Here is a 487866-nt window from a genome sequence, read left to right on the forward strand (position 1 = left end):
GCCTCATTCCTCTGTTCTCCTGTCCAGTGTTGCCAGTTCAGAATGGTCCATACTCATCTGTGGAGTAACCAAAAATGACTCTTATGTGCCATTCACCTCCAGGTAGATGAAAGCCTCAATTCTTTTTCACCGGGGTCTGCACCTTTGTCTGGTGGGAGCCTTGCCTATTCTGATGACCTTGGGAGCTGCACCGGAGGGAGCAGAATCCCTGGAAGGGCCATCCAAATCAGAGGTGTCAAAAAGTAGGAGCCAGATTAAAGGCCGTTCACTAGCCTTCCTGGTAAGCAGCTGTAAATCTGGCTAAAACCTGTTAATGTATTATGGAAACAACATTTCAAAAAAAGGAAAGTCTGCCACAGATTTGACAATAAAGACATCAGCAGTGGAGGACCCCAGTCTCTCAGACAAAAGACAAGATAGCACTGGCCAACCAGCAATGCTGCTCAAAAGGTGATGGTGGAAAATCAAAGCTGCAAGGAAGTTCTTCATCTGAATGGCATTGCTGTTAAGATAAGAATTGGGTCTTGGAATGTGAAATTACTTTGTAACACAAGTAGTATGATACAAGTTATCAGAGAAATGAAAAATTGTCCTACATATATTTGGATTGAGTAAGAAGAGGTAAAGTGGATGAGACAAATTATTGTAGGAAGGTATCAGTGTTTTATATCCTGGAAGAGAGGATGATGCACCCATGTAGGTTTATTATTGAGCAAGGAAACTATTAAAGCACTGAAAGAATGGGAACCTGTAAACTCCAGAATAAAAACTATTCAATTGATGATGAACCTCTTAAAAGTCACAGTTGTGCATTATATGTGCCAACACACAATAGCAAAGAATGGTTCAAAGATAGTTTCTTTGAAAGATTGCAGAGCCTCCTTGACAAGATTCATAAATATGTCATTGTCTCTTAGAAGATGGAAATGCACAGGTTGGTGGTGATAATATTGGTTGAGAACACATTATAGAAAATGTGACATCCCAGATGGCAATATTAAATGTTGTTGAACTCTGTATCTTAAGCAATCTTTGCATGAGATTACTTTGTTTCCACATAAGGAAAGCCAGAAGATGACATGGACATCAAATGGTAGCTTCACCACAAGCCAACATGATTATGTGGATATTAGTAGATGGTGAAGAAGGTCACTGTTGGATGCCAGAAGTTTTTGTGGGCTTTGATATCAAAAGGGGCCACCTGTTATTGGGACAATCAAAATAAAAGTAAAGAAAGGTATCAGCATGCAGGATAACAATACGGATGACACTAGAAAATTAGTAGATCCAGCTGTGTAAGCAAATGTGCTGCAACTTCACAATAAATTTGAGATGTAGAAAACACGGGTGGAGAACATAGAAGAATGTTAGTTTTTCAAAGAAACACCTGTATATGGAGCCAGGACTGCAATGGAGCTGGGAAGCTATCAAAAAGAAGAATGGCTCCAACAAATAAATGGAGACTTGTTGGATTCTCTGCTGTAACTCTTTCAAGAATAAGACAGCAGTAATGGAGCTAGTCAGCAACAAAACTATGTGGACAGACAAGACAGATAAAGAACCAGCTAGAAGAGATAAGACAGCATGAGTGGAAAACAAAGCAAGAAAAGCTGGGGAGGTTAAAGAGATTGTAAAAAAACTTTTATGAGCCTCTACACAACTGGCATCACAATTCGACCTGATACAGTTCTAACCACAGAGGAAGAGCAGAGAGCCTTATTTCCCTGGCTCTGCTTGAGTAGCCAGAACTGCTAACATACACTGAGATGTGAAGAAATAGCAGACTTTCCTGTGTCACAAGAAATAGTTGCCTTTTATGAAGTAAATGAAGTTAGACATCATATTAAAAATTAGGCAGAAAGTGATGTTGAATTGAACGGGTAAGTTGTACAGAATGGTTTAGCGGGAAGAGCTGTGCCTTAAAGATTGAGGAAGAGAGATTCCCATTTGCAAAATTATTGAAAAGAGGGACAAGCCTGTTTGTGATAACTTGAGAGAACTGCTGCTGTCTGAAAAAGCATTTCCTGTTCTTTTGAATATGATGAAAACTAGTGTTGACAAAGTACTCAGGGAGAAAAAGGATGGATTTTGACACAGTAGGTCACATTAAATGAGACTTTTGCATTTGAAAAAGTGTATTGAGAGAGCAGAAGATAATTTCCTGGATTTCACAAAAGTATTGGGTAGTGTCCACTGAGAAGCCCTCTGGAAGTTCCTGAGACAATATTGAATTCCAGCAAGTATTGTTAATTTGTTACAAGTTTTTATGCCAAATCTGTGGCTTGCATGAGGACAGAGAGCAGAGAGCCGCAATAGTTTTATTGTTAGTGGCATAAAGCAAGGTTGCATATAATTCCCACTTCCCTTCTGCATTGTCATAGGCTTTGTGATGAGAAAAGTGAACACTGTTGCTGAAGACAGAAATGTTTTGTTTGGGCAAGAGAAAAAATGAAAGATTTATATTTTGAAGATTATATAGTAATACAGGCTGTGTCCCCAAGTTACAAACATCTGACTTACGAACAGCTGCATATGCAAACAAAAGCTTACTTTCAGCCTCAGGGGAGCAGGCAAGAGGCGTAGGTGACAGCGAGTGGCGTGAGTGTAAGCCAGAGGACTGCAGCCAGCCCCATGCTCTGGCTGCTTCTCACCCCACTATCTGCACTGGATCCTGTGGCCAGCCCCCAGCTGCCCTATCCTGGTGGGGTGCGCACAAACTCCACTCACCAGGAGATGATGAGAGGCACAAGAGATGAACTGGCCAGGGACAGGGCAGATGGCTTCCAGAGTTGTGCTGAGCCTGTGGGTGGGAGGGTTAATGTGGGATGGGGCTGTCTGCAGGAGCCAGTACAGAGCCTGTGTAGGGGAGTGGCTGAGGAATGGGGCTGACAGCAGGAGCCAGCACAAAGCATGAATAGAGAACAGCTGGGAGGTGCCCAGGAGATCCTTCAGAACCTCCATCCTATCTCCTCATCCTCACGTAACTAAACCTGCCTTTCATCAAGCACCAGCATTCAAGCTATTTCTTAGTCAACTTTTTGTTTTGTTTTTTTAATTTTTAATTACTAGTGTTGCAACAGTATTGTTTTCTACTATCTTTCATTGCAAACATACCAAATTTCAGCTACATTATGGGTTACATAGACTTTTGTGGGCTAGCCGTTGATAACATCATTTGTATGAGAAAATGTGTTCTGAGTTCCAAACAACTGACTTACAAATGAACTTTTGGAACACAACCCATTCATAAGTTGGGGACTTCCTACGTACACGTTTGGGTGTGGGCTTGTATGGAAAGGTCGACCACACAAATGTTCCTCATGTGAGTATTAGTGACATGAGAAGACAGAGTATACATCAAAGGAGTATACAGGAGTTTCCTTCCAGGAAAACAGAACTTCGGCAGCCAGATGGTTGTGCCTTACATTGTTATACAATCAGACATGCTAAACTCCTGTTTTTGATCAGAGGTGATCAAGAATCTAGGCCTGTATAATAGATACCCTGCTCAAGCTCCAGAAACCCAGACTATAACTTATAAGAAAGGCATATTGTTATGTTTGGTCTACATTTGCAATCTGGATGTAAGCCATAATGAAGCTCCATTGAGAAGACATTTATATTTTGTCTTACCTGGTTTTGCAAAGACATGAGTTCATGAGTTGGTATCAGATGTTTTGAGAATCGGTGAGAAGCAAATACTGCCTTGTTATCCCTGTATTTCTAAAGGGTTAGGCTGGCCTGCCACTCTCCTACACGAAGTCAGAAGCCTAATTTGCTTTTGTAAGACTTGTCCCAACACTTTTTGAGTCACCATTCTGTGTTTCCATACTAATTTTCCTTGGGTACACCCGGCACAGCTCTACTTAGAGTTCTCAGTGAACTGTGGTCCCTTCCAGATGGTTATTTCTATCCTGGGGTACCAACTGTTTTTGCGCTGTGCAGACTGATTTGACATCAGGTTTGTGTTTGGCTAGAAAACCAGAATTTTCTTTTCTTAATTAATCCTACCTTTCTAATACCAGCATAATCATCCTTTTTGATTTGCAGTTTCAGAAGCAATTGATGTCAGAGATTACTATCTGTTTTAGGAAGAAGGCTACAGAATCTCTCAAGTAAGTGTTAGGCTATTAATTTTGTGGTGAATAATGCCCCAAGTAATAGTGCTGTATCAGTAGTAGGACAGTTAAATCTGCAGTCTATTAATTATCTTAACAAACCCATTTAGTACCATCATAATCACATTACTGAACAAAAGTTAATACTAGAGGGGGGCTGTTGCAGCTGTCATCATGAAATAATCCAACGTCTATCATGCACAGTGTAAAAAATGACTGGCAAAGTGAGTTACAGTGATTGCATTGTATTTTTCGTGTCATGCAGTGAATGAGTTTAGATTAGATGTAATATGTTGCTTGCCAAGCTTTTTGACCTCCTTCCAAAGTATGCCTGATCATACTGTAAGTCACTGTGATGGTTTTCTTCTAAATGAACCCGTTGTGTTCTCCTGGCGTTATTGCTACAGGATGACCTCAGTCAGTACACACTTGTAATTCAGTTATTTTATTTCTAGATTAATATTTTACTATACAGTTTAGTAGCCATATTCCATGATGCACTGTTACATAACGATACCCAGGACACACTAACCTGTCTGAGGGAAGAGATAAAGTATATAAACACATGGATTTATGCTGTAATCATGTTAAGTGAGACTATCACAGCCAGAAGTTAGAGAGCCAGCTTGAATGATTACTTATCTTGCAAGGCCTATTTCTCCATCCAGATCTAGACTATCTTTAGTTGACAGACTGGTTAGTGAGAGGAAAGATTTAGAACAGCCAGGTCTCTCTTCCCACATTGTCAATAATTTGCTTGCTTCCAGAAGAGCCATGACTTTAAAGATATATCCTATAAGGGACTGAAACGTAGGAAGGGACTCAAGCGTAGTCAGTCTCGCGTAGCAGTCACAGCTGGATTGAAGTCTGGTTATCAGGAACAGCAGTCACTAGTCCCAAGATGAAGGAATTGTAAAACCAGGTCCTGTAAACAAGAATCAGGATCAGAGTAAGGCCAGGCTCAGAGACGAGAGATCACAGGCTGTACCAGGTTAAAACTAAGAGGCAGGAATCAGTCAAAGTCAGGCTGGAGTCAGAGACTAAACAACAGCAGATGAGGTGAAATCTGGTTTTGCAGCAGGCCAAAGTCAGTGTAGTTGCTCAGCAACTTCCTGCAGCAAACCCTGAGGTTAGCAGGGATATTTGTGCAACTGGAGGGCCACAGTAGACTGTCATTCTGGGTCACAAGAGTGTTACTTCCTGCCATGCCTACTATCCATGGTGTTCCCTGACTCGGCCTTTGCATGTCTTCCAAGTGGGCATATTAGCCACTGCAGACTCTGCAGATTCAGCACCATGTCCTCGTGTACTCTTGCACATGGTCCAGATTCAGTGTCTGGTACTGAGAGAATTATGTGGACTACAGAAAGGCTGGACTTTCTCCTGGAAGGTGTAGAAAAGGGCCTTCAGTCCAGCATCATAGGATCTAGATTCTGCTCTCAGCAGCTTTCTTTCCGTAGTGTCTGGAATGTGTGCAATTGAACCCCTCAAAATTCCACATTCCTCTGAGCTGCCAAACTAGTGCAGTGGGATCTACCACTGGTTTTGAAGGATCTACTAGGTCATCCCCTCTAGCCCCTCACTTCAGTGTCTGCTTTTTACCAGTCCATAAAAATATGTTTTCTGGTCACTATGACATCTGCTGAATAGGTGTCAGAGCTAGTGGTGTTTTCTGTGCAAGACCTCACTCTGCGTTCCACAATGTGGTGGTGCTGAGAACTCTTTCCTTCCCTTCCACACCTACTAAGAAGTTATCCTTCACTCTCTTCAAAGCCGCAACATCATCTTGACAGAACAGAAATTGAATACCTTAGCTGTCATGAGAATGTGGAAAATCTACATCAAGTGCAAAGAATCCACAAGGAAGTCAGGGTGCCTTGTTCACGTCTTTCCATACTAAATGTCAAGGACTCAAAGTTTGTCTCATCCATCACTATTGTGGTCTGCCAAGTTGAGACCCACAAGGTTTAAAAACCCCTACTCTGGAGGGTTTCAAGGTACACACCACCAGATCTCTAGCTGCCACGTGCAGAGCAACCACCTGGTTTTCGTCCACAACTTCATAAAACACTGCTAGGTGGGCTTTATCTTAAAGGGAGAGGCCTCCTTTTGTGGGAAGGTGCTATGGATGATTGCCCAAAAACGATGTTAACTTATGAGAAATTCTTAAATGTGTGGACAAGCCCTTTTTTTTCTATATTATTTCTGGATTTCTTACCTTGTACAGTAAACCCTTGCTATAGAGGACCCCATTTTACCAGACATCAGTGATAATGGATGTCCGCTAGCCTCCCCCACAAAGAAAGTAGTGTACTGTACTTTACAGTACTGTAAATGACGACTCACTAGAGACACCAGCAGCCCTCCCCTCCCCCCATGGCTGAGACTGCCACAGCCACTGGGTCCCTGGCCGTGGCGGGAGCTGCCGTGGCCACAGGATCTCTGGCCATGTCTCCCTCCAACCGCCACCTCCCCCCCCGCCCTGCAGCTGAGATCTGTGGCAGTGATCCCAGCTGTGGGGGGCTGAGGAGGGACAGCGCGGCAGCAGCAGCTCAGAGCCAGAGGAACCACCACACTCTGCCCTGACCACTGGCAGCTTGGAGTCTAAGGAGCCACCTCGCTCAGGGCAGAGTGTGGGCAGCTGGGAGCTGGAGGAGCAAACCCTCGGAGTAAACCCTCTGATATAACAGGCTTCCAATTTTAACAGACACCCTTCCCCCCATTAGGCCCTTATATCAAGGGTTTACTGTATTCCAAATCTCTGTTCGGTGCTCACTACTTCCCAGACATCTTTGTTGTGGGGTGCAGATTGGAAGATTTCTCACGGATAATCTTCTAACTGCTAGCAGTGACTTTTTTGGTTCTGTCCACACTATGGCATTATGCCAAAGGGTCAGATACTTCCTTTGCATTGTATCATAAAGATGGAGGCCATATGCCAGTTATACGTAGTTGTAGTATTCCCACAGAAGTTATTCATACCCTCCTGTGAGTTTTACACAGCTTGGCAATGACTCAGCTAGCAATAAGAAGGAAAAGGGATTCACGGCCAGTGCATATAGTTTCTCATCGTTGGAGCACCTTAGAGAGCTGCAGCGTGGAAAGGAGCAGTCCAGATGTTTCAGAACTGAGAGAGGTTCTGGTGGCAGCAGAAAGCAAATTACTGGTGAGAGATCTTCCATTATCCACATTTCAGAAGGCTGGAACAAGAGGGAGAATATCTGGTAAACTTTGATTTGCATTTCTTAGGTGTTCATGGGTACAAACTTTTTCAAGACTTTAAGTTTGCAGTACTGCAAAAGTTACAGTTAGTGTCAATCTTAATCATCTAGAGGTCAGCTATGTATTCCCACACCTGTTATCTCTAGCTAGGTGTGTTCAGAGAGCAAAGTTTAAACATTTATTCATCAATACTGAAGAATCGTCATCATTATTGGTAAGAGCTGATGTTAAGTTTCAAAAGATTACAAAAGGCATTTCACAAACTCACTTCACATTTGAAACAGACATGTGAAACCTGGGACAAGACTATACACCAAAACATAATACTGTATCTAAAGGAGGCTTTTGGGGCCATTTAGATAGGCTGAAGTTTTGTAACTAACAGAGATGGAAGTTGCTCATGACACAAGGATTTACATCCCTGCTCTTGCCATATGTGCCCTTGGTTTGTAGCTGACCACAAGTTAATGCACTTCCAGTAGTCCAGCGTTTTCACAGCAAATGTTAGGTAATGGGCCAGCTCTGGTTCAGAGGGAAACTGCACCTTGAATGAGGGAGCAATTGCCCCAGCTCCTACCTGCTTACCAGGTGCCAGGGTGGCTGCTCCTGCCCCTCCAGGTCTTGCCCTCACTTCCACTCTCTGTAATTGTCACAGTTACTGCCCCCAGCTGGCAAAGGTGCTCCTTGCTCCTTGGCACTGCTGGGTTGAGACCTGACAAGAAGCTGTTGGGCTATCAGCTCCCAATCAGCTTATGAGGGGACAGTAACTGGAGCTGTGTGGCATAGGGCAGAGCTGAATGTGGGGTGTTTCTAGATGCAGGGGAAGAAACGTACATCATTTGATTCCCTGCTCCTTGGTTCCACGTCCCCTGGGATTTGAATTAGAAGAAATAAACACCTGAATTTTCACTTACACAAACATAATCGTGACGAAACTGGGGTGACTGTTGTGACCTACAGGTTAGTTTAATAGATTTTAAGGCCGGAAGGGACTATAGGAATTGTCCAGTCTAGCTTCCTAAATAGCACAGGCCATCAGACTCCCTGAGTTAATTCCTGTCTCAAGTCTTCAAAATTTGCATGGATCCTGTATATCTTGCTCTTAAAAAGAAACTGCAGTTCATCATGACTTGTCCATGTTGGGTGCTATCTCCAACCTTGTTAAAACAAACGAGGGGGCTTGCTAGCAGAGTTCTTTCATGGCATCGCTAACAAGAGTAGACAAGTAGGCTAGATATTTTTTTCTTGGTCTGCGGATTGGTTGGAGCCATGTTCAAAAATACTCTACATCTACATACTACAGAGGAAGTTGCTTGATAGCACTGTTTGACTACCCTGTTTTTTCCTCAAGTAAATAAATACCTCTCTTTACAATGGCCCCACAGATTATACTAGAGTCCTGTAACAATCATATTCACATCTTCTAGCCAGTATGGTTTGTTTCCAATTCTGTATCTAGGAGAGGCTGGCTAGAAGACAAGAATTCTGTTTCATGAACAATTTTGAGGTTTCAGAGTTTGTTTTGGTTCTGTGTTGGAATGAAAATGAGACTTTTTGAAAGTTTTCATTAAAAAACGAGAGAGAGACCTCCAAAGTAGCCAATACCTTGGTAGTAAGGATATTTACCTTCCTAGCCCAATTAATAATTTATCTGAAGTGAAACTGCTCCAACAGGAATTGGGGGGGAGAGAGTCTGTGGCCGAGTCGTTAAGGCACTTACATGTTGGAGGCCTAAGTCCAATTCCATGCTCTACCTGATTCAGAGCAGGGACTTGAACCTATGTGTGTGGTATAGCAGATACGTATTCTAACTAGGCTATTCACTGTGCTGGCATGAGAATTTTCTGGCTCTCTGGTTTTGAACAACATTTCTATTCTGGGCCAGAGAATCACTTTCACAAACTTGCATTTTCTGATGAAAGAATGCTCAGTTTCCCAGTTCTGCCACAGGTTTCCTTGACCTTGCATCAGTTACTTAGTCAATGTGTGCCTATTTCCCATCTGTAAAATGGGGATAATGGTGCTTCCCTTTCTTTTCTCTTTGCAAGCTCTTTGGGCAGAGAGATGTATCGTGTGCGCTTACCAGGCCAAACCCAAGGGTATCGTTACCTCAACTGAGGCCTGTAGTTGGCTCCAAATAACTAACAAGTGAGAAGCTACATGTTTTTGGTACATACCTCTATTTTCCTCTCCTACCCTTTATGTATATATTAACAGCAGGAGTCAATAAACAGTGAATCTTGTATTTACCAGAGATGTGCCAGAACCAAAACTTTGGATCTGAGTGCATTGTGAAAATTGAGACTTGGATCCATTTCTCGGACACTTAGTGCTTTAAACGATGTAGTATGTGACATGTTGAGGTCATTGTTTATGCTGTTCTGGTTTCTTAGCTTCCAGACTTTCACCGTAATGATACAAAATGAATGTATTTGAACACATAGCTGAAATCCCTGTTCATTCTACAGGTATTCCCAACACATTCCATTAGCTGTCTAAAGACAGGTAATTGTCCTTAATATTTATTCACCTGATATTATCACAGCAAGCTGGCTCCAAAATGTGTCATGGTTATACCAATTTTCCAGCTTCTCTGTAGGGGAAAATTTATCTCACTTTTGGTATAAATACATAAATCTGGCATCACTGAACTCAAAAGTAGCCTGGCAAATATCTTTTTTCGGCTGTGTAATTGTTGATATTTAAATTTACAAATATAACTATTTGTGGATTCAGGAACAAGTTATTAGTGTACACAAGGTACTTGTGAAGGTTTACATTCACCCTTTACATTGATGAATCTGAGCTGTCCTCAGACCTGTTCCCCACTCTAAATATTTCTCCCCTTAATCATTTCAAGCTTTAATCATCCCATTATATTTGTAGCACTTCAGAATTCTATTTCAAGTAAAGTTGTTTCTGCAAACCAGTTTATTGAATGAAAATGGGAGCTGGTGGAATTTGCTGACTCTTGAGTTCTACAGGCCTTCACAGCAGGACCAGTTAAAATTCTACAGCTGTAACTCTGCATTGATTAAGGTACTGTTATGTATCCTATTCTCAGTGTAGAAAGATGCCATCATTTTGCAGATTCTTAGAGCGGGGAGTATTGAGATTTTAGCAGCAGTTACTGCAATACAGCTAACATGGTTTTCTTGAAAAGGTGGGTAAGAACTCTCAAGTCACATGGAGGGTCTATGAGGAGCTGAGACCCTGTAACAGTTAAGAGTGTTGTGTTTCTAGAAATTGCTTCACTGCTGTGTTTTAGACTTACCCATAATAGTTTACACTTATCTAGTGCTTTTTCATCCAAGAATTGCAAAGTGCCTTACAGAGGCAGATAAGGGTTATCCCTATTTCACACCTCTGGGAAAACTGAGCCACAGGAAGAGTTGAATGACTTGACATCACAGCTGAGTCAGTGGCAGACGTGGGAGCAGAACACTGTCTCCAGCTAAACAGTAACAGAGGGGTAGCGGTGTTAGTTTGTATTCCAACAGAAATGTAGGACTTTAAAGACTAACTAAATGATTTATGTGCCTACACAGGTCATTCTTATTTCTCCTGACCCCTTTTCACTGCTTCCTCAGGTCCAGTCTGCACTGCAAGTACATATACTACTAAACACTTGCGACAGATCTCCTCTACCAAAATCCAGTGTCTGCCCATCTTGCCCCTACTTTTTCACCCTGATTTTACTGCAGTTTCCAGCCCCTCCCTCTTCTTCACAAGCCCAGAGTCCCCTCCCCTGTGTGCTCCTTCCCTGACAATGTGCAGAGTTTGAGGGGGTTTTTGTCTCCTCCTCTGAGTTGTTTGTTTCTTATTAGCACATACTTGGAGCCAATGACATTAGCTTTAGGATTAGTAGTGAAATGTGACTGCTGTTGTATATTAGAAGAGAGAGGTGGAAAATTCCATTCTGAAAGGTATTAGTTTCATAATGAGTCATCGAGAGGTCTTCCGATGATGGATGGAGAACTGTGGAGGTGTGGGAGGCAATTGAAGGCAGCAAGGAGTTATTCTTTCATTAGTTCTTCCTGGCGAGATAGAATAATTGACATCCATGCCTGTGCTTCAAACTTTGCTTATCACTTCTTAAAGGGATACAGACCACCCTTGTGGACTGGGGCTTCTCATGAGTTGCTAGACTTCCAAGACAGCAGCATGTGTACAGTTTCGTAAGACAGCAGAAGATGCTGTCACCTCCCATTTCCAGCAGGGATAGTTAGCATTTTTTTTTTTTTTTTAGGAATCTAAAAGTTAATGTGACCACATTTCATGTGCTGTCCTTAAAGTTTTGCATTAAACTGTCTCAGTTGTATAGTAATAGAAACATGGGGGGAGGAATAAGAATTTATTAAGCTTGCCCATGTGCATTTCCTGCCTTTCTGGTATTTATATTATGATGAATGTTAACATTTCATTAACATTCATTTATTGTGTTATATCTTTGGATCCTCTTCAAAGAAAAGGAAACAAAAGCTCAACTTTTGTCATCTTAGTCTTGACTAGTCCTTCTCTGTTCAGATCCTACACACATATATGCTTCACTTGCACTCTCACACACACACATGCAAGAACATGCTTTCTTGTGGCACTCCCCATGTGTCCAGAAATAGATGGGCCCTGATCTAGTCAAAGTGCCAGCAGTTAAGGTCTCAAACACCTAAGCATTTAGGTGTCTAATCCAAATCCGAACATTTTGACCATGGAGTGCATGTATTAAGATACATATATAACATACCTAAACTCAGCACCTCAAAAATTCCAAACCAACACTCTTACAGAGTTTGGTTATAGGGGTCTGGGTGAAGATTTTTCTAAATACCCTGTTTTTCCTTATATAGTTCTGCACAAAGGGATCAAGTCTGCTTCAGTTGAGACACAGGGACAGGGCCACACCCCCAAGGCTGCAGGCACAGACTGTAATCAGCACAGTGTGACACTTTTTTTCCAGAGCGCAAGTACATAGCCCCTCTGGAAACTGAGCTATAGTAAAATCCATTGGATGCTGCATAAAGATCTGTACTGTATAAGCTCATGAAATTCACCTGTTTTCTCAATGTAAAGAGAGGGATGCACGGATTCCTTCCCCTCTCACCATGTACCAGTCACTTACACTAGGTTGATTAATAAACCAAAGTGATTTTATTAAGTATTAAAGGTAGGATTTAAGTGGTCATAGGAGGTAGCACAAAGGGAAATGTAGGTTGGTAAACAAAACAATACAGAACACACAAGCTCAGCCTAATAGAGTAAAGAAGCTAATTACATGTAATATCTCACCCTAAAAGTTGCTCTAATAATCCTCACAGAGTAGACCTCCTTCCAGTCTGGGCCCAGTTCCTTCCCTCAGTTCAGTCTTAGTTGTTTCCAGCAGTCATCTTGGGCAGGGTAGCCAGGGAGAACTGACACACAAGATTACCTCTCTACTCACTCTTAAATAGGATTTGCACAAGGCAGGTGTCTTTAGCGTTTCTGACCCCCAGCCCCTACCCACCACCCCCACCCCACAGCTTCTCATGGAAAAGTATAGAGTTTAAGAGGGATTCCACTGTCAGGTGATATGGTCTCTTCAAGGCCACTGTCTCTGTACTTCTGAAGCTGACCCACAGGAAGGTTAAGCTCCACTGTCTAATGGGCCATCACATCCCTGATGTGTAATCAGTGAGACTGAACCAAAACAGTGTATATGCAGTTGCAGATACAAAGGTCAATATTCTTAATGTTATCTATAAACATGAAGCATGCATAAAAATGGGATAATCGTTTTCAGTAGATTATAACTTTCCAATGATAGTTCACATGAAGTATCTCCCACAAAGTATATTCCAGCTGTGTCATATTCACATTGATAAGACTATTACCCTAAATAATATGGAATGCCCAGTCACAGCATAATAATGCCCTGATCTCTTATTTGCGGTCTCTAGTTGTTACAGTAATACAAATAACGTTTTAATTAATTTAATGTGCAGTTTTACAAAGGAACCTAGTTAGAAAGTTAAGTAGTTTTTAAACAATGACAGAGGCAAAGGAGAGAGAGTTTAGAATATGTGAGATCAGAAATACATATCTATGTGTTGTCCTGTGGCTGAATGTTAAAAGAGAGTTTATCATTTTGACCCATAATGAAATATGTAACATGCAGCATCAAACAGGTAAGAAGAATCAAATATAGTACTTTAGAAAATAATAACGTCACCAGTGATTGGAAAAGAATCGTTCTCCTTACTTTCATTTTTAGTTTGGAGCATGCTTGTTGTTTGCATTGCCTGGAGAACTTTTGCCTTACTCTGAATTTTTAGCTATTTGGCCACTTACAGAGGCAGAATTACAGAAAATGGATTTGTGACCTGATCCAGTGTGTCTAATCTTCTGTACTAAAGTTTTATGGATTCATATGGCCCCCAGCCTGCATTTCCCACCTTTTCATTTATTGTAGTAATGTATAGTCCTTCTGCTCAGACCAGTCCCTGATTTAACATCCACAAAAGAGGGGATACACCTTGTCAGAACTGGAACAGGGGACGCTGCAAATGGCCATCAGTGGCCTATGCCTTAAGATGCAGAAGAGCTTACCTACCTACCCTATAGTATACGGCCTCCAATTCTCAAGCCATTTTGTATCTCAAAAAAAGGAGGAGGAATTAAAAACCAATTACTAGGGATCCACACCACTGGCTGTGTTTTTAGTAGACTTCAGAACTGCAGGCACTGGCAATATTACCACTTCTTCTCTTCCCATAACAAATCCAGAATAACACCAGGTGGGTATTTATACAATACAAGTGTAGCTGGGAATAAGTCAGCTTTGGTTTTCCTTTCCTGCAGCAGAAATGACATCATGAAGTTCCAAGTTTTCAAAAGAGCTCAGCAATTTGAACAAAGTTCTGAAGATCTGACTCTAGTTTAAATGCTTAAGTGGGACTCAAAATCTTTTGAAAACGTGGCCCCAATAGTGAGCACTGAGCACATTGAAAACTGTGCCCATAGTGCTCAGGACTTTTATGGTGTCCATTTTAAATGGGAAATGCTAGCAGTACAGTCGTTCCAATAATCATTACTAACCTGTTGTTTCCCTAATATTCTGAAGCCCTGGGTTCTGTTCTGCCAGCACAATAGAGTGAACCTCGTCCCTTGCTGTAAAAAGAGGAGGGATCTGCCTTGTTATTAGCCTTTTGGGGATATCTGACGAATCCTCTAAGGGCCTGTGCTCTGCTCCCTTTAGATCTGCTTCAGATTTCACTCTCAAGGTAATGCTTTCAAAAATAATATAATTTAATATTCTAATACTAGAGACTTGATGACAGGTTTACACACTTGGGTGCTGATTCTTCAAGGTACTTAAGCACGTGAGTAATCCGGAGGATGATTGCAAGTTGAAGTCAATCAAGTTATACATATGCTAAAAGTAGGTATACGTTTAAACAACTTGCAGCATCACAGCCTTTGTCCTGTTCTGTCTGCAGTGTCTTGGAAACAAACTAAAGCAAAAAAAAAAAATCTTGCATTTGAGCCTGTTATAGAAACTGAGTTAGAAACAAAACCCAACCCATTAATCCTATGCATCAGCAGAAGCAATGCACATTTAAAACAGCAAAAGAAATTGCAAGCAATGTGAGACTGTACACATATTTCCCAGAATCTCTCATGCTTAAATTACCCGATCGGCTGGTGTACAGTTAGCATCAGAGGGAAAAGGGGCCAACAAGACTGCTGAGCTGCAGTTTACAGTTATGTAATATTTGTTTCAGAAGCTGGGTTGATGGTTGATATGTTCTTCCAGTTCTGGGGCTATGTCCTCTCTGGGTGCAAATCACAAGGCAAACAATTCTCATTACATCTGATGAAGCAGGTCTTTGCCCACAAAAGCTTATGCTCCAAAATATCTGTTAGTCTACAAGGTGCCACAAGACTTCTTGTTGTTCTCGAAGCTACAGACTAACACGGCTACCTGTCAGATAATTCTCATTAGCTTTTGGCCAGAGGGCGATTTGCAGCTAGAACACTTCATTTACATGCAGCACGTTCTCCATCAGACAATGAATGCTGTACAACTTTTAATTGCTGAATGCTTTTAGAGCTGATGTTGAAAGCATGCCAAGCTGTCAATCATAACCTGAAATAAGTAACCTTTACCAAGCACAAGTACCACAAGAAAAGCTATTTGTACATTTAAATTAAGGTACTGGCAGAGAGACTGAGTAGCCTTAAGTCATCTAAAGCTGTTTTCAAACATAGATTCAAAATCTGACTAATCATCCTGTAGTTAGTCTGACTTCCTGTGTGCTTGAATACATTTCAGCAGTTTTGTCATCCCACCCTGAATTCAATATGGAAACTAACTTTTTTGTTCCCAAGTCAGCTTACGGGTGTCCACACACAATAGTGTACCTTTAATTGAAATTCCTCTTTTTCCTAAATAATAGAATTTCACAATTATAGCTGCATATATTGTAATTTTGTGTTTACTCCCTGGCAATAACCATTATCCTTATGAGACTGTGATTATGAAGAGAAAACAATATCCATACAAAAGGCAGCTTTTTAGCATATTTTTTTTAAGTGCAGGACAAAGAAGGACAAATAATTTGCATTTTCACCTTTGATTATTTTAGGCTTGGAAAGGCCCTCATAGGGGAAAGGAGTCTGGCGGAAGCTTGTTATAGTGACCGTAACATAGAGCTGTCAGTCCATCATCAGCTGAAGAAAGAATATAATTTATGAGGGGTGAGTGCTCACACTCTTTATTTTGTGGCCCTCCCATATCACTACACTATTACCTTTCTACACACACACACACTCACACACTCCCTGCACATTTTTTTAATAAGCTGTCTCTGACATGCCTTAGATTACAAATGTCTGGGGACATAGGATTCAATTCCTGAATTTCTGGGAAGCACCTAGTACAATGGGGTGCTACTGCACAGGAAGAAAAATTAATAATTTAAGCCATGTATGGAAGTGTGGAAGCTCTTCACTTATAAGTAGGCCTTAAGTGACACATATTTTGAAGTCAGGCTGTCATTTTGAACTCTCATGGTGACTGAGCAGAAGGAGGGCACAAAACTGAATTATAGACTCATGATATTGCTAGCATTCGTTTCCCCCTGCCTTGGGAGTTGTGATTTTATTTCTCCTCTGAATGGATTGCAAACCTCTTAATCTCTCATATAGTAACATCTTTTGAAAGCCAGCATATTTGTGCCAGAGGCTCAGTATTTCATTGCTACTCCCTAGGCTTCACCTTCCCCATCCCTCTCTGGCAATGTTGCTCGATAAGGAGAGACGATGTCCCAGTCTCCCTAGCAGCAACTGACCTTACCTCTCCCTGCTCAGAGGCTCCATGTGCGTGGAGGGGGCAGCCCATAAGAATTAAATCTGATGAGGTCAGTATTAATTCCCTTGCTGGCTCGGAAGAGGAGACTCCCAAAGCAAATCCCCTGACTTCTTCCTTTTTCTTCCCCTCCAGCCTCATAACACAGATGCATATGTGGATACACAGACCAAACTAGGTGAAGAGTGAGCATAGGACTTCTGTTCCAGCTGCTGTTATGTTTTTTTGTCTTCCTAAGTGAATGAACCTCACTTTTGGAATCCAGTCCTGGTGCAAATACTCATCGTTTTCAGTTCAGCATTTTCTAATAATGTGCTTCCATATTCATTATTTCAACACACATTTCCACTACTTAACCCCCTGTATGTAAATATTCATAGATAGTGAAGACATACAGCACGTGAACATAGACAAAGCTCATTCAGGATTTTTTTCCAACAAGTATTTTGACTTTTTTAATGTACCTGTCCAGCTTTAACTATGGCTAGACAAAAAAACAAGCCGTTCAAATATATTAGGTAATGCACTTTTATGGGTGAGACCTACTTCTGGACAGTCGGATGTCAGGTCTTCAGCTGGAGCAAATAAGCTTATCTTCTCTTAAGTCAGTAGACCTATGCCAGTTTAACTGGTTGGGAGTACCTGTAAACATTGTCAACTTGAATAGCTGAAGACTTGTCTTGCACAATAGATCCCAAATCCTTAGACATGTCATTACTCACCTTTATTGTGCCTGGTCCTTCTTAGATGAAAGCGTTTCGTTGCTGGGACAACTTCTGAACACCCTGACTGCATATCTGTCCAAGCTCTGTTAACACAAATAGTGCCATTAAAGATTTACACTTTTTTTTTTTTTTTTACTTCAGGGTGTTAGTGGAGGATGGGCTTCAGTGTCTATCTGAAGAATTCAAGATATTTATCAGGTTAATGTATGACCTGTTTCACAAGCTTCCTGCCATCTACAGCCATTCAACCCTTCGCTTTCCCCCTCTTCTGCAGGAAGTGTCTATATACTTAATGTTCACTCCCCTTAGTGACCAGTAGAATTTGTAAAGGTTTTTGGGAGTCTATATTCTAATTGGAAACCCAACTTTAAAAAACTGAACTTTTAAAATTGTAGTGAAGATAAAAGAGCTTTGTCAGAAATAGATCATTTCTGACTCTTTTCAAGCATCATTCTACAAAACAGGACTTAACTTTGCAATGCAGAGAGCACAGCGGAGAGCCCTGATCCAGTGAAAACTTCATTAATGTAACTGAGTCTCTTCACATGTGCATATATTGCCCTGCACAGGCCTCAACACAGGACCAGGGCATAAGGTTCTGTTTTCCTTTTACTACAGATACCCTAGCGAGTTTTGTCAACAAAATTGGTGGAACATCCACACACAAAATGCGTTTTGTCAACGGTATGCCAACAAAGCTTTCACTGGCAATGTTCTGCCTCTCAGCCATGAGGCATAACTAGGGTGACCATATTTCCCTGTCCCAATATGGGACAGGGAGCTATTGCACGGGAGGGGTGGCTCCTCCTGGCTGTACCAAGCCCTGGGGAGCTGGTGGCCCTCCCCTTCAGCCCCAGGGAAGCAGCAACCATGGGTGCTCCCCACCCAGAGCCCCAGAAAAGCAGTGACCCTGGGCACTTCTGGCCCCGAAGCCCCAGGGAAGCGGCAGCCATGGGCACTCCTGCTCCTATCCCAACGGGCCTAAATATGGGACAATTCGTCCCTTTTAAAAAATATGTAGGGACTCCTTTTGGTGTTCCAGTTACAGGACCATCCTGCCCCATACCAGATGGTTGGTTACCCTAGGCATAATGCAGCTGTTGACAGATTCTGTCCACAAAAAACCTCTGTGGCTGCTCTTGCCTAGGGGCCTTCTCTTCACAGACAGGGCATCCACAACAATGGGCAGCCCTGTCTGCTGTGTTTCCAGGTGCCTGTGTTTGTTGAGAAAGCAGCCAGACTGCCTAGCTTCTCTTTTGACAGAGCCGAGCACTGTTCCAATTGGCTTTTGTGTGTGGCCACACTCTGTCCCCAGAAGTTTTGTTGGAAAATTTGCTCCGACCGTGACTTCTGTTGACAGATCACTGTAGTGTAACCATAGCCTTGATGTGTAGGGTCCAGGCTCTTTGACTCAGCTCCAGATGCCACACAGCAATAAAATATCTAATTTCATACAAATGTTGAGCCAAACTCATTTTTAAAAGGTATCAGAGTACTTGAGCCAAAGTAATCCAAAATAATGTAACTCCAGTGACATCAGTCTCAGGCTATGACTGCCTGGCAGAACTATTTCAACAGAGCCCTTAATGTAACTATAGCCTTGATCTTCTTTTAAAGTTCCCTTTTTTATTTAGTAACAGAGAGGTAGCTGTGTTAGTCTGTATTCTAACAAAACAAACAAGCAGTTATGTAGCACCTTAAATTATTTTGTTAGTCATTAAAGACTAACAAAATAATTTATTAGGTGATGAGCTTTCTTATTCACCCCTTTTCCCACCTCTAGCCTTTCTTCTATGCCCTTCTTTCTCCTGGGTGCAGAAGAGCACAGTAGCAAGTGTGTGGCAGAAAAGGGCAGCTAGACAAGTTGTAATGACCAGACCTTGTGGGGGTTTTTGTCAAACTTGTGGAAATAACCGTGATTTCATTAGTACTGCATAAGACACTAGGACTGTCCTTCCAGATGGAGCAACCTGGGAAACCAGGATGTTTGGTCACCAGATCTAGACAGGAGTTGGCTCAAATGTATGACTATCATCCTTCTGATTGGTGGAAAGCAAAAATGGTTATGAATGGAGAAATATCTGTGTTGCTGACAGTGAGCTGTGCACATAATTGTGGGGAGGGGTAGGAATTTGACTCTGACTGGAATCCGTGCACGTATTGTGTGTACGTCAGCAATTCTGTTTTGATTAGAACAAGTGAGGTGTGAGGGGGAATATTTTATACTTTCAGACTGGGTTTATTAATGTGTAATAATTTATGGTGATAGAGGCAGGCGCCACATTCACTATAAAACTGTTCTGTGGAGTAACCAGAACTAACATGGTAAATAAATGGCTTCTGGGCAGATTAATTATACTGAATTACACTTAATTAGAAGGAATGCATTACTGTAGCTTAATTCAGAGATCCCAGGGCCTGCAGAATCCCTCATGGGCCTCTCTACTCTCCAGAAGGATTGGAAGTGCAGTTTAAAGTTATGATCAAATATGTAGCTGCTGACAGAATGTAGCCACTAGTATTGTCAGCACTCACAAAACCTGATTTGGCTTTTAGAAATAAAGCTAGACTCTGATTGCTATCTGAATGTTCCTTTTCAGTCTCAAGTCCTCTCTTTATGAAGGCCAGGGTGATTAAAATACAGCAGAGATTCTCAAACTCTTCAGCGGGTGGGCCACCATCAGGAAGTCCCTCTCCAGGATCATCAGCCCTCTCAGTCACACTGGCTTCTCCTTTTCCACTCTTCTCCCACCATCTATGTTCTTATTTACCTGTCTAATGAATTCTCTCCCACGCACAAATAATTAACCTCACCTGTTCCTGACTGATTTTGTTTCCAAAAAAATTGTTGTGTTGCCTCACAATCCGACAAACAAGATCAGTTTCTTGTCAACAGTCAAAATTAGTTCTCCTCATAAAAATGTAGAACAGGAAAGACCTTGAATAGCCACCAAGTTCAGCTTCCAGTGCTGAGGCAGAGCCAGGTGAACTCTTATGATGGATTCTTAAGAACTTCAAATGATCTGAATGCCACAACCTTCCTCAGAAGCTTATTCCAGAGCTTAACTATTCTTATAATTTCGAAGTTTTTCCTAATATGTAACTTAAATCTCCCTTGCAACAGACTAAGCTGATTACATCTTGTTCTACTTTTAGTGGACATGGAGAACAATTAATCTCCATCATCTTTATATCACCCTTATCATATTTGAAGACTGTTATCAGTTCTACCTTCAATCTTCTTTTCTCAACTTTAAACATGCCAGTTTTTTAACCTTTCCTCGAAGGTCAGGTTTTCTTTTTGTCATTTTTGTCTCTAACCTCTGGGGTGTCCCCAATTTCTCCATGTTTCCTGAAGTTTGGTGCCCTAGATTGGACACAGAACTGTATTTGAGGCCTTACCCATTCTGAGTAGAGTGGAACAATTACTTTTTGTAATTTTTCGTATGACACTCCTTTTAATATAGCCCAGAACATTAGCTTGTCTCTCAGTTGCATCATATTGTTAACGTATAGTAAACGTGTGATCCATTATAAACACCAGATCCTTTTCATCAATATTACTAGCTAGCTAGTTTCCCCCCACTGCATAGTTGTGCATTGCTTCCAAAGTGTAATGCTTTGCGCTTGTCTTAATTGAATTTCATCTTATTGGTTTTAGACTAATTTTCATACTCGTCAAGGTCATTTTAAATTCTAAGCCTGTCTTCGGAAGTTCTTACAACCCCTCACAGCTTGGTGTCATCCACATATTTTATAATCAAGCTGTTCATTCCATTATGAAAGTCATTAAAGAAAATACTAATACAGGACCCAGGACTGGCCCCATGGGACCAGACTGAATACATCTTCCCAATTTAATCATTAACAACTATTCTTTGCAGTACCAACCATTCACTCAGGTTATTGAGAGTGAGGCCCTGTCTACACTATGTGGTTTTGTTGGCAAAAGGCAGCTTTTGCTGATAAAACAATGGAGGTGGGCATATAACAATGCTAATTTTTCTTGGCAAAACTCACCTTTTTTAGTGACAACACAGAACTACCTTTATGAGATGCATAAGGTTTTGTGCAGCAAAATTAGTGACAGAGACCACCCCCCTTGCCTTGTCTCAGGACTAGTTGCTTCCAGCTGCTGTTTGAACATGTAGACATCATGCTCACACACTCACTTTCCTCCATCTCAATCACACTCCCCCAACACAAACTGTCTCCCTTCCATACACACACTCTGTGTCTCTCACTCTCTTCTCACCTCCCAAAATTCACTGAAAAGCACTGACAGTCTACTTGGATCCCCATGGAATGATGGGACTGAGAAACCTACATCATGTGATACCATTCCTGCCCTGTGAGGCATTGCAGACCTTCCTAAAACACTCGGTGGCCAGTTGCTCTGATCTCTGTGTCCTCGTGAGAGCTGCTAGTGTGGATTCACTTTGCTGATGCAAGGAGCATAGTGTGATCATGGAACAGCAATTTAATTAAAGTGGCATGCCTTTTGTCAACAAAACTCTTCAGTGTAAACAAGGCTTGATTAAGGTTACAGTTTTGGTTTTGCATGCTTTTGTGTGAAGAGTGCTGCATGTATTTGTAATGTACTGTAACCATCCTCCTCTTGATTTTCATCAAAACCAGTGCTGCCCTCATTCAGTGCCAACTTAATTGATTTGGATCTGTAGAGCCTCCCTTTCCAGTAGCAGTGTATGAGGTGACCCTGCTGCTCCTGTGGGTCCAAGCAGAGCCCGTGATATATGGGCATCTCTTCTCACCTCTTGAAAGAAAACTGATTGACTAAACAAAATTTGCCTCAAAAGGGAAAGAGAAATAAAACAGCAGACAAGTGGTGCATCAAGGACGCTGTAACAGAGCTCTGCACTGCCAGCAGTTAGAAGGGAACAGAGCAGGGTGGTTTGGTTGGGGCCTCTTCCCCCTTTTAGATTCTCTGAATCTGCCAAGCTTCTGGGGAGGGAGGGACAAGTGGGCCCAGTACACACGGCTTTCCAGAAGGTTCCAGAAGCTCTTGGGGCAGATGCCTTAATCCCGCAATGTGAATGTGCCAAAATGAAATACTCTAGTTTTAAGTAAGCAACGGATAATAATATTCTCAATCAAATGTGCATATTACAGTCCGTAATGACGCGGTGCCTGCCAATTGGATGAACTCTCTGTCTACCGTATAACTTCTGTAAGAAAGGAGAAGTTGAGTAATGAGGAGAGCAGCCAAATGCAGAACGCAGCAAAAGTGTGAGATATATATATTATTTATATAGTGTATTAAAGGGATCCTGTTGTGAATAGGAGGATTGATTGCGATGTTTCGAATATGTTGTAAGTACAGACATACCCTCTCTCTTTATCCCCGGTAGTGCTGAAGGACTGCCCTGCCAATGAATGGCTAGGTGCTCTTTTGGCAAGCAAAGAACATGTTAAAAGCTTTTTGGATATGAGAGTATTGCCCCCACCTTCTGATTTCCCAAATTTGGAAATGACTGATTTATTCAGCTTTTGTTTTAATGAGGTGTTAGGGTTGGGAGAGTGATAAGAAGCTGTTTTCCATTGTAGTTCTGCCAGTACTTCCCGATGGGGAAAAAACACCACCCTGATGTTAACAGTATTTGTGTAAACAAAGCACTTTGGGAGGCACAATGAAGCAAAGTTATAAGGGTAAATTAAACGGAGTTTAATTTGTAACAGAGAGAAAGCCATGCTAGTCTATATACTATCAAAACAAAAAAGCAGTGACGTAGCACTTTAAAGACTAACGAAATAATTTATTAGGTGAACTTTTGTGGGACAGACCCACTTCTTCAGACCATAGCCATACCAGAACAGACTCAATATGTAAGACATCAATATATTGATGACATCTTTATGATTTGGGCCCATGGTATAGAGACTTTAGAGGAATTCCACAGAGACTTTAACAATCTGCACCCCACCATCAACTTATGCCTCGATTACTCCATGCAAGAGATACATTTCCTGGACACTGCAGTACAAACCAAGAATGGCCTGATCGGTACCACACTCTACTGGAAACCCACTGATCGCTATACTTACCTACATGCTTCTAGCTTCCATCCTGCACACATAACTAGATCCATTGTGTACAGTCAAGCCCTTAGGTACAATCGCATTTGCTCTGATCCTACTGACAGAGACCAAAAACTTACAAAATCTTTACCAAACATTCGTAAATCTGAATTACCCACCAGGAGAAACAAAAAAACAAATCGACAGGGCCAGACAAATACCCAGAGACCAGCTACTCCAAGATAGGCCCAAAAAAGCCAAGAACAGAACACCACTGGTCATTACCTACAGCCCCCAACTCAAACCACTGGAGTGCATTATTAAAGACCTACAACCTATCCTTAATCAGGCTGCCACACTCCAGAAGGCCCTAGGTGACAAGCCTGTTCTCTCCTACAGACAACCTCCCACCCTTATGAGGATTCTCACCAACAGCCACAGTCTATACCGCAGGAACACCAGTCCTGGGACTTTTCCTTGCAACAAAGCCTGCTGGCAGCTTTGTCCACATGTCTATTCTGGGGATATCATTACTGGACCTAAGCAGGTTATTCACAGAATCACGGGCACATTCTCATGTTTCTCAACTAACATCATATATGCCATCATGTGCCAACAATGCCCAGATGCTTTGTATATTGGACGGACTTCAAACTCTCTTAGACAAAGAGTTAATGGGCACAAAACAGACACAAAAACACTCCTGATCCACAAACCGGTCAGCCAACATTTTAATGGAGTAGGCCATTCTGTTAATGACTTAAAAGTTTGCGTCTTACTGAAGAGGAATTTTCACACTACTTTGGAAAGAGAGGCTGCTGAACTCTCTTTTATATTCAAATTTGGCACATTAACACATGGTTTGAACCAGGATGCAAATTTTCTGGGTCATTATAGGGGCTTGTGTGCATACTTGGCTTAATCTAATTCTTGACTTCCCCCCTCCCCCACCCCTCTACTCTCTGATTTGCTCACCTTGATCATTTTTTTTCTGATTTGTCAGCCTTGATTACTATTTTTGGTTCTCTATGCGTTAAATATTGAGTCTGTTCTGGTATGGCTATGGTCTGAAGAAGTGGGTCTGTCCCACGAAAGCTCACCTAATAAATTATTTTGTTAGTCTTTAAAGTGCTACTTTACTGCTTTTTTGTTTTTGGAGTTTAATTTGGTTTGGAGATGAGATGCAATAGTCTAATTAAAAGCAGCCTACCTTCCTATGTGAGTGAGATGCCTCTACACTGAGAAACACCTTTAATGTTTCAATGCACGTGGTAAAGAAGAGAGAGACAACTAGTCCCAAAAACAGCTCTGCATTGCCTCTACACTGAGAAACACCTTTAATGTTTCAATGCACGTGGTAAAGAAGAGAGAGACAACTAGTCCCAAAAACAGCTCTGCATGAGATTTATCAGTTGTTGGTGTATTTCTAGTTTTCTTTGAGGATATTTTCTTGCTGCTTTGCTAAGCATGTAATAGTTTGTTTTGTCTATTTTCCCATGGGACGCAAATGGTCAAGCAGGGTCACTCTTCTATGCTTATGAAATCTTCTTCCTGTATGAATAAACTTCTTTATTAAATGTATTCAGAAAAAATCTTAATTCTTGCAAAACAAAAACTATTGAAGCTGTGTTAAATCTGTAAGATAAAGCAGACAGCTAGCTAACTGAGAAGCAACCTGAACATTGGACAAATATATTGTTGCTTTCCAGAAAACATTAAAATTATAAGACTGACTTGTATGAACCCTTTAACCAACTTCAGAATTGCAACATAATGCCCTTGCAGTGCATAGCATTTTGTAATTTTATTTCAAAGTTGCTGTTTAGTGGTTAGAGCCTGAAAATGGAACCAATACGCATGGCTTCAGCTCTGACAGTGCTGGCTGTGTGATCAGGAAGTGGAATCCTGCAGAACACTTCATGCTTCACAAATTTAGAAGGTGTAACAAGGCCCACAAATGGCAGAGGAGAGCAGGCAACTGCCCCAGGGCCTAGTTATTCAAAAGGGTCTAGGCTCTTGGCTGCCACTGCTGTTGTAACAATAGCAGCATCTGGAGATCCAGGCTCTTTAAATCTCCACTGGCGCTCCAGGTGGCCTGCTCTGGTGGGGGGATGGTGGGTGCTGAAGGGCTGGTGGGAGGGTGGTTAGCCCCAGCCTCTTCCAGTTTCATCTGAGACCTCACCTATTACAGGAGCGAGGAGCTGGGCCCACACCACCTTGCCCAGGGCCTTGTCAATTCTGTTAGTCCACCAGTGTATCAGTATTTTGATAGGGTGATTAATATTTGTCCTTTGGGCACATTACTCCTTAATTGTCCAGTGTGTGATTTCTTGGTATGGTCCACTGTTAGAGACAGGATATTGAATTAGTTGGACTAACTGGTCTGGTACAGTACTGGAATTCCTATGCACGTCTTCAGTAAGATCCTACGGGCCAGGTCCCTACCTGATGTAAATCAGTATGTCCTTGGTAAGTCATTAGAGGTATGTCAGTTTATATCAGCTCAGGATCTAGTCCAATGTGCATAAAATTCACATAATCCATTCAGATTTTTCTTGCATATATGAAATTTCTGCTTTGAATTCAGGAGCTTAATTTGTTTGTATGACTTGTCTCACTTTGAACTGGTGAACCCTTAGGTGAGTAATAGAGATATCTTGAGGAATGCATAGATTACTGAATGATAAACAGGATTCCACAGGGCAAATTCCACTCTTCTCAATTGAATCATGTGACAGTCATGTTTCAATAAGATATCAAGCTTGTTTTCTGTATATCAGGGTCTGTTAGAGAGCATGCTAAGGTATTTGATGTGTATATGTGATGTGTGTTAAACACCCCCTAGAAGAAGCAAATCCTTTCCTCTGATTTGGGGTCTATCACCTGTGGGTTATCACAGATGGTTACTGCCCTTTCCCTTAATCCAGTAACAAGTCAAATGTATGATTGAAAACAGAATGAAGTGTATTAAGGATTAATTTACAATATTAGAAGATGGAGAAAGTATTAGTAAGTAGTAATCAATTAAATAACATATACAACTGTGGAACTGTCACCTTTCCACTAGGCATGAAGCCCAGACCCCGCACAGTTACCCTGGACAATGGAAATGATAAGTAAGTCCTAATTAGAGACCCGTTTTTTTAGACCAGTAAGTGGCTTCTATCAGGAAGGTGGGTGCTTAGGACCTGCAACCTTTAGACTCCATGGAGTCATTAGGGAGAATCACTGAGAAATCCCTCATTGGTGGATTCACTGAAGGAAGACAGCTGATGGTAAGAGCTTGCAGGTACGTAGATGGTGAGTGATGTCATGAACAGATGGGATGATCATCTCTCCCTTCTCCTTCCTTGGCAGGCAGCAGACGAACAGCAATGGACAGATAGCGTGTTGCTGCTGTGGTGGAAAGTGATGGACAGCCTGCCCTGTGATGTAAGCCACAGTCTTTTATAGACTCTTAGGCGGGAAAACCTGTACCTTATGATCCCTTGGTGGGCAAATAGTTCTGAGGTAAAATGGAATGCTCAAAGAAAAGGGCAGGAAAAACTGATTAGTCCTGGTTCCCAACTGTCAATGACTGGCAATTCTGGAAGGCTGAGCCCAAAATGTAATCTTAGTCAGGTGATACAACTCCATTTTGAATGTGACTACACAGTGAAACATGTTTTAATACAACCTCTAACAGGCCCAAGTTCATTCTGAAAACTTCAAATGTCATTTTGAAATGGCTCAGAGTGGTATTGTCTTAGTGTTCAATAAATCAGTTTTATACAAAATTCCTGTAATTCTCTGGGGAGGATCAGTTTCCCACAATCTATACTTGCAGGTTAACGCTGTCAGGGAAGCAGAGGTAGCAACAGGCAGAGGTAGGTGAAGAGGTAAGAGGAGGGGGATCTATAGATAGGGGCATAAGTTGGGATGTGCTTGAGACTCTGGGTTTGCAGTGCTCCTGGATAGTTCTATATTCTGTGCACTTAGCTCCCAATACCTCACTGCCTTGGTTTTTATGTAATTTTTGTATCAGTGCAACATGGATGTCAAATGCTACCATTTAGGTTAAGCCGTGTATTTACATTACACTCACTTAGCACAGGTGTAAATGATTGCTGAGGTGCAGAGCAGTAGTGAATCAGGCCCTTAGTTTTGAAAATGATCAAAATCAGGAGGGAGAAAAAACCTGTATACCCCATTTATAGTGGCTGCCACTGAAAAATCAGCAGTTACTACACAGACAATGACTATAATGTATTATTATTAATTACATTAAATTGTGGCTGTGGCCCCAAATCAAGGATCAGGGCTCCTTTGTGCTAGGTGCTGTACAAAAAAGTAATAAAGCAGACTCTGTTCTAGAAAGAAAATCTACACTGTCCTTGCCCCTCCTATTATGATGCTTTGCTTTTAAATAGCTCCATTCATGAGAGGATCACAAAGCAAACTACAAATACTTAGATCACAAAATATTTCACATATGGGGGAGGCAGAGGCGTACACAGCCATATCTGCAAAGGGCAACTCCCAGCTCAGATAAATTTAGCACAGGATCTGCTGTTGTTGTCAGAGGTGGGAGTTTAGTTGATTGACACAATAGAGCTGCATTTCTGCCAACTGCAAAAGCTCTTGGTCAGGTTCTGACTGGGTGATATGCACGCACGCACACACGCACGCGCACATACACACGCGCATCACCATGCAGTGGGGGCTCTGCTGACTGAATTAAGCCTGCTCTGGCACTGCATCCTTTTGTCTACTGAAAGTTAGCAGTCAGTACATCATATCCCAAAGGTGGGTTTCCAAAATACCGTCAGTTGTTGACTCAGCTGCTTCCTGTTCCACACCTTTGCACTTCCCTGATTCTGTACCAGCTGTTCACATACATGTATGGGTAGGTGACAGAAACCTAATTTTCTTTGTTGAGTTGTAGGAAGCAGAGTTATTGATGGCCACAAAGTCGTTCAGGAAAGGGTTTTAACTTAGTGCTATTATTATTTTAAAAAATCATAGTCTGATATCCTGCTGTTATTCTCCAGTGACAACCTTAGCAACTTGCTCTCATCTGTGATTATAATGGTATCCGAAAGTCTGCATTCAGTTTCTGGACAACTCAGAATTTGAAAGTTGTCACTGAATTTGAGGGAGAAGCAATAAAAATGGTCAATGGGGAAAAGGGATTGATTAATAAGGAAAGATTAAAAAACTTAAATGCTCATGCTTGGCTCAAAGATGATTAATGTGGATCTGAACTGAATAAAAAGGTATTTTGGGTGGTTACAAGGGAAAGAGTATTTTAAATGAAGTTAATCAAAGCAAAAAAATTGACCTAATATCAGCAAAAAAATAAGTCCTAAATAATTAAATCTGTGAGTGTTTATAGTATGTTCAATATTGCCAAAAGGCCAACTAGGAGCATAGCCCTGACGTATCTGTCAAGGGAGCAGACGACAGCTCCATTTCCCGCGTCCTATTAAATTGTACTGGACCAAGTGGCATTGAATTTGTTTGGAGCCGTCTCACTGAAAGAGGGAGAGACAAGCTGACCTATTAGGTTTTTGCAGCCTCTAATTTCTATGTTTCTGGGTTAGAGATGGGCAAAATATTTATGGACATTCAGGTTAAATTTTATGGTTAATTTCACATGATTTCAAATCTCCAGAAATCTGAGGTGACAGAACCTTTTTTTTTTTTATAGTGAACTCTTAGCAATATTGGCAAGCTGATGAAAATATGCTTGTGTGAAATTTGAAAAACATGCTGCCGGAGAAAGTGGTTGTTTCCTTTTTCCCTGTGTATGCACCAAATCAAATCCCAAGCATGAGATAAAGGGAAGCCACAGGGCTGGGACTCTGGTAGTTCTGCATTCTGTTTTCACTGTTATCACTGATTGGTCTGAATGATAATTTGCAGATATGCAGCACTTCACTAAGATTGTTTAGTTACATATTTAGCTAAATTTATAAACACGTACATTGACTTAATTACTATTCCTTGATATGACAGCATCATTTTGTAGATGGGATGTGGATACTGCAAATGGGCATCCTATGTAGATCCATGCAGTCTGCTGAGTTTCTGCACGGTCACATTCTCAGCTAAGTCAGCTAATAAAAGCTCAGTTGATACATTTGGGCTAAGGTGCATTGTTTTTCTGGAAGTCAGAGTTCAAGCAGTGGGGTCAGACAGAGGAATAAAGGTGAGGTAGATCACGGAAATTGCCACAGGTAACTTTGAGCAGAAATTAAAGAAAAAAATCTATATCTTAATCTTTGGGGATTTAATGAAAGTCGAGATGTTTTGTTCAATTTGGTCCTCACTCCTGGCCTTGCAAAATCAAGCAGATATCAGATTGCTGATAACATTCTTGTCACACATCTCTTTTTAAAACTGTATTTGAGAAGGCTCGCTGATTTCCTTAGGAAGTCAGGTTTAGAGGTAACCTTGGTTAATTTGTAATTTTGATATATAAAAGACTCAAATGCCACCAGTGAATAACTCTGGACTAAATCTAGAACATAAAATTTTCTTAGAGATCCTCACCAGATGTATATTGACATAGCTACATTGAAGTCAGAGGAGCTAAAATAATTTACATAAGCTGAGAATCAGGCCCTTTCTTTTTTATTTTGTTTTCTGGGTAGGTTTTTCCCTTAATGTAGTGCTACCAGACATGATCTTGCACATATTAGTAATGTTTTGAAATCTGGTGGCTAGATGCAGGAAGCAGACTTAGCATTGAGGGCAGCTTTCTGCACAGTGGTTTCATTTCAGCACTTGATATTGTACCCAAAATTTAAACAGGGACTTTCTGTGATGGAGTTTAAGATTTACTGCTCTGCTAAAGCAAAGAGCAAAATTCTTCAGAATGCCAGTGGGGGTGAAAGCCATAGAAGATGACTGGGCTTACTTTAAAAAACGCGTGCGCACACAGTCTTCTGAACTGTCCAAGGTTACAGACCACCTGAGAGTGTGCACATCTAAAAACCCTGTTACTTGTAAAATTATTTCCAACTGTTACGGCCTTTGACCAACATCCTCGGCTCCAGTCACTCTAAACCTGCTCACTCCTGTTCGTATCCCATCCGTCAGCTCCCCGCATGCCTTTCTTGGGAAAAATATAGCTTGTGATGGGGCAGGGTGATCAGGGCATTGAGGGACTGGGTGGGATTGGGAGAAGGTGCCTCTCAGTTTACTTGGTCACAGCAATTAAACACTTGTGTGCATCTACTGTCCTCTTAATCCCAAGTTATGTTATAAAGCTGTACAAATGACTGATTTTTCAGTGTGTTGCTTAAACGAAAACAATACAAAAATTATTTCGGGTCAAACTGAAAGGAAACTATTCAGTATTTTTCAATGAAACTAAAAAATTGAAAATTTCATTGGAGGGATGGTCAAACTATTAACTTCTTGACCCAAAAGATTTTTCACTCATGAGGTTTGTTTATTATTATTATTTATGTATTTTAAAATAGAAATAAAAATCCAAACTAAAAAGTACTTTCTAATAAAAACAAATCAAAATATTGAATTTAGAACATGTCAACTTTAAATGTTTAGACTTGTTTAGATTTTTTTATTTAACTGTTGAAACTATTCAGTGAATTTGACAACAACATGTTAAATGTTTCATTTGACCAGAATATGCATTCTGATGTGTTGTTCCAAATGGTACAGCCTGGGCCAATAGAATTAAACTGACTACAAAGCAAAGATGGACAGGGTTCAGTCCTGCACCAATAGAACTTTAATGAGGGTTTGGTCAGTGAGGACAATAGAAGTGGATTCTTGCACAAATTTTTCAACTACATTTAATCTGATTATCATTTAACAATTTACACAAAGATTGTTTCACCTTCTAAATAAGAGACGGAGTGTAGAGAGAGAAGAAAAAATGTGAAAAATATATGGAAATATCTCAGATCAGTTAAGCAATAACTGACTATGAGTTATTTCTTAACTAAAGACCTACTTAAATTTCCCGAGTGCAGGCTCTCATACTATGGCATCTCAATCAAGATCTAGTCACTGTGTCTTGTTCTGAATAAATTAGAGCAGATTAGTTGAACTGCATGTATTAAAATAATTTCAATTAATCATTGCCCATAAACGTCCAGACTAATTGACTCCATTTATTGTTGTTATACAAAACTGAACCCCTTATACGCAAGTCAACATATTTGTAAATCATCTGGAGAAAGGGATAAACAGTCAAGAGGCAAAATTTGCTGATGATGGCTAAACTGCTCAAGAAAGCAGACTGCGGAGAGCTTCAACAGGATTTCACAAAACTAGGTGATCGGGCAGCAAAATGGCAAATTATTTTTAATGTTGATAAATGCGAAGTAATCCAAATTTGAAAACATAACCCCAGCTAGACATACAAAATGATGGGGTTTAATGTAGCCATTACCACTTGAGAGAGATCTTGGAGTCATTTTGGATGGTTCTCTGAAAACATCCACTCAATGTGCTGCAGCAGCAAAAACGCAAATAAAATGTTAGTAACAATTTGAAAAAGGGATAGAGAACAAAACCATATCTTATCACCTGTATATAAATCCTGGGTACACCCACCTCTTGAACACTGTGTACAGATGTGGTCGCCTTATCTGAAAAAAAGATATATTGGCATTGGAAAAGGTTCTGAAAAGGGCAACAAAAATTATTAGGGGTTTAGAATGGCTGCCATAGGCAGAGAGATTAAAAAGACTGAGACTTTTCATCTTACAAAAGAGGAGAATAAAGGGGATAGGATACAGGTCTATAAATCATGACAGATATGGAGAAAATGAATAAGGAAAAGTTATTTACTTGTTCCCATAACATAAGAACGAGGGGTCACCAAATGAAATGAATAAATAGCAGATTTAAAACAAACAAAAGGAAGACTTACTTCACATGGGGTACAGTCAATCTGTGGAACTCCTTGCCAGAGGATGTTGTAAATATCAGGACTTTATCAGGGCTCCAAACAGAACTAGGAACTAGAAAAAGTGGATGACAAGAAAGGAATTACTCAATGGTTACTCTATTACAAGCAGTCCTTTAGCACCTTAAACACTAACAAATTTAGGAGGTAATGAGCTTTCATGGGTAAAGGCCCACTTCATCTGATTATGATTACGTGTTCTGTTTACTCCTCTGGGGCATCTGGCATTGGCTGCTGTCAGAAGACAGGATACTAATCTAAGTGCACCTTTGGTCTGACCCAGTATGGCCATTCTTATTATAGAGCCACAGGGTTGGAAGAGACCTTAGGAGGTCATCAAGTCCACTCTGCTCAAAGCTTATGTTCGTAAGACACAACAGAGAACACATAGCATTATAGGACTCCTCTGCAAAAGAGGTCTCACTTTATACTATATAACCTTTACATTTAAGGCATAGGGAGAAACAGACTGTATTTGAGACAGTCAATATAGCTCTGCCTGTAGTTGCTTGAGGGAAATTTAACTTACTTAATTTCTGAAAACAAAAAGAGATCCCCAAAATATTAAAACATTGTAGTTGAACTGTGTTTAAGTTTAGGAAGATTGGATGGTATTATTGTCACAAAATCTATTCACATGTCTTTACTATGATCATTTTAAGAGTTATATCTCACTTTCCTTGGAAACTTTCAAAGATTGTTGTATCAAGTTTTGATCCTGTCCTCACAGGCTAGAAGAAACATTGTTTTAGCATAACTGAGTCATAACCATATTTCATCTGCCATATGTAAACACAGATTTCATTTTTTGTATTTAGCACAGCAAACATCAGACAGTATCCTAATGGTTCTGTCAGGTGAAACTGAACAACATGTATCTTTTTGTACACAGTTGATTGGTTTTAGTGAAGGAGGAAAAAGTGGCGCTGATCCAGATCTGAGCTTCTATTGCATGCTTTCCCTAGCCCTGCCCAGAGAAAATAAGCACCGTATAAAGGATGCAGAGAGAGGAGTTGATTTTGACAGCGGGCTAATTTTCTTGGCTTTGGGCGTAGGCAGAATAAAAATAGCTCAGTATGCTTGGTAGACTGCCCCGCTCCTTCATGTCTATTAGAAAAATACCTTTGGAATTATTTTTAAAAAGCAACAACAAACCTAAGCATTCCATGCATGAAGGGTGTGGCACTTGTTTTCAGAAAAAAGCCTGACATCTCAGCTGTTTGTGTCAGATAATTGCTGTTTGCCTAACAGCTATCTCCAAGGTAAATTGGTTACTAGTGCCAGAAAAAAACACTAATGGGGTCCTGAGGCAGGGAAACTTTGTTATTCCTAGGGCAGGGTCCTGAAAACACTACTAACACAGTGCTGATTATTGGACTGAGTCCAGGTGGGAGGCTGCGCTCCTTAACTTTAAAATCTGCAGCTGAGGACAAAGAATTCAATTAGTCCCTCAGAGCAGTTTATCTCTAAGACTTCAACAAGCTCTAAACAAACAGCACGTGCAAAGCTGTAAGGACCTGATGTGAAGGCAATGCCTACATGCCAATGCCTGATTCATAGTAGCATTCTGGCCTCCTTTGTTCTGCTGTAACAGCAAATAGGGCAGGACACCGGTTAGACTCTTCACTGTGGAAGCTGCCCCCAGCCCTCTTTAAGGAATGACTTTGAGCTGCCCTCTCTCACAGCCCTCATACAAAGTCAAAACAAAAAGCAGTCAAGTAGCACTTGAAAGACTAGCAAAATGGTTTATTAGGTGAGCTTTCGTGGGACAGACCCACTTCTTCAGGCCATAGCCAGACCAGAACAGTAGTGTTCTGAAGAAGTGGGTCTGTCCCACGAAAGCTCATCTAATAAACCATTTTGCTAGTCTTTAAAGTGCTACTTGACTGCTTTTTGTTTTGATAGTGTATAGACTAGCACGGCTTCCTCTTTGTTACCCCTCATACAAAGGTGTACGCAAGGGATGAGTGAAAGGTTGTTTGTGGAATGCTCCACACTGCAGCTATTCCAGGGTTTCAGATGGTAACTTTGGGAGCATTGCAATAAAATGTAAATTAGAGGCAATCCTAGTTTATGCCAGAAGTTTATGCTAGCAACCCTATAATAAATCCCTGTTTGTTTGTTTTTGCCCATGTGCTATGGCCATTTGAGCTTGGTTACATCTAGAATCAGAACCCAAGACAATAGGTGCTCAGGAAATAATAATAAGTAATATTCGGTACCAGTGCCATCAATAACAAGCAGACCTATAGCGCATTAAAGACTAAAACAAATTGATTAGGTCATGAGCTTTTGTGGATAAGACCCCCTTCAATCATCTGAAGAAGTGGGCATTGCCCACAAAACCTAAATAAATAAATTTGTTAGTATTTTAGGTGCTACAGGACTGCTTGTTGTTTGTGAGGCTACAGATGGCTACCCCTCTGAAACAGTGCCATCAATAGAAAACCTTAAGCTGGTTTCACTGGGGCCAAGCTCAAGTCACACATGAGCAACTGTTAAGAAAAGATGTTATATAGACACAATATTTATAATGGTGATCTGCTGTAGAACATGGCATTTTTAAATACTCTGTGTTGTTAGCATATTTGTCAGGAAGAAGGGTGCTTTCAAAAACGGTTTGTTTTTGAATGAACCCCATCTACATTGCTTGGTTTTTTTCTCTGAAAACAGCACTTCCAGAAGAGCAAGTGGCTGTCATTATGCAAATGAGGCACACAATGTGTAAAGTAGAGCCTCATTTGCATTTCCAGTAGGTTGCATTTGTATTCCCCTTCTGAAAGGGGAATGTAGTGTATATGCAGCCTCTGCGTATGTCTGCACAGCAGCCTTATTTCAAAATAAGCTATTCCAGAAAAGCTATTTTGAAATAATGCTGCTACACACAAAAATGCATTTGGAAATAGCACTTAACTATTTCAGAGTACATCCTCTAAACACACACAGCCTATTTCAAAATAAGTTTCATTCCCTTTCTTAACAGCACCTCTTTCGAAATAGCTGTTTCAAAATAGGCACTATTCCTTGTAGAATGAGATTTACCAATTTCAGAATAAGCCAACTGTTATTTCAAAATTATTTTGAAATAGCAGTTGTATTGTGTAGATGCTAAAACAGTTATTTTGAAATAATATTGCTGTGTAGACCTACCCTATGACTCTATGGATGAGCTACTAACTGGCATGGATTTCATTATGACTGATATCAACAATAAATGCAAACCAGTTTGTCACGCAAACGCAGTCTGTGGAAAATCCCTTTAAAGCTGTGTCCCAGGTGAAGCAAATTCTTTTTAAGTAGAACCAGGACCTACTTTGATACCCAGGATCACAGGGGAATTGTAGCTGTTAGAGATGGGATTCGGAAGGGCAGAGATTGAGATCTTGCACTGTAATCTGGATCTCCCCCCTCCCCGTTGAGTGGTGTAACCACTGTGCTATAGTCATATTCTCTCTGAGCCAATGCTCAGAGCACACCTACCATGTGGGGTGATAGAGGACAGTCCAGACTGTGAATCCCCCAAGTGTTTAGGCATCAGTTAGGTGCTGAAGTGTTTAGTGAAGTCAGGAATTAGGTGTGCATGTGCCAACTGCTGGTATGTAAACACTTTGGGTACCTTAGGAGGGGAGACATAAGGACATTAGGGGACAGCTGAAAAGGGGTGTTGGAAATTCCAGAAGCATCTACTTTGGCAGTAAAGTCCTGCTTGTGAGTCCTATTGTAAAGCTATTATGGATCTGAAGCGAGAATAGTTAGTTTCCTCTTCATTTGCTGAATGTTTTTGGCCTCCAACAACCAGTTAAAAGTTGGAACTCTCACTGCAAAACTGAAGCAGTGGAAACTAGTAAAAGAAAACCCTAAGAGAATCCATCTCAGTTCCCAACAGAATATGACTTGCCTTTTCGGAATTCAAAAAGGACCTTGTGACTGCTTTTGTCTTAATTTACCTGTGCTTTGGACACAGATGTTAGTGATTATGGATATGCATGGCAGTGTTAACCTAAGGACTACCTGAAAACATATTGGAGAGCAGGAGGAGCAGGAGCAATGGACCGTTGTCCCAGCATCAGTTTCTTCTAATCCTAAAACAAACAACAGGATTCTGAGCTTTGGCTAACCCACTGAGCTAAAGAGGGTAGCACTTACAAAAAAGGAAATTGTATGTGTTCCATTACAGGTCATTTATGGGACCATGGAAGGAAAGGGTAGAATTATTGAGCAAACTTTTCACTGGTGATATTTTCTTTGTGGAAATGGTTAGCATTGTGGATGTAGAGCTGCTCCATACTAGTGTAAGAATAATGATCTGCTGTAGTAATCTTCTGGACACCATATGGGGCCTGGTCAGTGATGTGATGTTACTGTAATGACGTTTGGAAATCAGTGTATTAATTTATCTCAATAGAGAGCTGTTGGTAAAACAAGGAGAAAAACAACACATTAGAATCACACCTTCCCAGCAAACACTTGTGAGAGATGGCAGGGTAAGGGGGCATGGAAATGACTAAACAAATGTATACTCACAGGCTACGGTGACTTACCTGTTTTGCAGAGAATGGGAACCTGCAGGTCAGATGGACACTAAATAGTTAAAAAGACACTTAGGCTATGTCTACACTATGAGGTAAATTTCAATTTATTAAAATTGATTTTGTAATGCTGGGTTTTGTAAATTTGAATTTGAGTATCCTCACCTTCCCACAGTCTCCCCACAAATTCAACTTATTGCTGCCACACTCAAACACTGACTGTTATAGGAGTGCATTGCAGGAACCTATCACATAGTTCCCTCAGCACTGCATTCTGCGGCCTCCCCCATGGGTCCTGTTGCACCCCTGCCACTGACAGAGCTTACCCTGCTCCCTGGTTCCTATTAACCGCAGCTTGCGGGGAGCCGGGAAACTGACCAGGGCTGCTGCACTGGTCAGTTTCCTGGCTCTTGCAAGTGGTGGGAAGCCAAGAACTAGTTGTAGTAGTGCCTTCAGTTTCCCCAGCTCCCCTCCAGTTGCAGGAGCTGGGAAACTGACCAGTGCTGCTGCACTGGTCAGTTTCCCATCTCCCACAAGTAACAAGGAGCTGGAGCCAGGTGCAGCAGCACCAGTGGGGCTCTGGAAGCTAATACATTTGATTTTAAGACATGGCACTTCCACACTGGCCTTTAATTGAATTTTTAAATTCAAACTTGATACTAACCCCCCTGGTTCTGACAATATTATGATACTGATAGTACACTCATCTCTCATTTAACGAGTACTTTACTTATGAGTACTCACTAAAACAAGGGGAACACACAACTACCTTTGTCCACTGAATGAGTGAACTTCCCCCAGCTTATAGGAGCCAGCCGCAGGGTCCCTGGCTGACGGCAGGAAGACCCACAGCCTTCTCCGTCCCTTCCTCAGACATGCAGCTGTCTGACAGCCCTGCGGCTGGGGGGGAAGAGAGAGAGAAGGGTCTTAGTCTGGTTCCCTCCCCTGCACTGGCAGAACGTGGAACTGACCAGCCATGAGCTGACCAGTTTCCTGGTCCACAAGCCATGGGAAGACTGGAACCAGCTTGCCCCTGGTTCCCAGCTCCTGCCACTCTGGGAGCCAGGAAACTGACCAGCCCTGGTGGTTCATGGCTCCCTAACCCTTGCAAGAAAATTCGAGTTATGCAGGGGTTGCAGAAACAACCCCTGGATAACTTGAGGGTTTACTGTATTAGTCCCCACCCCCGCTCCCATGGTCCCAAGCCGCACCCCCCCCAGCCTTAGAGCGCCTCAGCAGTCCCACACTGGTCCCAGGCTTACACACACACACCCCCAGCAGCCCCAAACCACCACCCCGTCTTACTTCCCCCCCCCCAGCAGCCCAAACTGCTCCCAGCCTTACACCTCCCCCTGCAGCCCCAAACTTCCTCCATCTTAGACCACCCCCGCATCAGACACTCCTCCTGCAGCCTCTTCACTGGGGCTGCTAGGCTGGGCGGCTTTCCCATCCCTCTTGCTCCCAGCAGGTAACTATCATTAAAACCAATTAATGCAAGTGTTAAGGTTTCAGCACCTAGGCATAAGATAATTGCTATCCCTAGTGATGGTTGTATTGATAGATATCTGCCTGAGGCAGCAATGTTAAGAAACTGCAAATGGCTTCTTTAACAGCCACATGCAGCTGGGATCTGCCCAGCTGGTGACCTTTAACAAATCTAACGGGACCCTTCTAAGGGTCCCGGCCCATATGTTGGGAAGCCCTGCTCTACATACATACACTGCATCCTATTTCTGTTACCAAACTATTCAAGTACGTCAGAAAAGTACCTAAACTCAACTGGGTTATGTCAAGTTACAGGCACTTGAAACAAATTGGAGACTTTTATATTTATTTTAATGGGAATTTAGTGAAGCTACTGTGAGTTTTCACTGATGAGCAGAAATTTGGGAACCAGTTGTGCTCGTATAGTGAGGGATGAGTATGCATCAGTATTAGTGCTCCCTAAATTGAGCCAATGGTATTTACAGTGAAGACAGTGATGTTTTAATATCAAGCTAACTGCCTTAAATTCGAATTTATCTCATAGTGTAGCTGCAGCCATAGGCTCTTCAAAGAGATTGAATAGCTTCAAAGGCGATCCCACCACTATTTCAGAAGGGAGTTCAGTTTGCCAGCAAGCGCCTAGAGATCTTGGAGTGCCTATAGGAAGCTTAAATCTACTAGTGCTTCCATGTGGAAGATGGATTAATACTTGTAAGATAGCAATGCATGTAATCTGTTTGAAGATATGCTTTTCAGAAAAACTTTTGTTTTAAATAATTTGCTTTAAGACAACTAAGTGGGAGAGGTAATATATTTTATTAGACCAACTGTGGTGGTGAAAAAACAAGCTTTCGAGCTATACAGAGCTGTTTGGTTACTTGATACCATGTCCTAGCCCCCAGAGGGAAGAGTACTGTAGGTATTGAACATGCTTTAGATCTACTGCAGTAATCACAGCTACTATATGGGGAACTACAACCCAGGTGGAAAATAGTCTGATTCCACCCCAGATACTAACCTGAGAGGGAGGTAAAGGTGCAGTTAGCCTGGTAATTGTGGGAGGAACAGTGCAAGAAAATTATCTTCCCCCAGCCTCCATGGAAGCTATTTGAGAGGACAACAAAATGAAGCAGTGTTTCATGCAGGGGGAGACAGTTCCTTAAATGCTTATACACTTTGTAAACATTCCTCTTCTTATAGTAAGAGCAGTTGTTCTGGGATGTCGTCTGTACATGTTACTCCCAGAATTTATCTCAAACCTTGACTCTAACTGAATTCCATGATCCATAATAATTTTAATTTCTCATGAAGATTTTGAAGTTTGTTTTCATCTTCCAGCTTTTCAGTCCACTCCTGTGCAAATTTAAACAAACCTCGGACTCAGTGGATTTTGACTGTTTATGCAGTCTGGAAAGACTGCCTTGAAAAGTCTTGTGTGATTACAGTACACAGGGGCACAAATGGGAGAATGTGATTTAATAAGCAAGAGTTTTTTAGTAACCTGGTGTCCAGTTTTCTTTTCTACAGGAAACGTAAATGGAAGCAAGTCTGCTACATGTGGTTTTTAGTGAAACCCAGGTGGCTCTCTGGTAACTAAAATTCCCCTCAGAGAAGATGTGGAACAATGTATGTTGTTTTCAAATATAGGGAGATTAAGTGCTGAAATTAATTGCAAACATTTCCAAAATGAAGTCTGTCACAGCCTAGTTTCTCCAACATCAACTTCAACATCTTGGTAACAAATAGCCTAAAGTATTTCATCTGAAACCCCAGGTAAGTTATGTTTGACTCTATCCATGATTCATACTGGCTATAAAATTAATGTTAAAAATTAATATGTGAGATTTATGGCATTCCTGATTTGCAGAGGCACTTCATGGAAGTTACTGAGCAACTCTTTAAACACAGAGGCTATGTCTACACAAGAGAGAGTTCTGTCAACAAAACTCATGGAGCATCCACACTAAAAGCATTCTGTCAACTGTAGATCAACAGAAGGCAGCACTTTTGTTGACAGCCTTCTGCCTCTCCCTCATGAGGCAGAATGCTATTCTCGACAGAATCTGTTGACAAAAAAGTCATGTGGATGCTCCCGGGAGAGTAGGGGGGCGGCTCTTGACAGACAGGGCTTCTGGGTCACAGAGCAGCCCTGTATGCTGTGCTTCTAATTGGCCATTCTGTCAAGAGAGCGGCTGGGCAGCCCAGCTGCTCTCTGTTAACGCGGATCGCTTTTTCAATCCACTTTGCTGACTGGCCACAATCTGTCTGCAGAATTTTTGTCAGAAGATATCTTCCAACAGTAACTTCTGTCAACAGATGGCTGTAGTGTAGACATAGCCAGAGTGAACTGGTTTCAAGCTGACACTGCCAGCCCACAGCCTGATCCAAAGCCCATCAAAGCCAATGGGAGACTTTTCATTGACTTCAGTGGGCCAAGACCAGACTCATACAAAACTGTCTTAATGAGGAATGAGCAAGTGGCAGGTAGCTACTGGAGGAGTTGATATCGGGGTGATAAGATGCAAAGGTAAATGGAGAAACTATTATTGTCTTTTATCCCTTTGAGTATGTGGGGTCAGGAATAGATTCTGTTGTTGAAAGCCCTCATGTGTGTGAATGTAAGGTTTTGTCTTGGACTTACATTGAGTCAAGCAGCTGCTTAGCATGTCATGGTTTTCTGCTGTATTCTTTAGTGCTTCTGTCTAGACTGACCTCTTAAGGAATCCAGCCAGGCTTGCCAACAGGGACAGGAAGTGGGGGCCAAGGATGCAGTTGCCCCAAGGCCCAGAGCTCTGGCCACCACGTCTGCTGAAGTAGCAGCAGCCAGAGCTTCACGCTCCCTTGCCACAAATCCAGTAATTTGGATGGGATTTTTGAAAGCAATCAGTGTTAGCCAACCTCTGATCCTATTATAGATTAAAAATCAACCTAATTCTGTTGCGAGCTCAATCTGAGTATTTTTGAAAATCCCAACCATTAATTTTGATGTGAATGGAAATTTAAAACAAAACCAGGTAGCTATTATGTCAGTTGTACTCATTTTATATGCCAAGAAGTGCAATAAATGCAAATTGCCAATGTTACTCAATGTCTATAATTTACAAAGATAATTTCAAACCCCCCCCCCACAACTGATGAAAATACAAGGTAACTTTTCTGCAAAAACCTAGAATTATAAGCCAATTAAGATGATATACAGTACGTTTGATAAGTAGTTGAATTACAGTTTGTGAAACTGCTGCTTGTTGACTCAAATAATGGATTTTTCAAGAGGATTTTCTTGAGAACCAGCTGTGTAATTATTGAACAATGAAGGAAACTAAAAACACTTATGACTATATTCATATCTCTCAGTCATCTACACACCCAAAATTGGGCCTGGAATGCATATAAGGTTGCCAACTCTGACTGAAGCTATTATGGGAGATTTTTTTTTTTTTTTTTTTTTAAGCACACTACCTAAAATATCCTATTAAAATCTCCAGGGTTGCTTTCACTAGTTGGTAGGAGATTCCAGGCTGATCCTGGAGGGTTGACACACCTAACTATAGAAAATGGTAGTATCCAGTAACAGCATTAGTTAAAGCATTAATTTTCTCTATTCCTAATTAACCCATTCAAACACAGACAGTTGCATAATATTGTTGTATAATGCAATTTTGATGAAGGGTCAATTTGCTACTTATAAAAAGGATAAAAAAATCCAGGGAATCCAAATTCTCAATTCAAATTGGTAACATGCATTTGCATGTCTGAAAGGTCAGAAGGAAGGCACTTGCTTGTAGTATACTTTCTGCACTAATAAAACATCCATCTGCCCATTGCAAAATGCTTAAAACCTAAGTGGGTCTTACTTCTGTAGATGGAAGAGATCCCTATTTCAACCATTTTACCTAAACCTCAAAGGGCTGTCGCATTATTTGTTAAGGATATTAAAATATATATATTGGTACAAAGTGTGTTTTAATCTTTTTAGGGTGGTCTACTCAATACAAAAAACAGCAATTTTGCTAAGCCAAGATATATCCCAGTAAGAGTTAGAATGAAGGCTTTTAATGTCTTGCAGTGCCATCTTTATGGACAGGGTGTGCAAGATTGGACACAGGCTTTTGTTGAAACTGTAAATAACTTTTATAAGATCATATATGGTGATATACTGAACTGACATATGTATTACATTAGTAATTTACATTTAAGGGTCTATTGTCTTATAGCTATACCTCTTTGAAATATTAAGGTTGTCTCACTAGAACAATATTCTATCAACTTACTTTGCAACTTTCTTAAAGATAAGTATGTCAAATTTAAAATTGATATCCATGGTGATATTAAAGCTTTTTCATTTAAAAAAGGCTAGACAAATCAAGTGGAGAAACTGAACATTTCTATATGGAACCGTATATTTGTCACACCCAAAATGGATGACTAAAACAAAAAGCTCCATATTCTAAAAAAACACTAATTCCATCTAGAAGTAAAGTTTTAGCTCTTAACACTGTATTGTAGTCTTCTGAGCAGTCTGGCAAGGACCTTGTACAGGTACAAGATTTATTACAGTGCATTAGAACAGATGGTTCACATATGTCATATGGATGGACTATAATAGTAGTTACTGTCAGCATAGACTGTTGCCCATCTTAATGATCGTCGGTGGCAAAACTGCCACTGACTTCAACAGGCTCAATCTTGCAGAGCACATAAGCACCTTCTCAGAGGAGCTCAGCATCCTCTGTTCCCAGAGAGATCAGTAGAAGTGAATAGCAGGCAGCATCTTGCTCATCAGCTGGTGTAAACTAGCCTAACACTTTGGCAAGCCACTGACTTGGACACCAGCTGAAGATCTGGCCCTTTGTTTTCAGTCATAACCTCCTGGGGGGGGGTGGCGGGAAAGAAAAATCACACTAGTATTTGGGGCCAAAGGATAAAAAACGTCAGGACACTGCTGATTTGTCAGTTGCCACCAGCAGAGGCTCAAATTACCCAGTGATCTCACATGCTGTGTTTTAGCTTGAGAGAGCACACGGGCCATTTACCTCACAGCTGGAGTCTGTAAATATAAAATATAAATACATTAGTAACCACACACACATTTACACAATACCGCACCAGCAATACTAAGGGATGCCGTGCCTATTCTACATACCTGCCTTTTGTTAATACATCAGAATAAATGCTATCTGATATGTAACACACCTTCCTTTAAAAGTCAATAGCAGTAAAATAGCCCAAGTTCAGGACCAGGCCTAGGCCTCAATTAACTTCCAATTACGAAGTCAAACAAATCACAGAGCATTACATCAGTGTATGGTAGCAGTATGGCAACACACAGAACAACAGTTAGTACTACTAATGGGAGTTAAATATCTCCTCTGATGACATTTAGCCACACTTTGCCTCCCTGCCCATTTAATATGAGCATCCTTCGGACATGGTACAAGATACTTTATCACACACGAAGCCTGACTGGGGACAAAAAACACCCGATATTGGCTTGAAGTTTGCATCCTTTCAGACAATCTACATTGTTTTAAGTGACATTTCAGTGGGATTGCACAAAGCAGACTGACAAGGTGGTCACTAGTCATATTTTCCACTTTGGGCCAAAGTTTCCTTTTAACATCACGGCAGTAGAGTTAAAGGGAAGAGACTACATCTGTATTCTCTGCCAGTCCAGTAAGGTGGCTAATGTTCTTCAGAGCAGCGACCTTTCCTCAAGCTCACATCATCTAACCCAATTTCTCCAGTTCTTCCTTTCCCCTTTCCACCTTTGAAAATAACCTGGAGAAGGAAATAAGACACAGTCAGATGTAAATTTAAAAATAAAAACAAGTTGATAGTAATGGCTGCCTGTTCTGAAGGGTCCCAGTAAGAGCATCATCAGTCCCAGCCTAAGGGAACTTATGCATTGCACTTTCTGTATAGAAGTGTGGTTACTGTGCAGCTGGAAGCATTTATCAGCTTTCAGAGAGGAAGCTATCTGCAGTGATGATGAGCCTTCTCTTTAGATTTATTTAAATCATCCCTCCCTGTGACCACTTTATTATCCTTTGTGCAAAAGATACTTCTAAAGAGCAATGGTGTGTTGGGAAAACACCAGATTGTGCCAAGTATTTTGAAAACATTTCCCTTCCATGCACACACACTGCAAACTGAATAATTTGAAAATTGGATCTAACCTGGAGAAGAAAATTTTGGAGAAGGTTATTTTGTAAGGTGGATCGAGAAACAGATATCCCCAGCTTGTAGAGAAATGTACTGGTATAAACTTTGAATTCCAACAAAAGAGACATCATTACTGTGTTTTAATTAAAAATATACATGAGTGAGGGAGAGCTCATCAGATTTAAAGCAGGGTGAAGATGGTACAAGGTGAGAGGACCATAGCAGAATCATATACTGTAATAGAAAGTTCCTAAAAGCTAAACTAGTAATGAACTCTAACTGAGCCCATTTTACATTTATTTTAATCCATCCACAATCTCCTGCACTTCCGCTATAAACTGAAAGACTGTTCTGTTTTAACCTGGGCAATGTTATTTTGTACATGGTCTAAAATCTAAACATTGCAGCAAAATTCCCTCATTACATAGGAGAATCCAATACATGCATGCCCACTTAAAAAACCCAATGGGATATGTATTTAGTTACCTTGTTCAAACTTGAGTTTAGATAAATTCACATAGGATTTTGCAATACAGTACTTCACTACAGTCAGACTTTATAATGGATGTGGAAAAAGTCAATACAAATGCAATACCTATTAGTAGTAGTAGGCATCCTTCAGTCTGCATAGACTATGGATCGTGCCCTTTATAGTTTCAATTGAGGACTTCATTTACACTACTTATGACTTCTGATAAATAATTCTGGTGTTTACTACATTCCCTTTAGGCTTTTCAGACTAACAAAGGAAGTTACAGCAAAAATGTGTATGTTTTCATATATAAAGTCATATATGTTTAAAATTTCAGACATAAAACATTTCTGGGCACCAACTAAAGGCATCTTAGAATGATCTGAGTTTTCAGAAAGCTTTGGAGAGGAGAGGGGGGCAGCAGTCACACCCCTCAATGTGGACATTTAAAAACTAGAGTACTGAAAATCATTACTCATATTTTAAAATATCAACTATTTTCTTGCAAATGTAGCCTATTATTTTATCCTTTTTTCTGTGATAGAGGGGCTGTTTACTTGGCTGTGGTGTCACCTTATTCTGAGAGCCTACTGGCTCTTTTGAAATGTGTGAGAAGCAGAAGATAAAAGAAAGGCTAAGTGATTATACATCCATCATCTAGGTTCTGTCCCCTTGTTCTGAAGTTCTAGTGACATCCTATATTTGTTTAGTTTGTACACAAAATGGAGAAGAAACATGGCCCTGGTGTGATTCCACTATCAGGCATGAATTTGTCCCCTTTTGTTTAAAAATAAAACCTTGGCTGATACTAGACAACCTAGGAGATGAATAACCCAATTCTTCAACTTTTTCTATGAAACCATTAAAAACTAGGTAGATAGTGGTACTTACACTTTTGATGCCTGAGTCTTGCAGTGTTATTTGTGTTTGTCTCCAGCCATGGCCACTGTTTCTCCCCCAAACTGCTGACCCATGTGCACCATTTTTTCTTAAAAACACTTGGAGTAGACCAGAATGTAGTCCAGATACCTTATGTCTAAAGGACAGACATAAATCTCCTGAGTGAGCTAACTGGCCAAGTGGCAAGACCAGATGTGCTACTCTTCCTTCTTTGCCTTTGGGTTCACCAATAGTGATATACTGTCCACCTGCAAAAGAAGAGGCAGCTCTTTTTAAATGATTCCTAGCATGCTCAGTACCTTTCCCCCACAAAGACAAACACTTAGGCTACATCTACACTAGCCGGCTACTTCGAAGTAGCTGGCACAACGTTGAAATAGCACGTGTCGTGTCTACACACGCCGTGTGCTATTTCGACGCTCAAATCGAAGTTAAGCGGCAAGACGTCGAAATCACTATTGTGCCCTACTTCGACGTTCAACATTGAAGTAGGGTGTGTGTAGACAATCCGCGTCCCGCTACTTCGAAATAGTGGAGTCCTCCATGGCGGCCATCAGCTGAGGGGTTGAGAGACGCTCTGTCCAGCCCCTGTGGGGCTCTATGGTCACCGCGTGCAGCAGCCCTTAGCCCAGAGCTGCTGCTGCTGCTGCTACAGCTGCAGCTGGAGGTCCATGCTGCATGCACAGGGTCTGCAACTGGTTGTCAGCTCTGTGGATCTTGTGCTGTGCAGGGCAAGTGTGTCTGGGAGGGGCCCTTTAAGGGAGCAGCTTGGGGCTTTGCTGGCCCCTTATTTCGATGGGGAGCACTTGTGTGTGTGGACGCTCCACATTTCCTTCTGGGGCGGCTCCTTTCGATGTTCCCCGTTGCTACTTTGACATGAAACATCGACAGCACCAGCCCTGGAGGACATGTAGATGATACACATCGAAGTAGCCTATTTCAATGTCCTTACTTTGAAATAGGCTACTTTGACGTAGTGTGCTAGTGTAGACGTAGCCTTAGTGTACTATCAATCTTGCTAATTCCTGTGGCTTAGGGATTTGAAACTGTAGCCCTTATGGGGAACCACTACTGTAAATGTGTTGCTGCCCTGTGATAGAGGTGATTTAAATTTGCCTGGTGGGTACATCTTCACTAGGGGGAAGATCAACATTACCTTGGTCAATTTTTCAGAGTTCAATTTAGTGTGACCAGTGCAGATGTAATAAATTGAACTTATAGGGTGTGGCCATCAACCACAGTACTCCTGCCCACCCATTAGGAGTAAGGGAAGTTGACCTGAGCATGGGCTCCTATCGACCTCCCTTAGTGGAGATGGCATGGAAGCCTGAATTGAGGTATGTTGACTCTAGCTACATACTTAATGGAGCTGAACTACACCCCTTAATTTGACCTTTCCCTGTAATGTTGGCCTGCTCTGCATCTCATTGGCTCTTTGACAACATTGTTACCCAGGAAATTTTATTCAGAAGCCTCCTAAATAACATTCTCAATAGTGGTTATAAAGTGATGACGGTTAGGCATTCTCTTTAATACATATCAGAGAGGTAGCCATGTTAATCTGTAGCTTGGAGAACAACAAGAAGTCTTGTGGCACCTTATAGACTAACAGATATTTTGGAGCATAAGCTTTTGTGGGCAAAGACCCGCTTCATCAGATACATGAGTAGGGGAGTGGTTTCAGGGGGATATTTAAGGGTGGCAGTCCTGAAACAAAGACATTTCAAAAATCAAATGGAGAGAGAAATCTCTGAGCTGCAATTTATTTGCAAATTTGACTCCATTAACCAAGGATTAAACAGAGACTGGGAATGGCTCACAGCTTACAAAACCAGCTTCTCTGCCCTGGGTGTTAATATCTCCCCATTAGACTCTGACAATGGCTCATATCCCCCTGTCTGATCTGACTTGTTTTTTCCTCTTTTGATACATACTGTTGATAATGGGCCATCTCCACCTTGCTGAATAGACCTTGTCAGCTCTGGCCCTCCCTCTTACTGGGACCCCGCTCTTTAAATACCCCTCTGAAACCACCCCCCCCAACTCATGCATCTGATGAAGCAGGTCTTTGCCCACGAAAGCTTATGCTCCAAAATATCTGTTAGTCTGTAAGGTGCCACAAGACTTCTTGTTGTTCCTTAATACCTGTGCATGATGGACAACCAGCAACATTTCTGAAAATTCCCAAGTTCCGTTTTTAGAGGTGACTTAGGCACTGAACAGCCTAACTCTCCTTGTACTCTCCAGTGTGTCTTCTGTTACACATCAGCAGAAAACAGTGAGAGCATTCATGCTTCAATGTGACTTTAGTTGGGAGAAACACCCAGTTTCAGTAACAAAACACTTCCACCACTACAAGAGACACTTTTGCTTTTCCCCTCCCTTTATTAGCAACAAAGAGTCAGGGTAAATGCTGCTGTTTGTTTTATTGACAGAACTGGCTGCTGCCCATGTCCCACAATTCCTGCCCTGACATTTATGCTCACTGTTTCAATCCCTGCTTCCTGCAGGCATGCACCCCTCCCCACAAAACTTGGTAGTGTAGCTATAGCCTTAGATTGTTACTGTGCATGTGACCATCAGTCAAAAACACATCCATATTCCTGTTCCTTTTGTGAGAGATACCTACGTATAAATGCAAAGCAATAAATAAAAACCAGAGGACCTCATGGCAGGGCAAAATTTATAAAACTCAAAATCAAATGTAATCCCAAAACATTCTTCTATTGATCTTTTTTAATGTAGGGTAAAACTGCAATAAAGGAGATTTTAAGAGGATTTTTTTAAACTCTGAACTTATTAAAGCTAGAGCAGGGTTTCAAAATTGGGAAGTGAGGAAGGGCATTCTTCTGCAAATATAAACTGATCAGAAAAAATGCAAGTTTCAGTTAGATTAGCATGACAGTAATACACTCATCCCTCATTTAACAAGTACTTTACTTATGAGTACTCACTAAAACGAGGGACATATATACATACCTTTGTTTACTAAGAGAGTGAACTTTCCCCGCTTATATGAGCCAGCCACAGGGTCCCTGGGCAGGGAGACCCACAGCCTTTGCTGTGTGTGCTCCAGTCAGGAGTCCCTGACTGGGGCACGGTGAGATCTGAAGCCCCATGGTTGGAGCAGAGCCAGCCACAGGGTCCCCGGTCAGGGCGCGGGGAAACCCGCAGTCCTGCCCATCCCACAACTCCCCACGCACCCCCCAGCCATGCCCGCTCCCAACACCCACCCAGACCCTGTCCCAAAACCGCCCAGCCCGCTGCAGCCCCCCCACAGGTACTGCTGCTGCAGCCCTAGGAACCAGCCGCCACCTCCTCCATCAGAGCTGCCACAAGGTTTTAACCCTCCCTCCCGCTCATGGCCCCAAACTGCCCCGAGCCTTTAATCTTTTCCAACACTCAAACCCCGCCCCGCCCCCCCCCCGTTCACTTACTTTTCAAAAGCAGCTGCATGCTGCCACTCGTTCCCCCAATTAGGAGCACTAGGAACCAATCAGAGACTTTAACGTGTATTTAGGGGGAATTTAGTGTCCCTCTTACGAGTTCTCACCTATGAGCAGAAAGTTGGGAACCAATTGTGCTCGTATCGTGAGGGATGAGTGTACCAGAGTAAAAGTGCTTGCTTTACTAGTATGAACACCTTTAAACCAGTCAAACTGCATCCACTCCAGAGGACTGTACACATTTACCTAAATCAGTAGGAAAAACATTTAATTAACTCCATTGTATGTTTGTGTGTAACCCCAGAAGACAAGGACAAGCCCCAACTTGTAAGGCCAAGGGACCCTTGTTGTTGGCAGGAGGGACTGAGCCTGCGACCTTAGGGGCTAAAGATATGTGCCTCTACAGCATAAGCTAAAAAAAAGCAGCTGGCTCTCAGCTAAGGCTGCAGACCACTCTCCCTTGTCAGTGGTCTCAGTGCCTCTGGGGTTACATATGTATAGACAGGCCCTAAAAATAGAGCTTTATAAGGAAAGACCTTCAACTGTTTTCTACATGGATGATGCAAGGTAAACTTAAAGGAGTAGCACAGCACATTTAAAATGCAGCTTCTGATAAACCAGTTAAAAAGAATTAAACATCATGGTTTTGTCATGTGAAAGCCAACAAACATTGGGCCACTGCAAGAACAAATCTGTGAGGTAAAACTTACCAAACCAACCCCCAAATTACAGTTTAAGTAGCAGTGGCACCCATGTTTGTGTAAGAATCTGGGAACATAGAATGTAACAGGTAAAGACAGAGGTGTGGCCAGGGGCAGGGTGAGTAAAATTTGCTAGCCAAGTGATGTATTTGAAACTGATGCTTTTAAAAACAATCTTGGAGTACACAAAATTCATGCATACTAATTGAGTACACCTAATCCAAAACTTATTGTAAGCAACACTGTATTACAAGACACAAGCATCAAGTTGTCTGCACATAATGCTAATATCTTTTCTGAGTTGTGAGCCTACGTCACATGAGAGAGGCGTGGTGCTTAGAGGCATCATCTTAAGTGTCTGAAAGGCCAGGGAGGCATTGTGGAAATCATGTTCCTTACTACACCTGTTCAAAAGATTTAATCCAGTCTGACCCCCAGTGCAGCCACCCTGGTGTACAAGAAAGATGAGTCTGGCCAGACTCCAACAGGTAAGGATGTATCTACTGCGGTGCTGAATCTCTTGTTCCTTGTGCTGGAGGAAAGGACTTCTTGCATCCTCCTATTCACACAGAGGCTGTGATTTAAATCATTGTCTTTTACAATCTGGGCATGCATTTCCTTTCAGAGTCTACAGTCCAGACAGGTGAGGTATTCTATCTGTGATGTAATCCCATCAGGTCTAATGGAGTGTGTCTAATCTCCATCTCTTTGGTGAGAGGGCTGAAGGGAAAAATATGTTCAGGACTATATGTTTAAAACTGTATTTCACAATTATATGTAGTACGTGTCTCATATGTCTCTCAACAGCATGTGAAGGCAGATTTAGTGGCAAAAACTGACTAGCTTCTAGTCTTGGTTTTTTTTCCTAAGCTCAGTGTAAACTACTTCTGTATAGAGATCGGAGTCTCTGAGGTATATCAATATCCAGTGGCTGACTGCCCTGAGTGAAAACCAGCTGGGATCTAGGAAGTTCCTACAATGAGCACTGTGATTCATTAGTGCTCTTTTTTGTTCCATTCAACTCAGTATTCCAAGATTCCTTTTGCTACCCTGAAGATTTTGAAAAATCATATCTAGTGGAAATCTACTCCTCTTCCACCTTTTACTAAAAGTTTTTTTTTCTGTGTACATACTTTTGGAATATTGGATTTCTATACATTTTGCTCTGACTTGGGAAGGTTAAGATAGACTCAGAACTCAGTATTTAACAATAAAGCCAACATTATTTCCAGCTTCGCCCACAATTTCAGAATTACCTTGCAAATAATTATGTCGAAATGGCCATTTTAAAAATGTCTCCTTGAACTATAGTATTTCACTTCAAATAAGATAAAACAAGAATAATTAAATTGGGCTGCATTCCATGTACTTTTCTTTCCTCCAGTTTCCCAACTCAATTAAGGAAGATAAAACTTTACTGTTCCTTCACAAGCATTCCTATTTAGAAGATAAAAGCTAACAAAAAGCCAGCTCCTCAGTTGACATACATTAGTGCAGTTCCATTAAATTTAGTCATCCATGCTGAAATTGGTAGCAAAAACACACTACATTTAATGCAAGTCCTAAAAACATTTCTTAAGCTACTGTAAAATAGAGTTTTGAGAAGCAGCTCCTGCTCAGATCAAGTTCAATGGGAGGTCTGTTACCAACTTCAAGAGGAGGAGGCTTGTGTAATTGGACAAAGTTATTCTACCTGAGGGATCTCTAACTGGTTCCCAGTGCAAATCATCCTCTTTATCCTTGATCCAGCCACACAGACCATTATCGAAGTCACAGCTGTGCACTAGGATACCTGCAAAGACCAGACCCAAAAGACAAACAAGAAGAATTTTCAGTCTTTAGGGCTGCTGGATGACTTAATAGCTGAACAGAATTTACAAGCAAGCCTTATACAAAATACAGTGGAATACAGTGAGCCATACAAAAAGAAACTTCACCAATATTAACTACCAGGAAAAGCACTTAATATGCTATTTAGCACACAAGCCTGTGTAGATATAATCCATCGTTGTAAATGAAAAATGAGACCAATTAGATGAAGGAACAAAGTTAAAACAAATAGTATAAAATCAGCTGATCTACTGGTATCCTTCAAAAAAGCACATATGGAATAGTAAACTTGATAATTACCTGGATCATCATTTGCTTCATCCTCATCTACACTAATCCCTCTTTCAATTTCAAACTTTTCAAGCAGGTTATTGCTCACTCCAGGCTGGCGAGGTACTGTAAAAGAAAATTAATTTTTTAAGAAATGAATGAGGTAGATAAAAGCAGTCGATGACCTATTTCCTAATCTCTAATAAAAGGCAGAGAGAGTGCCTCAGGCTTATGGTCTTCTTGGTGAATTCAATATATTTAATTACATTTCACATGAAGATTCATAAGCTTCCTGCCTCATTGATTTATGCTGGAACATTTATCTGGGCTCTGTAAAAGGTGATTCAAAAAAGTTCAGAAGGCTCTGCAAATGAAGAGTTTAAAGAATTTCTATTCTTGAAACAGATTTATTATGTGAAAAAGTAATTATGGAAAAACAAATAGTCAAATGAGGTCTCTCCTAAGGCCTCATCTACACCCAGTCAACTTCTCAAAGGATCTGGATCCTACTTTCATTGAGGATAATTGGTGTCTGATATCACAGTGAGATCACATATGAGAGAATATGAAAGAAAGACCTCATGCAGCTGGTCAGCTTGTAGAAACACACAAATAGAACGATCTTACTTCCAAATAGTATCTTAAACCTTGATAATCCCTAAATGATGATCAGGATTATACTTTGGGATAGGTGATATAGTTTATAGTACTACTACCTGGGGTTCAAACAGTAATCTGAAGAGCTACTAATTGAGCAAGCCAAGAAGAAAATGTGAGGTCAGATACTTATTTCAGCTGAGTAATAGTCTACCAAAAAATACAGGGGTTTTGTGCTACTCAGGTATTGCTGGAGACTGGGCAAATAAGTGCCATGGCAACTTGCTCTCAGTCCCACCCTCCCACTGCTGCAGCCTTACATACACCTCCTCCTACCTATCACCCAGTCCCACAGCAGCTCCTTAGCCTCCTCTCCCCGTCCCTCTATTTCCCCAGACTGTGCCTCATTCAGCTCCTATGCAAATGACATAGCATTTCCAAAAGACTGTGGAGTTGCAGCCATCTTCACCCTGAGACCAGAGCACTGTATGCATGTGGGAGGAGAGGTTTAAATCCCATGAAGGAGCACCAGCACCCCTCTGCTCGCAGACCTCAATGCCGCTGCTTTGATCTGTGATCTTGGACAAATCTTTTATCCTCCCCCAACCTCAGTTTCTCCATATTTAGCCTGACCCACATGAATTTCACACAGTCTTTCTAAGTGCCAAACAAAGTTCTTTGAGACTGGGGACTGCTGTGTTTGTACAATGCCTGTCATGGAGCATTGGTCTCTGCTCTACGGCAATGCAACTTACAACTGCTGGCCTCCCCAGGGCCACACGTTGCTCTTTAATGTCACACTTGCCTCTGTTTTCTCACACACTGCCAGGAGGGAGAGGGATGGGAGACAGGCAGGCAGCACCTTTACTGCACATGCACCGCTTCTCTCTGCTTCCTGCCTAAGAGCTGCCAACACAAAACTGGAGCAGGAGCGAGATGGTTGCTCCAGCCTGCATAACACACAGAATGGTCAGGTAAAAAGTCACCAGAGTGTGAACTGTGGGACTTTTTGGGCAATCAGCTCCTTTATCTTCCACCCTTGGTTCTCTCATTTCTCACACATCTCAAATCCTTCTACACACACTGGCCTTCACTACCCCACCCCTTGTCCTATCTCCTGCAGTTACCTGACTAGCCATCACCTCTCTGCCATCCTAGAGCCAAATATATCATTGACTTCCCCTCTTCCCCCTGGCATGAAGGACTTCAAAGTAGTTGAAGGTGTTTTTCTCATACTTTCCAAAAAACACCTAGGCAGAGTGTTGGTAATTTCAGTCCTAAAAAGAGATGTGTGAGAGGGAGTTATGAGCAGCTTAAAAGTGGGGGGTTTAGAATGGAAGCTGGAATTCAATCATAATCATAACCCTCACTATGATATGGGCTCTGTACTCCAGTCGCTACCCTTACCTGTGTAACAAGAACACAGAAGGGAAATAATCTCTTTGTCCATGATGGATTAACTTGGAAAAGACAGGACTCCCTGAAATTAAAAAGGTCCTTGAAGGAACCTATCTGGCATCTAGGAACTGGGAGGTTGCCAGATAATCAAATATTCTGGATAATTGAGAGTACTCATGCTGAGAGGGAGAGCAGAGGATCCTGCTGGCTGCACTCAGACACGGCACAGAGGGATGCAGGGCATGACTGAGAGGGCTTCCCCCCATGCCCCAGGGGGATGAGGCATTTCTCTCCCTGTCTGTGCACAAACCCCAGCCCTGACGCTGCTTCTCCTGCTGGCTGCACTCACATGCAGCATGGAGGGATGCAGGGCAGCAGCACTGAACGGCAGGGTGAGGTGAGCAGGAAAGGACAGAAGTGGGGTCCACAGGTAGCAGGAGGATCCCCAGTGTGTCTTATGTTGTCCATGGGCTGCAGGTTGCTGCCACTGCCTTATGGTAATCAATCTACATCATCTTGTATTTAACTGACATACTCCAAGTTCTTTCCGCGTGCAAGAGCTCAGCATATGCTCTAAAGCTTATCTCTGTCACCAACAAAAATCTGTCCAATAAAAGATATTACCTCACCCACCCAGTCTAATAATCAAACAAAAGATACAAAAAGCAGAATCCACAATAAACTAGCTATTTTTCTTTATATTTTGGTCATCTTAAAGAATAGTTGTTATTGTCTTCCATTTAAAATCTTTAGCATCAGGAATGGCACTTTGTAAAATAGCATAGGTCATATTCTTATACTCCCTCTCATGACAAAAGGCCCAGATAAAAGCTCTGTGAACCCTGCAAATAGTTAGCATTTATGCTATTGCGTGCTTAATGTATGTCTAATACACAAATGCACATAATCATTAACCTAAGCAAGGCAACAAACCAAAACAGAAATTCTCTAGAAAAGACTTTGACCTTCAGTTGTACACAAGAATCTACTCCTCCTTCAAAACCTGTCAAACAAATGGCATTTGCAGCAGACACTTGTTTTTCAAGTCAGGCCCACCTACTGCGGTGAGGGGGGGTGGGTAGGGAGCCAGTTGCCCTGGCATTTGGCAGCAGCTGGAGCTCTGGGTCCCTTTGAGATGCCAAAGCAGCACTGCTGTGCCACTCCACGCATCTCAGAGGGACGTAAGACGTCTAGGTCCAGGGAGCGCAAAGGATTGACTGCCCTAGATCATGCCCCTGGCCCACCTTGCCCCAAGGTCCACAGTGGCTGTTGGCACCACTGCATGAAGGACAGGCTATTTTAGACCAAGGAGATGAGAAAGGTTCAGAATCCTAAGGCCCTCACTGAGAATGCCCTGCTCTTCTTTTATAATGAGGATGATCCCACTTGAACTCCTCTTTCTACTGGAGCGACAGCAGTAGTTCTGGATAGGAGTATCTTTCAGGTAGGCAAGGTTAGCAGTAATGCCATATCAAAAGGTTTAAGACCCATTTCAACTAGGTTCTTAAGCACATGCCTCCCTTGAAGCATGTGACAAGTTGGATGGATTCTTGTTGAACCAGAGATTTACAACTACTTGAAAATCTTTAATGGGAAATTGACTATGAAATGATATTTAAAAATTCTGTTAAGTTACCTATAGCACAAAAATGTTTTATAATAAAAAAATTATCAAAGAGGCAGTCTGCTGACAATCTAGTGACAAAGTTGTGTAGAACAAGAGTTGAGTGAATAGTGGAAAACAACTTTTCAAGAAAATTCAATTGAATAAAGGCTGCATATTTGCTTGTCAGCCAGAGATCCATTTGATATGTTATGCACAAATAAAGTATTTGTTCATGGAGGGGAAGTGTCAAAAATATTAATGTATAAACCCAAATATTCATACACTTTGTGCAAGTGTAACATGTAATAAAAATGGGGGATTGTCTCAAATGTACTAACGTTTAAATGGATAAATCAATAAATCAGAAGATTTTAAAAGTACCTATTTCTTAATGCTATTTGCCTATAACTATATTTTATTGCTTGTTTACGGGGGGTGTTATAGGTCAAGGAATTGTTTATAATAGGTGCTAAAACAAAGTATTAGTATAATGCAAGTAATTTATTGTGACTGGTTTGAATGAAACTGTTTTTAGGGTTTGTCTAGGCAGTTTTTGTAGTATTTCAACTACATGGGTTTGAAAGAGGTATATTTACAGATGTACAACCGCTAGTACGAAGGAGATTATATACTAGTACAAGGGTCTGCAACCTGTGGCTTGGAGCTGTATGTAGCTCTTTAAGGACTTCTTTGTGGCTCCAGACACTGTAATTGCAAAGTAAAAAACCAAAAAAAAAAAAAAATCCTCCTCATTGTTTTCAATGAACAGGGAATGTCTAGAAGCCCAAATATGAACCATTCATATCTAAATAGCAAATAATATGTGATCTTGAAATGTTGGATAACTCCCCGTAGCATCCTCCAGAGAGAGAGAAGGTTCGGGAGTGAAAGTCAGGAAGGCAGTGGTACAAACACATGTAAAGTGTGAGGACACAGAAATATGTAAAAAGTTTGTGAACGTCCTTCAGTAAACACGTACCAAATTACAAATTATTGGGTGTGCGCTCTTCTTAAAACAGAAAGTTTGGTTTGATGTTATGTATTAAGGACCATCTTAAAAGACCAGGTATTGAGACTCCTGAGTTGCGTTTTTATTACTGAATTGGGAAAAATGGCTATTCTTGCTATTTTGATTGCCAACTCTATACTAGTGTAAAGATGTTGATATCATATAATTTGTTCTTGGAATAAACTATTATGATACAAGCTCCTTTATATTGGTATAAGTGTTTCAACAGTAGGGTTTGGAATGATATAAACGTTTTGGTTAAAACAAAACTAATCACCTCCCCTAACCAAAACAGTTAAATAAGTACAAAGACAATGTAGACCATGTCTTACTGAAATGGATTACTTCAATGCATTTTACTGGACTTTCACTCCTTTTAAGTGCTTGTCTACATTTTATTGTGTTTAAACATAAACTTGAGGAATCACGAATGCTGCATTGATGACAATCACATTGCGTAGATAGAAATTGTCATATTTACTATCATGTCATTCCCTTCTGGTCAACCTTAGGGCTTAGCATAAGCAGCTGCCATGTCAAATTTGATAGCTCCTGTTTACCCTGATACATTATTTATCACAACTTCTCAGACAGAGTAACGTTCTAATACCCATTCATTTCCCAGTGGACAAGCCCCCATAGTGAAGTCTTGCTTCACTTTAATCAGGGTCTACTGCACCAATCCCCATGGGATTTGGCAATTATCACCAACTAGACAGATGTTATATAGATTCCCCCAGAGATTACTGCATTCCTTTTCTCCTCTGTGCTGACTGACTTGAGGAAGAAAGGTCCTGTCTCTCTCTGGCACTGGGAGGAGCAAGTAGCTGCTCTCAATGCATACTATGCCCTTGCTAAAGCTGCTCTGAGCTGGCAAAGATAAATCCTTTCAGAAGCTCAAGCCCTTGACAGCCAAAATGCAACCCCTGCCCTGGCTTCTGTAGAATAGCGATGTTCTCATGGAAGGGAATGGGAGTATTATGGCCCCTTTCTGATGTCCCTTAGTTATCCAGGTACCCAGAGATCTGTAGGACACTCTGGTGGATCTTTTTGCCTCCAGAAGTTAGGAAGGTCATGCCCACTGCCTGCTATGTGTAGATCCTTATCCACATCACTCACTCCACTTGTTGAATGAATTGCAGGAAATATCACACAGGAGATGATAGCTTCCTGGCCCTCACACAGGTTTTCTAGCTTTATAGAACAAAGTGGTCCTCAAGTCACTATATGAAAGTCCACTTCCAGTCCACCTTATAAACATGAACATTCATGTGTAGCAAGTTTAAACTACCAAGGTATAATTTAGGGTCACACAAAAAGATTGCTCCAAAACTTCTCCCAAAAGACTTTTCCAAATGTTAATGCCATGACAACTTTGAGACTGTTTTACAATATCCTTTTCATTACTGAGTTCTAATTAAAAGACTTTGCACTCATATCTAGCAAACAAGAGACCTATTACAGGAATCTCAACATGGTCCATGTGTACTCCTCTTTTCTAAAACAGCTAAGTACACACAGTGGAGACTGTGGGAGAAAGAATTTGACATGATTACTGGTGAGCTTTCCAAGCTTTTTGTGAGTACTTAGCATATCAGTGTAATTTTCACTTTACTCAACTTCTTGATAAGAACGTTAAATATAAACTTTCCTCCTCCTTAGAGGATTCCATGAACTATATGCACTGCATGGTATTTCTCAAGGAGGCTGTGTAATAGAAGACCACAGTTGGGTGAGCCAATCAACTACTTGTGTAGAATTCTTCAAGTTACTGAGTAAAATTCTTCATAAAAGGATGGGAGGAGGAGAGGGAGATATTTTTTCACCAGCTACTTGAGACTAATGCTTAGGCTGGCTTTTAATCTTGAAAGACTATTGTTACTTCTTTTAAATTTGGGGAGCTGAGGTACCATGAGTATGTTTGGGAATTACAGGCCCCTCAGTTTTTAAAAGAAATTGAGCACTGCTTGATGTTATTAGCAATATTAAAATAACAAGAAAAAAATATAGTGCAATTTAAACGTAGGAGATTCCATACTAGAGCAATTATGCATGTATTCTCCAGTTGCCAATACATTAAATTAAGAAATAGATGAGCAATCCATATTTAGCACAATTTAACCTTGGTTAATTTCTTATGAATATACCTTCTTATCAAAATACATAGAGGAACAGTTATGAGGGTTCCATCTTCACATATCAATATTAGAAAGGGCAAAAAGAAAAGAGTCAGGGGCTAGACCATGACCCTCCTTCTCTCAATTGCCACCACCGTGCGTTCCTTCCAGGCATGTAAGGGACATGGAGTCTCTTTCTGGACAGCCTTGTGCTGGTGGATTTCTTGAGAGCCTGGAAAATATGCAGGCTTTTGGGTGAAGCATTTGGAGGAGCATAATGGTTTTGGGAAAACTCTTACAGTCTCTCCTTTCTACACTGGAGAAAGCAACATGATCATAATATAACAATCACATATTGAACCTCTCTAGTCCGGCACCCTTGAGACCTAACCGGTGCTGAACGAAGGGAGATCAGTATTGTCTAGCAGCATTACCAACACTTCCACTGCTTATTGGGTTCTTAGAAGATGTTTGGGGTAAATTAGAGCTAAAGAACAGCACAGAACACTAAGAGCCAGGACTGATGGCCATAAACAAACTTTATGGTACCACAGAAAACTTGGCCACACCCATGATAAGTGATCCTCCAGCTAACTAAAATCATGCTGGATTATGGATGTTGCCAGATGAGAGAGCTCCAGACTAGAGAGATTCTACCTGTAGACCCAAATTCTGTATTCTTCAGGCAAGTATAATGCCCACTAACTTCTTTGACCTAAACCTTATTACTTCTATTGGAATGCATTTTTAAATGTAGAATTGTTCAAATCCTATCCTATTAAATCTCTTAAAAGTGAACGGTTTTTAAAACCTGTCTAGAGAGAAAACAGTAGCTTGATCCGGTGTGAGCAAAAAATCAGATGGAAGAATGTTGGAAGTATGCGGTGTACCATTTGGCTACAGTTACACTAGCAAATTCTGCCAACAAAGCCCCAGTTTTGTCAACAAAACTGGTGGAACATCCACACACAAAATGCATTTGGTCAACAGTTCATCAGCACTTTCACCAGCAATGTTCTGCCTCTCAGCCACGAAGCATAATGCTACTGTTGACAGATTCTGTTGACACAAATAGCCACATGGAAGTTCTGAGGGGCCTTCTCTCAACAGACAGGGCATCCACAACAATGGGCAGCCCTGTCTGCTATGCTTCCTGGTGCCCGTTTTGTCGAAAGCACAGCCAGGGAGTCCAGGTGCTCTTTCAACTGAGCCGAGCGCTATCCCAATTGGCTAGTGTGTGTGGCCGCACACTGTCCACAGAAGTTTTGTCAGAAAATGTCCTCAGATGACGACTTGTGTTGACAGAGTGCTGTAGTGTTACCATAGCCTTGATGTATAGCAGCCAAATTCTGACTCAGCTCTAGCTGCTACGTAGCAATAAAATATGTAATTTCATATAAACATTAAGCCAAACTTATTTTTAAAAGTTATCAGAGCACTTGAGCCAAACTAATCCAAAATAATGTTATTCTAGTGACATCAGTGTCTCAGGCTATGACTACATGGCAGAAGTATTTTGGGATATCTTGGTATCCCAAAATAGCTACTTCTTGTCTGTGAAACACATTCATTATTTCAAAATATTTTTCAAAATAATGGGCGTGCTATTTTGGCATCCCTGTGCTCCTTATTGCAGAAGGAGTAAGAGATGTTTCAAAGTAGGACATTATTTTGACATTTGGTGCTGTTTAGACAGTACCAAATGCCAAAATAAGATACGCAATTTGCACTTTGCAAATTGAGTATCTTATTTCAAGTTTAGGGTCTGATGACATAACCTCAGAGTCCACAGTCTTTGTGTGAAGATGTTACCCATGAAAGCTCATTACCTAATAAATAAATTTGTTAGTCTTTAGGGTGCTACAGAACTGATTATTCTTTACCCTTTAGCACTTTTGATACATTCCAAGATTTCACAATCATACTTGTTGCACACTCTAAGGCCTTTTCAGTCTTTTGAGGAGACTCCACACTTACTCTCTCTCTGTGTGTGTGTGTGTGTGTGTGTGTGTGTGTGTGTGTGTGAGAGAGAGAGAGAGAGAGAGAGAGAGAGAGAGAGAGAGAGAGAGCGCGAGCGTGCACACGCGCATCAGAAAGATACCTATGGATCATATCCTGAATAGTTTAATATTAACCATGTTACATTAACCATATTAACCATGCTACATTCCAGCAAGTTTTCCTTCATACCGTGCTGATAGCAGGACAAGATTTTCCTACATCTGACTAAGTGGTTCAGAATACAAGAACAGCAAGTCCATGAACAAAAACCAAACTATTGTCTGTTTTGTTTCTGACCATGAGACAGTCCTTTTTAAGGTCCTTTTTAATACTGTAGTAAATACTGGTAAAGAGTGAAATATCAAAGTAACCTAAACCTTACCAGAAATGACCGTGTTATCTAAATGTCAGTCTAACCCGGGGTATGCAAAGTGGGTGGGCAGGTCCCTTCTGGGTGGCATGAAATTTCATAAGGGGTATGCAGCACAGTCGACTGCTGGGTCTTGGGCTCATCCAATCTCACTAAAAATGTTGAAATATGTGACTGTTTTATGTATGTGTATGCACAATTATATACCGATTAATAATGTTTTCACATTCTACATACTTTCCTACGTGTGCCACAAGGTGTTTTTGTTTGTTTGTTTTTGGTCTTATTTTGTCTGACCATAACTGAAATTTTCATCAGTTTGGATGACATTACACATGTTGGGAGGACCCTGCTAAATGCAGGGATGAAAAGCGGGGCCCAACATAAATAGTTTGCTCACCCCTGGTCTAACCTACATTAGTCAGTAATCTCCATCATCATTTAGCAGACTAATGAAAATTACAGTGGTCCAAATGACAGTGCTAAGCAGCAGATTCAGAGACATTTTGCAACGGATATTTCCGAGAATTTCATCTAGCAAATGGAACACGATGTCAGGGAAGCAGAGATGTCACTGAGGACGGATTTAGAAAAAAAAAAAAATTAAAAAACCCAAAACCTGAGATGGGTATTTTCTACAAGAACGTTACTGAGCATTTTGTCTTTGCTGATCTGGTCAGTCACATGCTGAAGCACCGTGACTGAGGCAGCACTCCATTAAGTGCCCCAGATCCTGCCACCTATTTAAGCCTCTGTCTCCCACGTGCTCAGCTTACAGGGAACACTGCCCTCAAACCCTTTGTCAAGTGCATGCACAGCTAGAAAGCTATGTCACAGTCCCCTTCTCTCAGCAATGGCTAGCCACCACAGGGAACAAACCATCCTGAAGGCCCACCTTTAAAATATGTAAGCTGCTATTAGAATTAAAGGCAGAACAGGGTTGGACTGTTAGCCGACAGTATTGCCTACTAGCCTATGCCACAAAGTGTCACATCTCCTTCTTTACCATCTTTCATGACTGTCTTACTGCAGTATTATTGCTAGCCATCATCCATGTACAGTGGGCAATCTAGTCTAAACAGATCCAGCACAGTTCCTGGAAATAGTTCACCAACCTCAGCTCAGTCCTGCATCATCGTCAGTGACCTCAACCAAATCATTTCCTTCCAGGTGACCAACTGTTGCTGTGGAGCCAGCGGAGAAGGCAAGAGTTGATAGTTTTTCTTCCTTCACAGGTCCCACCTGAGCAATGACAAGGACCTTGTGCAATTAACCTAGCAGCAAGCCAACTACAAAAGGAACAGCTGCTTACTGACACCGTCTCAATCACTGTCATCTTTAGGATTTAAGCATACCGGAGCTGGCTGAGATGAATCCTGTGTAGCTGATCAGAAAATCTGCTGGTATGTTAGATTAAGCCTTAACAGCAAATTTTAGGATGCTTATAAATCTCTGGTATTGGAGGGGTAGCCGTGTTAGTCTGGATCCGCAACAGCAACGAAGGGTCCTGTGGCACCTTATAGACTAACAGAAAAGTTTTGAGCATGAGCTTTCGTGAGCACAGACCTTCGTTGCTGTTATAAATCTCTGAAAATTTAATAAACCCTAACAAATGGAATTGGCAATGCAGAGAAACGATACACAGCTTATTTGACCATCAGTTTTTAATTAGCTTCTCAGCTGTTGTTGGCTGGGTTTTGACTGAGCAATTGTTTAATTTTTCATTCTAGAAATAGGTTCAGATTTTGATCCCCTTTCAGAATGTGGCTTCTCCCTTTGTACAAGAAGGAAAGGAATGTCAATATTCTAAACACTCCCCAGCTGTCTCCTGCACTATCTCAAATTTCTGGGCAGCTTTGAACCTCTATCTAATCTACAGTAGTTTTAAAACACCTGTCATAATATCTAAGCTCCATGAAACAATTAAAAGATTCATGTCTTAAAGGGAAGTATTTCCACAGTCTCTTCTTGGCTCCCAGCATGTTGGATAATTTTTGTTTGACAATTTCACATCTTCTTTCCCCTTCAGTTTGTCCAACTGTGAGTGAGTCTTGGTGAGATGTCACTAACAGGATGGGCCATTTATCCAAGAGGAGGATATTGCATTTGGGTTTTAATATGGTCAGGCTCTGTCTGATCTGTTCTGCTGACACAGGTGCATCCTCCTAGGGACAGCTCCCTATTAGGGGAGCACATTTTTAGTATGTGGTTAACTGATTGTAACACTTTCCTTTACATGACTGTCCTACATGCCTCAGTTTGCTATGTGATCTGCTTGGGGATAGGAGCCCACAACAAAAATCACACGAAGGGAAAAGAAAGCAAGAGGCAGAGGATATAGCACAGACAATGGTTCAGAAAACAAGGGGGGAGGGACAACTTAAGTTTGACTTTGAATTTAGCCTTTGCATTACAACGGAGAGTGGAAACAGAGCTCTGAAGCTACCCAGTAATTTACAGCAGCAGCAGCAGCCACAAGTGGTAACAGAGCCAGGCTGGCAGCTCCTTTGTGCTATGTATAATGCTTCCATGATGCCTTTTCTTCTGGTAATCCATCTCCCAACAGCTACTCTTGCTGTGTCCTTACCTGACATGCTAACAGTATGTATACACGCATACTGTGCACTTAGGAAAAATCCTGATGTCCAACTCTTCACCTTGCTCCTGTGGAAAGGTGTACCAGTGCTGACCTGACTAATCCCAAAGATGACGGGGCTGACGCAAAGGGGAAATGTGATGTAATGAGGCCCACAAAAGGGCAAAGAGCCTACTCACACAAACAGGATGTTGGAAGGGCATGGGGGTTGCTAGCACTGACAAAAAAAAAAAAAAAAAAAAAGCACAACATCTGGGATTTCAATGGGGGTGGGGAATTCAGAGCTGACCAGAAGGGTGGGTTATCGCCAACTGTAATATTTGCATTAACTAGACACAGAAATCCCACAAAAATCTAACATCTACGTAGGAACCATGAATGTAGCCATTATGTATGCTTTCAGTCTAGAATGATATTGCAGAACAAAAAGACTTCAAGCCAGGATAGTGGAGAATACATGAGAACTGCCATCTTTTCTGAATGAGCTAAGTGAAGGGATTTAACAGCTTCCTACATGTTATGCTCTATCCCTTTCTCAAATACAAGGACATTGTTTCTAATCCACACTTGAAAGCTCCCTGTGGAAGTATGGCACAGAAAGCCAACAGATAGGGTACCAAGTGCTGTGAACACACACTGATGTTGCTCATTGAATAACAAACATAAGAACAGCCATACTGGGTCAGACCAAAGGTCCATCCAGCCCAGTATCCTGTCTGCTGACAGTGGCCAGTGCCAGGTGCCCCAGAGGAGGTGAACCGAAGACAATGATCAAGCAATTTGTCTCCCACCATCTGTCTCCAGCCTTTGACTAAAGGCTAGGGGCACCATACTTTACCCTTGGCTAATAGCCATTTATGGACCTAACCTCCAAAAATTTATCAAGTTCTATTTTAAACTCTGTTAGAGTGTTGGCCTTCACAGTCTCCTCCGGCAAGGAGTTCCACAGGTTGACTGTGTGCTGTGTGAAGAAAAACTTTATTTTGTTAGTTTTGAACCTACTACCCATTAATTTCATTTGGTGTCCTCTAGTTCTTATATTATGGGAACAAGTAAATAACTTTTCAATATTCACTTTCTCCACACCATTCATGATTTTATATACCTCTATCATATCGCCCCTCAATCTCCTCTTTTCTAGACTGAAAAGTCACAGTCTCTCTAGCCTCTCCTCACATGGGACCCTTTCCAAACCCTTAATCATTTTAGTTGCCCTTTTCTGAACTTTTTCTAACGCCAGTATATCTTTTTTGAGGTGAGGAGACCACATCTGCACACAGTACTCAAGATGTGGGCGTAACATAGTTTTATATAGGGGAAGTATGACATTCTTTGTCTTATTTTCTATCACTTTTTAATAATTCCTAACATTCTATTTGCTTTACTGACTGCCACTGCACACTGCGTGGATGTTTTCAAAGAACTATCCACGATAATTCCAAGATCCCTTTCCTGATCTGTTGTATCTAAATTTGCCCCCATCACATTGTATGTGTAATTGGGGTTATTTTTCCCAATGTGCATTACCTTACACTTACCCACATTAAATTCCATTTGCCATTTTGCTTCCCAATCACTCAGTTTGCTGAGATCTTTTTGAAGTTCTTCACAATCTACTTTGGTTTTGACTACCCTGAACAGCTTGGTATCATCTGCAATCTTTGCCACCTCACTGCTTACCCCTTTCTCTAGATCATTGATGAACAAGTTGAACAGGATTGGTCCCAGGACTGACCCTTGGGGAACACCACTAGTTATCCCCATCCATTGTGAAAATTTACCATTTATTCCAACCCTTTGTTTCCTGTCTTTTAACCAGTTTCCAATCCATGAAAGGATCTTTCCTCCTATCCCATGACCACCTAATTTACATAAGAGCCTTTGGTGAGGGACCTTGTCAAAGGCTTTCTGGAAATCTAAGTATATTATGTCCACTGGATTCCCCCCGTCTGCATGTTGGTTAACCCCTTCAAAGAATTCTAATAGATTAGTAAGACATGACTTCCCTCTACAGAAACCATGCTGACTTTTGCCCAACAAATCATGTTCTTCTACGTGTCTGACAATTTTATTCTTTACTATTGTTTCTACTAATTTGCCCAGTACTGACGTTAGACTTACCAGTCTGTAATTGCCAGGGTCTCCTCTAGAGCCCTTTTTAAATATTGGCGTTATATTAGCTGTCTTCCAGTCATTGGGTACCGAAGCTGATTTAAAGGATAGGTTACAAACCACCATTAATAGCTGTGCAATTTCACATTTGAGTTCTTTCAGAACCCTTGGGTGAATGCCATCTGGTCCTGGAGACTTGTTACTGTTTAGCTTATCAATTAGTTCCAAAACCTCTTCTACTGACACTTCAATCTGGGACAGTTCCTCAGATTTGTCACCTACAAAGGACGGCTCAGATTTGGGAACCTCTGTAATATCCTGAGCCGTGAAGACTGAAGCAAATAAATCATTTAGTTTCTCTGCAATGGCATCATCTTCCTTGATTGCTCCTTTTATATCTCTATCATCCAGGGGTCCCACTGCTTTTTCGCGGGCTTCCTGCTTCTAATGTACTTAAACATTTTACTATTGTTTTTTGAATTTATGGCTAACTGTTCCTCAAAATCTTTTTTGGCTTTTCTTATTACATTTTCACACTTAATTTGGCAGTGTTTATGTTCCTTTCTATTTTCCTCACTAGGATTTGACTTCCACTTTTTAAAGGATGCCTTTTTATCTCTCACTGCCTCTTCTACATGGCTGTTAAGCCGCGGTGGCTCTTTTTTAGGTCTCTTACTGTGTTTTTTAATTTGGGGTATACATTTAAGTTGGGCCTCTAATATGGTATCCTTGAAAAGTTTCCATGCAGCCTGCAGGGATTTTACTTTAGTTACTCTACCTTTTAATTTCTGTTTAACTAACCTCCTCATTTTTGTATAATTCCCCTTTTTGAAATTAAATGCCAGAGTGTTGGACTGCTGCGGTGTTCTTCCCAACACAGGAATATTAAATATTATTATATTATGGTCACTATTTCCAAGCGGTCCTGTAATAATTACTTCTCGGACCAGATCCTGCGTTCCAGTCAGTACTAGATCGAGAATTGACTCTCCCCTTGTGGGTTCCTGTACCAGCTGCTCCAAGAAGCAGTCATTTAAGGCATCAAGAAATTTTATCTCTGAATCCCGTCCTGAGGTGACATGTACCCAGTCAATATGGGATAATTGAAATCCCCTATTTTTACTGATTTTTTTATTTTGATAGCCTCTCTAATCTCCCTTAACATCTCAGCATCACTGTCACTGTCCTGGTTAGGTGGTCGATAATATATTCCTAATGCCATAGTCCTATTAGAGGAAGGAATTGCTATCCATAATGATTCTATGGAACAATTTGATACATTTAGGATTTTTACTTCATTTGAGTCTATATTATCTTTTACATATAGTACCACTCCACCACCCGCATGGCCCGTTCTGTCTTTCCGATGTATTTTATATCCCGGTATGATTGTGTCCCACTGATTGTCCTCATTCCACCAGGTTTCTGTGATGCCTATTATGTCAATCTCCTCCTTTGATATGAGGTACTCTAGTTCACCCACCTTATTAGACAGACTTCTAGCATTTGTGTAAAAGCACTTTAAAAAACTACCACTATCTATATGTCTGCCCGTCACTGATGCGTTGGATTTTTTTTTTTTTATACGTGACCGTTTCTCATCTGATCCGGCCCATACTTTACCATCTCCCATCTTCTCTTTCTGACTGAGTTGTAGGAAATCTCTATCAATGGAGTCTCGTCTAAGAGAAGTCTCCGTCTGATCCACGTGCTCCCCCGCACCAATCGGCTTTCCCCCATCTCTTAGTTTAAAAACTGCTCTATGACCTTTTTAATGTTTAATGCCAGCAGTCTGGATCCACCTTGTTTTAGGTGGAGCCCATTGTTCCTATATAGACTCCCCCTTCCCCAAAAGTGTCCCCAGTTCCTAATAAATCTAAACCCCTCCTCCCTATACCATCGTCTCATCCACGCATTGAAACTCTGAAGCTCTGCTTGTCTGCCTGGCCCTGTGAGTGGAACTGGAAGCATTTCTGAGAATGCCACCATAGAGGTCCTGGATTTCAGTCTCCTTCCTAGCAATCTAAATTTGCTTGCAGGACATCTCTCCTACCCTTCACTATGTCATTGGTACCTACATGTACCACGACCACTGACACCTCCCCAGCACTGCATATAAGTCTATCTAGATGCCTCGAAAGATCCGCAACCTTCGCACCAGGCAGGCAAGTCACCATATGGTTCTCCTGGTCATCACAAACCCAACTATCTATATTTCTAATGATCGAATCCCCCACTACTAACACCTGCCTCTTCCTAGCAGCTGGCGTTTCCTCCCACAGAGAGGTATCCTCGGCGCGAGAGGATACCATAGCACCCTCTGGAAGGAGGGTCCCAACTATGGGATGGTTTCCCTCTGCTCCCACTGACTGCTCTCCTTCCCTGAGCCTTTAATCCTCCTTAACAGCATCAGGGCTGTCAGATTGGAGGTGGGACAGCCCTACTGTGTCCCAGAAAGCCTCATCAACATAGCTCTCTGCCTCCCTTAGCTTCTCCAGTTCAGCCACCCTGGCCTCCAAAGCCCGCACTCGGTCTATGAGGGTCAGGAGCTCCTTGTATCGAGTGCACACATACGCCACTCGCCCACAGGGTAGGTAGTCATACATACATACACTCAACACAAGAAACAGGATAGCCCCTGCTCTGCCGCTGGGCTTCTGCCTCCATTGCCTGCTCTGATTTAATTTAATTTAATTTAATTATATATGGGGATTTTAAGTAAATGCTTCAGATGGGGATTATTATAAAGATTTATGTTTAAGGGCAATACAATAACTAGCCCCCTCTAAACTCTCCTCTCAAAACTCCCTCCTGTAAGCAACCACCCTGTTCGCAAGCACCAGGTCGCAGGCTCCCTGGTCACCTGCCAGCAGGGTTTATATGCTCTGGCCTTCCTGATAGCCCCTCCCTCTGACTACAGCTCAACTCAGCCAATCAGCACACAGTGTTCCGATTCAAACCTAATCAAGGCTAACAGCTTCCAACTGACACCCTGAGCACACAGCCTTTCAAACAAACAGCTCAGCACTCCAAACACCAAACAAACAAGCAACAAAAATAGCTGTAAAGGAAACTGTTTTGCATCCTTGACTGCAGGTTTCACTTCCAGAGTGAACATCGTAATATGCTCACTTAATGAACGCTTCAGGACAGGGCTGTGTTTAGTGGCAAGGTGAAGGGACAGTGATCACCACATTCTGGGTGCTAACAAAAATACAGTTTTTTTTTAAATGACATCATAGTAAGCCTGCTGCAGGTTACCCAGGAGTGTTACCTACAAATTGTCAACATCTAGAACATGAAAGAAACCTTGTCTCTTGATCACACCTTTGATTTCACATGTACCAAATAAATCTTTAATATGGAATGAAAAGAAGCGATAACAGGAGATTTAAAAGCATGTGTCTATGGCCTTGATATGGAAGCTGGCTGAGTACCAACGTTGCCCGTGGAAGTCAGTAACAGTACAGGTGCACAGCACCACTCAGAATCAGACTGTGTTGTATAGTGAAGGATAAATAACTTGTATCTGGTTATGTACATATTTCACTAACAGCTAATGGCTGTTCCTGAACACTCCCAAATGTAAAGATGATACACGTTTTGCAGAGAATCTCATTTCCTTAGCTTCCTGACAACTCTAATAATTTAAGATTGTACTATGTTCCTAAGTCTAATCTCTATTATCTTGATTTCTGCATGAAAGCATGATTCTCAAAACAGAAAAATACTATAGAATAAGAAAAAGATGTATTTTGTAGGGTTTTTTAAACTGAACATGCAGTTTAGTAGAAAATTACCTTTCTTCTATAAAATTTTATAGAATGATTTTAAAAAATGTAGATGGGAGATCACTGACTACTGAATTCTATAGATTTTAACTAATTTCTGTAGAACCCTATTCCATTTTTGTAGAAAACAAATTAATTCATTCCTGTTAAATTCTATGTACTTTTTCAATAAGTGTGACAGAACTAAAATCTTGTAGGTGCTATCAAAGGAATTGTTATTTAGTTTCTCAAAGCTCAAACTATCTCAAGGAATTTTCTTCCATTGCAGAACACTCAATTATACGAACAATACCCCAAATATACCATGAACCCAGGTCAATGTTACCATTCCAGGCACATTCTACACAGAAGAAATTAAGTGACAGATACAACTTTATATAATATTACTTGTAACATTCTAAAGATGCTTCCTTCTCTCTACCTGAAGTTTAAATAAATGAATAAATAAATCAACCCTAAATAGGTCTCTCTGCTAGCATTAACTAGACTGAGAAGTTATCTAACTGTAGATTTGGCTCCTGTGAGTAATCAGGATCAGTCACCAGAAATACAAAGAATACTTTCGTAATATGGGATGACAGCAGCTAAAGAATATCTTAACAACACTAGCTTTAGGTTGCTTTAGTTGGTATATTAATTTTAAAAGCAATACTCTCCAATTTTAGAGACAATTTAGGGACTTGATTCACAGTCACCAGTTTATGCTGGTGCAATTCTGGTAATCTTTAAGTAGTTACTTCTGATTTACACTGATGTAAGTGAGAAGAGACTCAAGTCCTTAGAGAGACAATAGGAAACAAAAATGAAAATAAATTAGAGATATCAGACCACATCAAGAAATTCAGTGATCCTGTGACAATTCAAGAATGCCGATAAATACTGATGGATGAAATTCCTCATGGTGAAAAAAGCCAGCATAAGGTTTTTACACCATGGCTGTATCTACACGTGCCCCAAACTTCGAAATGGCCATGCAAATGGCCATTTCGAAGTTTACTAATGAAGCGCTGAAATGCATATTCAGCGCTTCATTAGCATGCGGGCGGCAGCGGCGCTTCGAAATTGACGAGACTTGCCGCCGCGCGGCGCGTCCAGACGGGGCTCCTTTTCGAAAGCACGCCACCTACTTCGAAGTCCCCTTATTCCCGTGAGCTCATGGGAATAAGGGGACTTCGAAGAAGGTGGCATCCTTTCGAAAAGGAGCCCCGTCTGGACGCGCCGCGCGGCGGCAAGGCTCGTCAATTTCGAAGCGCCGCTGCCGCCCGCATGCTAATGAAGCGCTGAATATGCATTTCAGCGCTTCATTAGTAAACTTCGAAATGGCCATTTGCATGGCCATTTCGAAGTTTGGGGCACGTGTAGACGTAGCCCATATGTATCATAATTATACCCTATTTTGAACACTTTAGGGCTAGTCATCTGAGTAAAATTGTTCATATGCTTCAATGTTTGCCGGATTAGGTCTGTAGAAAGTGAACAAGTTATTTCAAAACAAATAATAACAAAAATATTAACAGATGCTGTTTAAAATGCATTTGAGGATGTAAAAGTATATTTTTACAAAAACCAGTTATATTTAAGATTCAGTTTCTTAAACTGAACAGTTATGGTGATTGTTTAAAAATTACCCTTCAAAAACAGTTTTAAAGATCCTTAGAGCTGTGCAGAAACAACTTTTTATCTTTCCTAATTGTTTCTCGTTCACTCCATTAAAGTAGTCAAACTGCCTGCAGCATATAAAATATTAACAGGCAAACAAATCCTTTAAACAAATATTTCAATGTATAATTATAAAGGAAAAAAACCTAGATACAACTGTGCAGAAAACAAAAATCTCACACACACAAACCAAAAAACCCACATGTGCCTGCCCACCTGCTCTGAGACAGCAAACGTTTCCCTCCTATATTGTTTCAGAAAAGGGCTGATCTAGCGCACACACTCCCAATCTCTATAATTATCTGCAGCCACAATGCTAAAGATGAAATAGGGCGTTGAGTATTCCTTGGCAGGCATGTCTGTCTACATGCATCAGCAGTGTCATCTCTGGTATGTAGAAAAGCTTGCACAGAAACACTGTGATATCTTTCAGGGCAGCTCTCAAAATGACACTTACTCATACTATGAGCATCTTCAGTATCAAGAGCTGTTTGTTCATGTATCCATTTTTATAGACAAATTCCATAACACAAGCCTCAGAATTATTTAAATGTGTTTTGTTATGGCTTAGCAGTAAATATTAAAAGACACTACTATATGAATACACACAATACACACAGCACCTTAGTGGTGCACACATCCAGTGCTATTTCTTTCACATTCATGCAGCTGAAAGAATGCCCTGGCCATGTCTACACTAGCCAAAAACTTCGAAATGGACATGCAAATGCCATTTCGAAGTTTACTAATGAAGTGCCGAAATACATATTCAGCGCCTCTTTAGCATGCGGGCAGCCACAGCACTTTGAAATTGACATGGCTCGCTGCCGCGCGGCTTGTCCAGACAGGGCTCCTTTTCGAAAGGAACCCGGCTACTTCCAAGTCCCCTCATTCCTATGAGCAGATGGGAATAAGGGGACTTCAAAGTAGCCAGGCTCCTTTCAAAAAGGAGCCCCATCTGGATGAGCCACACGGTGGCGAGCCACATCAATTTTGAAGTGCCGCGGCCGCCTGCATGCTAATGAGGCGCTGAATATGTATTTCAGGGCTTCATTAGTAAACTTTGAAATAGCCATTTGCATGGCCATTTCGAAGTTTTTGGCTAGTGTAAACGTAGCCCCTGTGTTATAGTCACTCAGCGTCTCAACCTTTAAACCTATTCTTTAAAACATTCAAGATGCAATCAATGGATCTCAACAGTGCTAGGCCAAAGCCTGTTAACTCAAATGCTAACTCAAAGCCCATCAACCCTTGAATGCCAAAGTCAGCAGTTATCTCTATACCATGAAGGTTCAATATGGAATATATTTCAGCAGGCTAACAAGAGGTACAACATATGTTATACTCATGCAATGTCCAGCGGCAAAATTCTATAGGGCACTGAAGTGGAAAAGGCTAGCACAATATCACCAGCTGCTATTTCATAACCTGCATACCATTATGGAAATGATTTTCTGAAGACAGTACAATGCCACACTTGCTCTCACCTGCAATTTACACATCCCATTACAGAAAGAACATTTGAGTTTACTTACTAAACACATCCCCTCGTGGCTTCTGTGTTTCTATTTGTATTCTGTTGTCAACTGTAAATCCTTGGGGAGAGGAAGTTTCAGTGGGAACCAGGGAAGAGTCTTTAGTTGTTAACTGCAGGGTGCTTGCTGTTGGTGCAGGTTTTGATGGTGTAGGTTGTGGAGGTGGTGGAAGCCTTGTTGTCAGTTTCAGTGGTGGTCTTGTCACCGGCTCTGGTGCAAACTTAGTGGTTGGCTTGGGTGTAGGCCATGTAGTTGGTTTTGGTGTAGGTCGTAGTGTTGACTTAGGTGTAGGCCTGACTGTAATAATGGCTGGTATATTTGGTGGTCCCAGTGGCTGTCTTGTACTTCGAATGTCAGGAATCCTAGTGGTCACACCACTGCTGCCCTTTGGAAGCATAGTATTGCCCTTGAATATATTATATGGATGAGATGGTTCAATCATAACTTTAGGAATAACTGAAAAGAGAGTAAAAATTGGAGAACCGGTATTTGATTATCTCTCTACACACACTGAAATGTGGTAATATCACACAAATACACCTGCAGTATTTGTTGAAATTAGTTCCTTTGACTGGTCTTCCATCATTTCCTGCCCCGCCCCCTGCCCCACAGATTTTAATATTAATATTACCACCATATTTTCACATGCATTTATAAAGTGCCTCACATCTTGATATCTTGAGAGTAGGATATGTGATTAAAATGATTACCAAAATAGAGAGCACATACTCAACCCCTTGCAGCCCCAAATGGGATAACTTTAATGGACAAAGTGGCAAAACCTAGCCAGAAGGGTCAGTTAGGGAAGAGCCTCATCAGAAAGATGCATCTTATATTAAGCTTTAAAAGTGACCAGTGCTTGCATTCACTCACAGGCAATCTGTCCACCAGGCAGGAGCAAATTCCTCTAGCTAGACTAGTTATGGCAATTCAATGGTCTGGCCCTGCAAACACCTCCCCTGGTATTCTGAAGTATTCTACAGTTGAATGTAGGTGGTCACAACTGATGGAGTCTTCCAGATAACTGGAACTCTAAATGTACTTGCACCATTCTGTCTGTCTCTAAAAGTGGGACAAACACATTCTATACTAGACTGTAAGAAGCTGTCAAAGATAGTCTGAGGTGCCACATGTTGTAATTGTCTAGGGCCTGTTTTACACACACAATTGCATTGGTGTAACTAAACTATAATGTTTAGCTGATTTCACAACACTGGTTTATTAACTAGGTACACATACCTAACTGATTTCAATACTGTTTATATTGGTGTAATTCACATTAATAAATCCAGAGGTGTAAGCTAAAACCAATGTAAGACTGTCCAAACACAGAAGTTTGCTTTGAATTATTGAAATTGTTGTGGAGAGGGTTTAATGATTTTTGCTAAACTGGTGCAACTACTGCACATAGACAAGATCTAGATGTGAGTTAACAAAACAGAACAAATTACACATCTAAGAAGAAAGGGTTCAATCTCTTGTCCAGCCAGAAAAAAAAATGTTTCTGGACACTTCTGCTATCTTGGAGACTTGAAATAGAGAGAAGTCTAATAAGACCTGAAGTCTGCAAACCACTTTGACTCTGGTGGACAGATACCTTCATCTGGAGGAATCAGAGCTGGCTAGACCTGTAATTCAAGACACTTCTTCCTGCCAACAGGCATCGGCTCTGCTTTATACAGAGTGAACTTCACCAAGTCACTATCATTCAGGTCCCCCCTCTCTGCCAAAAGGCTGGGAGGAGCAAAGTGGTGTAATATTGGCCCCCAAAAAGGAAACTTCGAGCCATATACCTCGTAATGGTACCATATTGTCTCACAGCTTGCCCAGCATCTCCATACAGAAAGACTAACAAAAGTTAACTTGGTTGGTCTCCAAAAGTGAGAGTTCCTATGTGACTGGGAATGAAGAGGAATTACTATTATAACTGTTGTGTATATTTTACTATTTTTATTATGGGTTTATTATTTATTTATGTTATGTATTACTCAAAAGCTCAAATGAAAATAAGTATCCTATTGTGTTGGGAACTGTGCAAACATCAAGAGAGGCAATCTCTGTCCCAACATAACTCTCTAGCATGTCTGAGAGAACCATCTGGAAGGAATTCTGTCCACCTGTGTCTGGTCTCTCAGTAAAGTCAAACACCACCTGATTATCTACAGTACTTTAAGCTCTTGAAAGATTTAGCAGTATCAGCAAGGACATCTGTTGATTGCCTTGAGAAACCAGGTCTCTTGAGAATCTTAATTTATTTTAAAAGATCTTTCAAAGTCTTACATGTTTATCACTTGACAGTCATGAGATTGTGTCAATCACACAAACTGCAAATCTTACTCTTTGCACTGTTTTCGTAATTTAATAGTATGTTCATTTGTTAGTCATCTTTTTCATGCCTTATTTCACATAAAGTAGCAGCAAATTGGCTAGAAATAGCTCTATCCATTAATAAAATCCCCCAAACATGAAAAGGCTAAAATCTCACATAGTTACTTCAATACCTTTTAAAATCCAGTAACATGCACCCAATAGTGATAATTTAGGCGCCAGTTCAATGAAGTACTTAAACATACTCTGGCTGAGTTATAAGACTGCCACAGAACTTAAAGTGCATACAACAGAAAGGAGAAACACTAATATGTACTATATGATCAGGCATTGCCCCACTTACAAACCTTCTGCATTTGCTCACAAGAACAATTATAGTCATTTAAAAAAGGAAGCTGTGAATAGGGTTCATTGGATTTCTTTTTGATAATGAAAAGTTTTCAGGGAAAGATATTTTTATCCAGACATGCTAAGACTCATAAAACTTTGAATATAGTACCTGATCCTTTATTACCTTTCAAAAATGGCTGAGCAAAAGAGAACCCGATACTACTGCATCTCAAAATTTACAGCACAGTATCTGTGACCATCTTTCTCAGCTTTCTTAATAAACGGCCTTGGTGTTTGACATTTGGCTTTGAAGTTTGCGACACCCCTCCAGCCCCAAAAGAAAAAGAATGGAGTGTGTTACATACGCAGGCAGTTTATTCCATCACCTCTGTATCCTTCTTTACATTTACACTTGTAGGTTCCCTGCGTATTGTAACATTGCGAAAAGCTGCCACACTGATACTGGCCGATTGAGCATTCATCTATATCTGTAAAAGAAGATCACCTACAAATCATTCACATGGGAAAAGGAATATGACCCTTCTCTGTCAATGAACAGTCATCATTTAAAAATATCTTAAATTCAATAATATTGTATCACCAGAGAAAACAGGACATTCTTAACATAAAGATAATGGAGCAAATAATTAAGAAATTCATCTGGACGATAATAAGGTGATAGGTAATAGCCAGTGTGGGTTTGTAAAGAACGAATCACATCAAATCAACTTGATCACTTTCTTTAATGTGGATACCAAGTCTTGTGCATAAGGGGGAAGCATAGCATTTGATACCGTCTTTCATGACCTTCTTATCAATAAAATAGGAAAATGCAACCCAGATGGGGCTACTATAATATGAGTGCATAACTGGTCAGATAACCAGTTCTCAGAGAGTAGTTATTAACGGTTGATAATCATCCTGGAAGGACATAATAGCCGTGTCTACACGTGCACGCTACTTCGAAGTAGCGACACTAACTTCGAAATGGCGCCCGTCACGGCTACACGTGTTGGGCGCTATTTTGATGTTAACATCGACGTTAGGCGGTGAGATGTCGAAGCCGCAAAGCCCATGAGGGGATGGGAATAGCGCCCTACTTCGAAGTTGAACGTCGAAGTAGGGACGTGTAGACGATCCGCGTCCCGCAACATCGAAATAGCGGGGTCCACCATGGTGGCCATCAGCTGAGGGGTTGAGAGACGCTCTCTCTCCAGCTCCTGCGGGGCTCTATGGTCACTGTGTGCAGCAGCCCTTAGCCCAGGGCTTCTGGCTGCTGCTGCTGCAGCTGGGGATCCATGCTGCATGCACAGGGTCTGCAACCAGTTGTCAGCTCTGTGGATCTTGTGTTGTTTAGTGCAACTGTGTCTGGGAGGGGCCCTTTAAGGGAGCAGCTTGCTGTTGAGTCCGCCCTGTGACCCTGTCTGCAGCTGTGCCTGGCACCCTTATTTCGATGTGTGCTACTTTGGCGTGTAGATGTTCCCTCACAGCACCTATTTCGATGTGGTGCTGCCCAACGTCGAAGTTGAACGTCGACGTTGCCAGCCCTGGAGGACGTGTAGACGTTATTCATCGAAATAGCCTATTTTGATGTCGCTACATCGAAATAAGCTACTTCGATGTCGGCTTCACGTGTAGACGTAGCTAATAAGTGGGGTTGTGCAGGGATCAGTTTTGAACCAGTTCTGTTCAATATCTTCATCAACAGTTTAGATAATGGCATAGAGAGTACACTTATAAAGTCTGCAGGTGATACCAAGCTGGCAGGGGTTGAAATTGCTTTATAGGATGGGGTCATAATTCTAAATGATCTGGGTTAATTGGAGAAATGAGCTAAAGTATATAGGAAGTTGAATAAGGACACATATAAAGTATTCCACTTAGGAAGGCACAAGCAATTTCATGCATACAAAATGGGAAATGACTGTCTAGGAAGGGTTTTGCCCACAAAAGCTCATGACCTAATAAATGTTTTAGTCTCTAAGGTGCCATGGAACTGTTTTGCATATTCTCAAGTATCAGAGGGGTAGCCATGTTAGTCTGGATCTGTAGCAGCAACGAAGGGTCCTGTGGCACCTTATAGACTAACAGAAAAGTTTAGAGCATGAGCTTTCGTGAGTTAACCAGCATCTGAAGAAGTGAGTTAAGAGTTAAGAGTAGTTCTTCCATTCTACTCTGTGCTGATTTGGCCTCAGTTGGAGTACTGTGTGCAGTTCTGGGCATTTCAAGAATGGTGTGGAGAAATTGGAGCAACAAAAATAATTAAAAATCTAGAAAACACAACATATGAGGGAAGATTGAAAGAGGGAAGATTGAAAGAACTGTCTTTGTTTAGTTTGGAAAAGACGACCAGAGGGGACACTTTCAAGCACCTAAAAGGTTGTTGCAAGGAGGGAGAAAAATTATTCCCCTTAATCTCTGAGGACAGGACAGTGGAATAAGTTGCCTACGGAGGTCAAGGAATATCCACCTTTGGAGATACTTAAAAGCAGGCTGGATAGGCATCTGTCAGGGATGGTCTAAATCAGTGTTTCTCAACATTTTTTTTTTTTTTTTTTTTTTTTTTTTTTACAAAGTACCTCTTTTGAAAAATAAGACTACCCTTATGTAGCCCTAAGGGTACGTGTACCCATAGTTGAGATACATGGTCCTAAGATGATTTGAGGTCTTGAAACAATTGCCATTCAACTTTTCTAGATTACTGTACCCTTTTCAGGAGCCAGATTTATTTTGCATGATACCAAGTTGCACCTCACTTAAAAACTACTTACAAAAACATGCAAAGATATCATAGAAGACTCCCACTGAAAACTTGCCGACTTTCTACCATATTATCATAAAATAAATGAATTGGAATAGAAATACTGTACTTACATTTCAGCATAATGCATATGAGCCTGTAGAAACAAGACACTGTCTGAATGAACTTTTCGATTGTACTGACTTTACTAGTGTTTTTTATGAAGCCTGTTGTAAAACTAGGCAAATATCTAGATGAGCTGATGTACCTACCCCCAGAAGACCTCAGTGTACTCCAAAGGGTACACGTACTCTGGTTGAGAAACACTGATATAGATGGTGCTTAGTCTGCTGTGAGGGCAGAGGACTGGACTTGACCCGCAGGTGCTCTGTGCTGTGAATTTCCACTGAAATGGGAGCACCACATGTGAAGCAACACAACTTAATCTCCAGCACCCCTTGTCATTAATATGATCTTCACCGGCTGAAGCATTGAGTAAAAAGGAGTGAAGTTCACTAAGGACCCAGACCTGCCCCCCCAACCCCCATTGAAATCTGCAGAAATCATCTGACACTATTTCCAAGTTTCGGTCTTAGATGTACTTTTTCCATTTCCATGATCAATGTAATTCTATGTCCAACACTACACAAAAAATAATATAAAATAAACTAAAGCAAGTTCTTTTCAGCCTCTTAACCCATAATAAGATTATTAACACAGTCTCAGTCATCTTTAGATTTTTGGTTTACAGGAAACTTAAGAGTCTTATAGTCATGCAAAACTCTGATGAAGTGGGTCCTACCCATAAAGTTGTTAGTCTTAAAGGTGCTATGGAACAGGATTTTTTTCTACTGCAATAAGAGGATTTTATTACCATGGCATTGGTATTTGCCTCCAATGTACATCAGGTCAAAGCCTTTATGACACTTGCATATGTAGCTTCCGAAAGTATTAACACATTTCCGGAATCTGGGACAGACGACTCTCCCAGTAGCACATTCATCAACATCTGTCAACATAAGTTATTGTATTTTAATATTGCAATTAAGATACTATCTTCCTCAAATTGATTTTGATTTCAAATCTCAAACAGTGAACTCATAATCTGAATGGTCAAAAATCTTTAAAAAAAAAACCAAAACATTCCTTCCTCCTCCCAACCCCCCTCCAATCTGGGAACTTTACAGTAATGGTTGAGTACTACCTAGATTCAGTTTTTGGGTGTGCTCACTCTTACACATCTCCCGTGCCAATGCAGAATGCACAGCAGGAGAAAGAGAAATGCTGTGTTCAAATTAGTGCTAGTTATAAGTTTAGAAATCAATGAGGCTGTGTCTATACTACCACCTTCCTTCGAAGGAAGGATGGTAATCAGGGTGTTGGAAGTTTTCTAATGAAGTGCTGCCGTGCATAGGCAGCACTTCATTAAGCAAATTCGCCCTGGTGACAGCTTCGAAGTACCAGCACGCATCTAGCCGTGGTGCACCCACTGGTACTTTGAAGTACCAGGGCAACTTCGAAGTCCCCTTACTCCTCAAAACTTACCTCTTACTCCTGGCACTTCGAAGTACCAGTGGGTGCGCCACGGCTAGACGCATGCTGGTACTTCGAAGCTTAAAACTTCGGAGTTGTCACCGGGGGGAATTTGCTTAATGAAGGGATGCCTATGCACGGCAGCACTTCATTAGTAAACTCCCAACACCCTAATTACCATCCTTCCTTTGAAGGACAGTGGTAGTGTAGACAAGCCCTGAGAGTAGCCTCATTTTACACTCACAACAAGTTCTGTGGCACCTTACAGACTTACAGATATTTTGGAGCATAAGCTTTCATGGGCAAAGACCCACTATCTCAGATGCATGTGTTCACACCTTTACATTAGCAACTGATAATGCGCCACATTCTCCCTGACTGAACTGACCTGGTTTTCCCTCTCTCGATGTTCACAACTCCCACATTAACTACTGATAATGAGCCACATCCTCTGTGACTGAACTGACCTTGTCAACTCTGACCCTCCTCTTGAGTGGGATTCCCTCCTTTTTATGAGCCTATAAATTTGACCTTCCTCTGGAACCTCCACTCACGCATCTGATGAAGTGGGTCTTTGCCCACTAAAGTTTATGCTCCAAAATATCTGTTAGTCTATAAGGTGCCACAGGACTTGTTTTTGAAGATACAGATTAACTTGGCTATCCCTCTGATACTTGTCACTTTACACTGATTATTTTGATTGCAGAGAGAATCTCCATAAATGCTGACAGATTTTGAAGGGTATACTGGTTTGTTTTCCTTTCACATAAAAACAGTTACTTGAGTACTAGACCATCAAGGATGATATAAAAGCAGAAGGAAAGTGGATATGTGCCCCAGATAGTTACACCAAAGACCCAAAGTAGTACATAATTTCTCAGGCACTGGAAGCCTTTAATTAGTGGCATTTAAACTAATAATAATACATTGCATTGCACGTAAATAAATAATAAACTTGAAAATCTTTCAGCCACATAATGTTTTGAAACATATTCCTCCTTGAACAGGTGTGTGTATATATTGTTGTATACATGTATGGTAAACTGCAAGTGATACATGGCTATATTCATATCGATATCACCAAATATGTGGTGAAACTCTCCTTCCTTGATGTCTTAAAATCCTACTGGCAACAAATGGGAGCTTTATACTGTTGGAAAGAAAACATTCCCAGATACCCTATGAAATGCACAGCACTTGCTTCCATCCCTGGAAGGGGCTCAAGTATTGATCCTCAAACCCATGACAAATCATTGTAGAGAAAAGATGCTTCAAGTCATTTAGTGAGGTTTTACAACTCCCTAAGTGCATCTACACTTGCATTCCTCTTTTGAAAGAGGTATGCAAATGAGGTAAATTGAAAATGCAAATGCATTGTAAATTTGAATGTTTTGCACCTCATTTGCATATTCTAATTTCAAAAGAGGTTCTTTTGAAAGAAGAAAGCCAGTGTAGATGCTGCTCTTTCAAAAGTAAATCCCATCTTTGAAAGAATCCTTCTTCCCATTAAATAAAGGGAAGAATGATTCTTTCGAAGATGGGATTTACTTTTGAAAGAGCAGCATCTACACTGGCTTTCTTCTTTCGAAAGAAGCTCTTTCAAAATTAAAATATGCAAACAAGGTGCCAAATATGCAAATTTATAACATATTTGCATTTTTGATTCACTTCATTTGCATACCTCTTTCAAAAGAGGAATGCGAGTGTAGATGCACCCCCTCAGAGCCCTGATTACAGCACCTGATTTTACAGGTAATAGGGATGTGAAAAATAGTAACAAATTTTTAAAGTCTCTAATGTTTGCTGAAAGTATTGTTTCTGTAACATGTTATATGCACAGAATACACAACTGAGAACACAGAGTAAGGTGGCAATCCAAACCCATGCCAATATAATCTTTACACCTGATATTTATTCTCTACATATGTGATAAATTCATTGAAACAGTGGCTTGATTCAAGAAAACATCCTGGAGAAAGCAGTGAAATGCAACCAGGACTAACAACTTACCTATGCAGGTTCTACCATCAGGCCCTAGCTGCAAGCCTGGAGAAGGGCAGCGGCAGCGTACCTCTCCTTTCACTACATCACAGCCATACTGACAGTTTGCCATCGAACAAGAAAGAGCATCTAGGAAGAAGCAGTTACACATATGAATCAAATATAAGAACTCAGCATCAGACAGTTAAGTTGTTGTAATTTTGGGAGCACTGACGTCCAGTCCATCTGCTTCTGTTGACTGTAATAGGTTTTGGGTCAGGCACCGTAAAAGCAAATATATATGCTGTAAATTTGTGCTCACAAAGTGTATTGCTGAAGAGCCATTAAGTTGCAGACTACAGATTTTAGCTAGCTGTCTTGTGGCACATAATTCCCAGGCTGAAAATAAACCCCAGGGCATGCTACAAACCCTTCATGGATGGACCTGTTAAAAAATGCCAACTCCTGACTGCAGTGAGGCTTATAGAATACCTTTCATTAAAAGGTTATTCTCGCGCTCCTCTTCTCTGTTAACATACTGAAAATACCTACTTTTTTATGCAAGTGAAAAGGAACCTGATTTCAAGTCGTACACCGTAGAGCCAGCAGGCATCTGTTGTTTTAACAATTTTACATTTATGTGGGCATAATGAAGCAGTATTGCATGTCTTGCTACTGAGGGCATATCAAGTATACATCCCCATAGGCAGAACAACAGTGATTTACTCAGCTGAAGAACAGATTAGGGAAATGGGTAATAAAACTAATAAAACCAAATTATTTTGGGGGGTTTTGTGCAGCTTAAATTTTACCAGACTGACAAAACTCATTGTGAATGATGCACAATTTTCAAAATGAACCAGCTTTTGCTTTGGGACTAATTTTTGTCCAGTAAATATTTACTGAGCACCTCAAGGGATTTAAAAAATACCCCACATATCAACCAGAGTTTTTTGGGGATAAAAGCTACAGAGTCTTGACATACTAGAACATGATCCATCTGGCATAAGCATGTATCCATTCAGACAATAGCATTTGTAGCTTCCATATGTATTCATGCATCGGTGTTTGCATGGCCGAGGCTTTAATCCACACTCATTTAGATCTAAAATTAATAGAGAGAGGAGAGAACAAGCAAATAGATTATGCATAAAAATAATTTGAAATTTTTCCAGTACTTTAAAAGTTGGGGAAAAGCTAGAGGGAGAGGTAAGTTTTCATATCTAACCCAGCACAGCTGTGACCAGAATTGGCTATGTGAGCACTGTTCAGTACTCCATGTGAAATAAATAATATTGTTCAGTTCTCTTACCAAGTACACCACTCTACTTTTTATCAACATTAGAAATTCCACTCTCAGAAATGGCATTAACTGACTCATATAGGTTGAACCTCTCTAGTCCAGCACCCTAGGGAGCTGACGTGCCAAAGGAGAGAATTTGCCAGACCATGAGAGGTCAATATTGTCTAGCACATTACCAATACTTCCCTGTTTACTGGGCTCTTAGAAGACATTTAGGAGCAATTTAGAGCTGAAAAACAGCACAGGACACTGAGAGCTAGGACTGGTAGCTGGAAAAAAAATGATGGGACTATGGGAAACTTGGCCACACCCATCCAGATTATGAATGTTTCCAGATTAGATAATGCTGGATGAAAGAGGTTCAATCTGTAGCCTTTACTGGCAGTAACCAGAATTTCACCAGAGATAATATTGACCAAATGTGTACAGAGCCTGAATTACCATCTCATTCCTAGAAGTATTCCCTTCATCTTATGTTTGAGGAACATTAGCGGAACAGCATATGAAAGCTGCCATTTCCCCAGTTTGGAGGAGAAAATTGGCATTTCATTATCTACTACTTTTTTTTTTTTTGAGTACTGTAAAAATGAGATGTAAAAGGCTTCGCAGGGAAAGATGGGGTAGAAGCTAGGTATGTTTTTACCTACTACTGAGGAAGGTCTTTGGCATTACTAATGTATGTGTTAAAAATTACCCATGATTTTGGATTTCAGGCTTCAACTGGAATACACAAGGAATTAATGAATTACACATTGTGAACATGTTCTACCCACAACTGTAGCTTAAGCAAACAAAAAATTGCAATGGAAAACAAAAGGTGAGCTATGAATGCCCACAAAATTAATATTCAGCAAGGAAGCCAGGATATGATGGTTATATGAGAAGCAGTACTGACTCAGTACAGAACTATCCTAAAGGAATAAAAAATAAACCTGCACCTTAACGACTAGCAAATTCATTTCTTATCTTTCATGGGTACTGACTAACACAGCTATCCCTCTCAGACTAAAAATAACCCTGTTATTCATAAACCTACTTACAAATCTAGCTGGTAAATCATTATGTAATTACAGGTTGAAGTTGTGGCTGGCTACTGACCTGTAAAGCTCCCCTACTTGAAGTACTGTAAGTTATGGGCCAGATCCTTGGTCGATATATGGCACTGTTCTGTTCAAGTCAATGTAGTTATGCCGCTCTACCATGACTAAACACCTGGTTAGTCAAAATAGTCAGGTTGTTCATTGTTTCACTTACTCACACAACTTCACTTAAAACCAATTATTTTTGACAGAAACAAAGGCCTAATGAAGACAAGGTTTAGGCATCTAAGTGTTGTAGGGTTAGGACCAAATATGTGTTTCTGTTTAGACAGTGTGGATCACATAGAAAAGTGAAAGATGGCTATCTGGAATACACAGGGAAATTGCGAACTTTGACCAATACTGGGAGGATGAACTTGGGGTCTGCCATTGCTTCAAGGGGAGATGGATGAGGTAGAGTGAAGTTTCAGGACCTTCATAAATTGGTGAACGAGGAAAAGTTGTCTGTGGACTGCATGCTGCTACCATGGATCCATATGTTAATGATGTAATGACTAATTAATTGAAATATATTGTTCTTCATAAACTGTAAATTACATCATCATTCTCAAATAACTGGACTTTTCCATGGGGCTCTGAATATCCCACCACCTGGTATAAAATATTTTTAGCACAGAATGTGCTGAAGGATGGCCAGCTATTAGTAACACATTCTCAGAATAAACAGAACATACAAAATAGAAACTGGAATGTATATTAAGATACCATTCCATATGTGCTTCTTTTTATTTGGTTTCAGTTCATACGTATCTTACTTATGTCCCTTAAATTCACTAAGGCCGTTTCTACACAGGCCACTTTCTTCAAAAGTGGCATGGTAATACATGGCCCGAAATATGCTAATGAGGCACAGATGCAAATTCCCCGTGCCTCATTAGCATAAGGTCATGTGATTTGGAGTCTGGAAAACCGTTCTTCCGGACTCCAAAACAGCGTGTAGAAGCTTGGCCCCGGGGGAGCTTCCAGAAGGAAGTCCTTCTTCCAGAGGCCCCTTCTTCCCAAAAATTTTTGGAAAAAAGGGGCCTCCGGAAGAAGGACTTCCTTCTGGAAGACACCTCGGGGGCCACGCTGCTAAACGGCATTTTGGAGTCTGGAAGGTCTTCCGGACTCCAAATCACATAACCGTATGCTAATGAGGCACGGGGAATTTGCATCCATGCGTCATTAGCATATTTTGGGCCATGTATTACCATGCCACTTTCAAAGAAAGTGGCCTGTGTAGAAATGGCCTAAGGGTTTGTCCTCACTTAAAAGGCAGCAGCGGTAAAGCTGTACCAATGCACCTGTGGAACTGTAGCACTTCAGTGATGATGCTAACGATGCTGACAAGAAGGCTTCTCCTGTTGGCATGGGTATTCCATCTCCCCACGTGGCAGTAGCTAAATCTAAGCCAGCCCAGTACCAGCATTTTTTTTAATGCTTTAGATTCAGACCTTGAAAAGCATGCTGGGAATACTACTTGGAAGATGCCTGGTCTTTATACAAAGGTGCCGATTTTTTTCAGTTGTACCGTAAAATGGCCAATGTGCTAATGGTTCAACCTCAAGGGAGAGCCAAAATAAGACCTTTCGTACAGCTCCAACAGATTTAGAAGTAATTTTTTTCCACTTCTGCCTTTGCGCTTTGCTATGGAGTGAGAGTGTGGTTTTAGTCCTTTAGGGTCTGAATTCAGCTACAAAATCTGCCACTATTACTTGGGAAGTGATGTACCCAACTACAAATCCAGTGCTTTGAAAATATGCTCAAATTGTGCAATGTGCTTTTCTGTAGGCTTCCTAGCAGATCTGCTGTCCATATGCATTTTCACAAGTATAGTGTTTTCAACCCTCTTTCCTGAACACTGCTGTAGCTTCTTTCCCAATTTCAGTATAGACTGGCACCTAGTCTGTTCACAAGATCATGAAATATTCAGTGTCCTAGCTGACAGGCCACTGGGAGGTTCATCTGATTCTTCAGAACATCTTCTATTAGCACAATGATCCTCTTCATATAGCTCCACACCCAGATTGTGTGCAATAGCACGTCCTTCTCAAAAGATTATGACTATATACTGAATTTGGGCAAGAGAAGAAATGGATCGGCCAGTGTGCATACATACTGCATCCCTACTTAGTGGCACCTGCTTGAAGCTCGGAAACATTCCCATTGCTAGAATTCTTCAAATTCTTTATATTTTTGTTGTTTACACAAGGTCATTATTCTTGAACAGGCTCAGGCTAATGTGAGCAGTGAAAGGGTTATCTATAACAACATACTGAATATATTGCAACATCTGGTGGGTTTAAGAAAGGTCAAGTTACTTATCTAGAGATATCAATTTTGCTTTTCAAACAATATCTACAATGACAGCTCACTTAGAACAAATACTCCTCCAGCAAAAAAAAAAAAAAAGAAAGAAAACAGCAGAATTGTCCTCTAAAAGACTGAATATTAAAAGGTTTTAACACCAGAATGTTCCACAAAACCTAGTACATTATTTTTATTTTTAACATAAACATCATTCTTCCTTTTACTTCTTAGAAGCTTATAATGGAATTTAAAATACAAGGCACATCAACATGAGGGGATTAACAAGATCCATTATGCTGCTGACTGAGATCTTCATTCATTATTCCAAACTAGACCCTTTTACCATTCAACCACTTTAATTCAAATGCTATAACTGTACTCTCAATATAAAAATTGCATTTTTAACTGCAAGTGACATACTGAAAAGTGCCACATGTAAAAGCAGGTCAGCTATTGGAGGAGCTTGCGAAAGAAGGTCCAGAATGTAAGCGCAGGCTGCTGAGCAGATATATTACATTTCAAAAGGAAAGAGATTAAAAATGTAATTACAGTGGAAGGACAACTGGTGATATGCTGATAATTCTGGATGTGACTTGTTTAGTGTGGGGCACTGCTCCCAGACATCATTCTGAATAAAGACAGATTTTCTTTATTATGCAGGCATGCTTCCTTCTTCAAGATTATGCAGTTTTCTGTACTTAGTTTTCTTTCATTAGACACATTTAGATGGTCCCAACAAAGGCCTAACATTCTTTTGTGTAACATTCAAACTTTCTACCTTCTAACTTTAAACCAGGCAACACAGAGCCCAAATATTCACAGCTGAGTTTACTTAGATTGGTGCACTGACCAGAACAAGCCTTCATCACCATTACATCAAAAAATAGATCAGCTTTAATTTTCAGTGCATCATCAATTTCACTGAACAGTGTTAATTTTCTTCTTGAGAACAAATTTGCACACTCTCAGATATGGCTTTGTTCAGTCACACCATATGTGAAATAGACAATATAGTTAAGAACCAAACTCTGACATTAACAGCCTCTCATGCTTATTCTCCAGCTTTGTGTCAATCACATTATGATCTTCACCTGAACCCAATAAACATTTCCATGGCTCTTGATTTAGGCCCAATCTACATTTAAAAGTTTACACACCCCTGAGCACCATAGCTGGGACAGAACCTTCCATCAATATAGGTTGTGTCTGCACTAAGGAGTGATGTCTGCATTGCTAGAAAGACCTAGTAATGCTGATATAGAGAGGGATTTAGAAAAAAGCAGAGCAAATCCCTGAAAGAACAAAGCAGAAAAGAAACATCAATAGGAAGTTTAAAGGATTATCAAGAGCCAAATCTTTCCAGAATATAGGCATACAGCATCAAAGAAGTTTGTAACTGCATATTTGCTTTGCATGCCAATGATACTGCAGGCCTGGCTTTCAAATGGCAGCCATTCATTCATACTTCAGAACATTTTCAAGAACTTTTTATTACTATATAAAGCCATGCAGGTGGAAAAAGCACACCACCTGAAAAAAAGAACTCTCTCACCCCTTGAAGGTATATTTGTTGCATGATGATCCAGGGGGCAGATTAAAGGTGGTTCATTGTGCCGACCAGTTGGGGTTGTATACAGGTGCTCAGCTTCACAAAGCAGAAGGCATAATAATAGTCAAAAGACCAAATTCCTGTGATGATGTATTATTTTATTATGACAAAAAAACATTAATGCAGAGTCTACCAACTGCATCAATTAAAAAAATCCATGGAAATTATGTTTGTAGCCTAGAACAACAGCATTCAGACAACCTGTTGTGAAACTCCTGCTGCTAATTTTAAATAGCAAATTATCTATGGTAGTATATCACTTTTCATAGAAAACACTGCCTAATTTTATATTACTAACACAAATCTAAAATTCTTACATTGCTAGTACTACAAACTAAGGCCTGGTCTACAGTATGGAACAAAGTCAATCCCACATGCGCAATTCTAGCTACGCCATTAGCGTAGCTAGAATCAATGTATCAGGATTGACTTTGTTCCCTTGGGAAGATCAGGGCTCTTCTGACTTGTGCTGAAATCCCTTACTCCACAAAATAGCATGGAGTACCAGGATAGATGGCTGAGCCCAGAGAGACCAATTTTGCCACATCTTCACAGATAACTCCAGAGGATCAATTGTGCCACATCGAATGCCAGTTAAGTATTGACATGTCCTAAGTCATACCTCATAACGTGTAGCGGGCCATGGAAACAACTACCACTGTAGAGCTAGTTTTATAACTACCTTACAAAACTGGTAATTAAAAAAAACTGGTATTTTCTTAAACTATCTTTAGCTACCATCTATCTCAAATGGTGACCCAAACTGCAAATTGAGGTTGAAAACCCAAAACTGAAGTGGAAAGGTCACAAAATAAGATTTCTACACAACAGGGAACACTCTGTTGCCGCTAGTACACGAGTATTGCAATTTAGCTACTGACGCATTTTAACCCCCTAATAAAACAAAACAGCAGAAAAGTAGCACTTTAAAGACTAACAAAATTATTTATTTGGTGATGAACTTTCGTGGGACAGACCAGTCTTGTGAGTTGATGAATGTTGTGAACAGGGCTTCAATTTATAAATCAACCAAAAGATAGCAAATATGATTTTTGAGTGACTCAGGAGGACCATGGGCTTTACATTTCTAAATTACTTACACACCTTTGAAAACCTCCAAGTCACTAGTACCATGCTGGAACACAGGCTCAATACTAAGCGACAGGACGGGTGTGCACCAAAACCACCTGCCCAACTTCATCTAGCACCCCGGGTTTCTGGGAGGTTTCTCAGGTCCAACAGCATTTTAGCAAAGTACAACATGGCCTGAACCAGTCTGTGTAACATACATGTGATACTGTGAATCTAATATATGTTACTATGCATCTAAAACAGGATACATCTACCTTTTCCAGAAGATTGACACAGTGGCAATCTATCTTCCAGGATTCAATTTAGCGTGCCTAGTGGGGCCACACTAAGTCAAATGATCAGGGCTCCAGTGTCAACCCTGGTACTCCTCATAGTCACAAGGGGTAAGGGAAGTCGACAGAAGAGTTTCTCCTGTCTATCTCCCACTGTGGTTATGGCAGGAAAAATTGATTTAAGATACATTGACTCCAGCTATGCAATTCGCACAGCTGAAGTTGCGTATCTTAAAACTGATTTTTTTTCATGCAGGCAGACCTAGCCTGAATACTCTCTATGTAAAGCTCTAAAGTGACCAAGACAGCTTATTTAAAATAGTAAAATCACAACATGTCATCTTCATGAGTGCTGGACTTGTGCGAAAAGTAAAGAAGTTAAGACAATTCCTAAGGAAGGAAATAAGAGCAAAAGAAAGGGTGCAAGAGGGGGGAAAAACATAGCAGTTATTTACAAAGTCATCTTTCAAGAAAGGGCTCACAAATCTGAAAAAAAATACACATACTTTAAAAGAAAAATATTAGGAATCAGTGTGCCGTATAAGTACTAGTAAACATCAGAGGATACTATTCTGAATATAGCATGGCTCAGATGTTGTCAGTCTTTTCTACAGCATCCTCATCTGCTTTTTCAGGAAAGAAACCCCAGATTTACTATTACTTCAGACAACTGGAGAGGATGTTTGTGACTGTCTTTATGCTCTATTGCTGCATACAAACATGGTTTAGTCTTCACAAGTTAACAGTGGTGTATTGGAATTGTGTGTAATGTTCTGTGCAGTACACATCACTTTGCATTTCCAGAGGCCAGTTACACTAATGGAAGACTTAAAACTACAGCAATGGTAATGTAGCACAAAGGCAGTGTTTCTCAAAGTGGGACATGGGCTGGGCTGCTTCCCACAGCTCCTCTTGGCTGGAAATAATGAACTGGGGGCAATGAGAGCCACAGGACTCCATGGCTACGGACCCTTTCGGTAAACAAAGTAGCGCAGGCCACCTAGCAGCTTTCCCAAAAGCAGGCCCATGGGCCACTTTGAGAAACACTGCACAAAGAGAATACTGTGGTTGTCAGTCTTTTTCAAAATGGGGTATTCTAGGTAGTTTTAGGCTGACAGCACTGCAAGAGAGAAAGTGTCAATTAAAAATGTGTGTATGAAAAATTTGCAGTAAAACAAACATTTCATTATCAAAAACCAAGCTTGGTGCCTAAATTACTTCCCTATCTCTATAAAGGGACAGATACGATTTCTTTTGAATCAGATTCAGTAAGGCACATAAGTACACACAACTTTAAAGAATGTGTGAAAAACAATACACTTGTATTCATACTCTATATATCCTATTCTAATAATCTTCACACAAAATTATGCCTTGTAAAGTGTCATTTGAAAACTCATGTGCTGATCAAATACGTGTGGTGTGACAGGGTCAGGCCAGAGGCTCACTTAAAAGGGAAACGGGCAGCTCCAAATGGAAGCTCAGTTCAGAAATGGCCCTGGCTAATCAGGAAGAGTGGGAGCAGCATGGAAGAGGCTGCTATAAATCATTTGGGGCCAGCTGGTCACACTTGAGGCTGCCACAGGCCTTTTAAAAGCCTTTCCCCAGTAGGGATGGGGGAGAGAGTACAAGAGAAGACTGGAGTGAAGTGAGAAGATTACAGCAGGTGAGGAGAGAGCAGCGAATGGAAATACGAAGAGCATCAAAAAGATAGCAGAGAAGTTAAGGAGCTCATACAGGGAGCGTTTGAGGTTCCCCACCCCTGGTAACGTCAGGGCTCAGACAGAGGCTGGGAAGGACTGGTTACTCAGCCTGGCTGGGCCAGGGGGTTCCTACCCACTGGCCTTTGAGCCAAGGGACTTAAGTCCTAACTCTGGCGAGGGCAAATGGTCCTCATACCATGGGGTGGTAGACTGAACAGAGGTCTGGTGCCCAGGAGTGGTACTAATCCTACCACAATGTCAACATTGTATGTGAAGTTGTAACATTTTTCTGTATCATGTCACATGTTCCAAACCCCACAGGTCTGTCCTACACTAAGGAATGTCTGCTCTGCTTATTTCGCATTAAAACAGGAAACAGAGTCATCGGTCAGGAAGACCTGACAAAAGAAGTTTATCAAGTTCAAAAAAACAGAAGGGAATATCGCTCCACATGGACTCTTGGGTTCCTGATTCTCATCTGGATACATTTTTCAAGCAGGGAACAAGCTTTAAAAAGGAGGGACAAACAACCCATTTTCTCCCTCTTTTTCTCTCCCTCCACCACATTCACTACACATGAAGAGACAAAGGAAGCAATGGCTGGACTCTGCGGGACAAGTCCTAATCTGAGAGTTTGCTCAGTAATCTGCTGGTGCATGTAGTGAGATACTTTGCACAAATCTAATATAGTTTGTTAAATTAGACACCAGAAGTATTTTATCTTTATTTTTCTTATAGCCATTTCTGACTTGTATGTCATTGCTTGTATTCACTTCAAACTTCTCTTTGTAGTTAGTTACTTTGTTTTATGGTTTTACCTAACCCAGTGTGTCCAAGCTGAAGTGGTAACTCCATTCAGCACAAGAAGTTGTATGCATAATATTTACCTAAAGGAATAGTGGGCTCAGAATATTTGCACTGTCCAGGAGAGGGCTATGTAAATCTAAGATTCAGAGTACACCCAGAGGTAGTTTAAGACTAATGAGCGCCAAGGTGTGGCTACCAGGCTATACCACACACAGGCCGTGTCTACACTAGCCAAAAACTTCGAAATGGCCATGTAAATGGCCATTTCAAAGTTTACTAATGAAGCGCTGAAATACATATTCAGTGCCTCATTAGCATGTGGGCAGCCGCGGCACTTCGAAATTGATGTGGCTTGTCCAGATGGGGCTCCTTTTCGAAAGGACCCCTCCTACTTCGAAGTCCCCTTATTCCTATGAACAGATGGGAATAAGGGGACTTCGAAGTAGCCAGGGTCCTTTCGAAAAGGAGCCCCATCTGGACGAGCTGCGCAGCAGCGAGGCACATCAATTTCGAAGTGCCGCAGCTGCCCACATGCTAATGAGGCGCTGAATATGTACTTCAGCGCTTCATTAGTAAACTTTGAAATGGCCATTTGCATGGCTATTTCAAAGTTTCTGGCTAGTGTAGACATAGCCACAAAGACATAGCTCTGAGTGAGTTACATGCTGTAGGTGGTTTATGAGTAGCAAGGCATTTTAAAAAGTACTCCTGGTTAGAGCATAGGGATGACACAGATACCCATTAGTCTTAATCATACCCTGGTATGTCACAGAAGGTGCTAAATTCCATTGTAGACCGAGGATACACTTCAACTGGTTATATATTTATGTATATATTTATTTATATATTATGTATTAGTGGATTGAATAAGTAGCTTTAAAGCTGCTTAACTCTGAGCCCTGATAGAGTGAAATAACCTTCCATCCAGTATTACAGGGAAGCATATTCAGTAAATTTGTATTTTGTTTATATGGCTGTCTCCATTCTGAGGAAGCATAAGCATGGGACGTGAACATGGATAAGGAACTATTTTTGTATGTCAAAAAACAATGTTAGGACCAGGAAAACAACAGGAGACAACAGTAAAGAGGCCACTGAAGTGTTTCAGATGTTCACTTAAATACAAGGAGGTGAAATCATCTTGTTAGAATTTCATCTCCTTTCCCGTCACTGTTGCTTATTCTAGAAAACAGACTTCTCTATGTTACTAAGAAACAGCACCCTAAAAAAGAAGAGTCCCCAAGTGGACCATGATTCATACTGACATCATCTAACCAGGACTGTACAATGCAAAATCCTCTGATTCAGACAGATGACAACAAGCAGTCCAGTTCAAGAATACCAGTTTGAGTTTCCCTCACAGAAGACCATGGCTGTATCTACATTACAGTCTCCTTTCAAAAGCGGGATGCAAATGAGGCAAATTGGAAAGGCAAACGAAGCGCTGAATTAGCAAGAAGGGTGCTTTCAAAAACGGGGTTTTATTTTGAATGAACCCCATCTACACTGTTGTTTTTCTTTCGAAAGACTCTCAAAAATGTGATTATGCGAATAAAGGGTAAGGTATGTAAATCAGTGCTTCATTTGTGTTTCCACTTTGCCTCATTTGCACTCCCCTGTCAAAAGGGGGCTGTAGTGTACATGCTGCCCACTTGAAGAAGGAAAAAATGTGTTTCTCCTGAGATCACCACCACCGTCACTCTATGGCTGATATGTCTACTTCCCTGTCCAAGGAAAACAGAGAAAAAGACATTGCAAATCAGCCATCTGATCAGAGAATGATGTCCACTAACATGATGGTACCTGAGCAAGAAGACATCGCCTGGTTCCCCAAAGTTCAGTATCTGACTGACTCAAAAGCAGCAAAGCCAAACAAGATAAAGAGCACACACTTATTTTGCTAAGCAACCTTAATACTTCTGCCTCATTAACAAGACCCTTGAAAACTCATCATAGATCTCTAGGAGTTATTTGGGACATATTGAGATTTAACCCTTAATGTATTCTTTCCACAAATGAAAGTATAAACAGCTAAATAAAATGCATAAAGGTAGAAATCTTAAAAAAGTCACTTAATCATGTGCAGTGCCATCTTTGTGACTTGATTATTGTTTGCGCCAACACAATAACTTGAACATGTCTGAGGCTGTCCTCTTAGTAGTTAATCAATTATACTTTGTATTATTGTTATCTCCTTGATTTGTCTGCCTCAATTTATCTTATATAATCAATATACAACATATTTTTAATATTTAAGGAGAGTAGCGAAATTATCTCACTATGTATTGTTAGTCAATTTTTATTTAACAGCAACAACTCACCAATTGGTTTTCTCTGATCAACTGGCAATAGGGTGAAAAGCAAGATAAATTAAAGGGACTTTTATTTAATACACATTGGATTCAAGTCCTAAGAAAACTCTTATCGTCACTACAAATGTTACATCTGTAAAAGAGCTCATAGATAAAATCCATTGCCCTGTGAGTGCAGAATATACAGTACATTCCTTTTATGGATACTATATATTTATGAAGACCCAGGTCACTGTTTTTCATTAACATTAATAAGCAGAAAATTGAAGCTACCATGCATAACACAATTTAAATTTTTGGATTAAACGTTTTCTGTAGTCTCATCTGCAGGCTTATTTTGTTACTGAAAGATTGGTTTTGTTACCTTGGTTGCAGGTTTTTCCAGTATACCCTGGGAGGCATTTGCACATATTTGGTCCAATACATTCACCATGTTTACATCTGGGCTGACATATAGCTGCAAATAGAATCACATGTATTATCATTGTGGTCTAATCAACAATGGTGTATTACTTCAGTGTAAAGACTACTGATTTAACAGTAGCACAACTGCTAGTCATATTTACTTAGCCCTTGTACATCACTTCACATTTTAACACCACAGTGTATTTTAAGATTTAACATTTTAATATTTAACATCAAGTGTATTTTCAAAAATATAAACAACCAAATACACATCTGGACACTAATCAATAATGAGCATTATCTTCATGGGTTATGGAATATAATGGTCAACTTTTTGGATACTGCAAATTACCGAATATCTGACCAGCAAATGGACTTTTTAATGTAGGTGTGAGGCATGTCATTCAGTTTGCTATAAGTAAAACATAACCAAACTAAACAAGAAGTAGGAATGCCAACATAAAAGCATTGTCAGACCAACAACAGCTAAGCAACAGTATAGTTCCAAGTATCCCTCAAATTCTTTGGATAATGGCATTTCTTTAACTGGACACTCATCAAAAGGCTCTGAATCAGTCTCTAGTCTGAGGAGCGTTCAGTTAGGCTCCCTCCAGAACTAGTTAGCAAAAGAGAAAGGATGATCTTTCACAGAAGCATTTCCTCTCTGGGGCTGAGGTCATGGGTTCCAAAAGGTGGACTCATGGTGCAATCCTACTTGTTTTACACAAGTAAATTTTTCCATACGCAAAGAAGTTCTGTTTAGTTTAATGACCCTAATTAGCTAAGCAACTAGAGCAGAATCAGGCCCACTAAGCTGTGTCTGCCAGATACCTCTTGTACACTAGCACAGCAAAATGGCCCAAATTCAACAGTTTTTTCAAAAAACTTTGGTACTAAAAAAGTGTTTTTATTCACTGTATCTCCTTACAGTTCATTAGAAGCAGCATAATCTCTACTGTACACAATCCTGGTTCTTAAACTTGAGGTTTGAACATGTTAATATTAATAATGGGAGCACTAATGGGAACAAGTTAGGGATGGGAGAGACAGAACACTGGGAGAGGCACTGGAACAATCTGCCACTAGGAGCATCGGGAGCCTGGGAGCTGAGAACATAAAACTGAGAAAAGGAGTACAGTGTATGGAGCAGAGGCTACGGGCTTGTCTACACTTCTGGAAAGATCAGCCTGGTTCGGGTTCACCCAGACAGCAAAGTCAATGTGCATATATTCAGCATCTTCCACCTAGCTAAAGCAACCTTCAACGGCATAGAGCTTTCCAAGAACCCTCACACATAGTACGTTTATCATTATTTGGAAAAATCTGAAATAACTGGTTAAGACCAGCCTGAATAACTGGGTAGGGCAGAAACAACAAAAGTGATAGCCAACCACAAAAAGCCCATGTTAACAAATTGACATATATGATAATTTGACATCAGTGATATACTAACCTATAGGAAAATGACACTTCCCCATTAGTAAGGTGAGGAAATATAAATAAGGAAAAGAGGAAACATCCCCTACTAAATATGTATGAAACATGTTGTCAGTGAACATTATGAAAGCGGCATCCCAGCCTAGAGGCAGTAGGAGAATTAAATGTAGTCCTTGGGAGAGGCCAGAATGATGGCCAAAGGTGGTGATGGTGACAAGGAGGGTGATGGATAACACTTCAGGTTGTTCTACAAGGAATGGTGATAGTATATGGAATGGAAATATAGATATACCTTCCTCCTCTTCTGAAGTTGGGCTTTTTGTGAACTGTGCTAACTGTATTAATATACAAATATACTAAAGTTACTAAGTGTGAGTGTTGCTACTGTGCACATCAGGGGTCCCCACCATAGAATAATTTAAATACCGGGCCTGACCCTGGGACAAAAGATCTGTCAACCCTACAGATGGTAACTGGAAATTCATAAGTAATCCATATCCATACATAATCTAAAAATCAGGCAACAATGTGAAGTATCTAAGAAGATCCAACCCTGCTGATGAATCATGCACACATCAGTGTGATTCTACATTTGGGCATTTGGAAAATTCCATACAAAGCTCATTAAAAGAACAACAAGATGCATAGGCCAAGTGCTAAAATGTTAAGAAATCTCACAATTGAGCAAACATAATAGAGTCCCCTTATGTATATAAATTGTGATACAATCTTTTTATTACACAACCACAGACTTTTTTCCACAACGTCTGCCTCATTAAGTTCATGGTTTACAGTGCTCAGGGAATGAATCAGGGTTGTGTAGTGAACAAGACTTTCTGGACAACACTTCCCTATGCATTACAGAAGCTGGAAGGTGATCGATGAATGAGGCAGAGAAATAAGAGATCTCATGGATAAGGCAACTGAATGCCACCCCAGAGAACTGGATTCCAACCCTGCCTCTGCTACAAAGAAGCTGTGTGAGGCTAGACAAACCATTTAAACCAAACAGCTCACAAGCGCCCATCAATGGTTTGTTCCTCATTTGCCAGGTACCCAATTTAACACCATAGGGCCATATTTGTGGAAGTGATGAGCACTGCAGTTAACTGGAACTGGGTTTTCAACAAATAATGTGCTATAAAATGCAAAGCCTTCTGAAAAGATCACCTTATAAGCTCTCAGGTTGTGTTCTGTGAAGGATCTCGATGGTATACATTAAATAAATAAATGAAAGATTTGATTAGAATGAAACGTTGACCAACACCATCTCATTCTGTGCATGAATAGAGAATCTAATATGAAATTATGTAATTAAAGTTTGTATCATAATGCACCTACATGCCTGGGACCTGAATTAAGGTTGCATAGGCATCCTTAATTCTAGCATTTCCTAACTTCTGAGTGCTTGATTTTGCAACTTTATTAATGTTCTCTTAGTGTATTTTTGTTTGTAGTAAATGTAATTAGATGCATGTAAATTCAGACACATTTTATTGTAAGAGAAAGATAATTTGGCAAACCTTTAGTCACTCAGAATTTAAACTATTTTTCTGAATATTAGCGTATACAGAACACAGGTCACTATGCAAACATGATTTAAAACTCACCTATCCCCTTCCCTAAGACTGCTGTTGTTCTGTGAAGCCCATTTTCCCAGTATTTACACCAGCCCATACACCAAAGTGTCATAGTTTTACTGAGGTGATTATCCTGGGAGGATGATGCCAATTTTCTAACCAAGTTGTATTGTCAATCGAGTGCAAAGCAGTTGCATCATGATAGAGAATCCAGCTCAGTTTGCTTATACCCATTACTAATCAATGAATATAAAATATTAAATGGTCCATTAGCTATTTAAATCCAGAAGAAATTGCCTACTTCTAATGCTAAATAGCAGTTTCTTATCACCAGCATAGAAATTTTAAGGGGTAAGGAGAGGAAAATGTTAATTAACAATTACACATTTTTTTAAAAATGTATGCTGTGAACTTTTTGGATTTTCTTAAAGAGTGAGTATTTCTCATGTTCCTCAATACATAGTTGTTCTAGAGAGAGTCAGGCTGCATGAGCAATGTTCAGGATAGGATGCATGCAGATAAGGTTCCTTTGTAGGTTCCAAGTCCTACCCTCTGATACATGCCAGGCTACTGAGGTTTTCAGAATAATGTATGCAACAGCGATAACAAAAAAAAAAAAAAATCAATTCTCATTTATATTACCATGTATGCAATTCTTCCTTTAATGGAGGCATGCAGGGAAAAACTCCATGGGCTGTAAAAACGGATGCAAATCCTTCTGGATGGGAATCACAAAAAATAGGGAGAATTTGGTGAATATTGAACAAGTTGCTTCTATTTTACCCACTGTAACTAAATATAGCTACAGTAATTTCTGAAGTGCAGTAACACCTCCTCCAGGAGAAGGAATGAAAAAAAACTCTGGATGGGTCACCAGTAGTTTTGTCCAAATTCATCCCTCTGGGACTGGATGGTGAGATTCCCAGCCACAGGAGAATTTGGAATTCCACTTGACATGCTAGTTGTGGGGAAAGAAAAAAAATCATACTGTTGCTCTATAATACTGGTTCAGGCACTGTGTAAATGAATGTGTTTGATTAATTGATTTCAACATCACAATTTTTTGAGTAAGCAAAGAAATTAATTAGTGGTCAGAATGTACAGTCTGCCTGGGTCCTCACCATGTCCACTCCTTTCCTCAAACCTACAGTGGGTGGGAAATTTCAAAAGTAAAACCTGAAATGGGCTAAAAAGCAAATGTGCTGCCCACATCTCAGTCAATTCCATTTAGATAACTTACAAATACAGGTATTAAATAGTGTCATCCCTCCTCAACCAGTAATAACTGCAGAACATGAAGCTATGTTCTATTTTGCGTCTGCCTCAACAAAGTTGCCAGATACATTCTAGTTCCACAGATGGAGGATAAATATGGGAAACTCAGGGATCGCTGTTACAAAGACACTCTTCTGAGCATAGCCAGGCTTTAATTAAAACAAATGTGAAAAAAACACGAATAAAAATGTGTGTGTATTATAAACCACATAATTTAAAAACTGCACCAGCAAAGTGATGATACTATGGAAAGAAACGGGAAAAACTAGATGTAAATTTATTTTTATTGCCACAGGATTTACTTCATGCTAATATGATTGTTTTTAGATTGCTAGGACCATGACAACTCTGGAAAACATTTTATAGTTCAAATAATTCACAGAGGACCCTGCTCCAAGCATTTTTGTTATGTCTTTTGTATTATTAAACACACTCCTTTAACTCCTTTAATAAAAGGATTTATTCCAGTGCCAAGATAGTCTGGTGTAGATTTATCATGAACTGATATCATTAGCACTATACAATACCCAAAATGCAGATAGTCCCTGCCCTGATGAGTCTAAAATAGATGGACATGAAGTATACAGGAAACAAGAGTATGGTATAACCAGGATATTCTATTTATAGATTGCATATTTCAACTGATTTTGTAGAATATTAATGACATTCAGAATTTGCCAAGTAATGAACTGGAGTCACTGGTCATGTTAATTAACTGGCCAGTTACTTGCATTATAAAGTTGAACACACGAAAGACCTTACTTAACAGAAATCTGTGACATAGACCCACTAAATCTAGCTTTCTAGATTCCTTCTAGGCCCAGCCATTTAATGGAAAGAAGGAAATATTTACTATCAGTTCTCTCCAGGACACTGCAAACAAATCTTTGTCCAGACAAAAGTCATCGCCATCTCATAAACTTTAAAGTCAGAAGGGATCCCTATCAACATCGAATCTGAACTACACATTGCAGCGCACTGAACCTCATCCACTCCTGAAATAGACTCCTAGTCTCTGACTGAGTTATGGAAATCCTCACATCATGGTTTAAAACTCCAAGTTACAGAGAATTCACCATTTACACCATAAATAATGTCACTTTTGCAGATCTCAATAGCCAGGAACTGTGACCAATGGGGGTCCCAAAGGCAGGACCCAGACCCACCTGGCAGCCACTTCTGGGAGCCACGATAAGTGCTGTGGGGACCATACACGCCCAACCCTATGCCACAGCCTGAAGTCCCCACCCACACCCGGCACATCCAACCACCCCAGTCTCCTGAGACTTGTCTTGCACTCTAAAGCCCTCATCCCTGACCCCACTCCACAGCTCATGCCTCCAGCTGGGGCTCTCACCCCCTACACACCCCCAACCCCCTCGGCCAGCCAGCGAAAGTGAGTGATGGTGTGGCACAGCAACTAACAGAGGGAGGGGAGATGGAGTGAGCAAGGGAAGGGCCTCATAAAGGGCAGGTCAGGTGGTTCCCTCAATTTTTTTAATCGAAGTGGAGGTTCTTGAGTTGTTAAAATTTGAGAACCGCTGACCTACAGCCTTCTTTTAATTACACTACACAAGCCAAGCTCTTTGAGTCTTCTCCCATAAGGTAGGTTTTTCCATTCCTTGGAGCCCAGTAGCCCTTCTTGTATCTGTTCATTTATATTCATCTTTCTTAAAGATGGGAGCCCAGGCTTGCACACAGTATTCCAGATGAGGTCTCACCAATGCCCTGTCTAATGATACTAACGTGCCCTGTCTCTACTGGAAATACCTCACCTGCTCCTTCCAAGTGCTGCATTAACCTTTCTCACAGACACTGCACGGATGGCTCATAGTCATCTGATGATCAAGCAATATATCCAGGTCATTCTCCTCTCCCAGAGCTCCTAACTCATAATTCTCCAGCTTACAGCAAAAAATCATGTTATTAGTTCCTATGTGCATGATCTTGCCCTCTGCACTACTACATTTCATCCCATTTCTATCATTCTAATTTGCAACCAGATCCTATGTGCTATTCCAGTCCTCCTCTGTGTTGGCTGTACCTCCCAACTTTACGTCACCTGCAAATGTTATTGGTGCAAAAAGCGTGCATGTGCTAATGTCAGCGATAAAAATTTTAAATAAGATTGGTCCCAAGATTGATACCTGAGGATCTCCACTAGTAACTCCCCTCCACACTGAGAGTTTATCTGCCAGTATGACTGGTTCTATTCACCCCTTTAACCAATTCCTGGTCCAGCTTTCTGTTCTCATATTAATCCCCATTTTCTTCAATTTAACTAATTTCCTAAATCAAACTGTATCAAATGCCTTGCTGAAACTGAAGTGAATTAAACCACCTGCATCTCCTTTGCCTAAAAACTCATTTATATTCTCAAGGAAGGAGATCAGGTTGTTCTCACACAATCTACCTTTTGTGAAGCCATGTTGTATTTTAACCCAATTACTGTTCATCTCTATGGCTTTAAGTACTTTCTCTTTCAAAAATTATTCCCAAATCTTGCACACAATTGCGGTCCAACTAACAGGCCTGTAGTTTCCTGGATTCCCCTTTCTTAACAATGCAAACTACATTCGCAACTCTCCAGCCATAAAGGTACAACCTCCAGTTCATTAAAAATCCTTGCTATTGAGCTTGCAATTTCTTGTGCCAGCTCCTTTAATATTCTTGAATGGAGATTATCTGGTCCCCCTAATTTATCCCAATAAATAGATTGAGTTTGACTTCCACCTCAGATGCAGTAATTCCTACCTCCATGTTGCCATTAGCCAACTGCCACTACCGGGAAGCTCTTCATTGGCCTCATTAAAAACTGAGGTAAAGTATTTGTTGAAGTGCTGGGCCATGCCTAAATAATCTTTAATCTCCACTCCATCCTCAGTGCCTAGTAGTCCCACTTTCTTTCCTTGTTTTCTTATTTATAGGACTATAGAACCTTTTACTACTTGTTTCAATTTGCAAAATCTTATTCTGCTTGGCTTATTATGGCAGTTCTCATTTTATCCCATTTTCTGATCACCAGAAGGTACCCTTCCTTGTTTGTCCCTCTCACCTTCCATTCACTCTAGGCTTTCTGCTTTCTCTTAATCATCTGTTTCAAATGCCGGCGCATTCACCTTGGTCTGCAACCCTTCTCAATGAACTTTTTCCTCCTTGCGTGAGGTTAAGGCTTCAGATAATATCTGCAACTTTGACTTACAGTAATTCCAAACCTCCTCCACATTCAGATCTTTGAGTTCTTCAGGCCAGTAGTCACACTACCACTGACCGCTTTGTTCACCCAGCAGTTTCCCCTCAGAGTTCTTCAATCCTGCTTGCATCTGGAAGTCTTGATTTTTCCATTCAGCTTCCTTTTGCCTTTGCTCTATCAGTTGTGTTTTGAAAAGTTTTTGAGTAACCATAGTTTCCACCTGCATCTTCAACCCTGGGATCTTCCCTTACATCAGCTCTATCAAGCAACCATCCATACAGACAAAGCTCTTTTCAGGTACCTGCTCGAGGATTATATACATCCTGCAGCTTCAGCACTTGCTCGTTTTCATTGTTTTTGCCTTGAGTTCAGTCAGTACTTCTACCTGTTGTTAACCCTTCTGCCTACATTCCTGTCACAAAGTGGGTGGTGGGGGGAGGGCATGGAGGGGAGAACAACAAAACAAAGACCTAAACACACACCAAACCAAGACTACCACATACCCACCCCTAAACTTGCCTGTATACAGCTCTGTTTGCTTTATAGGCCTCTTAATCAGGGCTGGCCCACTCCCTGTCAGGGCTCACCTTCTCTCGCAGCTCACTACCCCCTATGAACTTCTACAAACTGAATGAGAAAAAAAAATAACCAACCCCCCAAAAAAAAATATCCTCAAAAAATCTCATTCATTAATCCTAAGGACCAGTGATGTACTCCTTCTCTCTGCTTCCACAGAACTCCCATTCCTGGTCCTGTTTACAGCTCTGTTTGCTGCTCACTCCTGTGCCGCTAACTGAAAGATCACAGAATTTGCGGTTTACACAATTGCTCCCACTAAAGTAATTTCAGGCCGGAAAGAGCTTGTGCTAGCTATGAATCACAAGATATTCCTGTACTCTACCGTCCCCTGCCACCCACACCACTCCACAAAGTGGTCTGGTTTACACAGGAAACAAAACCACACATTCTGTGTTCTATGAAGCTTCTTCTCCAGTAGGGAGAGGGCAGTAAGACCATGATAAATATCCTTACAATTTAAAGATCAATTTCTGACACAGACCATTACATTTAATGGCTTTCCCTAGCAGACTGGTGACTGACTGACTGCCAAATTTGTCTCAAAGCCATGTGAGTAGCACTGGTTTTGTTTGTTTGTTTGCTGTTTGTTAGTTGCCACTTTGTTTGAAAGGCACAGGGGTCACTGTTGATAAAATGCAAGCTGTTTTTCCTATAAAGAGTATCAAAGAACATAATCAGAGATTAGATCATTAAACGGTTCACGTTAGGGTGATCAGTTAAGAAGTATGAACAATTGGGACACTTTTTTTTCTCTTTGTCCTATAGAAGACAAAGCCCCTAATATTAGGTCACCCTAGTCCAGGGTGGCTATTTATCTTTCAAATAAATAGCTTTCTTCCTATGTAAAAATCCTTACTTGTCATGGTGTTGAAACACATACACCAAATTAGAGAGAGAATATCATGGCATTCATGAACCAGCAAATCTTAAAGGAAGAATGATACATTCCTAAAGTGAACTCTCTAGAATTCCCAAGGCAATTATCTGCCTATCCAATTTTTGTTTACAGCTGTGTCTTACTAGCCGGCTATTTAGAAGTAGCCGTGCCAGCTTCGAAATAGCACCCACCGCGTCTACACGCAGTAAGCGCTATTTCGAAGTTGAAATCGACGTAAGGCGGCAAGAAGTCGAAGTCGCTATCCTCATCAGGAGATGGGAATAGCGCCCTACTTCGACGTTGAATGTCGAAGTAGGGCACATGTAGACGATCCGTGTCCTGCAACATCGAAATAGTGGGGTCCGCCATGGCGGCCATCAGCTGAGAGGTTGAGAGACGCTCTCTCCAGCCCCTGAGCTCTATGGTCGCCGCGTGCAGCAGCCCCTTAAAGCTCCCCGCCCCCTTATTTCCTGTGCAGGAAGCTGAGAGCTCATGCAGGCAGCAGCACTGCCACATGCCCAGCCTGCACATCCCTCTGCAGCCTCAAGCCAGCATCCTGCACCCCGTGGCATCCAGCCAGCCCCCCAAGCGCCCACAGGGCACCCCCCACAAGGGGACCCAGGGCTCCCAGCCTGCCAGCCAGAGGGGGAAGAGGCAGCGGGGCCCCTCCTGGACGGAGGCCGAGATCCAGGACCTGCTGGGGCTCTGGGGCAAGGAGGAGGTGCTCCAGGTAATGGGGAGCAAGAGGCGGAACGTGGATGCGTTCGCTCAGCTGGCCAAGGGCCTGGCTGCCAGGGGTCACCCTGCCCACACTCCTGACCATGTCAGAAGTAAGGTAAAGGAGCTGCAGCAGGGTTATGCCCGGGCCCGGGACACGGCCAGCCGATCTGGGGCCACCCCCGCCGCTTGCCCCTTTTACAGGGAGCTCAGGGAAATCCTGGGCCTCCGGTACACCTCCTCCCCACACCCTTGACACATCGGTTGACGAGCCCCAGCAGGCCCCCGAGATGGAGTCCACCCCGGAGGCCAGCCCTGCACCCCAGGGGTCCCCCCAGGAGCCCACCCCTGGGACACCGGAGGAGGAGGGGACCTCCAGCGACAGGGGGCTCCAGATCGCCCTCCCCTCCTGCAGCTCCAGCAGGGCGTCTGCCCGATGGCTGTCCCCCCAACGTGGGAGCAGAGCGTCAGGTATGTACCCCTCTGGTGCACACCCCTGGGGTTAAGCGGTGGGGACAAGAGACATGACCAGGGCCCTCCACACACCCAGATGACCATGGCCCCGAGGACAGCAGTGGCATGTCCCTCAGAAGAGTCCATCAGCCCCTGCCCCCCAGCAGGACAGCACCGTGCCCCATCCCTGGGGATGGGGGAAGCGGAACCTAGGGTCCACCGGGGGAGGGCGGTTGGACACCCATCAGCAGCAGCATCTCCGGGGGACCAGGATGGGGAACCAGCAGCAGAGGGGTGGGGGGGACAAGGGCTATGGGTCAGGGCCCAGACTAACGGCTGTCTCCACTCTTCTTCCCCCCTCTGTTCTGCAGCTGCACCATCAGAGGGCCCGGAGAGCACCGGCGCACTGTCTGTGGTCCCAGAGAGCCCACCGGGGCCATCCCACCAGGCCAGCCCCTCATCAGAGCACGGACCAGCCCCAGGACGAGCCCAACAGCAGCGGGGCCATCCGCGGGCGTCCATGGACCCCCAGCTGCTTGCCACCCTCCGGCATCAGCTGGAGGTGTCCGAGCAGCGGCTCCACCTCCAGGAGCGAGAGCTGGCCTGGTGCCAGGAGGCTTGGGGGGCCTTCATGCGCACCTTCCAGGACATCACGCGGCACTTGGCCCCCCCGCCGCTCCACCTGCCATCCCTCCACCATCGGCCGTCCTGGGGCCTGCCACCAAGGGGGATCATGGGCCTCTGGACACCGCCCGGGCGTATCTGCCAGTTCTCCCGGCCCCCATGCAGCCTCGACCGGGCCTCCGGCTGAGACATGGGTCACGCCCCCCAACACCAGGTGCAGGACAATAAGGGGTGCGTGGCCGAGGACGTTGCCCCCCAAGACTCCCTCCTTTGGGCTCATTCCTCCCATGTTTGTGTAAACAGTTTTTGTTCTACCCCTGTTTTGTACCTGCCCCCCCATGTACATAGTTCCCCCCTTATTCTTCTGTTTTCATATTAATAATACAAAAGGTTGCAGGGTTTTGTTTAAAAAAAATTCCATTTTTTTATTGTACAGAGGTATGGGGGGGTTGTGCTCTCGGGTTCTCTGTGGTGTGGGCGTGGGGGCAGGGAGTGTTTTGGAGGATGGGGGGGTGCAGTGGGTGGCTCACCCGCAGCTGGCCCTGCCAGCGTTCACCCCGCAGCCTGGTTAAAATGGGTCTGCAGGGCCTCCCGGACCTGGATCCCCTCAGGGTCGACCTGGTGACTGGGGGCAGCAGGTGGCTGGACGTCGGCCCTGCCAGCTTCCACAGCACAGCCCTGGAAGAAGGCCTCTCCCTTGCTCTCCACCAGGCTGTGGAGTGCGCTGCATATGCCCACAATGTGGGGGATGTTGGGGAGGCCTGCATCCAGGAAGGTGAGAAGACACCTCCAGCGCCTTTTGAGGCGGCCAAAAGTGCGCTCGACCACCTGGCGTGCATGGTTCAAGCGCATGTTGAACCGCTCCTGGCTGGCTGTGACATGACCCATGTAACGGTGCATGAGCCAGGGCCGGAGGGGGTACGCCGCGTCTGCGACGACGCAGAGGGGCATGGTGGTGTCCCCCACAGGGATCTCCCGCTGGGGGATGTAGGTCCCTGCCTCCAGCCGGCAGCACGGGCCCGAATTTCTGAACACCCGGGCGTCAGGGGTGCTGCCAGACCAGCCAACACAAATGTCCAGGAAGCGGCCCCGGCTGTCCACCGAGGCCTGGAGGACCATGGAATGGTATCCCTTCCTATTGAGGAAGTGTCCTCTGCTGTGCTCCGGGGCACGGATGGGGATATGGGTCCCATCCAGAGCCCCAAAGCAATTTGGGAAGCCCAGGCTGGCAAACCCCGCGATGGCAGCATCCGGGTCCCCAAGCCTCACGAGTCTGTAGAGGAGCAGGGCACTGATTGCACGGACGACCTGCAGGGGAAGGACATGAGAGAGCACTGGTGAGGGGTGTGCAGCGTGTGTCTGGCCCTCCCCCCCCCGGGCTCTCCCTGCTCCCCCTGGGTCCTCTTACCTCCAGTAGGACAGCCCCAACGGTGGCCTTGCCCACGCCGAACTGCTGCCCTACAGATCGATAGCTGTCTGGAGAGGCCAGCTTCCAGACGGTGATGCCGACCCGTTTCTCTATGGTGAGGGCACATCGCATGGAGGTGTCCTGGTGCCGTAAGGCACGGGTGAGCCACTGGCAGAGCTCCAGGAATGTCTGCCAGCTCATTCTGAAGTTCCGGAGCCAGTGGTCATTGTCCCACTCGCCGAGCACCAGCCGCTCCCACCAGTCCGTGCTCGTGGGGTATCTCCACAGCCGGCGGCGTGTGCGGTGGCGGGGGCTGGGAGTGCAGCAAGGTCTGGGGCTTCTTCCTCATCCCCCAAGGACAGCTCATCTTCCTGAAATAAAAGATGGTCAGCTGCCTCCTGCATGGCACTGAGCAGGGCAACCACTGCTCCTCCAGGGGCAGGTGTGTGGGCCTCTGGCTGCGGCTGCTGCTGCTGCTGCTGGCGATCCGTGCTGCTTCCGTGGGGTGTGCGTGCCTGTAGCTCTGCAGACCGCATGCTGCGCAGGCTGAGTGTGTCTGGGAGGGGCCCTTTAAAGGAGCAGCTTGCTGTTGCCCCAGAAGTGCTAGTCCGCCCTGTGACCCTGTTTGCAGCTGTTCCTGGCACCCTTATTTTGATTTGGGACGCTTTGGTGTGTAGACGCTCCCCCGAAGCGCCTACTTCGATGTAGTGCTGTCCAACGTCGACGTTGAATGTCGACGGCACCGGCCCTGGAGGATGTGTAGACGCTATTCATCGAAATAAGCTATTTCGATTTCGCTACATCGATGAATGGCGTCTACACATCCTCCAGGGCTGTTTAAGCTATTTCGATGTAGCATCCCAGTGTAGACGTAGCTACTCAGGGAACTAATGGAAAATATGCCTTGATTAAAGAGCAGTTGAAGCTGTCTGGAAAATTGAAAAATACTCTCCTGAGAAAAAAATTCTGCTGCCATCATATTTTCTTCATTTTGGTTCCTTCTTTTTTAATTAACCAGGACACTTACAAAGAAACAGGACCTTTGCTGCTTTGGAGTTCTAATTTAACTGCTCTCCATAAGCACTGGCATATGATACGTGACTGAGGAGGCTGATACAAAAGGAGCCTATGGGCCCAATCTTCCTGATATTAAAATCAATGGGTATTTAATGAGATCAGGACAGGTTCCTTCGGGAGAGGAATATGAGCGGGCAACTGTTAGGCACCAAAAACCCCAATTTCTCCTACATTTTGATTATTATAAAAACAAAAAGAGACAGGTATATGATAGACTGACAGTATAAATAGAAGTACCTGCAAACAGGTTTTTATATTACATTTATATTAGATTACAATGGATCTGGAAAAAAAAGATTCAAACACTGAACATGGCTATTTCTCGATAACATATCTTTCAGAAGCATGAAGCACTATTACCATATCATTAGCTGGTGTGAGTTGTCAGAACTCCATTAGTGGACCTCTGACTGTTTATATCTGCTGAGTGTATGGCCCATGAATTTCACTACCAAATTATTTATACCAGAAATGACTCAAATAAATTCAGTAGAGTTACACCAGTTTAAGTGATAGATCAATCAGACTTCTCTCTTTGTTAAAACTGAAACTAACTGCTTACATATTTTAATGATGGAATATTTGAGCCTTAGGATAGGTCAAACCTCTCTAGTCTGGCACCCTCAGGCCGAGTGCTGCCAAACTAGAAAATTTGCCAAACCACTGCTTACTGGGGGTCCTAGAAGACATTTAAGGTTAAATTAGAGCTAAATGATAGCACAGAACACTAACGGTCAAGACTGGTGGCTTTAAGCAACCCTGAAGGGATTATGGGAAACTTGGCCACACCCTGATAAGAGGACATCTGGCTAACTAAAATCATGCTAGACGTTGTATGTTCCCAGACTAGAAAGGTTCACCTTTATTTAATGAATATGGGGACGCTCCGGAAACTTAATTTAACTAAATCTACTTTAAATTCAGACCCTAATTTTATTTGGATGAATTCTCCTAATTATCCTTAGAGAGGAGGTCCAGTAACTTTTATCACCCAATGCAGCAGTTTTCATGTGGTTATTTGCTTTTATAAAGTCTGAGATACAAGGTGTGGGGGGGTAACATCTTTTACTGAAACAATTTCTGTTGGTGGAAGGGACAAGTTTCCAAGCACCACAGAGGCCTTTAGATCAGAGTGATTACCTTTCCCAGAAGTTTGCCTAATAAAAGAAAGATACTATCTCACCCACTTTGATTCTCTCATTTCCTAGGCTCAACAGGGCCTGCAACGCTGCAAACAATAGCAATGTAAGATATTGATCCTTTCAGTCAACAAGCAGATGATATTGCATGGGAATGTGGTCACAGTATAGAAAACAGAAGGCATACACTTCATTAGACTTAAACAAAAAAAAAAAAAAAACAACTGCCAAAATATTTGTAAGATGACAGCCAGGTAATAAATATGGACAGCAGATTTTGTTATTAAATGAAACCTGCTTTTAACTGCTAACAAACCACAACTGATAAGTTCATGCTCAAGATAAACTATGAAAGGATGAAGCGTTAATTCATAGAGGAAACAAGTGTCTGGAAATCTGTATTTGGCATTAAAAACTACGTATGTAGTACTCTGTTTATTAGGGGATATTTTAAGCCACATACAGCTGTGCTTGGTAGCTGAAAATCGATATGATGTTATGAAAAAGAATTTAAACACACACAAAAGATTTCAGAGGAAGTCTCACAGAAGCTGTAACATGTTGGGCATACAGTTGATAGAATTTCCACCACTACTCAACACGTTTGTGCATAAGGCAAGGCTGGGTTTTGCAGCACAACCTGAATGCTGACAAATTCAGGCTGTTACAGAGAAGGAGAAGTGAATTCCAAAGGGCTACAAAGCCTTCAACAGCTGCCATATGGAATCAATTTTCATAATCGCTTTTGGGTAGAAAAGCAACATGAAAATTTTAAGTCCAAAGAGTAAGTTTGTCCCCGAAAGTCAAAAGCATCAACAAAACACAGTTTCATGCTGTAGGTGACTCCCTAATAGGATTTCTACTTTGTAGCTCTTAATACGACTATAAATATTAATGTCAATTGCTTTTCCAGTGCATTCCTATGCATTTCTTGAAACTGATATCCCAATTAGTAAAGCAGATTTGAAAGAACAAGCAGGAACACATTATTTGCGCGCATTTGGTAAGACAGTTTAGCCATCTCTATTTTGAGCTTTATTCATTGAACTTGCTAGCAGTTGGCTCAAAAGAGTTTGGACAGCTGAGCCAATCCATTTTGCAATGAAAACAAGCCCTCCACTGACTGACTAACAAGACGATACATCTGAAAATAGGCATTGCAGTAACTGTCCCTTTTAATCTTACCAAAGATCCCTGTAATAAATGTTTGTTTAAATGTGTCAAGGGGTTTTCCTAGTAGTTTCACAAGATGCTTATGGAACAAGAAATCACATGACGTTCCTAGCACAGGCTCAGGTAAACCAGTTGTTTTCGCAGCCACACAGATTTTGTTTTTTCTAAGCTCGCTTCCAAGGGAGGTTAATCCTCAGGGAATTTGGAACCAAAATTTTTTAAAAGTTCTGCACACAATATTTCAAAATTCTGTCATTTTATTTGTCAATAAATAAATAGGGAGGCTCCAGCCTGGCAGTCAGGAGCACAGGCCACTGACTGTATGGAGGTGGGAAATAACTCTGCAAGCCCACTTTTTCTGCCCCCCTCCCCTGGAACATGGACTCAGCCATGAGGCTGTGCCCAACCAGAACACAGTTCAAGGGCTGATACTGCAAATGCCTTAAGGTCCTGCTCTTCTTTGCTGTGCTGACCAAGATAGCAAGTGAGAGGGACCAGGTTTCTCTCATATCCCAAGCCTGACTCTAATCCAGCTGTAGAGCAGGCATGCTCAGCCGAGCAGGATTCACATGTGTAGGGGCTAGGCATGGGGGAATCCCGGGGTGGGATGAGCAGATTCTGCGTGGGCCAATCTGGATGCAGCTGGCTTGGAGCGAGGCCAGATGCAGGAGCAATCTGGATGCACAGGGGATTGTTGAGGATTTCTGGGTCCAGAGGAATATGATTCTGCAGCAGGGCCCAAGTGGAGATAGTTCAGACTCAGCAATATGGGTCTGGGTATGCAAGGATGGGGCTCAGCACAGGAATCTGGGGCCTGAGAGTGGGGGTGTGAGCGCAGCTCAGATGGGACTACAGGTCTTGGTCCAGATGCCTGATGGGTACGTTTCATCAGAAGGAGGGCTGGTCTGTGGAAGATTTAGTGAGGGGTTATTGGGGAAGGGGTCTGGATGCTGGGAGAGTGAAGCTCAGCTGGGGGGCCTGAGTGCAGGAGGTGAGGCTTAGTGAAGTAGGCCTCCAACGTCGGGGACTTGCTGAGGGCTGGATCTGGATGTGGGGGGATGTAGCTGTTTGGGGCTGGGCAGATGAGGGAACAGCTCCCTGTTCTGTGACCTTTCCCCTGTATCTGCAGAGTGATGGGAGCAGGAAATGAGAGGGACAGAGCTTCCTGCAGCTGGGAGAAGCTTCCAGGAGCAGGTCTGATCCAGCCCCAGTCCTGACCACTCCTTTCAGGAGAAGAGGAAGGGTAGTCCTTGCCCCCTCCTTCAGTTCAGTCAGGTCCAGCAGCTGAACCTGGAGCAAAGAGAAGACACACCAGCTCGGGTGACCCCAGCCCTCCTAACCCCTTGCTCCCAGCGATTCACCTCTCTGCTGGCTGTTCTGAGTGTGTGAAATGACACACCCGAACTACTGAAGAGGGGTGAATTATTAAGGTGACCATATTTCCCTAGGCCAAATACAGGACACCCTGCGGGAGGGAAGGAGGGGTGTGTGGAAATGCCTTCCTGGTGCCTGAAATACAACTGTTCTGGACAAATGGGACAGATGGTCACCCTACTTGGGGCGCCAGGAATGGGACTGCAGCCCTGTCAGCGAAGCTCCTGGCTCCTCTGAGCTGTAGGACGACAGGCAGCAGCCATGCCGGTTAGGCGCCCTGCTCCCCCAAGCCGCAGGGAGCCCAGCAGCAGCTGCAGCGTTCTGGCTCCCAGCTCCCCCTAGCCGTGGGGAGCTGGGACTAGGTGGCAAATGTGCTGATCCAGCTCCCAGCTACCCTAAGTTGCAGGGAGCCTGGTGGCAGCCAAACCAGCCAGGCTCATGGCAGCAGCTGCGCTGGTCCTGCTCCTGACTCCTCTAAGCCGCAGGGAGCCCAGTGGCATCCATGCGGGTCTGGCTCCCAGTTCCCCCTAGCCAGGTGGCAGTTGTGCCAGCACTTCTCCTGGCAAGCCATAGCTGCTGGGAGCTGGGATCCAGGTGGCAACTAAGCCCCTGATCCAGGGGAAAGGGCAGTTCCGCCGGGGCCCTAATATGGAGCAATTAGCCATTTTGTTAAAATAAATGGATGTCTTCCTGGTGCCCAATATTCATGGCTGACACACCCAAAATGGGATGGATGGTCACCCTATGAATACTGCTCTTGTGGATCCTCCTTGTTTCCTTTCTGGAAAGCCTTTTTTATGCAGAGAAGCAACGAAATCTGTGGGGGAAATGAATTCTGTATGCACCTAGTGGTGCTCAGTTCCCCAAGGAACAGGATATTATGACACACAATAGAAATTCCCAAATTTTATCCCCAGGTTTCCCCCAACATCCTTAGATCTTTTTTACATCTCCAGCTACCTGCTTTTTGAATTCATCCTTGGCTATGACTCTGTGTAGAGTATACTCAAATATACAAACTTACTCAATTATTTTTGTGCCTTTTCTTCATTTCAGTCTCTTTGGGTTTTCATCTTCCTGTTCTGTAGCACTTCTTTCATGTATTATATTCACAAGGTATTCTATCCTTTGGCAAAACTTTCTTATTCAAATCTCCACCTGCTCTGTGCGCTATTTAAATCTCAACTTTGACTCAAATCTTCAGAGCTCAGATGTTCACTCTGATCTTAATGTCACCTTTTTTCTCACCATTCTTCTGATAAAACTGCTCTTATTTCACCTAATGCCCATAAAACCCACATGTTTTTAAATTCAATTTTTCCAAATGCAGCTACTCACTTATGTAATGGCCTGGATACAGTAATACATCATTTGGTCTCATATGCCTGTATCAGATGCCTACTCACTTTAGAATACAGAACAAAAGGTACATCTACAATTACTGGAAGACAGACATGGTGGTGGTTGATCCTCCACAGTTCAACGTAGCGGCATAGCGAGGCCGCACTAAATTGAACTATCAGGTCTCCACCATCATCTCACGTACTCCTTTCTCTTGTGAGGAGTAAGAGAAGTTGATGGAAGAAATCGGCAGAAAAAAAAATCGATTTATGCTACATCGACTCCAGCTACACAATGCATGTAGCTGGAGTTACACATCTGAAATTTATCTTTTTCACCATAGTGTAGACCTGGTCAGTCTCTCGCCTAATCTTCAAATCCTACACACTTTCCCTATGGTTCCTCTGTATCTTCTTCTCCTGCCTATTCCCTATGTTTCTCCAAAGCCCAACTTCTGCACTGAGAGAAACAAATGTTCACATACAGGAACCCTGAAACGGGTTCCCTGTTACGCTACCACAATTTCTTCTGGTTAATGACTCCTGATCTCTCTCTAAAAACAACGAATACCTTTTCCCTGATGCTTAGCTATGGTGCCCCATCACCCTCCTAACACATTTACAAGTACAAGTAATAGTACGTTGTTTTCACACACTCAGTAACACTTTAGAAATCAGCTTCTTTCACATCATTTTTTATTTCATTAATATCCGTGGTTTAGTTATCTTATAAAATGGACCAGTTCAGCCCTTTGAACATAGTTGCACTGCCAGGTGTATATAAATAATGTGTAACCAATCATACAATAGGTTAGTAGAGCATAAAATACATCTTGCCACAGGAATACATCTCCAGTGTACTATAATCCAAACACATAGAACAGAAGTATTCAATGGAATAATGTTATTTCTGAAATAACAGTATTAGAAATATAAACTTAAAATTTCTAGATATATTTTCTTGAGACATAATTGTGGGCATTTATCCTTTAATTCTGAGACAGCTTGATTTGTAAAACTTTCCTTACCTTCTAATTTTTGAAAGACAGTGACAATTATTATTAAATAACTTCTGCAGCAACAGGCTGGTAATGCAATGGAAATCAGTTGAAGAGGCAAAAGCATTTTATTATTTTATGCATGCTTTTTCTAAGGACTGATTCAAAACCTCTTTCAAAAATTATTTACACTCACGTATAGTATTCAGGGTGTGCAGTGTCAACATTAGAGTTAAGTGTAAATGTCTAACTTTAGATGTAACAGCAACGAAGGGTCCTGTGGCACCTTATAGACTAACAGAAAAGTTTTGAGCATGAGCTTTCGTGAGCACAGACTCACTGTGCTCACGAAAGCTCATGCTCAAAACTTTTCTGTTAGTCTATAAGGTGCCACAGGACCCTTCGTTGCTGTTACAGATCCAGACTAACACGGCTACCCCTCTGATACTTAACTTTAGATGCACAGTCATTAGATTTGTATAAATAAACCAGGACTATTCGCCTTATACACAGAAATGTGACAAATTAAGATAAAATATGGCAAACAGCAGGATTATTTGTGGTAAGAAACTGTGATTGATTATAATTATTTGCAGAATTGGGTACTACACCACACATGCAAATTCAGACCCCAATCCCTATTCAACAAAATGCTTAAGCATATGTTTAACTTTAAGCACATGCTAACGTCCCCTGAAATCAATAGGTTTTAAGCATGTGCTTAAAGTTAAGAATATGGTTAAGAGTTGTTCATAGAAACTGAGTGGAATTTTTTTCGCAATTTATTGAAATTTTGCGAAAATTTTCCAGTTTATATGTTGTTAAGTGGTTTTACTCATTTCATGACAATATTTGAAACACATCCTCTTTATGAGCACAAATGTTTGTTTTATTACCTGAATATTTTTACAGTCAGGTATCACTGAACTTTTAATACCAATTAGTAAAGGAAAGCTAGTGTGTATGCCATCATGTTTTGTTGCACTAGAGAACTGGGATCTGATTTTGATCTGATTCACACACAGTGGGGTTACTCCTTATTCACAATGATGCAAGTAAGAGCAGAATCAGGCCTCTTAAATTCAGCAGATTATAAATGTGGCATAGATTATACATTATATTTCCAGAAAGAAAAAGCATTGCTTAGGTCTTGAATAAAAACACATGCTTATTTGAGCCTTACATTTATATTAGTCATGAGATTTGTGGTTAAAATCATCACATCTCTATACATTATTCCCAGCCCCTGAATAAATGTTTTTTTAAATGAACACCTGTTAAAGCTTCTTTATACTTCTCAGGTAAACGTCTGATTTTAAAACCATGCCACTAAGACACAGGCTTACCAAAATTATTTCAAGAAATATGTTCAGCTAACCTTTAGGCTGGCACCTTATTCTGGCTAGTCTCTGCCTTAAGACGTAGAAAGCTGCAAAACAAAATGTCCAAAAAAAGAAATTCCAGCTTTTTTTTTTTTCCATAAGGAAGATAGACTTGGCTTGGGCTTTTATCAGCTTGCTACATTCCTGGAGACTTACACACATTTAACAGTCAAAGCATCTCTGAAATTAAAGAAAAATTCTGGAACATATTCCAAAATGGAAATAGCTTACTATTTTGTTATGAGATTTAAAAATAAACTAAACGATATAAAAGTGCTAACAATGAATGATGTCATGCTATTCTTACTCAATCAATCAATGATCTCCAATTCAAAAACACGTAATAACCACTTCACCAAGCTGTAAAAATTATATTTCAGGGCTCGAATTCAGTATTTTCATTAAAAGAACATGAACATTCTTATCTTAAAGAGACAGTATCGTTTCATCTAAATATACAAGCCATTATAGATTTTCCAATATAACCAATATGAAGAGTTAGCACCTGGATACTGACTTTTGTGAAATTAAAATAATTTGCACTTTAAGCATCGGAACAGCTGTCACTAATAAAGACGCTGACATAAAAATTGCTGGTCAGCTTTACAGTGTTTAAATTTTGATTGTCATCTGAAGTAATGGTAATACTTAGCAACCCTTTCTACTCCTACTAACATGTAACCAAATAGCCTATACAAAATAAAATGCAAACACAAGATCTGTGTTTTCTAATTCAAATTAAATATATTTTCAAGTAAAATGGATGTCAGCTACACTAGGTAGCATTGATGTGGATGTTATGTGATCTTACTGCCAGAGTCTGAGACTTAAAAAAAATAGTTCTGGCATTACAGGGTGTGATTCTGACTACATTTACACTAGTTACATCAATGTAAAACAGAGGGGAGAAAAAATAAGTTCCAAAGCCCAGTGAAGCTGGGGGAAGGATTCCCATCAGTTTTGAAACAGGCTTTAAACATACAGAAGCTGTCAATGTTTAAAGTGCTACAAAAGAAAAATCTAAATAGCCAAATCACATTACCAGGGATAAAAAGAAGGATTCCAAAATTCTCATATTTTCAGAGTGTAATGGATTCAGTCTGAGAGGGAAGGATACTGTTTCTTTAACACCACTTAAAATATTTCTGATATTTTAAGTAATAAGGATATGAACAGAAGAATGTAATTGAATAAAAATAGCAAAACCTCAGTATTGTCTCACATAGCAATATTAAAGCAGTAATGCAGTTCTGTATACAAATGACTATTCTATTCATGATATTTAAAGATGCATAAAACTATTAGCTTTTGTAAAAAAAATAGATATGTACAAATATGGTATATTATGCCAGATTAAATTAGGGCCCAATCCTGCCTTCATTGAAGTCAATGGCAAAATGCTATTGACTCCAATGGGCTCTCTATGAAACAGCCAAACTCAGTATTTGCAAGGCTCATTAGAGACACAAAGCATGGTTTTGCTTTCAATTCCAATTAGCGCATTTTAGGCTATACAGAATTGCATTTCCACTTAAAGCATAGTTATGCCCAGAAACTGGACTACTAAACAATCCAAGGCCTATTCTCCCATCAATGCATGAAGGGATCTATATGGGTAACAACTCCCATCAATGCTAATGAAGTTAGAAGAACCTCCATGCAGACAATGAGAGTATAAACCCGTGTTTGCAGTTTATGTTAAAAAGTTTATAAATATATTACACAATTTTAAAAAATGTATTTTATCCCAAAGACAGGAGCAGCAGCAGCATTTACAATTTATCAGAGAGGTAGTTGAGTTAGTTTGTATCTTCAAAAACAACAAGAAGTCCTGTGGCACCTTATAGACAAACAGATATTTTGGAGCACAAGCGTTTGTGGGCAAAGACACACTTCTTCAGATGCATGAGTAGGAGTGTTTCAGAGGAGGATTTAAAGAGGGAGTCTCAGTCAAGGGGAGAGCCAGAGCTGACAAGGTCATCTCCACACTAACTGCTGATAATGGGCCACATCCACCCTGACTGGATAGACCTTGTCAACTCTGGCCCTCCCTTGACTGAGATTCCCTCTTCTGAACCCCCCTCCCGCTCCCACTCACGCACCTGATGAAGCGGGTCTTTGCCCAAGAAAGCTTATGCTCCAAAATATCTGTTAGTCTATAAAGTGCCACAGGACTTCTTCATTGCTCTACAGGACTTCTTGTTATTTACAATTTAGTTTTTCAGCAGCTCTTGTGAGAAGGCAGCATCATGCAAAATTTCCAGCAAAGCACTTAGTTACATCTGTATTTATAGCACCTGCTGTGTATACTTGTGAAAGCCCCACTCCTGGGTGTTCGTAACATGTAAGTTCTATGCTAGTGAATTTTACTGTGCATGGCCAAAACTACCAAGCCACTTCTGTATTACAGAGGCTGGTCTGTGTAGTCTTATATACAGTACTTTTACACAATGGGGTGAATATGGAATTGTTTTATTCCGTTGACCTCCATGTACCTTTGCCATTAAAACAATCATAATGACTAAAATGAAAGATGATAGGAAACTTGATCACTGGCCTATTTTTGTTAAGATCTCTTTATGAAATGCTCAGTTACCTCAGTGGTGGAAGACGATAGATGCTATAGACTTCGTTAGTGCTAAGGAGAGTTCCATTGTCAGATGGCCGATGGTAATAAATTATATCTCTATTTACAAAACTAAAAAGGAATTGTATTTTCAATACACACTTCCTTCTGATATGCCACTTCTACCTTCCAGTCTAATGGCATTATATACTTGAATATAGCTGGCCAAATTCTCAGGTGGTACAAATTGGTATAGCTCAATTGACTTCAATGGAGCTGTATCTGTTCAACGCAGCTGATGAGCTGACAGAATAGTGACTACCAATTTATATCAGCTGTGGATCATATTTGCACATGTTTGAAAGTAGGAAGAAGATGCAGCTGTCCCTAGCAGAGTTTTTGTCCAGTCTGCATTCAAATAAAATTTCAAATTGCTTATTACAGCTATTCTTTCAAGAGATTTACATGTTGTTTTCTATTTTATCCTAATGAAGCCTCTCACTCTCAAAACCTTATTTACTAAAATAAGTTTATATCTTGAGTGTTAACCTTCAGTTACAATTTCAGATAATTTAAAATGGAAGAAAAATGTTCTGTTGGAAATACACAGCGTGAATGTTTAGTGAGCTGAACTATGTACTGCTGCCATACAAATGAGCTGCAAATAGGCATGCGGGCAAGTCCAAAGCAGTGCAGCTTACACAAGAAATGTGTGGACATGCACAGAAAATCTTGCATGGCCACTGAAAGAACCACATACACATTTGTAATCTAAATAGAATCTATGTTCTTGTTCAGCCACACAGAAGTGAACAATTAAGTCAAACAGAGAATACCTGGGTTCCTATGCAGAACTCAGGTTATTACTTAGATACAATAATAGTGGGAATAACTCTCAAACAAACCACACTGAATGGTTGAAAGGTAGAGGAATGTCACTCTCTTGCTGAAATATAAAGAGAGAGTTTCATGGGCTATACAATTTTATTATGATGATCTGCATTGAAACAATATATTTTTCATACTGTACATTATCTACCTATTGTGCGAAACCCCAGAACAATCCTGCTCAGTATATAGTAACACCATATGCTTTGTTCCTATTTGTCATCTACCTGGTTAATACATTCCTCAGCATGGTAGACTTCTAATAATGGGCCAGATCTTCAGCTGGTGTAAATCAGCACAGCTTCACAGACTTCAATGGACCTTTGCCAATTTACAATATCTGGCCCATAAGAGGCATTTGGGAGTTTAGACCTGGGCTACCCTCTCATACAGAAATATCCCAGTGAGAAGACAACTGTCTTCATAGGGTATTCGTTAAATCAGAGAACTGCAGTTTGTCCCACCTGAGGACTGTGGATATTGTAGAATATACAGTGGCCAGGGATGGCCATAGAGGCTCATCACTGCTCTGGGACTCTCCATGCCCAGTCAGCTCACTGGTAATGAAGCTCCTTTGGAGACAGGCTGCCAGGACTCCTCTGAGCTCCTGTTGTCTCTGGAATCTCCTTGTGCCCAGGATTCCCATCAGAGATAAGGGGGCTGAACAATTCAAGCAGTCTCAGGCTGCATTAAGTCTCCAGTAGCTTTTCTGCTGCTGCCTGGAGGAATGAGTGGGTGGGTGGGATAAAACCTGCTCTGATCTCTATTTTGACTCACCCTGCACCCAGCTGCACATTTCAAATCCTTGGTCGGGGCCCTGGGAATGGACAATGAGGCCACCTCAAAATTGGTTGCATAACAGGAATTTGTCCACACAGAAGGTCCCTTTTTGTACTACTACAACAGGGGACATCACGGAGACCTACCCGATTCATCAGCTGGTTGTCTAATAGCCAGGGAGGGGGAGAGAATTGCCTGTGGACAAGGTGGGGAGTGGCTGCTTTTGCACCCCCCAAAGGGGTGGGGCCTCAGGCAGAAGGGGCAGGAAGGGGGACTAACCTCCACCAGGCAGCCCTCAGTACTGCCTGGAAAAAACCACATAGGGCTCCAGCAGTGATTTAAATGACCCGGGGCTTTGGCTACCACTACAACCACAGTCATGACAGTGGCTGGGAGCCCTGGGCCCATTTGAATCGCTGGAGCTGGAACACTGTGCAATGCACTCTAGGTAGCACTGAGAGCTAGGGAAATGTGAAGGCACCAGGGTGTGGTTACCCTGGCCCCACCCCTTCCACCCAAGGTCCCACCCCTTCTGGAGGCACAGAGCTGGCTCCCGCCTACCTTGCCTAGGGCCCTGGTGAGGCTGTCATCTCCACTATCAGACTGACTGACTTCGCTGCATAGGAAAGCATGAGGTCTCATAAGTAGGTTGCACAACTGGGAATTTATGATGTAATTTCACTTTTGGAATTTAAAGAATTAAAGAGCAACAAAAGCCAGAATGCTACAGTCTACTCCACATGGACCGATCACTGCATACTCTCACAGGCCCACTGAAGTCAAGAGAGCTCCAACCAAATGAGAAGATCTGTCTGTGCAGACCAGTTTGCAGGGTTGGGATCTCAATAGCTGAAAGTCTCCGTTGAAGTGCTGGAACAAATTGTATAGTGATGGTGCTGAAAGACACTGAACCAAACTGTAAGCCCTGTATATAATGGAAACCGCTTCAAGTCAGGAATTGCTGTGACAACTTCTCCCTTCCCCACACCTTTAGTTCCAACACCTATAACCTCCATTGTTATTTGTACAAAAACTACCAATTAAAATACTATATTGGTTTTAAAAGTTTCAGTCACTTCCCAGTTAGCCCTTTATGCCAGGTTTCATCCACAAGCCAAATCTCTGTATCAGACCTATGAATCCCAAAAACACTGTGTGAGTCCTCACTCAGTTACACAAGCGTGGTTATGCTGTAAGGCCACTTTAAAAAAAAAAAGTTTCTAAAATCAGGCTCCTAAATCCCATTGGGTCAGTTTTTTGAGTGCTGAGCACATACAAGTCTCTTTGTAGTCCTCTAGAGCTGCACAGGTTCAGTGCCTTTGCATATCTTGCTATTTTTATTTCAGAACCTCAATATGGACCTAGATAACTAACTTGAACTCATCTTGGTGATCACACACGGATTCTTGGGAAACATAATCCAAGGCATAATCCAAGATGCTTGGGAGTGCTTTCAGTTATTGCAGTTGTGGAGCATCTCCTAAAGACTGTGCCCGTTTTGGAAGGAGTGTTTAGGAGCATCATCATAATGTTCAGCACAAGCTGACAGCTCCTTTCTAAAAATGAGATAGGTTATTTTTACTGAAATTATATATGTTGGAGGGGCTCAGGTTATGGTGATCTTCAAGGCATTACAAATTTGCTTACAAGTTAGGTGAGTGACTGTACATGAGACTTAACCAGTGGGGTCTGGAGCAGCCCTCACCCAATATCAGCTGCTCCAGCATGTCCAGAGCAGCCCTGGTCCATGGCGAAACCAGGAGTGCCACTGCAAGGGGTCACTCCAGCTCAGCCACTCCAGAGCACCCACCTAGTCACCCTCCCCCCCCATTTAAGCGGTTAACCAGTTAAATTTAACATTTAACCAGTTAACTAATTAAATGGTATTTTACATCCCTACATTAGTCTATGTGTAACCATCTAAATGGGGACAAATTTACAAACTGAGATGCCACAAGGTGAAAAGAGGTGTAAATTAAGCAATGGCCAGCTTCTTCCTCCACCTGTTTGTTATTTTTCCTCCTCTGCCATCTTAGGTCTCCTTGGTGTACAACACAAGTCATCCCACCCTGCATTCCCTGACACTAATTTAGCCTCAGTATGCTGAGTTCAGAGGTGCCAAGTGTGGGAGGTGTAAGTCGATTTTAGAAAACAAGTAATGGGGCTGAGAGGAGGCAAAGAACACACACAACTAACTGGAGAAGCCCTGTGCAGACTGTGAGCTCTGCTCACAGAAAGAGATTTTGCTGTCACAGGTAATTTTATGTTACCTTAATATGTATTTTAGAAATGCAGAGAGCAGAATCTCTCACTCCAGCCCCCACACAAGCACCAACCCCTTACCGGAGCCCCTCCTCACCCCCAAAACCCTCACTCCTGAAACCAAAGGGCCTCAGCTCCCTGTCCTGAGCCCCTCTTTATCCCCAAGTCCCTGGCCTGACTCATGAACCACCTACCCCACACTGACATTGACATGCCCCTGCACTGAGGGACCCAGGCAATACCATGTAAGTCTTCTAATTTTACAAGAGAGCAAGAGAATAATCACACACTTGGATATCTGAAAAACTTTTCAGTGATTTCCCTCTGTAACTCTGGAAGTTCCTAATGAGGCCCAGGTTACCTTTTGCTATGCCAGCTTTCTCTCTCGTATTGAACAGCTCATCCTGAAAATGGATAGCTGAGGGCAGATTTGCAACAGAAAGATTCACTTTCATTTACTTTAACCTCTCATCTGTTACCAGACGTAATTTTCAAAAGGACTCAGCAGCCATAATCCATAATCAGAGCCAGATTTCCTTTCCCACAAGCATTTGGCTCCCATGTAAACACCAAGAGGGATTGTCAATTTTTCAAGAGTGCTCAACATGTTGGAAGTCAAGCTCTTTTGGAAATTTAGCCGCATGTGTCACAATGGGAGCTACTGGGTGCTGCATTCTTTTGAAAATGTGGTCCCAGCTGTAAGCACAGGAAAATCCGTCTTTGCACGCTTTTGAAAATCTAGTTGAGAGTAAAGATGTAAATAATGGGGTTGGAGTTTGTTTTTAAAAATATAACAGGAGAGAGAGGGGGAAGGGATTTTTGCCCCATGTTAGTCTACAACTTATTTTAAAGGGAATCTGAAAAAAAACATTCTTCTAGTCGCTGTGAAAGATATCATCCTCCTTCAATTCCAAAACACAAACAGAAAAAATATGAAAGATTTATATAGTGAATATTAGTATAGATGGGCCTTCTGCAACAGAGCCACCCCTTATAATTTAATGCCACTCAAATACTGACATCAGACCATCTGCCAATTAATGTTTCTAAATTTTAACATTAATCAAAAACAGAATCATTAGCAAAAAGGTTAGAGAGTGTACCATCCAGTAATGAAAGCAGTTGTATCATGTGAACAGACAGCAGAGAGCGATCATGACATCAGAAAGGATGAGTATAGTTATGCAACTGTTTGGGGCCATGAAGGTTTTTTTTGCTTCGTTGTCTGTTTTTGGTTCTACACCTGTAAATACTAAAAACTGGTGGGCTGCAGGAGCTGTTGCCATTATGTCAGGCATAGTTGATACAGCACATGACAGAGACAATAGTGAACACCTAGTTTTTGTTCTTCCTTGTTTTGTTATTTTCTTTAACCTAAAATAAAATTCTAATATAAAATTTAGACTGGAGTAATACAGCAACTTTGTTTGTATGAAAAAAACCTAACCATTTTTCCCATAGTTCATGAAATTCAAATGTAGATGGCATATAACTTCTTTTGATTCCATGACTGAATTATAAAAGAATTAGGATTAGATACCTCTTTCCAGTTAAATAAATACTGTAATAATAATTTTGTAGCCTCAAAATACTTTCACATTTTCTCTGTTGGAAGTAGTGATAAAAGGAATAAATTACCAAATATTCCATATAGGCATACAAAAATGGAGTTTGAAGCAGAGGATGTGAAAAATGGGTGTCCGTTTACTTCGCTGGAAATTTCATAAGTAGAGTAGAAAGCATGCCCCAAAAGTGACGTAGATGTGTCAGTTAAGTATAAGTAAAAGGAGGTCCATCCATATTTACTAGGGACTTTTTAAAAAGCTAGAATAATTTCAAACTTAACTCTGTGTCTGAATCAAATCTAAGCAGTAGGATTTTTAAATAGATATGATGTCAGATTTTCAAGGACAATTTATGGGACAATTAAAAACAGCTGCTGTAACTAAAAAAGAAATATTACTAACGTATGATTTAAAGAGATGGAACATTCTTATTTTCTGTTAGAAAATTGTTAATTGCATCTTTGGGCCATATTCCGACTGTAATTATGAAATATGGAACAGACACACTTAAAGGCTGTGTCAATACTAGCCGCCCCCTTTCAAAATGGGGATGTTAATGAGACGCTTTGGGATATGCTAATGAGGTGATGCAATGAACATGCAGTGCCTCGCTAGTATAATGGCGGCTGCAGCACTTTGAAAGTGCCGCTCTCGATTGCACATGGCCTGTCTACACGGGGTTCTTTTTGAACTATATGGTTATAGGAATAAGGGGATTTCAAAGCGGACGTGGTCCTTTTGAAAAGGACCCCGGGTAGATGAGCCGCGTGATCAAAAGCAGTACTTTCTAAGTGTCTTGGCTGCTATTATGCTAATTAGGCACTGCATATTCATTGCAGCGCCTCATTAGTATATCCCAAAGTGTCTCATTAGCATCCCCCTTTTGAAAGGAGGGGATGAGTGTAGACACAGCCAAAGAGAATAGAGACCACAGGGAAAAGAGGGAGAAATCCTTAAAGTTTGTGTGATGTCTTCCATGCAGCCAAAAGACAAAATGAGGGACACTTTTATCCTCCCATTTCATAACTGATCACTGTTGTATGACAGTAATATTAACTTTCAAGACAGTATCACATTTTACCCTTAAAACTGTAGGGACATTTTCATGCCAGCTGTATGCAACACTGAAAGAATGAAACTCATCACTATTTTTGCTGCAGGGCAACAAAAATTCACTTTCCACTAAGTATTTTATGCCATTATCACCACGAGCCATTCACTTCCTGAAATTTAACATGGGATGTACAAAGGAATTTTCAAAGGAAAATTGGTAGAGGTGGCAGACTGAAGGTCAAATATGAAACTCACATTGGTTTCAATCGGAATGTTACTACGCTGATGAGCTGAGCTCATCATAAGAACAAAAGTGAGAACTCAGCTGGAGAAAGTGAAACCAAGAGTACTACTTAAATATAGTTAAACTCATTTGTGCCTTGTTGTGGCAGAATACTGAGTATTTGCAGTATGACACACCTGCTGTATGTCTGCGTTATAAAAGATGGCCAAAGACACTACCGCCTATGGGTACCATCCTTCCCTTTACACATGTTTACTTCAGGGAAAAGTTTGCCTTTTCTTACAAATTGCAGTTTTAAATCCAAGGGACTTTATTTTTAATTAGTTACCTTTTTATTATCCGTTAAATGCAGCATTGTGTCAGTCTACTTCCTTTACAAGGTGTAATGGAATTTACAGATTTGACCAAAACCTTTGCCTAGACTGGAATCTCTGATGCCAGTTTCACCTGGTGCTTTACTTTCATGGCACTGAAAAATGAGCAGTAATCATTGTTCTCTCTTAGTTTTGCTTGTATATCGTTTGTCACAAATTCTTCTAATTTTGCAAACTTTTGCATCTGGATCAAAATGCAGAAGTTTCCAAAGGTCTGATCCCGCAAATGCTTATGGAAAACTTCCCACTATCTAAACATATACAAAGTGTTTTCAGGAAGCAAACCTAGAAATGTAACTGTCTGAGACCTCCTTTCTCGTCATGGAAAAAAGTCTGGACTTTTGCTTTTCTCTGTCTACTAATGTAATGTTATTTTTAAAATGGATTTAAGGAAATCTTATTTATATTATCAAGTGTTATAACAAGGATTATAACAATGCACAAACATATTAAAAGGACACCGTCAGGTTGATTTAAACCCATAAATTGGGCTATAAAAGAACATCTAAACTACACACTAATAAGGAACACATCCAACATGGTTTTGTTAAAATTCCGGCAATAGGTTGCTTGTTTTTTTTTCCTGGGATGTAAATATCCCATACCTGCATTCTTTTGCAATCCAAACACTGCGGCCTTCTGTTAGGCCAGAAGAGCCAGGAAGAGAAATTGATTAGAAACAAAAGATAAACTCCCTGGTCTGTTTTTGCTGCCTAAACACCGTTTAATGCAAAAACATACCAATATTATTAACAGCAAAAAAGTAAATTAGGTTCACTATTTCATTCAGCTTTAATTATTTATGGTGCTGTTAATACAATGAATTGCTTCTTAATATGTGATTTTTAACCTGACCATGTCCTTTTAAATATGCCCCACGTATGCCATAAACCCTGCAATTATTGGAGTGTATGTGAAAGCTATTAATAGGTGTCTACAAGCCCCTTCTACGTGGCTAGAAGCCCCAGCAGCAATAATACTCACGCTGGCATTGTCCCCATGACTGACGAGCCCAGCCCCAGCAGCAATCAATTCTGCTTCCAAACCGACACAATCCCATAGAGGAGACTATTTGCCTGGGCCACCTGCACAAGAAAGTTGTTAAAAATATCATTAGCTACTATTAATATGTCCACACTATTTTTCAATTAAATAGCTTTCTGGTTAACTGAAGTGCTTCAATATTAGTCTGTAGTATTTTTGTCACTGTAGAATTCAAAAACTAGGGGGAGGGGAAGTAAACCAAAGACATTTTAAAAACAGAAATAGCAACAGCTAAGATACTTTGTAGCATGCTCACTGCTGCCACTCACAGGCTGGTCATAAGCAATATTAGATACCTAAATTTTACAAAATAATATATTTATATCTACTGTTTCAACTTTGATTTCAAAAATTCAAACTAATTGGTATGTTTAAAACCTGTTCTAGAAATAGAAAATTGTCTTACTTTTTCAGACAACTGTCTTTAATGTCAACTTGCTGTCTGGCAGATAAGCATAATGGGAAAAGGAGGGTTTTTTCTCCTCCTTCCAATGCTATTTCCTGGGCTACGTTATTCAATATCCATGTCTTCAAAATTCAGCTAGGGCTGCCATGAAATTTTAGCACATTTTAATAACAAAATTTATTAAAACATTTTAAAACATAGCAAGAAAAATACTATTTTAACAAGTTATAAAAACATTTGATATGTGCAGGTTAATTGATTTCCATGTACAGTAAACATACTTCAATGTTTTCTTTAAAAACCTACTAATGAATTACTCCCTCATTTAGTTCAAATATTTCACCACATGTAGCACAGACTAATACTATTGCACATATTCCTGAACCTCAGCACTTATTTTCACACTTCATTCAGAGTCATGTTTAAACTTGAGTTGCATTTTTTCAGTATATTATTTAAATGCCTCTTGGCACTGCTTTTGGTTTGTATGTTATATGAGGCATTTTAAAAAAAAATCTTACAGTCCATAAGCACTTCATGATGTAACAAAAGTTATACACAAAAATAACACTTGATATACACACATGTATACAAAAGCAAGTGTACAAATGTGTGTATATGTACACACGTTTGTACATATACATTGTACATATATTTGTATGTGTGTGGATGTCTGAACAACATGTGTATAATTTAGATGCCATGAAAGGCACCCTACCAAGTCTCATGCCTCTTTAAATTGCTTTCTGCCAGGTGATATGCAAGAAGATGCCTACTTCTAACCAGCTTCACCTAAGTGACCTCTGTCAACCAAGTCTTGAGAAGCAAGAAACCCCTTCAAGCTTCCCAGTTCATTCACTTCACGACCACAGAGAGCTTTATGACAGCCAGGTGTGCTCCTTTTTTGGCTTGGGGAGAGGGGAGGAAGAGAGGACGTAAAGGGTCCCACTGGAATGGGAATAGCTCCTGACCCGGGTTTGAACCGCAGTCTCCAAACCGCAGAACGCTTCGCATCAGCCGCCCCTTCCATGGACCCGTCCACTGCTCCTCTGAAGGAGCGAGTCACCCGGGGCTTGTTGGGGTAACTCGCACACAGCTACCGCCCGGGCTGCACTTCGCAGCCGGCAGGAGCAGCAGCTGAGTGAGAAAGTTGGAAGCCCTCGGCGGCTGCTGAAACCTGCCGCAGCACGTTCTCCCCGGCGGCTCTCTACCGCGGAGCTCTGCTCTGCTCCGCTCCGCTGCGGCCGCGCCAGGCGAACCCGCGCCGAGCCCGGCCCCGGGCGAGGGAAGGGGAGACGCGCGGGGGGGGGGGGGGGGGGCAGAGCGCCCCGAGGAGGGACCCATCGAGGCGAGAAAGCCAATCAGGCGCTCAGCCTCGTCCCACCTGCCCCCCGCCCAGCCCCCGCTCCCCGCGCGCCCGCCGAGGACCCCCGGGCGCGCGGCTCGGAGCTCTGCCCCGCACGCCAAGCGGCCGGGCCGGCTGGCAGGTGTCCCCGGGCGCCGCCGCCGCCGCCGCCGTCGCCTTACCTCCCGTCAAACCCCGCCGCCGCCGCCGCCAGGTGCAGCCCGGCCAGGAGCAGGAGGCGGAGGGAGCCCCGCATGGCGCGGGACGGGGGATGCCGGTCAGCCCCGGCCGCTGCTCTCCGCGGCTGAGCCCGGCTGCGGCGCGCGGCGCCCCTCTGGCTCGCTCCCGGGGGCGGGGGCGAGCCGCGTCCAGCCGCTGCGCCTGGCAGCTGGGAACGCAGCAGCGCTGCTGAGCGCCCGGCCCGGCCCAGCCCCACGGCGGCGGCGGCGGCGGCGGCAGCAGCTCGCGTGTGATTCCCCCCGCCCGGCCAGCTCAGCGCGGGGTGGGCTGAGCGCTCCGGCCGCGCCTCCCAGCTCCAGCCCCTGCGCTGCTGGGGGGCGAAACCGGTCCTGAGCGCCCTCCGCCCCGGGCTGGCTCGGGGGAGAGCCGGCAGGGAGTTATGCCCGGCCCGGGGACGCGGGGCCGAGGAGCCACTTCTCAAGCAGAAGCCTTAACTCAGACTGGCCGGCGCTGGTGCTTCCTTGGGCTGAAGCCCCCCGCGCTGCTTGCAGATAAAGGCCGATCTGCAGGGGTGAGTCAGGAGGCTCCGAGGAGCCAGGGGCAGAGGATAGGTTTGATGTGCTCACAGATCAAAGGCTGTACCAGCTGCATTTTCCTAAAGGCTGAACGCTTTGGCTGCGTGTACCCCAGGGAGGGTTGTAGGCAAAGCTGGGGTTTTGTAGACCAAACTCGCAAGGGGTCTACACACAAAATGCGTTTTGTAAACAAACTGTTGACGAAAAAGCTGTGTAGACATTCGGGGGAGACCTTGTGTCAAGGGAGCAGATCAAAAGATCAAATCTGCTTTTGTGTGTAGATGCGATCGGTCCACACAAGTTTTGTGGGAACGTGGCTTCGGATAGTAACTTCTGTAGACAGATGCTTCTAGGGTAGAAGCAGCCTGTGTGTCCGGGTATAACACATTGCTTTTAGCCAGGCCATGGAGGCCAAAGACGTGCATATGTGATTACTGGTAAAGGTATTAAAAATGCAACCCGTGATTTTGAAATATTAATTATCAAAGATTCCACAGTGACCAGTGTTGCTTAGGGGATATTTCAGTTTTCTAAATACTGAGCAACTAAAGAGCAAGTGAGCAATTCCTTTTTAATGACTCCTGCTTCTCACTGCAGAGACCTGTTTGTCTATCAGTAGAAAGCATACACTTGTAAGTATGCAGACTGACATTTGGGACAGTATAGTTATGCAGATTACGCAAGTGTACAGTTACATGCAATAGCTGACAATAATAGTGTGGTCACTGTTAATGTTGTTGTAAGTAAAGTATGCAATTGTTATCAGAACTTGGGTCAATTAAGAGACCAATGTAAACAATGGAGGATACGGGTCCTAAGATGGAATTTGTACCAGTTTTCATTTGTGCATCTGGGACTTGTTCCAATTGAACTTAATGGCAAAACTGTCATTTATTGAAAATGGAAGCAAGATTGGATCCAAGATCCTTCAATATTATCATGAGTGCAGTAGAAGTTCGATAAAATTATGTCCTAAATGCAAGTTAATATGATGTCTCAAATACCGTTTTCTAAATGTAAGTCTACACTAGGCAATACTGTCACTTTCAGATATGCAATTCTAGCTATTCCATTAGGGAAGCTCAAATCAATGTATCCAAGTCGACTTTCTTCCTTAATGTAGTCCAAGGCTCAGAAATCTCACGTCAACATCCCTTACTCCAGGTGATTTTAAATTTTGCCGTGTCTGAATCTGACGCTCAAAATCAAACTCTGGAAGATCAACCGCAGCACATTGATCTTCTCGTAAGTACAGATGTGCCCTAAAATGTTTTTATGGACCTAGCCATTCACAAAAGGAAAGTGTTTTATGGAAGCTTTCCTGGAAATGGGCTAATGTTGGGTGTGATTGTTTAGTATTAACAAGGAAGAGTGGTAGAAATTCAGGTGGTTAGAAAGGCAACTAATTATGCTAATTATCTGTTACAGTAGAAAATGGGAGTCAAATTTACTTTCTCTGGTATTACGGGCTGCAACTTACACTGCACAGCACCAGCCACAGATACTGCTCCAGGAGGTATTTAGCCTTGGGAGCTGGAGAAATTTTGCTGGTAGGATGTGCTGAATCAGCCTCTTGCCATAACATCTATCGAGCTTCCTTAAAGCATTTTACAAACATTAGTTAATTAAGCCTAGTAATACCCTAATAATAATACTACTTCTTCTTCTTTTACTTTATGCAAGGAAAAATTGAGGCACAGAGAGTTCAAGTAACTTTCCCATAAGAGCAGATAAAAAGTTTGCCACTGAGCGCAGAACACAACCTACATCTCATGCGTTCTTACTCCATCATTGAATTACAAATTCATCCTTCCTCCCCATATGCACTTGAGCCTTATCCAATAGATACAAATTGGCCACAGAGGCCAGAGCATCCCCAGATACTACATCATGCTCATGCATATGTGTAAAATGGGTTTCATTTTCATTTCTAGACAATGATGTGAATATTTTCTGAATAGTTATAATCTTACTATAATATTTGTGACATATTTGGATCCCTATGAAGTTGAGCAGAGTCAAAGAATCAAACACCAAGTTGTGTGCGTAACTGTACCTTTATTTCCATATAACTCAGTTAGTGTCACTGTACATAAAATTAATACATATAACTATTGCCCCATCCACTTATTAGACCTAATACCTAATTAAAAGTACAGAAAATTGACAGTGCCACAATTATTTCATCCAAAGCTTCTTGCAGTAGATTTTAGGTATGCTTGTGCATTTAATTAAAGTTTATTTAAATAACTGCTCTGATTTTAGAAATAATTCTAAAGTCTCCTGGATTCCTGTACAATACTGAGTGTTCTCTCTCCCTGTTTAAATAAATTATAATTTTCAATTAAAAATGGAAGCCACATAGTAGTAGTAGTAGTAGGCATCCTTCAGTCTGCATAGACTATGGATCGCGCCCTTTATAGTTTCAATTGACGACTTCATTTACAGCATCTACTGTGACTATGAAGACCCACACGAGAGTGACAGTTCTTGCTGCATTTCTTGCAGATGTGGTGGGTGTCTGGCAAGTCCTTAGCGTGCTTTCTGTGCGCTCGCTTCTCCTCTGCTAGCTGTCTGATCCTCGTCTCGCCCTTCTGAAGGCCCTTGTGGAACCCCTGCCTCCATCTGCTGCGGTCGTCTGCTAGTTCTTCTCAGTTGTCCAGCTCGATGTCTACCTCTCTGAGGTCTCTCTTGCAGACATCTTTGTAGTGCAACTGGGGGCGTCCGGGCGGTCTTTTGCCAGAGTCTGGCTTGCCATACAGGATGTCTTTTGGAATCCTTCCATCATTCATCCTGTGGACGTGGCCAAGCCAGCAGAGTCAACGCTGCCTGAGGAGGGTGTGCATGGTTGGGATTCCAGCTTGCTCGAGGACGGCGGTGTTGGTCACTCTGAGACACTGTTTCATTCCACAGTTGTCTTCTTGTTTGTCTTTGACAAAGTTTAATAACTGGATTCCTACCAACTATGTACCGAAGTTATTTTGTATGTGGGACCAATATGCTAATCCCAAAATGGATTTGCAAATCCTGTATATCAGGGATTGGATCTAACTAAGCTCTTTCTGGTGCCAATCACTGAAGTATCGAAAAATGATTATCCACTGATGCTATTTGAGAAGAAGGGCTCCAGAGAGAAAACTATGCACTGTGAACTTTTTGAACAAAGCACGGACAAGCCCTCTGAATAATGAGGGGCAATAGATCACTGAATACAGTGCTTCCCACAACTCATCACCAATACCTCTGTCTTCTCCAGACTCACCAACTTGTTCTTATCCAAGCCCCTAGCTCAGCCAAGCACTGGAAAAGTAGAGACACCACAACATCTGGGTTCAATGGAATCAATGTAGAGCTAAATATCTTAAGGAGCAAGGTTTGGTCATGCTTCTGTAATAGGGTGTTCTACACAATCAGAGTCCTGCTGTTCCCATAATGTAATCAGTCTTGTATGGCTCTTACAAGGCTTCAGGTTATTGATATTCTTCATGTGGGCCTTGGTGCCTCTTTTAACAGATTATATCTGTACCATTACGCTTGTTTAAAATTGAATTTGAAAATGCTGAGCTATGCATCATCCATGTTGTGATGGCACTGCAGCCCAAATCATCTCACTGCCAGCCACTGGTCTCATGTACATGTCGTACAGGAGAGTGGACAAACTGGAACATGGCACAAAGGAGCCATCAAGACCAATGGCAATTACCCAGTATTGCCCCCGCCCCGATTTAATCAGTAGTAAGAACGGAGGCATACTAATCAAATCCCCAAACATCAAAACTGCACTCTCTTGCCTTGTAATTCATAATCCAGAAAGGGCCCAAAGGTGAGTTAAAAACTTCCAAAACTTTATGTTCAACTATGTTTTTTTAAAAAAACAAAAACAAAAAAAAACACCATTGTGGACACGTAATCACTATCAATTGCCTATTCCTAGATTTATTTTTTTTTAAAAGCCCAGCAGCCATAGCAACTTGTATTGTACCAAGCTACCTGGTGGATGAGTGGGGATTAAGAAACCACAGGGACATCAGCTATAGCAACAACTTTTTCAATGCAGTCTCCAACATGAAGATGTGTTCTTGAGCATGATCATAATGGCAACCGACTAGAATGGAGCTGGCAGACTGCCCAAATGTTATTTCAGCTAACAATGGACCGAATACCAGCCCTCCCGTGCTGTTTCACTTTAATAAACCATTGGGGCATGAGTACAGCTCGCATGTCAGCACTCCTTGAGCTTTTCAAGAACTTTAGAAAGCAAAACTAACAAACATATCCCGAGAAGCATAATTTGTCCCCTGGACAAAAGCATCCAGTCAACCCAATCGTTATCATCCATGAAATAGATTCCTTGCTTATCTAATCACAGGCACAGACAAGTGTAAAATGATTTCCAGAACCACACAATATGGGGTCACGCACTCGAGAATAGTCCTTTTAAATTATTTTCTACTATGTTAATGCCATGTTTAAATTGGTTTTGGAAATGGTATTGGTCTTTTTCTAGCAAGAAACTTGGTTAAAACCCAGATTTCTAGATAGATGCCCACATTTGTGTGTGACCTAGGACTTAGTTCAAGGCTTTAATTTGATTCTTTGCAGTATATTCAGACTGGTCATAGGCTGTCATGAGTTCTAGCACAGCGATATTGCAGCATCTGAAGATATTTGTAAAACTTGGGAGCCTGATTTTCTAGTTCATATGATTTGCTTTAAAATGATGTAGCACCATCGGTCCTAGTGGAGATACGCAAATGCAACATCAGTAGAAATCAGTACTATTAAATTGGTGCTCCTATGCCCAATGGCAAATGAAGGGAGGGCAATTTTTAAAGATATAATTTTATAATCTTCAGCAATGCACTAATATGAAATATTTTAAAGCAAACTGATGTAAACTAAGGTCCTATAAACTAATACAGAAAATTCAGAACCTGATGGTATATACCTGGGATTGGCAAATGCCTGTCAAATGGCTTCATTACCACTTACATGGCTCTTTCAGAGGTCTGCTAGCAGCCCTGGTGGGCTTTTTCACTTTTAAGTTAACTAGGTCCTCTCTGCATAGCAGAGAGCAAGCATGGGAAGAGGCAGGTGGGGGGACATGAATACCCAGTGATGCCCCAAATTTTCAGATGCCCTACACAACTGTGTCTTCTGCATATGGGCAAGGATGGTCTGGAATGCTACTAGCATTCCAGAAAAGCTCATCTAATTATATTAAATGCTCATTGCTCTATAGCTTTGGTATTGTGTGGAAAACCAAAGTTAAACTTTGAGATGTCAAAGATGCTTAGTAGGCAAGAAGGAGCAATGTTGGTGTTCATTTTCCTGAGAGTTTCCAGAAGTTAATAAGATTAACAAATGATTCCTTTGTTTAGATCTATTTCAATTTTTGGAAGCTCTTTAAAGGGTACTGATTTCAGTTATATAGTTTGGGCAGCTGATACATCCATTTGCATTCATGCCACTGAGTTCTTTCAGACCAAATTTACAGGGGTTTAAAAAAATGTTAAAATTTAGATATGGCACCTAGATGGATGCAATAAAATGCCTATACTCGTAAGCACATTTAACTAGATAACAGAAAGAGAGAAAAATAAGAGGCATAGGCTAGGACAGTGATGGGCAACCCAGTCACATGCGCTGTATCAGAGTTGTGCGTGTGGCCCATGAAACATTTTGTTTACTGTTGCCCACATACCAGGTTGCCAGTTGCTACTGGTATCAGTAAAGTAACATGAACATAAGGGGAAAGCAGGTGAAGTGAGATAGGTGCTGCTTGTACACAACGTTGACTGTGAGAGCCATGCACCCCTTCTCTATCCAATCAAAGAGCTGTTATGGTTCAAAGGTACATCTTGCAAATTCTAGGTGTGCAAGCAGAGTTAGCAAAACTCTCACCTAGGATATCATCTTAGTTACAGCAGTCTTACAGCCCACTGAGATGAAGGAGAGCCACTCATGTGGCCTGCTCACTGCCCTAGATAGTCCATCACTGGGCTAGAGTGAAATATATGCTTCTTGAGAGGAGACAGAAGAGTTGGGGACTGATTCAATTGTAACATGCTAGTTAGGCATGTATTTAATAACTTGATGAACTGAGGTTTTGGCATAGAGCAAAAGAGGATGTCTTTCATGAGTCGTGGAATTCTTGGGAAGGATAAAGGAAGTCTCGTATAGACAACACAGTACAGTACATTTAGGCAGCAGTCCTGCACACAACCAACTTTCAAAGAAGTAGTCATATTGAAGTCATATTATTGGTGCTAATAGTAATGCAGAAGGGGTAAAGCAGAAAGGGGAGGGAGTGAGAAAAGATGGTACAAATGCATGGAATATTTGAACAACAAACAAACAAACAAAAAAAAAGCTAGTTTGTGGATAACACCAAAATCAGAGAAGCGCAAATATAAGACAAGTTCCAATTAAAAGTGCCCTGGTAGAGCAGTAGGTAGCATGAAGAGATTTGGAATTAACTATTATAAAACACCACACAAAGCAAGAGGAGATAGAGAGCAGTGACACATAATAGGTAGAAATAGCCAAGCCTTTGCCATTTGTCATGTTTAACTCTCCTTAATACTGTCTAATACTTCTGCATGTATCCATACAGGATAGCTAGGGCAAAGAAGTTGTGCCACTTGTAGTGGGGAAATGGAAGGGGGAGTGGGCAGCCGTGCTGTGCTTCTGGTTGGCCATTTTGTCGAGAAAGTGGCTGGGCACTTTGGCTGCTTTCTGTCCAGAGAGCAGACTGCTCTTCCGATCTGCTTGGCACTTTGGCCACAATCTGTCGTCAGAAGTTTTGTCGGAAGATCTCTTCCAACAAAAATTTCTGTTGACAAATTGCTGTAATCTAGACATAGCCTTATAGTTTAGCTAGAGGATGTTGCCTGCTCTTGAGGACCCTAGAATGACAGACTTGTGACATTTATGGTTTTGGTTTCTGAAGAGTAGTGAAATTTTAAGGAGAATACAAATAGATTTTTAAATAAGTTTGTTTTAGGAAAAAAGCTAAAGCTAGTAAAAAAAACTATGTCTAACATAATAGTGCATTTTGTCATAAAAGAGGAAAATAATGCTAATAATTGAATTTTTGTGTCCTCCTCCAAAAAATTTCTTTTATGATCTTGGACCCCAATACAGTGAACATTTAGCATGTATCTAACTTTACTCTTATGAGCAATCCCATTGATTTCAACATGATTATATTTGTGTAAAGTGGGATGAGGGCATGTTTGCAGGACTGCAGCCCGAATGTACAATGGTATACAGTATGAGCAAATGCCATATACAACCCACACAGCAATTCAAAACCTGTGGCTAGTCCATGCAAGCTGACTCAGGCTTGAGGGACTTGGGCTAAAGTGCTGTTTAATTGTGATGTACATGTTTGTGCCCAGGCTGCAGCCTAAGCTCTAGGACCCTGTGAGCCTCAGTCAACTGGCTTGGGCCAGCAACAGGTGTCTACATGCATTGTAGACATACCCGCAGTGTTCTGCATTGCTGAAAAAGCTGAATGAAGAAGGTAGGTTTTCAGAAATTTTGCATAAAGGATCCAGCTGCTTCCTATTCCCTTTTGCACAATAGCAGCCACAGGGGAGGTGGTGACCTCATCTAAAAATGTATTAGAATTGGAAAGTACAGGGAAGAGCAAAAAATACGTTGGGGTAAGGAACAGCTTCCATGTGGAGAGTGCACATAATGGCATATATGATGTTAGGAACATGAGAATGTGCCCGTGATTCTGTGAATAACCTGGTTAGGTCCAGTGATGGTATCGCCAGAATAGATACTTGGTCAAAGCTGGCAGCAGGCTTTGTTGCAAGGAAAAGTCCCAGGACTGGTATTCCTGCAGTATAGACTGTGGCTATTGGTTAGAATCCTCTTAAGGTTGGGAAGTTGTCTGTAGGAGAGAACAGGCCTGTTACCTAGGGCCTTCTGGAGGGTAGCATCCTGATTAAGGGTAGGTTGTAGGTCTTTAATAATTCGTTGCAGTGGTTTGAGTTGGGGGCTGTAGGCGATGACCAGTGGTGTTCTGTTCTTGGCTTTTTTGGGCCTATCTTGGAGTAGCTGGTCTCTGGGTATTTGTCTGGCCCTGTCTATTTGTTTTTTTATTTCTCCTGGTGGGTAATTCAAGTTTATGAATATTTGGTAAAGATCGTGTAGTTTTTGGTCTCTGTCAATTGGATCAGAGCAAATGCAATTGTACCTAAGGGCTTGACTGTAAACAATGGATCTAGTTATGTGTGCAGGATGGAAGCTAGAAGGGTGTAGGTAAGTATAGCGATCAGTGGGTTTCCGGTACAGTGTGGTACCGATCAGGCCATCCTTGATTTGTACTCTAGTGTCCAGGAAACGTGGCTCTCGCGTGGAGTAATCAAGGCATAAGTTGATGGTGAGGTGTAGATTGTTAAAGTCTCTGTGGAATTCTTCTAGAGTCTCTATACCATGGGTCCAAATCATAAAGACGTCATCAATGTATCTTAAGTAGAGGAGAGGTAATAGGTGACGAGAGCTGAGGAATCGTTCTGGGTCACTCATAATTATATTACCATATTGTGGGGCCACGCGGGTGCCTATAGCAGTTCCACTAATCTGGAGGTATAAATTGTGTGTGAGAAAAAAGTTACAGAGGTCAGACATCAGATTGGATGTGGTGACATCAGGGATGGTATTCCTGATTGCTTGTAATCCGTCTTTGTGTGGAATCTTAGTGTACAGAGCTTCTACAGCCATTGTGGCAAGGATGGCGTTGTCTGGAACTTTTCCAATGTTTTGTAATTTCCTCAGGAAGTCAGTGGTATCTCGCAGACAGCTGGGAGTGTTGGCAGCACAGGGTTTGAGGAGGGAGTTGACTTACTAAGCAATTTCTTTTTAATAAATATAGTAACTCAGTGCTCCACTATCAGCCTATTGGTTTCTGAAATGATTTTAAGATGGTGGGTTTGATATACAAGGTCTTATATGGCCTAAGACCTATTATTATCTAATAAACTGCCCCTTTCTCTGTGATATACAGCTGCAGTATGGAGATTAGTAGAGGCCTAAACTGGCACTCTCATGGTATAACAGAGAAGGAATTATCCATTAGAATGCTGAGCCTTTGGAACTTTTAGAGTAAGTGAAGAAACCACATCATGAATTTGTTGGCTGCAGGGAACATCTTTTCTGCCTCACTTGACTGTTGACTAGGACAGGGTAATGGTGGGATGAGTGTCTAGCTGGGCTTTTGTAGAGAGGTCAAATATTATTTGCTGGATTGTTCTATTTGTAACTGGAGTAATTAACTATTCTCTTTATAGATATACTTTTCTAAAATTTGCCAAAAGTGCCCAGTTGCAGGAATGCTTTTTTCCTGCAGAGTATGAAAATTCAAAATAAAACACGCATAAAACTAAAATGGATATTTGCATGTGCACACAAGCAGAAGGACTTTATAACATGCACATATGTGGTAGGTAACTGTACATATTAGCTAGGAGCATGCAAAGTAAGTGTGCACAGTTGCATATAGCTATTATAAGCACTGGCCACTAGCTGAAGACCCATAATGTTCCTTTTAGAGTGTTTTTTTTAAACAAATTGTCTAAAATTAGAAAAACAAAATCCAGGAATTAATGATAGTCTGCTACACTAGCATGGCTTCCATCCAAGCATGACGACATATATTATAGTTCATGAACTATAGCAAATGCAGTATAAAAGCTAATATCCATTCATAAACAGAATCTATCATTTATGCTGAGGGGTATGAAAAAAGTTAGCTGTACAAAAATTACAGTACATTAACAGGAAGTAGCACAATTAAAAAGGAGCAGTTACTGTTGACTCCAATTAAAGGGGCATTTACAAAGACGGGGACACAAGAATTGCCACAATGGGTCAGGTATGGGCCATCTAGTCCAGTAGTTTGTTTCCAACAGTGGTCAGCATTAGAGGCTACTTCATAGTTACATACTAGAATCTCTGGAGTAGATAGTTGTGAAATAGCCAATCACTTCTAGTATGAGTCAGTTAACACCCTGAGGCATAAAGATTTATATACCTCATAATTCTTTTTTTGCCTGTCTGTCATAACAGTGGATGTCCTTGAATGAAACTATTCCTTCTTAAAAAACATGCCAAGAATACAGCCCATGATAACTTGTGGCTGTGAGTTCCACAAGTTAAATTCTGCATTTTATTTTAAAAACATTTACTTTATGCAATTCGTTTATACTTTATCTTTTCCTTCTTTTTAGGTCATCAGGTTTGTGAATTCACACCATAAGAAGCCACAGTATGCACTATACATTGGTGATGTTACTGCAGGCCATCTCATTGGGATTTGTTCTTTAAATGGTAATAGGATCCATTAGATGTAAGCCATTAAAAAGCATATACATTATTTTGTTTAATAATCTTTTATATCCCCATTGTATCTGCATGGATGATAGATTGAATACAAAACAGAAAACTGCATATGCAGCTCTTCCCACTGTTCCAACTCAAACAGCCATAAATAACCAACAACTGATCCAGCATCCAGCAAATGCCAGAAAAAAAGCAAATATGTTCTTTTAAACACACTGAAAATCAGTAAAGTTGAGCTTTGCTGGAGTGTTAACCAACAACCTCCCTCCCTCCCACCTCCAATCCATGCATAAGAGGCACTCACTTCAAATGACCTCAGCTGTTTGGGGGCATAAAGGTGTAATCTGAATCATGCAGTATATCTTCAACAGAAAAACAGCTGCTTTCTGGCTTTTTTCATAACCAATAAATACAACATTTTAATACTACGGTCTTCCATATTATTTACATTACCATGAAAATGAATCCTTTTGCTCCTTGCTTAAACACTTTCCACTTTAAGGCCTCATATCTTAGCCATAACATGTTCACCGAAGGCCTGTGGAAGCTTTAGAGTGCATCCGTGCATTTTCTTTAGCATATGGAGAAGTCACTATTGTCTGACACATTCTTTAATTCCTTTGTCCAAGGGACTCAGTTTGCTGCCAGTGGGAAATGTAACTCTGGATTAGATTTTCCATGCAGAGGGTCACAATACAGCTACTGGGGAAGGATTTACTGTTCTGTCAGGTCTCTCAAGAAATCTCCAGGGGCGCAATTTAATGCTTTTGCAGTTGTCTGCAACGTACATTTAAGATGTTTCTTTTTGTATGTCTTGTCCTAGCTTTTTTTCTTGGCATCTGCATTGTTTGTGTGTTAATTTTCATTAGCCCAAGGAGAGGTGTCCATTTCAGCTTTACTGATATGACTTGGAATTTGGAATATATGGTCATTATGGATTGTGACCTCAACATATATGGTGGATGTCAGTTCATGATAAGCTATGAGACACTGATAAGAATAACATCCTTTTCTCTTTCTAAAATGTCTTCTACAAGCCTCCTAGTAAAATCCTAATTGTAGTCTGAAAATCACACAATACAATATACACAAATAGCAACAACCAAATACTTTTAAAACTATTAGAAATTATGACTGCTAAATCAAAGTGTAATTAATGAAAGCCATTGATTGTGTAAGTGAAAATTTCTGTATGTGGAATGTGTTCTTGTGTGCCTACTTTCTGCTAATGTACTGTACAAATAAAGGACTCAGTTTGTTGCCAATAGAGAATGTAAGTTACAAAATGACTTGGTAAAAAATAAAGTGCACTAGAAATATACTGATGTGTAATTCTAAACTAAATCAGGCCTTTAATACTTTGAAAAACTGCTAATTAAAAATATTCATGGCATGAGAGTTAGATTAGAAAACACAAACATTGAGAAGAAAAATAAAAACAACACTGTAATCACTACTATTCAAAACCAATGAAGTTACACTCTGGGCTCATCTACACTAACCCCCTCCTTTGAAGAGTGTATGTAAATCAGCTTAATCGGTGAATAACAATGAGGTGCTGTGCAACTTCGAAGTTCCCTTACTCCCAAAATGTATCAGAAAAATTATTCCCAATAATCGGAAAAACTGTCAAAGAGCTTTTCTGAAATCATACTCGAGTTACAGCAAATGTAATATACATGACTAAGAAGCAGAAATGCACCTTCTTCTTTATGCACTGTATTTTCAGGCTTTTGTGTCTGACACTTTAATTTTTCATCAGTTTTTCTCAGTTTCATAGCTGTATGTATTGCTGCCTGATTATCTAAATTGTTTTAATGTCCAAACAACAAACCCAAGAGGGGCCCATTGTCCATTTATGGCCTGTAACTCTGAAAGTGGACAAAGAAGGCATTTTTAGTACTAGAAGAGGATAACTGGCACCAAAACTGGTAATCCTGACATATCAACCAAAGTGGTATTGAGAGGATAACCACATTCTGAAAGAGCAAACGCCTTTAAAAGAGGGTGTGCTAAACACAACAATAAGCAAAGCAGCTGCAACAGCCCAGATCACGTGAGGCCAGATAGTCATGATGAACTAGAGCTGGCAGAGGAAGTGTGCTTTTATTTATTTGTACTGGCACCTTGGTAGTCCCAGCTGTGGGACTGGTGGGGGGGCATAGGAGGTTGGGAGCAGGGTGGTAAGCTGGTTGAGTACCAATTCATCCTCTTTTTTTTTTTAAACGAGAAAAGCATTATGCATACATAATGGCTGAACGAGACAAGCAAATGAGACTGTCTTGTCATACAACACCAGGCATCGTCACAGAAAGAATGAGCTGAAGTTAACTCTGTACACTGCACTTGTGTTCTTGAACTGATAGCTATGATGGTCATGAGATTTCTGTGGAAGGTCTGGTTAAACTGAGGTGCAATACAACCTAATAGACATATGACCCTATATTACTTTAGGATCAATCTGTGAAATGCTCTCTCATTTTTAATACATTATTGACTTTCCACTGTGTTCCTGTGGCTTATTGGCTTTGGCCACACTCTGTACACAGTTGCTGGCTGTGTTCTCCAGGCTGTCACTGTGTTACAAATTAGCATTCGTGCTCGTGTGAGCTATGACCATGTTGCTTGGGTGTCTACTCCGTTCTGGTATCTCATGCTATTTACCAGAGTCACCCATCTGTGACAGTGCTGAGAACTTGTTCTGGGTCCATACCCTTTTTTCCAGTTCCGCTACATTCCAGGGCCATTTTCTTCCATGCCGTTTTACTGTTGGTCTTGGCAACCTGTTTGTTTAAGAGGAAAGAGTTTCTGGGTGATGCAGTTTAGCCAGACAATTTGCAACCATATACATACCCTTCTTGCTCCTTATTGGCAATTCTGTGTTCTTTGTACTCCTTTGTTTAATATCTCAAAGTCAAAGGGTGAAATTATGATGCCATTAAAGCCAAAGGAAGTTTTGCCATTGACTTCCATGCAGCAAGGATTACACCCATTGTCCGTACTGAATGGCATTGTTCTAACTCTTAAAACCAAAGGAGAGAATGACACTGATGCTTTATTTCCCATGACATTGGCAGAGAAGCTGCTAAAACTGCATGGGAAGTGCACTGGTCTGGGGAAGAACAGAAGGTGGTGTTTGCCAGAAGGAAGAATGTATGGTAGGAGCATTGGCGGTCAATGTGTCCGTGATTGCTAAACAAGAATGTTTTTTGGAAAATTTCAACTCTTAATGCCTGGCTCATATTTCTGAATGACATTGAACAATGGCTCTAATCTTGTTTTCATGAAGCTAGTTAAGTTATTCAATAGTGAGCTATCTTTGGAATGAGCATTAATATTATTGGTATTCGTTATTTGTATTAATAGGACCTAGGGACCCCACTGGAAGAATCAGGTTCCCATTAATGTAGGTGCTGTACAAACTAGTATAAAAGACAGCTCTTGTCCTAAATGGGTTCGCAATCAAGCCTTGGAACAACGTAAAACAAGCAGCTGAACAAGTCAAAGAAAAATTTAATCTCTGGAATCACTGACTATTTAGACAGTTAACAAAAAAACCTCAAATAACTGTTTGGTTTTTTCTAAATGATCTCATCTCAACCACAAGTTCTTAAGGAAGTAACAAAGTATGCAAAAATTTAAACTCTTGAGCCCACACTTGTTTTAAATTACAATTTATCAAAACATAAGACATATTACAAAAGGCGGAAGCTTGTTGCTTTTCTACTCAAAAATGGTCTAAGTGATTTATTTCAACTTACCCAAAATCTATTTTCTCAAGCCTGAAATGAAGCAGAATAATTTTCATATATTTTTGAACATTTCAAGCAGAACTGGGGTGCAGAACGAAAGGGTTTACTTTTTACTCCCTTAATTATGGGGTCATGCATATGGTTGAAAAGAGAAGCACAGTTAAGAGTTAAATAAAAAAAGGTTTCAACTTCACCCTTAGTATGTGTCTTTGATCAATTATTCATTTAGGAAACTTAAAGCTTCATTTACTGTTTTGATATAACTTTGGAACTTGCTAGAGGCTACTCAATGTAATTCATGAAAGCCACTGATTGTTTAAGCAAATGTTTCTGTATGTGGAATGTGTTTTTGTGTGCCTCCTTTTTGTTAATGTACTGTATAAATAACACATTAAAGGTAGTCTTGTAAATAGGCAAAACAGGTAATTAGGAGCTTTCAAAGTCAAAATGGGGGATAATGTAGAAGAACTCGGACTGAATCACACACGCAAGCAAGCCTGGAATCATACACTATTATTACAGATTAATGGGCAGAAACATGGTTGCCGCAGAAATCACATGTGGAACTTTCAACTTTACTATTATCTCTGCTTACAGAAAAGATTCAGGACATTTGCAAAATTAAAGGACCGTCACCTTAGGTATCCAGTTACATTACACTATGGCCCTTGTTAGTAAATTAAGAACAGAAATCACGGGCAGCACATGTTTATTAACGCCAAACTAAATTGTTTACTATGGGCATAAATATACATCTTGTCAGGACCTGCTGTTAGCCACTGTTATATCATTATATGACAATATCTCATTCATCCTTTGAAATTCAGCAACCAAAGTTCCATTTCTGCTATTTTTCCATAAGATTTTTGAAAGCATGTACTAAAGGTCCTCCAGACAAAGAACTGGAAGTCAAATATTCATGTGCTTGAGAAAAATCCTAGTCTAGAATTTTATAGCCCCATGAAAAAATGCTTTTTTATGCATCACAGTAGAAACAATGTGTACATAATTTGACAAGTATGCCTTTCATTATTAACTAGTAGGTCATTTTAATGGAGCAATATCATCATCATGCATTTCAGTAAGATGAGATTAAGAAATTAAGGCTAGACAAACACCCATGGGGATTGGCCTAGATAATACTTGATCCCGCCAGGAGTGCAGGAGACTGGACGAGATGACTTCTCAAGGTCCCTTCCAGGCCTGTGATTCTAAGATAGTAAAGTGCCCACAACCAAGAATGCATGGGTGTACTACTAGCTTCTCATAAACACAACCGTGCCAAAATGTACCGGGAAGGGATTATGAAAGCAGCTAACTCACATAAACACAGAAAGAAAACGAGAATAAACATACAAACATACATACACAGATGACTACATTGATGTTTGCCAGAATTATCTCCCCTCCTTCCTCGGATGATGGATCCCCCATTCCTCTCCCTTTTATTCAATGGCTTTCATCTAGGCAGAGATGTCTGCAGATGTTAGCTCAATACACCGTCTAGCCCCAACCCCTTCTTTCTCATTTGTGGATCCAAGACAATAGGTTATTCAGATAGAAACTCCAGAGATTTTATAAACATAGTATCAAACTACAAATGTAAGTTTATAGGGTAAGATACTAGACTAACATGACCAGTAAACAACAAGAAGTCTTGTGGCACCTTATAGACGAACAGATATTTTGGAGCATAAGCTTTTGTGGGCAAAGACCCGCTTCATCAGATGCAAGTAAATGACCAGATGAAAGTAAGATGACCAGTAAAGCCTATCCCTTATATCCACTTCTTAGCAATTACAAGGCTTCAAAACAACAGCATAGGGCGTGCTTAGATAAATGTGTCTTTCTGATGCAAGCCTCCAATGCACAGAATTGAGCTTCCACCATGCAACTTACCCTGGTGAGTCTTTCCTTCTGTGCAACATGCAGCAAATGAGAATTGTTTTCTCTCTCAACATTATGCTCAGACTCAGTCCAAGAACTGGTTTCCAAAGTTGGAACAAGTCACTGCTGCCTCAGAAAATAACTTCTCTTTGCTGAGTTTGAGAAATTACAGGAGGCGTTGGGTGCTGTTATATATTTTGGGCTAGACTCTCAGCCCACAATGTGGAGTATTATCGCTGTTACTAGAATGACGTGAGAATAAGATCACACCTCCTTCACTGCCACGTCAGGAAGTCTGTATAAAAGCATTGTGCAGTCTTAAATTCAAGATGCAGGTATGAAATTACACCTGCTTGTATGGGCCTGCATTTCTAAATGAAGCGGCACGAAGCTTCCACTGTCATTCACATAAAAAGTTCATCTAGATCCTTTGGAGATGTAACCACAAGACAGAAAAAAATTCAGAGGATAGTTTTTCTTTACCCCATGTCTGCTAGTATCTTACAGATCCATGTGCAATGCCCACTGAGAGCTTGGGTGATACCCACATTGACCAAACCTTAGTTAGACTTCAAATTAGTTCATCAGGGTAGAGTGCTGGTTTGACATTCCTGGACAATGGGAGTTGTAGTAGGTCGTGGCCAGTGAGTCCCTGCAGCCCATGCTGCTTCCCACATCTCCCACTGACCAGCAGGGGTGAGCCACAGCCAATGAGAACTGCCCACAGCCACAGCTGTGGACACAAGGTAAACAACCTGTCCACTGGTGCACTACCAGCTTACCCTGAAGAACTGCCTATGGGCTGAAGGTTGCCCACAACTGCTTCAAATTAACAAACGGCGAAATTCATACATGTACCAAATCAGAAAACCTATCAGACAAATTCATTATGGTCCATTTTGGACTGTGTTGGTGTCAAAGAGTGATGCTATTAATTTAAATTGGGATACAAAGATTTTACTTACTATACAAGAAATTAATTCTTTTACTGTAATGTATATATGGGTACTATTTTCATGGGGTCCCATACTTAAACTGTGTACAAATAATAAATTTAGTAAAAGTAAGTGAAGACGACAGATGAAAGTTTAACATTTCCAAATATGACCATTACTCTATTTTAGGAATGACATCGACATCAGCCAGCACTGGTGATGAGTTTTTCAATCTAAGATGAACAGGAATCTTTGCCAAGGTTAGCAGATCTGTCAGTGAGATATCAGGCATATAGCTGGGTAAATATTTTCATCTGAAACTTTTTTTTTTGGGGGGGGGGGGGAGAAATTACCTGGAGGGGGCATGCAGAGTGAGTGACAAGCATTTTGTGAATTTGTGTCAAATTTTGCCAAAATTCTTTTGTTTAAAAATATTTAAAACACTGAAACTGTTTATTTTGATATTTTTGAAATGCAACATTCGATTTTGAATCAAAACTACTTTTATTTCAAAATTTCCTTTAATTTTATTAAAAATATTAATGCTAAATATAGAAACAACACATTTCATTTCAGGGCAAATAAAATATTTCATTTCATCTGGATTCATCAACAATGTTGAAAAATTGTCAGTAACCAAAAAAAAAAAGAACAATTATGCATACAGCTCTAATCAGGAGGATCATTCAGTGTCAGCCTCCATCTGTACAGTGGAATAAACAGAAAGATTTTGCTCAGAGGCTTACAGATTTCTGAGCATAAAATCCTCATTCCACACTTCCAAAGAAATTTTAAAATGTTAAAAAGAAAATTGAGAGAATAAAAATACATATTTTGAGTAGAATGATTTCAGAAAGTATTTCAAGGATCTTTAGGGAAAACGATTCTGTTCCAATGGTGTAGACTTTTTACAACAAAAAGCCACCCATGCCATACAGTGTAGTTTGCCCATAAAAAGTCGCACTATAAATATGTGATTAGATTTTTCAAATTTAAGTACAAAATGTTCAGCACCTTTTTCTGTCCCTGTGGAGACCTGCCTTACTGTCAGACAAATACTCAGCCTGTGGACATAAATATGCTTTTGGGCTGTAATTTCAAGTGTGAAAGACTAGTGGAGTTAACTGTACTGAAAAGAAAACCACTTTTCCAGCAGTGAAACCAAACCTTTTCCAACCTTTGCTGGTGGATACTGCTGTGTGTGGAAGTGAAAACTGCAGGGGATTCTCATTATGAAAGCCAGCAGTCATTTATTAAGATATTACAAGTAGGATTTGCAATGCTATGAAAGGAATCCACTTTCCAATGCTTCTCCTACTAGTTCCTCTTCTGAAGACCATGACTTCAGGATTTTTGGTGTCTGCTTCCCAGCAGTTTGACCCCCATGGATGTTATCAGGCATTGATTATGACTGATCCCTCATTTATGATCAAATATACATCTGAACCTAAACAGGGACACCCACTACCATGTTGTTCTTTGGGGAGCAACTCTCTGGCTCCATAGACATCACTTGGACAGAGTAGTTGCATCCTTCTGCAGCCCATGCCCGATCCAGATCCACCAGCCCCATACAGTGCTTTCCTAGAATACCAGAACAAAAATAGAATGATTAAAAGATTCCTTAATTTTTAGTAGACATATATGTCTAAAGGAAAGTACACTTCTGCATGGTTCGTTTAGTAGTGATGCCAGAAAAACATTGCAGTAAACAACTTAGACTCATGAAGCAACATAATCCACATCGCAAAATCTGCTTTCTCCCCACTTCACCTCTATTTTTATTTACTTAATTTAATAAATGGTAATTACATTTCCAAAGTGCCCATTAGTTTATGTGTGACTCACAAGCCTCAGGTAACACAGAAGCTGGATTATTATCCTTCTTAATGGATACAGAAACCCATATTCTTTTTTATTACTCAAAAGTATAGTATGTGGGAGACAGCAGACATACATGGCAGGTATAAAGGGTTCCTAGTACTAGGGAAAGATTGGCATCACATCCTCAAGAGTGGGGAAGAGAAGAGAGCTGGTCCCCACTTCCCCATCGGCCATAGCCGTTTTCCTTTTCTCCTCCATGTCTTGTCTAAAACTTGGAAATCTTGAATATTAGCCTATTTCCATAGAAAATACAAAAAATAAAATACTAAACAAAGTTTATCCAGGGTGAGTGATCTGTGACAACATGTAAATAAGCGCTTACAAGCAAGATCCCAAAACACCACACACACACACGTCAATAAGTAGAGGAACCTGATGGGGGCCAGTGATGAAAGAAAGGGAGACGCTCCCAAGAGACTATCGGTAGATCCTGCCCATGGGAGTCTCCAGAACCCACTGGCTGGCTGGGAAAGAGCGGTGCTTGCTGATTGGTCAGCATTCCCCAGCTCCCAAGACTTAGTCTAATGATAGAGACCATATGGAGTCTCTTTCAACGTCGACCTCTACCCACCCAAATTAGAAATGGGAACTTGGCCTGACAGATGCTGTGGGTATAGCCAATCACGTTTAGGGGATTGGGAAGGAATTTTTTCCTCCCATGAGGCAACTGGCAGGGCACCAGGGAGTTCTTCGCCTTTCTGGCAGCATCTTCAAGCCACAGGGGGTTGAGTAAGAACAAGCTTTGTGTCTAAATGATGTTGTGGAATTGTTTACTCATTGTAACTTGCAGCCAGTTCCTAGTGCAGTTAAGAGAATAAAATGAATGGCTCCCAGAGGTGAAAGACCAGGGATTCTGGGGTTAGGCTTTGGGCTCATGTAAAAAGTTTAGCAGAGTACTTGGGCTGAGGAGAGCCTACGCTAATGCCAATTTTGGATTATATGGTAAGCAGCCCTATAACCTTTGCACTGGAACAAATTAAATGCCTAGTATAGGAGAATACAGGTAATGGGCAGATAGTGTGCTCTGCCCTGTGTTAACAGTTTAATATAAATTGCAGAGTGCTGTCTAATTGCATGTACGCGTCTCCTCTCGTCAGTTTTGTACCGTTCTAGAAACTGAAACATAAAACCTTATTTTAGATACATGTTTGGGAATAAATCTTGGCTACTATTGAAGTAAAGTCTGAACTGTTCTTGGTCTAGAATTTTGTATGATAATAAATAGCGATGTCAAGTTATTAAAAATTAATTGTGATTAATCATCAAATTAATCAGTGTTAAACAATAACAGACTACCATTTTAAAACAGAGTATTTTCTGTGTTTTCAAATATTTTGATTTGTATTACAACACCAAATATAAAATGTACAGTGCTCACTTTATTACAAATATCAGCACTGTATAAAATAATATTTTTCAATTTCACTACAGTACTTTTATGTGGGACTTTCCTTGTCATGCAAGTTGAACTTTCAAATGTACAATTATGTACAAAAGCTGCTTTCTAAAATAAAACAATGTAAAACTATAGAGCCTGTAAGTCCACTCAGTCCTACTTCTGGTTCAGCTAATGACTCAAAAACAGTTTCCTTACATTTGCAGGACCTAATGCTGCCTGCTTCTCATTTACAAAGTCACCAAAAGTGAGAGCAGGCATTCACATGGCACTGCCATAGACATCATCACAAGATGTTTACATGCCAGATTCACAAGATTCACATGCCCCTTCATGCTTCAATCACCATTATAGAGAACAGGCACTCAGCTGATGATGGGTTCTGCACAGTAACGATTTAACGGTCTGGACTAATGCATGTTCATGTTTATCATCTGAGACAGATTCCACAAAAAAAAGATTGATTTTCTTTGGTGGTGGTTCAGGTTCTATAGTTTCCACATCAGAGTCTTGCTATTTTAAGATGCATACTCCACAGCTTGTCTCTCTCAGATTTGGAAGGCACTTCAGATTCTTAAACATGGGGCTGTCCACTGTCTTTTGAAATCTCACACGGGTACCTTCTTTGCATTTTGTCACATTTGATGTGAAAATGGTCTTAAAATGAACAACGTGCTGAGTTACTAGCTGAAACTGCTATAAAATGAAACATATGACAGAATGCAGGTAAAACAGAGCAGGAGACTATACAATTAATTCTCTCCCAACAAGTTCAAATTTATTAACACATTTTTAACAAGCATCATCAGCAGGGAAATATATCCTCTGCAATGGTGGCCCAAGCATAGACGGACATATGAATATTTAGCATATCTGGCATGTAAATACCTTGTAGTGCCAGCCACCAAAGTGCCATGCAAAGGCCTGTTCTCACCTTCAGGTGACACTGTAAATAAAAGTGGGCAACACTGTCTCCTGTAAACATAAGCAAGCTTATCTGCCAAAGTGATTGGCTGAACAAGCAGACAGAACAAGTAGAATTGTAGGGTCTAAGTTTTACACTGTTTTGTTTTTGAATGCAGCTGTGTAACAAAGAAATCTACATTTATAAGTTGCACTTTCACAATAGGGTGCACTATAATTCTATGAAGTGAAATGAAAATACTATTACTTTTCTTTTTACGGTGCAAATTTTGCAATAAAATAGTATAAAATGAACACTATACACTTTGCATTCTATATCGTAACTAAAGTATATATATTTGAAAATGTAGAAAAACTAATTTCAATTGGGACTGTACTGTTTTAAAATGAAATTCAAAACTATGATTCAGTTTTTAGTTAACTGCATGAGTTAACTGTGGTAACTGACAAACCTAACAGTGAAGTAAAGCCAAATGAATCGGTTTTGTTTGCAAATTTCAGGTTAATGTTATTCAATATATTTGGTGCCTAACTATACCCAAACTATCTGAAAAGAAAAATTACAGAAATATTGGAACTTTCAGCAGCTTCATAACTCTACAAGGAAGTTTCAGTAGTGTCTTGAGATGTATTAAAGACTCATAATTATGAAGTCCTGAACAAAAAGAGAAGTCTGATAAAAGTCTCTCCTTTTAACACTAGTATACTCTTAACTATAGCTTGATAAAATAAAATGTAATGGATTTTTAATCTCAGTCATTACAGTACATGTCAGAGAAGCTACTACACTAATGTAGAGCTGCATTTCACATTTAAACATCTCTTTAAATATTAAACTGTATTGAGTTAAATCTATTACCATTTTTCCATAAACAGTGGATAACCAAAATTTTTCTGTTACATAATTAAAATGCAGATTTGTTAAATTACACAACGAACATAACGCTTCATCTCTACTAAGATGAAGTGGGGCGTGTCAGTTACAATTTAATATGCCAAATAGCTAAAAGCTGAACTGCCGCAGATATCTTTAACTGTTTTTTCCCTTAGAAGTCACAAGTCATGAGACCAACCAAATACCTGCTGTCTCAGGGGGCTCCTAGATTTATATTATACTTAGTTATTTTTGAAAAGCTTACTCTGAATAAACTATCTAGCCTATTCTTGCTAATGAAATTGAATATATTAGTCCATTTTCCTATACCTTTCCTTGATAAGTCCCTTCTTATATGACATACAGCCATTTCCTTTCTGGTCATTTAAGTTCTTTCATTTCAAAGACGTTTTCAATATATTTGCTGAAGACATTTTTCTTTTTGCTACTTTATGTACAATTCTTCAACAGTTCCCATCTGTACCTGGACGTGGGCCAGTGAATTGTTAAAATGATTTAGCACCAATTACTAAACATCATGTTTAATATATCTAGGGGTTTCATGCTGTCACCTATTGCCACAGTAGCTTTCATGGGAGTTAGATTGGTTTTACGAAAGGGTCTGATGGACTACAGTATGTCTTTTTCTTTTTCAACATAGGGAGAGGGAAGTAACTGGTGAAGAGACATAATGATCAGTAAAATGTCTAATCATACCCTAGCTCTTTTTGTTTTTTTAAATCTTCAACCAGGAAAAATGCTTCACTACCACAGTGGAAAAAATGCAGCAACAGAAACAGTCCTTTAAATGTGCTGAAAAACAGCATTGCAATTCCCTATTGCTAAGTGTATCAATTTTTCCCATATAGCATAAACTATACACATCACAAAACACAGTGTGCACATGTTGCACAACAGACAATCTGTTAAAAGGCATACCTATTAGTCTTCGTTCGGGTGGAAGCCGAACAGCTGTCTGATCTGCAAATCTGCAAAGAATCATATGTTCCTAGGGGGAAAAAAAAGTACAGAAATAAAGTTTTATTCATTACTCTTTAAAACTGTTATTTAGTTGCAACATAAAAATATTAAAATATTCAGTGGTACCACAAAACTGTGTTTATAATTCCATTTATAGTTAATTTCAAATTAATAATTGTTTCAGCTCTGCTTCAGCTTTTGAAAGTGTGTGACAATTAAGTTTGGACACCCATCATTCTAATTCCCTATATTTTGGGGCAGCATGTTTGTTCCTGGATCAGACTTCTCTCTTTCCACTCAACAGGAGAGTTGGACACAGTCCCCAAGAACACGGAAGTGGTCTTGGATGCCAAACTTCAGGCTGCCTAATCCCTGCCCATTTCAATCAATCAGCATTTCTGCTTTGGGTCCCCCTGCCTCTGACGAGAACTATTTCAGAACTGTCCAGCTTAATATACCCCTCTGTACCATCAGATGACAATACTGATGTGGTAATGAGAGACTTTTCTATGGAACATAACAGCAATCCAAAGCTAGAGCTCTGAAAAGGAGTGCTTCTTTGTTAACCTAAATTAATTTCATTCTTGGGTAACAGAGATGATTTTCTAAGGCTCAATGCCTGTCTTAGGTGACGGGATTAAAAGATCAGATGCATCTGCCTGACTTCTAACTTTTTACCAACTATTGCAGTTATAAAGCTGGAAGAAGCTGGAGCAGTTGGTCAGTTCAGAAAGAGTTGCTAAGAGGAAACCCCAAATTAAAGCCTCCAAGCAGAGGTTTCCAAAAGCAGCTGGCAGGGCTAGGAGAGACAATCACGGCTGTCCTCAAAAATGCAAAGTAAATGTGGCTTCACAACATCATATAAAAATATCTCAATGTGGCTGTATCTACCCTAGCTCCCTACCTTGGAAGGAGTATTGTAAGTAGGGTGTCGTGAGATTATTAATGAAGTGCTGCATATGTACCACACCACTTCATTAATAATCTTCCGGCCACCTACTTACTGTGCTCCCTTCAAAGTAGGGAGCTAATGTAGACACAGCCTATGTGGCACAAAACTGTTGTGGGTTGTGGTACGCTGAGGAAACTATAAGTACACTTGAACTGAGTCTCCCAAGAAACAGGCTCAGCTCACTTTTCTCATATGAAGAAAGAGCATATCAGAGCTTCCTGACTTCAAAGCCTGTCAAACCTGATCTGAATTCTGAGGTAAGCATGATCACTCACCTAACTTGAAAAATGAAGACTGGCTTGTAAATACACAAAAACATCTCACTTTTCTGTGTCAACAACTTGAAAGTTAAACTACTGTCTAGATAATAACTATATAATTTCCTCTTCAAATGAGCAGCAACCTGTCACATTCCCTGATGGTAGAAATGGTATGGACATTATCAGGACAAGGAACATCATAACTAAAACTATCTAGATTTTCATATAGTTAACTCACTCTCTGGAACAGACTCAAATTTTACTAAGCTGTCAAAGCTAAATATGTGGTTTGGTTCCTACCTTCCAACCGTGCCTTAAGGAAAGATAAAATGTGACCTCTGAGTGTCTTGTGGAACATCCCGACAACTATCCTAGCCCTAGTTTTGCAGCTTTAAACTCCAGTGAATCAAGGCAAAATGTTCCCATCAGAATGTGGTAGCAGAAAGCCCTAGATGACTAACAGTGAACGGATCCCCTGTACACAGAGAGGCTATATCCCTGTTGGCTCATTATAAGTCTTATTACGTACATATGAAATAAACTGGTTTATATGGGAATTTCACAAGTTAAAGGTCTGGGAGTATTCAGCAGAATTCAGGACAGGGCATATAAATGCTGGCAGAAATGTGATGGGGATGTGACCCCATGTAACCCCTCCCACATCACCTCTGATTACAGCAGAGATGAGATATGGCTCAAGAAATACTTCTACAAAATAAGTTTCAGCAGAAGTAATAGTAAAATCCATTTGTCTATGAATTCATTATTGAACAAAAAGTCTCCTTATTTTGGAATCATTTTTTTTAGTTAGCATTGCACTCAGTCACACAAAGGAGAGTAGAGGAAGAGTAATAGAACTATGAAAAGAGTTGTTTAATGATGACACTTTAAAGTCATATCAAATATAACATTTATTTAATGGATATTAAATGTTTCAGAAATCCATTTAAATTAATATAATTGCTCAAATAATCTTAGTGAAGAACTGTATTTATTATTTATCCTTATTTATAAAAGTGTCTATCCAATTCACTAGGTGAAAAGAGAAAGTAGAGAAAATTCTGAGGCTTATAGTAGAGTGTATTGCCTTTAAAGGCTGCTGTACAGAAAGAAGGCTAGGTCCTTACGTATTTTTTATATATGTGATATTGGAAAATGAGATCTATAGAAGCAAGCAGGATATAAAAAATACTACTCTCCAGTTAATTAGGTCTATATACCTAAGAACTACCAATATTTATACAAAGTCTATAAAATGAGAGGCATCAAGAAGATTTTAAATGAAATGTGTTAAAATACGCACCTTAGGGTGTTTTACTTATCTTTAATAAGATAAAACTTTCTTTTACAGACAAATCATCTGAATTGGATGGAAAGTAAACTTTTTTTTTTAAAGTGAAAGGAATGTGAGTAGATCTGAATTATTAAACAACATTGTGTGTTCATACTCATTATTAAAAGATAAACACAGATTATTCATTCCACCATAAACCACAGGAAAAATGCAAAAAAAAAAAAAAAAAAAAAAAAAGGACACAAAAAGAAAACCTAACCACAGAAACACCTTTACAAACCTTATAAGATAAGACATCCTTGAACTGGAGACTGAAAGAGAAAAGCAGATTGATTCAGTTAATACCAAGATTGAAAACAGAAGCACTTTTTAAACAAAGTAAACTTTCTAAACAAAGTATTCTTTCTGGAGGCTGTGAAGCTGTATTCAGAAGCAGGAACTATGACATCTGTAGTTCACTTGAGCAGAAAAGGCATATTATACGTAATTTTTTGTTTGATTGTACTTTTTTCTTTAAACCATTATATATGCTACACACCTTTATAGCACTGGTTTTGTCCATATTTTATATAAATATTCTACGTTGTAGCCACATATATACCATAAAGTATATATACATATGCTTTTTGTATCTCCCATACCACAAAACTGCATTATTTGTCACTAAAAGTTAATTAAATACATTGTGCCCAATTATTATCGAAGGTTTTCCAATATAACTAACTTTAAGAAAACTAAACTATAGTCCCAAGACTGGCCTGCTGCACAGAGAGCTATATTATCTCTTACATTCTTTAGCGCCTTTAAAACTTGAAATGTTAATTAAAAGCACATCATTTTGTATTTCTACAGCAACTTTGAGCAAAAAACAAATAACAAAACAAAACAAAACAAAAACCCCTCAAATGTCCAGTCTCAATTTGTAGTTAACTTGAAGTTAAACGATACGCCTCTCGTCAACCTTTCAAAAAATACACAGAAAGTAGTTTCTAGTCTTACATCTGTCCATAAATCTGCCTGCCTATTTTAGCAATTTTACGCTTCTATTATCCCATTTTTATTAATATTTTTCTTTCGCCTTGCTACGTGAAAGATGCAACAAACAGAAGGGGAAACATACTATATAGGATATAGAACAAAACTGGGGGATCGTAAAGTGCTATTGAATGCACAAAATAAACTGAAAAAAATCTCTAATCACTTTAAGTTACAGCAATCTGTGATGTTTCTTGCACAAGCAACTTTATGGGGCAGAGTGAAGATTCTCCGGCTGACATTAAACTGGCCATTTACATACTTTTGATATTTTTCCCCCTTTATAGCGGAAATTTAAACTTTATGCTCCCAGATCCTTATACAACTAGATTTTATACCTTCGTGGAAATGTAAATTTCACTGTGTTCTGAATGAAACCATAACAGCAAGGGCAGACGACAAAGGCTGCGTGAGCCTTGATGCAGTGTTCAATCACCATATCTGTTGCCACTCCGCAAGCATGCAGAGCCACCTATAACATATAAAAGGAGAAATTTTAACAGTATTGTTCTGTTCACTTACAATTCTACTTTTTGGCAGTTTTTTGGCTGACTGAATGATATAAACATCTGTAGAAAATTGCTTATGCAAAATTAGTGGATGAGGCAAGGTCTTATTCCAAACCACTCAAACTGAGTGTCATGTGTTAGACATTTATTCTGCTCGCTTTAATGACAAGGGAACTTCATGAACAAGTCGTCTTGGCAGAGAAGCTGTAGCTGCTGAACTAAAATTACTTGCCTATGATATTTTACAGTACAAACTCAAATGAAGACATATTTAAAATATTTTCAAAAATATAAACCATCATGATGGTTAATGAAGAATTTCAGTCCAAGAAAAAATGCTTAGAAATGTATACAAATATTTTAAAGCTAGATTTTGATAAAAAACAATGTGCGAAACACAGCAATCAGGAACACTCACATATAGGTTACATTGCACATCATCTTTTGCCAAAAGAAAATCAGGATCAGGTCTGTATGACTTTAAATTTAATATATATAATCTAAAAATAAGTTAGTCAAGCATCTCTCCCCCCCATCCCCAAAAATGCAGCTCTCAGATAAATGTCTCTCTTTTCAAAATAGCTTTTATTTTTTTTCTGAAGCTTTTTTGTGATTTTATTTATTTTCACTTAGTGGGTGGCTTTATGAAAATGTTGAGTGGCAACCAAAATTACTGCATGCCACTTTTTTATCTTATATGAAATACAACAAGAACACTGCATTATCATTTTGTTTAAAAACAATTTCACAATTGCATGTTCACCATTTTGAAAAGTCAGGGCAATGCTATCAGGTTACACTGGTGCAATTACCTATTTTCTGAATTGTACGATGAAACAAAATATATTATGCACCTGTTTCATTTTGGGGAAGATGTTTATAAAGCACAAGAAAAAGTGAATTAAATGCATTTAAATTATTTTTCAACTCTTCATATACAGCTAGCTGGAATGCAATTTACTATTAGACATGACTCCGTTTGCACTCATGTCAAATCAGTCATCACTACACACAATGCAAAATGTTCTAGTTTGTGTAGAAATATATTCTGACCGATCCCAGACAAATATAGAAGCCTGGAAGATACAAATAGAGTGTCTGCTTTGAAAATTGCATTGCAGAACTACAATGTGATACCTCATTGGAAACTGACTTTTCAAGGGACTACACCTTCCAGTTTTGGATTTGAGATCCAATAACCCTCCAAAATTACAGACATGGTGACAAGGAGAAAAGGATACAAATCTGCAGACAGTTCTTCATTTAGATTTATAGGCCACAGATAGCTTCCTATACCAAAAACAGAAGTGACATTGGTCTCTCAAACAGGACAATGATAATCACACAAAGGGAAAATAGAATCCATCAAAACAAAAGGATAGAAACAATCTGACATGTAGTTATAGGAGAATGAAGAAGCTGCACGGATAAAAAAACAAACTGTGTCTGTGATAAGCCTATACTTTAATTAGTTTTAGACACACAATGTTTGAGCAACTCAGAATCAGTCAGATGGGACAATGAGAATCAGTCAATAGGCTCAAAGTGCTGCAATGGAGGTTTAGGTTGGACATTAGGAAATGCTCCTTAACTGTCAGGATGGTTAAACACTGGCATAATTTATCTAGGAAGGTTATGGAATTTCCATCATTAAAGATCTCTATGAGTAAGTTAGACAAACACCTGTCAGGGATTGTTCAGATGGTGCTTGAATCTGCCATTAGTGCAGGGGACTGGATTTGATGACCTCTAGGTTTTTTCCCAGTTCTATGTAGTGAACTCTGGGTTATATGCTTTATTTCATGACATGCAGTATGCCCAAACAATAGCATTTTAAAAAAATGAGAATTTACGGAAATACATTTTCCTTGTATCCACACTTTGTTTTAACATTTTTCTTTATAGAAAGTGATGCATGAAAACAGGCTCTTTCTACCTCAAACTGTAATTTGTTCCTCCTGCTTATTCCTAATGTAACATCACAATTCTGCTTGATCACACAACTGAACAATATGGAAATTACATCTCATGATCTCGTGGAGAACAAGCAGCAGGAAGAAATGACCCCATAAGACAAAAAGATCATGTTCTCATTTACATTTTCTTAACGGGGGGTGGGGGGAGAAGAAAGCAAACCAATCTAGAACATAACAAATTTCTCAGATTCTTCTAGCAGAGGAAAAATACTAATCAGCCACCATTTTAGTCATTCATCAAGATGCTTTTACGTGCTGCGAGGAAACAAAATGAGAAATAGGACAGAACTTTGTTTATAAAGTGTTCCATAGGGGGTCAGCAGATCTTGAACAAGCAAATAATAAAACCCAGTATACAGCCTGAGTGGTAAGATGGGGGTTGGTTCTGATTTATATTAGTAGTTAAGATGTTTTCTGTGACTGTATTGACTTGTTAGTACTTCTTGACATGCATTGATCAGTGAATAATTAAATTTGATTCATAAGCATTGAGGCTTTGATTTCAGATCAGTTTTCCAATATGTGACCTTCTGGACACAGTTGTCAAGTGTATAAATTCTATTCCTCTTTGAGAGACGCTGCTTGCAATACACAATACGAAACACTTCAACCAGCTAAAACTGATGTGAGAAACCAGTGGCATAACAAGGTGATATTTCAAAACCTTCTGTATCACATGGCCATATTATAAAAATCTGAAAACACATATTATAGTGGTAAAGAAGACTGATGTGTAGAAGTTCAGGAAAAATTCATGGCCTTGAACTTCAGAAATTTCAGCTCCAGATGACACATAGGTGCTCGAGAGTGCTCAGTATCTCCACAGGCAGTGCAACTGTACAGAAAAAGAAATCTTTACTTTTTTCCACTCCACCTCCACCCCCGAAAATATTTTGGCACTGAAGATGAATGAGGGGGAAATCTCTCTCTCCCCCGCCAGTGACAATGGAAGAGGAGTTCTGTACCCACATTTTTCTATCTTGGCTTCTAGAAAGAAAAAAAAAACACAAAAGGTGTGCTTTCTAGTCTTGTTTTTCTCTCCCAGTTCTCACAGCTCTTACACCTTGTTCTTCACTACTTCACTCTAGCATCTCCTCCCCACAGCTTTTTGTTGAAAGAAAGCCAAAAAGAACACTGACCCAATTCCACTGCTACAAGTTATTAAGCACAGCGTAAAGACACGACAGATAACTGGATATCCTAAACGTCCAGCCAAGATGCACTAGGTTTGTGGCAGCAGTGAGCGACTGAAGAGAAACTTGAAAGTTGCACTGAATGTCTCGGAAACCATAGATGCAGACACTTCAACAAAGGAGCATTTTGCTTCGCTGCAGTGGAATCTGTGATGTATGGAAACAATAAATGGCTACCATATGAGGAGAGATTAAGGAGAGCCTTGCGAATTGTGTTTGGCCCACTGGCCACTTATGGCCCACCACTGTTACGGGGAAGATCTCCATGTGTCATCCCCTATCATGTATCATACAGGTGACAGAAACCAAATGGCTGCGAACAAATGTGTTATAGTGACATAGCTATCTAGCAATGGCTGATTACACTGACTTTTCCATTTTGACAAAGGCAGGTTAATCATTCAGGCTACAGTTACACCATCGAGTTTTGCCGACAAAACTGGTGAAACGTCCACACACAAAATGTGTTTTGTTGACAGCTTGTTGACAAAAATCAGCAGTTTCACCAGCACCGTTCTGCCTCTCAGCCATGAGGCATAACACTGCTGCCAACAGAGTGTTGACAAAAAAAGCTGTGTGGACGCTCTGAGGGGCCTTCTCTCCACAGACAGGGCATCCACAACAATGATGCTGTCTGTTGTGCTTCTGAGTGCCTGTTTTGATGAGATTAGCAGCTGGGCAGTCCAGTTGTTCTGTCGATAGAGCAGTGCACTCTTCTGATTGGCTTTTGTGTGTAGCCACACTGTCAACAGAAGTTTTGTTGAGAAAATCTCTTCTTCTGACAGGACTTCTCACGACAGAATGCCGTAATGTAACCGTAGCCATATTACACACACGCACATGGTAGATCTTTAGGTGTTCTGGGATTACATGCAATAATTATACAGGATTCCAGTAAGTATATTACTAAGATGAATACCCCTCCCCACAGCTATAAAACATACACCTATGCACTATGGAAAAATATACATCCAAAATAGACTACACCAAAAGAACCTAAGGCTACTGATACCAACCAATAGAGACCATTCACCTGTAGAGCAGAAATGTAAAACAGGTGACCATTTTAATGGTTAATTTTCTTAATGGTTTCTGAGCATAGAAGAAATTACAGCATGATTTCATTTTAACTGAATATTCTGCACACAGATATGCAGCTGTGGGTATTTATATAAATGTGTTTTAAACAATGTCTTTAACAGTTCTGAAACAAGATTGAAACTCACTTTTAAAGCTTCACAACAATATTTTTAACTACAGAAATCAGAAGGTAAAACAACTTAAATCCCAAATTTGTGAAAAAAATATTAACACAGATAATATGCAACTTTTGACTACAAACTGGTTATGTAAGCTCCAATGTACAAATAAATCAGCTGCACACAGAAGGATCAGAAATCTACGTTTTAGTGCTTAGTGTAAGAAGAGGTGTTATGGCTGCATCAAACAGACTGTTCATCATTTTATATAAACACAAAATAGCTGAACAAAAATAATTTAAAAACAAACAGAAGCATCACAACTACCAGGTACAACACTGACTAATTCCTGTCTCCTCCCTTGCAGGGAGCAGGAGGTCTTCTTTCAATGTAGCATTAAAACACAGAGCTAATAAAAAAAACTGCTGCTGCTAGATACTATCAGTACAGAATTATTTTATTGATCCTGCATAACCACTAAACCAACTGACTTCTCCAATCAGCTTAGCAGAATCTACAGAGTTGAACACCGGATGTCATTAACAACATCCAACATGGAGTTTTGTCATGATATCCTGTTCTACTGAGCTTCATATTAATCTGGAAATAAATTACTAAATCATTAAGGCTGTGTCTACGCTAGCCCCAGACTTCGAAATGGCCATGCAAATGGCCATTTCGAAGTTTACTAATGAAGCGCTGAAATACATATTCAGCGCCTCATTAGCACGCGGGCGGCCACGGCACTTTGAAATTGACGCGGCTCGTCCAGACAGGGCTCCTTTTCAAAAGGACCACGCCTACTTTGAAGTCCCCTTATTCCCATGTGCTCATAGGAACAAGGGGACTTCGAAGTAGGCGGGGTCCTTTAGAAAAGGAGCCCCGTCTGGACGAGCAGCACGGCGGCGAGCCGCGTCAATTCCGAAGTGCCGCGGTCGCCCGCATGCTAATGAGGTGCTGAATATGTATTTCAGCACTTCATTAGTAAACTTCGAAATGGCCATTTGCATGGCCATTTCGAAGTTTGTGGCTAGTGTAGACATAGCCTTAGTCTTTAATAAATACAAAACACTCACAAAATCATATAAGCTGCGTCTACACGTGCACGCTACTTCGAAGTAGCGGCACCAACTTCGAAATAGCGCCCGTCGCGTCTACACGCGTCGGGCGCTATTTCGAAGTTAACTTCGACGTTAGGCGGCGAGACGTCGAAGTCGCTAACCTCATGAGGAGATAGGAATAGCGCCCTACTTCGACGTTCAACGTCGAAGTAGGGACCGTGTAGACGATCCGCGTCCCGCAACGTCGAAATTGCCGGGTCCTCCATGGCGGCCATCAGCTGGGGGGTTGAGAGATGCTCTCTCTCCAGCCCCTGCGGGGCTCTATGGTCACCGTGGGCAGCAGCCCTTAGCCCAGGGCTTCTGGCTGCTTCTGCGGCAGCTGGGGATCTATGCTGCAGGCACAGGGTCTGCAACCAGTTGTCAGCTCTGTGTATCTTGTGTTGTTTAGTGCAACTGTGTCTGGGAGGGGCCCTTTAAGGGAGCGGCTGGCTGTTGAGTCCGCCCTGTGACCCTGTCTGCAGCTGTGCCTGGCATCCCTATTTCGATGTGTGCTACTTTGACGTGTAGACGTTCCCTCGCTGCGCCTATTTCGATGTTGGGCTGAGCAACGTCGAAGTTGAACATCGACGTTGCCGGCCCTGGAGGACGTGTAGACATTATTCATCGAAATAGACTATTTCGATGTCGCAACATCGAAATAAGCTATTTCGATGTTGGCTGCACGTGTAGACGTAGCCATAATGAGTGAGACTGATGCTATGATAGTGCATGTCTAGACACTGTGAGAATACCACTGTCCTACCAAATGTACGGAACACAGGGACACCTCAGGATGTTTTACCATCTATAAACACATAATTGAAAAAGAAATAGTTTCCAGGAGACCATATTTCTCTTTAACCTTTAATTCTTTCTGTATCTTTGAAAGATTAATAGTGAAACTAATGCACCAGAGGAAAAAAACAACCCAAACTTTTCAACTGGTTTGCTACATCAGCTCTGACACTATTAGTACTATAAAATAACAGACAACAGTAAAATCATAAACATTAAAAATACCTAGGAACGTAAAGGATATTTTGAATATTGACATTTAAATGATGGCAACAAGCAATTCTGCACAATTCTGCTGTGCTTACTAGTATTTACTTTACCTTCTTAAACAATAAATTCCTTAGAATAAGAACATCTTCCTCATCTGAGTTTGTACAGCATCAGAAATGCCTGGCTTCATATTCCCAAGTATTAGAATTTGTTTGCAAATATATTTAATCAGCTATGAGAAAAAAATCTTAATAATCAGTACAGACTAAAGTTGAAAAATCCATTACTTACCCCAATATTAAAAGTTCCTTTAAAATAGTCCATATTTGCTTGAATAAACCAAATATTGCGTAATCCTAATTCATCACTTCTGTCTTTAGCACGTAACAGTGACAACTCCTTATTTTCTATCAGCACAACCTGAATTTCATATACAGGAAAATAAAGTAAGCAATCTTGCTCTAAAACCAAAATAAAATGATTCTCACTGTTCAGTATCCCAATATTCTGGTACAAAATCATTATTTAATTTCTTGAGACAGGTGATGAGATCTCCACAAAAGCAACATTTTAAGAGAACTAAATTGAAAGTGCTTAATATTTGCTAGTACTGAGAAGCATGGTCTGTTTTTCTAAACAGAGTTGGGGTTTTTTTGTGCAGTCGAGTGACACAGCTATTTAGGACTAACCAAAAACTTTTAAATTCGAGTTTTTGCAAATGCTATAAACTAAAGGTATGATGGTGGTATGGGTTTGTCTTTGTTGTGTGTCAGAAAGTTATTTTTTTTGTACAACTAAAACAAATATGTTTAACAACACGATATAATATAACTCCACTGGCTCCTCCTTGTCTCCTGCATGAAGTTTGACTTCAGAATCCTGAATCTCATTTTTCTAAAAATCAGTGCTTTCAGTCTGTGTTGACACGGATTATTTCTGGCCCTGTACAGTTCTTGTGGATACACTACTGCAGTTTGAAACATTGTTAGTTTACTCAGAAATGTATACAAATCCATGGGCTTTCCAATTTGTAATTGATAAAAACATATTACTAACAACTGCTTTACAGAACTAGCTTAATTTTACTTTCAGTTCTAAAACTCATAGTTCTGCTTTGTCTACACCATATATCATGGCAGAAGGTGTGCCACTTTGTTCTTTTGATATAACCTCCATAACTTTTGCCACTTTTTAACCAGATATTCTCAAGGTAATCTCTTTCCTATTCCTTCACTGGGCATGATGGCGACTCTTGAGTTAGGACTCTACGGCTGTGTCTACACTACCACCTTCCTTCAAAGGAAGGATGGTAATTAGGGTGTTGGGAGTTTACTAATGAAGTGCTGCTGTGCACAGGCAGCACTTCATTAAGTAAATTTCCCCCTGCAGCAACTCCGAAGTTTTAAACGTCAAAGTACCGGCACGTGTCTAGCCGCAGCGCACCCGCCGGTACTTCCAAGTGCTGGGGCAACTTCGAAGTCCCCTTACTCCTGGCACTTCAAAGTACTGGCGGGTGAGCCGTGGCTAGATGCATGCCAGTACTTCAAAGTATAAAACTTGGGAGTTTCCACTGGGGGGGGAATTTGCTTAATGAAGTACTACCTATGCACAGCAGCACTTCATTGGTAAACTCCCAACACCCTAATTACCATCCTTCCTTCGAAGGAAGGTGATAGTGCAGTCAAGCCCTACTAGTAGTAATACTTAGCTCTCCAAAATAGAATAAACCTTGAAGGGATTTATAACAGCAATCATATCTAGTAAAAGTAAGCCCCTTCACTTTCAGTGTAAACTAATTTTTAATTTAAAAAAAAAAAAAGCCAAACAGGTTTTACAAAGTGTATTCATTTTTTCTCCAATTTTCACTCCATGTCTATATCAGGCCCATATATAAAAAAGTAACAGAGTGAAAGCTGTGCTAGCCTATATACTATCAAAACAAAAAAGCAGTCCAGTAGCATTTTAAAGACTAACAGAATAATTTATTAGGCGATGAGCTTTCTTGGGACAGACCCACTTCTTCAGATCATAGCCATACCAGAACAGACTCAATATTTAAGGCACAGAGAACCAAAAATAGTAATCAAGGTTGACAAATCAGAAAAATATTACCAAGGTGAGCAAATCAGAGAGTACAGGGGCAGAAGGCAGGGGCGGAGGGTCAAGAATTAGATTAAGCCAAGTATGCAAAAGAGCCCCTATATAAAAAATTCCCATTCCAGTTTAGGTCACTATAGAGGCTCTTTTGCATACTTGGCTTAATCTAATTCTTGACTCTTGATATACCAAAAACCTAGTTTTACTGGGAAAATACATTGCATGAGATGCATGTATTATAATACATTAGTCTGTATATATGCAAAGCCTGTTGAAGGCAGGCTATAAATTAGTCTAGAAGGTACATGCAATAAACAAGTACACACACACACACACACAGAGACAGACTGAAGCGCATGCACAGCTGAATGTACTGCTGAATCTCATGCCCACTATGTACACACTTCAAGCTGTTAGCAGATAATGGTTAAATGTCTGACACTGTAAAATGGGAAGAAAATGAAAATCTGTATCAGAATATGGTTCAGCACACAAGGAAGTATTCAAAAGTTTAAAAGAAGCAAAAACAGGAGAAAAGGATGAAGTTGCGTGTATGTGCTGCAAATGGCATGATCCAATTATTACATGTAAATATTTACAAACGAATAGTTCTGAAGACTACAACAGTAAACTGTTTATACAAATTAAAAGTTTTATTTGGGGATCAGGGACATGGTTTTCTCAATTCCATTAATTAAAGCATTAATCTATAAAGTATTTTCCCCGTCCTTCCATCCCCCCAAATATACTCTAATATTGTAGCCAGAAAAATTAATAGTTTTTTGCACCAATCTTCACCTGTTTATGTTGTTGCAGTAACAAACACTGATACATTACCAGGAAAAATTAATCAAAATGAAATCCAAAAATGAAGAGCCCTAAACTGCATCTAAACTCTATGCAAGTTTGAGGTAATGGGGCTGGTGAATAGCTACAGATTTTAGTTCTCAATTTCATTTGTTACCTGAACCCTACCTCTCAAATTGGTGTTTTATGTTTTCTTTAAGAAGGAAACATCCTTTCAAGACTGAAGACAGAGCTGGCTTTATGAGTGTACATAAGAAGGTGAGAAAGACTGCTTTCCCCCAGCTCTAACATCTACACTTAGGACTGGTGAGAAAAGTGAGGCAGTGGCTCTTCCAGAGAATCTTTAATTGGACATTTCAGTTCAGCAGAGAACTTAAACATGTACTCAAGTGCTTTGCTGAATAGGGATATGCGCCATTACACCAAAAGCTACTTCTTCTAAATTATCTTATTCGTAGTTGTCACACACCCAACAAGTCCACAGTACAACAAATCTACTATTACATGTTAGAAACTTCATGTCTGTCCATGTGTTCAAGAACTCTTCCTAAACGATAAGAGCTAGGACCACCAAATTTCATATGTAGCTTCCTCTTATCACAACTAAAAGCAAGATAAGGGTTTGATTGCACTAGGACAATGGCATGTGCCTGGAATTCAACTGTTTCTGATAAAATGGAAAGGCAAGGGTCTGGTAGGAAGGAAAGTTATACTGCAAAATGACCACAGGGATCAGCAAGGTGCCAGAGATGGGGAACAGGACAGCTATAACCCCATTGAGCCAGCAGGGGCCAATGGTGGAGAAAGGGACAGTTGTGTACTATATATTTCAGAGAGTTTGTCTGTGTGTCTAAATGTTTGTCTCTCAGCTGGGGGACAAGCACCCTTACCCCAGTCTGTGACTGCAGCAGCTGTAGCAACCAAGAACAGGCACATCTCACCTGGCCCCCAGCTACTGTGAAGAGAGTGAGCTGGGGTTGTCCTTTCTCTCTGGGTACTGAACTCCTCATCCCCCAGTCCCGCCCCAAAGCAATGATATAAATGAAAGGGGAAAAAAATATTTGAGTTAAGAACTCGAGAAATGCTGGGTAAATCTAGTTCTGATATATGCACAAATTCAGAGCCTCATGCTAGAGTATGTAAGTAAAGCCTCCAAATCGTTCCTGTTAGCACAGCTGTGAATTATCAAAGTCTGATGATTGCATTGTCTGTACATTTTTATTGAAACTTTACCTGGCATGATGGTAACATGTGAGCAAGAACAATTCCTACATGACCCTGTGAAAACCAAAAAATATGTAAGTCGTTCTTCTGTCCCCATACAGCTGACTCCCTTCACAATGGTCCCCTTCAAGAAGGACAGCGTCTTTGTAAGCAGCTCAAATTCCAAAGTTTGTACCTCTGCCTGTGTCACGGGGTGGCATCCTCAAATACCACCCCCTTAGGTTCCCATGAGGTAGCTCTGCTGACACTCTTCTCAGTTACCCATCTTCTGAATTCTTTAAAGAACTCCACACAGTTGAAAGTTCCCTCTAGGGTCTACACTGAATCCAAATATACCTCAAAGTAAAGTCTCTTCTTTCTCTGCTCCAGGCTTGCACTGTCACTCAAAGCTCTTCACTTTCATTAAATCAGAGACCTCCATCTTTCCTTCTTGGTACTGGGATTCAGACCCTTTATTCCTTACAAGAACTCACCTGAAGCTGCTTGCTACAGCTGTCTACAGCAGCCCAAGCTTCTTCACTGCTGTTGTGCCTACTCAGGCAGCTCCTCTCTCTAAGTGCTCACTTTCCAGGCCCCTTGCTCTCAGGAGACATCCTCTCCTCAAGATCCTCTGGCTTCTAGCATCCCTCTTTACAAGACCCTGGTAAATGTTTATCAGGCTCATTTACTATTTATCTACCTAGCAATGTAATTATTTGCAATGTGGCCTGAACTGGCTCATTCGCCCTTACAGAAGCATGTCACAGGTAGACTGGTCCCTGACATCACTGAAAGGATGATCCCCCATGATATGAGTCCTGTTGGAGTTTTAAAAGATGAAAACATACATTACCCCTCCGCTGCAAAAATCTACAATCACATCTCCAGGTTTAGATAGTTTTGTCACAATGGACACCAGATTGTTCAGCTGCTGCTGCTTCCTCAGAGCACGATCACTGGACATCTTTCCTGAGGAGGACAACAAAGGAAATAAACTGATTGTGACTAATTTTTATAGTTATTCCACAATATTTTAAACTTTTTAAACAGTTTTGAGAAAACCAAACATAATGATGAGATAGTCAAAGCAGTCTAGATAATTTATACAATAAGTCGCATTTGGTGGTTTTTAAAATCTCAGCCAAAATATTCTTTAATTGTTCAATGTATTTTAGTAGCACATTATAGAACTATGTTTTCAAGTTGTTCCTGTTATGGCACTCAGATGGCTTTGCACACTGACACTTACAAACCGAAGTGAACTGTTATATAGTAATCAAACCCTCCAACTCTACCTAAAAGTGTATTTTCACACAGTGACTCAGAGTTTGTCTCAGATCAGAGATTTTACAGGATGCAATCACGTGTATTCTTTAAGCACCTTGTCTTTGACTGTGATATTTTCACTTATGTTGAATACCCACCTTGTACTGTAACCAGTCCCCATTTATTTGAACAATTCTATTTGTAAGATAAGATGTTACTCACAGCTGTCTGTAGAACTACAATGTCCTAACTCCACATAAAAGAAAACTAAAATCTCACTGTTTTCAACATTACTCAATAGAGGCCATGAAACAGTTTCTCGAGATGGAATGAATTTGTTTGGCTAGCATTATATATTCCAGACATTAGTATCAGTAAAACTAATGTATTGTTGAGGGACCTTATTAGTTGGTCAGATGACAGAAGAGCCCATAACATTCCTTTTCTTTCTCTGAAAATATCCAGAGCTGCAGTTATTCCTAGTAGTAAAAGTGTCATTCACAAACTAATCTTTGAGGTAAGACAAAAAAGCTCGAAGAAAAGGTACCCAGGCAACTTTTCCTTCTTTTTTTCTTCTCATTAAATTTTCATATACATCACGTGTGATACTCTGTTCCATAGGTTCTGAAATATAAATACAGAGATTCCTTTGAGCTCTGAATTATAGTGGTGTTTTTTAGATGCTGCTTATGAACCGCAGGCTTTGTCTGGACTCAAACCACTGAACAGATCTGTCTATTTTTCAGCAATCTTCCTTGAGTGTCTAGTTTGCAAAAAATAAGTTTCTGCTCAGAATTAAGGGAATAGAGTCTTAAGGATCACTTACTATAAGAGCAAAGTAGAAAAGAATGACTACAAGCACGTTCCTAAAGAAAATGTAAACTTCCTATTTACTGCATCTGCATGAGCAGCTCATCAATGGATCTACTTGCAGTAGAAGAGTATCACAATCTAGTTCTTATTTTTCAACTGATATGTAAAAGATACACTTCTTACAGTAGTGCATTCTATACCATCTGTGCAAAGATAAAAGAACAGGCCATAGGAGATGCTTACTGAGATGATTACAATATTCATCCAAGCTAAATAAAAATATTCTGTGTTAAAAATATTTTTCAGTAAATCTTTTCAGAGTTTATAGGTAACATGAAGCTGCCTACAAAGGAAATCAAGAGTTCAAAACTTAGTGACATAGAGAAAGTAGTATTTTGAGAACTGTGACTAATTTCAAAAAGTTGAAAGTTTATTTCTTTTTTAGTCTGGTACGGTTGTCTGAATCTCCATCCATTACACATTAATGAAAGAAAATGACTTTAAGATCCATTCCTGGCTCAGTTAGAACCAATTTCCTTGATTTTGAAAACCCATCAATCTGTGAAAGTGCTGCTTTTGATGAAAGGGTCCTCAAATAGTTCACTGGCATGTAACTTACTCACACAGGTAATTTTTCCCCGTGCCTAGCTTCCCAGAAACTTAAAAATAACATTATACCTTGTTGTCCTTAATTTCCTGCAGAGCATGGGCCTTCCTTAACTTTGAAAGTAAGAGGATTTAAAAAAAAAGAACCCACAAGCATTTTTGCTCCAAAGTAAGAAAAATGCAAAGGAATGTTGCACATTCTAATCAGAAGCGATGACTCCAATTTGGAACATGAGAATTAGTACCAAGCACAGCATTTCATCCAATAATCTGGGAATCTGATCACTATTTTTTTTTAGTCTAAAACAACAGATCACCTCACACAATTTAATTGTGCATAGAGAAAGATGGGGCAACAAAAAAGATTAAGGGGCTGGAGCACAAGATCTGTGAGGATAGGCTGAGGGATTTGGGCTTGTTTAGATGACAGAAGAGAACACTTTGGGGTGATTTAATAGCAGCCTTCAACTTCCTGAAGGGGAGCTCTAAAGAGGAGGGTGAGAAACTGTTCTCAGTGGTGTCAGATGGCAGAACAAGGAGTAATGGTCTGACGTTGAAGAGGGAGAGGTGTAGGTTAGATATTAGGAAAAACTACTTCACCAGGCAGGTGGTGAAGCATTGGAATGCGTTGCCTAGAGAGGTGGTGGATTCTCCATCCCTTGAGGTTTTTAAGTCCCGTCTGGACAAGGTCCTGGCTGGGATGACTTAGTGGGGGTTGATCCTGCTTGAAGCATGGGGCTGGACTAGATGACCTCCTGAGGTCCCTTCCAGCCCTATGATTCTGGGATTCTGTGATAAGAAAACATAAATCACACTTCTGTGCTGGAAACATATTGTTGTGACATTCCTATGTGACCTCACACCTCTGTCGCATAGTCTAATATTTGCTAGCTCTTGATAGGAAGTCAAAAGATTAAAAAAACAATCTCCAAAATAGATCAAAGAATATTTTCCCACTTCTCCAACTGCTAGATCCTGAGATTGAATCCTTTCATATTTACCCTGTTCCATTTATTCCCTTTGAAACATATGGTATTAGCCATTGTCAACAGAAAGGATACTGGGCTAGATGACCCATTGGTCTGACCCAGTGTGGCTGCTTTTATGTTATGTAACAAAGACTCAACTAGTTTACAAAAATCATCATGAATAACACACACACAACCCTCTCTTTTTATGACTGAAAGCCAAACAACAGGCTTATCCCCCACCCCCCATTTTTACCTTTCTAACTGAACTGTTGATACAAAAACCCAGAAAACTATGATTTAACACATACAGAATGTTAAGATGCTTGCCTAGTGAAACAGTTTAATTAAACAAGCTCATGAATGCCTAAATACTCTTATTCATTGATTCTTTGTCTTCACAGAGTCTAGACTCAATTATATCAAAGCATAAAAATAAATTTTTCATAGAGCTCAGTAAGACAATCTCCTAACACTTTTTTTCTTTGATGTTTATTGCTACGAGGTAAACCCTTCTTGGAGAATCTGACCTTTTCTAAACAGTAGTACATTGCAATACCAAAGTTAAAACATTTTTTCTCTTTTGTAAAATTCTACCATACATGCCCAGCAAATTCATTTTTTCTTTTTCATTTGGGGTCCAAACAAAAATAATTCTTTTGAATTCACGAGCTGACCATTGTTAGTAACCCAGATCCTCTGATGAGAAATATAAAAGTCTTCACAGTATTAAAGGGCCTCCTGCTTTGGCCCAGAGAATTAGTATATTAGCATATTTTTAGCATGCTGGAAATCTTACAATCTGACATCACCTTTTTGAATGATTAGAGGCTTTATAAAAAGTCACTCGGTGCACAAAATATATTTTCAGATTTTTTCCGCATGTGCCTTGGTTTAATATCAACGTGATGTTTTCTTCAGGAGGTAAATTTCAACAATTGTATATTTGAGAGCTTAACCCTGTCTAACTTTAATTTTAAAATAATTTCCTCTGAATGACATACTGTACATGCAATGTTGCCAACTCTCACAATTATACCTCAAGCCTCACAATAGTTTTCTTAAAGATCCAGCTTCTGGATTCATCTGATTACATAGGTATCACAATTTTCCTTTTTTTTTTTTTTCTAAAGTTAAGTTTTTTGTCCCCCTGGTCAGCATTCCCTGTAATCTGTGCACTTTTGAAGCTGCCCAGGAGAGATACAAATGCCACCCTGCTGATTAGCAAGGCACCCCAACAAGGATTTTTTGTTTCTACTGGTGGCACACATTCACGTCTCAGTGCACATAAAAATTTATTCTACACATGGATGGAAAAATACACACAAGGATGGAAATTTTTAGAGGGAACGCTGGTCCTGATTACAGAGAAAAGCTTGAAAATATGACCCTACTGTATCCTAACATTTCAGAAACCAAAAAACAAATAAAAGAAACCCCTCAAATGTATATATTTTATGAATGCATGATTTTTGAAGCCCATGATTGCATGATTTTTTGACACTTGATACTGGTAATGCTGTACACCTAATTTTTCCCTAACACATAATATGTCTCTTTCACCTTCAAGATTTTCATCTTAAAATAGCTGAAGTCATAGCTACCCATACCTGTCAGTAGCTTCTACAGCCACATCATTTGTCATTGCAAGCTACATCCAATTCAGTGCTGCCTTCTGTAGTTGTTCCACGTAATCATTAAATAAAGCATTATTCGTTAGAAGATTCTACCAGGTACCTGATGAAAACTTACTGCCCTGCTGACATTTAACTGTAAATAAATATGTAAATATGCTTGCTGCTCAGAAGGAATACACCTTTAACAGAGAATTCAGTTAATTTCAGCAATTAAAGAAAGTCTATCAGTCAATTAACTAGGCTTGGTACTAAGTATGTATTACTCATGCACAATTTTTTTCCCCCTTTGGGTGCAATGAACTTCATACCATGTGTGAATAAATTTGCAGAAGTAATACAAGGGGCCAGGGAAATCTATTAATGTGTTTTCTTATTTAAACAGTATGTTGACAAAAAGCATTTTTAGTGTGGACAAGCTGTGAGTTCTGTCAACAAAATTGGTGTTTTGACAACAAAACACTCTAGTGTAGACATAGCTATTGGGTCACCTTAAGCTTCTTGTTCCAGTGGAGTACTGAAGTTGATGGGAGTGTGTTCAATGGTTGATTTAGTAGGTCTTCACTAGACCTGCTAAATCAACCCTGGTTGATTGACTGCCATAGCATCTATCCACCCGGAGACATACCTTCAGAGCAGACATTAGTAAAAACTTTCTAACTATAAGGTAAGGTCATCCCTTCAGGTTTTTAGAAGTCAGTGGTGGTCCAAGTTTACTTGGTCCTGCTCAGTGCAGGGGGCTGCACTTGATGGCCCCTCAACGTCCCTTCTATTCATTCATTTCTGTGGGTCTATCATTCATGCTGGTGATGTACCAAAAAGGAGAGGTCTCTGTCTCTGCAAGCATGTCCCTGATTAGTATCAGATTATGTATTTTGAAATGTGTAACAACTCTTACTCTTAAAAGTAAGTACTCTCTGCAGTGAGCAAAAAGGTTCACAAATTGCCCTGTATTATAGGAATGAAATGGAGAGATTGGAATAGGACATATGAGTGGCTACTCCTCTTGACTGGAGAAGATTCCACGGATGCATGGAGTGATGTTACTAGCCAGCAATATATCTGTCTTGACCTGGGAGAACATCGACTTCTTTGTTGCTAACAGCATAATACCACAGGAAGGAAAGAAAATCTGTATTTGAAGACTGCATTTCTGACCTATGTCTGGACCTCAAAGTCTGAAACACATTGATCCTAAAAACAATTCAGCTTGACACTTTAACATGATTTTAGAGGCCTATAAAGTTATAAAGAAGGCTAGAACAATACAAAGCTTATATCTGGACCAAATGTCCAAGATCAGAAAAGTTTTAAATTCTTCTGGGCTTGGCAGTAGAAAGAATATCCCAGAATAGGACAGGGATAGAATGTAATTTTGGAACTATAAGAATTCATACTCAAAGTAAAAGCCAGACACAAATTGGTAAAAGGCTCTCCTGATTGCAATATAGGTTTTCCTTTAACGATCTAATAAAATTAACGTATGGAACAGATGAATCATCAGAACAACTTTCATCAAATGTTAAATGAAAGCAACTGCAACTTTTCTGTATTAATGTAATAATTTATTAAAATACTTATTTATAGTGAAGAAATAGCTCTGAGTTTTCACATGAGTAATACTGGATGCAGGATATAAAAAAAATCACATGCATTTTTTGACAGGAAAATATCAGGATTACAAAAAAAAAGCATTTTATAGAGTACCCAAAACAAACAGATCTGTAGACAAACTTCCTGTTCAAAAAAAAAATTATCACAATAAAAGTAATATGAATCTTGATGGTTTGCTTTTCCTTTTCCTACTCTTGGAGCTAGTTCATTCTGGGGAATTTTCTAATGTAGCTTCTCTTATGCCTCATATACTGAAGCAAAAGGTAACAGTGAATTAAGACAGTACAGGTTGAACTCACTAATCTGGAACTCTCATTTGACGACACTCGTAATCCAGCATGATTTTAGTTACCTGGATGTCCACTTATCATGGGTGTGGCCCTATGAAGTTTGTTTCCAGCCACCAGTCCTGGCTCAGTGTTCTATGCTATTATGTAATTCGAATTTACGCTTAAATGTTTTCTAAGAGCCCAGTAAGCAGTGGAAGTGTTGATGCTGCTGCTAGGAGGTGCTGACTCCCCTTAATTTGGCAAGTTTTCTCATTGAGCACCGGTCAAGTACTGAGGGTACCGGATGAGAGAGGTTCAACCTGCAGTTTTTGAAGATGGGCTTACCATTGCCTACCAACCTTGCTTTCACATTTTAACAGGAACTGACAGGCCAATGCTTGCCACTCTAAGGCTGGGTCTACATTAGAACATCCCTTTCGAAAGGCGGATGCTAATGAGACTTCTGGGTATGCTAATGGGGTGCTGCAAAGAACATTAGCATTAGCATAGTGGCGGCCACGGCACTTTGAAAATGCTGCTTTTGATTGTGTATGGCTTGTCTACACAGGGTCCTTTTCAAGAAGATCCCACACACTTCAAAATCCCCTTATTCCTATAACCAAGGGGGTTGCTAGTGTAGACCCAGCCTAAGTGTTTAAACAAGTTAAATCTTAATTTCTTACCATTCAAGTTTCAATGGCTCAATGATGCCATAAAATGTTTTTTGAATTATTTTATTACAAAGATAGTCAAAGTGGAAAATAAGTGAATAAATACATATCGTAATATTCATTAAGAGACTTTACTTTTATTACTGTCTCTTGTGATATAGAGGTTGCACCTTACAAGTCTGGCATGGTCGGGACATGACAGGTGCAAACAACAGAATTTACTGGACCAGAATTTAATGGGAGGTGCAGGGCTTCTGCCCTAGGCAGCTCCACCCTTCCATTCCCCTGGGACATTGCGCTCCCCAGGCTGCCATGGGGCTCTGGCCCCCAGCTCTGCACTCCCAGGGCTGCCACTGCAGGTGGGATCTCCAGCCCTAGCCCCACACTGTGGCAAGGGATTCAGCCCCAGTCCCATGCTCCAGCTGTTCATCCTGGGTCCGTGCTTTGCCTGGGACTCCAGCCCTATGCTCTGGCTGGGGCTCTCACCCCATGCAGCAGTGGGGCTGGTGGGGACTCCAGCTCTGAGCCTGGCCAGGCTGCTGGCCACTGCTCTGGCCCCAGCCCCTACCCCGTGGATTCTCCGGATTCTCTGGCCCTGCAACATCTGTCATCCTACTGAACTATGGATGTTGCCAGACAAGAGAGTACCAGATTTAAGAGGTTCAACCTATACTTGTAAAACTAAAATCATTATACACAGAAGAGAAGAATAATTTTTGTCTAAAAGAGAGATAATTTTATGTACATCCAGAAACATAAGCACAACTTTCTAAAATATCTACCAATAGTTTGCCATTTTATACAATGAACTCTGGGCTACAATGTATCTGTTGCATTCAGACAGAAAAAAAAATTTACATAAAAACATCAACCTACTGTTTAGGAAATACTCCCTCTTAATATAGAGTAAATTAATAGATTGACAATTATCTGAGGGATAGACGTGCTAGTTTGTGTCCACAAAACCAGAGTCCTGATGCATCTGACAAAGTGGATCGTTGCCCACAAAAGCTTATGCTCCGAAAAATCTGTTAGCCTACAAGGTGCCACAGGACTTCTCATTGTTAACAGACTGAAGTACTCAGTCATGACTCAAAAAGCTTGGAAGAACACCTTTTCTGAATAGCAGTTTATTATGATGTGCTCTGTAACTACAAAATCCTTGAAGTCCAGCAAATACATAGGGCTTGTCTACAGTGTGGGTATGTGATTTCAGTAATACACACTCTATCGGGGATAAGTAGAGTTAGCTGAGTTGGTCTGTATCTTCAAAAATAACAAGAAATCCTGCGGACTTTATAGTCTGACATACATTTTGGAGCACAAGCTTTCGTGGGAAAAGACCTGCCTCATCAGGTGCATGAGTGGGGGTTCCGGTGGAGGGTCTAAATTTACAGGCTCATGAAAAGGAGGGAGTTCCAGTCAAGAGGAGGGCCAGAGTTGACAAGGTCAGTTCAGTCATGGAGGATGTGGCCCATTATCAGCCTCATGCATATCTTTTCTCGCTATTTCCTCAAAAGGTCCCCCTACCACCAAAAAAAAACCAAACAAGCCCTTGTTTCATGCATATCTTTTTTCATTATTTCCTCAAAAGACCAAGCACCTATTAAACCGTCCTTAAACAACCCAAATGGGAAATTGGGCAGATTCTCTTTACAATTTCTTTAACTCTACTGGAGGAACTTATTTGGACAAAAAAAAAAAAGGCGCCAATTCAATCCAAAAATAAACAAGTACTGGTGGGAGACATTTAAAAGTCATGAAGATTAATGCTAGGGTTCCAAAAAATTAAATGCATCTAATTCAAGCTTGTAATTTTTTTCTCAAATTGACATCTTCATGCTTCCCAAAAGACATCTGTTTAACAGCTGACAAGAATAATTCTAAACAGAACAGGCTGTGAACATTCCTTTTAGGTTTTGCTCTCACTAGAGCAATTTTTTACTTCACCTGATTGTGGAGAACGCTTACATACTAAGAAATAGTCTCAGAGGGATAGCCATGTTAGTCTGTAACTGCACGTGTGCACACACACACACACACACACACAAAGGCAGTCCTGTAGCACCTTAAAGACCAATAATTTTATTTATTAGCTTTTGTGAATAAGACTCATATGCGTCATTACCTCATAAATAAAATTGTTAATCTTTAAGGTGCCACAGAACTGGTTTTTTTTGGTTTTATTTATTGGGGTTTTGGTTTTGTGATACTAAGAAAAGTCAGTGAGTATTATCCTCACTAATATGTAGCTCGAAAAAATTCACAGGTTAGTTTGACTATGACATTACAAATACAATATTCACAATCCCAAAGTTTCAGAAATTGTACATCATGACAGACTGGACGTGACCGGAAATCATGCAATTAATTATAAAATGTGAGCAGTTTTAAACCATTGTCTGCTTTCTGATCCCCTAAGGTTCATTTTTCCAAACCTTTCTCCACAACCATGAAGCCTGGGAATTGACTGTGTTTTAAAATGAAAGCTGAAAATTTCACATAATCACATGACTCCCAGATTTCCATTTCTGAGAAAATGACAAGGAGTCATGCAGCACCTTAAAGGCTAGCAAATTTATTTGAGCATAAGCTTTTGGGGGCTGGAACCACTTCATCAGATGCATAAAATGCAAACTTTACTTAAGGAGGTATATGTTATATGCGCAAATATAGATGTGTCATACTACAATGCAGTAGACCAGTGCGAATGAGGTCAATTCAATCAGGATGGATATGGCCTCTTCCCAACAGTTGCTGAGAAGCTGTGCATACTAAAAGAGGAAAAAATACTTTTTTCTCGTGATTTAGTCACTCCTACTCTTTAGTCAGACCCAGTCTGACAGTGCTAAATTTGTATAACAATTCCAGGTCTACAGTTTCATACTGATGTCTGTTTTTGAAGGGTTTTGTTTTGTTTTGTTTTGTTTTTTTACTGAAATATTGCAACTTCCAAGTTTGTTACTGAGTGTCCAGGGAGACTGAAGTGCTCTCCTACTAGTTTTTCATTGCTACCATTCTTGATATCTGATTTTTGTACATTTATCCTTTTGTGCAGAGACAATACAGTTTGGCCAGCATACATGGAGAGGGGTACTGTTTGCACGTGATGGCATATATCACATTACTAGATGTGCAGGTGAAGAAGCCACTGATGGTGAAGCTGATGTGGTTAGGTCCTATGATGATATCACCTGAGTAGATATGCAGATAGAGATGGCAACAGGGCTTGTTGCAGGGATAGGTTCCGGAATTAATGTTTCTGTTGTGGGGTGTGTAGGTGCTGATGAGTATTTGCTTCAGGCTGGGGGACTGTCTGTAAGTAAGGATTGGCCTGTTCCCCAAGATCTGTGGGAGCAAGGGATCATCTTTCTGGATAGGTTGCAGATTCCTGATGCTGAGCTGGAGAAGCTTTCTGATAAAGACATCAAATATTGAAATTCTGAAGATAAATCAGAAGATGCCAATACTGCAGGTACTCCATTCTTCTTCCTTCTTTGTCTCTTCTTTGCTCCCCCTGCACTTCACTCTCTTTTCCCACTGCTCCTTCTTCATTTCTTCCTTTTCTTCATTCTGCTCTCCATCTCATCTCTCCTGCCTTCTCTTCTCAGAGGTCTACGAGTTGCAGCCACCAGAGTGTAACATGATCAGATCAACTGACGGTTTTTGTAAGGAGAAACAGATGCATATTATCCTAATATACCAACAGACAGATTTACAGAGGCTAAGTGTGGCAGAGAGAGTTTAAATGGGTTGCTCAGTGAATTGGTATCATAGCTGGGATTTAGATCTCAAAAAGCTTAATTCTAATCTCACATATTATCCTTTGAGTGTGATTGTTTTGTTTTGTTTCTTGGAAATAGCATTAAGGAAAAGTTTTTCACCAACACTAACCATTGACAACAATGAAGTTACTTTTGATATACGCCAGTATAAATTAAATCAGAATAAGGCCAAATGTTCCAGCTTCTAGTCTCAAACTATGTTCAAGACCATATCTCAAACTCTTTATTCAGTTAGGCTATGTCTATACTAGCCTCTTCCTTTTGGAAGGGGTATGGTAATGTGTGAGCTGGGACAATGCTAATAAGGTGCTACTATGAATATGCAGCACCTCATTAGCATAATTGCATTTACACATTTTTGAAAGCCTATTAGGACAAAACCTATTTGGTTTTTAGGACGAAGGGGTGCTTTTGAAGTCTGTTTCCAAATTGCATGTGGCTGCCATTATGCTAATGAGGCACTGCATATTCATGACACTGCCTCATTAGCATCACCCCAACTCGCTCATTACCATGCCCCTTCTGACAGGAAGGGGCTAGTGTAGACGTAGCCTCAAATGTTTATGTGAGCTTACAGTGTAGGTGTTAAAATTATCAGTCCAATACTGCACAACCTTTCAGATACAGAGGCTATACTAAATTAAACTTTTTCCTATACCTTATACTAGGTTCAGTTTTATAATCCCTCCATGACCCATTTTATTAGACTTTGAAAAAGGCATGTTGTTTGATTTTGGTATTAGCTTTTAAGCAGCTTAAGCTGCAGTCAAGTAATGGAATTTACTTTTTAAGACAGAACCATTATAAACTATCAGGACATCCTCCTTACAAAAAACAAAACCCCCTTTTTCATCAACTCTTAACATTAGTGAAACAAAAGAAAAGCAGTCACACATATGAGAGAAACATACTATTTTTGTGACCACAGAAATCACTATTAGTGAAGAAATTTTATAATAAACACACATACATACACATATCCTTGTAATATAATTGTTCTGAAAATAATACTAAGGAAAAGTATTACAGTGAAAGATTGCCAAACTGTTTCCATTCAAGTTTAAATAAGCTACGATTCTTAGGCCAGCTCTTCACTAGGGCTCTGTCTACACTTGTCCCCAACTTCAAAGGGGGCACAGTAATCAGGGCCATGGGCAATTACTAATGAAATGCTGCAGTGAATACGCAGCACTTTATTAAGCTAATTTTCCCCCATGGCAACTTCGAAGCAGCAAACTTCGAAGACCCTTTACATCTCAGTGCATGCCGGTATTTTGAATTTTGCTGCTTCGAAGTTTGGGGGGAAATTAGCCTAATGAAGTGCTGCATATTCACCATAGCACTTCATTGGTAATCTCCCATGGCCCTGATTACCATGCCCCCTTCGAAGTTGGGGGCAAGTGTAGACACAGCCTAGGAGATAAAACTGATTTTAGATACACAGCTCCTGGCTCCCAGGGGGCTGAGGGGCTTGCCCCCGCCTCCTCTGCTGAGCCCCCCAGGAACCAGGAGCAGGGGAAAGCCCCTCAGCCCCAGACAGCAGGGAGCCCGGCACAGCGGTATCTGGTCAGTTTCCTGGCTCCGGGCTGCATGCAGGAGCTGGGAAACTGACCAGGTTCTCCTGCGCCTGATTCCTGTCTCCCTAGGGCTGAGGGGCTTCCTCCCTGCTAGCAGTGGGGGAAGCAGGTGGCTGCAGCCTAGTGGGGGTGGGAGGTACAGCTTCCCCTTTCAGCGCTCCACCACCAGCTCTAGCCCTTGGAGCCAACGGTGCAGTGCTGAAAGGGGAAGACATGCAGCTGCTCCTTTCAGTGCTCCACCACCACCTCCAAGCAGTGGCACTGGTGGCAGAGCGCAGAAAGGAGGACCCCTGTGGCTTCCCCATGGCATTCCCCAGCTGAGCAGCTGGAGTCCAGGATTTCGACATTCGTATTAATACGATTAATACGTATGTCCAAATTGCGTAAAGCGGGGGTTTACAGCATTCTTGCAAACACCAAACACTGTGAAATACTGGTAATACCTAATATAAGGTAGCGATATTTTCTACATGGTTTTAAACCACACCAGTGAGTTCTGAAAGATACTTTCTGATCCTCTGACTTCTAACAGTAGAATCGGTTTTCCATTATGCCACCTGCTCCTGCTGTAAAAACAGGCCTTCAATATTAAAGCTTGAACTACCTCCTGGATTGTATCCTGAAATAAGACAGCTTGTATCATGAAAAGTATGCATTGCAGATTGAAAAAAAAATATGGTTTTGATTAGTATTTTCTTGTCTTCACCCTTACTTACATCTGTGTTTTCTGATTCGCCTTCATATTATGAAAGGTGTGAATGTGTAAGGGCCAATACTGGTTGAACCTCTCTCGTTTGACACCCTCAGGACCTGACCATTGCCAGATGAGATAATTTGCCGGACAACGGGAGGTCAATATTTTCTAGCACATTACCAAAATTTCCACTGTTTACTGGATCAAAACAAAAGGGCAGTCCTGTAGCACTTTAAATACTAACAAAATAATTTATTAGGTGGTGAACTTTTGTGGGACAGACCCACTTCTTCAGACCATAGCCATACCAGAACAGACTCAATATTTAGCCCTCTGTCACTGTTTACTGGGCTTGCAGAACAGCACAAAACACAATGATCCAGGACTGGTGGCTGTAAACAAACTTTATGGTACCACTGGAAACTTGGCCACACTCATAAGTGGTCGTTGGCTAACTAAAACCGTGACGGATTAGGGAGTTTGCCAGGTGAGACTGTTCCAGGTTAAAGAAGTTCAACTGGTACCAAGTGAGACATCAGAAGTCTTTTTTTTTTAAAGTATAATTGAGTTATTAAATTCAGGCACTAAAAGCTGGACTTGTACATTTAGACAGAATGTAACACCTGTGGGTGTGGTTACCAAGTGGTTATCTGAGATATTTTAGTCACTCTGGGCTGGGTAAGAATTAACATTTTAATACCTATCTATTTTAAATATTTATCTTAAGCACTTTTTGTATAATACCTCTGTCTTGACTTTTTTGAGCCAAAGAGTTTGCTCAACCACCATGGTACACAGCTTCCCTTCAAGGTAACATTAAAAGACAGTTCTTTCACATGAGGGAAAGATAAGGTGAGTTTATTGCTTATCAAAAATATCTAATGTGTGGACACTAAATATTTTATGCCATTCCTTTTTTTTGCAAAAGCATAATTTGTTTTTTGAAAACATGAATAATTTTCAAATAGTCTTTTTGTTGTTGTGGGTTTTTTTTAATTATGTAGGTGCAGAACTCTGGATTGGTGAAAATTACCTCACGCATATATAACAAATGATTCTCATACCCCTGAATCATTTAAAAAAATCACACTCAGCTATCCTTTAAGAAAACTTCAGTATAAGCATAAATAGCCATTTAAACAGGGAGAAATTTTGTGTATAACATTTCCAAATTCTGTGTGAAGATAACAGGGGTATTTGTGAACTGTTGTTACACAGGATTAACAGGGATTCAAATATTTTCAGAGAAGCTAATTTTGTAGGTCCCAAACACAAACAAGGGATTTTTTTTGCATAAAAGCAAAGCAGAGTTATACTTGTTTATATAAATTTACCTCACAAACAGATTTTCAGAAAAGCATAACTCATGCTCACACAAGTTTCCACAATTTAACTAATCCAGTTAAACGCCAAAATAAAGTAAAAAATCAGCCCAAGTTTCCAAAACATTGAGTTTATATAATTTAATAGGTTCTCCCTGACTACTGAACAGCTAATCTAACTTCAAAAAGATTCTAGTCCTCTTGCGTTGCACAATTCTTTTCAGTGTGGGCCTTTGCATTACTTTAAACAATTTATGGAAACGGAGTCAAGAAATCCATAAATCCTTTATCAGCCTTTGAAATAGAGACCTGGGTCTGGATGGAAATAAAAACTGTGCAAGTTGCTGAGAATGTGGGCACCAGCCCAGATCTAGACTTCAATCCTCTTAACTTTCCATTTAATAACTGAAGGAAGAAAGGAGGACTGAGAGACTTAAGACTTTTGAGCCTTATAGCAAGCTCTTTTGCACAAAAGCTGGCTAACGAACATGCAGTCACTTCCATGTGTCTGTTTTCATGCTAGTTAGGAGCTGAAGGATGCCTAACTGCCATCTGTGGCTAAATGTAACTAAGTTCTATAAATTTCTATAAATTTAAAAATTTAAAAATTCTATAAAGTTCTTTACTGCTTTTTTGTTTTGATAAATTCTATAAATTGCTGCTAATGCAGCATGCGTAACAAAACAGCATTATGATCATACTGCATTCATCATCATCATCATCAACCATGGGTTCAGCGCATGTTGGTGTCTGATGTCTCCCTCATTACTTCCTTGCATCTCTCCCTATCAATGCAGAGTGGCTTAGTTTCTGTAGACTAGCCCCACACCAATCTACTGTAACATCTACCCATTCTCTGTAACCCATATCTCACCTCCACAGAACATGCTGCTGAATACACACATTTTATAGCACATACTGCATTAGTGCTCCACAAACTACAGTGACTGCCTATTCACTTCCAGATTGAATTCAAAGGCCTGGTCTGCATCTGGAAGGTCTACAAAGCTCTAGTGTGTCATAGTTTATCATCCCACAGGGATGATGCAACAAAAATTATATATGAAATGGCCCTTTAATCAATAGCTTCAAGAGACAAGAGTCTATCTATGGAACATTTTACAATAGCTCAACAGATTAAACCTGCCCACGTTTTGGCCTAATTGCAAACTGATTTTTTTGAGGAGGGCCAGCATCTCTCAGGGCTAACCAAAAGTAGGGAGTATGGATGGAAGTGGGACAAGGTGAAATAGTGAAAAGAAACATCCCAAAAGGAACAGATGATTTCCCTGATTGGTATTATGAAGGCCCATTCTTTCATCTGGTTGTGTTTTAACTTTGTTTTGTGAGAACCTAGTTTTACCAGCTGTTTAACTCTTCCAATGTCTGATATGAAGTATGTATTTATGGACCATATACACAATATCTTGCTTTGTTGGAATCCACTGCCTATCTCAAAAGCTAATTAAGGCAATTAACTCAAGTAACTTAAAGAAGTTTGGCCCACACTTACTGAACAATGCCAACAATGACAGCAGATACGCCATTTCTCAGGCCTCTTTTGGGTCTCTCATCCCTCCAGCAATGTAACTTACTGCACTCACACCCAAAAATGCTTACTCATTGCATTGATCAGAGGAGCTGAGGAGCCAGGAAGCAGAAGAGCCACTGGACATGGAAGCCTGAGGGCTATAGTGGGATGGAGAGGATACCACAGCAGACGGAGCCTTGGCTGATTTCCCCATGTTGGGGACTGGAGACTCTGTATTAGACAAAAGCTGGGATTCCACATCCTCTTAAACAAGGGAGGGAGAACCTCCAGCGTGCCAGCCGCACATGGTTCATAAGGGTTAGACACTGGCAGGCCAACAGACAGTTTACCTGAGCATCTGCAGCCTCAGAGCCCCACAGCTCCCAGGGGCTGCAGTTCACCATTCCCAGCCAATGGGAGCTGTAAGAAACGTCCAGGGCAAGGTCGCCGCTTCCCACAGCTCCCAGTGGTCAGGAGCAGCAAAACAGCCACGGGGAGCTGCGAGCAGCCTTACCTGCAGATGCTCATGTAAACAAACTGTCTAGCAGCCAGCTGGCAAGTGACCCTAATGAACTGCATGTGGCCAGCAAGCTGGAGGTTCCCCACCTTTGTTTTAAATCATGCAGTGTGAGCAGCAGCCAGACACTGCCTACCTATCTGGCCCTTCAAGCACATTCTCCTGGAATACACACTCCAATGCTGCAATCCCCTCTTAATTATGGGGGCCCACAGGCCACCTGTCTTAGGCCCCAGGAACAGTGCAGACCCTCCAACTCTCCCTAGTAGCTCTCTCACACCCTCTCCAGAGTCACTCCCACACACAGGTACACTCTAGTAGAGTTTCACTGTTAGAAACTTTGACAGTTAAATCAAGAGACGCACAGACTTTACAAAGCCACTTCTAAACATCAGCGTTTTTCTTCATAAAACCCTACCCACAAAATTTACAAAAAGAAAAAATAAAATCAGCTATATAAGACCCTGCCCTCAGTTTCCTCAACCCTTGTGAGGCTCTTTTAGTGTCTTCCAAGGAGTCCAGGATTCTTTTGTGCTCCCCATCCTCCCTATCTTCTCTTCCATCTGAATGGAAGACCTTCCAGGAGGACAACTCTTGATCACTCTCTGTTGTTAGTCCTGTGCTCAAAACAAATATTTTCTTGAAATTTCTTGGCATTTTCAAGACTTCAGTGTCAAATGGAAGCAGTGTTCACAAAACAGAAAGGATCTGCATTTTAATATAGACATATAGAATTACACTCACCCATTACAGGTACTCGTGCAACAAGCATCTGTGGTAACTAGCTAACAATGCTTGTATCTCCAGCAACATTTTGGAGACAGGATATGAACAGATATGTGACATGACGAACAAGATTGAACATCCTCATACTCTCCTTTAAAGCACTGGCTTTTCTCCATCAAAGAAGGGGAAAAGGATGACAGTCTACACTCAACTCTAATATATTTTAATTGTTGTGTGGCACCAAGATAGTTTGGTGAAAGGTGCCCTAGAAATACTTTGACAGAGAGATACTGGTCTAGACTCTCTGGTGGGGAATTATAGATTGAAAAACTCTGAATGAATTGCATATATTCAGTCATTCATAGAAAATCTGTTAGATTTTTGCAAGCACTCTGAAACTGATTAGAAGAAAGCAGAAATTAACCAAGTTCTTTTTAGAAGAAATGAATTACTCATTATTATGCATCACCTTCCTAACTTTTCCAATAGCTAGATTTCTGATGACAAATGGGTCCTTGTGGTATGCTCACCCATTTAACTTGGGAAATAAATTTTGAGATAAAATTCTACAGTAAACACTAAAGCAAAGACTTGGTTAACTTTCATCATATAGTTACAACTTTGCAAAATATTTACATTCTGGAAAGGGCAACTATATCCTTTCTACTAAAAAGTCAGAAGGCATCATCATACCAAAGTTAAATGAGCACGCCCAACATTATAGATTAAATGATTTGTAGATACATACCACTTGACTGCCCCATTCATTCTGTGTGATTTCTAACACCAGAGAATGAATGGCATATATTCTCTCCATATACCAATTATTTTAAAATGTAATTTTTGATGAAAAGATTCATTAACATAATGAACACTCATTCCTATAACTATCTGGTGTTCTATAAATTGAATAAATATGAAGATATAGTCATCAATAAATCAGATTTTGCATACCTGTTCAGCTAACAAAACAAAAAAGCAGTCCAGTAGCACATTAAAGACTGCCAAAATAATTTATTAGGCGGCGAGCTTTCATGGGATAGACCCACTTCTTCAGACCAGTGGGTCTATCCCATGAAACCTCACCAACTAATAAATTATTTTGCTAGTCTTTAAAGTGCTACTGGTCTGCTTTTTTGTTTTGATAGTACATAGACTAACACGGATATCTCTCTGTTACTGTTCACCTAATTATCTGACTCCATCCTGTTGCAGCGCCTGCTATAATTACCTATGAATCAAGAATCTTTCAAAATTTTTGTATAAAGCTCTATTTAAATGAAAAGTGAAATATATTCCTTTTGCAGGGAACTTTATTCAATTTTTTAATGGATTGTTTATGATATGTTTAGTGTGTATAGTTTTTCCCAGAACCTTATTTATATTGGTTTTGTACTTGTGAAGTTATAAATAAGTAGCATCAACATTTTCTCAATAAAATATTACAATTAGTCTAAATATAAATCCAACAATATTGGTGAAAACAATAACCAGCAAGACAAGAATGACAGTCCAGGGAGATCAAGGAATGTTTCTACAAGGAAGATCAGAATATAAACAGCTCAAAATATCCACATTTAATCCAAAGTGATGTGTGTATCATAACAGAATAGGCCTAATAAGGAATAACAGAAAAAACTAAGTTTAGACACAGAAGGCTGTTTGTCATAGGGATTTTTGCTCGGTATATTTGATGGGAAAAGCTTCGGCCTTAATATATACAGCTGGATCAAGCAATTGTACACAAAGCTAAATTTAGAATTAATCAAACTCCCTGTTCAAGTTTTGTTCTTGGGGAGCATGCTGTCAGCCTTTTTCTGTCAAAGATTCTCTCAGAATGCACAGAAAGATATACAAAACCTCTTCTTCAACTGTACATCTCATGAGATCTGGAATTTAGGCACAGAGAAAGAATTAGATGTAAATAAAATATGCTTGCAGGTCCTTTGGACTATTTGTAAGTAGGCAGAGGAGAGGCTATGATATTTACATCCTGGGCAAACTATTCTCAGGGTTCAGATATACATCTGTATGCTAGTGGACATTACAAACACAACACATAGTGTGGTATAAAACCCTGCCTACATTAGTGCATATCATCACTTATACCAACAAAGCTATAAAGGCAATGTACCCTCAATGTACACATTCTTATTCCAATATAAGAGTGTTTTTTACTGGTATGAGACACTACATAGATGTTTTATTAATATAACTATAATCTGTTTACATTCACAAGTTAGATTCAATTTTAAAAATAACTTCCATTTCTAGACAATGGCTAAAGTAGGAGAATGTAAACCATTTGTAGGAATGAACTGAAACTTCACTATAATTAAAAATACCAAATGAAACTGAACTCTAGGAGAAGGTATTTGTTTAAATGGTATTTGGCCAGGAAGCCACTTTGTTTCCTAGACATGGCAAACAGGACCAAAATCTCACAGTCTCTAGACTTAGAAATCTGGCGTCTTCAGGTGTCTCCAGCAGTGGAAATCACTTCAACTTTTGATTCAACAGTGAACAAGTCTCCCAGCCTTCCAAAGATATTGTAAAGACCATCTGTTCTCTTCATTATATTTCAGTGGGGTGGCAGGAAAGAAAGCTAGTAAGTTAGTATATGTTTTGGAAAGGTCTTATTTATCCCTAAATTTATTTCCATTGTTATAACAGGCGAGCAAAAAAAACTCATCTTGTGTAGTCAACTGGAATTCAGTTATTCGATTCAGTGAATGTTTTGGGGCTGATACTGTGGTTTAATCAAGCAATAAAAATTGTCACAATGGCAAAACATTCCTAAAATAAAAGGTGCATAGATCTTATGTTAGCCCTCTGCTCAAAGGTCAGTTTCACCCAATACAATCCACATGCCCAAAGGCTATGCCACAGGTCGTGGGGGTGGGGGAAATACAATGCTAGCCTGGTAACCAGGTTCCCAAAGAAATATTTTATGTTTCGTTTTTCCTCTTCCCAACCTATCCACATATATGTATCAACTACAGTTCCTACATAATATTAAATAAAATCTAAAACATTCATGAAATTAGACTAAACATTAATCCTGGGATCTCGAAAGTTTTGCATTTTCTTTAAGTTCCCTTGCAAAAAACTCTTCACATTATTTTGCAATGCTTCTATCATAAAAATGACAATCAATTTCCCCTCATTGCATGTCTCCTGGGGGAGTGACAGTGTGTAATAAATTTTCACTTCTAAGATAATATATACATTTTTTTTAGGGTGAAGAGAGATTTGTGGTAAAAAGGCTCTCAATTTGTAAAAAGAGCAAGTATAAAGCAACAGATATATCATAGCAATAGATAAATTCACAGTTCAGTGTCTTACAAAGACATTGAGAATTCAACTGCTATCACAGCACGAAGAGACCTCTCACTGGATTTATTTGCAGCATGTACTCTATTCTCATTTTTCAAGTGTTTAAAATTGTATCATTTATTACAGGAAGGAGAAGAGAAAATAGCTTCAGAAAGCTTTGTCTACGAGTTACATGACTCGGTCTGAACTGTATTCCCACTCCTGGTTTCCAGATGACGTGAATATAAATCTATTGCAGGTAATAAATTATTATTACAATGGTCTTTTTGCTTTTACACTGAAATTACATTGCATCACATCACTAATCAATTTCAGGAAAATAAATTATCAATTTAAATATGACCTATACTCGATTTTTAATAATGTATGCAAATGCAGTAGAGCCAGTCAGTGTTAGAGGGGCCTTCTGCATATAATTAGTTTAAAAGTTAAGGAAACAAGCCTCTTTTAAATTTGAGGTCCGTGTTTTACTACTAATTTATGTTGACATCAGTGGGAATTTGGAATAGAATATAATGTGGAATATGCTGAATGTTTTTCTTAGCTACTAGTGACATATAAAACAATGCTAAAGAAGAAAACATGTTTAAAAACACAGAAGTCTTTACTAAAGAAAGAATATGTCACAAGGATATTAATATTGTACTTTTTTCCAGTGTTATCAGTATACTGTAAATACATTAACTAGCGCACAAAATATACAACATGATCACCAACGTGGAAAATGTGGCAAAGGAAGAAAAACTGTAAATGATGGAAATATCCTTCTCAACCCCACTCTGGGAGCAGACCAGACTCACGCTTTCCTTCTCCTCACTCTTCCATCTCTCACTGGGAGGTGACAGGGACAGGACTCCTGCTGTCAGCCCCATGGCAGCAGCAGCACTGCAGAAGTTAAGACTGGTAAAGGACACTAAATTTGCTGTAGAAAGTGAGATCTGTCAAGCATCACTTTTCACTCTGCCACCCTTATTTCCGTGCTGCTGCTGCTGCAGTACAGTAGACCCCCAAGTTATGCAAAGGTTCCATTCCATGCACCCTCGTGTAACCCAGGGATTTCACATAAGTCGGGGTCCAGCTTTTTACCCAGCAGAACACACACTCTGCAGCTGGGGAAGAAGCAGAAAGGTAAGTCCAGGGGGGCATCTGGGGAGGGTTAAGCCTGGTGGTGGCCTGGGGCTGTGGGAGGCGGGCGGGGGGGCTAAGCATGGGTTGGGTTAGGGCTGCAGGGAGGTGAGGGGTGGAGCTGAGCCAGAGCTGTGCACGGGGGTGGTGAGCTGGACCACAGTGGGGGTTGAACTGAAGTGCGTGGGGGAGAGTGTTGAGCCAGAGCTGTGTGTGAGGGGTGCTGAGCCGGAGTCGGGTGTGGGGGTGGGGGTGAGCCAGAGCCACGCATGGGTGGTGAGCCAGCAGAGGGGTTGAACCGGGGCCAGGGAGGGTGAGCCAGAGTTGCACCTGAGGGGTGATAAGCTAGAGTTAGAGGTGGAGATGAGGGGTGAGCAGGAGAAATATTGTAGAAATTGGGGTCAGTGGCGTAAGAGTGGGGTCATGTACTGTGGGTTCGCATGCTGAGACCTTACTGTATTGCCTCCAGAGCTGGGCACCCAGCCAGCAGCTGCAGCTCTACTCTGCCATTAGAGCTTGGCGGCGGTATACATACTAATGCAGATGATGGAGCATGAGTGACTGCAGACACAAGAAATGGGGCATGATCAAGTAAGTTTGAGAACCACTGCTTTATACAGTTGGCTCTTGGTAGTTTGGTATTTACCACTGGTATAGCTGGACGCAATTCAGAAATGTAAGATTAAGGGCTATGTAAGAATGCAACAAGTGATTTGGTCATGTAACAAATATCAGATACTTTTTTTAAACAAATAAAATGCCATTTACAGTGTTAGCTTCCTTGACTATTCTGTTGTCTATAAGAATGTTCATCGTCAGACATGCACTACGATTAAAATAATTAACATACAGTTAATTAGTTCCATAACAGAGATTTAGAGGTGTCTGTCCTAGAATCAATACTGCATGTACATGGATAACTTCATATAATATCCAGCTCAAATTCAATGGGAGTATTAACATGAACATGTGCTTTCAAGGTTGAGGCGTTAGTATCTGTAATTAATTGATTAAAATGAACAGTAGTTCCTATATAATATGAAGCCTTGCATTCAAGCAGTCTCATTTTAAATCAGCTGTCTTGCTTTACTTCAATTTTAGTTATGAGGTGAAATAAATACAGATAATGTGTATACAGTTGGTTATTTAGTTGTAAACCTGCCAGGAATCTTTATAAGGAAAAATATACATAAGTTTTGTTTTCTGAAATGGCAGTTATTACAGTTTTGATTGTTTGATAAACATATTAAGGGCTTTTGTTTTCTTTGAGCCCATAAACTGTTTGCAGTAAATACAAAATAACCCACAGTATAAATAAAATAATCCTAACTGGTTTAAATGTCTTAGAATCAATATTTTAATTTAGCCGACTGATGAAACATAAGAAAAAGTAGTATGCAGCTTTTCTTCAGCTAATGCAGGTTTCAGTCCTGCAACTTGTCTGTGGGAGAATACTATGCCCAGTTGGAACCCACTGAAATCAATGGATGCAAAAAGGTGCAAAAACAGGATGAGAGACTGATTAAAGCCATCTTTGTGGCCCGCAATGATCTAGTGCTTAAAAAATGTATGGCTAATTATTCAGCCACCATCTTATTATACGTGAGATTGTTGTTACTGTTTCAAAAATAGTTTTCAGAAATTAAAAAAAATCTATGAATAAATACTGTACGGAAAAAAAAACTGCATATGAAAAAACAGATAGAAATCTGGTTGTAGCACTAGTGGTTATAAAACTTTCCAAATACAATATTAGTCTGCATAAAAACAGAGGAGTTTGGGTGTTTTTTTTTCTTTGGTTGATTGTTTATTGTTTGTTTGTTCTGAAGACCTCAAAGTAACTGCAGTCTTTTTCTCAAACAACTCATCCAGAAGTATTCTGTAAAACAGGTTCTTTTTACAATGTGTGTGCATATAGTTGTGACTATTTAAGAGATGGAATTTTTATCCTAGTATATAGAACCTACCTGTGATTTTGGAAGGATGGCACTTCCTTTTTACAGTTTCTTTTTAAATTAGAAGAGAATGTTTATTTTTGATCCTGAGCCCTGCGTCCAAGTCACCCGAGTACAGATATCAAAGTCCTGCTCCAAACACTGCTGAAGTCAAGGGATATTGCAACATGACTTCCTATTATATTGACTTTAGTAGATTTTGGGTCAAACCTTTAAAGATTGCTTTGGGAACTATGTCAAACCTTTGCTGATATCCCCAACTATGAGTTCTGCCTTGGGAAATAAATTTTGAACCCAGGAATAAATGAGTACTAGGTAAATAACCAAGTAGAATGAGAAATGGCTTAACAAAGCATGATGAAAAACAGAGAGAACAAAGACCTTTTAAGTTACATAGTTTGCTGTCCTGCCCCTTGCAGAACTTTTACTTCAAGGGCAGTCTTCAGACTTAAGTGGTGATCAACCTTTTGAAGCACATGTACCATGAGCTGGCTTAGGACGCTATTGTAGAAATTTAGGAAGCTATTTTGGTATACAGGGCCTTCTGGCCTATGGCCTGGCCCAAATCAATGCTGTTAGAGCCTCATTCTGATTTATTTATTGTTAGTAAAATGATCTAAGTTAAAAAAAAAAAAGCAGTCAAGTAGCACTTTAAAGACTAGCAAAATAGTTTATTAGGTGAGCTTTCATGGGACAGACCCACTTCTTCAGACCATACCCAGACCAGAACAGACTCAATATTTAAGGCACAGAGAACCAAAAACAGTAAGCAAGGAGGACGAATCAGAAAAAGATAATCAAGGTGAGCAAATCAGAGAGTGGAGGGGTGGGGGGGAAGGTCAAGAATTAAACTGAGCCAAGTATGCAGACGAGCCCCTATAGTGACTCAGCAAGTTCCCATCATGATTTAAACCATGTGTTAATGTGCTGAATTTGAATATAAAAGCCAGCTCGGCTGTTTCCCTTTCCAGAACGGTGCGATAATTCCTTTTCAGTAACACACATACCTTTAGCTCATTGACAGAATGCCCCATTCCATTAAAATGTTGACTAACTGGTTTGTGGATCTGGAGTGTTTTGATGTCTGTTTTGTGCCCATTGACCCTTTGTCTAAGGGAGTTAGAAGTCTGTCCAATATACAAAGCATCTGGGCATTGTTGGCACATATGATGTAGCAGAGGAGCATGAGAAAGTGCCCGTGATTCTGTGAGTAACCTGGTTAGGTCCAGTGATGGTATTTCCAGAGAAGATATGTGGACAAAGCTGGCAGCGGGCTTTGTTGCAGGGAAAGGTTCCAGGACTGGTATTCCCGGGGTATAGACTGTGGCTGTTAGTGAGGATCCTCATGAGGTTGGGAGGTTGTCTGTAGGAGAGAACAGGCATGTCACCCAGGGCCTTCTGGAGTGTGGCACCCTGATTAAGGATAGGTTGTAGGTCTTTAATAATTTGTTGCAGTGGTGTGAGTTGGGGGCTGTAGGTGATGACCAGTGGTGTGCTGTTCTTGGGCTTTTTTGGGCCGACCTTGGAGTAGCTCGTCTCTGGGTATTCGTCTGGCCCGTCTGCATACTTGGCTCAATCTAATTCTTGACCTTCTCCCCCACCCCTCCACTCCCTGATTTGCTCACCTTGATTATCTTTTTCTGATTTGTCCTCCTTGCTTACTGTTTTTGGTTCTCTGTGCCTTAAATATTGAGTCTGTTCTGGTCTGGCTATGGTCTGTCCCACGAAAGCTCGCCTAATAAACTATTTTGCTAGTCTTTAAAGTGCTACTTGACTGCTTTTTGTTTTGATAGTGTATAGACTAGCACGGCTTCCTCTCTGTTACTGATCTAACTTAAGTGTTCATTTGACCCCCTCAGAGACAGCCCTTTCAGTCTTTATCATATTTATTACCTCCATTTTACAGATGGACACACACAAATTACAGTAATGGGTAATTTTTATGTGCCTAAATGAAAAACATGATGAAAAAGCAGCTCAGTCATTTTTAATTTACAATTACAGCAATTATATATGCAAACTGTCCACTCACAGATGCAAATAGTATGCTCCCTGAATGGCCATTTGCATTTGAAAATATTAATTTGTGCATCTGCTTATGGAAATTAGCATGCAATTAACCACAATTACTTTTGAAATCAAGCCCTTTACTATGAAGAAATTGCTACAAGGGTACTAGAAAAACAGCGATAAAAAGATTAAATTTTTGGGAGGCTTGTCACAGAGATATTTATTTGGACCTGTGACTTCACGTTTAGCTGTTTCAAAACATAAATGTCAGTGCAACTTTTCATTTATTAGCATAAGGTTACCTGACTAGAAGTTATATTTCTTCACGTTTATTTATACCATGTAGTGTTGGAAAAGAGAAAGAAGAATAAGAATGAGTTGAATGGAAAGATGTAAATGGGTGTAATGTTATACGTAGGTCATATGATGCATGTAGTCAGCTCTTAATTTTTTTATTATATTCCCCTATTTCATTCATTTTTTTTTTAAGTCTAGAAATGATCTAGTGGTTAAAAAATAAGACTACTTAGAAGACCTCACTGTAATAAACTCGGGCTGACATAAATCAATTTTTAGCCATCGTCACAAGATACAGAAAAACAGATGTGCCAGACACACAACTTTAACATTTATCTGCAGTACATATCTGGCATTCCTTTTCGTATACTTGCTGCTAGACACGCTGATGCAGTTGTAATCCCTGTCAATCTATATTGGAACATAGGTTTGCTAGGATTTATTTTTGGATGGATTTACTCACACCTTGTAGAGATGATATATCAAATCATCAAGGCAATCAGGCTTTCTTCAGATCTTAGAGTTTTAAGTGTTTTATAAACAAAATAACTGAAATTGTATTATTTCCACATTCTACCTCCAAACCATCTTTGTTGTTTAATAGTTAGCAGATCTGTTTGCTTTCTAGCATCTGATCCATATAAATGGTATTTACTGGTGCTTATAAATATTTTACCAGGAGCTAACACATGCAGTGGGCAGCATATATTGATGTAGACACTGTAGCAATGAGGCACACAAGTCAGAGTTTGGTTACATACAGAGTCTACAACTTCATTAATCAGTGGGCAAACCTCCCTGAACCACTCAGCAGGTCATTCTAGTGCAGAATAAACTGGGCTCAAATGTCCTCCAGTTTAATTCTGCATTAGTATGGCAAGGCCACCACTACACCTTCTTGCCTGCCCAGGGACCCCAATGAATCACAGAGCGCTAACCTATCCCATTCATCAATGCCAGAAGGCAAGAATGATGAGGGGAGCCCACCCCAAAACTGAGTAGTGTATGTCTCTCCATCACTCATGGCTCTATCAGTTACACAGCCCATTAGCCGATGAGCATTGTTCATTGTATATGGCAGAGAACATTGTGCACTCTGAGAGTAAAGTATTAGGTTTGTTTAAAAAATACTAGACATGAGTAAGACAAGCTGAAACACAAGAATCTGTACGTCAGACCCTGCAAGTCTTATAGCTTAGCTATTTTAGGCTTTGGAGACAAGAAATTATGACATCAGTGCCTAGAAAATAACCTGCTGCTCTAAGATTAAGGGAAAAGAGGTACAAAGTGATAATATTGCGCAAAATTACCCAGAAGACTACTATTGGATAATACAAATACCATAAAACCACCCCTGTAGCAGACATAAGTCTTAAATCATGGGATGCAGATTTTGCATCAATGCTAAGGAGAATACAGAATACAGATGTAGGCAGAATCACATTATAAAAAGGGGATACTCAGAATGGAAAAACTGAGCTACCTATGGAAAACTTCAGCAGGAAATACACCTCTACTAATAATCAAGACATGAGACCCCCATCAGATCCCAAAGCTACTGTCAAGGATATGAGTGTAACTGTATTTGTAACTTGTGCATAGGTCAGTATGCAATTTCCATATGCTTGGGTAATCACAACTTTTAATTGCTACTTGAACAAAACATAAACAGACTACACCATATACTGGTAAATATGTGTAGTCTTTATGTGTTCCTAGAGATTCTAAGTTTGAAGAAAGTAACAGAGGTAACTTCCACTCTGTTACACTTAAAACTGTAGCTGCTAGAGCCAAACCCCCAGTGATTTTGCACAAATTACAAAATGTATTTAAAAAAAAAAAAGGCTATACCTCTAAAATGTCTTCATTGATTTTTCATCATCAGGGCAAGCTAGCAGGGTTTGGGCCTCTCTTTGTAATCTTTTCTGATGCTCTTCCAAGGTTAACAATTTCTAGGAAGAGAGTTTAGGAGCATATACTTTTTTATCTCTCTCATAAATGCAGTTTCCTTGGAGTTTAAAATAGTAAACACAGGCCTAACTATTGCTCGATTTAGAGTATGCTGAACATTTTGATGGTGCATCAAAACATTCTCATCATTACAGCATCTTATAACTGCTTGCCAATATTAGTTTTTTTTTTAATATGTTTAAATGGATATTTCTAGCTTGGAAACTCATATGCTGCAATAAGAAAATTCATTAGTAACAGTGAAAAGTTATTAAAGTGAATAAATTTCTACAGTTATTTTACTGGTCAACATTTATTCCTGTTACCAACTTTTTTTTTTTGCATTTTTCTCAGTTTGAACCCTGAAAATGAGGACACTTTCACTTTAATACTGTAGTGCGTTTTAAACGCATAGGAAAAACATTCCTTTAAGAACAGAGTATAATTAATATTTTAAAAATGCACAAAAAATTTGTTTTGTTCTTAGTTTTTATAAAACCTTTCTTTTTATAAAATTGTTGTGGGCTGAATTAATGCACCAATTCTACAAGCTATGAGCCATGAGCCGCATCCGACCCATCAGCTGTTTCAATTCAGCCACAAGCTTCTGCTGTGGAGCGGGGCCTGGGCTTTGCCCTGCTCTGTGCAGCCCCAAGAAGCAGAAGTAGGGCTGCCAGAGTGTTTCAAGAGCTGCCCCCACCCCAGCGTTGTCCCCGCAGCTGCCATTGGCCTGGAACCTAGGCCAACGGTAGCTGCAGAGGCAGCACCTGCAGACCAGAGAAGCAGCACAAACAGCTGCCTGGCAGCGCCTCTGCAGGAGCTGGCCAGAAGAGGGCACGATGTTGCTTCCAGGAGCTACTTGAGGACATAAGTGCAGCCCAGAGCCTGCATCCCTGAGCACTCCTACCCCATGCCCTAACATCCTCCCATAGTCCTGAGCCCCGTCCTACCCTCCAAACACCCACTTTCAACCCTGAGCACTTTCACACACCCTGAATTTCTCATTTCTGGCCCCCCTCCAGAGCATGCACTCTGGGACACAACCCTCACCCCCCGCTTCCACATCCCAGCCCGAATTTTGTGAGCATTCATGCCCCTCCACAGAGTGTCAATATCCTAACTGGTTCTCAGACCAAAAATTTTACCCACCTCTTGTTTATACATGAGTAGTGGTATTGAATTCATGTGTAAAAATTAAGCAGGAAAACGCTAATAGAATCAGGGCCTTCAATTATTAGTTTCCATTTAAATGTATACACACAGTCTGTTTTGTACCTAAAATGTAATACATACTGAAACATTCCAAAATGTATTCATTTCCTATTGGATTTAATCTTTCTATCTAAAAGAAACAGAACATAATGTTCATTTAAATTCCATCAACTATGTTATTTCTGGCCTCTTAAATTTAGCAGTGATATTATTTCCTGATGAGAAGATTACTATGTTTTTAGAATTAACTAAAAACAGCTTTAAGGTGAAATTAAGTATCACAACAGACTGCTTAGTCCAGTCATAACACTTCAAGCTGATGCTACACAAATAAAATTGAAAGCATGTTGTGTGAACTTTTACTGCTGGTTATGATAATGAAATGCATATTATCTTCTGTTACTCCAGCAATTTTTTGTTTGTACAAGATCTGCTAAAATGGACTGTATCAAATACCAAGTGAATATATGTGATTAAATAAATAATAAACTCTTATAATAAAGCCTTTTTGTAGTAAATCTTGTTTTCAAGTCATTTATGACCATTTGTTCAACTCTGAAAGAGTGTGTTTAAACCTTGTCCTCTGCTGATATAAATCAGCATAGCTACACTGATTGCAGCTAAGTTTGAGAAAAAAAAATACCCCCTCCGCTTGTGCTTGCTCCCACCTACCCCCCAACTTCCCAACGCATAGTAAGATTTAAAGACTCAAACAGCAGGAATATGACTTGTTACTGGAAAATTTAGATTTTCATCCTGAGCAGTTATATGACACATCATAGAAATGCAGAACTGGATGGGACCTCAAAAGATCATTGAATCCAGGCCACTGCACTATACCAGCACTAAGCATTAACTAGACCAGACTTCTCAAACTTCATTGTCCTGTGACCCATTTCTGATAACAATTACTACATGACCCCAGGAGTGGGGACGGAAGTTTGAGCCCATCAAAGTTACATAGCCTCGGGGTGGGGGTCATAAAGCTTGAGCCCCACTGCCAGGTGTGGGGTTCCAAAACTGAAGCCAAAGGGCTTCAGTTCCAGGCAGAGGGCCTGTAACCTGAGCCTTGCTACCCAGGACTGAAGCACTCAGGCAGCAGGGCTAGGGCTTCAGCTTTAACCCCAGGCCCCAGAAAGTCCAAGCCAGCTCTGGCAATCCCATTTAAACAGGGTTGAGACAAGCTCTGGGGCCCGATACTCAGTTTGAAAACTACTGTACTTACTTGTTCTTAAACACCTCCAATCCTGGAGATTTTAAAGTGAAAAACAGGCAAACTGATTGTGCTTAGAGGACACACAATTTTGGTGTAAACTCCAGTGAACTCACTGGCATTTCTGTTTTTGAGAAAACAAGTATAGAATGGAGATTCCTTGGAAAAGCTGAGTTATGAGGAAGTAAAACAGGGACTAGACTAATGGCTTCATCATTAGTGTCTGTGGTCATAATGTTCCAAAATAAGGTGCATGTATTATGTAACAAAATAAGAAAAGAGAAGTTACTCACCGTAATAACGATGGTTCTTCGAGATGTGTCCTCGTGGGTGCTCCACAATAGGTGTTGGGCTCGCCCAGCGCCGCAGATCGGAAATCTTCCAGCAGTTTCTCCTGGATCGCGCATGCGCCAGCGCGCGCCGCCCCCCCTTGCGTGCCCCCGGCCGCGTGCATGATCCGGTCCCCGCCAGTTCCTTGACCAACCGCCTTGGATGCTCCTGAAAAACACTAAACAGAAATCCGAAGCAGGGAGGATGGGCGGGTGGTGGAGCACCCACGGGGACACATCTTGAAGAACCATCGTTACTACGGTGAGTAACTTCTCTTTCTTCATCGAGTGTCCCCGTGGGTGCTTCACAATAGGTGACTACCCAGCAGTAACCCAAGTAAGGAGGTGGGTAATCGGTTTATGTGCAGCTTGCCCCCGAAAGGACCGCTGTCGAGAGGTGGGTATCCTCTTGGAATACCCAATGTAGGGCATAATGCTTGGCGAAGGTGTCATAGGATGACCAGGTTGCCGCTCTACAGATGTCTTTTAGTGCGATGCCCTTGAAAAAAGGCTGTTGACGCCGCCACCGCCCTGGTGGAGTGAGCCCTAGGCGGGGCCAGCAAAGGAGTCTTTCGAAGTTCATAGCACATTTTTATACAGGACACAACATGCTTCGAGATTCTCTGTGAAGAGAGACCCTCTCCTTTTGACCTGGGAGCGAAAGAGACTAGAAGTCTGTCCGTTTTTTGGAAGGACTTAGTTCTGTCTATGTAGAAGGCCAACGCCCTCCTCACATCCAGGAGATGTAGGCGTGCCTCCTTGCTGGAGCTGTGAGGCTTCAGGCTTCGGGTCAAATGAGGGTAAGACTATTGCTCACTAAGACTGGACTCCGAAGAGACTTTCAGAACAAAGGCTGGGTGCAGCCGTAAAGTTACTGCCTCCTTTGAGAATACTGTGCAGGGCGGCGTTGCCATAACTGCTGCGAGCTCACTCACCCTGCGAGCTGATGTAATTGAAAGGAGGAAGGTTTTTTTTGTTTTTTTTTTTGTTTTTTGTTTTTTTATCGTAAGGAGACATAGGGGAACTGTGGCTAATGGTTCAAAAGGTGGACCCGATAGCGTGCTGAGCACCAAGTCCAAATTCCACGATGGTGGAAGCAGTTTCCGAGGCGGGGTACAAGTTTACCAGCCCCTTCAAGAACCTGGTAACGATAGGATGGGCAAATACTGTGGGCCCTTCCTCTGTATGCCGAAAGGCTGATACAGCGGTGAGGTGGACCGTTAGCAAGGATAGAGAAAAGCCCGCCTCTCTTGAGGTCCAATAAGTATTCTAGTATTACAGGTATAGGAACGTCAAGGAGAGGTAACTGCTTGGCGGAACACCAGGCTGTGAATCGAGTCCATTTCTGCTTTTAAGTCCTCCTGGTGGTGGTCCTTCGGCTACATTCCAGGACTTGTTGTGCTCCCACCATACATGTGCTCTTTAAGGAGCTGAGCCCTGGATTAGCCATGCTTGTAGGTGCAGACCCTGACGATGCGGGTGCACTATGGACCCTTGAGCCCGCGGAAGTAAGTCCAGCGCCACCGGAACAGGGGGCGGTCGGCGGTCCGACGTGCCCAGAAGCAAGGGAAACCATTGCTGCCGAACCCAAGCGGGACTATGAGTATCATGCGAGCTCTCTCCCGTCTGGCTTTGTGCAAGACCTTGCGGATAAGCGCTACGGGGGAAACGCGTAAAGTAGGGAGCCCTTCCATGAAAACATGAATGCGTCCCCCAGGGACCCCCGCCCCACTCCTGCTCTGGAGCAGTACTGGGGACACTTCTTGTTGTACTGGGTGGCAAACAGATTGATCTGGGGAAAAAAACCCATGTACGAAAAATGCGCTGTAGCAGATTGGAGCAGATCTGCCATTCATGCATGATTGCAAAGCGCCTGCTCTGCTGATCTGCATTCACGTTGTGAGCGCCCGGCAAGTACGAGGCTTTCAACATTATGTTGTTGGCGATGCACCAACTCCACAATGGGAGTGCTTCTGCACATAGGGCATGGGATCACGCTCCGCCTTGTCGATTGATGTAGAACATAGTGGAGGTATTGTTGGTATTGAATCCCGACTACTTGCCATGTAGGTAATCTCGAAAATGTCTGCAGGCGTTGAACACTGCTCTGAGCTCCAGTATGGATATGTGCAGTGTCTGTTCTGCAGGGGACCATAGCCCTTGTGTTACTTTGTTGCCGATGTGCGCTCCCCATCCCATGTGGGAGGCGTCGGTAGTAAGAAAAATAGAAATTTGTGGTTGGTGAAAAAGGCACCCCCCCTAGCAGATTCTCGGGGTTTTCCCACCACGCCAGGGATCTGCGCACCTCTGTTGTGGGCGACACCACCCTATGGACAGTGTGGGATGCCGGTTTGTAAACGCTCGCCAGCCAATGCTACAGGCTTGACATGTGCAACCTGGCATTCTGTGCCACAAACGTCACTGCCGCCATGTGGCCCAGCAGTTGTAAGCATGTTAAGACCGGCACCGTGGGCTGTATGTAATGACTTGCACCAGCGAACTGATTGCACGGAAGCGGGCGTCGGGTAGGTACACCCTTGCTGTGATAGAGTTTATGCGTGCCCCTATGAACTCTATATGTTGTGTGGGTTTGGACTTTGACTTTGCGAGGTTGATGACTTGGCCCAGCGAAGAAATGTGTCCATTGTGATGCATATTATGCGTGAGACCTCTGCCTTCGAGGTCCCTTTTAGCAGGCAGTCGCCCAGATATGGGAAAAATAAACACCCCCTGTCTGTGCAGGTAGGCTGACACCACTGCCAGGGTTTTGGTAAAGACTCTGGGGGCCGAGGAGAGGCCGAACGGAAGAACCCTGTGCTGGAAGCGCTCCTGGCCAACCGTGAAGCCGGAGGAAGCGTCTGTGTGCCGGGTGGATTGTTATATGAAAGTAAGCATCTCATAAGTCGAGTGCTGAAACCCAGTCTCTATCGTCCAGTGCCGTGAGTATCAAGGCAACTGTGATCATCCGAAACCAATGCTTGCGCAAGTAACGGTTGAGGCCCCGAAGATCTAAGATGGTCCTCCAATGTCCTGTTTTCTTCCCTGGTAGGAAATAGCATGAATAAAAAAAACCTTCCCCTGGAATTATTCCGGCACTCCTTCCACCACCCTTATGAACATAAGGTGAGTCATCTTCTGCTTGAGCCTCGCCTCGTGGCAGCGTCCCTGAGGTGAGGCCCGGTGGGAGGCTTCGTTGGTGGAAGTGACTGGGAAGGGATCGCGTAACCCGTGGCTATGATCTGCAGCACCCATATGTCTGTAGTGATCTTTTGCCATTGGGAGTGGAATGGTCTGAGGCGATGATGGAACGTGAGATGAGAGTGGCATTGAGCGAGGGTATTGATAGTGCAGCCCCCGACATACCCATCAAACTTGGTGCCCTTGGGCCTGACCCAAGGGCGTACGGCTTTGTTGAGAACGTCGCCTAGGAGTTCTGTACTGTTGCCACTATTGATAGCGCCCTTGGCCGTAGCCCCGTTGATATTGAGCACACTGTGGTTGTAAGCGTAGCGTCTTTGCTGAGGATAAAATTTTTGCCTCCTGTATGGGGGAGTATAAATGCCCAGGGTTCTAAGTGTAGCTCTCGAGTCCTTACTGGAGTGAGGGACCAAGTCGGTTGAGTCTGCATACAGCTTTTGTGTATCAAAGGGAAGGTCCACAAACTTCACCTGTAGGTCCCTCGAGATACCCGGCGTCTGGGGCCAGGATTCTCTACGCATGACCACTGCTGTAGCCATTGAACGTGCCGCCGTGTCCGCCACGTCCAGGGCAATCTGGACTCCCGTCCGCGATGCTGCATAGCCCTCTTGGACAATCACCTTTAACACCGGCTTTTTGTCTTCCAGAAGTGAATCCATGAGGGGAGTAAGCCCGGAGTAATTATCAAAATTATGGTTTTCTAGGTGTGCCCATAATTTGCCATTCTCAATAGCAGGATAGGAGAGGAATATACCTTCCTGCCAAACAGCTCTAGCTTCTTTGCATCTTTGTCCGATCCCCTGATTTGTACTGAGAAGCCTTTGACCTCTGCTGGGACGACCCGACCACCAAAGAATTTGGTTGTGGGTGACTGAAGAGGAACTCCATGCCCTTTGCTGGGATGAAGTATTTCTTATCCGCTGTCTTGTTCGTAGGCGGAACAGAGGCCGGAGTCTGCCATACAGTAGTGGCTGACTCCAGAATGGCTTCGTCCAGCAGAATAGCAATTTTCGATGAAGCTGGGGGTCTCAAATTTTTCAGGAGTTTGTGATGTTTCTCTTGCAACTCTGCCGTTTGAGTATCTTGCGTGAAAAACCACCCTTTTAAACAGCTCATGAAACTGTTTAAGGTCATCCGGGGGAGAGACATCCCCGGGGGCCATGGCCTCATCTGGGGAGGATGAAGAGGAACCACTAAGGTAAACCTCCCTCGAACCCTCGGGTTCCTGCGGTCGATGATACACTTGCTTGCCGGAGGATTGTGAAGAAAAGTCTCGGGGTTCTAAAATTAACTCCCCTTGAGACAACTGTGTTTCCGTCCCTGATCAGGAGTGCCCACGGGGATATTGAGCGGCCGGGGGGGGATCTGCCCCTGGGTGTAGGCCTGTGGTTTGTCTGTGTGCAGCATGATAAGGACGACCATGGCAGCCTGGGCAAGGGTCCGGGGATGGAGACCTGGACCACTCATGGGGTGTGTACCCCCAATGTCTGGGAGAGCGAGACCTCCGCAACGACACAGATAGAGGTGAAACTGGCTTGCGATAGTACGCCAGGGGATCCAACCCCAGAGATAGTGAAGGTGGCTCAAGCCATGGTGACATTGGTTGGAGGAACGGAGAAGGAGGTTCCGGATGGGCTGGTGGAGACACAGGCCTTCGGTGCGGCGTGTGTATCACAGCGGGAGGGCTTGGTGCTAACAGCAGCGCAGCCCAGTCCAGAGATGGACTGCGGTGCCGGGTTTTTGATGTTGCCTTGCCCCTCCGCTGTGGGGCCGGCACTGCCCCCTCCCGTGCCGGGGATCTCAGCCCCACTGTCAGCGCCGCGCTCGGCACCGTCAGCTGCGGTGCCGCATGGGTATCCCTCTCCGGTGCCTGCAGGCTCCGTGCCTGGCAGCCCTGCACCGCTGGTGCCACAGGGGTCTGTGCCGCCTGTGGCAGTGCCGCCGGCTCCGGCGCTTGCCTGGCTCACGCTCTAGGCGCCGCGTGTGCCAGCTGTTGAATAACCGGAGGCTCAGCCTCTGCCACATGTGCTGCCGCTTGCCTGAGTATGCGGCTGGTGGCTGTGTGCTCCGCTCGTCCTGCTCGCTGCAAACGCACGGCAAGGATCGAGCCTGGGAGAGTTTCCTCCGTTTCTGCCCTGAGGGGGTCAGAGAAAAACTACCCTCCTCCTATGCAACCCAGAAGGCCCTTCTGGGTGAGGCTTCTCCGGCAAGTCCGGCTGGAGAGCCTTAACAGCAAGAGCATTTTACGCGTCTGGGTAGCCTGTAATTTCTCCAGGCATTGGATGCCTTCGCTATGCCCCACGGAGGCCAGCATAGCTTCACGGCATGACTCCCGCTTTTAAAACCTGAAGAGGCCATTGCGGTGAGTCCTTTACTGTTAATGGGTACTTAGCACTTAACCCGTGCCTTTCCACCCCAAATAGCTTTTTTTTTTTTTTTTTTTTTACCAGCCTGCGGCAGCGGGCAACCTAAATGGCTTTCACGTCCACTCTTCTCTTCTCCCCCTTTTTTTTTTTTTTTGCTGATATTCTTTTTGTCTTTGCTTTCTCTCTTTTTTCTTTTTTTTGTTTAATAACCGAAAACAACAAAGTACACGTGGGAAAAAAACCACTAAGTAATCTGACTCTGGCCTTAGCCTGAGTGGATTCCGTCTGCAGCCGATGGCGGTTGAGAAGGAACTGGCGGGGACCGGATCATGCACGCAGCTGGGGGCGTGCAAGGGGGGCGGCACGCGCCGGCGCATGCGCGATCCAGGAGAAACTGCTGGAAGATTTCCAATCTGCGGCTATTGTGGAGCACCCACGGGGACACTCGACGAAGAAATGACACTCAGTGTTATCAACCAACTCTAGATTTCTCTTATTGCAACTATATGGCCGTGTCTACACAAGCCCCAAACTTCGAAATGGCCACACAAATGGCCATTTCAAAGTTTACTAATGAAGCGCTGAAATGCATATTCAGCGCTTCATTAGCATGCAGGCGGCTGCTGCACTTCAAAATTGATGCGCCTCGCCGCCAGGCGTCTCATTCCGACGGGGCTCCTTTTTGAAAGGACCCCGCCTACTTCGAAGTCCTCTTATTCCCATCAGCTCATGGCCATTTGTGTGGCCATTTCGAAGCTTGGGGCTCGTGTAGACGTAGCCTATGTGACTTATACTTCAGTGATAGATTCTAAACCTAGTTAGCTAATTAAACAAACCATAGAGACTAGCTAAGCTAAACAGTTTGAGACTTTACTTGTCAAATCATGCTTATATTTAAAGGCAAAGAGAAAGTCTTGAAGAATGATGCATTGCACAGTGAATTATTTCAAGTTACTGACCAGTTAATCCATTCAGCATATCCACATCTTCATCCACGTCATTTTCTCCCAATAACCAGTTTTCTTTATGAAGTTCCATTTTTGCAGCTAGGCCCTACATTTCCTACTTGCACTGCTTACGCTTGACACGTTTTACTTTTTCAACCAGGGAACGAATTTCTTCAAAATATTCCCTGACAGACTGTCTCTTATGCCCAGAAACCATGACAGTTTTTCTGTGACAGAAGTATGGGGGAATATAGGAAGCCATGTGTGTGCTGAATAATATCTTCCCTGTTTCTTTCTAGTTCACTCCACTATGCCTTTCTATGCTGTCTCTGTCCTTTCCTATATATTATCTTTTTGTCTTAAGACAATGACTTCACTAATTTCTTTGCCATGCTTGGTCAAAGTCCACCATCCCATAAGCAGAGAATAAAAGCAATTATAGCCAGCTTGTGTCTTTCTTTCCATGTTACTTTTTAGTAGGGATGTAAAATCACGTTTAGTTAACCAGTTAAACATTAAGTTTCATCAGTTAACTGATTAAACAGGCTTAGGGAGGTAACCAAGGACTGCTCTGGCCAGGCTGGAAATCTGCACCCCCCCCCCACACTTGCCCCCAGCCCTTGGCAGTCCCTGTGGGGCTGCAGCCACTTCCAGTTAACTGTAGCTGGCAAGCCCCACCCACTTAGCCTCATGCCTTCTTTTTAGTCTGCTGGGAAACAGAAATTGAAAGCCCAGAACTTTCAAAAAGCAATAACTAATAATTAGGCTGGACAGAGTAAAGACATTAATTCCTTTTTATGAGACTCTAGGCATATGTGTAGCATGTGTCTGATGAGATTTAATTGTTACTTATTTTTAAATGAGAAAAAAAATTAATATTTCATTGATTTTTTAAATAAACCTGATTTAAGTAAAAAATCCAACATAATAAAAAAAAGTCCAATTTTTGGGCGGGTTGGAGCCATTATATCACCTATTTTTTTTCCCCGCTCTGAGGTAAACACATATTTTGGTTTGAAACTGTCCTTGTTTTTTTATCTCTCATAAATAACCATGTATTTTTGGAGTTTGCTGCTTTGGACCTGGTTGAACAGTTTCTTTTCTTGGTATATTTTTTTCTTTATAAATACTGACCTCTCCCATTAGAAAATAAAACATTTATCAAAAACTAGTTCATATAATCAAGTCTCTAGAGTTCTTAATATTTGTTAAGGCTACACAAAAAGGTACATCAACATTTCACATAGATTAAAAACTTCCAAATGCCCTAAATTTTATTCTCATGTAAAACAGGAAAAAAATCTCCCCAAGATCTCTAGTTTTTCAGCCTACTCTCATTTGGAAAAGAAGACTTGCAAGAGCATGGAAAGCAGCTCAAGAGTAGAGTTTTATAAATTCATCACGCTATTCTCCTTGTTCCTGAATAAGCCTGGATGTCTTTGAACATTCTTCACAGAGACTCTCAGAACATCTAACTTTGTAGGACCTGGAGGTATCACAGTCAAAATAAATAAAATAGTCAATTCCCATAAGGTCCAAAAGCACATGAAAGAGTTCAGGGGTAGGAATTAGGTGTCCATGGAGTTACTGAATTAATGTTGGCTCAAACAGCATAGCCAAAGTACTTGAGAATCAAGTGACTTCAACACCAGAGTGAAGTTCAACATCCCAGTCCTAGATGTATTAAAGGCATATAGCAAATTGCTAAGATCTAGCAGAGGCTTCATGTCATCTCCATCTGCATCAATGGGATTAAAAAACCCCACATCCTACTGCTGTAGATTGTAATATAATTGTTGTTTTGCTGTTTTGTTTTGTTGTAAATACTGTTGTTATATTCCTATTTCTTCAAGATTCAAGGTGTTCATATATATGACTAGCTCAACTTCCTGTTTGTCTTTCCTCTTGAATAAGAAAAGTAGGGAAAAAAAGGATGCTATGGGAAGATGCCAGAAATTTGACATGGACATGAGCCAAAAATTAAATTTTCAGAAGCCATTCCAGAGCATCTGTCCAAGAGTGTTTTAACTAAGAAATAATTAATACCACCTTCACTAAAAAAAATATTGAACACACAGTAGTATGGCCTTTACTAACTAAAAGCTTTTGAGTAGGAAAGACTATTTGAAACAGATGATGAGTTGCTTATAATAAAATATTTATAATAAATGTGATATGGTTTTAAAGTAACACTGCTTTCTCCAAAACCACTGATTAGAATTCTACATACACACACAGTTTAAAATCTCACTTTCAGGAAGAGCCAAGAAAAAAAGCCTGACCTTGTCTAATGTGGGACTGGATCCAGTTCAAGCAATACATTTGTGATTCTTCATGTGGAAATCTAAAAATACTGCACATGCAGATGGAAACAATAAATAACTTTAACAAGTTCTGAAGTTCTTTATCTCACACTTTGTCATAAGTGTTCCAGCCTTTGAAAGAAAATCTGTCTCTGAATTTTTAACAGAAACAAAGGTAAATGGAAAAAGTATATGTGCAGACATCTGTACAATGTGTGTATTTACAGCACATATTACGCCTGTAATTCTAGCATAAGCATCACATTACAAATCAAGCTCTGGCTGGACCTCCCTGGTCAGACCAAGGGAAGTTAATTCCAGCCCCTCTGCTGCTGGACTCTAAGCTCTCCCATAGGGCCACCACCCTCCTGCCTAGGCTCCCCTTCTGGCAGCTAGCTCTGGCTCCTAGGATCCCCAATAGCTGCTGGGTTCTACTCCTGCCCCTAGTCACCCAGCTGCTCCCTAGTCCAGGCTGCCAGCCCAGCACCACCCCTGGTCCTGACCAGCTCCCTGCCCACATGCCATTGGTCCAGCTCCACTCCTGGCTACCAGCCCCTCTGTGGCCAGACTCCCAGCCAAGCCTCACTGCCAGCTGTTGGTGTTCTGTGATGCAGCAACTTTCATGGGCTGGCAGGATGCAGCCAGACCAGATAATCCCAGACCAGAGAGGCTCAACCTGTATAATTTGGATACAAAAGGCCTCATACTATGAGATTTGTTTTACTTCAGCAAAATGCAGTATGTGATTGAGAAACTCCTGACCAAATTTTAATAAACAGCCCGCACAAATCTACTGGTATTGCACAAAACTTGATAATAATATGAGGACTTTTCAACACATAGCAACTCAGACCTGCTAGGAATACTTCCCATGTAAGAATTAAGTTGCAAAATTAAGTCTTGTGAAGCAAGTCTTCCCAAATCTCCCCCCAAAAAATGTTAAAAGAACTGATATATTTTAAATTATTGTAAATATCTAGGTCTCTAAGTAAAGAGCCAGGACAACTACATGTGATAAAAGTAAACAATTGTTTTAAAAATTACTTTTTGGGGTTTTAAAGTACTAAATGAAGGAGTCAAATAGAACTTCCTTAATACAATAAAGACTTCAGCAAAAATGAAAGGGGTCACTGTTACAGTTGCTTTACTCTGAACTGTGGAATCTGAAAGCCCTCAGCAAAAATACGATAAAACTACTTAAGCTAACACTTACCCATACAACTGGTCCAATGTTATACAGTGTATTATCAATCAACTGCAGTGTTTTTGCTTTTTTTTCATAGTTAAGTAAAACAAACAATAGAAAAAATGCTAAACTTTTCTCAGGGTATGAATAAATTCACATCAACAATTATTTGATAGCCTGACATGGTGTAATCCTATTGAACAGATGATAGTGGAGCATATTAATATGGTAGGTTAGTAATTATCACAGCATACCCAAAAGTCACAAAAATTACAAATTTTCTGAAAACAAAAAAGCAGTCCACTAGCACTTTAGCACTTTAAAGTCTAACAAAATAATTTATTAGGTGATGAGCTCATCACCTAATAAATTATTTTGTTAGTCTTTAAAGTGCTAGTGAGCTGCTTTTTTGTTTTCATAGTATATAGACTAGCATGGCTTTCTCTCTGTTACTAAGTTTTCTGAACTATAATCAAAAATCCCAAACTCCAGCCTAGTAATTGTAAAGCCCCATATGAATACAAAATTCATATCTGCATCCAATCTGCAAACATAGTCCATGGACATAAAGTAGGTATCTGCTAATGTGTGGGGCTCTACCTATGCAAGAGCCTGATCCTGCTTTCAGTGAAGCATCCTCTCAGTGAAGCAAACTGTAATTACACTACTGACCCCAATGGAAGGATTAGGCCCTGAATTTGTGATGAAGGGAATACTTAATATCATTTCGGGAGTTCTAGACAAAATATTAAATTGCAAAAGGTGTCTTCTGCCTCCCCTTCAGTTTACTACTATGAAACTCGTTAATAAAATTAAATTACAGTCAACCACAATTTTCACAAACTCTTCTGCATATTTCAGATATGGATACATCATAATATATGCTGAAAATAAAATAAGGCTTTCAAGAAGCTAGCTACTGACTGCAACATTGAGACTTTGGAAATTCTAAAACTTGCTTTTGAAACAAAGGGAAGTAATCATAAAAGCTATTTAAGTGTCCCACACCACAAACTACAGTAATTGATTCTCTCTTGGCTACCTCAGAAGAGAGGCTCAGGATTGGAAATGGAGCCTGTAGAATTCTCTCTCTGTAGCCAGGATGAGAAATGATAAAATGCAGCAAGGTAGGTACGACATAGAGAAAACATCACAACCCTCAACAACAAGAAAACCCAAGCTCTTCCCAGGAGAAGGCACGACTATCAGCAAATAATTGTTTTAATTGGTGCAAAATGACATTTGTCTCTTTTGACGTTTGGAATATTGCATTAGCTAGGAACAGGAGAGAGTGGGTTTTTTGGTTTTGTTTTTGTTTTGTTTTTTGCTTTTTTTTAAATTTAAGTCAGTTATGCACAGATTTGTAAAGACATTTAGGCATTGCCTAGATGGTTTAGGAACCTGAATCTTATTTTCCAATACTCAGTCTCACTTTGCCTGTTGTCTTGCACTAGACTGCTCTTCTGGGCAGGGATCATCCTTCTATCCTCCATTTGCACAGCACCTGACACAAAAGGGCCTGAGCCATGATTACCACAAGAGGAGCTATCACAATACAGAATTATTTAAGGTACCAAATGGACTGATAAAAGAAAAACACGCGTTCAACAAAAGAACAAAAATTGTTGTTGCAGCAAGAAATGCAGCTGCCCTCATTAAACTGTGACTTGCTCTTTGGAGAGTCCTTTGTCAGAGTGGGTATGATTTTCCATTCATCTCTGCACTAACAGCTTGTCATCCAAATTGATCTTGCTGCCCTCTAGTGGCTTGTGAAGATATATAAACGCTAAAAGTTGCATTCTCTGTGGCACATGACAACTTTAAATAAAAACCTTAATTTGTCATTCAGCTTGGCAAATTCATATTTTTCTCTCAATTCCATTTAAAAATAAACACTGCACAGTTGGACACTATACCAACAGGAGTCAGGAAGCCTGATGCTTTTTCTAAAATATGATTGCTTCAGGTCTTAGAGCAGAAATACAGAGAGTGACTACCTTCAGACAGCTGTTACACTGATAAATGAAAGGACTACATCAATATACTTGCATCTACCACACCGTATGTTAAACAATATTTAGACAAGCCAGGGAAAAACAGCACAGAGTTAAAGAAAAAATCTTCAGTTAAAGATGTTTTGTGCTGGTAATTAAATCTAGCATACCAGCCTGTAAATGATGAGTCCCAAAGAAATGACCACAGCCAGAAGTGTCAGTGGGCAACACAGAATATTATGCCTAGAAGAAAGGAGAGTCAAACAGCAGTTATTACAAACATCAGTAAAGCTGGATTTGAAAATGTGATAAAACTGTAACCAAAATGGAAATTGTCCATTCCTTCTTTCCACACTATATTAAATAGTCATGTATTTCCTGAATCATACTTTCTCCACCATATTTGATCATTTCCCCCATGATCTTATGATTTCCAGGGCTCTTCTTCTGTAGACATTTCACTGCTCTTTCCACTTCCTCCTTCGAAATATCGGTCTCACTCTTGATGCACGGTGGAGATACCTCTTTCAGTTTTTCAATCAGTCTCTCTGAGACACTCGGGTCCAATTGGTGCAATATCTCACCTGTCATTGCACAACCTTCTCCTTGTTCATGAGCACCTTGTCATTCTCATCTTTGATCGCCATTTGCTTTGGCTGCCACTTCCTATTAATATTCCTAATCATCTTATAAACCTCCTTGGTCTTACACTCACTGTAATACCTCGCTATATCTTCACACTGCTCCTCTAACAATTTCGCCTAATCCATTCTGGCTGCTTTCTTTACCTCATTGCATTTCACTCTATATTGCTATTCTGCCCTCTCAGAAACATCCCTTCTGATCTTCAGCGGTCATCTTCTCTTGGACCAACTTCAGTGTCTCCTGATTAATCCACTTCTTATTGATGTTCTCTTCTTCTGGAACACTCTGCTCAATTGTCTCTTCTATTGCCATGGCCATCCCTTTGACTCTCTTATCTAGGTCTTTCTCCTGTCCCTGCATTCCTGATCTTCTCTTCGAGTACTGCTCTGTACACATTCCCTATTTCTTCCTCACCTAGCCTCACCACATTTCTTGTTTTCTTAAACTGTGTTTTACACTTTCTCTTGAGGTTCATCTTGATGCTCGCAATCACTAGACTGTGGTCTGAGTCCATATCCGCTCCTTGGAAAGTTCAGCACTGCTGTACTGATGTTACCTATCTTCTTATCAAGAGCATATCTATTATGTTCTTGGACTTCCTGTCATTCAATCGCCACGTCCACCTCCTACAGTCCTTTTGTTGGAATTTAGTGTTGTACATCACCATCTTGTCCTCCATAGCAAACTCTAGTAGTTTCTTGTCTTGTTCATTTCTTTCTCTGCATCTGAACTTTCCAATGACTCCCTCCCAACCTTCATTATCTGTTCTGGCCTTCATGTTCCAATCTTCTCCAATGATCAGCACATCTCTTTTCAGCATCTCCCTGAGCGTCTTTGACAAGTCTTTATAGAATAGCTTGATCTCTTCCTCTGTACTGTCCATCGTGGATGCATACACCTGAACAACAGAGATATTGAATGGTTTTGCTTCGAATATCGCTACCATAATTCTTGCACTCACCGGTTTGTATCCTAACAATGCTCCTCTAGCTCTTTTGCTAAGAAGGAATCTGGCTCCTGTCTCATGCTTTGTTTCATTACCTTACCATATGACTTTGCGACTACACATTTCCCGATGCCATCCAACTCACCTCCACCAGTCCAAATATATTGGATCAGTATCTCTCCATCTCCTTTCAAAGCAGCTCCAACTTTCCAGTCGCCCACAGTGTTCAGACGTTCCACATTCCAATTAATAGCGTATGTGTTAGTTGTAATTTTCTTTCGGTAGCTAACTTATCAACCCAAACCCAATCACTCGATTGATATCGCGGACCGTCTTTATCCATGCGGCAGCTGAGCTGGCATCTTTTATTAGTTGTATCGGTATCAGATTTCATTCATACTGTTGTTTTACGATCAGCATATCGACACTCATCTGACCAACCTTCCTCCTTTACCCAGGCTTGGGACTGGCATGGGACCCCTGGATGCTTCATGGAAGAGTTTCAATGTTCCTGATGTCTGGTAATAGACAGCTATGGGAATCTGGAGAACTGTGGTAAGAGCAAAGAGCTCAACATCTGCACCCCAGACTTTGTTCTGCTTCATTTGGCTTTGGAGCAAGTACTTCACAGGAAGACTGACCAAGGCTTCGAAAGCTTCTCAATAGTCAGGAGATTTCATTACATTCACAGCAGCAGCCACGAGTACAGCATAGTAGTCTTCAGACAATGCAGAATGATGGACTCATTTTGACCAGGTGTTGGGTGTTGCCAGTATTTAATCTCTCTTTTTTCTGCATTTTCCTATGAAATAAATGAAATGATGAAGAGTGCGAACAGTCATTTCTTTCTATTTTATATTTCTCCTTCATGGTTTTTCTTTTGCCTACGTTTCACGGCTTTAGTCCCAGCTGCCTATCTTTAGGATTCCCAACCAGCATGACTAACTATATAGTGAAAACTACCCAGGTATGGCTGGCTATATAGCAATTTATTCCTGGGTAAGATGCATTATATAGCGCCGAGTGCCTTCAGTCATGAGGCACTATATACCTGTATAGTCTCGCCATTTTGGAATGATCTCACCATTTTGGATGGGGTGGGTCCTGATTAACAAGTTGAAGTAATGGATAACAAAGAGTAACTAACACTCACAATTTCCAATAAATACATTTTTTAAAACGTAGGTGGTCAACAGTTCAAAAATGCTTGCTCCTCTACCATTTGGTGGCGGAATGAAAATTTCATACATTCAGTGGCTTTTTCTATGCATCCATTGCATGTTCTATGACTGACTTCATTTTTCAGGCAGTGCACACTATATAGTGAAAGTCACCTGACTTTTGTCATTCTCACCCAGGTGAAAGTCAGTAAATTAATGTATGTTGCCTGGGTGAGGAGCACTATATAGTGATTGCTACACATTTAGTGCCTCCTGCCCCCCTACATCACCATCCCCCCACCTTTTGCTGCATTTGATGGTGCAGTTCTGAAAAAGGTTACACAGTTGCTGATTTTATATAAGGATCTTATGGAGGAAGTAAGGCATGAACAGGACTGCGTCTCTGTAGTTCTATTCCAGCTAGACAGCATATGGAGCCAACACTGAAATTATAGCAATGCAGGAAGGGCCCGGCTGAGAATAATTAAAACTTTTCATTAGCAATATGCTGTCTCCCTAAGAGCAGAGTTTCACTACCCTTTTTCTACAAGCTTAGGTACCCATGCCACAGCATTACTTCTGTATGCTGCTGTTCAGTTGTACCAAAGTAGTCTCATGTTAATGGAGTTGGCCTCATGGTTCTCTGGCTCCATCTTGTGCCAAGCTGTCATCATATTTCAGCCATACTTAACAGAAGGCCTCTTTGTCGAACAGATTTGCTATTTTTCCTAATCTTGTTATCTCCAACCCCTAGACAGCTGAAATGAGTCTCTCTTTCCCTGATCACTATCTCCTGCATCAACTGTGTCAGGTTTTCTCTGCAGTGCAAAACCTAACCAACAACCCCTCTTCCTTTAGATATTTGGCTTAAAAGAATCCTTACTGGAATAAATGTACTTATATAGTTATTGCAAGTACTCATTCAAATAATCACAATTTGGGATATAGAGCCCTAGAAATGTACAAGGAACAATGCAATTTAGAATATGAAACATATGACGTTGACTTGAGGACAGAGAAGGAAAACAAAAGCCAGCAGGCATGCTGGAATCATAAAGAAAGGTTACTCACCGTAGTAACGGTGGTTCTTCGAGATGTGTCCCCGTGGGTGCTCCACATTAGGCTCCACATTAGGTGTCGGGCTCGCCCGGCGCCGCAGATCGGATCTTCCAAGCAGTTTCTGCTGGACCGCGCATGCGCCGGTGCGCGCCACTCCCCCGCGCGCTCCCGGCCACGTGCGCGATCCGGTCCCCGCCAGTTCCCTGACCAACCGCCTCGGATGCTCCTGCAAAACACTAAACAGAGATCCGGAGCGGGGAGGATGGGCGGGTAGTGGAGCACCCACGGGGACACATCTCGAAGAACCACCATTACTACGGTGAGTAACCTTTCTTTCTTCTTCGAGTGTCCCCGTGGGTGCTCCACATTAGGTGACTACCCAGCAGTAACCCAAGATAGGAGATGGGTAATCGGATTATGTGCAGCTTGTCCCCGAGAGGACCGCTGTAGAGAGACGGGTATCCTCTTGGAATACCCTGTGAAGGGCGTAATGTTTGGCGAAGGTGTCACAGGATGACCAGGTCGCCACTCTGCAAATGTCTTTTAGCGCAACGCCCTTGAAAAAGGGCTGTTGATGCTGCCACCGCCCTAGTGGAATGAGCCCTGGGCATGGCCAGGAAAGGAGTCTTTTTGAGTTTGTAGCACATTTTTATGCAAGATACGATGTGCTTCGAGATTCTCTGCGAAGAGAGACATTCTCCTTTTGATTTGGGAGCGATAGAGACTAGGAGTCTATCCGTTCTCTGGAAGGACTTGGTCCTGTCTATATAGAAAGCTAGCGCCTCCTCACGTCCAGGAGGTGTAGGCGCGCCTCTTTGTTAGAGTTATGAGGCTTTGGATAAAACAAGGGTAAACAATAGGTTCGTTAGTATGAAACTCAGAAAGAAACTTTAGGAACAAAGGCTGGATGCAGCCGTATGGTTACCGCCTCCTTGGAAAAAACAGCGCAGGGTGGCGTTGCCATAACTGCCGCAAGCTCGCTCACCCTGCGAGCTGACGTGATTGCGAGAAGAAAGATCGTCTTTATCATAAGGAGGCAGAGGGAAACCGTGGCCAAAGGCTCGAACGGTGGTCCCCTTTTCGCATTAAGCACCAGGTCCAAGTTCCACGAAAGTGGAAGCGGTTTCCGAGGGGGGTATAGGTTTACCAGCCCTTTAAGGAACCTGGTAACCATGGGATGGGCGAACACCATGTGCCCTGTCTCTCCGTGTCTGAATACCAAAAAGGCGGCAAGGTGGACCTTAAACGAGGATAGCGAGAGTCCTCCTCTCTTGAGGTCCAGTAAATACTCTAATATCACAGCCATAGGCACCGAAAGGGGGGCCAGCTGTTTGGTAGAACACCATGCCGTAAAGCGAGTCCATTTCTGCTTGTAGGTCTTCCTGGTGGAAGTCCTCCTGCTACTTTCTAGGACTTGCTGCACTTCCTCCGTACATGTGCTCTCTAGGGAGCTGAGCCATGGATTAACCACGTTTGTAGTCGCAGGCCTTGGGGGTGTGGATGCACTATGGACCCCTGGGCTAGCGTGAGCAGATCCGGCGCCACCGGAAGGGGCATCGGTGGCCAGTCTGACATGCGCAGGAGTAGGGGGAACCATTGCTATCGATCCCACGTTGGGACTATCGGGATCATTCAGGCTCCTTCCCTCCTGGCTTTCTGCAACACTTTGTGGATGAGCACTGTGGGAGGGAAAGCGTAAAGCAGGGGGCCCCTCCATGAGATCGCGAAGGCGTCCCTCAGGGACCCCCGTCCCAGTCCTGCCCTGGAGCAGAATCGCGGGCACTTCTTGTTGTGCTGAGTAGCAAACAGGTCTATCTGGGGAAAAACCCCATGCATGAAAAATCGGTTGCAGCAGATCGGGACGGATCTGCCACTCGTGCGTGAGTGCGAAACGCGTGCTCAGCTGGTCTGCCTTCACATTGTGAGCGCCTGGGAAGTACGAGGCTTTCAAGGTTATATTGTTGGCGATGCAGCAGTTTCACGACTGGACAGCTTCTGCACATAAGGCACGGGACCGAGCTCCTCCTTGCCGATTTATATAAAACATGGTGGAGGTATTGTCTATACTGATCCCGACTACTTTGCCTTTTATATGGTCTCGAAAGTGTCTGCAGGCGTTGAACACTGCTCTGAGCTCCAGTATATTTGTGTGCAGTGACTGCTCCGTGGAGGACCACAGCCCTTGCGTCACCTCTTCGCCCATGTGTGCTCCCCACCCTATGAGGGAGGCATCTGTAGTAAGAAAAACCAATATGTGTGGTTGGTGGAAGGGTACCCCTGTTAGCAGGTTCTCGGGGTTTACCCACCATTGCAGGGATTTGCACACCTCTGTTGTGGGCGACGCCACCCTGTGAACAGTGTGTGCTGCCGGGTTGTATACGCTCGCCAGCCAGTGCTGCATGCTGCGCATGTGGAACCTGGCGTTCTGTTCTACGAACGTCGCTGCTGCCATGTGGCCCTGCAGCTGTAAGCATGTCAGAACCAGCACCGTAGGGCTGAAGGTGAAGACTTGCACGAGGGAGCCGACGGCCCGAAAGCGAGTCTCTGGTAGATACGCCCTCGCTGTAATAGAATTTATGCGTGCCCCTACGAACTCTATGTCCTGCGTGGGGTCTATCTTTGATTTTGTCAGATTGATAACCAGGCCGAGCGAAGAGAACGTGCCTGCTGTGATGCATATCATGCGTAGTACCTCCTCCTTCGAGGCCCCTTTGAGTAGGCAGTCATCCGGATACTGGAGTATATATACCCCCTGTCTGTGCAGGTAGGCTGACACCACTGCCAAGGGCTTGGTGAAGACTCTGGGGGCCGAGGAGAGGCCAAACGGTAGGACCTTGTATTGAAAATGTTCTTTGCCTACCATGAAAAACCAGAGGAATCGTAGGTGAGCCGGATGAATAGTTATGTGAAAATACGCGTCTTATAAGTCGAGGGCTGCGAACCAATCTCCATCGTCTAGTGCCGTAAGGATGGAGGCGATTGTGATCATCCGAAAGCGTTGCTTGCGCAGGTACCGGTTGAGGCCTCGAAAATCTAAGATGGACCTCCCGCCTCCTGTCTTTTTCCCCATGAGGAAGTACCTCGAGTAGAACCCTCTCCCTTGCAGTTGCTCCGGCACTCTTTCCACTGCCCCTATGAGCATGAGATGGTCTACCTCCTGCTTGAGCCTCGCTACGTGGGAGGCCTCCTGGAGGTGGGGCCTGGGTGGAGGTCATGGCGGTGGGAGCGACTGGAAGGGGATGGCGTACCCCGTGGCTATGATCTCCAGCACCCATTTGTCTGTGGTGATCCTTTGCCACTGGTTATAGAATGGTCGGAGGCGATGGTGGAATAACCGCTTCGGATGACCTTGCGATGGTAGTGATGGCGCAGCCCTGGATCTGTGTGTCAAACTTGTGGCCTTTGGCCCTGCCCCAAGGACGCACGGCTGTGTTGGGAACGACGCCTGGGAGTTCTGTACTGCTGGTGCTGTTGATGTCGCCCTTGCTCGTAACCCCTGTGTTACTGGGGACGCTGTTGCTGAGTCCGCAACATCCAGGGCGATCTGAACTCCCGTCCTCGAGGCCGCATAGCCTTCTTGCATGATGGCCTTGAGCACTGGTTTCTTGCCCTCTGGAAGCGAGTCCATGAGGGAGGTTAACCTAATGTGGTTATCGAAATTATGGTTCGCTAGTTGCGCTGCGTAATTTGCCATTCGCAACAGTAGAGTGGAGGAGGAGTAGACCTTTCTGCCCAACAGCTCTAGCTTTTTGGCATGTTTGTCTGTTCCCCCACATTGCGACGACTCCACCACCAAGGAATTTGGTTGTGGGTGGCTGAACAGGAACTCCGTGCCCTTTGTCAGCACGAAGGTTTTTTTTGGTTTTTTTTTCCGCTCTCTTGTGGACAGGCGGAATAGTCACAGGAGTCTGCCATATCATAGTGGCAGACTCCAAGATTGCGTCATCAAGCGGTATTGCTATTTTGGAGGAGGCCGGAGGTCTCAGATTTTTGAGGAGCTTATGGTGTTTCTCTTGCACCTTAGCTGTCTGGATGCCTTGCGTGAAGGCCACCCTCGTAAAACAGCTCTTGGAACTGTTTGAGATCGTCCGGAGGATGGACGTCCCCCGGGGCCGTAGCCTCATCCGGGGAGGAGAGCGAGGAACCGCTGGGGTACGTCTCTCTGGACCCTTCCGGTTCCTGCTGGTGATGGTACACCCTCTCACTAGAGGTTTGCGAGGGAAAATCTCGGGGTTCCCTAATCAGTCCCCCCTGAGATGCTTGAGTCTCTGTCCCTGGTCGCAATTGCCCTTGGGGGTACGAGATCGTTTGTGGGGGTCTTTCCCTAGTAGATAGCCGATGGTGTCTATGCCCCGCGTGGTAGGGGCGACCATGGCAGTATAGGCACTGTTCTTGGGAAGGTGCATACCCTCTGCGTCTGGGGGAGGGCTGGAGAGGGCGATTTTGCATAATAGTCCAGCGGTTCAAACCCCAGGAAGGGTGAAAGTGGTCCCAGCCAGGGTGAGGCTGGTTGCAAAAAATGGAGAAGGGGGCTCCGGGTAGGCTAGGGGGGACCCCTGCCTTCTGGTTGGAGTCTGCAACATAAGCGGAGGGCTGTGAGAAAGCAAGTCCACAGCCCTGTGCAGAGAGGGGCTGCAATGCCTCCTCTTGTGTGCAGCCTTCCCCCTCCCTTGAGGAGGTAACTCCGCCCCCTGATGTACAGGGGATCCCGGTTCCGTCCGCACCAAGCTCGGCACGCTCGAGGGCGGTGCCGCAGGTGCGGTGTCCTCCGGTGCCTGCAGGCTGCGTGCCTGCGCGCTCTGCACCGCCGGTTCCCCGGGGGTCGGCGCCGCTGCCTGCGGTGCCGCCAGTACCGGCGCTTGTTTAGCCGCCGCCCTGCCTGCGGTGCGGGGCGGCTGGCTGATTATCGGAGGCTGAGCCGCTTCGACGTGGCTCTCCGTGCCGCCGCCGATCAGCTGTTGCTGCGGCTTGGGGCTGCTCGCTCCTCCCGTCCCGCTCGCTATTGTTGCCGGCAGGGATCGGGCTGGGGAGACTTTCCTCCGTTTTTGCGCTGGTGGGGTGAGGGAGGCAGCTTTCCTTTTATGGGCCCCGGAGGGTCCCTCCTGCTGCGGCCGCTCCGGCACCTCTGGCTGGAGGGCCTTATGAAAAGCAGTTTTAAGCCGCCGCCCTGCCTGCGGTGCGGGGCGGCTGGCTGATTATCGGAGGCTGAGCCGCTTCCACGTGGCTCTCCGTGCCGCCGCCCATCAGCTGTTGCTGCGGCTGCTCGCTCCTCCTGTCCCGCTCGCTGTTGCTGCCGGCAGGGATCGGGTTGGGGAGACTTTCCTCCGTTTTTGCGCTGATGGAGTGAGGGAGGCAGCTTTCCTTTTATGGGCCCCGGAGGGTCCCTCCTGCTGCGGCCGCTCCGGCACGTCTGGCTGGAGGGCCTTATCAAAAGCAGCATTTTAAGCCGCATCTCCCTGTCTCTCCTTAATCGCCTCTGGGCAGGACTCACATTTTTTTAAATCCTGAAGAGGACATTGTTGGTGAGTCTTTCAGTTGTTAAGCGGGTACTTAGCACCTTCCCTGTGCTGTTTTCCCCGTCCGATGGCCTGCCTCAGCAGGAGGGCTGACGGCCCGATGCTCCTGGCCTCCGGCGCTTGTTACTGGGACTGGATTGAAGCTGTCCCGCTTGTAGTTTGTTTCGTTTTTTTTTGTTTTGTTTTTTTTTTTGAAAAATAACAACCGGCTAACTTGCAGTAGCCTAAGTACTTGAAAAACTTTAAAGAAAAACAGTTTAAGTCATTGAATACGCTACTTGGCCTTAGCCTAGTTCGGATTCCGTCTGCAGCCGACGGCGGTTAAGAGGAACTGGCGGGGACCGGATTGCACCCATAAACCCATGAGCTTACCTTAAAAAAATATGAGGCAGCTCCTCACACCTCAGTGCTAAGATTATCAAACCCACTCCTGCCCCCCAAAACACCCACAGTTTCATGAGGATCTCCCTGAAATGGGCTTAATTTCCCAGAGGCTACTCAAGATAATCTGGGAAATTTTAAATGGCTAAAAGTCCACTGGCACAATGCAATGCCTCCCCGCTCTGTTGTGTGGCACAGATAGCGCAGCCAGATGCTTTGAGCCGTATGAGACTTGTCTCTGCTTGAGGGTCTCGATAGGGCAGGCCACAGACTGGATTCAAAGGCTTGGAGGGCCGTATAAAGCCCGTGGGCCATAGTCTGCACATCGCTGGACTAGTCAGTAATGCTAAGAATGGAACTACATATACAAACAAAAGATTAAGGTAGAATGGTCAACCTCTTTAAACTTAGCTTGCTGGAATGTAAGGGCAAATGTGGGCTCAAATGTTGCACAGGATAAAGGATGTTTGCAAGAGGTATAAGAAAACTTTCAGCATTGCCACTGCAAGCAGTAAAGAGATGTCTAGCATCAGGCTACAATGGAGGTCAATGCTGCACCAAGTGGAAGAGGAGTGGTTGAGAGACAGAAAAGTTGAGAGAGAGAAAAGAGGAAAGCGCAGAAGGCCTCAAGCATTGGTAGTGTGCTGGCTTCCTCATCTGGCGCTGAACCTTGTGCTTGCACATCTGTAGCAAGGACTGTCACTCAAGACACTGCACCATGACACTTAGTAAATGAACTGCTTTGGAGCTGACACAATTATTCTGAGAAGGCAGGATGCCATCTGTGCATCTCGTAACATGCAAAACTATTTTAATAAATGAAATTATTTATACTGCAGAATCAGCAAGATATCCCTAACAGGTTTAAGTCCCATTGTGCTACAAACAATAGTCCCTGTCCTTCAGCGCTTGAAGATGAAAAGACAAAGATGAACAGCTTGGTTAAAACAAACAGGAGATTACCTGGGTAAAAATAAGATGCAAGAGTATCTGTAAAAGAACATTTTAGAAGGGACTAGATGCATTCTACTTACAAGTACACTCATCCCTCACTATACGAGCAAAATTGGTTCCCAACTTTCTGCTCATAGGCAAAAACTCGTAAGAGGGACTCTAAATTCCTATTAAAATACAGGTAAAAGTCTCTCTAATTGATTCCTAAGGGCTCCTAACTCAGGGAAGGAGTGGCAGCAGGTGGCATTACTTTTGAAGGGTAAGTGAACCTTGGGTTGGGGAGGGTTAAAGTCTGGGGGCAGTTTGGGGCCGTGAGTGTGAGGGAGGATTAAATTCTGGTGGGGGGGTTAAGGTTGCGGGGCCACAGGGGGTACAGGTGGTAAGGCGGGTGGGGGTCTGGCTGCGGGGCTGGTTACACTGCTACGGTACGGGGCCCCGGGGCCGGTTCCACCACTATGGTACGGGGCCGTGGGGCCTGCAGGGGGATCTGGCCCCAGGGCTGGTTACACTGTTGCAGTATAGGGCCGTGGGACTAGCAGAAAGGTCTGGCTGTGGGGACAGCAGGGGAATCTGGCTGTGGGGCTGGTTACACTGCTGCTGTACAGGGCTGTGGCGCCAGCAGGGGGTCCTGTCCTCGGGGCTGCAGGGCAGGTTAAGCTGCCGCAGTACAGGGCCACAGGCCAGCAGGGGAAACTGTCCGAGGGGCCACAGGGCTGGTTACGCTGCTGCAGTACAGGGCTGCAGACCCAGCTGGAGGTCAGGCTGCGGGGTTGGCTGGCGGGGGGAAGTGGAGTGTTAGACTACCGGGGGTTAGAGACGCAGGAAGCGGGTAAGGCTCGTATTAGTGGCGGGGGGGAGCGGGGAGTTCACTCATTGAGTGAACTAGGGGAGGTATATGGGTCCCTCATTTAAGTGAGTACTCGTAAATAAAGTACTTGTTTAATGAGGGATGAGTGTATATGTGCAATTCATAACTTTAAACTGCTTAGAGAAAAATTAGTGATGTATGCAGCTATGAAATTAAGAACAGTATCAGATAGGGCTTGTTTACACAGCAAAGCAAAGCATGCCACAGTAGTCTAATCTGTAAAGCATACTAATGTGCTACATTGCACCTGCCCAGTGCAAATCCCAACGACGTCCTCTTAAAAGTATGTATGTTCACTTCAGCTTCAAAACTGTTAAAACTAAATTAACTAGGTACCTTTTAGAGCATGCCAACAGGGTCTAAACAGGGTGCATAGAATATTGCACATTAGTGTCATTTATTAATCACACCCCATAGCTATGCTTTGTTCTTGCCACATAGGCAAGCACTAAATTACAGACCAACTCTCAACTTGCCAAAGACCAGATGAGGGCCATGATATGTAACAAAGTTCCAAAATGAAAGATTAAAAAAAGATGAGCAAAACTAAAATTCTGAACAAACTAAAATATTTCCTTAAGAGTAAACAGTGGAAACTGAAGTGATATGAGTTATTTCAGGCATAACTAATTTTCAATAAAAAAAGATGAGGAGACAACAAATTTGTGTGGACCACAGCTAACCTGGTGATCTGAAATGATGGATATCTGTGAAATATGACTGCAGAAATGGCTGAATAAGAATTTTTCTCATGATGCATAGACTTGGTGATAGACTCTAGTTTTTCAGACCTCAGACTGGAAAAATGCAATGCAACTATAAATGTTGTTCAGACTTCTAAAATAAGTATGAACCTGAACTCCAGCATCAGGGAGAGGTTAATCAGAAGCAGTTCTTCATTCATTTATTCTTCACTTGGATTCTTAGCCATGAGGCTTGCAGGCAAAGAACTGTCTGATACAGAAAATATCAGTCACAGTAAAAAGATGGAGTTTCTTCTTTTAGGATGCCTGAGATGGAGAAAGGCCAGTAAAACTTTAAAAACAAACCTTCAAAGCCCTTCAAAAGTTCTGACAGGCTTGAAAAGGAAATAAAAGAAACACTTGAAAGTTCTCTAACTCTTTTTTATAGAATAAATGACTTCCTGGAGTTCATTGAAGGGGTACTGCTGCAAACTTGCCATGTTTCTCTTGATTGGAAGAAATTTTATTAAAAAGTACAATATCTTCATGTATTATATGCCCTGAGATCTTTTCTCATGTTTAACAGGTATTAAAAATAATGCTAAAATAAAACAGTTTAATCTGTGATACCACATAAAGTGGTGTTATTGTATGACATATCATTGGCTCTGTCTACACTACCACCCTCCTTCGAAGAAGGATGGTAAGTAGGCTGTTGGGAGTTTATTAATGAAGTGCTGCACTACATACACAGCACTTCATTAAGCAAATTCCCCTCCCCCCACCACAGCAACTTCAAAGTTTTAAACTTCAAAGTACTGGCTTGTGTCTAGCCACGGCTCACCCACTGGTACTTTGACGTGCCGGGGGGGAGGGGGAGAATTTGCTTGTTTAAAACTTCGACGTTGCCGTGAGGGAAGGGGGCGGAATTTGCTTAATGAAGTGCTGTGTATGCAGCATAGCACTTCATTAGTAAACTCCCAACACCCTACTTACCATCCTTCCTTTGAAGGAGGGTGGTAGTGCAGATAAGCCCATGAACTTATTATAGATCACGAAAGGAATCTGGAAGTCTTATTGCTACTGTATGCCACAAATCTTCAGATTATTCTTGAGAATTAAGGGTGTCTGTGAACTTATGTCTGTACCTAATCAATTTTGTAAACACTTAGAAAACAACTTTGATAGGTATCCAAAAGTCACCTACATTTAGGAAACTAATAAAATGTTTATGTCAACCAATCCTCTAATACTCTCCGTAAGATCCTCTTCTAGAGTGGAAGACTTACCATACACACCACTTTTCTAATGTGTCTGAGGTTCAAGGAATGTGACTTGAGTCACGTTTCAGAACCTGAATTCTAAGCCCACAGAAGCCAATGGAATGGCATTATTCAGACATGTTTTGTCATCAAAACATTAAATAAACTCCTTCGTTGACCAGCCTTACCTGAAATTATTTTACCACTTCCAACTTTTACTTGCTTAGGTTATTTTCAGCTACTTATGAGAGAAAATGACAATTACTTGTGAATTTAAATATCAAAATTACAAACTCTGCAGGAGTAAATAGTTGATTAAAACCAATGGAGTTGCAGCTATCAACCTCAAGAGAATTTGGCTCTGAAAGCATGCGTAGTTAAATATTCAACAAAATTACCGTTGCAGGTGTATTTATTTTACTTTCCTCCCTTATCTCTGTGGCATTATTTTTGCATTATGCTAGATTTCTACCAGATAATAACAGGAGGCATCTGCTTATCCATCCAGAATGCACATTCTCCAAAGTATTTGGGATGTGTCAGTCACTGAGGCTATTATGTTGCCTGAAGAGATCGCATTGCAAAATTTAGTTTACAGTCAATATAGCAACTATATGAATTGACATTAAAACAACAGTAAACTGGAATCAAAATGAAGTTTCACATAAGCAAAAGATTGTTCAATTAAGGTAAATATTTAGGAATAAAGGACTAAACTAAAAGCTAATTGAAATCAACTGGAGTTTTTTTCATCTATTACAGTGGACTACCAATCAGGCCAATGGTTTTTTTCTTAATTCGTGGACATTTCCCCTCCCCATCACTAAGGCTCTGCAAGTAAGGAGAAAAGGATTAGAATTATGCCAAGATTCATTCTTGGCAAATTAAGGAGCCTCACTACCTCTCCTGTTGAAGGGTCAGACTAAATTAAAGTGATCCCATACTTCACAGTACTGAAAGCTAAACCCTAGCAGTCTTTGAGGAAAATATACTACTTAAATTCTTTTGGTGGAACATCAGATACTATCATGCAAACACGTCTCCAGTTTCCTGCCTGCTTGTTGTTCAGTGTTTTTTTAAAAATTTTTAAAAACATTTCTGAGCTAAAACACTTCAAATATTTATTTTTCTGAACACTTGATGTATGTGTTTTAGCAGATTTAAAAATATGTCTGTTTTCCAATTTCTAATCAATACTCATAAATCTATCAGTATGCTCTTTAATATTGTATTTCCTACTGGCTAGCTATACCTGCATTGTATCTTTCCCCAGAAAATATCCACATTAGTAGTATATTCTCCCTTAGGTGAGATTAACCTTTCCCGTGAACACATAATCATAACTCTTATTTTTCCTTCTTTAACATAGCAACATAAACATATGTTTTAAGTCAGGATTAGAAATCTAATAAAACATATTCTAGTTCAATCATAAATTGGGCTGCGCACAAGCATTACTTACTAACCTTTTATGGCCCATATTATGCAGAAGATTGGACTAGACAACTTTTATCCAAGCACAGAAGAAGTCACATTCTCTGATGACACAACTAATGGAATTATGCCATCAAAAAACAGACTAGAGGCTGAACTAGGCAGAGACCATTGTCTAATCTAGGTCCCACCTGAAGCACATCAGCACATTACCAGAGCAATGTTGGGAAGCTGGCATGGCTGCTGTTTTTGCTGCATCTGTTCTGTGGTTAAAACAGAGCCAGTCAATCTCCAGGCTTTTCAATCTGACAATTTTAACATGCCCAACATTCAAGTTTTAAATCAAAATCTTAGAAGTCTATTAATATTTATCTTTACAGGCTACCTCTAAACAAAGATGCCCTCACGTAAACCTATTACATTCGTCACCTGATCATTTTACTTCATTTTCAAGATACCGCCATGTACTTTATTCAAAACAGTGGAATATAAGCTGTGGCCACACTTGGCCAAAACTTCGAAATGATCATGCTAATGGCCAAATTGAGGCACACTAATGAGGCGCTGAATTGAATATTCAGCACCTCATTAACATGCGCACACTTCTGGCCACGGCACTTCGAAAGCAGATTTCAAAACGTGCGGGGTCATTTTGAAAAGAACCCCCATGCAGCCATGCCGAGCCACGCACGTTCGAAAGCAGTGCTTTCGAAGTGCCGTGGCTGGAAGCATGCGAATGCTAACGAGGCGCTGAATATTCAATTCAGCACCTCATTAGTATGCTTCAATTTGGCCATTACCATGGCCATTTCAAAGTTTTAGCCAAATGTGGCCACAGCCATAAAGTTTCCCTTGGAATCAGCATTTTTGGTGAGGATACATGTATGTGTATATTTAGCAAAATAATTGCGAGGATGCTCTGTATTTGTAAAACAATAAAGGTGGTCATTAAGTTCAGTCCTTGATAGGTAACCTCAGAGGAGAAAACAAAATTGATTTGCAATATGGTTGTGACATAAAGAATGAAGGAAAAGTTATATTTGAGGAGTGTTTTTCCACTGTTGCTCCTTCATATTGATTAACAGACTGAGAAAGAAAAGTTGAACATTCAGCAAGTGATACATCAGAGAATACATACTAATAATATTCACACAAACTTTACAATAGACAATAAAGTTGTGTGCTACTTCTTCATCTTTTATCTTTTATACATTTGCCATAAAGTCTACAAACATAACCTGCAATATTAACACATTCAATGAATGCCTTATTTACATCAACTTAGAAATATTTTGCCACATTAGATATGAACATGTATTTTGTTCATCCGTCATCAAGGAAGGCAGAGGTCAAAAGATTCAAAAACTGTTTCCAGGTTTTTACAGTTACTTTTGGGAAGTTTATCACATACCATCAGGAATAAAATGATTGGTGCAGACCCAAAATGTAAAACATTAGTTTACTTTGTTCTTAGTAAAGGACCTCTTTTAGAAATTGCATTCTAATTAACAGTGATAGAGACTTAACATATATGATCCTAGTTTTATTTTAGAAATATTACTTAATACTTGGATATATGTGAGTGAAATTCATATAATAATACCACAATCTTTGGTTTTGCAGAAGTAAATAATCCAATTCAGAAAATACTGAATGAAGTTCATTTCAATATAAATAAATGGCTAGTATTGCGATCATCAATAGCTCTTCGCTGTAATAGGTCACTATGACAGCAACGTGGTCCACTTACACTTCACTACTGAAGAACATATTCTATGAACATTAATGCATCACAACAGAATACAAGCATGAATGTTTAAGATAGTTTACAGCTAGTATCAAGTATATTATTCATACTATTAAATGAAAATATTTGGCAAAAAATTCAGTTAACTGGACAAAAATATAGTACCTGAATTGAAATATTTGCTTTTATTTCTTAATTTATGTGAATGTTAATAAAAGGAACTTTATCAAATTACTAGAGCAATCTGTTTGAAAGCCACCTTTAAACAACAGAAATGCATTATCCAGTTTAAAACCCTGTCACATCCAACCACTTTGTTTTCCTACCATGTCAGGTTGGGTGTAATAACAAATCACTGAGAATTTATATAGCACCAATCAGCTTCCATCAGTGGGGAAAAAAAAAGGCAAATGAAAGAGACAGAGTCAGAACATTGCCTTTTATACATTTTTTTTCTTCAGTATAGCCCCATGGTTCTGTTTACCTTCACCCTAAAGAAGGTAGGATTGCTTCACAGGGAAGGGAAGCAAGGCTGAAACCTGCTACTGTTGACACACTTGATGAACTAATAATATTTCAAAAGATGATGCAAAACTAGACTTTTTTTTTTGCCAACTAGGATTCAGTAAAGCACTCATAACCATTGTGTAGACATCATTATTGTAATTATACCCACAAGCGTACCAGTAGATATCAGCTTCCAAAACACACACACCCACACCACCCTTCCTCTATTCAGAAGGATGGATAGGCTACCCCATGAATTATGACTGTTTCCTCCCCGCAGGGAAATGGATCCAACACAAGAAAAATTTTTAAAAAGCGGCTCTTATAAATCACTGTTTCCTGACAAAAAGAAGGATCCACACACCAAGACACAATGGCTACATCTACACGGAACACTGCTGCCAGCAGTGTCATGCAAATGAGGGCACTTGAGAATGCAAACAGCTACTCATTTGCATAGTCACATGAGATCACTGTCCCAGCAGAGGCTTCCGTTGTCATGAAACAAGCACTGTAGACAGGGTTCTGTTGGCAAACACCCCCTTCATTGACAGACCCTTATCCCTGAAAAAAAATGAAGGATAAGGGCTGTTGACAAGGTGGTGGGGTTGGCCCATGAAATGAATAAACCACTTCAGACCAGTGACCCGTTTGTTTCTAAGTGCCTTCTACTCCATGGGCAACATAGTACCAAAGCAGGGGCAGTGAAAACCACTGAACCAAACTGTAAACCCTATATGTAATGGAAAACTCTACAAGTCAGGAGGTGCTACAGCATCACCAGCACCTATAGTTCCTGCGCCTATGTAGTAAGATAAAATATTGGCCAGAAAAGAGACAAATCATCATTATAATCCCAACAATTTGTTTAGAGAGACTCCCATTAAAACAGAGGCAATACTCTGGCATTACGGTTCTAATATGCCCCTAGGCCAACATTTTTTGAGAACTTTCCCTGAGAACTTCCCATTATTTGTATACATATTTGCCCCTTTTGCAACTGTAAATCTGAAATAGGTATGTCCCAACATCTGTTTTCTGACAACCTAATGCAATTCACATTCAGAATCCAGGTGTTCTGGTAATGTCTACTCAGGAAACCAGCCTGTAAATTGGAAATCTCAAGAACAAGCATTGTGATCCGAGTGGTGGTGTGGAAAAAACAAAGAGGTTAGAGACAGAGCCGACTCTGTATTAGCTGATAAAGTACAAGTGAATGACATCGTCTGCAGGCCAACTACATTCACACAAGTCCCCGCAATTTGAACAGCTTTTATGCATGGTAAGTGTGTAATGACAGGAAAGACAGTGGATAGTATATAAGAGATACATGCAAAACATCACCATGACCGTTGACATTACAAATTGTTTCAGTGCACTCCTGCAAATACACTGTATCCTTCTGATTAAGAAAGCAAGACAAAAAAATAAGTACTTAAAACAATGTATCAGCTGGAGACAAGAGATCATGGATCTCAGAAAGAATAGAATGTTCCTGCACGGAATTAAAACACGCAGTTGCCAAAAAGCGCAAGTCTTTCTTTCTAGCAAACACTAGCCCAACACAAGCAGCTCAGATTTCTGTGTCGGAAAGCAAGTGCTAGAATTCTTAAAGATTTGATGTGATTTTCTGTTGGCCCTGCCTAATTTTCAACGGCCTTGCCCAAAATTAAAGCCTTGCCCTAATTAGACAACTACAACAACCCTGCAATTAGTGAAGGTGTGCACCAAGTTCTTGAGACCACACAGAACACTTTAAACTGACAGATTCTTCTGCTGTTGAGAATCTGGGGAATTTCTTCTCAGATTACCTGAGAGGGACAGCAGAGAACATAAACCTTATAAATCTATTCCTATATCCAGTCCCTAGATTGCATTTAAAGCAGCTGGGAAGTATTCCATTTTATGAGGCAATTAAGATTTCTAAATTTCAAGATAAAACTCAGAAGTACAAGAGAGGGGAAGGAGGTGGTATTTGTTGACCAGGAAATATTAGGATTAATCCCTTAAGAGATGGTCAGTTACACTTCTGCCCACTACAGATCCAGTGGAGGTTTGGGAGCTTATTTTTAACTTTCTTATTTTTAAAGCAGTGCCAGTAAAGCAGCGGTAAAGAATTACATATCTGTCAGAAGAAAATGTATCTTAACCATGGCATACAAGAGGAAAAGGGAAATTAGCAGTGATATTTGTGAAACAATATGAGTGGCAGACTGAGGAGCTATCTTCTATAAAGAGAAAAAAAAAAGTAGGAAGCCTGGAAGAATTTATTAGTCCGAGTAACTAAAAGCCTGAAGAGATTCCAAACACATTTGTCAAGACTCTGAGAAGATATAATTTTCTGAAATAATGCTGAAGCATGAACCAGACAAAAACATTCAGAGTCCCAGTAGAATTCAGAATGCAGGGCTCTCAGGAATTTACAGAGAAGATGAATTAAAGGGCCAAGCAGTGCATGGAACTGTACATGAGCAACAAAACCTACCAACTCTTCTATAAAGTCAGAGAACGCTGCCTAATGTGCTGAAGGAGCAGAAAAGGAATTATAAACCTACACAAGAGAAACATGGTATAAAGCTTTCAAGTCTGATTAATGTAAGATTATGTTAGCAAGTAACTAGAATCTGCTGGTGCTTCTGAGGGGGATGATGAGCATCTATAATTCATAACAGTACTCACCTTACTGATTAGTATGCCAGTATGCAGTGGAAAATGTTACACTGCACATAAAAGGGAAAATACAACATATGTTCAAAGACAGTACTGTGCCTTTCCATTCTTCCTACCAAAACCACCACTTAGTTTTATTAGATGTAGTATATTTTTATCGGAACAGATTGAAGAAAAAAGACCCTACCTTCTCCAGGACTGACTGCTGCTGGTAGACTGTTCCAGTCTAGGGTCCACCTAGGGCAGGGATGTGGAGAAAATTTTGCTTCAATACCACTTTCCTGTGGGTAAAAAAATAATTGATCTCTCCAGACAGATTCATACAGACCTTATGCTTAAGTCTTACTGAGTTGCTATCTAAGCTCCCTTCAACATTAATGGTGTAGTATCAGATTCTAAGATACTCTTAGCTATATGCAATCCTGTGGCACCTTGTGGGCTTTATCCACAAAAGGTTATGACCTAATAAAGGTGCTACTCTCTAAGGTGCCACAGGACCGACTGTTGTTTTTTTGAAGTTACACACTAACACGGCTGAGACTTTTTATCTTAGCTATATGGTTGGACTACTGCTGTTCCACACCATTTTCTTTTTTTGTCTCATCTTCCTACAGAAGTAATATATTATTTCTGATACAGAAATGGAAATTTTTTTTCTTTTATTACAGATTTTTGACAAAACTTAGTTGCACCTCCAGGTACTCATAGCTCTGAACAAATAACTGAAAAATCACAGAACACATAATATTAATACAAATTATCAATGCAGCATTTTATTTTTGGTCCTATAGCACCCTACCACCCAAAATATTTATTGTTTCAGAATACATATACCAACACCAGTATACGTCTTACTCATTTCAGCATCTGGTTTCCTCCAGTCACAAACATTATATTTTTGTTAATCAGAGGTTAATTAACCAATATACGTAAGTAAAACTTATAGCGTTATAGTTATTAGAGAGAAGCTACAACATACCTGTAGCCCTTACTGAGCTAATTATGAGTTCCAAAGGTGTTTTCCAAGCATCTCTAATTAGTCTACTTAGAAGTCTGCACTATCCCAAATTCAGGAATAACTGTAATAGCATTATTTCTGAAAATAATTAAGTAAAATGTTGAATTACCATTAACTTTGTCATGGTTGGCCTGGGACCACCTAAAAATGGATTGTCTTCATGTTCTTCCTTTACATCATCAGGATTTGTATAGAAGCCTCTCAGCTGCTCATCCGTGAAAGACAGCAAATCTGGAAACTGGAGAAACTGCATATTGCACTTGGCAGCAGCACTGTGTACTCCAGGCACTTCCTGAACTCTGTGATACCACCTGGATACCAGAGGCAAATGGAATAGCTTTTTGTTGTTGTTCTTGCTGAAAACCTAGACAATACAGCAGAAATCTTATTTAGTACTGCTTTTGTTTGCTTTCAATCCACAGAAGAAAGGAGCTGTAGTATGGAGAAAAGCTCTGCTCCTCCCTTATCGTGGAAGCTGGTGGACATGTGGATTGGATAGAGGCTGACTTTCCTGGATTCACACTACCTGGAAGCTCTACCCTTCCATCTGGAATTTTTCACTGCACATTTTTAGACAGATTCTGAAACACATTTGTGCTGCCCCAATACTGGATTGTACTTATGAATCTGAATCCCGAGAGTCTTCCTACTGTCCCACAAAAGATCAACACACCTAATAAGTTACTTTGTTAGTCTTTAAAGTGCTACTGGACTGCTTTTTTTTGGATAGTATAGAGACTAACACGGCTATCTCACAGTAGTAATTTTGATTTGTAATGATGCTTCTGCTTTAAAAGGGTGCAAAGGAAGAAAGAAGAACCCAGGATTAAATAATAATATGTAATCTGTGAATAGTCAGGCAAAATCCTTACGATGCCTGTTTGGACCAAACGATCACTTAATTCTTCCAGACAACAAAAGAAGGGGAGAGGAAAACATAAAGCTGAGTAGAGCTCTTCATAATTAATTCTGGTTCATATTTTAATTGATCTTGAAGGGGAAAAAGGTTTTAAAATACTTATTTTAATTGTGTATCTTAGGTAAGCTTAATGTTGTTATTTATATTGCACTCATCAAGTGTGCTAGCCATTTTATAGATAACATTTCAACTCAGAAGACCTTACTTGACAGAGACATACCTCAATGCAGTAGAAAGGAAATCTTGCATGTAAAGAGGTGTGCAACTATTTAAACTGAAATAGGACAATTTCTTTCTTTCTTAGGTTACATCAGTCATAAATGGCCCAAAATGAAGAACAGTTAGTGTGCCTCTCTCCTTATCCATCTGATTCAGCTAGTATCAATTGGAATTATATACCTAGGATACATTACATAGCTTAAGACCATAGTACATAAGTAAGCTTAAGATTTTGTCACGGATATTTTTAGTAAAAGCAAGGGACAGGTCACTGACCGTACAAAAATATTATGGAAGACCGTTGCCAGTCCCTGATTTCTACTAAAAATATCCATGACAAAATGGGAAGCCACAAGGTAGGTAATAGGAGTCCCCGGAGCTCCTAGCTGCCCTGCCACTTGGGAGTTGCAGGGTTGCCATCCTCCCATGGCTTGGAGCTGTGGGGGTTCCTCTGTTGCCTTAAGGGACCATAGGCTTTAAGGGTCTCCATGCCACTCTCGGCAATGGGCAGCTTCTGAGGTTCTGCTGCCTCCCATGGAGACCAGAATATAGTGTGGGTGGCAGGGAGCTACTGGACTATGCCTGCTGCCCGCAGAGGTGGGTAGCTGCAAGATCCTCCTGCTGTCCACAGGAGCTGGGGCTGCTGGGGATCCAGAGTATGGTGGTCTCCCACCACCCTGGGACTGGGGGATGCAGGATATCCCCTCTGTCCATGGTGGCTCAAGAGCCTATGGGCCCCACCACCTCAAGCAACAGGAGTGCTCCAGAGATCCGTGCCACTGTGGGAGACACCAGGACTCTAATTCCCAGCCACTGAAACTAGGGAGGTCTTTGGAAATCATGGAATCTGAGACTTCCAAAGACCTCCATGACAAAACTGTAGCCTTAAATATAAACACTTCGGAGAATTTGCTATGAGTGCAAACAACAATGAAGGGTTCCATGCCAGAATCAGTCAAAAAACCTTGTTGTATATGGATTTTTAAATTACTAGTTTGTTATTTTTGTTTTGCACCATCCCCAAATAATATGCACTGAAATAATCTGTTCATTTTTAAATTGATTATCTGCATTTAGAATTGGGCTCTTTAAATAATAGGCAAATACTAAGGTCTGTCTGAGGGAACAATGCATCTAGGATGTTGCAGATAAGATTGGTTGGTTGACAGGCAAGTAATATTATGCTAATTCCTACATTATTAAGACAAAGCAAATTTCAGAACAGCTAAATGCTTTCTTCAATCAATTATCTTTGATATTTTGGCCATTTTACAGAGTGATCAATTGTATCAGTTTGTTGCTGGCATTCGTCCTTCTCTTGCCTCCCGCCATCCTCGCTTCTTTCACTCTCTGACATACAGAGCTACACCTTCAGCTGTACACTTTTACTCTTCAGTTTTCTTCCTTCTACATCTCATTATCTCCTGCTATTCCCCTGAGCAGACACAAGAACGAGATACCCCCCACCCATCCCCTCCGCCTGATAAAAATTGAAGTTCTGAATAATAAAATGTCAGCCACTGGGAAAAGGTGATGACTCAGTCAGATGCCAGAATTGCTCTCCCCATGTTTCCTTTACCTCAGAACCTTAAAACCTGCTACTCTACTCCAACACTGCAGCACCCCCAAGCCTACCCTCTTCTTCTCTGGATGCTGTCACCAACTTGCTGTGTTACTACCATATTTTTTCCCTTCTTTTTCTCAAGCTACCTGAGTTAGATCAGCAACTTAGTAAATGATGAAAGAGATGAAATGTCTGTTAGTCTATTAGGTACCACAGGACTTATTGTTGCTCTTGAAGATACAGACTAACCAGCTACCTCTCTGATACATGAAATATAACAGTTTACAAATGCATCTCTGACAGGGTTTTTATAAATTTAAATGAATCTGTTTTTCTAGATCTCTCTTTACAAGATGTCTTTCCATTCTAGTCCTATTTGTAAATTAGTTTAGCCAGATTAAGAGGTACTTGGCCTGTTAGACACTATGCATTTTTGCTATGGAAATGTTTATGATTGTAAACAAAAGTAGCAAGGAAATGAGATGCAAGAAATGAGTGTGCGTGTGTGAGAGAGAGAAAATTAGCATGCTGGATCCAGGAATTGATAAATGCTCAAAAATATAGTTTCTCTATATCTCTACTGTTCTTACAAATTAATTGTAAGTAATTAGTAATAACTAGAGTGCAAAGAAAAGATTTAAGTACCACCAGGATTTATTATTAAAATATGTCCATATATTTATAATACATGTAGGAAAAGATTTACTTTGAGGAGGAAATTGTCTTTTAGAAAGCAATTTCAACATGTGCTTTTCTATTGTACAACAGCAACTGAATTATACGTATCAGAGGGGTAGCCGTGTTAGTCTGGATCTGTAACAGCAACAAAGGGTCCTGTGGCACCTTATAGACTAACAGAAAAGTTTTGAGCATGAGCTTTCGTGAGCACAGACTCACTTCATCAGATGCTGCATCTGATGTCTGTGCTCACGAAAGCTCATGCTCAAAACTTTTCTGTTAGTCTATAAGGTGCCACAGGACCCTTTGTTGCTGAATTATATGTATTTTTCCTCCTAGATAAAAAAACACTTTTCTTCTTCTTCTGATAAATATAAAATCTACCACTAATGGAAAGAATAACTGCCAAAAAAAAAAAAAAAAAGGCTAAATTCAGAAAGACAGTATAAATGGAACAAATATATTTAAAACAAATCTTCGGCCTCATTATTTTGATATTAGCAATTACTTATGACTAGTTAACTTTGTCACTTCATATTTGGCATGTTGCACTTTTTAAACGTATCACAGGCACTTTATTAAAATGTAAAAAAATTATGAATAGTAAAGACTGTGTGAAAGAAAGAATTACCAACTACAAACAACTGAAAAGAGCATAATCTACATACGTTTTGGGTTACCCCATTATTATAGTCAGATGTATTTTCAAAGGGGTACTGACCTCTGCTATTTCTGTCCACAATAGTGTAACACAACTGGACTAAATACAACAGAGGTCTGTTCAAAACTATATTATAAGTTATCAAAGACAAGTGACATAGCTGTGGAAGACACAGCACAACTATCTAGCAGAGTAACTATTCACATTGAAGATAAATAACATAGCCTCATCACGTTCCACCACAGTTAGTCTCTTATTTAAGCCATAAGCACCTGAAAATGCAGTTTTAGATCATCTTTGTTGCACAGTAATAAATTGAAGCAAACATGCAAATATATAAAATGGAATAGCTGCAAGATACCAATCCCTCAGAATAGGTGTACAGCTTGCACCTCCTAAAATCAGCACTCTCTGGTCCAGCAGTATCTGTGGCCTTGAAAGCTCAGGAGCTTATGGGCAGGAGACCCAGCTGGGGCCAGAGGTAGCATGGACTGAGGCCAGAGCCCAGAAGCAGCCCTAGGGAGCACAGGTCCAGGGCTGGCGCCTCATGACAGCCCCACCAGCTTGGGGCCAGGGTGTGTTGGAGTCAAGCCTCACAGCACCCAGGCCAGGCCAGGCCAGGGCCAGGGCTTTGTTTGAGGATGTTTGTTTTTCTATTTTCTTTGAGTAGCAAAGAATTTTGACCGCACCTTTAATTAAATTCAACCCTTCAAAACTTAACTCATGAGCTCCATACGGTCAAGGCTCCACAGCCAAGTGGAAGGCACAAATGGACATATACCTTCCAGCAATATATATTGTAATCTTCAGACACGTATTACTGAAATCCATAGGGCATGTGATGGAGGATCCTTCTCAGGCATGGCATCAATAAATTCAATATAATAAAAAAAATGCTAGGCCTATTTAAAAAGGTCTTAAGAGAAATGAATGAAGTGGGAAGGTCTGATCTTTGTTAAAATATTTTAAAAAGCATTTGTTTTGTAGGCTTTATTTGTTGAAACAATCCTTATAAAGATAACTGATTGCCTTCAGCTACCTATGGCTGCAAAAGGAACTCACCATAAACCAAGGAACGAAAACAACACTGATGAAATAATAATCTACTGTAAAATAACTTCTTCACGATGCATACCTAAAACCTTACTTCTACTCTTGGGTGGAAAATTGTTGTGACAACATCTAGAGTCGTCAAGAGATAGTTCTTACTGATAAGAGCGATATTGTGGATTTTACTGCACATAGCCATCTAATTGCTTTCTTTGATTTTGTAGATTGTTGCTATGGACTTGATTGACAGTATGCTTTCCCTGAACTGCTTTTGTTTTCAACCGTCAGCAGAAGAATTTAACAAAATACTTTTATACAAAGCCTAAATTCACCCAGCTCTCCTTTTGGCAACGGACCGTGACAGGCATTCAACTGACCAGTTCAGAAACCAAACTTTCCTTAAGTACAAACACAAAACATAGGTAGCTCTCTCACCTGCCACATCCCTCAGAGTGGATTACAACTGATTCCCCAGATTGTTGCTTCCTCCTCCCTTTAATATGCTGCTTCAGGTATGGAAGAGGCTATCATTTGGGATGTGACGGCTTTCTACCTAAGTGCCATGGAGCTCATCTGCCTCTTGCTGGCCAATGCGTGACTCTGCACGCACTCCTCGCCTCGGTTTTCTTCTCCACATGGTTTTCCATCTCTCTCTTGGCAGTTTGTGTGACTCAGTCCTTTTGCTGGGTCACTCTGACCTCAGTTCTCTATTGAGGTAGCATAACCAAATTAAGTCCCAACAAACCTTCTTCCCACATGGGCTCCTCTCAAGCTCATCCCAGGCTCAGTTTCCAATGTCTCTGGTTATAGGACAGACTAACTCACCTAACTCTCAGACATGTTCCCTAGAGTTTCTAGCACCATCTCAGCCTCTCTTGTCCACCTTCTCATTTCTAGGAGACTCTGGCATAGAATCCTGGTGGCAAGCTCCTTCCCTGGAGTCCCTTCAGTTTATTGCAGACTCTCACTCAGGACCTTCCACAGAAGTCTGCCCCGACTTTTTGTGGTTCTTCCCAAGCCGAGCTTTCTTAGCACTCTGTGTGGTGTGGTGTCCATTAAGCATCACCTAAACCTCAATTCCACTGTGTCAGTCTGGAAAACAGCTAATTAATTATTGCATCAGTGTGACTGGCCTCGTCTCCTCTTAAAGTAGACGGACAACAGGGCTATGTCTACACTACAGCAACCTGTCAACAAAAATAAACCATAGGAAGAGATCTATTGGCAAAACTTCTGTCGACAGATTGTGTCTACACATAAAAGCAGAGAGAAAGAGTAATCCACTCTGTCAACAGAGAGCAGCCAGACTGCCTGGCCCTTTCTCAACAGAATGGTTGACCGGAACCTCTGCAAACAGGCCTGCCCAGTGAACCAGACGCCCTGTCTGTGAACAAAAGGGTCCCAGAGCATCTACACTGTACTTTTATCGACAGAACTCTGTTGACAGAAGCGTTAGTCCTCAAAGAGGAGAGGGACAACACTGTTGGGTCAAGTGCTCTGTTTTGTCAAAACTGTCGGCAAAACGCCTATTGTGCGTAGACACTCCGACTTTTGTTGGCAAAACTCTGTAGTGTAGACACCCCCCAAGTGAAACCAAGTTTCAAAACAGAAGTCATACTCGACTCTCCTGTGGCAGACCCAGACAATTTTGAAGACGCTCAAAAATAAATGGCCAAAAGTGCTTGAAATAAATATTAAAAGACCTTTTTGAATATCCTGTGTGCTGAAGTATGTGGCTGTATGTTCTAACAGTAAATATGTAGGATTCATTTGGCACCTTACCAACAAAAGTCCCTCATATTGTATACTAGAAGATTTACCCGGCATTGCTCAGGTCCCTAGCTCAATTAATTTTTTTTCCTAGAAAACAAAATAAAAACGTACATCCTTCAGTTAAGTCATTACTCAGGGGTGGGGCTGGGTATAAGGGGTTCAGTATGCAGGCTGCCCCAGACAGAGAGGACTAGCCCAGATATGGACACTATTAACCACAGAAGCTGTTTTCTTACCAAGAACTGATGGATGCATGGCAAAAGCACTATATCTGCCAGAGTGAAATAAAGTCCCTCAGCAAAGATATGCTCCAGAGGTGGGAGATCAGAAGTTTTTGTTTTCCTGATGTGTGAAGGCTCCCTGTTGGTCGTGACAGGTATTTCCTGCACAACTAACTTTGAAAAAGCTACTCTCAGTTCCAAGCTTGCAGGTTCTTGGTCCTGGGTTTCCCCTGTTTTTGCTTCTTCTGTGCTAATTTTTTTTCTTGCCGTTTTAGCGAGGGCATATACTGCAGTGTTATCATCTGCCTTTTGCTGTTGAAGTTTCTGCCTTCGGATTTTGTCATCATTGTGCACTCTGACGGGTTCTCCTAGCTTCTTCTCAAACAGCAAAACCTCAGGTGGAATGGCCTGGCATTGATCTGGAGATGCCTTCAGTAAACCTTCAACAGCCTGAGGGATGCTGATCTCACAAAGTCTTGTCCACTGACTAACCTGTCACATAAAAACACAAACAAGCACCTCTCATTAGATCTGCTGTTACTGTTCAAAATTAAGAGTGTGATTTAAATACTCTAATAAGCTTCCATGAAAAGGCTGAAATTTTATCCTTAATATGTTACACCCTTGTTAGAAACTTTGTGTATACATGCTTTTCTTAATTTACATTAAACATTATTAGACTAATTTCCAGGATCAGTCTGGAAACTCTACTCTATGTATAAAAGGAATTCATGATGGTTTGGTGTAGTATAAATGTCTTTTATTGGCATCAATTTGGGATGGCTGTATTATCCACAAGAGGTGAAGCCATGACTAAATTACACTGGTCATCTCAAATGAGAACCAGTAAAAACAGACGTATCACACCATCCATATATACCACATATGCCAGTTAGTTTTCAAAAAATCTACTACAGAAAGGGTTTATACAATGTTGGAACTGCTTTTTCTGATTCTGATGGCAGAAATTTAACGAATATGAGTCCAATTCTAATGGTATCTCAGCAAGACACCAATTTTTTTTCCAATTCTTTTTCCCCTTTCCTTTGTTATTTTTACTTACATTTTTTGCAACTGTCATTCAACTCAATTGTGTCTGCTTGCTGGATTTATTCATTGGTGGAATAATAAAGAATTTATGTTATCAAATGCTCTTCTTTAACAGTCTTAATTTACTCATTATTTTTTGGGAGCTAAAGCAAACAAAAATTACTTTCATAAAAATTATTTCACCATCACAATGTCTCTACTCACACACACACAAAATTAGGTGTATAATCTCAGATTATAGTCTATTTTCACTGGAAAGCCATGTATTTGCATGGAAATTATTCTCCCAGTTTATTTGTAGTAGTCTGCAAACTACACGTTTACCTGCTGCCCCTTCTAGGAATTGCACCATATATCATGCCAACATTTGACCCCAACATGTGTCCTTGTGTTTTTTTCAAAATATATTTAAACAATCCTACATCAGTGAAATACACTTCTTAATTGTATAAGTGGGAAAAAAAAAACCTTAACACATCAAATGACAGAACAAAAAGCTCTCCACATCCTTTGTTTACAATTTAACACCGGTAAGAATACACACTCTTGAAACAACAATATCCATAATTAGTAACAGTAATAATTAAGACGCACCAGTTTCTTATTAGTCAGATCTGCACCAATTAGTATGTACTCCAATTCTTAGAATGGCCCAATCTTGACCATACAATTTAGTTTGTTCATTAGTTAAAGATCCTTTTCTTAAGGCAACTAAATTTTGTTTGGTCTCTTGGGTTATTGCTTAAATTTCATAATTTTTTAAAACAAAATTTTAGGGGTTACATATTTTTAAATGTATTAAAATTAAAGGCTAACAAAAATCACTGTTAAATACAAAAACAACTTTGAAGATCCTTAATTATTAACTGTATGCATGGAGTGTACGGGGTGTCCAAAGAGGGACAGCACCTCTGGTGTGGGAGACTTGTCATGTCTCTTCAGGGGCAGTTTGTGCGCCTTTGGTCCCCTCCTGGCATTCTGCTCTCACCTGTGGCTCCAAAAAGCTGTAGCATGTGCAGTGGCCACACCCTGATAAACCACTTCAACAAGTGGATTAAACCAGGTGAGGGTAGCTGAGAGGTCTGAAACCTTCAGTGAGATAGGGACTTCCTAGGGACTTGCCTACCCCAGCATGCAAAGTTGGCTCCAGTGGACTGGATGGATGAGATCAACAGTGAGATCCAACGACCAGGAAGTCGACTCTGCAACACTCTGTGGAGAGCAAAGGGCATGACAAGGCACCAAAAGCGGCATGGCCATCCACTGCAGCCTAGGAAGTCTCCAGCTGTGACTAGAACTGGGCGTCTGAGGCCGAAAGTGGAACTGCCCCTGTGCAACGGCTTTTCCACTTTAAATATTCTCCCGCACAGGTTCTTTGCACTTTCTCATCTCTCAAATCAGTTTACATCTTCTGTTTACTTCAAAGTCCTGCAGTGATGGGGGGGAGGGGCAAAGCAACACGTAGAGGTGACCACTGGGAATCATAGTTCCAAACCTGTATGTAGGCAGCCTGTGGACTTTGGTTGCTCGACTCTGATCCCGGAACAACAGAGGAGTTTGGCAACATCCCAGGCAACTGAGCAGGCCTTTCTAGGAGCAGCACTGCTCACACTCATATGAAGAAGGGCCTAGGTGGCTTCAAGGGAAAAGGTGTTCCAAAAATTGCTTATCCCAACTAAACCGGGCCAGCATGCCACAGCTGGCAATTTTACCCTCACGTCAGTCGAAAAACAGTGAAAAGGAAGATATTTGGAGCATGGAACGTTCACACCCTCTTGGACAAAGAGAATGCTATGAGGCCTGAGAGAAGAACGGTCCTCACAGCAAGAGAGCTGGCATGCCATAATATTGACATAGCCACCCTGAGAGAGAACAGACTTGCAGAGGACGGATCCATCTGCGAACCAAAAGAAGGTTACACCTTCTTCTGGAAAGGCAGGCCAGAAAACAAAAGACAGAATCCATGGAGTGGGACTTGCCATTGAGACATCAGTTCTGTGCCAGCTTCTTGATCTACCAACTTCCATCAGTGAGCATTTGATCAAGCTCCGCTTCCCCCTCAACCCCCTTGCCACGTTACAGTCATCACCACTTACGCCCCGACTCTGACCAGCAATGATGAAGCAAAAGAGAGTTTCTACGAGGACCCTGACTGTCTTGTGAAAGCAACTCCTTCCCGTGACAAGCTTCTCCTGTTGTGTGACTTCAGTGTCAGAGCTGGCAAGGACTGTGGGAACTGGAAAGAGCTGCTGGCGCATCACGGTGTTGGTAACATGAATGCCACTGGTCGTCTTCTGCTGAGCTTGTGTGCAGAAAATGACCTGACAATTACCAACACTCTCTTCAGGCAAGCCAAGAAATACAAGACCACACAAATACGCCCGAGATCAAAACAGTGGCACCTGATTGACTATGTCTTCAGTTGCAGGCAGGACATCTATGACGTTAAGATCACCAGGGCCATGCACGGAGCTGAATGCTGGACTGATCATGGACTGGAGAGGCTCGTCCTTGAAGCCCTTTTGCTGATGACTGTGCACTTAGGGCACACAAGGAATCTGACCTCCAGCTCATCGTCAGCAAGTTTGCAGAAGCCACTCGCCTCTTTGGTTTCACCACCAGCCTAGGAAAGAGGGAGGTACTGTGTCAGCTTGCTCCAGGATCTGCTGCTCTCCCCGCTTCAATATCTATTGAAGGAACAGATTTAAAAACAGTAGAGGAGTTCAAGTACCTTGGCAGCGTGATAGCCAATGATGGCTCCTTTCACAAAGAAATCAATGCCTGGATCTGTCAGGCCAACCGGGCACTAGGACATATGAGAGGATGAGTGTTGAATCAGCACAATATCTGACAGTCCAATAAACTGGAAGTGTACAAGGCTGTAGTCCTGACCAGTCTCCTGTATGGACGTGAAACCTGGACTTTGTACAGAAAACATGTGAAACTGCTGGAGCGCTTCCACACACACAGCCTGAGGTCAATACTGCACATTCAATGGCAGGACAGTCACGAACCTGTAACTCATTGACAGATCAGGAACCACAAGCATTGAAGCCATGATTCTGAAAGCCCAGCTTCGCTGGACAGGGTACGCCGTACAAATGGAGGAGTCAAGAATCCCTAAGCAACTTTTCTATGGTGAACTCTCCCAGGGCAAAAGTAATCAAGGTAGGCCTTGCAGGAGGGATAAAGACAGCGTGAAGGCCAACATTGTTCATGCTGGTTTAAAACCAGATCAGTTAGAGCAGCATGCAAAAGACTGAACAGGCTGGCGTGCTCTCGCACAAAACACATATGACAACTTTGAAGAGCAGCGACGCATATGCCTCATTGATGCTCGTGAGAGGAAGAAAGCAACAACAGCAGCCACGCTGACAGAGCCAGGACAATTCCCTTGCCCCTATTGTGAACATCTATGTCATTCAAGGCTTGGACTCCTCAGTCACATGCAAGTCCACAACTGATAAGCCTGTGCAAGCTCAAGACATCATTGTCGGACACGATGGACTATCAAGCTTGGATAGAATTAAAACATGCAACTCCACCATCCACCCCACCATATTTTGGCATTATCTATCAGGCCTGATTTACCATTGTGCTTCTCCAGTTTTGCACTGTTACAATGGCATTTCAAAGGAACTATACCAACGTAAAAGGGGAATTAAATACAGGAATGAATAGAATGAAAGGGATTACCTATGGAAAAATTTAACAAAATTCAGGGAAAAAATTTCAAAACTACTTAAATAACTTTGAAAAACTTAAGTCCAATCAATTAAATTTAGGAGTCAGTGTTGAGGTTATAAATTTCAACTCTGATCCTGTGTTCCTTGCAAACCCAAATCAGCCACGCACTTGAGCTCATACAGCCTCATTAATACCTACTGGCTTCAAAGGGAGTTTTGGATGCCTGAGGTATACAGGTGATGAGAAACTAACAGACAATGTGCTTAAATTATTTTACCTTCCTCTCAGCAAAGCCCTGCATATTCCACATCCATGGAATGTTCTGCAGAGCTGCATTCCAGAATGTGACCTCATTAAAAAAAGAAATATTTTTCCATTCTTTATGATTGTAGAGAAACCCTCTAAAATGTCCACCACATGTAAACCAAAGCAGAGTCATCTGTTGGCATCTGCAGAAAATGTGAAATAAAAGTTTGAGGATGAAATAGTCCCATCCATCCAACTCAGAATACTAAGACTCCACTGATCATTTTGTTTATTTTCTGTTAATCTATGCTACTGCGAGCTGCCTGCAGCTGTCAATTGCCCTACAGTTTTCAAGACAAGAAGAAATAAATCAGATTAGTGTCTGCCCCTTGCAATCAATCATGTGCCTAGGTAGAAAGCAAAATGCTGATCCATCTTGTAGCCTGGGAATGGAGTAGCGCGGGCTTACTCTAGGAAGCCAGAGAATAGCACAGCAGCTAAGAAAAACTGCTGCAGACCACTAAAAACTAAAAGAAGGATCTGTGCTGGGTTACCTAGACAACATTATTGGAGCCAAAAGCAGAGTGTGGAGCCAGGACACTTGGTGAGTGAAATGAAAAACCTATTTTCAAAAATAATCAAGGCTGAAGGTAACCAACAATAAATTTTATAAAACAAACCAGCAGTCATGTAGCACTTGAAAGACTAACAAAATAAAGTGCTACATGACTGCTAGTTTGTTTATTTGGAATACAGACTAATGCAGCTACCCCTCTGTTACTAATAAATTTTACGTCAATGAGGATTTTCATAAACAATTGTTGTATATGTTGTTTTCAGGAACAGAAATGAAGGGTATTTCATGGTGATAGAACAAATTAATGTCAAAGAATTTACTCCAATTTGCTGCTGAGTATACATGGCCATGGCTAATGTTTTTTGTATGGGTTGCACCTTTCAAATAAGGTACAGTAAACCCTCAAAATGTGTTTGAGCTGCACTTGACTTGCATTAACGCAAGTTAAGCGCAACTCAAAATCCTGCTCCCCCTTGCCATGACTCAAACCCCTTCCCCCCCGCCCCGCATGGCCCCAGTTCAAACCCCTCCAGCCCTGGTTTAAACCCCCACAGCCCAGCTCAGCACCCATGCACAGCTCCGGCTCATTGAACCTGGCCCTGTTTCAAACTCCCGTGCACAGCTTTGGCTCAACTCCACCTCTCCACACCCCCTGCACGCCAAACCCACCCCAGGATTAACCCCCCCACCCCTCTCCCACGGCCCCAACCAACCTCCAGGCTTAACCCTCTCCAGCTGTCCTTCCTGCCCCCCAACCCCAGGACTTACCTTTCAAAAGGAGCTCCAGGTGCTCCCTCTACTTCCCTGGCTGGTGGAAACGCAACTCTTGCGTAACTCGAGTGACTACTGCACTCTGGGGTCCAACAACATCCATGACCATGGATATTTCAGGATGAGAGAGTACCAGACTGGGGATGGAGCCAGTACAGGAGCCCCACCTGCCCTGCAGCAGCGCAAGGTGGGAGCCAGAGACCCTGCTTGCACCGCAGCAGCATAGGATGGGAGCCAGAGCCCCCAGCCTTCCCCATGGCAACGCAAGGTGAGAGCCAGGAGTAGGGGCTGGAGCCCTATAGCAGCCCCGGAAGCACAGAGCAGTCTCGGCAGGGACGGAAGCCCTGGCAAATTCTCTTGCTCTGGACCCGTCAGGTTCCGACTGTGCCAGATAAGGGAGGTGCAACCCATATAATTAAACTGGAATGAGAGTGGTCACTGGACTGACCAAAGACTACAAGGTTATCTTATGAAAGAATATGCTTAGGAACAATTTTAGAAGGTATGACTTTTCAAATGGCGAACAAACACACAGATCTTTTACATAAGGTAGTGGAGGTAAGTAATACTGAAAAATTAAATGACTACATTGAGTTTCTCAATGGCATTATAGCATTTCACAGCCTAGAGTAGCTGATCTCCCTTTCTAGGATGTAAGCATAAGCTAGTCATTGAACACAGTCTGCCTCCCACCTACATTGTCCACTGAGTGATACTTTCTTTGTACAACAGTGCCTTTTACTGTCTGTGGTACAAAACAAAGGGACTTAGTTTGTTTTTATATTTAACTCTTTAAACATCAGAACTAGACTGAGTCAAGTTGTACACTATCAAGCCTTTCCTATCACAAGTAGCCCATATGCTTGCTTAAGGACGTATACTATTATGTAGCTAGACTTAAAATGTTACTTTCTCTTTTACACACCCTCTGAGGCCTCAGTTCAGGATTCTGTATTTATCTTAGAACTTATGTCATCCTGAACACCCACGTATAAAGAATGGTATTCATTGACTTGAATTGGGGTAACTGCTAACTCCAGCTCTCACATACCACCTTGAAATCTGAGCATGGCAGATAAAAAGTAAATTGAATTTCTTTTTAAATAGCTAGTGGCAGATTCTCAATGGATCTAAAATAGAACAGTTCCATTGATTTCTCTGAAACTACACCACATTATACCACCCGAAGATGCGTCCTATATTTTTAGGCTTCGGGATATTTATAGTTTGTTAAATATTTAAGGATGTTTTTATTATTTATTTATTATTATCAGTCATAACTGTTTACTTTTATTCCAGAATCAATACAATGTGCTGTTTTACCAACAACAGGAAATAGCAGATATCTACTTTAAAACCCATTTTCTGCTGTTAAAGTACATTAAAATATGAAACAGAAAAGATGAACTCACTTCAGCACAGGCTTTTAGGCAGGTCTTTTTAAACCCCAAAAGTTCCAAAGCGAACTTCTTTGATGGCTCTGCCTGATATGTTTTCTGTATTATGTGCCTCAATACAACAGAAAGACCAGCTCGACAGAATTTTCCATTTTCTTCAACTACAGCAGGCAAACAGCAGCTCTGGACAACTAGAGGGAGTTTGCACCTTGAAATGAAGTGGACCTCTAGGTCATAAGGTTGTGCTTTGCCAAATAATTGGTCTTCTGTACTGTCACTAGCAGGTACTAAAAAAATTTTGAATAGTTTGCAGTCACAGTAGGACAGCAAAAACAATGATATTGATGTGTGCAGAGGAAAGATGCAATCTTCAAACTGATGGGAGTAGGCCAGGTACAGATGTTCTTCAGTAAAACCACCTTTCATTTTCCTTCTGAGATGAAGTATCTGAAATAAAAGTCAAACAATAACATTTGTAAAGAACATAGCATTTAAGTATTTTTTGAAAACACTTGAAATAATGACCACCGCACCTGTTTGACACTAGTGTTTTCAATTTGAGACAAGTGTTCTTTTAAATATTTGCAAGTTCAAACAACAGAAAGTGAACTGTAATCCCCTCTGAGAGAAGTGATTGCAGCCCTGATGCAGCATCTGGACCAGCATCTGACGAAGTGAGTCTTTGCTCACATAAGCTCATGTTCAAAACTTTTCTGTTAGTCTGCAAGGTGCCACAGGACCCTTCGTTGCTGTTATAGATCCAGACTAACACGGCTACCCCTCTGATACTTGCAGCCCTCAGTGACTAATGCCCCAATCCTCTAACTCTGTTTGTATAGGTCAACTCACCATGTATGCATTTGCACCATCAAGGCCTAGAGTGCACCACTCATTTTCTAATACGACAAAAATTTTTAAAAAAATAAATGTATGTTAGCTCAGGTATATTACTATGTGAATGGGACTTAGGCATCTAAGTGCCTAAATCACTTCTGAAATTGAGATCTAGACAATGAAATGCCGAGCAATGCCTAAATACCTTTAAAAATCTGTGCCAGGAGGCATCCTCCTGGGTAGCATAAAGCAGTACCAAATTTAGAGTACAACATGCAGTCCTCTGGTCATATGAATATAAGTTTCATTCTACAAATGAAATCCAACCTCTGTGGGGTCTTTCATTGGAAGTCTGAACGAACAAAAACCAGACAACCTGAATGCTTCTCTAGAATCCCATGTGTGTGCACCTCAAGTACACAATCAACTTAAAGGGTAATTTGACTGAATTAAAATAATACTCATAACTCACATTAATATTCTGTCAAAACAAAAAGCAGTCAAGTAGCACTTTAAGGACTAGCAAAATAGTTTATTGGGTGAGCTTTCGTGGGACAGACCCACTTCTTCAGACCATAGCCAGACCAGAACAGACTCAATATTTAAGACACAGAGAACCAAAAACAGTAAGCAAGGAGGACAGATCAGAAAAAGATAATCAAGGTGAGCAAATCAGAGAGTGGAGGGGTGGGGGGCGAAGATCAAGAATCAGATTGAGTTAGGTATGCAGACGAGCCCCTATAGTGACTCAGAAAGTTCCCATCACGATTTAAACCATGTGTTAATGTGCTGAATTTGAATATAAAAGCCAGCTCGGCTGTTTCCCTTTCCAGAACGGTGCGATAATTCCTTTTCAGTAACACACATACCTTTAAGTCATTGACAGAATGCCCGATACCATTAAAATGTTGAGTAACTGGTTTGTGGATCTGGAGTGTTTTGATGTCTGTTTTGTGCCCATTTACCCTTTGTCTAAGGGAGTTAGAAGTCTGTCCAATATACAAAGCATCTGGGCATTGTTGGCACATGATGGCATATATGATGTTAGTAGAGGAGCATGAGAAAGTGCCCGTTATTCTGTGAGTAACCTGGTTAGGTCCAGTGATGGTATTTCCAGAGAAGATATGTGGACCAAGCTGGCAGCGGGCTTTGTTGCAGTGAAAGGTTCCAGGACTGGTATGCCAGGGGTATAGACTGTGGCTGTTAGTGAGGATCCTCATGAGGTTGGGAGGTTGTCTGTAGGAGAGAACAGGCATGTCACCCAAGGCCTTCTGGAGTGTGGCATCCTGATTAAGGATAGGTTGTAGGTCTTTAATAATTCATTGCGGTGGTCTGAGTTGGGGGCTGTAGGTGATGACCAGTGGTGTTCCGTTCTTGGCTTTTTTGGGCCGACCTTGGAGTAGCTGGTCTCTGGGTATTCGTCTGGCCCTGTCGATTTGTTTTTTTACTTCTCCTGGTGGGTAATTCAGGTTTATGAATATTTGGTAAAGTTCTTGTCGTTTTTGGTCTCTGTCAGTTGGATCAGAGCAAATGCGATTGTACCTAAGAGCGTGACTGTAAACAATGGATCTAGTCATGTGTGCAGGATGGAAACTAGAAGGGTGTAGATAAGTATAGCGATCAGTAGGTTTTCAGTACAGTGTGGTACTGATCAGGCCATCCTTGATTAGTACTGTAGTGTCCAGGAAATGTCTCTCTTGCATGTTGTAGTCAAGGCATAAGTTGATGGTGGGGTCTGTCTCTTAGACAAAGGGTTAACGGGCACAAAACATACATCGGAACACTCCAGATCCACAAACCAGTTAGTCAACATTTTAATGGAATGGGGCAGTCTATTAATGACCTAAAGGTATGTGTTACTGAAAAAGAATTTTCGCGCCCTTCTTCAAAGGGAAGCAGCCGAGCTGGCTTTTTTATTCAAATTCGGCACATTAACGCATGGTTTAAATCGTGACAGGAACTTTCTGAGTCACTATAGAGGCTCATCCGCATACTTGGCTTAATCTAATTCTTGACCTTCCCCCCGCACCCCTCCACTCTCTGATTTGCTCACCTTGATTATCTTTTTCTATTTGTCCTCCTTGCTTACTGTTTTTGGTTCTCTGTGCCTTAAATATTGAGTCTGTTCTGGTCTGGGCATGGTCTGAAGAAGTGGGTCTGTCCCATGAAAGCTCACCCAATAAACTATTTTGCTAGTCTTTAAAGTGCTACTTGACTGCTTTTTGTTTTGATCGTGTACAGACTAGCACAGCTTCCTCTCTGTTACTATTAATATTCTGGTCTTCATATAAAAACATCAACTGGAACCTTTAGACACTAGATGGCACCCTTTTGAAGCAGTAATTGTAGAAGGAAATAATACCATAACTGGAGAAAGGTAGCTCACTACTACAAAAACATGCCATTGTAAGTGTTTTCTGTACAAAGTAAATAACTCTGAACAGATGCCATTCTTTAAATGTGTGTATATATAGGAGTATTGGTAATGTTGTTAGACAGTATTGACCTCCTGTGGTCCAGCAAATTCTCTCATGCGGCACTGTTTAGGTCCCAAGGTTGCTGGATTAGAGAGGTTCAGCCTATAATTATAATATATTCTTGTAATTGCTCTAGGATTTCTTATTAACATAAGAGCCCATGGCTTACTGGGCTTGTAAAAGATATTTTAGGCATAAATTACAGCTAAATAACAGCACAGAACACTAAAAGACCACTAAGAGATAGGACTGATGGCTGGGAACAAACTTTATGGGACCACACGAAACCTGGCCATGCTCATAGTAAGTGGTCGCCTAGTAAACTAAAAACATGCCAGATTACAGATGTTGCTGGAGGAGAGAGTTCTGGACTAGAGAGGTTCAGCATGTATTTACTGCCACAATAAAAAGGGGTTGGCTTTGAGATACAAGTTGTTTTATTTGTTTTATATATATATATATATATATATATATATATATATATATATACACACACACACACACACACACACACACACAAATAGAGAGCAGGCACGAGAGAGAGTTAGTGCAGTGTTTCTCAACCTTTTTTTAATGAAGTACCCCTTTAAAAAATATTAAGTATCCCCAGAATGTACAATTTTCAGACAAAGTTCTTCTACAGTTGTAACACATTTGTTCTACTGTATCAGAGCAAGTTGTACTGCACTGTAATGTCACTAGTTTGTTTAGTGTTCTAGAACTTCTGAAAACATCTTCTGAATAGTTGCCTAAATATTGAAGAGCAGTGGTTCTTAACCTTTCCACAGAAGTGTAGCCTTTCAGGAGTCTGATGGTCTCACGCAAGACTAACGTTTCACCTCACTTTTAAAAAAATACTTGCTTTCAAAATCAGACCTTAAAATACAAATGTGTTGCAATATTACTGACAAATTGCTTACCTTCTCATGTTTACCATAAAATTATAAAATAAATGAACTGGAACATAAATATTGTATTTAAGTCTGGGTGCGTAAACAACAGAGCTGTACAAACAATTGTATGAAATGTGTGTGTACTGACTCCAATAATGCTTTTTATGTAAGCCTGTTGTAAAACTAGGCGAATAACTAAATGAATTTATGAACCCCAGAAGACCTCTGAGTACCCAAGGGGTACAGGTGCCTCTGCTTGAGAACCACTGAGTAATGGATAGATAGGAGTCAAATTAAGGATTTAATAAGGTCCCTACAACTGAGCCAAAACTACTGTTCTGGGACTTACATATGAAAAAACGTCTAGCCCAGCTTTGTGACTAACAGTAAAGATCCCAATTACTGCAGTGCTTATATGACACTACTTGAAAAGTGACAAATAACACTTCATCTCAAAATCTTAGAAGCTCATCAAGAAATCATTGACTCTTCCGTGCCAAACCAAAAAGTGCACAACCCATAAAAAAATCACTCTCCTAAAATCAAATGCACTTAAAAAAAAAGAAAAAACCAGAAATTTTGAGGGTTACTCAAATGAACTCTGGAAAGCCAAAGGATTAAAGTTAATGTAGGTGCTATGCTAAAATCATAGCTTTGGGGCGGGAATGATACAGAGGGGAACATTATGCAGCAAAAGATGTATCCAGGAGAATCAGTCTTAGCTATCAATACAAAACAGAAGTCAAGTAGCACTTTAAAAACCAACAAAATAATTTATTAGGTGATTATTTTGTTAGTCTTTAAAGTGCTACTTAATTGCTTTTTTTGTTTTGATAGAATACAGACTAACATGGCTCTCTCTGTCACTAGTGTTAGCTATGAATTACTTGACTACTGGCATTGTAAATCAAAGCTTTGAATACAAAACTTGTTTCAAGAATTTTTAAATTAGCTTTGTGTGCATTTGGATTATTTTAATTTTTCATGCAAAAGCATGCCTAAGAGCTCTCTTCTCAGGGACATTTCAATTTATCAAATATACATATTCCTCTTATAAATGACAACTCCTCCTACTGCTTTTCTACTGATTCCATTGTAGACTAAGATTTTTTTCCAAGAAATTATGTCATGTTTGTTTTTATTGTCCTATGTAAAGCTTCAAAAGTTTTTTGCAACATCTGCTGATATTTCCATTCCTAACCTGTGACATTCTATGGTTCTTTACGCCTTAAGGACAAATTTTTACAATGCTGGCACTCCAAACAGTCAAGACTCCAGGGGGAAGTGTAAGTCTTTTCATCCCTACACACCTCTCATGAGGCATGGAGTGGTGGAGTCCCTGGCTGCTTTTTTTCTGCTGAAGGACAGACTCCAAACAGTGATCATTATTCAGCAGATAAGGCACTGGGATGAAAAAATATGCAAAAGCTGAGGGATTTAAAGATAAAGCTACTCTTTTTCAGGCTAGTGCCATAGTGTCCGATTCATTCTCCACTTGCCACATGTGAGCTACATCTACACGTGAATGCTACATCGAAATAAGCTATTTCAACGAATAGCGTCTACACGTCCTCCAGGGCTGGTGCCGTCGACGTTCAACATGTGGCCCACATCGAAATAAGGGAGCCAGGCACAGCTGCAGACAGGGTCACAGGGCGGACTAGCACTTCCAGGGCAACAGCTAGCCGCTCCCTTAAAGGGCCCCTCCCAGACACACGCAGCCTACACAGCACGTGGTCTGCAGAGGCACAGGCACGCACACCTCGGCAAAGCGGTATGGCCCCCCAGCAGCAGCAGCAGCCGCCGCCAAAGGTCCACACAGCTGCCCCTGCAGAAGCAGTGCTCGCCCTGCTCAATGCCACGCGGGAGGCAGCTGATCACCTTCTAGTCACAGAAGAGGAGCTGCCCCCAGGGGAGGAGGAAGCAGCCCCAGACCCTGCTGTCCTCCCCCGCTCCCCCCGCCGCCGGCTGTGGAGCTACCCCACAAGCACCGACTGGTGGGAGCGGCTGGTGCTCGGCATGTGAGACAACGACCGCTGGCTCCAGAACTTTTGCATGAGCCGGCAGACATTCCTGGAGCTCTGCCAGTGTCTCACCCCCGCACTGAGGCACCAGGACACCTTCATGCGGCGTGCCCTCAGCGTCGAGAAACGGGTCGGCATCGCTGTCTGGAAGCTGGCCACTCCGGACAGATACCGATCCGTGGGGCAGCAGTTTGGCATCTGCAAGGCCACCGTCGGGGCTGTCCTCATGGAGGTAAGAGGACCCAAGGGGGGAGGGGAGCCCTGGGGGTGGAGGGCAGCCCTGGGGGTGGAGGGCCAGACACACCCTGCACACCCCTCACTGGTGCTCTCCCATGTCCTTCCCCTGCAGGTCGTCCACACCATCAACGCCCTGCTCCTCCACAGGCTCGTGCGGCTTGGGGACCCAGATGCCGCCATCGCGTGGTTTGCCAGCCTGGGCTTCCCAAATTGCTTTGGGGCTCTGGATGGGACCCATATCCCCATCCGAGCTCCAGAGCACAGTGGAGGACGCTTCCTGAACAGGAAGGGCTACCATTCCGTGGTCCTCCAGGCCTTGGTGGACAGCCGGGGCCGCTTCCTGGACATTTATGTTGACTGGCCTGGCAGCACCCACAACGCCCGGGTGTTCAGGAATTCGGGCCTGTGCCGCCGGCTGGAGGCAGGGACCTACATCCCCCAGCGGGAGATCCCTGTGGGGGACACCACCATGCCCCTTTGCGTCGTCGCAGATGTGGCGTACTCCCTCCGGCCCTGGCTCATGCACCCTTACACGGGCCATTTGTCAGCCAGCCAGGAGCGCTTCAACACGTGGTTGAATCAGCGCGCCAGGTGGTCAAGCGCACTTTTGGCTGCCTCAAAGGGCGCTGGAGGTGTCTCCCCACCCGCCTGGATGCAGGCCCCACCAACATCCCCCAGATTGTGGGCGCGTGCAGCGCACTCCACAACCTGGTCGAGAGCAAGGGGGAGGCATTCTTTCAGGGCTGGGCTGTGGAGGCTGGCAGGGCTGACGTGCAGCCACCCACTGCCCCCAGTCACCAGGTGGACCCTGAGGGGATCCGGGTCCGGGAGGCCCTGCGGGCCCATTTCAACCAGGCCGCGGGGTGAATGCTGGCAGGCGCCCCACTGCACCCCCACATCCTCCACAGCACTCCCTGCCCCCACTCCCACACCACAGAGCACCCAAGAGCACACCCCCCCCACCGCTTGTCTTGCAAATAAAAATAGATCTGTTGTTTTTGAAACCACAAACCGGTGAAATCTCTTATTATTATTATTAATACAAATATATATATACACATAATAGTGGAACAAAAGGGGGGAACTATTTACATGGGGGGGCAGGTATCATAAAAGAACAGGGGTCTAACACAAACTATATACAAAATAATGGCGATATGTACAAAGAGGGGGGCCACGTCCTGGGCCCCGCACCCCCTACTGTCCAGCGTCTGGGGTTGGAGGGCGCGACCCTCGCCTGGGCCTCAGCCCTGGCCGAGGCAGGCTGGGGGCCGGGCGAACCGGCAGATACGGCCGGCGGGTGTCAGCAAGCCCCAGGTCCCCCTCGGCAGAAGGCCCCGGGGTGGCGGATGGCGGGTGGAGCGGCATGGGAGGCCGGGTAGTCCGCTATGCGCTCAAAAGTGCGCATAAAGGCCCCCCATGCCTCCTGGCGCCAGGCCAGCGCCCGCTCCTGCAATTGCAGGTGCCACTCGTCCACCCGCAGCCGCCGCTCCAACACCTCCAGCTGCCACCGGAGGGTTGAGAGCAGCTGGGGGTCCGTCACCGTCCTCTGGTGGTGCTGGGTCCGCCGTCAGCCCCGCCCTGGGGCTGGTTGGTGCTCCGCTCAGGGGCTGGCCTGGAGTGATGGCCCCGGTGGGCTGTCTGGGACCACTGACACCTCGCCGGCGCTCTCCGGGCCTTCCGATGGCGCAGCTGTGGAACACGGGGGGGAAGAAGAGTGGAAACAGCCGTTAGTGTGGCCCCCGAGCTGTGGCCCTTGTCCCCCCACCCCTCTGCTGCTGGTTCCCCATCCCCGTCCCCGGGAGATGCTGCTGCTGCTGCTGCTGCTGCTGGGTGTCCCACTCCCCTGCCCCCCGGGAGACCCTAGGTTCCACTCCCCCCAACCCCAAGGATGGGGCATGGCACTGTCCTGCTGGCAGGGGCAAGAGCTGATGCACTCTTCTGAGGGACATACCACTGCTGTCCTTGGGGCCATGGTCATCTGGGCATGTGGAGGGCCCTAGTCATATCTATTACCCCCGCCCCTCAACCCCGGGGGTATGCACCGGGGGGGGGGTACATACCTGACGGTCCGCTCCCACGGTCGGGGGACAACCTCTGGGCGGACGCCCTGCTGGAGCTCCGGGACGGCAGCATTATTTGGAGCCCCCCGTCCCTGGAGGAGGATCCCCCCTCCTCCTCCCCTGGCATCCCAGGGGTGGGCTCCTGGGGGGGCCCCTGGGGTGCGGGGCTTGCCTCCGGGGCGGACTCTGCCTCCAGGGCCTGCTGGGGCTCATCGGCCGAGGTGTCAAGAGTGGCCGGCGGGGAGGAGGTGTGCCGGGGGCCCAGGATGGACCTGAGCTCCCTTAAAAAGGGCAAGTGGCAGGGGCAACCTCAGATCAGCTGGCCGCATCCCGGGCCCAGGCATAACCCGGCCTCAGCTCCTTAACCTTACTCCTGACATGGTCAGGAGTGTGGGCAGGGTGGCCCCGGGTGGCCAGGCCCTCGGCCAGCCGAGCGAACGCATCCACGTTCCGCCTCTTGCTCCCCATTACCTGGAGCGCCTCCTCCTCGCTCCAGAGCCCCAGCAGGTCCCGGATCTTGGCCTCCGTCCAGGAGGGGCCCCGCTGCCTCTTCCAGGGCTGGCTGCCAGGCTGGGAGCCCTGGCTCCCCTTGCGGGGGGGGGGGTGCCCTGGGGGCGCTTGGGGGGCTGGCAGGTGGCCATGGCAGCGGGAGGAGGTCTTGGGGCTGCAGTGAGGCGTGCAGGCTAGCCACGTATTACTGCTGCTGCCTGCATGCACTCTCAGCTTCCTGCACAGAAAGGCAGGGGGCGGGGAGCTTTAAGGGGCCGCTGCACATGGCGACCATAGAGCTTAGGGGCTGGAGAGAGCGTCTCTCAACCCCTCAGCTGATGGCCGCCATGGCGGACCCCGCTTTTTCGATGTTGCAGGACGCGGATTGGCTACACGTGCCCCACTTCGACATTCAATGTTGAAGTAGGGCACTATTCCCATCCCCTGATGGGGATAGCGACTTCGACGTCTCGCCGCCTTACGTCGATGTCAACTTCAAAATAGCGCTCGCCACGTGTAGACGTGGCGGGCGCTATTTCAAAGTTGGCACGGCTACTTCAAAGTAGCCGGCACGTGTAGACGCAGCTGTGGTGAACAGGAGACCACATTGTGGCAGATGGTGTTCTTGGAGCATGGCACCGCTGCCATGGAGCCAGTGCCAGGGCCAGGGCCAAGCCCCTGCTGCAGAACCCCCCCAGAGCGCAGGGCCCATTCTGGAGCACAGAGTCTGAGCCTCTGCTATAAGGCCCTTGCCAGAACATGGCACTGGGGCCAGAGCCCAAGCTCCTGCCACGGGGCCCCGCTGAAGCGCTGGGCCAGGGCTGGATCCCCCACCAGTAATTGAGGGATGCAGGGCAGAGGTGTGGGGAGGCCTCAACAGGCACTCTGCCTCAGAAAGGCTGCTGACCCTTGGACTAGGGGTGCCTGGCTCTGGGGGACGGACAGGGCATTTATTTAGAGGCGGGGTGAATGCGGTAAATAGAGAAAGATGACTACCACAAGTATAGTGATCTTTGAACACCTACTGGACACCACTGGGCTAGTGGTTAATGTGACACAGAAGTCCTGCTTGGGGAACAAACAAGCACTTTACCTATGTATCATAACAGATGCATTTGCATGTTCCTGAGATCTGATGAACAGAATCTACCTGAAAGTAATAATTCAACCTGTACCAAGAAACCATAGCAGACCTAAAGCACTGAAGGGACCGTGCTTTACTTTTAACCTTTTTGTCTACCATAGGTTGAACCTCTCTAATTCGTAACTCTTCTCTCTGGCAACATTCATATTCTGGCATGATTTTAGTTAGCTAGATGACCACTTATCAAGGGTGTGGCCAAATTTTTCAGGGTCCCATAAAGATTGCTTCCAGCCACCAGTCTGTTAGTTAGCTCTAATTTACCCCTAAAAATCTTCTAAGAGCCCAGTAAGCAGTAGAGGTGTTGGTAATACTGCTAGACAATATTGACCTCCCGTGGTCCGGCAAATTCTCTCAATTGGCACCGATCAGGTCCTGAGGGTGCCTGATCAGGGAGGTTCAATATGTACCAGATAGATCAGCTGTATTAAAAATCATTCTAGGGAGTGGAGCAAATTACATTCTTAATTAGGTCCAATAAGGACCATATAGTGTTCTCTGCCCACAACAGTCCTCCCAAAAATGCCAGGTTTCTTGAATTGTTTTGAAGCAGCTTGAAATCATAGGCCCAGAGTCTGACTGTAGTTATACTAGTACGAAATAACTCCGCTGCTGTCAATACTTCACATTTACACTGTTTTAACTCTACTGGCCTCTTGTCTGCTTGCCCCTCCCACCAAACTACACAAATTAATGAACAAAGAAATATTCAATACTCCACTCCTCTTCTAGCTCACCATCAGCATATTAGTAAAACTTTATTAGAATTGCATTAACATGAACATAATTCAAAGTACACTGATGGTACTTAAAACAACACAATAATTTCCTCTACCCTTTGAATTTCACACCTGGCCTTACCATCTTTCATCATCCAGAACCTTTCCTCCTCCCGCCACTTCCCAGGACCCGCATCAAAGGAAGGGTTATTACATTGTATCCTATTCTCCCCTACTCCAAGCTCATTAACAGAGCCTGCTTTGCCTTTTGCTCCTTCTCCAGATGCTCCACATGTCTCTCTCACAACTGAAGCTTCTCATATACTGCATTAAGTAGAAAACAGCTATCAGAGACTATGCTGAGAAAAGATATAGATAAGCAGTTGCTGGATGAAGCAAGGAAACACATTCCCCCCACCCACCAGACAGAAGTGAAGACAGAGAGTTAGGCAGAGGAAAAACTAACCCATTGTAAGTTTTCACTGCTTACAGCAGAAAACTTTAAAAAAACAAAAACAAAACAAACACGATTGAACTGAGGATGTCCACCTCTTTGTTCATTCCCCAAGTTATTGGGTAGGACTAGACCATGGTTTCCCAAACTGCGGGAGGTGCCCCCCAGGGGGGTGTGAAGAAATTCCAGAGGTGACACGAGGTGACCCAGCCCCTCAGTCATTTCCCCCACCCCAAGAAAGAGCCGGCCTTTGCTTCTGGCTCTCAGCCCCTGCCATTTCACGTGGGCAACCCGACGCAGCCACTGTAAAAAGCAGGCAGCTGGTGAAGACCCACATGGAGCTAGTTGCCTCCTGCAAAGGTGAGTGAGGTTGGGATGGGGAGGAGGAGAATGGGGTAAGATGGGGGGGTGGTGCCTAGGTTTGGGGGGGGGAGGGCCTCTGGCAGGTGGCTGGGGTGACTGGCCCATGGCTTGGGCAGGCAGTTTGTGGGCACCTGGCCCCGGGAGCACAGGGTCTTGGGCGGCTAGCCTGTGACTGGTGGGTGGGCGGGCGGCTGGCCCCAGCAACATGGGGACTCAGGCTGGAGGCTTGGGCAGCTGGGAAGCTGATCCCGCGAGTGCGGGGGCTTGGGCGGGGGGCTGGCCCCAGCAGCGTGGGGGCTCGGGCAGCTGGCCCTGGGAGCACAGGACTCAAGAGGGTGGCTGGCTTTGGCAGCCCAGGGTTTGGGTGGCTGACAGGTGGGCAGCTAGTCCTGTGAGTGTGGGGGCTCGGGTGGGTGGCTGGCCCCGGGAGCGCAGAGGCTCAGGTGAGAACCGTAGGCAGTTGGCCCATGGCTGGCGTGCTGGTGGCTCAGGCAGCTGATGGGTGGGCAGCTGGCCCCTGCAGCACAGGGGCTCAGATGGGTGTCCCCGGCAGTGCTGGGGCTCAGATGGGCAGGCAGCTGGCCAGCTTGGGCTGTGCCAGACACCCACAAGGTGCAGCCTGTGCCGTTAGCCTGGATGGCTCATAGTCTCCTAGGGTTTCCCAATTTATGAAGAAAATGTAGCATCATCTTCCGCATTTAATTCATTTGTTTCTCCTGTTAAATTATGTTTGCATTAAATTTTTGGGCCAAGCAAAACTATTTGTGCTTACTTTTAATTTTAAATAACATTTTTACATCAAGACTTATGTTTATTTTAAATTACAAATTGAATTATTTGTTAAAAGCAGGGTGGATAATGGTAAAGAAGAGGTGGGGGAGGTGTGAGGGTTTCTCAAAAATCAAAAGGGGGCATGATGCCGAAAAGTTCGGGAACCACTGGACTAGACAAAGCACAATAACTGGTTGCTTCCCTTAAAATAACCAGGAGTAAACTACTTAAACATATTGATATAATGGTTCATCATTAGGCTTCTGAGCGAACAGTGTGTTGAGCTGAACAGGGCCGTGTCTACACTAGCCCCAAACTTCAAAATGGCCACGCAAATGGCCATTTCGAAGTTTACTAATGAAGCACTGAAATGCATATTCAGTGCTTCATTAGCATGCGGGTGGCTGCAGCACTTTGAAACTGATGTGGCTCACCGCTGCGCGGCTTGTCCAGACGGGGCTCCTTTTCGAAGGGACCCCGGCTAATTCGAAGTCCCCTTATTCCCATCAGCTCATTGCACTGGTTCATCTGCAGACAACATTGCACTGGTTCATGTTTGGAAAGTTACCTTTGTTACCTGAGTATTTAGAAAAAATGTTTTTAAATTAACTTAAATTCTCCAGAATATTTGACAGAGAAAAAAAGACCTCATGTCTTTTCAGGTACACTATCATGGTCAGTTTCATACCTATGCTTTGCTATGTCTTTCCAGTACAGAAAAACACTATTCCATAAAATTACTCCCATCCTTTCAAAATATAATTCAAACAAGGTTACATCATGCAACAGAAAAATGAATCGAAAATTTCAAAAAAAAAAAAAAAGAAAGAAAATGCCTGTGTACATTTTTAAGTAAAGCTTAAATCATGAAAACAATTTGTTACAGAAAAAAGAATAAACACCTCCAAAGATCACAGGAGCAGCCATGTTAGTCTGCACCTGCAGAACCAACTCAAAGTTTTGTGGAACCTTATAGACTAACAGATTTATTGAAGCATAAGCTTTCGTGGGCAAAGACTCACTTCGTCAGATGCATCTGACGGCATCTAAAAAAGTGGGTCTTTGACTATGAAAGCTTATATTCCAATAAATCTATTGGTCTATAAGGTGCCACAGGACTTCTCGTTTATTACCTCCAAAAAGATATTCGGTTACAACAAAGTTTGGGTTTGTCACTTTTTCCTGGCTCACCAACAATATCTTTACATTGAGCTTCTAATGACAGATCATCATAAACCACCAGATTTAAACATAATCTGAAGCAAATTGTGAGGGTAGAAGACAAATTTGTGCTCATGCCCTTTCTATTTCTTTATGATGTTTAAAGATTGCCTGAAAGTGGGATTCAGGTAAACAATTAAATTCTTCTTGGTTTTCCATATAAAACGCTCAGGTGATGGCAAGGCTGGAAGACCCTTTGGGGGCTGGAAAACTAAAAATAAAAGCCAAAAAAAAATCTGAGCAATTGGGAGGGGAAGAGATTTTTAGCCAGTCTGTTTAAAACTTTTTGTTTCTAATGTTTACAGCTACACAGTTTCAGTGACTAAATCCCAAATACAGTGAACCTTATTAAAAGTTCGACCTTTCAATTAAGATGTTACAATTCTTTGCACGCACATCTCTGAGGCTGCCCAGAGGGACCACCAGCAAAAGCAGAGAAGACTGCATGAGACGTTCTTTGTATTTCTAACATTAAAAATATTTGGAAAAATCTTTAAAAACACAACAAGCTTTTCAGGCCTTCTTTTATATCATAAAAGGAGCAAAAACATCAATTGTGGAAAAAAAAAATCCTTTGAAGCTCATCTTGAACGTCATCTGCCTCCTAAGAGCAGGTTTATCTACCATGATTCCAGTTTCAGGGAGGTATATTAGGAAGCTCTCCATCCCTTGATTATACAGACCAGTTTGCTGAGAGTTGGGCAGCGTAAGTTCTGCACGCTAACTTTCATGCTCACCTGTACCAATGGAACAATTACATGTTCTGCTTTGTCTCTCAGTTCTATTCTGCACTCATCTTTGAAGTCTGAAGGCTTAGCTTAATCCAGCAGGTTTCTCTTGCTCTCACTCTGCTAGCCACCAAAAACCTTTTTGTCATGAAACACATAATTCATTACCTCAAGCATTTATCTAGGAAATCTCTTATTCAGCTTCAGAGAGATGCAAGCCCACCTGCTATGTTCAAAAGCTCCTGTTTTTGATTTTCCCACTTAACTGTTCTCTCCAATAGGATGCACTTCCTCTCTCCCTATAACACTACAGTTTCTGTATTAATGATACTGCCTTCATCTTTTTTTAAATAACTGTACATGAAAAGTATACAAAGACTCACTAAACATGATTTAAAATGTATTTGTTCACAGAAACGTACATTACAAGAGCCATCTATTGCCATCTATTGTTAATGACTTCAGTTGAATACAGCAAAAGTATACGTGTAGACCAGTACAAGCCATATTCAGCACTATTTTCAGAAAACCATGTCTATACTTGCAGTTCAACCAATTATAGATGCTGTTGCTACTCAATGGGCTTCTCTACACTACCACCTCGAAAGAAGGATGGTAGTTAGGGTGTTGGGAGTTTACTAATGAAGTGCTGCTGTGCATAGGCAGCACTTCACTAAGCAAATCCCTCCCCACCCCCCACGGCAACTCTGAAGTATTGGCACATGCCTAGCTGCAGCACACCCGCCAGTACTTCAAAGTGCCGAGGCAAGTTCGAAGTACCAGCAGGTGCACCGCAGCTAGACGCGTGCCAGTCCTTCGAAGTTTAAAACTTTGGAGTTGCCGCACGAGGTGGAAAATTTGCTTAATGACGTGCTGCCCGTGCATGGCAGCACTTCATTAGTAAGCTCCCAACACCCTAATTACCATTCTTCCTTCGAAGGTGATAGTGTAGACATAGCTAATGAGTATCAAGTTCCAAGGTTACACTAGCAATTTTCACTGGTTCCTCCTGCTGGAAGAACTAACCTCTGGCCACATGTCATTCAAACCTACATGCTCAAGATGATCTAATCAGATGCTCACTCCCTGGCATGGTCCTCTTCTTCCAGCTTTAAATTTCTCTCTTCCACCTCTTAGGACTTGTGTATACTAGCTCCCTACTTCGAAGGGAGCATGATAAGTAAGCTGTCAAGACATTATTAATGAAGTGCTGCACTGCATATGCATAACTTCATTAAGCTAATTCTCTCCCACAGCAACTTTGAAGTATTCAACTTTAAAGTGCCAGCTCGCCTGTAGCCACAGCTAACCCGCTGGTACTTCGAAGTGCCTGGGGTACTTTGAAGTCCGTTTACTCCTCTCCCAATACCTTACTTACCATGCTCCCTTCAAAGTAGGGAGCTAGCGTAGACAAGCCCTTAGAGTTAAATAATAATAAACATAAGTGAAACTGGACAGGAAATAATTATGGAGATTAGATATGCATCCTCAAATAGTTGTTATCCTTTAGAAAATCAAAATGAGTTACTGTGAAGAAAACTAAAAGCAGGAAGGAATTTTTTGCTGATAGCACTCTTCCAGATTGGTTGGGTTCTTGGTTAATATGGGGCATGTTACATTTTCTTTAGCACAGGAAGTTTTAAAAGTATATTAGACAGAGAAGGCAGTCATTATTATTAAACTGCCCCAGACACAATGGGGTTTCACACATGCCTGTAAACTGTTCAATGAATTTTATGAAGTTATACTTAGTTCTTGTTCCTAAAAAGAAGCAGGGTATTTGTATTAAGTGTCAATGGCTACGTCTACACGTGCCCCAAACTTCGAAATGGCCATGCAAATGGCCATTTCGAAGTTTACTAATGAAGCGCTGAAATGCATATTCAGCGCTTCATTAGCATGCGGGCGGCAGCCGCGCTTCGAAATTGATGCTCCATGCCGCCGCGCGGCGCGTCCAGACGGGGCTCGTTTTCGAAAGGACGCTGCCTACTTCGAAGTCCCCTTATTCCCATGAGCTCATGGGAATAAGGGGACTTCGAAGTAGGCAGCATCCTTTCGAAAAGGAGCCCCGTCTGGACGCGCCGCGCGGCGGCAACGAGCGTCAATTTCGAAGCGCGGCTGCCGCCCGCATGCTAATGAAGCGCTGAATATGCATTTCAGCGCTTTATTAGTAAACTTCGAAATGGCCATTTGCATGGCCATTTCGAAGCTTGGGGCACATGTAGACACAGCCAATAAGTGACATTGGGATGGGACTCATGGACTTTGCAATCCAGCCAATCACATTCTTTAATGAATAATTAAACATTAAAAAATGTTTTAAGAAATATTGTCAGGTAAATGTTGCCCCAATTCAGGACTCTTTTGAAACAAATAAGACCATGAAAAATATATCCATGAACTTGTCTTTACAAAAAAAAAAAAAAGTGGGGAAAATATTTTGAATATCTGCAGTATTTGCAACCCATTGTAAGTATTAAGAGTGCATGAGAAACAAAAGTAAAAACTAGAAAAAAGTGAACTGATTAGTGCCTATTCTCAGAATCCAAGACAAAAGAAATGTAAAATACTGTATAAATAGCATTAATGGTAAAAAGTAAAATAGATCTTTTATGTTATTTCAGTTTTAATAATCAAAAGAGTGTGCTTAATTACACAGACAAGGAAAAATGTACTCCAATTTGGCAAATGACGCCATCCTCTCAGAACCTTCTGTAGAACTGAGACATAGTTTTGTAGTCATCCTGACTGTCACATCGGCCAAACTTGTAATCATCCATCAGAAATCATTCTCTGTACTGTTACAACTTATAAGCAGCTGCAGCATGCTTTTGGATACCAGTGAGGTTATCAGGAACACGTTTAACTTTCTCTGCCTTGTTCAGGCTGCTTGATGAAGGCTTCTCTCTTCCTGAAGAGACTCTTCACACAGCCATATGCACCTTCACCTCTTGTCTTCTTCGTCTTTCCCACATAACCCTGCTTCCTTCTTTTGTTTTGTCCTTCAGCTAATCCTCCTTATACAACCCCACCCAAAACATTTAAAAACCCCACAGAATTAACACAATGTTTTAAAACTGCCATGTTGTACTCTCTGCTTGTATATTATCTTCTCCCCTCTTCCATTCCCTTGTCTATGTACATCTACACTACAATAGAAGACCAATGGCATAGCTGAAGCTAGCCTAGGTCAGCTGAGCTGGACTTGCGGAGCTCAAACTGCATTGATAACACTTGCTGTATAATATTCAGGCTCAGGCTGGAGCACAGGATCTGAGATCCACCCCACCGTGGTGGTGTCTGGACTCTAGCACAGGCTCAAATATCTATGCTGCAGTATGTACCTTCACAGTTTAAGCCCAACACAATTAGCCCAAGCTATCAGACTGGGGCTGCAGGTTTTTTATTGCAATACAGACATATCCTTACAGTTAAAATCTTTTGGACAGGGACTGCCATTTACTCTATACATTGGACCTCTGTAACCCGGACTTCCCACATGCAGCAACATCCGTAGTCCAGCATCCCCCTGGGTACTCCCAGAGCAGAAGGATTACAGGGAAAAACTGAGGGTCAGTGCTCAGCAACTTCTCCTTCACATATTTGCTCAATTACAATGTACCAGCACAAGGAGGAAGGGGGGCAGCCAGGATGTGGGGGACACTTGGGTGAAGAGGTAGGGCGGCTGTGGAGCACATTCCAGTGGTCACAGGGCTCCATGTGCTCTCACAGGGCTATGCTCTCCCGAGTACTGGCTGCAGGGCTCCACAGCCACCCTCCCTCTTCCCCAGAGGGTCCCCCACCTCCAGTCCCCACTTGGTCAATATCAGCAACTCTGCTGCCCTGGGAGTGGAGCTCTACAACTGAGGACAGCAGAGGGGCCAGCACTGACCTCCCCTGGTCTGGCAATGTTCCTGGTCCTGGAATGGTTAGCTCCCAAAGGTGCTGAACCAGGGAGAGTCAACCTGTAGTATTAGGCACAATAAAATCCCGGTCTCACTTAGGGCTTCTAGATAGTGCCTCTCCTTCAATACAGTTAAGAACATCTGCCATATTGTATAGCTTAAAGAGCATATAAATAAATTTGTGTATTTACAATATGGAACTAAGACAAGCTTAGATGGTTAGAACTAAAACAATGTTAAAAAGCCAGTTTACTTTAACTAATTACGTTGTTTACTTTTTAAAATTTCTCAGACATGGGCTAAATAGCAATAAAGTCTGTTTCACTGTGCTACAAATGTGGGTTGCACTACAGAGGACTATTTGTTTAAAAACAGATGCTTCCAGGAAAATATAATGGGATGTCCCCAAACTTAAGAGAATTTCAGCATGGAGGTAATTTACTCACATGCATGGCCACGTCTACTCAGCATTCCCCTTTCAGGGGAGGAATGCAAATGAAGTGCCGATTTACAAATTTCATGCTTTATTTGCATGATCACATTTCTGGAAGAGACTTTTATGGAAGCAAACACAGCCCTGTAGGCAGGGTTCCTTCAGAAAAAAAACAAACAAACAGAAAAAAAACTGTTTTCCAAAGTACCTTTATTCCTTTTCTGGAGCCTGTATAATCAGACCTCTGGAATCTCAACTACATGCATCTGATGAAGTGGGTCTTTGCCCACAAAAGCTTATGCTCCAAAACATCTGTTAACCTATAAAATGCCACAAGACCACTCGTTGTTGTTACCCAGGAATGGAGCATCTCCACTAGCTCACAAAACAGAGATCATTACCGCAAGGCTTAAGATTTGGGATTTGAATCTTGCTGGGGGGACTGTTATACTCATAGCATGGACAGCTGTCTCTGCCAAGCATCCCCAAGAGAGTAAGGGGTTGCGGGATTAGCTTCCTAATGCAGTGGTTGCAAGTCATTCTTTCAGAGTGGAGAAGAGCTGGCCACACCCATGAGAGCAAAACCAGGAAAACTACATGAGAAACTGAGGGTGAACACCCACATGTAACAGAGAGCTCATCATGTTCTCATTTTTAGACCCTGTACCTGGGAATTCGCCCCACCTCCTCACCACCTGCCCCACAGTACATCCTGGGGGTGCACCCCACTTCCTCAGTGCCAGCCCCACACTGCAGTCCCCATGCCCTTGGGGTGCACCCACTTTCTCAGTGCCAGCCCCGCACTGCACTCCCCATGCCCTTGGGGTGCACCCACTTCCTCAGTGCCAGCCCCGCACTGCACTCCCCATGCCCTTCGGGTGCACCCCACTTCCTCAGCACCAGTCGTACACTGCAGTCCTCATGCCCTTCGGGTGCACCCACTTCCCCAGTGCCACTGCCAGCCCCACACTGCAGTCCCTGCATCCCAGCGTGCACCCCACCTCCTTAGCGCCTGCTGCACACTGCGGTCCCCGCACCCCGGGGGTGCACCAACTCCTCAGCGCCAGCCGCACGTCCCTTGACCGCCCGAGGCCCAGCCCCGCGCACTCCCCACTCAGCTTACCCCCGGCCCGGCCCCATGCGGCTGGTCCCCAGTCCCAGTCCCCGCCACAGCTCCGCCACTGCCTCCCCGGCTCCGCCTCTTCCTCCGCACGCTGCCGCCACCGCGTCACCAGCCGGGCGCTAGGGGCCGGTATACACCGGCCAGCGGGACAGAGGCGGGCCGACAGCGGCGGGTAAGGAGCGGCAGGACCGAACCGAGGGGCGGGGACCTGCTGTAGCTCCCCGGCCTGGCCGGCATCAGGGCGGGGCCTAAGGCGCGGGGCAACGCGAGCGGCCGGGCTGAGCTTGGCGCTGCACAGCGCGGGCCGCGCCGGAAAGTGCCTCCCGTGCTGCCCCGGGCCCGGCTGGGGAGCGCGCTGCGGTGTCGCCCCGGCGGGCGGCGTCGTGTCATTGCAGCGTTGCGGTTTGATCCCTGGGCCAAGCAGCCTCTACTGTCGGCCTAGGTAGGAGACCCCTTTCCTGCCCTTGGCTGAGGCTGACGTTCCCCTGTAAATGAATGGAGTATTGAGTCCCCCGAGGCTTTGCACTGCTTCTCGGGCGGGTGGGAAATACAGTCCACTACGGTCCTTTCAGTGATCTTTTACTTTGCGTCTTGTATTAATGGGCCTAGTAAGGAATCTGTCTGTCAAAAACCCTTTCCTGGATGTTTTTGGTTGTATTGTTGCAGACACGCTCGCTAAATGCGGATCTTGAAGTAAGTGACCAAAATTAATTGAAATGGGTGCGATTATATTTTAGTAAATAAAATATAAGAATTTGCAAATATTGTTTGCAAAATTTGTGTGTTGTTTTGTTGCAAAATGTTAAACTTTTTGGTGCAGAATTCCCCCCGGAGTATTTTGGTAAAGTTTCCAATGAGAGGCTAAAAGTCAGTTTTGAAAGGCCATTCTGTGTTGTGGCTCTGAACCTGTGGAAGAAACTGTCAACATAGAGTCAGAATAAAAGCTCAGTTTTTAGCCAGGCAATATTTTATTGTGGGCAGTGAGTGTGCGCAATTTGATATTGATATTTAATGTATTGATAATTTGCAAAATGCATGGAGGATCATTGAAAAAGGAAAATTTGAATCACAACCACAGCAGACTGATGAATAGTGGAACCAAATAAACCGAGGTGAATTGTCAACATGTTGACAATTGAAAGTTAGTCTTGACAGCTACAGGGGTTGACCTTCTTGGAAGGAAAAATTTGAATTATTAATTCACATTTCCGGGTTTCAGTAAATTAAGTATTTTTAAAGACAATCTAGGTTGTTATTGTAAATGAAAAAAACTCTTCTCGGTGATCAGTGGTAGGCAAAAAAGTAAGCAATGTGAGGTTTATACTGCACTTTTACAATATTGTCAGATAAATCAGTGCTGTATCCTTTCTTGGAATATTGTATGGAGTTCTGGCACCCAGTCTCAGAGACTATAAGACATAAATAGAAGTTCAGAAACAAGTGATGAAAATAGAGGAGAGGCAAGACTTCTATATGAGGAGACAGGAAAAAATTGGGTTCATTTAGTTCACAGAGGAGATGAATAGGAGCAGTCAGTAAAGAGATATATAAAATAATAAATAGAATATAAAAGGTAAAGTTGGTAGTCCCATTTATCCTTTTCAAAACTTGATATGATAAAAGCAGATAATTAGTGTGGAACTCCTTGCCACAAGATGCATTGAGACCAGGAGGGTTACAGCCTTCAGAGGAGTATTAGACATATATATGAATGAAAATATCCATGATAGCACAATATAGTGTGCAGGGTTTTTATTTGTTTATTTTTAAATTAGGGATATAAGCTCTCAGGCCTTACTATTTTTAAGTGAGCATATGAGCATCTCTTGTAAATATGTTTTCCTTCTTTCTTTAGCTTAAAAGGTAACAAAACAGATTTTTTTACATTGAAAATTCATTTCCATGCTGAGCTCGTATGCCAAGTTTCAGCTTGCTTCATATTTTAAATAGCTGTATAAACCCCCCTGAAAATGGGAGATTATAGAGGAGACAGACAAATTCTTAACTGTGACAGTACTGGCATGCAGCATTATTACGGTATTAACCTTCAGGCCAGAAGACAGCTAGCAAGCCATGATATGCAGCTCAAAGGCTGCAACACACACACTGCTCTTTTAAATAATTCCTTGACAGTACAGTTCTTAAAAGGTGAAATTAGAGTTAGAACTACAAGCTGTTACCTGTTAGAAAACAAGATTGTTCTTGTGGTTTTGGACTCCGCATTGCTTGTAGTCATTTTCTCAGAATTCTTTTAATTCGGGAACTCCTATTTATATTGGTGGCATCCTGAGAGGCTTCGTACTACAGTAAACTCTTTCATATCTGGCATTCTGTCATCCAGAACTCTCATATCACCTGTATTTTAGCCATAAGTAAATTTTAGTTTTGTTTCCCATAAGTACAGTATAGTGAAAGTAAATACAAATAAATACAGCAAATACAGTGAAGTTTACAGTGTACAATACTATTGTTGCTGGTAAATAAAGTACTCTGCATACAATTTTGCTTGTTTCTTAATATCTAAGCTTGTTTTCCTTTGGTGTTGTGTATTGCTATTATCCAGAATCTTTGACTATCCAGCAGCCTCCCAGTCCTAGGGCTGCCAGACATGAAAGAATTTACTGTAATGCTTGTTCTGACTATGTCAATATGTTGTATGGAGACTTGTAAATAGGAGGACTCATAAGGAAGAAACACAAGTTCCTTAAGCAGTGTGTTGTTCCAGTGTCTTCATGGATTTTATTATCCCATATAGTTTATATTTTGGGAGATTAAACAAAGACCTATAGGTACAGTGTGCACTACTGATGCACAGACCATAAATACTGAACAAAGAAAAAGAGCAGATAGTACAGCCCACATATTCCGAGAGTGGCCTGAGCAGTTACCAGAGGTGAATGTATGAGAGAGGAGAACCACTTTCCACATGCATTAAATTCCATTTTTATAGACATCAAAGAGAAACTGAGTTGCCCTGAAAGGGGTTACAGTGCAGTCTTTGCTGGAAGAGTTCCTGGTGTTTAGGAGATACAAGTAGAAGTTTTGTGGCCACTGGGAAATCATTTGATAAGAAGCAGAGATTAAGGAACAGAGAAAAGGTTCATAATAGAATTCTCAGCTCTCTGCTGGATCCATTGATAAAATCCTTATGAAGTCTCTTACGGGCTGAACTCCTTGATGATCTTGGTAGAGTGATTCTCTAGTGTCTTGTGAAAGCCCAGCATGAAATAAAGACTCCTGCAGACTTCTAGGCAAGCAATGATGGAGCAGCATGTCACTGCTGGGGGTTTGTCCAAAGAGGTAAAAGTTCACTATTTTCACTGTTCTTAACATCAAAAAGAACTCAGTCAGACAAGATGCTGCAAGCTGGTTCCAGAGTAGATATCCAGGCTGTATTTTTGGGAGGAGTAGGAAATAAGAAATCTGAATAAATGTGGAATGATAAAAGGGATTGAAATTACTTACATCCCACACTTTTCGGAAGAGACCAGAAGTCTTTATTTACTGTTAAACTGAAATAACAAAGATATGTTACTGATTTGGGGAGTTTGTGCTTATATAAGGAGGATCTGTTATGCAGTTGTCCTTTCCTGGAATTTGTTTTGCTGAGGTGGGCAGGTTCCTTGATTATCTAGGTAGAAAGAATTAGTTATGTAGCTTAACTGAATGCAGAAAACTGCTGTGTGGAAAAAATTGCTATTATCAAGAACAGATATTTTAAAATTAAGTCTGTCCCTTTCCCTCACTTCACCTCATTGTATACTGTGGCATCTCAAACCCTAGCTAATTTTTACTTGTTTACCCTTTTTGTTTTTTTAAATTCATATCCATGCCTGGAACTGGTGTGATGTGCTATTTCTTCTCCTAAAATGAGTTTTCTTTGCGATTATTAGATGTTGTTATTTTGAGTTGTACTCCATATGAATTAAGTTCTATTTCTTCTTTTTCATTTCCTTTCAAAGAAACTGCCATGGCTGCTACAGTGAACCTGGAACTTGATCCCATCTTTTTGAAAGCCCTGGGCTTCCTGCATTCAAAGAGTAAGGATTCTGCTGAAAAGCTAAAAGCTCTACTTGATGAGTCTTTGGCCAGAGGGATTGATTCTAGCTATCGTCCTTCACAAAAGGTATGCGCATGGATAGAACAAGCAAGTCATTTTTATATACAGTATTACAGTCCCAGCTGTTTCTTTTTCAGTTTTTATAGCTGTAGAACTATGAAACTCAGAAATGGATGGAAAACTCAGATGTGTGGAGTAACTATGTTATTACTTGATTGCTGACCTTTATGTACGTGAACTGATGCTATTGAAGTTACAAGAAAAAATTGTGTTGAATTCAGTGGCACAGAGAACTGCTCTCTGTTAGAGAGGGGGTGCGTTTTGTAACATGGAGTCTTCTGAATACTTTTATCCTGGCTTTGGTGGTTGTGTGGCTGTTGCTTCTGTCCCATGTCACTTGTCCACCCTGCACCAAAATTAGAATTCAAAGCTCATGAAAATGCAGGTTTATTGTTGCTGCTGAGTGATATCTTTAGCAGTGTAACCAAATAGTGGTAAAACTATCAGTTTTCTATAAATTCTGTTGCTTAATTTATATGCAGTAAGAAGGAAGACAACCACACCCTGTGAGGCAGGATTTAAAGCCAGAACTAAAACAACTAGCACATCTGACAAATGTAAAAATCAATGCGTGTCATGTTCTGTACTATGTAGGTTCTTGGATCATGCTCACCACTGTAATGTCTGAGCTTCTTTCCCTAGTGCATTATGCAACATGACCAACAAGTACCAAACACTAAAAATACACTAACTAGAGTAGGTAAGATGCAGAATATTAAATTACAGGGACCCCACTAATACCTATGTGTCACGCCTTCTTCTGCCAAGTACATAACTTGTGTTAAATGCCCAGTTGTGTTTTCTTGTTCCGGAAGGAGCTGAGATTTTGGGCATGGCACCTTGCTGAGTCTCCGATTTTCACACATTCTGTTATGGCTTTGGGAACTAATTTAGTCATTATGTTCATAATGGACTTGATTGTTATCCATCAATAAGCAGCTATTGACTTCCGATAAAATCCATATCAAGATTTATTGATCCAAGTGGTAGATCTTGACCAAAATTAAACAAAGGTCTATATTTTATTCCCAGAGGAAATGAAGTATTGATGTTCACCAACACTAGAAGCCCACTTATATATGGTTACATAAATTGAATTTTGTCATCAGAACTCTGAAGATATCTGCTCATTATGGCTGTGAATTTGGGACATTTAAGAGTTTTACCTTTATTATTAATTTTTCAAGGGGAAGGTACACTTAAACGGTTTAGTTCTTGGATTTCTGAAAAGATTTAATAGAGGAGATGGAGAGGGGTTTTGAGTTCTCTTCAGAAGGTGAATGTACACTTATTCACATATGTTGTTTGGTTAATGCTGTTCTAGATCCCAGTAATGTTTGCCTCCGAGGATACTGAAAAAGGAAACACTTGTTACATGTCTGTACAATGCAATACCATTTTTTAAATGAGTATATAGAAAATATTGCTTTCCTAGATTTGTGAGCTAAGTAGTTGCAAAGTAGCAGTATCTTAGATGCTATGCTTGTTATCAGCCTTTTTTAATTCATTTTATTTAGGATGTAGAGCAACCCAAAGTGTCTATTACCAAGCCGGTTTCCAGTAAGCAGGAGCCTAAAGCTTTGTCCACTTTGCCGTCAGGCAATAATAATGGCAAACCCACGGCAACAGAAAAGGTGAAAAAAGAACCTGAGAAGAGGACTGCTGATAAAGTAAGCTCAGTCTTGGGTCTGATAGTTTAATAATTGTGGATTAAAACTTATCCAAAACTGTATTTTTCATTCAGAACTGGGCTAATCTGACTCATTTTAGTTTCATCTGCATCATGTCACCTGTCTCAATCCATAGGATCATAGGTTAACAGAGGCCAGATAGTACAACAGAGGATTTATCATAACTTCCCCCTCCCCCCAAAAAAATGTCTTTATATACTACTTTTTGTTGGAAAGAGAAAAATTAGTAAAAATACGTTAAGCTTATATACCCCACTGAATCTTTTATGAATCATTGTGAGCTCTTCTACGCCTTCAATTCACAAATGTTTAGGTGGGAATGTTTTTCTCTCTTTAGGATAGTGTTCTATGTGTGCTGTTCAGATCCTCAGTGTATAATTTCCCATTTGTATTTCTTAATTAATTAAGATAGTTGCTTAGATAACTACTAACTTTTTCACATTTTCGCCATCTGTTTCTGTGTTGCTTAATAGATGAACATAGAAATTGGTGAAGGAGTTGATGCTCCAAAGAAACCCAGACTAGAGAAGCAAGAGGCTCGTTCTTCCCCTATCACAGTCCAGACTAGCAAGGATTTATCCATGCCTGATCTGTCTAGTTTTGATGAAACCAGTGCTGATGATTTTGCCATGGAAATGGGCTTAGCCTGTGTTGTTTGCCGGTAAGTGACTCGTGCTTTGTGAGAACCAACAGCCCCCCCACCCTGCCCATTCTAATGAGTTCTTCTATAAAAATGACTAGTGCCATATTTTTATCTTTCAGTGTATCCATATCAAATTAAGACAGATTTTTATTCTGTTAATAATTTTAGTCCTGATTTTGGAAAGCATTTCAATGGGACTGAGGGCCATACATCAAATTAATCATAAGCTTAAGTGGCTTCTTGAATAATACCTTTTCCTGAAATATGAGGCCTTTTAGAAGAAAAATATCTAAGTCACAGAAACATAATATCCGGTCTTTGGAGGAATTATTTACCCCAACAGTGTGCAAATTTTGCTACTGATGAGTCTTCTGCATATCTTGAGGGAAGGAGGGAAGAAGAGAATTGATGGAGCCAGTAAATAACTATAGTGCAACAAGTATTCATTTTAATTATTGGAAGCCAAACTTTACAGTTAATTGCTATCTATGAGCAATGCATTTCAAGATAGAGTCTGTTCCGAAGTGTTTTTTAAAACTGACGCTGGTAACAGTCTATGTTTGTTTTTCCAAGTTTCCAAAATGATTTGCATTGGTTTGGTTTGATTTGCTTTTTTATTTCTTTTTTTTTTTTTAATGTCCATCCTGAAAATGTGTTGTGGAATCCATAAGTAAAAGTTGATTTGTCTGGCTTATGCACATTCATTGCTAATAATGACCTTCAAATTGAAATTTCACTGACCGTTCTGTTGATGACGTACGTTCTTTGCAGTGCTGGTACAAAGGAAAAGTGGCAAGAATGTATTTTTGTGAATACACAGACACAGGGATCAAAGCTGTTAAATAAGAAAATTTTGTTTTATTTAATTAATTAATTAATTAATTAATTAATTACTTCATTACACAATCACTTTTCAAGCTCTTGCTTTGTTAATTAAAGAGTGTCCAGGTCCAACGATCAATAAGTTATTGTAGTTACAACTTCAGACAGTTACTTGTGGTTTGAATTTTCATGTAAAATTATTACAACTTTTATGGTGATTGTTATAAATAGGGGGAGTCTTTTTAAATCTTTTATTAAAGACGCACAAAAAGAAGAAAAAACAGCTAAAGCATTTGAAATGCAAAGTATTAAGTAAAGCTTTCATTTTAACAATTTACTTTATTTCCTTTTAGCTTTATAGAGTCTTTTACACCCCCACCCCCCCATTTAATTGACTTTTTAGATTATATTAACTGTCTTTCTCAGGGAAAAAGGGAAAAGATGAGTTCAAATTGTCTTGAGCTGTGGCTGCTTCTGTTGTCCTGGAAGTCTGATCCCATTTCCTTTAAGACAAAAGACATGTATAATTAAGGATAACTGAAGAGCCAAAAAAGAAAATACAGTTTTTGTCTGTGGAGCTGGTTTTGCAGTTGCAGCCTTGCTGCTGGAAAACCACAAGCCCAGCATATAGATTTATAGCTGCCCTGTGACTTTTACCATCATCAGGCTTGTTAAGGCATTGCTGTAGTTTTTAACCAGACTTTTTGGTTACAGGTTTATAGCTCTTTTGCAAGAGATGAAGCTCCTTTGGCCATCTAAGGCTATGTCTACACTATGCAAAGAAAATCAAATGCAGACACACAATTCTAGCTATCTGTACTTGGCTTAGTTGACTATTCCTACTGAACAAGATTGACAGGAGAGTTTCTTTTGTCGACTTCCCTTACTACTTGTGTCTTGAGGGGAATACAGGGGTCAACAACAACCCCTGAAAGGTCGATTTCACATGTGCCTGCTAGACATGTGAAATCAAACCCCAGAAAATCAACCCTTAGCAGGTCAGTCTTCTAAGCCAGTGTTTCTCAATTCTATTTGGCCACAGAACTGTTTTACTGAAAAGAATTTTATGGAACCCCATTCCCAGGCTCTACCCCGGCCCCCAAACCCACCCCCCATCTCCAAGCTTTACCCACCTCAGCCCCCGAAATCTGCCCTCCATCCCCAAGCTTTACACTCCATCCTGCAAAATTGCCTCTGCCCCCCATCCCCAGGCTTAACCTGCCTAAGCCCCAAATTGGCCCCCAGGACTAAACCCTTCCATGGCACTGGATGGGGAGTCTACGCTGGGCGGTCCCATGCACCCAGTGGAAGGAAGTCTGGTATGGAGGTGTTCCACTGACAAGGAGTGAGCCGAGCTACACCCATCCAACTCAACTGACAAAGTGGGCCTTTGCCCATGAAAGCTTATGCTCTAATAAATCTGTTAACCTATAAGGTATCACAGGACTTGTCATTGTTTTTGCAGATATACACTAACATGGTTACTCCTCTGATACTTGCCGCTGCCGGGGGAGGGCGGGTGGCTGCTCAGGTAGTGGGGCAAGCGAGGGGCTCTCTGTGGCTCCCTGCCCTGCTACTGCTGAAATAATGGAACTAAATTCAGTTGGTTTAACGGCCGGATCCGTCCTGTCACCCTGCTGGCCATTAAACCAATTAAATTTAGTTTGTCTGTTTCGGCAGCTGCAGGTCAGGGAGCCGCAGAGGAAGTTTGTGAGGAACCCTTATTCTCACTTTGCAGAACCACTCTTCTAGGCTAATGTAGACATAGCCTCAGCAGACTCTTATTAAACAGCTGTTTTCTCTGTAATGATTTCATCTTAAGAATATTGTGCTTGCTTAGGAAGAGCTGAGTGATAACTAGTACCTGCTAGCACTTATAGGCTGTGTCTACACGTGCCCCAAACTTCGAAATGGCCATTTGCATGGCCATTTTGAAGTTTACTAATGAAGCGCTGAAATGCATATTCAGCGCTTCATTAGCATGCGGGCGGCAGCCGCGCTTCGAAATTGACGCTCCTTGCCGCCGGATGCGCCGCACGGCGGCAAGGAGCGTCAATTTCGAAGCGCGGCTGCCGCCCGCATGCTAATGAAGCGCTGAATATGCATTTCAGCGCTTCATTAGTAAACTTCAAAATGGCCATTTGCATGGCCATTTCGAAGTTTGGGGCACGTGTAGACACAGCCATAATGGCCTTGTCTGTAGCCTGGCTGGCTGAGGATATCAGTGTAAATAATGGAACTCCAGTCTGTGTGGAAGAGAGGCAATGGCTGAGGAACCAGGAGCTTAGAGTGAGAGCTTTGGGTGGATGGTGGGAGAGGAGGGAAGAATTTAGGTACAGTGGTCCAGAATGGTGACAAATTAAAAACAATGAAAGAACCCATGTGCATGCTAAAGAGCTAACTAGAAGTAACACCCGAATGCAACCTGAGGCAGTGATATCAGTCCTTCAGCTGTGTTTTCACCATAGTTATAAGTCTATAATGGTCTCAGATGCAGAACAAGAGCAAACGCTGGCTAGTTCAGCTGTTTCTTCAAACATCTCAGGATATATACACACTACACCTTGGCTATGGCTGCACTTGGCCAAAGCATTCGCACACTTCCAGCCTCGGCACTTCAAAAGCTCCGCTTTCGAACATGCAACTCAGCAGGGCTACACAGGCCCCGCGCATTTCAAAAGCCCTTTATTCCTCTCAGACTTTGGTCACCAGGCTTACAGCACAGATAATTAGGAGGCAAAAGCTTCCTGCTCAAGGCACAGCTTCAGAAAGTGGGAGGGGGGAGGTGCGTAACTAGAGATGGGAAATTTGCGTTAACTTCCCTCTTGGTATTTCCCCAGAAATCCACTTAATGTTGAAACTTCACAGTTAGTACAGAAGACTCTTTCATATCCAGCATTCTATCATCTGGAACTCTCAAATAACTGGCATTTTAGCCATAAGTACATTTTAGTTAGGTTTTCCGTAAGCACAATATGGTGAAAGTAAATACAAATAAATACAACAAATACAGTATGAGTTTACAGTGTACAGTACTACTGTTGTTGGTAAGTAAAGTACTTTGCATAAATGTGTTTGTTTCTTAACACTAAAGAAAAACAAGATTATTATTGTGTATTGCTAAGTTTACCTCTCTCTTATCCAAAGTATATTTGAATATCCAGCAACCTCCCAGTCCTGGGGTTGCTGGATATGAAAGAGTTTATGGTACTGTACAACAGACTCCAAAGATACTTAAAGGTCATTCAGTTTGATTTTTCAAGGAAATTGCTGGAAGCTGCTGTATCTGTCACAACTTTATTTTAGTTTTTTTAACTAAAACAATACAGTTTGGACATTTCTTTCTATCTTCAGCTTTTACTTATCTTTATAAAAATAGTATTTAATGATTTGAAGCTATTACCTGGGGCAACTTAGAATACAGACCTGGGCACTGCATTTTAAGACAGCACATACGATGCTGTTTGTTAGATTTATATAAGAAGCATTTTTATTCTGTCAAATATTTTATTTCATTGTTCTTACTTCCTCAGTATTATTCCAGGACACTAATTGGTTGTGGTCTGCTACAGCCTTGAATTAGAAAGTTTATTTTGTTTAAGGCTTACTGAGTGACGTTTTATTGGCTAGGGCTGGAATTTCCAGTATTAACTTCTGCTTCAACATTTGGTGCCTTTTTGTACCTATTTAATCTGAACAGAAATACAATGGTTTAGGTACTTTCACAAATCTTTTTTTAAAGTGTCAGTATTAAACACAGCATTTTAACTATACACTCCAGAGGTGTCAAATTCTTCTGTAAAATAAAGCAAATAAGTACAGTCTTTTAGCTAGTTGCTAATGAAAATTTCATATCCAAATATGAAACACTTAGCTAAACCACACTAAGAAGGAAAGGAGAGACCTGCACTAACAGCACAACTGTTTTTTCACTACTGTAGAGTGGGATCTGACTGAAGCTTTGCTGCTAATAGAAGTACAAGTAGAACTTCCAAAGTGACCTCTATTTCTTTTCTTTTTCTTTTCCTTATGTCATGATGAGAGGGAGAGGGTACAAAACCCCTTCCCTCTAGTGTCTGTGCCTCTCTTTGGCTTATAGATCTTTAAGGAAAAAATCTCAACTTACCAGTTTTAGGAAAAACAAAGATTCAAAAGCAAACATATTACAAAGGAAAATGTCATGTGTGACTTTCAGGTGACAATGAAGACGTCAAAGAGAAAGCATTCATGAAAAATCTACATGCTGTTTGGAAAAACAACAAGTTTATTTTTTGTAATCCATCCAAATTGTCCTTTATAATTTTAAAATATGGAGATGAGTCTGTTCCCTTGTCACATTCAGTTAAAACAGAGATGCTTTGTTCTGACCCAGTATGTTTTTCAACAAAGAAATAGCTTCTCAAATATTCTGAATTTAAATAATGTGCTCCAAAATTACTGAAATATTTCCTTCTTTATTTTTAAATAGCCTAGTTTAAAAAAAAGATATTTTTCAGAAAATGTTATTATTGCTATATGGACAACATCTTCTGATTTTATTTTTGTTATATAAAGAAATAAGGTATTACCTTTCCCCACCCATCCACAAATAGAGTTTCCGTGGTTACCTAGATATCTGCTCCTCAGGGGCTGTGTCTACATGACAAAAATAACTTCAAAGTTGCTTACTTCAAAGTAAGCAACTTTGAAGCTGAGCATCTGCACACACCCTACTTCGAAGTTTAATTTCAGAAATGGAGTAAGGACTTCGAAGTTGGGCTTTGAAGTAAGGGAAAATGTGTGTAGACTCTCTGCTGGCTACTTTGAAGTAGTGCCTAACTTCGAAGTTAGTTCCTAGTTTATGTGCACCCAGGGAGGTGAGCAAAAGCAGCGTAGCAATTAAATAGCCCGACTTGTCATCTGAGAGAAGAAATTGTTAGGAAAATGCTGTTTGGCTACTTTGCATACTACTTGTTATGCGTGTCACTAATTTATCGCTTATACAATGTGATGCTTTTCACCAGAAACCCACAGAAAATTGTCTTTATCACCAGCTTACATATTTGTCTCAAGGCAGAACTGCATAGCTAGTTCTTTCTGTTCCATCTCTCCATGATGTTGGTATTACTTATTTTTCTAATGTCTGTGTGTCCTGGGCAATGAAGGATGGTTACTGAAAGTTCTAGAAAATAGCACAGTACTTGCATCGTCGGTTTGTTGATGTTGTGGTTTCTTTGTTTGTTTTTTTTTCTTTATTCTTTAACTGAAAGAATTATTCTTGGGAATTCTGCACCAGAAAAAATAATTGAAATTCAACACATATTAATTAAAAACTCTGTATATTATATTTGTTAAAATAACACAGTATAATCCTGCCATTTTTAATTATCTTTGGCCATTTATTTCAAAACCCTGATCAATAACTATATCTGTAACAATACAGACAACCAAAAAGATTCAGGAAATGTTTTTTTGACAAATTAAACTCCTGACTAGGCATATTTAATATAGAGCTTTAAATAACAATTATTTGAAACTACAGTACAGAAACATTTTTCACACTCCTCTCCCCCTCAGAAGTAGTACAAAAGCTTGGGAGTGAGGTGGAGAGTAATGGAGGAGCTGAGCAAGAGGGGAGGAATTGTTGGGAAGGATCCTGGTGTAAACGTGGAGGGTTGTTGGGTGTGGGTGCGATAAGGATAGAATGGATTTGAGGGAGTGTGGTGGGCAGGAAGAGACTGTTAGGGAGCCTCCAACATACTTACCTCCAGCCTCTCTCATTCAGTCAGGCATATCTGCCCCTGACCTCGTGTCCTTTCAGTAACCAATTCTCAACTGTTTGTTCTGCAGACAAATGACAGTTACTTCTGGAAATCAGTTAGTGGAATGTCAGGAGTGCCATAATCTTTACCACCAGGATTGTCATAAACCTCAGGTGACAGACAAAGAAGTCAACGATCCCCGCTTGGTATGGTATTGTGCCCGCTGTACCAGGCAGATGAAGAGAATGGTAAGAGTCAGCTTTTTGTCTAACATGAGTAGTATCTGGAAACGGCAATTCATTTGGACTGTTTGAAAAAAAGGATTTGCAGAAACCTTTAAAACGTGTTGCAGAATTATTTTTCACAGCTGCGTTTTCTTTTTATGCTGCTCTGGTTATTTTAACTGTAGTCTCAAAGAACATCCATTAATGGTCCCATTAACCAAAATAAAATAAATCACAGAACTAAGAAGCATGAAAGGTCAGGCAAGTTTGTTCCTTCTGCACTGATAATCAACTAACAAATAATCAGGCTTATTTCATTTAGCATTCAGTTATTATACCAATATTCCAGTCTCACGTTTTCATTTTTCGTCTCAAATTTAGGGCCTGAATGAATTGCTTCTCTGAAACTTAACATTTCTCTAACAATGGTCTACAAATTTTTGTTAAATTTTAAAGCTACTTTGTGATAGCCTTGGAAAAATTTATCTGCTGAAACGACCTTTCTGTTAGAAAAATCTTACTTAAAATGTTTTTGCCATAGCCAATGAAAGTTATTAATTATTTTTAGTCATTTTAGTGCTTTGATTATCTTCAGTCCTTTGAACTCAGGGCTGCTTATTTGTGCACAGTAAATTGAATGGAAGTATCGTATTAATCCACAGCTATAACTATTTCATGCTTCACCTCTCCTTCAGCTTGCGTAAGTCATCTTTCCCTTCACAGGCTACAGTTTCCTTTTGCTACCTCAGCACAAAAGCTGCCGATGTACCTGCTTTCTCTGAAAAGAGACCTGCAAACTGCTTCCCAAAAGCTGGTTTCTAACCATACCTTTTCCCCATATTTTCCTGCCCTCTGTCTATCCACCAGTTCCCTGCCCTGCTCCATCAGTCCTGATGCCTCCTTCCAGCTCTCTTTACCCACTCAAATATATGGTCCTGCTCAGCATGCCTTTCAGCTGATGAAATCTCCTGTTATGTGCCTCCCACCCACCTCTCTCTCAGCTGGAAACATCCATACAAACTCAAAATGTGCTTCCACCTGATCTCTTTTCTCAGTGCTTCATTTCCAAATTTCATTTAATACAGTCTTCTAATGACTAATGTTGTGATCCCATAATGCTCATGTTTTCTCTTGTCACTTTGATGAAATCATTAGTATGGAAATACAACTAATTCAAGTTTAATTATTATTTATATAGGCTCAAAAAACTCAGAAACCACCTCAGAAACCAGCGCCTGCAGTCGTTTCAGTAGCACCAATTGTGAAAGATCCATTGGTAAAGAAACCTGAAATTAAGCTCAAGCTTGATACACAAACAGCTTTCTTAGCATTCAAGAGGACAGAAGTTAAGGTGCTGTACATAAATACTCTCTATAAATATTTTTATTGTATTGCACATGTAAAATGTCCTTGCTTAAGTGTAGAACAGCTGTTTTTTCCCTTGTCAGAAGCTCACCTTGTTCTTTCACGCAATCAGATCCCCGAATTAAAATACAGGCCCTTTATTCTGTCTGTACTCAGTTTCTTGACTTATTTTTATTTTATAAGGAGTAAAACAAGTAGATTGTTCTGGTTGGCTTTTTTAAGTGTCATTGCTATACCAGTAACAAGTCTTCACGCTCCTAGAAAGCATGTGAATTGCAGTCCTTTCTTAAGTAATATGCATACATTGGCAATTGCAAGACTTTTCTTATGATAGTAGAGGAGCCCTGTTGCTTTGGTGGTGATGGGGGACTTCAACTATCAAGATATATGTTGGGAAGCTAATACAGCGGGGCACAGACTATCCAGTAAGTTCTTGGATTGTATTGGAGACAATTTTTTTATTCCAAAAGGTTGAAAAAGCTACCGGGGGGAAGCTGTTTTAGATTTGATTTTAACAAATACGGAGGAATTGGTAGAGAACTTGAAGGTGGAAGGCAGCTTGGGTGAAAGTGATCACGAAATCATAGAGTTCATAATCCTAAGGAAGGGTAGAACAGAAAACAGCAAAATAGAGATAATGGATTTCAGGAGGGCAGATTTTGGTAAACTCAGAGAGCTGGTAGGTAAGGTCCCATGGGAAGCAAAGCTGAGGGGAAAAACAGCTGAGGAGAGTTGGCAGTTTTTCAAAGGGACATTATTAAGGGCCCAAAAGCAAGCTATCCCGCTGTGTAGGAAAGATAGAAAATATGGAAAAAGACCGCCTTGGCTTAACCAGGAGATCTTGCATGATCTCAAAATAAAAAAGGAATTGTATAAAAAATGGAAACAAGGAAAAATTGCAAAGGATGAATATAGGCAAACAACACAAGAATGCAGGAGAAAGATTAGAAAGGCTAAGGCACAAAATGAGCTCAAACTAGCTACAGGCATAAAGGGAAACAAGAAGGCTTTTTATAAATATATTAGAAACAAGAGGAAGACCAGGGACAGGGTAGGGCCATTGCTCAGTGAGGAGGGAGAAACAGTACAGGGAACTTGGAAATGGCAGAGATGCTCAATGACTTCTTTGTTTCAGTCTTCACTGAGAAGTCTGATGAAAGAGTGCCCAACATAGTAAATGCTAGTGGGAAAGGGTTAGGGTTAGAAGTTGAAATAAAAAAAGAACAAGTTAAAAATCACTTAGGAAAATTAGATGTCTGCAAGTCACCAGGGCCTGATGAAATGCACCCTAGAATACTCAAGGAGCTGATAGGAGGTATCTGAGCCTTTATCTATCATCTTTGGAAAATCATGGGAGACAGGAGAGATTCCAGAAGACTGGAAAAAGGCAAATATAGTGCCCATTTATAAAAAGGGTAATAAGAATAACCCAGGAAACTACAGGCCAGTCAGCTTAACTTCAGTGCCAGGAAAGATAATGGAGCAGGTAATTAAAGAAATCATCTGCAAGCACTTGGAAGGTGGTAAGGTAATAGGAAACAGCCAGCATGGGTTTGTAAAGAATAAATCTTGTCAAACTAATCTGATAGCTTTCTTTGATAGGATAATGAGCCTTGTGGATAGGGGAGAAGCGGTAGATGTGGTCTACCTAGACTTTAGTAAAGCATTTGATACGGTCTTGCATGATATTCTTATAAAAAAAACTAGGCAAATACAGTTTAGATGAGGCTACTATAAGGTGGGTGCATAGCTGACTGGATAACCATACCCAGAGAGTAGTTCTTAATGGTTCTCGATCCTGCTGGAAAAGTATAACAAGTGGGGTTCCGCAGGGGTCTGTGTTAGGACCGGTTCTGTTCAATGTCTTCATCAATGATTTAGATATTGGCATAGAAAGTACGCTTTTTAAGTTTGCAGATGATACCAAGTTGGGAGGGGTTGCGACTACTTTGGAGGATAGGGTCATAATTCAAAATGATCTGGATAAATTGGAGAAATGGGCTGAGGTAAACAGGATGAAGTTTAATAAGGACAAATGCAAAGTGCTCCACTTAGGAAGGAACAATCAGTTTCACGCATACAGAATGGGGAGAGACTGTCTAGGAATGACTACAGCAGAAAGGGATCTAGGGATTATAGTGGACCACGTGCTAAATATGAGTCAACAGTGTGATGCTGTTGCAAAAAAAGCAAACATGATTCTGGGATGCATTAACAGTTGTGTTGTGAACAAGACACTAGAAGTCATTCTTCCGCTCTACTCTGCGCTGGTTAGGCCTCAGCTGGAGTATTGTGTCCAGTTCTGGGCACCGCACTTCAAAAAAGATGTGGAGAAACTAGAGAGGGTCCAGAAAAGTGCGACAAGAATGATTAAAGGTCTAGAGAATGTGACCTATGAAAAAAGGTTGAAAGAATTGGGCTTGTTTAGTTTGGAAAAGAGAAGATTGAGGGGAGACATGATAGCAGTTTTCAGGTATCTAAAAGGGAGTCGTAAGGAGGAAGGAGAAAACTTGTTCTTCTTGGCCTCTGAGGATAGAACAAGAGGCAATGGGCTTAAACTGCAGCAAGGGAGGATTAGGTTGGACTTTCGGAAAAAGCTCCTAACTGTCAGGGCGGTCAAACAGTGGAATAAATTGCCAAGGGAGGTTGTGGAATCTCCATCACTGGAGATATTTAAGAACAGGTTAGATAGACATCTATCAGGGATGGTTTAGGTAGTACTTGGTCCTGCCGTTGGGGTAGGGGGCTGGACTCAATGGCCTCTCAAGGTCCCTTCCAGTCCTAGTGTTCTATGATTCTGTGAGAATTTCAAGCAGCTTAGTTATCACAATTTCTTTTTAACAGGGATTTTATTCTCTTCCTGCCACATTCCAAGTGGGATGGGAGCTTGTGTATGTACCAGTTCTTGGGTGTCCGGGAAACAAACAATAAATTCTTTTATCCATTGATGAGCCACATGATTGGTTTTACTGTTATCTATAGGCCTTCTCTTTTGGGGAAGAAGAGACGTCTCCTGTAGTATTTCACACTTGGTGATGCTTCTCCCCTGTCTAGTGGGGTTCAAAGTTTTAAAAATATTTAACTATTACTTTATAGCATGGTATACAGATACTATCAGTAAGATGAATCAATACAGCATTCTACAGGCACTTAATACAGTATAACCTCATTTTTATAACTCTAATATCTATTTTAAAAACATTACTGCTAAATACTAGATGGCTTCCAGCTTGGTATTTGTCAGTGTTCATCAAGACCCAGTGGTGTTGGCACCAGCTGGCACCCTTATCTGCCAGTGTCACTGTGTCTACATGGAGCTCTGTCTGCAATACTACTGTAACTGCAGTGTACGTTGACGGAAGACATTTTTCTGTTGGTGTAGGAATCCCACCTCCCTGGATCATGTAGATAATGAGGACAGAAGCAGTCTTTTGTTGGCATAGCTGCATCAACATAGATTTTATCAGCATACCTGTTGCAGTAAGGCAGCTGGTTATTTTCACAATGCTGACCAACACAGCTGTGGTGATACAAGAGTTATGTGTAGACCAAGTTTAACCATGCCAACGGCAGTAGAACTATTCATATATATACAGTCATTCGTAGGTTTAATTGCTTTCTCTGCCTCGGGGCCCATATGAAAAATATTATGTCTGTGATGCAGGCAAGTATGCATGTGAATAACTTTATACACCTGGAAAGTTATTTGCACAAATGATTGCAGGATCCACACCTAATTTCAGTTGTAATCCTTAGCATTTAGAAATGTTGTGGATGTGCTGTGGAAAAATATGATATTTGAACAGAGGCTTGGAGCTGAAAACCCCTGACTTTTAACGTGGGCCTTAGCTCAGACACACTGAATAACTTTAGGTGAATTATTTAGGTTCCCCTTATCAATTTCCCCAAGGCTGGGTCTACACTGGAAAGTTTTGTCAACTGGGTGGGGTGCGGGGGTCTTCTGTTGACATAACTCAGGAAGGGCTACACACCTAAAGCACTCTGTCAGCAGATTCTTGACAGAACTCTGCATTTGCCTCAACACTATTATCCATCAAAAATTTGAGGCATTACCATCTGGCGACCTGACTACTGTCGACAGAAGTGCAATGTAGACACTTCTGTCGACAGAGAAGGCTTCTGGTTGCTGGGAAGCCCTCTTTGCAGAGCTGCCATTCTGCTTTCTGGTACCAGAGGGCAGTGCAGTTTGGCACTTCTCTGTCGACAGACCAAGTTGTGCATAGATGCAATCTCTTGACAGATGTTCTGTCGGGATTTCCCTGTCGACAGTAACTTCTGGCGACAGATGCTTCTTGTGTAGACATAGCCCAAATGTCAAGTGTAACTATTCAAGGTGTGTTGTGAAGATTCATTGTTTTAAAGCTGCTTGAAGATGAAGACCATGAAGTAATTTCTGATTATTATTGTGTATCAACAGAAACTCTGAATGGAAACAAATCCAGTAACTTGCATAGTGGCGGGGTGGTAGGTATAGGCAGAAAGGATGGGGGTGGCAGTGGGAAAATACTGTTTTTTATAAAATGATCTGCAATGTTTTCGTCGCCTTGAGTTGGGCTGTGTGGTAGACTATCTGTCATTTTCTTAAAAAGCAGCTCCAGGTAATAGAATCACATAAAATCTTGGGGCTTCCCTTCTTGTTTACAATTGGCAAGTGCCGGTCTTCTTAATTACTTCACATAACCTGACTTCTGTAGAGTTCAGTGAAGCAGCATTGTGCCATAGGCTATCCTGTTCACTAGTTAGAAAAAACGAAAGAAAAGATGCTAACTTTATTTTCAGTAAAGACAAAGGCACTGCACCAGTCTCCTTTCCTTACTTTGTAGTTGCTCTTGACAGAGATGACCCAGGATCAAAAATTAGAATAGTATCTAATAGATATTTTTGTGTAAATAATCTGAAACTCAAGTTTGGTCATAACCATTCCTGCTCTGTGCTCAGACATTACTAATAAAGGATTTATTTGGTTTTAGACTGCAGCAACAATTTCGGGGAATTCAGCCGGTGCCAGTATTTCCTCTTCAGCAGCCAGTGGCCTTACCGGATGGGCAGCTTTTGCAGCCAAAACCTCTTCCACCGGTCCATCCACCACCAAGCTGGGATCAGCAGCACAGAGTACCAGTGGAAAACCTGCAGCCTCCTCTAATAACCAGAAACCTGTGGGTTTGTCAGGGTTAGCAACATCTAAAACAGGACTAGGTTCAAAACTATCTTCCAGTAGTAATAACACCAGCACTGTTCAACTAAAGCCTCTTCCACCTCTAACCTTGGGGAAAACAGGTCTCAGTCGTTCCATTAGTAGTGACAATGTCAGCAAAGCAGGTCTTCCTAGTCCTAGCAGTACGGCTCCAGGCAGCAGCAACCAGCTGAACAGTGGGAATGGAAGCAGTGGCACAGGAAGTAACAGTGGGAGCAGCACCAGCAAATCAAATGCAGATTCTGGCAATCAGACATTGTCCCTAAAGGGCCCAACTTCTCAGGAATCGCAGCTCAATGCTATGAAAAGGTTACAGATGGTCAAGAAGAAGGCTGCCCAAAAGAAACTGAAGAAGTAATAGAGCTGCCTGTTAATCTTCTTTCCGCGTTTCTTCGAAACAAATGTGTGTGAAGTAAGGCAGACTTCATTTAATAAATATCTGTGCAGCTAACCTCCAGATTGGCTGGCTTTTTTTTTTTCCTATAATATGCTTAACAATCTGAATCAGGATTCTTTCCATCTACAACAGACTGTGTAAATATGCTATATGCTTCAGATCTAGTGGACTAACGTCCGTAAGTTTGAAGAAATGTTTGTTCATATTTCTTTTACGTTTGCATAGACAATAATTGACAGCATTTGCCAGGGGTGATGTTATTACTGAAGATATGATTTACCCACAGAGGTCATGGGTTCTGTGACTTTTCTGGATCTCTGTGACCTTGGCTTCAGCAATTAAGGGCAGGGGCAGAGCCAGGGCTGGGCACCCCTGAAGCACAGCTAGAGCTCGGACGGTGTACCTCTGCCCTGTAGCTTCAGTTGGGGCTGGAGCCTGGACTGTGCATCCCCACCCTATGGAGCTGGGGATCTGCACCCTCACACTGTCGCTTAACTCAGAACCATGTTCCCCCCTCCCTGCAGCGGTGGGTCTGTCTCCTCCAGGGGGCTGCAGCTGTCATTTCTTCCCTCCCTTCTCCCCCTGTTATTGTTACTAATAGTCACAGATAGATCACGGCACCTGTGAATTTTATTTCATAACCTGCACCTGTCCATTACTTTTACTAAAAATAAGTGACAACATTTTAACCTGAGTTTTAACTAAGAATGCAGAATCGTTCACAATGTTACATTTATTCATACATGTTCATAACTTTTCTAACAATTCTTCTTTGAGGCCAAAACTTTCTCTTTGTGACTGATTTTGGGAAGTTTGATGAAAACCGTTTAAGGAAGTTGTAGTTTATATTTGGCACTAATGGGACCGCTCCTGAAATGCTGTGTCCAATTCTGGTGTCCACACTTCGAGAGATGTTGAAAAATTGGAGAGAGTTCAGAGGAGAGCCACGCAAATGGTTAAACCATTGGAAAAAATGCCTTGTGTTGAGAGACTCAGAGTCTCTTTATTTAACTTATCAAAGAGAAGAGTATTCACGGTCTGTAACTTCCGGCATGGGGAACAATGATTTTAATAATGGAAAGTTGTTTAACTTGGAGAAAAAAGAAAAATAAAATGGAAGATCTGGAAGTTGAAGCTGGATACATTCAGACTACAGATAAGGAAAAAGTTTAAGTAAGAGTAAATAACTCTTGGAACAATTTGCCAAGGGTTGTAAATGTTTCTCATAACAGAGACTCCAACACATCAGGATTGGATGTTTTCTGAAAAATCTGCTGTGGTTCCAGCACAGGTACTGGACTCAAACAGGGATTAATTCAGGTAAGTCCTATGGCCTGTGTCATGTGGGAAGTCAGGCTGAATTATCCATAATGGTTCCTTCTGGCTTTAAAGTATAACATGCTCTTGTTTATAGCCCTAATGTCTGCACTTGTAAGTATTGTGTATATATATTCACTGCATGAATTATACTTAATGTATTATCATTTTCTATCAGCATGTTAATACACAAATTTATTTTCCTGAAGCTAAAGCATTTCTCTCACAGTGTGTTTTCAATGGAGTAGTTGTGCCAAATTAATGAAATTCCAAATGAGAAGGAAAATCTATTATTGGAAACAGATTCCATGAAGAAACTATTTAAACATATACCTCTATTGAAAATGACGATTTGGAGGAGTGCATTTCGTTTGCAGCTATCCAGGAACCATGTTAGCACACGTTTTGTTTCTCTCCATAAATCCCCATACCACAGGGGGAGCAAGACCATTTAAAAAAAAATCTATAGGTGCCGTTCCCTGAAAATATGGAGAAGATCCAAAACATTAAAATGAATGTTTCTTTGAGTTCACTAATGCCACTGAGAACCTGAGATTCTGATTTTACAAGGAATAAAAAATAGAAATGAAGGTTTAGTAGAGAGAATGTCTATCGGTTTAGAAGTGGAACTAAACACTTATTTTCCTGATGCTGAATAGTAACAGAGAGAAAGCCGTGCTAGTCTATATACTATCAAAACAAAAAAGCAGTCAAGTAGCACTTTAAAGACTAACAAAAAAAATTATTAGGTGAGCTTTCACGGGACAGATCCACTTCTTCAGACCATAGCCGTGTTCTGATATGGCTATGGTCTGAAGAAGTGGGTCTGTCCCACGAAAGCTCATCACCTAATAAATTATTTTGTTAGTCTTAAAACTGCTACTTGACTGCTTTTTTCCTGATTCTGTAAAAGAATAAGACATTGAATCTGTTTCTTGTGTTTTGGTGATGTGTGTAATGGAAAGCTGAAAAAAGAGGGAGTACCTTACAAATCAGTTGTTAGTTTCCTTATAGGTATTTCTGAAGCACTTGAGATTATTTTACGTTTTCCACACTTTATCTACCAAGCTACAAAACTCATTGTTTTGCTGGGTGGAGAGAAATAATATCACACCAGCATAACCCGGAGAATGTAGCCCAGTCCCTTCAGCTGTTCACCTTCCATCATAAAAAATATTATTTAGAATGTCATATGTTGAATTCAGCTTTTTCTTAGAAAAGGCCTAAGAGACCTTTTGATGCTCAACTAGTAGTTTTACTTACTGAACTAAATAAAAATCAGTCTGGTGCTAGTAGACTAAAGCTTACATTCCTTTTCAACAGTAGTAGTTCCTGAAAATCATGTAAGTTTTCTTTTCTCTCCTTTTTATTGTCTGTAAACAGCCAAAATAGTTTCAGTAACAGCACAGGTAATAGGAAATAAAAAAATGTGTATGGCCTCTGAATCATCCATATTTCTACCCTCATTCCAGCACAGAAGGTTTTTAGATGACAGCATAAGGCAGCGAGAAGGATAGAGACATTACATCAGATTTGTGTGTGGAGATAAGGAATGCTTCTTTCTTGTGAGTAGTATCCTGTAGGAATGGTGCATATACTATTAAATAAAATGTAAAAATAGATTTAAGAGTTCTTTTACTGGTATAGATAGTACCATTTCCTCAAACAAAATCAGATATACTAGCAAAAGGATTTTTTTTTTTGACCAGTTAACTACACCAGTATTAGGAAGGCTTTTTGCTGGTATAAATATGTAAAGGATCATGCTCCTAAGGCTATGGCTAGATTGAAGAGACCTGTCGGTAAAAGATATGCAAATTACACAATGCATTTGTATATCTCCTGCCCGCAGTTCTGTCAAGAGAGGCTTTCCCTGACATTTGGCCTATAGTTCTATGTGGACTCTGGATTACTGTGTAATTTAGGAGAAGTAATAGCTTCTCTCAGCCCTAGGCCAGATCTGCCCTACAAACATTTGTCAGCATAGCTGTGGGGTCAGAGTGTGAGAGGAAAAAAAAACTCATCCTCTAGCCAACATAGTTAAGCTGGTAAAATGCCCAGTGGAGCTGTAGCTGTGCCAACAGAAGAGCATTGCTTCTTTTGGCACAGTTAATGTCATTTCAGGAGGTGATATTACATTGACAAGTAAAACATCTATATAAACTGTGTCTGCAATAGGGGGTTCTGCTGGTACGAGTGTACCAATCGAGCTGTACTGGCAAAGAAATTGTAGTGTGGCCGAGGCCTTAGCTTACTCACCCTGTAAATAGGCAAGCTACTCTTTGGCTTCCTGTCAGAGGTTTTGGGAGGCTTATTCTTCAGAAATAGCCATGTTCTGATCCCTTTGTTCTTGCTGAATACTACTTTGTAAGTGCTTCTTCTGGAATTAATTGGGAATCATACGGCGTAAAATGCATATCAGAATCTGGCACAAAGTTGTCTGAGAGCCTTGAGTGAAACACACTTACACTATTGCAACTCGTGATTGATCCTACAGTCCCTGCCTGAACCACTTCCCACAGCTTCCATTGGCCAGGAGTGGCAAACCCCGAACAGTGGGAGCTGCAGGCAACATACATGTAGATGCAAGGTAAATAACCTGTGTGGTGGCTTATCAGCAGGCTGCAGGTTGCCCATAACTGCTATAGAATTTCTTCCGCTCCCCTACCATAGCTACATCATGATCTTTGTAGCTGATAACAGAACGGAAGATAGGTCTTCGATCTAATGTCTATTGTAATACCATGTTTCAGACAGAAAGGTATTGTTTTCTAAAAGATGACAATACCAAAGTGCATGCATACATCTTTATTACTGCAATAATTTAAAAGGAGAATTTAAAAATCTGTGTGCACATAATATTGTTATAAATGGAATTTACAATAACAACTCTGTGTTCACCCAGCATTGCCATAGCTATCTTTTCTATTGCATTTATGTAGTCCATTCCTGCAACCCTTTCTCATGCAGGAAACCCACCCCCGCTGCGGGACTGGGCCTATTATTTGCATTTTTTTCTGAGCTTTCATTAAATAGAAGCAAGAGTGTTCCTGAAGTTTTAAAGCAAATGTTAAGATGCTGAAATGTTTTTGTGTTAAAACAATATTGGAAGGAAAAAATTAATAGTTTAGGACTGGAACCATAAACACCACCAAACAAAAAGGAAATAGTGCAGTACAGGTTGAACCTCTCTAATCCAGAACATTCTTGTCTGGCAAGATTTTACTTAGCTGGCAAACCACTTATCATGGGTGTGGCCAAGTGTCCCATAAAAGTTTGTTTACAGCCACCAGACCTGGCTCTCAGTATTCTGTGCTGTTATTTGCCCCTAATTTACCCCTACGTGTCTTCTAACAGCCCAATAAGCAGTGGAAGTGTTGGTAATGATGCTAGACAATGACCTTCCACAGTTTGGCATATTCTCTTGTCTGGCACTGGTCATGTCCTGAGGGTGCCAGATTAGAGAGATTCAACCTGTAGGTGGTTTGCCAGATAGAAAACTTGAGTCCCTATGTCTTTGTTTAGCTTTGGAATCTACTGGGCTTGAAATTGCTGTGCGGAGCAGAAGGGCATCACTTTAAAAAATCTGATCAAAGAGAAAATCCACCGACAAAGCTGGCACCTTGCCCTGCAAACACTTAAGCATGGGCACACTCACACAAGGAAGCAGAGCATATGTACTTAAGAATTTAGCACATAGATGCTTATGAATTTGCAGGATTAGTGCCTTGTTGGTTTACTAAACTGGAGCCCACTCTTACGGTATTGAAGCTGATGAGAGTTTTGTCATGGATTGACAAGAGCAGGCCTTTCAAACACCATAGTCTTGTCCGCATCAGAGAAAAGCAGCCACCTACCCCCAACTCGCACCCCTACGAAAACCCCTTAATTCCATTGTTAGCAAATGTAGGGAGACTTTAAATAGAGATGGGTCTCTAATTATTTTAAGTCCTTAACTAGACCTTCTCTAAGTGGGACCCATTAGAATTTTTGTCAAATTTCCATACTGTAGGCAAGGTATTAATTCAGACAACTTCTTGGCTTGAATGAATTTATTTTAAAAAGAGATAAAAGTTGTCAATAAATATATGTGCATTCATTTATAGTAGTTAAAACTTAACAAGATTTCAGAAATGATCAAAGCTGATCACATCAGTCAATACATAGTACATTACAATAAAACTTTTTGTGGATTCTAAAGTGATCATGGTTGATGGAAGCAAGTGAATATCATTCAAAATATATTGATTATTTTTATTCTGAAATATAAAAAATATATTCTGAGCACCAGCTGCTAAGGATGGGGTTTTCAAATGGGCCTGAAAGAATAAGCTCCCAAATCCCAGTGAAATTCAATAGGGTTTAGGTGTTTGAGCTCCCTCAGGTTCCTTTGAAAAGCCCCATCCTCCAGGGCTAGAGTAGTCCTTAATGCCCTGTGAAATCAAAACACTTAGGCCAAAATTTTCAAAAGTGACTGGTGATTTTGGGTGTGCTTTTTGGCCTCAGTTTTAGACACCTCAAAACTGGCTGATTTTTGTAGGCCTGGGCAACGTGTGGGGATGCACAAGGGGCCACATGCACCTCCCATCTTCACCCCCCTGCACTCACAAGCAGCATTGTGCTGCTTCTGGGGAGCATGGGGGCAGTCCTGCCTCTCCCCTGGTGTAGCACAGCCCAAAAGTGGCACAAGCTTCCTGTCCCTGTGTGCTCCAGGGCTGGTCGGGGGGACACTGCCCAGCACTCCCCATAAGTGATGTTTTAATTCCACAGGTAAGGCCAGGGAATGGGCAGAGCAGGGGAGGGGAAAGTAGGGCAGGGCCATGTGACTGGTGCCCCCCAGAGAATCCCCACACCGGTTGCCTCTGCCTATGCTCAGCACTTTCTCGGAATCAAAGACCTTTAAGGTGGCTCAGGTTGGGGATCTAGACACTGAGGCATCCAAAATGACGAATCCCTTTTAAATACTTGCCCCTTAGTTCATTTGACTACAGTCCCTAATATACAACACTTCATCACTGTGTTTGTAGGTGCTTATTTAACCTATTACACACAGTTCAGCCACTTGAAAACAGTTTTCAGCTGCTGCATATAGCAGAACCTCTCTAAGATCTTCTGAAACGTAAGACAGACTGAAAAACTTCTTGTTGGGGATCTCTCCCATAACAAAAAAAATTGTTTTTCATCAACAAAATTAGTGCAATTTACTATTGTTATATATTCAGTTCTATGCACAGGCCTTTGAGCCACATGGTTCTCATTAAATATAATGAATGTTGCACAGCACCTGACATAAGTTTTTTGGTTTTTTTTTTTTTTTTTTACTTGACATGTAATATTATTTACGATACCAGTTTCATTCTAAACAGGTCGGATGGGATGGGAGCATTCCAGTCATGGAAATTGCAACAGTTAGGCACAATGCTATAAACCACAAATAATCACATTGTTAATTTTATCATTTGGATAATGGTAGATCTCAGAAGTACAAATACCAAAATTTCTATGTGCATACCAGTGAACTTGCAAGGCTTTTCTGTCATACAGTGTGCGGAGGGCTACAGTTCCTTCATGACCTGTCACACCTCTTTGCTTCTGCAACATCATCAAGTTTTTTTCCCTTTCTTGGAAAAATTAAAGATAGATTTTTCTTTTAACAGGACCCTTTGTTTGCACTTGATGAGCAATCCTAACATCTCTCACCCTTCCTTTGGTGTTACAGGTTGAACATATCTAGTCTGGCACTCTCTGGTCCAGCAACATCTATTGAACAGCACAATTTTAGTTAGCCAATGTCCTCTTATCATGAGTGTGGCCAAGTTCCCATGGTTCCATGAAGTTTGTTTATAGCCACCAGACCTGGCTCTCACGGGTCTGTGCTGTTATTTGCCCCTAATTCACCCCTAAATATCTCCTAAGAGCGCAGTGAGCAGTGGATATGTTGCTAATGCAGCTAAACAATATTGTCCTCCCATGGCCCGAAAAATTCTCTTGTTCAGCATTGAACATACCGAACCGGAGAGCTTCAACCTGTAGTCTCCTTTCTTCTAAATCCTATTCAATAGTTTCATTCATTTTATCTTCAAATTCTACATTTGGGCCAAGGGACCCTGACGTAGTCAATGAACAGCTTTATTGTAGCTGTTGCCTGTGCATATTGCTGATTAGACTGCATGGCCAATTTTCATAGTATTGTCATTACCAGTCATTGATCAGTGATGCTGTAAGACAGAAAATACCTGACAAGGGCTTATATGTTATCAGGTTACCATTTCAAGTCAGAGGTGGGATACAGGGTTCACTGGTGAGTTCTGAAATCCATAGAAGTCTTTCCAGTGTGTCATGGATAGGTACCTATGAGAACAGTACTGCAGTGGTCACCTCTTTCCTCATAATTTACTATTTCTGTGGTCTGGACCCTTATCCTGAAAAGACTAAAAAAATCGAATTATTGCACAGACAAATACATTTAGTTGTTTCCACTGACCAATCTAACAGTCATATACTCCAAAACTAATGGATGTACCAAAAGGAGATAGTGCCACATAAGTCCTGGCACCTAGATGCACCTCCTCGAGACAATCATCTCGACGTGCATCACATAAGCAAAGGGGTCACATGAGCAATAAAGCTGAGATTTTCCACCATTTTTTTATTTGTGGTCACCTCAAAAAATTTCAGATGAAAATATGGGCCCCTCTGGAAATTCATCTTGTGGTCCGTGGACTTCTACCATCCAGGTTTTAGATTGAAAACTGAATGAACAGAATTCAACTGTAAATGTGAAATGTGCTCAGCACAGCAGTAGGCACAATGTGGAAAAAGGGTGCAAAACAAAAAACACTTCTAGTTTCTGACCAGGAGGTGGGAGCATTCACATCCTTTTGATGGATCAGAAAAATTGAATCCCTTTTCTGGGATCTAAAACTTTATTTTTGTAGTCAGCTTTCCTAGACTTCGGAGACATAGTCTGCAGACCCTTAGAGGTCCACAGGCTGCAGGTTGAAGCCCACTGCAATACAGCACTCAAACAAAGGCATCTCTTGATTTTATTTCAAAGCCTAATGACTGGGGGAAAAAAATGAGGACTTGTTAATGTGGAGGTCTCCAAAATAAATATGATGGGGCATATAGATAGAGCTATATGGTACACATTTAAGTTATGAAAAATTACATAATGTACATGCTACATATGCCATTGTCAAAAGATAACTTGCTTATTTCTCAACACACATTTCTTTATTTGGCAAAGTGCACTTCTCTCAAGAAAGGTTAGGTACTTGCCTGGTTTTAAGTTTTTAAACAGCCCTTTTTTGAGGGCTTAAATATCAAAAAGAAGAATGTGCTTCAAACATGAATCAACTGTTTTCATCTCTAATAAGTGAAAAGTGGCTCAAGAGACTGCCTATAAATGTTCACAGCCCACAAAGTAAAGTTCTGAGCAGTTAATAGGGATTTGGGGTGGAGTAGTCACCTCAATCTGAACAACAGAGTCACTATGGCAACTCTGAGGACACCATTTGTCCTTTTCCAAGATTAATTCTCTTGGGTTCATATATTATTTGTTAGTTATGATGGAGAGGCATCTCTAGAAAAGTACAAGTTTAGCCATGCTTTGTATTTGTGTATTAACTCCTGACACTATGGTAATTCAAAAAGAGGGAGTGAATAGGCTAAGAACTAGCAAGCTTTTCAGGACATTCATCAGAGAGACTCATTAAACACTTCCTCTTCCTCATGTCTTGATACAGCAATAGCCTTTAGCATGTGGGAGTTCTCACCCTAGTCTATGTACCTCTCCAGATATTACACTTGGGTTATCAATCATTTCTGCATTCACGCTGCTCGTTGTAAGTTATAACAGATTATCTTTCTGACTATGAATCACTATTTCAGAGAAACATGTTCCGACAATCCTTTCTGTTCCTATGCATATGTCATCTTCCCGAGGTAATTAGCAGGTACATATCCTGTCTGTCCTTTGGCTTCTGCTAACCACCATTCTTTATTGCCACTCAGGTCAGAAAACTGAAGTATTCGAACCCTCTGGTACTCCTCAAGACTGAGTTCCTGATGGCTTCTTGCTTGAAATGCATAAACAGCATAGAAAGTCTGAAAAAAAGAACCCAGCAGACATAAAACTTGAGTTGATAAAATTTAACAATAGGATGCCCGATTAATTTATTCTACTGTATCAAATGTACTCAGAGTATATTTTATATCAAAAATCAGGGCAATTAATGCAAAATAAAACCAATAATTTCAACAAAAAACCCAGCAAAATAACAGGGTATATTGGGCTTTTAAGTGTAGAGGGGGCCAGAAGGCCCCCCATTCCAGGAAGTTGGGATGAATAGATGTCCAGAAAATGGCTTTGTAGCCGACAAAGGGAAGTGATCCCAGAGATTTCGGAGAGGATAGAGGGAAACTCCAGGGTGCTGTTACTTTAAGGGCCTGGTAGTAGTAGTCGGGTGGTGTGAGTTAGGGCACCCCTCTCTTCCAGCCAATCAGGAGGAATTTTCAGGTAAGGGGCAGCATATATACTACTTTGTGCCTCAGAACAAGGCTGGGTTACAGCTGTAATGGGGTGGAACATTGAAATGGGCAATGGAGGATGGGTTGGGAGGAGAGAAAATTGCCTTGGCCTTTAATGGAGAAGAAATAGTAGGGTAAGGAATGATCTTAAATCAGGAGAAAGAAAAAAGGTGATATAGCAGGATTTGAAGAAGTAATGAAATGAAGAACAAGATAAAAGTCAGCATGTCATAACTGTCAAATCAGTGACAGAAGAACCTGCTGAAAACGGCAGCATGGATCAAACAAAGTGTTGGTCATGTACAAAAAGCTAAAAGAGTGCAGGTGGAGATCTATTGATAGAACACGCTTGTGAGGAGGAAAATGAACAACTTAAAACTGTAACCTCAGGGAAAAGGAAGGTTACTTCATGTCAAGGCTGTTCCCCACTCTGACACTCCAAGTGCAGAAGGTGGAAGACCACAAGTGGCCTTAAAAATACCATCTCTCTATCAGCTTCTGCTTAAAAGCTTCCCAAGTCACACGTCCCCTGACCTTGAAAGGTACGCTGTGTGACAGGGTCAGACCAGAGGACTAGCTTACAAAGGAAGAGAGGCTGCTCCATAAAGCAGAAATGGCCCTGGGTACTCAGGTGTTATCACAGGCAGAGTGGGAGCAGCAGGGGAAGAGGCTGCTACAAATCAATTAGGATCAGCTGATCTCACTTGAGGCTGCCATGGGCCTTTTAAAAGCCTTCTACCAGTAGGGAGGGTGAAGAGAGAGGGTGGAAAAGGAGCTTGTAGAGAAGTGAGGAGATTAGAGCAGAGGAGAGAGAGTAGCGAAGGACACTGCCAACAGCATCGGAGAAATGGCAGGGGAGGTGAGGAACTCTGACAGGAAGGTTATGGGCTCCTGGCCCCTGATAACCACAGGGCTCAGCTGGAGGCTGGGAAGGACTGGTTACTCAGACCTGGGGGTTCTTACCCACACCCCTTTGAGCCAAGGGACTGAAGCCTGAACTCCAGCACAGGCAAGCAGGCCCCATACTATAGGACAGTGGACTGAACAAAGGGCTGGGGCCCAAGAGTGATACTGACTGTGCCACAACTACCACCACCGAAGTGCAAATACCACTGTTTTAGAGCCCAGGAAGACACCCATGGGATAGCTCTCTGTGGGGAACCTCAAGCTCTTAACCCTTCCTTGGGAGAAAATTTGTCTGCATCTGACTACGCATTTCCTTTCTACTCACATACCTGTTGTTCCAAGGTTCCTCTTGAGGCATGGATGGTTCCAGACTTACTCCATCCCTATCTCTCCTCTGGCCACACAAAGGACTCACCCAACAAATAACTGCTTTAGTTAAAAAATCTCTCTCTCTCTCTGTTCCCATTAGCCCAGCTGGCTGCTTGCCAACACAGGACTCACCAGCTCTAGGTTTAGCCCTTTACAGTCAATTTAGTTAACTGAATACTGGGATGTCTAGAAAAGGGATAGTAGCTCTCCCATCCATCACACTTGTCAGCTACGTAAATTCCTGACTTAAGCAAGAGGGTTGATGTATTGCATGCCACTGGGATTGTCTGAGGGATGATACAATCAGGCCAATGGGCAAAAGATAAAGTATTGTTTGTTAAACAACTGCTTATTGGGAGAAGGTGCACACCAGCCATTTAATAGCTGTACACATAACACTTTGTCAGCCATAATGAGGCAGCCTGACGTATTGGTCAGAGGTGGGGGAAGTGTGAGAGTCACATTCAGACGTCACCCCACAGTCAGGAGCCATGCCCAGGGGTTAAAGCCAGGGTGAGAATCAACAGCCGTGCCAAGAATGAAGCTAGAATTGGAGTCAGAAGTGACACCAAGGGGCAAGCTGGAGTCACTCACTGGCATTAGTGTAAAGAACCAGCAGCAAGAATGCGGTCTCAGGGGCCTGCTGAGCCAAGGAGCAGGAAACTCTGTCTGCACTTCCTCCTGTGTCCAAGCAGAAGTTTGCCCTGGACACCTGACCTGAGTCAGTGGGAGTAGCTTCTGGCAATGAGATGTTAGCCACAGTTCCTCTTCTGGCTTGGTAGTGCAGACGGTGAAACTTTTGCATAGCAACCCCACAGGTATGGTTGTGAGCCTTAACAGCACTTGACTTGCTTAATGGAAGGATGGGCCCAGCTAGGAACGAAATGTGGTATTTATTGTTCTGTGTTTCCCCTCCGACATTCTTGTGAGGTAAGGGAGCAATGAGGTGTAGGAAATGGAATGGCTGCATCTAAAGGATGTATAGTAGCAGAACAAGCTAGAGAAATACAAAACATTACAATTATTCAAAAAGTGTCATATGTTGAGGCAACCAAAACTACTGCAAAAAAAAGAAAACTATGTATTAACAAAAAGATGTACCGGGCAGTGGTACACATCTCTGGGCAGGGAGGGGAATATGAGAGGAATGGGATATATTGCTCATAGATAAAGGGAAGTTTATAGCATTAATTAAGAAGTAATTAACTGCACCTTGCACATGTGGAGAAAAAAATGGAAGGATTGAAATCCTAGCAAAAGCAGCAGAAAAGTATCTAAAAATAGACACTTTTTAGTAGACCATATTCACCCAATTCTAAATGAAGGCAATAATACAGCTTAATAAAGGTTTTGATGATCCTTGGATGGAATCCTCATACTTAAATGAAATATGGAGAGGAATTTAAGAAAACTATCTCTGAAATGGGAAAAAAAACCTATTTTGATAGGTGTGCAGGAAACACAAGTAGAAGGTAAAATTGTGTTCAATTTAATAGAATGTGGTACTTTAAAAGAAACAAGCTACCAGAGGATGGCACAAGGATCTGCTTATTTATAAATGACTTAGCTACATCAAACTGGATGTGCAGAAACTAAGTTTTTAATATAATGCTGCTGTGATTCCCACACAAAACAAAATTAATTATATGTGGATTTTTATTTATGAACCATGTAAAATTAATTGTTTTAGAACTAGAAAAATCAATAGTTAATGTAAGCGAAACCCTCTTGTAATTTGTAAACACTATAATCATCAGCATGAACTATAGGAAAGTAAGAAAACTATCCTAAATGGTAAATGTTTAAACAATTTATTGATGTGTATAAGCTGATACTACTGAATGCAGGAGCACCTTGTAGCTTTAATTCAGTAAATAGATCCATTTCTGTTTTGGACCCAGGAACAACAACAAATAACATAACTAGTAAATGCAGCTGGAAATTTTCTAAAGAAGAAAAAATGCGAAGTGATCACCTAGTGAGTACCAACATTGAGCAAATGTCAAAAGCACAAAAGAGACTTCTGAGTGGGAAGTTTCTAACAGCTGATAGTGACCTATTAAAGATTAAATATGACAAATATTTTTGTACATATTTTAAGTACACCAATAGCAAACAGCAAATAGCATAGGAGAATTCTATGATGACATGATTAAAAAATTACATCAGCAGCTGATGTGGCCATCTACAAAATATCAAATTGCCCAGATGTAGAAATCTGGTTCCCTGTGAAATAGGGATTGCAAATTAGCAATCAAGGAAGGAAGGCATGCAAGCAAACAAAACACACTCTTAATAGGACAGACAATGAAATATAAAAAGGTGTAACGTGGTGACACAAAGGATTATCAAAAAAAAAAACCCAACAGAAAAGAATGGTTGGAAATTTCTTGCAGGAAATTGACATAAAATTCAATTTTTTCAGAAATATAAGCTAGCTTGTAGAATGAATGGAATTCAGATTAAATGCAAGTGTATAGCTCTTTGTATTGTAAACAGTGAAACCAAGGTCCATAACTTAGAAAAAACAGACATTGTAGCAAAAAATTCCAAAAGATCAGTCCTTACGTGATTCAGAACAATGGGTTTCATGGAAAAAAAGAGGTTTATTGTGGATAACTGTGAACTACTGAATGGCTGGAGATAACATACCATTGATGCACAGGGAAGGTGCCAAGATCGCCAGGCCCTTGGACAATGTGGGGAAGGGTGGATCGGTATGTTCCGAAGGAGCAGGGCATCAGCAGGAGGGGCTTGACTGGGCCTACACAACCCAAACAGTGCAGCAGCATCCCACCCTCCACACACACACACACGGCCTCAACGCCAGGCAAAGCCAGGCAAAGCGCGCCGTGTGCAGTGCACAACACTGCCACAGTGATTCTAAAAATCTGTGGCTCCATCTGCTGCTTCAGTAACAGCAGCTGCAGCCAGGGAGCTATAGACCCCATAGAATTGCAGGGCCCCAGGTTAATTGCCTCTTTGCCCACTTCCCTAACCCCTGCTACCTCTCCCCACCTCCCGCCCCCCAGCCCACTGGCAGACCTAATGATGCATTACACAAAAATGTTAGTATTCAGGTGCTTAATGCGGATATTAAGAAACAGGGACATACAGCTCCAGGTAGCTATAATACAAGTACAGGAAACGCTTGAGTTACGCAGGTGTTGCATTCTTGCAGCCGCTGCATAACTCAATTTTTTGTGCAGGTCAGGGGGGAAGAGGGAACCAGGCTGCAGGCTGGTTCCTGGCTCCCCTGGGCTTTCAGGAGCTGGGAAACTGACCAGCCCACCAGGTTCTGACCAGCCCATTGGGAAACTGACCAGCTCACCAGGATGTGTCTCCCTGCCTTCCTCCAGCAATGTGACTGTCAGTCAGCAAGGCTGGGGGAGGGCAGGGAACAAGATCCACAGAGCTGCTTCAAGTTGTGCTTAACTCACGTTTGAGCGAGTTACGTGCAAGTGGAAGCCATGTATTTTGAGGGTTTACTGTAATTAAATGATTCAACGCAACTCTGAATGGAGACTAAAGTTTCTATTGCAGTTTAATGTAGCGCTATAAAGACAAAAGGAATGCTGCCAATACAATTGAAACAAGCATTGTTGAGACCAGTTAGGAAACCAGGCAAGATATATGCAAGACCAGATGCTTGTAAGCTTCTTGCCCTCACAAGCCATGTCTACACGTGCATGCTACTTCGAAGTAGCAGCACTAACTTCGAAATAGTGCCCGTCATGGCTACACGCGTCGGGCGCTCTTTCGAAGTTAACTTTGACGTTAGGCGGCGAGACGTCGAAGTCGCTAACCCCATGAGGGGATAGGAATAGCGCCCTACTTCGACATTCAACGTCGAAGTAGGGACCGTGTAGTCGTTGTGCGTCCCGCAACGTCGAAATTGCGGTGTCCTCCGTGGCGGCCATCAGCTGAGGGGTTGAGAGATGCTCTCTGAAGCCCCTCAGCTCAATGGTGGCCGCGTGGAGCAGCCCCTTAAAGGTCCCCTCCCCCTCCCTTCCTGTGCAGGAAGCTGAGGGATCGTGCAGGCAGCAGCCCAGACACGTGGCCAGCCTGCACGTCCCTCAGCCACCCAGAACAGGGCCAGCACCTGCCATGGCTGCCCGGCAGCCCCCCCAGCGCCCCCAGGGGACCCCCCCCCAAGGGGAGCCTGGGCAGCCAGGCTGGCAAGCGGCAGCGGGGCCCCTCCTGGATGGAGGCCGAGCTGCGGGACCTGCTGGGGCTCTGGAGCGAGGAGGAGGTGCTCCAGGTAATGGGGAGCAAGAGGCGGAACGCGGATGCGTTCGCTCAGCTGGCTGATGGCCTGGCTGCCCGGGGTCACCCTGCCCGCACTCCTGATCACATCAGGAGTAAGGTGAAGGAGCTGCGGCAGCGTTACTCCCAGGCCCAGGATGCGGCCGGCCAATCTGGGGCCGCCCCCGTCACTTGCCCCTTTTACAGGGAGCTCAGGGCCATCCTGGGCCCCCGGCACACCTCCTCCCCTCCGGCCACCCTTGATACCTCGGCCGACGAGCCCCAGCAGGCCCTTCAGCCGGAGTCTGCCCCGGAGGTAAGCCCCGCACCCTGGGACCCCCCCTGGAGCCCACCCCCGGGCCATCGCAGCAGGAGGGGGGGAGGGGGGCTCCTCCTCCGCAGAATCCGGGCTGCAGATCCTCCTCCTGCCATCCCGGAGCAGCAGCCGGGCCTCCGCCCCCCCCCCGGGGATATCCGGACCGTGGGAGTGGACCGATAGGTATGTCCCCGCCTCTGGTGTACACCCCTGGGCTTGAGGGGCGGGGGGTAATAGATATGTGTCCAGGGACCCCCACATGCTCACATGGCCATGGCCCCAAGGACAGCAGGGCCATGTCCCTCACAGCAGTGCATCAGCCCCTGCCCCCCCACCACCCTGCACGACAGTGCCATGCCCCATCCCCGGGGCAGGGGGGAGCGGAACCTCGAGGGGCCCCCGGGAGGAGGGGGTGGGACACCCCACAGCAGCAGCAGCATGTGATGGAGTGGGGGGAGTGCAAAAGGGAGACTCAGGCTACATATGAGCACCAAGAGCCGAATAGCTCCCAGGGGCAAAGGGGGATCCTGGCGCTACAGCTGGCAGGTGACACCTCTGCCCTGAACAAAGAGGAGGGAGGAGCCGAGCTGGCTTGGAACTGGGGGGGGAGGCCGGGGGCCACAGGTAGAGGCTAGGGGAAGGGAGAGCTGGAAGGCAGCCAGCCTGAGGAGGGGGAAAGCTGCATCCCAGAGGGGCCCCCCTTGGGGTCTTCTCCCCAGGACGGGTTGGAAGGACTGTCTCTTCCGACAGCTGGTGCTGTCACTCCTGGGAGAAACTGGGCATCTGTGGCCTAAGAAACCTCTCCTGCTGTCAGACCCTGGGGGGTGAAGTGAGAGTCGCTCCCACCAGGGGACGGGGTGCAGTGCAGGGGGACCCCTGAACCCCATCCATCACAGCAGCATCTCCCGGGGACGGGGATGGGGAACCTGCAGCACGGGGATGGGGAACCTGCAGCACAGGGCTGGGGGGACAAAGGCCACGGCTCGGGGCCCACACTAACGCCTGTCTCCATTCTTCTTCCTCCCCTCCTCTCCTGTGTCCCGCACCTGCACCATTGGAAGGACCGGAAGAGAGCGCCGGTGAGGCATCAGTGTCCCTGGAGGGGTCTCCGGGACCATCGCTCCAGGCAAGCCCCTCGGCCGAGGACCAACCGGCCCCACGGCGGGCTAGACGGCGGACCCCGCACCACCACCAGCCGACGGCGACGGACCCCCAGCTGCTGGCCATCCACCGTTGGCAGCTGGAGGTCGCGGAGCAGCACCTGCACCTGCAGGAGCGGGCGCTGGCGTGGCGCCAAGAGGCATGGGGGGCCTACATGGAGACTTTCAACCGCCTGGTGGACTACCTGGCCCCCCCATGCCGCGCCGGCCGCCGCAGCGCCCGCCGTGCCTGCTCCACCAGCCGCACCACCAGCTGCTCCACCCGTCACCGTCCCGTCCGCCGTCGCCCCGCCACCCACCGCCGAGGGCCGGAGCGCCGAGGGACCCCTGGAGCCAGCTGAGACTCGCCGGGCATATCTTCCGGTCCGGCCCGCCCCCAGCCAGCCCCGGACAGGGCTACGGCCGCGGCGGGGCTCCCGGCCACCCACACCCAGTGCCGGACTTTAGGGGCGAGGGGCCTGGGACGTGGCCTCCCCCCTTGTATATAGTTGGGACTTATTATTTTGTGCCCCCCGTTTGCCCCATCCCCCCCCATGTAAATAGTTCTTCCCTTTATCATCCCTGGTTTTCTTTTTATTACTGAACACACTTTTTTATTACTATTGTTTTATTTGTACATATTACTTTGGTTCCACACATGTTGTATATAGTTTGTTCTTGTTTTATTTATAGTTAAAAAAAAAAAAAGTTCTAAAAGAAAAAGCAGTTTAAGTTCAGCCACAAGTGCGTGCTGTCATTTGTCCAGGAAAAGTGGGAGGGGGGTGCGGTTGGGTGCTCCATGGTGTGGGCTTTGGGGCAGGGAGTGTGGTGGAGGAAGGGGTGGGCAGTGGGGGGCCTGGCAGAGTTCACCCCGCGGCCTCATCATCGAAGTGGGCCCGCAGGGCCTCCCAGACCCGGGTCCCTTCGGGGTCCACCTGCCGACTGGGGGCAGCGGGTGGCTGCACGTCGGCCCTGCCGGCCTCCACAGCCCAGCCCTGGAAAAAGGCCTCCCCCTTGCTCTCCACCAAATTGTGCAGGGCGCAGCAGGCACCCACAATCAGGGGGATGTTGTTGGGACCCGCATCCAGGCGGGTCAGGAGACATCTCCAGCATCCTTTCAGGTGGCCAAATGAGCGCTCCACCACCTGGCGCGCGTGGTTCAGGCGCTGGTTGAAGCGCTCCTGGCTAGCGGAGAGATGGCCCATGTACGGGTGCATGAGCCAGGGCTGGAGAGGGTATGCCGCATCTGCGATGACGCAGAGGGGCATGGTGGTGTCCCCCACAGGGATCTCCCGCTGGGGGATATAGGTCCCTGCCTCCAGCCGGCGGCACAGGCCCAAGTTCCGGAAAACGCGGGCGTCGTGGGTGCTGCCAGGCCAGCCCACATAAATGTCCTGGAAACGGTCCCGGCTGTCCACCAAGGCCTGGAGGACCACAGAATGGTAGCCCTTGCGATTGATGTAGCATCCTCCACTGTGATGCGGGGCGCGGATGGGGATTTGAGTCCCATCCAGAGCCCCGAAGCAATTGGGGAAGCCCAGGGTGGCAAAGGCCGTGATGGTGGCATCTGGGTCCCCCAGCCTCACGAGCCTGTGCAGGAGCATGGCGTTGATGGCACGCACAACCTGCAGGGAAAGCACATGGGACAGCACCAATGAGGGGCGAGCAGGGTGTGCGTGGCCCTCCCCTCCCCTCCCCTCCCCTGCCCTGCCCTGCCCTCCTCCCGTGGGTTTTCTTACCTCCATGAGGACAGCCCCGACGGTGGCCTTGCCGACACCAAACTGCTGTCCCACGGATCGGTAGCTGTCTGGAGTGGCCAGCTTCCAGACAGCGATGCCGACCCGTTTCTCCACAGGGAGGGCACGCCGCATGGCGGTGTCCTGGTGCCTGAGTGCGGGGGTGAGCCACTGGCACAGCTCCACAAATGTCTGCCGGCTCATCCTGAAGTTCCTGAGCCAGCGGTCGTCGTCCCACTCCCCAAGCACCAGCCGCTCCCACCAGTCGGTGCTGGTGGGGTAGCTCCACAGCCGCCGGCGTGTGAGGCGGGGGTGGGGGCAGGGTGCTGCAGGGTTGGGTGTTGAGCCCTGCTGCCCTGGGGGCAGCTCCTCCTCCAGTGTAGCAAGGAGGTGCACAGCTGCCTCCCGCATGGCATGGATCAGGGCAAGCCCTGCTCCTGCCGGGAGGGCTGGGTGGACCTCTGGCTGCTGCTGCTGCTGCTGCTGGGGGTCCATGACTGCATCGCCCGGGGTCTGTGTGCCTATGGCTCCTCAGACCGCGTGCTGTGCAGGCTGAGTGTGTCTGGGAGGGGCCCTTTAAGGGAGCGGCTAGCTGTTGCCCCGGAAGCGCTAGTCCGCCCTGTGACCCTGTCTGCAGCTGTGCCTGGCATCCCTATTTCGATGTGTGCTACTTTGGCGTGTAGACGTTCCCTCGCTGCACCTATTTCGATGTTGTGCTGCGCAATGTCGAAGTTGAACATCGACGTTGCCAGCCCTGGAGGACGTGTAGACGTTATTCATCGAAATAAAGGCTTCACGTGTAGACGTAGCCACACTGTGTGTGAGGAAAATCAGGGAAAATGATGAATCGAAGATAGTGCAATAAAAGTGTGGAGAAAAATGAGCTTCAAAGTGGTTTCAGTAAAGGAGGATGCACAGCTGAGACCAGAATCAGAGATATGAAAAAGTAACTTTATGATAACAACCTGCCTGGACAGTAGATAAGCAGATTTCATGCTACAGGGAAAGCTGCCTACATAAAGCAACCAAAACTGGAATAAAAGAAAGAATGTTTGGTGGATAAGGGACTTTTTAACTAACAGAATTACACAAGTCAAAGTAGGAATAGCTTTACCAAAAACTGAAGTAAAGTTAGTAAGTCATTGTCCTTTAAGCAGCAAGTTAAACTTAGTAAAAAGAGATAAAGACAGACTGTGTCTATGCTATGTGGACTAAGCATAAAAGACTTTGAGAGTCATGGAAAAGACAAATTAAGAATTTCCAGAGGAGAAATAGTTGGGGATTTAAATTCTCTCTTTCAAAAAACATGTGAATACTTTTATCAAGGAAGAAAATTAGGAAAGAATGGTGAAAAAGTCAGCTAGTTCAAAAGTTTATGTCCCTGTCAGTAATATTTGATAATAAATTAATTTAGAAAGGTCACATTGATAATATCATACAAAAATGTAAAGTAGGATGAACTTACTTAAAAATGTAGCTGGAAACAAATAGGGTGCGGGTAAGAAGCTATTGATGATGATATATGGAGCACTGATAAGAAATATGCCCTGGGCTGCAGCTCTAATTTTATCTCATTCCTTGTCAGTCATGACGACAATCAGAACAGAAACTTCAGGAAGTCAAAATGCCATAATAAATGAAATAGCATTCCTAATTATGGAAATAGCGCAAGCAGATATCTCTGCAACAGTAGCATGGATTCTATCACACATTAGAACACCTAAAAAGGAGACGGCTCACAGAACAGCAAAATGTGCTCTTAAAATAAGGAGATACATATGACGATACCCTTAAATAGAAAAGAATGGAAAAGCGTGCTCATGAAGGAGCTTCTGAAGGATTGGCAAGAGCTGTGGCCTAAGGAAACAAACGGATGAAGGTTCTACGATGTATGCTAAAAAATCAGAGCTGATATTATACTTCACAATCATGGTAGAAAAAAAATGAAGTGGTGTTGATAGGTCATTATGGCTTAAATGGCAAGTTAAACTTTATTAAAGAGATATAAAGACAGACCGTGTAAAGCATGCAAAACCAAAGAAACTGTTAATCATGTTCAATGGCACCATTGGCAATATTCTATGGGAAGAAAGTTTGTTTAAGAGAAATTAAGTCAGCTTGGAATCAAAGAATTTTTTCCCTAAAGGGACTTAAAAGAACGTCAGGCAAATGAACAGCAAACAGTACATCAGAGGAGCTTGAAAGTGAAATCCTACAGCATCATCAAAGATTAAAACAGTCCTTTTAAAAACCAAGATTTTCTGCCCCCTTTCAATTGTAAGCCATAGTGCACGATCTTTGTACTTAGAATAGGAAAAACAGGTACAGATATAGATAGAAATGCTTGCATGTATTATGCTTACATGGTGATCATCCACATCATGATTAGTCTCTGTCCCATTAACTGCAGATTTTTCAAACAGACTATTATTAGATGAGCTGCTGTCACTCCTCTTATGTCCTAGATTTCTTGCACTGCTCTCATTGGTAGGCCGTGAAGAGATGAAAAGGCTGATATTGTCGAAATCGTCATCACAGAAACTGGATTCTACTCCATGCGACTGTACCTTAGGTGGATTGTAGGGCTTCAGGAAGGAGCAATACACATACCCTTGAAGAACTAGATAGCAGATAGGAAAAAAATTATTTCCAATTCCTTCCAGTCACCTGTCTTTTACAAACTTGATCTGGTAAAGGTAACTGGCTGAGCCCACAATGAAAAGAAAATCAGTACCCAAAAGGAAAGCTGTTACTGGGAGGTTTATGGAAAGGACTTACTTCCTGTGTCAACAAGCCACCTGCTTGTACTCCCAAAGGGATCTTTTTGCTCAACAACAGCCACCAGCTCTCCTTCATATAAATCAATATCAAATTCCTGTGTGGCATTGTATTTGCGCTTAGCTTGGTAAAGTGAATCTGTGCTGTATGTAGACAGTAGCTTGGATCTCTGGTTGTCTGTTTGACGTGGAGATTCGGGCTGAGAAGAAAAGCAAAGCAAAGCATGAAAGAGACAGCGTTCATTGGGAGCCCTGGATTTTAAGGTTTCTGGATAACAGCCTGTGAACAAAAGAAACTAATGCATACCCAGTCCGATTGCAGCATTCTGCATGTGTTTAGCCAGATTAGGAGCAGGGCTGCCAACAGGGAGGACAAAAGATGCAGTTGCTCTGGGGCTCTGTGATTTAAAAGGGCCCAGCGATCCAGGCCACCACTGCTGCTACTGTGGCAGCAGCGGCCACCACAGTCCTAGGCCATTTAAATTGCTGCTGGAGCCACAACTGGTGCAATCTGGCTGGCGGTGAGGGCTGGCCTCCCCGACATCCCATCCCAATGTCTGTCACCAGCCCTGATTAGAAGTATAAACTCTTTAATTGTGCCCCCAAGCTGTGAGTTCTGTGCCTAGTAGATGTGTGTTCATCTGTTGCAGTAACGGCTAAATATATACTCCCTGAAAAATAAAATAAATTACTGAGGGTGAACTGTCAGGTATTACACTTATGCAGTACTTTTGTAGCTGTATGGGTCCCAGGATCTTAGAGAAACAAGGCTGCGTCTACACTAGAGAGTTTTGTTGACAGAAGGGGCCTTCTGTTGACGTAACTCAGGGAGCGTCCACACACTTAAAGCATTCTGTCGACAGAGTCTTGACAAAACCCTGCATTTGCCTCGACAGTATTCTCCCTGGAAAATTTGAGGCATAACAATCTGTCGACGCAAGTGCAGTGTAGACACCTCTGTTGGTAGAGAGGTCTTCTGGCTGCCGCGCAGCCCTCTTTGCAGAGCTGCCATTCCACTTTCTGGCACCAGAGGGCAGTGCAGTCTGGCAGTTCTCCGTCGATAGCAAGTTGTGTGTGGCTGGCTGCATCTACCCTTGCATTCCTCTTTTGAAAGAGGTAAGCAAATGAGGAAAATCAAAAATGCAGATGAGGTGCACACTTACATATCTGGCACCTCATTTGCATACTCTTCCTTTGAAAGATCTTCTTTTGAAAGAAGAAAAGCAGTGTAGACACAGCTCTTTTGAAGGTAAGCCCCATCTTCAAAAGAAGCCTTCTTCCCATTAAAAAGGGGAAGAAGGGTTCTTTTGAAGATGGGGCTTACTTTCGAAAGAACCATGTCTATTCTGCTTTCCTTCTTTCAAAAGAAGAATATGCAAATGAAGTGTCGGATCTGTAAATCAGCACCTCATTTGCATTTTTGATTTCCCTCATTTGCATACCTCTTTCGAAAGAGGAATGCAAGTGTAGATGCAGCCACTGTGTCTACACTAGAAAGTTTTGTCAACAGAAGGGGTAGAGTACTGTCGACAGAAGTACAGTGTAAACACTTCTGTCAACAGATGCTTCTAGTGTAGACGTAGCCTGTATTTGCAATCTGTCAACAGAGGTTCTGTTGAGATTTCCCTGTCGACAGATGCTTCTAGTGTAGACATAGCCACGGGTGCAGTAATATCTTTCATTGAACCACAAAAACACCAAGAAGTCCTGTGGTACCTTATACAGTAACAGATATTTTGGAGCATAAGCTTCCTTGGGCAAAGACCCGCATCATCAGATGCATGCCCATGAGAGCTTATGCTCCAAAATTTCTGTCAGTCAGTCTATAAGGTGTCACAGGACTTCTTGATGTTTTGGAAGATACAGACTAACAAAGCCACCTCTCTGATACTTTTCACTGAACCAACTTCTGTTGGTGAGAAAGACAGACTTTGAGCTTATGCAGAACTGTTCTTCAGGTCTGGGAAATGTACTCAGAGTGTTACAGTTACATTCAAGGTGGAACAGATTATTTGTATAAGTAGTGAATATACATTTCAAGGGACCATTCAAGGTGAAGAAGCCCATTGACACTTCTCCAAGTCACAGGGAAAAAAGAAAAAAAGTATGTAGGTTTAAGTGCATTATAGATTGTAAACCATAAATGCAAGGTCTTTAGTTGGTCTATACTATTTAGCAAGTGTATGAGTTTGAACTCCTAGGCTCATCTTTCAAACGGTTTGTGCAGGCTTCCTTTGAGAAGGAAGACTAAGAGGTCAGATACATAATGATTACTGTGTGAAAAGTGTCACCCACTGGTGTCTTTTATCATTTTGCTGTGTGAGTTCACTCAAGAGCACAGTGAAATGAGACAATTGCTACTCTCTCAAATGACCTTACACAGAAAAATTATAAAAGAGACAAAAACCTGTGGGTGAACATTTTTCACAAAGCGATCACAGACCTGAAAAAGAGCTCTGTGGAAGCTTGAAAGCTTGTCTCTTTCACCAGCTTAGGTTGGTCCAAAAAAAAAAAAAAAGTATTACCAAACTCACCTTGTCTCTATCAAAACAAAAAGCAGTCAAGTAGCACTTTAAAGACTAGCAAAATAATTTGTTAGGTGAGCTTTTGTGGGACAAAAAGGTGGGACAGACAGGTGGGAAAGTTCACCTAATAAATTATTTTGCTAGTCTTTAAAGTGCTACTTGACTGCTTTTTGTTTTGATAGTATATAGACTAGCACGGCTCACTCTCTGTGACTTGTCTCTATCAGCGTACTTACAATTGCCATGTAAAGTAGCTGAAGGGTACTCCAAAATTAGCAAACATACTGAGGTCATATCAAATATTACAAGACAAGAGCCCTATGACCAATAGCCCCTGGACTGTGACTTTGCTATATAAAGGCAAGTATTAATTATTCTTGTATTAAGTAAGACGTAGTTCTATGCCCTTTTGGACTAGACTGTGTGCTAAGTATGTCTGAATTCTATAGTTGATTTTTCAGCTCCTGTGCTAGCTATATTAAATATTGAAACCCTCTCACAAAACTTCAATAAAATATACATCACCAGATTAATAAGTTTGTGGCAGTGTTTAACAAGCAAAACAACTAAAACTTGCTTGCTCGGTGTTAAGCTGGATCTAGACTACAGAGTTAGTACCTGGGCATAAATGCCTTATATCAACCTAACTATATCTCAGGGTCTGTGCTCCAGCCTTGCTCCCACTAATGTAAGTGCTTACTACTCCAATGTAATAACTCCTCCTCCACAAGAATTGAAGGATAATGGTGGTGTAGTTAGGGTGACACAGTATCTCTGTAGATGTTATCTCCTTACATTTGCTGTTAGCCATCCTGTTACAGCTACTCTGAAATTGGTAAGACAGCTGGCTTGCAGCTCTCCAGATGGGCTACTGCCAAGTCTCCCCTCCAAGCTAGGTCTCATCCAGACTCCCCACTCCCCAGTGGGAGACCTGGTGCCCTCCTGGTACTCTGGGTGTGGATCTCCCTGCCAGAGATGAGAATTCCCAGATGACTTTCTCATACCACCGCCCCACGCCCAGCTGGTAGTGGGAATGCAAGAAGCTTCCAAGGGCAACTGGGCTCCCAGTAAGAAGCTGAGCATGCTGGCTTTCAGACCCCCACAGTGCCCCTCTTCAGTCTGTGGAAGCACTCCTCGTGAGGATTCACACCACTGACAGAAGGAGAGTAGTTGGACATCAATTACTGCAGTGGCTATAAGCTGACCTAAGATGCTAGTGTTGATAATCCCTTCGGGTTAGCTCATAACTTGATATGTAGCTAAGGGCCATGGGATGATCAGGAAACGTCTCAAGGTGATTAAATGAAAAAGCCAAGGTAATAAAAATATAGTAGAAAATCACCAATACTTACTGTAATACCCTCACCCCAGGCATGGAGGTTTAAGCTCAGGCCCCAAAAGCAAGAGACCAAGCTTATATCCTCATTTAGGAGATCAGATGAGATGAACTGATGGTTCTTTCTGGCCCTAAACTATGTGAGGCAATCAGCGGCCCAGGCCCCAGGAGAATCAAGATAATGTTTGTGACAGAAGTGAAATTTTCACTGGCAGAGGCATGACGCTCACCTGTGTAGGGGCAGGTTTCTTCTTTTCAAAGCTCAGTTTTCTCTCAATAAATGTTGCACTGCTGTTCTCTTTTACAAAATTTAGGTTGTGAAACTCTTCCATCACCTGATTTTGCACTTCACAGATACTTAAGGAAGACAGCTGCAGATATACAGGGAAATTAGATCTCATCCACATTACATATGGTAGGGAGGTAAGGAACAGTAGTTATGGTTTAGGGGATCAAGCACTGGGACTCACGAAAACTGAATTATTATTATTATTGGATTTCTAGTAATGCAACAAAGAGCTAGGCATTATCTGGCAGATATAAAATAAGGCATGATCCCAGCCTCCTAGAGCTTAAAATCATTGCTGTTTAGGGCTTGTCTTTACACAGCGGCAGTATCAGTTTAACTCAAATCAGCTTAAAAATCACTCAATGTGATTTAAACTGGTTGTGTCAATTTAACTTGCCCCTGTGGTGTTGTACCTGTGGTTTTGGGTCAGGCCCATCCCTAATGTTAAACATGATGTAACCCCAGCAAAACTCAAAAGTGACACTAGGTAAATCCCCAGCGAAAACAAGGTCTGATACAAGCAGCTTCCCCAAAGACATAAGACTCTCTTTAATGATACAGGGCTTGTCTACAGGAGGAAGTTGCACCAGGGTCGTTTAAAGGGCAAAGTTATATTGATGTAGTTAAACTGATGTGGAAGATTTACTTTGGTTTAACTGAATCAGTTTTCTAATTGACTTAAACTAAACTGAAATAAGCCACACTTATAAGCAAATTTTTGTCCACACTGTCTTTTGCACTGGTTTGCTATATTATTTTAAAAGTCAATTCAAATTATACAGGTGAAAATTCCTCATGTAGAAAAACAGTCTCCAATGTCCAAAGCTCTGTGTAGAATCTTTGAATGGATTCTTTCTTCTAGCTTGGCAGGGGCTGGGAAATAGCCCTGATTCTCCCTGGGTGTGAATATAGCACCCAGCATAACCTATATGGCTTAAATAGGGGCTGATGTGCTTTATACAGAGTCTTGGACAGATGTCAGCCAGAAGAACACAGCTTCTTCAGTGTGAACAACTGTGGGGACACCCTGAAGGTTTTCCTAGTCAGAGAGAGGACTCATTTCTTCTGGGGGCAAAATATACCACCACTCTAGTGCTGTTTGCTATTCACCCCAGCTCAGGCATTATATTTATATTTAAATATTCTATATTTAGAATCCATATCTGAGAGTTACGATTAACACTGTGTGTGAACAGAATGTTATGCAAACCAGTGCTCTTCCGTGCAGCTTAGGCGGGCGCTAATGCACCAAGGATTTAAAGTGTTGACACAGCTCATATTGTAGTCAAACCAAAATGCAGTTCCTTACCCCCCAAAAGCATCCGCAGCAGGCTTTTGTGACAACAACACGGCCATATCATTGCTAATGCCACCCGCCTCCACCCATATTAGCAGTGGTGGGAGCACCGCTATAGAAAAGATTGCAGTGGCTGCTAGCATCCTTCCTCCTAACCTTGCTCAGGGCATTAAAAATGCTAGCAGCTGCTGATGCCTACCATTGCTATAGCTGGAGGAACAGCAGCAGCAATGTTGGCATCATTTTGAGGGGGAGGGGGCGGGCAGAGGATCTCATAGGAGGCAAGGTGCATGCGGGGAGAGGTCAGAGGCGAGGTGTTGATGTATGTTGGTTTTTAAGTATCTCTGGCCAAATGCTGTACACACACGTAGCTTACCGGAACAGGTACTATGATGGTTGAATATGACTGAAACGCTGAGCACATCATGTCTCTGAGGAGAGTTATGAAGCAATGTAGGCAGTTCATCACAATCTTCTTAGCTGTTCTGTTGAACACTGGAAGTTCCTCCAGCAGTTGTGCATTGAGAGCCTCATAGTCCTTCTTTGCCAAATCCAACTCATATCCTGCTGACCTTTGAAGGCAGCCATTGTAATCCAGCAACTTGTCATAACGCTTCTGGATAAGCTTCTGGGGGCCTGGAAACAAGGCCTGCAGAGCCAAGAGTGGGGTCAAAACCAACTTGTCCAATTGATTCACCTGAGGAGGAGAAAACAAAACTAAAAATCAGTCTGAAAAATATTTAATTCTTTCCTTTGTTGCACTTACAGTTATGGTCTAATGCTAAAACAAATCAAAAGTAATAATACTGCATCCAGCAATTTGTAGCACTAACATTGTTTTTTTCTTCATTAATGTTGAGAAGCATCACTGGGATTGGGAACTATAAAGTGGGAAAGACTGTCCAAAGCAAGAGGCAGCATGGTCTCAATTACATGACGGTCTTTCCCAGGCTATGGCTACGCTATTTTTGCTATTTTGGGGAAGAAATGTATCTCGAAATAGCAACTCGGGGGCTAAACACCGCACTGAAATGGCAATGCTATTTTGAGCGCGGTATTTGTTTCCGCAACCCCTGGGTAGCAGAAACCTCAAAATAGCCCCTTATTTTGAACTTTGATCCTGTTTCGATGGGACTGAGTTCAAAATAAGGTACCTTGAGATAACTTATGCCATTTGCACAACGCAAATGGCAAAAGTTATTTTGCGTTACAGCTACGTTGTAGCTGTAGCCCCAGTGCATAAAATAAAGGAACAACCACTTTCCTGGGAATGACTCAGATGTCCTGACGATGTAGTATAACTGCCTCCACAGAGAGACAGAAAGATTTGATTTGATTAAAATGTGATGTGTTTTTCTGTAAGGCTTCCTTCAGGTTACGGAAAGTGAGTCATAAAGCCACAGGGCTGGTGGCTAAATCAATTAAAAAAAAAAACCAAAACAACATTCCTATAGGAGTCTGACTGGCTCAAGGGATTAATACCACGCTTAAAAATCATTTCACTTTACAGGTCAGTGGTTCACATCCAGCATAGGGTGCTAGTGACTGAAAGTCATTACTATCTAATAGCTGTGGGATAGTCTGGTGAAATGAATTGTGCACTTGGCCCAGTAACAACAAAAAAAGTTTCCTGTGTAATACAAACCGTGCCTTTTTGTCCATCATCCCCAGAAGTAGTCCTTCAAGATGAGGACAAATGCACACTGGGTGTTTCACATTGACGCTGCTTTTGATATATCCTTTTTTTTGTGGAGAAAGCTTTCCATTTTCATGTGAAAAGCCAGCACCTATGAGAAATGCTTATCTAAGCAACTTTTCAGCACCTTAAATAGTTGTTTATTGGAACAGTTGGTTCTAGAGCACTGAAAAGGAGAAGCTAGTCTTGATTTGGTCCTAATTAGGAGGGCTAGGGATATGATTCAATACAGTAAACACTTACGTATCCAGCATTATATCATCCGGAACTCTCAAATAACCAGCAGTTTAACCATAAGTAAATTTTAGTTATGTTTTCCATAAGTAAAGTGTAGTTAAAGTAAATACAAATAAATACAACAAATACCTTATAAATTCACAGTGTATGATACTACTGTTGTTGGTAAATAAAGTACTCTGCATCCATTTGTTTGTTTCTTAATATTTAATCTTGTTTTTCTTTATTGTTATGGATCACTAAGTATACCTCTCTGTTATCCAGACTATTTGAATATCCTTCAACTTCCTGGTTCCGGGGCTTCCAGACATGAAAGAGTTTATTGTATTGAAAAATGCAAGGTAATGCACATGGAAGACATAATTTCGACTATTCATCCCCATTGCTGGGTTATCAACTGTAAAAACTCAGAAGAAAACTTGAAACAGCACAATGAAAATCTGTGCTCCTGGTGAAATGGTGGTCACAAATGCAAACAAAATGTTAGGATGGATGTTAGGATGAAATTATGGGATCAAAAATATTGTAATCCCAACATATAAATCAATGATATGCACTTGCCTGGAATATTATATTTAGTTCTTGTCAGACTATTTCAAAAATAGATATAATAGTAGGGGTTCAGAGACAGGCAACAAAAATGATTACAGGCATAGTAAAACTTCCATAAAAGGAGATATTGAAAAGTCTAGGACTGTTCACTTCTCAAAGGAGATGAATAAATGGGAACGTGAGTCAAGTATACAAAATAATGAATGGGATAGAAAAGGTAAACCAAGCACTTTTATTTACCTAGTCTCATAATACAAACGCAAGAGAGTATTTAAACTGAAAGGCAGCTGTGTCAAACTCATGAAAGGAAATACCCTTTTACCTAATGCATAATTGATCTGTGGAACACATTGCTCCAGATATCCTTGTTGCTAAACTCCTAGTAGGATTAAAATATATCTTTATGGATATTGTACACATTTACAGTTACAGCGGGTAGGATAAAAAATAGAAGAGAGAGAGACAACTTCATGATTCTGGTCATGAGCCCAGCTCTTTCTGTGCAACATAAGTTATGCAGAAACTTCCCCTGTGCATGGGTTATTCCTTTAGGCTGTTTCTACACAGGCAGGATCTTCCGGAAGAACGGTGCCTTTGTCCAGAAGATCTGAGGAGTGTCTACACATGCAAGACGCTCTTCCGGATTTCTTCTGGAAGAAGGTGCCCTCTCTTCCGGATTCTGTACTCTGTTTCAGAATCAGGAAGAGGACCTTCTTCTGGAAGAATCTTCTGGAAGAAGGCATGCGTAGATGCTCCCAGACCCCTTCTTCTGAAAGAAGTGGTCCTCCATGGTGGCAGCCTGCTGGAGAGCAGGGCCATTCTAGACACCCCCCAGTGGGCCTCTATGGTCTGCAGGTCCTTGCAGCCTTTAAAGTTGCAAGGACCCAGAGACCCCGTGGCAGGAAGCTTGAGAGTGTGAGACAGGCAATGCGTGCAGGGCTGCCTGCCACGCTCCGCCGAGGCCCCGCAGTGCCCAACAAGTACTGACCCGCAGGGATGGCCAGCAGGCCAGCACTCCACACTGCCCAGGGGAGCCCCAGGAACCTGGACGAGGGCAGCCAAGACCCCAACTGGGCTACAAAATGGAGGGCCCCCTCCTGGCATTAAACATTAAAAAGGTTGTAGAGCAGTTTTTAAACTAAGAGATGGGGGAAAGCCGATTGGTGCAGGGGAGCACGTAGATCGGACGGAGACTTCTCTTAGACGAGACTCCATTGATAGAGATTCCCTAGAACTCAGTCAGAAAGAGAAGATGGGAGATGGTAAAGTATGGGCCAGATCAGATGAGAAACAGTCACATATAAAAAAAATCCAACGCATCAGTGAAGGGCAGACATATAGATAGTGGTAGTTTTTTAAAGTGCTTTTACACAAATGCTAGAAGTCTGTCTAATAAGGTGGGTGAACTAGAGTACCTCATATCAAAGGAGGAGATTGACATAATAGGCATCACAGAAACCTGGTGGAATGAGGACAATCAGTGGGACACAATCATACCGGGATATAAAATATATCGGAAAGACAGAACAGGCCGTGCAAGTGGTGAACTGGTACTATATGTGAAAGATAATATAGACTCAAATGAAGTAAAAATCCTAAATGAATCAAATTGTTCCATAGAATCATTACGGATAGCAATTCCTTCCTCTAATAGGACTATGGCATTAGGAATATATTATCGACCACCTAACCAGGACAGTGACAGTGATGCTGAGATGTTAAGGGAGATTAGAGAGGCTATCAAAATAAAAAAATCAGTAAAAATAGGGGATTTCAATTATCCCCACATTGACTGGGTACATGTCACCTCAGGACGGGATTCAGAGATAAAATTTCTCGATGCCTTAAATGACTGCTTCTTGGAGCAGCTGGTACAGGAACCCGCAAGGGGAGAGTCAATTCTTGATCTAGTACTGACTGGAACGCAGGATCTGGTCCAAGAAGTAACTATTACAGGACCGCTTGGAAATAGTGACCATAATATAATAACGTTTAATATTCCTGTGTTGGGAAGAACACCGCAGCGGTCCAACACTCTGGCATTTAATTTCAAAAAGGGGAATTATACAAAAATGAGGAGGTTAGTTAAACAGAAATTAAAAGGTAGAGTAACTAAAGTAAAATCCCTGCAGGCTGCATGGAAACTTTTCAAGGACACCATATTAGAGGCCAACTTAAATGTATACCCCAAATTAAAAAACACAGTAAGAGACCTAAAAAAGAGCCACCGTGGCTTAACAACCATGTAAAAGAGGTAGTGAGAGATAAAAAGGCATCTTTTAAAAAGTGGAAGTCAAATCCTAGTGAGGAAAATAGAAAGGAACATAAACACTGCCAAATTAAGTGTGAAAATGTAATAAGAAAAGCCAAAAAAGATTTTGAGGAACAGTTAGCCATAAATTCAAAAAACAATAGTAAAATGTTTTTTTAATACATTAGAAGCAGGAAGCCCACTAAAAAAGCAGTGGGACCCCTGGATGATAGAGATATAAAAGGAGCAATCAAGGAAGATAATGCCATTGCAGAGAAACTAAATGATTTCTTTGCTTCAGTTTTCACGGCTGAGGATATTACAGAGGTTCCCAAATCGGAGCTGTCCTTTGTAGGTGACAAATCTGAGGAACTGTTCCAGCTTGAAGCGTCAGTAGAAGAGGTTTTGGAACTAGAACTAAAAGTTTTGATAAGCTAAACAGTAACAAGTCTCCAGGACCAGATGGCATTCACCCAAGGGTTCTGAAAGAACTCAAATGTGAAATTGCAGAGCTATTAATGGTGGTTTGTAACCTATCCTTTAAATCATCTTCGGTACCCAATGACTGGAAGACAGCTAATATAATGCCAATATTTAAAAAGGGCTCCAGAGGAGACCCTGGCAATTACAGACTGGTAAGTCTAACGTCAGTACCAGGCAAATTAGTAGAAACAACAGTAAAGAATAAAATTGTCAGACACGTAGAAGAACATGATTTGTTGGGCAAAAGTCAGCATGGTTTCTGTAGAAGGAAGTTGTGTCTTACTAAGCTATTAGAGTTCTTTGAAGGGGTTAACAAACATGCAAATGGGGGGAACCCAGTGGACATAATATACTTAGATTTCCAGAAAGCCTTTGACAAGGTCCCTCACCAAAGGCTCTTACGTAAATTAGGTGGTCATGGGATAGGAGGAAAGATCCTTTCATGGATTGGAAACTGGTTAAAAGATAGGAAACAAAGGGTTGGAATAAATGGTAAATTTTCACAATGGAGGGGGATAACTAGTGGTGTTCCCCAAGGGTCAGTCCTGGGACCAATCCTGTTCAACTTGTTCGTCAATGATCTAGAGAAAGGGGTAAGCAGTGAGGTGGCAAAGATTGCAGATGATACCAAGCTGTTCAGATAGTCAAAACCAAAGTGGATTGTGAAGAACTTCAAAAAGATCTCAGCAAACTGAGTGATTGGGAAGCAAAATGGCAAATGGAATTTAATGTGGGTAAGTGTAAGGTAATACACATTGGGAAAAATAACCCCAATTATACATACAATATGATGGGGGCAAATTTAGCTACAACAGATCAGGAAAGGGATCTTGGAATTATAGTGGATCGTTCTCTGAAAACATCCACGCAGTGTGCAGCGGCAGTCAGTAAAACAAATAGGATGTTAGGAATTATTAAAAAGGGATAGAAAATAAGATGAAGAATATCATACTTCCCCTACATAAAACTATGTTACGCCCACATCTTGAGTACTGCATGCAGATGTGGTCTCCTCACCTCAAAAAAGATATACTGGCATTAGAAAAAGTTCAGAAAAGGGCAACTAAAATGATTAAGGGTTTGGAAAGGGTCCCATGTGAAGAGAGGCTAGAGAGACTGGGACTTTTCAGTCTAGAAAAGAGGAGATTGAGGGGCGATATGATAGAGGTATATAAAATCATGAATGGTGTGGAGAAAGTGAATATTGAAAAGTTATTTACTTGTTCCCATAATATAAGAACTAGAGGACAACAAATGAAATGAATGGGTAGTAGGTTCAAAACTAATAAAAGAAATTTTTTCTTCACACAGCGCACAGTCAACCTGTGGAACTCCTTGCCGGAGGAGGCTGTGAAGGCCAGCACTCTAACAGAGTTTAAAAAAGAGCTTGATAAATTTTTGGAGGTTAGGTCCATAAATGGCTATCAGCCAAGGGTAAAGTATGGTGCCCCTAGCCTTTAGTCAATAGCTGGAGACAGATGGCAGGAGACAAATCACTTGATCGTTGTCTTCGGTTCACCTCCTCTGGGGCACCTGGCACTGGCCACTGTTGGCAGACAGGATACTGGACTGGATGGACCTTTGGTCTGACCCGGTATGGCCGTTCTTATGTTCTTATGGACTGAGCCAGAGCTCCAGGACCTCCGAGACTCTGGCGCAACGAGGAGGTCCTCTGGGACATCAGCGGGCACTGGAGAAATGCCCCAGCATTTGCCCACCTCACTCAGGGCCTGGCTGCCTATGGCCACTCCTCCCAGATACTGGAGCAAGTCAGGTGCAAGGTGAAGGAGCTGCAGCAGGGGTATACGCAGACCCAGGATAGCGCCCGCATATCCAGCCATGCCCTTGCCAGCTGCCCCTTCTACTGGGAGCTTCGGGACCCCCTGGCTGTGGATGATGCCTCTCCACCCTGTGCCACCGTGGAGACAGCCGCACCCAAGCCCCCTGCTGCACCGGAGGAGGAAGAGGAGAGACCCGCTACTGTGGACATCCCATCTGATGGGGAGTCCACAGACGGTCCCACAGCATCACTCTGCCCTCCACCACCAGCAGCCGGGCCCCCTCCAGTTGGGCATCACCCGACACGTATGAGGCCACCTCAGGTAAGTGAGTACAGTGGCAAAGCACAGTGGTGGGAGGGGAACACCTGGGCCCCAGCCCTGGGCCCTGAAGCCCTAAAGCCGTCTCCAGTCAGGGCCCAGGGCGCACCCATGCCTGCAGGCAGCACCTGACTTCCTCTCCCATGGAGCACCCCCTGAGCATGCTGAGGCTCCCACGGGAAAAAGTGCCATGTGCAGAAATGGCCTAACTGTCCACTGAAGAGATTCTTGTGCTTTCTAGTGGAGCATCCCATACCAGCCACTATTGCAAAAACCTACTGCTCTCAGTGGAGCGTTGTGGTGAGCCAGAATGACAACTCCTTTGCTCTTTTGTTCACTATGTTTATTTTCTTTATATTTAATGATACAATTATTTTAAATGGTGGAATTAGGAAGTACGGTAGAATTACACATCAGTTTTGGCAGTTTGGTTTGGGAAAGGAATAGATTATCTTTTACTAAAGAAATATAACTGGTTGTTCTTTCATTAGTTGGGATGGAATAATCAGTGGCTGAGAGTGTTTGCTGTTAGTATGGGGACTCCATTTTGAGTTAGATGGAAGGAACTTAGTGGGCTGTAGTAGAAAAATGATAAGACTAAGGAGATACAAAATTTGCCTATGGTCTGAAAGAGTTAGTTTAGCTTGAGAGCCTGGTTCAGGCAGAATTTGCCCTAACTTTAAGTATGTACTCCAGCCTGAACTTTATCTTGTATTTCCAATCCCAAAAGCTCAAAAATCACGTCAGACCCCCAAAATCATTAGATATAAAAATTATATATATTGGGTACTTTTTTATTTACCTCTTTGTTTTTAAAAAAGTAAGATTTTTTTTCAATCTTTTTCTCTGCAACCACTAGGAACACAAATGTAGGAAAGAAAGACAAAAAAAAAAAAGATAAGAAGAGAAAAGCTGCAATTCCCACATATTTGTATGATTCCTAGAGCTGGGGTGGGGCTTTAAGTAAACACAAGCTACCATAAGACTAAGGATAAAATTGTATGAGTTGACAACAAGCGCTAGTTGGAGTAGCGGCCTGATCTGGCTTTCCCCGGAAACTAAATTTTTCTCAGTATCTTTAATGGACTCCTATATTTGTATACTCTTTTCCCTCCACTATATTTATATGTATGCCCCATAGCTTATGCATGCTGATAGCTGTATAATATTGACATGAACTTACAAAACCTTCACAGGGGTTTCCAATGTTATTCAGCATTTTTGAACAGCTATTGCCTTCATCATCTTTGTGGTGTAAAATACCTTGTAGTTGAGTAATATTCTGTGCTGTTAGAATCATGGAATCCTTGAAAGGAAAAAGATGAGAAAATTAAAACAGATCAGTAATTTTGCTGTAATACAGTATACTTCCTTATGCAAACCCTGCAATATAACATATATAACACCAATATTTAAAAAGGACTCTAAAGGAGACCCTAGCAATTATAGACCGGTAAGTCTAATGTCAGTACTGGGCAAATTAGTAGAAACAATAGTAAAGAATAAAATGGTCAGACACGTAGAGAAACATGATTTGTGGAGCAAAAGTCAACATGGTTTCTGTAAAGGAAAGTTGTGTCTTACTAATCTATTAGAGTTTTTTGCAGGGGTTAACAAGCATGAGGACGGGGGGGATCCAGTAGACATAATATACTTAGATTTCCAGAAAGCCTTTGACACGGTCCCTCACCAAAGGCTCTTATGTAAATTAGGTGGTCATGGGATAGGAGGAAAGATCCTTTCATGGACTGGGAACTGGTTAAAAGACAGGAAACAAAGGGTAGGAATAAATGGTAAATTTTCACAATGGAAGGGGATAACTAGTGGCGTTCCCCAAGGGTCAGTCCTGGGACCAATTGTTCAACTTATTCGTCAATGATCTAGAGAAAGGGGTAAGCAGTGAGGTGGCAAAGTTTGCAGATGACACCAAACTGTTCAGGACAGTCAAAACCAAAGCAGACTGTGAAGAACTTCAAAAAGATCTCAGCAAACTGAGTGATTGGGAAGCAAAATGGCAAATGGAATTTAATGTGGGTAAGTGTAAGGTAATACACATTGGGAAAAATAACCCCAATTATACATACAATATGATGGGGGCAAATTTAGCTACAACAGATCAGGAAAGGGATCTTGGAATTATAGTGGATAGTTCTCTGAAAACATCCACGCAGTGTGCAGCGGCAGTCAGTAAAGCAAATAGGATGTTAGGAATAATTAAAAAAGGGATAGAAAATAAGACGAAGAATATCTTTCTTCCCCTTTATAAAACTATGGTACTCCCACATCTTGAGTACTGCGTGCAGATGTGGTCTCCTCACCTCAGAAAAGATATATTGGTGTTGGGAAAGTTTCAGAAAAGGGCAACTAAAATGATTAAGGGTTTGGAAAGGGTCCCATATGAGGAGAGGCTAGAGAGACTGGGACTTTTCAGTCTAGAAAAGAGGAGACTGAGGGGCGATATGATAGAGGTATATAAAATCATGAATGGTGTGGAGAAAGTGAATACAGAAAAATTATTTACTTGTTCCCATAATATAAGAACTAGAGGACACCAAATGAAATTAATGGGTAGCAGGTTCAAAACTAACAAAATAAAGTTTTTCTTCACACAGCGCACAGTCAACCTGTGGAACTCCTTGCCAGAGGATGCTGTGAAGGCCAGGACTCTAATAGTTTAAAAAAGAGCTCGATAAATATTTGGAGGTTAGGCCCATAGATGGCTATTAGCAAGGGGTAAGGTATGGTGCCTAGCCTTTTGTCGAAGGCAGGAGATGGATGGCAGGAGACAAATTGCTTGACCATTGTCTTCGGTTCACCTCCTCTGGGGCACCTGGCACTGGCTACTGTCGGCAGACAGGATACTGTGCTAGATGGACCTTTGGTCTGACCCATTATGCCCATTCTTGTGTTCTTAATAATAGTCACTGAATCACAGACCATTTCTGTTTCTTACATTTCTTCAGTTACTTGTCCATCAGTGCAAGGTTTTTTCCTAGATTCGACCAGGTTGTCGTACATTACTCAAGGAACAGGGTTATCGCCATTCACCATAGCAGATTATTCCACACCATTAGGGCTCACTCAGAAAATGTGAAATTCATCTTTTTTTAAAATTTTGGCTGCATTTTGAATCTATGAATGCGCGCAATGCCATTGTTGATTTGGTCTTACGTGCCACTGTGAGAAGTGTGTGTTCAACTATTCACATATATGTATTGTGTGTGCCTAGCTCATATGGGTGTGGGATATACCAACCTGTAGATGTTGTAGGGAGAATGAAATATTCTTCACACAAAATTTCACAGTCTTTTCTAAACTTCTGAATAGTTTTCCCTCTTTATTAAAGGTCTGGTCTTTCACCTGAAATAGACATTTATGGAATGGTTATGGCACCAGTGGACGGCTTGCCTAATGAAAGGAATGGCCAGATACCTGCTAAAAAAAGCTGAAGAGAACCCCTTTAATTCCTCTCTTTGAAATTGGATCACTGTTTCTCAGTAACTCTTCCAAACCCACCTATAGTTATCAAGTGTAGAGAGAAGAAAAATCAAGAATATTGGAATCAAGTATCAGAGAGGTAGCCGTGTTAGTCTGTAGCTTTGAGAACAACAAGAAGTCTTGTGGTACCTTGTAGACTGACAGATATTTTGGAGCATAAGCTTTGGTGGGCAAAGACCCCCTTCACCAGATGAAGGTCATTGAAAGACTCAGCAATGTGCATTGTGAGCTGTTTCAGCGTCCAATCACAGGAGCGCGATGCTGAATCTTTAACAAATGCATCTTTTTTTTTTCCAGAGCAATTCTCAGGTTTTTAGAATTCAACCAGCGTTAACAAAAACAAACAGTAAACAGGAAGGTTTACACTGAATAAAAATCATTTCCCCTCTCAATCAGATTTCACTGCATGGTTATTTCTGATGTTGCAATTCTATTAATCCTCCAGTCTGCCACTGAGTTTCCTAGGAAAAACACAAATATTTCTGTTGTAAAATTTCTACTGTTAAAAAAAAAAGAGAGAGAGAGAGAGAGAGGGAAGTTACGGCAGGGTACCTGGGAAGGGAGAACTGTCTCCTCAAAAAGAGGCAAACAGAAAAATGGTATAAGCCTACAGGTAACACTCCAAAGGGCAAATGCTCTTGTATAAGCAACTATAGTAAAGTATACAGTGTAAAAACATTCAAAAGCACCTCACTCACATAGGAGGTTGTGTCCTATTGACTTTCATTGAGACATAGGCTCCTAAGCACGTAAGATACTTTGAAGAAGGGCTTGAATATAAAGAATTAAAACTCTTCTTTATAGTTTAATTACCCTAATTAAATTATTTATCAGGATAACATTTTCAAAGCACTTAACTACTTATGTGGCTAAGTTCCATTTTCAAATTTGGTGCCTGATCTCTGTGGAAGTCAGTGGGACTTGGCTTCTTAAATGACTTAAGAGCTTTTGAAGATTTTTCCCCAGTAATTATTTTAATAGGCCTATGCAACAATAAAATAGTGTTTGAATTCTTTGCCTTCAGCATGCTTTAGCAGATTGATTTTTAAAAATGTATAGTCATCTAATCATTTTGACAGTCAAAGATTCCTGTGCATGTAGGGGAAAGTTAATTCCCCACACGAATTAGCATGTAAGTTTCGTTTGGTGGTCTTGGTGTACTGGAGTTTGAATGATACTGAATAAAATGCACAGAATGTGCCCTCCGGAGTTATTCTGCCACAACAATTTCTCCTACCAACCCATCTATTAAGGGTTGACCACCAGATTAATTTTGGTGTGAAGTCCGGACCAGTACCTCTTTTGCAGCAGGTCAGAGGTTTGTAGAAAAGGCAAGATCCAAGAGAAAAGATGGAGCACTAACACACTGAAAGGTCCCCCTTTCAATCTACAGACATAATATCTTTTCATCTTTGATGTGACTCACTGGGAGTACATGAGAAACACTATATAACAAGTGACATTAAAAAGTCCTGCATGCGTAAGTGTACCTGAAGTTGTCCCCCTGTCAGAATTTTCAGATGGCTAGTAACCCTCTTGGATTTCTTGCTAATGGAGTGAATATTCAGTCTGGAAAACTTCTCTTTAAGAGACTCTTCTTCATCATTCTTCTTATACTTCAACACTGCAGACAGAGAATTTCACAACACTGATCATCAGTATTCATGGGGCTCTAAAACAGCTCAGCACTCTAACATAAGACCACTTGAGCCCAGAGACTTTGATGTCCCATGCTGTAACCTTGTGTGAAAATGCTGCACTGCCAGTAGTGCAAAGCGGTCATAAAGTTAAGGCTTAAATGTGGCAGATCTTTAAAAATATCTTTATCATTATTTATTAGTTATTAGCAGTGTTAGCAGCAGCAATATTATATTATATTCATTTTTACATTTTTTAAGTCTATATCCCTAATGTACCTGGATATTTGTTTTTAAGTTTGAAGCTACAATCTATATACCAGTTGTGCCTCTCAAAACACTATCTGTGATAACATAATTGGAGCTGAAACCATCTCCCATAATCATCAGCCAAAATTACCCATATATGAATACATTTAAAAAAGAGAAAGAAATATACTGTCACTGTTCCCTACCTAAATCTTTCCTTCTTTTAAGTTCATTGATGTTCACATTAATGTCTTTTACAGCCGCAAAAGCATCTTGCAGTGCCTTGTGGTCAGGGTGGGAAGCAGGAGTTGAATTCAAGAGCTCACATAGTAACAAGGGGTATTTCATCACACGCTGTATTGGCTTGATCATCAGGGATCCCATGTCCATTAAATTTGGTTTTCCTCTAGTATTTAAACAAACAGAACAGTCATGTAAGATGGAAAACCCTGAAGGAAAAAAATACTTTAGTTCTATCTACTCTTTGCTCCTTTTTAAAATCTTCAGTTGGAGTTTTAACTACTGGAGATGTCAAAACTAGGGCCAAGTTTTGCATTCATTTACACAGGTGCAACTCCCACTTAAATTGGGAGATAAGGAGACACATTCAATGGGGGACCCTGGGGTGAGGTAGATTTAAACTTCTTTCTGACTCTCTCAATATGAAGTTATACCTGGTTAGATTTTCTAAGCCTCATATACCCTTACCAGCTTATAATTTCTACATGACCTCTGAATTGGGCCCATTGAGGCTAAAGGAGTCTGTATGGTACAATATGTAACCAAGGAGCTGGGAGAGGGATGCAATAGGAAAAATAACTAGGAAAAAGAATGTATTAAGGCTGGTATATCACGCTTCATTTTGCCATGTGAAAGCGCCATGAGTGCAGCATTCCTTATTTACACCCTGTGCAAGTCTCTGCTCTACAGCCTTGGCTGAGAGCATCTGACTTTTAGCTCCCATGGTACAGCACAGGGCTTTAGCCCCTAAGGTTGCAGATTCATTCCCTCCTGCCGACGACCTGGGTGCGTCGGCATTACACTGGGTTCACAGTGGCACCACGGACCCATACTAAGAAGGGGCCTCTGCCTGCTCTGCTTGCACTGTACCCTAAGACCCCATCTGCTCACTGGCTCCCCCATCCCCCTGACCACCACTTGCTCCTCTCAGCCTTCTGAGGAGTCTCTCCACACTCTGGCTCCACCCATCAGCTCATCTCTGCCTTCTGGCCAGGCCCCAGTGCACTTCTGGCTTTCCACCACCTCTTGGGGCCCACCAGTTTCCCCAGAGCTGAGCTGCTTAGGACTGGTGCAGATGCCTGTCCAGTCTGTGCAGTTGGGGCTGGTACAGTGCACCAGGCTTGGCTGGGTACCTCCAGGCAAGTGGGTCTTGAGGGAGCCTGGCCAGGGCAGACCCTGGCTTGGCTGATTGCTCCTGAGATGCTGGAGCAATTCCCTGCCCTGGGACCTGACCTGGTAGCTCAGCCTGGCAGACAGTCACCTCACAGCAGGACTGGTGAGTATGTCCAGGAGGAGGCAGGTCATGGACGAGTGGATCTCTGGAGGGCCTGGTGTGGGACACTGGGCTGTGAGGGTGTGGGGAAGATCTGTGTGTTGGAGCATGAGGGAGTGGGGGCCGTGTGTACGGTGCTGGACAGTTGTGGTGGGGTTGTGGGTGGGTAGTGCTGATGTGCCTGGTGCTGTGCATTTGTAGCAGGGACTGGGAAGGAGCTGGGCATAGCAGGTCCAGGGGGCCTCTGGCCATAAGCAATCAGGGGAAGAGGTTCCAGTTTTGGGCAGGGATCTGTTGGGTGTGGCATGAGCCCAACCCTAAGGGGAAAGAGCATGCTGTCAGCACAGGGCTGGGTGGGCCCTTGTGCACCTGGCAACTCCTTGTAAAGAGTGCCCTCAGACTGGATGGGCGGAACAGGGCTGCCCCAGCCATGACGTGCCCTGGGCCACCCCCTCACTCCAGGGATTGACCCCTCTCACCATCCATGGGGGCTCACAAATATGCTTGGTGCCTGGCCCACAGAAGGTTAATCCATCCCTGTCTGCAGCAGCTGAGTAAAAAGGGCTTGTCTGTCTCTTCACACAAGATAGTGTTTCCAGGGGGAAAGAGAAGGACACCATGTATAAGGACTGTCTTGTGGGTCTGCACTTTACTGGAGGGAGAGTACTATTGATAATAGTGTGAAGAAGACAGGAGCCCTGACTGTAATGCAGCTTCTCACGACAGAAACGCAAAGCAGTCCTTCCATTAGCTCCCAGAGAAAGAGTTTGAGAAAGGAAAAAGGCTCTGTGAGATTAACTATATGGCTGTGTCTGCACTAGTAAGTTCTTTTGGAAAATCTGGCCCCTTTGCAAAAGAACATACAAAGTATCTACACGCAAAGGCCGCGTCTACACTACAGCGATCTTTCGAAAGATCTCCCAGAATATCTCTTCCAGTAGCTCTTCTTTCAAAACAGCATGTCCACACACATTAAAACGGTTCAAAAGAGCAATCTGCTCTTTTGAAAGAGAGCATCCACCCAGTCCCCACTCTTTTGAAAGAATGGGACAGGGTTTGAAAAATCTGGCACCACGAGGACTGCTCTTTTGAACAAAGGTCCGCCATGCTTACACATGCTTTTTACTGAAAGAATCTTTTGGAAATGGGCATCCTTCCTCAGTTGGGAGAGGAAGAGGGCCTCTGGAAAAAGAGCTGTGTTCTTCAGAAAGAATTGGAAAGAATGCAGTTTGTTGTTTCGGAAACAGGCCTGATATTCTGAAAGAACTTGCTAGTGTAGACATGGCCAAAATGTGCTCTTTCTATCTAAAATCAAAAGAATGTGGCTTTAATTCTGGAAGCCCTCTTCTGCTCCTGGATCAGGAAGAGACCTTCTTTTGAAAGATTCTTTTGAAAAAAGCTTGTGTTTGCAGGCCCTTCTTTTGAAAGAGTAGTCCTCATTGTGCTGGATTTTTCAAGTCCTGGCCTGTTCTTTCAAAAGAATGCGGCTGTGTGGACACTCTGTATTGAAAGAGTGGAGATTTTTCCAACTGCTTTTTTTGTGTGTGGACATGAGCTTTTGAAAGAAGTTTTTTTTGGAAGAGCTCTTCTGGAAGAACTTCTTTTGAAGGATCGCTGTAGTGTAGACATAGCCTATGAGATTCAGGCCATGTCTACACTACCCCAAATTTGCATGCCCATTTAGAAGATTACTAATGAGGCGTTAAATAGCATGCCGCTGGCCATGGCTCTTCAAAATTCCCACTCTTCGCTACTGCGCAGCTCATCCAGACAGGAGCCCTTTTCGAAAGGGCCCTGCCCACTTTGAAATCCCCTTATATGCATTTCAGCACCCCATTAGTTATCTACGAAATGGCCATTTGCATGGCCATTTCGAAGATTTGGGCTAGTGTAGGCTAAATCTCATAGGCTATGTCTACACTACAGCGATCCTTCAAACAAAGTTCCTATGAGCAGACAGGAATAAAGAGATTTTGAAGTTGGCGGGGTCCTTTTGAAGGACAAGCTGCGTGGCAGAGAAAAGCAGCAATTTTGAAGAGCCGCGGCTGGCAGCATGCTAATGAGGCGCTGAATATGCATTTCAGTGCCTCATTAGTAATCTTCAAAATGGCTATTTGGCCTAGTGTACATGTAGCCTGAATGAGAGGTGAGCCAAAATGTCTGAGCATGGGGAGGGACTGGATTAATGGAAAATAAAGGGAAAATAGAGGAAACACTCACTGACTACTGCAAACTACCAAAGAAAGAAAGAAAAATTTTTCCTTCAACTTATAAAAATATACTGGAGCACTCTTGACTAAGTAATTATTTGGATGCCTTGACAAAGAGACATCTGCATATTTAAGCCATCTCTCATTCACAGGCACAAAGTATAAAAAGTCCTGTATGAAAAAGGAGTTTTAAAAGTAAATGTTTTTAAAGCCTCTTGATGTCCCCAAACCTTTTCATCATTTCTCGTCTGCCTATCCATGTATCCCGCATCAAATACAAAGCTGTTTTCCCTTCTTTCAGCTTCTGGCAGTAGAAATAAAAATAATCTTAAATTGTTATTGTTTACACTGAAAAGCCCCATGAATGCAAATCTTTTAAAAGCTTTCTCCTGAATGGAAATCTTCAAGTGTCTTCTCTCCATACAGTTGCATTTTGGTCAGCCACCCAAGTGATAAACAGCCCTCTGTTCACATATCTGCATGACACAGTCTAGCAATATGGTTTACAAGATAGTAGGTTTGTTATGAGATGACGACTCCCTGCAGCACCAAATGCCACAAAGTTCAACTCACCTAATTCTACTCAGTAAGATTATTTTGTGATAACCACTCTCCCTAGATTAGTCCCGTTTCTAATATACCCCTTAAGAACACAATGCAGCCAATCAGAACACTGCCTTGCCACACAAGTTAAACAGATTTGTAATGACTTGACTTCTTTTGTGGAAAAAATTAAGATGATAATTCATTTGTAATGCTGCTGCAGCCACATGGTCTTATCATGGATTTAGAAGTATTTTAGTGCCAAGTAGCTGCACGAATCTCATTGACAATCGTTGCTCTTGCTTTACAGTCACGTAAGCATAGCTGGTGTAATTGCATCATGTTCCACTGCATACGCTCCACACTGCATGCATCAAAATAAAGTCACGGATGGCAGGGATGAGTGGGTATCAGGCATGGCTATGTACATCTACATAGTCTTGTTGATAAACTGTGAAAAATATATAGCAGAAGCTTTAGTATCTGGCACCGCTGGAGAACAGGGATTGCTGGATAATCAAATGTGCTGGTTACTGGAGCAGGGTCACTGGCCCAGCTCCACTGGCCCAATTGGTGCTGGCCCCAGCTAGGCAGCCGGCCTGGGAACCAGGCCCTGCAGTCTCAGGCCTGGCAGATGCCAGTTAGCAGAACATGTTGGTTATCTGAATGCTGGATAACACAGCTTTTGCTTTCCAATTGAGTGTTAAGTCTGGCTTACTCTCCTTATGAAATATATAAGTTCACTGTGGTATACACAGGTTTAACCTCTCTCATCTGGCATCCTGGGGACCTGACCATAGCTGAATGAGAGAATTTGCTGGACCGTGGGAGGTCAATATTGTCTAGCACATTACCAGCCCTTCTACTCCAGGACTGTAGGCTGTAAACAAACTTTATAGGACTGCAGGAAACTTGACCACGCCCATGGACATCTTGCTAACTAAGATCATGCTGGACCACAGGTGTTGCCGGACCAGAGAGTGCCAGACCAGGGAGGTTCAACACATAACAGAAAACATATTAAGGTGGAATTAGGGTCACTTTAAAGTTTAAACGTTTTTATTGTTGTGTGCTTTTGACATAACTTATAATGTTACTTAAACATTATTATTTTTGTGTGTGCAAATTCGAAGTTTCACAAAATCTGTAGGGCAAAAAAAATCACTATGGCACATATGTTGTCTTTTACATGCACACAACATCAGTGACATCAATGAGGTTGTACAGATAAAAGTGAGGGAAGAGTTTGGAGATATTTAATTGTCCAGCTGGAGTAACCCATCCAACTGATGGCTAAGTGTGGCATGGTTTAATGTTTTCCCTGTTATACTACAATGCACAGCAATCTGCAGCCACACAGTTCCAGTGACCTCAGAGATGCTTGGGGCAAACAACAGTGTACTTTCTCAATCAGGGTAAACCAGTTATGTAGGGCAGAAAAGGAATCCCACTGAGGCCCTGCTTTTCATAGGCTGACAGACTTCATGGCCAGACCATCCTGACCATCTAGTCTGACCTCCTACACATTGCTGGCCACAGAACTGTCTTCCCATTGCTACAAAGCAAGGCCTCAGTGGTGGCTTTTAACCACAGTCCTGAAGAAAGAGTGACATCACACTGCAACACGTGAGAGAAAGTATTTGTGGTGCTCCCTGCACAACCTACAATATTCCTTAGCATCCTTGAACACAAGAACTGTGATTATGTCTGGGTCTTGCACAGGAGACTGTCTTCTTACACCTGTTTTAGCCACACAAGGGACAAGCAGAATTTGGCCTCTAAGAGGTAACTGTTATGGATAATAGATCCTTCAATTTTAACTCATAATACAGTGTGTTTCTACCATACGTTCTTTGAGGAAGGAAAGTGCTATGTTAATTTCTGATAGTGCAGTGCAAGTCAGCCTGACCAGTTCTCACTATTCCTACAATCAGTGTCACCAACTTGTCAAGAGTCTAATGATATCTGGTATTGGAGGGGTAACCGTGTTAGTCTGGATTTGTTGCTGTTACTGATATCTGGTGTTTCCTTAAGGCTAGTGGAGTCTTGGTGTAGCTTTAGGAAAGAAATAGAGAGAAGCTTGAAAACATTAACTCTACAGATTCAAACTGCAAGAAGTAAATGGAAAGAACTCAGAATTTATTTATTTATTTTTAAATCTCAATTATTTTTAAGATTTCACAATCTTATGAAAAGTTGGGAACTGGCTATACTGCATAAACACACACACACACACACTCATGCTTTCAATTTTTTCCTTTTTTTTCAGAACTGTAACCTTAACTTACACTTTTGTTTTTTAAATGCGAGGAGTTTAGCAGAGCAATTTTAGCACAGTGACATAGCCTTACCTCTTCTCTACCATAATTGATATTTTTGCCTAGGATTGTAATTTTGGTGTGTTTTTTTTCAGTTAAAACTCTTTCTTTTCTCACCCCTATCCCAAGATGCCTTCAGATTTGGCCCATTTTTATGGTCTTGGGTTTGAGGGTCTCCCAAAACTACAGTATAGATATCTTCCCTTCTTTATTGCCTTATTTGGGGCATGAGACACAGTCGTTACCTTGGAAATAATTTTATTCTTACAGAGTCTAGATGAGCTTCCAAATCCAATCTCTAGCACTTGGCTCTTTCCAGTGCAAGTCTGGGATTTCAAAGGCCAGCACTGTTGGTTTTTTGGAGCAGCATGATTTAGAATGACAGAAATACATCTGATCCGAAGGGAGGCAACAAAATAATGGACTCTGGAAGGACTGGGAACCAGACAGAGTAGTTTCATAAACCAGTTTTGAAAGATATTGGAAAGCAGGTATACAAGTGATTAGAAAAAACAGAGAAATTAAATGTCAAAGGGTACATCTACACTTGTCAGGGGATCAACCAGTCAGGGTGGATCTTCCACGATTCAATTTCACATGCAATTTCACACGCAAAATCACACGCAAAATCAAACTATCAGGGATCAACAGTCGCCCTCTGTGCTCCTCATTATCACAAGGAGTAATGGTGGTCCATGGAAGAGTTTCTTCCGTCGACCTCCCTTAGTGAGGACAGTCAGATAAGTCGATCCTAGATAAGTTGATTCCAGCTATGCAATTGTGGTAGCTGGACTTGTGTACATAGGATCAACTTTCAGGTCTTGTGTAGATGTGCCCAAAGACCTTATCACCCAAGTCTAGGAGAAATCTAATTTCTGTTGCTGCACAGGATTACCTACTTTGTAAAATGAAGTTCTTGTAAAATTTCCATACATGTAGCTTTAAATATTTTTAACTTCTGGAGATCATTTAGATTATTTAAAAAATTTTTAACAAACAGAAAAAAAATGGGTGTGATACTTACTCTTCCTCATAAATCTTTCTGCAAAAGAAGAAAAACATAGCAAGTGTTAGCTTCCTGCTAAATAAAAATATATACAAACTATGGTTGGAAATTCAGTGATATGCTTCAGATACACAAATCATCCATAACTGGCTAATCGTGTTAGGTTCTTCACAAAGCAGCCAGTGGTTACCAGTGAATCTGGTCTCACATCTTCCTGAAAGTTCTAAATGGGTAAGGACTTTAATAAACCCAGCTTTGATGATGAACTTAACCATTTCATAGATAGGTTTATATAGAGAGTTGAGGGTACTGTGCTAGCAATAATTAGTGTTGAAGTCCTAGTTACAAAATCACTAATAATAACAGAGGGTACATTTGTTAGCTATATTATATGTCCACTCTATTTTCTTTAAATAGAAATAAATTTTTAATGAAAGATTAACAGTCCATTTCAGTCTTTTTCAATATAAGCTCCCTTGTATTTTTATTAGGAGTCCTCTTTTTTTCTTTCAGTGAAAAGATTTACTTCCTGAAAGACTCCATAGATAAACTTTCAAAAGCCATCAACAGATGTGTAAACACTATGAATTTATACACTAAAAATATTCAGGGATGTGTGCTAGTGTTTTGAAAACAAATGCATATAGATACATTAACATGGGATACTTTATTAAAGGTATGCCTTAACACAAGAGAAGTTTGGGCATTGCACTGCATGGCATGTTTAGTGAAGACACATTGGATTTGGAAATTCAGCGTCTCTTCACACCTGACTCCTCTATTGTCCAGTGCTGAGCAATATGCCCTCGCAACGTCACCACCCACTGCCGACTGGCTGCCCACCACAAAACTCCACCAACTACAGCTGACTGACAGAGTATCAGGAACCTGATGTTGTAGTTCTGCAGTGACTTAAGCGATAGCTTTGAGAGAGCTTCTGATCCTGTTTTTGCCCCTCTCTTTAGTAATCAAGATGCTTCTGAATAAAAGTAGACAATCACCAGCAACTTTTAATATATACAAAATGATTTCCACAGGTTAAGATAATGCACAGTATCACAACGAGATTCTAAATTCTACCGAATTTACTAATGCTGAGGTCTTCAGCACATCACCTACAAGTTGGATGGCATTTCAGGCATGTTGGATACTCCTCTTCAGTGAGCATGCAGTCCTAACATGAAACTTTCTTAATACTACAGAATACAGCCAAAGTGCCTTCTAATATTTTACATCCATGTGCAGAATAAATTTTGTAATGTGCACCACAGCATATTCACTACTCATAGAAATATATGCTGCCGGATTTGAATGGCTGTGAGCACGCTGCATATCAGATGGGCAGCAGCTACAACTCTCCTGGGTGGCTGCCCAATGCACAGCTGCCATGGCACACCAAATACAGCTCAGCAGGGAAGCAGCAGTCCTATCCCGTAATGGTTTGGATCCAGTTTCAGATCTTTTTTAAATGTGGCAATACTCACACAGACAAAAATGCCTTTCTTTTTCAGAGTGAAATTTTGCAAGAATAACAGTTGTGGATGCCTCATGGTGTCTGTACTTTGTAGAAACTCTAATTAATTCCCCTTTGGGGGCTCTACTCTCTGTGGGATAGTAATAGACCCAGATGACCACAGCTATACATTTTGATTGTGTACTTTCAACTCCTTTTTTTAACTACCATTTCTGAAACTTACTAAAGTGGCTATAAAACTTCTGTTTGTCATCTTTAGTCACTGTAAACAATAAACGAACAAAACCCACAATGCAATACACTGAAGCTATGTCTACACTACAGGATTTTTTTGACAAAACAGCTTCCACACTAAAAATGAGTTCTGTCAACAGAACTCGGCACCTTTATCGACAGCCTTCTGTCTCTCCCCCACAAGGCGAAATGCCTTTCTTGACAGAATCTGTCAACAAAAAAGCAAGGTGGAATCTTCCAGGGGCCCTCTGTTGACAGACAGGACTTCAGCGTCAACAGGCAGCCCTGTCGGCTGTGCTTTCGGTCAGCCGTTCTGTCGAGAGAGAGGGAGGGGCAGTCCAGCCACTCTCTGTTGATAGCAGATTGCTTTTTTTGCTCTGCTTTTGTGTGTGGACATGATCTGTCGACAGAGGTTTTGTTGGAAGATCTCTTCTGACAGTAACTTCTGTTGACAGATCGCTGTAGTATAGAAGTAGCCATAGTGATTTTTCCCCATCAGTTCCTGGAAAAAGATTAAGGGTTAACCAGGTGGGAACAGAGGTTGGGGGCAGGGTTAAGAGACTTTGTAGTGATGTAAGTTAGAGGCACTTCCACTATGTAAAGCTTAGCAGAGCTCAGAAATAGGGAATCCAGTATAGATGCATTGTGGTGGTTTCCTCCCACAGAAGCATACTGCACTGGCCATAATCAAAGATAGGCCATTAGATTAGAGGGCAAAATGGAGATGGAAAGGAAATTTGGAGGTTGGGATCAAGATGTTCTGCATCAAGAGGTGAAACAGATTCACATGGCTGCATTTAGACTTCAGTTACATTATCCAGTTCTGAATAGAACTTCCCTAAACTTAGGAAATGAAAGCTGTGTGGAACTGAGCAAATTCACTTGCCATACAGTCACAGAATGTCGCAGAATGTCTTAAGTGTGAATTCTTACACCACATCACTCGTTACCTAATAGTACAATCACTTCTAATCCCTGTAGCCTAGAAAGCTGTAGGGACAGAGAAGTGGGAGTATGTCGTCAGAGAAATCAAATAGCTACCGTCACATGGCATTTTAATTCCAGTGACATTATTCTGTGCATACACATTTGACAGAATTACAGTAGATAGGAAGAGTGTGTGACAGGTCTTTGGGGAATCTGGACAGGGTACTCTCAAAACCTTTTATGATACTGCATTTCTCTGCCAGTCTGAGTACTGAAGCTAAAGGAAGAGAAACCTTCCTTGTGCTATTTTTGGCTATCCTAGAGAGAAATAAATCTAATCATGGCCCCTGGCTTGTCATCATTTCATGAACTCAGCGTAAGCCAGAGCTCCCAGCTAGCCTCATAAAACTCTGGATTTACAGGGGACCTTTCATCTATATTCATTTAAAATCTTCCCTGCCAGGCAGCTGACTACGGACGGAAATCATCATTTGAAAAGATCTTACTTTAAGGACTGTACACAGTGTTTTAAATGCTGCTTCAGCTCTTCATCCTTTTCATAGGATTCGAGCATGGTGTGTGCATCATCATGATGGTAGCAATAGATTTTATATGTGTCTTCTAGCTGGCCTTTAATCTTCAAGAAGACTTCTCCTGTTAAAGAGAAAAACAAAGCATGTCAAGCCAGACAACAGCATCTCAGAAGGTGTTTTCCACAACATTAGTCAAGAGCTTAAAAGGCTGGTTTCTACTTTTACTCTTCTTAGAAGTTACCTTGTGTATGTATGTGCATTATTTATTATATGTCTTTCTCCGTGGCTCCTCTTTGTCATAGCTGGGCACCATTATAACAGGTTGAAAGACTAGAAATTCCCTCAGGGAAAGATATGAAATGCTCTCCTACTCCCACTCTGATGCACCCAGTTACCTTGCAGTTTACAAGGGAACCAAACTTGGTGGTTTAGCTCTAAGCACAGTAATTTTCTTTCTGGTGCTTTTTCAGCAGCATATAAAGCTTAATGGGTTCATAACAGCAATAAAGACTCCAACCTCTTGTTAGTCTGTTTATTTTTTCTCTTTTTATGTATTTTGCATAAAGCTGAGGTAATAGCAGTTGAAACCGCGGATCAGAGTTTTTCCGCACATCACCAAGAACAAAAGAAGCGCTGTGGATTGGAGTCATTATTATATACCATTTAAATTAATATGAAACCACAATGGAAATGGATAAAGGAACACGCACAGACTCCCTTCTCCAATGCTCCTCAGCCTACAGCATTTTACCCTTAGAATTATATGTTGGATTTTCAAATGGACTTCCATTTCCTATTAAATATAAATGGGGGTTTGTGTGCCTAATTCCCCAGTAAAAGACAGTAAATGGAGTAGGGAAGGAGGGTTTCATCTCTTTTCCTGAGAAAAGAAATGTTATTGTTGTTATTCTAACCTTCAATAATGGTGCCCGGATCAACAGCAAGATGCAGCTTAGTATGTGCATCATAAATAATAATTATCGTGTGAACTACTGTATCAGGCATTTATACAAAAAGTACACCTGTGTGACAACCAGCCATATTATGTTCCTTTTATAAACAAGAAGGTTCCATTGGGGTTATGGTAACCATAATTTAAGTTAAGAGCAGAACGATACATTAATTGAGATCCATAGCCCCACTCACAGGTCAAACACAGTGCTGTCAGGTGCAGTGTATATGTTGCCTTTCAGCCTGACCTATGCTGCCATACCATAATACATTGTATGAACCCCTCTGTCTTGAAGTAAAAAGTGATTCTGTTTCCACAGTAACAACAGCTCTGGGTTTTTTTCCCATAGCAGTCAAGGTTACCTGGGCTATCTAGTGTGTGTGGCTTTAAGGTGTGAATAGGGGAACAACAATGGCTGAGATCACACCACCAACATTCATTTCACTTAAGGACCAAAAATCACTACTCCTCTGGAATCCTGTAGGCAAAAGTACTTGCATCACCTTTGTTCTATGTCCTGTGCACTAAACGATAACACCAACAGCTAGCAACCGGCATTGCAGATGGACTTTCCCATTAACCTTGTATAGGCCATTATTATGCAACAGTGCAAGGGAAACCATACACTCCTTCCCTGGGTCCTGTTCCCTTAGGACCTGATTGTCCAAGATACTGAATATTCACAGTTTCCATTGACTTCAATAGAAGCTGCCACTGCTCAGCACAACCGTTGGTGTAAACCTCTGACAAGAACAACGATTTTGTTTTCTGCACCAAAGATGTCAACAACAGGGTCACAATTCCTCTCCGCAGATTACCATATAGGATCAAAAATCCCACTCCAAGATAAATGTCTCTGCATTGGTACAGTTTGCCACTATGCCAAATTAATTCATTTATGGAGTTTATGTTGTTGCTAAATAAAAGATTATGTGGTGATTTGATTCAAAGAATAGGTCATTATAGAGACAGATGTATTTGGTAAGCCTAAAGTTCTGTTCAGTCCCAGACCATATGAACTGAGCCAACCAACACATATGCAGATAAATCATTATGGCAGCTTTAGTATAACATAGTCCAAACTGTTAGACTTTCATTGGGAATGGGTATTACTTCCAGTCTCAGTCTTCCAAGTAATCTGGGGGAATCCAACACTGACTGCTCTCCTTTACTGCACTGTAGAATGTTCTGATAAATTGGCCTTGGACATGAAACCCCAGCACGCCTTGAATGAGGGAAACCTCCTTTCCCCACAGCTTACAGGAGTGCTGCCTGTTCCTATACAAAGGGAGGGGGGTAAAAGGGGTCAAATGGTAAAATGAAGCCTTGCTAAAATTTCTAAAACTTCATATTCCTGTGACATCTAGTTACTACAACTGGGAGAGAAAAACGCACAGGAGAGAAGAACAGGTAAGTGCATAATCTCTGCTCAATTCACTCCAGAGGGAAAACTATATTGTATGATGTGTAGAATTTACTTGGGTAAGTGTATCTGTGCCAGGGATTTGCCCTGGTGTGACTACCTACATTGGTGTAATTACCCCAGTGCAAATTTGTCTGAGGTAGACATGACCTATCTCATTTCTGGTGTAAGACTGGTGAATTAGCAGCACTGCCCAACTTCATAGCCACTGGTTAGGTTCAATAGGGAGGTTGCACACTGGAAATTGTCTAAGTTCCATATATTTTTTTTTAGCTCCTCGCTGCTGGAGAATGGGTTAAAGAGGCAGAAAGTATTTTGGGAATCCTCTTTTGTTCCCTTTTCTCAGGGCAATTGTTTTGTTTTTGTTTTTTTTTCCCAGAGGCTTGATTTACATCCCTTACAGCAAATATGGGAATCCCAGAAGCAAAGCTATCTTCACATGTTAACCTTCTATAATATTATGACCATCCTTCTTCAGAAACTAAGGTCTCAGGAAGGACTCAGTCTTTCACCTTTCTCCATCTCTATACCATCCATTCTAGTCACTGACATAATGGGGTTTGGCCACCCAGCTGTACAAAACCAACATGTATTTTCAGAACTAACACTTATGTCCCTATTGCTTCCATGGAAATAGCTAAATACAATACCCTAATAAATTGATGAAATTGTTTGCCTTTTCTCCCAGACCCAGCAAAGACTCAAAACACTGAGTCTTTTTGCTGGGAAGGAAAAAACTGCCTGACAGAAGTCAACATTTTTTATTAGGTATGTGAGAATCACCATGATGCACAGTTATTGAAATACCATTCAACAGCACAGTCTCATCAAATTACATTTAACTGCTTGCTTTGGCAAACAGGATACACACTTACTAAAATCACTACTTTGGCCAAGCACCATCTGTGTTAAAATCTGTGGCAAATTACAGTTTTTCTCAATTCTCTTGCAAGCACACTAGGCTTCTCTATAGCATGTTGCTTCAGGCTTATGACTAATTTGGAAAAAACAAACAAATAAAAGATCTCCTAACTCCCCTTTGTTCTTTGTGCATAAACACTTGGTTGAGTACTGAGCATGGGAGGTGAGCACATTTGCTAAGCTATGTACATACCTTTCATTAATGTGAGTCTGCAAAGCTTTCTGAATTAAACTCAGGGTATGTCTAGACTACACGGAAAATTGACCTGGTGAGGGTCCACCTTACAGCGATCGATTTCGAGTGGCTGGTAGAGATGTACAAAATTCAACTATCTGGGGTCAGGAGACAATCCCTGTATTCCTGAACATCACAGGAGAAAGGGAATTTGATGGGAGATTTTCCCCAGTCGACCTGCCTCTGTGAAGATGGACAGGTAAGTTGATTGCAGATAAGTTGATTCTAGCTACGCAATTGCAGTAGCTAGAATTGTGTATCTACAATCTACTTACATGCCTAGTGTAGACCAGGCCTTAGTGTGAAGGGATGTACCAGGCATTTGATGCCTTCTTGCTAGAGGCCCTCCCACTTTGATACACTGTACCCAAATGAGGTACCTTTTGGGAGAAATTAGCAGTCAGTTTAGACCTTCAGGAGCTGCCTGGAGAGATTATGCAGGGTCAGCTGCTAGCAGAACCAATGCAAACTCTTCTATTAGTCTTCTATTGCCAAAGAGCAATGTAAAAAGGGCTGTTGCTTCCTACTGGAGGCATGTCTGAGGTTGAAGACAGGAGAATATGAATTTTCTCTTTCTGAATCCAAATCCCAAGGAATGCCAAGTTTGATCATTGGTTTGGTTTGTGAACTTTCTGGCAGCCTCAGAACCTACATCCTATATTATCTTACACAGGTTGAACCTCCCTGGTCCAGCACCCAGATTTTGCTGCACCAGTGGACGTCAAGGCGCCGCTGCTGGCATTTCAGCTCCTGTTCCTAGGCTCCCCTTCAAGCTCTTGCCCAACTGCTTCAGGCTCCGCAGCTGCAGCTCAGGTGCAGCTGCTATTTCATAGCTCCAGCTGATGGTCCCAAATATCTGCTTCCCAACCCTAGCCTCAACTTCCTCGGGCTGTGGCTTCCCGCCCGGCCCTGGCTTTCTGCCCAACCCTGGCCATGGCTTCCAGCCTGGCCCTGGCCATGAGCTGCCACAAGCCGCTGCTCCCCAGCCTGGGCCACCACTTCCAGGGTTAGGCAAGCATGCTGCTGCTCCCAGCCCAGGCACCCTGGCTGCTGCTGCTGGCTCCCCACTTGCTGCCAGCCCAGCTGTGGCTGCCCTACCATGGGCTCTGGCCACTAGTCTAGCTGGTCCCCCTCTTCCGCCCACCCCAGCCCTGAGACACTCTGGTCTTGGAAGATCTGTGGTCCTGCCAGATCCCAGATTTCAATCTGTACCTTGACAGATGGAGCAGTGAGGGAGGCAGGGAGAGAGGCAGTTATCACCTGTGGGATTGTGGTCAGGACTCCCTTTTGCAGTTCTTCCTCTCCCACTAAAATCATATAAGGATGGAGTAAGGGCTACAGAATCCAGCCTTTAATGGAAGGCAATACATCACTAGATAGGCTGTCCTTTTAATTTTTATGTATTATGGGGATTAGGTAAGGAACTGCTCCCTGGAGCAGCTCTAGCATAGGCCAAAGGCTGGTGGGAGTATAAGATGATCACCTTTTCTTATATTATCCCTTCATGCCATTGTGTAGGACTCAAAAAGATGGCCAGCATACCAATTACTTGCATGGGTGGTTCCACATCTGCTGTGGCTTCCTCCAACAATGACAACAGTTTGGCTGATATTTGACGGACTGATTCAATGTTGCTAAACAAGCCATCCACGTCAAACTGAGCAACCTGAAAGAACACAAATAGTGAGCAACAACTGATAGAAGCATAAAGAGGGGCAGTGAATAGCACAGTCTTTTTCCTGTTTGGCCTCAAGTATTGAAACTCCAGGACATGCCACTTTTGCAAACACCTATGTAAACACACCCTTGCTGTAATTTCAAGGACACACGTGCAGTGTTTTAATTAACACAACTGGGCTAACACAGTTAACAAGGGGCACTTTATCAAGTGTATTTAAACTTACTTGGAACAATTCCTAAAGGGAATAGGTGTATCTTGGAGAGAAGTAAATATTATTAGCTCGCTAGAGGAAGAGCTTTAGCTGGTGAAAATGTTTACTTATTTCACCAGAGAGACAAAAAAAACCTGAAAGCGATAGTCATGAGAGAGAATCTGATCCCTTTTTTATGTTACCCATAGAGACTGCCTAAACTAAGCCAGCAAATGACCTTCCTGGATTAGAAAAGACCAATTTACTTGAGGTGATTAGAGTAAAATCAAGGTAGTCTATATGGGATAAAATAAAGTTTTATTGCTATTAGAGAAACAAGGTGGGTGAAGTAATATCTTTCATTAGACAAATGGCTTTTTAACTTGGAAGCTTATCTCTGTCATTAGCAGAATTTGGTCCAGTAAAAGATTACCTCACACACCTTGTCTGTAGTGTCCTGGGCCTATCACAGGTACTGTAAACCTGCAGGTGCAGATTTATGGTTTGTCATTATTATAACGTGTGGACCTAACCCTCTGCTAATGCACACCAGCACAACTGCATTGCCTTCAATGAAGCTGAATCAACTTACGCTAGCAGAAGATCTTACTATACCGGGCAAAATAATCTCCTTTCTTATTTTAAAATAAACAAACAGAAAACCAGAAAATACATTTTTCACACTGGTAACTTGCTTCAGTGGATAGAAGTATAAGAGGGGTAGCCATATTCGTCTGTGTCTGCAAAAGCAAAAAGAAGTCCTGTGGCACCTTATAGACAACAGAAATTTTGGAGCATAAGCTTGTTGGGCAAAGACCTGCTTCATTAGATACATGGAGAGAGGGACAGTGATTAAGTTTGTGGAATAATTCAAGTTACCTATAAGTGGAAAGACAGAAAACAAAAGGCAGTGTTGATTTTGGCAGATATGCTGGTACTTCTGATCATGCCTATGCACTAGTAATAGAACTGTGTGTTTTTACAGAAGGAGTCAAATTGCATGCTGCAGTAAATCAACATCATGTTTTAATTGCTTGTGTAGTTAATTTCTGAATATAGAAATTAGCAACATTTTTGTTCCATTTGGGTATGTGAAAGATGCATCAGTAGCTCACTCTTCTAGACACTAAATTTCTTCTGTTGAAGAAATATGTTCTAAATAAATAAAATTCCAGCTTTCAAATGTGGTTATTCACTTCAAAAATCAACTGTAAAGCCTTCGATATTCTTAGAAGCCTTCTTTATAAAATTGAAGATTATCTTAAATTAGAAATGCAGAATTGTGATCTTATGCTATAAACTTTTGTCTTGAGCAGGGGATCTCCATTTCGCCTCACACAATATGTATGTGTTACTCAGAAATACACAGGCACATGATAAAGACCCAAATTGGTACATGTGCCTAACTGATAACTAATGGAGAAAATGTTTTCAATATGATGGAGAGCAGCAAATTGCTACATACTGTTGTTCCAAATACCAGGAGCTGTGAGGGACAAAAGCATCCAAATACACACACACATACACAGAGTTGGGATAATTGAGTAAAGACCTAATGTAGATTCTCAGCTATGCTTGTAGCAAATACCAACTGCCCAGCCTTCACAGAGGGATATGAGGCAGGAGGACAACTTTAATTTGCCTGTCACAAGCTGTTGCACATCCAGCATCTGAGTGCTCCTGCCTGCAGAGAATGCTGGTAATTCCATCACACAATTTGCCCAAAACTGCAAAGGTTTTCGCGGGGAAAATGTGTTCACTAAAGAGCAGCCAAGCAAGTTTGCAGTTTCTGTGGAAGGACAGATAGGGTATAATCAGCACAGCAAGACCTGCAGGAAAGATGAAATCTGATCCATCCTGCTTCCATAGCACTTCACTATCTAAAATGCAAATACCTCAGGACTGACTGGGATGCCTGGCCTAGCATTTCCCCACAACAGCTGCTCAAGGAACCCATGGTGAGTCTGTTTGAATAAAAGCTGTCTTCAAAGCAAGGGTGACATTCACCATGGCGTGAAGAACAATAATACACAAACCCCTTATTGGGGAAATCAATATATTGGAGTTTCCAGGAGATGATGGAAGAAAGCCGGGGAGGGGGACACATATTTTGTGATTACACAGCATGCTGTGCAAGCAGCATAGAGAAACTAAGGCTGGAGCATGGACCACGGGATACAGGCTGAGAAGGTTGAGCTGCAGTCCTGTTTCCATCACATTTATTCCAGCTTTATGCAGGAAAAGGGAATTTCACTCTGCAAACCTTGAGCATTTAAAGTATTCAGGCCTGCCCATCCTGCCGCAAGCTTCTTAGCACTCCCTCCAAAGAGTCAGGTGTAGAATTGCATCTAACATATCGTTCCTGCAGGTCACTTGGCAGACATTTCTGTTTACTTGCTGTTTTTTGTAGACAGAGCTGTGGAGAATTCAGTTCTCTGTCAAATTAGCCCTTCCACCAAAATCAAAACAATCCCCCTGACCCCCAACCCTTTCTTACCTTCTTGTTTCTCAAGGGCTGAACTACTTCCCTGATGCACAGCTCCAGGTCATGGAGGTAATCTTTCTCTGTCTGCACCAGTTCTGCAATGACTTTTACCCTCTTGGCCATCATTTGTCTGGACAGCTGCTCTTCATTCTCCTTCAGTGACGTGATGGGTGAGATGGACCCAGCTTGTGGGGCCATCTTTTCTGTTAAAAATTAGCACAGAAAACTTCTTAGAACTGTAGTGTAAGAATGTTTATTCCCCACTGTCATGCCTGGCTGGGACTGACTCCCCCATGTACTGATACATGTTTAATCCAGCCAGAGTCATGGAAGATGCCTAGTGTACCTCAGACTAGGATAAAACCTGCCTTGTTGGCTGCAAGCAAGGAAGGTCCAACAGCCGCTGACTTGTGTGGTTTCATTGCCCTGGAACAGAGAGCTTCACCATGGGAATCCTGAACATCAAGCAGCACAGTTCCTTCTAGGGATTGCTTTGTGTTAGTGCAGTGGTCAGAAACAATGCTAGTGTCCCCTGGAGACTCACCCAGCCACATGGGCAATGAGGGAAGAAGTATATTTGGCAGAGTAGCTGCATAGAAATTGCTATACAGGATCAGGGACAAGGTTCATTAGCCCAACTAGCCTGTCTATGAGTACTTAGCAGCAGCTGCTTTGTGGAAGAAACCCTGCAACCCGCAGCTACAGGATAAGATTATGGGCATCTGGGGCAGGTTTCCATTAAAAATTTAGTCTGGTGTTTCTGTAAATGGACATAGATGCACTTCTCCCATTTCAATTTATTAGGATTTGTGCACCTAAATCCTGTAGGCAACTTTGGGCATAAAATTTTGGCCCTAGATTAACTCTTTTGGGCAGGAAAAATATAATTTCCTACGTCAGGTGAAGGCTGTGTTTAACTGAGCCTCAGTAAAATAAACTTTGCCCAGTTAATATGAGGGGATTCTGGCTCAGGAAGACAGGAGGCTGTGCTACAGATTCATCAGTCCATGATGATAATGAAATCTGCCATTCTATCTGATTAGGTTCTTTTGGGCTACGTCTACACAGCAAAGCAATTTCAGGATACCAGAATAGCTACTCTGCATCTTTGCAACATGTCTGTTATTTTGAAATATTTTTCAAAATAATGGGCATGCTATTTCGGCATCCCTGTACTCCTCACTGCAGGAGGTGTAATGGATGCATGAAAATAGTGCATTATTTTGATATGTGGTGCTGTTTAAACAGCACCAAATGCTGAAATAGCCTATTTCAAACTAAATTCAAAATAAGATGCACAACTGTGTAGTGCAAATAACGAATCTTATTTTGAGTTTACTGTGCTATGTAGAGGTAGCCTTGGTCATTGCTGTTTCTAGAACAATGAGGTCATCTGTGATCTCTGATAACAAAAGAGCCAAAGGGCGAGAGATATGGGGATAAGGCTACTTCACGATAGTTTTGCCTTATATAAAACCTAAAAATCCTATTGTATCCCAGACATTTGGAAATGTTTTTTTGATGTTGATGAGTCATATACACGTGTTATCAGTAGGAAAGACAAGAAATCTGCATGTATTACAGGGCATGAACATTTATAATGATGTTCCTTCCTTTCACAGGTTTGTAAGGCATTTGGATTGCCAATCCGGCAGACACATTGTGTGAGCTGTGTAGAAAGGCTGGGGTATTTTACATAGCTCTTTTTCATAGGAAAAAAACAAGGAGAGAATTTGGAAGGTGGTTAAGACACTGCTAGCCACAAGATGGTGTACAGAACCAACATAAAATGGGCATGCTATTACCGTGCAGTACGCTTTTAGCAGTTTGACAGCAGAGAGACTTACAGCTGATTGGAAATGTGTTGGAACCCTCTACAGAGAACCGGGCTTTTACTTTTTTGTGTCAACTTCTTGTGTACATCTTACTGTTTAATGAGCCGACAATGTGTACCTTTTATTTTTGCAAGGTGATAATCAGTGTTGAATGTTCTGTAGTTTAATAATGAAATATTTAGCGGGAGAAGGATCATTAGCACCCAGCAGTGCCTGCATAAGACAGTGTAGAACTAGGTCTCTGCTACTTGGGATAATGTTTATGAGAGATGCTTGCAGGATAGAATAGCCTGAGTTGTTCTCCCTTGTCATGGGCTATAAATTGTTACTGATCTGACATGTCATTGTCTTCTGCTATAATTATGCTGAGTGTTGACCCTGGATATTTAGAAAGGGCAGTTGCTTTGCTAATCTTACCCTCACCATCTGACACACTTGCCTAGTGAAACACTTGTGGCCATGATTTTTTTTAAAAACCTTGTTTTGTTTTCCTCCATTCTAATATTTTCAAACACAAATGATGAGCCTGCCTGAATTTGTAGTCCAATCCAGTTACACTTTTCTCTTTGATTTTTTTTTCTCCTTTTGAGCAATCATTGAGCTTCTTAGCCTTGATGCACGAATATAAAAGGAGAGGAGAGTGGTTTGTTCTTAAGGCTGAAACATTCCCATCAAAATAGCAAAGTAGGGGAAATAAGTTTCTCTTTTCCAGGCCCCATTGATCCAGATCTTTAGGTCAATGCAGCCCTGGTTGTGGACAGCAGTGGATCTGTATCCTCTTAGAATACTCATTTATTATGGATGCTGCATAGTGGAACAAATGGATGGGCTGCTGCTATATCCAGCAAATGACCTGCACTGGTGAAGGGGAGAACAAAAGGGGTCACTTGTACCTTTTCATGGCCTGCTTCCACTAACTTCTCATTTTTCAGCTCAAAACACAAGACCAGAGCTTTCAGTCTACTACCTCTATGCAAGCGTGCACTTATTGTTTATATCGAAATTTTGATTTGTATCTCTATTGAAACCATCAGAGTGAGCCATCTAAAATATGGTAGAATGGAATCCAGTTAAATGCTACATTGAGTGATCCCTGCACAAAATTCAACATTTCCATTGATGTAGCCAGGGGAAAAAATGTATCTACCCTGTGAAGAAGATAATTTCTGAACATGTGCATAGAGCACCAGACAACGTGGAAAACCCCACTAATATCACTCTGGCTGGCTATGAGGACCAATAGGCCATTTGTGGAATGTCATGGTAAACAGACATCTTGAGAAGAAACAGGCTAATATTATACAATAACTTTTTTCAAATACACAAAACAATTACATCCCATTTTGGGCTTCAGGATATAATTCTTTTGCTGTTCAAATTGCTTGACCAAATTCAAATTGACAGGACTCATTTATTAGTCTTTATATATGGTACATAGTATATGCTAATGGGCAGGTCTACAGTAGGCAGATAAGTTGATTGCTAGATACGCAGTTGTAGCTGTTGCAATAACATAGCTGAAATCAACTTATCTGCAATTGACTTACCTAGCTGTCTTCACAGAGGCTGTTTTACTTCTTGTGATATTGAGGAGTATAGAGGTTGACTGATGACTCAGATAGTTCGATTTGGCGTGTCTCTACCAGATGCGCGAAATCAAACTCTGGAACATCGACCCTGACCAGGTCAATCTTCCATGTAGTACTGATAAACCAAATGTCACTCAAACTTAACACAAAGAAGTAGTGAGGAGACATTTCAGCAAATTCTGTTTTCTTACAGAAGGCATGTGTTTAAACTTTTATTTAATTAAAAGTAACATAACTTTGAATTTTTGCTAAATATATGTTTACTTTTTTACTTTGGATGTGCCTGTCCTTATAGGCCACGTCTACATGTGCACGCTACTTCGAAGTAGCAGCACTAACTTCGAAATAGCGCCCGTCACGGCTACACGTGTTGGGCGCTATTTCGAAGTTGAAATCGACGTTAGGCGGCGAGACGTCGAAGTCACTAACCCCATGAGGGGATGGGAATAGCGCCCTACTTCGAAGTTGAACGTCGAAGTAGGGCACGTGTAGACGATCCACGTCCCGCAACATCGAAATAGCGGGGTCCGCCATGGCGGCCATCAGCTGAGGGGTTGAGAGACGCTCTCTCTCCAGCTCCTGCGGGGCTCTATGGTCACCGTGTACAGCAGCCCTTAGCCCAGGGCTTCTGGCTGCTGCTGCTGCAGCTGGGGATCCATGCTGCATGCACAGGGTCTGCAACCAGTTGTCGGCTCTGTGGACCTTGTGTTGTTTAGTGCAACTGTGTCTGGGAGGGGCCCTTTAAGGGAGCGGCTTGCTGTTGAATCCGCCCTGTGACCCTGTCTGCAGCTGTTCCTGGCACCTGTATTTCGATGTGTGCTGCTTTGGTGTGTAGACGTTCCCTCACAGCGCCTATTTTGATGTGGTGCTGCCCAACGTCGAAGTTGAACGTTGACATTGCCAGCCCTGGAGGGCGTGTAGACGTTATTCATCGAAATAGCTTATTTCAATGTTGCTACATTGTGTAGCCATACACTGTCAAAGGACTTACTGAAGTGATGATTACAGCAGAACTTGTGATTTTATGTTCAGCTGATTGCTTCTGAGCCCTTTAAGGATATTAATAGTCTGTGGTCAGCAGGGGAAGGGGAAAAGTAGAGGAATGCAGCTATAGCAATCACATACTTCAAATATCAACAGACTTTCTTTTCAATCAGGCTTCTGCATCAACAGTGACATAAGTCTGGTGGGGGCTGGACAATGAGAAACAAGTGGCATTACTTAAGTAAGGCTCAGTGCCATTGTCGCACAATAAAGTCCCTTTGTCCTTGGAGATGCCAGGTTATATGAGCATGACAATCTCCAGATAATGATATTGTCAAAGTGGCTACTTGTGTTTTACTTATTCCTTCTGTGAATATGCAGTCTAAAAACACAGAATCATAGAATCACAGGGTTGGAAGAGACCTCAGGAGGTCATCAAGTCCAACCCTCTCCTCAAAGGAGGACCAATCCAAGTAAATCATCCCAATCAGGGTTTGTCAAGCTGGGACTTAAAAACCTCCAGGGATGGAGATTCCACCACCAATTCCATCTTTAACCAACCTGCTGAAGAAACACTTTTTCCTAATATCCAGTGTAGACCTCTTCCACTGAGACCATTGTTCCTCGTTCTGTCATCTGTCACCACTGAGAACAGCCTCTCTCCATCCTCTTGGTAATCCTCCTTCTGGTAGCTGAAGGCTGTTTTCAAATCCCCCCTCACTCTTCTCTACTGTAGATTGAATAAGACTAAATCTCTCAGCCTCTCCTCCTAAGTCATGTGCTCCAGCCCCTTAATCATTTTTGTTTCCCTCCGTTGGACTTTCTCTGTGTCTACATCCTTTCGTAACTGGGACCCAGAACTGGACACAATATTCCTGATGTGGTCTCACCACTGTTGAATCATTTTCCTAGATCTGTTGATGGTACTCACACTAATATAGCCCAATCTGCAATTAGCTTTCATGGCTCCAAGGGCACATTGTTTACTCATGTCCAGCTACTCATCCACTGTAAGGCCCAGGCCCTTTTCTGTGGAACTGCTGCTTAGCCAGTCCATCCCCAACCTGTAGTCCCAACATCCCTCAGATCATGAAGAGGCAAATCCCTGCACCTACCTCCATGGGTAAAAAAGGTATCCTGGCAGTAAGAGAGTCCAGGGAGGATTTGTGATGCTATGTGCCTCATGTGCAATACAGAATAGATCCCTCTTCTGCAGTAACTGGTGCACTGCACAGCAACTTGTAGGAGGTGTTGGGGCCTGCTTTGGGAGAAGTCAGAGCCAGCGGGATCCACCATCCTCAAGTCTTTCAACTTCATAGAGTGGGCAGCCATGGGAATAGGATTCTTCCCAAGTTCCTAGATGAGGTACTCAGGTTGGACTCTGGATTTGCCCCATCCTAACTGCCTGTGTAAATACCCAGTGTTCTCACTGAAGGAGAGTGGAATGATTAAGTTGATAGTGGGTTACATGTCAATGGGTATTATATGGTAAAACTAGTAGACTTAGGGTCCTTCTGCAAAGGGTCAGCCCCTGGCATCTCTTTAAGGCTCAGGTGGAATTTAAGTACTGCATAAGCCTTATGCTTGAAACTCTGCAGTTAGGAACATTTAACCTAGCCCGAAGAAGTCATTAAAGTAACCAGTGCAGAAGATAAAAAAACCCACAATAAACAGTGTTTAGAACATTATAGGTGCGTCTCCACTAGAATGCAACGTCAAAGTAGCAAGCCCAACTTTGAAATATCGCACGACGCATCTACACACGGCACATGCTACTTCGAAGTTGAAACTGAAGTTAAATGGTGAGATCCTATCAGAAGATGGGAATAGCACCCTACATCGACATCTAACATCGACATAGGATACGTGTAGACGTTCCACATCCCGCTACTTCGAAATAGCAGGGTCTGCCATGGCGGCAGTCAGCTGTTAGGTGGAGGTGTGCCGTCCAGCCCCTGCGGGGCTCTATGATCTCTGTGTCCAGCGGTTCTTAAAGCTGGATGGATCCGGAAACCCCATAGCAGGAAGCTGAGACCATGCAGGCAGCAGCCATGCCACGAGGTGCCCTTGTACAGTCCAGAGGGAGACCATGACAGCAAGCCAGTCCCCCTGAGTGCCCCCAGAGCTCCTCCCCTGGGCCATCCCAGGGCTCCCAGGCCTCCAGCCAGCAGGGCAGGAAGCGGAGTCCCTGCTGGATTGACTCCGAGCTCCGTGACCTGCTGGGGCTCTGGGGTGAGAAGGAGGTACCCCACATGATGGGGAGCAAGCAGTGGAATGCAGAAGCATTCACCCAGCTGGCTGAGGGCATGATCACCTGGGGTCACCCTGCCTACACTCCTGACCATGTCAAGAGTAAGGTCAAGGTGTTGCAGCAGGGTTATGTCTGGGTGTGGGACTCAGCCAGCCGGTCTGGGCCTGCCCCCGCCGCTTGTCCCTATTACTGGGAACTCAGGGCCATCCTGGGCCCTTGGGACACCTCCTTCCCCCCTCATCCATCCTTGACACCATGGCCAAGGAGCCCCAGCAGGCCTTGGAGCTGGGAGTCGCGTCTGGGGCCTCCCAGGGCCAGAGCCAGGACAATCCACCCAAGCCATGGAGTGGTTCAGCAAGGAGTGGGAGCTGGTGCTGGACATCCCCTCCCACAACTCCGGGCAGGCATCTGCCTGATGGGCCCCCCCCAGCTGTGGCAGTTGACTGTCGGGTACGTACTCCACAAGGCACACACCCCCAGGGCATGCGGCAGGGGCATCACATGTAATGGGGGCCCCCCACATCCCCAGCAGACCCCAGCCCACCAGGGCCCAGGTAGACCACAGCCCAGGGACAGTGCCACAGCCACCAGTGCCCATCAGCACCCTCACCCACAGACAGCACCATGCCCTGCCCCCAGTGGGAGGTGGGAGGGGGCAGACCACTGGAAGGGGCCACCTACAGGGCCACTGCATGCACTGATGGGGGATGGGGACCGGGGCCACAGGGCAGGGCTCGGTACTCACGGCCTCCCTCTCCCCTCCCGCATTTCCGCAGCTGCACCATCCAAGGGCCAGGAAAGCACGGCATCGGCTGTGGTCCTGGACAGCCCACTGAGATCCCCAGATCATCACCGCCTGGGGGCACTGCTGGCACCAGGACGGGCCCGCCCCTGCCGGGGCCAGAGACACACCACCCACAACCCCGAGGTGCTTTGAGGAGCGGGAGGCTGCCTGCTACCGGGAGGCCTGGTGGGACTTTATGGCCACCTTCAACTGGGTGGCCACCACTTTTGAGGAGCTGATGGCCTGGCCACCCCCCCCCCCCGGTTGCCCTCCTTGCTGCCCTTCCTGCCGCCCTGCCTGACGTTCCATCTGTTGCCCCACCTGATGTCCCACCTGTTGCCCTGCCTGACGTTCCATCTGCCATCCCACCTGACGTCCTGCCTGCTGCTGTGCCTGCCAGCTCTGCAGGGCAGGAGCCCATTGGAGACAATGACTGGGCTGAGGACCCACCCCAGCTGTGCCTCCCTATCCTCCTGGCTCCCAGCCAGGCTCACCGGGGACCCCAGCTGAGCGGGGGACACAGTGGGGGTCACGCCCTTCCACCCTTGCCCCAGAGTGATGGGCCAATGGCTGGCCTGGCCACAACCCCCCTGTGTATATAGTTGCCCTCCCCATATTCATCCCCCTCCATGTACATAGTTATTTATGATGCTGTTTGTTATTAGTTTTATGCGCAGAGGTGAGGTTTTTGGTTATTTAACAAGGAAGCAGTTTTATTTTTCAAAAACCCCTGTGTTCCATGTGCTTTCGGTGGGGGTGGTGTGTGGGTGGTAGGGGGTGGTGTGCAGGGGACCCACCAGGTATGAACTGGGTGGCGCTCACTAGGCCCCCTGGCCAAAGTACTCCTGCAGGGCTTCCTGGACACCGTCCCGGTGGGTCTGGCAGCTAGGGGCAGCGGCCAGCTGGGGCTATGAAGGCCTCCCCCTTGCTTTCCACCAGATTGTGGAATGTGCAGCAGGCACCCACAACCTGGGGGATGTTTGGGAGGCCCACATCCAGGCGGGCCAGGAGGCAGTGCCACCGGCCCTTCAGGTACCTGAAGGCCAGCTCAACCACTTGGCGGGCGTGGTTCAGTCAGGTGTTGTAGCACTCCTGGCTGGTATTGAGGTGGCCCGTGTAGAGGCGCATAAGTCAGGGCTGAAGTGGGTAGGCCACATCAGCCATGAGGCAGAGGGGTACGGTGGTGTCCCCCAGAGGATCTCCCTCTGGGGGATGTAGGTCCCCGCCTCCAGCCAATGGCATAGTCCTAAATTGCGGAACACACGAGCATCACGGGTACAGCTGGGCCAGCCCACATATGCATCCCGCAAGCGGCCACGGCTCCTTTGTGCTAGGTGCTGTACAAACATAGAACACAACCGTTGTACCCAAAGAGCTTACGTCAGTGTAACTTCCATGATTTCAACAGTGTTGCTCAGATTTACACTCAAGCAAGTAAAAGCAGATTTACAGACACTGAATAGAAATTTGTGCATGGAAAGACAAGTGTACTTGTTGTCTTATATGAACACAGGACAATGGGTATATCTGCATGTGTATCTTCTGCACTACCTATGCAAACTTTTATTCATAATTCTACTTTAATTCAATCAAGAAACCAGCTGCTCCAAAGAGCAACACATTTTATAGTGCAAAAATAAATTAGCTCCATGCAGTGCTTTTTTTGTGTCAATACTTGCCAGTACTGAGTACCTCAGCAGCCCTAGCAGTGGGATTAGGTAGAGGTGGGGGGTGAGGAACCAGGTGTGTAGTGGGTCTTCTATTTTTATAAAAAAGACACTAGCTCTATGGATATATACGTATATTTAAAATCTCAGTAGAGTCCAAAGCATATAAGTGAATTGAGGAGAAATACATGGGCTTTCATGAGGAGATGCAGAAGCAGAGGTGTGGAGAAGCTGTCAGATGACAGGAAGAAGCAATATACTGAAGCTGAGTGTCTTGAAAATGTGAGTATTCAGCAGCATGTTGTACACATGTGAGACTTGAAAGATTTGAAGAGAAGGATATTAGCATTCAAGAGGAGGTGTCATAGAAAGATCCTGAGAATACGATGGATGCAGAAGGTCACCAACAAGGAATTATATAGGAAGATACATCCGAAGGAGAACTTACTGCAGAAGGTTATACAATGCAAGTTACAGCTATTCGGGCATATCTACAGAATGAACAACAAACAAAAAGTCAAAACCCTGGTATTTGGCATAATGGATGGTTCGAATAGGAGAGGCAGACCCCACAGAGAATGGGTAGATGGTATAGTAGATTGTTGCAGAGCTAGTCTACAGAAATTATGCCACTCCACACTGGACAGGGAAAGATGGAAGGAAATAGTGAGGGAGGCACTGGACACCAACGGGTGCTGAGCCCATGATGATGATGTTGATGACGATGATGAATATTTCTACGCATAAATAAGGGATATCCAAATTACTTGGCTTGGAAAAGCCCTAAAGAACATATAGGTCTTGCACTCTATAGCTGTGTCTACACGTGCATGCTACTTCGAAGTAACGGCAATAACTTCGAAATAGCGCCCATCGCGGCTACACGCGTCGGGCGCTATTTCGAAGTTAACTTCAACGTTAGGCGGCGAGACGTCGAAGTCGCTAACCTCATGAGGGGATCGGAATAGCGCCCTACTTCGACGTTCAACGTCGAAGTAGGGACCGTGTAGACGATCCGCGTCCCGCAACGTCGAAATTGCGGGGTCCTCCATGGCGGCCATCAGCTGTGGGGTTGAGAGATGCTCTCTCTCCAGCCCCTGCGGGGCTCTATGGTCACCGTGGGCAGCAGCCCTTAGCCCAGGGCTTCTGGCTGCTGCTGCGGCAGCTGGGGATCCATGCTGCAGGCACAGGGTCTGCAACCAGTTGTCAGCTCTGTGTATCTTGTGTTGTTTAGTGCAACTGTGTCTGGGAGGGGCCCTTTAAGGGAGCGGCTTACTGTTGAGTCCTCCCTGTGACCCTGTCTGCAGCTGTGCCTGGCACCCTTATTTCGATGTGTGCTACTTTGGCATGTAGACGTACCCTCGCAGCGCCTATTTCGATGTGGTGCCGCGCAACGTCGAAGTTGAACATCGACGTTGCCAGCCCTGGAGGACGTGTAGACGTTATTCATCGAAATAGCCTATTTTGATATTGCTACATCGAAATAAGCTATTTCGATGTTGGCTTCACGTGTAGACGTAGCCTATGACAGCTACTATTGCCTTTTAGAAAGTAAGATTGTATCTCATTTGTGTGTTTGATGTGTATCTACTTTAACCTTGTAAATGATTCAAGTATTTTCTGAACTAATAAATCTTCAGAAATACTTTTATTGAACTGGGGACAAGTGCCGTCTTTGGCTTGAGATCCAAGGTGCAATTCACTCAGGGTGAAAGATCATTTGGGCCTTGAAGGCTACGTCTACACTAGCCAAAAACTTTGAAATTGCCATGCAAATGGCATTTCAAAGTTTACTAATGAAGCACTGAAATACATATTCAGCGCTTCATTAGCATGCGGGCAGACGCGGCATTTCGAAATTGACGCAGCTTGCCACCGTGCGGCTTGTCCAGATGGGGCTCCTTTTCAAAGGGACCCCCGCCACTTCAAAGTCCCCTTATTCCTATGAGCAGATGGGAATAAGGGGACTTCAAAGTAGGCAGGGTCCTTTCGAAAAGGAGCCCCATTTGGACGAGCTGCGCGGCGGCAAGCCGCATCAATTTCGAAGTGCCGCGGCCGCCCGCATGCTAATGAAATGCTGAATACGTATTTCAGTGCTTCATTAGTAAACTTCGAAATGGCCATTTGCATGGCCATTTTGAAGTTTTTGGCTAGTGTAGACATGGCTGAGATGTTTTAGACAGTTTTATATCCTTTTGGAGCTGTGTATTTTTAATTAAAAATTTTGTGATCCACCTCAAATATTTTAAATAGAGAGGCAGGGTAAAATATTTTAAATAAATAAATAAATAAATTCAGTGAGGGTTAGGAGAAAGAAAAAGGTTGGGGGAGGGGTTGTTCTTTGACTTCTTATAGCATCAGATGGTAGCAGCACTCCAAGAATACTGTAAACAGTGACAAGTCAAAATCAATGGTATTAATACTAGCTGAACTTCCCACACGAAGATTTTCCAAAATTATTTATTGCCTTAGTGAAATTCTGAAAATCCCTAAATTTAGTACTTTCTGGAAAAATACATTTTCTATAATCCCTCAGACGATAATTCATCCCTTTATCCCAAGCTCTTCTCTAGCTAGTTTTTAAAAAGAGCTAAGGTAACATGGGCAATTTCTTCGGCTTATTTTAGGTATCCGTCTTTCCTTTCCTGACGACATCTCTCTGGAAAATCTCAGGATACATGTACAATATAGGAACACAGCTATAGCTGATGGAGGTAATCTGTCTTTCTGAAAGGGGGTTTCGAGGTCAATGGAAGATTTTTTCTTGTTGACCTAGCTGAATTCTACACAAGGAATTTGGTCAACCTAACTGTGTCACACAGGATGCAAAAGTTTTCACAACTCTGAGCAACGTAGTTAGGTCAAGCTAGTTGCTAAGTGTAGACTGGCTTCACATAAGCTTTGGTCATGCAGATACTTACATATGTGAGTAACTACATTCACAGAACTTGAATTACACAGATACAAAAGTGTTTGGAGTGCATGGAGGCCTTACATTGGTCTAAGCCCAGCTATGATGAAATATATAAATATTTACATAGATAAAAATGGCTTTCACTGCTATTGGTCCAAATCTTATGGAAACATCAAATCTTACTAGCAGGGAGACCAACAATTTGTTTTAAAAACTGACAAACTATCCATTATTGTTTATATGATGTTAACAACAGTTATAATTACCTAAATCATTCAGTTAACAGCAAATTACATTATTTACAGGGGACTGACAGTCAAACATCCAATGACAAGTCTAAACACATATAAGAACCCCATCATTGTTTCTAAATAAATCAAAAGCATTAATGAGTTAGCTTCGTGACATCCATGTGCAGTAGTCAGTAACTTACTACTCCCACTTTACCAGTGGAGAACTTTGGCTTCAGAAATTACACAGCCAAGAAGTTTGTCGCAGATCCAGGAACCAAACACAGATCTCCTGAATTCCGGACAAGTTCCTTTTTATTTTGGTTCTGACTGAGGTGTTTTGTGACATCAGCAGGTGCCTAGATTTACCCACACGTAACATGGAGCTAACAGATAGAGCTACCTTACAGAAGACTTGAGAAACTTGGCTGATGTTGGTAATGCACTATTAAATTTAAGACTGAAATTATGCTATTTAAGTGCAACTTTTCTCTAAAGTAGTCATTTTTAAATGAATGGAACATCAAGGTGTTAAATGGCCACTCGCCTTAGATAAATGCATTAAAAGGATGTTTCTGGTATAATCATTTAACATTTCTACAGCTATGTTGCTAATTAAATGGCTAAGTTTCAAAGTGAAAAGCCCTTACAAGGGGAAGTTCACACCCTTGATAATCCTGCTATTTTATAGTAACAGAGAGAAAGCCATGTTAATCTATATACTATGAAAACAAAAAAGCAGTCCAGTAGCACTTTAAAGACTAACAAAATAATTTATTAGGTGATGACCTAATTTTTGACTCCCCCCCCACACCTTCTGTCCCTCTGCTCTCTGATTTGCTCACCCTGACAATATTTTTCTGATTTGTCAACCTTGATTACTATTTTTGGTCCGCTGTGCCTTAATATTGAGTCTGTTCTGGTATGGCTATGGTCTGAAGAAGTGGGTCTGTCCCACGAAAGCTCATCACCTAATAAATTATTTTGTTAGTCTTTAAACTGCTACTGGACTGCTTTTTTGTTTTCCTGCTGTTTTAGTATCTGCATTCACAAAGCTCACTGGGTGTCCCTGGTTATCTTTGCAAAAGATGAAAGTTTAGATTCCCTGTAGAAAATGGCAAATTATAATAGAAATCCAGGGGGATGCCCGGAAGTCTTAACAATTGTGGATTTTTCTTGTCTGTAATTCTGCTCAGGCATATTGCACCTTTTGTTAGTTTGTGTGCCTAACAGCCTTTTAAAAGTAAACTCTAGTGCCTGTGGGAGGGCTGGGATGACAAGAGCACAGTTAAAGAATGGGTTATAGCTGCTCTCATCAGGCTATGCCTATTCTAGAGAAGCTTAGCAAGGGTGCAGCTGTTCTAGCACCTTAGTATAATTGCTTCCTACATTGACAGAAAGAGTTTCCACATCCAGAGCCATTCTGTCCATAGGATGAGGTAGGGTAACTGCCCCACACCTTGCACTTTTGGGGGCTTCACACCTCAGGGGCTTGCAGAGGGGTGGGCAGCCGGTGCCCACAGGAAGGGTTGGTTTTCCTCCACCTTCATTTCTTTCTCCTTTTTTGCCTGCTGCAGCCCCACAGGCTGGAGCTGACCTGTTCCTGAATTCTTGCCGCTAGTAGAGGGTTACCTGCTGGCCTCCACAGGGTCCTAGTGTTCACCTAACTCTTTAGTGCCACCCCAGCATTCAATTGGTGCTGGGCAGCCTGACCTGGCCTGACCCTGCCCCACGAGGTTTCCATCTTAGTCCAGTGGGCCCTTCTAAGCACAGGTAAGTCAGGCCCATATGCACAGGCAATCCTAGGGGTGTGAACTCCCCTGGCATGGGCAGCCCTGCCCCTTTCTTTCTCCTCCCCGACCCTGACCTGGTCTTCCTCCCAGACCAGCCCGGTTGGGGATTACTGGGGCAGGGGCCGGGCAGTGATGGCAGCAGAGGATTGACATAGTACCATCCAGGTCTTCCACCACACCCCACCCCCTGCACTCCTCCAGGAAGGTGGATTTCAGAATGTAAGAAAGTAAGTAGCATGACACTGATCATGATGTGTGGGGGGCTTTTATTTACATGAGCTTCATTATAATGATAAAAAAGGACAACATATAACCACATTATAATTATACAGCTGGACACTATCAATACTTAACCTGCATCCAGCAGCTGCCTATGAAGTTCACTGTAACCAGATGTCACCTGTATAAAAAATGTTAAGGGAGGGCACACAGGTGACTTGCCCTGGACACCTCACCCCCCACCCCAACCTCTGCCTCAAGGGACAGCCCTGCTACATCAATTGTTTAATGCATCTCTTTGAGAACTGGAAAGAATTCTGCCCTTCTAGCTATGTCTACTCAACGGGTTAGGATGTCAGTATAACTCTGGTGCTAATAATATAGGATGATATAACTTTTAAGCTCAGACCAGCCACTGGTGAATGTGCTGCTTCCATCAATGTAGCTAAACATGGAGATACTGTATACTTATCTCACAGAGCTGGAAGGGACCTTGAGAGATCATCACATCCAGTCCCCTGCACTCACAGCAGGACCTTTCACCATCCCTAGCAGATTTCTTTTTTTTTTAATTTAACCTGTTCCAGAACCTTAAAAGGCCCCTCTCAAGCATTGAGCTCACAACCCTGGATTTAGGGAACAATATGCTACCCTCTGAGCGATCTCTCCCTGCTTCACTTAGAAATGATGTATGTTCACTAATGGAAAATTCCCTTCCATTGACATTGTTTGTGTCTACAATATAGGGTTATGGTTATATGGCTAGGTCAACCTAAGTTTTAGGTGTAGACCAGGCTTTAAGTCTTCTTAATGCAACCTTTGTTTTGCACCAGTATATTGCACTGACATTAGGCATTTTAAATGGTGTTGCACAGTCAAAATTTTCACAAACTTTCCTAATATATCTACTATTGTAGATGAGATCTTGCATGTCTGAGGCCTCCTCAACAGGGACTGAGACACACTGGGGAAGGGTAGACACTTACCATTGTTGCATTCCTTTCTCTTCTTCAGAGAATGCGGCCAGATCTGTTAAGCCAGCATCTTTCACTTGAACTAAAATCTCTTAACCCACCTGCCCACAAATACTAGTTCAGAGAACGTTGATAAGACAACATTAACTGTCAGGTCAGTGGCTCTGTAGATCTTACTTTTATTAACAAGTTTGACTAGAATTCAGATTTCTTTCCCTGCAAATACATCCTGAATTATCAGAGAGGTAGCTGTGTTAGTCTGTAGATTCAAGAACAACAAGAAGTCTTGTGGCACCTTATAGACTAACAGATATTTTGGAGCATAAGCTTTTGTGGGCAAAGACCTGCTTCATCAAATGCATGAGTGGGGGGCGCTCATGCGTCTGATGAAGCGGGTCTTTGTGCACAAAAGCTTATGCTCCAAAATAATCTATTAGGCTATAAGGTGCCACAAGACTTCTTGTTGTTATCCTGAATTATCTCTGCTAAAGATCTGCTAAGTGTAAATTTACATGGCCCTTTCCAAACTTGTCACGGACACACAGTTCATTTTGCTTTCAAGAATGACAACTCACTAAACAAGGACTGTAGCTCTGAAATACAGTAGCCTTGATCTTCTCTCACTTTTTGCACTCCAGACTTCTGTGAATTTCTCACTCTTGATTTACAGTAATATAAGTGAGCAGAGACTCAAACCTAATGTGTGTGAGAGGAAGGAACAGTACTTTCAATAAAGATCACCTACAGTATAATGTATTCTGGTACAGTATAGGCTTACAGTTAAATTCCCTTTTCTTTTGGCAAAACAATGAAGTTAGGTTTTTCCCACTTTACTGATGTAATTATATTATTATTACCTCTTTCTCAAAATATTAAACCATAGGTAACTTAAATTCCAATTTTTTTCACTAAACAGCAGCAAATCAATGAATAGTGAATTTATCCTTGCAGTTAGTATTGCTTAGAACACTGGGAGAGGAAAAATCAACCTAAAGACAATCACACTTTTTTATTCCATCTGAATAGGTGGCATTCTAGTCACTGAAAAGGAATATCACCATAAAACCTGTTGACTGCAATCAATAGCTGCTATGTAAATTTTACTTTCTGTTTGAGGGAATGCTATTCCGTTATTAAACACACCAAACCCATACACACTGTAGTAAAACACATCACCGTTTTATTCCCCATACAAGATTATTGCCAGGAAAGGTATTTGATGAGGTATCTTATATAACTATTAGTTCTGTTAATACTCCAAAGTTCCAACTAGCCACAGAACAAGCACAGTAATAAGACAACTCCTGTATCCATAGCTTTATATAAAATATTTACACAGTTTTACATGATTCTGATTACTTTGAAGAAATGAGCTGAATTTCCAACCATTCAGAGATTGACAATATTTGGCAATTTTGGGGAGAGACAATACATTAATTTGAAAAAGTTACCGTAGCTTTATAATTTGAATCAGTCACTATTACAAGCAGGCTGTTTATATATTTGAAATTCAGACATGCAATCTAGAAAAGAGGTAAACAGGCACTATTTTCTTTTAAGTTTCCTAAAATTTAACTGAAACAAAAATATCCCTTGCCACCTCTGTTAGTTAGTGACTAAGGGTATATGCCATTCCACAAACCAGTATCAGCTCATGCAGAGACACATTATCAAAATACCAAAAAATAGCCTTGCAATATGGCTAACACCCAGTAGGATTTCAGTTCTGTGCATATTTTGTAGGTAGGCTTTAAAAAGCTGGAGAGCATATGAATCCTATTTGGAATCCTGTGCAAGTGATAGACTGACAGATATAAAACCAGCCAGGAGTGGTTACCATGGGTGTGTGTGTGTGTGTGTGCGTGTGTGTGTGTGTGTGTGTTGGGCGGGGGGGGGGATTGTCACTTTGACACAGGGCCCACTGGCTCGTTCTTTATTTATAGGGTATCTGGCATAATGGGGTCCTGGTTTTGTGACAGGGCTCCAAAACAAATAACAAATAAGTAGATTTCCGCCCCCCCCCCCCCCCCCCGTTACCTTGTAACTTCTGGCTGTATTCAGTCCTGTCGGATTGGCTCCTCCTCAAAGTGCCAGCATTACCCTGGTCCACAGACACACTATTCTCAACAACAGTGTCTGTCTTCCTCCTCTCTAGCATGTACAGCCGGTGCCCCAGGAAGGTCAAATTCTTCCTCTTGGCTCCCATGCCTTCTTTCCCAGGGGCTTCTTTGCTTTCCATCTTCAGCAGGGACTCCCTCTTCCTGGGCAGAGGAAGTGAAGTCCTGGGGGGCTGAGTTCAAGGCGTGTTCCGCAGGTACAAGCTGCCTTTTCCTAGCAGTTCACCTGTCTTTACCTCCCCAAGTTCACTTCGTCCCTGGCTCAGGTTGCTGCCACCTCTACAGCCTCGCAGGGCTCCGCCCCTATGAAGTCATCCCCTGCTGCTCTCGGAACCTGAATGGGGAAGCGAGCACCTGTTACCTGAGCGATCAGCAGCAAAGCCGCCCTGGGGACCCCCGGGCTTCGCGGGGGGCGGGGGCGGGCGTGGGACCCTGATGCAGGCAGAGTTGTACCTCACTGACTCCCTCCCCACTTCCTGGGGCTGGGCCTGTGCGTGCTGAGCGATTTGCACAGGTAGGGAAGCCACTATTGTCATGCAGGGCAGGCGGCGATCACTGCTCTGCTTTCCCACCCACCTGGAGCCGAGGTGAAGCCATTTACAAAGGCTGCCCTGGAAGCTCCCCCTCCCCGCCCATGTGCACGGCACAAGAATCTAATGCACCAGGGCCTGGGCCCATCTCCACCTCCCTGGCTTTTCCTGTCTCCACTGTCAGTGTGAGCGGACAGATCACTACAGGGGAGCTCATTGCTCCTCACTGCCCACCAACGCCTTCTCTCTCCCGTGAGCTAGAGGGGAGACACAGGCCTCCTGTCCTGGTTTTCTCCCTCTGCTCTGCACACCCCTGTGCCCTGCGCAGCATATGTCCAAGATTTCCACTGCTGGGACTAACATTTGGAATATTTTCGGGCAGGGGTGAGCAAACTTTTTATGACAGGCCCCACTTTTCATCCCAGCAATTAGTAGGGTCCCTCCCAGCCTGTCTAATGTCATCCAAACTGACGGGAATTTTGGTTATGTTCATATAAAGAAATAAAAGACCCTTTTGGCGCTGGTAAGAAAATGTGTAGACTGTAAAAACGTTATGAATAAGTATATAAATATGAATGCACATTCATAAAAACAATAATGTATTTCAGTGTTTTTAATGAGATGGAGGAGCTTGAGATCCAGTAGCCAATTGTGCTGTGCCCCCCTTATGAAATTTCACATCCCCCAGAGAGGGGCACCCCCCATGTTGCACAGCTCTGTTTTAGGGGTCCGCACATGAAAAAAGGTTGACAACCACTGGTGTAGAACAGGAAAGAAAACAGAGTGTAGGTCTGGTGGGAGGGAGAAAGGGGGTTCAAATGGGTAATGAAAAAGTTATCTGAGGTGGGACACTGCATGCACCCAAGGGGTTGCCTAGGTTAAGGAACCTGGCATGTTGCACACTGGTATGGTGTGGCTGTGTCAGGGGATTGCGAAGGTGTGACTGTTACACCACTGCCAATACCCCTAACTCAGAGTCAGTCCTAATGCAGCCAGGAGAAAAGTAGCATGCAACATGACAAAGGGGACAAGAAAAATGTAAGTGCCAGAAAGGGAGAGAAGAAAGGACAATAGAAACAAGGGAAAGATATACAAAGGACTATTTATTTCCTAATTATTTCCTCCCGGTGTCTTTGCACTTTGAGATCTTTGGATGAAAAGCATTATATACATTTGTTTCAATACAAGTGGGCAGATTCCTAGTTGCACAGATTCGAGTGCCCATTGCATTAGCTCCTGTAAGAGATCAAAGCAGTATTTTTAATACTGACATGTAACCTGTCTGAGAGGGTCTAATCAACGGAGCTAAATCCACAAGTAGTGCCTAAGCCATCTGCGTTAGGGCTTGTCTACACTAGTGACCCAGCTCTGCCATTGGTGGCAAGCAATGCACTGATTCTCTGGTCTAATGTCTCATCCTTACAAAGAGCAACGAAGGGTCCTGTGGCACCTTATAGACTAAGGTGCCACAGGACCCTTCGTTGCTCTACAGATCCAGACTAACACGGCTACCCCTCTGATCCTTACAGAGAGAGAGAGTTGTAGGACACATTATCTAGTCTCCATAGATTCTTATAGTGTATTCAACACTGTTGTATCTGAGCACCCTCCAGCAGTCCATAAGTAATGTGACTCTTACCTTATTCTAAACTATAGCCATGCCTTTAACACTGACATTGTGAAGGACTGCAGTGCAACAGCAAAAAGAAACATGCAGTGTGGCTGTTCTCACGCCTGCTTTCAATATTTATTTTCCCTCAAATGCCACAGCCTGTGAAGCAGCAGGAGTCCATTGTCCTGGGATAATTGTTCCTATTCCATTGACGTTACTTCTTAATTAAAGCTCCCAGTTTCTTCCAAGCGGTGAAAGGAAAGGATTATGAAGCTATTAAATGAATTAGTATGCTAAATGCAGCAGTTTGTTAGTGCTGCCTGAAATGCCCATCCCAACACCTAATAGAAGAATAAAGCAGTTAAAGGTTAACTGCGAAGAATTTGTGCACATCAAGGGCATACATTTAAAGCACCCCCATTACATTTTGAATTGCCCTACCTACCTCTCCTGTTTATATGTTAAGGAATACAAGTTTCTTAAAGGTGACAACGCTGGGGATGGACTGTTGAGAAAAGTGTGAAGGCAGAAGATAATGTGGTGATGATAGCACGGTGATAAATTGCAGAGCCTTAAGGATCTCATGAGTGAACAACAGATTAAGGTGGCAGAGCTCCCTGGCCAACTCTTTTCATTTGGTGCTTTACGAACTCACTATCATGGTAGTCAGGGCCTATGATGTTCGTCATTTTCATGTGGTATCATATTTTTAAGTAACTAATGTTTGGGAAAAAGATTATTTTGCATGACGCATGTGGATGTGGTAGTAAACAGTGGAACAAACTTTATTAAATTCAGGGGTTTCATTGGAGGATCTGCTCAGCCAAGGGTTAACATTCAACAAAGTTAAGTCTGTTATTGTTAAGTCTGCTATTGTTAAGTTTGCTATTGCTGTTGAGATGCAAACATATTCTGCCCCCTTCCCAAAAATCATTTTCTGGCATAAAAGTGTTTTCTCTTAGCATGGATGCTGTGTCCTTGTGATACAGCTTGCCGGGTTATTTGTCATTGCAATGGCTTAAGAATCAACACAAAAATACTACTTTTGATGGGACCCTTCTGACATATCCACCTCCTGCATACTGTTTACTAGCACTGTTATCAAAAATAGGAGTTTTTAGGTAATTTCTCAACTCAAAAGCATTGCACTGTGGACTGAAGTTAAGGATTGTGCCTCCCTGTCCACATGGTAGATAAATCATTGTAGGATGTTCTGGTTCAGCCAGCCATGATCTAAAGTCATCATCGCAGAGGCTTCCACAACAGGTACAACCAGTGGTTGGTATGTCCTGTGTGATAGCTTGAATTGGAGGAAAGTGGCTGCAGTATGTAAGGGCAAGACACCAGGTTTAAACTAGGCCCTCTTGTAAATCATTTTTGCTCTCCTTCATTCCATAGTACTTCACCTGGCTTGCAAAAACACTTACAGAAAACATTACCAGATCTCTCTGTGAACTAGTTGTGCTTAGATGCTAATCACCATGCATGCCAGAACTAAAGAAATAACTCAAACGCTCGAAATTATTCCTGTTTCATTCCAACCTTAAAAAGAATTAATGAATGGATTATATTAATGTTTAAACAAATTAGTATTTTTAAAAATTAAGGCACAATCTGAATAATTCCCTCCACATATTGTCTTTATGTAATTGTTAGAAAATTGGAATCTGTGTTGGAATTGATGCTTGTATTCAGGTGAGTTATTACAAATAAGCTGTGCTATTTAAGAGACAGAACAGCTGCTGATCTCAACATGGAAAATATTGGCATTGTGTTCCCAAGCAACACTATTAGATTATTGTTGTATGATCAATGCTAATCTTTATCTGGATCCAGAGCCATAAATGAACCAAAAGCACCATCAAGACTCTTATAGGTACTAAGTAAGCAAATGGTTATTTGTTCTTGTGATCCTCACAGCTGTTACATGGTATTTATTTATGAACCACTGTAAATAATATATTTGGACTTTTTTACATTTATATAAAATAATGGTCTTGGTTCACTAACACTTTTTAATTTCAATGGATTTACACCTGCTTAAAGCTGCAATAAAGTGGCAGTGAAGTAGGCCCACCATATTCTATTTTGTTATTGAAACTGAGCCATCTAAATCATGGACTATTTTAATGTAATCAAGGCTAAAGGACAAACTCTGTTACATTACAGCAAGACAACCTCATTAATGTTAACACAGTTATAATGACTTAATAGGATCACCATGGAGAAATACCCTCTTCGGTTGAACTAGAATACCTGGTGTGGGAGAGCAAATAATAGGCAGTAGTTCTAATATTATTCAGTAGCCCCAGCCATGCAGATCCATCAATAACCTCCTTAGCATTGCTAAAATGTATGACCCAGGGAGCAGAACTTTCAGGACGGGTATGCCCACCCAACTGGTAAGATTCAGGCCTTATTTACACTACGACTGTCGACCTAAGTTACACAACTTCAGCTACATGCATAACATTTATCAGAGGAGTAGCCAAGTTAGTCCGTATCTTCAAAAACAAGAAGTAGTCCTGTGGCACCTTATAGACTAACAAATAAAAGACGTTGAAGCTGACGTACGTAGGGCTTCTTACCACAGTGTCTACTCAGTGCTAAATTGACAACTGATGCTCTCCCATCGACTCCATCTCCTCTTCTCATTTTGGTGCAGTATCAAAGTCCATGGAAGAATGCTCTGCAGTTGATTTATTGAGTCTTGACAGAAGTATTTGATGGATTTCCTCCTCCTCTTTCAGTAACCACACAGCACCACAGCTGTTCCGCTGGTGGATGTCTCAATTCATCCAAAGCCATCTGGCTTTGTGACTGCCAACACATCGAGAGCTCCCTGTTGTTTGTATCAATGATTGTCAGAGTCATGCCGCTAAGCAGTGTTTCCTCCAGGCTATCCCACAGCCATTTGAAAATGGCACTACCTCACTAAAACAAAACCGCATGATTCCTTCCAAATAATTTGACCCCAAAACTAAGAATTGCAGTGGGTTCTGGTAAGTGTCCTGGAATGCTACAAGAAGAATCATGATGGAACATTGTGCAATGGGGCTGGCTACAACTAGACTGTTGGATAGCTGCCAGAATGCTGCTGTGAATTACCTAAGCAGAAGCACAGAGCGACACGGACAAACAATGATTCACCAAGGAAGTAGCATAAGCCAGCATGTGCACCATGATTTGGATTCACTTTCAGTGAAATTATAATGGGAAAACTTACACTGAAAAACTTTCCTGTTAGACAAGGCCAAAGACCAGAATTTGCCTCATCTGTTTTAAATTCAGGCCAACGTGGTTCCCTCAGCGTCAGTGGAATTTTTGTCACTAACCAGTGAAATTAGCAGTCCCATAGCACCTTAAAGACTATCAATTTTATTTATCAGTGAAACTAGTATTTCAACTTACAGTTCTGTGAGGGTGAAATTCACCCTGTGCACAGGTTAATGCAAAGCACAGGCACTGCAAACAGAATTTAAGTGTATGTTTACACTTTGAACGGGGATTGGGATTCCCAGCTTCAAAAGACATACCCCCACACTAGCTCTGACTATGCTAATGCACTAGCTGTTGTGGCATGAGCTACCGCAGGCTTAGGATCTCCCATGGCTGCATATTCGGAGTGTTTAGCCTGTCCTGAAGCACCTGGTCCCACAGCAGCTATGCACTTTCTTGTAAGGCACTAGCTGAATGAGAATTATTAGCCTGGATATATCTCTCTTCAAGCTGAGAAATGTACCTCCAGCTCGAAATGTAGCTGAATCCTTAGAGATACAACGGCTTGTACAAGCCTCTGCTCACTTGCACCCAGTGTGATCTGAAATGGGACTGCAGTGGCAACAACTCCCGCAGCCCCAGGTGCTTCTCTTTGCTTTTCTCTCCATGGACCTACTTGTCTGAAGCAGAGAACAATACACAATGTGAAGAGCCACTCCCTCAAGATGCTGTGTGAAAGGTCTTTACCCCCAGTTCACATAGCTGTAAATTTACAACGATGATGGCCCCGAGAAAGCCCAGAGTAAAGAGTCAGTCTTAGCCCTGATCTCTTGAAAACTAGATTTTGTTGCATACAGGGTCTTTCTTCTATCAGTCACCACTCTGATGGCATGCAAAACATCAGGTGTACTAAACATCTGTGGGAGAGTAAAGTCGAGATGTAGATAGTGATAAGAACTACCACATGACTGCATCTCAGAGAACTTTGAGCACTGGCTCCTATAGATTGAAAGTTGTTAGTATACATACACTGTATGTCCTCAGCTACACCATGAGATAAGAATGTGATACATCTGGGATCAAAGCAACAAAAGTGGGTTGAACTAGGAGTCTAGTTTTTGGTTTTTTTTGAACAATGAAGAATTTAAAGCTGAGTTACCTTGACAGTACACTGAGAGAGCTTCCAGATGAACTGAGAATGCTACGAAGAAAGTAACAAGAAAACAAAGCCATACAGGAAACAAAAACGAAAAATCAAAGAAGTGTTTCAGGAAGTGCTGAGGATAGTTTTTGCACGAAATGTTTGGCATATTAGTGTCAGTTTGCCTCCCACTATTGATTTTTGCCAGAAGGAAGCTTCCAATAGAGACACAGCTCTATAAAAACACAAAAAAGCAGTCAAGTAGCACTTTAAAGACTAACAAAATAATTTATTTGGTGAGCTTTCGTGGGACAGACCCACTTCTTCAAACCAGAGCACTACCAGAACAGACTCAATATTTAAGGCACAGAGGCTATGTCTACACGTGTCCCAAACTTCGAAATGGCTGCGCAAATGGCCGTTTCGAAGTTTACTAATGAAGAGCTGAAATGCATATTCAGCGCTTCACTAGCATGAGGGCAGCTGCGGCACTTCGAAATTGACGCGCCTTGCCGCCGCACGTCTTGTCCAGATGGGGCTCCTTTTCGAAAGGACGCCGCCTACTTCAAAGTCCCCTTATTCCCATCAGCTCATGGGAATAAGGGGACTTCGAAGTAGGCGGCCTCCTTTCGAAAAGGAGCCCCATCTGGATGAGACGCGCAGCGGCAAGGCACGTCAATTTCGAAGTGCCGCGGCCGCCCGCATGCTAATGAAGCGCTGAATATACACTTCAGTGCTTCATTAGTAAACTTTGAAATGGCCATTTGCGTGGCCATTTCGAAGTTTGGGGCACGTGTAGACACGGCCAGAGAACCAAAAACAGTAATCAAGGTGGACAAATCAGAAAAAAAATTATCAAGGTGAGAAAATCAAAGAGTAGAGGGACAGAAGAGGGGTGGGGGGAAAGCCAAGAATTAGATTAAGCCAAGTTTGCAAACTTGGCTTAATCTAATTCTTGGCTTTCCCCCCACTCCTTCTGACCTTCTACTCTCTGATTTGCTCACCTTGATAACTTTTTTTCTGATTTGTCCACCTTGATTACTGTTTTTGGTTCTCTGTGCTGTAAATATTGAGTCTGTTCTGGTATGGCTATGGTCTGAAGAAGTGGGTCTGCCCACGAAAGCTCACCTAATAAACTATTTTTCTAGTCTTTAAAGTGCTACTTGACTGCTTTTTTGATTTGATAGTATATAGACTAGCATGGCTTTCTCTCCGTTACTAGGTCTCTAAAAGTACAGTAAGTGACCAGGTTGATTGAGTGCTTTTTATCTACCTCTGTTACAGATGTTGTAAGAGGTTAATAAAGCTATTTTTCCTTGAAGGAGCCAGAAGGATTTGGGACTTTTCAGAGATGAAAACTCAGGTTAGTAGGCTGTGCAACCAGGGAAATAACACTGTCCATTTTTCTTGCTTTGAATAAAGACTGTACCTGAGTATACACTCAAGCTACGTCTACACTACAGCGATCTTTCGAAAGAAATTATTCTGGAAGATCTCTTCCAAAAAAATATTCTTTCGAAAGAGTGTGTTCACACGCAAAAAAGCTGATCAAAAAATCAATCTGCTCTTTTGATAGAGATTGTCCACACAGACCTTGCTCTTTCTAAAGAATGGGCCACGGACCGAAAAATCTAGCACCATGAGGACTACTCTTTCAAAAAAAGGGCCCCCAGGGTATCTACACACGTTTTTTCCAAAAGAATCTTTCAGAAAAAGGCACTTTTCCTCATCTGGGAGGGGAAGAGGGCCACTGGAAAAAGGGCTGTGTTCTTTTGATTTCAGATGGAAAGAGCACATTTTACGTGCAGACGCTCCATGGGTTCCTTTGGAAAAGGCCTGTTTTTTTTCAAAAGAACTTGCTAGTGTAGTTGCAGCCATAGAGACAGAAATGCTATGTGTTATATGTATGTATTCAAAGAGATACTTTTATTGGCGGTCCACCAGCCTGGGGAACACTGCAGAACTGCCAAAGCCAAAAAAGCAAAATGTTAATCAGCCAAAACAACCCTCAGAGCGATGTTTCCAGTCTGGAATGTAGGAATCCTGTTTCCCGCTGCACACGCCTTGTCGCCAATGAGAGATATACCCTCACTTCTTGCAGTTTTCTGCCCTCAGCACAAGTGTTCTAAGCCAGTTGAGTAGTTGGGTGGCTGTCCAGGAGAGATTCAAATGCTGCCCAGCTCATAGTAGAGCTCCCACAGTGCCCACAGCCAGCAGCATATGATTCTACTGATGCTGCACATCCATGCATCCCACAGTGCACTTAACAAAATGTATTCTGCCCATGGATGGGAAAAGTTGGTGGGAACATTGCTCAAAACCTCAGAAAACATGTAGGCAGATACCCCAGGCTGTGACATTTTGAGCGTGTTGCCATGCTGGTGGCTATTTTCCATTCTTGCCTGGGCTCATCCTGGCGTTCTCCAACTTTGTCCTGGTCCATAACCCAGTCCATTAGGAGCTTGCCCATCTGAAGAAATTAAAATGAAGGTCAGGGTACATGATGTTAGTGAGGCAAAGGTGAAGCTTGTTGTGAAACTCAGAGATTATTTCCCATTGCAACATCAACCTCTAACACAGTGCAGATTTTGAATCCAGGGCTGCTCAATGAAAGCAGCTGCCTCCACAAACAGGGGCTACCCCCTTGACTCAGAACAGGAGGCTGTGGCTTGGTCATTTTTTATTATAAAGCTTCCAGTTCTGCCACACTCCTTGTCTGAGTACCTAGCTGCTAGGCCTCCTGCTGCTGGCCAGTTCCTGCCTCCTTCTTTGGTTCTCACTCCTTTTTTGTTCCTCTCATCTTGCTTTGCCCTACCTCTAGTTATTGACTCTAGCTTGATCTTTGGTGTGACACTGTTTGACACTTCGGCTACGTCTACACTTAGAGAAAGCTTCGAAATGGGCATGCTAATGGCCAAATCGAAGAATACTAATGAGGTGCTGAAATGCAGAATCAGCAGATTCTGCTCAGCAGATAGGAATAAGGGAATTTCAAAGTTGGTGGGGTCCTTTCAGAAAGGACCCCCCTTTGGATGAGCCACGCAGGAGTGAAAAGTGGCAATTTCGAAGTGCTGCAGTTAGCAGCATTCTAATGAGGCACTGAATATGCATTTCAGCAGCTCATTAGTATTCTTCGATTTGGCCATTAGCATGGCCATTTCGAAGTTTTCTTTAAGTGTAGACACAGCCGTGGTGTAGCCTTGAACGTTGGGTGCAACCCCTGGCATGAACCCTGATTCTACTCTAAGTGAGGACCATTAGGTCATATTGACCACACAAAGACTCAGTGCTGATGTTGTCTCAGCCTCTCACCAGGGTCTGGGAATGCAGAATGAAGCATATTCCTCCCTCTGTTAAAAGGTAATGATATTTAGGCCTGGGGCACTGTCCAATCTCAGCAGAGACAAGCTGGACAGTATGAGATTCAGGGATTCAGTGCTATATTTTATAAAGACAGAATAAATTGTCCAATGTCTTTTCCCCTTATTCTTAACTGATTCCTATTATTTTTATTTTTAATTAAATTCCATTCTCAGATTAAAAATAAAGTGCCATGCCTAGTTGTTCCTGTTGTGAGAAATTATGACCCCAGTTTACATTTTGCTCATGCTGTGCTTTTTTTTTTCTCTTTTTATCAGGGCACAAAATGAGCATGAAAACAAGGTGCAAAAGTTATCAAATGCCAAAAAAATTAAAAAATGTCTAAATTTAAGGCCTTTTTTGAGCTTTAGGCTATGGCCAAATGGCCCTCCTTCTTTCCTTTTAATTGGTCCTGATCCTATTTTTGTCTGGGACCTCTAGACATTACTGTAATAAGAATGTAAGAATGGCCACACTTGGAGGCTACATTTAGATTGCATGTGCATTTCAAACTAATGTGTGCAATGCAAATTGTGTAAATTAGCTCAAAATAATTAGCTATTTTGAAAGTTCCGTTACTCCTCTCATGATGAGGGGTAGCAGAACAGGAATACCTTGCTCAAGTGGTATCCCAAGTGCTATTTTGAGTGCGGGGAGAAGCCACAGAATTATTTGGGGATACCCAAAATAGTACATGCAGTTTAAACATAGCCAGACAGACCTAAGCTCCAGCTAGCCCAGCATCTTGCCTTCCAAAAGGGGCCAGTGCCAAATGTCCCAGAAGAAATTAACAGAACAGGTAACCATCAAAGTATCCATCCCTTGTCACTGATTTGTAATTTCTGATGAAAAGATGCTGGGGACAACCTGCCTATGCTGGCTAACCTATCCTTTGTGAACGTCGGTAGTTCTTTCTGTGTCTTATTATAGTCTTGTCTTTCACAACATCCTCTAGCAAAGAGTTCCACAGGTTTACTGTCTATTGTGTGAAGAAATAGTTTGTTTAGTTTGTTTTAAACCTGCTGCCTAATCATATATGTGAATTAAACAAAAGTTTTTAAAGACTGTAGGTATAAACTATAGATCACCTGAAAGAACACGACAAAGTAAACTCCATTATACTCACTATACAGAGTTTCTCCCACAAATCAGTAGGTGAAACTTAAATGCTGCTTTCAATGGGACGAAATGATGCCCAGGACTTGTGCTGGCGCCTTTTCACAGAGATGAGTTTCACTCAGTATGTGCTAGAATGCCTGTATCTGGACCATAATGATTAATAGTTTTGCCAGCCTTGTAGAGGAAAGTAGCATCACAGTGAATGTTGATGACAATGAAACTGCAAGCTGAGAGCAAAAGCACTGAAATAGCACGTAACTCGTAACATATTAATGAAACACTTAAAGATAAAAAAACAATGATTTTTATCTCAAAGGAAGGAAAAACAGGACACCAAGTGGTGTTTGGGATTTTTTTAATGTGAAAATGTTTCAAGATGTTTTTTTCAGTATTTAAATTGCTTGTCAAGGTAGCTGATAAAAAGCTTTCATGGGGAAAATATATTGATAGCATAGTTGTAAAATATAAAAAAACAAAACATAAAGCCAAAAAAGCAAAACAACCAACCAAACAAACAAGACAACAAAACAAAACAAAACAAAATCAATGGAAGCAGTATATAAACACAAAGCAAGGATGTCCTTCAGATTTAGGTGATTATAGAGCTGTGGAAGTTTTGTTTTGCTCTAGTGATTTTCTGGTAGAGTGAAATTCACCGAGGTCTGGGCCAAGCACAAGCAGCAAATCTTCTAGAACATGTAAGTCCCCTGTAAATCTTGTGGGCTGGATTCTGCTCCCTTTGAGATAAATGGCAACACTTCCAGTATTTTCAATGAGAGCCCACTTGAGCTCTGTATGTAGGACTTAAGTGTTGGCGACCTTCACAGGATAAATTTCACCTATCCTATAGTAATCAGCGCAATACCTTTCAAATTTTGGGTATGTCTGCACTTCAAGTTGGAAATGTAAATTCCAACTTGAGGAGACACATATCTTTGCCAGCCCCAAACAAGCACCTGAAAAATAGAGTAGGTGCAGCAGTAGGAAGAGCTAGCTCCTCCAGTTACATACGTGTCCATGACACTAGGTACATACATCTGCTCCAAAATATCTGTTAGTCTATAAGGTGCCACAGGACTTGTCATTGCTTTTGTAGATACAGACTAACATGGCGACCACTCTGATATGAAGTGCATCGTTGGGGCACCTAGCTCTTGCAGCTGCACTCTGTTTTCAGCACCCATCCAAGTAATTCCTTGAGCAAAAATTATATCTCCAGCTCCATGTGTAGATCGGGGCCATCCCAGATAACATCATGCTTAGGCTACAAAGTGCACAAAAACTCCCCCTTATGCACCTTACAAGGCACTTATTTCAGCCCCAGGCATTGGCAACAATTCACAGCCTTGTATTTCACTGGTTGAGGCTGTCTGCGCTGCCCCATTTTGTCAACAAAACGTATGTGAGCACCCCAAAAAACCGCCACAGGCTGTCCATACTTGCTCCCTTTGTCGACAGATCAAGTCCACGCAGGGGGCACAGTCCTCAACAGTGTGAGCTATGCACTATGGGTATGTATCTCACAGTGCAAAGTTGTGGGAAGGCAGTGCTGATTGCATCTTGGGAATCCATCCAAGTTCTCCCACAACCTGTCCAGCTGCAGGGAGCAGCACCATAAGTAGCTCTGTGAATTCTCTGCCCTGAGGAATGTCGAAGCAGCAGAGCAATCTGCCCCCTCCTCCGGCAGCAGCAGACTGCCTGTGTTGAGTTCCTAGTGCTGGACAAAACAAGAGCAGTCCAGTGATTTGCTCTTTGTTCCTCAAAGTGAGCAGCACACTCAGCTGCAGGTATTTCCCAGAACTTTGAAAGTGAGGCTTAAAGGGCCCATGCCTGAAGGGCAGCAGAAATCAAAACATTGAAACACTGAGCAGAGCAATTAGGGCACGCATTGTGGGATACTGGTGCAAGCCAGTTCTGTTGCCAATAAAAACAGCAGTGTCTAGGTTGGCTCTTTGTCGACAATAAAGGGACAGGAAAAGAAAAAAGTCTCTCATACGGTGGAAGATTATTTGTTACTGAATCTGGGCCTTTTTCCCAACAAAAGTTGCACTGCAGTGTCTACACTCTCTCAGTTTTGTCTGACTCTAAAAATCTGTACCCAAGAGCTATCACACTAAACAAGAGACATAAGTTCTATTTTAAGCATGGACTGATGGTGTGACCTTGGACAAATACTTACCTTCCTACATTGTGCCTCAGTTTTCCCATCTGTAAAATGGGGGCAATGATACTTTCCCTTCTTTATAAAATGTTTTTTATATTTATGATTGAAACCATTACAAAGCTGCTAAATGTTTATCCTTTCTTATTATGTAGGAATGAGGACTGTCAATCACAGCTAAATCATGTGATAAACTAAAAAAGTGATTAAAATAATTGTGATAAATTTTAACCCCATGGTTAAACAATGATAGAATGCCAAATGAAAGGTATTAAATGTTTTGGATGTTCTCCTAAATTTTCAAACATTTTGGCCGTGTCTACACTTTCCCCCAACTTCAAAGGGGACATGGTAATCAGGGCTGTGGGAAATTACTAATGAAGTGCTGTGGTGAAAATGCAGCACTTCGTTAGGCTAGTTTTCCCCCATGGGAACTTCGAAGCATAAAATTCAAAGTACCAACATGCGTGTAGCCATGAGCACTTCAAAGTACCCGTGCTACTTCAAAGTCTCTAGTGCCCGTGGCTACACCCATGCAGCCACTTTGAAGTTTGATACTTCGATATTGCCACGGGGGAAAATTAGTCTAATGAAGTGCTGCCAATTCACCTCAGCACTCCATTAGTAATCTCCCGTGGCCCTGATTACCATGTCCCCTTCAAAGATGGGGGCAAGTGTAGACAGAGCCATTGATTCATTTGCAAGAAATACAAGATTTATAGTGCTCTATTTATATTTTCATTACAAATATTTGTACTATAAAAGTGAAAAACAAAAGAAAGAGTATTTTCCAATTCACCTTTTATAATCTCTTCATAGTGAAAGTGTAAATTACAAATGTAGATGTTTTTGTTTCATAACTGCACTTAGAACTACAACAATGTTGAACTTTAGAGACTACAAGTCCACTCAGTCCTACTTCTTGTTCAGCGTTCAGGGAGATAATGCTGCCTTCTTCTTATATACAATGTCACCTGAAAGTGAAAGCAGGTATTTGCATGGCACTTTTGCAATCAGTGGTGCAAGGTATTTACATGCCAGAAATGCTGAACATTCAATGACCCTCACTGATGACATGAAATACTACTTTTCTTAGTTTTCTACAGTGCAAATATTTTTAATCTAGAATAATATAAAGTGATCCATGTACATTTCATATTTTGTGCTATAATTGAAATCAATATATTTAAAAGTGTAGAAAACATGCCATATATTTAAATAATTGGCATTATATTATCAGTGTGATTAATTGCTTTTAATGTTTCAGTCACACTTAATTTTTAATCACTTAACAGTCTTAGCAGGAACCAAACCAGTAGAGACCTTCTTTAAAGATCAATAAAGATCAGCACCACAATCATCAAAATCTAAAGGAATCAACATTGTACAGATCAGTTTATGGACAAATATCAGTAGGGTATCAGCCTTAGGACCATTTCAACTCTGAGGGACAGATCCCGATCTAATTTAGGGATCAATATGGATCTGTAAGGTTCCTGTACAAACAGACATTGCTTGCTGTCCATGCAGTGTGTAATCATTTGCTTCCATTTAAAAAAAAAAAAACTTTTCTTTTTCTTAACTCAGGCAGCTGTATCCCATACGCTCCCCATTCATGCAGCACACTGTGGTGAAGTGGGGCTCAGGAGACAAGCACGGCTCATGGTGGGACAAGTGCATGGTGGCAGTGGTGGAGGTGGCTCCTATGGCCCCATTGGGTTCCAGCTGCGTTCTGGGGTGTCTTGTGCAGCTGCAGCCATGTTTGGGGGCAGCTTCCATGTGTAATGGGGGGGTGGAAGAGGTGTGCTTGGCTGGTGGGGGCAGTGCCTAGAGGAAGGGGAGGCTGTGGTGATCCCTTACATCCCTTTTGGACACCACTGACTTACGTGGTACAATTTCTGATTTCCCACTGCAAGTTTGTGTCTTCGTTCCGTATTTTTTTTCTTGTCATCCCTTCCCCAAGTCCTTGAAACAGATGATGTTGGCCAGGTATTTTGTCTACACATTGCATCACATATGAAAATGTCCAACCCTTCAAGAGGTGGGAGGAAGACATTAAATCACCTCCCTAGAGGTCAGTTATTAACCAAGTCTGTACACAAATCAGCTAGTTGTTGAGTCATTGATCTCCTAGAACAGCAGTGTTTGCAGTTCTCACGAGTGTAACGTAACTAAAACCAAGCCCTCCTGGAGCACCTTAAAGACTAACAATTTTATTTATTAGGTAATGAACTTTCCTGGGTAAAATCCACTTCTTGGCTTGACATCCAAAGTGTGATGCTCATTTTCAAGCCCATCTCATGATATTGCAGAGGACCCTGCTCATAAGTTGTGTGTGTGTGTTCCTTCTACTCTCCCTCCAGTGGGTGCACATGCTTTCATTCTACTCTCCCTCCAGCATGTGTGCGTTTGTTCTACTCTCCCTCCAGTGGTGTGTGTGTGTGTTCGTTCTACTCTCCCTCCAGCGTGTGTTCCTTCCACTCCCCCTCCAGCAGGGGTGTGTGTGTGTGTGTCCCCTCTACTCTCCCTCCAGCAGGTGTGTGTGTGTGTTGTCCCTTCTACTCTCTCTCCAGCAGGGGTGTGTATGTGTGTGTGTCCCTTCTACTCTCCCTCCAGCAGGGGGGTGTGTGTGTGTGTTGTCCCTTCTACTCTCCCTCCAGCAGCAGTGTGTGTCCATGTGTGTGTCCCTTCTACTCTCCCTTCAGCAGGGGTGTGTGCGTGTGTGTGTTGTCCCTTCTACTCTCCCTTCAGCAGGGGTGTGTGTCCATGTGCGTGTCCCTTCTACTCTCCCTCCAGCAGGGGTGTGTGTGTGTGTTGTCCCTTCTACTCTCCCTCCAGCAGGGGTGCGTGTGTGTGTCCCCCTTCTACTCTCCCTCCAGCAAGGGTGTGTGTGTGTGTGTGTGTGTCCGTGTCCCTTCTACTCTTCCTCCAGCAGGGGTGTGTGTGTGTGTGTGTCCGTGTCCCTTCTACTCTTCCTCCAGCAGGGGTGTGTGTGTGTGTGTGTCCGTGTCCCTTCTACTCTTCCTCCAGCAGGGGTGTGTGTGTGTCCCCCCCTTCTACTCTCCCTCCAGCAGGGGTGTGTGTGTGTGTCCCCCTTCTACTCCTTCCAGCAGGGGGTGTGTGTGTGTGTGTCCCCCTTCTACTCCTTCCAGCAGGGGGTGTGTGTGTCCCCCTTCTACTCTCCCTCCAGCAGGGGTGTGTGTGTGTGTGTCCCTTCTACTCCTTCCAGCAGGGGGTGTGTGTGTGTGTGTGTCCCTTCTACTCTCCCTCCAGCAGGGGTGTTTTGTGTGTGTGTGTGTGTGTGTGTCCCTTCTACTCTCCCTCCAGCAGGGGAGTGTGTGTGCGTGTGTCCCTTCTACTCTCCCTCCAGCGGAGCGACGCGCTCCTGTGACTGCCACCACGCTGCTACCTTCTTGCTCCAAAGCAGTGCAACGCACCGGCCTCCCTCCGCTAGGCCTCATTACAGCCCGTAACACGGGCCGGCAGCAAACGCAAACCCCAGCCCGCCCCGGTTCCCCCTCCCACTCAGCGGCGGCGGCGGCGGCGGCCAGCGAGCATGCTCCGACTGCGCGGCCTGGCGAGGCGGGCGCAGGAAGCGGACGGAGCCGCGCCGGCAGAAGCATGCGTGCGGGCCTGGGGCCGGCCTTGCGGGGGCTGCCGCTGCTGCTGCGCCCGGCTCGGAGCTGCTGCCGCCCCGGAGCGCTGGGGCAGCCTCAGGCGCGCTGCCGCGAGCTCAGCACCATGGCACGCTACGGCACGGAGCCGCGGGGGCGGCCCCACTCGCCCGAGTACCGCCTCTACTTTAGTAAGTAGCAGCCCCCACGCGCGGCCAGGCCAGGCAGGCGCCGCAGCCGTGCTGGGGAGGGCCGCGCTGCAAGCCCCGGTAAGCCGCCCCTGCCCGGGGTGCAGGGAGGAAGACAGTCCCCTCCCCCCCATCGCCCCCGGAAATGCTGGAGAGCTCAGCTAGGCAAGCTGGCCAAGGGTGGTAACAGACACACACACACAACCACACACACACACACACACACACACACACACACGTGTGTTCCTGTGGCCGTCCCAGAGGCCGCTGGAGCACGGGGTTGGCACCAGGGGCTTTTGTTGCGAGTAACTAGCAATCAGGCTGTGGGTAGGTGCCCTCCCCTTCCTAGGCCTGGAGAGTTGGCCTGTGCAGGGGGACCTGTCTAGCCCTGCAAGGCACTTGGATGGCCCAGAGAACCAGCTGAAAGCTTGTCTCCCCAGAGGGCGAACTTTATAAAAGACATCAAGAAGTGCTGTGGCACCTTATAGACTAACATATTTTGGAGCTTTCGTGGGCGAAGATCCACTTCGTGCATCTCATGCATCTTTCACTCATGCATCTGATGAAGTGGGTCTTTGCCCACGGAAGCTCATGCTCCAAAATAATCTGTTAGTCTATAAGGTGCCACAGGACTTCTTGTTGTTTTTGAAGGTCCAGACTAACTCAGCTACCCCTCTGATCTTTTTAGAAAATGTACATTAAAATCACCCCAGTATCAGGAAGGCAAGCCAGCAGTCATGTGGCACCTTGAAGACTAACAAAATAATTGATGAGGTGGTGAGCTTTCATGGGGCAGACCCACTACTTCAGAAAACTCATCACATAATACATTATTTTGTTAGTGTTTAAGGTGCCACATGACTGCTGGATTGTTTGTTTGGAGTACAAACTAACACAGCTACCTGTCTGTTACTATCCAGTATAAAGAAGTCTCCCCTGTACCGGTGGGGAATACTTGTGCAGGGGGTGAAAGTTCCTTAAAATTCTTACAGGTACCATCCTATTGTAACCCAGGTCCCTGCCTGTTCTTTAGATAGCTCCCTGCTGGCTTTTGCTACAGCTCAGCCAGCACTTATGGGTGAGCTGTGTACCAGGGCACGCCTACTTTCTTTCACCTTTGGACTTGTGGTAGTAAGGCCCTTTCACTTGTTCACTGTGGGGCAAAACATGTTAGCCTGAATGAAGGAGAGTGGACAATTACAAATCAAAAAGAACATAGGGAACTTTTTAAGAGGCTCCAGACAGGAGTTTAATTAGTTTAGCAGGAGCAACAGTGTGTAGCCTCAGTGTTGTGAGTCCACACTTCTGATGTAATAATAGTGAGTGCTCCAGTTTGTGTTTGTTTTAAAGGGAAATGTGCATCTGAAATGAGGATGTCTATTTTACTGAAGTCCACTGAACAGTCTGTGTGTGTCAAAGTGTGAATGGCATTCTGAAGTCCTGTGTCAAGTTGCAGGAGAAAATATCTTTTATTGCCTCACCTGCATAGCCTTTTTTATTCCCTGGGGCAACATAATTACTCCAGCATTGCACACAAAAGCTAGCGTGTTTAGTTTCAATTTCACACTTTTTAAAAATAGTTTTGAAGATGTTTTTTGAAAAATCACTTTATGATTTTGCTCTTAATGCTCAGTGTGCTTCTGTTACTTTCAGTGGAGTCACTTCTGATTTACATTGCTGTGAGAGAAGTGGACAGATTTAAATTGTCAATTGTACCTTGTCAGAAGTCTGTCATACTGATGCCATTCGAGGTTGGGTGCCTGTAAGCTTAATCTAGTGACTGTCACTTCTGCTGGAAGAGTGGCCTTTGTCTAAATTTTGTCCTTTATGTGGTAGTGTGCAACATTTTCATAGCAATTGTTTCTGTACTGCAGGGGTTGCTGTAGAACAGCATTTCTTAAACTTTTTGAGACCAGGGAACACCAAACAAAATTTTTAATACAGAACATCTATGAAAATTTTCTTCAAAAACGAGACAAGCAGCAACATATATAGCAAAACCAAAATGAAGTAATTTAATCAGGCATCATAGTAGTGAAGCAGTAACATTGTATCTGGCTTTAATAACAGAAAATACGTATTTTTTCAAATGTTCATGGAACATCGGGGTTCTGTGGAACATAGTTTAAGAAACACTACTGTAGACCAGGCCAAATAGTGCCCATGCCCACAGGCTCTTTTAATATGAATAATGCCACCTCATCAGAAGAGAGCAATGGGTTCTGGAATTTGTGGTCTCTTAGGCCTTGTCTGTATTACTGTGGGTGGTCATCAACCTAAGTTACACACCTTAGTCGTGTGAGTAGGTTTGCATACAGTGGTGTCCTCGTGGTAAGTCTGACACTCTCCTCTCTACACAACTCTTTCGAAACAAAAAAGCAGTCATATAGCACTTTAAAGACTAACAAAATACTTTATTAAGTGATGAGCTTTTGTGGGACAGACCCACTTCTTCACATCTGAAGAAATGGGTCTGTCCCACGAAAGCTCATCACCTAGTAAAGTATTCTGTTAGTCTTTAAAGTGCTATATAAATCCTTTTTTGTTTTGATAGAATACAGACTAACACGACTATCTCTCTGTCACTCTTTAACTCTTCTCGTTTTGATGGAGTACTAGAGGTGAGTGGAGAGTGCATGGGAGTTGATATATTGCATATTAACCAGCCTTCCCTGGATTGATCGCTGCCCGTCAATCCAGCCCATAGTGAAGAAGTGACCTAGGACTCGTAGCTCTCTCGACATAATTTTTGATAAATTTGATTCGGTTATTGAGCTTTTGGCAGACGCAAAATGTGTTTGAGAAACGCTTCTGCCTACTTAGAAGTCTACAGTTGTAAGAGAGTGGAGGGGGAAAAGCCGTACGAAAGCTAAAGACAATTTTGCTGCTGACTTCAGGGAGGCCAGAATTGCATTTTAGAGTCTGTTGTTATGCCTTTTAAAACAAAATGTGCAGCTAAGGTTTAACTGATGCATATTGCTGGCTAATTGCTGCGACGTTTTAACCTGCTACCTGGAAATTGTTAATAATTTCCTTGTTAACAAGAATTTCTTAAGCTGCTGAAAAGAAAACCTGAAGTGTTACTAAGATCTTAGGTAACCTAAGCACTGGGTTACTCTGTGTTTAGGTCTATACTCCATCACAGTTTTGAAAGGTGCCCTTTTGAACTCTACCTTTCAAAAGATCGCCCTTTAAAAGTGCGCATCCACACATGCAACGTGGATCGAGGTCACCATCCACTTTTTTGAAAGATGGGTCCAGCTTTTCAAAAGGGAGTGTCTATGCAGCTACAGTCACTCTTTCGAAATAACAGGCTAAGAAACACAGCAGACGGGGTCGTGTGGCTGCCAAGCCCTTCCGGGGGCTGTAGCCAACCTCTCCTTTAAAGTGCCCCTCCCAGCACCCTCACCCTGCGCATGCTGAGGGTTGTCAGGCTGTCCACAGCACAGCAGACCCTGTGCAGGGACCTGGCTTCTAGCAGAGACCACCGTGGCTCCCCGGTGATTCCCTGAGGGAGAGTTTCTCCGGGCCATCGTCAGCCTGCTGGCTGCACTGCTTGTGGCTGTCCTCCAGCAGCATTGGAGGGCCAACCGCATAGGCCCCATCCTGGAGGCCATCTGGCAGGGGCTACATCCGCACCCTCTTACTCCGGCAATCCAGCAACAGTGGGGCTATCCTGTCAGCACCGAGCGGTGGGCCCGCCTCGTGCTGGGGGACTGGAAAGACGATAGCTGGATACAAAATTTCCGGATGACAAAGCAGACTTTTCAGGAGCTCTGTTACTGGCTCACCCAAACCCTCCAGTACCAGGACACCAGGATGTGGCCTGCATTGCCTCTACAGAAGGGGGTAGCTATTGCCATATGGAAGCTGGCCACCCCAGACAGCCACTGGTCAGTTTGGGGTGGGCAAGGCCACCATCGAGGCCATCCTCATGGATGTAAGACAGGCTCAGGCCACACATCCACACTGGGGAGGGGAAAGGGGGCTACTGGACAAGTGGGGCCCTGCAAGGGTCTGGGGACCACCTGGCCATGCACTCATGGGCATGTCCACCTTCCACCCCATGCAGGTTATCAGGGTGATAAACACTCACCTTCTTGGCTGGGTCATCTCTGTCAGGGACCTGGATGTCGCCCTCGCAGAATTCACGAAACTGGACTTCCCCAAGTGCTTCAGCACGCTGGACTGGACACACATTGCCATCTGGGCATCGGACCACAGTGCAGGCACTTTTATCAACCAAAAGGGGTACCACTCTGTAGTGCTCCAGGCCCTTGTGGAAACTAAAGGCTGGTTCATGGATGTGTGCGTGGGCTGGTTGGCCAGAGCACGTGATGCCAGGGTGTTTAGGAGCTTGTGGCTTATGCGCAGAATGCAGGAGGGGACCTACACCCCCCCACAGGAGCTCCTGGTTGGGCACATGACTGTGCTCCCCCTCACTGTGGCTGACACCGCCTCTCCTCTGCACCCGTGGCTCATGTGGCCCTATGCTGGACACGCAGAGCTATCCCAGGACCTTCTTAACACATGGCTGAACCAGGCAAGGAACACTGTGTAGTGGGCATTTGGGTGCCGGAAGTGGCACTTTCGCTGCTTCGGTGAGGTTGGAGGTCAGCTTACTCAACGTGCCCACCGTGGTGGCAGCTTGCTGCTCTCTCCACAATATTGTGGAGAGTACGTGAGCTCTTTGTGCAGGGATGGGACGCTGAGACTGGCATTGGCTACGAGCATATGCCTGCTAACCCATTTTGCCAGGTGCAATGGGACGGGTGCAGGTCAGGGAGGCCCTGATTGAGGCCTTCACCTGGGGGCTGCAGCGACTGTCCCCCAGCCACTCCCTCCCGCCACCCCTCCTCCACCCTTCACCATCTCCCCTCACAAACCCCTACCCCTCACTGCTCCTGCATCATATACCAGAGACATGGGAGTGGTGCTGAATCATGAACTCTTCAGTACACAATAATAAAAGCAGTATAAACAGTGCCATGGAATCAGTCAACTATTTACAAGGGGGAATGGGGTAGAACTATTTACAACAGGGGTCCTGGGATGGGGGTGTGGGCAGCCTAACTTGGAGGAGGGTCCTGGGGTGCGGGTGGAGGGCCTCACTTGTCCACTGGCATGGGGGGGCTGGGGGCCATGGGAACCCCTACTGCCCTGCATCTGGGGTCCCTGTTAGGGCTGGGATGGGGCTGAGACCATGAGAGGTAGGGGCGTGGAAGGTGTACAGTGGGTTTGGGGTTGTTGGGGGAGGGGGGCGACGGAGGGAAAAGGGAGGGGTGTTGGAAAAGGAGGTGCCAGATCGCCCTGGGTGCTACTTGCCATCAGCCACTGGCCAAGTGCCACCCGGTTGGTGAGCGGACGGGTGGACAGTATCAGGGCAGCAAGGTTGGGAACTGTGGGAGGTTCTGCAGGAGGAACTAAGGGGGGAAATTACGGTGGGGGCTGTACACAATCTGCCACGGGACAGGGAGGCTGGGTGCGGCCAGTGGTCACAGCCCGGGTAACAGTGTCTAGGCTGTCTGCCACCTGCGCCCACACTCCCTGCTCCATTGCCATCCAGTCTCACAGCATGTCCCACAGGGCAGCTGTGTCGGTGGCAGCCTCCTTCTTCCCCTGTTGGCAATGGTGGCTGGCTCGGCGACAGCCCCATGTAGGCATGGGCGAGGTGTGGTCCCGGCCTGCTGGCACACCACTCCTGTGCTCTGGCCTGGGGTGAGGCTTGGCCGGTCCCAGGATGGTGGACCTGGGGAGACAGAAGGGGACAAGGGGACGCCCGTAAGTCCTGCATCCTGCTGGGACCCCTGCTTCCATGGCGTCCACCCTGCCTCCCCCCAGTGTCTGATGGTCCAGGTGCAGAGGGGCCCCTGCATGGTTTAGCTAATGCTGGGTCACCCCTCCCATTCCCTTCCTGGGTGTGCGGAATGTGGGACTGCGCAGGGGGCCGGGTGTTGAGTTCCATGAATGTGAGTGACCTCTTGCCGGCTGTGGCAGGGACAGGCTCCCACTCCCCAGACCCTGAGGCATCCAGAACACCTGGTACGTACCTGCTGGTTACTCCATGAACTTGGGGGAAGCCTGGCTGGGCGACCTGGAGGTGATGATGAGGGGCCCATCACTGGATCCCTCATCGTTGCCAGTCTCAGTCTCCTGGTCCCTCAGGTGTGGGTTCGTGGCTCACGAGGGTCCTGTCTCCTCATCAGTGCTTGGCTCTGGCTTCTGCTCTGTGTCTGGCTGCGGGTTGGCTGTGTCTGTGATGTGCTCTGGGGGCGCCACCAGCGTTGGGCCAAGGAGGTGGTCCAGCTCCTCAGAGTGGGGGCACAGGATGGCCGGTGCCTCCTATCAGCTGAGTGCATTCCAGGTGCTGCAGTACGCTTGCCAGTGTTCTGTGACTTTAGGCTGCACTTGGTCTGGAGTCAAGTATCGGAGGGGTAGCCGTGTTAGTCTGGATCTGTAACAGCAATGAAGGGTCCTGTGGCACCTTATAGGCTAACAGAAAAGTTTGAGCATGAGCTTTCGTGAGCACAGACTCACTTCATCAGATGCTGGTCCATCTATGATGAAGTGAGTCTGTGCTCACGAAAGCTCATGCTCAAAACTTTTCTGTTAGTCTATAAGGTGCCACAGGACCCTTCGTTGCTGTTACTTGGTCTGGAGTGTGGCTGCAGTGCCCCTGGGTTGTGAGGCTGTTGGAGAGCTGCACGAATGCGGCAGCAGTCTGGCACCAGACCCCAGTTTGCAGGAGGACCCCCAAAGTCCGAGAAGGTCCTTTCGTTTAGCCTCCTTCCAGGAAGGACTCCTTTTTTGGAGCCCTGGCTTGACTCCTGGGTGCCCGGGCTAGACTTACTGTGGAACCCGGGGGAGCATGGGGCTCCTGGCTGCTGGCCATAACTGGTATGCAGGGGCTTGGGGACCCGTTAGTGGCTGTGGAGGGCAAGCTGCTGGGAGCTCATACTCTCTCTGCTGCCAGCACACTCTCATCTTCATGCCACTGGGTTTCTGGGTCCCTATATCTGTAAATGCTGTTGTCAGAAACCATATAGCCCTGCTTGGACTGGCCAGGGCGTCTCTGCTTTTCTGCTGGGTGGTGCCATGATGGACCTGCTCTTTCAAAAGAGAGGACCATGAAACGTCTACATGCATACTCTTTCAAAATTTGACTTCGAAAAAGGGCGCTCCTCCTAATACGGGACTGGAAGAATGACTTCGAAAGGTGGGCTGTGTTCCCTCGAAATCAGTTTCAAAGTAAGACATTACATGTGTAGATGCTACACAGTGTTGTTTGGAAGGCAGGGCCACTTTCAAAATATTTTCAAAATTCATTGCTCATGTAGACGTGGGCTACGTTTCTTATCATGTTTCCTCTCCATTAGTTTGTATGAAAAAATTCAAAGTTATCAACATCTTTGCTTTGTTCATTTTGCCAGTTGGGCTCAAAGGAAGTTGAGGAGAGGAAAGAAGGGTATAAGAATAGCTGTCAAAGCTGGAAAGTGTGATTTTTGGTTTGTCCCTTAAATTGACCATTTTATTGTAAAATTTGGAGCTTGACTCCAGAAAGGTCCTTGTTACAACATAAATCCCTGGCAAAACAATGTTTCAATATAAAATATTCATAGGTCCTCATCAGTCTGTGATGATGAAAGCAGTAGGAATGTATTCATCAGTAGTGTGGACATCTTTCAGTATGTTTGGTTTGGATTTGTAATGTGTTTTTTTCATCTCACAGAGAATGGAGAGGGTAAATATATTTCCCCATTTCATGACATTCCTCTGTTTGCTGGATCTAAAGAGGTATGTGTTTGAATCTAATACAGTTATTTCTTGAAATGATGGACGGTGTATTCTCTAATGGTCAAACACTGATTAATTTTTTTTTAAAAAAATAGAAATCTTGTTTTATTTTTAGGATTACTACAATACATTCACATTTTATTAGGACCAGAAGGGAACTTTATGATCTAGTCTGACCATAGAATTCCATCCAGTAATTCCTGCATTGAGATCAACAATTTGTTCTGGAACTAGTGTGTCTTTTAGAAAGGTAACAGTTTTGATGTAAAGACGCCACATGCATGATAAATCTGTCTTATTTTTGGTGAGGAGTTCCAGTTGTTAATTACCTTTGCTGTTGAAATTCTGTGGCTGTGTGTGCTAGTCTAGAGTACAGTTTCTACTGTTACTATTCTTAAATACCTTTTCGTTTCATCAAACCCATGTAAATTGCTCTTTTCCTACCTCTGTAAATAAAAGTATGTCTTTTCTAGAAGAGGTTTATTTAATATATGTTCATGTGAATGATATATATTTTTTTATCCCTGTAAGTCGTGTTATAATTTGAAGGCATCAGCAATGCCCAAGAGAGGGATGGGTAATCATACCTTTTGAGAATTACAAGGAATGAGGTGCAGCCAAGCGCTTTCATGTATTGTTAGCCACGTTCCCTGGTGTTTCATTATTGCTACAGTGAAATGCCTGTTTTATACGTCATCTGTTGAGAACTGCCGACCTGTAGTTTAGTCTGAGAAGAGGTTTGCTTATTATGGCATCGTAGCTTCACAAACAGCTTGGGAAGTTTTCAGCCTTTTTTAAAACTTTTTAAAAAATGTTTGTTGCCTCCACGGTTTGGTTGTTTTGCAGGATGGAACACTGAGGAAAATCTCTGTAGGTCTGTTAGGTGCCCATGGTGGATTTTCCTAAACAGATACATGCTTGCCTCAGTATTGTTCTGTTTAATCATTTATAACCAGGACTTAAAAAGTGTACCTGAGGCCTTTGTGCGGGAGGTCTAAACCTGATAGTGAGAAGTTGATGGTCTGGGGCCCATAATTTTACTAGAACCTCTAACTGTCCTTAGCTCCTGAGAGGGAGGCAGGAGCCGAACGTTCTACTAGAATGCTGTCTCTGCATTCTCTTTTCAGTCTGTTTTAAAACTAGCCCCTGGCAAGCAGATGTCTGATAAACTGGAAGCTTCTCCCATTCCGGCTGTTGGACGGGGAAGAAATTTCTTCTGTCCCTCTAGAGCCTCCAGGCAGCTGGGAGAGACCTGAGTCTCCACTGCTGTGCTCCCTCTCCCAGCCTCCTAGATACTGCAAAGGGCCTGGGGAAGGAAAAGGTCTCTGCTACTTTCCTCTCTTCCCGTCTCTGCCTTTGGGTTCTTCTCACTTGTGAATAACTCCAGTGCCAGCTGCTGTTTATAAAGCAGTTCACTGCCTTTGCAGGCAGCAGGGTGAAACTGACCTAGTTCATAACAGTTTTGTGGCAGTCTACAGGGATCTGTAAAGCTGCACTGAAACTGACCAGGCTTCATGTCGCTCAGCTGGTGCTTGGCAAAGCTGTGGAAGACTAGATTTGTCCCTTTCTGATTCTGGAAGATGTAAATGCATCAGCTCACATTTGCAAGGTTGTAGTCTTACAACCATTACTACTGCTACTTAACCCTTGTACTCCACATGGACCTATGACCTAATGACCTGTTCTCCTTACAACCTTTAGGAAATTTAAATGATTTTAAAATGAAAGTTGCAGTTATAGAGAAAAATGATGGCTTAGGCACCCCATGCTATATTTTTAAGGACTAACTTCCTGGTCATGAGTAGTTTTCTTCAAGGCCTTTTAAAAATTTGAAGTGTAGTATGTGTAGAATCTACAGGGTAGTAATTATTTATACAGAACACAGTAGTATTCTTTTCTCTAACATGAATGTATTTTGGATTCAGCTCCTGTAAGTGAGCTTTCTAAATGTAAATTTTTCTTTTACTGTATAGGATAAGGAGGTTCCCGCCAAGAGATCAAAAACTAATGGAAAGGAGGTACAGTTGGAAATTATTTTTCATTAAATGTAGTTTTACTATGTCCTAGTCGTAATGGACACATTAGTATGGGGCTTTCAGTCATGGAGGACAAAATGGGAGCTGTTCAGTACCATGTATCTTTTACCGAATACTACTAGTAAACCTTCAAACACAAATGCCATGCAATGATGGAATGCAAACAAATTTTAATAGTCTCCTGTTCAAATTGGCAAAAAACATCATTTTTTTTTAATTCATCAAAATGTTCTAAAAAGACAAACTGTTTTCAATAGAAGCTTTCTTCTGACAGGTGTGCAGTTGATAGTATATTTTTCCTATTACATTTAGAAGCCTAATCAAGTAAACTTTAGTAAAATACTCACTATGTGCTCTGAGTGTGGAGTAATATAAAAACAGTTATAAATCTTTTCTGTTAAAACCGTGGTTTTCAAGCTTTTTTCACTGCAGACCCTAAACAATTTTGAATGGAGGTGAAGACCTCTTTCAAAATCTCAGACCTGGTCTGTGGAGCATAGGTTGGAAAACACTGTGTTAAAATGATATTAAATGTTGTGGACCAAAACCTAGACTTTCCAGCTGTGTCTTGGACTGAAGGCTGTGCTTTTCTTGGGATGTACACAAGAGAGGAAAGTGCCTTTTGCATGTGCTGAGTGTTGCTGCTGGTTATATAGAGAGAACCAATACCCGAGTTTGGTTTGTGTAAATGTTTGTGAAAGAAACTTCTTTTAAATTGTACATTCTTTAGAAAAGGTTGCCTTAGAAATTAAAATTATTCCATGCCCCCACTAAGTAGTGAGTAGACTGTGAAAGAAACCAGTCACATTTGAAGGATCAGATTTTAAAACATGGATTCTTAAAGATGGGATTTGGAATACCTATTTAGGCACAGAAATCAGTTAGGAGTAACCATCAAATATTAGGCTATATCTCTCTGAGCAATCGTATTTCAAATGCTTATATATTTGAGCCACTCTGACGAGAGAGATCTTGGAGTCATTGTGTTCTTAGCACTTGTGATATTGAAAAGTGAGCTACAAAATATTGGTCTGTCTTTTGATATACTTTAATTCAGTTCTTCATTGCAGTATATAGCAGTTTGAAAGCTCCTTTTCTTTGGTTAGTTCCAATAAAAGGGTTTCCCAGGTCTTTACTGGTATGGGGCATTGTGACACTTCACTCCTGTATTTTTATGGAAATATGTTTTTGAATATGAATAACTTGAGAGCCTTTGTGTACTCTATTTGCGTGCATGTATTGTTGTACGTAAGTTAAAAATATGACATCTAAACCTGCTTATTAATCTAGAAGTTCTAATGAAAGACCTTAGTAATATTAAAGGACTTGCCTGTCCCGTATTCAAGACAATGATCTGTACAGTAAACCCTCGAGATACGTGCATCCAAGTCGCGCGAGTCTCGGGTTAACACGACTGCCATCCCAACAGGAGTGGTAGCCACGAGTAAGACTGCCGTCCCTGACAGAAGCAGAGAAACTGCTCCTATCAGGCGCAGCAGCCTGACTCTTGCTGCTCCTGACAGAAGCAGTTTCCTGGTCCTGGAGTGGCCAGTAGCTGGGAACCAGCCAGCAGCCTGGCGCCCAGCTCCCCTCCACTTGCAGAGTAGGAAAACTGAGCAGGGCAGCAGCCATGGTTAGTCTTCTGGCTCCAAGGAGTGGAGGGGAGCTGGGAGCCAGGCTGCCTCTGGTTCTTGGCTTCCCTTCACTGGCTGGAGACAGAAAACTGACCAAGGCTGCTGCTCATGGCTGGTCAGTTTCCTGGGTCCCCTAAATGGCATGAAGCTGGGAACCAAGTGGCAGCCTGGTTCCTGGGTCTCTGCCACTTGCAGGACCCAGGAAACTGACCAGCACATGTGCTGGTCAGTTTCCTGGGTCCCCAAGCTGAGGGGAGATGGGAACCAGGCCATCCTCTGGTTCCTGGTTCCCTGCCACTCTGGCAGCCAGGAAACTGACCATCCCTGGTGGGCAATCCCAGGGGAGCTGGGAACTGGGCTGCAGCCTGGGTCTCATCTCCCCTTGACTTGCATGGAATTTCAAATTATGTGGGGGTTATAGGAATGCAACCCCTGCATAAATCAATGGTTTACTGTAAATAGTTTTGTTTGTCCTCTAAGCCGCGTGACCATGCCAACTGGTGTTGGAATCCTTGAATTTGGTATTTTTCCATTGGGATGTGGAGGATGAAACAAAGAGAATTTTGCAATCTGTGAAGGTCTTCAGCTGGCTTTTGAACCCGCCTTGCCCACCCTATGAAGATACACTTGAAGAAACCTGAAAACAAAAAATTATGAATGCGCAAGAAGCTTTAGACCCAGGCCAGAGAAAAGATCAATTCCAGCTTTGCAGGATTTTATCTGGAATATGGACTAGGGTGAGAAATATATTTGTAACAGTGTCCCTTAGTGTATAGGCTTAGCTGGTGTGTTTTGTTTGTTTTATCTTGCTTTGATTTGCCTTTTTCACATGCAGTCACTTAAATTCTACTTTTTATACACAATAAAAACACTTCTGTTTATTATCAAAGCCAGTGTATATAATTGTTACCCGGGAGGGGAATGACACTGGGCATATCTCCCTTTTATTTATAAAAGAGGCAAACATCTTTATGGGCTTGCTCTGTGTAAAGCTATTCCAGTACAAACTTTATTATCCAGCATCCCTGGCTTCTCCACACCCTTCCTGCCCCACCTGGGGAGTGGGACACTGGCCCTGCTACAGCTGGCCCCTGCTGTGTGTGCTGGTTAACCAAATGTTCCAGTTACCCAAATGTTGAATAACTGGGCTTTGGCTATATACAGAGGAAGATGGATTTGTTTGGGAGTTTGGACCCTTTTGAGGGCTGTGCTCTTGGGTTCTGGCAAGTCCCTATAACTGAGTCTTCCCAGAGCTGACCTGATTCAGTGTTTGTGTTACTCTGTTGGGATCTGGTACACAAACTCTGTACCTTTGCTGGGGGAAGATCACAGCTTCTGGCCCAGCAGGACAAGGTGGTGGGGTGCCTGAGAGGGCAGGTAGACTGGTGCCCCAGGAGGCAGTAGTGTGATTCTGTGATTTAACCTATCCAAGGCATCTTTAAGTAATGAGGCCATATCTTGGACCACCTCCATTTCCAAACTCTGATTTACCCTCAAATTTCAACTACTGTGCTTGCTTCCATGGAAAAAAGAATAGAAGCTATTTATATGTTTGAACTACTTAATGAGCTGGGTCTGGCTGCTTTCCACATGTTAGGGGAGTTCATAATTACCTTTAGTCTCAGATCATTATTATCTTGTAACGTGAATGTGTTCTTTGTTTTAAGCATGACAAGCACTGAAAATTCACTCTTGCCCAGATGAGTGGATGTGAAAAGCATCAAAAGTTTCAAATCTCCATCTGTGAATGCTGGATGTTCTTCCTTTAATTGCAAACAGAATTCTGTGAGACGTTAGCTCTGTGGGTTTCAGAGTTATAGCTGCACTGCATTTAACCCCAGGCTGCCCTGTGCCAGGTGAATCAGGCTCTCAGGGCTTTAGGTAAGAGGATATTTAATTGGGATGTAGTCATTTCAGCTTTGGCTGGAGCCTGGGCACTAGGACCCTGTGAGGAGTTAGCTGGCCTGGGCCTGCTGAGAATGTCTGATTGCAGTATAGACATGTTCTTAGTGTTACATTTCAGGTAAGTTCCAAGAGGCCATAGTTCTTCTTCTTCTTCTTTTTTTTTTTTTTTTTTAAGGTAAATCTGAAATGGTTGCTGCTGCAGTGAAAAGGCTTCAAATCCACACATCATTGTATGTGTCTTTGGTGTTTTATTCACAGATTATGTTTTCAGATCAGTGATGTGTTCTTCAATACATAATTTTACTTGAAATGGGAAGATGTTTATTGGTTTCAGTGAGGGAATTATCCAGGCATGTCAAAATTACCCTCATTTATTTGCAGAGTCCCACACGTTGTCCGTGTTAGATAGCATCCCAGATTGTCCTTGCAAACTCAAGCTAGGTTCCCTCTGTTAAGTGAAAACTTCGGGTAAACAGGCCAGCCGGCTTTGCCATAAAAGAGATTATTAAAACACACAGGCAAAGCAAGTGAGTGGTTTGACAGACTGGCACTTCGGGAGAGAGTTCAAAAAAAGGTGTGCCAGGGCTTTCTCGTGGTAAAGCCAAGATACACCAATATAAGGGCGGAGTTTGGTAGCATTGATCACTCAGCACAGCAAAAAGATTAGGGTTCACGGGACAAGCTCTGAAGAAATTAACTGACTTCCCAGCAGCATCCTTAATGTTTTTTCAAATGTGCTGGCGATTTCCTTGTCTTTAGGGCCTCCTGATCTGTACAAGGATCCCATGGGGGCAACAAAGCAGATATGCATAATGCGGCCTCTATGCCTTGCAGTCATTATTTGTTTGTGCATCATCTGTGGAGACTGCAGCTTAGTCTACACTGCCAAGTTTTGTCAAAAAAAACCAAAAGTTGACAAAATAAGAATCACCATGATATGCTGACATATCATGTCCACACCATAGACCCCATTATCAATGCTAGCTCTTTGTCAACCATGAAAGGAGTGGGGGAAAAAAAAGTGTCTTTTGTTAAGGGGTGGAAGTTTTTGGTCACCACAACCGGACATTTTTCCTGACAAGTCTCAGCTCAGTGCAGATGCTCTCATTGTTTTGTTGCCAAAAGAGAGTATTTGGTGACAAAACCTTGTAGTTATAGACAAAGCCTGCATGTCAGTGCTCTTACTGTAGGACACTTCTCAATACAATATTTGAAAAAACTACACCTTGCAGTTGTGCAGGTTAGTAAAGTCTGAGAACAAAGGAAGTCATGTTGCACTCAGCCTTTGGACTAATATCTGACCTAGGGGAGAGAATTTGCAAAGGGAGACACATCAGTGAATTAATAAGGCTTAATTGCAAAGGTGAAGTTGTTCCAGGCTTGAGGAAGATACCTGCTACATTTTCATTTGCTACAATGGCAGAAATTCCTCTTGATCCTGATCTTTTGACAGTTTGTCTTTAACGTATCCGGTTACTTGCTTGTCTTCAGTAGCGACTAGTGTGGGGATTCTGGTGGGGCAGGAGGGTTGCACTGGCCACATGCTCCTGATCCACCCTGCCCTGCTGATGCCCTACACCTCTCCCAACCTGTGCTTCACACATAGCCCCTCCCACCCCTGCTCCACTCATGCCCCACCTTCTCCCTCTGCCCACCTAACCCATTCCCTTGCTCTGCCCTCATCTGCCTTTTTCAGTAAGTGTGGGGGCAGGTCCCATGGACAGAGTGACGCGTCCTGAGAGCAGCACTATCCAGAGCCCTGCTGCTCCAGGGCAGAGGCAGGACTGCCGCTGCATACACTAGAAGCGGCTTGGTGCTGGTGGTGAGTGCAGGTCCTCCCAACAGTGCATATGCATGTGATCCCCTTGGACACATCCAGTGTGGCACTTCCGCTTATCTTGTCACTTTGTCTGCACTGCACAGCTTTTAGCAACATGGCTCTATGGGTACAGTTGTGTCACTAAAAGTCTGGCAGTGTGAATGCTGTTTGTTGGCACTGTTGCTTACAAAATACTTACACCCCTTATGAGCAGCAGAGTTCCTGCTGATAATGAACCATTCATATTGCCACTAGTCACAGCAAAACTTTTGCCTTGTTTTTTGAGGGCGGTGGGACTTTTTTAAGCACCTGTGAGTGATAAAAATTTGTAATTCATTGTACAGCTGGAAGTAAAAACTCTGCCCTGGTGCTGTTACACTCCCCTTTGATTTTCTGTGCAGAGACTCACAAGCTGGCATGCCTGCCTTTCAGCTTCAGAGTGGACATTGCACTTTTTGGGCCATGTAGCTTTGTTAACTTACACTGGAAAAACTCAAGAGAGTCTTGTCTTTCAGCCCAAAATATTTGGTCTGTAGATAAAGCTGGAGATTGTTGGTTTGACTTTTCATTGGCCAACACCTCATAGCAAGTGGAGTTCAGCTCACATTGTGAACAGGTCTCTAGTAGGCAGTCTTGTGGCGCCTTAAAGCACCCATGAAAGCTCATTACCTAATAAATAATTTTGTTTGTCTTTAAGGTGCAATGGGACTGCTTGTTTTTTGTGAAGCTACAGCCTAACATGACTACCCCGTTGTAAGTGCATCTCCTTACATATGTTTCATGGTAGTCTTTCTTTTCATCCCTTTTTTCTGTATCTGAAAGCACTGGGCTGCGGCTGGCCCTGTTCACTCTCCCTCAGAACTTCAGTTCAGGCTACCAGCTATGAACGTATGGTCTACAATGAGACTTGGTAAATTCACGGATGAGCAGCAGCTGCATTAAATAGTCACAGAAGAGAAGCAGTTGAAAGGGTAGCTGCTGTCTCCTATCTTTGCCCTGACATACAACAAAGCTTAAGTGAGGAGAATCAGCAGCTCCAGGATGCTTTTGTTTTTAAACTATATTTTCCAAAAGCACTTTGCAGTTCAAGGGTCTAAAGTGACTGCAGACTTTTTCCAGAAAAACTGCCCTGCTTTCCCCCTCATTTATCTCCTCCTTCTCCTCCCATCTGTTTTGTTCTCTTCCTTATTCTTGGCTGCCCAGTGTTCTGCTTCTGCTTCTACTCAAAATTGGTGGATCCCTTGAAAATTTCTTCAGCAGTCCTATAACTCTCAATTTCTCAAAATCCCAGGCAAAAATCAAATTTCACCCCTCCCCCATTCAAAATAGTTGTAATCCCTGCCCCACAGCCACTGGTCACAGGTTCAGAACCTCAGCAGGGCTGGGGAAGGAAGTGAACAGCTCACGAGGCATAGAAGATATTTACAGATAGGAGGGGGTTGTTTGTGAGAAGGGACGCTTCAACCCAAAGGGCAGCTGGTAGGGAGGTGATCAAGGAAAGGAGCCAGAAACAGGTTTCTTCATGTGCAGCCGTGTTTCCTCTTCCTGAAACTGCTCCTCTTGCTATAGGTTGGTCTTGTATGTCACACACAAAATATTGTAATTTAAGGGATACTTCTAAATATTTTGTATTTCCTTTCAATTGGCATATTGCATCTTAGAAACCAGACAATGTAATGCTTTTGCTTTTCTCCACCAATGATTCTCCCTCTCAGCTCCCAGTATATTTAATGCAGCATAAGGTAAAATGCTGTCTTGTTTGCACTCTGTATTAATGTGAATGAACAGTGCAGTCTCAGTTCTGTACATAAGTGGAGAATCCTTGTGTCCCTGAGAACCAAGAGGATCTAGCTTACGTGTCTGTCATACAAATACCTCTTTTGTCCTAAGCCCCCAAGGAAGGGTTTCCAACAAAGCCTCCACCTAGCAAAGTAGGTGCAACTGTTAGTAGATGGGGTGTATGGGTGCACATCTCCAGTACCACCTCCATCCAAGTCTATCATACTGCCTGCTCTTCAGGTAGCCTTCACACACAGCAAAGAAAGTCAGCACCATGTGGAGTCCTTGGAGATACACCTCTTATAGGGCTGGATGGGACCTCAGAAGGTCATTGAGTCCAGTCCCTTGCCCTCACCTTCCTTTTTTTTCTTTCAAATCTATTTGTCCCAGATTCCTAAATGGCCCCCTCAAGGATTGAACTCACAACGTTGGGTTTAGGAGGCTAATGTTCAAACCACTGAGCATTGTTCCAAGTGGTGAGTCTACAGGCAGGCAGGTAGGTCACCATGTACAGGATGCAGTCATCTGTTGGCAGTGCATTGTGGCGGAACAATAAGGAATGGTGGAAACAAGAGATTTTCATGGGCAGAACGGCAGGACTGAGTCTGTGTGATGGAGAGAATAAGAGGGGTTTCTGGGAAGATCCTAGGGTGAAATCTAGGTAGAGCAGGGAGAGGAGAATAGAGAAGAGGGGAAAATGATGGAAAGGAAGACACCACGTAGAGTATATGAGGGAGGAATGAGCAATCTTTTCTCTCTTCTTTTTCATCTCCAGCTGACAAATGGTCCTGTGCATGTCTCCTGGATCCCCACTAAACCATTTCCTTGGGAACTCTGCACCCAAGGACATACAAGGACTTTGGTTCATCCCTGGGAAAAATTGATTGTCCCATAAACAGTTCCTATTTGTAAACACAGGGGACTGCATGAAACTCTTCAACTCTTGTAAACATCTGTAGCAGCTGGAACTTGTGCAGCTCATGCTGTAAGAGGCCTTCTTTTTTTTTAATTTTTTTATTTTTAGGCCATATGAATTAATCTGTAGTAAGTGCTCTTGACCATTTTTGTTCAACCAGTATCAAAAATCCTGAGGGTCAGATTCTTGTCTATGATACCTCAGTAAACCTATAAGATGAGTAGCTGTGTTAGTCTGTATCCACAAAAACAGCAAGAAGTCCTGTGGCACCTTATAGACTAACAGAGTTTTTGGAGCATAAGCTGCAGTTAGTTGTGCTACTCCAGTTTACGACAGATAAGGTTTTGGCCTGCGAGTCTTCTTTGACTCACTACAGGCCTCTGGTAGTTTTTGATCAATTGAAGTGTTTTGAAAATTTCCATATTCTGTAGATGCCACAGTAACAGATGCAATCAGGAAAATTTTCAGTTACAACATGTTTATACCGCTAAATTTCCCGTAGTGTCCTTCACAATAAAAATAAGATTCGGGTGTCAATGAAAGTTTAGTCTGTATTACTTCAGCAAGACTTTAGAAGTCCTCTTCCTGTTGCAGTTATGAAAAATTAACGTGATTATTTGTTTGGTCTAGCTGGCATTTCTTTTAGAGCTCCACACCAGAATTGGCCTTAGCATTTTTGGAGTGGGCCCATTGAACAATGTTTTAATAATGAAAAGGGCTGGTGTGGACAACATTTTGTTGGTGGGAGCCCCACTCCTGACACCCAGGCTGCTGCCACTCATTGGGGGCAGCTTTATTTTGGCGCCGGGAGAACTTTCTTCTAGTGATAAGGAGCATTTACACAGTGTGTCTTACAATGGCACAGCCATGCTGTTGTAGGATGTGCCATGTAGTTTCTCTAAATGAGTGCTTTGTCTGTTGTTGAGTAGAGGAGTGGCATGTTGATGCATCTATAATATAAGCAGAAAAGTCATTGATTATAACTCACCATAAATGAATATTTTTATTTTTGCCATTGCTCCATGGTTTATTTCAGTTATACAGAACGAACAAAATTACAGAGGAAAATGATTAGAAGACAAAAAACACCACATCACGTGTGAGTGAAAAATGTTCACAAAGGGGTCATGTTTTACCTGATTTATCCATCCTGATCCTCAGAGGAAACCTGCACAACACGTTCAAGAGATGAGGCCGGGCGCTTAAATGCCTACCTTTGCTAGACAATAAAAATCCAGGTCTGAACAGACTCTGGATTGGTGGTACATTATAACTCTCTCACCCACTAGCAATCCTCCCTCCCCGTCCCCTCTCTCCAGGGATGTTAACAGGCCTTTTCACTTTGACTGGTCCCTTGGAGTCCGTGTTTACCTACTTATACTAAACGGTCAATTCAAACCTTGTTATTAGCAGTGAGATCTGGAGATTGTGCAGGTCTGCATGTAAAATCCTGCTGTCGTACTGCTGTAGCATTTCAGTGGAGACCGTACTACGTGGAGAGCATCTTCCTGTTGGCATAGGGGGCTATGTCTTCACTTGCCAGCTTAGTGCAAAAAGTCAGGTTTTTGCATAAAGAACTGCTAGCCTCTTCCCTTGAAACCCTCGTTGCATTGAAACCGATGTGTTTCAGTACAAAAATGGAACCACCCCGCAAAGAGTCTTTTAGCTCTTTCGTGCCGATATGCCAGTGAAAACTCTTGATTGCTTTTACCTGTCTAATTGCCCTCTGGAGCTGTGCTGGAGTGCAGAGTGGGTGTGGCCACTTCTTGAAACTTGGAAGTCCTGCCAGCAGGTATGTGCCCCTCACCTTGAGCTCTGTTCTGACAGTTGCTGCCGTCACTGCTCTGGGTCGGAAAACTTAAAAATTGTCGTGGGATGTGCCTGCTGCCTTCCACAGTGCAAACGGAGGCAGGCAGACAGTAGGCAGGGTGTGCGGTGCACAATCATGGGGGCACTGAGGAGGGGGTTTTCTCCACCTCCTGACTGACAAGCACGTGCATGCGCGCGCGCGCACACACACACACACACACAGAGTAACAGGGACAAGGTGTGGAGGTCAACAGGGTGGTCACACGCATTACTGGAGTCCACCCCCATCCTCCCGCCCCCGTCAGCACCGCTTCCTGTTTTGTGATCGTGCTGCCCTGGGGGAAGGGAAGGGCAGGACTGCTGCTGCACTCCCTGGGGGTGGAGCACCATGCCTGGGGAAAGAGGTGTGCAGGGAAGGAGGAGGAAAAGGGGGCAGGGTGGGCGGGGCAAGGCAGAGGTCGGGGGTATAGGTAGGCAGGTGGTGGGGATGCTCCAGTGCTTTGCTTTGTGTACAGAAGCAGTGCATAGTGGGGTGGCTGTCCCCATGTGTTCCTCTCTTCAGTGATCCAAGTACTGTATGTGGAAACAGGCTGTGATGCCTGCGAAAAACAATGTGAACACAAACCCGCACATTTTTTTAGCACTTTACTAACACTGGCAAAACTACCAGTGGAGAAACTGTGCAGGTGAAGATGCAGCCTTAGGTAATCCGCCTTTGCAAGGGCCAGTAACTGTTGACAAGAGAAGCCCTTCTGTTGTTACAGTGGTGTCTAGCCAAGGGGTTGGGTTGGCATAACTGTGTCAGTCGGTGTTGTGGGGGAAGAGGAATTGGTGACACCACGGTAACTCTTTGCAGAGCCACTGTGAGGGCAAATGCTGACCCCACAGGACCCCATTCACTCCAGGACGCAGCCGCAATGCTGCTTCCCAGCTTAAACAAGCTGATGGGAAGCCCACCCCCACTCTCTGCTGTGGCAAGGGAGAGAGGAGGAGGGTGGGAGCTGGGACATAGTTTAAATGCGGCATCCTGGCTCCAGTGGGCTGGCGGGGAAGAGGTTACTCATGTACTCATCATACCTCGGAGGGCGTTGAGCAGATCTTGAAAATACCTCAGTGCTCACTGTCTCAGAGGGTGTATTCTGTGGTGGATTTGAAACACAAATGCATTTGGTCCTTGTTTAGTTTGTTGCATGCACTGCTGTGCTGCAAACCTCTCTAGTAAGTCTGTAACCCTAGTAAAGGTAAGTAAATGTGACGTTTAGCAGCAATGAATTCAGTTGGAAAAAGCAGCTGTGCCGTGGAATTGTTTGTCTCATTGAAGTGTGCCATGTTACTGAAAAGGTTGGGAACCACTGTGCTAGACTGTCTGGTTAAAATACGTGGGGTTCTGAGTTTGTTCTGAGTTTATATTGATTCCAAAACTCCTGTTTATTTTTTAAATATGCATTTTGTGGAGAAGCTGTCTAGTCCTTTTTGAATCCTGCTAAGCTGTAGGCTTCAGTGGCATCTGGTGGCCGTGGATTCCACAGGCAAATTGAACATTGAAGAAATGTAGCAGAGACCAGACGCAAAAGCACCTTGGAAATTTGTAAATCTTCCTTAGCAGTTACCTTATCTTCTTGTTGTAAACAGGTGCATCTGGAAAATTAAGCACCTGAGTTGTCAGTGTTGCTGGCAGGTATTGATGTCAGATACAGAAGAAATAACTTATCCCAAAATTGTTTATTACCAACTTTATTTTAAATGCTTCATTTTTTTTCCTTTTTAGGTAGCGTTTAACATGGTTGTAGAAGTGCCTCGCTGGTCAAATGCTAAAATGGAGGTAATTAAACCACCACTTTGGTTTATTCAATATATACAGATATTTGCAGAATTTATGGTAATGGTTTATTCCGCTGTATCCCTATGTGAAATTCTTACAACTAAAACGTTCCTTTACAGTTATTCATGCTGATTTTTTTTTCTGAAGTTAAAAAAAAACAAAAACCTGAGCACCCACTTTTGCTTCCCTTATTTACAGAGTATTGCCTTATTCCTCAAAACCACCATTGCTTTCAAGGTGATGAGTAAGGTATTACTCCACATAAATAAGAATGGCAGAACAAGTCCTAAAAATGTTAAATTGCAGGATGATGTCCTGAACTCAATTTTCTTCTCAACTGCACCAGTACAGTAACTTATTTAACTTTTGCTTTATAAGATTTAATCCCTCCATGAACTTTAGCAGTGAACAAATTGTAGTATGCCATTCCTAATCTTGACCCCTCTGTATTGGCAGTCAAAATGCATCACCTACATCTAAGAAGAGCTGTTGGCACTTGGTTACTTTTGAATTTTTTTCTTCCTGGGAAATGAGTTTTTGAAATTTTAAAAGCAGAGCCTTATTGAATTATTCCTCTGCTGTGTCATGATACAGAGGCTTAGGTATGCTTCATCTGTATTGTAGGTAAAACGATTCCTAGATTGTACAGGAACTAGTTTGTTTCCTGGGTAACGTATTAATTTCAGGGCTCCCTTCTCCAATATTCAATGAAAGTTTGGCGGGTAAGCTGTTAATAGCCTAGCCTGTGCTGGTGCCCTGTCTGGAGCTTAATTTTTTTTCTTGGTACAGAAATGACTTTGAAGGTTGGATTTTAAATTAAGTTCGCTGTCATGGTGCATACTTCTAGGAATACTGTTGCTATTTTTTTTTCCTTCTGGCAAATAATCACCCTATGTTTTAAGATGACATGGGAAAGGAAGGTTGAGTCTGCTTGCTGAACATTCTGATTTCATTACATTAGTTCAAGGCTTCACTTTAAATCTGGGTTACTTCTCTGTATTTTATTGCTTCACTTGACCTCTGGCAGTATAGAGAAGACAGCCATCCGATTAGAATCAGGTACCCTTATGGGTTCTTCACCTCTGACTTCCTGCAAGACAGAAGAAAATGGCTGCCTTTATTTTGCCATGCCAGCTAGTCATATAGTTGATAGGATATGGAAATTCTTAGAATATCAGTCAGGCAGAGATTATATCAATGCTCGCCTGATTTCTTTCTTCCTATCTTTTTCCTGACTCCCAGAAACAGTCTTTCAGATTAGACCATAGTAGGAAGCCAGAACCAGACATAGATCACCCTTATATCTATTCTGTGGACTCCTGGACTGCTCCCCACTTATCAGGAAGTCTTTCTTACCTGATCTAAAAATTTTTTAAAATAAATGTACTGAAATTTGCCTTCCCTGCTCTATTTTACTAGACCACATTTCCTGTCTGATACTCTGCTTCAACTGTTCACATAATCTCCTGTTGGCCTTCCTTGAGGTCATTATCATTTTTTGCACCTTCAGCAGCCTCTCAGCCAAGACACTCTGGCTGGGGTGGGACCAAATTATTCTGCTAATTTATATCAGAGCTGTAGATCTACAGTAACATTGCTTATCTTGGTGGAGTTACTCAATTTTTCACTGGTAGGATCTGGCCAAGGCAGGGTAAAATCCTGACTGAAACCAGAATTGCACAGTCTCTCACAACATTTGAAGACTTTTTTGTGTTTATACCAGAAGCAGCCCTATAATTAGAGGCACAATGTCCAGGTCTGAACTAATGTAAATGGGTAGAATTCCTTTGGAAGTCTATGGGCCAATTTCAGTGGTGATTTAAATGGTGTTGTAAGTCATGGCTTAGCATAAATAGGTCAGAAAACATTTGTAGGTAGCGAAGTCGGACTTTTCCACTTAGAATAACCTATTCTGCAATAGCTGTCTACGTGGCACCTCTTATTTCAGAATGAGAGCCAATTATTTAACTGATTTAATCTCAATTGCTTCCAGATTTGCCCCAATTTGGTGCTCACTGAGTGCATAACGAAACAAGTGTAACATATAAATGTTGAGTAGAGCAAGCAGATGGCAGTTTTCCCATCATTCTAGAAGTCCCTGTTGTCTGATCAGCTTGGGCTCCTATTTATGTAACTGCCAAATTTGGCCCATCAAGTGCAGAGCTTCTAACATAAATCCCCGTTCAGTATTTGTATCTGACCATGGTAGGCTCCTTGTAATGATTTGCCTTTTGCTTGTTTGGCTCCAGTTTTTTTTCCCTCCGTGGATACCTCACACCAAACCTTAAAGCATTACTAACAAATCTGTGTTTGAACATGACCCTTGAGAGATAGTGAGGCTTATCACACATTAATATTTTCCAAACCTCAAGCATGCTCTCCCTGCTGTCCAAAATGCAATTAATTGCTGTGCATTTTAGTATTCTTTTCTCACTCTCTCTCTCTCACAATCTGCTTAGATTGCCACCAAGGAACCATTGAATCCCATTAAACAAGATATAAAGAGAGGCAAGCTTCGATATGTGGCCAATATCTTCCCTCACAAGGGTTATATATGGAATTATGGTGCCCTCCCTCAGGTAACATTTTTGTTATAATCGTGAAAACTTCCTGTCTTGTGCATAAATTGCCATATAAATCCTGAGTGTTACCTGAATGCAGATAAGTTGCAAGAAGGACATTTTTTATGCAGAGCTTTATTGTGTCGATAAATTTTGATCAGAAATTGGGATGCATGTGTAAATATGTGTGCTCTTTCAGGAAAGAGTTAAGTATTTAAGGAACCTTGAATTTATACCTTTTACTTCCCTGTACTTTGTGACAGGATTATGCTGTCATCTTGCTGTCATCTCAAAGTACTTAAGTACGGGTCAAACCTCCCTCATCCGGCATCACTGGGACATGAGCTGTCTCCAAGGAGGGAGTTTGTTGGACCAATGGAGGTCAGGCCACTGTGGGCTGCTCTGCTCCAGCCAGTGGAGCTCCTTTCTCCGGGCAGCTCCACACTTCTGGCCCTGGGGTGGTTGCTCTGTGCTCCCAGCTGCAGGGGCTCCCCACTTAAGGGCAATGGCAGCTCTGCACCCCCCAGCCATTGGGGGCTCCTGGCTCCTGGGTATCCGCTCTGTGCCCCCAATTTCAGGGCTTCCCTGCCTGGAGCAACCTCTGTGGCTTGGGCTCTTTGGTCCAGCAATATCTGTGGGATCAGAGTGTGCCGGACAAGAGAGGTTCAACCTGTAGTAAAAACATTTTCCCCCCTCACACAAAATTCAATTAAAAAATCATATAAGCCACTGAAATATATGGCAGTGTAAAAAGCAGCTGGACTTTCTTAGCATCTTTAACAAAGGAAAAAATATAAGGACTTTTGGTTTTAAGTTGAACTGTAGTTACCTTGACTTATTTTATTTTGAACCTTCAGATTTGTTTGATCGTATTTCATTTAAAATATATGTTTTGTGTTTTTTAAAAAATGGGTGAAATTCCAGATTTGGTGGTGGGTAAGGATTTGGGTGTTTGCTCATGAGCACCCAGTGGGGAAACACTTGAGCGTGCCTTAGAAGAACTTTTACCATCAGCTTTTTTTTTTCTTCCCTAAGTCCTTATTTTTTGGGGGTGGGAAGAAGTGTGTGTGCTTTTTGTCCTTTCATTTCTAGTAGATTGAGCACTTCAAACATGGAAAAGAAAGATCCCCAAATAGAAATGATTACCTATTTCAGAGGGCATAAAAATGACAAGAAATGATGCCCTTTAAAATAGCTACTGTTGACAAACTTTTTCTAAATGAGGAAGTAATTGTTTTAAAAAATCCCCTTTAATTAGAAAAACAAAGCAACAAACAAATGTTAAGCATATATTTTAGAAATACATCCAATGTTTATTCAGCCCTTTGTACCTGAAGGACTTAAAAACTGGACACCTTCATATTAAAGGACTGGCACTCTAGCAGCTGTCATATCAAGGCTCATAAAAGCTGTCCTCTTTTTTGAGCTAAGCATGCCTGTTGCCATAAAAAGAAGAGATTGTATCTTTCTCTTTTGTTGTTTTATTAATCTGTGTAATTTAAAGGCCAATTAAGGAATTGAGACTGGAATTTAATTATTGTTTCTCAATTCTTTAACAGACTTGGGAAGATCCACATCATAAAGATAATGATACAGGGTGCTGTGGTGATAATGATCCCATTGATGTGTGTGAAATAGGCACAAAGGTTTGTTTTAATAAACGCTGTTAGTTTAATATTTTTGTAGCAGTGTTTTAGGTAGAATGGGGAGGGGCAAGGTGAAAGCTATTGACCAGAGGGAAGAGGCTAAACTGTTTGGAGTTGAGGGGAAAGCTCTGGGGATCACTTGTGGTTTCTGTCCTATGTTTCTAAAAGTTCATGCTTCAGGGTTTCAGGTGGCCCCTGGCAGGGTCAGGAAAGGAATTCCCTCCCTACCTCCCAGAACATTCTAGAAGTGTTTTTATCTTTTCCTCTGAATCACCATGGATGGCCATGACTAGAGATGGTGCAGTGGATGGGGCAGGCCAGAGGTCTGAGGAGGCACCGATGATTGTCTCTCTCAGGTGCTTATCTGGCTATTTCTTGTTGGCATGCTCAGGGTCTCCTGGACAGCCATATGTGGGGTTGAGAACAAAGTTTTGGACTGGCACCTACCTTGGGGAGTTTGTGTATGTTTCACCTTCCTCTCTCTGAGCAGATGCAGCTTGCTTGCCAAGGATTGTAAGATCATATTGTGCTTGATAATTTCACTGCCATTGTGGGGGTGTTGGGCATTGGTGTATCTTTGCCCCTTGTATTCTCTGCCTATGGCACGCCACAATCAAGTCTCTCGTGGGCTTATAGCACTTTGGTCTCATTCAGTTGTTGGGTTTTGTGTGTGGATAGTGGTGGCCTGTGATACCCAGAAGGTCAGACCGAATGACTTGGTGGTCCATTCTGGCCTTCAACTCTGTGAAACGGTGGTGAGAGAGATGAGAGGAGATAAAAAAGCAGGTTTTATGGCTAGAATAACTCTCCAGGGCAATGCAGTTCCTACTGGCAATAGAAAAGAGGGCGAGAGCTGCTCCCTTCCACCTTCTGCTTCTTGAGCTTGAGTTGCCAGTGGGAGATATAGGAAACTTGAGTCAGAAAAACAAACGTGTGAAATTGGAGTGAAGGGGATAGGTTAGGCAAAAAGGCACTTTTGAGACTTACCTGTTTAGGGGTGATAGTTGAGGCTACCCACAGATGGAAGAAAAGAAAGAGGGTCCAGTATAGCATTTCTGGAGTGTTGACTGAGCTGGCAGGAGGAGGTTTGTTTGAGTGGTAAGTTGTTTACAACAGAGAGGGAGGTAAAGTCTGAAATCCCACATGAGGTGGGAGGTAGCAATCATTGGCTGTGCTAGAGATTGCAGAGAGATCCAGGAGGATGAGTTTGCAGAAGATGCCCCCGGGACTATTCCTCAAGATGATTACTACTGACCTAAGTAAATGAAGAGGAGGGACGTGATTTTAGATTACAAGGGATCCGAGATGGATCTGGAGGAGAGGAAAACTCATACAGCAGAAGGAAACCTCAGTCCTGGAGCTTGAAGGAGAAGAAGAGGTGAAAGATGAGCTTGTATTTGGAGAAGCCAGGATGAATAGAGTGTGGAGATGGTTGCACATTTGAGGGCTGGGAGAAAGGAACCAAGGGAGAGTGAGAAAAGAGCTCAGGAGTTGTGATGGGAACAGGAGGGATAGGTAGGTGGGAGTAGGTGCCTCTGAATCACAGATCGGGGTATATATAGAGGGAGGGAAGAGAATTCTTCTAGAATGTGTCGGTTTTCTCCCAGAAGAAATTTTTGAGCTCCTGCACAGAAGAGAGAATCAAAGAGGAGGGAAGAGTGGAGAGTGGTAAGTAGGCATGGGACGGGAAGTAAAACTCTGGCAAAGTTGAAAGAAGAGTGTAACTTTTTGGTTTGGTAGAGGAAAACAGAGAAGTGGTAAATGTGTAGGCTTTTCTGTACCTTTGAAACAGCAATTGTTCTGCTGTGCTTTCAGGTTCACTCTCCTGGTGAGATCATTCAGGTAAAGGTTCTTGGTGTTTTGGCTCTTATTGATGAAGGTGAAACAGATTGGAAGATTATTGCCATCAGTGTAGATGACCAAGAAGCTCAGAAAATTCATGGTAAGTGTCTTTACCTGTCCTCAAACCATCCATTTCAGCAAGTGAACTATGAGGCACAGGATGACCCTAGAATTTGGAATTGGTAATATAAAAATGTGGCCTAGAGTACTAACTGTGCAGCCCCAGATTTAAATATTTGCACTTCGCTTTTGATTGCATGGCCAACAGAGATGTGTCTGACTTTGATGCACAAAAGATAAGGCAGGGGAGCATGTATTTATTTATTTTCCATGGTCGATACCTAAATATCTTAGGGATTGTGCATGTAGGTATCTCACACTAAGCTTCAGAAAGGTTAATGTCCACCTCCAGACTTCCTCAGATTACGTGTCTCACAGAGAACCTTGTGTGAGAAAATAGGATTTTTATAACATGATCACCTTCATGAATAGCTGGGAGAGCTGTAAAGTTTAAAATTTACTCGCTTCTGGACCTTCCAAATGTCATTTCCTTTCAACAACCCTAATTTTCACTGGCTGCATGAAGTTATTTTGTTTATGGTCTTTGGATAGGTGTAGCTTTGCATTCTGAAGATGCCCAGTGTATTGAAGTGTTTTGAAACATGACTCCCATCTAATTGAGAATTTTGCACATATGAAATTAGTTAGTTGTCTCATTTTAGCTTTTTGTAATTCATATTTAAAAATCATTCTCACAATGGACTCTAACAAAACAGAGCAGAAAAGATAACTTTTAAGGGAACACAACCTTAAAAAATATTGTGTGGAAAGCTTTTACATGGACCTGTGAAATAGCACGTACTAATGCTGAACGAAATGCAAAGAGAAATATTTTATGTGCTTACTTTCATTAGTGGTAGTTTGTCTTGCCATAGCCATTCATCCAGCAGTTTGTTTTGCTTTGGTCCTGTCTTTGCACCTTAACAGAGAAGGTGTGACAGGGTCAGGCTGAGGTCTAGTTTAGAAGTGGAGATGGGCAGCTATAAACTAAGCAGAGATGGCTTGGCTAATTAGCAGAGGCGTACAGGAGCAGCTGACCTGTGGAAGCAGCCAGAAGGGGCTGCTATAAATCAGTTAGGGCCAGCTGGTCTCACTTGAGTCTGCCCCAATACCTTTGAAAAAGCCTTCACTGCTTTAAGAAGGAAGAGGGAGTTGGAGTGAGGTGAGGAGACAATAACAGATAAGGAGCAAGTGTGAGAGTTAGAAAGCTGAGAAGAAGAATGCCAGAGACAGCAGGGGAGATGGGGAGTTCCCATAGGGAGTCTTTGGGCCCCCTTCCCCTAGGTGGCTACATGGGGTGGCCGGTGGCTGGGGAGGACTTATCCAACCCAGGCAGACCGGGGGCATCTAGCTCAGCACCTTTTCAGCCAAGGGAAAAAATCCAAACTGCAACGAGGCACTTGGGACCCATACCACAGTACCCAAATTATCTGTGAGACTGTGAGCCAAACAAGGGGCTGGGACCCAGCACTGAGACCAACCCTGCCACAAAGGAAAAAAATAGTTAAAAAAAATTGTGTAGCTGCAAAACTGGATTGTGATACTCCAAGGCAGGTGTAATCCCTGAAATAACCTTTAACATATATTTTTAAGATTTGCTAGGCTTCAGGTTGGCAGGGTTGCTTTAAAATGGTGTGGTACCTGAGATAGCCGCTCATTCCTGCGGGTCTTCCCTTCAGAAGAAGTTAAGAGTTTGTTGTCTTTGTTTTACGCTGTGCTTGTGCTGTACCTATCCTGCGGTTACCAGGGCTTTGTTCTCTCTCAGAAATGAGGTCACTTGGAATTCAGGGGCTCAAACTTTGTGCAAGTCTTGCACAATCATTGTAAAGGTAATAATTATGTTCTGAGGCTAAATATCTTGAGTACTCTTAGGTCAGGGTTGATCCTTTAGTTGGGATAGGACCTGTTTTAATGCTCTGTCTGCAGTGATGGGTGTGTCCAATAGAGTTTCAGATGTCTGAGGAATTATGCTGGTCAGCCATTGAACCATTTTCCTAGTGGCTGTATGCATTATTGAGGCAAGTTGTTATTTGCATCAGTGGGCTGCTACCTAAATGGCCCTCCCCTTTTCATTGTTTTCAGAGGTCATCATGACTTAAAGATTACCTTTGACTGATGGAGAGATAAGGAAGTTCTTAGACTGGTAAAATCACTGAAGCAGATAAATTGCAGCAGTGTGTTTCTGCCTTCTCCTGTTGTGTGTTACAGAAACCCAGAAGCTTAGTTTAGGGCAAGAGTGAGATGTCTCAGCTTGCAGCTTTATCAGTGTGAGGATGGGTCTCAGACCTATGACTTTTTCTTTTTTCATCCAAATCAGATACTTAACTGTTTGCTTTTCCAGTGACCAAAATGGTTCAATCTGAATGAGGCAGAACTGATGCTAATGGGATAAAAATGTGACTACGTGGAAGGACAGGTGAAGTTAGCACACCTTCTGTCTAAGGGGCTTGCTGGTGTGGTTTGTAGTTGTGTAGTCATCTTGGATTCATCACTAGCTGTGGGTTTTCAGGTGACAGCTGTATCACATAGAGCCTTTTTTCATAGTAACAGAGAGATAGCCATGTTAGTCTATATTCTACCAAAAAAAATGCAGTCCAGTAGCACTTCAAAGACTAAAAAAATAATTTATTAGGTGGTGAGCTCTCGTGGGATAGACCCACTTCTTCAGATCATAGCCATACTGGAACAGACTGTCCCATGAAAGCTCACAGTAGTCTGTTCTGGTATGGCTATAGTCTGAAGAACTGGGTCTATCCCACGAGAGCTCGCAACCTAATAAATTATTTTGTTAGTCTTTAAAGTGCTACTGGACTGCTTTTTTGTTTTGATAGCCTTTTTTCATGTATTTGGTTTAGAGGCTAGGACACCTTCCTTTTTTTTTTTTTGTCATATCCCTTTTCCTTATGATCTGAACATGTCACAGCACTGAGAAATGATGCTGAAGCTCCAGCTAGCCACAGTGTAGTTGCTCGTAAATGGGAAGGCATAACTTGTAAGAAGGCTGAATGATTTGATATTCAATTAGCTGAAAGCATCTCTCTTTATCACCTTCCCTACCTCCCTCTCTCAGAAACTGAGATCTGTGGAGTGGCTTTCACTGTTGGCACCGAAGTTTATGTTCAGTGGGTATCAATATAAATTTTGTGTTAGATAAAAACCACTTGGTGGCCAGCTAAATCATCTTTAGAAGCAATTACTGTTACAATTTTCGACACACTTTTTTCTTTTTGCTGCACTTCAAACTTACTGCACTTTTTTACAGCCCTTGTTTAAAGTAATCACAGAAGTAAAATATGAGATGAAAGAACCCTCAGCCACTGTTTAATACTTTAATAACCCAGATTTAAAACAGCCTTACTGTACTGATTAACATTCTTGACAAAAACTTCAGTTTATTTTTAAATAGACTATCTGTTTAAAAAACAAAACACACCAAAAGTGTGAAAGGGGGTGAGGGAAGTCCCCCCCATGTGGTTTAACAAAATGTGACTATAGCTTACAGTGGTTAGCAGGGATCCCTCTTTGCTTTGGAAATAAACCAATCTGGTGGAATGTCATTTGATGCTTGTTGATTCTCCTCCCTATGCACCTTTTTTATTCAAATGGATGGTAGCTGTGTATGACATGAAGGAACCTCTTCTAATAACTGACTAGCTGACATCATTGCATTGTGGCAGTGACATCACAGTGACGGAGGAGGCTAGTTATTGCCAGGCCTGCCAGGGGGAAGAGCCAAGGAGGGCAGTTGCATAGGCACCAGCATTTCAAAGAGGCCCAGAGCTCTCCACCACAGCTGCTGCTACTGTGGCAGTTGTGGTAGCTGGAGCCCCAGGTCCTTTTGAGACACCATTGAAGCACCACTCTGCTGCTCCATGTGGGGAGGATGGGGGGCATTAAGGGCTGACTGGCCTCAGCCCTGCTCCTTTTTGGGCATGGAGCACCCCCAACCCCACATTGCCTCCGGGTCCTCAGTGATTGTTAGATCGATTATTGCCTTCTAACTCACTTTGTTCCATCACTTTCTACTGTTCACTTAATATGTCTGCTAAGGTGGAGAGTTCTTACGCTTCGTCTTTGCCCCACCAGGACCTTTACTGTTTCCTTTGTCCGCTGCAGAAGTTTGAACATCATCTGGTCAAGTCTTTGTATTTTTGTTGGTTGCTTGGGTGACTGTGGCCATTTTGTGTTAGAAGTTCAAACTATGGCAAATCTGGAAAAATAATTTGAGGACAGGAAAGTGATAAATCCTTGAAAACCCTTTCCTAGGTTTGTGTTGTACATTAATTTTTTTTAACTGATTTCCACATGGACTGGGTATCGCCTCTTTCCCTATTCTGTGTTTTTGATCATGCTCATAACTGCAACTGATTTCCAAAATAGAGTTTAAAGGAGAACATTTTCTGAGCATTTTCCATTGTTTATTCAGAGCCCTCCTAATTCTGCAGGCATTTATTGATAAAGACTGCTTGAACTGGAAAACCTGTCTAGAACTCTCTCATCTATAGCAATGAGAACATTGTAATATTCATTTGCAGTACCTGAATGACATGATGTGGGCTTGACATCAACTCCCATTGACTTCATTGGGGATTGAGAAGATGCAGTTTCAAAGGGCTCTGCCTTCTCTGTTATGTTGGGATTATAAAATTAGGCCTTTTAATGTTGGAAGGGGTGGGGACAAGGTGCAGTTAAGAGATCTCAGCTTTTTAAGGGTGGGGGTGTGTGTGTGTGTGTGTGTGTGTGTGTAAATTAAAACATTTAACCTGGAATTTTTTTGTTGGGGAAGGAAAGAATTTGTTTTATTGTAATCAGCTTTGGTTTAACGGTCTTCTCTACATACAGGAGCTCCCTTTGTTGCCAAGGTACTTGCTAGGCAGATAACCATCTCTGGGCTCAGTGAAGCCATTTACAAATGAGGGTGGGTCTAAAACTCCTTCTCCCTCAGATCTCTAAAGCAAGCCTGAGTTTTGTGTAATATCTTGGCCAAGAAAGGCAAATTCTTGAAGTGGAGATAATATTGACCTCTTGTCTCATAGCAGGTTTTAATTTATGTATTGACGTTTAAATAGAGATCGGGACTAAATTACCTTTCCTGCAAACTCAGAGAAATGTTTGGGGCTGATGATGTTGAGCCCCAGTTACAAAACCCTACAGTGAGATTCACACTGGCCAAGAGTTTTAAAAGTGCTACTGATAAGGGTGCGCTAGGTTTGAAGCATCTTACAGTTGCTCTCAGAAAGCGTAGAGCAGTTCCCCTCAAAAATCTAAGCCCCTTAAAGGTGTCTCCTGGTAGGCACATATAATCACTGGGGGTGCGTCTACACTAGCTGGCTACTTCGAAGTAGCTGGCACAGCATGGAAATAGTATGCGTCACGTTTACAAGCACCGTGCACTATTTCGATGTTGAATCGATGTTAGGCAGCGAGACATCAAAATCGCTATTCCTATCCAAAGATGGGAATAGTGCCCTATTTCGATGTTCAGCGTTGAAGTAGGGTGTGTGTACACGATCCGCATCCTGCTACATTGAAATAACAGGGTCCTCCATGGCGGCCATCAGCCAAGGGGTTGAGAAACACGCTGTCCAGCCCCTGTGGGGCTCTATGGTCGCCGCGTGCAGCAGCCCTTAGCCCAGGGCTTCTGGCTGCTGCTGCTGCTGCTGCAGTTGGGGGTCCATGCTGCGTGCATGGGGTCTGCAACCGGTTGTCGGCTCTGTGGATCTTGTGCTGTGCAGGCCGAGTGTGTCTGGGAGGGGACCTCTAAGGGAGCGGCTTGGGGCTTTGCTGGCCCCTTATTTCGAGGGGGAGCGCTTTTGTGGGTGGATGCTCCGCCTTTCCTTCCGGGGCGGCTCCTTTCGACGTTCTCCATCGCTACTTCAATGTTGAACGTCGAAGGCACGAGCCCTGGAGGACATGTAGATGATACGCATCGAAGTAGCCTAGTTCTTAACGTCAAAGTAGGCTACTTCAAAGTAGTGTGCTAGTGTAGACGTAGTGTGGGTGTTTTTGGAAATCTTGGCCAGTTGGTTTTATTCTGTTGGTCATTGGCATGGTATATATCTGTAAAAAAACTATATTAACAATTTATTTTATATTTACTGTACAATAATATCAGCACCCTTCTCTTTTCCCCAAACAAAGTGCATTCTGCTGTTTTATAACAATCTTGGGCATTGTTTTGGGTTGTTTTTATTCATTATTGGTGAAGACCAAATGTGATGGGTTTAAGTCGGTTTTGAGTTAAGTGGTCAATCACTGAATGATGAAGTGTGCTATTTGGTGTCATGTATTGTGTATGTTCTCTTTCGAACTCGTGGGTGTATTTGTATGCAGAGCAACAGAAAAGGCCCATGAAAGCTTTGGTTGGGAATTTGTATAAGCATTCAACATGAAGAAATTAATTGTCTGCTCTAGGTTTTTCCCCCCGTGCTGCAGAAAATACAACAAATGCCTTTATATGGAATGTAGCTGCTGCTTCCTGTAAATGTTTATAAGGCGTTATTAAAAACATATGTCTTCTCTTCCCACAGACCTTGTTTAGAAGGCTTGTTGCAAGCATGTTGTTTTAGCTTTGCTTGCAAGAAACAGCATCTGTTGTACTAAAAATGGTAGTTTTGCACAAACATTTTTATCGCTTTCTTTTGAAAGGCTTGATAGATTTGGGAGCTGCATTTTCATTGGCTCTTTCCTTTGACAAAAAAGCAAGCCGAAGTCATTTGTGCCAGACTCTAGAGATTTTCCCTATTCTAATCAAGCTGCTTGCACTTACTGTAATAACAGCTAACTTTTTTCCATCTGCTTTTTTAACCCTTGGGTGAACTTGGATGCTTATGAAAGTGGAACTTGAAAATGCATACAGGCAATATGCTGACATCACACCACCATACACCTGTGCTAATACTGTATAAGCTGCAGGGCTCCTGACATTTGCATTCTGGGCCTCTTGTGAGCAGAGAGTGACCAAACTGTATTGGGCCATAAGTTCGCTCTTCTGTACGTGTTTGATTCCCTTTGGCTTCAGCCTGAATACTCGATTCACTCAGTTCCTCTTTGTTTTTATTCAGATTCAGATGTGAAACCAAGTGTATTGTTTCTTCTTGTTTTTCTTCTCTTATCATTTCCTTGGCAATTCTTCCTCCTTTCCTGGCTCCAGTTTCCCTTGCTCCCAGTTTATGTCCACCTGCTGAGTCCTGCGTGGAAGCTGTCCTCCTTTTACTTTCCAGTGGACTGAACAAGCTTTCTTCACATCCTGTCAATGATATTGGGTAAACGACTGGTGTGGAGTCACTATTGAGTGATGAGGCTCTCTTTTCTCCTTTTACTGTGGCTGAGGGCTGGTTTCACAACAGGACTTTCCTGTGTCACACTTTCTCCAAGTTTAATAAAAATGTACAGAGCAGTTGCAGTAATCGGCATTCTGTAATTAAAGACTTTGAGATGTTTAATGAAGACCAGTTAAATGCAAAAGTAGCCAAAGGGAAACAGTCTGTAAAACACAGCAGAAAATGAGACGTGAGCGTGCCATCCTCTGTCCTCCACATGCACAGAATGCTGTATGCCGCAGCTGGCATCCCAGGCTCCTCTAACAATAAGTCCATCCGTTGGTCTGGCCCAGTGGTTCCCAATCTGTTTGAGACGGCAATCCATTCTGAGAATTCAGTAAGACTTTGTAACCCAAGGCAATTCAAAATCTGGGAGGTGAGGGGGTTTCACCCCTGGGGAAAAATGCTTTATAAATCTTGATCCACCCCTCCAAGGCTTAAACTCCTCACAGCACCAAGCTGCCTCCTGCCACCCCCAGACTTAAACGTTTTGCGGCCCCAAAATGCTCCCCCACCTACCTCACACAAGCGCTGCTGCTGTCCCCCAACTGCCCCTTCGCCTGGCCACCTCTGCCTTCTGCATGCAGCTCTCCCCAGCCCTCGTACTCAAATGGAACTCAGTGTAACTGGTTTAATAGCTGGATCCCTCCTTCCTTCTGTTAAACCAATTAAATTAAGTTCCATTTCAGCGTGGCAGGGAAGGGACTGGAAGCCAGAGGCGTGAGCGGCGGCAGCTGCAAATGGTTCCTTAAAGAACTACATGCAGCTCAGAGCTGCCCAGCTGGCGACCCTTAGAAAATATAATGACGACCCATGTTTGGGTCCCGACCCATAGATTGGGAATCCTTGGTCTAGCTTATCAGATGATTATGATCATTTAGCATGTCTGCTCTAAAATAGATCTGGTCTCAAGCTATGGCGCGTGAACCACTTGCTGGTGGTTCACAGAGAGCTAGGTAATCACATGATGATAATGTTCCTGTGCTGTTCCAACTGCTTCTGGCAACTGTTAAAGGATGCAGGAAGAAGGAGGAGAAGCCAAGCTAGCCCAGATACTTTACTATAGGTCCTGGGCTGTGAAAGGCAACGGTGCCTGTAATTTCCTAGCATGTCCTTTGCTTCCTTTTTATAGAATGACACTATATTTGTCCTCTTCCAGTCTTCTGGAATGTCTCCCATGACTTTAAGATAATCCCTAATGGCTCAGCTATTTTCCCAGGGAATCTCTCTGTCTTGCTGGGATGACTTGAAAACATCTAACTTCACTAAGTACTTTTTTGACTTGTTCCTTTGTTTGCTTCAGATCCTATCTCATTTTCACTGCATTCACTATGTTAGATTCTAATCAAGACAAACCTGTTTGTTGAATACTGAACAAAAAAGTCATTCACTATTTCTACCATTTCTTGTTTTCTGTTATCTCCTCTTCATTGAGTAATGGCCTGCCTTCTCCTTGATTTTGGTCTTGCTTCTATTGTATTTATGGAATGTTTTGTTACCCTTTTTTTTTTTGGCCTTTTGCTAATGTAATCTTGGTTTTCTCCTTGTCCTTTCTTATTTTTCCTTTCATATTTGTGGTGTTTGTTTATAATCATCCTTCATAATTTGATGACTTTTCCACTCTGGCAGGACTCTTCACTGAGCTTCATGTCCTTGAAGATCTCCTGGTTTCTTGCCATGCTTCCTGTCTTTCCTGCGTAGTGGGATAGTTTGCTCTGAAGCAACATACAAAATGAATTCTTTGGTTAGCGAACATTAAATATGTTCTCCATTGACGAGGGTGCTTGTTACGTAGCTAGTCCTAGAGATGCTTTCTGGGGAGAAGCTGCCATGAGGGGATTAGTGACATAGCCTCTGTGATCTGTAGCTGACTCGCTGGAAAGAGGGTGGTTAGGGGAAGGACTGTCAGAGGGGTAGCCGAGTTAGTCTGTATCTTCAAAAACAACGAGAAGTCCTGTGGCACCTTACAGACTAACAGATGTTTTGCTGTCGGGTGTTTTCAATACTGGGGTCTCGACATTCGCAAGTGCCACAATCACGAATTCAATTATGTGCGAGTGGCCTCGCTTCCCCAGGCTCTGGGACCAGGAGCACTGGCGGCTGGTGTGGCTTCCTCAGGGCTCTGGCAGCTGCTGCGGCTTTCCTTTGCTACACCAAGTTTACATTCTGTTCTCAGGTGCTAGTTTAAAATCCATGTGCTAAAATTGTTTTTGACAGCTATTTTTTCATCATTAAAAGATACAGTGGTCCCTCAGATGCTGGGAAATAAAATTTATAGAGCAATCCAAGTCTCACGTCAGATACTAGTGAGATGAAGCTCTCTAAATATGGAATTTTCTTCCTTGCCTGCTATAAAGATGGTCACTTTATTCACTGGTCCTTTGGGTCTTAATTAATGAAGATCAGGTGGTGACTGGCTTATCTGTTTTACTGTGATGGTATAATCGTAAAATACTAATTATGGGCAACTGAGGTAAGAAACTGAAATTCTCTGATGTCATTGAAAGAATTCACTGAAATCAAATTGCTTGCAAATATTTTGTGAGATCTCTAAAAATCAATGTTACCAAAATTGTGAGTAAAAAAGTGATACTTTTTTTTATATATATATACCTACAGATATTGATGATGTCAAGAAATACAAGCCGGGTTATCTTGAGGCTACAGCTGACTGGTTCCGATTATATAAGGTCCCAGATGACAAACCAGAAAATCAGTTTGCTTTTAATGGAGAGTTTAAAGACAAGGTGAAGATGATATAAAGTTAAAGATGCATCTTACTGGCACATGTGTTTCTTTGGAATGATGTATCCTAGACTTTCTGGAATTGCTTGCAAGGAAGTTGGTTGGTGCATCGTAGTGAAATAAAGCTATGTCAGCATTCTTTAAAGCAATCTGGAGTGGGGCGGTAGAAATATATTATCAAATATCAGAACATTATTTGGCTTATCTTCTTGCTTTTGTAACATGAAAACCCGACTCCTTGTAAAACAGAGAATTTTGAGTAGCTTTATTTTTTTCTGTGTAGAGAATTCAGTAAACTTGCAAAATTAAACTTATCCCAGGTAAATACTGTGGTGTGTTTTTTTTTTTTTTTACAAGGGGTGAAATATTAAGTCTCAAAGTGTGGGGACTAACATGCATGGTTATGTTTTTTGCAGGAGTAGGGGCTGCATTTTTTCAATATCTATGTCAACAGAGGGAAGAAATGGGGTTAGATTTTTGTACGCAGACCAGCAAATGTTCACAACAGCTTTACAAGGTGTTTAAAAGAAGCCACAGGTTGCAGACTTTTGCATACTTTGTCTTTTCTCAGAGATTATCATTATTATTATTATTATTATTTTGTAATTTTGAGTAAAAATGTTTCAGCAGTTTTTGTCGTAAAAACGGGAGATCTTTATCCATCTTGAGAAAAATTTGTATGATTTTTCTGACATCCTGTGTCTTAAGTAACTGATGTTTGGAACAGCAGTGGACAATGCTCACTGTGACCTTTTCTAGGTGAAATTCGGTTTGATTCAAGTATAAAATGTTTTGAAAACCACAGATGCACAATTTACAGAGGATTTTTTCCCTTAAAGCATTACAAGATAGTTCCAGAGAAATGAGACCTGTACCCAGACTGGCTAGGTTAGCTATGTTATGAATTAAACTATAAAATGCTGATTGACCAACCCAAACTTTCTGGGTTAAAGAGATCCCCTTGTGAGTTGTCTCCTTGAAATGAATCATGAACCAGGTAGGAAAACCCCATTGCTGCAAGGCCAGACAACCTGAAGCTCTATTGCCAGTTATTTTTGTCTGCCTTTAGTAGTTTTTTACTTTACAAGGCGTATTTGGTGAGGCTTGAACAAAGCTGCAGCCACAACTGCTCATTTCTGGGTGAGAGTTAGCCCTGAATACCTTACCCAATTAAAACATTTGACACACATCCAGGTGAAAGACTCGAGATGTAAAAGATTTACTTATCAAAGAAAAGGGTAGCTTAGGTGAAGGGACACATCATTTCAGTAGTATCTAGCTAGCTAGCTAGAACAGTTATGAAACATGCATGTTGTGTCTACAAGTTTGTGTTAGCCCATAGAGCTGTGATGGCCAGAAGTTTAAAAACTTCTTGGAGCTTTTAAAATTTCCTCCCCATATTTTTAAAACAAATCCCCATTTTAAAACCAAATCCCCACTAAACCCACACTAGATTTATTTACGTAATTTAAAATACTGTACACCCTCGATTTAACGGACTAATGGGGAGGGGTGTCCATTAAACCGGAAAGTCTGTTAAATATGAGGGTTTATTACCCACACTCCCCCACAAGGCTCCCCCAGTCCTGTGTCCCTCCCCACCCAAAAAAAAAAGGTCAGGGATTCACCAGACTGCCACCGGTGAAGTCACTGGAGGAGCCACCAGAGAGCTTTTCCACTGCACACGGCTGGTGCCCCGCCACATGGCTGGAGCTGCCAGACCTTGCTGCATAGCTGGAAGAGCTGCTGCTTCAGCCTCCAAGTGCTCCTCCCACCAGGGGTGGGGCACGTATGCGAGTGCCATCTGCTGATGTATACGCCCCACCCCTGGTGTGAGGAGCACGTGGCAGCTCTGAGCAGTCGCAGTCCAGGCCGCCACAGGGGGTTCAGCCGCGGTGGCTAGAAGCAACGGCTTAGTAAGTTGCTTACTTTTTTGGGGGAGGGGTAGAGGATGGGCTTTAGGATTTTGTGGGCCTCAATTAAGCAGGCTTTGGGAACAAGGGAGGGGCTGGTGGATGTCCATTGGTCCCGAAGTCCGCGAAATCGAGGTCTGTAAAATTGAGGGTTTACTGCATACCAGTTTAATGTAACACCAAGTTTGGATGGGTAAACAATCAAATCAGAAATGCTGCTATATTGCTTTGTATGACCCTTGTGTGCATTATAATGCAATCTTCAATAAGAGAGTCATGTTGTTTCTCAACTAATAATGCATTATACAGTGTTGCTGCAAAGACTGCATCCTGTATGGTGTACCTGTACACACATGCTGATCTCATTTTTTTATGAGTGCTCCTTTATTATTTCTGGCCACCAACCAAAAGGTGTCCTGCATGTGACACTGATGTAGTTAGTGTTAGGGAGTCCCGTTTCTCACCTTAGAAAAGCAGGATTGGTTATAGAGAGCTTCCTGTGAAGCGTCATTAAAAATTCTGGAAAATACACCGTGTGAAATTGCATTTTTAACAAACTAATTCTTTGGAATTTCATAGCATTTTATATCACAAAACTTTTTTTTTCTATTAATCAGGATTTTGCTGTTGAAGTTATTGAATCGACCCATAAATACTGGAAAGCTTTGCTTCACAAAAAGGCTGATGGAGGTGCTATAAAATGGTAAGTATCCATTCAACACTATTACAATTTGTATTGCATTTATTCTGTTAATGTGAGTGAACTGCTGCTTAGGAACAATTTAGCTTTTTTTTGCTTTGATGTGGTAGTAACATTTCTGGTTTTTACAGCAGCCTGACAGATAATTACAGTAAACCCTCGATTTAACGGACTAATGGGGGGAATGGGTATGTTAATGCTGAAAGTCTGTTCTGTTCAAATAGTTATACTGTATGAAGATGCACTGACCTTCCCAGCCCATCACTCATTCCTGTCCTCTGCCCCCCACTTTCCTTCACCCCTTCTGCCATATTCTTCCCATCACACCTCATTCTTCCTCTCACAATTACCGGGAGAGGAGCTGAATGCTGGCCTGACTCCTTCCACCTCCTGCAGCTCTCAGCGCTGTGGCTCCTCCAACCCCTGGCTCTGAGCCGCCCATGTAAAGGTAGAGCATGGCCACCCCCAGCCTGCCAGCAGGCAGCAGCCTCTGACACCATGGCTGCTGCTCAGCGCTATTGCAAGCAGCAGCAGCCAGGCACCAGCATGCTCCATGCACACGGGGCTGCTGGGAGGAGAGCTCCTGTGCCCCACCTCAACCTCCCCTCTCCCTGGCTCTTCTGGCCTCAGAGGCCTCAGCCATCCCAGCAGCTCCTCCAGCCCCAGCAGCAGCTCTGGTGAGTCTCTCCGGCATTTTTTTTTGAGGGCAGGGGCAGACGTACATTATTTCAGAAGTCCATTATAACAGGGTACGTTAAATTGAGGGTTTACTGTACTCTTTGCATGGTAACTACACAGGGTTTACTGGTAGTTACTCAGAAAATATAGCGGTCATGTGAGCCCTGCAGATTATTTATAAGTAAACTTTAGTAAAAACAACAAGGACTCCTGTGGCACTTTAGAGACAAATTGATATATTTGTGCATAAGCTTTTGTGGCAAAAGCCCTCTTTGTCTGGGATGCATCTGTGAAGTGGTTTTTGCCCACAAAAGCTTATGCCCAAATAAATCTGTTAGTCTTTGATCTGCCACAGGATTGCTTATAGCTTTTGCAGACATGGATTAACACAGCTACCTGTCTGATACTTAAACTTTAATAATGTCTCAAAAAGCAGTTAGTGTGCAGTCTGCTTCTGTTTGCACAGACCTGATAACATGACACATTCCAGGACTTTAAAAGTGTATGTAATTTGATAATATAGTCAGGTGTAGGAATTACTTACATAAAAGTATTTGTTCACATTAAAATATAGAAAGAAGTTAAGGGTTGTGTTAGCCATGGTAATGTTATACTGGGACAGTGTAATGGGAAATCTATGAATTCTTTAAAATGTTAAAGGTAGCTAGTAACATAACCTAAGGAGAAGTGGAGTTATTGCTGCCTTTTTGTTCTTACCAAGCCATTGTGTATCACTGCACATGTATCTATGATCAACTTCTGTTCCAAAATTCCCACAGAATTGAGATACAAGAATGCAATTAATTTGTCAAGTCAGTTCTTAACATTGAGTTTCCCTGATCCCTGTAATGCTGCTTGGGATGTCTCTGAGAGCCTCCATAGTCCGCACGTAGCCCTGATGAATCCTCTGTCTGTCCTTTATTCCAGGCTGTTGCTACTCCTATTATTATTTATTCTTTATTTTGCAGTAGCACCATGACGCCTCAACTGAGTTTGGGGGCCCAAGGTGCTACATGCTATACAAACTCATAGTTGGAGTCAGCCCATGTCCCAAAAGAACTTAACAGTTTAAATGGAACATGCAGAGTTGGAGAAAGAGTGTCTTGTTATCTCTGTTTTATAGAAGGGGTATCTGAGGCACGTTGAAATTAAGTGATTTGTGTAAAGTCATATTGGAAATCTGTGGCAGAGATGGAAGTTGGTCCCAGTTCTCTTAGACACCATTCTTATTAGGATGGATTTGCCTTACACACCTCACAGAACTGGAAGGGACCCTGGGAGGTCATCAAGTCCAGTCACCTGCCCTCTTGGCAGGACCAAGCACCATCTGTTTTTTTAAATCTGTTTGCCCCAGATTCCTAAATGGCCCCTTCAAGGACTGAATTCACAGTCGTGGGTTTAGTAGGCCAATGCTCAAACCACTGAGCTATCCCTTCCTTTACCTACTGTGGTATTTTTGTTGGATATATACTGTTGGAAAGATGGGATCCCTATTGACAGATACTGTCCTTAATGTTGTGTGTAACCCCCCCTGTTTAAATGTAATGTAAATTGGTAAAAAATTAAAGGAAGCTGTATTGCTGTTATATTCATTTGTATGTGTAGGTGTATCCAGGGCTATCTCGAGTGGTGGGGAGACAGCGCTTGGGGCAGCCCCCCGAGTCCTCCATGTGCGGGGCCCTGGGCAATCCCCTGCACTGTATGCCCCACCTCTTTCCTGCTCCATCCCCACCCTGATCCCTGGCCATCTTGGGGCAGGTTGGAAGCAGTGGATGACAGCAACAGCTGCAGGGGGTGGGGAGTAACCAAAGGCGGCGGCAGCCACAGAGGGTGACCTGCACCCCCAGCCCTCACTATGCATCACTCTGCCACATCCTCCTGGCCAGCTGAGCCCCGCTTCTCCACAGGTGGCTGGGATTGAAGGCAGGGTCTGGGGAAGCCAGGGAGAGGTGACCCCCTACAGCCGCTGCCCCCAGTTGCCCCTGGCACCTTACCCTGCCCCAGGATTCTCCTCCTCATCCTGTGGACTAGATGGCTCTGGGCATATCCAATAGCTTGCATTGCAGCTGGAGCTGTTAGAAGTTCTTCCAGGAGCTATGTAAGACAATTGAGTGAAATTTCACAAGGTAGCGTGATGGTGTTGTTCATTGATCTGCAGGGGCAGGGAGGGATAGCTCAGTGATTAGCACATTGGCCCTATGAATAGAGGGTTGTGAGCTCAGTCCTTGAGAGGGCTTTTCAAGGCTCTGGATCAGGTTAGATTTAAGTTAATTTTTTTTAGTATTTATTTGATGGGGAGGGATAGCTCAGTGATTTGAGCTTTGGCCTTGAGTTGTGAGTTGAGTCCTTGAGGAGGCCATGGAGGGGTCTAGAGCAAATAGATTTAAAAAAGAAGATCTCTCAAGTAGGGTGCTTGGTCCTGCCAAAAGGGCAGGGGACTCGACTCAGTGGCCTCTTGATGTCCCTTCCAGTTGCATGAGATTTGTATCTCTCCAATGGGTACCCAGTCAACATGCAGGCACCCTTGGAGTATATTAAGTCACAGTGTCAAATAATATCAAAGGGTAAGGATAATGAAATTTTTAGCTCTTTGACAGGGTTTTACATGGTCCTACCGAGTGAACTGTTAAACTATGGCATGCAAAGATACATTGGAATCTGTGAAGGGTTACTACACCTTCAGTTCAGCAAAGTGTTTAAGCATGCAGTTAAAGTGAAGCATTGATATCAGTGTGATTTAAGCAGTGCTTAAAATTAAGCACATGCTCAAGTGTTTTGCCAAATGGTGCCCACTATTGGTAGGATTTTGATGTATTTGTATATTGATATGTAAGTGTGTATGTGTGTTTTAAAACTTATTAGTAATGAATTATTTTTAATATTAACATTTTTAAAGTAGTTTGTCCTGTTGAAGGCTTAACTTCCATTAAATACCAAGTTTTTGCCTCATACAAATTAAAGCTGTGTCTACACGTGCACGCTACTTCGAAGTAGCGGCACTAACTTCGAAATAGCGCCCGTCGTGGCTACACGCGTCGGGCGCTATTTCGAAGTTAACTTCGATGTTAGGCGGCGAGACGTCGAAGTCGCTAACCCCATGAGGGGATAGGAATAGCGCCCTACTTCGACGTTCAACGTCGAAGTATGGACAGTGTAGACGATCCGCGTCCTGCAACGTCGAAATTGCTGGGTCCTCCATGGTGGCCATCAGCTGGGGGGTTGAGAGACGCTCTCTCCAGCCCCTCAGCTCACTGGTGGCCGCGTGGAGCGGCCCCTTAAAGGTCCCCTCCCCCTCCCTTCCTCTGCAGGAAGCTGAGGCAACGTGCAGGCTGCAGCCTGCAGCACCCTCAGCCCCACAGAGCGGCGATGGCTGGCCGGCAGCCCCCCCAGCACCCCCAGGGGACCCCCCCCAAGGGGAGCCAGGGCAGCCAGGCTGGGAAGCGGCAGCGGGGCCCCTCCTGGACAGAGGCCGAGCTGCGGGACCTGCTGGGGCTCTGGAGCGAGGAGGAGGTGCTCCAGGTAATGGGGAGCAAGAGGCGGAACACAGATGCGTTCGCTCAGCTGGCCGACGGCCTGGCTGCCCGGGGTCACCCTGCCTGCACTCCTGACCACGTCAGGAGTAAGGTGAAGGAGCTGCGGCAGGGTTACGCCCGGGCCCGGGATGCGGCCAGCCGATCTGGGGCCGCCCCCGTCACTTGCCCCTTTTACAGGGAGCTCAGGGACATCCTGGGCTCCCTGCACACCTCCTCCCCTCCGGCCACCCTTGACACCTCGGCTGACGAGCCCCAGCAGGCCCTGCAGCCGGAGTCCGCCCCGGAGGCCATCCCCGGGACATCGCGGCAGGGGGAGGAGGAGGAGGAGGAGGGGGGCTCCTCCTCCGCAGAATCCGGGCTGCAGATCCTCCTCCTGCCATCCCGCAGCAGCAGCAGGGCCTCCGACCCCCGGGCATCTCCGGACCGTGGAAGCGGACCGACAGGTAGGTACCCCTCTCTGGTGGACACCCTTGGGCTTGAGGGGCGGGGGTAAGAGAGATGTGTCCAGGGCCCCCCACATGCTCACATGGCCATGGCCCCAAGGACACCAGGGCCATGGCCCTCACAGCACTGCAGCCATCAGCCCCCCCCCACCCCGCATGACAGTGCCATGCCCCATCCCCAGGCCAGGGGGGAGCGGAACCTCGAGGGGCCCCCGGGAGGAGGGGGTGGGACACCCCGCAGCAGCAGCATGTGATGGAGTGGGGGGAGTGCCAAAGGGAGACTCAGGCTACATATGAGCCACAAGAGCCGAAGAGCTCCCAGGGCCAAAAGAGGATCCTGGCGCTACAGCTGGCAGGTGACACCTCTGCCCTGAACAAACAGGAGGGAGGAGCCGAGCTGGCTTGGAATTGGGGGGCGAGGGCGGGGGCCACAGGTAGAGGCTAGGGGAAGGGAGAGCTGGTAGGCAGCCAGCCTGAGGAGGGGGAAAGCTGCATCCCAGAGGGGCCCCCCTTGGGGTCTTCTCCCCACGACGGGTTGGAAGGACTGTCTCTTCCGACAGCTGGTGCTGTCACTCCTGCCAGAAACTGGCCATCTGTGGCCTAAGAAACCTCTCCTGCTCTCAGACCCTGCGGGGTGAAGTGAGAGTCGCTCCCACCAGGGGACGGGGTGCAGGGCAGGGGGACCCCTGAACCCCATCCATCACAGCAGCATCTCCCGGGGACGGGGATGGGGAACCTGCAGCACAGGGCTGGGGGGACAAAGGCCACGGCTCGGGGCCCACACTAACGCCTGTCTCCATTCTTCTTCCCCCCCTCCTCTCCTGTGTCCTGCACCTGCACCTGCACCATCAGAAGGACCGGAAGAGAGCGCCGGCGAGGCGTCAGTTGTCCTGGAGAGCCCTCCGGGACCATCGCTCCAGGGCAGCCCCTCGGCCGAGGAGCGACCGGCCCCGCGGCGGGCTAGACGGCGGACCCCGCGCCTCCAACCGCCGCCGGCGACGGACCCCCAGCTGCTGGCCATCCTCCGTCGGCAGCTGGAGGTCGCGGAGCAGCACCTCCAGCTGCAGGAGCGGGCGCTGGCCTGGCGCCAGGAGGCATGGGGGGCCTATATGCAGACATTTAACCGCCTGGTGGACTACCTGGCCCCCCATGCCGCGCTGGCCGAAACATCGCCCGCCCTGCCCGCTCCTGCAGCCCCACCACCAGCTGCTCCGCCCGTCGCCGGCCCATCCGCTGTCGCCCCGCCACCCACCCGTGAGGGCCAGAGCGCCGAGGGACCCCTGGAGCCACCTGACACTCGCCAGCCCCCATACCTTCCGGTCCAGCCCGCTCCCACCCAGCCACGGACCAGGCTGCGAGCGCGGCAGGGCTCCCGGCCGGCCACGCCCAGTGCCAGCCTATAGGAGCGAGGGGCCCGGGACATGGCCCCCCCCCTTGTATATAGTTGCACCCTGTTGTTTTGGTCTCCCCGTTTGCCCCGTCCCCCCCATGTAAATAGTTCTCCCCTTTCTCCTCCCTGGTTTTCTTTTTATTATTTATGGCACACAGTTGTTTCTTTGCATTGTTTTATTGTTGTACATATTGCTTTTGTTGAACGTTTGTACCTAGTTTTCTGTTTGTGGTTCACATATTTATTTACACCCAAAAAAAAAGGTTCGGAAAGAAAAAAAAAAATTTACGTTCAGCCCCAAGTGCGTGCTGTCATTTGTCCAGGACAAGTCGGGGGCGGGGGGGCGGTAGGGTGCTCCATGGTGTGGGTGTTGGGGCAGGAGTGTGGGGGAGGAAGGGGCGGGCAGTAGGGGGCCTGGGCAGAGTTCACCCCGCGGCCTCATCATCGAAGTGGGCCCGCAGGGCCTCCCGGACCCGGGTCCCCTCGGGGTCCACCTGCTGACTGGGGGCAGCAGGTGGCTGGACGTGTGCCCTGCCAGCCTCCGCAGCCCAGCCCTGCAGAAGGGTCTCCCCCTTGCTCTCGACCAAATTGTGCAGGGCGCAGCAGGCACCCACAATCTGGGGGATGTTGTTGGGGCCCGCATCCAGGCGGGTCAGGAGACATCTCCAGCGTCCCTTCAGGCGGCCAAATGAGCGCTCCACCACCTGGCGCGCACGGTTCAGGCACTGGTTGAAGCGCTCCTGGCTAGCGGAGAGATGGCCCGTGTAGGGGTGCATGAGCCACAGCCGGAGGGGGTAGGCCGCATCTGCGATGACGCAGAAGGGCATGATGGTGTCCCCCACAGGGATCTCCCGCTGGGGGATGTAGGTCCCCGCCTCCAGCCGGTGGCACAGGCCCGAGTTCCGGAAAACCCGGGCGTCGTGGGTGCTGCCAGGCCAGCCCACGTAAATGTCCTGGAAACGTCCCCGGCTGTCCACCAAGGCCTGCAGGACGACAGAATGGTAGCTCTTTCGATTGAGGTATCGTCCGCCACTGTGATGCGGGGCGCGGATGGGGATGTGAGTCCCATCCAGAGCCCCGAAGCAGTTGGGGAAGCCCAGGGTGGCAAAGGCGGCGATGGTGGCATCTGGGTCCCCCAGCCTCATGAGCCTGTGCAGGAGCATGGCGTTGATGGCACGCACAACCTGCAGAGAAAGCACATGGGACAGCCCCAATGAGGGGTGAGCAGGGTGTGCGTGGCCCTGCCCTGCCCTGCCCTGGCCCCCCTGCCCTGGCCCCCCTGCTCTGCTCTAGCCCCCCTGCCCTGGCCCCCCTGCTCTGGCCCCCCTGCCCTGCCCTGGCCTCCCCCCGTGGGTTCGCTTACCTCCATGAAGACAGCCCCGACGGTGGCCTTGCCGACACCAAACTGCTGGCCCATGGATCGGTAGCTGTCCGGAGTGGCCAGCTTCCAGACAGCGATGCCGACCCGTTTCTCCACAGGGAGGGCACGCCGCATGGCAGTGTCCTAGTGCGGGGGTGAGCCACTGGCACAGCTCCAGGAATGTCTGCCGGGTCATCCTGAAGTTCCTGAGCCAGTGGTCGTCGTCCCACTCCCCAAGCACCAGCCACTCCCACCAGTCGGTGCTGGTGGGGTAGCTCCACAGCCGCCGGCGTGTGAGGCTGGGGGTGGAGCGGGGTGCTGCAGGGGTAGGGGTTGAGCCCTGCTGCCCTGGGGGCATCTCCTCCCCTGGGGCAAGGAGGTGCTCAGCTGCCTCCCACATAGCATGGGTCAGGGCAAGCCCTGCTCCTGCCGGGAGGGCTGGGTGGACCTTTAGCTGCTGCTGCTGCTGCTGCTGGGGGTCCATGACTGCGGCGCCCGGGGTCTGTGTGCCTATGGCTCCTCAAGACCGCGTGCTGTGCAGGCTGAGTGTGTCTGGGAGGGGCCCTTTAAGGGAGCGGCTAGCTGTTGCCCCGGAAGCGCTAGTCCGCCCTGTGACCCTGTCTGCAGCTGTGCCTGGCATCCCTATTTCGATGTGTGCTACTTTGGTGTGTAGACGTTCCCTCGCTGCGCCTATTTCGATGTTGGGCTGCGCGACGTCGAAGTTGAACATCAACGTTGCCGGCCCTGGAGGACGTGTAGACGCTATTCATCGAAATAGCCTATTTCGATGTTGCAACATCGAAATAGGCTACTTTGATGTAGGCTTCACGTGTAGACGTAGCCTAAATGGCCTATAATGAAGCTCACTTAGCTGTTTTGCAATGGGAATACTGCAAGCACAGTAACTACAGTGTGTGAATAGTCTGCCGGGTCCTCTCTTAATACAGCAGGTGCCTGACTTTAACCAAACATATAATGCAAATTCTAATTCACTGATGTCCTCTTATATGTTTCCTGGGAAAATGTGGTGTTCTTGCTTTATTATAGGGTTGATTTAATTGCTTTGTTAATAGTGGGGTAGTTTAGTAGTATTGAGTCTCATGTATTTTTTTATTCCAAAGCCCTGGGGCTATATCTTAGTACAGTTTTTTTTTTTTTTTTTTTGTGAAAAATCACACCCTCACTTTGAGGAATTGAATACAATATTGTTTTTCCTGTCTGGTAATTTAGATGAGACCTTACAAACCAAAGTCAGTCTTGGTTTAAATAGGTGCCACTGAACTAACTTCAGTGGAACCTGAACCCTTTATACTAGCAGAGGATTTGGCCCATGTTTCCATCTCCTCTCCATGGGCATTGAAGATCTTGGAGATGTTTTGAAAGAGCAGAGGTTTGCCCCAGATCTTCTATCAAAATTTCTCCTTTGATACCTGTGTGCCATGAAGTCAGTTTACTGGATCCCCTGCCTGAGGATGGTCTCCCTGCAATCATGTCCATTGATAGAGAAATCTGGGATCCTTTTAATACTGAAAGGCACTGTATACATGTAAGTAAAGTATTAAGTATATAAAATTGATTATTGCTTCATTTTTGACTGACTCACTTCCTGGTTGACTCTTGACTCTTTGCAGAAGCTGTTTATCGTAGGTTGGTTTTAATCTATTCAATTTTTTCTGATTAACTGTTGTATTGATTTTTATTTTTCAGTATGAATGCTTTGGTGCATGACAGCCCCTTTTGTTGCAGTGAAGAGGACGCCAGGTTAATTGTGCAATCAGTAAGGACAAAAAGCATTTAATAGAACTTTTTTTATTTTTAAAAATTGTTTCTAATGCAACCAAAGGATCCAAAATCCACCATTGAAATAAAGGAGGTAAACAAAATGCTTCTTTGCATTAAATGAAAATATAAGGTTTAAAATATAAAATTCAGAATACGTATATTATGGAGAACATACAATCATTATAATATAAACCTCTTTTGCTGCAGTATAATAATTGTATTTTCTGCCAGGTTCATTGCTGTTTTTCTGTTTTTTCCCTGTGGTGCTGTTTCTTTTGATGCTAAACAGCAAGATTGACTGCTATTTGTATCTAGCCTGCTGTCTTCCTCTGTTGCTATGAGTTACCACCCAGTGCTAAAACTCATTGACTAGCTGACTGTACTTTCTAATCATGAAGGGGATCCTTTGTTTGCCTACTTGCATAATTAAATGCATCGCTGTGCAAGGAAGGGGGAACGTTTTTCTGAATGCTTGTTAAAGAATAGCAGTGAAGGGTCCTGCGGCACCTTATAGACTAACAGAAAAGTTTTGAGCATGAGCTTTCGTGAGCACAGACTCACTTCATCAGATGCTGGTCATGGATTTCCATGACCAGCATCTGATGAAGTGAGTCTGTGCTCATGAAAGCTCATGCTCAAAACTTTTCTGTTAGTCTATAAGGTGCTGCAGGACCCTGCATTGCTGTTACAGATCCAGACTAACACAGCTACCCCTCCGATACTTGTTAAAGAATAGTGCCTTGTTCTGCAAATTAGTGTAAAATTCAAATATAAATTAATTTAAAATCCAGATCCACAGGTTCTCTATTAAAACTGGGGATAAAAATCAGCAGGTTTGGTTTTAACATGTGCAGATGTCACTGGAGGAGGAGTTTAGTCTATTTAAACATTATATCCTGGAGACCACAACTTAAACAAAGAAAATGAAACATAAAGTGCCTGATTTAACAAAAATAAAATAAAATAAAACCCAGATAGTTCTCGCATATTTGATTTGGCCATTATCAGGAGCATATTGGATGTTTTGCACTTGAATGTGACTATACCAGCAATTCATTAGCCTTAACTCAAACGCTCTCCATTGCTTGATTTGTGCACACAGCTCTAGCAGTTGCACAAGAGAGCGTGTCAAATGAGACCTTAAAACCAATATTTGAAAAAAAAACTAATGGTGTTACTTTCAAAAACCAGGCGTACGGTGTTTGGAGGCTTCTTTTTTAGTGACCTCACTTTTTCTTTATTTCCTTGTAAGAGACAGGCTAAAATATTCAGTAGCTTACATACCAATTATATATCAGTGGTGCAAAAATCAGGGCCTTTTAATGTACTTGAATGGCGAGTCAAATACTCCTATTCATTTTAGCTAGCTGAGGACTAATACATTTCCCTGTCATGAGTGTCTGTGGATTTGTATCTGCAATAAGCAGTTAGAAGTATTGCCAGAAGATTAAGTATAGTAAAGTGTCAGTTACACTTTCTGTCTCGGGCAGTGGAGTCCAATAATAATTCAGGGATCACCACACTTGTGGTTATGATTCTTGCATATTCACCACTCCCACCCCAAACTGAATGACCTCCCATGGAGACAGGCATGCCTGGCCTCCCACCTCCCCCCACCTGTATATTTTGGTGATTCACTGGAGCTGCTGCCACCAGAGCCTGGGCTGCCAGGGGTGCAGGAGTCGTGCTGCACCTGCACGCAGCCATTCAGGAGAAGCCGTACCAGCCAGGGGAGGAGAAACCAAGCGTGCAGCTCTGCGTCCGGCATTTCGCCACACTCTAGTGCCCCGTTCATGATGTGTTGAACAGGGAGCATGTTGGATGCTGTGGATCTATGGGAAGCATAACATTGAATTTCCCGTATCTGTGCATTTTAAATCTTGACTAACATTAATGTAAAAGGGCCACTGTCTTCTTTAAAATGTTGTGTTGTGAGGTCATAAGTCTTTGTTACAGCAAAGCTGGTTAAACCGAAAGAAATTTGAAAATAAAACTTTTCACTATTGATTCTGTTCAGTTTCTGCTTATCTCTTAAAGTATGCCTGTACTTAAATTAGCTATATTTTAACATGTTAATTAACACTAAAATTTTAGTGAAGACAAGAAACGTTTGCTTCAGTACTCATGTATTTGTTCGTAGTCACTTTTATCTGGTTAAATACAACTATCCCCATGTGTTTGTGTTTCGTTTATGCTAAAATTTACAATCATTTTTCACAAACGTGTTACAACACAGGTAAAAATTGAAGTGAAGACATACCGTCAGCGTGGACAATGAAAATCAGTAAAATAATTGTCAGTTTCAAGTCACCCATGCTGTACTGTTTGGATCTGAAACTTTTCAGATTAATATATTTTTTTAATCCAGTGGAAGTATTTCTACTGCTGGTGTTTATAAAATCTAATTTGAACATCAAATTAGAATCGGTGTCCTATAGTATTGTCTTATAGTAACTACTGGTTTTGGCTTTTTTCTCCCTGCTTTCATATCCTCACATTCTTTTGCTTGAATGATTGCACAGTTTCTTCATGGTATTTTATTAAACCTTAGTCACCCATGACCCTCTACTGCTTCTGTTGCTTTTGCATATTTTTCTTCTTTATTTTTTGTTTATCTAAAGGTAGTCCAATTGCTCTTTATACATTTGTCCTTGAGTAAAATGCAGTGTTTTATTTTGATGTTTTAAAGTGTTATTTTCAATCCAAAGTAACTTGCAGTAGAAACAATGCAGCCTTTAACATTCTTTTGAGAGCAAAATGTCAAATTCTCGATATTAAATTTTAGATGGGTCTCTTCCATAGTCTTGCATTGCCAAATTCAGTTGTCAGACACTTAGCTCTGGCAAGGTAAATTGACAGTAAGCAGGGATCAGCTGCAAAATCTTAATGGCTCTGGGTTTTTCACATGTAGCTGGAAATTAAAAAAAAATGTTTTCTGTGGTTTCTTTTGCTGTCTTCCATTGGTTTAAGGATAGGAACAAGAGAAATCAAAGTTATAATGCAGCACTGACTTACAAGGGTAATTGGAAACATATTTCAACTTGTGCAGGATTCCTGAGTCACTTGCAATATTGGGAACAACGACCATGCATGTTTCCTAACCCATTTTACAGAGAGAAGATTTTTGTATTGGGTGGGTGGTACATATCTTTAATTTATTTTCATCATCGTTGTCATCATCATCATCAATAACCATGGGCTTAGCGCCGGTTGGTGTCTGATGCCTCTCTCGCTATTTCCTTCCATCTTTCCCTATCCAGCGCAGCATGGCTTAGTTTCTGTAGACTAGCTCCGCACCAATCTACTACATCATCTATCCATTCTCTGTGGAGTCTGCCTCTCCTATTTGAACCATCCATTATGCTGAATACTAGGGTCTTGATTTTTCATTTGTCATTCATTCTGCAAATATGTCCAAATAGTTGTAGCTTCTGTTTTATAACCTTCTGCAGCAGGTTCTCTTTCGGCTGTATCTTCCTATATAATTCCTCATTGGAGATCTTCTGCGTCCATCCTATTCTCAGAATCTTTCTATAACAACTCCTTTTGAACACCAATATTCTTCTTTTCGAATCTTTCATTATCACTCATGTCTCACATCCGTACAACATGCTGCTGAATACACACGTTTTCAAGACGCCCAGCTTCATTCTTAAGCTAATTGCTTTGCTTTTCCAGATCTTATCATATCGCCCTCAAACTCGCTCTTGCTTTCACTATTCTAGTCGCTATTTCCTTCTTACAGTCTAGATCATACGTTATGTTGCTCCCCAGATATGTGAACTTTCTACATTTTCTAGTTCAATACCATTGACGCTGATCTCATTCCTATTTCCTTATCTCCAAATATCATTGTTTTTGTTTTATCGATGTTCATAATCAGTCCGTACTGCTTCCCTTCTTTGTTGAACACCCGCACCGTTTTCGCTAGCTTCTCCTCATCTTCCTCAATGATAACTATATCATCCGTGAACCTCAAGTTGTTAATTCTTTTCCCATGCACAGATATCCCTTCTACCTCTTCCTTGATCTTGTCCATCGCTCTCTCCAGATGTGTGATGAAGATAGTTGGCGCTATTGGATCTCCTTGTCTAGAACCTCTACTTGTTTTAAACCAACTTCCCAACTCCCCGCACGTTCTCACTGCTGCCTCTGCATTATCACTGATATCTTTCAACAACCATATCAGTTTGCTATCCACTCCATGTGACTCCAACACCACCCAAGTCACTTTCTGATATATACTGTCAAATGCCTTTTGAAAATCGACGAAGCAAGTGTATACGTTTTTGTTCTTTCGTCGAGCTTTCTCCACCATCAGTCTGACTGCCAATATCTGCTGTATGGTACGTCTGTCTTTTCTGAACCCTGCTTGCTCGTCTGCTGTATGTTCGTCTGTCTGTGATCTTAATCTCTCAGTATCATCATCAGCACCTTACCTAGATGACTTGTTAGGGCAATCGTTCTGCAGTTCTTGCACTCCAGTGTATGTCTTCTTGGGTATTGTCACTAGCATGGATCTTGTCCATTCCTTAGTTGCCTTCCCTTCTTTCCATGCTGTATTACATAGTCGGTGTATTTCCTGAATCATGCTTTCTCCGCCGTATTTGATCATCTCTCCTGTGATCTTATCATTTCCAGGGCTCTTGTTGTTTAGTCGTTTCACTGCTTTTTCTACTTCCTCCTTCAAAATATTGGTCTTGCTCTTGATGCTTGGGGGAGATATCTCTTTCAATTCTTCAGTCAGTCTCTCTGAGACACTCGGGTCCAACTGTGCTTTGTATAGATTGGTCAGATATCTCGTCCATCGCTGCACAATCTTCTCCCTGTTCACGAGCACTTCTTCGTTCTCATCTTTGATTGCCATCTGCTTCGGTACCATTTCCTATTAATATTCCTAATTGTCTTATACATCTCCCTGGTCTTACATTCACCATAATACCTCTTGATATCTTCACATTGCTTCTCTAGCCATTTCTCCTTATCCTTTCTGGCTGCTTTCCTTACCTCTTTGCATTTCATGCTATATTGCTGTTCTGCCATCTCAGAAACATCTCATCTGATCTTCAGCGCTCTTTTCTCTTGAACCAACTTCAGTGTCTTCTGGGTAATCCACTTCTTATTGATCTTTTCTTCTTCTGGAACAGTCTGCTCAATTGCCTCTTCTATAGCGATGACTATCCCTGCGACTCTCTTATCTAGGTCTTTCTCTGTGGCGATATTCTTAATCTTCTCTTTGAGTGCTGTTCTGTATGCATTCCCTGTTTCTTCCTCACATAGCCTCGCCACATCTCTTCTTTTCTTAAACTGTGTCTTACATTTTCTTTTGAGTTTTCTCTTGATGTTTGCGATCCCTAGACTGTGGTATGAGTCTATATATGCTCCTTGGAAAGTTCGGGACTGTTGTACTGATGTTATCTATCTTATCAAAATCATATCTCTCAAGTTCTTGCACTTCGTGTCATTCAGTCGCCATGTCCACTTCCTATAGTCCTTTTGTTGGAATCTTGTGTTGCAAATCACCATCTCGTGCTCTGTAGCAAACTCTAACAGTTTCTCACCTCGTTCGTTTCTTTCTCCATATACAAACCTTCCCATGACTCTCTCCCAACCTTCATTATTTGTTCCAACCTTCGCGTTCCAATCTCCTCCGATGATTAACACATCTTTCTTTGGTATCTCCTCCACTGTCTTTGTCAAGTCTTTATAGAATAGCTCAATCTCTTCCTCTGTACTGTCTGACGTGGGTGCATACACCTGAATGATTGAGATGTTGAACGGTTTCTTCGAATCGTGTGACTATCATTCTTGCACTCCCCGGTTTGTATCCTAATAATGCTCTTCTAGCTGTTTTGCTAAGAAGGAATCCAACTCCAGCTTCATGCTTCGTTTTGTTTCCTGACCAAATGACTTCGCAACTACATATCTCTCCTGATCCCGTCCAACGCATCTCTGCCAGTCCAGGTATATCACATTGGTATCTCTCCATCTCCTTCCAAAGCAGCTCTAATTTTCCATTTGCCCGCAGTGTTCGGATGTTCCATGTTCCAATGGATAGCATATGTGTTAGGTGTAATTTTCTTTCAGTCGCCAACTTATCGACCCAACCCCGATCGCTTGATTGGTATCGTGGACCTTGTTCATCTGGGCAACATCCAAGCCGGAATCTTGTACTGGCATCAGATGGCATTAGTTGTACTGGCATCAGATGTCATTCGTATTGTTGTTTGACGGTCAGCGCACCGACATACATCTGACCAACCCTCCTCCTTCATCCAGGCTTGGGACTGGCATGGAGCTCTCAGTGGCTTCATGGCAGAGTTTTTATTTTCATGCAGTATGTTAACTGCAGAAATAAAAGGCACACTCTATTGCTGTAAGTCATGCTTCTTTAAGTGATTGTTCATGTGCATGCCAGTGTAAATGTGCGTGGCACATGTCCAGTTTCTTGGAAGTTTTTCCCCTAGCCAGTCAGCGTGGCGCCAGTATAGCGTTCAATCACTGTCCAACCCCCTCCCCGCGCAGTTCCTTCTTGCTGCAGTGGCAGTTATTAGAACTCAACTTCACTCTTGCAAGCAACCTTATCAGTTAGCTGGTAGCATTTAGATCTTATCTGTAAATAGTTTCTAATTAGGTGTTAATTGTTTAAATAATTAAATAGTAAAATAGTCAATATAGTTCTGTTGTTCTTAGTAGTTTGTTGGTCTGTAAGAAGGAGGTTGTTCCCCCTTCTTGGGGCCTGGGAGAGGTCACCAGGCTTCAGCGTCTGCTTTGACTGTGGGAAGTGCGTGCCGAAGAGCGACCCACACTCTGCCTGCTGCCCAATTTGTTCGACCTTTAAACCCAGGACTTTGAAGGATCAGGCGTAGTGCGTCAAGGTGTTGTTGATGGAGTCAGTTTTCTCCAGGCTGAGAAGTCCCTGTCCGCGTGGCTGAGCACACCGTCTTCGTTGTGGAGTGTATCAGCACCGAGCTCAGTCACAGTGCTGACGAAGGAGAAGGGAGTCTGGCGCCATGGTGAAGGGCTCATACCTCAGCCCCGCAGGAGACCTAAGTCTTAGGCCCCAGTGCCCCATAAAAAGAAAAGCCATGACAGGGGCCATTCTCCCACAGCGTTGATGCGGAGAAGGAACCCCCAGGTGCTGTCAGGGGAGACTTGCCATGGGCATACCTCAGAGACCTAGGCGTCAACACTGGTCCAGAGGTCCAGTTTCCACTGCCCGGAGCTACCATCAAAGCTGGAGGAGTTCAGAGTGGTGCAGAGCTTCCTCCAAATTACAGCACCCATCTCGCTGCCGAGGAGATCCATGTCCCTGAGGCAGGTGTCAAGTTGTCCTCTGTCCTGGGGCAAGCCCTGCCACAATGGAGCAGCCACCTATGCCCCGGCCCCACTGGTGACTGTGGTGCTGGTGCCAGCCCTATCCCAGCTGGTGCTGATGCTTCCACCCTCTGGACAGGTGCTGCCTTGATCTTCGGCGTCGCAGGCATCTGAGTCAGAGTCTGACTTCTTTTCTACCTCGGGCAGGAGTAGTAGTGCTCGCCCTTCCTTCAGATGGAGTCGATGCTCCACGCTGGGACAGTGGCAGCCAGCTGGTGCTGCAGTAGCCCTTTTAGACCCCATGGGAATTTCTTGAGAGTCAGGGGCAGTTCCATCTGGCTGCTGACCTCGGCTCCATCGCTGAAGTCAGTGTTGGGAGCTCCGCTGGCACCATGTTCAACACTGTCAGCCTCGCTATGAGCCCCTCTGGAGGATGGGTCTTTGGAACAGCTGTCTCCCATGGAATGGTTCTCGTCATCACTGTCAGTCTCAGCACCGGCCCCTTCGGTGTGGATACCATTGTTGGCTCCAGTGGTTTCACTGCCTTTTCCTTCAGTGTAAAATGCCATGGTGCTGACCAAGCTAAATATGAGTCAACAGTGTGATGCTGTTGCAGAAAAAGCAAACATGATTCTGGGGTGCATTAACAGGTGTGTTGTGAACAAGACACGAGCAGTCATTCTTCCGCTCTACTCTGCGCTGGTTAGTCCTGAGCTGGAGTATTGTGTCCAGTTCTGGGCACCGCAGTTCAAAAAAGATGTGGAGAAACTAGAGAGGGTCCAGAAAAGAGTGACAAGAATGATTAAAGGTCTAGAGAATGTGACCTATGAAAAAAGGTTGAAAGAATTGGGCTTGTTTAGTTTGGAAAAGAGAAGATTGAGGGGAGACATGATAGTGGTTTTCAAGTATCTAAAAGGGAGTCATAAGGAGAAGGGAGAAAACTTGTTCTTCTTGGCCTCAGAGGATAGAACAAGAGGCAACGGGCTTAAACTGCAGCAAGGGAGGTTTAGGTTGGACATTAGGAAAAAGTTCCTAACTGTCAGGGCGGTCAAACAGTGGAATGAATTGCCAAGGGAGGTTGTGGAATCTCCATCGCTGGAGATATTTAAGAACAGGCTAGATAGATGTCTGTCAGGGATGGTTTAGACAGTACTTGGTCCTGCCATTGGGGCAGGGGACTGGACTCGATGGTCTCTCAAGGTCCCTTTCAGTCCTAGTGTTCTATGATTCTATGCTGGCACCTGTGGGGCTGGAGGATTTTAGGTGATGTGGGTGCAGGGCTTGGCACTGCCCTCTGTGGACTCGTCATTGCACAGGCAGGTGTCACAGCTGTTCCCCTCACCTCAGGGGGCTGGGGCACCGGACCTGTTGGCATCCATGGAGGTGGGCTGCACATTGCAGGCGAGTGCTGCTGTCTCAGCCTTGTCCCCATATGAAGTGGTCACTGTTCTTCTGCCTCCCTGGTCTTGGAGGATGGCCTGGCCCTCCAGTAGCTATTCCACCAGGTGGCCCAGGGCTGGGGGTATAGATAGAGGAGGTCAGTTACCAGGCTGACCTGATGATGATGGTTATTCTGTCCTCATTGGGTCTCATTATAGTTGCATTGCCTCTTGTAAAGACCATCACCCAGACCACCAAGAACATGTGGCAGACACCGGCATTGGCCCAGCCTACGGTGAGGAAAAATTAAAGATGGTACTTTGTCCCCTTTGTGGGGCATGAGCATCTTTTCACCCTCCCCTCCTTCCCATTCCCTGGTCATGGATGCAGCCAACCGCAGGCAGAGGCAAAACAATTCGACTTATATGGTAGAAAAGTTTATTCAGCTGGAGGGCTACAGCTGCACATAGCTAATCAGCAAGCCCTTGTGAACAGGTATTTGTATGTTATAGCTTCTTCAAGATGTGTGGTTCATGTCCATTCCAAAGTCTTCCCCACTATCAGAGTAGCTGGCAAGAAGGAAGGAACTGAGGGTGGGGGTTGGGTTAGGCAGTGCTCTATGTTGGGCACGAAATCAGTGCCACTCTGTGGAGCAGTACATTGACCCAACAGCTACTGGGCATAATCGTTCTGACAACTGGGCATACACACACGCACACATACATTGGAATGGATGTGAACAATGGATCATGAAGAACACCAGTTATGGAGGTAAGTAACTGACTTTTTTAACAGAGAGGAGAATGCCTAGAATTTCCGTGTGGAAGAAGAAAATAAAAAGCAAATGATGAAGTAGTCTGTATTGCACTGGCTCTGCATATGTAATTAAGGATGGACCAGTTTCTGACAACCTTGTTGACAGCTTACTCCATGGGTAGCCCTGTTGACGTCAGTATGATTAAGGCTGTTGGCCTTTGGCCTCTCATGAATTTTAAAAGCTTTGTATTTGAGACTCAAGTGACTTGTCAGTATGGGAAATAAATTTCTGCTCTCTTACCCTAATGCATGGCTTTGGGATGGTTTCTGCCTTACTTTTAAGTAGCCAGATTTGACTGCTTTGTAAGAGTGTGTGTTTCTGAACTCTTTGTCTCATAAGTATGTTTTACTTTGTTAATCTTTGTCTCACTTTTCTCTGCCTGCTGAGTTTCAGGACAGTTGGCCTAACTGCGTTCTCACATTAGTCAAAGTCAGGAATGTTTCACTCCAGCTGATGGAGCTATCTTGAGGTAAAATTAGTAAAATCAGAGAGCTCAGCCATGGTCGTTGGGATACTGCTGTCATGCACAAAATTACTCTGGCATAGCCAGACATACACCAGAGTTTATAACACTCTGCTTCAGGTGTTCCATCATCTCTTGTGCTTTTTCTTTCTAACCACCAAGGGTGGTGAATGCTGAAAATTAGATGCTGGCACATGGAACATGTATCTGGATGTGTCAGTGTTAAATTGCACCATCTACTTCACAACATATAAGTGTTGTCATCCGTAATAGTAACATGGGTGACCAAGCCTTTGCTTAACATTAATCCCAAGAACTGCTTGCTCACTCATTCTACAAAGAAGCTGCTTCAAACATTTCTATAAAGTTGGAAAACCCAGAGGATGAACTACAAATAGCTTGCAGAAGAATTTTTCTCAGACATATGCTATCATTCTTCTCCTATAGTACTGGAAAGAAAATGTGGTAGAAGAACTTTGTTCGGAAAGAGAGCTATGGTAAAAGTACTTTGGTGGGAATGCGTTCCAGGCAGAAGTATCTTTTAAACAATAGAGGGAGGGGGCAGTCTTCCCCTTAGAATGTAACGCCCACCCAAAAACCAACCTAATATATTTTCTATGAAATTTTTTGTGGACAACTCCATTATCCTGGCAGATTAATAGGGAATGGTGTTAATTCTATGGGCAGGTGATGATGCTTTAAATTTCAGTACTAAATATTTAATTGCTGATAATTGTAATAGATAGGATAGGAGTGAGAAGCCCATTTGGAGTTGGGATTTGGTGGAGGGAAGGAATTTCAGAGGGTAGGAAGTAGAAGAGAGAGGAAAGAAATAGGAGGATGGGAATGGAAGTGAGACTAAGGCTACGTCTACACGTGAAGCCAACATCGAAATAGCTTATTTCGATGTAGCAACATTGAAATAGGCTATTTCGATGAATAACGTCTACACGTCCTCCAGGGCTGGCAACGTCGATGTTCAACTTCGACGTTGCGCGGCACCACATCGAAATAGGCGCTGCGAGGGTACGTCTACATGCCAAAGTAGCACATATCGAAATAAGGGTGCCAGGCACAGCTGCAGACAGGGTCACAGGGCGGACTCAACAGCAAGCTGCTCCCTTAAAGGGCCCCTCCCAGACACAGTTGCACTAAACAACACAAGATACACAGAGCCAACAACTGGTTGCAGACCCTGTGCCTGCAGCATGGATCCCCAGCTGCCGCAGCAGCAGCCAGAAGCCCTGGGCTAAGGGCTGCTGCCCACGGTGACCATAGAGCCCCACAGGGGCTGGAGAGAGAGCATCTCTCAACCCCCCAGCTGATGGCCGCCATGGAGGACCCGCCAATTTCGACGTTGCGGGACGCGGATCGTCTACACGGTCCCTACTTCGACGTTGAACGTCGAAGTAGGGCGCTATTCCAATCCCCTTATGAGGTTAGCGACTTCGACGTCTCACTGCCTAACGTCGAAGTTAACTTCAAAATAGCGCCCGACACGTGTAGCCGCGACGGGCGCTATTTCGAAGTTAGTGCCGCTACTTCGAAGTAGCGTGCACGTGTAGACACAGCTTAAGGGAGATGTAAGTATGCCTAAATGTGAAAATATTTTCTCACTGAGGCTACGGCTACACTAGAAGCATCTCTGAACAGATGCTTCTGTCTGAAGAGATTTTCTGGCAAAATGTCTGTCAACAGAATGTGGCCATAAACAAAAATGGGTCACTCTGTCAATCTGCTATGTTGACAGAGCATCTGGATTGCCTGGTTTGTCCTGGAAGCCCTGTCTATGGACAGAAGGCACCCCAGAGTGACCACACAGCTTTTTGGTCAACAGAATATGTCGACAAAGGCCCCCTTCCTCATCTGGGAGAGGCGGAAGGTTGTTGGCAGAAGTGCCGAGTTTTGTCAACAGAATTTCGACAAAGTGTATTTGTGTGCAGATGTGTGGTGAGTTTCGTTGACAAAACTGTTTTTGTTGTGGAAAAAAAAAACTTGCTAGTGTAGCTGTAGTCTGATTCCAGTAGGTGAACTGGTAAAATTGATAGCAACAAAGTTCATTTATACTTAAAAGCTGTATTTCAGAGCATTGATCTTTGTGGAACCAATGTAAATGGGAGATCTGATGTGTTCTGAAACCCCATGGACCACAGTTAAATACAGAATGTGTCCCTTCCGTAGAATGAGTTTGACTCACCCTCTTTCAGAGATTGTCTCCCACCACCTGACGGAGAGGTGGAAAGATGTAATGGTAAATTTACCAGGAAACTTAAATCATGTATTAACCTTGTTGCAGAGATATTTTCATCTTCGCTGTTTGGAAATCAAAAAAATACTCTTTATCCCAGAATAGTAAATCATCTTTATACTACACAGGTATTTGTCTGAGAGTTGAGAGACACTTTGTCTGAAGTGTTACTAATACACTGGGATTTTTTTCTGCAGGCACCACCCCCGATGAGTGGAGATTCTGGTTCTACAGAAGGTACAGTTTATTGTTACTCCAAAGGGCAACATTTATTTTTGTTTCATTATAGGTTAAAAAAAAAAGAGATGTGATAGATCAATTGAGAAACTTATGTGAACTAAACATACTAAGCATCAGAAGTGAAAGAAATGCTTACATGGTGCCAGATGACTACCTTCACCTCTCTGGAGTAGTCCCTTAGACAATGAGTATTTCCACTAGAGATGTAAAAGGTTTACTGGTTACATTAGCCTTACTGGCATGATTACCCCGGTAACTGGTTAAGCAGAGGGAGCTACTTCCCTGTCCACAGTCCGGTGGGCCCAACTGGTGGTGCCCACTGCCTGCAGTGCGGCAGGTCCGGATGGAGGAGCTTCTTCCCCCAGCCTCAGCATGGTGGGCTGGGCAGGCAGGAGGAGCCCCTTGCCCACTGCTGGCTGGCTGGCTGGCAGGATCCTAGCTGCAGTAGCCCCTGCTTGGAGCTGCCCCTGCCACAGGACCCAGCTGCTCAAGTAACCAGTTAAATGATACACTTTTAATGGTGTAACCAGATAACTTTTCTGAAGGATATCTACATCTCTAATTTCCACTGAGGCAAAAGGGGCTCCTTGTGGCCTAAGTACCACTCAGTGTTGATAGGTGTATTGCAGTCTAGCCCATATCAGTCTAGAATTAGATGAGCAGACATACGAATATTTTTCTGATTATGAAATTATGGAAGACCCTATTTGTCCTTTTTAAGAAATGCTGCTTTGCTTATTTTTATTTCTTCCTTTGAAAAAGAAGCAAAATAAGCTGTCCAACAAAACAAAGCCAAATTTATTTTTTCTCCGTTAATTAGAGCCAAATTGCCTCTCCCTGTTCTTAGGGAACTGATTTTCAAGCTAAAAAAATGGGTAGATTTCGGGAGATACAGGACTCCCAACAAAGTTCATTCAATATGTTTTGTTTACTTTAAAAAAAAAAGAAGGGGGGCAGCTGGCTTTTTAATGCCCAAAGTATTGTCTGAGAGAGGGACATGCAGTATTACAAACTGGATTGTGGAAGGGAGGGGTAACAGGTATCTTAAAATCTTGAATCAAGTTCCAAATTCTTCACTAAGTAACATCTGTGTAATTAATTTCATGGGAAAGCATGTTGCATTCTTTTTGCCCTTATATGGTATGCTAATAAATAGCTTTTATTTTCTGAAATATTCCGTCTCAAGCCTCTGACACAGAACAGGCCACAGCCTGCCTAATCTTTGATGCATGCAATACATCAGGACTATACACTGCTGTAAGATGTAATTTTCAGCAAAGAGGTATCAGAAATAAAATGTGTTTATTTTGGGGGCACTCCTTGCATGTGTTGGTGATATGGTCAAGGAACTGCATGTGTCTGTGTTTGGGAGAGAACATAGGAGAGAAATTGACAGGCAGTGTCCTGCATTTTTAAGTGTTTGCATTTGGTTATCCATGCAGAATTAATACCTTTCTTGATATGTATTTTTTTGTTTTAGTTGATATGTGGCACTTCCTTAACAAGTGATCATTGGATTGTACTGAAGTCACATCATCAGATCTTATATCATCCCTTTTTTTTCCCGAGATTTGAAGACAGGCAGTCGAATGTGCTAATTGCTGGGTTCCTGTTGAAGCAACATTTCAAGTAGTGTAAATGCTCTATCATGTAAATAAAGTGACATTTTTAAATTGCTTCCTTTCTGTGTATTTCTTTGTGTGGCTTTTTGTTTGTTTCTAATCTTGAAAACTCTCTGGTTCCTACTGTCCATCCAACCTGTACTAGAAAAGGTAGGGGACAAAGGTGTCTCCATTATACATTTACATCTTCCATATATAGAGATTGATTTGTGTGGCTGGTATTACAGCTGAATATGAAAACAGCCCTCAGACTGGTAAGACATAAGCCAGCTGCTTGTGACCTTCAAGTGACTGCTCCGAAAACCACAGGTCACAGGGAAGTAAGGATGTCCTGACCATGACCCTTTTAAATGGACAGTATCCCTTATAAAAAGCAGACAGAAATAAGAATACTTTGAATTTAATTAGGATGCACATATTCCATAATGAAGTGCAGCAAGCATGCATCAGAGAGACAAGCTTTTATATCACGCACTTCGTCAGGTCACACAGAGCTCTGTGTGACTTGAAAGTTTGCCTCTCTCCAATAAAAGTTATTACCTCTGTGATGGACCCCTCCCATGCTTTATGGCAAGTGGGCTATGAATATAAATATTCCTAACTCAAAGATGCTTCGGACAAAATATGTCTTGTAACCGGTCATATTCAATGGTTTAAGCTGCTAGATCTGCAAATCCTATTTTTTGTGCGTGTATCATTTTTGTAGTGGAAGTTATAAGTACTGTCTACATATTTGTGTTTAAAATGTTCATCTCTGGGAAGACAAAAGCAGTAGGTATGGCTTCCCTATTGTGAGAGCATGGCTTGTCAGGGGCTAGCAGTACTTAGCTGACAAAAGGTCTTATTGTGGGTCTATTTACATCTGAAGAACTTTGCTGTCTACGTTCAGACCAGCGAATATTCAGTGGCTGATTGACTAAGACAGACAGGGACGGGTGACTCGTGATGCTCTCCATCTAAGGATATACTTTTACACAAAGAGAACACTGGATTTCCTTCCAAAGGGAAAAGGTATAAAGAGGGCCCTGGGATTCGTCCATTTTTTGTCTCCAGCCTGCCTTGGAAATTGCCTGACGCACCCTAAGGAGAAACAGAAGTATTTACAGTTTCCTGGAGACCCAAATCAGGGTAAGATCATTCCTGACTTCAAGTTTTCATCTGAAATAAAGGCAGATGTTCAGGGTAAAAACTCACAAGGGTAGAATTAGCTATATGTTTTCTTCTTTTGTTTGTTTTGGTAACTAACTTTGATCTGCCTGTTTTTTATTTATAACCACTTAATCCTACTGTTTTGCTTAATAAAAACTCTTTTGTTTACAATCAAGCCCAATTAAATTATTACCTAGAGAAGGCTACCACTATGCATATTTTCCTTTTAGTGGTAAAGAGGGCTTACCTAATGAGCCTTCCCTATACAAATCTTTTGTACAGAAAGTGACAGATTTATTTGGGCGTTTGATTCCTTCTGGGGCTTGATTTCCTGGGTGCCTTGCCTTAGAACTGCATCTACCCAGAGATGTGGTTAAGCACTGTCTGCATTGCTTTGTAGGGGGTAAGTAACTCCAGCTCTGTGCCTTTGGTGGGAGAGACCAGAAGATCTGGCTCATCAGGACCAGTTGAACCCCGAGCAAGAAGGCCTGTCCTTCTAATATCTTGGAACTGATACAAGCATGATTACATGGTAAAACAAACCAAGCAATCCTGTAGCACCTTAAAGATTAAAAAATTTATTTATTAGGTAACAAGCTTTCATGGGAAAGACCCACTTCACATTCTGGAGCAGAACTGAGAACTAGGACTCAGCTAAAAATAAAAATTAAAAACTAAGGAGTTGGGAGAGGAAGGGGGGGAGGAGAGAGAAACCTCTGGGAAGTGTAAATTAAGTGGGATGTCTGCCATCCCTGTGAATATTAAAGGTGGGGAAATTGTTCTAGGAAGGCAACAGGACATTCTGTGTGGTAGGACTCTCCCCATAGATAACAGCTTAGCACCAGCTATGTTCTGACCCAGGTTCAGTACAGGGTCATTATGACAACATGAGGGATAATGTTGTTTTGATGGTACCATTATCTGCAAGGTAATGAGTAGGATCTAGTTACATTAGGGGGTGTCAACTTGTTACAATTAAGGGGTTGCACTTGGGATATGTAATGGACATGTAACACGTTTATACCTGTGTATAAAAGTGTGCATAGTAGGCTGTGATGAGCAACCTAGGGGATGATGAAGCCCCTTGCCATTAATTGGGTCATGTCCCTTGTCAAGACACATGTACGTATTAATGTAAAACTGCTGGCATCCAAGTGGGGACACCCAGGGTACTAAAGCCCATATGTCAGGAACAATAAACCTGATTCCAGTTCCTTTGTCCCTTGTTGGATCTGTGGTTATTGGGGGCCCTCAGAAGTCTGCGGTGTGGGCCAACTGATCAGAGCCAGCACTGGCATTTGGAGGGGGCAAATACACACATGGCCAAAGGATATCGACACAACAGGGAGCAGAACAGACGTCTGAACACCACACCAGTAACAGCGTATTGCTACACATACATCAGATGTAATTTTACAAAAATATTTGAGTCACAAAAAGGAAAAGACAGAGTGTAAATAAATAGAAAGACCTTAGTTGAAGGATGGGTAATAGAGTACCCATGGCCTACCTATCAAAAGTGGATCCCATAATCAGTATAAACAGAAGTTGTCAAAACTCTGTTCTTCTAGCCTTCAGTAGGAACTTCAGAAGCCTTTTACTAGTAATAAGATTCCTCACTAGATGAGCCAGAAGACTAGATCAGAACAGTGTTTCCCAAATGGTGTTCTGTGGAACCCTGGGGTTCCAAGAAGTGTAAATAAGGGTTCTGTGAGAAAATTTCATTGTGGCTCTGGAGCTGCATGTGGCTCTTTAAGGAGTCATTTGTGGGTCCAGATGCTGCTGCCGCTGAGTACTCTGTGGCTCCCTGCCCTGCTGTTGCTGAAACAATAGAACTAAATTGGGTTGGTTTAAGGGCTGGCAGGGCAGTGAATCTGGTCATTAAACCAACTGAATGTAGTTTCATTATTTCAGTGGCAGCAGGACAGGGAGCCCTTCACTCGCCTCACTTGTCCTGCTTGCTTCATTGTTTTCTGTCCTTTTGCTGCGGAGAGGGGCCAGCTGAGGGGATGGAGAAGGAGGGGGCCGAAGCCCCTGCACGCCCCCAGAGTCCCCTGTGGAGTCAGAGAGCCTGAGGCCTGTTGCAGAGGAACAGGCAGATGGAGGGGAGAAGCCAGAGGATGTGGGGGGGTGACAGTCCCCGTGAGAACCCAGTGGTGGAGGAAACCATGACTGCAAAGGCGGAGCCTCCTTCCCTGGCCACTGAGAGAACAAGCCCTGAGGCAGAGGTGGGAGCCACCCAAAAGGCATCTACCAGCACCAGCTTCACGGAGCGTGAGGCTGAGGAGCTGCCTGAGCTGCAGGTGGGGGAAATGCTAAGCCTGCAGGAGAGCTGGGAGGGGCGGCCACGTCTGCCCCTGCTGGAGCCATGCAGCCCCTCTGAGGAGGAGGAAGAGGAGAAGGAGAAGGTGGGCGGCGGGGGAGTGGTGGCTGTGAAGCAGCAGTGCACGGAGCTGACTGAGGAGTACCACCTCCTACTGGCCAAGCGTACACGCCAGTACAACAGGCACCTGTAGTTCAAGCTGTATGAGATCTTCTGCAAGAAGGGCGAGGAGCCGCCCCACGTGTAGCTGGAGGAGCTTGTCATCTGAGACGGGTTAATCCTGGGGGATTGGGGGGTGGGTTTGGGGCTGAGAGGGGTTAAGCCTGGACATGGGGGGGTTGGGTCAAGGAGGGGTAGAGCCTGGGAATGGGGTTCCACAAAATTATTTCAAGTTTAAAAGGGTTCTGTGGCCAAATAAAATTGGGAGACACTGGATTAAAGTATTTGTGATTTAAACTATTGGGGAAGGGAATGAAGAGATTGTGTAAGAAGCTAGAATAATGTTGGACTGCTGCACAAGTACAATTCTCTGAACTGATCAATGCTGTGGCAAATGTTATTTAAAATGTTTCATGCGCACAGAACAATAGGGTATTGTCTTCATATAGCTCAGTGGTTTGAGCTCTGGGCTGCTAAATCCCGTGTTGTGAGCTCAGTCCTTAACAGCACCACTGAGGGGTCCAGGGCAAATAGATTTGAAAAAAATAAATAATCTGCTAGGGATGGTGCTCAGGCCTGCCAAGAGAGCAGGGGACTGGACTCAATGACCTCCCACAGTCCCTTCCAGCTCTGAGACATGTATCTCTGTTTATTATTATAATATTATTACTGCTTTTAGCATGTTTGTATAGGTTTTAGAAGTGTTTTTTCCTCCAGTGGGATAAAAAGACATGCAGTAAATTTTAGCATGAAGGTTAAATGCTCCTAATAAAATTTTGTTTCAGAAGTGAGCAGAAAAAAAAAAAAGATTTAAAAAGTTGTAGAGAGAACATCTGCCTGTGAGAGGTGCAAGATGGTGGGAGATTCAGGAGAAGATCTGCAGATCTCTCTACAGATTTACTGTCTCTGAACAGTTTTTCTAGTCAAACCTTCATATTTCAGTAAGGGGCTTGAATGCTGTATTTAAAACTTAATTCATTATGGTAGGAAGCTTAGCTCCAATTCAGCAGCAGTCACTGCTCTGTAGCCGTTACGTGCAAAACCTGTTGGCAGCAAGCATGAAACCCAGAAGTAGAATACTTTCTGGGAAGAAGTCTTTAATACATGTGTATTGTGCAAGCTCTAATAAACTTCTGTAGGAGGTAATCTGTTGTAGATGTCATAGAATCCTGGGGTTGGAAGAGACCTCAGGAGGTCATTGAGTCCAGCCCCAATTTCTTCAAATAAAACTTTTCAGAAAAACACCACTGTTTTAGGCATAAGAGACTGGCGATGTAGGGCGATTTAGCCGGCGGAGGTGTGTCCATACGGTCTCTGCAGTGCCAGCACCCCCTTCTACCGATTCTGAACTCTCGCGGGGCTATGATAATGAGCTTTGTGAGTATGCAAATGAGTCCTGAGAAGCTCATTTTGCATAGCTCTGCTGGCAGTGGCACTGGGTAGAGGGCTGTGTAGACGTAGCCCTTGTGTACTATGATTCTATGATTAAGGTAGTTAGCTAGCACATGTTGAAGGGACTAGTCACATTAAGTGGCTCTTCAAGAGACACATGGGAGATGTTCATCTATGCTGAATGGAATTTCCTGTGGACATTCCAAATGAAGTATAGTTAATAGCCCAAATGCGATCAGAGAAAGCGTTTCAGAGTTGGGGTGGTGGTGTCTGGAGCGGGAGAACGGTGCCAAAATACAAGTTTGCCCAGGGTTCCATTTGCACTAAAGCTGTCTCTGTTTTTACATAAATAAGGCAGCAGCAGCTGTTGTGAATAGTTTCTAATCTCATGACATGAAACCCAAGCCTCAATACCACATGTGAAAAACAGGGTCTGAGTTTTACTTGAGTGGAAATAGGACTCTAATAAAAACATCACTTTCTTTAAAGTATGAAAATAATAGGATTGTGAAAATGATATGCTATCATCTCCTTTAGGATGCTATTTTCACTGCCGTTCCAAGCAGTAGACAGCCTTTAAAAAAACCTACATAATCTCATTCTGACATGGATTTGGGAAGATTGTTTGGTGGTGGTACATGCAGGGAGCAGAATGCAGCTTTTAATTTTCCTGCATGTGGGATGGCCTATCCTAAGGGGCTTATGCTGAGCTGTGCTCTGTCGCTTGGAAGCTACCACATGCAGCCATCCTAAATTCATGCAAGTGCTATTCCTTACTTCTCTCCTGCTTTCTCGAGTCAGTATCTTTGGAATATGTGTAATTTTGCAGTGTTTCATAAGAAAGAGACACTGTATTACAGGACAAAAGTCTGTTCTTTTTACCAATGAGTTTAAAATGATTTGTTACCATATGTAACTTCAGCCCAGCCCAGGAAGAGGTAAGAAGGCAGAGACCTAGATACTAAAGGGATGAAAAAATAATTGGAAGAAAAGTAGAAAGGTTGGAAAATGGGCAGATGGGGAAACTGAATCAAATGTAAAATTGGAGACATCAAATCATAAACTAGGGATTTTTTTAGCAGCTTCCCCAAATAATACAGCAACAGACAGACGTTAGTTATCTCATTGCTAGAGATTGCAAGGTGACATGATTTCCAAGGAAGATGAGAGTTTAGAGATGTGGGTTGAAATCCTATATTATTGACTTCAGTGGGGGCAGGGTTTCATTCTTGGCTATCAAGGGGACAGGAAGACAATCACATAATTTGGGTTTATACATGGGGGGGGAATTGACTTTCTGAATGGTTTTAATGATTAGTTGAGTTTGAGACATTCTTTAATTTGATGTCTGGACTTGGGCTTTTTTTCTGTCATGTAATTCATATATTAACATAATTTCATATAGATAGGCTTATTGGTTTATTTGCATACAATCCTTGTTTTCACATAGCTTGCCTTTCTAAACTGCAGAAACTGGTGTGGCACAGTGTTGTCCTATTGAAACTGCAGAGTCTGTACATAGAACAAGAATGATTGAATATGAAAAACTGCCTGCCAGCTCATCCCAGTTGAGTGTCAGTTCTGAGACTTAGTGATTACTTAAATGTCAACATTAACTTTCAGTGCTGGTCACGGTATCAGAAACACTCCGATATGCTGGGAATGTGGGCAGAGTTTAGGTGAAGTGCCACATCTTCTCTCTCTCTCTCTCTCTCTCTCTCATCTGATCTGATCTGACAGCCATCCCATAACTGAACACAGTCATTCAGCAACAATCAATTGTTGAAACTTTTTTTGCAGCTCCAAGGACTAAAAATTAATTTTAAAAATATGAAAGCAGGAAATGGTGAAACAACTATTCAGTGCATGAAATATCTCAGTGACTGGTAGATCACCCACCAGGTTACTAAAACCCATCAACTTTTCCCCTTAAGGTGTCTTAACAGGATCTTTAGATTTTCTATATACGTCACCAAATTCAGTGCTTGTCTGTTTTCTTTGACAGGAATTCTTAACTGTAACACTATTTGCAAGTCCCGGACAATAATACACAGCAAATTCATTTGTCCAATTGCATTCCTTGTCCAGGACTGCTGAAATATTCATGTTGTTCGAGCTTTCCTTAGAATTGAGAAGTCTGTTTACCAATAGAAAAAAATCTGTTCTGAAGTGAAGTTCCTAATTTGGGTATGTCTGCCTTTACAGGAAGATTCATGCACTGGTTGGGGGCACAAGGACACCTGGGGACAGGAGGAGATGTGTCTGACTGAATTAGAGAAGCAAGAGGTCAGGCAGGATCTGCCTGGTGGAGTCCCTCCCTGTCAAAAAATACTTCTGTTACCCACACCCAACAACCCGCCAAATTCATGTCCAAGCTCCTTCCCAGCCATTACTTCCCTGTGCCTCAGCTCCTCCATTACCATCGACTCCCTCAATCCATTGCATTGCTTTCGAGGAATGTAGGAAATATGCTCCTGTGTTGCAGTTTAAATGAGTTATTACTCCGAGATATATATTAATATGAACAGTAAGGAATCTATTTGTCAAAGGAACATTTTCTGATTTTTTTTATTGTGTGTAATGTTACAAACATATCTGCTGATGGGGATTTTGAAATGAATTGCCAAAGTAATTGCAACAAACAATTTTATTGTCATATTTACAAATAAAATATGCAGTATTTTGTCAAACTGTCAAATGTGGTATGCAGAATTTCTTTTTTGTGCCAAGAATTTTTAATATTTTTGGGGCCTAGAATTTCCCCAGAGTACTTTTTCTCAATGTATCATTTTAGTCTTTATGATACAATTAAGCAGTTGTCAATATATTCATGCATTCTTAGAATCAAATCATATACTAGAATCACAGAATTCTAGGTCTGGAAGGGACCTCAGGAGGTCATGTCCAGCCCCCTGCCTCAAGCAGCATCAACCCCAACTAAATCATCCCAGCCATGACTATGTCAAGCTGGGACTTAAAAACCTCTAGGGATAGAGATTCTATTACCTCTCTCAATAACGCAGTCCAGTCCTTCACCACCCTCCTGGTGAAATGTTTTTTCATAATCTCCAACCTACACCTCTCTCGCTCTAACTTCAGACCATTGCTCCTTTATCTGTCATCTGTCAACACTGAGAACAGTCTCTCTTCATCCTCTTCAGAGCGCCGTTTCAGGAAGTTGAAGGTGGCTATCAAATCTTGCCCAAGGCACTTCTGTACTTCTGCTTGCATGCCAGTGATACCAAGATCTTTCTTATTTTTCATGGTGCTCAATATTTCTGCACCAGACACTGATTTGGTTTTATCATATGGCATAGTTCTCTTGAACCCTCTTCAGTAACCTTTAAAGTAATTTCTCTACTGTTTTCTTTGGTTGGTGTTTCCACTTTTACCTTCAAAGAATATGATTTCAACACTGTCTTCAGTTTTCTTATTGTGGGTTTGTGATGGTCTGTGTATTTCTTTTTCACCCTTCTCTGTTTCAAGATTGGGATAAAGGTCATCTTCCAACCCTGGATGCTATTATTAAGTAAATACTAACCAAGTTCTTGACACTAATCTGGCCCATCATATAGTAGTCCCTGTTCCAAAGAGCATACAGTACAACATGGAATAAAGTAATTAAAGAACTTTTAATGTACTGCTGAATACTAAGGTACAATACAGCAAGGACCTACTTGAAAAAGAATATCTTCCTTTTGTTTGCTCCATGTTCTTGCATTTTCATAGCACTGTCCGTTTGGACTAAATATCATATTTTGCTTTTTCTCCTGGAAAGTGAAGTCCTGTATTCCCAAGCGTGATAAAGTGTACTATTCAGCTTGGGGAGATATTTTTTCCCACTGGGCTAAAAGCTGATAATTGCATCCTTATACCAGCTGCGTCCTACAGCTTCCCTGAAAGAGGACATCAGTTCTTTTCTGTTGTGTAGCCAGATTGTGATGTGACTTATTGTCCTCTGGGAATTAAGTTGCTATCACTTCCATCATTTTTGTTAACCCCTGAAGCTTGGTAATCAGAATTTACTGACATGCTCTGTTTATGTGAAACACACACAATTGTCAGGGAGCTATCAACCTAGGGCTGGTGCCAAGGGAATGAGGTTAAAATTGTTCACCATGGAAGGCACTGTACATTAACCTGCTCATGTGGTGTGTTAGCTCTGAAAATGAATGCACAGTGAGGAGACAAAGGTTGGAGGGAAGAGAAGGAAGGAGAGCAGCACACCAGTTTTGTCATTGTTTGCTCTTAATCTGTCATGTAGATAAACATGTGAAAGTGCTGCCTTAGGAATTACTGAAACATGCTAGATCACTGTTGGCAAATGTGATGAAAGCTATTCTGCATGCAATACTCCTACAGTGCTGATTCACTTCAGTTGCTGATTTTTCCATTTACCAGAAATTCCGGTGAACTAGTCAGCGCTTAGTTTTGGCTTTATCCAAGCTGATGACATTCTTACATATAAAGTGTGGTGTTTGGCCACATGCTTAGAGGTTAACATGTTCTGTGGCAGCTGCCTCCGAATGTTTACATTAAAGAGCTCAAAGCCAAGTTAAACTGCAGGAGGTTTTGTTTGCAACTTTATTAACTGGATTACACTGTTAGCAACAGAACTAACTGTGACAACTGAATGACTTCTTACCTTGTTCACTTTCAAAATAGGTTCAGGCAAAGTGATCCTTATTCCAAGATTTGTTTTAATTACTAGTGGAACTGATAGTGCAGTTAAATAGAGTGTGAATAACATGGAAAGCTCCAACTGGCCCTCAAGTTTGCAAGGAAAAAAAGAAAGCTAGGTGAAATATTTACCCCTTTTGTTCTGTGCTCCTGCTAGCTAGAAAATGTGTATTTTCTTCATTTGACATTATTGCTATATGTTACTAAGAGTCAACTTCATAGTGCTTCACTGAGGTAGATTAAATATAAGGGCAAACTGAAGCATGGAGAATTTAAATCCCTTACTTTGGGTCACAATTAGGGCCGTCCCTAGAAATATGCCAAGTACACAGCTGTGTAGGGCACCACTTTACCCCCAAATAAGTAGTGCCCTAGGCTGCACCTGTGTGTGCCTACCACACCTGGAGAGCAGCGCTGCCTCGAGCAACCCCAGTCCTCTGGACTCTGCTCCATTTCCTGACCTTGTGGCCCCTCTGGTCCACCTTCTGGCCCTACAGCCCAATCTCCCCTGCCCACTCCATTCCTGGCTGTGCAGTCCAATCCCCTAGTCCCTCAGCCTCCTGCTCCATCTCCCAGCCCCAGTAGCAGAATGCCCCCATCCCCACCCTCTGTCCACCTCTGGCTCCAGTAGCTCCAATCCCTGGGCACCCTGTTCTGCATTCCAGCTGCAGCTCTCGGGTGCACTGCTCTCCTTTCCCTGTATTGCCTCCCTGCCCTGTTCCTGCTCCTTCAGCCCTGAGCACCACCACTCACTGTGGAGTTGCTGCCCAGGTCCTCAGTGTCGGGGATCAAGGGGGGATGCAGGTGCTTGGGATGTTGTAGGGCACCCAAAGTCATTAGGACGGCCCCGGTCACAAAACAAGTCAAGATCGGAGCTGGGAATAGAAGGAGCCCCAGTTCTTGTTCCTCTGCACAAAGCACTAGCCAGTGTCGCTTCTGTTTCCCTGGTCGGTGGTGGAAGGGAACCTCAGGCTAGGTCTCCAGTACAAACTCCTGATGCAGCCCCGCTGCAGATGGTCAACAAGAGAAACTCACTGACTTCCCTTGCTCCTCGCAGCTCTGAGGAGTCTTCGGCAGCAACCTCAACTTTCAATTTAGTGCATCCCTCCTAGACATGCTAAATTGAACCTCAGAAGATGGACCTCTGGAATGTCATAAGAACAAAAGAACGGCCATACTGGGTCAGACCAAAGGTCCATCCAGCCCAGTATCCTGTCTGCCGACAGTGGCCAGTGCCAGGTGCCCCAGAGGAGGTGAACTGAAGACAATGATCAAGCGATTTGTCTCCTGCCATCGGTCTCCAGCATTTGACTAAAGGCTAGGGGCACCATACTTTACCCTTGGCTAATAGCCATTTATGGACCTAACCTCCAAAAATTTATCAAGCTCTTTTTTAAACTCTGTTAGAGTGCTGGCCTTCACAGCCTCCTCTGGCAAGGAGTTCCACAGGTTGACTGTGCGCTGTGTGAAGAAAAATTTTCTTTTATTAGTTGTGAACCTGCTACCCATTAATTTCATTTGGTATCCTCTAGTTCTTATATTATGGGAACAAGTAAATAACTTTCCAATATTTACTTTCTCCACACCATTCATGATTTTATATACCTCTATCATATCGTCCCTCAATCTCCTCTTTTCTAGACTGAAAAGTCCCAGTCTCTCTAGCCTCTCCTCATATGGGACCCTTTCCAAACCCTTAATCATTTTAGTTGCCCTTTTCTGAATTTTTTCAAATGCCAGTATATCTTTTTTGAGGTGAGGAGACCACATCTGCACACAGTACTCGAGATGTGGGCGTACCATAGTTTTATATAGGGGAAGTATGATATTCTTCGTCTTATTCTCTATCCCTTTTTTAATTATTCCTAACATCCTATTTGCTTTACTGACTGCCGCTGCACACTGCGTGGATGTTTTCAGAGAACTATCCACTATAATTCCAAGATCCCTTTCCTGATCTGTTGTATCTAAATTTGCCGCCATCACATTGTATGTATAAGTGGGGTTATTTTTCCCAATGTCAATCTTCACATAAGTATAGACGTAATTATAGCATGAGACTAATGACTTAACCATAAACCATTTGTTTGTTGCCCCACCCTGAACCTGGGCCAGAGCCTAGTGTCGTTAGACTGAATTGTTTGTTGGCCCCCACAGAGCTGGACTCGAGCACCGTCCCAAGCCCCAGGACTAAGCTGGTGGTTGACACCGCCATTGACATCTTCTGGTCTGGGAAGAATGGCCTTGTATGCAGGTTTCAACACTGTTCAGTGGTCCTAAAGATTCAGGCATCATCAGGCAACCCTTCTCTGACCTCCCCACATTAATGTCAATGAAATGGCTCTGGGGAACACTGATACCTGCAAGACCATAGAAAAGTAGCCCTTTTGTTTGATGTACGCTGCTGCAAGGTGGTCTGGGGCCAAAATTAGGATGTGCCATTTCAGTTATCGCCTTGCATAGTTAGAGAATCATGTTGCCTTGAAGCCATCAAGTATTCCCTGCACAGTATTTAGAACCTCACAGTCCTTTGCAGAAGGCGGAGATTAATGGTCTTGCACATATACATAACTGCAATTCCCCTCATGGATTTTCCAACTTCAAACTGGTTTGCTTCTGACCAGTAGCTGTCTGAAGTTTCCGTTTTCTACACAGTGATTATTATTCACCTTTCAACATTGAGGGCTTCTCTCTTCCGGTGTTCTTGTGTCACCAAGCAGGTGAATTTGTGCATCTGAAAGATTTGCAGCCAGTGCTCATCATCCTACACGCACACTGTGGTTTGAGCCCACCACTTAGTGCTTGTTTCCTGTGCTCCGTGCTACTGGTTCACCACAAGCAGCTGCTCTGTGAATGCCAGCAGCAATCCTGAATGATGTCTTTCCATGGCACACAGCAGGGCACACACCAAAGATTCATTTTCTGTTTTGCAGCTCATTCAATACTAGAATCAGCCATGTTGTGTTCCTATCATCCACCACTGACTGGGTAGCAGTTCAAGATCCATGCTTTCGGGCAAAGATGTTTCATGTGGTTTACAGGGGCAGTTTGAAAATGGTGCAAAATGAAGTTGAAACTTCATGGAATGACGGGATGGACAGAACTGCACCAGGGGACAGTCAGAACAGCCCAAAGGCTTTTAGCAAATTAATTTATTGTGTGTTACTGTTTTAAAAGAACCCCTTTCTAAAAATTAAACCAAGGTTTGAAAGTGGTGCAAGTAAGAGACGGCGAAAGCAACAGAGTGAAGCAGCAGTTAAGAGTTTAACACCAATATCTTGCTTCCCCTTAGTTGGAGTAGCTGAGCTGCAAGCAAAGAAACCAAGCAAGCCTCTTCCACTGCTCAGTCTTGGAACATAGGCCATTGACAGCCATTTGCCAGCATCCCCAAAGACCTGAAGGCAGCTGAGCTGCAGCCTTCTCTTTCGTTTATCCAACAGCAAGACCTTGCTCCTCATCCTTTCTGGCCAATGCACTAGTGGGGATGGGGAGGGAGGAGGTGGAAGAGTGAAAAAGGAGCAACAAAATTCATCACACTCCCTTCCTCCTGTGCGCGTGCACACACGCACCATGGCACCATCTTCCCAGGAATTGGAGGCAGCAGCCGGACAGCTCATTGACAGCTTTGCCTCTAAATTTAGAGGTCGGACTCTTTCTCTTCAACATTAAGACTGCTCCATATGTCAGAGAAATTTCTGAGAGATAACTTCACGCTCTCACAGCTGGTTCTTCAGTGGGTCGTTGAAGTGCTTAACATTCGGTCCCTAGGTGTGTCTATTGCCCTCTTTGTTCCTTACTATACTCAGGTACATAGTGGCTGTAATAACATTTACCTCACAATGGTGTGAGAGAAATCCCTATGAAAGAGAGTGTAGACTGCGATATCATTTCCTATGGCAGGCCTGATACAATATTCTGCCATTCAGCATGGGCCGCATTCAGCAAAGGTCGACAAAATAGGAACAGGTAATGATAAGCAAGGTTGGTAATTACTTATATTCATTACCTGACTTGTCAGAAGTGTCCTTTTCTATGACTTGCCAGTTTGGGGGTGTCTATTTTCCAGATGTCAAATAAGCACTCTTTGTTTTACTTCTAAGCTGGACAGATACCAGCTTCATCAGACTTATGCTTCTCCTGAGCCTCTTAAATGCAGCCAATTGGTTCCACCCTTGTATGTGAGGTTTTCCTGGATTGCTCCGGTGAAGTCTGGACTGCAGGGGTATGATTCATAGAGCTCATCACTGAGCTCTTAACGTTCTCATGTGGACCATGCTGGTGCCCATGCTGGCCAAGTCTGAGCAGGGGTGTTAGACATCAAAACTCTAGTACAGGGGTCAACAACCCCCAGGATGGGCCAAGAGTGGCACACGAGCTGATTTTCATCAACATAAATGTTCCTCTCCATGGAAATCTTTAGTAAAAGGCAAAAGATTTATATGATCTGAAGAGAAACCACATGCAAGGCAGGAGCTCAGCCCCACCCCTCGTCCCCTATGCAGTCAGGAGGTTGTTGCAGGCCGTGCCACCTGTGGATTAACAGAAGACCAGGTAATGCTACCAACCGCCACCTAAATGGTAAAGTTCTGCATCTTTATTTATTAATGAAGCTGTTGTAAGTAAGACTATTGGTGACCATTAAAGAAATTACCAGCACTTGGCCCATACCTAGAGGTCAAAAGGTCAAATTTTGGCCCTCTGCCTTGGAAAGCTTGCTGACTTCCTGCTCTAGTGTGCTCTGCAGATGTCTTCTGGCATGCACTTGGGCTGCACAGACAAACCCAAAAATACATGGGAAGTTGGCAGGTCCACTGACACTATTTGGAGGGCTGGACTGGATCCAATCTGCTGGCCTTGCATTTGGCACCCCCAGCACAGATTGTAAATGGAAATTAGTTACGTCATGTCGTCTATTTCTTACAAGAATTGTTTGTATATGTATGTAGCTCAGTAGTCGGTGTTTTGTGCAGCAGCCACGCTACTTTTCCAATGTGGTCTGGACAACAGAGCAGTCACTCAGACTGCATTTTTCTCTTTGTTCTATTAAATTGTCTTGTGTCCCCTTCCCTTAGTTTTTAATATAAAAATGATGAAATTCAAAGGCATTTAGCCAGCAGGCTTACCATGTGAAAATGAATTAAGGATGACTTAGAGGAAGTAAAAACAATGAATTACAGCATGTCCCTCTGTTTCACATTACACAACATAAAAACTTATGTGGCTTAAAAAACAAGATCCTATCATTACTCTTAAAAATGTTAAAACTCAGTGGGCCAAATATAAATGGTGTTTCTCAGCTGATTCTCAGTGGAGTTGCATGGGAGGGAAACGACATTTTGTTTTAAAGTACCTACCCTGGGTTTAACTCCAAGTGTAAGCAAGAGAAAAACTAAGAGCAAAGATGGGAAAAGAGTTAACTTACTTAGTCCTTTTTCATAAACCTACCACACAATGAGAAATTTTTCATAGGGCAGCTGCAGAGTGGGGAGAGGGAAGGATACAACAGGGAGTGGGAAGTAGTACCACTCATGTCCCCCCGGGATGACCTAAAAGGATATGAATCAGAAACCTTGCAGTCATCATGACTGCAAGGCTAGTTTCCTGTAAGTGGAGGGGGGCATGGAATTTGGAGAAGGAGAAGTATGGCACAGGCCCAGTACAGCGTCAGTTAAAGTCAAAGACCTATTTTCCTTTTACCTCTGTGGGAACTGGAGCAGGCAAAGAGTTGCTATGTGATGTTGGGCCTGGCCACCATACCCCTCCTCACATAGGACTGAGGGTTGTGGTTTGAGATCTGAAAGCCATTAGTGTTCTGGAGTCTGTGCAAGAGATCTTTTTTTTCTCATCCATCTGGCTGTTACAGCCATCTGCCACTCCTTGATGAGGGAAGGCCATAGAGAGATGGTGGCCTTACAACCTCCTGATGTACCTTGTTCACTATAGCAGATCATTCTAACATGGTGGAGGTTATTTGGTTAGCCAGTCACAGTGTAGCTACCCAGGCCACCCCTCATCAAAACCATGAGTAGGGCTGTATGCATGCAAACCAGCCTGAGCAGATGGCTATCTAACACTGCAGTTCTTTAATTATCTCAAATACTCTCTCCTTTTAAATCAACTACTTTTCCACTGGGGAACTTCTGACTGTTCAGATGTAATGGCTATTCTTCAAATGTTGTGGTCATTAAAAATCTCTAGTCTGAGCAGTCAGGGAAAAAATAAGTCTTTTCACTCAAGGTTCATCACTGATTTCCTGCAACTTTTCAACTGTCACCTGGGTGATGACTTCAAAAGTTTTTAAGTTAAGGGTATAAAAAACGTAAATAATTATATTGTGGATGTATAAGTGCATTGTGGGATTAATAAATTATAGGAGCTACAGTCAATTGCAGTTGGAATTGGATAGATGTTTGGAAATGACCTAGTCAGAGGAGATTTCATCTAAGCAGTACTTTTGCGGGGGACAAGGCGCAGGTGCGGGGGGTGATTAAATGCTATGTACTTTTAAGCATTGCCCAACTGATATTTGTATGACCACCTAAAATGAATGCTTTAATATTTTTGCTTCTGTGTGTCAGCAGGCCAAATTATTTTTTTAAAGCAAGTTTAATGGTGAATTTTGAATTACACAAATTGAGACATTTTAGGAAAGTTTCCATTATAATGTTTCCATTATACTCTCACAATGCTGCAGTTTGATTTATTCGTCATCAAACAATAGAAATTAAATACACTTAGCAGCTAGGGATACTAGGGCAATTTGTGGCCTTTAGTTAACTCTATAAACTGGTTAATCTTGTAGTGAAAACAGCAGAAATGTAGCACTTCTAAAGACTAACAAAATGATTTATTTGGTGATGAGCTATTGTGGGACAGACCCACTTCACCAGACCAATCTCATTTCCAGTACAGACTGACATTTATAAGTACAGAGGCCCCCCCCCAAAAAAAACAATGAAAACTGACAAATCAAATACATAGGACTGAAGGAGGGGAGGAGGAGCAGGGCGATGTCTCAGGCAGGACAAGTAACACCCCCTCACCCCCTCCGTCAGTCCTATGCATTTGATTTGTCAGTTTTCATTGCAATTTTTTTTTGGTTCTCTCTACTTAGAAATGTCAGTCTGTATTGGAATGAGATTGATCTGAAGAAGTGGGTCTGTCCCATGAATGCTCATCACTGAATAAATCGTTTTGTTAACCTTTAAAGTGCTACATTTCTGCTGTTTTGTTTTGTTGGAGGAAAGACTAACACAGCTACCTCTCCGTTACTATTCAGCTTGTAGTGAAAAGACTGTGTTGTAATGAATAAGTGGTAAAGTTGATGTGTGAATCATTCCGTAGATTGGAATGGTGGTCAGTGCAATGATGGTCAGTGAAGACTATATTGATACAAAGAGGGATGGGCTCTATATTAATTAACAGCTCTTAATGAGGTCAGGCCTGAAAAAAAAAACCTGAATATGAGAAAATCCTGAAGACCTTTGTGCCTAGAGACATCTCTGTTCAAACTGGTTTTGTTGCTCTCATGAAAATGTATTTGTTCTACAGCATCGACAGTTGAGAGAACATGAACTACATTGTACTTTGATTTGTGCATCCACAACAACAACTACATTGAATCGTGTCACAGCTTCAGATAACAGAGGAAGAAATAGCATGAAATTAAGGGTCAGAAACGAACAGACTTTTGACTTTCAGAATCTGAGTTTCAAAGGCCATCAGTTAACATAACCATCTGTTTTTATTCTGAAAATGGAGTAGATTTGATCTGGAATTGCTGAGACCCAGTCAAAATGGATCTCTGCAAAGCTATTCGTAGAGCCCCTTTTCCAAGCAGATTTGCACTTCTGTGTAAATTAACTTAGCCTTTCTGGGTAAAGTATGGAAGTAAAGGCATTGGCACTCACTGAGGCAGGAGTGTCAGATGCGTTGTAACCAGAACGCCATGGAATATTGATGAAGCTCAGATTCTGGATGGCACCCTTGTGGCTTGGATATATTCTCAGCAACATACCCAGCACAGGGCCACGTCAACTGTGTGGCTGCGTGTGATGTGCCGACAACTTGGTATAAAGATGAGCACGGGCTGGGGGTGGGGGAACCTGACTTTAGGTGAGGGACAGATGTCTGACGCAGGAGGCTGCAGTGCCTCCTTGTAGCCACCATGTGGCATCAGGGACCACAGCAATCCTCGCCTCTCCATGCCTGGCTAAGCTGCCTGCTTTAGCTGTTCAAGAAAGCAAAAGGGACTCTACCCCCAGCGGCATGGATCTGAGACCAAGATGTCAGTGGAGCAGATATCTCCTCATCAAGGGGCTCTTCAGCTGGGTCAATGGAGAAAACTGGGGTGGAGGAAGGAGAACTTGGAACGATAAAAGTGGAAGAGAAGTTCTGGATGCTTCATCTAACTCAGGCTCAGTCAGGGACTTGGACAGAAACTGTCAGGATTCTGGGGTATGTGATGCTCATAGCATTAGTATGTAAAAGCCAGTTCTCCAACACTGCACAGAAGATCGCTGAACAGCTATTGGCAGTTTGCTGTGACATGTTTTATTGGTTGAGCGCATTGTCATGCTATAGCCTGCAGCTGAGTTTGGTGAGGACTGTTTTCTGTAAACCAATATGAACTGGTTTATCCTGTTCTGAGGGTATTGCAGGTGGTTTTTTTTTTTGGTAGTGCAGTTCACTTCAGCACTTTCATTAGAGCACTTGCTTTTCTTATATGCTTCTGGACTCTTAACTGTGTCTGTGCACGCAACAATGATGTGGGTATTGACCTTTCTGACATGACGCAGTCAGGCCTTTCTTAATATAGACCTCTCATACCTCCCCCTCCCGCTTTGCCTCTTGCCTTTGAATGTCTGTTTCCTGTTGTCTTTGGAAATGTAACTTTTCATGGTGGCATCTCAGGTGCTGTCATAGAATCACCACCCAACTTCTCTCAACCATGCACTGGGAAGTGCCTCCTATCTCCTTTCTCATGCTTTCTGAGTGCAGGAATCTCAGTGGTGTTTTTCCTGCTGCTTTTTGATATCTGGGGGTGGCAGTTTTACCATTGCCGTGTACTTTGGAGAGGGATGTTGAGCTGGTTTCTCTCCTTGGACAAGTTTATTAAAAAACCAGTAGAATGTGTGGTGACCTCCTTTGTTTTGTATTGGGATTTAAGAAAAACCCCATAACTACAAAACAAAAGCCTGCCAATGACAACTAAAATAAAGAAGGGACACTATGTGTGCGTATGTATAAAACAGAGCAGGCTAGGTCACTTCACTGGGGCAGTGCATCTGTGGTAGTTCATGCACATGCCTGGATCATCCACATGCAACTATCGCTCTGGGTTTGGGTGCTGGTTCTCACCATTCATGATGGTGACAACAAGAAGTCCTGTGGCACCTTATAGACTAACAGATATTTTGGAACATAAGCTTTGGTGGGCAAAGCAGGTCTTTGCCTTGAAAGCTTATGCTCCAAAATATCTGTTAGTCTATAAGGTGCCACAGGACTTCTTGTTGTTCTCATTGATACAGACTAACATGGCTACCTCTCTGATACTTGTCTTTCATGATGGTGTCACTGCTTAGGATTTTGTCTGAAGTATTCCCCATCATTAGTCCCACTGATTCAGATCCATCATTGATACCAACAATAGGGTGACCAGCATAGTTAAGGTGCGCTAGGTAGATTTCTTACAGCATATGTTAGCTTACTTGTAGTATGGCTAGATGCCATGCTGCTGTCTGAGGCCTTGTCTGGACTCAGACTTTTCTGTTGCTGAATGTGCACCAATGCTAGCTACAGCAAAAATCACTTCATGTACACACAGGCCACAATGACCACTAGAATTAGAGGAGAGATTGCGATAGGTCATTCAAAAATTATATAGACGTGTATATAAATGTAAGAAAAATCAGCCCAACAGCCTCACAGTTTTTCAAGTTGGCTTCAGTGGGCTGGTATGCAGCATTCTGTCTGCCTCATTATTACCATAATTTTTCTGGCTAAACAATACGCATTATGGGAAGAAGTTGGCAAAGGAATTCGTCCAGCTCCGGCTGGTACAATGAATTATTTTGTTAGTCCTGGACGTATGATACTTGAGAAGGGAATCAGCCATCGACCGTCTGTAGATGACAAAAGCCTGATGGCTTTATTATTTTATGCACACTGCATGTGGATGGGATGGATAAATTCCCCCTTTCAGAGCTAAGGTCAAACCAGGAGAAGATTCACCATGAACCAACCTGTTCAGTGGCAAAGGGCACCCAATGACAGGGGGCCCTCAAAATGTAGGACAATTGTCTTCTGGCAACCATATGTTCTTATGATTAGGGGTTTGGAACAGGGCCACATGAGAAGAGATTAAAAAGACAGAGTTTTCAGCTTAGAAAAGAGGAGACTAATGGGGGATACGACAGAGGACAGTAAAAATCATCACTGATACTGGGAAAGTAAATAAGGGGGAGTTACTTACTTGTTCCCATATCACAAGAACTAGGGGTTACCAAATGAAATTAGCGGGTGGAAGGTTTAAAATAAGCAAAAGCAAGTATTTCTTCATGCAGTGCATGGCCAACTTGTGGAACTTCTTGCCAGAGGATGTTGTGAAGATCAGAACTTTAACAGGGTTCAACCCCCCCGCCCCTCCAAAAAAAGCCCCACACAACCCTAGATAAATCCAGAATGGGTAGGAATGGTGTCCCTAGCCTGTTTGTCAGAAGCTGGGAATGAATGGGCTGCCGGGAGGCATCACTTGATTATCTGTTCTGTTCATACCCTCTGGGGTATTGGGCAGTGGCCACTGTCAGAAGACAGGGTACTGGGCTAGACGGACCTTTGGTCTGACCCAGACAGTGTGGCTGTTCTTATGTTTTAACCTGCCCCCAATTCCTGGCCTCTGATGCAGCAGGACTCAGGCAGGCAGGCTGCTTGCATGCAATGACAGGTAGCCCCAGGCTACTCCTGGAAAGCAGCTGGCTGCTGGAATGTTCTGAGCACCCCTGAAAAGGGGGAAGACTTTTCTGCGTGCTGCCACCATCCGTAACAGTGCAGAGACCCAGTGCCCCCTCCCCTCAAGGGGCGCACAGAGATGTGCCAGAAGCAGGGCTAAGGCAGCTCCTTACCCCTCTGCCTCCTTCCTTCCACACAACGCTGCTCCTGGAAGAAGATAACATGTCCTCCTGGGGTGGAGCCCATCTTTTGCCCCTGCCTTGAGTGCTGTCTCTACAGCTCTGATTGGCTGGGAACTGCAGCCAATGGGCGCTGTGGGGGCAGCATCTCTGGGCAGCAGTGCTTAGAGACCCTCTGCCTAGGATCCACTGCCAGAGGGGTGTGCCAGTCACTGTGGGAACCATGCTGCCCAATGAAAGCACTGCCCCTCAACCCTCTTCTACACCCAACCCCCAGCACAGAGCAAAAACAAGGGTGGGGGGGTTGTCTGCACACTTTTAATGCACCCCACACCCAAACTTCTGCCCAGAACCTGACCCCTCACTCCCTCTCATATATCAACCCCCTCTCCCAGCCCAGAACCTGTACCCGGCACCCACAATTTCCTCTCAGAACCTGACCTCACTTCATTTCCATTTACTTCCTATTAATTACAGTCCAGGAGGAGGATGAAGCAAAAAAGAATGGAAAGGGGGTGGGGAGATAAGAGAGACAGCATTATTTTTCTTGACTGGGTTGCAAGGGTGTGGGGTGCATGGGGCCCTACTGACTCTAATTCGACTGGGTCAAGCTAGTTTTACTCTGAGCACAGAAATAGCTCTAGTTTCATATAGGCTGTATCTACATGTGCCCCCTCCTTTTGGAGGGGGCATGTTAATAAGGCACTTTGGAAGATGCTAATGAGGTACTGACATGAATATGCAGTGCCTCATTAGCATAATAGGGGTTGCATGCAGTTCCAAAGTGCTGCTTTCGGAACACCGCTGCCTGTGTAGACAAGGCCTTTCAAAAGGACCCCCTGACTTTGAAAGCCCCTTCTTCCTATTTGGCACTTTTGAATCACATGCAGCTGCCATTATGCTAATGAGGCATTTCATATTCATGTCAGTGCCTCATAAGCATCTTCTGAAGTGTCTCATTAACATACCTGTGAATGGAGGGAGCATGTATAGACAGAGCTATAGTGTATGTCTGTGCAAACCTCCTTGTCTATGCTTGGGATTAGCCCCAACTGATGGGGTAAATTTCACTGTTACAAATCAAGGATTTCCTTGGCCGTGTCTACACGTGCCCCAAACTTCGAAATGGCCATGCAAATGGCCATTTCGAAGTTTACTAATGAAGCGCTGAAATGCATATTCAGCGCTTCATTAGCATACGGGCGGCAGCGGCGCTTCGAAATTGCCGCGCCTTGCCATTGCGTGGCGCGTCCAGACGGGGCTCCTTTTCGAAAGGGCCCCGCCTACTTCGAAGTCCCCTTATGCCCATCCCCTTATTCCCATGAGCTCATGGGAATAAGGGGACTTCGAAGTAGGCGGGGCCCTTTCGAAAAGGAGCCCCGTCTGGACGCGCCGCGCGGCGGCAAGGCGCAGCAATTTCAAAGCGCCGCTGCCGCCCGCATGCTAATGAAGCGCTGAATATGCATTTCAGCGCTTCATTAGTAAACTTCGAAATGGCCATTTGCATGGCCATTTCGAAGTTTGGGGAACGTGTAGACATAACCCTTATGTGCACTGCTACAGCTGTACCAGTTACTAGCTGTGGCTGTACAACACGACTGAGAGAGCTGGTTCTTGGCCAGGTAAAGCTTTGGCCTCAGGCTGGTTGGGGAAAACTGCTCCTGCACCTGCAACCTTCTGCTTCTGGGCTTAGTGTGATTGCATATGTGTGTACCAGTGCTTGCATGCTGGATGGAAGCAAAGAAACTTTTTACTGGACCTACAGCTAGTCCTGACATCAAAATTTGGGGCAGGGTGAGGGCATGCCAGAAAAAGTGAGAATTGTGCATTAAAATACTCAAACCAATTAGGGGGAGGTTTCTTCGATTGGAATCAGTTAATTAGAATGAATGGATTAACTAACTTTTGCATTTTCAGATTTTAAAAGTACAGGAGGAGGCAGATGGCAGTAATAGGAAAGTCATTGAATAGTGTAACACCTTTGTACGTAAAGGGAGCCCACATTGATGAGTGCAGACAAAGAAAGAATGAAAGTGTAACTGTCCTGGGTAATAAGGTGCTGGCCATTTCTGAATCGCTATTTTAGCTTTGCTCTAAGGTCTTGCATTTAAATCCCATGAACCTGCTTCTCCACTTTACAGACTTATTTACAGCTGTGCATAGTGGGTGTGAAAACCCTACCAAAGCAAATGAGCAGCATGTTGCATCCACTTAGCACAGGTGTCCTCCAGTGTAAGGTAATGGAGAATCTGGCTTATAAGCACCCACCTGCAGGCCTTCTGGGAGGTTGTTGAGTCACAGCTCAGAACTGAGTTTCCTGGGATGCCAGGTTCCTAGGCCTAGAAAGACAGGTCAAGTGCTTCAGGAAAAGAGGTCAGCATTTGAGATTTGCAATGCAGAAAAACAATGGGGAAGGGGAAGGAGAAAGCTTCCCCCAAAATAGGGATTCATTCTGTTTTACAAGAAGTATTTGGTGTATCCTCTGCAAATACACTGCACTCAGTCTTGGAGTAACTATGAATCATTCTTTCTGGAGACTTTTAAGTACATCTGTGAGTGATGTAAATGACTTAAAAATGAAACATTGAAGAATTTTTCAGTCAGGTCTATTTCTCAACCTTTTTTGCTGAGTTGAAAAGCACAAATGACACTATATAGTTAACTCTCCTTGCTAGCTACATCCAAGTGTATATGTGAAGACATTAGGTTCTTCACCATTGTTTGACCTCCCATCTCCCCCAGCTTTACCATTATTTTCACAACTTTTCTTTCTTAAACGTGTCTGCCAGTTCCTCTTAAGTTATGAATGAAGCTACCTATACTCACAGGAAACTACTACATCAGTGAAGGCATAGTGTGTATCACAAGCCATAGAAAAGTATATACAATTGCTACATGTAAAACACCTATTTTGTGGCATAATAGATAATAAATGAGTTATTCTAATTATTTTTGCTATTCATTTGCTTTTATGAATGTTTTTCTCAAGGTGAGAATTAAATAAGATAGTTTAAAAATCCTGATTTCTAGCCAATATTCCCTGTATCAAATGTTTTCACTCTCGTCATGTGCCTGCATGAGCCAGGAATGTGGAGGGATCCACAATCCCTTTTCCTTTCCCACACCCCCAAATTAAAACAATTCCATAAATAGAAAACTTCATTTAAGAGAATTTACGGCTGGGCAAATATGATATAAGTGCACAGATTCAGTGTGTGGATGTTGTGTGTTTATGGGGGAAGCAGGAGGTTGTGATTAAGTTCTTGTGTTACTCTATGGGGTAGATTAATGGGTTATACGTAGTGTGTTTCCTTATCAGTGGGAGGCAGAAGGAAGTTCCTTGTGATGATGCAGACTCTGTCAGTCAGTGGAAACAAGCTGTGTTGGCTTTAAGACACAGTTAAATGATATCCTTAATTTATTATGGCCTTGCTTCTGTGTATTTGGGTGGAGGGGGATCTCATACTTGCACAAGCATAATGCAGTTTAAACAAGTTTGTGGGGAATATAGATGAAATATGTAATAAATTTTTTGCTTTTCACCTGTTTTATAAGGAGATAAGAATTGTCATTCCAGAATAGATCAGTGGTACATCTAAACTAGTAGCACATCTCTGACTGTGGCACAGGCACATATGTGTGCTAGCTGTAGGAGCAGGGCCCTGAAGAACAGCTAATGCCTGGGAATTATGACCCTTGATAGTTTTTACCGTAGCTTGTTTTATAGATGGTTTAATTTTGGAACACTAAATGGGAAGACTGTGGTTAAACTGCTTCTGGCTGAAGTCATTTCAGATAGATTGCCATTGACGTTCCTGATTTGGTTCTGTTCCAATGAAAAAGTGTAATTTAATTTTTTCTCTGAATGTTACTGATTTCTTAATTCCATGTTTACTTTTACTGCTTCCTCTCCATTGTAATTTGCAATTATTTCTTATGATGAGGTACATTTGTGTACATGTTGTTGGAATGGGAAGCTTTTTCCTTTGCCCAGTTTTGTGTTTGACTTTATATGACCTGATTCTGATGCCAGTGTGATGGCCCACAGTAAAGCACTACTGAGTGAGCTTGTCTGCACTAGGATTATTAACTTAAAATTGTTAATTAACACAGTGTTAAAAATCCTAATCCAGGAGAGCCCAGTGATAGTAAGGCTGGCAGAATGTGGCCCAATGTCAATATGTGAAATTCCTACAGTGAAACTTATACCAACATTATTACACAATCTTCTGTGTTAAGTCCACTTATAGTGAAATCTTTAAAGTTTTCGGTACAGGTCTATTTCACCTTCATTAGAAGTCCCTCTGTGTTAAAGAGCCATTTTTATCTGCAAAAGATTTTAAGAAATTTTGGGCTTGTCCCGTTCTTTCTTTTTATGATGTATAAGGCCTTGTACTCTTTGGGCTACATTGTTTTCTCTCCCCATCCTTACATGTTTGACATCTTAGAAATATTGCCTTGTAGAGTTGTTGTATAAAAATCTCTGGATGGGTTCAGGGTACTTTTAAAAAAAGTCTTCCTTTCTGTAAACTGGATACACCTGCATTTAAATAGGTGTTCAGACTTTTGTGTTATACAGTCTGACTAAAATGCTTTTCCTCACTGTTATTTACTTTAACTTTCATTTGGTTGATTCTTTGAAAGTCACCTTTTTTACTAGATTTCCAGATACCCCTATAGCCTTTTAGCCTAGGTGGATCAAACTTCTGTTTACATTTGCAGGTCATCTGAAAATTAAGCACAAAGAAGCCAAGGGCTGCATGTGGTGGCATAGTTCAAGAATGGATTTCAAGGTGAGTTGTCTGATTTGTTGTTTTACCACTTACATTGGAGGAAATTATTCACCATGAATGCCCTTAAAGTTTCTGCTTTTGTGCTTCTCAGGATAAACTATGAATATATTGTAGGCTTTGTGACCATGTCAGGGAATGTTTGAAATGCTGTTCATGAATTTTGACCTCTGTGTGTGTAATTTAAGGAATTTTTTTCAGTGTTAATTTGCAGCTATTTTCTCCTCCCTTATGTTCAGTTGTAGTTTGAACTAAATGTATTTATTTAACTAATTATTGTGTTGCAATTTAGAGAGGGAAACAGGCAACAAAAGAAAATGTTAGTGGCATCTGACACTTGGAGCAGACAAAGGGTGTGCTCTTCAGTAGTTATTTCAACTATGCTGTTAAAACCCCCATCTAGCAAACATTAGCTAATGTGCCTGCTCCTCCTCCCTTACAAATTGGAGTACAAATTACAGAGGATAGCCTTTTCTCAACCTTCCTAAATTAATGCAGGTGATCATAGTAACTCATCTTCCTGATGGCTTCTTGCTCAGGTGCTAATGGTAGGTGTTGCCTTTGACTGATAGTGAGTAACAGATGAGCATGTCGGGAAGAGGGACAGCAAAACAATTTACTAAAATAATCAGCTTTTAAGAAAAATTATGTAATGAAAAATAAAACACGGCTAAAAGTAAATGGCATTTTCAAGCCTTGTTCCAATCTGAAGTTTTTCAGAAACTTTATTTGCATTAATTAGGGAAAAGTATTTAGTAGCGGGGAACGGCACAATGCCCTGGGAGCTTTAATAGAGCTTAGTGGTGATCTCTCCCTTATCCCCAGGATGCTGTAATCAAGTGGCTGAAGTTTCTTAGGTAGGACAGGCAGTGTTTCCACGGTTGGTGGTGTTATATATGCATAGTGTAGAATTTCCTAAGGAGCCTGAACAGGGATGATTATTATTTATTATTTGTTTTAGGGTGGTGACTAGATGGACTATTTACTCCAGCAATTCCAGCATCTTAAATGTGTTGAATTAGCATTTTATCCAGATGCCTTATGCAGACCTCCTTCCTAGCTAGTTCAACCCGTTAATTAGGATGTACTGGCTCCTGGTGGGGGCAGTGGCGGGCAGGGGCTGTGATGTGTCACTGCAGATGGCTCTATTGTGGTCTTTCCACCACCAGGGAGCCTATTGCTGCAGAAGCTATCATAAGCAAACATGACCTTTTACTGCATATTTCATTTTTCTTGAATTTCATCATTTGAGATGTAGCCTCTGAAGGCCTGATGACTTGTGGTCCTTCAGTTGTATCACCACATGATCTTTAAAGGTGTTGGAGGTGATAACACCAGTATTCAGTTAAAGGCCAGTTCTGAAGATTATTCTGGCTTCCTAAATTTCCCCAGTTTCTTTGTGAAATCCCTTTACATGCTAAACCCTTGTTTGGTGGCTGAATTTCTTGGGTATCTGGTAATCTCTGTTAACACTTTGTGTTCATGTCTTTGTAAATGGCTGGGGAGATAGAAGGTGTTTTGTCAAATTATTATTTTAAACAGACAGCTTGTCATTCAGTAACATGTATTATCCTTTACTGCAGTGCAGAAATAGTACAATCTTATAAACAAGTTGCCTTCTCTCTCTTTGACCCAGTTTCTCAGAGTATTGCTGTAGGTGACTGCATTCGCATCTCACTCTATCCCCCTCACCCTTCCTTTAACATAAAAACAAAAGAATGGCCACAGTGGGTTAGACTAATTTTCCATCTAGCCCAGTACTGTGTTCTTGACAGCGGACAATGCATATTGTTTGAGGGGAACGAACAGGCCAATTATTAAGGTGCCTTCACCATGTTCCTTAGGTTTATTGTGCAGTGTGAAGAAGTACTTCCTGATGCCTATTAATGTCATCAGATGACCTTGTTTTTTGATGTACATGAAGGGGGGAAATGCTTCCCTGTTGCCTTTTATCAAACCCTTCATGATTTTATAGAGCTCATGTCTCCCATTAGTCTTCTGTTTTCTAAGATGAACGTTTCCAAGCTGTTCCTACCCTGGATGACTTTTGTTGCCTTTCTCTGCGCTTTCTGAAATTGTAATATGCTTTTTTTTAGATGGGGGCAGTCAGAAGTGAAAGTGATTTTCAAGGTGTGGGTGTACTATGATGTTTTCTTATCTATCCCTTTCCTAATAGTTCCTAACATTTGGTTTGTTTTCTTGACTGCTGCTACACACATAGCTGATGTTTTCAGAGAGCTATCCACACTGACTCCAAGAGAATTTTCACAGCTAATGAAGGCTTCAGCATTTTATATGTGTAACTGGCAATATGTTTTTCCAATGATCATTACTTTGGATTTATCAACATTGAAATTCATCATCCATTTTACTTCTCTCTCTCTCAGTTTTGTGAGATGGCCTTTTAATTCTTCATGCTCTGCTTTGGACTTAACCATCTTTATCTGATCCACAGAATTTGCCACTTCATTTTTGCCTCAATGGGTCCCTTCTACTCTGTTGTGTAGTTCGGTGTCATTATATTGGTCCTTTGCTTTTGAAGTTTAATTAGAGCCTCTATTGTGGTTTGTTTTTGATTTTTTCCTTGAAGCTTGCAGGCATTTCACTCTTGTGACTGTTAGTTTTAATTTCCATTGAACTAACTTCCTCATTATTGGGTAGTTCCTCTTTTTTAATTTAGGTGCCACAATGAGTGAGCTACTTTTGTACTTCCTTTCCCCGCTTCTCAATGCTAAATTTAATTACATTACGCATGCTTTTTCCAACCAATGGACTAGCTAGTAATGAAATGCCTCTGCTCCTGGGGTTTCCAGAACTATATGATCCAAGAAAGGCATTAGTTAGGTTTAGAATTTTTATGTTCCCAGTCAATAGTGATAGTTGAAATCACCCATAGTTACTGTTTTCCATTTGTGTAGCCTCTCTAATATCCCTGAACATTCAGTAATCACTATACTGGTTGGATGGTCAACAGTATCTTCCTGCTGCTATAATTTTATTATTCAAGCATGGAGTTTCTATCCATGAGATTCTATAGTATGGTTTGATTCATTTAAGATTTTTCCCTACATTTGATTTTATGCTTTCGTTCAAATATAGTGACTTTAGAAATCTATTAAAAGAATTGGGCACTCAGAAATGGAGAAACTTCAAAATTACTAGTAATTTTTTGGCATATAGTCCTGTGTGGCTGTAGAATTCTAGCCCTTTTACAAAGTTGCTTCATACTTTCCCCGAACAAGAAACTCAAAGTGGTTGTCTTTGGAATATTTGGTGTTAGACTTCAGTAAAGAGAGCTTAATGTTTATTAACTTGTTTTGACTCTCTGAAAAAACAAATGCACTTTTAAGTGTGCTATAACAGTGAATAATCTTTTTGCCTTCATCTAAGAAATACATTCAACTACTTTTGCTATCACCAGTTTGTAATGAAAATGTCCTTAATCCCCCTTGAGTTGACAAAGAAATTTTGAGATGAGCTTCTCTGTAGTGATTCAATATCTGAGAGACATTGCAGAGACTTTTAATTGGGACAATTAGCTCATGAGAGAGGCTCAGAAAAGTTTTGGACAATGGAATATTTTGTTTAGCACATTTTACAGCTAGCTTCGAATGATGAGACAGACCGTGTGTGCATTAAGCTGGTGGCTATTCTTTTTGCATTAAATTTTCCTGTTTGCAGACAACAAGCCATGCTTTTATAGAACTGTGTGGCACTTTTCTAGTGGGAAGTTATTTCTGGACAATACTTCTTTGAAGCTGGCCAATAAAGTATTAGTTGAGGTATCATTAGGCATCAGGAAAGAAATAATTTGCTGTAGATCTTTATTAGCAACAGGTCAGCAGATCTATATTTGTTCTTTTGCAGACAGATGACAGCATCTTTCCCATCTCCTGGTGATGTGCATAGAATTTCACTGGCCATATTTTATTGATCACATAATGAGAAATCAATTCAAAAGTTGCCCAGGTCATCAATTCTGTGATATCATCTATATATGCAATGACAGTTCTGACTGCTCATCGCTATGGCTGAGAACAGAATACCTTGGGGTGCCCAATTATAACTGAAGTGAGAGGAAATTCAGAAGAGTAATTTGGGCTTCCTTCATTGCCTTTATGTGCCTCCAAATGAGCAACCATTCCACTCCTTTTAAATTTCACAGCAGCAAGACTACTAATGCCAGCTCTCTGCAATTTCAGCTTCCATGAGTCCATGAGTTTGAATCAATGCTTTCCCGTCTGCATTTAGTTAAACAATTTCTATACCTGCTGAGCAGCTATTCTTGTCTGTACATGTTTTGAGGTAAGCTAAGTAAAAATGGAATATTTTAAGGAGAAATTTCCTCCCTTCTCCCTCCGAGTACAGATTGAGAACAGACCACAGTTCTTCAAGGGGGTTGGGAGAGGATGCAAGTAGGAGGACAACTCCAAAAGCAAACTCTTTGAACAAGGCTGACAAAATTAGGAAGAAGCACATGTCCAGCAAGATCTTTTCCCTCAGGGACAAAGTTTGAAATAAAAAAGTTCTGAGTTAACACAGGGCTGGTTCTAGCGGTGGTCACCCGGGGCACCAACACTTTCTTTCCATTCTACTGATGGATGAGGTGTGTTGTGGGGTTCCGTGAGTCTGGGTTTTGTTCCGCTTGATCACTGTGGCGGGATGTGCTAAAAATGCTTTTCCACCCAGGAGAGGCAACTAGTGTGGGGATTGCTGGGTATGTGAGTGGTGGGGAGGCACCAACCACGTGTCCTCCTCTGCCCAGGCTCCACCCCGTCCACCACTTGAGGTGCATGTGGGACAGCAAATATGGGACATGCCAGGACAAACCAGGCTCCATCCTTCCTCCACCCCGTCCACCACTTGAGGTGCATGTGGGACAGCCCCCTGAGGCAACATGGCCTAGGACAGGGTGCGCAAAGTGGGAGGTGTGAAGTTTCTTACGGGGGTTGAGTGCAGCAAAGTCCCGCTCCCTGCAGGAGCAACGTCATTAACAAGGGACAGAGCTGGCTCTGTGGGAGGAAGTGCAGGTGAGGCACGTGCCTCACTAGCAGTGGGCCACTCCCCCTGTGTGCTGGGTGTGGGGGGCACACGTGCCACTGCCACCTCCCCCCAGCCCGGTGCTCGACCCTGCTCCTGCTCCACAGAGGGACAAAACCTGGTGCGTGGCCTGTGCTCCGTGAGTCCTCCAGCTGCTTTTGCACTGCCATTTGCTGGGCAGTGGGGCTGCCTTCTCTGCCCCCTCCCACTGCGCCGCTTGGCTGCACTGAGGTAACCGGAGCTGTGCCAGCACAGATGCTCTTGCCCATGCTGCTGCTGCTGCTGCTCTAGGGAGCCCCCAGCATGGTACTGAGTCAGGGGAGCTCGTGCACAGTGGGGAGGGAAGAAGCCCCTTTAATCTGGCTCCCCAGCATTGGGCTTGTGTTTCAGAGACTTTTAAACCCTCACCCCAGATAGGGCGACAATACCTCCCCAAGCCATATACGGAACAGGGGTTATGACTCTAAGTGTCCTGGCCAAAATGGGATGGATGGTCACTGAATGAGTCAGGTGGTGGCTGCCCTGTGGGTGGTCCCTGGCTGCAGGGAGCAGTTGTGGTTCCTGGCTTCCCCGGGGAGCTGGAATGGGGGCAACAGCCATGCTGGTCTGGCTCCTGGCTCCCCCAAGCTGTGGGCAGGCGGGAGCTGGGCAGCAGCTGCACGGGTGCAGCTGTGGATAGCTGGGTGGCAGCTGGACTGGTCTGGCTCCTGGCTCCCCCAAGCTGCCAAGAGCTAGGCAGCTGCTGTGTCAGTTGGGTTCCAGCTCCCCTGAGCTGCGGGGAGCTGGGAACTAGGCTCCTCCCAGTTCCCCCAAGGCATGGAGAGCTGGGAACCAGGCAGCAGCTGGAAATATGGGGCAGTTAGCCCCTTTTGAAAATTAAATCAGGATGCCTTCCTGGTGCCCAAAATACAGGGCTGTCCCGGCCAATATAGGACGAATGGTTTCCCTAACTCCAGACCAATGTTCCCTCTAAATTTTTCCATTGGTCCATGCCTGCCCACGGCCTCAGCCACTAATTAAGCCCAGTGCTTCACTTCCAGGAGACCACTGCTCACTTCCAGGGCCATCTGAGGGGCCCTGCTCATTGCCGGGATGAAAATAGGGGCCCCATATAAAAAGTTAGCTCACCCCTGGCCTGGAGCTCTCACACTGCACTGCTGTAGGAGAGACCCCTGGACTCACCAGAAGTGGCATGGAGCTGATGGCAAATGCAAGTGGGTGGTGGGCTGTTTCTGGGGACAGGTGTGTAGCCACTTGTGCACCCCCATGTATCATCTGTGCCACCCAGGATGGCAAAATAGTTAGGGCCACTCCAGAGTTGGCATAAGCAGAAAAGGAAATGAAACGTCTTTTTTTCTGCCTAAGGTACATACATTGGGTCTCTGTTACTAAAGTATCTTCATAACACCTGAGTCACGCAGGGAAGCAAATATAAGACCATAAGAATGGCTATACTGGATCAAACAAATGGTCCACAAGCTCAGAATCCTGTCTTCTGCCAATGGTCAATGCTAGGAGCTTCTGGGAGAATGAACAGAACGGGGCAATTATTGAGTGGTCCAGACCCAGCTATTGGCAAACAGAGATTTAGGGATGCCCAGAGTGAAGGTTTGCATATCTGACTATATTGACCCAATATGTTTGATAAACCTATTCTGTGTTAACTTACCCAATCCTTTTTTGAATCCAGTTTTATTTCTGGCCTTCACAACATCCTTCAGCAATGAATGACAGCTTGACTGTGCTATGCCTGAAGAAATACTTCCTTATGTTTGTTTTAAATTGGCTGCTGATTAATTTCATTGGTCTAGTTCTTATGTTAGGTGAAGGGATAACTAACGCTTCTCTGTACACTTTCTCCACATCATTTTATAGGGGTTCATCATATTCCCTGCTAGTCACCTCATTTCTAAATTGAACAATCCTAGTCTTTTAAATCTCTACTCTCATGGAGGCTGTTCCATACCCAATCGTATTTTGTTGCTCTTCTCTGTATCTCTTCAAACTGTAGCATTCTCTTTAAGATGGGCATGGATAGAACTGCATGAAATATGCAAGAGGTGGGCATATCATGGATTTATGTAGTGGCATTATGGTATTTTCTGTCTTACTATTTAACCTTTCCCTAACAATTCCTGAGGGCTAGCTTTTTGACTGCCACTTCATACTGAGGAGGTGTCTTCAGAGAACTATCCAGAATGACTTCACGATCTTGCTTGAGTCATAACTGTTAATCTATATCCCATCATTTTGTGTCTCTAGTTTGATTATATTTTCCAATGTGTATTATTTTGCTCTTAAAAAGCTTATCAACACTGAAATTAATCTGCCATTTTGTTGTCCAGTCACTCAGTTATATGGGATTCCTTTAACTCTGCACATTCTTCTTTGAACGTAACTCTCTTAAGTAATTTTGTATGATCTGCAAAAATTGCCACTTCACTGCTCACCCCTTTTCCAGACCACTTGTAGAAATATGAATATGCTCTAACCATTGTACTAAAAGTTCTAGGTGGACACCCTCATCCCCTCCCTCCACCTCATCCCATTTGGTGGGTAGTGATGCAGATCCTAATGTATTTTCACAGGATATGACTTTGGCTTCTAAGCCACCTGATTCCAGGACAGAAATTCTCAGTGGTGGGTCACTAGCAGACATTGGTGCTGCTCCGTGGCCCAGACTTAAGTGCCTATCTCTGTGACGGAGGTAGAGCTGAGAACATACCTCTTGTCAACATCTCCGTTTTGGCTAGCATAGGCCACTCCCCACCTGAGGTGAATCACATTCTTAGAGTCTTGCTCTCCTCAGACATCATATAAGGACAGTCGACCCCCTTAACTCAGGTTTTATGGATTGCAGTGTTGTTCCTGGCGTTTCCTAGCCACCTAAAAACCAGACGTCACAATGCTTAAATTCCTTTGTCCATCCAGGCCTCAGTGATGGGCTCAGAGTCACACAGGAAATCTTTAAGAACAGAGAATTGAACGTAGACTTCCAGCCTCAGGCTAGCATGCATGAGTCACCCTCTTTCTCAATTGGTGTGCAACAATCCTTTGAGACTGGGTGCCCAGCATTGCCATAGGATATATGAACGCTGCCTCGGTGAACAGAGGTTTAACCTCAAGTCAGTTTCCCCCAGCCTTTGAAAGGTGTTCAGGGTAAGCGCTTTAGAAATGGTCAGCCTGAAGACAGAAGGAAGAGCTTGTGACCTTTTAAGAAGGTCTGGTTTCATACTCAGGTTTTCTAGAACTTCTGCTGGGGCCAGGTTTAACTTCTTCCCATTATGGGAAGAAAGAAGAACATATTCTTTTATGATGAATAAATGTATCCACTTTAGCAGATTGAGTAAGAACTCTGTTATTTTGCTATTCACTAGAAGCTAATATTATTGCAGTACTTGTATCAGACATCACATCTCTGATCTTGTTGAGTCATATGTACTGGAATTGTACAATCAGATGTGACCAAATAGACAACAATCTTATCTGTAGGGAATTTGTTTTTTGTGATCTTCCAGTCATGTGTATTTATATAAAATATTTAGATGAGTGCAGTGTTCTCTCTAGAGACAAAGCCAATAAACTGTGTGGTAAGATTTATATAAGGAAGCAATTAGTCCTACTCAGAAAACACATTTATCATATATCCCAGCTGTAACTAAAAGAATTAGCTGGGGTCTTTCTCAGGGAGGGAACTAGCCGCTGATACTCTTATCTTAAAAGGCATATATTAGTCCTCTTCTGCCAGCACTCACACATGTGCTTAACTTTATGTATGAGTCACCCCAGTAAAATCAATTGAATGGCTTCTGTGTGAAGTTAGGGGCTGTCTGCCCACCCCTTGCAACACTGGAAAAAAAAAAAAACCCACACAAAATGAAGGACCCACACCTTAATGTGTTGTGTAATTTATGGACAGCCTCTTAAGCACATGCGTAAATGTTTCCGGCATCACAGCCCTACTTAGAACAACTTCTTGCCTGAGATTTTCCTATTTCTTTCTGAAAGGTAATTTAAGGTTTCTCCACAAGCTAGTCCTCAGAAGCTCTTGAAGTCCAAATATTTCCTTCCATTTACACTGTCTCCTCAGATTTCTTTATGCAATCAAGCTGTTAACACCCTAATTTACCAGACATACTGAACTGGACTCTGAAACATTCCCCAAAACTTAATAGTAATAAAGAAAAAAAATCAATAGTTTAAAAATTCATTTTTAAAGTTTCTATAAATAGCAAATGTTCTGATTCTTGAGCATTCTATGTTAGAGTGCTCCCAAGCACTTGCTGGAATTTGTAAAGTCCATTGTTTACACAGGACCGATGACTTTTTCTGCATTGTGGCTGTGAAGCAAGAGGGGAGGACAAGTTTATCAGCAAGTTATTTTCTCAGGGTTGTATGTGGGAGGACTCAATGTAAGCGTTGCATAGATAAAGAAATTAGCTAAACTTTCATTTTTATTGGTTAATTATTGTATTTCCAGTTCAGTGAGGAGCTGGTGGTGGTGATGGTTACAAAGCAATGTGTGATAAATAGCAATGATAAGTGTGACAGTGGAGGTAATACATTGTCATGCTCTGTAAGAAGTTGCAGACAATGGAGAAGGAAAGAGCTGCGTAAGTTGGTTATTTTTAGAGCAGGTCCTTTTTATCAAAACCACATTTAAATCTCCAGCTTTGTTCTGAGTTTAACGTGATATCATAGCAACAGGGACACTATCGATGAACACTGAGAAGTCCTGTGGCACCTTATAGACTAACAGACATTTTGGAGCATAAGCTTTCGTGGGCCCAAAATATGTTAGTCTATGAGGTGCCCCAGGACTTGTTGTTTTTGAAGATACAGACTAACTCGGCTACCCCTCGGCTACACCCAAGAAGCATGTGATGCTACAAACTTGGCACAAACTCCATCAGCTGAAAATAAAGTTTACAAATCTGCAAGCAGTTGAGGGAGTTTAAGTAGTCATCTGCCAGATGCACAGCTTTGTCTCATTTTCTTTGATGTGTAGAATTCATACTTTTGAGAATATCTGTACTACAGTATGTCCTAGAAAGCCTTTTACGATCCCATTGTAAATTTTGTATTGATTTATTTTTGTCCCTATTGAACAGGCATTGCAGTACCAGGTGAACCTCTATCATCTGTGACTCTCTGGCCTGGTAACATCTGTGGTTTGGCACAAACATGGATATCACTGGACCTGAGAGGCACAGAGCCCTGAGAGATGGCAGCTGGGAGACAGGGAGGACGGCAATTCCTGTCTGTGGCTCCCAGGCCCCTCCATGAGCCACCCATTCCCTAGCCCCTGCTGCAGCCCACAGCTCCTTGGCCCACTTGGTCTGCTGCTGTCTCGCCCTGGCTGTAATCCACCACTCTCTGGCTCCAGTGGGACCACAGATCAGTGTTCTGTGGTGGGCCATGGAGCTGCAGACTGCAGCAGGGCAGGGGAGCCATGGCCCACAGTGAGCTGCAGCCAGGGCTCGGAAGCAGGGACCATGACCAGGAAGTGGCTGGCAGCCAGGTGGGGAGTCTGGGAGAAGGGCTGGAGGCCAACAGGGGATTGACTTCTTCTGGTCCAGCAAAATCCCTGGTCCAGGACCCCTCAGATCCTGAGAGTGCCGGATCAGGGAAGTAGAACCTGTAGTGGAGATAGTTACAATGCTCAATCTCCTATCCTACATCAGATCCTTGATCCATCAGTTGGTATCTGGTGCCTAAGGCTTCAGAAGGACCTAATATTTAGCATTCTTTTTGTGGCCTGAGTGCTTTATGGTTGTTATCTAGTTAATCTTCACAAAAGCCCAGGGAATCTGAGACAGAAAAGTTTAAGTGACTTGCCCCAAGTCACAGATGGAGTCAGTGTCAAAGTAAGGACTAGGATTCAGAATGTTCTAATTCCCATCTTGTGCCTCAATAATCTATTCTTAACCTGAAGTAAGTACATTGGTGAGTGATGGTCTAATACCTTCCAGTTGCCACAGATTATAATCTTGAATGTCTACTACCATGCAATGTCCTGTATGGATTGTCTTCCTTTTTTATTCAGTTCTGCCTGTGCAAAGCCATTGACAACACTGTGAATGGTGGTGTCTTCTGCATGTGTTTTTTTTTAAACAAACAATTGCAACTGGAGCACAAAATGGAGGCAGATTATTCCATATTTAAATGCAATTCTAATAATTAAAAAAAGTGGGAACTAAACAAACCTCTCCCACCAAAACCAACCAACCAAACCAGAAACTTCGTCAGCTATCGGGTAATATTTTCAAAACAACTTCTAACTGATGTAGATGTCTGAGGCTATGTTTTGATTACCAAAAACCAACCAACCCACAAGTGTATGTTTCATACTGAAATAGGAAATTCACTTCAAGATCCTAGTGGTGAGAAGATACAGGAATATTTTACCTCAGCTCAAGTGTGGCTATCGGATTGATTATGACTATGAATCTATTAGAAAACTTAAAAGCCAGACTCAGGATATTTTAAGTAAAAACAGAGTTGCAAAAGTTGAACTCAAAGGTTCTGTGGCCAGAACAGTACAGAAGGTCACACTACATGTTCATGACTGTCCCAGCTGACTTTAAAGTCTCTGAGTCTATAATCTGTTGGATTCCAATGTTCGTGAAATTGAAACAGGTCTTATTTTTAGAACGGAGCTTTGCGAAGTGTTTTATGACTTCTTTTGGATCATTATATTCTTATCATGCTGTATAAATAAGTTCCATCAAGTTTATTTTATTTATAAATATATAATATAGCATGGTTTCCTTTACAGTTCTATTCTTGCTAAACATCACATCTGATTTTTCTGTAATACTGTTAGGCGAGCTCAATGTGTGTGAAGTGAAATTGTCTCCCTAACTAAAGGGTATCAGTAGGCAATGAGCATGGGGGGGTGTATCTTAAGTAAAGACATGGCTTTGCTTAGGTTTCATACCAGTTCTCAGGCCTCTTTTTATACAATCCCAACTTTATTTTCTCTTTGCAGGTCACTTTTAGGTAGAACATAAACTTTAATTAATTTTGTTGAACCATCAGAAGTGGTTACTTCCTTTTACAATATTTATTTTACCAAAACAAAGTTAGAGGAAAAAAAAATCACGTACCAAAAGTGAAGGGACTTGCTTAAATAGGTGAGCTCAGGAGAAAAACAAAATGGTGGTGAGTGACGGGAGAAACTCATAATTGGCTCCTGGGAAAAATAAAATGGTCAGGCCAGTCTTTCTGAGACAGATTTGTCTCTAAGAACAAAATGATTAGTTCTGCGTAAGGAAAAAATAATTGGCTGTAAAAGAAATGTCAAATGCATATTTTTCAGGCAAAGTTCTTAGCCATGTCAGTTGAATAACAATTAATTCACTGGCCACTTGAAATTTGTCATTTTTAACCTTTGCACTGTTTGAATTGAAGTAAACTTCAGCGAGACAAGATACTCAGCATAACCAAGGAAGAAAAGACGGCGCCCAGTTCTGTGAACACTTGAACACTTTTGTGCATCTGAATGACCCCACTGAGTTCGACATGAATGCAAGGTAGTGTGCATGTTTTTATGATAGGCACATGGTACAAGCTACACATTTGAATCCAGAGTCTAATTTCTCCACTTTCTGGGGCATGTAATACAAAGCTGTTTTTTTAAAAATACACTATTTCATAATGTATGTCCTAATGCTGGGTCAAAGGGTTTCATTTTTAATAGGTGCTAACTTTCTTTGTGACTGATATTTCCAAGCTGGGCATTATCTCAGAAGTTTCAGCAAAATCACTGTAATTGCTTTGCAGTTCTTCTTCATACACTAAAAAAAATCCCCACAATTCACTCCTCAGTTGTGTGTATGTATAGCTCCTAGGTGTCAGAAGTTGTGTTCTAAGCTGTCCTGTTTTGTAGGTATTACAGAGATCTAAGGCATTAGCCTGTTTTATAGAAATTGGCTTAGTGGCATTACAAGCATCTGACATTCACCCAGACACCCTTATATTTATATTTTGTGCTTGGTGTAAATCTAGACAAGTTAAGAACATTTGTAGAGGCAAAAAAGTGCTTTAGCTTTGGCTTAGTAAAAACGCGTGACACCCTAAATCATTTCAACAATGGTGATTTAGTGAATGAGGAAAAAGCAATTCTACCTGCTGTAAAACCCTGAAATTTTGCACTACCCCCCTGATTTTATGCAAATGAAAAGCCCCTTCAAGTAGAATTCAGTCGGACTAAACTTGTGTGTAAGTGATTTGCTGATTCAGGGTCTCATCTGAGGAAATAGGTGGTGTTTCAAAGTTAAGGGTTTCTCTACACAGCAAAACGTGTATGGGCTAGCCTACCCATACTAGCTTGACTCTAGCAACATTAGCAGTGACGATAGCAGAGTCTGGGATAGATTCTGAATACGTTGTCTTATGACTTTGTCCTTATGACTTCAGGTGGCCGACACATCCTGTGTACCTGCATCCCCATGCCCCCACCTGGACAGCAACTTCACAGTGTGGAGCGGGGGCTGTGCTCAGGGCTGAGGGGGCAGCAACAGGGCAGGGAGGCAACAGGTGGAAATGGGGAGCAGTGCCTTTTCAGAGCTGCAGGCCAGGAGGTGGAACAGGAGGATAAAGGGATTCGAGGCACTGGAGCCGTGTGTGTGGATAGATTGGTAGGAAGGGCCAGGAGGCAGAGTGGGGGGGGGGGCGGGGGGCTAAGGGGCTGGGAGGTGGAGCGGGAGGTTGAGCACTTGGTGCTGTCTTCACATTGTCAAAAATGACTTTACCAGTTTCCAAGTCATGGACAGTATGGACGTAAATGATAGTGAATGTCTATAGATCAGTGTCTGGAGAGCTGATAGATGACAGGGTGGGATAACTTGTTGTTGTCTACTATAGACTGCTACATCAAGTAATAGGATGGGTAGATGGCTCGTGATGCACCAATATATAATTTATAGGGAAAATGATCATGAGGGCCTTCAATCTGGCTGATACGTACTGGAGGTCATGTCCTGCCAGGACTGAAACATTCTTGGAATTTCTAAATATTACAGATATCCTGTCTCAAAGGTTGCATCCAATAGGGGAGAATTCTATCTTACCAGATACAGAGAAATTGATCACAGAACTAAAAATTAGTGTAGGTTTGAGCAAGTGATCAACTTGATCACATTTGTTATATACAGTTCAAACGGCATGAAGTCCAATCCAATTTAAAATACACACACACACACACACACACACACACACACACACACACACACACACACACACACACACACACACACACACACCCCTGATAAAGGGTCATGTTCACAAAGCTGAAAGCAATTATAATCCAAATCAGTTTGAAAAGAAAAAAGTGAAGCAGAGAAATATGACTACACCTTGAGAATTGTATAAATATACTTTACTAGGTGCCCAAAAGCCACAACTGAGGAAGAAGACTACACTGCTTTAAAAAATGGGAAGTGAATACAATCAAAATATATAACAAATAGAAGAAAGGGGAAGTTGATAGCAGTGAATATAAACCATAAGCTGGGAATTGTAGAAAAGTGTTAAGGAATCAAAAGGACAACAAAGTTGGGGACAAACAGAATCCTAGCAATAGTCTGGCTCCATTACTTGTTGGAAATTGTAGAGTCATCAACAATGCAGTACTGATTCAATATTCCAATGTCAATTGCACCAGTGCCAAATACAGAGGTAATATAGCCTGTCTACACCTTCTTGAGAGTCTCCTAGTCATGAATTCATTAGTACTTTTGGCTGCAGCATCACACTGGGAGTGCCTGTTCTGCTAATTATTCACTGTGAACAACCCCCAAGTCTGATCAGTTCCTGCTGCCAACGCTGTGGCATTTAATTTCAGAAAGGGGAACTACACAAAAATGAGGTTAGCAAAGCAGAAAATAAAAGGTACAGTCCAAAAGTAAAATCCCTGCAAGCTGCATGGAAACTGTTCAGAGAAGCCCAAGAGAAGCCCAACTTAAATGTGTACCCCACATTAAAAAACACAGTGAGAAAACCTAAAAGGTGCCACTGTGGTTTAACAACCAGGTACAGGAAGCAGTGAGAGATAAGAAGACATGATTTAAATTCCAGAAGTTAAATCCTAGTGAGGAACATAGAAAGGACTGTAAACTCTGTCAGGTTAAATATAAAAACATACTCAGAAAAGCCAAAAAAGAGTTTGAAAAACAGCTAGACCAAAACTCAAAGTAATAGCAAAATGTTTTTAAGTACATCAGAAGAAAGAAGCCTGCTAAACAAGCAGGCTACATCTACACTATAATGATCCTTTGAAAGAAGTTCTTCCAGAAGATCTCTTTTGAAAAAACCTTTTCTTTCAAAAGGGTGCTTCCATACACACACGCACAAAAGTGGATCAAAAAAAGTGATCCGCTCTTTTGATACAGTGTCCACACAGCCTCTACTCTCTTGAAAGAATGGGCCAGGGACTGAAAAATCCTGGGCTATGAGGACTGCTTTTCTGAAGAAAGAGACCATGGAGTGTCTGCATATGCTTTCTTTCAAAAGAAGGCACTCTTCCTGATCTGGGAGCGGAAGAGGGCTTCCAGAAGAAGAGCTGCATTCTTTCAATTTTGGGTCAAAGAGCACATTGTGTGTGTAGATGCTCTGCGTGTTCTTTCATAAAAGGGCCAGATTTTTCGAAAGAACTTGCTAGTGTAGATGCAGCCCCAGTGGGGCTTCTGGATGATCAAGGTACTAAGGGAGCACTCAAAGATAAGGTCATTGTAGAGAAACTAAATTCTTTGCTTTGGTCTTCACAGCTGAGGATGTTGGGGAGATTCCCAAACCTGAGCCATTCTTTTTAGGTGACAAATCGGAGGAATTGTCCCAGATTGAGGTGGTGCTAGAGGAGGTTTTGAAACAAATTGATAAACTTAATAGTAGGAAGTCACCAGGATCAGATGGCATATACCCAAGAGTTCTGAGAGAACTCAAATATGAATTTGCGGAGCTATTGTCTGTGGTGTGCAGTTTATCTGTTAAATCAGCTTCTTTACCTAACAACTGGACAATAGCTAACATGATGCCGATATTTTAACAGGTCTCTAGAGGTGATCCTGGCAATTACAGACCAGTAAGTCTATCATCAGTACTGGGCAAATTATTTGAAACTAGATTAATATAATTTGTCAGGGGAAAAGTCAACATGGCTTCTGTAAAGGAAAATCATGCATCACTAATCTGCTGGAGTTCTTTGAGGTGGTAAATAAACATGTGGAAAAGGGGTTGTCCAGGGTATATAGTGTACTTAGATTTCTAGAAAACCCTTGGACAAAATCCCTCACCACACACTCATAAGTAAAATAAGTTGTCATGGTATAAGAGTGAAGGTCGGCCCATGGATTGATAACTGGTTAAAATACAGGAAACAAAGGATAGGAATAAATGGTAAGTTTTCAGAATGGAGAGTATTGACTAATGGTGTATCCTAAGGGTCTGTACTGGGACCAATGCTGTTCAACCTATTCACAAATGATCTGGAGAAATGGGGTAAAGAGTGAGGTGGCAAAATTTGCAGATGATATTAAACTGTTCAAGATAGATAAGAAAGCAGACAGTGGAAAACAATCATGAAACTAAGTGATTGGGCAACAAAATAGCAAATGAAATTTAAGGTTGATAAATGTAAAGTAATGCATATTTGGAAAAAATAATCCCAACTATAAATGCAAACTGATTAGGACTAATTTAGCTATAACCACTCGAGAGACGTCTTGGAGTCATTGTGAGTAGTTCTCCGAAAACATCCTCTCAATGTGAAGCAGCAGTCAAAAAAGCAAACTATGTTAGGAATTATTAAAAAAGTGATAGCAGGGCAGAGAGAATCTTATTGCCTCTGTATAAATCCATGGTTACCTGCATCTTGAATAGTGCATACAGATGTGGTCTCCTTATCTCAAAAAAGATATATTGGCATTGGAAAACGTTCAGAGAAGGGCAACCAAAAGGATTAGGGGTTTGGAATGGTGCCATATGAAGAAAGATTAAAGACTTTTCATTCTAGAAAAAATGAGATTAAGCAGGGGATATGGTAGAGATCTATAAAATCATGACAGGTATGGAAAAAGTAAAAAAAGAAAATGTATTTATTTGTTCCCATAATTTAAGAACCAGGGGTCACCAAATGTAATTTAATGGGTAGCAGATTTGAAACCAGCAAAAAGAAGTTTTTCTTCATGCAGTGCATAGTAGGCCTGTGGAACTCCTTGCCAGAGAATGTTGTGCAGACCAGGACTTTAGCAGGGTTCAAAAAACAACTAGATAAATTTGTGGAGGTTAGGTCCATCAATGTCTGTTAGCCAGGACGGGTAGGAATGGTGTCCCTAGCCTCTGTCAGAGGCTGGAAATGGATGACTGGAGAGGTTCACTAGATGGCTATCTGTTTTGTTCACTCTCTTTGGGGCATCTGGCTTTGGGCACTGCTGGAAGATGGGGTGCTGTGGTAGATGGACCTTTGGTCTGACCTAATACGGCCATTCTCATCTTTTGTTCCCTGGATAAAGTTCCCCACTGTAAGTATGGCCTACATTCCTTGCATTTGGCTGCACTTTTAAGTATATAAGAGAAGCAGAAATCCTACCAGTCAGTCAGAGGGGCCTTTGGACTAACTAGGTGCTAAAGGAGCATGCAAGGAAGACAAGGCTGTTGCAGAGAATATAAATGAATTCTGTACATCAGCCTCCACTGTGGAGGATGTGAGGGAGATTTTCTCACCTGAGCCATTATTTTTAGGTGACAAACCTAAGGAATTATCCCAGACTGAGGTGTCAGAATAGGTGGTTTTGGAAAAACTTATCAGTTCCAAGGTGCCAGGATATGGTATTTTTGGGAAGGAGTCAACACAGCTTTTGTAAAGGGAAATCATGCCTTAGCAATTTCTAAGAATTATTTGAGGGAGGAAACACACATATAGACAAGGATGATTCAGTGGACATAGTGTTTTTAGACTTTCAGAATGCCTTTGACAAGGTCCCTCACAAAAGGCTGTTTAAGCAAAGTAGGTAGTCATGGGATCAAAGAGAAGATTCTCTCATGGATCAGTAGAGGCTCAAGAGGGACACCAGCCACAGGACTGGCTGCTGCACGACTCCCCTCATGCCACCCTCGCCTGAGGGATGTTTGGGACAACCTCCTCTCTGCCCCAGACCCTGCCCCTGCCATACTCCTCCTCCACCTCTTCCCACAAGGCTTCTCCCCCGAGCAATACAGCCTGGGGAACTAGCTAGGCTCTGGAACTAGTAGCAGGGATCAGGCCCCAAGCATTCACCGATAGCAGTGTTGCAGGGAGCAGAGGAACACAGCCTTTATCTGCATAACTCCACTTTGCTCTCCCAGTTCTCAGTGCATCACCCAGGGAAGAAGCAGGAGCTGTGGGACCGACAGCCACAGCTGACCCAGGGGCATGGTGTGTGTATATGGGGCCTACTCTGCATCCCAGAAAAGGTGGAGCTACGGGCAGTCAGCCATTAATGCTGCTCCAGGTGGCACTAAGCCCTTATCCCCTCCCCTTCCACTGAGGCTCTACCCTTTCTTGAGCACAGTGCAGCGCCCTTGACCCCTGCCCTCAGTGCTGGGTGGAGTGGTGCTTCCACGGCATTGCAAAGGAGCCTGGGGCTCCAGCTGCTGCTGCTGCTGTGGTAGTGGCAGTGGCTGGGAACTCCAGGTCACTGTACAATTGCCCCCCCCCCCATGCCTGCACCCCTATCAGCAGACCTGGGCAGGTGTCAAAACCTCAGCATCCCTCCACTTCCCCTGCTGCTGCTGCTGGTGAGGTGTGTATGTGTGTGGGGGTGGACAACTGCAGTTATGGGTGTCAGCACGCCACTCCTGCTAGTCCCCTGGGCTACCTGTGGCATTTGTGTGTGTGTTCGGGGGAAATATGCTCCCTTGTGTTCCAGTGTTCCTAATGTTCCCTCTAATGTTTTCTATCTAGGGGCGAAATTAATTTTACGTGTACTGAAGCATGTGCAGATGTTCACCACCAGTAAAACACATGCTGTTGGCTGTAGTTGCTCTACCAGTCAGCTGGGTGGCTCCTGAATCTCCCCTGGGTGGCTGTCCCAATGCTCAGTTTACAAAGAACACCTTGTTTCGCCCCCACCCCTCCCCATGCATTGGTCTGAGTAAATGGTTAAAACATGGAGAACCAAGACTAGGAATCAATGGTCAGTTTTCAGAGATAAATCTGTGCTGGGAGCCTCGCTGATCAACATAGGAACAAATGATGGAGAAAAAGGTGCAAGCAGGGGTGCGGAAAGGTTTGCAGATGGTACAGAATTACTCTTGATCGTTACATCCAAAGTAGATTTAGAAGGGTTGCCAAGGAAGCTTACAATTCTGGGTGACTGGGCAACAAAACAGCAGATCAAATTCAGTGTTGATTAGCCCAAAGTCATATACACAATCCCAACTGTACACATAAAATGTACACATAAAACTAGGGGCCTAAATTAGCTGCTACCATTCAAGAAAGAGCTATGGGTGCCATTGTGAACAGTTCTCTGAGAAATCTCTGCTCAATCTGGAACAGCAATTAAAATTCTAAGCAAGTGTGAGGGAAGAGATTGATAAAACAGATATTACAAAACATTAGATACATTTATGGTGTGCCACACTTTAAATATTGCATGCATCTATGGTTAACCTCATAAAATGACAGATTTGGAAAACGTACAAAGAAGGGCAACAAAATGATTAGGGTTATGGAACTTCTTCACACCATCTGCACACTGTGGAACTCACTGCCCGGGGTACTATGAAGGCCAGATGTATAACTTGGTTCTAAAAAGAATTAGGCAAGTTTATTGGGGATAGGTGCATCAATAGCTATAAGCCAATATTATCAGGGATGCAAACCCCTGTTCTGGGTGTACCTTAAACCTCTGACTGGCAGGAAGTGGGACTGGATAATAGGATGGATCTTGCAATAAACTATCCTGTTCATTCCTTCTGAAGCATCTGGAGCCTGCCACAGAGAAGTCAGGATTCACAACTAGATGCACCATTGGTTTCACAGCATATGACCATGTTTGTTCTTATACCACTAAAGTCAGTGGAATTATTCCCTCATTTAAATTTTCTTACCTAGCTCCTAAACAGGTGTCATGAAGTGAGCGTTATGAAAGTCAGTAGAACTATGCTGTTTTGCACTACTGGTTGAAACTCTCTGGTCCAGCAACATCCATGGTCCAGCATGATTTTATGTAGCAAGATATCCACTTACTATGGGTGTGGACAAGTTTCCTGTGGTCCCATAAAGTTTGTTTCCAGCCACCAGTTCTAGCTCTCAATGCTCTGTGCTGTTATTTAGCTGTACTTTACCCCTAAATGTCTTCTAAGAGCCCTGTAAGCAGCGAAATTGTTGGTAATGCTGCTAGACAAAATTGACCTCTTGCAGTTCAACAAATTCATTGGTTTCATACCAGATGGGTCCTGAGGGAGCTGGACTAGAGAGGTTCAAACTCTGTGTGGTAGTTCTGTCAAGCCTCTAAATGACTGAGCCTATGCACGTCCTAGAATGTTCAGACAATTTTAGTTTGACACATTTTAGATTTTCAGCAGACCACTAGATTTTTTTTTCTCTCTTGTTCAGACTAAATTTTCTTGTTCCCAACTGAATCAGGAGTAACTAGTTAAGTCCATCCTTGTTAACCCACACTAAATAATCCTCCTTTTCTTTGTACAACCTTTCAGTACAAACTTTCGGTATAAACTTTCCGTAATCTTGACAG

General features: G+C 42.7%; 5 protein-coding genes, 1 long non-coding RNA gene and 1 other non-coding gene across 14 annotated transcripts; 3 read left to right on the forward strand and 4 right to left on the reverse strand.

Annotated features, from left to right (window-relative positions):
- Window positions 1–39187: 39187 nt before the first annotated feature.
- NPNT (nephronectin) lies at window positions 39188–128255 on the reverse strand. Of its 3 annotated transcripts, XM_074993479.1 has the most exons (14): window positions 127539–127609; window positions 126568–126708; window positions 126102–126202; window positions 115382–115432; window positions 94719–94811; window positions 82853–82972; window positions 81898–82017; window positions 79229–79363; window positions 75980–76102; window positions 72957–73412; window positions 52196–52291; window positions 51759–51857; window positions 45910–46166; window positions 39188–44162 (listed from the first exon to the last, which is right to left on the reverse strand). In XM_074993479.1, exons 3-14 carry the CDS (start codon window positions 126175–126177, stop codon window positions 44067–44069), a joined length of 1722 nt encoding a protein of 573 aa, XP_074849580.1. In that variant the 5' UTR covers window positions 126178–126202; window positions 126568–126708; window positions 127539–127609; the 3' UTR covers window positions 39188–44066. The 3 variants fall into 3 exon arrangements, with proteins under 3 accessions (XP_074849580.1, XP_074849578.1, XP_074849579.1); XM_074993477.1 differs by lacking the exons at window positions 126568–126708; window positions 127539–127609 and adding an exon at window positions 128095–128255; XM_074993478.1 differs by lacking the exons at window positions 115382–115432; window positions 126568–126708; window positions 127539–127609 and adding an exon at window positions 128095–128255.
- Window positions 128256–128387: 132 nt separating this feature from the next.
- LOC142012743 (uncharacterized) lies at window positions 128388–140372 on the forward strand. The gene is made up of 3 exons (XR_012645452.1): window positions 128388–128663; window positions 129832–129912; window positions 138912–140372. It is a non-coding gene; the product is annotated as an uncharacterized LOC142012743 (long non-coding RNA).
- Window positions 140373–146147: 5775 nt separating this feature from the next.
- On the reverse strand, window positions 146148–265322 carry GSTCD (glutathione S-transferase C-terminal domain containing). 2 transcript variants are annotated; one of them, XM_074993480.1, is made up of 12 exons: window positions 265239–265322; window positions 245379–245810; window positions 237651–238127; window positions 230660–230914; window positions 229720–229813; window positions 167140–167255; window positions 166317–166361; window positions 162471–162599; window positions 155536–155669; window positions 154443–154473; window positions 151615–151684; window positions 146148–147181 (listed from the first exon to the last, which is right to left on the reverse strand). In XM_074993480.1, exons 2-12 carry the CDS (start codon window positions 245787–245789, stop codon window positions 147045–147047), a joined length of 1899 nt encoding a protein of 632 aa, XP_074849581.1. In that variant the 5' UTR covers window positions 245790–245810; window positions 265239–265322; the 3' UTR covers window positions 146148–147044. The 2 variants fall into 2 exon arrangements, with proteins under 2 accessions (XP_074849581.1, XP_074849582.1); XM_074993481.1 differs by lacking the exons at window positions 245379–245810; window positions 265239–265322 and adding an exon at window positions 242650–242707.
- A 17-nt stretch (window positions 265323–265339) lies between these two features.
- On the forward strand, window positions 265340–285521 carry INTS12 (integrator complex subunit 12). Of its 3 annotated transcripts, none has more exons than XM_074993484.1 (7): window positions 265340–265410; window positions 269201–269364; window positions 270876–271028; window positions 271523–271710; window positions 278344–278503; window positions 279678–279830; window positions 284836–285521. In XM_074993484.1, the coding sequence occupies exons 2-7, from the start codon at window positions 269209–269211 to the stop codon at window positions 285415–285417; spliced, it is 1392 nt and encodes a 463-aa protein (XP_074849585.1). In that variant the 5' UTR covers window positions 265340–265410; window positions 269201–269208; the 3' UTR covers window positions 285418–285521. The 3 variants fall into 3 exon arrangements, with proteins under 3 accessions (XP_074849585.1, XP_074849584.1, XP_074849583.1); XM_074993483.1 differs by lacking the exon at window positions 265340–265410 and adding an exon at window positions 265424–265931; XM_074993482.1 differs by lacking the exon at window positions 265340–265410 and adding an exon at window positions 265424–265680.
- Window positions 285522–294236: 8715 nt separating this feature from the next.
- On the reverse strand, window positions 294237–361114 carry ARHGEF38 (Rho guanine nucleotide exchange factor 38). Its single transcript, XM_074993485.1, has 14 exons — window positions 360865–361114; window positions 343600–343790; window positions 340774–340897; window positions 335674–335821; window positions 332551–332568; window positions 325149–325348; window positions 324547–324680; window positions 322814–322918; window positions 320742–320864; window positions 312617–312937; window positions 310885–311025; window positions 306795–306993; window positions 306380–306636; window positions 294237–294882 (listed from the first exon to the last, which is right to left on the reverse strand). Exons 1-14 carry the CDS (start codon window positions 361064–361066, stop codon window positions 294697–294699), a joined length of 2349 nt encoding a protein of 782 aa, XP_074849586.1. The 5' UTR covers window positions 361067–361114; the 3' UTR covers window positions 294237–294696.
- A 16322-nt stretch (window positions 361115–377436) lies between these two features.
- PPA2 (inorganic pyrophosphatase 2) lies at window positions 377437–441513 on the forward strand. Of its 3 annotated transcripts, XM_074993486.1 has the most exons (12): window positions 377437–377891; window positions 385618–385682; window positions 387656–387700; window positions 399349–399402; window positions 401862–401981; window positions 403523–403609; window positions 405425–405551; window positions 415453–415580; window positions 418109–418194; window positions 427303–427372; window positions 439800–439839; window positions 441323–441513. In XM_074993486.1, the coding sequence occupies exons 1-12, from the start codon at window positions 377708–377710 to the stop codon at window positions 441349–441351; spliced, it is 1035 nt and encodes a 344-aa protein (XP_074849587.1). In that variant the 5' UTR covers window positions 377437–377707; the 3' UTR covers window positions 441352–441513. The 3 variants fall into 3 exon arrangements, with proteins under 3 accessions (XP_074849587.1, XP_074849589.1, XP_074849588.1); XM_074993488.1 differs by lacking the exon at window positions 427303–427372; XM_074993487.1 differs by lacking the exons at window positions 385618–385682; window positions 387656–387700 and having other exon boundaries at window positions 377515–377891.
- A 14007-nt stretch (window positions 441514–455520) lies between these two features.
- Window positions 455521–455631, reverse strand: LOC142012943 (U5 spliceosomal RNA). The gene has a single exon (XR_012645506.1). It is a non-coding gene; the product is annotated as a U5 spliceosomal RNA (small nuclear RNA).
- Between the last annotated feature and the right edge of the window lie 32235 nt (window positions 455632–487866).

Source organism: Carettochelys insculpta, chromosome 4 (assembly GCF_033958435.1).
Source record: "Carettochelys insculpta isolate YL-2023 chromosome 4, ASM3395843v1, whole genome shotgun sequence".
Lineage (NCBI taxonomy): Eukaryota > Metazoa > Chordata > Testudines > Carettochelyidae > Carettochelys > Carettochelys insculpta.

Bases quoted from the DNA above. Each gene is read 5' to 3' on its own strand.
- NPNT (XM_074993477.1), bottom strand. From the start codon at position 128,168: ATGCGGGGCTCCCTCCGCCTCCTGCTCCTGGCCGGGCTGCACCTGGCG. The intron at 82,973-94,718 runs GTAACAAAACCA...TATTAATTTTAG, and splicing joins TGGAAAAACCTGCAACCAAG to ATCTAAATGAGTGTGGATTA. The intron at 44,163-45,909 runs GTAAGTACCACT...TTCCTTCTCCAG, and splicing joins AAGACTCAGGCATCAAAAGT to GTTATTTTCAAAGGTGGAAA.
- GSTCD (XM_074993480.1), bottom strand. From the start codon at position 245,789: ATGAAAGGTGGTTTTACTGAAGAACATCTGTACCTGGCCTACTCCCAT. The intron at 230,915-237,650 runs GTAAGAAAACAG...TGTATTGTCTAG, and splicing joins CATGCATCCATCAGTTCTTG to GTTTTCAGCAAGAACAACAA. The intron at 154,474-155,535 runs GTATAAAATCTA...TTTCTCTTTCAG, and splicing joins AAATTTACATTTCCACGAAG to TCTCCAGTTCAAGGATGTCT.
- INTS12 (XM_074993484.1), top strand. From the start codon at position 269,209: ATGGCTGCTACAGTGAACCTGGAACTTGATCCCATCTTTTTGAAAGCC. The intron at 271,029-271,522 runs GTAAGCTCAGTC...GTTGCTTAATAG, and splicing joins AGAAGAGGACTGCTGATAAA to ATGAACATAGAAATTGGTGA. The intron at 271,711-278,343 runs GTAAGTGACTCG...TTTGTTCTGCAG, and splicing joins TTAGCCTGTGTTGTTTGCCG to ACAAATGACAGTTACTTCTG.
- ARHGEF38 (XM_074993485.1), bottom strand. From the start codon at position 361,066: ATGGAAAGCAAAGAAGCCCCTGGGAAAGAAGGCATGGGAGCCAAGAGG. The intron at 324,681-325,148 runs GTAGGGAACAGT...CTCTGTCTGCAG, and splicing joins TAAAAGAAGGAAAGATTTAG to TGTTGAAGTATAAGAAGAAT. The intron at 306,994-310,884 runs GTGAGCGTCATG...TTTTCTTCTCAG, and splicing joins AGAAACCTGCCCCTACACAG to CCCGAATCTCCACGTCAAAC.
- PPA2 (XM_074993486.1), top strand. From the start codon at position 377,708: ATGCGTGCGGGCCTGGGGCCGGCCTTGCGGGGGCTGCCGCTGCTGCTG. The intron at 403,610-405,424 runs GTTTGTTTTAAT...CTGTGCTTTCAG, and splicing joins TGTGTGAAATAGGCACAAAG to GTTCACTCTCCTGGTGAGAT. The intron at 427,373-439,799 runs GTAAGGACAAAA...TTTTTTCTGCAG, and splicing joins CCAGGTTAATTGTGCAATCA to GCACCACCCCCGATGAGTGG.